General features: G+C 48.6%; 3 protein-coding genes across 3 annotated transcripts; 2 read left to right on the forward strand and 1 right to left on the reverse strand.

The window, feature by feature from the left end:
• The first annotated feature begins 15,050 nt into the window (after positions 1 to 15,050).
• Positions 15,051 to 52,795, forward strand: Apcdd1 (APC down-regulated 1). Its single transcript, XM_076837025.2, has 5 exons — positions 15,051 to 15,151; positions 28,848 to 29,031; positions 36,941 to 37,472; positions 49,946 to 50,267; positions 51,746 to 52,795. Exons 1-5 carry the CDS (start codon positions 15,094 to 15,096, stop codon positions 52,192 to 52,194), a joined length of 1,545 nt encoding a protein of 514 aa, XP_076693140.1. The 5' UTR covers positions 15,051 to 15,093; the 3' UTR covers positions 52,195 to 52,795.
• A 31,803-nt stretch (positions 52,796 to 84,598) lies between these two features.
• On the forward strand, positions 84,599 to 105,864 carry Napg (NSF attachment protein gamma). The gene is made up of 12 exons (XM_076836863.2): positions 84,599 to 84,730; positions 88,027 to 88,094; positions 90,029 to 90,113; positions 90,838 to 90,855; positions 91,619 to 91,649; positions 93,907 to 94,016; positions 94,138 to 94,204; positions 94,463 to 94,533; positions 102,116 to 102,194; positions 103,849 to 103,928; positions 104,472 to 104,601; positions 105,622 to 105,864. The coding sequence occupies exons 1-12, from the start codon at positions 84,675 to 84,677 to the stop codon at positions 105,763 to 105,765; spliced, it is 939 nt and encodes a 312-aa protein (XP_076692978.1). The 5' UTR covers positions 84,599 to 84,674; the 3' UTR covers positions 105,766 to 105,864.
• Positions 105,865 to 132,803: 26,939 nt separating this feature from the next.
• Positions 132,804 to 405,265, reverse strand: Piezo2 (piezo type mechanosensitive ion channel component 2). The gene is made up of 56 exons (XM_077105628.1): positions 405,175 to 405,265; positions 405,041 to 405,136; positions 352,711 to 352,836; positions 307,280 to 307,322; positions 281,160 to 281,322; positions 271,411 to 271,615; positions 269,852 to 270,065; positions 242,823 to 242,985; positions 239,277 to 239,396; positions 235,898 to 235,936; positions 234,865 to 235,003; positions 233,933 to 234,081; positions 231,432 to 231,662; positions 227,016 to 227,139; positions 225,595 to 225,863; positions 224,362 to 224,510; positions 222,749 to 222,922; positions 219,865 to 219,906; positions 213,746 to 213,778; positions 213,217 to 213,434; positions 210,855 to 211,015; positions 207,564 to 207,740; positions 207,157 to 207,282; positions 205,581 to 205,781; positions 204,631 to 204,835; positions 204,443 to 204,544; positions 203,327 to 203,492; positions 198,927 to 199,170; positions 196,011 to 196,107; positions 194,077 to 194,236; positions 190,661 to 190,750; positions 188,908 to 189,029; positions 187,838 to 187,909; positions 183,753 to 183,859; positions 182,378 to 182,476; positions 178,380 to 178,494; positions 173,353 to 173,412; positions 169,425 to 169,591; positions 168,301 to 168,467; positions 163,087 to 163,254; positions 160,346 to 160,774; positions 159,473 to 159,731; positions 157,253 to 157,435; positions 155,610 to 155,859; positions 154,618 to 154,750; positions 153,435 to 153,582; positions 153,132 to 153,346; positions 147,302 to 147,460; positions 146,911 to 147,058; positions 142,029 to 142,217; positions 141,660 to 141,752; positions 139,804 to 139,976; positions 138,270 to 138,398; positions 136,761 to 136,840; positions 133,890 to 134,073; positions 132,804 to 133,242 (listed from the first exon to the last, which is right to left on the reverse strand). The coding sequence occupies exons 1-56, from the start codon at positions 405,263 to 405,265 to the stop codon at positions 132,990 to 132,992; spliced, it is 8,619 nt and encodes a 2,872-aa protein (XP_076961743.1). The 3' UTR covers positions 132,804 to 132,989.
• Positions 405,266 to 576,716: the final 171,451 nt, after the last annotated feature.

A 576,716-nucleotide genomic window follows, 5' to 3' on the forward strand; every position in this document is an offset into this window, starting at 1 on the left:
ATTTAAGGTCAAAATTAAGCCAGTGGCTTTTAATGCAATAACTTGGAAAATACATTTAAAAAATTATCTGAGAGTCATTAATGGCAAAGTTTGTCTTTTTGTTTGGGATTTATTCATCAATCCCATTTGTTGAAGTTGCTTAGCGGTCCCATTTTGCTAAGTAAGCACAAAATAAACTCGAATGCAATTACATAATTAACCACAATATGGTGATTCCAGAAAACAGTCTATATTTATGATGGATCTACGGAGCGTTTTTCACTTATTCATTTATTTACTTATTAGTTTCTAAAACAATGGTGGGTCCATCATTGATGCTCAACAGATTGAAGGGTTCAGTTGCTGTTCAGTGACTGGTGAATTCCTAGAAGATCTTGTATTATGTTGCCTTTTTTGCTCAACTTTGAACCTGAGAGTTGAACAGATCAAATATTTCAGGGTTATCTAGTTTAGCTATTTCACGGAAATATAAAGCAAAAGGAGCATTATTAACATTAGGGTGGTGCTGATGAGAGACCAGTGGAAGCGACAATGTCTCCGTGGATCAAAAAGAAGGCAGTACATGGATCAAAAGCCCAAGTGCATCGGTATCACTGTCTGCATGGAATTCTAAAATTAAAAAATTTTTAAAAATCAATCATAAAAAGCTAAATTAAAATAACTAGATTTCACTGAACATCTATAATATGTAAATCTTTGTTATAAAGTTAATGTGGCATAAGACATTCCCCAAGTTTGTACCACAGGGTGTATAATTTATAAGAACGCTTTTAAAAAGTAAAAAACAAAACAAAACAAAACAAAAAAAACCCTGATATTATTTCATAAACCAATTGTTTAAAATGTGCCATATTAGAGAATGAAGGTACGTCTTTGAAGACCAGCAGATTAAATCACATGGGCCAGAGTTCTTTTTACTACATTCAATTGGTCAGTAATGTCTGTTTAATACTCTTTCATCTATTGCTACCAGCTGTTTCTGACTTCTGCTTATTAAGACTTTGTCCAGGCTGGGTGTGGCCCAGTGGTGGAGTCCTTGTCTAGCATGCACAAGACCTGTAAAAACAGAAAACAAATAAGACATTGCCTAAAAATCTAATTGTCAATATATTTATAAGTGATTCAACATGTAAAATTACACACTATTTCTCAAGTTAATTTTCTTTTTCCTTGAATCGCAAAGTGAGAAAAATCTCAGGAATCCCCTTGGGGTTTTTAATTTAGCCAAATATGGCTCCCCAAGTGCACCACTAACCAAATGGAAAGATCACCTTCCATTTACCTCTCCTGCAGGAAGGGATTCAATTTCTCCAAATTCTACAGAAGTTCTCTTTCTTTCTTTTCTTTTCTTTTCTTTTCTTTTTTTTTTTTTTTTTTTTTCGGTACTGGGGATTGAACCCAGGGGTGCTTAACCACTGAGCCACATCCCCAGCCCTTTTAATTTAGAGACAGGGTCTTGCTCAGTGCTGAGTCTGATCCTCCTGCCTCAGCCGTCTGAGCTTCTAGGACTACAGGTATGCCTGCCGTGATCCACAGAACCCAGCAAATTTTACAAAAGTTCTGGAGCAGAGGTTTCTTAATGTTTTTGTTCACTTAACTATATGGGTTAAGCAAAAACCAAAATGAAGAGCATCACTCTATGCCTCTAATAAAACATACAAAGGCATGATTTTTTAAAAAGTTGTTTTACACTAAATATAATAAGCATTTTTAATGTTATAAAAACCTTTTCTGCTTTATAATTTCCTACACATCTTTCAAAAAGCTTTGCACTTTGTGACAGAGAGATTTAACCATCTGGTTCAGAGTTCAACTTATCTTGAAGAAGGCACCACATGAAATTCCATCAGGAGCTCTATTGGCTGGGCATGATAAATCGAGACTCTTATTTTTAGTCCATCCACCAATTTTATCAAATTTTCCATAGAAATTTGCTTAGATGTTTTTCCATTTTTTCATTTTCATATGTCAATTAGCAGTTTGCACTGTGCTGTTTCTGTGCTAATCAGAAGGTTTCATGCTTTAATGTTTGGATGCTAAATTGAATACTTTAGAAAATCTTTCCCCAGGTATTTTAAGAATAGAGATATAAAGGTTTTCATATTATTTTAGTAACAAAATCACATAATGATTGAAATAATTCCAAATGTCTATTTTCAGTTTTTTTTCCAGAGTAAGAGTTTCTTCATGAGTTTCCTCTCTGCATATTATTTTTCTTTTAAAGTTACCTTTGCATTAGAAGTAATATAATAAAATAACTGCTGTTACTTATTTTTGCAAAACTCCTACCCAAAAGAAAACACTGCTAAGTAACTTTCCACAGACCCCAAATTCTTGTTACAGACAAGACTTCAATTTCTGAAACGTCTCCTTTATCATAAGAACAGTTTTTTATTAAATATATTTTAACTAATACATAAAAACATTAAGATTAGACATATCTATGGAGTATCATATTTTCTAAAATGTATACATTGAATAATGCTCAAATCATGGCAAATGTACCCACCTTCTCAAACATTTATCCTTTCAAACTCCTTTCAAGTCACTCCTCAGGACTGTCTCTGTAGCTGCCCTACTGTGCAGTAGCACCTCAGAGCTCCTTGCTCTCCTTGGATTGGGCTGGACAGGGCAGGCATAGGGAGGAGACTGATGGAATTGTCACGGGGCCCTGGGCCTGTGGCATGGGCAATCCCACAACCAGGTCTAGTTATAATGCACCAATCCAGAAGAGATGACGACTTCTCTCCTAGCTGTGATTTAGTGCTCGCTCACCACCTTCCCTGTCCCGCTCCTGCTCCTGACATGCCTCGCCTCGTGAAGAAGGTTTTATTTGTGTGTGTGTTTGTGTGTTAGGCCACTGCAAAGAACTCTGCCCTGGACAGCATGAGCCCGGTGTGGTCCAGCCCGTCTTCCATAGGTACCCAAGTCCCTGCCTCCGAAGCTGTCAGTTGTGACAGAGCAATGGACCCCGCTGGGCCAGAAGCCCGAAGCTGGGGGGCGGAGGCCTTCCTCAACACCTCCTGACCCACAGGCCAGGGCCCAGGCCACATGGTGCTGGCCTTACCCCCAGCACCCTCTCCAGGGCTCCTCTCCAAGCTCCCAACACCCACAATAGCCCTGGGCCTGTCCATAGCCACAGACTTGCTCTTCCTGGACTCTCTCCCTCAGGCCCCTCTGGGCGCCCACAGGGCCTCCTCCTGCACTTCAGGGAAGATGGGGCAGTTTCAGGTGGACCTAAGGAAACCCAGGGTGTGTGGAGCCGAGCCAGCCAGGCCTCCCGCGTTACAGCCTCTGGATGCACAGCTTGCGGGCCAGCTGACCTGAGGGCTGAGGGGGTCGAGGCAGCCCTGCAGGTCCCCAGGCAGCAGCAGGGAATGCGAAGGGCTTCCCATATGTACCAGCAGGCAGAGTAGAAGGGACCTTTGGCCTGGGTGTCCTATCAGGCGATTGGGAGGACTGGCAGGTGGTGTCTGAGCCCTCTGTCCCAAACTCTCCCTGGCTCAGGTCTTCTCATGACCAAAGAATATCTGGACTCTGCTTTGAGACAGGAACCGAGACTCAGGCCGCCGACCCCCAGAAAGGATTGATCCCCCGGGAGTGCTCAAGTACAGGACAAGGCCATGGGGAAAGGCCCTGGAGGGCCACGGCCACACAGGCCTGGCTATCACCAGGGCCTCTGGGGGAGATGGAAGGGCCCAGACCACCAGAGGCTCCACCGAGTGCCCACTACAGGAGGACTGTGGTGGACACGGCATGCTTTCCTCCTTGCAGTTCCACTAGGTACTGACCCTGAATAGGACACTCATTTTCCAGTCAAGAAACTGGCGTCAGGGACATTGGGGACATGCTGCCACTAATCCTGAAGCTGTACCAGGTCGCTGGCTCTGGTGTCCTCTCTCCACTGCCCAGGGTAGTGTCTGAACTGTCAGTCTAGAAGACCACTGACGATGAGAGCCCAGCACCCGGCTTTGAGGCCGTGAGAAAATGATTCCTACTGGACATGAAACCAGTTAACATAATCCGGGGTATGAGAGAAAATCCCCTGTCTTTTTTATAATCCCAAAGTGTATTTGCAATCTGTCACTGGCTGTAGGAAATCAGCTCCATTATTGTAGATCAAGTACCCCTTGTCAAAGGTTGGGACCAGAAAGACTTTGGATTCTGAATAAAAAATATATATATTTGCACAAATATAATGATATATCTTGGGAATATCTAAAATCAAAACGGACTTATATTGCACATATACCATATATACAGCCTGAAGTTCTTCCCTAAATTTTTAAAATAATTCTGAGCATGAAACAAAGTTTCACAGGGTGGCATCTCCTACTCGTGGTGTCATGCCAGCACTCGGAAAACTTCAGATTTAGAGTTTGGGATTAGGGTTGACAAGCTGTGTGACTTGAGTGCAGGAGCCCAAGGATGTGGGCTGGGCCCTTATGGACATTGTTGTCTTGTTCCAAGCCTGTGAGCCCCACCCCTACGTCCAGGGGCAGAACTCGGCCCCCCACGTGGGGGCTGAAAACCTGCCCTCTGGCAGATAAAGGGTTAGGCTGTGACCTGGATATGTATGACCAGACCACTCACCCAGCTGAGTGTTGGCTGGGTGTGAGGTGACAGATGTGGGGACAGCAGGGCAGCCAGTCCCTGTCTCTGGGCAGCCATTGCAGTGGCTCATCCCAGGGTCTGGGGTCGACGCGTTCACTCAACCCAAGAAGGTCTGGTCCGGGGCCACCTCAGCTGCGCGTTTCCCAAGAGCAGCTCTGCGCTTTGTGTTTAAATGTGTGGGTCTCGGCAGCTTCGCCACCAAGAACCCTCCCAGCCGTGTGGTCCTGGGGGGAGTGCAGGTCAGCGTGGAGGGCTGCGGTCTGCTCTCCGGACTGGCTGCAGCCCAGCGTGGCCAGAGTCCTCAGGAGCCCATCCGGCCGGCTTTGTGGAGGCTGCTCAGCCAATACCAGGCAGCAGTCCTTGGCCAGAGTACCACATGCCACGGCTTCTGTGGCCCTCGTCTGACCTCAAGGACACTCAGGTCTGCAGCACGTTGCCCCCATTTCACCAACGAGTAAACAAGATTTTCAAGCGATTGAGTGATGCAGCGAAGTCACAAGGATCTAGCACGGTTTTGAAACAAGGCCACTTGGTCACCAAAGTCCGTGTGTGCTCTCACCCACTGACACGGGGTCCCACCATCTGTTTCCCAGCACGGGGCCTGGCAGGCAGTTAATACCAGGCTCATCAGCGGCTCATCTCTGCCTCTGACTGCGTCTCCCCGCTGGGTCCAGCGTAGCCCATGTTTAAGTGGGGAACATTTGTCAGCCTAGACCTTCACTCCTTGCTGCCAACAGTACAGGGCTGAGAAACGACTATCAAAATGACAAATGACAGTCAGTCGGATGTAGCTGTGACCGTTAGTATAACTGAAAAAAATTAAAAAAAAATATTTATAAAAGACCTAAAACAGGTGGAGACCCTGGCCTTCTGGAGAGAGCAGCAAAGCCATTCTGCCATGCGGTGGCCTGGGGCACTCTCCTCCCGCAGCCCCTTGCAGCACAGTGCCTAAAGCCAATGCCTCACCACACCTGAAGCAGGCCAGTGGCCATGTCACCCGACCCTCACCACAAAAATGCCCAGAACCTTCCCCAAGCATCTGGCTCACGGCCTCTGTGGTGCCGCCGGTGGGCTTTACCATGTCAGTCTACAGGATCCAACTCCGACATCTGTGTGGGGGCTGGGCCAAGCCATCACGGTGCTGGGACAAAGGAAAACGAGGGCATCAAGGGCCCAGTCCGTGCAGACAGGAGCCCAACAACGGCCGCACGTTCGGCCTTCAGAGCAGATGGCTAGCTTTAGTTTTGCAAAGCCACATTGTCTGATCTAGCGATACCGTCTCCATACATAAAAGGACTTGGCTTGGGACTCTAAGGTTTTAACATTTCGTCTCATATGAATGCTGGTGTTCAAGTGCCCAAGGAGGGTGGTCAAGTGCTGGGGAATCAGCTCCAACCAGCTCTGCTGTGCTGTTCCAGTCTGTTCCGTAGCCACGCAGACTTGATAAACGTACGAAGCAGACATCACACCTGCACAGACAGCCGGACTGTGAGGCAAGCGGCCATTCTGGGGCACTCACCCTCACGAGTGTGAGCTCAGGCTGTGTCAGCCATTCTGCGTAGTTTGTGAGCTGAGTTAGAGGGCACTCCAAACAGTGAGGAGCCAAAGCCAAAGCCAGCCCAGCCCACTTCTGCCTCTACTTGAAATGAGATTAACTTAATCAGTGGAAGATGCCCCATCTTCATATTTCTAGAAGAAATTGTTCTAGTTGGGAAGAGGAAAATAAACAAAGAAGCGTTTTAAAATAAACATGGAGTGGGTAGGACCACAAGAAACCTTTCTTCGCATTTCCTCTCTAGAGTCCCCTCTTTGTTGTCTGTCTTTTTGTTTCTATTTATTTTAACTTCAAAGAGTTGTATCCAAATGGAATACAAAGTAGGGAGAATGGCTGGGAAGCCCGGTAAGAACACAACTCTGCTTTCCTCTGCAGTGGGACCTCTCTGGAGTAGAAGGGACACCCCTCAGGTGTGCATTGGAGTTGTCCCTTTATTTAGATATTATTTAAATAAGCCAGGCACACTCGCTTCCATAAGCAGCTCTAAGTAAGTGTGTTGGTGCTGACATTTATGGGACGACTGCTTATCTTTTTCCTGGTTAATGCTGAGACACTGGTCATCCTCACCCTACCCAGTCCACACCATCTTGCCACATGTGGGAAGTCTGAGCCATCTTGAGATCCATCCAGAGCCCGCAGTGTCCATTGTGACCCCAGGGCCACTTCTTCCAGGGGGGTGATCTTGTGGAACATGCAGGACCTCTAGCGTGTTCCGTGATGGAGCACTGCCAGTTCTTGGATGTATCACTGCCCTTTTATAGAACACCTCAGGGCTGAGGCCACTGGCCGGAGGACTAGGAATCTCAGATCTTCAGCTTGCCACCAGAAATCACCACCAGGGAATGAAAGAGGAGAGATTGCATCATAGGTAGGGAAATATGCAGAATGAAAGAAGGTAGTCCCTGATACCTTCCCCAGCAAGGTCCCACAGAAGACGGAATCACCAGCCCTGGGAGGGTGAGCGGGAGTCCACGGGTGAGAAGCCAACAGCCCTGAAGCCTACCTAAAGACGTATGCTGACTATCCTCAGACCAGCTCCCCGCCTCCTTGCTTTCACATGGGAAAGGGAAGGGTTTTGCAACCTGGTTAAAGGCTCAGATCCCTGAGATACGGGACCCATATTGCACAAGGTGGAAACAGAATAGAACCAGATAACGTTCACAAGTCAGAACAGAACCAAGACAACACCTGGTGCCATTGCCACATTCTCCAGCCCCCGCTAAAACAATAAACAAAAGACCAGAGCTCTAATGTAAAGGAAAGGAAAACCTGGCTTCCCCGAGCTCAGAATACTCCAGCAGAGCCAGGTCTCCACCACTCTCTCCCCACTCGCCGCCCACGGGGCAGGGCTCGGCTCTGAGGTTCGGGCAGCGTCCCCCAGAGCAGATGCCTGGGGTGCAGGCAGTGGGCGCTATGGGATTCCACTGTCCAGCTCACTCCAGCTCATGGCTCCCTCAACTTCAGAGGAAGAACTCAGATACAGGCCAACCTTTCAGGACGTCCAGATTATTTACATTTTAGCATGAATGAGTTTCTGAACTCAAGTCCTGTTTGTTAAAGAAGAAAGGCAAAGACCATGAGAACTCTGGTATCTTTTGAGAGGATCAGGCAAAGAAAGGAAGCATCAGAGAGATGAGTTTTGAGCACGGGAGAGGAACCAACCCAGGTCAGCAAGGCCCCAGAGAGAAGGCAGGGCAGTGTCGCAGAGGCTCTGCCCGGAGCCCTGATGCCCTCTGGGTTTTCCTGGTGAGAGTAATGGTGCGTCTGCATAGACCACTCCTGAAACACGGTGGACACTCAGTGTTTACTGATGACCCGCAGAAGGTTCTCGTTATGTTCTAAGCAATGGTCATGACATGGGGATAGAACCTGGGGAATTAGAAACAGAAAGGAGGACTCGGTCCCGGGCCACCTGCAGGCTGGTTCCTAGTGCCTCACCCATCTTGGGCCCCTCACTGTGTCAGTGCTGGACAAAATCCAAGTCCCTAATCCACCGCCAATGCCAAGGAGTGGCTCTCCTCTCACGGGGACCTTGGGTTGCACACGGGCTCTCCCAGGGTACATGGAAGGGTCTGGAATATTAGTCCCATTCAGACCCCCAGACTGCACTCCCAATCCCAGGCAGGCAACTGTGGAAGTGAAAACACGTTCTCATGTGCACCATTATGACTCTTTCTACTCTATCACCATTATTTAGAAATGTTGTAGCTATAAGTTGACTAGATTCTCCCGGAAAATTTCTAGAAAGCCAACACAGACAGGACGGGGCATGCAATGGACGGGAAATATGGAGAGGATTGCCTCGGACACTGAGGATGCCTCCCCTCAGGATCCTGGCCTTGCAACTTTGATGAGAGCCCTCTGGCCTGGACTTTGGCCTTTGAATGGTTAAAACAATGGAAGTCTGCTTATTATCTCCTCTGGAAGATCTGCTATTGTGTGGTCACCTGGAGAATCAGTCCATGCCAGGAATAGGTCATAGCATTGCCCTTATTCAGACCATATGAAAATCACCATCCAAATACACGTAAGCCTCTGAATTTATTTTGAAATCAATATTTCCTCACGTGTTTGGTATGTTGAAAGTGATATGAAACTCCAGTTGCATGTGGCAAGTCTGTGGTGCCATGCTGCGGAAGCATACAGCGCTCTTAACTGTACATGATGTGAACAGCTTGGAGAGCACTAGCTTGCTCAGATCCACACCAACATGAAGTCAAGACCCAGAAAGTCAAGGTCGTATGCTTTGTCTGACATGGGGAAGCCAGTCCAAAATATTGGGGTGGGGGGAGGAATAAAAGAAAGAAAAGAATAAGGGGTGGGAAATTCCATCAAAATGGAAGAGTCATTGGTGGAGTAGGGGAAGGGGCTAGGGTGGAGGGAGGAGGACGGGACAGGGAAGACAGTGAACTGACCCTGATCCAACTCCTCTGTGCACACATGTGAATGGACCACAGTGAGTCCCAGCATCACGCACGCCCACCAGACACTAATTTTAAAAATTATATAAGCAAATAGCAGAAATATCAGAAATTTCAATAGAGGGAGGGAAACTGGGAAGAAGGTGGGGGAGGGAAATACAAGGGACTGAATTAGAAGAAATTATATTCCATGTTCTATGACTATGTCAAAGTGAGTCCTAATGTTCTACAAAACTAAAAAGAGGGGCTGGGGTTGTGGCTCAGAGGTAGAGTGTATGCCTGGCATGCACGAAGCACTGGGTTTGACTGACCCTCAGAACCACATAAAAATTTAAAAAAAATAAGATATTGTGTCCACCTATAACTAAAAAATAAATATTTAAAAAGAACCAATAAATAAGAAATTAAAAAAACAAACACAAGAGAATACCTTACCTTCATCACCACGGGAGTACAGTGCATCCTCCTCAGGGTAAGCACCTGTTGATAAAATCTAAATAAGGTGAAGGCAACTCATGGATATTAGGTTATGTCATAATTCATACTGAATTGTTTAGTGAACCCATGATAGCCAATAAAATAATCTTCAAAGATGATGAAAATCAAGCAAATAACAAGATCAATATTGAGGGTGACCTTACGATGTCGTATTCAGACGGCGGGTTGTCACTTAGATGGTAAGCTGAAGTGAGAACCTTAGTTCCATGTTGCCCCACCATTCAGTGAGATAAAGGGATGGAGTCAATGTGCATGTCTGACATGTGACCAGTTATAACAGGACTAACCTATCGCTCACTCATCTTACACAGGGCTCCTCAAAACTTTTTCATTATTGCCCCCAAAGAGACTTTTAAAACACTTTTTTTCTCATTATCTTCCTCCAACTAGACTGTAGGTACCTCGGATTCATTTTTCATCAGCACTGTGTTCCTTTGGAGGGCCACAAATCATGGTCACACCTAGGCTTTTTCACACACACCTAGCCATAAAAAAAGTTCCTGCCCCCTGGGGAGCAGCTTCTCCATTGTTGAGGATACATGGTCTGATCTAACTCGTTCTCGTCAGCGAGTTACTTTTTTAGGTGAACTTGTGTAATGCTGAACTGTGCGTGTGCATCTGACTGGGCCCAGCCAGGATGAGCATCCTGCCCAAGGTCACACAGCCAAGTTGTTCCTGCCTAGCACTCTGGCTCCTCAGCAGCCGGGTTGGGCTGACTCTGTGTCAGACACGTTGTTGTTTCTCGTGGTGCTGTGGCTGGGGACGCATCCAGGACCTCACATGTGCTGGGTAAGCACTCCACCGCGGAGCACAACCCAGCCCCAGCCAGGTCTGAGCATCACAGCACCTCAGCTCTCCAACGCCAGAGTTCTGTCTTCCTGCGGGAGCCTGGGCACAGTGGCTTAGAGTGGGGCTGGCTTGGAAAGACTCCTTCCTGATGATCTGATCTTAGAAGCGCCCTTTTGGACGGATTTGAGAAGTTTCTGGGGAGGGGACAGAACCTCCAGCTTCCTTTCTGCCCTCAAAGAGTCACACACTCCAGTTGAACCTTCAAGCCACTAGATAGGGCCACCAGCCTCCCAGAAAGCACCCTGGGAGTCTCAGAGCAAATGCTGGAGCCACATCTCCTCTCCTATGCTGGGTCCTCAGCCTGAGTCTCCTGGTCAGCTTCCCAAGCAGTCATGGCAGAGGTGTCTGATGGCAGCTGTCACCCTCCTGCACACCATCTGTGCCCTGCATGGTCACAGGGTGTGTCTGGTGTTGAGCAGCCTCTCCATCCCCACGGATGGATGGTCAGTGGTGGAGGAAGAACGGCAGGCCCAGGAGCCTCTCTTTGCTGCTTTCCCGCAGGGAGACTGAAGGAAACTGAAGAGGAGCGTGACGTGCGGTGTTTCATTTCTTAGGCCCTGAAGATTGTGCTGTTCAGATGCATCTGTTTAATTTTCGGTATGGAGTCTGTTGCACTTAGTGTATTTAAAAAGTACAACTCTTAGTGTGACCCATTCTAAGGCTTCCACAGAGGGCTGTCCTTATCTCTGCCTCTGAGGAAGATGTGTAGGATTTTAAAAAATGTGTATGTCTTCACTGTGGACCAAAGTCCTGCTGCAGGAAAAGCTGAAGGCCCGTCTGGCTCTGGTATGCGGTGGGGTGGAGCAAGGAGTGGGGCAAAGAGGCAACAGGTCCCACTTCCAGGTGTCCCAGCCTGTGAGGATTTAACCTATGTCACAGGCCGGCACCGACGTCCAGCATGTCCTGAGCACAGTCCTGTGCCTGCTGACATTCCCAGCCTGAGGCCACAGAGCCGCTCTCACAGTTTCATCATGTGCACATTTTGGTATTCACATTTATTACTCTGGCCCTTCTTAAACATACCATTTTCTTCAAGAAAAGAAAAGCCTCGCACCTCTGAAATTCCAAACAATTTGCATGATGTCAACTTTTCCAAATCCTGTGTTAGAAAAGCAAGTGGTGGCACAGGTTTTATGGGCCTTGGTCCCCAAACCTCCCAGGGTAACAATGATAGTGAGCTTGCTACGGTTCCTCTGCTCCATGCTCCCTAAATATTGTGACATCCTGCTGTGAAAATCAAGCCCAACTGATGGATCCAACCATTCCCTGCAAAGCACATCCTAGGACATTTGCTCCTGGTCACAGTTCCTACGGGGAGAAGCGATCAGTTCTGATAGAGAAGAGGTCATGGCTCAGGGGCCAATCAGCAGTGGCCCGAGGAAAAGACCATTAGGTGATCATGATGCTGCTGGAGCAAATCACGGGAGTTCCCTCCTTTACGCTTTTTCTTCTCCACGACACAACCATTGCATACAGTCCTCTGGATATCTCACTTGCTTGGGGATGCTGCCAAAGGGTCCTTCCCAGTGGCCCATCAGGGCTTCTCTCATTATCACCAGGACAGGGCACCCAGGCTCCTGCTCTAGGCTGGTGCCCTCTCCGCTGGTCTGGGGACTTTCTATGCTCGGGGCTCTACATTCTGAGCTGATTTAACAACAGCTTTATCACTTCCCAGCAAGGTCCTCTTCCTGATCCTATGACTCTGAGCATAGATTCACAAATAACCACTCTCAAACAAATCTGTACTATATATATATATATATTTTTAATCTTCTTCTTCAGAAGTGGGTACATTCTAGCAAAAGCAAAAAGTAATACAGTAGCCTGGCACAGAGGTGCAGCCTGGCCCAGTGGTGCAGTCCAGCTCCTAGGAGGCTGAGGCAGAAGGGTCACTTGAGCCCAGGAGTTCAAGGTCAGCATGGGCAACGTAGGTCCCATCTGAAAAGAAAACAAACAGAAGCCACACAGAAGGTGAGCCTATGGGGAAGACCTCCTCAGCAGGCAGCAGTTGTCCACAGGACACCTCTGGACGGGCCATGTGCAGGGTCCAGTATCTAAACCTAAGACATCGGGAGGAGAGAGTTCACCACAAATGGATTCCAAACTGCTGGTCTCATTCCGGCTGTTTATACCACACTGGTGGAACCAGTTGGGAAAATAGAACATTGAAACAACTTGAATATCAAGAAGGGGCCAAATTACAGCTGGCCCTTGGTTTTATTCTTTCTTATTTATATAACAAAATCAAATAACTACTGAAGTGAATATATTAACTACTTGTTCTACTAATGTGCAATGAATGACCTTGACATTTTTCAGTCACTATCAACAAAGCTGCTTATAGGAAAACACCTGCTCCTCATAGCCTCTTCCGTTGTTTGCTTGATCCAAATATTCCCTGGGACTGAAAGGCATTAAGTGAGAGAGAGAACTGCAAAACCTCAACGTGACCGAGGGTCCCAGTGTGTGTTCCTTTTTTGGTACGGGCTGGTGTGTGTTCTTGGTGCCAAGGCCCATGTTTTGCCTAAGCAGGCAATGAGTGCTATATCATTTCCAACTGCCCAACATTTGTGAATAAGTCAAGTTCTTCATTTAAAATGAAAATCTGACCATCTCTTGAGAGACATTCAAATCCTACATATCACTGTGGCCGCCCATGCCAGGCAACCATGATGAGCATACCCTAACACTAACCCTAATCCTAACCAGAAAGAGGGAGCCAGGCAAGATTCACTGGAAACACACCCATGGCTCCAGGGAATCATTCCCAGGGTCTTCTTGAGCCCACACAGAGATGCTGATGTTCATGGTCAGCAAACAGTGGTGACACTGACTCTCAGGACACTCTGTAAGCGAGCAGCCGGTATGTGTGGAATGTGTTATAATTCCCCATGCTAATGATGGAAAGAGGAATGATGGTAATACTTACCATCACACCAAAACACCTGTGACGAGGTGGGGTGGAGGCGCTGGGAAAGTGGAAACTGTCAAGTACATCCTCTTGTATTTTACTATCATAATGAAGTCAAGATCCAACTAGTTTTGAAAGTCTAATGCCTAAGGAGTTGAATTATTTCTTTGTTCAAAGGGGCAGAAAACTCTCTTGAAAAGTCAGGCATTCATGTAACGTGTTTTATTTAGGGAAAACCCTAGCAGGGCTGAGTCAAACAATGCTCTCTACACCCATCTCATGCCTGCTCTTTGTCCCAGGAGAGGAGGTGGACTGACATTAGCTTAGGAGCCCATGAAGCTGGCTGGGAGGAGTGAAGGGCTCCTCTGCAGAGGGATCTCCCAGGTGAAGTAGGGGCTTTGTACCAGCTCTCCAGGGAATTCAGGACTAGGGAGGAAGCTGTTTCTGCCTTGAAGTCTCAAAGGCCAAAGGAAAATCACCCTAAAGGAAAAACACCCCTTCCTCAGACCACAGGACACAAATAAGATCATCCTGTTTGTGGTTATTAGATTTGTGGTGGGGGAGGATCAGGGAAGGAGAATATGGGAGAGTTTCTCTCAGATTTCTCCTGTGTTTCAACAAGTCTTCTGCCTCCTGCGAGTGGGTGGAAAAGATAAAGGGCTCCTGCTGCCTACAACTTGTTCCTCACAGGTCAGGGCCTGCGACAGGGCTTCTATGCTCCCCAGAGTAGCCCAAGTGCTCACTAGCGATGGGGGCTTGCAGTGAAGGCTGTACAGGCTGCAGAGCAGTTCTGCAGATCCCAACTCCTCTCTAATCTCTCCTCTTTCTCTCTGGCACGTGTATGTGCAAGAGCACACTCACGGCCCAATCTTAGCAGGCCCACTTTGCCCAGCTCCCACTGCAAACCTGCAGCCTGGTGGGCCCTAGACAAAAGTATGGAGACGCTTTCCAAGTGTGAATCCATACCCATGCGGTGGGCCCGAGGGTAAAGGGCCTACTTCCCCACTTGCAGAAGGGATGTAGTCCCAAGGCTGTAAGCCCCTCGTGGGAGTGGTAGGGAGGAAGCGCAAATGCAGGGGGCAGCTGGGCAGGAGGGAAAGGACTGGGGCAGGAGGGGAGGTGGAGGGAGAGGGGCAGGTAAAGACGGGGCGGGGGAGGAAGGGGCTAAGGGAGGGAAAGGATGGGGCAGAAGGAGGAAAGGGAGGAGGAGGAAAAGGAGAAGGAAAGCTAGGGGCGCGTTCAGCCAAGAGGTCCCAAGGGGCCCTGGGAGGAGAGGAGGAGGAGGGGAAGAAGTGGGGAGAGAGTGGGAGGAAGAAGGGCAACGGGCGGAGCCGGCCCGGCGGAGGCGTGTCCAGAGCCCGCCCTCGCCCCGCCTCGGCCCCGCCCCCGAGGCCCCGCCCCGGCCCCGCCCCGCCGTAGCCGCCCTGCCGGTGGCGCTGGGGAAATATGAAGAGGCGCGGCGGCGGCGGCCACTGCAGCTCGGGGTGGCGCGCGCGGCGGCCGGGGCGGGACGCGGGGCCGGGCGCGCGGAGGCCGGGGCGGGACGCGGGGAGGCCGCGGCGCGGACGCGGGCCGGGCGCCCACCGGGGCCCGCGGGGCATGGGGCGCCGAGCCCTCGCCTGAGGCCGAGGCCGGCCTGGCCGCCGAGCTAGCCCTGCACGCCCCGCGCCAGCCGACCCCGCGGAGGGGAGCGCAGAGCGCCCGGGCGCGGACGCGCCGCGGACTGAGGCCACGGAGCGCTGGAGATGTCCTGTCCGCGCCGCCTGCTGCTCAGCTACCTGTTCCCGGCCCTCCTGCTGCACGGTGAGTACCGCGGGGAGCCAGCTGCGCCGCGCGGTCTGCACTGCCCCTCGCGGGCCGGGGACAGTCCTGCTCCGCTGCGGCCCCAGGGTCCCTGCCCCGTGCCGGGGCTCCGGAGCTGTGTTGCTGCCGAAGTATTCTTTCTGGAAGGGCGCAAACGTCGCCCACACCAACGTTTTTATCTCCAGAATCTATTGCTTCGCGTCTGAAGGAATACTTTTATCCACTCTGTCGGCTTTTCTGACTGGACTGGAGACTGTCACGAAATCGCAGGCTTCGCGATCCTGTTTCCAAAGTGTCAGCGCACAGGGGCTCTTAGTGCGGTCCAAGCCCTTACTGAAGGGCTGAAAAGAGAAACCATGATCGCTTAAGGGCAGGCACCTCGCGGTGTCCGTGTGCGGTCTGAGGACCTGTGTTTGTGGTCTGCGTGCACTCTGGGCTCTCTCTGGGAAGGTGGGGTGCGGTGGCCTCCGCTGGCCCTTTGGGTGCAGTTCAAGAGCTTCTGGTAGCTAGGATTTAACCTGAAACCAAGTTTACTAAGGTTCCCGGGACCTGATGCCCTGCTTCTCTCACTGGATGTGTTCTGTTTGTGCTTCCCGTGCCACATTTTCTCGGGAGTGTCAGCCTTTGAAAAGAGTTCCAGAAATCGCACTGAGCAATATAACAACAAATGCATTGGTGTGAAGAAGGTAGGTTTTGTGCAGGTCATTGTTGATATTCGTAGTGGCCATTGCAGAACACAGTGTGCCAGAAAGTGTCCTAAGCAACTGTCCCTAACAGCCAGACACCTGACATCTCAAGAGTGACTTCAGGACTGTCCTTACTCTGAACCCACCACAGTCACTCCAGAACTTGCAGCTGCCCCTGGATTCAGCACTGAATGCCTTGGAGTCAGCACTGAAAACTGGGCTGTAGACCCCGGAGGATCAAGGAAGGGGAAGAGAGTTTAACCCACAAGCTGCTGTGTCTTTCTTTCTTTGTAGTCTTGCCACCAGTGGGAGGCTCCTGTAGCTCCCAGGCCCAGCGAACATGTCTGGTTGGGCCAGACCTGCTGATTGCCAAGGTGTGCTCTGAGCCCCAGCCATCCCCACGCTCTCAGAGTCAGGGTGGAAGCTGGCAGTTTAGAGCAGAAGAGAGAAGGTGTAATTACAGGGTTGGGCTCCTAGGCCCATCTGCTTAGAATTACAGAGCAGTTTTAATCTTTGGCTGAAACATGAAACAAATCAGAGCCAATGAGCAGATCAAACAGCAGCTGCCACACACACAAGAAAAAAGAGAGATGAAACAGGCAAAATTGGCCCCTTTGAAAGACTTGTAGTATCTGTGGAGAAGAAGGTCATGCAAATGAAAATTCAATTCAAATAAGAGAAATTACTTAAAAATTTGGCATGTGCAGAATTCTTTGCAGACAAGCACTGCCTTTTGAACTGCAGAAGAGATCTCAGAGGTGCAGCTCAGTTTCCTCTAAAGAGTTCCTCCCTCCTTGGAAAGGTGGGGGTTGTCTATACACTCCTCCCCCCAGGCCAACCTGGGATGCAGTAGCTGGCAGACATCAAGAGCCCGAGCATGTCCATATGTCCTCTGGTCTAGGATAGCTCCAATTCTCTTGACTTTGAGATGTGGTGGTTCCTTGGAGTCTGGGTCAGCCTGCCTTGGTGGTGCTGGGAGGGGTCATAGTGGAGCGGGGCAACTGGAAGACGCGTCTGTGGGGTCTGTGTGTATGCGGAGGGGAAAAATTTAAGATAAAAAAGGAGGTTTGCAAGTTTAATTGGATGATATGGGTTAACCTACCAAAAGCGTCTACAATTTCAAAATAAATTTGCGGTGACAAAATTCTCCAGAAGCTTTTGAAGATCAATGCAAGAAGTAAACAGAGGGGATAGTAGTTCAATTTATAAATCCTCAGAAAGGTTTATCTTAATTGGTTAGGATGATGTCAAGCACCAGGAAGAAAAAAATGGATATAGCCTCCTCCCAATTTTTGCTTGATGGAAGTAGTTTTAACAGAAAAAGGGTATTGATCCACCTGACCCCAGGAATGTTTTCGTGGAGCATGTCCTCCTGCTCAACAGAGGGTTCACAGGCATTTGAGACTTCTGTAGCAGCAAGCTCAATCATTTATGTCAGTAGACATGTGTCTGTGTGAAGGAAGTCCTGAAATCTTCTTAGAGTGACTTAATGACTTTTTCCTGATAAGTAGGCATTAGATTTCTGGAACTATGTGATATCATTTTTTTCTTTATGATAATAACTTTGTAGATGGAAGCAAGTGTTCAATGTTTCTAAATGTACTTGTGACAAACTTTAATACATTTATCTTCACACACACACAAAGAGGGTTGCCCTGACAAGTCAGGTCAATTAGATGGAAAAGCACACAGAGCCAGGTGGGGACACAGGTGATACCGTCCTGTGTGGCATCCAGCCTTTGTTCAGGTTCTTGGCCACATCATTTCAATTCATTGCAAGTCATAAATCACCCCTAAGTTCTGTTGGTGAGTAAATTAATCTCTGGCAGGACTTGAGCCTAGTGTTTATTTTTGTTCTTTTTTAAAACTGTAAATGTCGGGCAAGACCCAGGTTCAAAATGTGTTGGCATCAAAGTACACATGTCACCTTTGCTCTCCTCTTCTTCGGACTCTGAAAACAATTGCATTTCTTAATCCAAATAAAACCTGTTGAGTGTCATGAAAGCATGCAGCTGGGAAATATCCATTATCACTGTTTTCTTTGCTTAGAGGAAAGCTGCGGATGTTCAGATGTCCAGTTCTAAAAGTCAGTCAGCCCCAGAAAAGCAGATTAGCAGGAGGCATCCAGAGTGAGTGAGTAGTGTTTGAACGCCCGGCGAGGCGCCTCCTCTTGGTTTGGGGGGACCTGATGCTGGGCCAGATGGCCTTGCCTGCAGTGTCTGACTTTGAAAGGGGACACTGACCTTTGGGGAGGTGGAGACTTCTTCAGCAATTCCCCTTCACTCGGGCTTATGCTGTCCAGACTTAAAGACAGAGTGGGTGACCATCAGAATGAGAGGAAACCTTTAAATGGCACAAAACAGAAATCTTTGAAACTCCAGTTTATTGAAGATAGTTTTTGAACCAAGAAAACCTTCCCCCACCTTTTGCCCCCTTTTTCATTAAAAGAAAAGGAAATCTCAGAAAGGAACCTGACTCATTTGTGCACAAGGGGCCGAAGACCTTGGGCCCTTGCTGGATATTCTCTTGTTAAAAGAATGGATTTGCTTCAGATGCGGCTCAGGTGGCTGCGGAGCTTACAGTCACCTGCCCTCTTGTCCCCCTCAGAAGAGAGGAGGTCTAGAGAGGTGGGAGCAGTGGCCATAGTTACCTGCTGTTGAGGGGTATCTCATGACAACTTGATGCAGTGGGTCAAAGTGAAGCATAGAGCAGTCTGCTGGCAATGGCCTGGGCGCAGGGTGCCCGGTGCCCGCCTGCGGCTGAGGCCCTTACCAGGGACCCTGGGGAGGCCATGTCACCAGGGCTTCTGTGCATCCCTCCCAGTCAAGACATCTGTGGACTGCTCATTGGGCACTTCGTTCACTTCGAGTAGATCCTTCTGGAAAGGGAGTGAGAGACAGGTTCTAGGTCAAGGGGCACGTGGTGTCCCACCAGCGTCACGAAGGGCGCTTTGATCATTCCTCTGGCCACTCATTCCACACTCACTTGTGAAGACCTGCTAGGTGACATGTGCCAGTGTCACTGCTGCCAGGGTAGAAACGGAGGGGTGTCCCCTCCCCAAGGACTCCTGCACACGCACCCCATATACCACACACACCCCACAAACACATATGCACACCCCATATACCACACACACACACACACACCATATACCACACATACACCACAAACACACACACACACACACCCTACGCCACACACACATACACACATTCTATGCCACATACATATACACCCATACACCATACACACACACCATATACCACACATACACACACACACCCCATACACCACACACCCCCCCATACACCACACACACATACACACATTCTATGCCACATACATATACACCCATACACCACACGCACACACACCATATACCACACATACACCACAAACACACACACACACACCCTATACACCACACACACACACCTTACGCCACACACACATACACACATTCTATGCCACATACATATACACCCATACACCATACACACACACACCATATACCACACATACACACACACACCCCATACACCACACACCCCCCCATACACCACACACACATACACACATTCTATGCCACATACATATACACCCATACACCACACGCACACACACCATATACCACACATACACCACAAACACACACACACACACCCCATACACCAAACACACACACCCATACACCACACACACACCTTATGCCACACACACAAACATTCTATGCCACATACATATACACCCATACACCATACACACACACACACCCATATGCCACACACACAAATACACCCATATATCACACACACACCTACAACACACACACACGCTATAACCACCCACATGCCATATACCACCCACACATATATATACACCACCCACACACACACCCCATACACACACCACAACACACATACATCATACACCACCCACATACACCACACACACATCCCATACACACACGCCATTCATACTCGCACACATACACCACACACACACACACACACACACACACCAAACACACATGCCATACACCACCATACACTACACCACACACACACCCCATACACACACGCCATATACCACTCACACACTATACCATACACACACATACACCACACACACATGCCATACACCATCTACACACTACACCACACACACACCCCATACACATATGCCATACACCACCCACACACTACACCACACACACATATACCACACACACATGCTATATACCATCCACAAACTACACCACACACCCCATACCACCACATACATATATACCATACACCACACACACAATCACACACATGCCATATACCATCCACAAACTACACCACACACCCCATACCACCACATACATATATACCATACACCACACACACAATCACACACATGCCATACACCACCCACACACTACACCACACACACCCCATACACCACCCCCCCACATACACATGCCATACACCACCCACACACTACACCACACACACACCCCATACACCACCACCCCGCACACACTCCCCATACACACACACAGAACTTTGCAGTGTCTGGTTCGACCCCAGTGCTTAGCCCAGGGACCTTGGCATTGAAAACAATGTCACTGGAAAGTAACTCATCCACTAAAGTTAAATGGAGCCAGGCTTTGACTTTATTATTTCTCCTAAAAGGAGACCTTGTTTAGTGTGAAGGTATACAGTTGGTAAAAGCAGTTCTCTTAGCCTCTGTTTATTGCAGGAAAAAAAAATAGAAATGAATATAAGACCTTGGTAAGCACCCACCACACCTGAGTTGCAGCGAAACCAGCGTGTCTGCAGCCCATGTCCACGTGTTCCAGGGAACAGCCCTGGAGCTCGCCCGCCAGGACCCACTTCAAAGCACACCTTCATGAGGAGGGTGCCTGTTAAATGGCCGGCAAGTTCATGGCCACATAACTACCTGCGCTTCATCTCATCAGCTGCCCTCCACACGTTGACCAGTTCTGACTTGAGGTGCGCCTGTCACTGCATGGCCCAGGTTTGCAGGCAGACCAGTGAAGGAAGGAACCTGCAGAGCGAATGGGAAGAGAGCCGTTCAACCTCTGTCCCTGCAGACACCGGGCACCCATCTGTCATCCCAGCCACCTGCCGTCCCAGGCAGGAGGTGGCAGGCTCGAGGCCAGCCTCCACAACGTAGCCAGACCCTGTCTCAAAGTAAAAACTACAACGGGCTGGGGTGTAGCCCAGTGGTAGAACACCCCTGGGGGCCATCCCCAGTGTCCCCCAGCAAACACTTTTACCCCCAGACAGCCATCAGTATTTTGACTAATGTGATCTTTGGTTCTGTTAAGACGGGTTTTTCTAAAGTATTAGAGTACATACAGAGAGCCCATCCTGACCTAGGTCCAGTTCAGCCCATGTGTGCTTAAGAATTCTTACTCCCTCCCAACAAGGTTTACGTTCTGTACATGTGAAGTTTCCCAGTCAGTCCCAATAGCAGGGGAGTGTCGGGGCCACCCGAACAGGAGCTGTGCACCCACCTCTAATCCTGGGTACAGAGGTCCTGGGCTACACTGCACCCGCAACGCAAGTGGACCTCACCTCTGCTCGGAGAGGAAAGGTGCAGCTCTGGGAATGGGCGTCACCGATGGGGTGAGTGACACCCACCTGTTTGTTGTAATCCTACCCTTCTGCCCTTTTTGACTAGAATGTTCCATGGATTAGCTCCCCCCAGGGGAGAATCTGTGGAATTTTCATTTCCTGTCAAGGGTGGTCCTTGCCTAACAGAGACCCCAGCACACAGTAGGCACCTGCAGTGTTGAAAGAAGGCAGGTTGAGCTTCTGAAGGCGGCAGGCACTGTCCCTCCCACCCCCACTTTCTTGGAAGGTCCTGCCTGATCTCCCTGTGCCTGGTCTGCTCTCTGCACCTGGCACCGCGTGGTGACTACAGCAGAACTACCTTCCTCCCCTGAGCACTCTGTGTGTGGGACTCGGTGAATTCAAGGGGCCTAAACTGTTGGTCACTTTTACTTTGGGGCAGTGCTGGGGATTGGACCCAGGGCCTCACTAGGCCTGCGCTCTACTCTGAGCTACACCCAGACCCACGTGGACTTCCACTTAGGCAGGTAGCCCTACGTGGAAGGCCAACCTTCTGCTGCCTTTCATTTAGGAAAATCTGTTTCCTATTTGATGTCCTGGGAATTTTCGTTCTCTGAATAGGAGACAACAAGGTCTTTGTGAGGGTCAACAAGGTCTTTGCGTTGTCCTTGGGGAGTACCATCGTGGAGTGGCACCTTCCGGGGGAGTAAATCCCCAGTGCACACACATGGATAGCCTGCGGAGCTCCTGGATTTCGTGGAATGTTCTGGAAGTGGTCATCTATAAAACTGTGCCCTGGAGCCCAAAGGACTTAATTCATTTCAACAGGTGAAGTTTCCTTCCAGAATCCATTTACTTCTCCCATATCCCCCCGGTCATAATTCCTTCTGGGTCCAGGCCTTGCAGCGACAGAATGGCCCCACTAGGCACAGAGCCTGGGGCTGCCTGAGCACTGGTGTCGTGGACTGTCAGGGTCCCATGTGCCTGGGCGGTAATGGCCTTCGACCACACGAGATGGTGCTGCCTGAAGAGAGCTGTCACATGTCGCTTGAACACGAGTTATTATCCTTGTTATTGCAATTTTTAGTTTATATAGAAAATAGAAAGGCACCTAGCAGTTGGCCCACCCAGGCCACCTTGAAGACTGACCTCTGACCGATGCTTTCTGACTGACAGTTGATCCTTTGAGGTGCTATTTTCCTAAATTCACCCCCAGGAGAATCTGAGTTGATGGGCACACGGTGCTTAGTCTGCTCAAGTGGCCAAGAATATCTAGAATTCTCTGTTAACCAGGAGGTGGATGGTCTTCCTGTGGCCTCCCACACAGGCTTTCCTGTGTTGTGAGTGAGGCTGGGGGGCTCTGTGGCCCAAATAGGGCTGCAGCGTGCTTGTTGTAATGAACTGTCCCACCTCAGTGTCCTCTGGCACTGCAGAAGCAGATCGTCAGAAGAGCCAACGGCAGCTGCATGCGATGTACAGCGGTCCACATTTCAACAACCAGATATGTGATTGACAACAGTACACAAATAATCCAATTAAGGGGAGGGTTTTTAAATTACTTAGGTGATAAGCACATTTACTACTAGGAATGACAGGTGTCCCGGGCAGGAATGGTCATCATTGTCAGCTGCGGTTGTTTTGTTCACCAGGATGATTGATGTGTGCCACTTAAGATTTGTTAACGTAGGAAGCAGAAGGACTTTCAAAAGTCCCTTTTCAAGAGTAGTGCTGAACCTGCCTGCCTGCTCCCTCTCCTCCTCCGGCCCTCCCTCTTCTTTCACCCCTAGTTTGCAGAAAATGGTCAGCGCCTCTTCAAGACCACATAAAAGGTGGAATACCATTTGCTGAAAGTCGTCACATTTCTCATTTACTTGTGCAGAAATGATACCAGACTGAGCTGGTGCAGTAGGTTCCTCGTGGTCTTCCTGCTTCTGATCTGCTTGTCCCTAATCCCTCCAAAAAAAAAAACAAACCAATGTAGTCTTTCCAAAATGTCAGTGGCATTCTCCTCCTGCCCTTACAGTGATGAAAGCTGTGGGGTGCCTCTTCAGCTTCCCGGAGGAGCCTCCCTCCGCACGTACATCCTGCTTGACTATGGCTGCCTGCCCTCTGCCCACGGGCATCTCCGTCCTTGAGCCTGGTTCTCCCCACGGGCACAGCAGCGCCCTCCTGTTTGAGGTGGTGTCCTCTTCCTGGGCAGCCCTTCCTTCATCCGGGCAGAGATGTCCTCCATAACCCGCAGGGAGATGCAGGGCCTGCTTCCTTCACAAGCCCTTCTGGTGCCTAGACCCTCACCCAGGCCAACCTCTGGGCTATAATGTCTGCAGCTGCCTGCCGTGTGGGGAGCAATACCCGACCCATGGGCCTCCTGACTGTGGGAGTGAACGGCTGGGCTTACACCTCCAGGGGATGCGGGAACACAGGCCCCTGGTGGACCAGAAGTCTCAGGTGGTGTCCCTGGAGGGGGCACCAGGGCTGCTCTCAGAGGAAGCCTCAGGTGTCAGGACGCTGCTGTGACGCTTGCTCCTCTGCTCATGCACTCGTCCTGCCCCATGGTCTCCTACACTTCCCGTCTCATGACCTCTCCTCACTAGCCTTCCTGCCTTGTGCTCTCTTCTCGCACACTCTCACTCTGCCTGTCTCCACGTGATCTCCTCTGGCACTCTTTCGCCTAGACACTGTGACGCTGTGACGCAGGATGCAGTGCAGCCTAGGGGCCTCGCCCAGCTGAGCAGAGGCTGTGGCCACCCGCTGTTCCTCCAAAGCTGGGATCAATCAACCTCATTTTGAAAAACAAGTTACCAAGCCTCAGGTGTTTTGGCAGAGCAGTAGAAAACAGACCAGTGTGAACACCAGCCCGTGCTTCTGCCCCACGCTGAATACTGTCCTAGAGCGTGAGCCTGTCACAGCGTCCTTGGTGAGCTGTGACAGCTGTGGGTGTCTCCCTACCTGGCTGCTCACTGAGGCTCCCACTGTACTGACTGCCTCAGGGGCCCCTCAGTCTGGCCCGCTCTCAGTTGCTTGGGTATTGGTTGGCAGAAACCCGAACCAGTTGAACGCTTCTTCCCTGCTTTCCAATGCTGGGCAGATTGGGCTTTGTTTCCTCAACCGCTGGTTGAAAGGAGGCTGCCTTCCCTGTGTGACTCCAGCCTCAGGAACAACCTGTATACATGCTCACTGCCACTCTTCTGCCTCTAGGGTCCCCCTTTTCCTCCCAGGACCCCTCCTTCATCATCTCTACCCTTTTCAACGTCTATGTCAGAGAGACTTTGAGAACCTCAAGGTCCAAGAGCTTGCCTTTATTCCTTTCTGTGCCTCTGGCCCCTGAAATAGACACAGTAAGAGTTGATGGGCATTCGTTCAGCCAGCAGAACAAACAGGCTCCAGGTCTGGCGCTCGGGGTCCCACCCCTTCCACTCCAGGGCCATGGGTGCTTGGTGAACGCACCTGAGAGCTAGCTGCTTGTCTGTCTTCCCAGCTCAGAGTAAGGCTGACCCTGGACAACTTTCACCATTATTTTAACTGTTCTTCTAGTTAGGAGGGACCTTTTGAGGTTGGCCTAAGAGCCTTGTCACTAACATTGATGGAAATGACATCGCTGTGCTCAGGAGAAGCCAGCTCTGGCAAGTGGGTGACACCCCTGCTCATGAGAGACTCGGATACCAACGCCTGGAGGGTTCAGGTGTTGGCGGCTGCTGTGCTGACAGGGGATGGCCGGGGTCAGGACGCCCTTGTTTCCTGCTTCGAGTTCTTTATGGTGGGATTACAGTGGCCAGGAGAGCGGCCCGCCTTTGCCCGTGGGAACTGGACTCAGACACGCCTTTGGGCACTGGCACTTCCTTCCCATGTGCCTTTGGGCTCCATACCTCTAGTCTGATGGCAGATAGGCTGGTTCTGAGAATCAGGAGCACACCACTGAGTCTGCGTGCGTAGTGCCCCCAGTCACCCATGGCTCCTGCTCTCCGCCCCGACCACCAGGCCCGTAGTAGAGCATGGTGCCTGTCAGACGTCAGTGAAGCCACATTCTATCATGGCCAGAGCGGCTGCGAGGCATGTGCACTCCTACAGCTCCTTCAGTGACTTAGAATTGAGGGTGCCCAGGAGAGCCAGACCGTGCTTACACTCCACTGCCCAGACGCCAAGGGCAAGCAGTGGCCATGGAGCTGCGTAAGAAATCCCCATGTCTCCCTGAATAGATCAAAGGAATGTCAGAGCCACCCCCGGCTGCTGCAGTGACTCACTGCTTCCCAGAACCACTGTTAAAGCCTCGTATCATCGTTTAAATGCAATTGTTTTTGTCTCTGGTAACAAAATACTGATGCATCTTAACCATCATTGAAATCACGAGTTCAGTGAAACCCTCCCCGAGGCAGGTCCAATCCCCCCCCCACCAGCGGCCCCTCCACTGCACCCGTCTTGTTATCTCCATGGAAAACACGTGCAGGTGGCGGAGTTTACCACCACGTTTAGATCACAGCCTGGCTGTGGTCACTGATGGCACCTTTACTGAATGCTTGGGTCCTGTTTCAAGTAGACCCTTCTCCGACTCCCAGTGCCTTGTGAGTTTAGCTAAAACCTATCTGAAACTCACAGCGTAATCGATCACACGTGGACCCTCCAACAGCAGGCCGTGTTGCCTTTTGTTCCTTGATTGCTCAACAGCGACATTCAGAAAAGCTTTACTGTCATCAAGAGAATCGCAGCCCCGGGACTCGGGGAGGTCCTCTGAGCAGCGTATCTCCTGCATCAGATTGAAACCAAATAAGAGGACAATGTGGTGTGGACAGATGGGGGTTGAAGACCAGGCAGTGAAGAGCACTCTGTCAGAGGACGCTGCCAATGGTGTCCACGATAGGCGGGCCAGTCGTTCACCAGATTCATCCCTTGCTGACTGCCCCAGTGCCAGAGCTGACCACTGAAGGGCAGCGTCATCAGACCTGGGGGGGCTGATCAACATATGCACATACTTTGTAAACAGCCTGGCTCTCAAAACAGAAGGAGAAAAATGGCTGAGAAAGGCAACCTGTCTCCTCCCATGGCCTGGGGAGGGATGGTGAGGGCTGCGGGGACACACCAGGAGTGCCCCTCCAGTGGGAGGACCCTCCAACATAGTAACGAGGTCGCCAGACAGAGATCTCCCGTTTCTGCAGTTTCCCTCATTCCAGCTCAAGCCAGAGGCAGTGGACTGGGCCAGACAGATCCAGCAGGGAGACTGCATTAACCTAAGCTACTTAAACTAACCCTAACAGCATAAACCTAACCCTAACACCCTAACCCTAAAACAAATACCCTAACCCTAACTGCATAATCCTAATACCCTGATCCTGAAACCCTAACCCTAACACTAACAACCCAACCCTATCCCCCCAACCCTAACCCTAACCCCAACCCTAATACAAATACCCTAACCCTAAAACAAATACCCTAACCATAACCATAACCATAACCCTAACACCCTAACTCTAATCCTGACACCCTAATATTCCTAACACCCTAACCCTAACCATAACCCTAACACCCTAACTCTAATCCTGACTCTAACACCCTAATCCTAACCCTAACCCCCTAACCCTAACCTCAACCCAGTCATCTGTGTCTGGGATCGCTGGTCACAGTTTACCTGGTGGAGATGCCAGGAGGTGCCATGCCTCCTTGCCATGGGCTCAGGTGAGGTGCCAAAGCAGCTGGAATCTTGCTCCTTCCCAAACCAGTACTCACCTGCAGAAAACCCAGGTCACACGTGGGGATGCTGCCGTCTCGCAGCTGGGACTGTCCACCAAACAGTAGCTCCATCTCTGAGTTTTTCGACCACATGATAGCAGATACCTGGATATGACAGAAATCTAGAAATTACAGATATCTGGATGTCACCTGCCTGCAGGCCTGAGTGTGTCCTGGTAGATTCTCTTCATGTGGCCGTAAGTCACTGAACTCTGGGTCTCACTTGTGATTTCAGATGGCCCTCGTGAGCCATGGTCTCCATGAGGTCATTCAGGGGTTGGATGAAATCGAAGGATCGCCTCCTCAGGAGCAGTGATCTGATGGGTCGTTTGACTTTATGGAGATTCTGTTGTATTTTCACACATTTGTCTAACTCGTGTCTCTTTCTGTTGACCTGGTGTCAAATACATGGCAGGCCCTCCCGAAGACCCATCAATTCCTTGGTCCCTTCAGGAGAGAATCTCAAGGGGGACTGGGCTCTCAGCGATGCCCCATTTGTCCTCGTTGCTTTCCTCTGGACATCAGCTGGTGGTGACTTTGCGTGGGTAGATGATGGCCAATCTAAAATACTGTTGTGAAGATAACTTATTCCTAGTCGTGCTTTACTCTCCAGAAACAAAACTGTGATCTTCTCGTAATTATCTTGATTAAAAAGACTGTGTGGACTGTTCAGTTTTTCTGAGACTAGGTTCTTGTGGAGCTCCATCTTGGAGGCTGATAGCCCAGTTAGCACAGTACTGGCTGTCCTCTGGGCCCCGTGGCTGTGTCACAGGGCAGTCGGCATGCTGGCAGGAGCACTGGTGAGAGGCGGAGGTCCCATGGCAAGTCAGGAAGTATGAGAGGCTGGGAAGTGGCCAGGCACGTTCTTTTATGACAGCCCCCTTGCGACCACCATCCAGGGTCCCACTGACTGCACTCATCTCCTGAGGGCAGCACCCGGTGGCCTAAATGCCTGTCCTGGGCCCCGTCTCCTGAAGCTCCCTCTACCTCTCAGCAACACCACACTGGAAGCCAAGCTTTTGACTCGCAAGCCCTTGGGGACACACTGCACTCAGATTCAGAGCAAGGACCTCCACCCAGAGGCGGAGAGAGCTAGAAAATGCCCGTGCTGGTGTGAGCAGATGGGGCCACCAAGGGAAGAGATTCCCTGCTGGAAGCTCCAGAGCTGTTCCCTGGCCCCTGGTCCTTCCATCTCCCAGGCTACGTTTCTACCCAGACTGGTGTCCTAGCTCTCTCCTTCCTCATCCACAGGTGGCCTGGCACGTGTCCACCCTTCCGAGTGACCCCTTTCTCACATCTCCCTTCAACCCTGTCTCCTCCCCTGGTGGCTCTGGGACATGTCCATGGCTGTCCTCCACAGCTGTGGTCACTCCCTTGTCTGCACCACACAGGTGCTCCCACAGGTGCCCGCCTTAGTCACCGCTCATAGATGCACGGATTCGAACTCCTGTTTTGCTGGTACCTAGCCAGGTGACCTCAAGCAAAGCAAGCCCTTGTCCCCATGGACCTCAGTTTTGCCACCTGGGAAGTGGCTCCCAGGGACACTTCCCCTTGGAGAGTGGGTCCTGAGGGAGCCAGCAGAGTGGCACACGACAGAGGAAGCCTGCGGCTGCCACTCTCAGCCACTGCCCGCTGCAGGAGGTTGTCCCACACAGTCTTCAAATGCTCCGGGCCCTTCCCTAACTGCCCACCTTTCTTTCCCAGGGCTGGGAGAGGGTTCTGCCCTCCTTCATCCTGATGGCAGATCCCATCCTCGGTCCTTAGAGAAAAGTGCCTGGAGGGCTTTCAAGGAGTCCCAGTGCCATCACATGCTCAGACACCTCCACAATGGCGCGCGGATCACTGTGCAGATGCCACCGACCATCGAGGGCCACTGGGTCTCCACAGGGTGAGAGCTCAAGGGTTGCCGGGGGGCGGGGGGGCTGGGGAGGGACCAGAAGACCCTCCGTGTGGTTTTTCTGGTTCTTGGACTCTGTATAGCCTACAGTGTTGTGTGAGTCCTAATGAAGAACCAGGTTAGAAATGATGGTTGGTTAAGAAACAGAGCTAAGTGCTGTAGAAATCCTACACTGGAGCAGAGATTATATTGTGCTACTTGAGTGAATAGATCCTTGTTTACTGAACTCCGCGGGACCACTGTACATAAAAAGAATCCATTAGCAAGTGAAATTAAGCGTCTGTGTGTCACCAACCCTGAACATGCCTGGCAAGCTCCTGTGGCCTCTAGGTTCTAGCCATATCCTGGTAACTCAATATGTGGCTTCAGGGCTCCGAGAGCCAGGTGAGAGCTGCCTCGGCTAGCCAGCGCGTGATTCTGAGATTCGTTTCCATGCCGTGAGGCTGAGATTTACCCCAGTTTGAGCTCCAGCTTATCTTCGATTAGAGCTTTTAAAAACAGTCTAGAGGCAGATCTGTGATGTTTTTTTCTGCCCACTAAATTGTCGAGCATTTACTAGACAAACCCTGGGATAGGATCACTTCTTCCCGTGCACTGTTCCTGGGGTCGGATAAGTAGCCTCCAGGTCCCGTGGGGAGGGATCAAGTGCATGTCAGAGAAGAGGGAAAAGAAATGTTATAAGATGATGAAGACTTAGAATTTTTTTTTTCTAAAAATGGGAGTCTCTTAAAGTAAAGGCATTATAAATTATTTGCATAAGATTCTTAATGCAAGATCATAACTTTAAAATGGCCGTTTATTAGGTGCCTACCACGTGCCAAGCACTATGTTATATTTCCTTGTATAAAGCAGTGCACCAAACAGACTTGTTCCCTATCTTCAGGGATTTTACAAACATATGTAAATCTATACGAAGAAGTCCCATGGCCGAGGGGCACGGAGTATGACAGGTGGCAGGAAAACACCAGGGCCCCCCACTTCAGGATCAGGGTGGGGGCCAGAAAGTCCAGCAGAGGTGAGCTGCCTGCAGAGGCTGTGGGAGGGGCTTCAGTCTGGAGGAACTAGCAAAGTCTAGGCTGGAGGCAGAGTGGGCAAGAGGACCCTGCAGCCAGCTGGGTGGAGTGAGCAGGAGAGCACCTGGAGGAGGGTGGAGCCAGCTCCAAAGGTCCCTTGCATAGCAGGTCCCTTTTGGGGCGTTGGTCTGTTTGAGAAGGGGTCTACTCTGTTGCCCAGGCTGACTGCTGCTACTGGGCTCAAGCCATCCCTCTGCCTGGAATGAGAGGAGCTCCCCACGGGCCCCCGTGCAGGCTTCTCACCAGAGAGAACTGGGAAGTTTTCAGCTTCGGCTTTCCTAAAGAGCACTGCAGCTGCTGAGTGGCAACCACACAGGAGCAACAGGGATCGGGGGTGATACTAAAAGACTGTCACTCACTTCTGAGTGGAGAGGGCAGAGGCTCTGGTGAGCAGAGTGACAGGCAGTGAAGAATGGGCAGGCCTGGGATGCAGTGGGCAGGAGGCCCTGGGATGCAGTGGGGAGGAGGGCCTGGGATGCAGTGGGGAGGAGGGCCTGGGATGCAGTTGGCAGGAGGGCCTGGGATGCAGTGGGCAGGAGGGCCTGGGATGCAGTAGGCAGGAGGCCCTGGGATGCAGTGGGGAGGAGGGCCTGGGATGCAGTGAGGAGGAGAGCCTGGGATGCAGTAGGCAGGAGGACGTGGGATGCAGTGGGGAGGAGGGCCTGGGATGCAGTGAGGAGGAGGGCCTGGGATGCAGTGAGGAGGAGAGCCTTGGATGCAGTGGGGAGGAGGGCCTGGGATGCAGTGAGGAGGAGAGCCTGGGATGCAGTGGGGAGGAGGGTCTGGGATGCAGTGGGGAGGAGGGCCTGGGATGCAGTGGGGAGGATGGCCTGGTAGGCAGTGAGGACGAGAGCCTGGGATGCAGTAGGCAGGAGGGCCAGGGATGCAGTGGGGAGGAGGGCCAGGGATGCAGTGAGGAGGAGAGACTGGGATGCAGTGGGGAGGAGATACTGGAATACAGTGAGCAGGAAGGCCTGGGATGCAGTGGGCAGGAGGGCCTGGGATGCAGTGAGGAGGAGGGCCTGGGATGCAGTGGGCAGGAGGCCCTGGGATGCAGTGAGGAGGAGGGCCTGTGATGCATTATCAGGAGGGTCTGGGATGCAGTGTGCAGGAGGCCCTGGGATACAGTAGGGAGGAGGGCCTGCGATGCAGTGAGTAGAGGGTCTGGGATGCAGTAGCGAGGATGGCCTGGGATACAGTGGGCAGCAGGGCCTGGGATACAATAGGGAGGAAGGCCTGTGCTGCAGTGGGGAGGAGGGTCTGGGATGCAGTGGGGAGGAGGGTCTGGGATGCAGTGGGCAGGATGGCCTGGGATGCAGTGGGCAGGATGGCCTGGGATGCAGTGGGCAGGAGGGCCTGGGATGCACTGGGCATGAGGGCCTGGGATACAGTGGGCAGCAGGGCCAGGGATACAGTGGACAGAAGGGCCTGGGATACAGTGGGCTGAAGGGCCTGGGATACAGTAGGGAGGAGGGCCTGGGATGCAGTGGGGAGGAGGGTCTAGGATGCAGTGGGCAGAGGGGCCTGGGATGCACTGGGCAGAAGGGCCTGGGATACAGTGGGCAGAAGGGCCTGGGATACCGTAGGGAGGAGAGCCTGGGATGCAGTGGGGAGGAGGGTCTGGGATACAGTGGGCAGAAGAGCCTGGGGTACAGTGGGCAGGAGGGCCTGGGATGCAGTGGGCAGGAGGGCCTGGGAATCAGTGGGCAGGAGGGCCTTGGATGCAGTGGGCAGAAGGGCCTGGGATACAGTGGGTAGAAGGGCCTGGGATGCAGTGGGCAGAAGGGCCTGGGATGCAGTGGGCAGGAGGGTCTGGGATGCAGTGGGCAGGAGGGCTTGGGATACAGTGGGCAGCAGGGCCTGGGATACAGTAGGGAGGAGGACCTGGGATTCAGTGGGGGAAGAGGGTCTGGGATGCAATAGGGAGGAAGGTCTGGGATGCAGTGGGCAGGAGGCCGTGGGATGCAGTAGGCAGAAGGGCCTGGGATACAGTGGGCAGAAGGGCCTGGGATGCAGTGGGAACAGGGTCTGGGATGCAGTAGCGAGGAGGGTCTGGGATACAGTGGGGAGGAGGGCCTGGGATGCAGTGGCAGGAGGGCCTGGGATGCAGTGAGGAGGAGGGCCTGGGATGCAGTAGGGAGGAGGGCCTAGGATGCAGTAGGGAGGAGGTTCTGTGATGCAGTAGGGAGGAGGGTCTGTGATGTAGTAGGCAGAAGGGCCTGGGATGCTGTAGGAAGGAGGGCCTAGGATGCAGTGGGCAGGAGGGCCTGGGATGCAGTGGAGAGGACGGCCTGGGATACAGTAGGGAGGAGGGCCTGGGATGCAGTGGGGTGGAGGGTCTGGGATGCAGTAGGGAGGAGGATCTGGGATGCAGTGTGGAGGAGGTCCTGGGATACATTAGGAGGAGGGCCTGGTATGCAGTGGGGAGGAGGGTCTGGGATGCAGTAGGTAGGAGGGTCTGGGATGCAGTGGGGAGGAGGGCCTGGGATACAGTAGGGATGACGGCCTCAGATGCTGTGGGCAGGAGGGTCTGGGATGCAGTAGGCAGGAGGGTCTGGGAGGCAGTGGGGAGGAGGGTCTGGGATACAGTGGGCAGGAGGGCCTCGGAGGCAGTGGGGAGGAGGGTCTGGGATACAGTGGGCAGAAGGGCCTGTGATACAGTAGGGAGGAGGGCCTGGGATGAAGTTGGGAGGCGGGTCTGGGATGCAGTGGGCAGGAGGGCCTAGGATGCAGTGTGCAGAAGGGCCTGGGATACAGTAGGAAGGAGTGCCTGGGATGTAGTGAGGAGGCAGGCCTAGGATGCAGTGGGCAGAAGGGCCTGGGATGCAGTGGGCTGGATGGCCTGGGATGCAGTGGGCAGGAGGGCCTAGGATGCAGTGAGCAGAAAGGCCTGGGATGCACTGGGCAGAAGGTCCTGGGATGCAGTGGTCGCAGGAGGGCCTAGGATGCAGTGGGCAGAAGGGCCTGGGATGCAGTAGGCAGAAGGGCCTGGGATGCAGTGGGCCAGAGGGTCTGGGATGCAGTGGGCAGGAGGGCCTAGGATGCAGTGAGGAGGATTGCCTGGGATGCAGTGGGCAGGAGGGCCTGGGATGCAGTTGGCAGAAGGGCCTGGGATGCAGTGTGCAGGAGGTCTGGGATGCAGAGGGCAGGAGGGCCTGGGATGTAGTTAGGAGGAGGGCCTAGGGTGCAGTGGCAGGAGGGCCTGGGATGCAGTGGGGAGGAGGGCCTGTGATACAGTGGGGAGGAGGTACTGGGATGCAGCAGGCAGGAGGGCCTGGGATGCAGTTGGCAGGAGGGCTTTGGATGCAGTGGGCAGGAGGGCCTAGGATGCAGTGGGCAGGAGGGCCTGGGATACAGTGGGCAGGAGGGACTGGGATGCAATGGGCAGGAGGCCCTGTGATGCATTGGGCAGGAAGGCCTAGGATGCAGTGGGCAGGAGGGCCTGGGATGCAGTGGGGAGGAGGGCCTGGGATACAGTGCGCAGAAGGGCCTGGGATGCAGTGGGCAGAAGGGCCTGGGATGCAGTGGGCAGAAGGGCCTGGGATACAGTAGGGGGGAGGGCCTGGGATGCAGTGGGGCGGACGGTCTGGGATGCCGTGGGGAGGAGGGCCTGGGATGCAGTGGGCAGAAGGGCCTGCGAAGCAGTGGGCAGGAGGCCCTGGGATACAGTAGGGAGGAGGATCTGGGATGCAGTTGGGAGGAGGGTCTGGGATACAGTAGGGAGGAGGGCCTGGGATGCAGTGTGCAGAAGGCCCTGGGATGCAGTTAGCAGAAGGGCCTGGGATACAGTAGGGATGAGGGCCTGGGATGCAGTTGCGAGGAGGGTCTGGGTTGCAGTAGGGAGGAGGGTCTGGGATACAGTGGGCAGAAGGGCCTGGGATACAGTGGGCAGGAGGGCTGGGATTCAGTGGACTGAAGGGTCTGGGATGCAGTGGGCAGGAGAGCCTGGGATGCAGTGGGGAGAAGGTTTGGGATGCAGTAGGGAGGAGGGTTTGGGATACAGTTTTCAGGAGGGCCTGGGATACAGTGGGCAGAAGGGCCTGGGATCAGTGGGCAGAAGGGCCTGGGATACAGTGGGGTGTAGGGCCTGGGATGCAGTGGAGAGGAGGGTCTGGGATGCAGTAGGGAGGAGGGTCTGGGATGCAGTGGGCAGGAGAGCCTAGGATGCAGTGGGCAGAAGGGCCTGGGATGCACTGGGCAGGAGGGCCTCGGATGCAGTGGGGAGGAGGGTCTGGGATACAGTGGGCAGAAGGGCCTGGGATACAGTGGGCAGAAGGGCCTGGGATACAGTATGGAGGAGGGCCTGGGATGCAGTGGGGAGGAGGGTCTGGGATGCCGTGGGCAGGAGGGCCTAGGATGCAGTGTGCAGATGGGCCTGGGATACAGTAGGTTGGAGGGCCTGGGATGCAGTGAGGAGGAGGGCCTAGGATGCAGTGGGCAGAAGGGCCTGGGATGCAGTGGGCTGGATATCCTGGGATGCAGTGGGCAGGAGGTCCTAGGATGCAGTGGGCAGAAGGGCCTGGGATGCAGTGGGCAGGAGGTCCTACGATGCAGTGGGCAGAAGGGCCTGGGATGCAGTGGGCAGAAGGGCCTGGGATGCAGTGGGCAGGAGGGCCTAGGATGCAGTGGCCAGAAGGGCCTGGGATGCAGTTGGCAGAAGGGCCTGGGATGCAGTGGGCCGGAGGGTCTTGGATGCAGTGGGCAGGAGGTCCTAGGATGCAGTGAGGAGTATTGCCTGGGATGCAGTGGGCAGGAGGGCCTGGGATTCAGTGGGCAGGAGGGCCTGGGATGCAGTAGGCAGGAGGGCCTGGGATGCAGTGGGCCGGAGGGCCTGGGATGTAGTTAGGAGGAGGGCCTAGGGTGCAGTGGGGAGGAGGTACTGGGAGGCAGTGGGCAGGAGGGCCTGGGATGCAGTAGGCAGGAGGGCCTGGGATGCAATAGGCAGGAGGGCCTGGGATGCAGTAGGCAGGAGGGTCTGGGATGCAGTGGGCAGGAGGGCCTGGGATGCAGTGGGGAGGAGGGTCTGGGATGCAGTGGGGAGGAGGGCCTGAGATGCAGTGGGGAGGAGGGCCTGGGATGCAGTGGGCAGAAAGCAGTGCTGACAAGACTAATCATCAAGAGGCTCTTGGCAGCCTCCGTGACCTGGGTGTTGCTCACTCTCTCCTCTCTCCTTGGAGGAGAGAGCTGGAGTGTCTCCTCACCCCTGTGGCTCCAGTACTGGTGCCTGCAGGACCACTGTGTCTTACATCCATAGGATGTCATTTGACACTAGGTGACAACTTTCTATTGCCACGGGTACCCCGTGATGTAGCTTTCTCTCTCTCAGGTCTCAGCTGAAGAACTAGCATGTTAGCGGTTCTGAGAAGGCCTGAGTGGCTTGATGTAGCTGTGTTGTGTCAGCTCAGCCCAGAGTCTCTGTTCAAGTTGTAGACAGGAGCAGGGACTGAAGGCCAGCTCTGGTGAGCCGAGAATCAGGACCAGAAGCTGGGATCTCACAGAAGCTCATGGACAGGCTCTTTGGCCAGTGATTTAAGGAGTTCCTCCTGTTATTTGGCTTTTCATCACTGTGACAAATGCCTGAGAAGACAGCTCTAAGGAGGAAAAATTTATTTTGGCTCATGGTTTCAGAGTTTCGATCCATAGTCTGCTGGCTCCCTTGCTCTGGGCCTGAGGTAGGCAGAGCAACGTGGCGGAAGGGCATGGCCAAAGGGCACTGCTCTGCTCATGGCAGCTGGGAAGAGAAGACAGAAAGGGCTCAGGGGCAAGAAATCCCCTCCCAGGGCCTACCCAGTATCTACTCCCTTCAAGCAGGCCCCACCTCCTCCTGTTTCCACCACCTCCTGAGAGAATCCACTCAAATTATTAACCCATCCAGTGGATCAACCCACCGCTGGGGTCAGAGCCCTCGTGATGCAATCACCAGAAGCCGCTGTGCACCACTGCATTAGGGCCCAAACAGCTTCAACACACCAGTCTCTGGGGGACGCATTGCATACCCTGGTTCTACACCTCTGCTGCCCTGGTGGCAGCTGGAGCAGTGCAGAGGCCCAGAGCTGAAACCCCAGACACCTTTGCTGTGGTTGCCAATCTGAGTGTCCTGGTCAGGACCCCAGCCTTTATCTAACGCCCCCGCAAAGGGCACTTCCTCCCTGTCAGCCCACACAAGCCAAAGGGACCCTTGTTCCTGGTGCTTATTAGCTTCCCTTCCACTTAGTGGCCTCTTCCCCCCCCAACCCCCCCCCCAGAGGGAAAATCCCTTTTGAATGGGTGGGAGGGAGGTGAATTTGCCTGCAACCAGGGACTAGGTTCCCTTTCAAGACAGTGTACATCTTGCCTCTGCCTGAACTAAACACAGTCCCTTAAATGACATTTCGTGAAGTCACCCACTTTTGATCCAGAGAAGGGAATTCCTTTGCTAGGCCTGCTCCACACTCTTCTTCCTTATCCAGGAGGAAATGTCCCTGTGAATAGGCCCAGAGCCAGGTCTGAGGAGCCTGGGCTCCCCCGGCCTGTTCCCCAGTGAACACAGACTGGTGCAGTGCTCAGAGCAGTCCCTGGAGCCCTGCTTCCTGGATTCATGCAGTAGCTGGCCATGTGTCCTGGCCTGTACCTACATTTGCCCAGCTGTAAAATGGGGTGATAATCATATGTAACCCCTGGCTGGTGTAAGGGTTCAAAGAATTGGACCTGTAGGCCTGCTGTGTAGACAGCGTGTTGTGTATGCTGCTGCTGGCATGCATCTCTCCCCCAGTCTTGGAATCCCCACCTCTCCTCCCTTGTCCCTCCCCCTGCCCTGGGCTTACCACCTCTCCTCTTCTCTCCTCCAGCTGCGAGGTGCGGTCTGGGCCAGAGTTCCTTACGAGGTCCTACAGGTTCTACCACAACAACACCTTTCAGGCCTACCAGTTTTACTATGGCAGCAACCGGTGCACAAATCCCACCTACACCCTCATCATCCGTGGCAAGATCCGCCTGCGCCAGGCCTCTTGGATCATCCGCGGAGGCACGGAGGCCGACTACCAGCTACACAACGTCCAGGTCATCTGCCACACGGAGGCAGTGGCCGAGCAGCTCAGCCAGCTGGTGAACCGCACATGCCCAGGCTTCCTGGCCACCGGGGGCCCCTGGGTGCAGGACGTGGCCTACGACCTGTGGCGGGAGGAGAACGGCTGCGAGTGCACCAGGGCCGTGAACTTCGCCATGCACGAGCTGCAGCTCATCCGCGTGGAGAAGCAGTACCTGCACCAGAACCTGGACCACCTGGTGCAGGAGCTCTTCCTCGGGGACATCCACACAGACGCCACCCAGCGGGTATTCTACCGGCCCTCCAGTTATCAGCCGCCCCTGCAGAATGCCAAGGTAACCCTGCTGGCCGCAGCCCTGCACCTCCTCCTACTAAGCCAAGCAGGTGGCCCTTGGTAAGGGCATGTCACAGGTGCAAAGGGACCCGTGACAGGGAGCGTCCATCTCAGGGGAGGGACAGACCAAGATGGGACTGCAGGAGAAGAGAGGAGGGCTGGGGGGTGGGAGAGGACAGCCAGGCAAGAGACCTGGGGCTGCCACCAGCTGGCTTTCTGTGACCTGGGGCCTAGGTATGCCTGTTTGAAGTGGTTGGCGATGTGGGTGACGGTCCTAGAAATTTTCTGGCACTAATGTCCAATAGCGCTCTTTTGTGACTCCCAGAGCAAAGCACAAAGGAAAGGACATCACAGCCACGCTTGGCACAGAGACCAGATGACAGCTGCCAGTCCAGCTCTGGCGGAGGGGGAGGGGCCACAGGAGGAGACGGTGAAAATGGCATTTTAGGTGTCACAGAGACCTTCCCGTTACTGCTTTGGGTGTGCACAGTGGCCTCGGGGATGGATGCTATTAGGACCCTTCTGGGCACAGCAGGCAGCCGAAGACGGGGGTCAGGTCCCCATGATCTCCCACTTGTGAGTTTCGGCGTCAGGACTTGAGCCTGGACCTCTTTCCTGCAGATGCCCACTTCTTTCTACCTCACCTCGTGAAGTGGGAAGTCACTGTGTAGGAAGGGAGGACCGAGCGGGGAGGGCAGGAAACAAGGATCACCATGGCTCTCTCTCTTCCCAGTGACACCGCAGTAATTCTGGGGGATTCACAGGCTCAGAACGGTGGTCAGCGCTCAGCTGCCCGTGTCCAAGGCCCCAGGAGTGCATGTGCGTGGCAGCGGGAGCAGGTTGAGCAGGTTTGCTGCAGTTCCTGGTGTGTCCCCCAGCCGTCCCCCAGGGCTTTGGTGGAACACTCTAGAGCAGTAGCTGCCATCGCAGGCCAGCTGATGTCTGGGATGGCTTGTTCACCTGTGACAGTCGTCTTCCTTAGAGGTCTCCTGAGCTCATGCTCGGCTGGCCGGGGCATCATGGAGGACCTGCTCTACCACAGGATGCCCGCCCGTGCCCTTTTCTCTTTTAACCTGTTATCGTGAGTTTGTGTAATGAAAGCGACCTTGCTTACGATCATCGCCCCATGGAGGACGACGATCTTCTCAGGGTGTGGCCAGTGTGCAAGTCCCTGCCCTCCCTGGGCTTGCGGTGCACCTGCAGGACGCATGGTGCTACCAGGCTCCTGACACAGTAGCCGGGTTGGCTTGCTCTGACCTGAGGATTCAGGGGCACTGCAGAGGTGCCGTGAGAGGGCCCTTCCTGCCCCGCTCCCTCACGGCAGGTGTGGGAGTTTCCAGGAGTGCTCAGGGAGGTCTCACAGGGAGGAGCCCAGAGCTCTGCCCCTGTGGCCTGCCATCTCCAGCAAGGGCCTGGCGAGGAGGACCAAGGTGGTGCCTGGGCACGGTGGCCCTGGGCCAGGCGTTGCTGGGCCACCTGGAAAACCATGGAGCTCGTGGGCTTCAGGCACATTCTGGGACTTTGCGGTTGATGGTGTGATCTGGAGTCACCCTGGAGCCCCCAGCCACACAGCACCTCTCCTGGCATCTCAGCAAGTAGCTGCAGCAGGGCAAGAGGACTCTCATGCCCTCAGCTGGGCTTCTCTGAGTACAGTGCAGCCACTCTCCGAGAGCCCGGGTGGCAGTAGGGACAGTGTCAGGGATGAAAGTGGCCCCCAGGTCACCCAGGAGTCCCACCTTGGCCAGCAGCACGCCCCTCCCACTGGCTCCCCCAAGCCCTGTTGAAGACCTGCCAATGGGCAGAGCCCTCTTCGCGCCTGCTTCCTCTCCAGCAGAGTCCCTAGAGCAGCCAGACAGCCAGGACTCGGGAGAGGTGAGGCTGGGGCTGAGCCAGAGGCTGACTTACCCCAGGGGAGGCAGGTGGCGCCCCGTGCCTGACCTCAGGTGCTGCTTGCCCCTGCCCAGGTTCAGGTGGCTCTCCTCTCCAGCATGTGCCCCTGTGGGCTCTTTGATCCCTTAGCTCTATGTAGAACTGAAAGTGTGCAGGAGTGACCCACCCACCCCTCCTGCCAAGCTTTGGCCCTCCACTTGCTGGAGGTTCGGGTGACTCCTTAGGGAGGTCCTGCAGGTCAAGTCCACATCCCTGATCCCAGGAGCTCCAGGGGAATCCTCCTGGCCACTCCCCTGGTCCAGCTTGGGAGGACCCTTCTCTGTGGCTAGTGTCCCTCACGAAGGGGAGCTAGTGTGCCACCACGCACTGGAGGGCCTCGGAACTGGCATGGCAGTTGTGATGCTGATCTTTATAGAATCTTTATAAACAAAAATGTCGAGGAGTGTTTTGTTTTGTTTGTGATGCTGGGAAAGCGTCTACCACTGAGCTACGCCCCCCGCCCCCCGCCCTAGAGCTGGTTGTTTTGGGTTTTTAAGCCATCATCTGGATAAATGGGCAAGAAGGTGGACACAATGAGAGCTGTCCCTGCCCCAGTCCTCAGCCTCAGTCGACTGGCACTGGTACTGTCTGACCTCTTACAACCCTGCTTTGTCTTTGCTACAAGATGGTAGGAATATCAGATCCAGTGGGGTTACCCTCTGGGTACTGTCTGGCCTCTGTCCCCCTGTGTCCATCCGTGGCTGGTGCCGGGGTGTGGATGGTGGTTGATAGGGACATCAAAGTGTGTGCCCGGCCCGACAGGAAAGCACTTCCTTCTGTCTTCTCCTTTCCCCTCTGCTGAGGCTGGTGTGGGGACATGTACCTGGATTCTTAAGAAATGGACTTCGAAGCCTCAGGCCGGATTCCCTGACTCCAGAAATATGAAGGGTGGAAAGAACTTGGGGAACTAGATGTTATCTAGGACGTACTAAGTGACCCAGTAGATAAAGAAAGCTGCAGACTAGTCCCGTGGATGCCACTTGATCAGACCAGTGAGAGGAGAGGACAGGAGTCAGGCACAGGAACCGTGACCACCGAGAAGGGGCCAGGAGATGGGGATGGCTGGGCCCGCGTTATTTTCTCACCTTTGCAGTTTGTGCCGTGATCTCCTGTTACCCAAACACCATCACCACACAAAAGTAAAATTACGGAAAACAAAAAGCACAGCTGGAACTCCGAGGAACGCAGAGGTCACGCAAGCGCTGGCGGCCTGGCGGGGAAGAGGGCCTGGGCTTCCAGAGCCAGCCAAGGCCAGGGCCCTGGACTAGCACGGCTGCCCAGCCAGCATGGCCAAGGCTGGCCGGCGTGGCTCTGAGACCTGAAAGGGCCTTTCTTCTCCTGTTGACCCTCGCCGTGTACCTCTTGGCCCGCGGCGTACTGCGGAGTCCTCAGGAAATTCTCAGATCCTTCCCAGGAAAGCCACGAGGAAGAGCAGATGGACCTGGCCGTCGGGGTCTGTTTGAGCGCTGGGCCTGGCGAAAGCCCCGTGGGCACTGCTGCAGCAGGTTGTGGGGTTCTGTGGCGCCTGGCCCAGGATAGGAGGAGCCAGGGAGCGTCTCCAAAGACCCACAGCCTGCCAGGAGGAGCCGGAGCTTCCTCCTTGGAACTCTGTGCCTCCCCTAATGGCTGGTCCACAGAGACCTGGCTGAAAATTAGTTTAAATACTAAATTGAGTTCGAAACCACTAGTCTCAGCCCCTGTGGAAACACCAGGTAAAAATAGAAATGTCCAGCCGGCTTGTTTTTCTAAGCCTGATGCAGTTTCGCTGTGAGACTCTGAGTCTTTTGGCAAATAAATTATGTTTGCAGAGATTCAGGTACAGAGGGCGCTCTCAGGAGGCAACTGGCCACTCTTCATTAAGAAAAACCACGGGGGCCTAAAATAACCCCACGGAAGATGCTGTGCTTGAATGGAGTCAGCGCCCGGCAGCCCCTGCCCCTGCAGAGCCTTCAAGCCCTGCAGTGGACGGGTGGGTGCAGGTCCATTCCTGCAGCGATAGAATCCAACGGTAATTAACAGCAAATGATTGCCAGGACCTGCAGAAACGCCAGAGCCTCAGGATCAGACTTGTAAGCAAATGAAATTGGTCTTTCTCCAAAACCCTGCACTGGCCCAACGACGGGGTTGTAAATCAAGGGGGCTGTCTGAAAACCAGACAGCTTCCCCTATCCGTGTATCTTAAATATTCTCCCCCTGCAGACTTGCAGCCGCGGGGCTGGGCAGTGGGAGGAGAGCACAGGGAGGAGAGCTCTCGGAGGCCGGGCCCCGCCCGAGAAGCAGCAGCACTGTGCTCCCTGAACCGTCCGCCTGGCTGTCCATCAGCGTGGGTTTGCAAGGCCTCTCTCCTGTGGCAGAGCACAGTTGGCCCTGTGGGCATCAGTTCCAGGACACCACCCAGCACACACCAAACCCGTGGGTGCTCAAGTCCCTTAGGTAAAGTGGAGTAGCTTTTGCATGGACCCTACACAGTCCTCCCTGTGCCCTTGATCATCTCCAGATGACAGGTCCTGTGGTGTGACTGCTAGGTAAAAGTCCTTGGTACTGTATGGTTTAGGGAATCATGACAAGAAAAAGGTCTCCATGTTCAGAAGAGGTAGATTTTTGGCAATATTTTGATCCACAGTTGATTGAGTCCTCCGATGTAAAACCCACAGATCCAGAGGGATGATTGTATATGATAAATACCAGTGAACCATGCGACTTCCCGATGTTGGGGACATCAGAGGGACTTTGGCAGGGGCTCTCTTTGGGTATGTGCCTGCTGTGCTCCTGGTGGGGGGTGTCCGTGGGGAAGGGGAGGGTCCAGGGGCTTGTAGAAGCTCCCAGGTGCCTTCTCTTCCTGCCTGTGGGGGAGGAAAGGGGCTTGCCAAGGGGACGGGAGACAGAAGAGGGGCTGGGGGACCCGAAGGCCATGGGGTCGCACCTGAAGTAGCCTTGGGGGCCAGTCCTCCTGCAGGTGAGTCATGGAGGACGCGCTCCTGGAAGCAGTGCTCAGCCAGCAGCCTGCTGTGTGGGAGGAGAGGGCAGCCGGGTCAGCAGCCCTGACCACGGGGTTGCCCGGGGTTGCAGTGCCCGCGGCGGCTGCGGGGGCTCCCAGCTGCGCAGTCATTACAGATACAGATCGTCGTATCCCTTGACTCCTCCCGAGTGTTTGGCAGGCAGACAGGCAGGCAGGGTGGCTCTATGTGAGGAGTTGGACGACCAGGAAAGATTTGTTGTCAGAGACAGTGCCAGGGGTAAACATTTCATCCCTTAAAAGGCAAGAACGTTGAGAGGACAGGGCGAAACCCCAAGCAGCAGGAAATCGGCCGTTTATAAAGCGTGTTAACTCCTGACTCCTCGGGTGTGAGCTGAGCTAGTGGGGACCCAGGGGGAGGAAGGGGCTAAGCCGGGGGTCCTTGGGATTCGCAGCCCCCTTAACTCTTAAAATTAATTGACTTTGATTATTTAAGTGAATTAAAATACCTAAGAGTAGAAGAAAGAATCAAGTGGAAATGAATACAGATTTTCTTGCGTCACCCATCTGAAAGTCAGGCTCCCGGTGACCAGCTTCTTCCTGTCCTTGTCTCCTCGCTGTCGAGTCCCGCGGGTCTGAGCAGCAAGGGGAGGCCAGATGGACTTTTGTGGGATTGTCCACGTTTCCTAAAACAGCAAAGGCCTTGTGAGCTCACTTTCTAGATGGCAAGCTTCTCAGAAGACCCATTTCTAGAAGTATCATGTTGCTCCTGGGGACCCCTGAAGTGTCCCTTCTGAATTCCAGCTTGCAGAGAGTGTTCAGGTGACTTTGATTCCCCGCTGCGTTCAGCAGGCGAATAGATAACACGGTGTCTAAAGTGCTTCTCTGTTGCTGCAACAAAATACCTGAGATGGGTGATTTGTAAGCACAGCGGTTTAGCTAGCTCCTGGTTCTGGAGATCGGGAAGTCCAAAAGCGAGGTGCTGGCACCTGGTGTGGCTCTGTTGCTCAGTCCTAACGTGGCAGGGTCATCGCCCGGCCAAACAGAACACGTGTGCCCGCTGAGGCTCTCTTCATCCTAAGGCCCTGCCCCATGACTCACCTGACCCTACTGACCGCCCAAAGGCCCACCTTGACATAGCATGAACATGAAGTTGGGGTCACGTTTCAAGTGTGTGGACTTTGAGGGGACGCATCCAGACTCGGGCCCAAAGGCGGCAATCTGACTTCACCCTCCTCTCCTCATCCGCCTGGCCCAGGCCCCTTCCTAGATGCCTGTAAGAGGCTGTGGGTTGCTTTGCAGGGTCCCCATGACTCTCTCTGAGTCCCCTAAAGCATAGGCCCGCCTCCTAGGGGGTGACCTACTGCCTGCGTCAGTGCCAGCCCCCTGCAGGAGGTGCCCAGCAGTACCCAGGCTGGAGGGTTGGCAACCACACAGAGTCCCATCTCCCGGCTCTGGAGGCTGATGTCTGAGCAGGGTGGCAGCGTGGCCGGGTGCTGGTGGCTGACATCTGAACAGGGTGGCAGCGTGGCTGGGTGCTGGCGGGCCTCTGCAGGGTGCAGGTGCCTTTTCCAGCCCCTCTTTCTGAAGGCACCAGCTCTACAGGTGTGGCTCCACCTCGTGCCCTAGTCACCTCCCGAGGCGGCCCCATTCCACCTGTCCTCGCTCTGGAGGCCTTTCCTCCTCCTGGGGACCAGGGTTTTAATTTCGAGGGCACTAATGCTTATGGCACGTGGACAGCCAGCCCAGCAGCCTGCACTTAAAGTCACAGTCACAGGGACACGACCCTCTTGGCCCAGCTCTTACCTCCCTCTCCTGAAAGCAGAACCATCCTGATCCCTTCCAGTGCTCGAGGTAGCCCAGGTCCAGGGCTCCTAGATCCCCAGATCTGGAAAGCGCCCTCCATGGGGGTCAGCTCCTATGGGAATGAATGCCGCCCCACAGCTCTCTCTCCACCAGTCAGGCAGGGAGCCCTCCCTGTGTACAGCTCTGTGTGGCCATCGTTCTGCCCACATCCCAGGAGATATGAGAGAGAACTCCAGTACAATGGAGAAGACCCTAGAAGGACACACGCAAAGGGTCATCAACAGCAGAAAGGCCACCCAACATGACAAACTGCAGCTGCAGGCAGAGCCCTAGACACGGGCCCTCAGCCCCTGCAGCTTCTGAGAAACAGGAAGGTGTTTTTGCCCATGGAGCAAAACCCTGGGAGAGGAAGTTCCCATCACCTGTCCCCACTTCCCCTGGAACACAGCTTTTAGTCCAGAGATGCTGCTTCTGGAGACTCAGGTTGTGTCCAGCCTGCTTCTGTGGTCCATCTGCTCACAACAGGATCCTCTGGAGCAGTGCCTCCATTCTGGGGAGAAGACGAAGAGGAGTGGACCCAGGAGCAGAGGTTGTTGATGGAGAAATAGGTGTTGGCAGGAAACCGGAGAGAGCCAGCAGAGTCCCCACTCGTCCTCGCCCTGGAGGCCTTTCCAGGGCTGGAGCCTTGGGAGGGACATCTGTTCTTTCAGGACCCTAGCCTGAGAGGCAACACAGGGCAGGAGGCGGGACTCAGCCAGTCCCAAGACCCAATGGGCATCCCAAGGCTTTTGGCTTATCTGATCCCTTCTTTTCCCTGTGCTTTGTTGCCTTGGCTGGAAGATGTCCCCTGGTCTCTGTGGGAGCCTGGGACTCCAAGACAGCATGCACTGGAGCCCCCTGGATCCAGGGTCCTCACTGCAAAGTACAATCATGTGACCAGGGAGTAGGCAGGGTCAGGCCAGCAGAAGAGGCAGACTCCACCCTGCCTGACAACAGCACTCACCTAGAGGGTGGAAGGTATGGGTTTCGTTTTTAGAATAAGCTTGATTTCTCCTTTTAGAGATTTCTTACATAGGGATCTTTTTCCTTCTCCCTCCCCCCTTCAAATGAAACTCCCCCGCCTTTTCTGCAATGCTGGGCATCAAACCCAGGACCTGAGCATGCTAGGCCAGTGCCCTACCACTGAGCTTCACCCACAGCCCCTGTATCAAAGCTTTTTATAGCAGGCGGAAGAGTAGCAACTAGGAAGCACGTTCTGACCTTCTGCTTTTAACCTTCAAATATTCCAAGTATAGAAACTCTGCCTTTAAATGGCCCTGTCTAGTATCCAGGGGAATGGGATCCTGTAGATGCCAGCTCAGTGAACCTGGGAAAGGACACTTCCCACTGAGAATCGTGTCACAGCATGGATCAAAACCAGAGAGTCATTTCATGAAGCAGATGACATTTCACAGGCAGAGCCGTTCGCTCCACACTCCACAGGCTGTTCTGTTTCCGCCTGCCAATCATGAGAGGCTGCTGTTGAAGGAAGGCACAGTACGAAGACACAGGTGTCCGCCTCACGTCTGCTTCCCGGGGATTGTCCCTGCAGGTCTCTTAATTTTTATTTAAGCCAGCGATCAGCCATACCTGGGCCCTGGCTGACAGCACCCACAAACAGGCCCAGGGACCCCATCGTCTCTGACATCTTTGGCTCCCCATGGTACCCAAAGGGTCATTCAGAAACTAGCTGTCAGCAACCCCTCCCCAAAACCAAGAAGCTTAAAAACAAGCGGTGGACTTGACCTTCTTCAAAGAGGATGTACAAGTGGCCAAGAGGCCCACGAGAAACTGCCCCGCTTCTCGGGGCACCAGGGAAGCAGAATTAGAACCAGCGGGGGGCACAAGTCGCCCCTCAGGGTGGCTCTTAGCAGACAACGAGAGTTTCCTCAAAAACACAGCCCTGTGACCGGAGGCCAAGCTGTGCTGTTTCTGGGGGCAAACGCAAGAAGGTTGAAGGCCAGAAGGCCAGCACTCATACTCAGTGGCCCGGCCTTCTGGCCGCATCTGCAGCCAATGGCTGGAGCTGAGTGGCTGTCAGTCAGCAGATAAAGGGACAACAAGACTTGTCCCCCACTCCCTCCCCTCTCTCCCTCTCCCCACCTCTCCCCCCTCCTTCTCTCTCTCTCCCCTCCCTCCCCTCTCCCCACCTCTCTCCCCTCCTCCTCTCTCTCTTTCCCCTTCCTCTCCTCTCTCTCTCCCTCCCAGCCTTCCTCCCCCTCTCCTCTCCCCCTTTCACTCCCTGTCTCCCTCTCCCCCATCTCCCTCTCTCCCCCTAACCCTCCCTCCCTCTCCCCACCTCTCCCTCTCTCTCCCCTCTCCCCCTCCTCTCTCCCTAACCCTCCCTCTCTCCTCCCTCCCTCTCCCCACCTCTCCCTCTCTCCCCTTCTCTCCCTCTCCCTTTCCCCCCTCTCTTCCCACCTCTCCCTCCCCCTTCTCCCCTTCTCCCTCCCTCTCTCCCTCCCTCACCCCTACTCTATACCTCAGTGGAACATTATTCAGCCTTAAAAAGGAAGGAAATTGTGACACAGGCAATAACCTGGATGAACTTGGGAGATATTGTGCTAATGAAACAAGCCAGTCCCCACCCCAAAAAATCTATGTGTCTGTGTGATCGCATTCATAAGAGATACCCAGAGTAGTCAGATTCAGAGAGATGAGTGGGTAGGGCTGTGGGCCGGGCACAGGCAGTGTTCAGTGGCACAAAGCTTCAGCTGGGGAAGGTGCAGAGCTCTAGAGAGGGAGGTGGCCAGGGCTGCCCATCAGTGTGAGCGCACTCAGTGCCACTGATTAGGCATTTTTTACTACAGTGAAACAAAAGGAGCAAAAGGAATTTAGGGGGACCAGCATGTACCAGCCAGGTCCTAGTCCCTGTGCACTACCCTGAACTCCCAGACCCATGGAAGCCAAGGCTGGCTGCTTTTCTCTGCCACCAACAGAAGCACCATCCATGACCAGCATCCTCTTGAGATGACCTCTGGCCAGCCAGGTTCTCATCTGGAGCTCAGGACCCCTGCCTGTCGCTCTTAAAGCAGAGATCCTCTGAAGCACCAAGTACAGCACTCAGGCGTGGTGCTGTTCTGGACAGCCTGGGTCACAGCCGTGTCCACCACCCCTCTCCTGGACCTTCTCCTGACAAAACCAGAGGCCTTAGCCTCACCCGCAGCATTGCTTGCAGAGCTAAGATCCCTTCTTCCCCGTCCAGGCGGCCTTCTGAGCCTTCCCTCAGTTGACACTGGTATTTGACGGGAAAACCAAATCTTTCCATGGATTGAGACGCTCATCTTCCAGAATGGCCAGAAACGAAGTAGGCACAGTTGATGTTTTAAACTTCGGAATCACAGACGGAAGACCAAGTTGTGGGGAGTGGCTGGGGTGGTCGGGTGATGGACAAAGCCCAGGCAGCCCCTAGGACTGCAGGGACAGAGGCCAGCACGCGTACGTGCTGGCTGTGAGCTCCAGAAGGGGGGCCTGTGGCCCTTGTGGAGGACTTAAACCCAGGGGCCCCACCCTTCTTGCTCCCACTGAATGTGGTTCCTCTTTCCAGAATGGGGCAGCCCACACGGGTGGTACCTGGCCAGGTGCTGGTCCCTGTACACCCTAAATGTCTCTGTGAACAGAACCAGGAGAGGATCCCCCCTGTCCTGTGAGATCTTAGTGAGCTGAGTGCAAGTTCTGGGCTGGGTTTCTCTGGCCAGTGAGGGACTGGGAGCCAGGACAACAGGCAGTTGGTGAGGACTTTGCAGGCCACCGAGATGTCCCAGCCCTGACGGAAGTGCAGGACCCCCGCTGGGCATGACAGGCATTTCGTTAACCTTCCGTTCTGGACTTTAAATGTCAGAATCTGTCTTTGAAGGTGAACATTTCAGAACTTGCAGCCAATAGTGATTGACTAGGGGAATGGCCCAGAATGGGGAGCAGGCTGCTTACCTGGGCTTCACCCCAAGCAGGTGTCCTGTATGAGAACCTTGGCCTGAAAGTCCTTCTTTCTGGCAGTTATGCAAGTGACCACAATGCACGAAGGAGGAGGTTTTAACAAGTGAGAGGCTCTCCCAAGGCCACAGCCATGAAGCCGTGGCTGGCCCCTGGCCTGAACTGCCCTGGTGGGCCATACCTGGGGTCTCCCTGAGTCTCACCGTGGCCTGCTGAGGGCAGCTCCCTGCTGGGCTCAGGCTGTACAGCAGTGTGAGTTCTCCCTTGTGTCCTCAGAACCCTCGAGGAGGCCACGGCAACAAAGCACCCAGGCCCAGGGTCATCATGGGCCACAGCGCATTAGCAAGGAACACTCCCAACCTGCAGCTCGGCTCAGCTGAGGAATGCGGAGTCCCACTCCTGAGCCCAGGGAGCTGCTGGGTGGGAACTTGGAGGGGACAGCTGGGAACCTCTACCCTTGCCCACCCTCTCCAAAACAGCAGCGTCCCCAGTCGTGAGGCGCCTTGCTGACTGGGTCTCTGACTTGGGGAGTCAAATGCTGGGCTCAAGCAGACACCTGCTTGGGCTGGAAGATGGGGCTGGGGAGCCAAGGTGCCCGGGAACGGGAGCGGCCTGGTCCCCTGCCCACGGCAGCCCTGATCAGAGGGCAGCGTGACTCCAGAGGTCGGTGTTCTGTGAGCCCCATGGGCTGGGACTACCCTGTGGGTGCCGCTCCATGTCCAGGGCAAGGCAGGCCCTGGCTCGGAGGTGCCCTGGGACTTGGGCCATACCCGCTCTCCTGATGTCCACACCCTCTTGACAGTTTGAAGGGTGCAGGTTAGTGGGATTCCTTACACCCATGATGTGCAGCCCTGTCCACTCCCAGCCGGGGCTTCCTTCATCTTGCTGACTGGAAACCGCCCAGCAGACCCCACACCCACCCGTCCTCCCCAGGCCTGATGGCCACCATCCACTCTTGCCTCTGAGTTTCACGGCTCCAGGCTCGTCCTTTCCCTTGGCTCATGTCCTCAAGTCCATCCATGTGCTGGAAGGTGTCAGCGATATTCAGTGTGAATAGAGGCCCGATTGGTTTCTGTCCATTTGTGGATGGGGCATTAGTACACACCTTTTGTTCCTGTGAATAATGCTGTGACCGCAGGTATGCCAGTTTGCATCCAGGGTGCCTCGGGCATCCGAGTCCTTGTCCAGGGCCCCTCAGCATCCGAGGCTGCATTCAAGGCCCTGCAGGCATCCGAATCCTCATCCAGGGCCTCTCAGCGACCGATTCTGTGTCCAGGGCTCCTCGGGCGTTTGAGTCTGCATCCTGGGAGCCTCGAGTGTACCAGTCAGCATCCAGGGCCCTTCAGCATCCGAGTCTGCATCCAGGGTCCCTTGGATGTACCAGTCCTGGTCCAGGGTCCCTTAGGTGTACCAGTCAGCGTCCAGGGTGCCTCTCTTGCTTGGTAGCTGTTGGCCAATCTGAGTGGCCGCCTCACTGTTCTGAAGGACTCCGCGCTGTTTCCACCAACAGGACACAAGGGTTCTGGTTGCCACACACCCACCAGCACTTGTGGGTTGTGGGTTTGTGATTGTGGCCATCCTTTGTGGTCTAGAAACCTGCTAGGAGCCTAAAGAGAGCCCCTGTCACAGTTGGGCCATTAGACAGGTCTGCCTGCCGGGTGTTTGCACACACCCTCGTCCAGCACACCTGCACCTCTCCTCGGGCACCGCAGCCTGACTCCTGGTGCCCCTGGGGAGTTTGAGTGATAAGTGATAGGGACCCAGCGTGGGGGCTCAGCAGTCTCTGAGACCCCTTGGTTTCCTGCCCGCAGAACCATGACCACGCCTGCATCGCCTGTCGGATCATCTACCGGTCGGACGAGCACCACCCTCCCATCCTGCCCCCCAAGGCTGAGCTGACCATCGGACTGCACGGGGAGTGGGTGAGCCAGCGCTGCGAGGTGCGCCCCGAGGTCCTCTTCCTCACCCGCCACTTCATCTTCCACGACAACAACCACACCTGGGAGGGACACTACTACCACTACTCGGACCCCGTGTGCAAGCACCCCACCTTCACCATCTACGCCCGGGGCCGCTACAGCCGCGGCGTGCTCTCCTCCAGGGTCCTGGGTGGCACCGAGTTTGTGTTCAAAGGTAGGCGGCTGCCTGTGCTGTCACCAGGCTTCAGTGGGGCCCCTCCTGCTGAGGATGCTGGGGAAATCAGAAGGCCACCTTCAAACACCCTGAGCCCCTCCTGCTCGCAGCAGGCCCGGGTGCTGGGTCTGGTCCTGTGGGCTCCAGGGTGGCAGAGGTGCCACCAGGTTGGCAGTTGTAGGTGTGGCCCAAGAGGCTGTTACTGCCAGTGAGACTCATCTGCGTTTTCTTTTTGCCACCACCTTGTGGCCATCCTGAGCTGTCCCCCTGAGAGCCTTGTGCTTGCTTATATGCTGAGTGGGCAACAAGGAGTGACTGTTAGTGACCCTCGGCTGCTCAAAGTTGTCACCTCCCAGCTAAGGTGGCCCTGCGTGTGAAAGGTCATCCTGGGGAAGGCGGTGGGATCAGCACTGGGGAGTTCAGGCTGGGTACTGTCACCTAACAAGGAGGCCTCAGGACCTCAGTTTGAACCTCTTTGAATATCCAGTGTCAGCTCTGTCGTGCCACCTGGGAGGGCCTCCCTGTGGGTTCTAGAGCTGTTGGCTAACGTGTTCTGCCCACCCGGGCCCTGCTAGAGAGAAAGGTTTGCTCCCCAGCACAGGAGGCAGTGGGCCGGCTGAGAGAAAGCACCTCTCCCCACAGTCCCCTCAACCCCTGTGTCCCCAACAGGAGCTGCTCCCCTGGGGCAGCCGGCAGAGCCTCGCCACTGGCTGGGGTTTCTGTGCCTGCCCTTCCTGCTCACTCACTTTAGATGCCCGACTTAGGGGCCTGCTGTTAGTTCATGAGATGCTGAGGCTAATACAGACATCTGACGCTTTTAGACATGGCCACACTTTTTCATCAAAACAAAATTCCAGCTTTTATTGAATATTCTTGCCTCCCAAACAGACAGCTCAGAAGTCTCCCACATAGGCTGATGCTAAACCCAGAAGCCTGCTCAGCCGCAGACTGGGCTATGCATTTGCGCCTGAGGGTGGTCTGTTTCCTGGCCACCCCTGCGGGGTGCCGTCACCCTTCAGGATCCACGGGGAGTTGGCTCCAGGACCCCCAAGATTCCCAGATCCGAAGTTGCTCAAGCCCCCATGTACAGCTGTGTAGCAGTTGTGTGACCTTCAGTCCCCGCTTCCTTAATAAGGAGCCTCCCTAGGAGGCTGGTCTTGCCTAAGACGGTGTCAGTGCTGGTCCTTTGGGGAATAGGGAAGAGTCTGCTTTCCATCAGACCCGGCTCCCCCACCCCGTCTTGGGACTGGAAGCCTGGGTGGCCTGGGAGGTTGTCTTCCCTGTGACTCCCACTCAGATGACATGGGGACTCTTCCCCCCTGAGAGTGCTTCAGGCCTGCCGGGCCAGCTAGCCGGGGAGGGAGCTGAGGCTTCGTTGGAATGGAGTATCCCCAGCATTTGCTGGGTGAGCACCTACCCCCCGCCGGCCCGCCATGTGTTATCCCTTGGAGTCACAAACTCTCCTCTCTCCTCCACAGTGAATCACATGAAGGTCACCCCCATGGATGCGGCCACAGCCTCACTCCTCAACGTCTTCAACGGGAACGAGTGTGGGGCCGAGGGGTCCTGGCAGGTGGGCATCCAGCAGGACGTGACGCACACCAACGGCTGCGTGGCCCTGGGCATCAAGCTACCTCACACGGAGTACGAGATCTTCAAGATGGAGCAGGATGCCCGGGGGCGCTACCTGCTCTTCAACGGCCAGAGGCCCAGCGACGGGTCCAGTCCTGACAGGCCGGAGAAGAGGGCCACCTCCTACCAGATGCCCCTGGTGCAGTGTGCCTCCTCCTCGCCCCGAGCAGAGGACTCGCCCGAGGACAGTCGCGGTCACCCTTACGGCCGGGCACCAGGAGCTGCAGCCTGGCCACTGCTGCTTGCCACTCTTGCCACCCTTTTGACTCTTCTGCAGTGGAACGTCCTCAGATAGAAGTTTTTAGAAAGTTATATTTTTCTAAGCCAGGATTTCTTATCATTTACAGATTTTCTTTACAAAAAAGGAAAGACATTGATTCTTCTGATGCACTTGAAAGCCTGAGGCTGTCCCCTCTGCCCTCCCTCCCTCCAGCCCTGAGTGGTGACCAGCTGGTTTGAAGTCTCTGCTTTGAACTCCAGCCAGCCAGATCCCGATTGCCCTTGGGGTCTGCAGATGGCCTGGCTTCGGGCTGGCACGTTGGGAGAGCAGCGGGCAGAGAGCGAGGTCCTCTGGCCCTTGCCCTCCTCAGTGTTGTTGTGTTTCTGAGTTGAGCTTAGAAGAAGCAGCTGTCCAGTTCCCACTCCTGCCCTTTACCACGGCTTCCCCCAGCCTCCTTGAGACAGTTTTCCTCTCTGCGTTTCCTGGGCTGGAGAGCTGGTCTGGGACCGCCCTGGAGACCCCGGGTGTTAATGAAGAGGGTGTGGATGTGTACACAGGAGAGCTGCGAGGTTTAGCGAGACGGCTTATACAGCGTTTGTGCAAAAAAGGAGAGTCCACGAGTGTGGGAATGTTGAGTGGGAAAATGTCTGTGATTAAAATTTCAAAGTAATTTAAACCATTTGTACATCAGCATTTTCACTCTGAGAGAGGAGACTTGTCCCATGCTGGTGCCGGTGGCAAGCCGCTTCTTTGTCACCCTCGCCGTGGACGGGGTGGTCAGGATGTGGCAGAAGCAGACCTGTCGCTGGACAGACAGGAGCAGCGGGTGCAGGGTGTGGGTAGCATGTTAATTGCCACACGAGCCACAGAGACAGTACCTATTTGTTGCACAGTTTCCTCCTCGAGGGGGACCCCGGTCCCGTGCCCTCTGCTGGGTAGAGCAGAGGGAGCCCCACTCTGGCATCTCTGCCATCTTTAAAGACAAACCCAGAGAGGCCAAGCTCGGCACTGCAGCGGCTGGCTCTTCAGAGGGTGCAGCAGGAGTTGCCCGTGCCAGGTGCTGGGTGCCCCTGGGTGTGCATCCTCCGATCACTGGCCAGCCAGCATGGCTCGGGTTCCTTCCTACCCTTGGCCTGGGCTCCGTCCTGACTGTGAGTTTCAGGGCCACTTATTCTGAGTCAGCTTCTCTCACAGTCGTCAGGAGAGTGGGTGTTCAAGGCTGCCCAGCCCTTCGAGTTATTGCAAATGGTGCTACCTAGACACCAAGTGCTCTTGCTCTTAGAGACCAGCACGGGAAGGTGTGAGTGATGGGAAGCTCGTGGAACTAGGAGTAGATGCTGAGACCCTGGTCCTGGCTTTGGGAGTCGCCTCATATTTAGAGTGGACTTTGTAAGACGCCACGGTGTCTGGTGTGTTGTGAGGTACAGAGATGGCATACAGCACCAGAGTACTTTATGTTTAGATTATATTTTAGTTCGTGGTGCATACCCAAGGGGATATATCAAAATGAAAATACTAACTTAATGTCTGCCAAGTTTAATAAATAATGAAGCCAAAACTACTCCCCAAAATGCATTTTATCTTTGGACCTTTTTAATTAATACTGATGCTGTCATTCAGGAATAATAAAACTTCACGGGAGACTGTGCACCCAGCACTTACCCAGTGACAGACACGTAGCCACTCAGCCCACCGCCGTCATTACCTTAGCTGTCTGTCCTTAAAAGCCTACCACATACCTACACATCCCCAGGTACATGAGTGTATGAAAGTCCTGGGTGACATGGAGTCCCGGCGGTCACATCACGTGCTGAGTCACATCATGTGCAGTCACATCACGTGCTGAGGCAGTGTAGGTCAGTGGACAAGGACCAACATGACTTACCACAAATGCTGACCCCCAGGCTGACACTGACACCACACCCCCTTGTAAGTTGGGTCTCGCCTGGTTCATGTCACGCCAGCACCCGTGGGTATCTCTCACTCTAAGCTCCTCTGCACACCCCACGGTGAGCTTCCCAGAACTTTGAAGACACGGGTCCTCTAGACGTGGGTCAGCAACACTGCCTGGAAACCAAGACGGGACCTGAGGAAAGGGATGCCGGCTCCTGGAACATTCTATCTACTCCACACTCTCAGGAGCAGGCGAGTCTCTTCTATTCAGTGGCTGGGAGTTCTCTATGAGGTTTGGAGAGAGGATAAGAAAGGGAGGCTCTAGCAGACCTGCTGCACCTGGGTGTCTTGACTCATTGCTGCAGTAGAACACCTGAGTCCAGGTATCTTAAAAAGAAGAGAGGTTTGCTTTGACTCACAGTTCTGGAGACCAGGAAGTCCAAGGTCAAGTGGCTTCTCTGGCAAGGGCCCCTATACATGGTGGAAAGCGGAAGAGCCAGCTGCTGTGTGTGGGAGAGGCAAGACATGAGGTGTAGCTGGCCCTGTGATAGCCACTCCCATGCTGACTAGCCTAGGCCCTCCTCCCAAAAGGACAGCATCAATGCATTCCTGAGGGCTCCCCAGGCCCCTCCCAACCCAGCCGATGAGGACTGGGGTCAGTCAGCTGTTCTTCAGCAACAGTAAAGTTTGGAGGGAGTCAAGACTTCACCCTCTCCACCCTCAGTGACCCTGGGCTCCCAGGACGTGCTCCGAGTCCTGGGACCCAGCACAGGCCCGAGGGTTGCTCTTCTCAGGCCCCCTACACTGGTGTCCCAGAGCAGCCACTCACATCCTGCCCAGCCTCTGTGACCTCATGTGGCCATCGCAGCAGTCCCCTCAGCGCTCTTGTCCTGTGGCCAGGGGGTGACATGGCATCACCCTACACTAAGGACCCCACTAGACCAGGGACAGTCCAGCATGTCCAGGATAGGGCTTCACACCCCTGATGGAGGGACTTGAGAGGAAGACCGCGGTTTCCAGTGAGGAGAAGCCCAGCTGGTAATCAGAGGGCCACACTCTGCTCCACGCCTCTGAAGTACACCCCGAAAACCAGCGGAGCTTTCACACCCTGCAGTGTCTGGTTCTGAGATGGCCACCCAACCCCATAAGAGGCCAGGGGCGTGGCAATGGGGTACAGAACCCCACAGTGCACCTAGTTAGTAAGCAGAACCCCATCCCCAAAGGAACACGCACCAGAGCCTGGGTGGGTGATGAGTAGGGGCGGTGGGGACAGAGGGGGGACAGAGGGAGCCCAGAGGCCTGCCACCCACACAGGTGTTGCTGGCCTCTTGAGACAGCTGAGCTGCCCTGCACCCAAACCTCCTCACACAGAGGCACCTGCGGAAGAGCAAATGAGGGCGTTTGGAGGGTGTTTCCCCTGGTTCCCAGACGGGGGTGCAAGCCTGCTTTTCTTCCGCAAGAGAATCACGTGTGTAACAGAGCGAACTCCTCAAGTCCCTGGGATGACCTGGTGTTCCTGGTTTACAGGGCAGACAGCCACCAAGGCAAACTTGGGCCCCTGTTTGGTCACAGTCCCCTTTATCCTTCCCCTGGTGTCTCAGTCGGCAGATGCAACACTATCTCGATTTAAAAGACAGAAACAGGAAAGTTATGAGGACAGTATGGCCTCTGGCTTCCCCATTGGCTGAGATGTGAACACAGTGACACACTTGTGCCGTCCCACCCTGCCCAGGAGACCTCACTGAGAGCCAGTGGCAGGCCACCCACAGTGTGGCCTACCCTTCACTCAGGGCACGGTTATGTCTAAGGCAGGTGCGGGATGGCCATCGGCAGGGCGGTGGCTCCGCTGAATCCCACCACATCGTGAATAGCCCACTCTGTGGCCGGAGCCCCTGAACACCCCTGTGCCCTGAGACACTGTGTGGGTGTCCCTGAGCAGAGAGCCGCAGGGGCCCCCAGGCCTCCAGGCTGTGCCGACCCCCCAGGAGCTCAGCCTTCATCTCCCTGTGCTGGAGGGCAGTGAGTGCTCTGTCCATTGGTAATGAATAAGGAATTATGTGATCCTTGTTATGTCCCAGTGAGTCACTTCCTCTCAAGTGGCATTAATAGCAGGGGAGTCCCTCGGGGTGGAAAGCATGCTCTCTGAGGATTCTGGGCCTCTGAGCCCAAGTCTTGCTTCTATAGCTCAGACAGATGCCAGGACACCAAGTCTGGACCCTCCAGAGGACCAAGGTGATCACAACCAAGTGTCTCCAAAAACGCCTCCCGTCACACTGTCCTCCTGGTCCTCCTGTCTCCTGAGCACCACGCTCAGGCTCCCCCAGAGGAGCAGGCAGGTCACGCTGGTACCCTGGCATCCACTGGTGGCCACTGAGAAATGAAATAGAGCCGTTTTAAGTCTCAGGCCCAGCATCACAGATATGAAAGAAAACAGTTAAGTACTCCCAGGGGCTTGGTTGACAGCTCCTGAGAAGAGCACTTCTGAGAGTCCCTGAAGGGAGCCTGCTGTCCCCAGGGCTCCTACTGCAGCAGGGAGCTCATGGAGTGGGAAAGGCATTGCTGTGGGTGGGGTAAGGCAGGGTAGGCAAACCGCAGCCAGGTGGCTCCCTCCACGTAAGTCCAGGGAGGAAGGACACTTCAGCCAGCCTCAGAGCTGGCCGGAGCTGGCTGGAAGGGCCCACTGCGAAGAGAGGTCCTGGACCAAAGAGCCTTTGATTAGTGCCTCTTCCTTTCTTTGCCCCAGAATTTGAACCCGGCTTTCTCTGCAACAGCAGGAACAACCGCTTCCTGAAAGCACATCACTTGTGTGACATTGTAAGCCGTTCCTGGTGCAGGTTGCTTCATTAGTCTTCACAGCTGCCTAGTGTGGAGTTTTGAAGTTTTGAATTCCTACTGAAACACCTAGCTACAGTCTGCACCGTGCTTGCCCTGTGGAACCTCTTCATTGCATTTTAAAGGCTTCGTTACTGAGCCCTGCTGACCATGGAGACTCAGGGAAAGGTATAAACTTGGGTCTGGTCCCTGACTGGGGGAGGGAGAAGGGAGGAACTGGCTTTTAACTCTCAGGCTGGGACTCACCAGACCTCGCTCCCTCCATCCAGACTGAGGTAAGCCAAGGGCACCTGCTCTCCTCCAGAAGCCCCCCAGCAAAATGATGGGAGCCCTCTTTGCAACAGTGGACAATTTCAACCCCCAGATTCCCGGGGGGCTTGAGTGACCTCAGTGTCACGGCCTTCCCCAGAATGATCTTTCTCAGCCCCAGGTCTCCCGGGCAGTGAGGGCAGGCACCTTGGGGATGGCGTCCTACACAAAGGCTTCCATTTTAAGAGCCAATGTTTGGAGACCTAAGGTCGAACAGGGGAGCCTTCATGTGGTCAAGGACCCTCCTTAGAAGCGTGTGGCATGGAGGGGTCCTCTACTGGAGAGTGTTGACTGGGCTGTCTACACTCCCAGGCCACCAGTGTCCTTTAGAGGTTTGTCGAGCCACTGCTTATAGCTCAGAGCTTATCGCCCTGTGGGATCAAATCTGGCTTGCCCAGTTCCCCTCCCTCACTCCCTCACCAGGGCTCTCCCGGTGGCTGGATCCCCATTGGATGTTCAGCCATCGCTCCACTGTGAGGTGACCTATGAGCCAGGCCACAGGCTGATCCCGTCAGGCACTCAGGCTTCTCCACAACTTGAGGATGAGGCGCTCAGGGGTGAGGCCAAGCTCTGTTTTGCTCTGTCCTTTGATATCGGCTGTCCCCATAGGTGTGGGGTAACAGCTCATTGTGGCTCTGCCTTCCATCCCCCTGCTGTTAGACACAGAGCCTCTTTGCATTCTTGCTGACCATTCGCACGTCTTCTTGGGAAAACTGTCTATTCAAACACTACCCATTTTGTTAATGGAGTGATTTGCTTTCCTGATTCTGAGTTCCCTATGGATTTTTAATATTAATCTTTTATCAGATACGTGGTTGGTGACCATTTTTCCCCTTAGGTGGGTTTCCTTTTCGCTATAGGAATGAATTTAACTAAGCATGTGAATGACTTATACACTAAAAACTCTGCCCAAGGCAGTCCACAGATCTAATACAATCCATATCAAAGTCCAAATGGAACACTTCACAGAAATAGGAAAAATAAACCTAAATTTAATATTAAATTAAATGAAGGACCCCGAATACGCAAACAATCCCTGCAAAGAAGATCAAGGCTTGTGGCATCGCTCTGCTTGATCTTGAAAAATAATCCAAAGCCCAATGGTCAGAACAAGGTGGTCCTGGTGTCCAGACAGACACAGAGACCCATGGGACAGAGAGTCCAGAAGTAGACCTGGGCCTGAGTGGTGAATCCACCTGCTGCAAGCACCCAGAACCACCCTGGGCAAGGAGAGTCCCATCCACAGACAGCGCTGGGGAAACTGGACATGCACAGGCCACGGGGTAAAGCGAGACCCGCCTCCCACTCCCACCCAAGGGCACGCAGACGGGCCGAGGACTCAAATGTACGACCTGCAGCCAAGATTCACAGGAGCAGCCCGTTTGCTCCCTGACCAGTCAGGAGGATGACGTCATGGATGGGACAGCAGAAGCACAGGTGACAGCCACAGAAGCAGGACAGCAGCAGATTGAGCAGCCGCAGGGCACAGGGCGCAGTCCGGGCGAGCGGGAGACAGCAGAAGGGTTACGTAAGGAAGCCCCTCAAGAGCCACAAACCAAATAACTCTGTTTTACAAAACGGAAGGCTTGGCAGGCGCTCCCCGCGTGACGCCCACCACCTCCGCCTGACAGCTGGCTGTCAGCTTTACCATGGAAACCGCTCAGGACGTCACCGGTGGGATTTGTGACCATTTCAAATGTAGACTTCGTGAAAGATTCCGTCACAGATAAGAAATGGCTCTGATTTCCAAATACGATGCCCCCATGGCCAAGAGAGCAGGTCCCTGGTGGGCCAAGTGTCCGCACAGAACCTAACCTCCTTTGTGAAAGATTCGGCCCTCCAGCCCACGGCCGAATTCAGAGGCCTGCTTGCCGCTCTGCTTCCTTGTGAGCGCGAAACCAAAAGGCAGGAAACACCCAGGGGCACCAATAACACTTCAGAATCTCCTGCCAACTTGAGGCCGGGTGGATGGGACTGCAGAGCCGGTTCCTTAATACTTTGAAAAATTCCATTGAAATGAGAGATAACAAACTTGAAAGGCAAGAACTTTTTGCATCAATAAATAAAACATCAAAGCGATGACTGAGCCTGAGATCCAAAGAAGCCATGTACATTTTTTTCAGCATAATACAGCAGCGACTATGAAGTCCAGGGCACAGCCCTAGCTTAAAAGCACAGCAAGAGTCTGCCTTTCCGGAGCGGCCCTCCTCTGGGACACTGGGACCCCAAGGCACTGCGCTGTGCCCAGTTTCTCACTTGCACTCTGTCTCTGGTTCTTTTTCCAGACCATAGAGAGCTGATAAGTTGGCTTTTCAGCTTCAATGCACTTGAAAAAGGCCAGGATCTTAGAGAAAATGGTAGTGATAAAAGTAATGAGAAACTAAATCAGAAGTCTGGAAGCCCTAGACAATGCGTCAATTTAAGAGCAGAGCATGACGCCTGTCATCAGCTGACCTCCTCGTGGTGTCTGAGAGCCCAGGTGGCACAGACCCTGCCCTGGTGCTGCCTTCTCCTCCTGCTCCTTCCTCGCAGCAGGTTGGGCAGAGTTGCCGTCTCCTCCACCTTGCCCCAGATGCCCCGTCTGGCTGCTCTTGCACCTGGAGAAAGAGCATGAGCTTGGAGCCAGACAGAGCGGTGAGGACTCCTGCCTGCCCACTGCCTGCCTGGCCGCTTTGTGCAAGCCCTCAGCTCAGTGTCTTCGCTCAGAGAATGAGAATCAGAACCAAGGGGGACAGGAGCCTTCCCAATAGGCTGGTTCCACTGGCTCCCTAGATTAATGGGCTCCCCTATTTCCCTGAGGAAATGCACTGGCAAAAGCTCCCAGAAGCTCTGATGAGGGGGTTCCCCTCAATGCAGACACTGGCCCTGCAGTGTTGTGGTACCTGGGAGGGTGTTAGCAAATAGAGACCTGGGTGTTCACACTAACAGAAAACAAGACAAAGAGGAACAGTATATACTCATCAAGCTCCAACTACACAGAAGATGTTACCACCTTTAACACGTGCTCATGGGAAAACAGAGCTTCAAGATGCACAGCAGGGCACAGTGGTGCGGCTTGTAATCCCAGCTGCCTGGAGGTGAGGCAGGAGGATCCCGAGTTCAAAGCCAGCCTCAGCAACTTGGTGAGGCCCTAAGCAGCTCAGTGAGACCCTGTCTCTAAATAAAATACAAAAAAGGCTGGGGATGTGGCTCAGTGGTTGAGTGTCCCTGAGTTCAATCCCCGGTATGAAAAAAAAAAAAAATATATATATATATATATATATATAGCATTATATATAATATATTTTGCATTATATATAATATATTTTGCATTATATATATTTTGCATTATATATAATATATATTGCATTTTATATATATATATATAAATTTGTATTATATATTATATAAATATAATGCAAATTTTGAGAGAACTAAAGCTAAAGGGAGAAACAGGCAGTTCTACAACAGTAAGTGAATATTTCAATACCCCAGCCCTTTTTGTGTTAAGACATTTGTGCTGAGTTGCCCAGGCTGGTCTTGAACATGTGATCCTCCTGCCTCAGCCTACCATGATTACAGATGTGCACCTCACACCTAGCTTGAATGTGTCCTTGAAGGTAGAGAAGTTTCTAACTTGGAGGAAGTTAGATTTTTCTGGTTTTTCTTTGATTGCTGGTAGTTTTGTTAATGTGTATGAAGAACCATTTGCAGACCCAAGCTTATGAAGATTTACTCCATAATCCCGTCTAACATTTTTCTAGGTTTTACTCTTGTGTTTATGTCTTTGATGTATTTTAAGTTGATATTTAATATGGTGTGAGGTTGAAGCCCAACATCCTTCTTTGACACACAGGCAATGATTATCTCAATGCTATTTGTTGAAGACACTGCTCTCTTCCCACTGAATGGTCTTAGCTTGATGGTAACATATGATCTGTTTCTGCAGTCTTAATTATATTCCATGATCTACACAAATATAATCTCACCTGCACCTTTTTCTATGGCGTATCCTTAGTACCACATTGTTGTGATTACTCTAGGCTTCTAGTTAAGTTTTGGAACCGGTAATAGAGTGTTGTCCAACTTTGTCTTCTTACGGTACTATTGTGGCTATCTAGGCTCCCTGCAATTCCATATAAGATCCATGATTGGCTTTTTCATTTCTGCAAAAAGAAAAAAGGGATTTTTGACAGGTAATACATTGAATCTGTAAATTGACTTTTGGATTATTGCCATCTTAACAATATTAAATCTTTTAGTCTGTGAGTACAAGATGCCTTTCTTTTATTTTCACCTTCTTTAATTTCTTTAACAATATGTTACCGCTTTTGTGTACCAGTCTTGCACCTTCTTGATGAAGTTTATTCTAAGGCACTTGGTTCTTTTATAGGCTATTGTAAGTGCCACTGCTTTCTTAATTCCCTTACAGCTTATCCACTGCTGGGCTTGCTGATCTGTATGTCTCCAGTCCTGCGTCTTGCTGGGTTCACATGTTAACTAACAGTTTTTATAGGATTCGTAGTTATCTCCTGTGTTTGAGATCTTGCCACCTGTGAACACACACAGGTTTCATTTCTTCCCGCATAATTTGAATGCCTCATCTTTCTTTTTCTCCATTAATTGCCCTGGACAGAACACCCAGTAAGGTGTCAGACTCCTTGAAATCCAGGAACAAGAAACCTTCATCTAGATGTTAGGTTAGGGAGAAAGCTTGCCGCACTTCGCTTTTGGATGTGAGGTTAGTATGGGGATTTTCAGAATCGCTGTTTATCACTGGAGGAACTCCCTCCATTTCTGGTTTAGTGAGGTTTTTTTATTCTCTAATCAGGAAATGGTATTTGGTTTTGTTCAATCTTTATTAGTTGATCCTTTGGTTGTTTCTTTTCATTGTTGAATGTGGTTACATTGGCCCACCCTTGTAATTCCCACTTGGCGTGGTGTATAATCTCTTTCATATGCTGTAAGATTCAGTCTGCTAGTATTTTTATTCTTGAGGATTTTTGCACCTGTATTTGAAGGAACACCTGGTATGCAGTTTTCTTTTCTTGTAACGTCATTGACTGACTTTGGCGTCAGGGTAGAAGGAGTAAAGAGTTCCCTCCTCTTCTGGGTTTTAAGGGAGGTCTGGTCTGGACTCTCTCTCGGTGTTTGGTAGAGTTCACTGATGCTGTGATTGGGTCCTGGCTGACTCGGCTGGTTTGGGGTTATGACTGGACCTCTTCATTTACTGTTTAATCAGTTGAGATTTTGTTTCTTCTTGAGTCAGTTGTGGTGGGTTTTTTTATTTTTAGGAATGTGTTCATTTTACCTAATCTATCTGTTGGGATAGTAACGTACCATATGTTATCTCCCTGAGGTTTGAACTTTCATTTCTGATATTGGCAACTTGGATCTTCTCTCTGTTGATTTATTTTTGAGCAGCCACCTGTGCTTATGTCACTCTATGTGTCCTTCTGTCCTTTATTTCATCTATCCCTGTACTCATTTCTTGTGTTTCTTTATTTCTGTTTCTTCTGCCAATTTTGGATATAGCTTGCCCTTCATTTTTCAGTTCCTAGATGTGTCTGGTTAGGCTATTGATTTGGGACCATCCTTTTTTATTGTTGTTTTGATATTTTTTTGGTACCAGGGATGAACCCAGGGGTGATCAACCACTGAGCCACATCTTCAGCCCTTTTTAAAATATTTTATTAGAGACAGGGCCTCACTGAGTTGCTTAGGGCATCTCTAAGTTACTGAGACTGGTTTTGACCCAGCAATCCTTCTAGCTCAGCCTCCTGAGCCACTAGGATTACAGGCATGCGCCATGGCACCTGGCCTGTCCTTCTTTTTAAAGGCAGCCATTAGCTATGAATTTCCCTCTGAGCACTGCTTTGGCTACATATCATATGTTTTATTGTTTTCATTTGTCTCAACGGATTTTCCTTTTTCCCTTTGGAATTTCTTCTTTGCTGCACTGATGTTTAAGAGTATGTTGTCTAATTTCCACATATTTGTGAGTTTCCCAGTTTACATTCTGTTATTGATTTCTAGCTTGATTCATTGTCGTCAGAGAAGATACTTTGTGTTGTCTGACTTCAGTCTTTGTTGTGTCCTAACATGTGACAGTCCTACAGACTGTGGCAGTACCCTTGAGAAGAACGTACATCCTGCTGCTCTTGAGGGGTCACCATGGGTGCCTCTTGGGTCCCGCTGGGTTATAGTGCTTCTCAAATTCTCTCCTTACTGAACTTTTGCATGGTTGTTCTGCTGTTACTGAGAGTGGGGCATTGAAATATCCACTTATTGTTGTAGAACTGTCTGTTCCTCCCTTCAATTCTCTCAATATTTATGCAACATTTTGAAGTTCTGATGTTCCATAGGCACGTTTTAAGGACAATAACATCTTCTGTGTGGATTGAGCTTCATCAGTATATAATGCCCCTCTGTCTCCTGATTTTCATTAGTATGAAAACCTAGCTCTCTTTTTGTTAAAAAATCCTTGAAATATCTTTTTCCATCCTTCTTTTTTGAACCTGTTTTTGTCTTTAAAAGCAAGTCTTCTGTAGACAGTAAAATAATTAAGCACATTTCTTCATCCATTATGCCAAACTCTAATTTTTAATTGGAAAGTTTGATTCATTTACATTTAAAGCGATTACCAACAATTAAGGCCTTTCTTCTGATATTTAACATTCATTTCTGATATGTTGTGTTTTTATTCCTCAATTTCTTCATTGCTACATTTTTTTTGTGTTTATAATTTTTTTTCTAGTGTACCTTTTTGTCTATTTTTCAATTGTTTCATTAGTCGTTATCCTGGGGGTCTACAGTGAGCATGTTAGATCTGTTAACAGTTTAGTTTTACTTAATAGCAACACAGCTTCTGAAACTCTGCTTCTATTCTACATTGCTTCCCCTGTATGCTGTCATCAGAAAAATCACATCTTTCACCACTGGGTGTCTATGACAGCTTTATAACGATGTCTTATGTGTTTACATTTTAAATTACACAGGAAGGTGAGACCTCAGGAGTGGAAACAGTGATGCTGGGTGTCCTAGGCCCCCAGACGGTGACCTTTGTGGTGTTCCTCTTTTCCTCCTGTGGCCTCCAGCTGTTGTGGGGTGGGGGTGGGGTCTCTGCTGCAGCTTGAGGGCCGCACTAGCATCTCAAGGGCAGGTGGGTCTCCTGGTGATGGCTCCTCAGCCTGCCTTATTCTTGATTTCTCTTTCATGGGGAAGGATTTTCCTGGTCTATGATTTTTGGTTGGCAGTTCTTCCTTTCAGCTTTTCAGGGTGTCACTCGGCTGCTTCTGTCTTATGGTTTCCATGGAGAAAGCTGCTGACGGCCTCCTGAGGGTCTTCTGCTATGTGCCAGGTCACTGCTCCCTTGCTGTGTGTCACTTGTCTCCTGTGCATCTCTGTGGCTGTCTCTGAGTTTTCTCCTGGAGGACACCACGGTGCCTGCGGACGGTGCAGATCCGCGGTGCTCATCACGTGTGGGAACGAGGGTGGTCTTTGGTGCTCCACCTGCCTGTTCCTTCTCTCACCCTTCAGGGACTCCTGCCATGGCACAGAGGTCTGCTCCGCGTCCCACACGGGTTCCCGTAGGTTGATTTATTTATTCCCTCTTCTTTCTACTTCTCAGATGGGATAATTTTAACTGAAATATCTCCCAGACCACTGATTCTTCTGCCTGTTCAAATCTGCTGTTGAAGTAATCTCATGAATTTTAAATAGTATTTACTGTACTTTCAGCTTCAGAATTTATGTTGGTTTCTTTTGGTCATTTCCTTTCTCTTTAGCTAGTCTGTGCCTCGAGACATCATTCTCCTGGTTTCGTTTAGGTCTTTGTTGTTGTTGTTGTTTGTTTGTTTCAGCTCTTTGAGCATATTTAAGACAGTTGATTCAGGTCTTTGTCTGGTAAGTCCAATGCCTGGACTTCCTTAGGGACAATTCCTTTACTGTACCCCACCCCCAACAGACCTACTTATTTCTTTGCATACCTTATAACTTTTATGCTAAAGGGACATTTTGAATATTATAACTATCCTCGCAGTTGTAAGTTTTTCACCCGATTCCTGAGATCCGAGAAGACGTAAATAAGCAAGTTTTTCTGTCTTCGTCATTGCTTTAATGGAGGGAGGTGGCTGGGGATCCCATGCTGCACTATGTAACCAAGCTTCAGCCTGAACTTGCCTGTAACTGTTTGCCACTCCTGCCTTGCGCTTCCTAGAACGTCCCCCACTGATCCCCAAGAGATCCTGGAAGCCGACTGATCTCCCTGCTGAAAGCCCATGGTCTGGCCACACCTCTAAATCGAATGTTCTTTACATTATTTTCCTGGCCACTGAAGCAGGGTCTACTCTATAATTTTACGAAACCTTGATTGCCTTGAAACGAAATCCGTTCATTCTCCAATCATGTCTTCAGTGGAGAATCTTCTTTTCTTGTAACAAATTACAGGATCTTTACAATATTGTTCATGAACAACACACGAGGAACTGACCCAGATGGCCCAGGAACAGCTGATGGCAAGGGCACGAGGTTCTTTATAGTTAGCAGATCATTCCTGGTGCCTTTGGGTGACCTGTGTCTTCACAACCAGACCCTATGATAAAGTGGGTCCACTCGCGTGCAAGACTGCACTGCCTGCAAAACTCCCTCCACCAAGGAATGAGAACGGTGCCTCAGCTGCTGCCATGGACTCTGCAAGGCCCCAACTTCCTTCTTCATGCTAACAGTCATGCTAAGACGCGGCGTGTACCGGTTGGTCTGGCCTAGAAAGTGTGGCCTAAGTCGTCATTCCAAAGTTCTCCTATCTGTCTGGTACTCGCCAGTTGTTACCGGACTGACCTTACGTAGGTCACTCAGTGAGGCTGCGCCCTTCCGCTGACCCAGAAGCAAATAAGCCATATCAGGACCTCATGTGCACAGGACCTGGCTCTCCGCCCAGCCCTGCTCTCCATCCAGCCCCTCTCCCACCACGGCAGTGCTCCGGGGCCTCCGTAGCTGGCAGAGGATGTCCAGTGTCACTGGAACCCTTCTAGGGACTCTGCAAGCACCTTGCTCCATGTGGGGACACTGCCGTTCTTAAGAGAGTGTCTCATGCTGGGCAGAGTCAGTCTGTTTCCCCATCTCTCATTCTGTCCCAGTGATTCAGGTGCTCCCTTGGCATGGCAAGCTCCTGAAGAACTGCTACTGCTAATGCTGCTCTTTTAGGGGAAAGCTCTCGGCACCTGCCTCGTCCCACCTGGGTGGGGTGAACCGCTCGCTGCTCCGTGCTGGCTCTCTTGGCCAAGCCCCAGCTTGATAAACTGATGCTTCTCTGAAATGCTGAGTAAAATATGCATACATGGACCAGCGAAAACGATCTCAGTGCTAGTCCTTGCCTGCTGGTTAGTGGACTTTCAGTGTCCCCAAGGTTCATGGGGCAAAGCCTTGGTCCCCAGTGTGGAGCTGTGGGGGGGAGGGGGAAGCTTCCATGGTGGGGCCTGCAGGTAGGTGTTCCAGTCATTGGGGCGGGCCCTCCAAGGAGAAGTGGGACCCTGGCCTCCCTCTCTTCTGCTTCCCAGCCACCAGGGGAGCAGGCTGGTTCTCTGGTTCTGCCACACTCTTTTGTCGTGACCTGCTGCCACAGGCCCCAAGCCACAGCTCCAGCTGACAATGAGCCCAAATCCACCTTTTCCCTTTATAAGTGGATAAACTCAGGTATCTGTTGCAGCAATGGAAAGCTGGCTAACCCCTTCCCTTCTCCTGGATCAGTGCTGGGGGAATAAATAAGTGATCCTTTTAAGTCTCAACAATCTCTTTTGGTATTGGAATCCTTAAAGACTGAGAAGCTAAAGTTGTCCCCTGTGTGTTACATAATGTGAAAAGGTAAGGCTTCAACCAACCATCAGTGGAAGAACTTGAGAAGATTCAAAGTTTTTCATAGGGAAATCATTTACATTTGTGTCTATCTGCAAGCTACTCAAAGGCAATGCCCGCTCCACCCCTGTGTGCCTGGCATGGATGGAATGCCTCTCACTGGATCCACAAAACTGCATGAGGTGCCTGTTCAAATACTTCACCTTTAGCAGGTTCAGTGCTTATCAAAGCTCACAGAAGAGACGTAAGGGCCAGGACAGAACCAGCTCAGCCGCAGGGCAAGATGCGGGACAGGTCCAGGGAGTCCCTGGGGCCAGGGCCACCGGGTTTCACTCCTGCCAAGGACGAAAGAGCTCTGGCAGCCAGACATCCATAAAGGGGGACATCACCTGGGCTATGGTGCTTCTACATAGAGGGAGGGGCAGCTGTTAAGATCTAATTTTGCTTATCTTCGTGCTTATTGCACGTGCTTTTGGACGGGTGCTCTCCCTTCCTGGCTTTGATCTTACTGCATTAGTTTGGAGTGTGTGGTTAAATTGCTTGAGTTTTTTAAATTTGCAATCAGTTTTTCTTTATTTACTTATTCATACGACACTTTGTTCCAGAAATGATTCAAGACAGCTGATGGAAACACCTACAGTTCAACAAGACCAAACAGAATATAAAAATAGCTGAGTACATCTGGACGACCAGCATGTGGGGCTCTGAAACTAGGCACAATCTCCATGTGGCCTTGGGAGGCCCAGGAAATGCTGTCAAATATGAAACCCAGCAAAAGGTGAGTCATACTTAATGCTAGGGCTTTCTAGAGGCTAAATGGTAAAATGACTGAAAATTTCATGAGATTTGAACAAATTAATTGCTCAGGAAAAAAGAGCAAATATTCCTGATAGCAGAGAGATTTCTCCTTTGGCGAACTTATTCCTAGAGGGAGAATCCACTTGTCTATCCCCAGGCCTCGTTTCTGGCTGGGAGTACAGAAGACCTTCACCAGCTACCTACTGACCCTGGCAGGTTTCTGTATCTTTGGAAGATGGAGCAGGATACCTGGGTCACATACCGTGGCTCTGCCCCACATTCAGCCCAAGCTCGGTGGCTTGCAGTTAAATGCACAACCCTGGGGAGCATCTGAGATGAGTCTTTGCCCGTCCCAGGATCTCTAGAAGATACGACTCTCTCTGTGACTTGCACATGTGACGCGTGTGGATTTCATGTGGGATGACTGTTCAGTCCAGGGTGCCTCTCAGGGCTTTGGACTTTCATCCTTCAGTTAAACCTAATTAAGAAAACCAACTGAAGCAACTTCCCATAAAAGTGAGATATTATTATGTGCTAATGAAAGGCAGACTGAAACCGGTGAGTCTCCTGGGTTACAGTCATTTACCGGAGGCCTCATGCCCATCAAAGGCTTTTAATTACCCTCTCCAGAATTCACATGATCCCAGGAGACTGTTATTAGGTGTCAGTAAATGCCCCCAGGGTGCCGTCTGCAAGCAGCATGTCCCCCTGAACAGGGTCTGGATGGTCTCTGTTAGGCCTACTCAGGTTTAATGCTCTAAATTGCTGTATTTCTTTATAGCAATGTCAATTATTGTGTAATCTCCACACGAAAGGGAACTCGTTTTTAAAGCGTAGACAAGGATGTTCTCAGCTGGACTTCTAGGGGGAGAGTGGGAGGGGAGCCACAGGCCTTGACCTTGCTGTCCTCTCCCGAGGGGTCTGCTGCAGCGCCTCTGGGGTCTCCCTCCCCCCCGGGGCTAAGTTGCCCTCTTGCAGAGTGGAGAGCCCCCTCTTCCAGGTTCTTCCTGCCTGGCCACTCTGCCCAACCAGGACCGTGGACCAGACAGGAGGGCTTAGGTCAGGAAGACCTCGGCCTGTGGGTGACATTGGAACACTGGGGACAGACCTTCCCCTGTGCTGCCCAGGGTGACAGCTTCCCAGCTGGGACCCCTGTGCCGCACCTCCCTCCTCGGGCCCCCCATGGACTTCTCACTGAGGGACTGTTCCGAGTCCTTCGCCCAGGCCAGTGTCACCTCTGGAATGATCTCCTGCTGTCCCCAAGAGGGGTGTGTGTGTGCCTGGCCTGTTTGTGTCTGTGTGCATGTGAGTGCATGGCCTTGTCTGGGGTCATCTGCAAGAGTGGTCACACCCCACCAAGGCTGGCCCTGGTTCCCTCTGCAAGCATCAACCCAAATACACTCTTTAATCCTTACGAGTCTCCCGTCCTCTGTTCCCTCCTCAAATAAGAATGTCCTCTGTTGTCCTCAGATAATCACAATAGCTACCCAAATACTTTTGAAAATGGATCCCTGGAAAGAATGGACTCCAATGTGAAAGTACCCCTTGCCTAAATCCATCTTTTCTGTTTGTTTCTGTGTTATTAATCTTTAGACGTTGCCACTTTTTCAACATTGGAGATGCCACAGTGACCTTGGCAAAGACGCCCTTGTCCAGCTTGGAAGGCTCTGTGCTGGTTGCTCAGAGACTCACGTCTGCTCCAGGGCAGGTGGCGTCTGAGCCAGGCCCTCTCCAGGGCTCATTATCAACCGAGGTGCCTCTCTCAGACCCTGCCTGGCCCACCTGGCCCCAGGGCTGGGGACCCTGCTCCTGCCCCTCCCTCCCTCCCTCGGGCACCCACACGGGTGAGTCGGCCCCGTGGGCAGCAGCTCTTCATGCTGGTAATTTTAGAAAGTGTTATTCACTGTGCGTCTCTCCTGTTAAAAAGCAGCTCCCTCCAGAGACCCCTGTGGATCCCGCCCCTGGCACATGAAGGCTTTTGGCTAAGAGATCTGGACGAGCAGGTGAACACAGCTGGCCCTCTGTCCCCCCAGCCTGAGAGCCCCGTTTCATCAGGACTGCTGTGGACAGAATCCAGGATTCCAGAATATGACAAAATCTGACCAGTGCACAGAGTGCAGCAGTAAAATCAGCCGAACTTCAGCTTCAGACACCACACTGTGCGTCAGCTCAGAACATTCCGTTTTGTGAAAATGTATAAACTGCTATCCGAATATGAATGTTGGTTTAATTTTTGATCTAAAACTACTATTGTCAGAAGCAAAGTTCTTTGTAAATTCTCCTCTGTGCCAAAAGAAGGAAACAAAATCAATCCAATATTTCCTAAGAATTAGAAAGGGAATCCTTGCCCCCGGAGAGGAGGGAAGTCCACTGGGGGAAATGCCATACGAGGGTCCCAGCAGCACATGTCTTGAGCCAGGAAGCTGTGGGTCCTGGTGCCATGAGCATCAAACAGCAAAGAGACTTGACCAAGCCACAGAAGACAGTTGTCTTAAAAGCCTACAGGGAATATCAGAGACATATTCTCGTCCACCCTGGAAGTCAGATTGGTTGATGCTCTTCTAAATTACAGCTCCAGCTTTGGACTCCAAAGCCAAAATTGTAAAATTGAAGTCACAAGTGCCGCAGCTTGGCACCTGCTCAGGCTGGAGGAGACTGGTATGCCACTCCCACATCCCTCACACAGCACCGGGGCTGCGCGTCTCCAGGATTCATGCTAATCCCCACAGGTGGGGAGTAAGGGTAAGCCATTGTCAAGGCACAGCCTCTTCTAGAACCTTCCTCAAGCACTACGTCCTCATACTGGGCCTACGTGGCCCCGTGACACACCTGGCACCCTCCAGGTGCTGCCTTGCTGTTCTGTCCTGAGAACTAAGCATGGCAGGTGGCAGGAACCCAACCAAGGGCAACAAGACCCTCTAGAGAGGAGGCCCATGGGGAGAAGGGAAGTGAGCTGTGGTCTGCATTCACTGGGTGGGGCTGTGGCTGTGGGAACACTGTGCACTGGTTACCAAAGGAGAAGTTGAGGACCGCGGGGCTGCTGACACGGAGAGACCAGCAGGAAGACAAGAGAACACAGAGGAGCAGAGGGTGCCTGGGAAGCCTGGTTCCTGAGTGGGAGTCTGGGGTGTGTCACCATGGCCCTCTGGGAACCCCCAGGGCCAGGTGTCCTCGGGGACAGAGCCAACAGGAAGCATTGGCACAGTGGTCAGGAGCCTGGACCAGCCCTTCTGGGCACCTGTGAGTCCCAACTGGTGTCTCCCCTCACCCTACATTTTGTTTTTAGCTTTTCCTTTTTTCTTCTTCCTCCAACAGCTCCAGAGGATCAACAGGGAAGGTAGTCGTCCAGTCCTCTGATTCTGGCTGCTGCAGAGAGTCCCAGGTAGGACCCCGTGGCAGACAGAGGTGTACAAGTACTCGGGAGAACCCGCCTGCCCTCCAGGCTGCCCCTGTCTGTGGCCACCACCAGTGCTGTGTCCCCACCCCCAGTCCCTGCACCTCCCTGGCACTGCCCTGAACCATCATCCAGGCCAGGCAGGGCAGCGGGCAGGGGCAGGACCCCAGCCAGGTCTCAGCCCTATGCAACTGGAACGTGGTCTTCCCTCCATGAGGAACTACGAAACCGGAGGGGTATAGCCACACGGGGCCATTTGTGCCTTCAGAAGCTTGTGCCACGGTGGGGACAATGGATGGATAGAGGCTAGGAGGTCAGAATAGGTTAGCCATCGAGCCAGGAGGGACAAGGTGTGGGGGGCAGTGGACCCACACAGGGGAGACGCAGGAGTCAGCACACTCTCTTTCTTGGGATTCTGAGTTCTGCAAGTCCACTACACTGGGGAGACTATTTCCTGAGGTTACCCGTGATTCAAGAAGCCCAAGAGTGTCATCACTAGAAGTGTCCCCGAAATACCTATGCCCAAAAGATAAGGCTACCTGGGGCCGTGGGATGGGGTGTGAGGTTCTGGGGCCATGGGGCTCTGGTGGCCTGGCAAGCCCGCCCTCCCACACAGCCTGGCGTCAAGGGCTGCATCTGAGCTCTCCCAGGTCCCTGAACTTCATGAGCCCCACGTGGCTGCCTGGGGAGGTTTGCAGGGGAGAAAGCCAAGCCCAGCAGGTGCTGCCCTGTCCGCTCTGCCAGGTCCCTGGAGTGCCCAGAGGCACATTGTCCCTGAGAGCACGCGGGTTTAGTGGCCCTGAGGGCAGCGGCCGACTTAGAGGCTCTCCTGCACCTGACTTGCTGGGACTGGGAAGGATTTGTGATTCCGGAGCCCCTGGACGGCCAGAGGGTCAGCTGTGAGGATTTCAATGTCCTCCGTGAGCTTGGGGGCGGTTCTGTGCCCACATTTCTAACAATCTGTCTTGTGGGAAAACAGTAAACACTGCAGTGACAATGACAGCTTCAACTCCGAGCCTCGCCAGTGGCAGCCCGGGGACAGGTGCCTTGGAGGTGTTGTGTGCAAAACTGACACAGACCCTCGGGATGGGCCTTTAGTGTGTGCAGGCAGCAGTGTAGCACAGCAGGCCACACCCAGTGGCTTTGGCAGCTGTTTGTCACCATATCTCATGACAGTGAGGAGGGATTTCAGAGAGCAGGGCCAGAGCCCCACCAGCTTGTCCCGGCCAGGCAGGAGCAGCTGGGTACGAGGCGTCCTTCTCCCCCGCACACCTTCCAGCTCTGGGCTGAGGCTCCCTGCTGCCACCTCATCCTCCGGGTGAGAAGCTGGGTAGGCTCAGGCGTGCGCTCTGTTTCCAGATGGGAAGTAGGAGCGCTGCGTCCTGAAGCTGGGACCCGAGAAGGACACAGCATCACTTCCTCCAGTTTCTATTGGTGAAACAGCCCCAGAGTCCACCCAGGTGCCAAAGGAACAGACGTGGGCCCACCTCCCAGCCGGAGGAGTGTTGGAGGTGGGGCTGTGACTATGATAAAAGACCCACCGACCAACTTACCAGAAGGAAAGGTCCTGCATGAAGACACGAGTGGTGTGAATACGCCTGCTGTACACCAGAGACGTGAAAAATCATGCTCTGTGTGGGTGATGAGAATTGTGACGCATTCTGGGGTCAGACATAACAAATTTTAAAAAATTTCAAAAAAACCCCACCAAAATTCTGCAGAGTACCCACTTCAACTGAAAAAGGAGGAGGAGGAGGAAGAGGAGGAGGAGGAGGAGGAGGAGGAGGAGGAGGAGGAAGAGGAGGAGAGGGTTACTTGTGGTTCACAGTTCCGGAGGTTTCCATAGATGGCCCATTGGCCTGTTTCTTTGGCAAAGCAGCGTATCAAGGTGGGAGCCCATCACTGCATCCTGGCCAGGAAACAAAAGGAGTGGCCGAGGAAGGGGCTGGAGTCCCGCTGACCCTTCAAGGCACACCCCAGTGGCTTCTCTTCCTCCCGGGAGGCCCAGCCTCCACCGCCTCCCAATAGTTCCATGGCTGGGGCCATTCCAAATCCAGACTGTAGCTGCCGCCATGTTTACTCTACCACATTATTACTCTTCCTTCCTGGAGGAAGAAACTGAAGCTCAAAGAACCCAAATAATACGAATATTGCAACCAACACAGCTGAGGTTTGAAAGTATGACTAATCCTAAACCTTTTTTCCCTCCGGGATACAGCCTGGCTACCAGGACGAGGACGTGGCTTGTTAGGGGCACAGTTCTCTCCTGACGGGCCCAGGACAGGGCAAGCAGGGCAGGTCATGTCATTCCCTTCTGTCTGTGACATATATCACTAGCTGAAGAGCCCTGCTCCAATCAACACACAGATGTAGACTCTAATAAAACTTCTCTTTAGTTCAAGACAGAAAAAGGGGAAAATGCAAGTGAATTTAATCATAAATTCAAATGCAAACTCACTACCTGGCTCAGGGTACGTTGACTGCTTTCCCCAGAGGACACAAATATGTTTACAGTATGAAATAAGCTGGGGTCCAATGGGAGACCTTCGTTATTATTAGATTTCCTCTGGAGAAGGATGTATAAATAAATACACAACCTGCTATTTTAGTATTTTGTTTTTCAGGGAAGAGAACCCCTTTGCAAAAACACATTTAAAAGAAAAAACTTCTCCGTTTCAAGCACTTGTTTATTTTCTTATTTGCCAGGCTAAAACTGTCTTCTTTCATCTCTGATTTCGTTATGGGCTGGGAGAAGAGGGTATTTTTTTTTTTTTTCTTATCTTCAGATCTGGAAGTTTTCCTTTCATTTGTGGCAATGTTAAGTGTTCCTGGGCTGCCTTTCCAAATATGCCCTCCTCCGGCCCTAACTGCGGGCCAAGAGCGCCCCCCAGTGGGCCTATTGGGAGGCACAGCCGAGGGAGGTGGCGTGTGGTGAGGGCTGCCCTGGTCATCTGCCCTCAACTGAGGCCCCTTGGTAACTATAGTCACTCAACCCTCTGAACCAGCACACAGCCCCCGGACTCTGGTGCCCTTCTCGGACTCTCCTGAACACAGGTGTCTATTTGCTCAGCTACCCGAGGGTCCTGAAGAAAAGGACCCCGCGGTGACATTTGCAACTCTGGTGTCTGGTGGCTTTGCGCAGACCAAGAGTGCCTGTCCAGCTTCCTCATTAACGTGTGTTAATTCTCATTACGCGTGTGGAGGGAAGTTGCGAGAAATGTGTTCTAGAAGATTTCCTCACAGAATCCACGGGCTGCCTGCTTTGAGGCCAATCTTGACAAAGGAAGTGGCATTGGTTCATGTGCCAAGTGGCCCAGAGCTCCCTCTGTCCCCTGTGGCCTCACTGGTTCTCAGCCATCTCCTGGAATGGTCCAGGGTGCTCTTGGCCTCACCCTCTTCCTTCAGATCTTTGCTGGGTGTGGGCAGGGTGAGGACAGGGTGCATGGTGGCACCCCCCTTCCTGCTCTCCCCTCCTGCCCCTGCACTCTGTACCCCACCCCACCTGTTCCCTGCTCGTGCCCCCACCTCAGGCCTCCATCAGCAGGAGGGAGACTCCCGGGGTGCTGGGATCCGCTGTGTGTTCCTAACTTACCCCAGGGCCTGGAGGGCCCTGCACAGAGAGGCTGCTGTGTCTCGGTGAACAGTGTCAACACAGTCACAGTTCTTTGCTCCTGGCAGCTTCAAAGTGTGTGGTTCTTGAGGAATTTTTAATTTGGAAGATAGATGTTATTTTTAAAATGTCACTAATGAACCTAAGCATGAGTAATAGTTCCTGTTGAGTTAATTTCAACTTTGCATAATTCACATTCGCACAAAAAGGTAACCACATGAATATAATCTTGAAAGAAAAGGGAATGGTTACAATTAAGGCTAAAGTCCTTCTCACAGGCATATCTACGGACCTATTTTCACAAAGAGAACATGTGCCACATAGAACTAGGGCTGCTTTTGGTTTTATTTTTTTAACTTTTTTTTTTTTTTTGGCAGTGGGGATTTAACCCAGGCACTCTCTATCACTAAGCTAAATTCCCAGCCCTTTTTATTTTATTTTGAAAGAGCATCTCCCTAAGTTGCTGATGCTGGCCTCAAACTCAAGCCCAGCCCTGGGGTGCTGTCCTCAGTCTCTGGGCGGCTTTCCTCGGTTACAGCTAATAAGCGCCCAACTGCATCTTCAATCGTCATGTAAATTTCAAACTATTGTGTAGAAATAGCTGATTTTTTTTTCCTTTGGAAGCATTTTGAAAATTTGTAGTTGATCAATACAGCTAAACAGAAATGTTACCTAAGTTGCTGTTAATCTACTGTAAAGAGATTGCTCTTAGTCCATCACAGAGGGCTACATATTGAGTCCTGATTTCTGATTTCAAGTCCTCACCTTCACTGCACTGGCCGAGTGATGTTGGCAAGCTACTTGGCTTCTCTGAGCCTCAATCTCCTCATTTGTGACATGGGATACCGGTGTAGGGCCTTCTGACCATAGAAATGTACAGGGAAGCATTCCCCTGGTGAGCAATCCCCCGCACCCCGTTTCCTACCCTTAGAATGCCCTGCAGTCTCTCTTAGGATCTAGTAACAGAGCTAGCGTACGTGCCATGTCTAGCTGGTATGGCAGTGTCCTGCCCTGAGATGCCTCTGTGCTAGAGCCCCATCCACCTCCACCTTGAAGGCAGGCACATAGGTCCTAGGAATAGAGGAACTTGCTTGCCAGATAACTACAGTGTTTCACCAAGCTCAGGTGCTCCTGGAGCCGCCCGCCTCACAGTGACTTCAGACAGTGGACCTTCTTGAGAGTTGCACAAAGCTCCTGAGTTGCCTATTGTAACTGTGAAATGTAACTGCAGAACAAGCACCCTTACTGATACTCTAAACAATAATGTGGTGTGATACTAATGACCTAATGTGACCTATTGGTATAAATAAACAAACGTGGCCGCTTGGACAAAGGGCCCCTCTGCCACCTTCCCGGCCTCTGCACCTTGTTTCTGTGCCACCCTTTATTTATTATTCTTTACAACTGGTGATGACCAATGTTGGGGCATGAGAAGAGTTCTCTCCCCAAAGGACTCCCAGTCCACAGAGAGTTTGGGACAACAGAATCCACCTTAATAGAGACCCTTCTGGACTTCGACAGGTAACAAGGGAAGGGAGTAGCTTTTTTATGCCTGGAACAGTCTTCGGACGTGTGTCTCTTTCATTGGCTGGTACCGGTCCCTAATCAGTAGGCTATGGGTAATTCTCTATCTCTGTCTGACGCTCAACAACGATGTCATCAGGTCGAGCTTTCTGTCCTACTCAGCAAGGCTGAACTTATTGTAAATAGTGCTGATCTTGCTGCCTTGCTGACAGAGATAAACTCTTATTGTCCTTTTTATCCAGAAAGTGGGATACTAAATTTGAAGACTGGGAGAAAATAGGTGAGACACTACATGAGAAGATACAAACTTCTATTCCTGTGTACAGATGCGATTGGGAAATCCTCTAATTACCAACCTGCCTGCTCTTCTCCTTCTGTCTGGCTATTTGGCCCCTTTAAGTCCCCTGCTGCTCCCCCTGAAGTGGCGGCACAACCCTGGCCACTATACTCTGCCCAGAGCCCTCCATGCATGACTCCTCTAACTCACTGCCACTGCCTCCATGGCCAGCTGTGGAAGCTGCCCCGCCCCCAGCTAGATCCCAGTTAACTGAGTGTAGGGACAAGCTGTGGAGGAGGGGGGAGTCTCATAACTTACCTGTCTGTCCTATTAAGATAAATTCTGCTAACCAACCAAAATATGAACAGTTACCTTTTGCTGTATTGAAAGAGTTACAACCTTTAAATGAAAGGAAGATACAAGGTTTGACTCTACTGTCATTGAAACGAGTTTATCAGTTACTGTAAATAAGCCTAAATTAGCTCTTTGTTTAAATGAGCAGACAATTACAGGGTTATTGGACACAAATACTAATGTCATGGTGATAAATACTTTTATGGTATGGCTTTATGCATGGCCTCAAGAGACCAGCCTGGTCTGGAGCAAAGGAAAGAAAAATAAATAAGGGTCCAAAAGCTCCCTGTGGCTACCATGCTCTGTCCTTTCCAATCCACAAGAAATCATTACTTATACTCAACCATATGTGGAAACTGTTACAAGATTTGCAAGATTTAAAACAAAAAGAGAAAAGAAAAAATAACTCTCCACACACACACAAAAAAATGTAAACTGCAACATCATGCTTCAAGAGCATTATCTTATACAAGAAAAGAAAAATGGTTACAACAGCTTTACTCACCTTTTAATTTCTGCTGGGTCTCTAACTTTCCCAGTCTTATATTTAAAATGTAAATTACAGGACCTCCAAGATTTGCTAGGCTTATGAAAAAACAATTAGGAAAAAAGTGTCTCTTTAAATCCAGACTGCTTGGCTGGCTGCCTTATTTGTGTTCAGCTGGATTTCTTGACCAGATCCTCCCTAATGTTACAGCACAGAAAGAGAAAAGTAGAAACATTCTAAATGTATAGCTTTCTTTTTCGAAATAAGTTTTTTCTTAAAACTTTCACAGGCTTCCAACTGGCTCTTATCTGAGCTAAAAGCACACTCTGACCTGATAAAAAAAAAGTTAGTATATGGCAATGTAAGTTTTTAAATATTCATATAAGTTGATGTATTTTTCTGATCAGTCTGTTTTATCTAACTATAAAGGTTTTTACATACTGTCTTTATCCAAAGGCCAATTTCTCCAGAGTTAACTCTCAAATACATTCAAAAATTTCTTTTAATAAATCCTCAGGAGGATATAAATATGGTTATGTTGGGAATGGGTCTGATAAGTATCAAGGACGAAAATGTCTGCTAACCTGAAACTCTTAATTTCAGTGTCCATGATACCTGTTAGACTTCTATACCCGGCATTTCCAATTGTACAGGCCTGTCTTCTATCTATATATTATGTACTTAATATCAAAATTGACATTTAGACAAATGAGCACTCATAAATAAAAATTTAAATAATTAAATGAATCCAGATAATTTAATTCAAATAAAATAATTAAATATATAGATGTCTTTAAAGTTCTGACTTATGGGTTTTTCTAGGTGACCAAACAATAAAGTCTTAATTTCTAAAAAATATCTAAAATATAATGCTCATTACTTCTAAATTTTTTCAACAAAACAGGGATGATTAATGCTATTAATCATATTTTCCTTATGTTTTTATGTTACAATTAAAATAAGTAAATTAGATTTAACATAAATGGGATTAATCTTCCTAAGTATAGTTTCTTATATACATAAATCAAAAATTACAGCTGATGCCAAACTGAACTCTCATTTTTTCCAGTTGTTTAAGAAACAGGATGCTGCATCCTTTCTTTATTTAACTCCTTCTTTAAAACAGGCTTTAAGGAAAATTAAAAAGAATCATCAATAATAACGGTGGATCAATTTTCAATATCTAATGTGTCATTGTCATTGATAGTTTTTAAAATACCTTATACTTTCACAGTAGTTGCTAATTACAATAAAAAATTATATATGTTGAAATAATTATATTGCCCTCATTTTTCAGGCTATGATATTTTGCATTTTACTGTTATATATGCTCAATTACTCACTGATGATCATATTGAAATTTTATCCTTCACAGGCGTGGACATTCATGTCTTATACCTTACTTTTAAAAAAACTTCATATCTCCAATACTTACAGTTTTCCTCTACTGTCAAGTTGTATTAACAGATATTTTAGCACCAATTGATTTTCACATGCCTCATGATGGACAATTCTCTTTGTTATATTTAACAATTTTAATGGTAGAAATGTTATTTCTACCATTCCTCTTATAGATGGATTAAAGATGTATACAGATAAAAGTAAATAAAGAGAAATAATATCTGTTCTTAATAATGATAGATGGATTGACATTATACCCTACCTCAAGTCTCTCCACAACAAGTTGAGTCAGCTGCCATTGTCCTGGCACTAAGACTGTGATCTACTACTTTAAACATTATTACAGATTCTCAATATATAACTAAACTGTTTCTCCTATTTGCATAGCTGTGTTATTCCCTTGTTTGGATTCCAATTTACTTGAGTTTTTTTAACCCTTCAAACTTTTTTCTGGGTCTATGTGTCCTATCCTCTTTGCTCATATACACAGCCACACCACGATTCCTGAACCTTTGGTGGGTGGTGACACTCATGACGATGGAACTATGAAATCCTTTTGTCCTTTATTTTTCAGATACTGTAAAATCCCATGGACTTTTTCATCAAAATGCTCAATCACTAATAAAAATGTTTCCCAGCTCTTCTCAGCAGGCTCATGCTGCTGTCACCAACTGTTCTCACTGGGACCTCTCCCAGCCCCTATGTGGGAGCTTGTGAATCCAAGAGGCCTACATTCTAATGCACTCTGACAAACGGATGTTACCCACTTCCCTCCTTTTCATCCTCTCTCCTTTCTTCGGGTTTATATTGACACCCATTCTGGGTTTATCTGGGCTGGTGCCCACAGGTAACTGCTTACATTTCTCATTGATTTTACTTTGTTCTGCCACCATGGGCAAGCCTGGCTTAAAAATGGGTAGTGCCCCTACATAGACATCTCGTGCTTTTGCACAATTTTGTAACCAATAAAATATAATTTTAAATCATAAAATCCCTCATAATCCTACCAGATAGGCTTTGGTTAAACAAACACATTGTACTCTTAAAACTTGCCTTTTAAAACAAAACAAAAAAGGGGGATCTAGCCTCTCTCATATCGATAATGCTTTAGATATTGTTTTATTTACAGTTAATGCACTCAACATGCAATACAAAGTTTATACTCACAATTGGTCATCTCCTTTGGATAGACATTTTATTCCCAAACAGCCATTACCAAAATTTATGTAAAATATAGGTTTCCACCAGACCCAGGATGACAGGACCCTATGCCTCTGATCACATGGGGAAAGGACAGACTGCTATGCTCACACCAACAGGTCCAGCTTGAATTCCAGCTTGGTGTGTGAGACCTATCAGTTATGAATGGACATCAGGGACTTCACAACCCTGATCCCCAAGTTTTGTTTGATTGTGGATGAGGAGACTCCCACCAAACAAAAGGGCAATGATCACTCTCCTCAAAACAGAAGATACACTGAAAGAGGATGCTAAGCTACTAGACTTCCGGTGACTTGGGGAGATACAAAATCATTAACAGCATCAGCTCAACAGCCATTGGCTCAAATGAGGTGAAAATGTACTCCGAAAATCTTAGTTACTGCTTTGATTGCTAAACTCACACAAGACTGTAAATGCTTTGGTCTTAACAATAATGTTGTTCTGTTTCGTACGCCAGCTGTGGAAATTCAGTTCAATCAGACTCCTTGACTTCTAAAACCCATTATAATATCTGGGTTCGCTTGGCTGAAATTGTTACGTACCTGCAAAAATGTCTCCTGGTACCCACTGTTGTCTTAGCAGACTGACTGTGTTCTTACTCTCCCCACAGGATTTAATAGAACACCATCCTGCGCAACATATCCATTAAGGTCTATTCCCCTTGATGAAAATTGAGATGATTCAGTGAGCCTTCTCTCTAAGACAAAATTTAACTCTTCGACATTTTCCTTAGTGGGTATCCCTGGACTAGCTGTTGGGACTTACAAAACCACTAATGAAACTGGCCTGTGCTATGGTAAAAATATTAATCATACCTCTATGACAATTAATATGCTTAATGTAGAACAAAAACAACATTGTCAAGCTATTCTTGATGATCGGGCTGCAATTGATTGTTATTATTACATTATAAAGGATGTCAGGAGTTTAATAATATTGCTTCAATTTAAGTGACAATAGTTGTTCTATCTCAAAGGAGTTAGACTACCTTAAAGATATCATTAAAAAGGTCCGGCAAGATGATGGAGGTTTAGACTTATTGGATAGTCTAACTTCTTGGTTACCCAACTTTACATGGGTCAAACAATTATTCATAGGTGCATTTTATTAATATTGAGATTATTATGTTGTGCTTGCTGTTGACAATTTTATCCTATTTTTGTCTCCACTGACATTAAAAAAAATGTTATTCATCTGAGAGGTCTTAAAAAACAAGAAAGGGGAGATGTAGGGATTCTGACCATGGAAATGCACAGGGAAGCATTTCCCTAGTGAGCAAACTCCCGGTGGGTAACAGGCACCCTGTATCCCACCTTTAGAATGCCCTGCAGTCTCTCTTAGGATCTAGTAACAGAGCTAATGTACGTGCCATGTGTAGCTGGTATGGCAGTGTCCTGCCCTGAGATGCCTCTGTGCTAGAGCCTCATCAGCCTCCACCTTGAAGGCAGGCACATAGCTCCTGGGAATAGAGGAACTTGCTTGCCAGATAACCACAAGGTTTCACCAAACCCAGGTGCTCCTCACAGTAACTTCAGACAGTGGACTTTCTTGAGAGCTGCACAAAGTTCCTGAGTTGCCTATTATAACTGTGGAATGTAACTGCAGAACAAGCACCCTCACTGATACTCTAAACAATAATGTGGTGTGGTACTAATGACCTAATGTGACCTGTTGGTATAAATAAACATGGCCACTTGGACAAAGGGCCGCTCTGCCACCTGCTCTGCCACCTTCCCTGCCTCTGCACCTTGTCTCTGTGTTGCCCTTTATTATTATTATTTCTTTACATAAGAAAGCACTAACCAGAGTTTCTGGCTCATGGTGACTGTGACCTGGGGCCTGTGCCCTCAGGTGCCTGGAGCGGGGGGAAGCCCTGAGGTGGGCTCAGGCTGCCCTGGAAGCTATCCTGGGCTCAGGCTAGGCAGGCCCATGCTGTTGTCTGCTGAGGGAAAGGGTGGGCATGTGTGGTGGGCCCAGCTGGTCTTTCTCACACACTCACTCTCTTGCCCTGTTTTTTGAATGCACTTGAAAATAAAAAGAAGTTATCAACAATGTTTCTTGAAAGGTTGGAACGGAAGAGACTGAAGGAAGCATGGAGAATGTCCTCATTGCCTCAAACTGGGGAGGTGGCCTCCAGGAAGTCCCGCCAGGCTTGGGGCCTCTTGCCTCTTCTTCCCTGCTGGACTCTCAGGCCGACATGGCTGGCTCTGCCTGGGTCCACCCTTGCCAGCTGCTGAGAATGAAAGGTGAAGAGGGTGCAGGTCATTCTTCCACGGCTCCCATGGGAGCTGGGAGGGTGCAGAGGCTGGCTGCTGGCAGGCCTGGCCCAAAATGCAGATCCTCTGTGGAAAAGGCCAGACACGGCTTCTCCCACTGCTGGTCTCTGTGCTGACCTGCTCAAGGCCTTGCCCTAGACACCTGCAAAGGAAGCATTTAGGCATGCCTGTGCTAGAGCTGCAGCCAGCCAGGAGACCGGGACCACTGAAACACAAATGAGCTCACTGGAGAAGTTGCCAGGTCCTCCAGGAGCCAGGCAGAGGGTGAAGACCCTCAGGGCAGTGAGTGTCAGCATGTGGGAAGCTGGGTTTGAACACAGACCCCAGGTAGCCAAGAGAAAGAGGCTGCTAGGAAGGTGCTCCAGGACAAAGGGCATGCTTGAGAAATAGCAGGCCAGTGTGGCCAGGGCAGGAGGGGACAGGGCCAAGACAAGGACAGGGTGGGGCCTGTGGGAGGCCTGAGGCAGCTGGGTCTGGAGGCCAGCTTCTGGCTTTTACTCTGAGATGACAACTTGGAACTCACTGGAGCCATAAGTGAGTGATCCGGTGTGTTCGGAAAGGGTCAGCTAGTTGCAAAGTTGGAAGACCTGTGAAGACAGGGGTGACTCAGGTGACAGGGCAGGTGACTCAGCCCCCTGGGGCCTTGGGAAGACAGACTCAGCAGGAGGTGTGTGAAAGGAAGCTGGGGAGGATGGCGTGCTGGCACCCGGCGGCAGGCTTGGACAGGGTGTGTCTGAGGTTTCAAACTTCCATGGATCCAAACTATGGCAGCAACCAGTCAGGTGTAAGGAAGGGTCACCAGGGCTGGGAAACAGACTGTGTAGGCATCACAGGACGTACCTATGTGGGTATCAAAATCACCATTGATGAGAAATGGTGCCAACTGTATTGCTAGCTGTTCATGAGGAGCAGGCCATGCCCTCTCTGTGTTACCCCGTGATGTAGAGAACAGCAATTTTCAGGCTGCGCCTAGACCTTTGTGGCTTTGTTTTGTAAAGCCACAGTTTGCCATAAGCTGCTCCATTTTGAGTTTAAGTGCTGAGGTGGAAGGACTCCACACACTGTCTGAACAAGTAAACAACATCCATATGCCGGGCATAGTCCTAACACAACAACTGATAAATTAATTAATCATGCTAATAAGATGACCACCTGTGAACTTATCAAATCAATCATAAATACAGGGATGCGTGGGCACATCACACTCAAATCAGGAAAACCAGACCCACCAGCTTGTCAAAGACAATGGAACACCAAATGATGCACCCCTTCATCAAGACCCACAAAAGAAGACAGCACACAGTGGCACCCTGACCCTGTCACCCAGTCACTCCTGGTCAAGAGCCTTGCCCAGGAAAATCGCCACAGCAATAAACTTCCACATCTCTCCTGGGGCTTCAGGAGAAGGTGATTTCTCCCGCCCATGATCAACCTAACACCTCCACCAGGCACCGAACCTGCAGGTTTGGACCCTTGCCTAGAGCACATCCTGGGCTTTCTGCGCCCTGAAGTTGTCCATTGGCTGGTTCCTGGTCTTACAGACACCTACATAGCTGCTCTTGGCCTTCTAACCCCACGCAGTTGCGCTAACCCTTTCTTAGCCTTTCTGTAATCTAGTACACGATTGTGTAAAGTGTTGCGTGTTACAAATATTGGAAACTGAGATTGGAGTAAAAGAACCTGATTGGTGGCTTATGACCACCAGGTGACCCATGCCTATTGAGTGAACTGCCACTGGTGAGAGGCGTGGCCGTGAATCTGTTGTTAGGTGACATCTGCATGTGGACAGACACCAATGTGTTTGGTTCTGTTAACGACAAACTTGCTCACGACACTATCATTTCTCCAGACCACTGCAAGTGACCCTGACCCTCTCAATTTGAAACACCTGAGTGAGGGACAGTAGCCAGGGTTACAGCCTGTTCTGCTACTGGCTGACATAGAATTGGCGCTCACGGGCAAACGGGCCACTGAACAAATGCTATCCTAGCTGGGCTACCCACTGCAGTCGTGGGACACCGCAAGGTCTCCAGCTCTGTAGGGGACCCCAGCATTTCCACCGGCACTAGAAGTCAGGCTCCCCGAGGCCCGGAGTGTGTCGGTCGCACCCCGGGTTTTCTGGGGCGTCGAGCAGCACCGACACTCCACAGGAGCTCGCTGAACCCCCGCGAGTGCGCTCAGGCCCGCCCTGTTGCTGTGCGCCTGCGCGCAACGCCCTCCGCGGCGGCGGGTTTGAGCTCCGCGGCCGCCGTAGTGCTGGCTGCGCGCCGTCCCGGCTGCCCTCGCGGCTCCTCTGGTTCCGGAAGCTGCGGCGTCGCTGTGGGCGTCGGGGGATTCGCGCTGTGGAGATGGCGGCTCAGAAGATAAACGAGGGGCTGGAGCACCTGGCCAAGGCGGAGAAGTAGTGAGTGGCCCTCCGTGGGGCCCCGCCGCTCCCGCCCAGGCCGCGGCTAGCGGAGACGCTGCCCGCCAGCGCCGCCCTAGCTCCCGCGGGGCCTCCGCGGGGTGGGAGGACGCGGCCTTCCCGGTCGGGAGGGAGGGTCCGTCCGTCCGTCCCAGTGACAGGGGCCCGTCTGTCCGCCCGGGTGACCGGGGGGGGGGGGGTCCGTCTGTCCGTCCTGGTGACAGAGGCCCGTCTGTCCGCCCGGGTGACAGGAGTTCTTGTGTGTCTGGGTGGCAGGGGTCCCCGTCTGGGTGGGAGGAGGCCTTGTGGGTCCGTCCGGATGGCAGGGAGACCTGTCCGTCTGTCGGGGAGGGAGGGCCATGTCGGTCTGTCCGAGTGGCATTGATCCCTGTCGGTCTGTCTGGGTGGCAGAGAGCTGTCATCGGCATGTGTGTTTCTGGGTGTGCAGTGGCGTCCCTGGTCTGCACCTCCCGCCTCTCCCCAACGATGACAGCAGACAGTGTCCTTGGGAGAACAGCGTCACCCAGCGAGAGCTCTTGCTCTGACAGTCCCTTAGGGTGGGGGCCGGGCTGTGGGTTAACCCTGGGCTGCCCTGGTGAACCCTGTAGTCGCTGGCATGGGCACGCTGCTCAGGGATCCAGAACTGTGTTCCCTGGTCCTTTCCTAAGCTTGTTCTGTCACCTGGTCCTCAATTCTTTTGGCCCCTTATGCTCCCCCTACACTTTGGTTTAGCAACCAGCGATAATGAAGGGTCTGCCTTGTGCATCGTGCTAGGTGCTTCACATACATAATTTCACAGTCTGAGATTTCCACAACTTTCCAGATAGAGATTCTTCTTTTGCAGAACAGGAAACACCTACAGAAAAGCCTCCTAGTGACTTGCCCCAGGGCTGCACAGGTGAAAGAGGCAGAGCCAGTGTTTAAACTGTGGAAAATTCAAGCATTGCTGCAGGGCAGTGTGTGGGGATGGGGAGTCTCTAGGTGCAGAGGTCACAGTAGTATCGCATGGCAGTGGGAACCGACCACAAAGTGTAATGAGAGTGGTGTATGTGGAGAGGATCATGATAAAGCTGTTAGCTGTGCTTGGGGAATAGGGAGAGATTTATTCTGCCTGGGGAAACTCCAGGAGGTTTCATAGAGATGGTTTCTGAGCAAGCCTTGGAAAGTAAGAAAGTCTTTAGAAAGCCCCGTGATAATGATTGTGTGCACAGGATGTACTGTGTTCACCAGCCTGAACACATGTTCAGGAAGCACCATAGGTAGTCTGGTTGCAGTGCCAGGGGATGAAATGGAGCAGAGAGTAGTTGGGGCCAGGCTAAAGAATGACCCTGAGCTTTAGCTTTTCTAGGCATGGAATAACCAGTGGATCTGGTTAGATTAGTATTAGTACCCATTAAAACAGGTTAACTGTCACACTAAATGTTAGGTGCAGAACAGGCTGAATTATGTTATCTGCAGGGCAGGCTGAACAAATGTTAGCTGCAGGATGGCCCACCCACTCAAACCCCCCTCTGTCTGGTCCTTTATCACCTGTTTGCGTCAAAGCTGAACATGCAACCCCCACTCAAGGCTGAACACTCAACCCCCACTTGTGCCAACAAGGTAGCTTGCAGACCCAGAGGCCCCCTTAGATTTGGGCTATAAAAACTCCCTCCTGCTGGGCCCCTCTCTCTCTTGCTCTCTTGCTCTCTTGTTCTCTTGTTCTCTTGTTCTCTTGCTCTGTCTCTCTCTCTCTTGATCTGTCTCCCTTGCACGCATGTTCTCTCTCTCTCTCTCTCTCTCTCTCTCTCTCTTTCTCTCTCTCTTTCTCTCTCTTTCTCTTTCTCTCTTTTCTCCTCTGTTGCACTGCTGCAAAAAGATCTCTTGGTTGCTCCAAGTGTTGTGGTCACTTTCCTTTCACTAAATTAACCATAGGGCTTTCTTTTTTTTCTAATTAGTGGTGCTCAGCGAAATGCAGAGGGTCTTCAGTACTTTGCATGCATAGTACACTAGACATTTGAATGATTGTATCTTGTTTGTGGGGCTTACATTAATACTGAATGTAATGAGTGCTTTGGGGTAGAGATGGAAGGTTGGGATTTTGCTGTATTGCCTATTTCCTCAATTTTGTGAATTAGAGTAGACATACTGCATGCAATTTAAGGATTTTATTTTTCTGAGCAATGAAATTATTTGTAAGCTTGAAAAATTGCTTATAAATTTTAATCTTGTTACAGCATATAGTCAAATAAGTTTTAAGTATGTTAAATAAGTATTTACCAGGTAAATAAATGGCACTTAAAAGTTAGATTCTCTAAGCCTTTGGTGCAGCTGTCACTAAATGAAGGCTGTACTTCTGAGGGGCCTGAGAGTTTCCTTTTGGTTATTTTACTCCCCTGATCATATGAAGCTGGCACTGTTTATGTGTAAGGTTTAGAATTTCAATGAAACTTAGAATTTGAGATGGTGTTCAGCAATCATAAACACCCCAGTGTGACAGCTCTGAGGTAGTTTAAAATTTAAGTCTGAAAATACTTTATGTATGAAATATGATATGTCAAGAGCATTGTAATGTTTTGAGCAACCAATAAAAAAAAAACAAACTATTTTAAAAAGGTAAGATAAGAACTCAAAATTTATTTTCTTTTGATTTGGCCTGTGAAGCCAATTACCAGAATGGAAGGAAACTTCTCTTGGTCATCATGATGTCCTGCTTTTTCTGATTATTCTTCCTCTTTTTTGACAGCTGCTCTTCAGCCTTTTGGCTAACTCCCTGTTGTTTCTCTGAATGGGCAAATACCTTTTTCTGTCTTCCTCTGTGCCCTTGTGTGGCATATGCTTGATTTACGTGTGTTCTATGCTGGCTTCTGAGCTGCTCAGGTGGCTATGCTGCTGGTATACTGCTTCAGGCTCAGTAATTGAGCACCTTGCAGCTTGTTAGACAGAGGATGGCTGCACTCACCCTCAGGGTTTCTGATTCTGTGGATCTGGGATGAAATCAGTAATTTGTGTTCTTAGCCAGTTTTAAGGTTATGCTGATGTTTCTGGACTGGGGACCATGCGTTAAGAAACCCTTCTGTATTTGGGTGTTCTATAGACATTTCAAATACAGGCTCACCATTTCTGCCACAGTGGGAGGTAGAGAGGTGAGGTCCGTTTGTTGTGGTAAGTTTAGATGGAGGTGAGCAAGATGTAGGGTTTGTACCTGATGGCCTCCCTTTATTCTTTTTAGTGGTGCGCAGGGTTGTTGTAAGCAGAGTTCTAACCTACAAATACAGTTGTAAACTTCTGTTTAATGTGTTTTTCTTTCATTCTAGCCTGAAAACTGGTTTTTTAAAATGGAAGCCAGACTATGACAGTGCTGCTTCTGAATATGGAAAAGCAGGTATTGGTGCCTGTCATCCCTTGGCTGCAGTGTCCAGTCACCTTGTTTCAGCATATACTTACTTAGTGCTTCCTATAAGGCTTTAGAAGTTAAAAAAAAAAAAACAAAAACAAAAACAGACCAACTTAACAAGCCATAGTATTTTTTTCTGTTCATGTGTGTTGAGTGCTGAGTTAGGGTCCCAGGCCTGTTCTTCAGGCCTGTTCTTCATGACAGCAGAGGTGGGTAGGGTTGGTGGTACCAGCTGCAGTTTTTTAGCCTTCTTTATATATTCAGCTTCAGTTATTTGTATACAGTATTGTGTCCATAGTTTTGCCATGTTTTGCCATATTCCTCTATTATGCTTCCTATTATTGAATAAAGAATTTTCTTTTCTTTTTTTTTTTTTTGTAACAGCCTCATTGGAAGCGGTCTGCAAATCGAATTTTTCCCTGTTACGTTTTTTTTAATGAGCCTCACTTTGAGATACACTTAATATACTCATGAAGTGTTAAGCTACATACAGACACCAAGATATAAAAAGTCTGAAATATGCAACAGGAATTTGCTAGAAGTTTAGTGATTTTAGTTATGGAATGGTAGGCTGGCTTTCAGCATCTCTGTTATTTTACATATAAATAAAATTTTAAAGTTCCTCAAACACATTTTCATTGCATCTTAGTGATAGCCTGATCACATCTGTGAGCCTGGCAGAGAGACCACCTAGGTCAAGTGCTTGTGGGCAAGCTTTGGTTTATCACCAAAGAAGAGAAATCAGGTACAAGGAAACTAGCAAGAATACCCTAGAGTTTATTTTTTGTGTAAAATAAAAGCCAGCAAATGAGTGTTCAGCACTTTGCTTTATTCAAAGCTCCAGCTTCATATGAAGTTCATGGACACCTAATGCAGGAGGCTTCTGAAATTGAGGCCAGCCTTCTCTTTGAGGGAGTCTAACAGATTTATTTTTTATGCCCCACATACTGCTTTTAGAAATAAATCTCAGTCAGATTTTCATGTTCATGTTATGTATTTTGCATAACCCCTTTAACATGAAGGGGTTATGCAAAATACATTTAATCAGTAAAACTTTTAAAATGGAAAATGAGGGATGGGAGTAGTTTCAGGATCTAGTTTTCAGAATTTTATTAAAAAATTTCAAGAGTATTTTTAAGAAATAACAATAAATAACACTTTTCTTAAATCTGTATGCTTTTACTTTGCGAACAACTCTTGATAAGTTTTTCAACATTTGCTAAGTTGCATTTTAGGAACTCTCCTAATTCTTTTGCACTGATGAGTACACTTTTAAAACAGTTGTCAGCATACTTCAGCTCTTTGATCAGTGAGCTGTCTTTTTGAAAGAGACCGAAACACGTATAAAGGATCTTTTAAAACAAACAAACAAATATATATATATATATATATTACATGTATGTTAATATACATGTATATATTACATTAATTAATAGGTCACATGTAATTATGTATTATACAAACACATATTTAGATATTTATTTAAAAATTGTGCCAAAAGGGAAGGTTTATTATAAAACTAATGTGTTTATTAGTATTCCATTTAGATGACTGATTGAGCTATAATGAAAGAGTGTTTTTCTCATGAAGTCTGAGGCTGAAGTAAGGTGCTGTCCTCATGACTGAAGAACAGGCTGTTGTTACCTGGCACCGCTAGGAGCACTACTGTAGCACTTGATAACACTGTCAGTAGTCAACAAGTTAAAGAAAATGTTTAGAAAATTCTTCTAAAATATTTATAATTAGAAAAGTTGTAAGGAAATTGCTTTACAATAAGGTATTTACATGTTTATGAAACTTCCTAAGTATTTGAAATCAGAATATTTAATGATATCTATAAAATGCAGATTTTAGTAATGATTTGAGTTTTTTTTTTTAAATAATGGAAGTAGAAAGTCTTTTTTTCTCTCTCTCTGTTTCAGCTGTTGCTTTTAAAAATGCCAAACAGTTTGAGCAAGCAAAAGATGCCTGCCTGAGGGAAGCCGTTGCCCATGAAAATAATAGGGCGTATCTTTTTCAGCCTTTAAAAAGGAATTAAACGACTTCAGTGATTTTGACAGAAACTTATTTCCTGTTAAAAAATTGCCTCATGTGAAGTAAAGTACTTTTAAGTTAGGAAATGATGAAAGATTCTGCATTTTTGTTCCTCGAAGGAGCATTGTGGTAACGTTTCATTGTAAGATACACTTTTCAGGGATCTTCATTGGAAACTGGTTTTGCTTGATGGCTTTCCTTGTGACAGGGGAGGGAACTCTGTAGGCATGTGCTGATGAGTGAAGCATCTATTATAAAGAAATAAAGAAATATCATTGAAAATGCGTAAACTCTTTATACAAATATTTTAAATGCAATCTTTGGTCAGCATTTATGGTAAGAGTTGTAAAGTAGTTTAAAACAGTAACTCTTCCTAAGGTATTTTTAAATCTACCAATTAAAACATGTTTGTTTTACTTGCAAATTAGAGTCATAATAATTTTGCATTTTGGTAAAATTCTAGATTAACATATAATAGAAATAGTTTAAAACATATGAGGTGTTCTTTCAGTGTTTTTGTGAATCATGTAATTTTAGGAGACAGCAGCAGTCATTGTCTTGTTTGTTCTTACCTGTTTGTAGGATTTGTCTTTTGGAGCCAACTGGCAGTGATTTGGTTAACTTTTATATAGGAGGTCCTTGAAACTATTGATTGCCTCTTTTTTTCCTTAATTTTGACATTGTTACACCCATTCAGTCTTTTTCATGCTGCCAAGTAAGTAAATTTTCCACATTTTTGTATATTTGCTAATTTTGTTTTAAATGTTGCTATTTATGTAATAGACCAGCAAAGTTTTGCCATGTTATATTGTAAATAGTGAATTATTTTGAATTAATTTAACTAATTTAAATTTTAATAATTAATGCCTTTGCTTCAGTGTTCGACTTGATCTAAAAATGAAGTCACCCCTAATTAAAGGTGTTGAAATGAAATTCAGCATTATATCTTCAAGTTTGTTTTGTTAGCCTATGAAAAAACAAGTGAATTAGGATCCTCCTCCCCTTTCCTGACATGTTATAGTACCAATGGAAGGCATTGGTTATGTGTGTGTATGTGTATATTTATAAACACACACACACACACACACACACACACACACATTCCTGCTTTTGTGGAGAGTATTTAGTGGTTTTTTTTTTTAAACTTAGGTTTAAGTTTGTCTGATTAAGTTTAACATTTAGCCTCTTCAAGCCTTACTTAATTTTGCATCTACAAAATAAAATTTCTGCAACTCAAATGTAAGGCATTATTGCCCCTGAAAATTAAAAAAAAAAAAAAAAAAGAAGAAGAAGAAGAAGAAGAAGAAAATGATGGTGCAGTGTATGTAACTGTAACCCCCACCTCGAGTGATAGGTCATGCCTCCACCAGGGCCAGCTTCCCTGGAGTCACTTCCCCACCAGCTGTACCTCCCTACAGAGCTTTTCCTTGCCCTCCGTACACCAAGGTCTCATCAGAGAAACTGTGTTCTCTTTGCAGAGCTTATGAGCAAGCTGGCATGATGCTGAAGGTCAGTAATGTGTCAAACTGTTGTGTGGGTGAAGTGAATCATTCAGAGGGTGTTAAAGTGGAACTTATGTGGAGGTAGAGAAGGTTTCTTACTGTAAAGCACAGATGCCAAGTTAAGATTTCCTGTCCAGGACAGCACTAACTGGACCCACAGGGCATGCTTGTGTATCATAAGGTAGGCAGTGTGAAATGCAAGGGAATGTGTGTTGGCAGGAGCTGGATGGTCAGGTCCTGAGCTCTGTATTGCTCAGAAAGCAGCAGTGCGGGAAGTCTGCCTACATTGCAGAACTTAAGGACATCTTAATGTAGTAAAAATTTACAAGTATTTGTTTTCTGATTTTTCCTGGGCTATAGAAAGAAGAGATATTTGCTTATTTTATAAATGTCAGTTGGCAACAGAGAGAGCCACAGACTCAGCAGTTGCTGCTTTCACTGATTCTTTTGGGATGAAATATTTTGACTAATGTACATATTTTTGCTGCTTAAAAGCAGGTTAGGAATTAATATCCTGTTGTGGTTGGGCAGGAAGTGTGACTCTCAAGGTATGCCAGGTAGCAAATGAGATGAAATGTTTTTCTTTCCAGTTTTATGTGTTTTCAAATATGGTAGAGTTATTTTGAATTATTTAATGTTCCTAAAACTTTGTTTTAAAAACTTACACTTTAATAAAGCTTTTGTTTTCTCTGATGTTTATAGTGTTAACTTACTGATTTTTTTCAGTGAATGCTTGCTGATTCTAGAACATTAGAAACATTGGAAAGAATAAAGAATGTTAATAAAAACTGTTAACATGTTTAGTTTAAAGTTTTTTATACTCTTTGGCCCAGAAATTTCAGTTCTGTGCATCTATTATAAAGAAATATCAAATATTTAGGCCCAAGCATTTTATTGAAAAAATTGGTAATTATGTAGCTTTTTAATAATAGGAAAGTGTTTAAATTATGCTGCTTCCTCATTATAAATTGTTCTTTGGCCATAGAAATAAAGCTTTTCTTACTAAACATGCAACTAGTTGCTATTTGGTGATGGAAGTCAGGTTATTAGACTTAGCAACTAGAATTTCTCTTACAGCCACAGCAACCAGGGACCTGTTGTGAGCTCCCATTTGTTTCCCTGAGAACGAGGAAGCTCCCAGGTGGCGGTCTGCAATGTGGGTGCACTGTGCCTGCTGTTAGAGTGTCCTGTCCTGGTGCAGCAGTGGTGGAGCACTGTGTTCTCACAGCACATCTGTGCTGAGCTGCCCTCTGTGTCCACGCTGTTGAAGCATTATTTCTGATGTTCAGGTGTCTTTTTAACTCAAGGACTGGAAAGATGCTACTTTGAAGAAAAGGTTAATGGATAGGACAACAGATGAGTGAAGATGCTCTCTGGCAGGGTCTTGTGCTTGAATTAAATGTCTTTGGACATCACTGGGCAGCATTAGGAGGCCTGACGTACAGAGTCCACAGTTGATCCTATGGGCTGTCATATTCACCATGTGTTGCGCACCTTCTCACTTATCCTCCAGCAAGGCTAAGGGAGTGACAGTTTGTGGACAGAGGCCCTCTGGTTCCGTCATTTTGTTATTGTTAGATTTCATATCCTGCAGCTCCATAGTGGGCAGTAAAGTTGCTAAGTCACATGAGCCACTGAAAACTGGCTACTTGTGGTGAATGGACACAGGGGAATAACTGAAATGGATATGGTAGCCTGGGCCTCGGGGCAGGAGGAGGGGGCTTGTTCCTATAACAGGGACAGCTGCTGCCCAGCCCTGGCTTTTTATTGCCATGTGGGACAGCAAACATGCCATTGCCATAGCCTTTAATATTTTTTTAAGGAAGCCATAAAAACAAAATTTTTATGAACATATCTGATTTTAAAATACTTCATGGTTCAAATAAAACACACTTGGAAATGAGCTATCAGTTTGTGATCTTTGGCATAGGGCTTATAGAGTTACTCAGTAAAAGTTTAAAGAATTGTGATGTCTAGAAAAGAATAGAGAGCAAGTTTTTTTGTTTCTACAGTTTGTATAGTTTTTCTGAAAGTCTGTGATGTTTTGATGAACTGAATGTAGAACTTAACTGGTACGTTTTTGGCTTGGTTAACTGAAGCTTCATGGGATATAACCACATAAAGACCCTGCATTTCCAAATGCTTATTGTATGTTTTTGAGTCATTTACTCTCATGAAATAGGGATAAGATAACTGAATTTGATGGTTAACTCTGAGTTCCTTCAGTGGCTGTTTTCTGACTGTGCTGCGTACTTTGCCCACAGGAGATGCAGAAGCTTCCAGAGGCAGTCCATCTGATTGAGAAGGCCAGCATGATGTACCTGGAGAACGGCACGCCAGACACCGCAGCCATGGCCCTGGAGCGAGCTGGCAAGTGAGTGTGCAGAGCTCTCGTGGGAAACACCGCTCAGCAGAGACTCTTCTGTTTTACTAAAGTCCATTGGAAAACAAATTCTATTTTTCTCATATAAGTCAAATTCTCTTGTCTCATTTAGGCTTATAGAAAATGTAGATCCAGAAAAGGCTGTACAGTTATATCAGCAGACAGCTAATGTGTTTGAAGTAAGTTTGACTTTTATTTTTCATTAATTAGAATGTTTAGATTTATAACATAGGAAAACGAAAATGAACTGACTGCCATTTAAAGCTTTTCCAAGCCTACAACCAAACTCTGTTCCCTTTCTCTGTTAGAGAGTAGTGAAGTAGACTACCCACTTTGGTACCCTCAATCCAGTGCTGGTACATTAGGAAATTGTTATTGAGGGGTAAATTTCTACATGAAAAACACCAATCTCCCCGGTCTTTGATATCTATCTTCAGAATGAGGAGCGCCTCCGGCAGGCTGTTGAACTGTTGGGAAAAGCCTCAAGACTGCTAGTACGAGGACGCAGGTACATCTTTGAAAACTATTCCGTGTCTGTTTGTGCTTTGAATCTGCACTTGGGACTGTGCATGATTTAGGGCAAAGACACACCAGACTGCCAAGTAGAAAACCTGACATCTAAGTTATCGTAGGCCCTTTGAATTCAGTCTTAAAAGACCTGTGTTGCTGAAGTGTAATGCCAGGTTTGTCATTCACCGTGCTCTGCATAGCTATGGGGTGGCTCTTGGTCTATTATTTGGTTGTATTTTATGTTTTTCCTCTTGAGAAAAAATATGTATATTCCATAAATGACAAAAGTTGCTTAAATGCTAACCCACAAAAGTAGTTTCTTGATTGTCAGGTTGTGTCATTATTTCCTAAACGTAAGACCTGGGGCACAGACCCCTGGAGATGAACAAGGTGTCGGGACAATTTCCTATCATGTACAAATAATTTCTGTGGAGTTTACATTTTGTTTTGTTTTGTTTTATTTGGATCTCACTGTTTTTTTTTTTGTTGTTGTTTGTTTGTTTTTTGAAATTATAAGAAGATAAAAACACTATCAGGCTGGGGTTGTGGCTCAGTGGTAGAGCACTTGCCTAGCATGGGTGAGGCACTGAGTTCAAGTCTCAGAAGTGCATTTAAACAAATAAATTAATTAAATAAATGTCTGTTGACCATTAAAAAAAAGTTTTTTTAATTAAAAAAAAATAATTATCCAGCAAAGCTAGATATGTTTTGTTTTGTTTTGTTTTTTTAGGAGTAGTAAGAATTACCTGATGGGAAAGTTGAAGTCATCTGTGTTTTATTATAAGTTGTGAATAATTTTTTTAGATATACATGAAAATATATGGCTTTATATGACAGTTCCATGAACTTTTAGTGAAGTTGATCAACTTTTTTGACTAAGAACTTACATAAATGCACAGTATTTCTCTTGCCTCTTTTGTAAGTAGTTATAAGAACACAGAAATGCTATTTTTGTGCCAAGAAATAAATAATCCCTAGTGAAAAATGTGGCTTTTGTAGTTAAATGTGTGAGACGCTCCCAATCCTTTGATAGAATCTGGACACTGTGGCCACAGACTATTTTGAGGTAATTTATTTAATTAATCACATAGACTGTGATAAGCTCATGCTCACAGTTACAGATGACACAGATCCGTGTGGTCTCCCTGGCATTTTCTGTTTGCTTGACATGTTGCCCAGACTTAGCACGGCAGAGCTGTGCTCACTGAGTCTGTGGGCCAGCGGTCTGGATCCCTGTGGGGGTCTGTGCTACGCGTTCCACCAGGCTGGAGGCAGGTGTGGCCTTTACCTCATTTGAGGCTCAGGTCCTTCCATGCTCACTGGTTGTTGGCAGGATTCCTTCCCTTGCATCATGTTCCCTGTTCTCTAGTCACCTGTTGACCAGGGACTACTCTGGACTCGAGTCCACCTTCAGTGCCTTGGTTTGTCCCCCATAGACAGTTTGCATTGTGTAATTTGCTGCTGATCCTTTCTTCAGGCAGGGCCCAGGCCCTCTAGGGCTCACCCAGCAAGCTCAGGCCTGCAGACAGACCACTCGCTCTGTTAGCCAGTCAGTCTCACATAACAGGACTGAGGCCCCCTCATATTCAGAGGCCATGTGCACACTCAAGAGGGATCACTCAGGGAATATGTATGAGGAGCAAGAGTCCTGGGGGCCGTCGTAGCATTCTGACGTTCACCCCCACCCACGCTAACTTATAAACAGGCCTATTTCCAAAAAGTCATCAATTCAAAATGTGTTTCTCTAGCATTGTGTTATAAGGTACTGGTAGCCAGGTCGTAGCTCACAGAAATTTGGGGTGACTCATATCATGTAGAGCAGTAATGCCAGCATCCAAGCCACTATGTGTATATGCAGTTGTGTTTTTTTCAGTGCATTGTGGTTACACAGAATAGTGGGGTTCATCTTGATATATTCATAGATGTATGTAACATAGTTTTCTCCATTTCAGTCTCTCCCCTTCTGCCACATACCCTTCCTCTATTCTGTTGATCTTCCTTCTATTTATTTACTTATTTTTTAATTGATGCTTATAGTTATATATAAAGTTGGAATGCATTGTGGTACATTCATACATGCACGTGATATACTTTGGTCAGTTTCAGTCCCCAGTTTTTCCCCTTTCTGTCCCTTCCTCTTTTCCCCTTACTCCCCTGCTCCTACTCTACTGATTCATTCTGTTTTCATGAGAACCCCTTTTATAAATTCCTATAGTGCAAGAATTAAAACCAAGAATCAATAAATGGGATGGATTCAAACTCAAAAGCTTCTTCTCAGCAAAAGGAACAATCAGTGAGGTGAATAGAGAGTCTACAGAATGGGAGCAAATCTTTACCACAAGCATATCAGACAGAGCACTAATTTCTAGGATATATAAAGTACTCAAAAACCTTAACACACACACATACACAAATGGCCCAATCAATAAATGGGCTAAGGAACTGAACAGACACTTCTCAGAAGCGGATATACAATCAATCAACAAACATATGAAAATTGTTCAACATCTCTAGCAATTAGAGAGATGCAGATTGAAACTTCTCCAAGATTTCATCTCATACCAGTCAGAATGGCAACTATTAAGAAAACAAAAACAATAAGTGTTGGTGAGAATGTCGGGGGAAAGGTACACTCATACACTGCTGGTGGGACTGCAAATTGGTGCAGCCAATATGGAAAGCAGAAGAGAGATTCCTTGGAAAACTGGGAATGGAACTACCATGTGACCCAGCTATCCCACTCCTTGGCTTATACCCAAAGGGCTTAACAACAGCATACTACAGGGACACAGCCACATCAATGTTTATAGAGCACAATTCATAATAACTAAACTGAGGAACCAACCCAGATGCCCTTCAGTAGATGAGTAGATAAAGAAACTTTGGCATATATACACAATTGAATATTACTCAGCATTAAAAGAGAAGAAAATCATGGCATTTGCAGGTAAATGGATGGAGTTGGAGAAGATAATGCTAAGTGAAGTTAGCCAATCCCCAAAAACCAAAGGTCAAATATTTTCTTTGATAATGAGGAGAGGATGCTTACTCATAATAGCAATGGAGAGGGAGCATGGGAGGAATGGAGGAACTTCAGGGCAAAGAGGAGGGAGGGGAAGGAAGGGGGCAGGGGGTAGGAATGACTGTAGAATGAGTTAGCATCATTACCCTAAGTACATGTATGAAGACACGAATGGCGTGAGAATACTTTGTGTACAATCAGTGACTTGAAAAATTGTGCTCTATATGTGTAATGAAATGAATTGCAATCTGCCATTGTGTATAACTAATTAGAATAAATAAATAATTATATATATACATATGTGTATATATGTATAGATTGATAGGTACGTATATATAAACACACACACACACCCCCCCCCCCACACACACATATCTATAAATTCTTTTTTCTCTTCAGCTTCTGCATGTGAGAGAAGACATTTAGCCCTTGACTTTCTGAGTCTGGCTTATTTTACTTGGCATGATGTTCTCCAGTTCTATCCAATCACCAGCAGATGACATAAATTTAATTCTTTATGCCTGAGTAGAACTGCAGAGTTTATATATACCACATTTTCCTTATCCACAGTCTATTGATGGGCACCTGGGCTGGTTCCATAACTGGTTTACTTGACTTGCCAGCTATAAACATTGGTGTGCATGTGTCACTATAGTATGCTGATTTTAGCTCTCTCAGATAAATACCAAGGAGTGGAGTAGTTGATTCATACAGTGGTCTGTTCCTAGTATTTAAATGACTGTCCGTACTGCTTCCCAAAGTGACATACTGGTTTGTAGTCCCATCAACAATCTGTCAGTGTACCTTTTCCTGCCACATCCTCACCAGCAGTATTGTTATTTGTATTCTTGAGGTTGCCATTCTAACTGGAGTAAGATGAAATCTCAGGGTAGGCTTGGTTTGCATCTCTCTGATTGCTAAGGGTGTTAAAACATTTTAAAATATATTTGTTGGCTAATTGCTTTTTCACCTTTTGAGAAATGTTTTCTTTTGGATCTTTTTCCCATTGATTGATTCTTAAGATATTTTGGTGTTTCGTTTTTTAAGTTCTTTATATATTCTGATCTCTAATCTCCTGTGGTAAGAGTAGCTAGCAAAGACTTTCTGCCATTCTGTGGGTCCTCTTTTCACAGCCTTGTTTCCTTTGCTGTGCAGAAGCTTTCTAATTTAATGCTGTCCCACCTAATGGTGTTTGGTTTTATTTCTTGAACTTAAGGAGTCTTATTAAGGAAGTTGGTGCATGTCAACTATAGGATTGTTGCCCCTATAGTTTCTCTGAGCAGTTTCACTGTGTGTGGTGTAATTCCTAGATCTCTGACTCACTTTGGGCTGATTTTTGTGAGGGGTGAGTGACAGGGACTTAGTTTTCTTCTTCTCTGTATGGATAGCCAGCTTTCACAGCACCATTTGTCAGAAAGGCTATTTTTTTCTTCAACATATGTTTCTGACGTGTTTGCAAAGGATCAGATGACTGTGGATCTGTCTGTGTGTCTTCTCTTCCCACTGGTTTTCATATCTGTCTTTATGCTACACTGTGCTGTTCTTGTTACTGTGCTCCATGGTACACTTGGAGACCAGGTGTTACGAATGATTCCTCCAGCCTCACTGGTGTTGCTCAGACTGCTCAGCTGTTCTGGGTCTTTTATTCTTCCAGTTCTGTGAAGAATGTCACTGTTAATATGGTCATTTTGATGATATTGATTTACTGTCAAGCCATAAATAAACATGGTAGGTCTTTTCATCTTCTAAGATCGTCTTTAATTTCTTTCTTCAGCAGTGTTCTGTAATTTTCATTGTATGGATCTTGCACCTCCAGATTTTATTCTAAAGTTGAGTTGTTTTTGTGGGGTGTGTTGTTTGTTTCTGTTTTTTTTTTTTTTTTAGGTTATTGAAGATGGAGGTTTTTGTTTTGTTTTGTTTTTTCTTTATGTCTCTGCAGATTCATCAGTGGAGAACAGGAAAGTTATTGATTTATGTATGTTGATGTTGTATCCTGCTACTTTGCTGAATCTGTTTTAGCTCTGCAAGTCTTCTGGTGGAGTTTTTGGGGTCTCCCAACTATAGAGTCATGTCATCAGCAAATAGACATCGTTTGACTTCTTTTTCCTAAATAGTATCCCTTTAATTTCCTTTTGTTTGATGTTCTGGGTAGAGTTTTGAGATCTATACTGAGTAGAAGTGGTGAGAGTGGACATCTTTGTCCTGATTTTAAAGGAAATGCTTTCAGTTTTTGTCTTTTCAGAATGACACTGGCTTTGGGTTTTTCATGTACAATCTTTGTAACATTGAGGTAAATTCCTTCTGCCCCTAGTTTCTCCAGAGTTTTTAACATGAGTGAATTCTGGATTTTTGTCAGTGGCTCTTTCTGCATCTATTGAGATGGTCACATAATTCTTGTTCTTGGTCCTATTTAAGTGATGAATTACATTTATTGATTTGCGTATGTTGAACCAGCCATGTGTGCATCTCTGGGGTGAAACCCACTTGATCAAGGTGTTTTTTCCTAATTATTTTATTAAGGATTTTTCCATCTCTATTCATCATGGATTTGGGTCTATAGTTTTCTTTCTTGCTGTGTCGTTGTGTGGTTTTGGTATCAGGCTGATGCTGGCTTTATAGAATTGAGTTTAGAAGTGTCTCTTCCTTTTCTAGTTCATGGAATTCTTTGAGGAGGATTCATACTAGTTCTTTGCAGATCTGGTAGATTCTGCTGAGGTTCTGTCTGGCCTCCTGTGCTTTTCTCTGTTGGGAGGCCTTTTATCACTGCTGTCATCTCATTGCTTGGTACTGGTCTGTTTGTGTTTTCTGTATCTTGGTTCGGTTTGGGTAAGGTTATATGGAATTTGTCAGTATCTTCTAGTTTGCCTATTTGGTAAGATATAAATTTTCAAAGTATCTCCTAATGATTTCAGAAATGTCTCTGGTAATCTCCTTTTTTATCTTTAATTTTGTTGATTTGGGTCTTCTCTTTCATTCTTTTAGTTAGTTTGGCTAGTTGTTTATCAGTCTTGTTTCTTTTCTTTTAATATTTATTTTTTAGTTGTAGTTGGACACAATACCTTTATTGTGTCTATTCATTTTTATATGGTGCTGAGGATTGAACCCAGGGCCTCACACATGCTAGGTAAGGGCTCTACCACTGAGCCACAACCCCTACCCAATCTCCCAATCTTGTTTATCTTTTCAAATACTCTTTTTTTATTAATTTTTAAATACTCTTATTTTATTAATTTTAGCTCTGATCTTAATTTTTTCCCATCTTCTACTGATTTTGGAATTAGTTTGTTTTTTAAATACTCTTATTTTATTAATTTTAGCTCTGATCTTAATTTTTTCCCATCTTCTACTGATTTTGGAATTAGTTTGTTCCTGTTCTTCTAGGGCCTTGAGATACAGCATTAGATTGTTTATTTGGGACCTTTCTGTGTTTTTAATGAAGCCACTTTCTATGAGTAACATCTTAATAGTGTCCCAGAGGTTTTGGTGTATTGGATCTTTATTCTTGTTTGATTCTAGGGCTTTTTAAATATTTCTTCAATGATCCATTCATCATTTGAAAGAGTATTGTTTAATCTCCATTTGTTTATGTGATTTCTATAAATTTTCTTACTGTTGATTTCTAATTTCAATCTATTATCTAATAAAATGTATGGAAAATACTGATTTTTTTATTTGCTAAGACTTGTATGCAACTATTTTTTAAAGATGATAAACATGCAGAGAAACAGCACATCGTGCAACTTGTTCCATGTGGCATTACTTTACTCTGGGTCACAGCACCTCTTCTCCCTCTGTGTTCTAACAGTGCAGCTTCTTGTGCTGTTTGGTTACTGGGTTGTGTCAGCTCCCAAGGCCACGTCCCTGGGCCATGTCCAGATTGTTGGTGGGGTTGAGAGAAATAGGAAGACAGCAGGTGGCGCCAGACATGAGTGTGGTGCTAGTCAGAGAGGCCTGAGATTCAGAGTGTGAAGGAACTTCACAGGGAGATGGGCAGCCAGTTGGGGTGTGATGGAGTTAAGGCTGGGGAGTGAGAAAGGGGTGGGAAGATGTTTCAACCAATCCCCTTCCTCTTATCTTTCTACTCTGACCTTGGTGGGATGAAGAAAAGAGAATGTGTGAGGGTAGATAGAAAAGACGAGTGTTGAAAGTGAAAGGTTCAGGGTTTGGCTCACGGGGGCCCCGTGGCGTAGCAGGGAGGCCTGGGAGGGAGGAGGGCGCACCCAGGGAAAGGAGTCAGGTGCAGAAGTAAGGGTTTGTCTCATACCGTTCTCGGAGTAGTTGGTGGGATTTGTCAGACACTGACGATGGTCCCTACCAAACTCGAGCTCTCCATTTGAGCTGACTCAGTTCCTTTGCCTGGGGTGTCAGCTTGATGCCTAAGAGGGGAGAGCAGGCCCTGAGGCCAGGTGAGCAGAGCTGCTGCGAACAGCCTATGGAGCACTTGGTGAAACACCTGTCTTTGTTGTTTCTCTACAGTCTATGACATCAGATACATCTCGGGTGACCTCTGCTACAGATCACTCAACCCTGCCTTGACATTTCTTCGTTTTGTCTTCAGGTTTGATGAGGCGGCACTCTCTATTCAGAAAGAAAAAAATATTTATAAGGAAATTGAGAATTACCCAACTTGTTATAAGGTATTCTTGAAATGGCTTGTTTTTGGCTTTACATTAGTTAATTTTCCATATTGGTCTAAATAAGAATAATCAAGGGTTCTGTGGATATTTGTGTTTCTGTAAAATAATACTTCATGGGCTATTTCTCTGGCATGTCTTGCTGATTACAACTAAAACTGCCAAATAAAATACAGAAAGCCACCACCCATTGACCCTGAAAGTGAAGAAGAGCAGGTGGAGGGAGTAGCAAGCAGTGTAGGGTTTCTGCTGCCTGTTGGAGTATTTCCCTGAGAATCCCCGTCACGCGGCAGGGCTCAGGCTGCAGCAGCAGAAAGCTCAAAGGAAACCCCATTCTTCTGGGCAGAGGAGCTGGGAGAGAAGCCCTGCTGTTTCCCTCTCCCCCCCTTGGCCTGGCTTAGGGTTGAGCTCTAGTTGTAGAGCTAAGCTGGGATGGTTCAGAGGAGCCGAGAGAGCATGGGAAGGGACTCCCTGCACACGCAGCCCCTCTCGTCTCAGCTCTGCCTGTGCGGGCAGATCAGAGCAGTGGTGCCCAGTCTAGAACTGCAGGACAGCTTCAGCACTGTCCAGGTCTCCCCTACCTGTGAAGAGCTCATTTGTGAGACAATCCAGAAGCAGCTGAAGGACAGCAAAGGATCAGAGCTATGACTGGAACTGCTGCCCAAAGCCAGTCCCATTAGTAGTCTGAGCTTGCGATGACTGATTGCCCGCTAAAAACATCCGCACTCCTGAGAAATCCATCAGTTTATGCATTGTGACCTTCTCAAGCACCCAGGGTACAGTCCAGAATTACTCATCATATAAAACCAGGAAAAAGAGCAGCTTCAAGAAAAGAGAACTGCACCAACCCTATCGTGACCCAGCTGGTGGAATTCCCACATATACACTTGGTTACACCTGCTCCACGAAGAAAGGGTGAACATAGTGGGAAGGAATGGAAAAGAGGACCTGTTATTTTTTATAGAAAAAATTTAATATCATAGAAAACTATAGAAATGAAGTAAGTGGGAATTTTAGGACTAAATGAAATACTAGGTGAGCTTAATCTTATAATGGAGATAACAAAAGAAAGACTCATCAGTTTGAAAATAGAACAGTAAAAAAAGTGGAGATGGTGAAGACCTGAAAGCACTCTATGGAGAGCTGTTCCCACTCCTGTCAGCTGCGTCCTGGTCTCACCACTGCTTCTGTTGTTGATTCACGTCATTGTTCCTGTTACTTCAAGTTTCCATTCATATTCTTTTCAGGTATCTTGTTAAGAATTTCAGAGGGTTCTTATAGAGCTATGGGTCCTTCCTCTTCTTTTTGATACCCTTTTTAAGATCATAGAGATATTTGAAAGAAACTCTGTTTCAAGCATGTGCTGATTATGTTCTCAGATTTTATGGTCCCTAGACCTGGGAGCAGGTTGGGAATGGCAGCAGCATCTCAGGCTGGTTTTGGGCCTGCTCAGCACCGTCCCTGGGTGGTTTATGCACACATCAGTGTTGGAGAGTTACTGTTGTAGGGTATCTTTTCTTAGATGTCCTGTAGAAGCTACTGCAAAATTTATACATCCGTATATAAACCAAAACTCTTAAATTCCAGGTGTTTTAAATGCTTCCAGGAAATTAATGAAGTAGGTGTCAATTTGGTCCATGATTTTCTCTCATTTTAGAAAACAATTGCTCAAGTCTTGGTTCACCTGCACAGAAACGACTATGTGGCTGCAGAGAGGTGTGTCAGGGAGAGCTACAGGTAAGGCACAGGCTCACTCCTCTTACCTACAGTGCTGCTATTTCTGTTCCTTAAGCCAGGCTTGCTGCTTGGCCATGAACCGTTTTTTATAAATGGAATAGGAGCACTCAATTTTGGTTTTTAAAGATTTTGGTTTTACAAGGTGTTTTCTTGCCTGTCATCCCCCCGCCCGCCCCCTGTGGGTCTGCATGGAGTGAATGACTTAGCATTTTGTTATATTCAACTTCAAAGAAATAAGGGACCCAACAACCAAAAAAAAAAAAAAAGAAGAAGAAGAAGAAAGGAAAGTGCTCAGATTGTGTGTTGGAAGGTGAGAAGGAGGTTCTTGTGCTGGTATCTGCTCAGTAGTAAGGTCTGGGCTCACTGGTTCCTTGAGCAGGCTGTGCCTGTGCCCTGCAGGGTGTGAGCAGCATACTTGTTCTCACCTAGTGGGCACCAGTAGCCTCGCTCACCCTGGTGACAGTCCCGGTGACTGCAGACTTCGGGCTTGTGCTGGGGCGCAATGCCCCCAGGGAAACTGACATGTGCCCTGTCCTGCTCTAGCATACCTGGCTTCAGTGGCAGCGAGGACTGTGCCGCCCTGGAGCAACTGCTGGAGGGCTACGATCAGCAGGACCAGGACCAGGTATCAGAGGTCTGCAGCTCTCCGCTCTTCAAGTACATGGACAATGACGTGAGTGCCCCAGCCGGCCTGCCCCTGCACTCCTGGGGGCACCTAGGCCAGCCTGCCCCTCTGCTCCCAGGGGGTCCTGGGCCAGCCTGCCCCTCTGCTCCTGGGGGACCCTGGGCCAGCCTGCCCCTCTGCTCTTGGGAGGCAGCGGTCTCCTGCCTCATCGCACTCAGAGGAGCTGGCCCATGCCTTTGCATTTCCCCATAGGTCTGGGGAGTCTGGAGGTCAACTGCCTGGGTTACGGCCGTTTAATACCCATCTAACCATGTTAACCACATGCACACTTTGTAACCCAGCCTCGCTTCTCACCTTGTCCTTCCATCTGCTGTCCTCTGTCGGTTTCCCAATGTAATAAGCTGCTTTTAGGTGCCCTGTCAGAAAAGGCCCATCATGAAATGGCTCTTGCAGCTCATGGGACATCTTTGAGGCCAACTGTGTGAAGTGGGTTGTTAGTGGGCCATCTCTAAGCCTCAGGGATCTCAGCTATCAAACAGCTGTGAAGAATGCTCCAGTCACTATGGGGACAGCCTCACACACAAGCTGTGGCTATCCGTGGCTTGTTCTTGTTTCCCTTCTTCAGTAGGTTTGTGAGTGCCCATTTATTTGATCTGATAACTTTGGAATTCAATCATTTAAAGACCTGTAATTTTTTTTAAAAAATGATACATGTGGAGAAGCCAGTTTTTTCTAGGTAAATTCTTACGTGTGCTTTTATAAATTTATAATATTTAACACAGTTTGTCCCCAGCTCACACTCTGATTTATTCAGGTGAGCTGTACTTCATAGGTACTGGGAGGAGTACCTAACTCTGCATGTCCACATTATCTCAGATTTCCAAGTGTGACAGGGAGCTGATATTTTTGCAGCTGTCACATCTGGATCATGAAACATCTGATGGCAGCATCGTGTGCTTTCTATCTCATGGTGGCCTTGGTGTTCTGGAGGGGAGTTAACTGTTGTTGAGACAGCATGTGTTGGGATTCTGGTTCTCCAGCTCTAAGATCATGCTTTGCCATTAACAGTACGCTAAGCTGGGCCTGAGCTTGGTAGTTCCAGGAGGGGGGATCAAGAAGAAAGCGCCAGCAACTCCACAGGCCAAGCCTGACGGTGTCAGCACGGCAGCTGCCGAGGAGGAGGAGGATGAGTATTCAGGAGGACTCTGCTAGCCCTGTACCTGTGGAAGGAGCAGGGAGGAGGAGGAGGAGGAAGAGGAGGATCCCTGGCACGCATGTTCATGGACCTGGGGCAGGCTTGGGGGCACCTGCACTCCAGTGAAGTCAGGATTTTGAATGCTAACAAAGGTGAAATTTTAGTTACCATTTTCCTGAATCAGCTAATTCCCCTGTGAAGCATTATAAGAGCAAGAATTAGCTGAAACTATACTGTCACACGTTAATACAGTTGATTTCAAAATTTTCAAGCTAAATTCTAAACAAATTACCCTAAACCAAAGGAGAAATAGGCATATTATTCTTTCTTGGGTTCTTATAATTTATTGTTAGAACATTTTCTTTGCATTTTATTTAATATTGCTGCTAAAAGTGATGTTTACTGGTAGAAATGATTATTTTGAAACTTTTTTTGTTTTGTTTTGCAGAAGAGAAAATTTTTCTCCCATGATACTAGATATCTTTAATTGTTAAATCTTTTAAGAGACAAGGTTGATACTGAAATGATTTTGAGGCTCACAATATTATTTTGCCCAGTAAAAGATGCATTTAAGCTTTTAAATGTGATTTTACCAAATTCTAAAGGTAACCTGTTAAAATGATACTGTAAATGTCTCTAGTTCTTTCTGAAGTGTGGGTGTTTCTTCCATCAAAAAAGAAAAAGACAATGCAGTGTGGTTGTCTGTAACCCTACCTGAATCTTGACCAGGAGCAGCCAGTGGAGACCTTTCTGTGCATTAAGACAGAGGCCCTGTTTCCATCAGTCTGCACCCATGGCTGCTTCTCCCTGACGGGATGATCTCTTGCTCATTTAGAGGTGTCACTCGACCAGCTCTTCCTGACGTGGGAAATGCTGTGTACTGCAAAAATGTGACAGAGAGAAGAGTTGTTCCTGAGTGACACGTATTTAAAGCCCAGGGCTGCCGATATTTTCATACTTCATAGTGTTTTACTAAAATATTATTTTTGAAGCATTCCTTTTGCACCCCGGGTGGCTTAGACCCATCTCATAATTTGTTAATTAGAAAGAGGCTAGGAGGAGGAGGAGCAGCAGCAGTAGGGCACACTCCGCAGGCCATGTGTCCGGAGCAGGTTCCTTTCACTCACACCCTGTCCCGGAGGGCACCCCTCGTTTGCTGTAGTGTGCTTGGTGTGGACTTCCGGAAGCACTAAAAGGAGTATCGTAGTGACTGGCCTCAGTTCTGGGGAGAGCTCAGCTGGAAGAGCACCCTTGGGCAGGTGTGCTCGAGTGGGTACAGGTCAATGTACCCTCTGTTTTGTGGGACTGACACAGAACACCCATGAATTTGATGCTCATTTTCATTAAGTATTGAGAGTATGAGCAATCGAAATGAAGTTGTGCTAGGCATTTTTTATTTAAAGAGAAATCAATGTTTCCAAGGTCCCATTATTGCTGTGTGTACTCTAAAGATCCAGTCAGAAACTTCTGGAGTTCTATATTAATGCTCATTTGAGCGAGTTAGCTGTGTTAGATTGGTGGTACTCAAAGATATTTTAGACCGTCTATCTCTAGACCTTATTACTCATTATCTCCTTGCAGGGGGAAATTAATTTGACTTTTCCCTCATACTGAGAGAGAAAGAGGAATGAGTCAGTGGATCCTGTGGCTGCATGCAGCTACGCTTGGACCAGCATGCAGGGCTTGAGACAGAGAGCCCCAGCTGCCCTTAGGAACAGGTGTGCAGGACAGAGAGAGTCTTTGGATGCCAGGGCTGTTCTTCCTGGAATCCAGGGAAGAACATTGGTTCACTTTTTCTTTCCACCTGAATAAAGCCCTTCATCCTGAGGTGGTCACAAGTGGAAATTTTGGTGTTTACAGTAAACATAATTTCCCCGGCTTCAGTGTCCTCGCTCCACCAAATGAGGGTCTGCATGAGATGCTCAGAACCCAGTGTTCAATTTCTGTTAATGCAGCAAGTGAAGTCGGTCTACAGGATATAGTTAATATATTGAATTTATTTATACATATGCAGAGTATGGTATTTGTGAATGGAATCTGTGCTTTATTCCTATTTTTTCCAGCTCTTCGATGAGTAAAATATTAAATGTGTTGTTATAGAAATACAGATTATTGCTTCTATAGGAAGATAATTATGAAAATAAAATCTGAAACTATATGTTTATATGTGATTATTTTTTTTGTCTGATCATTTTCTTTTCTCTGAGGACACATTCTCTTAATTATTTGAAGTCAGCTATGTTTTATAAGAATAATACTTTCTTTATCTTAAATTATAGGTTCTGCTCTTAAAGAGTCAGGCACCTTTTGGAAGTTACTTTAAACTATTTGACTTTTTAAAAATGCCATTCAGTTACTGTGACACTCCTGTGAAATCTGCTACCTGGTGAGTTAGGAGACTAATTAATGCATCTTCCAGAAGATGGTTTTCCATAGGGTTAAATGAGGTAAGACCTTATGATTAGGAGACTGAGGAAGCTGATGGGATGAGATTGTTTTGCAGTCACGTATGACTAGCACCATAGTGATCACCATTAGATTCACTTCAAGTAGTTAAATGTGTTGACACTTACTGTGTACATGGAAGGGAAGTGCATCATGGGAGTGGGTGTCTAGGTGCAGGAGGAGTTGGAGTGAGTCGGTGACCAGACAGTGACTCCTAGACAAGGCAGTTGTGTTTCTCTCGGGACCTTGGAGGAGGTGGAAGATGCCACGCTGGAAGGGACAAAGAAAAGCCACCCCCCGCCCCCCATTGTCTTCATAGGAGTAACAGCCTCTCACTATTTTAATATGGTGGGTCCAACTGAAGTACACGCAGTGCCTTGGGAGAACACAGCACTGAGCAGACATCACTTTTATCAAGGAGCGTGAACCTCCCTTTAGGTGTGTGGTTTTATTGCCAGGTGACCTTCCTGCATAGAATACCTACATGATTTTTAATTAATATTCAGGAATATTAAATCTCCTTACATAACTGTTTCTGTGTGCAGCTGGTGAATTAAATCCCCACAGAGCTTGAGACTTAAACGTTTTAGATCACATTTACAGATTCTATATATTTGATTCCCCTCAACTTTCAAGGAACCTCATTTGGGCACTCATAAAACTTAACACTCAGAATTCTCCTAAGCACATAACTAACAAAGCTAACAAGTCCAAAACTTGGACATAGAGTACTCAAATATTGTGGATTCAAACTCTCAGTCACCATCAGGTAGAATAAAAACAGGTTAGTATGTCAAATTCTGTTAAGTGTTTGAATAAACAGACCAGTTTATCAAAATCCTATGAAGCTCATTGCTAAAACTAAATTATCAATAAAGTTGACCTCCTTTGTTGATACGAAATGCTTATTTCTTTATCTGTTACCAGTAAGCCATTGAATTCAGCCACCTTAGGGGACAGGTTCTCTGTGTTGGGCCCAGAGAGTTGAGGACATGGCCTGGGGCTGAAGGCGTACACTGGTTCTGTCTGGTGCCCACCTGCAGGTGAGTGCTGGCCTTCTTGGTTTGGTGCTGTGCTGTGTCAGGGGGACATGAAACCCCACCAGGAGTGTGGAGTCTAGGCACAGAGCAGTGGACTGTGACCTTCTGAAGATCCCCTCCTGGGGAGGGTCTTCTGTTTGTTGGGTATCCCCTTCCTGCACTTTGTAGTCAGAGTTTGGTGGAAGGAGTCTGCACCTAGAATGAGGTTGAAGTCACCGTCTTTCCCTGCTTGACTGGAAGTGTCCTTGTTGCTCCATTGGTTTTGGCATCTTTTTGTACTTTATGGGTTTTGGGCCAGACTCCGTAGTCTTATTGATACTCATAATTCAGCAGGCATTACGTGGTCCCGACCAACCCGCAGGGCAGACGGGGGTCTGGGTTGCAGGTCCGGGTAAGGTTTGTAAACTTGGCCAACAGCAGGGCTGTGGTAGGCTGCAGTCGTTGCCTTCAGATCTCTGCTTTAAAACCACAGGTCTATGGGGCTGGGGCTGGGGCTGGGGCTGAACGGTAGTGCTCTCGCCTAGTGCGTGCAAGGCCCTGGGTTCAATGCTCAGCACCACATAAAAATGAATAAATAAAACAAAGGTGTTGTGTCCAACTACAGCTAAAAAATAAATATCAAAAAAAAACCCTCAAAAACACAAGTTCATGTTCACTCTTGCTATGTGCCTGTCCCAGGTCAGCTGAGGCTCTGCGTGTGACCTCCACTGCCAGGGCAGGATGGGGGCGGTGTGGATCCCATGGCAGGGACCGGAACCTGAGAGGCCTCACACCAGCAGCTGGCTACATGCTTCACGTACTCACCCGCCTGTCTTATGGGGCCAGACCACCAGTCAGCAGGGACTGCACAGTCCACTGTGTCTGCAAGCACAGAGGTCAAGGGCTGCGGTGGTGAGTGCCCTTCGTCCTCATAGGATTTGCCCCGTTACGTGTATTCGGGGGTTCACGTGTGTGCCACCCTCGGCTGGCCCTCCACTGTCTCTGTCTCCAGGTTGATGAGCAAATCTAGATAGTCATTGTCTGGAGAGTTTCAGTGTTAAGGCCCCTGCAGGGGGGGCTGCCTGCACTGGCCTTGCGTTTTCCCTGGGCCAACCTGGGGTCCAGCTTTCAGCCTGATGCTTGAACAGGAGGTGAGAGGCCAGTTGCTGAGGGCAGGAGATGAGCAGCCAGGTGCTAAGGGCAGGAGGTGGGTCTCCAGGTGCTGAGGGCAGGAGGTGGGTGGCCAGGTGCTGAGAGCAGGAAGTGCTCAGGTGGGGGTGTGGCTTTTGCCCAGGGGGCAGTGTGGCCTGCGTGTACCTGCATGGGCACCAGAGCTTCTGTGAAGAGTAGAAGCAGTGTCCCTGTCATCGTTAGGATTTCTTCCTCCCTCTCCTTTTTAATGTCTCATATTTAAGGCTTTTTCCTGTCATGTCTCAGCGTTGTTCTGGATCCCAGCCCAGGTAGTCAAGGCCCCTGGTCTGGTGTACAAGGGCACGGAGCTTCAGCTGTCTGGGGAGTGGGCGTCCTAAGGGGAGGGTTTCAGTGCAGTGTAGCCGTGCAGGTGGCCCCAGGATTGGGACACCATCTGCCTGTTACTCACTAAAGGAGTTTCCATTGCCTTTGAGGATTCAGACCTGGAGTGAGGTACCTTTTATCGTAAGCATTTGAGAATGCAATTTGTTTTTAGTTGTCACAGTGATTGTTCATACACAGCATGGTGTGACCATCACTCAGACAAACATTGTTCCTGTCTCCACTGGTGGATTTTTGTTTTCTGCTTCTGTTGTAGTTGTAGATGGATAGGAAACCTTTTTTTGTTTATTTTTATGTGGTACTGAGGCTCGAGCCCAGGGCCTCTCACAGTGCGTGCCCCAGCCCAGTGCTCCTCCTGCAGTCTTGCAGCGTTCCATTCGTCCTTGGCCACAGCTACAGCTGCAGTGTTCTGTGGTACATGAGCAGCTATTCCTCTTGCCCGGCTGTGCGCGCATCCTGGTGTGATGTCCCCACCCTCCTCCTATGGTCAGCTTGTCTCACTGCCCTTTAATAATGCACCTGGCCCTGCCATGGAACCCAGAGGAGCAATGCTGCAGAGCTGGGGTCCAGGAGACCACCTGCAGGGACGTCCTGGGCCCCTGGCCTCCTCTGACAGCAGCACGGCCTGAGGGCACTGTGAGCCCTGGTCACAGAGAAGGGAACCTGCGGGAGAGGCAGGAGGCAGTGGGCTCTCCCTGAGTACTACTCAGGGGATGGGGACAGTAGGCTCTGGGGAGGAAGACCATGAATCGCTCCAGTTGGGCCAGCTGTCTTGAGGACTTCCGCATCTCAAACCACAGTGGTTGCCCTTTTACCTCGGCCCTCACTAGGCCTCAGCTGGGTGCCAGGAGCACGCCTGCCTGTCCCAGGCCCACGGGCGACTCGTGCTTCTGAAGGGTCGGAGGCAGAGCCCGCCTGCACTTTGCCCTCTCCTGGGGGGTGAATGGCTGAAGTTTATGTGAGTTCTCTTTCCAGGTTCTGGCCATCGGTCGTGTCATTAAGGCAGGTGTCCTTGCCCAGGTCTAATGACCCACACCGAGTGGCCAGGAGGGACAGGGACCTCTTGCTTGGGTTATACCAAAGGACCAGGCAGAGAGCACATGCAAGCTCCAGAGAGAGCTGCGAGGGATAGAGGTGAGGGACACAGGACATCCAGGGACAGAAGGTCCTGAGCAGGGTGAGGAGTGGGAGGGGCCAGGTCAGGATCGACCCCAGCCCTGTTGCAGGCTCTCCTGGGGCCAGGCAGGCTGGGCCCTTGAGGGGCAATGCGCGGGCAGGGATGGTCTGGTTGGACCTCCTAGTGCCCTCCTGTGTCTGAGGCCTCCCCAGCTCCTGGGCCTGGAGCAGGGCTGAGCCCCCTTCTACCAGAAGGCGTGTAGGAGTGGACAGACCTGTGTCCTTTATCTCTGCCCTCCCTTTCTTTGGCAAAAGGCATTGTTGGAGAACCGGCTTCTCCAGGACTCAAGGGCCAGAACTTTCCCGCCACCAGGTGGCGCCGCAGGGTCAGTACGGAGCCCTTGGTGGTAGTGGCTGCCCCTGAGCAGGTGCTGTGTTGCTTCCCAGGAGAGATTGAGGGCGACGGTTGGAGGGTGGATGTGATTTACATGCCCACTCAGGTGAGCACGTGCAGTATCAGACTCACAGGTGTGCATGTGCACACACCACTGAGGGCAAACACATGGGTATATTTCCTGCTTTTGCTGTCCGATCTCAGGCTCTGCACAGGTCAGTGCTTCTGGAGTCATTCAGCATCCTGGCCCTTGCCCAGGAAATGCCAATAGTGTCCCTCAAGAACTGACGGGCCCAATATGTCCTCAAATATGAAGAGCAGTGGTAGTGTCCCTTACTGGGGACCACAGGTAGATGTGAGCATACCGTGCACCTCTCCCGTTCCCTCTGCCCTATCTTCTAATTGTGGCAGTATCAATGTGGACTGAGATCTGTGCCACCTACAGGACAGCCAGCAGCCACTGAAGTCCACTAAAGTCACATAAAAATAAAACATTCGCTTTATTTGGTCACATTAGTCACATTGCAGTGCTCACTAGCCCCTTATGGCTACTGGCCACCATACTGGCCACAGAGCATTTGGATTGCTACACCAGGCTGTGGTTTGGAAGTTGCCTGAGTGGCCCCGACGGTCATATGTGGAGACCGACCCCTGCTGAGGTTAGGAGGTGGACACTGGGGCCACCCAGGTTCGCAGGTAGCCTTTGGAGGAGGTTGGGGTGAGATCGGGGTTCAGCTGCAGCCCATGAGCCACGGTGGTGTCCTAAGAGGGAGAGACCAGGACGCTCACAGGGTGCCACTCACAGCCTCAGGACTGCGCAAGAAACTGCTGCCCGGGCAGCCCTGCCCTCGTGCCTCCGAGCCACGAACAAGACGACCTTCCTCAGAGCCCCAGCCTCTGTGCGGCGTCACAGAGGTGTGGGACTGACCGTGGGACTGACCGGGACACCCTGCATCCCACCTCATCTCTCCTGACCCCATGGACTGGCTGGCCTCGGCCAGGGCTCCCCCTCATGGTCCCCTGGGGTGCAGGGGGAGGGAGGACAATGTGGCAGTCAAGGACGAGCTTAACTGGGCAAAAGCCCAGAGGCCTCTCCAGAGCTGTAATCCCCATGGGGCCTCCCTGCGTGGCTTGGCCTTCCCACGTCATGTCAGCCGTGTTCAACAGGCACGTCCCCAGAGCTGTCTTTCCAGGGGACCCAGCCGGAGGTTTGAGGCCAGTGTAACCTAAGCTCAGAGGTCCCCAGGCCACTTTCCCTCACTGTGTCCATTGTGAAGTCTGGCCGGAGTGACCGCCGGGGAGAGGGGTGAACTGAGGTCGGCATGCAGAACAGCCAGGTCCTCCCCAATGTCCTCCTGGTCATGGCAGCCACGGGAGGACACTATGGATTCGGTCTTCCAAGATCAGAGGAAGCGTCCTAAGTGTCCCCCACCCCAACACTGAGAGCCTTGTGGGACTAAATAGCCCCCACAAGAAGCCCCAAATGCGCGCGTGGCATACAGCTCTGGGCTTGGTCTCCCTGGTGTCCTTGGAAGGCCGGATGACTTCTTTTTCCTAGCAGACCTGGGGCTGCCCTTGGGGGTCTCCTGAGGCTGGTCAGGGAGGAAGGAGGCTACCTGTTCCTGGGAGGACCTGGCCTGGAGACCAGGGTGGAAAGCCAGCCGCAGGGCGGGAGCACGGCCAGGTTGGGAGGGGCCTTCTGCTGCCTCTGGCTGTCACTCTGGGGTTCTCCTGGACATCCTGGGATGGTGACCAGGATGTCAACTCCCCTGATCATGACTTTCCTTTGGGTAATTTGGAAAATACAGATGCATTATGATCTTCAAGCCTGAGGCTATGTGGCCCCCAGGTGCCGGTCAGCAGGGCGGTGTGGACCATACCAGCACGAGCTAGGTATCTTCGTTTCCTTCTAGAAAGTTCCTCAGGGCAAATCCGAGTTTGGCATCAGAAAAAAGCTGACGGGGCTGCGAGTCACGGGTGCTCAGAGGCCTCGACTCACAGGTACAGAGGCCTGGGAGGGCATAGGTCACCTGCAGAGCTCCTCCCAGGCCGGTGGCCTGGACACCCGCAGGAGTGACCAAGCCTGGTTCTCCCAGCTCCTCCTGGCTCCATCCTCCTCCTGCCTCCACCTTCTGCCTCCCTTGGCCCTCTGCTGCTTCTTACCGTCTTCTTTTTTTTTTTTTTTTTTTGGAAAAAAGAAAGTATATTTAGAATTAGACAGCTGGACTGTTTAGATGATCCCAGTTTTGTTGGCAACGTTCATCGTCTTCTGATCTTTCCTTTCCCTCTTCCTTCAGTCTTCCCTCCATTGTTCCCCTTCATCCCTTTTCTGCCTCCTCTATTTCTCCTCAATGCTTGTCAGATGACACTCTGGTTGGTGGGAAAAAACTACCAAATGAACAAAACAACCAACCGAAGCAAAATTGGTGTTTCTGTACAGCCTCCCACTAACGCTGGTCATCTTTGTGCTTGATCACTGGGGACAGGGGGTCCCCAGGTACTTTGGGATGCAGCTCTGTCTTCTAGAATAAAGACGAGTGGTGACCTTACGCCAGCCTTCTGGGCCAGGCACCCTGTGACGTGAGGAGAGGTCCCTGCATGCCTGACAGCCCTAGCTGGGGGCCAAGGTGGAGAAACGCACAGAGAGCTTCGTCAGGGTTGTCTCCTCTTTCACGCCGTGTCACCACGTTCAGAGTGCCACCAGTCCACAGAGCTACCCTGCTCCTGTCTGGATCTCGACTGTCCCCAAAGGCCCACATTTTACAGGCGTGGTCCTCAGGGTGGTGCCACTAGGAGATGGTGGGCCCTTTACGAGGCAGAGCCTTGCGTCAGGTCTTTGGGGGTGTTGGGGTGTGGCCTTAGGGGACTGGGTGCCGACTTTTCCCTTTCTTTGATTTCCTGGCCATGGTGATGGGACAGGTCTCCTCTGCCACACAGTTCTGCCCTATGTACCCTGCTGCCAGAGACCTGGGGCAACAGCACCAACTAATTGTGGACCAGAGTCTTCTAGTTGGAGGGCAGGAGTGACTTTTGTCCCCATCAGGTGGTCACCTGGGGCATTCGTTACAGTGATGGCAGCTGACTCCATCAGCCTAGAGTTACCTCTGTGACCCCAGGGTCACCACCTCCTCCTTCAGTGACCCCACGGCCCAGGGCTCCCCAACAGCCGAGTGGGCCTGGTGCCTTCCACTCATCCGTCCTCATTCATCCTGGAGATGTTGGGGAACCCCGAAGAACTCGGGAGGCTCAGGTTCCAAGGATATAAGCTGCCTGGTCAGAGAGGCCCCAGGACCCATGCAGCACCGGACTGAGGCAGAGTGGGCGTATTTGGGGTGGTAGAGCAGCAGGCTGGGGTCTCCTGGAGAGGAGACCTGAGCTGCGGGAGCACCGATCTTCCCTGGGGGCCTCCTGTGCAGGTCAGGACCACTGACCACCTCAAACTACGGCACAGTTCTTTGTGCCCCTGCGTCCCAGCAGACTGTGACACTGGGGACAGCACCATCTCACTCGGCTCCCACACTGTGCCTGGCACACAGCAGGCACTCAGTGTGCGCTGGGAAACGGGCGGATGAGGAGTGAGCAGCAGTGGCCACGGCTTTCACCAGGGGCTTCTGTGGGGCAGGTGGACAGCAGGCCCCAGGGCAGTGGCTGAGCCCCTAGGTCATTTCCATCTATGACATTAAGCAGCACGTTCCTGGTCACTGCACCTGCTGCCCTGGGGCAGCTGTGGGCAGGTGGCATTCTGCTGGGAGCATGACAGGGTACTGTATGTAGCACTCCGTCCTATGCAGCACCCCGTCCTACGCAGCACCCCGTCCTGGGCAGCACCCCGTCCATGAGCCTGTGTCAAGGGTCCCACTGGCTTTTCCTTAGGGAAGCAGGGTCTCCTGGAGCCTCAGGGAGCAGAGGTCACCCCGTTAATGGAAGGAGCAGGTCTGGGGCTGGGAGGCTGGGCCTGCCACTGGGGAGCAGTGAGGGGGATGACCTCTGGCTCAGGAGGTTGAGGGGACGTTTCCTGGAGGCGTGCTCCATCCTCCACAGGGCTCAGGCATGGCCTGCCCCCTCCTGTCTGCCTCGGGAGACCCATGTCCTTCCCGCTGTGTCTGTCTGAGACCCCCTTTGCCTGTCACTAGTCACCTGTCCCTAGTGTCCTTGTGTAGGGTACCACGGCGTCTGTCTGCTCTCTGCCTGACAGTCACCTGCCTGGGCTGCCTGAGGCAGTCTTCTTCCCAACTCCATCAGTGATTTGTTATCCACTGAGGAAGTCATCTGAGTTTCCTTCAGGTCCTTCCAGATGCTTCCGACATGGGTGTCACTGCCAGGAGGTCCTTAGTGTCCTTCTTTGCTCACACACTTTCCAGCTCCTGTGTACATGAAGGAATTTGGCTTGTGCCCTGGTGACAGTGAGTATTCTGCTGTGAGTCCTCAGGCTCCAGCCCCTTCCTCACGAGTGTGGGGTGTGGCTGACCCACCCTGACCTCAACCCTGTCTCCAGCACAGCTGTCCTGCCCTCTGGTCAGTCCTCCGTCGTGGACTGGGCTTGGTCTGCCTGTGCCAGTGCCGAGTGGCCGTGCAAAGTCCTCTGCGTGCTGACCCCGTCACTTGCCTTCTCCAGCTATCTTCACAGTGTCCTCCTCCTGACTGGGGACCCTTCTCCAGGCTAGAGGACAGTGGTTTCTGAAGCCCATAGGGTGGAGCTTGCAGGGTGCCTTTCCTTGTCCTGAACTTGCCTGGGTTCGTCCTCTGGCTGGTGCCTCTGGGGCATGTCCCCCTTTCTCTCTCTTCCTTCCCTGGCCCTGTGTTTCCCCCAGTGAGTCACGGTTTCCTGCAGAGGGTGGGAGCTCACTGGCCTCTCCCCAGACAGAGGGCGATTCTAGGAGAACACGAGGCCCTGCCTCTCCTGGCTTCTCTCCTGGTCCTAGGGACAGGGTGAAGTGAAGCCCATGGCCACCATAGAGGCAGAGGTCTGCTCTGTGCTGGGTGTTGGCATAGGATGGTTGCCCAGTGGTTCCCATGTAGTAGAAGGAGAGTCCAGGGGCCATGAGACCACTGCGCCTCCATCCAGGAGCCAGACAGGGTTGTGGGCATCGGGGTCCAGGGAGTGGGGGTGCTGGGAACACCCCGACTAGGGAGGCTGGCCAGCCTCGTGGGAGCCCAACCACCCCGGGCGAGACTGTGGTGGAGCAAGAAGCTGTAGCAGGATGGGCCAGAAAAGGAGACCTTTCGTCCCTGACAGAGTGACCATGTTGTTTTTTCCTTTTGGGATAAGGCTAAAGAAATCGAAATTATGGTTTAGGTTGTAAACAAAGTCTCCAAATGGCTGTGTCAAGTAAAGGAACAAAACCCCTCTCTCCAGTGCGCTGGGCCGAGCTCAAGGGCCACGTTTGCTTCTGGGTTGGTCCCGGGCTGCCCTGGTGAAGGAAGGCTGTCTCAGGAAGCGCGTGATGTGAAAGTGCCTCTGGGTGACATAGCAGGGCATGTGAGAGCACCTCTGGGTGGCACAGCAGGGCATGTGAGAGCACCTCTGGGTGACACAGCAAGGCATGTGAGAGCACCTCTGGGTGACACAGCAGGGCATGTGAGAGCACCTCTGGGTGGCACAGCAGGGCACGTGAGAGCTCCTCTGGGCGGCATAGCTGGGGCTCCTGCAGCAGATCCTGGTAAGAAGAGGCTGTCGGGGACGAGGGTGACGGAGAGCTTGTCCTCCCTGCACCAGGCAAGGGAAGGCCCACGGGCCCCCTGGGCTGAGCCTCTGGGCTCTGCCGCCGATCAGCAGGGACACCGCACCCACCACCAAGGGGAGGTGCCTGTGAGGGTGGTGGTTCCGGGCTCAGCAGGGGAGCAGAGCCAGCCGTGGGCACAGGGAGCTTGGGCAGGAGGGCGGCAGGGCAGCTGTGCCCGGCCGTCAGGCAGCCTCAGCTCCTTTGATGGCTTTCTCAGGGCCGACAGGCCGGGTGGGTTACCTCAGTGTCCACGCTCAGGCAGCTCATTGAGGATCGTGGGCATGCATAGGGAGGACGGCACGGTGATGTCCCAGAGGAGGGTTTGGCTAAGCAGCGGGGGCCTGTGGTCCAGCCGAGTGCAGGCACCCTGAAGACCCTGCAGAAGCAAAGGCCAGCTCCGCACCCAGGGCTCCCCATGCTCCGGCCTCCCCACTGCCCAGCCTCTCCCTGCAGAAGCTGCCGCAGAGGCCAGACCTCGCATTTCCCCTTGAGACTGGGCTTTTGAGTGCTTGAGTTTCCATCTTCAGTTGCAGACTCATGGCGCATGGGAATGGAATCGAGTCTGTTTATGGAGCTGTATCCGGAACCCTATTAGTTCCTCATTAGCTCTGGCAGCTTTCAAGACAGAGGACTTGGAATTTTCCTATGTACAAAATGAGATTCCCAGCAAACGGAGACAGGGCTCACCCTCTGCACGGCTCTGTCCCCTTGCTCCTCAGGGAGGACCCCAGCGTGTGAACAGAAGTGGCCGGCTGAGCTTCCCGCCTGGCGCTGACCCCAGGGGAGGCGGGTCTTCCACTGCCAGATAGGACTGAACGGCAGGGTGTGATCCTCTGGACTTTCCTGAGGTTGGGAAAACCTTTTATTCTTTCTTGCTCACCAGGGGGTTCTTGACCCTGTAGGAAAGCTGGACAGTTTAAAACGTCTCTGCATCTGTTGAAATGACCATAAGACTTGATCACTTATTCCCATAAAACGATAAATCATAAAAATATATTTTCCTTGTTTCAGCATTTTATTGGTGCTTTATTTTTATTTTATGGTTTTCCAGAATGTCACTGAAGACATGTTCCGTGTTTCCACAACAGCCCAGCCAGGGACAAAGGACAGGATTCTTCTTCTTTTTATTTTTTTTGGTACTGAGGATCATTCCCAGGGGTGCTCAACCACTGAGCCACATCGCCAGCCCTTTCTTGTAATTTGTATTTTGAGAGAGGGTCTTGCTAAGCTGTTGAGGCTGGCCTCAAACTTGCAGCCCTCCAGCCTCTGCCTCCGATCTGCTGTGTTTGTAGTCGAGCACTGAGCACCACTGCACCTGGAGTGGGATCAGGTTCTTGTTGGATGACTTTTCCTAACACCCCGGAGATTCCCTCTGGCTTCTCTGAGGCGAGGCCAGCTGTTAACTCTATGGTGTACTGAATCTTCTCTGTACTGAATCCTTTCCCCTCTGGCTCCTTAGGTGATTCTACTTTAAGTTTGGCTTCCAGAAGTTTCCCTATCACATGCCCAGCCAAGTCTTCCTTGGTGGCTGGCCCATTTCAGACCTTCAGCCTCCTGGACCTAGAAGTTAGCATTTTTCATCAGCTCTGGTGATCGCTGAGCCATTCTGTCCTCGGGTGCTGTGTCTTCCCACCCTCCGGGACTTCTGGGACTATGTTGACCGCTGGACTTTGTGCCATAGGCTTCTGGGTGTCTCTGTTTCTCCAACCTTGTTGTCCCCCCTCCCCATTGATAGTTTCTATTTATCTGCCTCCAGTTCACTCATTTAAAATTCTGCCTTTATTTGGTTCTGTTGGCCTACAGTGCTTACAAAAGGAGCCTATTTTGTAAACCCATCGTGTAAGAATGAGCGCCTGCGATTGTGAGTTGATAGGGCGGCCAGCGCCCACCTCCCTCTGACCTCACTCCAGGTCTGAAGCGGATGTCGCACTTCATTCATGGGTGGACTCCACTGGCCTCCTCCCACTGCGGGTTCACCCCGTGTTGTGGGATCTGCGTATCGTCCTTTCTTCCGTGGCGTCTCCCAGCCGGTGTCTTCTGTGTGACAGGACACTGCCGATGTCAGCAGGTACCGCTTCCTGCCCTGCCCAGGTTCTGCTGGTTTTCTGGCAGGTCCTCGAGCGTCCTCCAGGCAGACCTGTTGTGGTGACAGTGCCCACCTTTCACACCAGGCTTCCTTGCCTCTGGCTGCTCTGGCTCACCACCTTCCTTCGTCCTGCAGAGTAGGGGTCCCTGGGGTGTCCAGCTGTGCTATCCAGGACCTGCCCTTGCCCTGGCTGGATTGTCTCCCCAGTTCTGCCAGGTTTGTTAGAGAACCTTTGTCCTCTGAAGGAACTTCCTTTCTGCTCCTGTTTAGAAGACAGCTTTACAAGTAACGAGCTCTGCAAACCGCTCTCTGCTCTTACATGAAGTGGGATGGTCCTGGAGTTCCTGGGGGACACCCTTCTGGTCACAGCACACTGTCCCTTTAAGACAAACAGGCACTCCGTTTGATGTTCTGTTGCAATCTCTCCATTTATTATAAATAAAGTTTCATGATCTTCTTGAGCTGGTTTTGTTCTTTGAAAACAGTTTGGACCATATTAGCCTCTTCGTGTGGATTACAGAGCTGACCTTTGTTTTGTATCAGGAATTGTTTGGTGTAAGCAGATCAGGTCTCAGGGCTTTGGCAGGGCTCAGTGCTAAAGCTTTACGAAACTGATTTATTTTCTGTTTTGGGGGGAGGGGTTTTGATTATCAGATAAATTTGACTATTTAATAAATGGTGTTATGGTTAGATAGGACGTGACTCCCCAAAAGTCATGTCTGAGACCATGCAAGAGTGTTCAGAGCCAAAATGATTGATTATGAGAGAACTCACCTAATCGGTGGATTAATCCACTCACATGGATTGACTGGGTGGTGACTGTAGGCAGGTGGGCTATGGCTGGAGGGGGCGGCAGGGGGGACACCTTTGGGGCTTATATTCTCCCTGGTGAATGGAGCTTTCTCTGCTTCCTGGTTCCACATTGTGAGCTGCTTTCCTCCCCCAACCTTCCCCCATGGTACTCTGCCTCCCCTGGGCCCAGAGCCATGGAGTCCAATGACCATGGACTTCCTCTGAAATCGTCAGCCCAGATCAACTCTGCTTGTCAGGTCATTGGGTCACAGTGATGAAAAGGCTGACTTGAACAAGTGGCCAATGCTCTATTCTGGTTCTACTCTTCAATTTCTTCTTGAGTTGGATAGAATGATTTTGATATTCACACAGACATTTTGGAAACTTTTAAAATTTGGTGTAAGATTACACATGTATTAGACATATACTAATTGACAATATTTCTTTATGATTGCTTTTTATTTATGCTTTTCCTTAAAAAAAAAGTTTTTGAGCAGTTAGAGGAGCTCTGTTTTTTATTTTATTATCTTCAAGAATAACCTTGAACCAGGCACAGTGGCACACACCTGTCATCCCAGTGGCTCAGGAGGCTGTGGCAGGAGGATCACAAGTTCAAAGCCAGTCTTAGAAACTTAGTGAGGCCCTAAGCAACACAGTGAGAACCTGTCTCTTAATAAAGGAATAAAAAAAAAACTTGGCTGGGGATGTGGCTTAGTGGTCATACACACCTGGGCTCAATCCCAGTACCAAAAAGTAAAACATAGAAAAAAAGAATAAACTTGACCTTAGTGTTATCCTTTGGAGGTTTTGCGCTTCGTGTATTTCTCCTTTGGTTATTATTTCTTGCTTTACTGATTCTCTGTTCTACTTCTCTCTCATATGTATTCTGTCTTCAGTTGAGTGCTCATCTTGTCAACCTTCAGCCTGAGGGTGAGGGCATGCACTTAGAGTCACAGCTGTTCTGACCTTCTACAGACGTGGCTACCGGATGGACCTGGTGTTTGCTGCCTCCCAAGGTTGAATGTGGGCAGCTCCCCCATCAGTGTGCTGGTGTTAGGAGGGGGCTGCAGAGGTGAGCAGGCATCAATGAGGTCCTAAGGGCTCTGCCTTCAGCAATGGCGTGGGGTCCTCGAGGGAGCTCAAGGGAGCCTGGGGCCCTCTCATGTGAGGCTGAAGGGGAGGCTGACCTCCCAGCTTGGGCAGAGGGCTCTGTCCAGGAGCTGGCTCTGAAGGTGCCTGAGCTCTGGCTTCCAGTTTCCAGAAGGGTGAAGCCGATTTCTGTTGTTTATAAGGCACCCACTCCAGGGGACTTTATTACAGCTGCTCAAACTGACCAAGACATAGATGAGCAGTTCCATTTTTGATGAGTTTAGAATTTTTGCATGTCACTTTTTTAAACTCATAAATTATTTAGGAATTTATATTTTATTACCATAAGTTAAAAATTATTTTTGGTTAGTCATTTGTAATTTAATTTGATATTGGTTAAAGAACTTGTTAGTCAGGATTGGTTAGAACATGCTTCAATAATAAGCAAGCCCCACATGTCTGCGGCTTAAAACAACATTGGCGTCTTACAGGCTCTCACAGGCTGATGGGGACTGCTAGGGTTGTTGCTTAGAGACCAGGCTGATGGAGCAGTCATCAAACATTGCCAGAGCCAGGTCAGGCAAGGGAGGGAGGGTCCCCTGGAACAGGAAGTGCTGCAGGCCAGAACTAGTTTCTGGAGAACTAACCTAATCTGGCGGATTAATCCACCGATTAATCCACCGATTGTGGGCCAGGTGTCACAGTCTCGAAAGGTGCCCAAGGTGCAGTGGAGTGGAGGTGAGAGGCAGCTTAGGCAAGCTCATAGGATGACATTGGTTCTAGCTGCCTTTCCCCGTGCTGGGGATGGATCAGAGTGTGCATGGGCCAACCCAGCGCTCTACAGCGGGCACCAGAGCGCAGCCATTCCTGGCCAGTTTCTGCAGTCGTCCCTGTCTCTTTGTAGAGTTTATATACTTTCTATCTGCAGGGGGTTGAGATCTATGAATAACCTTCCAGCAACTCTAACTGGACTGCTGGGTCTCTCCTGCTTTCCCTTGATTGGCACTGGCTGTGACCTTCCCTCAGGGCCACGCTCTGCTCCTGTGGCCTTCACCCTGTAGCGGGCATGGAAGCGAGTGCTGGGCTCCAGTTTGTGAGGACACAGGCCTGCTCTCTGTCAGGAGTGGTGCTGCCCTTGATGGGAGGGTGTGCGAGCTCCCACACTGGCTGTCCTTACTCACCAACAGGACCTGACACTGGTGGTTACCCTATGTGACCATCCTGTCCTTTATGTCCCTGGACGACTGCAGTCATGTCCTTCCTATACTCCTGAGTACATGGAGACCCAGGAGGACGAACCACACCTGCCCTTCCCAAGCCCCACCTCCAGACCTGGACTCCCTCCTGACCATGCTGCCTTCAGAAAAATACAGGCCAACCAAACCGCCAGCAAGACACTGTCCCCAGAGCTCTTGGCGGACTTCTGTGGTGCAAATTCTTGTACTGGAAGTTCCCTGTGAAGCTCTCCTTCCCTCAGAGGACAGGCAGCCCCTTCTCTCCTCCACAGAGTGCGTGAGGTCCTACACGTGCTGAGAGACAGCCCCGTGGGCCAAGAAGGAAGCAGCTGCTAGTGCAGCAGAAATGCCTGTTCCCTCCCTGGAGATGACCCCAGGTGGCTCTCTGGAGGTTCTGAGAGTCCCCTTTCTTCCTTGGAGTCCTGTGGCCACATTCCCCCTGGTGCCTCTGCGGAGCCACCTAGCTCCAGTGCTCTCTGCCCTGGGCTCTGGCTGGGGCAGGGATGTAGTTAGGCTCCTGGGCAACTGTTGTCCCCAAGGGCCTCTCTTGAGCTCAGCTGGACCCTACCTGCACACAGGCCCCAGAGGGCTTTCCTCTGTGCCCCTGCCCCCTGCAAACCCCAGGTCCTCTGGATGCAGTAGGGGACAGAACCTGCTTGCTCTGACCTGCTCTGACCTACTCTGACCTGCTCTGACCTGCGAGCCCCCCACCTCTACCCGAGAGATGGGGGGCTGAGGAGCTGCCCCCTGCAGGGCTCACTGCTCCGCAGGAGGCTGGGTGCCTGAGGTAGCAGGACCCACAGTTTAACACTGCTGCTGTGTGTCCCCCACCGCATGGCGAGTGTTGTGGGGAGGCCAGGGCCTCCCTGCACATGTGCTGGCGGCCTCCACAGGGAGGTCAGGCTCCGGGCAGCCCCTGGGCGGGGAGGAGAATGTGCTGGCCGCAGCAGGCCAACCCTGGCCAAGAAATACAGAGGGAGCTGCCCAGGGCTGGCCACAGCTCCAGGTGCCTGTTTTGTGTGCCGCCTTCCTATGTGGAGATGGAACGCACATACTAAATTGCTGTGATCCAGATGGTACCAAATGCCAGGAGATGACTGAACAGCAAAAGAGCCAGTAGACAAAGGCTACTTGTATTTGGTGAGATTTTTATGTGTCCATTTTCCAGTCTTGGAAATATATGCATTAATGATTTGGTTTTATTTGGCTTTGGAAAAAGCCTTCTTGGTCTCTAACTCTTGAGTCTTCTCCAAAAGGCCAGCCAGAACTGCCAGAGGAATAGGCCCCTGCAGAGTGCACAGGGCATGGCTTGGTGGGCTCCAGGGCTGGTCTCCCCACAGCACCTTCTGCCTTCCACCTGCTCCTCCCCTCTTCCCTCCTCCCCTCCCTTCCCCTCTTCCCTCCTTCCCCTCCCCCTCTTCCCTCCTTCCCCTCCTTCCCCTCCCCCTCTTCCCTCCTTCCCCTCCTCCTCTTCCCTACCCGCTCTTTCCTCCTCTCCCACCCCTCTTCCCTCCTCCCTCTCTCCCTCTTCCCTCCTCCTCCCCATCTTCCCCACTCCTCCCTCTCTCCTCTTCTACCCTTCCCCTCTGCCCCCTCCCCTCCTCCTTCCCCCTTCCCTCCTCTTCCTCCTCCCCTCTCCTTCTTCCCCTTCCCTCTTCCCCCTCCCCCTCATCCCCCCTTCTTCCTCTTCCCCTCCCCTCTTCCCACCTCTTCCTCCCTCCCCTCCCCACTTCCCCCTTTCCCTCCTTCCTCTCTACCCCCCTCCCCTCCTCCCTCTCTACCCCTCCCCTCCTCCCCTTTCCCCTCTTCCCCTTTCCCCTCTTTCTTCCTCTTCCTCCCTTTCCTCCTCTTCCTCCCTCCCCTCCCCACTTCCCCCTTTCCCTCCTCCCCCTCCTCTCCCCCTCCCCTTCTCCCCCTCCTCCCCTCCCTCCCCCTCCCCTCCCCTCCCTTCCCCTCCCCCTCTCCTCCCCCTCCAGCTTGGCTCCCCTGCTGTGCCTCCTGCAGTTTTTCTTTACAAGGTCCTGTCTGGTTTAAGGCAGTGGCAGGGGTGGTGTTGCAGGAGGCAAGGGAGACTCAGCACCCTGAGCCTATGCCAGGCATGTGACTGGCTGCCCCTGGGGGTGCGGAGGCTGCACCCTTAGCCTCCTTCAGTATCATTCATTGAGCTGGGCTCTGTCCACAGGGTGCCCTTCCTCCCATGTCAAACATCAATGCCCTTCTCTATAAATTTGACCTCCTTGAGCAGGGGCTGATGCAAAGACAACAGGCAGGTGTCTTCGGTGACTGGAGCTTAGTTACTCAATGCCATCCACATCCTTGCCTAGGAGGAAGGGGCAGGTCCACTTGGCTGGAAGGAGGCCAGGACCAACATTTATTGAGCCTGGCGTCTTAGGTGAGGAGGGAGGGACAGCCCTTGAGCCTTACCTGGGGAGGGAGGGAGAGTCTCTGAGCCTTAGGTGGGGAGGAGGGCCCCATAAGCCTTAGGTGGGGAGGGGCTGCGGCATGTGCCAGCCCCTTTCTCTTTTAACATCCTGTGCATGAGTCATAGTTATTGTTGAATTAAAAAAAAAAAAAAAAAAAACCAAGAAAGGATATGCTTGCTCCCACCACTAGGGGGCGGCCCTGGCATGGACGATCTGGCCTCCAGCGGGGCTCAGGCCTCTGTGGGACCCAGACATAAGGTGCACCAGCGACCCGTCAAGGCTAGGCGAGAATCACCCGCTGGCATCTCTGTTTCATCATCTAGGATAGAATTGGGGGGGAAATTAAAGAAATGCCCAAATGCTGTGAAGCTTCCTGGTGGCTGCATGTGTGAAGTGCTTAACATAATGATTATTATTTACATGTTTTGACAAAAGAAAGATTCGAGTGTGGGTGGAGCTTTCTACCCGCTCTCTGTATTCAGCTGTACACTATCACCCCACCCCAATAAGTGTAGGTGCAGGTTATAATTTCAGGGCCTACGTTGTGTTCAAAAGCTCTCTCAGTGCAGTTTTTCAAGGTTTCTTTCTTTTCTTTTTTTTTTTTTTATACCAGGAATTGATCCCAGGGGTGCTGGACCATGAGCCACATCCCAGAACTTTTTATTGTTTCTTTAGAGACAGGGTCTACTAAGTTGCTTAGGGCCTTGCTAAAGTGCCGAGGCTGGCCTTGAAGGAGCTCAGCCTCCCAGGCTGCTGGGATTGCAGTGTGCGCCCCTGCACCCCGGTATGGCTCCTAAACATGGCAGACAACTCTGAAGCCAGCATGCTCAGGGGTTTGCACTTCATTCTGTTCATCTCCTCTGTAGGGCTTCTCGAGTGGACAGTCTGGACCTAAGAGGGGGCACCGCCCTGACGGCACTGGAGGGGTGCCACGCTGCTTTCCCGAGGGCATGTGGGCATAGGCCACAGGCAGGACCAGAGGGCACCGCTCTCATCTTGGCCACTCCAGAAGTCCCAGGCTGATAGGAACGCGCCATCTCACCAGTGTTTCCATTTGCATTTCCTCTTTACCAGCGTCTTCAATTAAATATTGGCCAAAGATCTCACAAGCACTTCAGTTAATAAACCAGATGCTGTGGTGCGTTTGTAGCCAAGGAAGTGAGGAATCCCCACCCCCCAACCCCCACCCCCGCCGGGCCTTCCAACAACAGCTCGGAGCCCACCCCTCACAGTGTTAGGGAAGGCTTGGGGGCCAGCTGTCAGGAGCCCTGACGCAGCACAGTCCTGGGAGAGCCTGGCCTGTCTGCCACCTCCTCTGGCCTCCCTGGGCCACCCCAGACCTCTGTGTTTCCACGGATTCCCGGACTGCAGACTGGCGTTCTCAAGAGGGACCTAAAGCACATCAGACACCCGTCCAGTCTTGTGGAAACTGAGCACAGAAGGGCTGAGCTTTGGTGGACTTATGCCTCTCTCCGTGACCAAATCTCCATTTCCTCCCATCTGCAGCACCTTCTGAAGGGCGCAAGTGTCCAGCCTGCTGGTCCTAAGTCCCTCTCACAGGTCATCCAGCTGGTCTCTCTCTGGATGACCTGGGCAGGCCATGTTCTGGCCCTGAGTGCCCCATTCCCTGCCCTGGGAGAGGGCCCATCCTTGCCATGATGGCCACGACCCCCTTGGGCTGCCAGAGAGCCCGTGGGGCTGAGCACAGTCCCATTTCCCTCCGTCTGGTTGTTTCTGAAGAGTAGGAAGGGGCAGGACGCCTGGGGCAGCCTTGGCCTGGCCTCACGGGTTGGCTGGTGCTGGAACTTCCAGCTGGTCTCTGATGGAAACGGTCCACAGGCTCCAGGTGGACTGGGGCCATGGTGCCAAGGGACCTGGGGCCTTCATCCATCGTGATGAGGTCTGCAGGTCATGCTGTGGCATAGTGCCAGCCGTCATGGAGGCCAGGAGTGACCGCTCGGGTACCTCCACTTCACTGGGGAACAACGGCTGTTTCGTGTTTCAATTACCACACCCACCGTGACCCTCGAGCTCTCTGACTTGGGAAAAACCCCACAGGAGCCATCTAATTCTTGGAGAGGTCCCAAAGGGCTTTGTCCTTTCACAGGACCAATGCTAGTACCTAACGAGCAGCACGTTGTGGTTGTAGCCTGCAGACTGGACGGAAGCTGCAGGAGCTTTAAGGGTGCGGGGTGTCGGGGGGAGGCCTCGAAATCAAACAGTCCAAGTGGGAGGGTTTGGGGGGCCCAGAAGAGGCAGGTCCAGAGTCCCCGATGGGACCATCCAGGTCCCAGCTCAAGGGGGCCACACAGTCACTGTGTCCTCTCTCTGGAGTGCAGGGCTATAACTCCAATGAGCAGAACTCGTTCATTTTACTTTATAGCTTTTATTTGGAGAAACAGATCACCGTAGAAATCACACATGTATTGTTCAGGTACCTGCATTTCTCAAGGAAATCAGACTCCCAACTTGACCAACTCACTCTGGTTGCAAACCTGAAGTCGACATGCAAATACAAATGTAAAAGGAGGTGTGGTGTACGGGGATAGACAGGGACAAGATGAGCTCTCACAGTGCGTCTTGTTCACACGAGAGCTACCTGTGTGCTAGTCAGATTTCACTGCTGTGACCAAACGCCTGACACAAAGAGGAGGAGGAAAAGGTTGTCTGGCTCACAGTTTCAGAGGTCGTCCATGGTCAGCCACCTCCATTGCTCTGACCTGCGGTGAGTGGAAGGGTGTGGCTGAGGGACACAGTTCCCTCATGGACACAGACAGACAGACACAGACAGACAGACAGTGAGTCTGGGAGGAGACAGTGGCACTAGCATCATGGCAAGGATCAGGGGCACTCAGGGTCAGGGAACGGGCTGCCCACATCACACAAAGAGAGACCAGCTCTGGACAGACAGAGGGACGGGGTGGGGGAGAGGGGAGGAGAGGAGAACCTGGGACAAGATAGAGTCCCCAAAGGCACACACACAGTGAGCTACTTCCTCTAGCCCTGCCCCACCTGCCTGTGGTCTCTACCACCTTCTAGTCCATTCAGATCCAGCAAACGGATTAATCTATCAAGTGAATCATGAGGTCAGAGACCTCATAATTCAATCATTTCTGAAAATCCTGCCTCTGGACACTCTTTCACTGAGGACCAAGCCTCCAACACGTGAGCTCTTGGGGACATCCTAGATCCAGAGCGCAACTTGGGAAAAATCTTCGTCAGAGTTTCAGGTACCCCCTTGTGTGGGCTTGAGGTGGCTGGACTTGGGGATCTGGTTCTGCGGTGTGTGGTCCTGAGGCTGAGCACGGGGCCGTGACTGTTGGCTCTGCTGCATGGGGCATCGTGCCAAACCACCAGTCTCCCTGAAGGGCAGATGGGGAGGAGCGCCTGCCCCTTGGGTTTTCTCTGAGCAGTGACTGAGGACTCCACAGACAGCACCTGCAGGGCCTGTTCCCACGCCAGCTTCCACAGTGGCATCTGTGAGAGTGCAGTAACAGAAGCTGGGACCTAAGGGCCCCCATCACAGGTTTTCCTGACCATTCCACCATAGTCAGGAACAGAGATACCGCCGTTCTAGAAGGTAATGGACCCCTTTACTCCTTACCTTTTGGCTACTCCAGGCTGGTGGCCAGCCATCTCAGTGACCTGGCAAAGTGCCCTCCTGGCATAGTTGAGAGCCAAGTGGCCCAAGCCACAGAGGGACCCTGGGCTTGGCTTCTCCAGTGGGTGGAGCATGTGGTGGGGGGTGGTCCTTCCTTTGGCAGCTGGTGCTCCGCAGCCCTGGTTCTGGCAGTGCAGGTAAGGAGGGCAGGCGGGGGCAGAGGGGCAGCTCTCATCTTGATTGCGTCAGAAATGCCTTTGAAATCCCAAGCCAACTCTGACTGCATGAAAGCATTAGTCTGTGCATGTGAGCTGATTGGTGGATCATCACTCTTGTGAGATTTTAAGTAGGGACAACCAGGCCACCCAGCACAAAAGCCAGATTCTGGGGTGAGGTGTGAAATCCTGAACTTCTGCAGAGGATCCTTCGGTCCCTGAGGTGCGCCTGGGTTGGCACTGCCCACCTGAGGTCCCTCCCTTCACGCATATTCAGAATACACTGAGCCTCTGCAGCCACCAGACTCTCTGACCTCAGAGCCCAGCCACAGTGGGCTGCCTCATCCAGGGTTAAGTCCCCCTGGGCAGGGGATGGCTGGGAGTGAATTGCTGATGTGGGATCTGGATGCCCACAGCATAGCTTGGGACTGCAGAAGGGCCAGCACCACTGCCAGGCTCCTGCCACTGGGCACCGTACAGCTACTACATCTGCCTGTCTCGGTCCTGTGGATGGAGGAGGCAGACCTGATTATAGAATGAAATCATAAAACGTCTCGATGGAGAGCCAAACATGGGAAGGCTAACCTCCCCTCCCAGCAGTGGCCTCTCTTCCGGAGCCTAACTAACCACGGGCCCTATCCATCGGGTTGTAGATCCTTTCTCTAGGAGTCTCTCTCTTGAAATGTGAACACCCTGTGACAGGCTTTGAAGGCAGACAGGGGCCTGTAGAGGGTCCTTTCTTCTTATGCTTTGAAAGTGCCTGGGATCTGTAGGAATGAAGCTCATCACTCAATTGCTAGGCCAATCACCAGCTGTCTAAACTGTAACCTCCTAGGCTCGATGCTTAGAAACACAGCTCTCACGAGGCAAACCTCAGTCATCTTGAGGTCCCACTGCCTGGGGTGAAGGCCACTTCGCCACGAAGCATTGTCTTTGCTCGGCACCTGTGAACTACTTCTCCTAAATTCCCTGTGCCAAGAATTCACACCCACCAGCGTTGTGACGGTTAAGAAACGATGTCAAATTTACTGTAAAAGCCCCATGTGACCTCAGCTTGGGGCCAGGACTTCAGAGCACTAGCTCATCTGGGTCTGCCGGTGTAGATAACCTGTGTCTCTAACCCTCCAGTGGTGCTTGGGCTCTTGCTGAGCACGATTTCCAGAACACGGCCTTCCTCTCTGACCAGGGTGGCTCCTGGGTCCACTGTGGCTCCTCATCCCTGAGCGCACCTTCTGGAACCCAATCTAGGGCGGCAGGTTGCTTTGGTAAGGGGGCCTCTATGTGGCTGAGGCAGGGGCCTTTAATCCTGAGAGTGCTGCTGAAAGCTCGAGAGTCCGGGGCTCGAGGAGGTGAGGGACCCCCATTGGCTGGGCTTCCCAGTCGGGCTCTGGCTGCTGCTCATCTCTGTGGTGCCCGCCCCGGCCAGCCGCCCTGGAGGGAGGGCTGTCTGCTCAGCAAGGCTGCTCTCAACATTTGCCCTCTGGGCAGGGCACAGCTCACCGGCAGAGGGCTTGAGGCCCCACTTCTTCTCCAGCAATGCAAACAGAAAAAGGAAAAGGAAGAGTAAAGCATCGCCCTCTTACGCACCTGGAGGCTCCTTCTTGAACTAGGGAAGTGGTTTCCCCGAGGAATACTTTAATTCAGGCAGCCTTGACCTTTAGTTGTCTTCTCCCGAGAATTTTCCGTGTCCACTGTTTTTTGAATGTGTTACATCTACTTTCCAGAAATTCCTTGTTGACTTTTTTTTCCTTTTGGTAATTTGGGATTTAACTCTGGGGTACTTAATCACTGCACCATGCCCCAGCCCTTTTTATATTTTTCTTAGAGACAGGGTCTCACTAAGTTGCTTAGGGCCTTGCTAAGTTGCTGAGGCTGGCTTTGAACTGGCGATCCTCCTGCCTCAGCCTCCTGAGTTGCATGCGCCACCATACCTGGCCACTTGTTGACTTTCCTAAAAGAAAGAACCCACAAGCAGATACGAGAACCTGATTCCTCCAGTTGTCGGGAAATGAGAATGTAACCGACTTCCACTGAGTGGGATGCATCTACTATCACAATGATCGAAGCCGTGTACCTCCACTGGGAAGAAGCTGCCGGCACTCACAGCATGACAGAGATATGTCAATCCTCCAGAAAATGGTGGGCAGCACATGAAATCTGCTGTTATTTTAAAGCTTCACATCCAATTTCATAGTTTCCTCTGTGCAAATTACTGCTAGCACGTGTTCCTGTTTTATGCACACACAGCACAGGCATGAAAAACCAAACCAAACTTAGGAGAAGCAGTTTCTTATCTCAGTTTTTTTTTTTTTAACTCTTTGTATATTCTATTGAAAATAACCACTATTTCATGCAAAAAAGACAAATAAAAAGTATCTTTAGATGACTTTGCAAGATGTGCTTTATTTTAAGTCAGCCCTGAACCCAAACTACACAGGATCGTGTTTTTTGACATATTCTACCCATTCAATGGTTTTTCTCAGAAACTGTGTTTTAGTGTGGAATGCAGACTACACTCAGTCATAGCTTTTCATGCTACATTGTTACTCTGTGGAGAGGATGTATCACCAAGGATGATAATTTAAGAAAAGGCCATTTTAATTTCCCCAAGCTTAATATACATATTTCTTTCATAATTATGAACTTAAAAAACCCGTCTCAGATGTAAAAATGTGAATTGGAATATGTAAACTCTTTGATATGCCTGAAAAACAGGAAGGAAAAAGTCACATACTGGAAAACGGTTGCTCAAATTACTGAAATGGGAGAAGCGTGCTGGGGGCGGAGGAACCGTGGTGACCTCAGGCTTGGCGGAGTCAGAAGTCAGGGTGCTGCACACCCACTGGGCTGGCCTGCTGTGCGGTGGGGCAGGGACCCTCAGGCTCGTGCATGCCACACTGCAGAGGGCTCTGCTGGACTCGGCAGAGCAGGTGCCCGCAGGTGCCCGTGGTTTGTTTTGCTGCTTTGTTTTCCTGAGACGTCACTGGTGTTCCATGGGAAGATTTCTTTTCAGTCTTCAGTTAGATAAGGCAGTAAGAGTATGGCTAATGGGATCTTTTTGCTTAGAATGGGGCTTACCCTTCCGCGTCCTTGGGGCCCTGGGTTCCCCTCCCTGCCCCCTGGGAATGAGGCTGGGCCTTCTGCCTCCTGTTTCTCCTGCCCAGCTGCAGTGCTGAGGCTTGCCCAGTCCCCTGCAGACGCTGCCCAGCCACATGAGCCCAAGGGGCATGCAGCACCCTGCAATGCAGGTACAGCCTGGGCACAGTACAGGCACTGGCCTTTCTCTGAGGGGAGGGACCTGGGAGATTCTTCACATGGTCCATCAGAACGCAAGACGTTGCTGACCACAGCCAAATCGCAGCCCTGACCTCAGAGAGGGGACTGCAGATGACCTCTTTAGCAGCGCCTCGCTGGCAAGGTGGCCTGGCGGCAGGACGAAGTCAGCCCCTTGGGCCGCCCGTCAGAAGAGAAGCCACTTCCTGGAACGAGAAACACTTAGCTCTTAGGAGAGTATTGTGCTTTTTTAAAAATCCAAAGGTTCACATTACCCGCCGTCTGGGTCCCACGGTCTCAGTTTGTTTTTTCCCTTGTCCACTTGATCATCGTTTCTGGAGAGCGGTACAGGAATATTAATTTGGCATAGAGATCTTCTTCTAGTTCCAGTTCCCCTGTCTCTCGGACTAAAAAAATATCCGTACACAACTTCAGGATTCGATCCACATTCGGAAGCTCTTCAAACATGATGGAGTGGGAGATCCCACTGAAGAACTCCCGGACAAATTTCCCAATCACGAGGACGACTGAGGCATACAGTCCCATGATCCTGAAAAAGAAAAGCAACCCCGTGAGGAGCAGCCACGTCAGCAGGCAGCGGTGGTCAGCAGACACGTGACAAGATGGATCTGGTGGAACATGATAAAGTTGGTAGAAATGCAGTTGAGCTTCATGTACTTTTTTGAAACTAGCTCCTTTCACTTTACCATTTCTTTCTCAGAGATCCTGTTTGTTTAAGGTCCAGGTAGGAAATGATCTCCTGTGTGGCTCATTGGGAAATGGCACACATTTTGCTTTCTTGCAGGGGATGAGCCTTGATATTTAATCATGAGAAAAATAACAAGATGGTTCAAATCTGTTTAAAACTAGGATGTCTTACCAAAAGCTAGAGGCAACCAAAGCAGAAAAGTGGGAACGCTATGCACAAAACTCAAATGCTAAACGGCATCAAAGTGTGCCACAACAAGAAGGTATGGAGAAAGAGTGCCACATGCCATGGCCACGGGAGTCACACCAGGCACGCTGATCTCTGGACCTCAGGTTCCCTACATTTTAAATGAAGGGCCAGCATGTCCATCTTCTAATACAGCAGCCCCGCAGCCGGAGAGTTCTCAGAGGAGAACAGGCGTGGCGCCCTGGACCCCATGGGCTAGGAATTGGGCTCTTATGACGGCTCTTTGGGAAAGGGACCCTTACCCGTAGCCAGCCAGGAAGCCCAGGCTGGGGGGACTGACTTTGTCATTGAAGACCACCAACTCCAGAGCTTGTGACTCCTGATCATAGATTCTATTTCCTGTCAGGTTGAGAACCCACCACTCGCTGTTGGAGTTAGTTGAATTGTCTCTGGACAGAATGATGGTGATGTTCATGAAATTGCTTTCTGGAAGGGAAGGAAAACAAAATAAAGTCAATGTGAGAGTTTTAAGAGTTGATACACCAACAGTTCTCAGATGGCAAAACCGGGGCACTCTGGGCAGCCTGTGGCTCCAGGATGGGGACCTAGGGACACTTGACAATGTGAGCAGAAAGGAGCAGGTTCTCTTTTTCAGCTAGAGAGGCCAGTCATGGCTCTGTGTGTGGCGGCCCAAGCACAGGGAAATGGGGGATCCACTGCCTAAGCAGGGTGCTGACCACCCCAAATGGCTGAGTGGACACTTAGAGGCCTAGATACCGGCTGTGGCTGGAACTGGTGACTCACTCACATCACCAGCATATACTGACTGCCCCAGGAAATTAGGGCTGCAAAACTGCATATAGAATTGTTCTTCATCTTATGGGTAAAGACAATGTGCAGGCACAATTTATGCTCCTGGGGCAACCACCATAGGTCCAGTATTGCCAGGTTTGTCTGCTGGGGAGACTGCTGCTGGTTAGTACAATCCATGGGCACTTCCTCCAGTAGATGACTTTGGGCTGAGTTTTGCTCAGTAAGACCCCACTGGGTGGAGAGAGGTGGGGAGAAAGGATGAATGGCATCAGCTCTGCAGAGTTCTGAAGCCCCTAACACATGGTCAGTGACTGCTTCTGCTGGGCAGAGGGTGGATGCGAAAGAGCAGTAAAAGACAGAGCCGGCAAGGAGCTGGGAGCCACACTGCACAGATCTTCCTAAAAAGATCCCACTGCTGCCCAGCACAATGGCGGCTCCACTGAGGGACAGGGTGGTGAGCTGTGCACTCTGTGAGGGTGGGAACCGCAACTGCATGATTTCACAGAGTTTCTAGATCACAGGAGTCTAGGACACATGTGGCAGGAAATGTTGGCTGGCTGGCTGGGTGGATGGGCGGATAGGTGGGTGGGGAGATGGATGGATGGATAGATGGATGGATGGATGGGTAGATGGACAGGGGGATGGAGGAATGGACAGACAGATGGATGGATGGATGGATGGGTGGATGGATGGATGGGAGGATGGATGGATGGGAGGATGGATGGATGGATGGAAGGATGGATGGATGGATGGAAGGATGGATGGATAGATGGATGGATGAACAGGTGGAGGAAGAATGGACAGATGGATGGATAGATGGGTGGATGGATGGATGGATGGATGGATGAATAGATGGATGGATGGGTAGATGGACAGGTAGATGGAGGAAAGGACAGACAGATGGGTGGATGGATGGATGGTTGGGTGGATGGATGGATGGATGGATGGACAGATGGATGAAGGAAGAAGAGTCAGCAATGGCAGGACACTAGAAGAGCCAATGTCCTTATCAAAGAAGATGGTGAACCACTCAGAACACTCAGGAACAGGGATAATATTGGTTCTGAAGTTCAGAGACAGTTACTGGGGAAACAGGTTCCAGGTCTGGGTCTAGTTCTACCACATGCTGGCTGCATGGCTTCTCTGACCCTCTGTTTCCTCACGTGTAACTGGTGATGACGGTAAACCTACGCTAAGATACCTGTGCTGACATGACTCACTCACAGGCAGAGAAGCCAGCGTTAGGGGGTGGAAAGGTAAATAAGAGGGGGCTCAACCTGCTGAAGGGCAGAAGGGAGGTGGGCAGGGACCTGGGCACAGGAAGGGGCCGACCTGGAAAAATAGAGAGGACACATGTTTCTTGAGCCCAGGGGCCAGGGCGGGGCCAAGAAGGGGCCTTGTGAAATACAAGGCACACCCCAGGACCTGGAGGAAGCTTTGGGCACAAACCTTGGCCTAGATCTGCCCTGGAAGTCAGTGGGGGGTGGGGGGTCTGCTGCACACAGACACGCACCTGGAGGCAGAGTCCAGCTGTTCCCTGGGCCTCGCTGCTGCCTCACCAGGGCCCTCCATGTGGGATTCTAACTGCTCACTCCAGCTTTGCCTTCTGGCTAACTACTAGCAGCATGAGCCTGGCCTCAGCACCCAGCACCCCGCCTGGCGCACAGAAAGTGACACAGTGGTGACAGCAAACGTGTACACTGTCCACCTCCACCCGCTTGATCTGCTATAGGTAATTAAGTCAAGCGAGTCTTCATTATTGAAATGCAGTCAGTCATTCACCATTCAGCACCAGAAGACATCCTGGTTTCTCACTGCAGCGATCATCCAGTGGCCCTACACAACCTGGGCGTGCAACCTGCCACACACCTGGGCCACGTGCATACGGTCAGAAACATGTGTCTGCAGTGACTGATGTGTCATGTGATGCGTGAAGGTCACCTAATGAATGGATGGTTACACTGGAACCCAGGCCCTGGAGCGCTCCTGGTGCTCACTAGCCGTGGGTCAGTGGAGGACTCCTTACTGTCCCTGATGGGAGGGGCTGACCTGCGTAACCATGTCCGAGGGAAGCTTGTAAAAGATCTGGGTGCTTCTGGAAAAGAATGTGCAGATTGGCCAGTAACTCACTAAACATGGATGTAAGCCAAAGAGGATTTGTATCTTCAACAAGGGCAACGAAGGGTGTGGCTTCTAGGTGCACAAATGATTCCCTGGCCAGTCAGAGTGGACAAGGTTCTGTGGTTCTTACCACACAGGGAAGGGCTGCTGGAAAGTAGCTTCATGAAGGCTCAACAGGCAAACTGTTAAAGCTAAATAAGAGTCAAATGCAAAGTTCTGGAGCCACCTCTCATTCTTACCAGACAAAAGCTGCTTTATAGGTTTTGAGTTCGAATCACTGGGTGCTTTCACATAGTATGGGTAGATCCTTTCTATGGTCCTGGGCATCAAGAAAAGGAAAAAAAGGTACAACTGAGTTTTAACTGCTCCACCCACCTGTAATTAATTGGCACATATAATTGATTTTTGCTGTTTTTGACCTTGTGTCGACAAACAACAATGAAGTCTTTATACACTCGTATTATGCATCGGCATCAGGATTTATGGATTTCCATCGTCCCTGGAGCTGAGAGCATCCCCCAGGTCCCCTGGATGCTCCTGGGAACTCAGAGCCCAAGACCCCTGGAGGCTGGAAAGCGGCTGCCGGCACCTTCCCAGGTCTGTGGCTCCATTCTGAAGCCAGGAGCTCTCCTTCCTGCCATCATCTTCCAAAGCTCACCTACAACCTTGACCTGGAGTGCTCCTCTGATTTTGAATTCCAAGAGTGAGGGGCGAGGAGCCGGTGGTGACTAGCCCCCTATGCTGCGCCTGCCTCTCTGGGGCTGTGACCCAGTGCATGCAGAGTCCCAGGTCCCCCGGGAGACGATGGGAGAGGGCCTGGCGACCTCAGGGGTCCTCAGTGCAGTGGCTGAGGAAGGGAGTCTTCGGGGACACTGCCAAGGCCTGCTGCGTTCTGCTGGCCCTTGCGCTCGTGGGCAGACACCTGGGGTAGTTCAGGCTGTAGACCAAGCTCTTCTCTCTGCCCATTCTCTCTCAGCAGGTGCCTGGCTGAAACGGAGTTCTCGCATGGGGGGAGCAGCTTCACTGACACCTGGCCTTCTCCGCCCCACCTCCCACCCCATCCAGGTAGCCAGGTGAGGTCAGTGCTCCCCGGGACCCGGTGAGCAGAGGAGGAGGGACAGAGACGCTCAGCCACTTGGAGGCGGCTCCCTGACGGGGAATCTGGAGACTGTGTGGGCACACAGTGGGCACCCTAGAGCGGGCGGCCACCGAGGCCTGGTCAGCTCAGCGCAGTCCTGGCCCCGCCCCCACGTGGGGCTCCCAAAGGCAGTATCCCTAGAGGTGATGGCAGGACGATGGCAGGACCACGGGCTCATGTCATGTCTGGACAGGTGGACCCCAGAGAGCCTGCTGGAGCTTCCACACCCCCAGATGCCCCAGAACCAGCACAAGGCCCAGTAGCTGAGGGAGAGACCCACCCATGGTGATGCTCGGGCCTGGCAGACAGACACTGAGGCTCTGTGGAAGGCTAGCATGGCAGGGACAGCACTGGCCACGGGCAGACAGTATCCCTGGAGCCTGCTCCACAAGGCCCTCACATGAGTGCTCACGACCCCAGGGCACGTGGAAAGAACCCAGGGCTGGGATTCAGGCCCTTTAAACTGTCAAAATGGGGCCTCCCAAGAGAAACTGCCTGGTACTCCCAGAGCAGAGAGACGCCGTCCCGTGTGTTTGAGCTTGTCGCAGGATGTTCTGTGTGGCCACATGCCCCTGGTAGAGCTCTCCACCCCCAAGGCAGAGACACTTACACTGGGGTTTTTGAGCTCTCTGGGTCGTTGCTAGCGATCATGTTGGCTATATTCTTCCGTGTGCTGTTCTGAAGAGGAAAAGAGAGCTTATCTGTTGCTATTTCTGCTTTTGCCCCCAGACTCATGTTTCTGTGGAAGAAGAAGAAAAAGAAAGCCCAGTGCCCGTGATTATTCAGAAGTCTGGAGGAGAGACCTAAACACACACTTGATTCTCAGGTTTAGGCAGCTCATCAAGCTTTTGCTAGGTCCCCATCTGTCACCCCAACCCCTCTGTCCACCTCACCTCTGTGCAGCTTATAGACAGCCCAGTTCATGAGACCTGGGACAGCCAGAGTCACAGGAAGGAGGCCCAGTCACTGTCTAGAGAGGGACCCTCCTGACACACAGGTCTGAGTCTCAAGAGATGTCCTGTGTGTTAGTTAGATCCGCGTTTTACAAAACTCTTCAGTCAGAAGTTTATTTGTAATTTTTCTTTGGTACAAGGAATTGAACCCAGAAAAACTTAACCACTGAGCCACATCTCTAGCCCTTTTTTTAAATTTAGAGACAGGGCCTCGCTAAGTTGCTAAGGCTGGCTTTGAACTTGTGATCCTCTTGCCTCCCAAGCTGCTGGGAGGGCAGGCATGAGCCACTGTGCCCAGCCAGAAGTTTATTTTTAAATTCTTTTTGTTTTTATTTTTCATAGCTCTTCAAAGACCAGCAATTAAAGTTTTGGTAATTACTACAGAATTGGAGGTGAGAAATTGGGGACACTTTAAAGGAGAAAGTAAGATTAAAGAAGGAGTGCTGTAAATCCTGCACAGCCACCTTCGTAACAGTTGTTTGCTCTTTCCTGCGAAGTCACTTTGGATTCTAGAAGGCCCTCTGCTTTGTCAGCATTGTGGTGTCAGGGACCCAAATAAACCTGTGCCTGGCCTGCATGGGTCTGACTCCAGTCTGCGCTGGACACACCCTGCTCGGCAACCTGTGGCCTGCTCTGGGGTCTCCAAATCTGCATCCCCAAAGCACCGGATGCAGAATCATCATGTAAATCGTGGCTTGTGTGCATGGTGCAAGGGCAGGAGCGGCTGCAGAGGCTGGGGAGGGTGCCCAGCTGGCCGCCCGCATGCTCCATCTTGGAGATAAGACCTGCCAGGGTCTTCCCAGTGCTGGGGGAACAGGGTTGCCCACGCTGCCAGGGGCTGTGGCTTCTCCACTGCTAAGACCAAGGGCGGCTCCGTGGCAGTCTGACAGTTCACTGGGTGCCCTTCGGTGGCAGTGTGACAGTTCACCGGGGCTGCCTCAGCTTGGAGGCCATCACTCTCTTTCTTGCTCCCTCCTCCTGCCTCTGGCTCATAGAACTCACTGACATTCTGTCTTGGCAAACTGATGTCAGGGAGAGAACAAGCAAAACCAAAGGAAAGCACAGACATTCTTGAACGGTCAGTGGCACAGAAGGACACAGAGCCAGGCGCCCATCCACCTCTAGCTCCTCTCCTGCCCAGCCCACCCGAGTCCAGAGAGAAGGGAGGATGCATGGAAACACAGTAACTACCTCTGGATACTCCATGAAAACACAACAGAGAAGCTACTACTGAGATCCTTGAGTTCGCTTATCATTTTCTGCTTACTGGGAGGGCTGATGGTCCACAAAGAATTTGAGTTTCCTTCCAGTTCTGCTACTGTTATGTCTTCTTTTTCATAATTTTCCAGAAATTGCATAGCACCCTGTACACCACAAAGGCACAAGCACAAAGAGGTCACGTGCACCATGCTGTGTGAGAAACCAGTCACTCTTCCTTCTAGCTGGCTGTGAGGAAGGGACCCTGCCTGGGAAGGGGACGTTCACAAAAGCCCAGGCCAAGGAGTCCTGATGCTCTGTGACTGCTGACCTCAGGGGTGGGTGGCTCTCAGGCATGTGGCCCAGGCCCGGGGTGGTGTCCCGACCACAACACAGCTCTGGGATCTTCCCAATTAAACAGTAAATGAAAACCAGATAATTCAGCATTTCTCTCCACTAAGAAAGAAATTCCTCAATGACGGGGAGTGCTCCTCTCATGAGGGACAAGATCTCCCCAGGACATCCTGGCCTTGACCTGAGAGCTGCTTGTTGCTTAAGATCATCTTTTTTGGTACGGGAACTGAACCAGTACCAAAGGCTCGGGTGCTTAACCACTGAGCCACACCCCAGCCCTTTTTTTCCTGTGTTTTATTTAGAGAAAGGATCATGCTGAGTTGCTGAGGCTGGCTTGGAACTTGGGATCCTCCTGCCTCAGCCTCCTGAGCAGTTGGGATCACAGGTGTGTGCCACCACGCCTGGCTCAAGGTCATTTTTGATAGTGTGCTTGGCTGGTGACCATTCTGAACAAGAATAAAGCATCTGTTGGCCTAACCACTTTCTTAATTAAACACACGATCTGTGAAACCAAGCGTGATGATGGGAATCATGTTGTCGGTATTATTAACAGTGAGAAATACAGAGAAAAGAATGACATCAGTCACAGCTCTGTCCCCAGAACGTGGTCATTGTTTTATGTGGTGGGGGATATATTTCTTATCCTTTTTTGGTTTAGAAAGATAAGAGTCTATATCTTGTTTTCATTTATGTTTAAACTTGAGAAGTCATCATGCCTTTTGTAGTCTCTGTGATGATTATTATTTTGTGTTTTTTGTTTGGGGGGGGGTACTGTGGATTTGACCACTGAGCCACCTCCCCAGTCCTATTTTGTATTTTATTTAGAGACAGGGTCTCACTGAGTTGCTTAGCACCCCGCTGTTGCTGAGGCTGGCTTTGAACTTACAATCCTCCTCTGGGATTACAGGGATTATTGTTTTATTACAAAGGAAATTGGCTGAAAAATATTAAGACTACAAAACATATGAATAAAGTAAGAGTGGGAGTCCCCTCTTGCAGCATGGCCACTGGAGTGGACCCAGGTTCACTTAGTACATCTGCCGTTAACTTCCTCCATGAGCCTCTACGTACACAGCTCTCAAATTGCTTCCAGTTTTGACTAACACAGATGATGCATTCCTAAACCAGCACCTATGTAAACTCCTCGTGCTCTGAATTACTTTCTTAGGAGAGATTCCCAGGGTAGACCTACTGGTCAAAAGATCAATATACAACACAATTTAAAATGTCAATTTTTTAAAAAAATGAATCAATATCTGTGGAGCTTGAATTAAAATGTCCTGAATTCAACTTATGTTTATAATCACTCATGTCCAATAGCCTAGACATAACTCCTTGGCTTCTCAAAGTAGCCAGTGGCCAGAAATCAGCTGTTTATGACAGGGAACCCTGGAAAAGCCGTCCTCTCCCCCACTGTGGGCCGTGGCTAGGTGCTCCGTCACAGGGCAGCCCAGGATGAGGGCCTTGGCGGAACCCGCACAGGCGCATTTACTTACGGTGTCCCTAGAGAAAGCTCTCATAAATTTATTAAACTTCGTCTGGTCCATGACCTTCAGCTGGCTCTGTTGGGCACTCATGGTGAAGATGGGCTGGAAAACAAAGACGAGAGCTAGGTCCTGCCTAGCCTCACCTGTGTCCTAGGCACAGACTCAGCCGTGATGGCCCCAGGGACTGGCTGCAGAAAGTGCCTTGCCACCTGATTATTCCCCTGCTCACAACCCCAGCAGAGCTATGCTTTCAGACTGCTGCTCCTTATTTTGTGTATGTCACAGTGCTGGGGACATTTGGACTGACAGAGCATCTCTAGACGTCCCCTCTAGGTCCTCCTGAAAGATTGCTCCAGTGGTGGGTGAGACCCAGGTTACCTGATACCCGCCCAGGGTAATTGTGACCGACACATCCAGGGGCTGGTTGATGACCCCAGCGACAGATTTGATCAGAGACATGAAGAGCAGAGGGAACCACACGATGCAGATGAGCAGGACGATGATCATGCCGCCCATGCCGTACTTGACCACCTTCTTCTTCTTCTGGCCCCGGGGCTGCGGGTATCTCTGCAACACGAGAGTTCAGAGGTTGGGCAGATGGCCTTGACCAGGGTGGGAGCTGGGGACTGTGGAGTCAGCCCTGGCTCTTCTCTGCTTGCTGGGGTGGGAACCTTGCCGAGATCACGGAGCCTTGTTACTCAGGTAGATTGAGCTTCCCATCTTGACCAGCTAATTCTTTTTTTCTCTTTGGATGTTTTTTTATCTATGGCCTGTGTTGCACACAGTGATGGGATTTGACGTTTCATATTGGTTCAGGCACACGCCGTAACAAGATCATTTGGCCGATACGCCTAACTCTTTTGTTGCAAATGTTAAATCAACACGCAGATACAGAGGTAAAAGTAGTGACGGGAAGGAAGCTGCCCTGAGCTCCCTACCTGCTCCCACGGTGGGGCCACTCAGGGCCAACCATGACCCTTCAAAGGCAGCCATATGATGAATCTAGGGACCAGTAGGTCACAAATCCAGTCCCCAGTAGGAGCTCCTAAGAGGTGGGACCTTTGGAGTGACCTGGGCGCTGCCTCCCTGTGTGGACTCACCCACTTGGGAGTGAGTGGCTGTCTTGAGGGTAACTGTCCTAAGAGCCGTTCCGGCTGGGTCTCTGGCGCACTCCCTGACTCTGGTCTCGCGATGCCCTGCCCGTCCTTGGGACTCTGCCTGCAAGAAGGCCATCACCAGACGTAGCCCTAAAACCCTGGACCAGAGTCCTGAGCCCCAACACCTCTTCCCTTTACAACCACCCAGTCTGTGGCACTGTGTTATTAGCCACAGAAAACAGACCAAGACAGGTGACACACGACATGGGGTCACCCCCACCCCTTCACCTGGCCAAGTGACTTACCCTGGGCTCACATTCCCTTGGGAGGAATCCGTCACTTCACAGGTCAAGGGAAGAGGACTCCCTCCCACGGGCGGGGGCACTGCACTCTAGGCTGCAATCTGGAGAGGCTGGGAGCCCGCACAGGGCCCTGCTGCAGTGCCGGGTGCTCAGTGACCCTGGGGAAGCACCTGAGAGCAGGAGGGGCCTGTGCAGGACCACCATTCTGCACACGTGAGGGAGCGTCCTAAAGGATCCTGCGCCAGGGCAGCCGTGGGGGCTCAGAGGGCGGCAGTGGGGGGTGATTCTGTCGACATCAGTTTCCTATTTCTTTCCTATTTCTAACTTACAATTTTGAAAGCAAAGCTAGCATTTAGTATGTGAAAGTTGAAAGTTGGAAACATATTACACATATGTGGACAAGTGTGTGCACATTAACAAGCAGATTTCTCAGGGAGGCAAGTTTGGATAAGCAACCACCTGTCCCAATCCATCGGAGCTCTGTCCTCCTGTCCTGAAGAGTTTTGTGAGTTAAAGGAGATTTTTATTTGCCAGGGACAGTTTAGGTCTCTCCTGCCTGAGTGGGTCCATGTCATCTCTGCTGAAGGCCAGTGTCTCTGAGGCTCATCTCAGGAGTTCCCAGACCCCGCCCTGCTCCTGCCCCTCCACCTGCTGGCCCCTCCTGCTGGTCCTGCATGGCCAGGGCAGAGACCCTCCGATCTGTATTGGGTCCTGTGGCTGCTTTCCACAGGGACGGCCCTCCCTGTCCTGCGTAGCTCAGCTCTTGACTGTGTTTCTGCCTTTCCTGTTTCATTACATTTCTGATTGGCCTCCTGCAGAGTCTTGGGAGGTGCTGGGTGGGACTCAGTATGCAGACTGAGCAGGGCATGGCCGCCTAGCATGTGCTCAGGCCAGCGTTTGGCCTTCAGGAAGCTGCTCTTGCTTCAGGGTGTGCTGTGCTAATCTTATCACAGAGCTCATATAAACTAAAGGGGCAATCAATTCAATGTGGTGAGGACTGGGTGGGCCTTGTGGTCCAGACTGGGGGCCAGTCAGGGAAGACCCCTGAGAAAGAAGGGTCCAATCTGGCACCTGCAGCCTGAGAGCAGGCCAAGGCCTGGGAACCCAGAGAGGAGAGCGCCAACCCCAGGCCCCTGGGCCAGCGGAGGACGGGAGACAAGCCCAGGCAAGAGCAGAAAGAAACAGGCACAGATACTCCCTGGCACCTGCCACCCCAGGCCCCTGCAGGAGCTCACACCTGTGGTGATGCCTTCCCTTCCCCAGGTCCCACCATGACGCCCTGGAGGAGCTCCACCTTGGTCACAGAGTGTCATACACCAGTCTGTGGCCTGGGCTGCATGTGCTGCCTCTGTGGACCGTCAGAGCCTGACTGTGGGGCTGGCCTGGCCTGGCCTCCCCGCATCGCCATGCCCAGCAGAGGTCCAGGAACACAGCATCTAGCTAGCAATTCACTTTTTGGTTGATTACACCAAAAAGAAAAAAAAAAAAAATACATTTCAGTCGTCCTGTGTGCAGGCCCTTGGCCTTGGCTGGTCCTATCAGTTGACCATCCCCTGGACCCTAGGAGGCCTTTGAGCCTGTGTGGCAGCAGGATGCCATGGCAGTGAGGGTGGGGACATCCCAAGCCTGGCCCAGCAGGCTCTGCACCTCCCTCACTGCCCTGGACAGGAGCCAGCGTGAGGGCCATGGGCTCCCCTGGGGTGTAGCCAACCTGGGGCAGTTGTGTTTGAGAAACCCGTACCCGTGCAGGACAGATTCTGTGGTCCTTGTTCCCTGGACAGCACAGCACAGCACAGCTCTGGCGAGCACTGAGGGTGGGCTAGGTGCTGTATGTGACCTGGAGATGACTTGGGCGCACAGGGAGAGGCCTGTAGGCTACATGCAAATCCTGAGCCACTGTAGATGAAGAGCTGGACACACGGAGCTTGGATCCCAGATCCTGGAACCAGTCCCTGCAGACACCACCCGGGGACCTCTGTACCTTCAGAGAGGAAGTCCCTGTGTCGAGAGCCAGACCCTGACTCCAAGCACGTGTGTGAGACCACTATGTGACCTCCAGCCCCCGCTGGGTCACTGGGTGAATGACCCCAGGCAGATGTCCAGTTGAGCCCAGCCAAAACGCTGAGCTGCAGAAGGACAACGGTTGCCGTGTCTGAACCACCAAGAGCTGAGGGAGTTGGTTGGCAGTGAGGACACTGACCCTCCATCTGCGGAATGACCACCCCAGAGCTGAAGTCCTACAGCTCAGACGTGAAATGCCCCCGAGGGGCTTCGACTCCAGCATGGTGCTAAGGGAGGTGTTGAGATGGCTGAGAGACGGGGCTTGTGGGGAGACGCAGGTCCTGGGCTGTGCCTTGAAGGGACCGTGGGGCCCAGGTCTCTTCTCTTTCACTTTCCAGACACCCCTCTGCCACATGCTCCTGCCCTGATAAACTGTGCTGCCAAAGGCCCAAAGCAACCGACAGGGCAGTGGTCATGGACTGACACCTCCCAAACTGTGAGTCGAGACGAACCTTTCCTATGTATAAGGATTCATCTCAGGCACTGGGTGACAGCCATGGAAACCTGACGGATGCACAAAGATCTGGTTTCCTCTCATATTTTCCCATTTGGAACCATGCAATCCTCCTCCTCCCATGTCATGGTTCTAGACCCCAAGTCACCTGGTCTTGACCTTCAACGTCCTTCTGGTATGACTTGGATGTGTTGCGTCCTCACAAAGCCTTGTGGTGAGGCTTGGTCTCCAGCCTAACAGCACTGAGAGGTGGTGGGGAGTTTATGAGGACCTGGGCACACCAGGGGCCTGCCCTCTCCAGGGGTCAATGTTTTTCTTGTGGGAATGGGTTAGTTATTATTAGGGTCCAACCCCTCTTTCCTTTCTTCCACACATGCCTGCCTGCCTTTCTGGTTTTCTGCCACGAGCAGAGCAGTGTGAAGCTCTCACCAAAAGCCAAGCAGACGCCAGCACCCTCCTGTCCTCCAGAACTATGAACCAAAGCCAACCTCTTTCCTTTATAAAATTACCCAGTCTCAGCTGTTGTGTTTCAGCATTAGGAAACAGACCAAGGCATTTTGTCATCTCAATTCTTATGCTCCTTGAAAACAAGAACAAGCTGATATGATTTTAAGCATAGTGCCATCCCCTTCAATTCCTCACCCCTGAAAACCAGGGGCCACACAGCACTGTCAACAGAGCCAAAGTCCCCAGAGCAAGCTGCAGCATGCACTGGAAACCTTTACCTTGGAGGAGACCTTTTCTAAGAGGATATTTTTGAGATCAGACAGACCGACTTTTCCTCCCCTGGCTAACATCAGTGGGTGTTTCCATTGCTATCACGCAAGCACTTCTTTTTCATTTCCTGAACTTTTGAAAAATTCAAAAATAATAGAAATTTTATCTATACTTAAAACTTTAATACTCAACTTAGCAGAATAAGCCAATATTTGCACTTCAAATATTCAACCTTTTCCCTTTGCAGAAAGAAGTTAAATTGTCCTTCCCTCCAAAGAGTGGATGGAAGGTGGACCTGAGCCCCAGCCGTGGGCCCCACCCTTCCCTGCACGTGCTCCCTCTGCTCCAGAGGAGCGTTCAGGAGTGACTGATCCTACAGCCGTCCAGTGCCTCTTCTTTTAAAAACAGACTGCAAAGTCCTGTGGCCATCGAGGACATCTGGGTGCTATCCCTGACAAGTGGCCCACCTGACGGCGGTGGCGGGGAACAGGTGAGCAGGCCCACCTCCCTTGGTTCACCACACCCCCCAGGCCCCAGCTGGTCTTGTAGGCCACCCCTCTGAGGAACGAGGACAGCCAGGCCACCTCTCTGAGGGACGAGGACAGCCATGGTGCCCACATGGGCCTCACCTTCTCCGACTCTCGCCAGCATTTGAGGATGAAGATATGGGCGTAGATGTCCTCCACGCAGATCCAGCTGGACAGGCTCAGTGTGGTGTCTGTCCACACCCAGTCCATCACTGCCCTCAGCTCGGTCAGGAAGGGGACGAGGCGGAACCTGCCAGAAGCTCCTGTTAGAGACCACGCGGGGCCCGCGTCCCCCAGTCCGGGTGCTCATGCAGAGGTTCCTGAGCCTACAACTCTGCTGGGACCCTTGTGAGAGACCCGAGGTGGAATGCAGTCCTCCCTGTGCGGCAGGCCGAGGGCCAGTCGGCACTCCACCCCCACCCCAGCTGGGATGCTCAGGGTCTTTGCACTGCAGCCCTGGCCCCCCAACGACTAGACGACGTGGTGCTCTCACCCCTGGAACAGGAACAGGTTGACGTAGTTGTAGCTCTTGGTGAGGAAGTTCCCCAGCACGCGCGTTGGGTAGCCACAGCGGATCTGGTAGGCGGACAGCCCGAAGTAAACGCACTTCACGAAGTACCACAGCTGGGCCACCAGGTTCTGGCTGAACTTCCTGGAATGTAAACACGGGGAAGGTGAAGGAAGGAAATAATTTTCTGGTACAAAAGACACTTGTTTAGAATGAAAACACAAATCAAAAACCAAGAACCTAGCGGGGCGCCCTACCTCATGCCTATAATTCCAGCCGCTCGGGAGGCTGGGGCAGGAGGATGGCAAGTTCAAAGTCAACCTCAGCAACTAAGGGAGGTCCTAAGCAATGTAGGGAGACACTGTCTCAAAATAAAACATAAAAAGGGCCGGGGATGTGGCTCCGTGGTTAAGTGCCCCTGGGTTCAATCCCTGGTAACAAATAAACAAACAAGGACCTGATTTTCTCTGTCAGTTAAAGGCAGTTTTAAGCAATTCTTCATACACAGCAGAGCACTGCAAAGGCAAAAGGTAGGGTAAGAAAACCTAATAGCTTTAAAAGGTTTCCAGAGAAGGACCCTCCACCCGAATTACTCAGTTGTTTAGGTCACAATTAAACTAAATCACTACCAAGTGAGTCTACTAGGGACATTTCCTTACAATGGGAACCACGCAGCTGGCAGGGGCCAAATTAGAGCTCAGGAAAGGAAAAAAAAATGTATATTTTTAAAGAACTCCAGGTTTTAAGAAGACCTATAATTTGGAAAATGGAAGTGGAACCTCGTTTTTTTTTTATTTTTATTTTTTAACCCTACCTCCCTGACATGGTCATGAATACACGGGCAGGCCACCTGGACCGTGGTTCTGGCTGGGCCGAGATGTGGGCCTGCACCTGAGCTCTGGCCAGCCACATCCACAGGACCTCAGGCTGGGGTCTCAAGGACATCTGGGTGGTGGTTGTCCCTGATGGGCCTTGTGGGCCACTTATAGCCACCAGGACAAGTTGGGGAGAGGCTTTGCTTCCTGTCAAAAGCGGAAGCCAGCTACTGCTCAGCCCTCTTCCTCTCGGGTTTCCCCGCAGAGGGCCGAAGGCGGCCACGTGTCCCAGAACTCCCTGAATCCCCTCCACAGTCCTGACTTCCCGAGACACTGTTAGGGGGTGTGAGGGTGATAAACATGGAACCAGCATCCTCCAAGGCACTGCGTAGACACTCAGGGTGTCTCTTCCCCTCGATGACCTCGGGAGGGGCTTGCAGATGGGACGCATCTGTCCTGACTGCCTCCAGCCGGGCCATCGGGAGCCTAATTCTGAGTTTAATAAACCTCTGTGGGGGCTGGGGATGCAGTTCAGTGGGGGAGCCTGTGCGCAGCATGTGTGAAGTCCTGGGTTCAAGCCCCAGCCTCCCAAACAGTAAGCCAATAGGGAGGATGGTGATGACGAAGGTGATGATAGAAAGGCAAACAGCAAACGCATCTGCACCTGCTGGTGAGGGAGCCCTGGCCAGCTGCTGATTCTCTTTGAGTCTAGTTTCTTCATGTTTAACGAGAAAAATATGCCTGACTTTCCTCTTTGGAAGGAAGGTCGTGGTGAGATTCAAAGGGCTCCCGTCGGGTCCCGTCTTGGTTTCCAGGCACACGCGTGATCCTCCCACGTCACACGCCAAAAGAAACTTAAGAGTGTAAACTCAGACTTCGAAGAGCTTCTTTCTTCTGACAGCTTTGTTAGGATGTAAGTGGCACAGATGGAAGGATGGGGCTCACTATGCATCGACATCTGCACAGTCGCATGAGGCCCCTCGGCAGCCAGCAGAGGGCTTGCGCGGCACCCAGCGCCCCCACCTCTGAAGCCTTCTGGGGCCTTCTGTGTTGCCTTCTTCTCTCCTTTCTTCACCCACACGCAGCCACCCCTGCTCTGCACCCTCTTCCTGCAGGTGGGCTGGAGTTCTCTGAACGTGGGTCCAGGCACACACAGCAATGCCCCTTCTGCCCGGCCTCTTCCCTCAGCAGGATCACTCCGAGATCCCGCCAGGCTGTCAGGCTGTGTCCTCCCACTCTGCACGCCAAGTTGCTTTCCCTCCCACTGCCCCTGGGCCTCTGGCCTCCTCCCTGATGCTGGTGATCTTGGAAGCTGCTGTGGACACTGGCGTGCGAGTCTGTGTGGACCTAGGTCTGCACTCCACATGGGGGACTGCCAGGTCACAGTGTGGGTGGGTAGGGGACCTCAGAGAGCTCCGAGCCATCTGCAGAGTGGCTGGGTACGCCCATCCTCCCCCAGGTATCTGCTCAGTGGCATTTTGGATGTCGAAACCTAATAGTGTCAGAGTGCAAAATGTCCAGAAATGGTATTAGCCACGGGTGGCAGTGAAGACAGAGGCTTGCAGGTCCTGGGACACCCTATGCTAAATATCAGAAACTGAAGACAGATGGGCAGTTCTACCAGGAGTGGCCTCAGGGTGAGGCTCCATGTAGCGTTCCAGCAAGTGGAAGGTGCCTAGGACCCATGGCATAGCGTCTCCTGGGACATGGGACAGCCTCAGATAACAGGCCCTTTCCTCCTCTGCTGCTGCCCTGGACATGACAGCTCCCAAGGAGTGTGAAACTGAATGCGATGTGCTCGGTCGCAGGTCACCCTGGAGATCTGATTCATCCAGTCATCAAGCTGTGGATCGAGCATCTACCATGGAAGAAGTAGGTGTGTCTTTCTTACACTCCCCGATAGAGGGTCAATTGTTTTATCTTTTTTATTAAATTAATTTTTAAAAAAGTTTTGAGATAGTCTCACTTAGTTGTTTAGGCCTCATTAAGTTGCTGAGGATGGCCTTGAACTTGCGATCCTCCTGCCTCAGCCTTTGGAACCACTGGGATTATAGGCGTGTGCCACCACGCCCACGCCCATCAGTTGGTTTATTTTATCTTTTTAAATTTCCCAAGTGTAGTGGACCAAGACTTTCAGAAAATGTAGCAAGCAAAAACTTGAGACAGACATAGAAAATAAAATCTCATTCTTAAATTTGATTCCATAGAGAACAATGTACTCTGTCCAAACTTGGCCTCTGAGTTTCTAACTCTTCCTCTCAATGCCTGAATGTATTTCCTCACATGTCACCGCCTGGCTCTTCCACAGATGGTGGTCACCTACAGACACACCAGAGCCCCTGCAGGACCTTCGCCAGAGGCTGGGAGAGGAGAGATGGAGGGCGATGCTTGGCTACAAGTTGTCGAGATTTACCAGAAGGGACAGATGACAAAGCTCGCAGGTGCAGAGGGAGGTCAGTTCCCAGACCTGAGGCAGGGAGAGGCCCGGAGACACAGTGCTGCTGCTCCATCAGCCACAGGGAGGAGAGGAAGGGCCAGCGGCACAACGCAGGGGCGGGAGGAAGACAGCGCAGGGGCACCCTGCACACAGTTAAGGGGACAGGATTTAGGAGACATGACCAAGAGTGGTTTAACATCTGTCCGACGATGCAGGAGTAACTGTTTTATGGGTCATAACTAAATGAGCACACGGGAGACGTCTACGTCACCCCTGTATTTTGCGGGTATTCAAGCTGTATCTGGTTGGAAAGGGTGGCTTCTCATGCTCTCTTCAAAGCCTGGTGAAACGAGTGGCAGATAAAACCATGGTCCCCAGAGGCCTTTGCATCCTGATGCCTGTGCCTGTGTTATCCTGCCCAGCCAGGAGGACCACGCGGAGGAGACGAAGACACAGTGCTGGAGCAGCCAGGGGGGCAGCCACATTAAGCCGCGTCCCTGGAGGGGAAGTGACAGGGAGGTGGCAGGAGCCAGACTCTGGCCCTGATCTGCTTTGCGGGTTGTGGGATAATTGTACCTTTTCAAGATGCAGAATGCAGAGAGGCAGGGTGGCTCCAAACACTCTGGGAAGGGAGGACAGGACATCCTATGGGGCAGGGGGCTATGGTGGACAATGCACAGCCACGGCCCCAGAGGCTGGGGTGGGGCCTGGGGTCTCCAGGAGCTGAAGGGCACCTGGAGGCACTCCTCCTGTGGGATCTGTAGAGGAGGGAGGCTGAGCGAGCTCCTGGGCCTCTTTCTTCTGCAGAACTAAGAGTTCCTGGAGGCTTGGAAGACCCTGCCTGTGTGTGATGGTTTTAAACACCAGCAGATCGTCACAGCTCATCATTGGCCACCTTGGGTGTTGGATGTGGCTTACTTCTCTGACCTCAGGGTCAGAGGTGACCATGTGTTTGTAGAGAAAATACACTCATTTTAAATCAAGCAGTTGGAGTCACAGCCTTGTCACAACGGTTCTCCTCGCTGCACAAAGTCGACCGCTGGCTTCGATTTGCATCATGCTCATGACCAAGCTGCGTGGCCCCCGCTCCGTGGGGTGCAGTGGAGATGTCAGGGCTACGGGGTGTCTTCTGGGTAATAACGCTCTGTTTATGCAGTTCCACCTGAGGCTCAGGAAGAGCTGTCTTCATTCCTTTTAAAACGCTTGCCCGGCCACCATTCACTGTTACAAAGCAGCAGATCTCTCAGCACTGAACACCACAGGCCAGAGCCTGTGGTCTTCCACCTTGGAGCCAAAGCCCCCCTGCTGGAGCAACGTGGGGACCTCAGCAGCAGCTGCACAGGTTAACTGGAAGCCACAGGGGTGAAGTCATTTCCCTTTGCTTCTATTCCCACTTCCAAAAGCATCATTAGCCAGCCTGGGTGAAAGGCTGAGGACCCTGAGATGCAGTCACAGTGGTACTGTCCCTTGAGGCCTGCTCCACGGTGCCCTGTGGCTGATGCTGCAAGCCTTCTGGGAGAGCATTCCTTGGAGGCTGGCTATGCCCCTGGGTTGGACGTGGCTCCCTGGGCCCCAGGTAGGGGAGCGCCTGCTGGCTTTCATCTGTGAGGCTGGGGTGCTCCTGGGGAAGAGCAGCTTTTACGTGGCGCTCTGTGGGCTGAGCCCTACAGGACCTGGCAGCTGACATTCTGCTCGGAACAGTCTGCGAAGCTCTCCCGGATGGCCCGAGCCCCTCCTTGGCTCATGCATTAAGTGCCACCTTTGTCACAAGTACTGACCCTGGTGGAAGGTGGCAAGGACACCTAGACTGCAGTCTGAGAGCAGGACAGGGTCGAGGCAGAGGGAAGAAGGGCGCAGCAGAACTGAGGTGTGGGGCCCAGCACAGTGGGGTGAAGGCCAGTGTAGGGACGGGCAGTGGTCACCTCAGGCATCTCTGCAGCCCCTTCCCTTTGCACCAGGCTGCTTGGCACCTCCCTCGCCCGACCCCCACCTCATTCTAACCCACAGCAATAGCTGTGCTAGGCGGCAGGGTCTTGGGGCAGTGCCCCTCCCACTTCCCACCCAGTGCCAAGACTCTGCCAGGTGCTTTCCCTGCCTCAGGCTAGTTCACTCTCCACCGTGGGGTGGGCAGGCACCATCGGCCTCCCAGAGGCCAGCGTGCTCTTCAACCAGCTCAACAGCCTCTACTCCTTCCCTCATGCCTCTGATGACCACATCTCCTGCCCTCTGGCCTCCTGAGGGGCGCTCTGAGACCACGCTCCAGTTCCTCTCGGCTTCAGGGTGCACAGCCAGACCAGCACAAGGCCCCCACCTGCCCGATGGCTGAGGCCGACACTTACTCTGAGCACCCTGCTTCTGTGGATGTGGATAAAGTACAGTCAAAATACTGTGGAGCTTTCCATTCCCACTGGGGGCTTGCACCACCATTAGCAGACTCCAAACTGTGACTTTCACACCCCTGGTGCTACCCTGCCCTCCTCTGCCTGCAGCTGGTGGGCCAGCGCATGGGCCGCGGTGACCTTGTCGCAGAGGACGGGCCACACGGCCAGCTTCCGAATCTCACCTCTCGGTCACGACAGGGAGGATGAAGAACATCCAGAAGTGAATTCCAAACACAAGAATGACCTGGAAAACGACCTTGCCCAGCACTGTCTTCCGGAGGTAGAGGGCTCGGTCCACCACCATCGTTCCAAACTGAATGAGGACCATCACCAAAAACGGCCCGGGGACCTGGTCTTCGGAGAGCGAAGAGGTGATGTCCGCAGCAGCCGAGTGTTTCTGGGGAAAGACGAAAGGTGGCATTTCACGGGATGGAAAGCCACAGCTCACAGTTGGTGGCACACAGAATCCTTTGCCCGCAACCTACCCCGAAGGCCCAGAAGCCGAAGACGATGATGATGAAGTCCACGGTGTCGGCCAGGAACATGAGCACGTACACGTCGGTCACTGCGCTGTAGTCCGGGTGGATGAGGTCGTAGAAGAACTGCCGGATGGGCACATAGATCTGCAGCGTCCTGCACAACAGAGACCCCACCCCACTGTTCCAGGAGGCCCGGAAGGGAGAGGGAGCAGAGACCACCATCATCCCGCTCCTCTGCGCTCCCTCTTCTAGCTGGTCCCGCTCTGCTGCCTGGGCTGGTGGCATCCTGCCCACACAGGAGCAGTGAGCTCTCCGCCAGGCGTGGGCAGCTCTTTCTGCATGGCCCACGACCTTCTCCTGTTTGGAGCATGTGAGAGGCATGAAGACCGGGGAAGTGGGGCTGGGTTTGTGGCTGCCCACTGACTTGGACGGGCTGCATGACGCTCTGTAAACTGGTGCAACAGTCAGACCTGGCGCCAGGGTGGGGCTTGCTGCGGGAACACAGGGGGCATGCTGACGGCGGTGCCAGGCCTGCTACCTCTACATGTTAGGAGCCCCTTCAGTGCAGGGCCCTGTGCCTGCCCTGGCTCCCAGGCACTGCCCAGGCCTCTCCACCTGGCTGGTGCCCTCGCTCTGGCTGGTCTCTCGAGTTCTGCCCTGGGTGCACTGTGCCCTGGCTCTGCCTTCAGTGTGAGGTCACATGCAGGTGCGGCTGGTGTCCTGCTCTCGGGGCCTGTGTTCAGCTGGCCTCTTGCTCGCTTCCAGCCATGGCTGCTTGTGGACACCAACCCCTGCACCCACAGTGGGCAGGAGGGACCTATGCAGTCTGGGGGACCAGCTGTTCGACACCGACAGTATTGACCCTGCAGTGTGTCTTTGCAGCCCCTCCAGCCCTAAGATCACATCCCTCTCTGCACGGCTGGGTGGCATGATCGCGGCTGTGAGTGGGCACCACGAGCCCTTGAAGTCACCCACCTATTCTGTCTAGATAGAAAAAGCGTGGGTACCAGTGCACACACGGAAAGGAGCCACCCTCACCGAGAAAAGACTGCTCAAGCACGGCCACAGTCTTCCCGTCCCGTGGGAGAGGTCCCTCCTCAGCTCCTGGGCTTCCTGAGTTGCAGGAAGAGAGCACACAGCTCCTGCCCTCAAGCAGAGCACGTGCACCCCACTGTTTTGGGGTACTTACTTTTTTATGGTGAATGCTTTGGCTTTGACGAGCTGCTCCTGAAGCTTCTCCATGTAAAGTTCCCTTTTGCTTTTTTGCTTAATACTCAAAACGCTGCTGCCCTTTTGGCTGCTGTTCCGGGTGCTGGTGCTGCCTAGAGAGAACAAGGAATGAAAGAACCACCAATGGAGTGTGAAGAACGGGCTTTGTTAACAGGAGTGTCACAGAAGGCCCCGAGCCCATGTGCTGGAGGGGTGGCTCCAGTTGTCCTGAGGAAGGGATGTGCGCAGTTGCCTCATGAACACAACTGGGCAGGTAGGAGCCTGCCCTCTTACCCCTGCTTCCATGCTAAAGAAGATCCATGGGCTTTTATACCTAGTGGTGGCTCTTCCTGGGGTAGCTGTTTAATCTCCGTCCCAGGAGGAAACACATTGGACAAACAGTGGTTATTGTGCCAACTAGAGTCCCAGGTTGTGTTTTTTTCCAGATGGAAACCCTAACTCATACCCTTTTTCAAATCCTAATTTCTCCAAATGTAAAACAAATATGACTCATCTGTCAGGTGGAGCAAGCTCTGCAGATCATCACACCGAGCTGCAGACATGAGCCCTGGGCACAGTGGCCTGGCTCCTCCAGGAGTGTGTTGCTAAAAGTCCCCATTAAGAGAACACAAACACAACTTCACAACAGGCTGTGGTTCCTGGCTCCCTCCTGGCACTCTGGACGTGCTCAGAGGCATTTGTATGTACGAGGCACAAATGATCAAGTGCCTGACCCGTCCTGGGTATCAGGCAGAGTGCTGGCCCCTGGGCACCGCTATCTGAAGTCCTTGATCCTGGGAGGAGTCAGATGCTCTGGGCCATGAGGTCACACAGCTGCGGAGGCGGGGACTTGACCTTGGGCCTGTCTGATTTCAGAGTCCTCTTTTCATATTATGAGGTGTTTGTTGATAACATCTGACAAACCCCCACCTAGACCAGAGGAGGATGGGGGATCCGCCTCGCGACAGATACCTCTTTTGGACCTATCGGAAGAGAAGCTGGACCCTGGGGAGATTTGGGGGCTGCTGCCGCAGCGTTTCCTCCGGATGGTGGTGGGCTGCTCCGGGAAGGTCACGTGCACGGATTCCACCGAGGCAGCCAGGTTGATGGACTTGAGAGAGTCAGAGGAGTCCCTCCTGCCATGGCTGAAGGAGGGCTCGTCATCTGACTCCTCCTGGTCGCCACCGTCCACGATGTCGTCTTCGTCCCACAGGCCATGGCACTGAGGAAGCAGAAAAGTGACGACTGAGGTCTCAGCTGCAGGAGGGACGCTGGCTCCCTGTCCTGCAGCACTGTGCCTCGCGACCAGAAAACCAAGGGAGGGTCCAAGAAAGCTCGCCAGCTGGACCTGCGCGAGTCCTGGGAGAAGGGCAGCTGTGTGTCCACCACAGGTCTGGCTCGGACACTGGGGGGGCGGCAGGGAAGCTTGGCAGGTGAGCAGGACAAAACGGCAGTCACTCGACTTTCCCCATGAGCAAAAGGCTTCCCAGAACCCACCTGTGCTCACAGCAGCATCTGAAGCAACACACACACACACACACACACACACACACACACACACACACCCTGTCACTGTCACCGGCTCAGACCCACCAGCCTGTGTTCACCAAACATCTGCACCTGGAGAAGGACGCCACCCTCTCCCCCACTGCCTGGTGGGAGGAGATGCCTGGCTCCCAGGGATGAGTGAAAGCAAAGCTGCTAAGATTCTGCTCAAACCGCCTGGTTCAGCCAGGGGCTGTGGCGCAGGCCTGTAATTGCAGCAGCTCGGGAGACTGAGGCAGGACGAATACAAGTTCAAAGCCAGCCTCAGCAACTTAGTGTGGCACTAAGCATCTTATTTTCTAATAAAAAATAAAAAGGGCTGGGGACATGGCTCTGTGGTCAAGCACCCCTGGGTGCAGTCCCTGGCCCTGGGGGTGATCAGCAATGGCGACCTCCTGCGCGGCCTGGCTTCTGCTTCCAGGCAGGGACACGGACTGCAGAGCAGGAGCGAGGAGTGCAGCGGGAGCTGGGGAGCCGGGCTGAGCAGGTGCTGCTAGGGCAGGCCCAGCAGGTGTGCACCTGCCTGTGGGGCGTGCCAGGAGCCAGAGCTTCCTCAGCACCTGATCACATGGCCAGTGCTGCTCCCCAGACCTGGGGTCCCTCCTCCCAGGTCAAGTGGCCGCTCACCAGGGGGAACGTTCTATGACAAGAAACCACCCAACAAAAGCAACGCTGCTACAAGGTGGTGGTAGGAGGTGGCCGAGACTGCCCCGGACCAGACCCAGGCCTTCCAACGTCCAGCTGGAACGAGGGGTGACATTTACGGTACGGTACGGGCTTTAAGACACAGCACACTACTCAAGCCAGGCCCACGGCGGGACCAGTCGCGACACGTCCCACCCAGGGTAGGCATGTGGGGAGAACGTCTTCCAGAGTTACTACAAGTTCCCTCACCAACAGGCTTGGGAAGAAATGTCCATGGATGGACACAACTGCAGCTCATTCTTACAGAGGAGCACACACGGGCACATCCTCCATGACTGGGCTCCACTGCCCTGATGCCCAGGTTCCCAGGAACACGGAGGGGCCGCTGTGAGCAGGCTGAGCCCAGCCGAGGACCAGATGCCTACCTTCAAAATGGAGCGATGGAAGAAGAGAGCCAGGAGCTGGATGAGGTCGTACAGAACGTAGCCCTCCTTCTTCTCTACGCCGATGATGTTTGGGGGGTGGTAGGGCTTGTCCTTGTACAACTCCACATTCTTGTTCCAGGGGAAGAAGCCGAACTGGAAGAAGTACTTGACTACGATGGCCACCTGTACAGAGGGAGAGGGCTCAGGATGTTGACCCTTTCAGGGATGGGCACACATGGAGGAAGGGCACCCACATGGTTCCAGTGGCAGGGATCACATGGAATGTGACCAGGTCAGCCTCACAGCCACTGAGGCTCCCCATCCTGGATTCAGCAAGGCCACCTGACGGCCCACACTGCTGCCCAAACCATTCTTCACCTCCTCTGTGTCTGAGGACCTGGCTCTTATGCTGAGTTAGATATTTACAGAATTATTCAGTTATTAGAATCTGGTATTTATAAATGAGTTGAATTGAAACATCTATATCTTCACATGTTATGTATTGCTTTGATTTCTAATCCTTATGACATAGTTTTTTATTAAAACCTATTTAAAAACTTTCTGAGTCTGGCTTATTCTGCAGCTTTGGTGAATGGTTCTCACCCTCCTTGGCATCTCTGTTGGCCATGTGCGTCTGTCTGTCACTGAAAAGCAGGACACAACGATTGCTCTCTGCTTGTCTGTGCCTCCGTTTGCCTACCACTGGTCTCAGTGCTCGACACTGGTTCAGACTGTGGAGTGAACGGGCGTCAGCTTCATTTCCCATTCATGTCACTCCTCAGTGTGACAGAAAACGGACAGTCCCACCTCACAAGTAGCTCCTGGGTTGAGACCGGGGTCTGACAGATGCCCTCAGGGTGGAGCGGTCAGAGGGGATCCCTCCCTGAGAAGCCTGGTGAGTGTTCGAGAATGAAGCAAGGCTTGGTGCCCAGGTCAGTCAAGGTCGCGGGGTGCACCCGTCTCTGCATTCTGAAGGAATTAGGACTTGGGTTATCGATGCTCTAAACTGGACACTTCTGAGATGTCGTTAGGGTTAGATAGGAGGTGTCCCCCGAGAGTTCACGGATGAGACCAGGCAAAGCTGTTAGGAGGTAAAATCATCAGATCACGAGAGCTGTGACCTGCACAGTGGCTTACTCCCCCATAGATTAACTGGGTGGTGACAGCAGGCAGGTGCGGTGTGGCTAGAGGAGGTGGGTCTCTGGGGGTGTGCCTTTGGGGTTCATGTTTTGCATCCCTGGGGAGCAGAGCTCTCTTACTCTTCTCTCCTGTCCTGAGCTTCTCTTCCCACCACACCCTCCTGCATGATGCTCTGTGTCACCTCAGGCCCAGAGCCATGGAGCCGGCCAGCCCAGGACCTGAACCTCTGCAGCTTTGGTGTATGGTTCTCACCCTCCCGGCCAGCCAGGACCTGAACCTTTGAAACCATGAACCCAAAGGTACTTTTCCTCCTCTACATTGTTCTTGCCAGGTATTTTGGTCACAGCAAGGAAAAGCTGACTAAAATAGATGTCTCACTTACTATATGACCTTGTTTTAACTTGATGGCTGAATTACTTGTTAACCTACAAGGTGTCCAAGCTCTGCCCACACTTGAAGAAGCAGTTCCAGGGCTACTGGAAGTGAGAGTCAGGGAGGAAAACCAAACTTCTTCATAAACCCAAGAACACGAGGATGTGGGGCATGAGGCGGTCTGACATCTTCCCTGTGGCCTCTGTATTTACAGAATGGGGCAGGACAGGAATTGGACAACTGAGTGGGCAGATGGCCTCTTGTCCCTCACGCGGAAGGAGAGCATGCTGGCAGCTCACCCCCTTGGCCCTCCGACTGCTGTGTGCTCAGAGGGTTCTGTGGGGTGTGTGGAGATTGACTTTGGGTATGAAAATGGGGGCGGCACATGCTACATCCAGCCAGAGCCACTCTGTCTCTCTGCCCAGCGGTGGTCAGTGTCCCTGGGCACCAGCCGGCAGCAGGCCCTCAGCTTGGTTCTGCTGTGAGAGTGGTTAATGCCACAGGTCTGGAACCAGCTCCAAGAGCCTCCCTGGCTCTCTCCAGTGGGTATGGTGGCCTCACTGCTCAGTCTTGCCCACGCTGTTTCCTCGTCTGCTAAGGGGAGGGACACCAGCACCTTCCTTGTGTGAGGAGTGGAAAGACACGCAGCCCTGCCAGGGCTAGGTAACTGTCAGTGACCATCGTTGTGACCAGTCTGCACTGACCTACCTCGGTGTAGACAATGGCCATCATCCAGAACCGTCGGCTGGGCCTGGGCACCGACAGCATGGCCCAGAGGAAGATCAGAATGGGCAGCAAGAGGGTGATCATGGAGGCAGAGACCATGTGGTTGAGGATGATCACGAAGTAGCACACCATTTCTGAGCGGGCCACCAGAGTGTTGTACATGGCGTAGAAGAGCAGCAGGAACCGGGGCTGGCCCACGTAGAACCTCTCGGACTCTTCCAGCTCATCATCATGGAACATCCTGTTAAAACAAACCCCGTGCTCACATCTGCCTCCAGTTTCTCCAAAACACTTACGTTCATTGAACAGGATCCTTCCTGCAGCGCCCCCTACCCAGCTTCCTGGGGCCTATAGTTTGTTTGGAGAAAACCTAACACAGGTTGAGTATCCTGTATTTAAAAAGCTCAGGATTGGAAATGTTTTGGATTTTGAATTTCTTTTTTTCAGATTTTGGAATATCCACATACAAAATGAGATATTGTAAGGTTGGAACCCAATTCTAAATATGAAATTTACTTCTGTGTCATATAATGTCTTATCCATATAGCCTGCAGGTAATTTTATACAATATTTTCAATAATTTCTGGGCATGAAACAAAGTTTCATGGCATGAAATCAAGCACTTCCCACGTCATGTCAGTGCTCAGAAGTTCTAGATTTCAGAGCATGCTGGATTGGCGAGGGACGCTCAGCCTGCAGTAGGCTTTCCACAGCGGGGAACGTCTCTGGGAGGTGTTTGTGGAGGATGAGGTGCAGGGGTCCTGGCATGTGTACTGGCTCTCGGGGTCTAGGAGAGCTTTCCTCCGCACCCAGCTAAGCAGGTGTGGAGCTGGCCTGGGCCTGGGCTGCCCTTACTTGTTCAGCAGCAGCTCGCTGGCCGTCAGCTCATGGGTCAGGGGCGGCAGGATGCTGGACTCCAGCTTGTCGGTGCGGCTATCATCAGGGCTGACCATCATGTGGTTCTTGCCCCCAGAGTCATCCTGTGAGCCGAAGGACAGGTGCTCGAAGCTCACAGCTTTGCTGTAGGAGGGCGGGGCCTCCACGTCACCCTCATCGGTGGAGAACTGCGGACACTCCTCCTCAGGAGTGAGGCCGGCCTCCTCGGGGCCCAGATCACACTCAGCTTCCTCCTCCTCTTCTTCCTCCTCCTCCTGGGTGTCCCCAAGCTGGAGCTCGAGCTCGGGCACAGGGCCTACCACCTCCTCCTCTGCCTCGGCCTCCACTTCCTCTATGGTTTCCGTGGTCCCCTGGCGCGAGTATAGCATGGTGCACTGCGTGGGCTCACTGTCAGGAGACAGGGGATGGGCGCAGAACCCTGCCTGAGCACCCAGCCCCCTCAGGATCTCTCCACGTGCTCAAGACACCTCAGAACGCCCAAGCAAAAGCATCAAGGCATGTGAGCAGCTCAGACCCCGCCTCCCTGATTCCCCCTGCTCACTTCCCCAGGACCCTGGCTCCTGATACGATGCACAGGGGTCTCATGATGCCAAGGAGGATGTGGGCACACACGTCGTTCAGAAGCAGAAGCACGTCACATGGCCCTCCAGGAGCAAAACCCACCTACGCACAGGTCCTGAAACAGCCTGGAGAATCAGAGGCACAAGCTCTGGTGCATACTTCCAAATCAAGACTGCTCGGCACACCTACCTTCAGCGTCTTTGAAGACGAGCAGAAGAGTGTGTGGGGAGGAGAAACCATGCCGGTTTTGTGGTGTGGGTTTGGACCAAGATGTGTTCTATTCAGTCCTACAAAAGGGACCCACCCAGATCCAAGGAGGATGACTTGATAAATATTGGCTGAACTAAAAAAAAGTCACCCTTTTTTTGGCTTTTCCTCCTCGTTTCCCGCTCCTGTGCCTTTCCCTAATCAGTGCGTAGCTCATTCGACGACACTTCTACCAGCCTGCAGCCCACAGCCCTTTCTCACTGAGCTCCTGTTCTGACGTCCGCCATTTTCTCTTGCCACAGTGCGCTCCCTCCCGGCCGTCTGCTGTGCCCAGGGCGTGCTCCTGCTCTCCCTGCAGCACCCCAGCTTCCTTCTCCTACCACCTCCTCCTCTCCTATCCTTTTCAGAAGCTGCTCTAGTCACAGTGTCAGTCCCTCCTTTTGCTGCCCTGCACTTTCCTCTTAGATCCTTCTCCCCTAACTCCCCGTAGGTGTGTGCAGGGAGGTTAGAAATGGAAGGAGAGCAGCCACACCCACCACGTGAGTGGCACACCTTCCATGACTGCCTTCCCCGACACGGGCAGCTGCCAGAGGGGCCGCACTTGTCTGGATATTTGGAGCCTGGAGGATGTGCTCCTTCCCGCTCTGCAGACACACCCTAACTGCCCACCATGCGAGGGCAGGCTGCTTCCTCCAACGCTGAGGAGCTCAAATGCAAAGACTATCTGTTTAGACGTGTCCATGAGTGACGAATGGTCCTGGCATAGCCCTTCCTGGCATCCTGTGACCCAAGAACCCCAAAGTCTGCTCAGGTGTTCAGTCCCCCAGGGCTCTGGCCTTAAAGGACCGCATCAGGTAGAAGGTTCCTGGACTGTCAGGCCCACCAGGATTTTTACTAAGACTTACCTCAGTTAGATACAGCCTCCTAGGAAGGCCATGACATTGACCCCTCACCCAGGTCTCATTTGCAGTGTGACTGTAAGCCAGTGGAAGCACAGTGGTCTGGGGTCATGTCTGGGCCCGAGGGACTGAGGGCACTCCAGGACTCAAGGGACCGGAAGGCCCGCAGAACTTGCATCTGCAGAGACGTCCCAAGCAGGAAGGCATTGCTGTCAACGCCAGGGCCTGTTCTCTGCTGCATCGTGTCAAGATACAGGGCTGCAGCAAAAGGTGGCGCCTCTCTGATTTGCCCCACAAGCTGCCAGGGTGAAGTTCATTTTGAACTGGGTTATGTTCATCTCAGGATAAACAAACAGTGGCTGATCTCCCTGCCGACCACTTAAGGCATTTCAAAGAAGGAGTTCTGGGTGCATGCAGATAATTTCATTCCTCAATGATTATTGTTTTAAGGGCAGGACTTAGTGATGAAACAAGCCAGGAGTAATTTTTTCCAAATAAAACAAATTATAGTCTACAAAGGTGATATATTTTACAGCATAATCACATTCTTTCCCAAAGCCAATGGTAAGATGTATTCTGACTTTTATGTTAATTATGCAAATAAAACAGATTTATTCTGTATCAACTTAAAATGACCATAGATCCCAGAGTTTTCATATTTTTTCCTGCTGTATGTATTTTTTTTTAATCATGAGAAAAATGTTTTCTTCCTACTCCACGAGGACCGTATATAAAAGCTCTAAATCGAATGTAGGGAATATGATTATGTCTTTGGAAATGGAAAGTGTGAAATGCTTAAAAAATGCAAGATAATGTTGGCAATCAGGAATGTCAAGAAATTCCTAACAGACAAAAACTAGGGAGCAGTGAGCATCATGGAAAGCTGTCCTGGGACCAGGATGCCTCTGAGGGCCGTGGCCATGCTCTGTCAGACATGCAAGTTCTTAAAAGAAAGACGAGGTGCATCCGAGGACTCGGGGCCACGCGTAGGGGAGGTGACAGACCAGGAGGAAGCATGCACGAGGTGAGCACCTGGATGCTAAGCTGCCACTGTCAGCTGACGAGGAGGACATGTCCATGCTGAGCATTTTACGGAGCCTAGGCCGAGCGCGCTCGCTCGTTTTAGGAACAGCATCTGGTCCGTCTAAATCATCAAGGGTGGACTGCCTTGAGAACAGCATGGTGGCTTCAGTGTAGCAGCTAGCAGCGCAAACAGTCACAGAAACACAGAGTTAACACGCCAGTGTGCTCCAGGTCCACCCGGCTCACCGGCCCACGCATGGCCATGCAGTGACCACACGGACACCAGCACCAACCACCCAGGCAGGGAGGACCTGTGCCTGGCAGACATGAAACACAGGAGACCCCAGTTAAAGACACGTTGGTGGTGAGGAAGTCCCAGGGGCACTCTCTGGTGGGACAGGGAAACGGAACAAAGACAAGTCCCAACAGTTCTTTCAAAGAGCATAATTTACATAATGAAAACTTGGCAATGGAGTTGTTCTTAAAATCAAAGAAAATATATTTTATTTGGAATCATTATCCTGAGTTCTTTGAGAGGATTGATTAATCTAATTGCATGAGTAGAAATAACTGCTCATACAATTTGCATAGAAGATTTTAATTTTTTAAAAAAATGCAGTCTCCAAAATGAGAAAGAGAAGCTCAGGAACGACATAACCAACTGAATTTTCCACCCTGTTTTCTGAGTGACATTCAGTTCAGCCAAACTAAACGCCTTGGGTGATGTTGGCTTTATATCCACCTGGACACCAACCAACATCAAAATAAAATCAAATGCTACAAAGAAACCAACAAAGAAGTTCCAGCAATGCCAGGTCCATTTTGTCTGTTAATGATTCGTTTTGCCTAGTTTTTATTCTGGATCATGCCTGGGCCTGGGTGGAGGCCACTGCTACACTCATCCCTGGTGCCCTGGGACAGCACTGGGCAGGGCAAAGCAGGGCCTCCACCTGCAGGCACACAGCAGGCTCCCGGGGGGTTTCAGATGATGCTGCCCCCTGCATACAGGGGGATGCTTGTCAGAGTGTTGCTAACGTGACTTACAGGGATTTAAGGTAATGCTTTACTCTGGGAAGGTGGGCGGTACCCAATCTGACAAGTCAGCTGTTCAGAGTCAGCTTGTGGTTTTACATCTGGATTGGAAGAAAACCATGAGGCTCCAGCCAAGGAAATGTGAACTCCTCAGTGAGGCTTCACGCTGGCCACCTACTGTATGCGCACATTGAAAATAGGACATCAGAGCAGGAGCCTTGGAGGTGGAAGGGCCACACTGACAGGGCGAGGCCAGGGCCTGAGCACCAGTCTCCACAGGAGGACCCCTCCTGGGGAGGTCACTGCCTGCCCAGCAAAGCCTCCTGGGGATCTGGTGTGGAGTGGACCAGTTACTGTTTGCAGGTTTCAAGGCTGCTGAGGTAGAGACTGGGAGTGTGGCTCAGACAGTGCGACAGGGCAAGTCTGCTGATGCCGGAAAATGGCCTTTCCTCTCCTTCCCTTTCTTTAGGCTGAAAATCAAAGTCAAAGTACATTAAAAACTAATGGGGACGGTTGTGGTTTTCTAGCAGATTCTGTATCAATCAACCATTTCAGAACCTGGGAAATATTTTGATACCGTTTGTTAAACAGCAATCAATGGATTTAAATATCTCCTGACTCACTATAACTGATCATCTGTATAGTTTTATATTTGTGATCTTGGGTGTACTTGATTTAATTATAACCAGACTTTCTTTTTCTTATTTTTTTTCCTCCCATGTTTTTTGATTTGTAATATTTAATGACTTAATTGGACATTGCATATTGTTATGCATAGGAATGACATATGATTATTTTATGGAAGATTTATTTTCAGTTTGCTTTCTAGTATTCTTTTTGGTTTCTTTGATTCAGAATTTGGTTGTGAAGCAGTAATTCTCCAGCCAGGCCCATGTATGAGATTCAGGAAGCCTATGAAACCCTTAAATATCTTATGGAAAAAAATCTGTATTTGTGGGAATTCTCCCCTTCTGGAGATCATGTGGCTCACAAAGCCCCAAAAACAGTTCATGCTACTAGTCATGGTAATGCTGTGACGATGGGCACAGAGAGCTACTCCACGCATCTCCCCCTCATGGCTGAATTTAGAGGTGCAGGTGAAGAGTCTCCATCTTAGGGAACAAGGCAAGAGGGGAGGCCAAGGAATAAAAAGGCAGATGAGTACACACTGTAAGTCACACCCAGGGGAAAGCATGTTTTCTTGAAGAAATGATGCAAGGTGTAATACTCAGATCATAGAACTACATGCATACAGTTACCTTCTTCACTAAGTGGGAAGAAGTAATTCCAGGTGGGCAAGAACATGACTTTCAATTAAGTTAATCAGAGCTTTCTGTGACTTTTTTGTTTTGAAATTCCAAAAAAGAAAATAAAGTTCTCATTTTTTCAAATACAGTATCAAACCCAGTCCACATTTCCCATGTGCGGAGGGGCACTGTACGAAGCGGAGGGTGGTGACATTTATAAGTGCTGAGAAATAATGAATGAAAAAATGAATGAATGAAAGTAATATCATTTGGGAAATGCACATCTAGAGAATCTCAGTATTTCTTTCATAATTACCCTATTTGAAATGTCATTGGTCATGAGTAGGTTTTCTAAAATGTGTGGGTTTGGGGACTTGGGGATCCCGGTTCACCTTCTTTGGGTGCCGTCATCAGGAAGGGAGTATGGGCCAGCGGCCAGTTTGCCAGGGACAGGCCTCGCCTCCCCACCCCCCCTGACACCTGCACCTGTGGCCTATTCTTACTACTGTTCCAGAGCTGGGATCAAACCCGGGGCCTCCAGCATGCTTAGCACACACTCTTCCCTGGTGGGGAATCTTCTTGTTCATGGAAGAGCTACCATGAGATGATAAACTGGAACCCATGAGCGCACAGGAAAATGGGGTAAAGACAGGTTTTACATTTTGGCTTAAAATGAATGAAACAGAGAAAAATCCATTTAATGACATCCATCTAAAGACGTAAAGAGACTTCTTGCTATAAGAACAAATTAAGGTTGGCAGCTCCCAAATAGAACAGTTATTTTGGTCTGCAAAAAAATAACAATGAACTACAAAATAATGACTTTGGTCTTAGTAAAGCCCATCCTCCTATGTCTTTTCTAAGACTAAAGCCCCCCTTTAGTCTTAGCTCCAGAAGGCACAGGCCCTTTCCCTCCTCGCCAATGGCAGCGCTGAACAATGTTCTCCCCAGGTGACTCTGGCATTACTAATGGGTCCAGAAACGAGTGGTGAGAAATGTGCATGTGCTCGGGAAGGAAGAGCACCAAGACAGTCTGGATCCTGGGACACATTTCTCTAACTATTTTTTTTCTAGGAATTAAAAAATTCCTAGACAGGATCTCAATTAGGAAGCAGTTTGACCTTGAAACCTTGAGAGGTTTCTGTCCTTAACGTTGCTTCTTCTCACAAGAACACTTAATAGCTGAAATGTCTGTGACTTTGGAACATAGAAAGAATCAAAGATTATTCCCAAATTAAGGAGAAATACAATCTCATTTGTTTATCCCTGGAGGGACTTCAAAAGAATCAGTATCTATTTTGAGAGGACAGGAAGGGATTATATCTATGTAGTTTTTTATCTGTAAAATATTACATTTAAATCAATATATGCATGGATATATAGTTTTAACATTAAAATGAGATCTCAGCATAATACTATTCTACATTTGAGTTTTTAATATAAAATAAAGAGCTTTCCATTCCAATACATATATCTGCATCAATAGATAATTATTGTGTAGCAGACCAGGCTGGTGTAGAGGCTCAAAAACAGTAAATTAGCCAAAGTTCAAAACAGCACATGAAGTTAAAAAAACAAAAACAAAAAAATTTTAACCACCTTTGCCCACTTAGGTGGCAATTTTAATTTCCGGATCCCATTTGAGTTTGGTATTGATCAACCATCTCACTCCCTGCACCTACTTGTCTGGAAACTCAGTCAGTGTTTGTAAAGGACCTGGATTTCCCCTGCCTCAGGCCCCACCGTGGTGCAATGTGGCCAGCCCAGTCCAGAGCTGGATGTTAGAGGCAGAGGGCAGGCTCCCTGCTGCTCCACACCAGCAGAGCAGGAAGCTGTGGCCTTGCCTTAGGCTCGGTTGATCCACTTAGGAGATGACCCTTTCTTTATGGTTGTGTCCCAGAACTGAGCCCAGCCTAGAAGAGGTGCTATGGCATGTGTAAGGAGAATAATTAATCCAAACATGTCCTCAGTGGTTCTGTTCCTGACCTAGGAAATGACCACAAGATGGACTCGCTGGGCTAATGAATCACCTACGTGATGCTGTTTTTCCTCCTAGGACAGAGACTCCTGCTGGGACTCAGGGGCCAGTGTGGCACACTCCTCAGCAGCAACCCAACAACTGGGTGCAGAGTCACCAGGCTCCTAGAGGAGTCACACACTGGCCTGGGATGCAGGGAGAAGCAAGCCGACAGCACAGCACTGCATCTCAGAGCTGGGCTCGGGGCTGAACCACACAGCTTGGATCCTGGGTCTGCTTTATCATTAACTTTCCAGCTACATGGCTGAGTGAGTCTCTCAGCCTGCCCTTAACTGAAACTTGTAAAATAGAGATGACATCAACACACATCTTGCAGGATTTGAAAAGATAACATGAAGCCACCCAGGAGCAGTGTCCAGTGCTGGCCCGTGGCGGACATGCACAGCCACTGTTGGCCCTGGATCACCTGCCAATCCTGCTGTGGAACAATGCAAGCACTCCTAGCACTCAGGGATGGTAGAAGCTACCAGAATCATTTCTGGAATTTTTATTCTAAGCCCTAAAGTAACAATTCTGAAAGGAAATATCCAGGATAGCAAACCCCAGTATAGAAGACACTCTTGAGGAATGGTCATTCGGAGAGGCAGTGCCTGGCATAAACCGTAATTTGGGGATTGGGAAGGACCAATCTTGTTCACCTCAGCCTTGGAAATCTCGATATCCTTCCTATAAAACACACGAGTGTTTCTTATCCTTTGTGATTGATATCTGTTTTTATCTGGTGTGGTCAGGTGAGGACAGTTCTTCTGACATAGCTCTGTGGATGGAGATCACTAGCAGGGGTTGGGATACCATGCAAATTTTTTATTAACTTCCACCTCATTCATTCATTCATTTCTCATATTTGATGACGTCTACCTCATCACATTGGCCAAAAGCGAATGCATTGTTCAGAAAGTGAAATACCTGGAGATACTGTCATGGGAATCTAAGCTATCCATCCTGTGGGCTGTCTGGGCCCCCGGGGCTGCTCCAGGCCGCTCGTCCAGTGTATCCAGTCCCGACTCCCTGGACAGGTTCATGATGTGGTTCTGATAGTACATGTGGATGCTCTCCCTCGTCGGGACATTGCCCTGCAGACAGGGGACAGTTCTTACGGAAGCACCTGCCTCAGTTCTTACGGAAGCACCTGCCCATGAGCCACCCGCCATTTCTCAGCACAGAAGACTCTCAGCACACAGGCCAACCTGGAATATGGACTAACATGATGTAGGCAGGTTGGGACTGATGTCACCTCATGTAGGGTGACTCATGCCACTCAGTAGTACTAGGAATTCTAAACAAGAAATCCCTAAAATATGTACATAGCTTTGCTAAATCTTAGTAATTTCTTCCAGAAATGGACATACCTACATGACTACTGTATATTTTATTTCTCTGCACAATATGATAGTTTTTCTAGAAGAAGTTTTGGATCAAAATTCCCATACTAAAACTATAATTCTACATAGAACACTGCAAAGTCTATAGGCATGTAAACTATGGTAAGGGAAAGATACAGAACAAATAGACTAGCCATTTTTGAAGGTGCATGTGGTGTTTGACTATTTTAATCCTGAGCAGGGAATAGATTTAAATACAGAAAACCAAGAATTTATGTAATGACTGCCTGGAAAGAAAGGATTTTGTCTTATCTTATTTAGAGTTTTAGATACAGATTGAGAATCACTAGTCTGAAATCTGAAATGCTCAAAAATTAGAAGCTCTGAGTGCAGACATGTTGCCACAGGAGGCAAACTCCATACCTGACCTCAGGTGCTCTGCAATTAAAATGTGTGTGCACTCACAAAGATATGGCATGGAATGAGCTTCAGGTGTGTGTGGAATATAAACACCTTTCATGAGTAGACTTGGGTCCCCATGCACAAGGCATGTCATTGTGTATACACCAACGTTCCCAAATCCAGAAAAACTGGGCATCTGAAACACTTCTGGTCCCCAGCACTTAGAATTGGGTGACATAACCTGTGTGTTGAATTTGAAAGCCCTTTCAGTGTGGAAGAAGCAGAGGGATTGTGCCCAGAGGGTACCTTCTTGATCTCCCTGGTCAGCATGCACCTCTCGATCCTCAGGACTGTGGATATGTCAATGTGCTCCCTAGAGATGGAGTTGAGCCAGGTGGTGAAGCTGTCCACCGTTGCCAGGAACAGCACCCAGGTGAACTTCAAGATGTTGAATATCCTCTTGATGATATTATCTGGAGGAAGAAACACAAGATTGCAAGGGAACAGAACACCATGGCTACCGTGCTGTCCTGTGGCACAGTGGGGTTTAACTGGAGCCAGACCTGGTATCTGCCCTGCACCCTGGGAAGCAGTGGGGCCCCTGATTTTCAATGTGACATGGAGGAGGCCCACAGCCAGGAGGCCACGTGGGGCCTTACACACGTAGGGGCCAAAACAAGGCCAAAGGAGGGTGGAATTTGTAATGTTTGATCAAATATCAGTCAAAATGGGTTCAACTACAGTTGTCCCTCAAAAAAAAAGGAGATTGTTCTAGGACCCTGTGGACAACAGATTGTACAGTGTTCAAGTCAAAAGGGTGCAGCGTTTGCAAAGGGCCTGCACACATCCTCCTGTATGCTCTCAGTCTTCTGTAGATGACATGATATCTGATGCAATGCAATTGCCAGGTAAGCAGTTGTCATAGTGGGTTTTTTAGGAAATAAGGACAAGGAAAATGTCTGTACATATTCATTGTGGATGCAGTTGTTTCCTGAATCTTTCTGATCTGAAGTTGTGTGAGAAAAGGAACCCTCATATATGGAGGGCCCACCCTAACAGGTTTACTAAGGTAGAGACTGCATTCAAAGATGACTCTGTCATTGGCACAGGACTGATAGTCTGACCAGCTGACCAGGGCTTTCAAGGGCCTTCTGGTTTTCTCCTGTTCTTCACCATTGACTCTTCTCACTGCACGTGCCTTGCAGTTGGACCACTGCAGAACTGTCACTAGACAGCTCAGTGCACAGAGCGAGTCTGCACCGTCCTTGGGTCTCCATCATGCTCACACTGTGCTGTGCTAACTACGGCTTCTGCAAAGGTGTCACTCATCCCCTGACAGCAGAAGCCCTGAGGTTCCCCATGTCCTTGGGTCTTTGTCCTTGTCCAGGACCTGGGAGCTGGAGAGCTGCAACGTGGGAGATGAGCTGACTCCCCTGAGCTCAGGTCATGGACAGCTGCCCAGATCTACAGAGGGTTAAGCCTGAGCTCCCTGACATCGTGGAAGGCAGAGGAGGTAGCATAGTGGCGACCTCGCCTTTTGGAATATTCATCAGCCTCAGAGAAGAAGGAAATCCTGTCATTGTGACAACATGGGTAAACACTGAGGACATTATGTCAAATAAAATAAGCCAGATGCAGAAAATCATATGCTACAGGACCCACACGTGGAACCCACAGAAGCAGAGGTGGGCAGGTGCGGGGAAGGAGTGTGTGCAGCTGCAGGTGGCAGCAACGTGGAAGGTCACTGGCTCGGAGGGACCAGGGACTGTACAGGCCTGAGGTGCACCACAAGGACCAGCTAAGGGTGCCGTATTGTATTCTGGGAATCTGCTACGCAGCCCACTTGAGGTGCCCTTTCCACACACACAGGATCACCACGGGAGATGTGGCAGGCTGACTTGCTGGAACAGTCACTACCTCACCATGTACATGAAAACTGAATGTCGTGCACCATGAACAAACATTCCAACAAGAGAAGAAAAGTGAGCGTGGCCCACTACCACGTAACCTGCCTGCCCTGCTCACTCAAGTAGACCAGGTCTCCTCAGCCGGTAGCTGCAGGATTGCTGAGCCTGACCCACTGCGGGCAGGCCTGACATCCATGACCCGTTCTTGCTCTCCACTAACCCTCTCTGTTCCGAAGGCCACAATGTGAGTCAGAGTTGGATTTGCAAAGAAAAAGTATGGCCACTTCTGAAGTAGGTGGCCTAGGAGGAAAGCAAAACTTCTCTCAGACAAAGATCTGCTCTTTTCAAAAGGAGAAGCATCACAGGCAGCTTAGCTGTGAACTTTCTGGCCTCTGGACAAAGTCCAGATGGGCCAGCTGGAGACAAAGAAGAGCTCAATAGTTTTATCCGGCAACAGATGGGTTTTGGAGGTGCCGGCTAGACCCCAGGAAGACAGTTGGTGGTCTGGGAAAGAAGTTGGGAGAAAGAACTGGAGAGAAGGCCCTGGACTGCCCATGTCAGCCAGGCCCCAGAGCAACAGCAGGGCGGAATTGTGATGTCTCATGGTCCCTGTGAAGGTGTTTCCTGCCACCTCTGCCTCCCCTGAACCTCTGCAACCATGTCCCACATCACAATCTGACACAGATAGATAATCAGGCCTGCTTGGCTGAGCCAAGATGCACAGGTGGAGAACAGTGGCCACAGAGGCTGAAGGCAGCGACTGCACCCCAGAAGGCATTGCAGCAGAGTGACATCAACCCCTGGGCTGTTCTCTCCACTTCCTGTCCTCCCTGGGACCATCTCCAGCCAGTGTGTCACCCACACCAGTGTGGACAGAGCCTCGGGCTGCTCAGTGTAGACTGCTTCACTCTTCTCCCAACGTGGACCTGAAGTTAGAAGTAAGATGGCGGCACTGCAGAGGTGAACAATGCACGCTGGGACGCCCCGTCACTGATGCGGAGGTAGGGTTTAAATTTTACCTGTATTTAACCACAGAGGTGGTAGGGCAGAGGCATTCAGAGCACAGACTCCGGACCCAGACTCCTTGCTATTGAGCCCTAGCCCTTTGTGGTCGTATAGGCCTGAGAAGTTAGTGCATCTCACTCTACCTCAGTTTCCTTATCTGATAAGTGGCAACTAGAGTTTTTGAGGGGGTTGAACCAGTTGATATGGCTACAGGTCTTGGGAAAGGACCTGGAAAACAAGAGGGGTATCTAATAGGTCAGTTACTATTAGCAAACAAAGCTTTCAGGAAAACAGAATATCCGGTTTCACGGATCCAGTTATCTGGAAAAAGAGGGTGTGGGGGGAGGACCATGAAGGTGCGAGGGTGCCTCCTACAAGTCTCACTTAGTGCCAACTGGAGTCTCAGTTGGAGTCTCAGAGCTGTCAATCACAGGCTGACACCACATGCCCTGTGGGGGAACTGGGAAGCTCAGGAAGGGGCTGTGTACAGACCTGGAGAAGCTGTTGGGGAACTTTTTTGGTTCTCCTGTTTGCTTCTCATCCTTCCTGGAGAAAACATCTCCAAATCACATGCTTGGTGAAACCCAAGCAGTACCTCGACTGGGCCTGAAGTTTGCAGACGAGGATTCTGTCCCCTGGTGCTGTGGCATCTCTAGCAAATGGCTCCATGGGACCTGGTTTCCCCTTTTACAGTAGGGCCACAGGACCCCAGCTTCTAGAGCACTTTCCACTCCCACATCTGCTCACCTGTCGCTTAATTCCTTCCTTCAGTGCTTTTACAAACAATAAAGGACTGAATATTTCAAAATAGCTAAAAGAATTTTGAATGTTCCCAACACAAAGAAATGACAAATGTTTGCAGCGATGGATGTGTTACCACCCAAATTCCATCACTACACATGTTAGACATGTAGCTAGATATCACCCTGCACCCATGAAAATGCACAATTATTATATATCAACTAAAAAGTAAATGTAAAAGATTATGCAAAATAATGAAGATTGATTGCCAGTTCTATTCCTGCCATTATTCTGATGGCTTCCAGGGGACACTGGGATTTGTTCACTAAAACCCTCTCCTGGGCACTTGCACAGAGGACTTTTCAAACAGACACTAGCCCAGCATTCCACCCGGCAGCACAAAAGCCAGGGGTGCTTCTGGAGCCGCTGCAGTGGAGATGAGATAAGAGGGACGCTGGTTATTTAGCCGCGGTCCCGAGACAGAGCTGGTGCATTACTTTTCAGGAGCCTTCCAAATGTGACTCCTGGGCAGCTCTCATTTCCACACTCCCCACGGAGCACGCCTGTCTTTAGCCTGTTACCTGGTCCATCAGACTTCTTTTTGACCGGTTCGTCCTCTCGGTCTTCCCATTCCACCGCACCTGTCGAGGTGTTCCACAAAAATGAGTTAGGTTCCTTCGGTAACGAAATGCCAATGCTACTTTTCTAGATTAACAGGAAGTTTATAATTCAAGATAGGGCACTCTGCCTATTTTAAAAGTTCCTGGGTTACATAAGAATTCAATGTTCAAGTTTTTTTAAAAAAAACATTTTCTTATTGGTGCAGTAGAGTTACGCATGGCAGTGGGTCTTGGTGTGACACGTCCCAACATGAACAACCTGAAGGACCTCACCCAGCCCCTTTCGTTCTCCCTCGCTCCCGGCTGCCCTTCCTCTGCTCTGTTTATGGTCTCCCCTCTATTTTCAGGATTCCTTCCTGCCCCCTTTTCCCTCCTTTCTCTCTGGCTTCCACAGAGAGAAACTGCATAGCTCTTGACTTTCTGAGCTGGTTTATTTCACTCACCCTGATGCTCCAGGGTTCAGATGTTCTTCACTGCAGAGTTAGAATTACATGTACTGGTCAACTCTGGCTGGCTGATATTATTAGATGACAGCTTATGAGTTGTGCCTGGCCTTTGTATCTTTAATAGTTTGAAAGGTCTGCATAGAGTAATATTTTGTGCATGTAACAATTATGTTAAATTCAAATGTTAATGGGACAGAGCTCAGCCCCTTTGTGTACTTCCTACGGCCGCTTTCACTCCACCTGGTAGAGTTGAGCAGCAGCTGAGACCACAGACTACAAAACCTAAAATATGTACTATATGCTCCTTCACAGAAAAGGTTTGCCAACTCCAGATGTACACTATGAAATCTTAATTTTTGATTCTTTGGAATGATGTTAACACATTTTGGTTTGCAGTATCTGAATAAGACACCACAAGGTTTCAGTTTGTTTCTTATCCTATAATTTAAGGTTAAAATTGTCAGATCTAGCAAATAAAAATACAGGACACTCAGTTAACTTGAACGTTTGGCTTTCAGATGAACAAGAAAAGCTTTTAATATAGACATATTTCATAAAAATTTGTGCAAATTATACTTAAGCTAAACATCATTTATTCCTTAATTAGAAAATTCAAATTTAACCAGGTTTCTTGTGCCTTATCTGGAAGCCCTAAGAGAGCAAATTTGAAAAGATGATCTGACTTCAGTTAACCTTTTCAAACTTGCTGTCTGGTCAATCTTATGATCCCACCTCATTTTCTACAGCTGCTTACTTCCTGCTTGGCCAACAAAGCCAACCTGCTCTTTAGTCTTCAGACAGGACCTTGGGCCTTTGGCCAGGGTGTCACTCTGTGCACACTGCATCTCTGACTCGCTGGAGCACAAGCAATCCTGTCTCCTCCTGCTCCCCACTGTTTCGTCTGTGCTTAGGGTTTCAGTGGAGTTTACAGTTCCTGGGCCATCAGGATTCCTTTTCCTGCATGTGTCTTTGGGTTGATTAAGACAGAGGGCGCTAGAGCCCAGGGTCTGAGATGGCCTCTAGACCCACTACTTCCTGAATAGCTGTGTGACCTCAGGCAGGTTACTTCCCTCTCTGGGACCGGCCCTGCCCATGTGCAAGGCAGTCTAACTAAAAGTCCCCTGGGCTGTGGCAAGGAGTCCACAGCCACTGTGAGGAAGCACTGAATAGCACCTGCCCCTCAGGACACACTGTGCTTCCCATGTCCAGAGGGATGTGGAAGAAATGTCACTTTGATCTAGAAAGTGCCCAGTAGATCTTCCTTTGGGGTGTGAGTGTCTTTAAGTCATTGCTGTCTCTGGTTTGCAGGTAAGCAGCACAGTGCCTGCACATGAAATCATCTTTATGACATGCAGTGCTGAGCCAATGGCAAGATGACCAGGGACACATTCTGGGAACTGGCCAAAAAGTGTCGGAAGAACAAGTGCTTGGGAATAACAAGGGTAGTGAGGGCAGTTTGCCTCGTTAAATAGTGAAGCCAACTGCATAGCTGCTAGACTCAGAAGCATGTGGCTCAGTGCTTCAGCAGGAGAGTGCAGCAGAACACGGAGCCCCAGTCACACCCAAGGACAAGCAGAGCTCGGTACCCACCAGAGTGGAACTTAACTCCAATAACGAGAAGAGCCACTTCATAAGTAGAGGCAACATAATTACGCATCCACGTGAGAGCTTAAAAATCATTTCTATTTCCTGGAATAACTAAAAATTTAAGATATGAATAAACTGAGTAGGAAATACAGAAAAATATGTGCTTAATTTTGAGGTGAAGAGTAGGCACATCAATGTCCTTAAAATTACAATGAGAAATTGAGACACATGACATCAAAAGTTAAAACTGTTCAGCTACAGCATACTATCACCAAGTCAGACTGTGAGTAATGAGCAAGAAGAACACGTGTGACACACGAGAGAGGACAGTGTGCCTAGCAGTGACACCAGCTGAGAGGAAGGAGCCAGCCTCCCAGCAGAGCTACGGGGAATAGCACCGTGTTCACAGCTCAGATCACCTAGAAGACAGGAGACAAGAATGCCCAGGCCCGTCAGCCAGGAAATCCACTAAACTCAGATGAAAATGAAAGCCATTTCCATTTCTCAGAAAGATGAAGCTGTGGCAAGAGGAAGCCCTTGCACCAGACTTGTAGGAATCCCGGTGCTGAGCCCTCCTGGAAGATGTCTGTTAACAGTGAAGAGCCACGTCCCTGAGCCTGGTGACCCCGCTTCTGAGAACTGACTCCTATGGTGTGGAAAACGCACATTCTATCTTTTCTAAACATTTAAAGACACTCACATGTGACTATAGGTCAGTTTTTTTGCAAGGACACCTATTACAGCATTGAGCATTATGGCAAAAATCTGGATGCAACCCTACGTCCATTAAGGATGATGCAATTGAATAAATGATGCATATCTGTACTATAGAATCTCTGACAGCCATTAAGAAAAGATGATACAGGTTCATAAATACTTAATTGGAGAAAAGTTCTGGGGATGCTATTAACAACGTACAGGAGAGACTCATGGAGCATCAGCACAGTTTTGAAAAGCCCATAAAGGAGACTTTTGCACATAACAAAGGGGTAGAAGCAAAGTCAGGGGGTGAGGAGTTGCCTCTTCTGTGCTAGGTCCCCAGGGTGGGGCCTGGGCCAATTGTGGCCTGCCTCCCCGCCACTGATTGCTTGGAGTGTGTATTGCTTTTGTCTTTTGAAACTAAGTAAAATAACATTAAAGTTGCCAGGACATATCAGGGGGAAGAAAGGTCAAAAAGTAGAGAGGTTTTGCAACTAAAGTTACATTAGAAAATTATACCCCATTTGATTCAAATGTATGATATGTCAAGATCATTGAATTGTCATGAGCAACTAATAAAAAGAAGCAAATATGCTTTCTTCTTATTCTTGACTACCTTTTTAATTTTACAAGAAATTTGTAGAACATTTTCTTTGTAAATAATCAAAACAAAACACTTAATCTTGACCATACACTGAGTCTCCACTCTCCCAGAAGTGACCACTGCCACTAGGTACTGAGTGTCCTTCCCAATCTCCCTCTTGCTTGCAGACACCAGCACATTACATGCACCCATTAAAATACCAGGGCGTTGTTTCCTTTGTTTCGTGAATGGTTTCATTATGTGCATCTAGTTTTGCAAAGAGTCCTTATTCACTTAATAATATGCTGGGGATTGTTCTCCATGCGGATTCAAAGCCATTTGTGTCATTTTAAAATCACTGAACAGTATGATATCGTCTATTGATAACACAAATTCATTCAATTCTTTTTTTAATTCTTTTTTTAGTTATACATGGACACAGTATCTTTATTGTGTTTATTTATTTTTATGTGGTGCTGAGGATCGAACCCAGGGCCTCACATGTGTGAGGCGAGCGTTCTACCGCTGAGCCACAACCCCAGCCCTCAATGCTTCTTTGTATGAACATTTAGGATGTTTCTAAATTTTTGTTATTAACCCATACGTCGGATGGATATTCTCAGATGTGAATTTGTGCACATGTACAGACATTCCTTCATCTAAGCCGCACACCCACTGGTGCGACTGAGCTGTAGTATAATGTGGACCTTTGAAAATAATAGATTCTGACATGTGGCCCTTCCAGGTGGATGCCACCTCTAGCACCACTCCAGGCTGGTGGGAGTACATCCCTTCCCACCAACCCCAGAGCTGTGACATGTTTTGGCTCTTGCTGATCCAACAGGTAAAAATAATTTAAAAAGCCAGTATGTCAACATATTTAGTTTGTGTTTCTCATATTACTAGTGAGACTTGGGGGGCATTTTTGTTTTCTGGTCTGTGAATTATTTTTCATAGCATTTTGTTTATTGGGTTGAACTTTTCTTTTATGCTTTTTAGGCATTCTTAACACATCCAGAATACTAGTCTTCCATGTGATACGTGTGTGTGTGTGTGTGTGTGTGTGTGTGTGTGTGTGATGAAACTATGATCCTGAGCCTGCAGCTTGCACTTCAACTTGGCTTTGGTGTTTCATGATGCTTTTTCTCCTTAGAAATGTGTTTAGGTCCTATGTCTTGGCATAATGTTGAACTGCACGTTGGCAATAAGTTATCTTTCTCTTTTTCCTTACTATTTTTTCCACAATGTTATTTGTGTATTAGATAATGTTGTCAATTTTTTTTTATTCCTGAGTATTATTTAAATATATACCCCCCACCTTTCTTTTCTGAATCAAATTGTTGAAGGTTCAGTCTTTTTTATTGACTTTTTTCCAAGAGCAGCTTTAACTTAACTCTCAGGCCTCCTCTTTTGTTTCTTTTTTGGTTACTTAGTATCACCTAAAATTAGTTTACTGCCTTCTGTTTTCTTGGGATTGACCTTGCTCTGTCTCCCCTCCCATCTTATGGTATTTATCTTAACCTGTCACTGTACCCAGCGGTGAGTGCTAAGGGACAAATGAGAGCCTCCTGGAGTTCAGGGGTGTCCTCCCTGCCATCTGACCCTGCAGTGCCATCTGCTTCAGGGCCAGGGGCCAGGGCGCTGGCCCCAGCTGCTGCCCCTTCCACACTCACCCTCCCCAGAGCCTTTCCGCCTTCGCTTCTGCTCTTCTCTTGCAGACTTTTTCTTCTCTTTCCGCCTCTGGCGAAGTGCTGTTTTAGGGTCAGTAATCCAGGCTTGATAGACAAACTGAAGGGAGAAAGTTCAATTATTTCCTGGCCTTTTAATAATTGGAAATGGAAAGACCAGGGACCTACATAAAGCTTCCTAACTCAGGGAGATCAGCACTATGTTCTAATAGACCTTCACCTCCTTCTAAGTTGCTTAGGGAACTTGCAATAAGTTGATTAGGGCCTTGATAAATTGCTAAGGCTGGCTTGGAACTTGCAATCCTCTTGCCTCAGCTCCCCAAGGGTCTGGGATGACAGGTGTGTGAGATCTGCATGACCTCATCCCTCAGCAGATGACTTTTTAAAAGTAAGACCACCAGACAACCAGACTCCTCTGCCTATGCTGAGCTGGTGGGTGCTGTTCCCATCATCTTGAGATGTTACAGGAAAGCAGATGTTATGGGCACATATTTCATTTGGTGTCACAGAGAATCATGAGATAGACTTTGGGTATGTACAAACAATCATTTCTCCAAGTCCCAATTGCCACAGCCATTTGTGACCCTAAACTTCTGAGTCTTCACTACACATAGTAGGAGCAACTGGAAGCCTCACTAAGTGATTCTCCCATCACTGGGAAACTTCTGAGTCAAAAACCAGTGTTTCTCTGTGATCTTACATTGGAGAAATGGTCTTGCCCATTCCAGGCTCCCCCTGGGCATGACAGCTCTTTCCAGCAACTTGAGAAAGGGCCTTGCAAATGGATTAGTATTTTTAGAGGAAAATGAATGATAGCAAGGTCAAACAGTTATTTCAGAATAGCATGGAAGAAAACCTGTGGTACTTTGGTTGTCTTTTGTCATTTGCATTCAAGAGCTGAAAAAAGTGGCATTAACAGATTATGACCGATAATCAGGAAAGAGCAGTTTTGAACAGCCTCCCACTAAGTCCCCAGAGTCATGCAGAAGAAATGAAAAGAACAACCTGACACACCAAGTCAGCCGTCTAGAAACCAGGAAGCCAGGCAGGCATGCTCGACATGCAGCACAAACACGGGTCTCAGGGAAGCTGGGTTTTCCATGGTGATGATTAAGTCAAACAGTTTTGTGGGAGCTCTTATAAACCCAGATAGTTTCATTTTATTCTAGATTATTTTCAGGTTTCTGGAGTCTTTGAAAAACACAGCATAAATAAATCACTGGTATTGTGTTGTCAGGAGAAAAGAAAGAGGGACTCAACTTTTCCATATGAGAAGGAAAGGGCCACAGGCTGAGAAAGAACCCTTCCTGTTTTCTCAGAGAGAGAAATCTAAGTTGGGCAATTACCACAGACGCAAAACACGTATCATTTCTGGGTGACAAACCCAGGAGGTAGAAAATATTTCCTATTTTTTTTTTGTCAAAAACATATTTAATAAGATGAGAAGATGAAATGGAATTGAAGGAGGACAAGGTAAAGCGATTTGCAGTCGGATGTTCACGGGGTGTGTTGACTGGGAATTCTGTCAAGGCTGGCTTTCAGGTTTAGTCCCGAAAGAAGCAAACTTGCCTCAGTGCAACACGGGGTGTTTTTAAAAAAATCTGACCTACTAAACATTAAGAAATTTTCAGGTATAAGAGCAACATATAGTGACATTTCCTTTAAAGAAAAAAGTGTTATGACAATACTGTTTTAGATAATGAAAGAATCCCCCAAAGAGAAAATAAATAGGTAACTAGGATTTGTGAGTGTGGCAGGGCCACCAGTTGGAGGAACTCTTTACTCTGTAGAAAAATAAAGAGTTGGGAGGGGAAGGTAGGATGAGGGAGGCCAAGGGCAGCGCTGGGCCTCACCCTGTCCCTGCAGCAGGGGCTCTGGCGGGGCTCCGCTGGGGTCCTGCAGTCATGGAAGACATGCCCTGGGTGAGAAGTCAGATTTTGCTAACCGTGTGTGTGTGTGTGTGTGTGTGTGTGTGTGTGTGTGTGTGTGTGTGTATTTTTTATTTTTTTTGTACTGGGGATTGAGCCCAGGGTCACTCTACCACTGAGCTACACACCTGTATCCCTAGCCCTTTTTTATTTTTTCTTTTGAGAGAAGGTCTTGCTAAGTTGCTGAACTTGCAATCCTCTTGCCTCAGCCTTCTGAGTCGCTGGGACCACAGGCCTGCACCACAGTGCCTGGCCCAGGTAAGTCATCTTAATGTGGATGTTGTGACAGTTCCAGAAAGGTCTTGTCAGTTTGGCCTTGGTCTGACTAGTTCCGACAAATGCTGCTGAGAGAGGAAACATTCCAACCCCTCTGGGTGAAGAGATGGAAGGTTCTTCCTGGACTTCCTGATTGTTACTTTGGGGCTGTAAGTGTCTGTCATCAACTGGGCTGGTCTGTCTGGGACTCAGGCACTAACCACACCAACCATCTGTAGAAAACTCCATGGAAACACGCATAAAAGACCTTCAGGCTCAGTGAAAGGCCACCACTGCTGTACGTCCCTGACATTGGCATAATTTTATCTCATGTGACTTTATCTTAAATTTATCATCTATATTGGGGGTAATGGGATTCTTTCTACTAAACATTTATTATGCAAAAATGTCTGTGTTCTTTAAAACAGGGAGAGCCTGGTTGCAGTGGATTCCCTTCCCCAAGACAGATCACGTCTCATGTCTGTGCTTTAATTCAGGTTTATCCAGCACCTTTTTCATCCTGTCTGTAAGAAGATGATTATTTATTTCTGATACCAGATTGAATTCAGGGGTGCTCTACCACTGAGGCACATCCCTAGCCCTTTTTGTTTTTTCACTTTGATACAGGGCCTCACTAAGTTGCTTAGGGCCTTGGTAAGTTGCTGAGCCTGGCTTAGAACTTGCAATCCTCTTGCCTCAGTCTCCCGAGCCTCTGGGATGACAGGTGTGCATGACCTCACCCCTCAGAAGATGACTTTTTAAAAGTAAGACAGGGGATGTCACACTATAATCTTTCATCTAAGTAAATTTTAAATGTGAATCGTGAGACTCAGGATTGCCCTACCTCGGGGAAGCCCTAGGGAAGCAGAGCAGGGGCTGCTGGTGGCCAACTCCGCCTGCTGCACATGCAGAGTGGGAGGGGCTTGCAGGGCTGGACTCCGCTGCTCAGGGGCAGCTGAGTGAATGGGGGCTTCAGGTCCCACAGGTCCTGTTGAGCCAGGAGTTGCATGTAAGCAAGATCCCAGGTAAAATGCAAGATGCACGGTCATGGTCACTATCCCAACCATGTGCTTCACACCCGAGGGGCATTTAGACCTAAGAGGTTTAGGTCTTGTCCTTGATTGAGTTTGAGAGAAAGAATGTTCTAGAAAATACCTGCATTGTCATTTGCTAGTTGTGGTTTCCAACGGTGCAGGGACTGCAGCACAGGCAGCTGAGTCACTCTGGTGTGTTAGAACTTTAAACAGTGTACCTAAAGCACTGCCACAGATCCCACAAGGGTGAGAAGCTACGGGGTCATGTGGGGCTGAGCAGCTGGGGCAGGTGCACCGAGAGGAGAAACCAGACCACAGACTCCGTCTAAGAAGACCCAGACAAAAAGGAGGCAGAAAAGGCGATGGAGGCGAGTGAGTCTTTTATCAGCTTGTGCAGAATTTTACCAGCTTTCTGAGAAACATCATCACAGGTTTGACTCATTGTAACAGATGCATGCAACCAGATGTGACCCTTATAAAAACCAGATGTGACTTACGCAGAACCATGAGGAGGACAGAACGTACATGTGTCTGCATTTTCCCTTTCTATTTTTCAATAGTCTCTGCTTAAAAATAAGAAATCAAACAACAAGAAATCTGGCTTCTAAACACTCTTTTTGGAAAAGTTGTCCGAGTGTTTTACATCTGTACAATTCCTTCCTTGTACCATCTATAGAATAGAGAGAATGCAGACAAGGGGGTGTGTTTGACTAAAGTTCTACTGAGCAGAGAGTCACACACTACATGTCAGTAAAACATGAAATACCTTTGCAGCTCTGATTAAATACTGAAGAATAGTTTTGGGAAGTTTAATGACAGACTTGGGCAAGGCTAAAATGGCTGACGCAAACTTCCCAATAGCTCTCTACAAAGAAGGACAAAGTAAGAGTCGTTAGTAGGGAAAACAAAACTAGTGGTTAATATACGAAGAACTAGTAGTTAAAATACGAAGGTGAAAAAAAACTGGTAGTTAATATATGAAGGCGAACAAGTTTGTCTCTATCATTAAGATCAACGAGATTACAATGTGCCATCCGTAGGAACTAGAATAAAACGTGCTCTGCTGGTAAGTAAGGAATAAAGAAAACCATCCGTCATTCCACATAATTCATCAGACAAGGTGAAGATGTCCCATGTCCCCTCCTGCGCTGCTTGATGGGTGACAGCTAGAATGCAAGTCATTAGAAGGAAATAAGCAGTCAAGTCGTTAGTACTTGGTGAGCCAGCTGCACACACACACACAAACTCAGTCACCAAAAAGCCCACACAGGGCAACAGAGCCAGAGAGACAGCATCCGACCAGGGTGTCTCCATGAATAACTTAGTTCCACAGTGTCATCGGGAAGACAGGGTGGATTGTGCCTGTCAGCTTGAGGAGGCCTGGCCAGTCAGCTGACAATGACCTCATGGTAGGGCCCTCATGCATGCAGCATGGAGACGGATCTGGGCGCCTTGCACTGTCAGAAACGGGAAATGATGGTGTCATTATGTGGTTCACTGGTACAAGAGACGCACACTGGATTTCATCCTGAGTGGACTGTAGGGACACAGCCTCATCTTTAACAAGACTTGATGACACAATCACCCCTAGCTTTCCGGCTGCTGAGTGCCTGCTGGGAACCAGGGAGTGGGTCTGAACCAGAGATGTGAAGTCGGGACTATGCCAGAGGCTGTGGCTGTCCTTACAGGGCACCCTCCGATCTTGAGCAGTACAGACAAAACAGATCTGAAACCTGAAGCAGCATTTACACGATCCTTTGATTCAAAACAGAGCAAGTACTTTACTTTCATAATCAACTATTTCATACTTTGAAATATAACTCCATTCAAGCAATCCAAAGCAAAGCCAAAGAAATCTTCATCTCTTGCAACAACCACGAAAATAAAGTTCACCCAGTGAAGCTTTATTTTTGTGTAAAGCATGAGGGGATGCATTGACGGAGGGAATGACGGCCTGACAGAACCTGCTCTCCTCGGGCAGCCGCTGTGGCTTTGCCGAGAGGCAGCGTACAGCAGCATGAAGAGGAGTGGCTCAGAGCTCCGGAGGAGCTCAGCAGAAGTTCAGGCCTGCGGTGGAGCCTGTTAATCAGAAAAACTCTCCAAATGGCAGGGGACACGACCCCTCCCAGCCCCAGACTTACCTGGAAAGCCGACTTGCGCGGTGGCCCCTCGTCTTCCTTCTTCAACTCCTCCTCTTCCTCCTCTTCACTATCCGTTTCAAACAAGTAATAATCTCCACTCCTGACCACTAAGCAAAATAAAATAGTCACTTATTTCCTGAAAGAAACACGAGACCGCTGGGGGCTTACTAATAAAATGCCCCTAAAAATATACAGATGGCCCACAGAAGGACCGCAGCAAGAGACGTTGGCAGAGGAGAAACTGAGATGAAGAGAACCAACTTCAGGCTAACGCTACATGATGTTGGCAGGGTGGGGTCCACGGAGCCTGAGGCCTTGTCTACACCACCCAGAGACCCGGCCTCTACAGGGCTGATCGGTGTTTTCTCCCCTCTTGATTGTAAAATTTATACCGTTAACTCAGATCAACTCTGCAGCAACCGATTCTGTTACTGAAATAACTGAGAATACTGTTTTGCATTTCAGCAATATTGGTGGTTCAGACAAGGCCAGAGGGAAGCGGAGGGTCTGGCCCGGTCTGTTCCAGGGAGGCCAGAGGGGACGGCTCAGCACCCAGACCAGTGCAGCCAGCCTTCCGCTTCACTTCACACCGTGCAGACCTGGCTTCTCCACATGGACACACAAGACACAACATACATGACGAGACATTTCAAACAGTTAAACAACACACATGGCCATGGGGGCGAAGGGGGGAGCAACACCAAGAACAGAAGGAAACACGAGGACAATGACAGTAATAGCGGTGACACTGCTTGGGCTGCTTCTAACATAGCCGCTGGACAGACAGGGCCACAACCCAGTCCACTCGGGTCATGCCACCAGCCTCTGGTCCACACGCAGCTCCTGGGACATAATGAGGCTCAGGGGAGTGCTAGGGACCAGGAGGCACAGGCACAGATAGTAACGGAGCGCCTCTGCCTTGTCTTTTACTTTCCCTGCAAAATCACAACACCTGGGTTACGAGTTGGGAGCAGAGAAAATGTCCAGAGATTTTAAGAAATTCAATTCTTCTATCATTTTGATAAGTTTTGAGTTTATCAGAGAAAAGAGACCCAGCATATACATTTCGGATGCTACAAGAACTGTACCATCGTTGCAGGGAAACATATCTGCTGGGGTTTGCAGATGCAGGGTCTCTTTTCTGTAACATCTTGATGTCTGAGTTGACTTTTGGACTTAGGCATTGTAGTAATGGAAAACCTTGGCTTGTTTTCAAATCAGTTGCTTGGATATCACTCAACATGGTCAAAACTCAAGTAATTTTGCCCACGATTTCAGACGAATCTGAAGCCTCCATTCATGAAGACGTAGAATGAACAAATTGGGCCTTATATCCTTGAACAGAAGCACTGATTTGTTGATTTTATTTTGAAGAAAAAAAACCAGGCCCAGAGTACTGGGTCCAGGCCTGAGGGAATAAATGCAATACAACATAAGGTAAGAAAAAGCAAGAACAAACCAAAGTTACAGCATTACGTTGGACAGTGAGGAGGACCGTGAAGAAATGCATCTACAGAAGCCCAGAGTCTCTGGAAAGTCACAGGGACTCTGCATCGCACGGTCATGTGGGAAAACACAGTCTCACAAGAAGGAGCATTTCACCCTCATTACAAGTTCTGAAATCAACAGTGTTCAATCATACCTTCTGCAACTGCCATGCACACTGGTGAGCCCAACGGTTATTATCTCAAGCATTGTATTTTAATTTTATAATTGGAAACTAATTTGTTATGTGAGTGAGTAGAATTAGCACATTAAAGACAAAGAAATGCTTTTGAGGTCTTTTAAAACTATGATTGAATGGAAGTTAGGAAAATAACAAGAGGAGTCTTTCTCCAGTGCTGCCTCCTAGTAATGGAAGGAAAGCTCTCAGGTGGACCAGAGTTCAGGTGCAGATCCATCTGTCCCTGCAAGCACTGTGGGTGTTGATGATATTGCTGAGCTAGTGTGAAACCAGCTTTTTAAATCCTGCCATTTGTGTCATCAGACACTTGACCCTCATGGTGAGGTATTCATCAATGAAGCGGGGCTCCGTATTTACTCAGGCAGTGCTGAGATGGGGTGCACACACAGCACCCACGGGAAGGTATCATTGAACAGCAATAATGCAGCCCATGTGTGCACATGGTATGGACATGGGAGAGGTGGCGCCTTCGACCACACCAAGGTCTGCTGCCAATGTCACACAAACAGCAAGGCCATATTACATGTCACGGATTCACATGCAGCATTCTACTGCACACATTCTTATCCTTGGCATTGCTAAGACAGCTCTCTTGGAAAGCCCAATCACTTGACAAATCAAAAGGCCTTCTAATAAAATTCATCCAGATTTAACAATAAGTTCTGAAACGTATCCAAGACTACAAAATAAACTACCCATGCTCTTCCTTGCATGCCTCTCAGGCTTGGAAAGAAAAATAGATCTCATGGAAAAAATTTAACACCGCTGTCGGAATGTGATTCCAAACCATGAGCGACTCAGGGTCCTGCGTTATTGCACCATCAGGTAGTGTAACCTGGCCCACTTAGTGAACCAGTGTTCAGGAACGTGGCATAATGAGGGTGAAATGGGTCAGAAAAGCCTAACTTCAGTAACCTTCACAGGAAGCTCTTCATATCATTCACAACTGGTAAGATGATCATCAAAGACCACATCCAGTTCCTCTGGAAGGGCGACACTGAGGTGGGAAAAGGAAAGACACCCACAGTGACTGCACAGGAACTGGTCCCAGTGGGGTCTGACATTCACGTGACACGATATGACACGGACAGGTCTCTGCACTGGCAAAGGCCCTCTGAGGACAGAGAGGTCGCACGGTTTACTTGTGACTTGACAGGAGTAGGCAACTGCACACAACATCGCTTAGTCCTCGGCAGGGCTCACATGCCAAAGGACAGCCCACTGAGAGTCACACTGGACTTTTGCTTGAACATTTCTCTTTGGATTTGAGCAGACAATTGAATAAAACTCTTTATAAATCATTTTTTTTTGTCCAAAATGCTAAATTCAATATTGGGGATAAAATTCAATTGCATCCAGAAATACTGAGCCAATTTCAAGAAACTAGTTTTCTGAGTTTTGGAGAATTTCCTCTGGAGTGAGAGAGGCCAACATCAGATCATCATGATGCTAAGCAATAGGTTGGGGAAGGTTCTGGTTTGGTTAGTTTTCTAATGATTCTGAACATGCCCCTCATGGGTCCCACCCTGCTCTGTGAGGCATTTTGGGCTCGGTGATATTCCTTGTCTGACAGTTTTGGAGATGTGTCTCCATAAGCTATAACCAGGGAAGGCATCCCGATTAATTTTCAGAATACTAATCAGTCAATATTCTAACATATCAAAGGAGGGCCAGATGCATGACAATGACATTGGCCAATGGTGACAGTTTCCTTGATAAGCAGAACAAAGACAACCTATAGGCCCCATAGCTGCTTCGTCACTGTCATGGCCAACAGGGAGGTGCAGCATGCTCTGCCTGGCCACCAAGCTCTGATTTTCTGATGTCTGCTGTCAGCTGGTCACTGTGGGTCAGCTGGCTGTCCACTGGGCCACACGTTGGGCATGGGAGACCACAGAGCAGTTTCAGAGCCATTTTGAGATGGGGGAGGAGGCAGAGTGAGAAAGTCCTGCCTCAGCTTCGTGTTTAATGTGTTGCCACAGCCTTACTGCAGAGGAAATCAAAGCTTGGGAGAGGGGAGGGGAGGGCCCTGGCATCCATGCTGAGCACCTTACAAAGAGGGTCCCAGAGCCTTGGGGCCCAAGTCAGGATCCAAGGAGGAGCCTAAACTCACTTTAACCAGGGATTTTAGCCAGAAAGCAAATATTGGCAGAGCTGCAGCCCCAGAACTGGCCTGTTGGCCACCCGCTCAGCTTTCTGCAGAGACGCGGACACTGAGCTGGTTCCAGAGGAGCTCTCGCAGGGCCCCAGGCCCATGGACACGGCAGCTTTCCTGCCTGACCCCCTATGAAGTCACAAGGGCAAACCGTGCAAGGGACACACAGGTCATGGGGAGCCTGAATTCTGGTCAAGGATATAAGGGTGAGACTTGGTGAGACTGAAAGAGGATCGAGAAACCTACTGGAAGCATGATCGACCCAAGGCCGCCACCACTGCTTTTTTTTGCCCTTGGCTTTCTGTTTGTCTGCTTCTCCTAAAATGAAATATGTCCAGATATTAATTCTTAGAAAGTGAGCAAGCACATTTGAAAACCACGCTTTAACAACGCAATGTCAAACCTAGACAGGCTGCCCAAGCCCATCAGAGTCAGGAAAAGGAACCACACTGAACCCGACCAGGAAACGTGCTAACAGGCCCCTCTGCACTGGCTTCTTCTAACCCCGTACTACATTTCCAATCTCCCTAGTAATTGAGTGCCTAGCAAGAAATTTTAAAGGAGAAGGGATTATCTGTCGAAATGCACTGAGTTTTTCATTAAATCAACAGAAAAGAAGCCTCGCTGAACTTTTACAGAAACATCTAGAGGCAAGTAGTTTCTAAAAACAGATAAATTACAATAACCAAAAACTTTTCTTGTGATTAATTTAATGTGATGATCAGAAAATATAAATTTACTGGTGATGAGTAGACACTAGGTACTGGAAAGATTTCTATATGTGTTATTTCTCTATTCCTTTCAAATAGCAAAGCATGCAAGTCCCTCTAAGCAGACCTTTAAAACTTTAACTGGCTACAATAAGTCTGTGATTAGATATAACAAATATATATTTCACACTGTTTTAACTGAAATACATAATAACTGATATTTTAACTAGCAATATTCAGATGCCAAATAAAATCGTAGGCAGGCATGTTTAATACTCATATAAAACTTATAGAAATGAAAGGTAGCATATTTGAACTACCTTTCCTATAGGCACAAATTAAGCAAAATCACATCAATTTCCTTCATGGGCAGATGTCTGTGAGACAGCGTTGGGCTAAGTGTTTATTTGAGACATCTTGTCCAAAAGTGAAGTCATTCATTCATTAAATGAGTGTTTTAGGAAATAAATAAATGTACCCACTCACAAAGGGAGGGTAAGACTTGCTGACGCAGGTAGAGCAAGCAGGAGAGCCAGCGTACAGCCCCACCCTAACCAAGCTACTGCCCAGCACTCAGACGGCAGTGGGAGGACCCCGCAAACGTACTTTCATCGTCCTCTTCCGGGGGGTTCTGGACGTCCTGGCCTTCCCCAGCCTCCTGCGTCAAGCTCAGCATCCTCTCCTTACCCTTTTTGTACTTCTGCTGTCTGGCCTTGATGCGGTCCATCCTAGGAAATAAACCAGTGTTGGCGATGTCAGGGCCACCTTTGCAGGACTGTGGACTCCACTGCCAGGCGTATTTCTAAAATCATGGACGGCATGGCCAATTCACTTTGAAATCCTCAATGGTGAAACAATTGCTTCTCAGATGAAGCATCTCCCAGCTCTCTATATAATCTCCACGCTACTCTGCCCTCCACAGTGGCTCGACTTGAGAACGGGATCAGTGATTGCTGTGCTGGGTTTGGCCTGCAGACCACAGTGTGCACTCACACCTGGTGTCACAGCAGTCTGAACAAAACGCACTCTAAGGTGTAAGTCCTTTATACCCCTAAATTTGGCATTCTTCTTCTTCTTCTGCATTTTTTTTTTTTTTTTGTACCAGGGATTGAACCTAGGGGTGCTTAACCAGTGAGCCACATCCCTGTCCCCACTTTTTATTTTATGGTCTATTTAGAGACAGGGTTTTGCTGAGTTGCTTAGGGCCTTGCTGAGGCTGGCCTTGGATTTGTGATCCTCCTGTCATAGACTCCTAAATCACTGGGATGACAGGTACGCACCACTGCTCATGGCCAACTTTTGCATTCTTACACAGAAAAATTCAGCAGTAATCACAACTCAGGCCTCCTGGGAAATGAGAAGCACATCCTAATGTGGGTCCAAATTGTCATTCCTCTGGATCCGTGTTGGTGGGCCAGAGACAACGCTAACACAGTTGTGACACGGTGCACTGGTATTAGGTGTTTACGTATAACTTACATCTTTGTGAAAATGTCTAGGACATGGACCAATCTAATTAATACCAGGAAGCACTTCTGCTGAGGGCGGAGAAAGCTGGGAAATGAGGTCAGAAGGGAATGAAGCTGCTCCTGAAAACTCGGGGAACTTTCCTGGGGGACTGAGAGAGATCTCCATTTTCTTGGCAAAGTGTCAGCCCTTGGGGACCTCAGGCTCTTGAAAAGTCTACTCGTGCCATCTTTAACTCCACTGCCATCAGCTTTCACACCTTATCCCTAAAGCTATAAGGTCCATTCCCTGCTAAGAATTACGCTCAGAAAATTCTTTTCAATAATTCCCAAATCTCCTGAGAGGAGCCAGTCTATGCTCTGACCCAGCCACAGTGGCACAGTGGGAAAGCTCCGGACTGAACAGGGGCCAGGATGAACTGCACGCCTCAGGCTGCCTGTGCCCAGTGGGGCTCTCAGTCTTTCAGAACCAGAGCTTCTTTCTGGATTACATGATTTCAAGATGCTTCCAGAGCTGACCCCAGGGTTGTCCCCTTGAGCTGAGATGCAATGAGCATTTTCTGTCTCATTCATGAGCTGCTTTAGTCTCTACAAACATCCAGGAAGGTGGGCCTGAGGCTCAGAAACCTGGAGAGCTTCTCCAGGTCCTCCGTGAAGCACCTGAGCTAGGAACTGCTCGTGTCTTTCTCAGGATGGCCCCTGCCTCCATTCTGGAACTCTCTTCTTCAGGTTAGGAGGCGCTCGCGACTGCTCCGACTCAGAGTAAATACACGGGAAGTTGTGAAATGTCACACACACAAACTTTCCAAGGCTCTGAGGCCTCCAAGGGCTGAGAGCTAAATATGGTCCCACAAATCAGAAGAAGGAAGAGAAGGAGAGTGAAAGCATCTTACTGTCTCTTCAGCTGATCCATGGACTTCTTCTCCTCCTCGATTCTTGCCTTAACAGCCTTGACAATTGTGGCCTGGAAAAGTTCGGCTCCCCTAAGGGAAAATCAGAATCACAGAGGCACTTAGTAGCTGGCCTTCCCTTGAGAACCATCGCGGATGGGCAGGAAACGTGGCTTCCCTGTGCTGGTGACACTGAAGCTTCCTGGTAGCAGTGGGAGCCACCAACCCCTCGGGAGCAGCCTCCCAGGGGAGGAAGTGGGCTGCATGCCCTCACAAGGTGCCATACTCCGGTGTTTCCTACTGGGCCTTGGCAGAGTTGGCCACGAGGAAAGGGTTTGCAAAGACGGCTGGGTTTCCACTCAGCCAGCAGGAAAGCCCAGGGGTGCTGGTGGAGCAGAAACCTGAGGCTCAGAAACCTGGAGAGCTCTCCACCACGGGGCCTCCAGCCTCTGGCGGCTCATCCTCTTCCTCCTCTCCTCTGCCCCTCTTCTTCCTCCCTTCTCCAGCCAGCTGAAGTGTCTCTATAAATCTTAGCCTCTCAATATCCTCAACTCTGACTACTGTTACCTGCTTGGGAAACCCAAGTCCAGGGGAGTGTGCTGGGGAGGGGCAGCCCTCAGCCGCTGAACACAGCCCACCGGAGGGCAGACTTCTCTGGGCCCCTGCTCCGGGAAATCCCTCCTCTTCTCTATAGCACTGTTTTTCAGCTCAAGTTCTGAATTCTGCCAAGTGGTCTTCACTGCTGGTGATGACATCGCTTCCTAGGGAGACCATCCTCAGGTGGCATTACGTAGCTCAGCTCCCGGCCACCCTCCCTTTCCCAAGTGCTGCCTTCCTGCCTGTGACCTGCCCACCCTGTGCTCTGGCTCTTCCTGCCTCCGCCTGAGTCCCCCCCCCCCCACACACACACACACTCTGGCCTTCTCCACCACTGCTGGTCACCAGCAGGCTAGTGACATCGAGGCTCGCTAGTCTTGAAAAAAAATGAAAAAGAATCCTAGTCACCCCACGCCTCGCTGTGCACACTCAGGCCGTCCCTCCCCGTGGCTGAACTTCCCTCCAGAGCCTCCTGGGGCTGCCACCTGCACTGTCCCCTCCAGCTCCTGCTCTCTCCAGGTTGCAGCACAGGGTGGGGGCTGTCGTAGCAGACCCTACATGCCACCACCCTGCCGAAGGGCTCTTCTGCTCCCCCAGCTGCCTGCCACCACACTGGCTGTTGGTTCAGTGTCTGTGTCCTTCCCCATCCACACTGAAGCCCGGGTGCTAGAGGCCTGGGTGTTGGGAGTGGGGCCTTTGGGAGGGGACAGGTAGTGATCAGCATGAAAGCCCCGGTGAAGAGGCCCAGGTGGCCTCCTGCTCTTCCTTCTCCCAGGGAGGACACAGTGAGGAGGGGCTGTCCATGCAGAACGGGCCCTCCCTGGCTCCGAATCTGCTGGCACCTCCGTCCTGGACATCCCAGCCTCTGGAACTGTGAGAAACAGGCTCATGTTGTTTGTGAGCCACCTTGGTTTGGAACTTGTGTTACGGTGGCCTGGGCTGCAACAAAGCCAGGCACATGTGGGCAGCGGCTGGGTCACCTGTCTTTGTCCTTTCTAGCCTGTGAGCTCTGTGAGAGTAGGGCCCACCTCCTGTCCTCATAACAGGGCAGGCAGTGAACCAAGGAAGGTGCGTGGGAGTGAATGAACATGCGTGTGTTCTCTGGAAACTGCCTTGGGAGTTCAATGTCCATCAATCAGAGCAGGACTTCCTGTGTGAGCACAAGGTATGCTCTGAACAAAGCCATCACTCCTACTGTACCCAGGGGACATGCTGTCCAAATAATTGTGACAACAATTGGAAAAAGACACTGGCTTTCTATAATGTCTGGGACTTCTAAGGACCATATATTTTGGGGAGGGTGATAAAGAAAAAAAAGTATTTCCTGAAAAATTACCAGCTGCTCTATACAAATAAGGTCACCTCTGACTGAGACACTGTCCTCTGCTACAGAAATTATATCCAGCATATTAGAAAACAATTATGCTGGTCAATTGCAGGACTGGTACTGTTCCCCTAGGTGGTGCGGGACACAGGCTGCCGGGAGAAAGTGCGGCTTTCTACATTTCTTTTCCTACAAGGCAGACAGTCAGGTGGCAAAGGCCAGGGCTGCTGCATGTGTATGGACTTTTGAAACCAATGTTTTATTTCTCCTGGAAGGGAAAGGAAACAAGGCTCCAGGGAAATGGGTGGCACAGACACAGACGCACGAGCTTAAGCCATATGCGAATGGTAAATGAGGGTGGTTTCACATTCCACAGCCTGATGTCTGCTGGATGGTGAGCACCAGGGATCCCGTGGGATCTGGGGAGGGTCAGCACCTGTGAGATGAGCCCAACAGTGTGGGTCACACAGGAGCACTGACCCGCCTGCCAGGATGGCTTGCAGGCCCTTCCTAGTGCTCCGCCCAGTCTGTTTCCTGAGCCTGTAGATCAGGGGCAACACTTGCAAGAAAAGAAATGGTAGCAATGCAAATCCTGCCAGCAGCCCAGAGAAGAAAATCAGTGGGTAGGAAGAGCCCAGAGGGAAGGAGGGGGCCGGAAGGACACCTCAGAGGACTCAGAATAAGCGAGGCTGCTGGGCTACACTGTTCCCTTGTAGTTGTGGAGGGAATCCACACTCTTCTCCACGATGGCTGTTAATTTCCTTCCCGCCAACAGGCCACCAGGTCCCTTCTCACCCACCCTCCCTGGCATTTACGTTTTGAGGAGAGCTATTCTGAGTGGCTGGGGTGACCCACAGTGGGGTTTTGATCGGCATTTCCCTGATGACACTCTTGCTGAGAGGCGCCTCATGTACTCCCTGGCCACTTGTATCTTTCTTTCTTTCTCTGTTTTAAGGTGCTGGGACCACCCCACCCCCACCCAGGGCCCGTGCACACCAGGCACATGCTCACCACTGAGCTGTACTCTCAGCCTCCATTTGCATATTTTCTTTAAAAAAATGTCTATTTTATAAGATTTTGTTGTTGTTGTTAAGCTTTTTGACTTCCTTCTCCACTAACGATCTGCTACATCATAGATGATAGTCATGGTTTTCTCTGTTTTCGAGAGTTTCTTCTTAAAGAAGAGGTAGGGAGGGGAAAGACGGAGGCTCAGAACCAGCACTGGCCCTGCCCCAGGGAGGGTGTGTGGCAGGCTTCAGTCATCCCAGGCCCCTCTGAGCTTCTGCAGGGCCCAAGTCCTGGGAAGTGTCACTCGCATCAGACTCCGTGTTTCTACACCATATGGGTCTTAAAGGCCTGGGCTAGATTTTCCTTGCTTTCCTGGAGAGGATGTCTCAGTTTCTATGGTTTCTCCGAGCAGGCTCAGACAGAAAGCAGGTGGGTGCTACTCAGCACACTTTCTAGGACAGCAGCCACGTGCTTCCGTGGCCGGACCCACCTGGAAGCCAGGATCTGGGAAGCTTTGATGTCGGCCACGACGTGCAGGAAGTAGTAGCTCATGAACACACGTCTCTGCAGCAGAAGGAAGGCAAAGCAGATGCTGTCCCAGATGATCCCGGCCTCCCCGCTGGGCAGTCTGCAGGAGGCATCATCCTCAGCTGTGTGACAAGAGGAAAACCTGCTGGAGCCGACTTCCCTCCCACAGTCACCCTGCGGCCTGCCTGTGTGCAGAGATCACCGAGGCCCAAGAGCAGCATTCCCATGCGCTACTTACAGGGTGACCCATTACAAATGATGTGCACACTTCAAATCTAGCATCAGCGTGAACTTGTTGGGCTATGACACAGGGTCTCTTGACCTTCGGCAGAGAGGCCCCTGTACCTGTCTCTCCTTTAGGAACCCCCATAGAGGGCCATGGAGAGTAATGTGTAGTGACAGAGGAAACTCTCTGTTCAACAAAACACAGCTGTCCTACCACAGGCTCAGTGGGGTGACGCCATGCCAAGGTCTTTAGAGGAGGTGGAGTGAGCAGCACCCTGGATCCTCAGTCGAAGACCATCCTTGTGGTACTCAACTGCAAAGTGCAGCCTGACCCACCAGCCACAGTGCAGAGCCTTGGGTATAAGCAGCCCCCATTCTGGCCCACAGAAGACCCCCATGTTGTCATGGTCTGAGCTTAATCAATATAGATTATAAATTATAGAGTATAGGTTATGGAATATTAATAAGTAGGATAATAGGATTATGTGATAAGTGTTATAGAATAAATAATGTTAAGCTGTTTCTAAGATGTTACAGATTGTTTTTCTATACTTCAGATGCCCACAAATGTGCTGGAACCCAGGATGCTGTCTGTTTTGCTTTGCTGACTGCTTTCTTAGCCCTGGCATCCTGCTTGCTTGCCTGCACCTACGTTTTTAAGGATGTGGTTTTTCCCCTTATAAACCCCATAGATCTTGGACCTGATACTGGTCCTAGCAAAGACAATTCAGGTCCTGTAGGAAGCAGTCCCAGCTAACTAAATAGAAGACCTTCTAATTTGGACAAAATTCAGACTGAGAGTGTTTCCTGAGTGATCAGCCCACAACCATGTGACACAGCCCTGGGCTCTGTTGCAAGGTGTTAAGGTCTGTAAACAAGTCAGATTGGCACCTGTTATTTTGCCAGAGAAATGTTAGAGTCTGTAAACAAGTCTGGATGGTGCCTGGCAAAATGCCAGAGGGAGTGGTTTGTGTAGTAACAAAAGCGAGCCATTAAGTGTGGAGATTCCTTATTGGTTGACTGCTGTATCTATTTTATGCTAATTAGATAAGCTGTGTAAAATGTATAAATATCGCTCAGATCCTACAATAAAGGGCTCCTATTCCTGCTGCATCAGCGTACACAAGTAGTTCGTCGCCCCCCGCTTATTCTGCTGCAGCCAGACTGCGGCAGCAAGGGGCAGGGTGGTGGGGACAGCATGTCCCTTAGTCTCTGTGCAGGTCTAGTTCCAGAAATCCCAGGGCCCTCCCAAAGGTTTGCATTTACAGATCCCTGAACTTCCTGAGGAGAGAAAGTTCTGGAAGTCTCATCACCTTGAGACCCCTGAGTCTAACCAGAGCAACTCCAGTTTGGGGTGGGCCCTGGAGTACTTCCCCATCGTAGGTAGCTCAGAGGAGTCAAGGGAGTCACAACAGCACTGCACCCAGTCTCCAGACCTGCTGGGTGGGCAGTGTCTAGGAAGTGACCCAAGGTGCCTGGAGCGAAGGCACCTCAAGCCATGGCCCGCAGGTCCACAGCGCGCTCCCTTTCCATTGCTTCCACCTGGGGCACCATCGACCTCCACTTTGGACTCTTCTCTTTGTGTGCTTGGGCCCAGTTTCAGAGTCAGAGCAGTCCTGCTCCACATCCCTCCTTTCTGACGTCCACTACACATGCGCCTCTTATACTTACGCATGGTGTAGCCCTTGACGGTGCAGGCCAGGCTGAAGGCCTGGATCAACCAGCAACTCTTCTTAACCAACGTTCCAATGTATCCACAGGCGCCTATCTGAAAAACAGACAGAGGCAGAGTCTGAAACTGCACCCTGAAAACAAGCTGGGGTCTTGTGATCCCAACAGGTGCAAGAACTCACAAGGGCCTGGTGCCAGAGATCAAGATGGCACATGTGGGGCCCAAACTCAGACACCACGCGGCCCTGCACTGGCAGCTCCTGGAGCACTGGAAGTCCCCAGGCAAATCAGACCCACGCACACAGCCAGGGTCTTCGGAGCAGCGCTGCTGCACGTGGAAGCACCTCTTGTCGAGAGGAAACCTGGGCTGTGGTGGGAATAAGCCCCAGATCTGTGAATGGGTGCACTCTGGGCCCCTGTTTTGATTCTGTGTTCCCAGGAGCCATCCCAGACACAGCTGCAGGAACAGGCCATCCGCCCTCACCCATGGGAGCCGCAGCCAAGGACCCTGACAGTGTGGACAGAAATCATCGCAATGACAGAAATGCTCCTTGCTGAACTCGAGCTGACCTCTTCCTTGACACCACCTCCTGGACAGCATAGCCCACAACCGTGCACACAGTGTCACACATGTTAGGTGTCCTAAGTGATCCTGGGAGGACTTAGCTTCAGGAAGACGAGCAGGAGCATGTGGACACACTGCACCATTGTGTAGACGGGACCTGAACAGCTGAGGACTTCCATACCCACTGGTGGCTCTGACCCAATCCCGAGGGGTTCCAAGGAATGAGAGTATGTGATCTGAGACGTTGGGCGGTTCTCTGGGTGAAGAAATCTTTTTGTTGATTGTTGGGACATGGCTGTCTCGTGATAATGGATTTCTTGTTACAGGTGTGCTGTGCTCAATCCTGAGGATGGTGGGGAGGTTCAGCCAACACCCTAGGTGTGGCTGAGCTGTGTGTCCTAGGGATATGGGAGCGGGAGAATACTGGGGTTTCCATGGGATTCTCAGCCCCGAGAACGACTTCTGACCATCTTCCAAACTACGCTGCCCACTCCAGGCAGTGGATGACTTCCCCTTTGTAACTCCACCCCCAATCCGTTGTCTGAGTCTCAGAGGTTGAAACGGCATTGCCTCCACGGAGCCTCCCACCGACTCCCAAGCAAGATATAAGGCTTCCTTTAGTTTTTGCCTTATTTTCCTGCAAGGTTATAACCACATTGTTAACAATTGTATTATTATTATTTGTAGATTTCTTTCCTTCCAGAATGTGAGCTTCTTGAGAGTCAAATAAGAGCATTATTTATGTCCAATTCTTTAAGATACAACATAGTGCTCAGTAAAGAACAGGTCTGCAACACAGGTTTACAGAATGAAGAAGAATGAACGAATGGATGGATAGAGGACAGATGGGTGGACGGAAGGACAGATGCTGTATCCATACATTTTCCAGGCATAGCTATGAGATCACACTCCAGTGGTGGATCCCTCTCCATGGAGTGGCTTTAGGATGGGACGGCCTTGTCTAGTCTGGTCTATGTTCTGCAGTGACTCCCTGCGCTACTCCAAGCATGAGTTCATGCTAGTGGGGAAACGCGTTGACTTAAAGGCACTTTCACCCTCAACTAGAGAATTCATCTTTCAACCAATGGTAGGCAAAATAAATCATTCAAATATTCATTACCCACAGACTAGGCTTTCCCAGCTCTGAAACACAGCAAAACACACATGGAAAAAAAAAAATAATCCAACAGCCTTCACAGATCAGTGCTGTGGTGAACTGAGCCCTAAGCAGCTAGCAGAGAAGAAGGGCGGAGTCCCTCCACCAGTGCCCTTCGCCTGCTCCACCAGGCACAGCCGAGAGGAGCAGGCCCGGCCTGATGTGGAGGCTGGCGGGAGAGGCAGAAACTACTTCAGCCCGTGAAGGTTTGCTGGTTAACTTCCTACAGCACTGAGTAACTTAAATGGCATCCTTGTGGCCTAAAAGATGGATTTCTGGAATCCCTAGCAGGCAGTGTGAGCCATCTGTCACGTTAGGAGAACAGTTAGGCCCAGGACCACAGCTACGTAACAACATCAGAGCGAGCGGGTGCTGTTCCTCGGTCCGCATGGTTTAGCCAAGCCCTAATCGGATGTTGACACTGAGAGGCTGCCGTAGGCTGCACTCTCTCCCGGGTCTCTCCATCTCTGGCATGCAAGGATTTCTTGCATCCTGTCTCCATTTCACCTTATACCCCATGCCACACAGTGTTCTCGAGAACTATGCTAATTTCATTTCACTTTACACCTCTACAGTTCTTTGCGAGTAAGAGAGTTGTATTTTTGTGAATATGATATGACTGAAAAACTTCAACAAACTGGGCATTTTGGTGCACTCCTGTAATCGCAGGGACTCAGGAGGCTGAGGCAGGAGGATTGCAAGTTTGAGGTCAGCCTCTGCAACTTAGTGGGACCCTAACTTAGTGAGAATCTGTCTTAAAAGAAAAGAAGAAGAGAAAGAGCGGGGAATGGAACTCAGTGGTAGAGCAGCCCTGGGTTTAATCCCTAGTACTGCAAACACCAAAACCAATTCACGGCTTCCTGTGGAGCCAGCAAAGTCCCCTTCAGGCACGTACTGTGAGTGATAAGATGGTTCCTCAGAAGGGATGGGACTTAAGTTAATAAAACACATTCTAGAATTTTTCCAGTGAATACAACCCTTTCACCACGTGACCTTGAAACCCTGGAAAAGAGCAAAATGTGTTCTGCTGAATTTGGCAAAGCACAGTCATAATGGTCCTTGGGATCCTGAATTGGCAGCGTCTTGTTTGGGGCTTTTGAGAGCTGTATGAGAGGCTCGGGGCTCCTGATAACCACTGAGTGATGATCCGCTCTCACGTGGAAGCCACATCTGTGCTGTGTTGGGAGGCACTTACCGACAGTATATTCTTCATGGTGATCACAAAAACGTTGTAGGCGATCAGCCAATCCCAGTAGCGCAGGATGCTCTTGATGGGTTTCAGTAGCAAATCGCCCCCGAAGAGCAGGAAGTAGAAACAGGCCACCAGGTAACCCATACAAAATATGCTGATCCTGGTTGTCCCAGTAATGAAGATGATCGTCAGCACGAACCAGAAGAGGTAGCTGAAGATGATGACCTTGGACATGTCCAAGTAGGATCTGGAAAGAACCAAAGGACACGGGGCAACAGGGAGCAGACGGGCACAGAGCGGGGAGCTTCTGTTTGAGAAGGGAAAGAACTCAGCTCCATGGGTTGCCCACGAGAGTCGTTTCAGAACACACCAGCGGCTCTGGCTCCACCTTTCCTTCTCGTGGCCTACGTGGGGGGCACTCTCCTGCAATCAGCCCCCCTGTAAGTGCACCTGCTACCACCATCATTGTGTGGGTCACGTTTCTCACACACATTCTCAGCCTACCACTTGGTGTTCAAAATGCCTCTGTTTTTCCATGGAAGGGATGGATCATGGTATGGCAACAGAAATTGTAATGCAGATACCAAATCAATTCTAAAACTTAGCATTTCTTGCTAGAATATCCTGGCCGGCAAGAAATAAATGAACATTCCTTTTTCTGAGCTAGAAATTAGCAGAAGAAACAAACCCATAAACATACGAAGATTTTACTAGAAATGGAAAGGTCTCCATAGAGACGGGGACTAGTTCTGACAACACAGACACTGCCAGATGGGACCCTGGGCTTTTTAGCACTCTGCCTTTGGATGTCCCGGGCTGAGTCAGGGTTCCTTTTGGGGGGCCTGTTCCTCCACGATGGCCTTCTTGATGGAAGGGGAGACAGGATTCGTGCCTCGGTCTTCTTGTGACAATAGCCGCTGCCAGAGTCATAGCTGACAGGAACACTCCCCGCAGGCTGAGGCCACCCATGATTGTTTGGTCACAACTTTTGGTCTTGGGTGGTTTTGCTTTGGATGCTTCTCTACCCAGATTTGGGGAGAAGCAAAGCAAAACGAGTTCTGGATTAGTTCTTTGATTAACGGGTTGTTATTTTGCAGGGTGTCAATAAACCATCTCTTAATAAAACATGAACTGCACTTGACCTGTCCAGTGTTATTAGGGAAGGAGCATTTTTTTTCAGATGTGTGAACTTTTAGCCTTTATGTTTTGCAGAGTAAAACACTTAAAATGTTTTTGTGAATTTTTTTTTTAATCTAAAATATATTCCACCCTCCTTGACTTTCTAAGCAAAGGAGAGCAGATAACAAGCCAGTGTTTCTCAGTGAGCCAGGACCTCTGGGGTGGAGTCAGTGACACTTGGAGCTCCCAGGCCCTTCTGAAGCCCATATGGGGGACTTCCCTGGACCTGGGATGGGGCACTCTGAGTGCACGTGGGGGCTGTGTGGGGCATTCAGTACTCCTGCTGGCCTGCACAGGTACATCCCTGGCCAGGCGCCTCCCGGTGTCACAGTGCGGAGCTGGTGGAGAAAATGTAGGAAACACCAGCAGATGAGGATCCTCCAGGTCCTAGAGAGAACTGATTTGAGTCCTGGTGACAGGTGGCAGGGTCCAGAGGGTGTTCCCTGTCAGAGCCCAGAGAGAGGAAGTGTGGAGCCACTCAAACCTAAGGGCAGGCTGGAGGAGGACTGCGCCTCTTATATCACCACCTGCTCAAGGCTTCCCACAAGGCTATTGGGCCCCTTACGTCACTACCACGGGACGTCACTGTTCACTTCCCACCATAGGGGTGTGTGCCTGTCACTTTTTGGTATTCCAGATAAACAGATCTAAAAACTTGAAATAATCTAATTTTAAAAATAAGATTCAGCCTTAAAAACCAGTGATGAGTAGAGGCTTCTGCCTGGGTTGGTCTTTAGGCGTGGCTTTGCTGCGCTGAAGTACTTACTCCCTTTGGGCTGGGTGGGAAGGGCGTGTGCTGGGGCCATTTTTCTCTCACATCACAGAGAAGAGGCGAGGCTGGGAACCCTGCCCGAGACCAGTGTTCATACGGCATGCCACTCAGAAAGACCATCTTCAAGCCAATTTGCTTGTGGGTATTTACTCAGTGTGCACTGAGCTTCTGACAGAGCCGGAGCACACTCGGGGCGGGGCTGGACTGATGGGCCAGATCCTTGTGCTCTGGTCCCTGTGCCTCAGCTCTCCCTGGCCATCTTCTCATCTGCAAAAGGGGTAATATCACCTGCACACAGGTGGCCTTTGGGAGGCAATGGCTCCACACACATAAAGCACCTGGAACAGAGCCTGGCTCTTTGAAAGCACAGGATAACTCTTAAAGTGACCTTATCCCTTGTAGTGCCAAAACCATAGGGTGGGATGGGCACAAGAGTGAACAGGTGAGAAGGGGACTCACCCCTCAGAAGGGGGCAGAGTGGGCTCTTGGGGTAACAGCACCAGGTTAGAGGGCGGTCACGCTGTTTAAACAGGACTCTCCTGGCCGTGACGCAGGAGTCCCTCCCTGGTCCCCTCACGGAAGGAGCCAGCTGCCACCCTGTGAGACTCCAAGGCCAGGCAGTTGGTCCACAGCCTCTCACCAGCTGTGCTGGCTCCTGGGTGGCTCCAAGCCCTCAAGGGTGGAAAGAGCTGGGTATGGAGGCTGAGCCGGCGTGCCTCCAAGAAGGGGAGGCCAGGCAGGGCCAAAGGGACCCAGAGAGAAGCAAAGCCAGCAACATAGCCCGGGGACAACCGGCTCTCAAGACCAGGTCCAGGTGTCCCTGATGGGGAAGATGGTGGAGGTCAGCAAAGGTGCCGTGGAGCAAAGGATGGGGACGGGGAGGGAGGAGGGCACAGTGAGGGGGCACTGGATGGAGGACTTTGTGCATTCATGAGTATGTGCAAGTGGGCCCCACCGTCACATGTGACTAAAATGCACTAGTTAAATAAATAAGTCATATCCACCTTACAACAGGCTCTAACGGGAGCCCAGGCCGAGACACAAAGAGGGCGTGAGGAGAGCAGCAGCACAGGTGGCTCTAGACCCTCACTCCTCAGGGCCCAGAACACACAGGAGGTGAGGGAGCCGAGGGACAGGGACGGGGAGGGCGGAGGGTGAGGAGGGATGTGGACAAGGAGGAGGGACGGAGAATGAGCAGACAGAACAGGGAAGAGGAGGAGGGACAGGGATGAGGAAGGGGGAAGATGATGGCAATGAGGAAGGGGAGCGAAGACGAGGAGGAGGGACGAAGGATTCAGGAGGTATGAAAATGGAGAGGAGGGAGGGATATGAGGAGGAGGGACAGGTGAGGATGAGGGATGAGCCACAGGGAGGAGGGAGGGGGGTGGGGAGGGAGGGGGATGAAGGGGGACTGGGGATGGGAGGGGATGGGGGATGAGGGAGGATGGGCAATGAGGGGAGATGGAGGATTAGGAAGGAATGAAGGATGGGGGGATGGGGAGAGGAGATGAGGGGGATGGAGGATGAGGGAAATGGGGGATGAGGGTGGATGGGGAATACGGGGGGATAGAGGATGAGGAGAAGGGATGGGGATGAGGGGACGTGGGGAGGAGACAGGGATGAGAAAGAGATAGGGGATGATGAGGGGGATGGGAGATGAGGAGGGGATGGGGGATGTAGGGGGATGGGGGGCATGGGGGAGAGGGAGGTGATGGGGGATGAGGAGGGGATGGGGGATGAGGAGAGGGATAGGGAATGAGGGGGGATAGGGATGAGAAGGAGGGATGGGGGATGAGGGACATGGGGAAAGAGATGGGGATGAGGAGGGGGATGGGAGATGAGGAGGGGATGGGGGATGTAGGGGGGATGGGGGCATGGGGGAGAGGGAGGTGATGGGGGATGAGGAGGGGATGGGGGATGAGGAGAGGGATAGGGAATGAGGGGGGATAGGGATGAGAAGGAGGGATGGGGGATGAGGGACATGGGAGAAGAGATGGGGATGAGGAGGGGGATGGGAGATGAGGAGGGGATGGGGGATGTAGGGGGATGGGGATGAGGAGGAGGGGTGGGGATGAGGGGGCATGGAGAGAGGGAGGTGATAGGGGATGAGGAGGGGGATGAGGAGGAGGGGTGGGGATGAGGAAGAGGGATGGGATGAGGAGGGGTGGCAGAGGATGCTGGGGAGTTGGGGTGAGGGTCTAGAGGTGGGGAGGTTTTTCTGGAGAGCTGCTACAGGGTATGATTGACATGAGTTGGCTTCATAAGACGAGGAGGAAAGCGGAGGCCACAGAAGGAGGCCAACACTGATGGGAGCCTCAGTGTGGAGGCTCCTACTCATAGCTTTGGAGTCTGTAGTTCAGCAGATCTCCTCCCCAGCCCAGCAGAGGGAGGAAAGGAGAGTGGGCCACGCGAGGTGCCCAGGGCAGAGCTACTGGGTGGCGCACAGCCTCACCTGCAGTGGATGAAGTCTGGCACAGGGTTGTGCTGGCTGAAGGAGGCCGCATCCAGGTTCATGCAGATCTCCACGTTGTCCCCAGCCATGATCCGCACGGCAGCTTTATTCTCATCCTCAAAGATCTGCCGCTGCAGGGAGGCGCACAGGAGCAGCATGAAGTCGTCTGCAGGACAAGGGCGACACTGGCACCTGCTCTCTTCTGGGCTTCCTTGGGCAGCACAGTCACCCCCGAGTGAGCCGGGCCCCAAAGTGCTCAGTAAAAGCCATCCTGGACCCCAAAGCCAGGCCAAGGGCATCTGCAGCATGGGGAGCTGGGTGAGGGCAGGCCCACAGGGCTGCCCGGGCGGTCTGAGTTTCACCTGCACGGTGGGCAGGGAGGGTGCTGGGCTAGGGAGTGTCCTTCCTGGCCTGGGTCTCCGCCCGTGTCCAGGCAGCTGGAGCTGTTGCCCTGCTGACCTCCTCACCTGCTGTGGGTGCAGACATCCTGTTCTATTTGGTCTTGTCCTCTCTCTGCATTTGTAACGCAAGGCCATTCCCAGCCAGGCACCAGAGAGACGGGGAAGGCAGAGAGAGTGTGGGCAGAGGGGATGTGAGCCTGGCAGGCTGCAGCCCTGCTGAGCCCCTCATTTTAAACCTGAGTATATGGGGGCAGCTGCCACTCCGGAGCCACTCCCTGCCATCCTGGGTGGCGTGGCGTCTCTAGCCCTGGGCTCACCAGCCCATGAGATGGCTTGACAAGGTACCCAGTGACCCCAAGTCTGGGAGGTAGGTATCCTCCTCATAGTCACAGCCCTGCTCCATTTGGGTCTGTCTGTGGTGGCAGCTGGGAACCCTTCCCGGCCACAGGCTCCCTCTCTGATCTGTCTTGTGAAAGGCAGGCGTGCAGGTATGTGAGGGTGTCTGGGGGTGAGAGGGCTCGAGTGAACACAGAGCCTCCAATGTTGACTTGTTAATTTTGCAAACGAAACAGAGCAAGGAAGAGCCATTCCTGACTGGTGATAGGGTTATAAGGTCCAGCAGAAGACCAGCTATCCTGGGGCACCCTGCAAGGACTAAGGAGCCAATGTAAACCCAGCTGCTGATGTCTCAGGGCCCTGTGGCATAAGCACTCACAGACGAGAAACACTGGGTTGGGCCGCACGATGAAATCCGGGAAGTACAGCCACTTGATGATGTTGTCGTTGAAGTCGGCACCCTTGAACCTCCATGGGTAATCTGCAGAGAGGGCCACAGGCAGAATCAGTCTCTTGCACTGGTCTGTGGAGTGCCCTTGGGTGAAGCCGCCTGGGGAGTGCCCTCACCTCGGCAGGGGGCAGGCGGGATGCCAATGCAGATGAAGTACTGGAAGGTGATGATGCAGGCCAGGAAGCAGCAGTACTTGGGCCAGACCTCCGCGATGGCCTTTCTTCTGCGTCGGTACAGGACAGCAATGAGCCAGCAGGCGTGAATCATGGCGTAGAAATCCATTCGCTGGCCGATCACGTTCACTGACATTAGGAAACAGGTCTGCGTAAGGGTGACAAGAGGTGAAAACACATGGGGTTTGCAGGGAAGGGGAGCACATCAGGAGCCACACCTGCGCAGCCTGGATGGCCCTGCATGGGTGCCCGCATCTTGCTCTTTTGAAAGCCTTTTAGCCTGAAGGCAGATCCACAGGTTACCTCCAAAGGAGCACCTGACTGAGTCACTGTCATGAGACCCACTTCAAACTGGAGAGGACGCAGGCAGGCAGCAGTAATGACTTCAAGACACAGCACCCCTGCAAATTCATCCTATTAAATAAAGGGCAGGAACTACCAGCACAACTTCAGGTTAAAACAGCTCCCTGGAGCTGCAGGTTATACTCTGAATGCTCGAAAGCAAAGATGGTTGAGAATATTTTACTCTTTATAAGTAACTAATGTGAGGGCTAGACTGTGACTAAAGGGTAGAGCCCTTGCCCAGAACATACAGGTCCTGGGTTCCAACCCTAGCACAAAGCTGGCGGGAGAAGAACTAATAAAACAACGGATGTTCATGCACCCAGATGGTTCTTGAGATCCCAAGAGTCCAAGTGCCTGGCTGCAGAGTAAGGGGCATTGGGCCCCAGACTTGGAAAATGCCACTGCATCAATAGCAGCTGTCTCTGTGGACCCTGAGGAGCCAGTCTGCATGGGCTGGAGTGCAGAATAGCCCAGTGGCCAACTGGCCTGAGGTAGCTATTTATATGTTTGTGTAAAGAGAAGTAAAACACATTGGCAAGAAAACTCACCTCCAGGCCAAACTTGTAGAAGAAGTAGTTTATGAAATATTTGGCACAGTTAATAAGTCCATCATCCAGATGCATTCTTGTGATGTCATGAAAGATAGTTTTGGACACAGGGGCAGTAAGGTTGTTTCGACCCCGATAGTACTCCTGATGGCGGTAAATGGTAACTTCGAAGGCCAGAATGGCCAACATCAGGAGGTTATTCTACGAAGAATAAGCAAGAACATACAGCTGTGTTTGCCAAGGGCTTTATGAGTTTCATCTTGAATCAAGGCTCATTCTGTCGTCTTATTTACTATGGTGTTGTCTCCATTGTGGAAATGGGGCTAATCTCCATAGCAACAGGACTCAGAATCTCTGGACGTGAGGCTGAGGCTGTGCTCCTGGTCCTGAAGAAGCACTCCACACTGGGGTTACCTGGCCCCGGGGGTTGCTGGCAACCAGAGGGGCCAACGGTGCAGACACATCCTGGGAAACACACTGCCCCAGCCACAGGGGACACCTTTACCACCTCCGACATCTGGCCGGAGTGGGCAGTGAGTTGAGAAGCATGCTCACAATGGAGCAGTAGTGTGAAAACAACAGGAGTGGTGAGAAGAGCCCACGTGGGTCCCCACACTGCTCTAACCACCACCCTTTTCAAGTATCGATTTGTCTTATCCCTTTCACAGACACTGGGGGCTGAGACCATTCCCAAAGGTATCTACTGTATTAGGAAAACTTGCAGCTACTCACAGAAGACAGAGGTCTAGGGCCTTTGAGGTCCAGACCTGGAGCAGAAAGGTCTTACTTCTAAGGGCCCTGTCCATGCAGCACAGACAGGACTGCTTACATTATCCACCAAGTAAAATGTGAAGCATGGAAGGTATAATGTTTTCATCTCTTTGCAACTGAAGTTCTTTTTTTGTAAAGGTAATGCTTTATTCCTTCTAAACGTAGTAAATGGTCTTTATTAAAAATTACAGGGAAACACCTGGGGGTGGTGGCACATGCCTATAATCCCAGTGGCTTGGGAGACTGAAGCAGGAGGATCAAAAGTTCAAAGTCAGCCTCAGCAACTGAGTGAGACCCAGTCTCAAAATAAAAAGGTCTAGGGATATGGCACAGAGGTTAAGCACCCTAGGTTCAATTCCTGGTAAATAATAATTATTATAAGGAGAAACATAATTTAGACAGCAAAAGTTTCTTGTAAAATAACATCTCCTTCTCAGAAATTATCACTATTGACAATTTGATATATTTTATCCCATATTTTTCTTTGCACAGTGTTTTAAGACTTGCTTTTTTAAAATTGGACAATGTATTTTGGACATGTTTCAGTTCTGAGAACCCAGTGACCTTGCTCTTGGAAAGTGACAAGGCACTTGGTGCATGTACGCAGCACACTGTATTCAGTCAAGCTCAGACTGCTGGCCAGCTTCTCTTTGGTGCAATAATGATCTGTCACAGGAATTTGTTGCAAGCATGATTCCAAATGCCACATGAGAAGAGGAGGTTATATCTAATGGAATACTAACGGTCTCAAGGGGAAGGATTCCAAACTGTGCTGAGCTCTAAGTAGGAACAAAAGTGCCCTTACCCTCAGGTAGACAAGCAAGGGAGAAGACTTCCTCAGGCCCACCCACTCAGTGGGGTCAATAGGCGCACTGTAGAGGAGGGACTTGTTCAGGTCCTGCAGGGGTATGTTGGTTTGGTTTTCATTGGGCTGAAAAGAATAAAAATGGAGTGAAAAATGGCTCTCCAGATTGGGTGAGTTCAGGTGTCCTCCTTCAGCTTGGACCAAAGGGACAGGGGTGGGATAGGGAAGGAAAGGCCCAGTGTGAGGGGGAGGTCCCCGCTGGAGGGAGGCAGAGGTCCAGCACAGAGGGCAGGACAGACAGGGCCTGGATGGGGTGACTCAAGGCTGGACAGAATGAGCGTGTGGCAGCTGGCCCTCCAACCGCCTTGCTTCCCTGAAGAGCAGTGGGACCCCTCCCCCTGGCTCACCAAGGAGCAGTTAACAGAGAAGCTCTCGGGCTTGATGGTTTGCAGCTGGTACAGCATCTTGCAGACGATGATCACACAGGTCCAGACGGTGCAGATGCTGGAAGCCACACGGCGGAGCTTGGCGTAAGGCAGAGCGAAAGCCCAAGAAATCAAAAACACATAGTTGAACAGAGACACCTGCAGACATGGAATCAGAAATGGAGACAGGAACACACAACATGGCGTGACATCCACAAGCACAATGACCCGACCTCTGACCTGCAAGGGGGGTTGAGGTCTGAGCTCGTGCAAGGCACTGCCTCTGTGCTGGGCACTAGGGGAGTGAGCCCGGGGCCCAAGGACACTGTGTCTTCTGTAGAAGACAGACATGGAACAAGGTGATGCCTGTGTAGGGCAATGATGGCTGAGCTGAAGATGTGAACAGGCTCCTGCCTGAGGTGTCCTGGCTCCAGGGTGGAGATGCGGGAATCGCCGAGCCAGGCTGGGAAGCTGAGGAGGAGTGGAGGAGCATGGTGGGGCAGGTAACCACCGACAACCAGGAGCTCGGAGTCAGCAGTGTGAGATACAGGGAGCGTGGGGAGGATGAGGAGCCACCATGAGCCAAGGGTTGGGGATCCTTTCAGAACTGTGTAATGGCACGTGGCCCATCCTGCAGGAAACAGCCACACCACTCCCTGGAGGGCATCACGCTGGGGAATCTGAAGCTCATCCGGCATCTTATTTAGAGAAATGTAAGTGAGGGATGGAGGGCTCGTGATGGGCATTAGACAAGAGGCCAGAGACCAGCTCTCCTGCTGCTGCAGTCACCCAGGAGGAAAGGGGCCATGGATTCACCATGGGAAATAGAGTTAACTGGGTTTGATGGTTGGTGGCATGGTGGTGGTGGGCTGGGGGGCTTCAGGGAAGGGAGTGTGAAATAAGACTCCTGGGTTCTTCTCGGGAGCCCACATGACGATAGGAAGTGCTAAAAGGGGGTCAGTGTTGGGGAGGACATGAGTTCCACATGAACACGCGGACCTTGGGCGCCAGCGAGTTTTCCTCTCAGAGCATCGTCCCCACTTTTAGCAACTCTCTGGGAACAGAATAGGAGCATCACCATCCTATTCAGCCATGGGCCACACGCATCTATGCTGGATAGCATTCAAATAACGTGCTGGGATGTTTCATGTCATTAGGTGAAAACGGCAGCATGCATACCGCTGGTAAAGCGAACATGCACAGAGTGCTGAGCTCTATGAGCCGGGGAGGGCACTCTACCTAGTCGGCTGACAAAACCATAAAGTGACGCGTGAAGACTACATCACAGTGTTGACGATTCCGCATGTTGTCCCCAGCTATTCTTGTACTTAACTATTTCCACTGTCCAAGGCCAGGGGCCTCTCTCTGCACTCAGAGTAAAAATACTGAACTAGGAAGGGCTGCCTTACAGAATTGATTGAGGATGAAAGAAATTGTCCTGTGGAAGTGCTCTGTAAACCAGGAAGTGGCTCATAACATACTAAATACGACATCTTATCAAAGTATTTTGATTAGCTAACTGACACCCCCGCCCTCCCTTGGTGGTCAGAAAGGCCCCTGTCAATTTGGATGTTAAAAAGCAAATCCTATTAGAGATATCTATTAAAGATAGACACAGGGCCCCCCAGGCACAGGAGAGTGTGGCTCACACAACACTGGGAAATGAAGTCTCTTTGCTATTTCTTTAAATATGCACTGGAGGCATTGAGGATAAAACAGGACAAACGATTTACACAGAACTTTTGATATTCTGGTGCTGGGTAAAGAGAAGGAGGGATCTTAACAAATCCTACCCAGGTTCAAGGTTACACTTCCCATGGAGCTTCCTGCCCTGGAGAAGCACAGGAAGCAGTGGGAAATCCATATGGAGCTGGGGCAGTGCAGCTTGCTGAGGCTGTGCCAGGCTGGCCGGGCGATACAGGAGCACAGGCAGAGGCAGCTAACCCAGGTGGGGAGACGGCCCCGGAGGAGTCGGCCCCCACTGGGAAGCGTAAGCAGGTGTGGGCAGAGGGGTCCCAGGTACAGGGCCCCCCAGGTGCAGGAGAGTGTGGCTGGCACAACCCGGAAGCACCAAGTGGCTCTCTGCCAGGGAAGTGAGACCTGAAGCCTTCCATCAGGTGCCCTGGGGCACCCAGAAGGGCAACGTTGAAGTGGCCCAGGCCCGAGGGCAGGGGACATGACCAGGCGATGGTAAATGATGGGAGTGAGCCAGGCCAAGGTCTGGTACAGAGCACTGCCAGGGTGCTAGTCACACTCTGGGAAGACCATCTGGCTGCAGGATGGGAGGCCCACGGGATGCAGAAAAGGGAGGGGGAAGCAGAAATCGGCTGGAGTCACTGAAGAAGGAATGAGGTGCAGGGTGAGCTCGGTTTCAGGGACATTCATGGAAGGGGCTTCGGGGGCACAAAAAAACGAGCCGCATCCAGCTGCCCTGTGAGCATGAGAGTCTGGAGTCCAGGGAGAGCGCTGAGTTGAGACAGGGATTGGAGGGGCGTGGCCTGCAGCTGGCAGCTGGTCCAGGAGCACACAGGAAGTTCTGGGTCAGATCCCGCAACTCAGATCAAGTCCCACCCTTAGTGACCTGCACATGACCACCAGTGTTGTGGTCATCGGCTTTCCCTGTGGTTTAGCTTTTCAAGGATTATAAGTGGAGGTCCCTGACTTAATTTTTAGAGGACAAATTGAATTCTAACCAACTCAAAAACACTCCAGGGAAATTAGAAGTATGCAAAAAGTATTTGTTGAATAAATGCAAGGAGAGCCAGTTTGTCCACCGTCAATAGGAAATGACTGTCGGTGGAACAGTGACTCTTCTGTATGGACACCAAACGGAGGGCAGGAGAAGCGTGCAGTTGGAAAGTGCAACTCGTCTCCAAAAATTCAACAACCAACAAGGTGCGCTCTATGAAGGATTTTACTTCAGAACCAATAACATGAGCCTAAATGATATCGTTTTCCTCAGAGAGAACTGAGGGAGGCAGAGTCCCACATGTAGAAGAGCAGCCCACTCTCACACTCGGCAACAAAAAAACAGGCGAAAACAAGCAGCCCTGGGACTGTGACCAGTCAACTGGAAACTAAGCCCTGGCCCTTCTCTCTGTGGCTTCCCCCTCCTCAGGGCCACTGAGTGGGGTGTTCTGCATGTCAAAGGCATCCTTTCAGAGCCAGATCCCTAATGTAGTGGACACCAGTTAAAAATATGGTGGACAGCTGGACAAGGAATGTGAGACCCCTGTGACCGTTTGATGTGACGCTCCAGCAACGTTCACTCACCTCTTTCACAGAAACCCAGATGATGTAGGAGGACACGATCTTGATGATGTGCAGCTCCAGGATCCACCAGGTGAACACCTGCAGCTTGTGAAAGTGCTCCAGGGACTTCAAGAAGAGCACCGTGAGGCGGTCGATCACCAGGTGCCACTTGTTCCGCAGGTCTGCAGGACAGAGCAAGGCGGCCTTTGTTATTAACCAAGGGTATCTGTGACCTCCAGGTGAGGACAAGGAGCTGTGAAGTCATCACAGGGGATGAGTTCTAAGAACTGCCAAGGGTGGAGCAGGGGTGGTCCAGGAGCCCCCAGGCATGTTGACCACACAGATGTCCTAACCTAGGATTCTGGGGATGATGCTGCCTTATCCACCTTCTAACTAAGTGGGTGTAGAGAAGAATTTTGACCTTATTTACTCTGTGTGTCTCTCTTGGGTACTGGGGATTGAACCCAGCCTCAACCACAGAGCCACATCCCCAGCCCTTTTTATATTTCCTTTAGACACAGGGTCTCGATTAGTTGCACAGGGCCTCACTAGGTTGCTGAGGCTGTCCTTGAACTCAGGACCCTCCTGCCTTAGCCTCCCGAGTCGCTGAGATTACAAGCATTCACCACCGTGCCTGGCAGCCTTAGTTACTCTTAAGGTTAAGTTGTAAGCTGAGGATTTGAGGTGACCTGAGCTACCTGTAAGTTACAGTTTTGTTTTGTCAAAATGGTGCTTCCATAAGCAACTTATAAATGAGCAGATAAAACCGTCCATTCTCCCTGGAAGAACAGGTCAAAGGTCTGCCCCAGCAGGACCAGCCGCTCCTCACCAGAAGGAACAGCAAACCCAGGATCAGGACCAGCCACTCCACGGTTTGGCGGAAATCCTGTGCTGTGATCAGCCAAATCAGTCATTGCGTTCTTGCCAGCTGTGCACAACCCAGGGGTCCCGCTGCTGTCCAGAGGACTGTACTGAAAGCCACCACAGGACTGTCTTGTATTGTCACATTTATGTCACACATTACATTGTCATGTTTGTACCAAGGCCACTGTCAAAGCAGAGGATGGGCCCTCACCTGACACGGGGAGTTGGGACGGTGTCTGTCCTGGGACAGTTAAGTGAGGTTTCATCCCTGTGGAACATGCTTAATGTACAGGGTAACTCAGATGGTGGTCAGTAGGAAGGTCTGAGTAGTAAGTGGACATGATCTGGAGGAGTGGACAGCATGAGGGCGTGGAGGCACAAAGCAAGTTTGACTTTTGGTGAGATCCATCAGTAAAGCTCAATCCCAGCTTGGAGCTTGGGTCCTCAGGCCTGCTCTGGAGGAGCTGGGATTTCCCTCTGCACTAAGGGTGTGTGTGGCTCAGGACATGGCTCAAGAAAGGACTGAGCCTCTCTGGTCCCCACTGTGGGTCTCCTGTGCTGAGTGGGGAAGGGGACCAGCTTTTGGGGGGCATTTACTTTTGAGAGGGATCTTCTTTCTCATGCTGCTTATTTATTTATGATGGTACCAGGGATTGAGCCCAGGGGTGTTGCACTTCTGGACTACATTCCCAGCTCTTCCTATTTTTTATTTAGAGCTAGTCTTGCCAAGTTGCTGAGGCTGGCCTTGAACTTGCATCCTCCTGCCTCAGTCTCCTGACTTGCTGATATTACAGGTGTGCGCCACAATGCCTGTCCCTTTTTGTAAAGCAGAGTTGACCAGCAAGGACAAAAGCAATATTCTACTGTCCCAGCACAGCATACCACCCTCAAAGCTCGGTGCTCTGGGGTCCCCAGCGCTCTCTGGGCACTGCTGCACAGGCCGAGCTCTCAGCCTTGTATGTTTCTGTGGGAAAACATTTTCTGAGCCCATGGCCATTCGATTCTCACCATCCCCTGTTAAAACAGCGTTTTCAAGTCTAGGACAAAAAGCAGGGAAAGAGGGAGGACTCCAGAGTAATGAAGGTGGCGGACGCACCTCTGGGGGTGGGCTTGTGAGTGGGTGCTTCTCACCTTCTCTGTCCCTCACGTCTTGAGCATGACAGCAGAACTAGAAATACATTCTTAATGGGAATCCTCGGAATGATTTCCCTGGGGGCTTGTCTGCAAAGGCAATGTCCAGGACTCCGGAGGCCCTGGGCAGGGAGCTGTTCTGCCTGAGCCATAGCAGACACACCCCTCCTGCCCTCAACAGAAGCTCCGCTTGTGGCTCAGGCGTCCACAGCTGGCCCTTAGCATTCTTCAATTCAGTGAGATTAAAAAGAAATTACTGGAACAGGATATTACCACTACAGCAACCCCCCAAAATGAAATCTTCAACTTTCAATCTCCAGAGCGGGTCACACTGAGCTGTGGGGTCAGTGCTCGTCCCCTGGTCCGAGCAGCTGCTGGCAGCCGTTACCTGACATTTCTTCCTCCTCCTCCGACTCCTCCTCTTCGTCTTCTCCCTCCTCGGGCTCCTCGCTGCCCTCCCCAAGCTCGCCCTTCTCAGCCTTTCCAGGGCTGCCCTCTGTCTTCTCGTCCCCGGGCTCGGCCAGTTTCTTCCCCTCGGGCCTCTCCAGGCTGGCCGTCAGGTGCATCATGGCGAGGTCTGGGAGGCTTCCCTCGGGGTGGGCCAATCTGTGGGCAGAGAGCAGCTGCGTCAGGAGAGGAAGGCGTGCAGGGCCGGTGTGAGTGAGGGGCAAGTCAAAGAGAGGCCCACGGGAGAGTCGGTGCATGAGCAGAGGCCTGGCAATGTGGTGCCTGCATCTTGCCACTGGTTGGCCTAGGTTAGCCTTTCTTATTCAGTTCTGGTGGTTGGTCAGGAATGAGAGCTATCGACACCTAAACTTGACATTGTTCCCAGAGGAGCAAATGGTCAGAGTTTAGGACGAAGAGGCATGAAATGTGTCGTGGGAGCGAGCATTTCATGGCCTCACAGGGGGACTTACTCATTTTGGTGGATTGGTAATTTTTTCTTGATGCTGCTCAGAGTAATTGAAATAGAAAGGAAAAAAAGGAGATGAGAACAGAGGAGTTATAAGGAAGTCAGAGATCACACGTCATGCCACATTTCACCCGCATTGCATTCCTGAGCGCTGGGCAGCTGCGGCCTGAGGCCAGGTGCATTCAGGCTGCGTGGGCAGCGAGCTCTCGCTAGGGACCTGGGCTTGGCAACTGACCCGAGAGTGGTCAGGTCTGTAAAGGAGGGTCCGTGTAGACCACTAAGGCAGAGTGTACCCTGCTCTCTGAGCAACTCAACCGACCATCTTGCAGGAACCACGTCAGTGACAGGTTAGGTTAGTTTTCTCCACCTCTTACAGGACGTGTGCTCAGTGCACCTTGGCAGGGATGAGCCCACTCCACCAGCGTCTGAAGCCACGTGCTTCAAATGCTTTCAGGAGTTCCGGGGTCTGCATTGCTCAGCCTGAGGGTTGCAGACATAAGCTGTGCATGGGCAGCTGGGCAGGGGGAGGAAGGCAGGGAGCTTCCAGCCACCTGGGCACTGTGGCTGATTCCACAGTGGACACACCTGCCTTGTGTTCTGTGTTCTCGACACGGAGTCTCTCTGTTGCCCAGGATGTCCCTGAACTCCTGGGTTCCAGTGTGCCTCCTGCCTCAGCTTCCTGAGTGGCTGGACTACAGGTCTGTGCCATGGTGCCTGACTTCCTGCTCTTTTTTAAAAAGCATAATGTGTATTCATATTCAAATGGATGCCTTAAAGAGCCCACCCCCTTGTGGACAATACAGTCCATCCTAGGGAAAAGCCTAGTGGAAATCATAATGATCTTCATTTGCAATAATTAATGCATGAATTTCAGCCTGATCATAACACATAACAGACAATTTAAAAAGCTTTACCCACATAATTGTACACTCTGAAAAAAATTATTTAGCCTTTCTGAAATTCAGTAAATTTTCTATAAAAATAAATTGATTCAGATGGCTAAAGTCTTAAGCTGTTTTCAAGCCACAGTTTCATATTTGAAAGCATGCCTGTCATTTTGGGGAGCCACTTGTAACGAGTCGGCATTGTTCTTAGTCTTTCAAGAAAGTCATCACTCAAAAGCATCGCTTTCCCAGTGGGGTCAAGCATATCATGACGATATGCCAGAAGCAAGCCGATCACCTATGCCCAAGGAGCCTGGGGCGGGGCTCCACTCTGGGAGCAGGAACTCTGCCCACATGCCGCTCCCAGATCTTCTTAAGCCACTAACTGACCCCTTCGACTTCTGGAAAGTTCACTACTCTTGGAACTGCAACTCCATTTCTTTGACACCAGTGTAGCACTTGGAACCTCTGGGTGCACACTGCTGCCCCAGCTCGACAGTTCTGTGTTTTGAACGTGCTTGGGTGTGGAAGCAGTGGCCCCAAGGAGAGTGCCCGTGTCCCCATGTACTTGCTTTCTTCTGCATTGGGAAGACACCTCTTACTATAACGAGGAACTTGATGGTGGTTAGAGGGGACGTGTGCCCCGCTGGGTGTATCAGATGCCTGCCACCATTGTAAACTGATGAGCAGATGCCTTTCTAACCCTGGAGTGAGACCCCAGCCATCAGGCCGTCCTACAGCTGCTTCTATGGCTACATAGCCAACATCCTCAATCAACAACGTGCCCAGACCACCACACCACAGGCAGTCAACACTGAGTACGGACGGCTGAGCAACGGAGTCGAGGGAGACACTGGGGTGAGCCTATCGGGAGCAGCCCTTGGAGACACCATCATCTACGAGACCTGCTTCTGGAAACTGGTGGTAGTTTGCATAAGGTCTGGGACTGGACAGAACTGAGGACAGAGGAGACCTGGGGCAACCTGACCTTATGAGGAAACAGGGAGTATGACACCAAGCCCCACTCCCCAGGCAACCTAGCCTCTGGGTTTGCAATGGCTTGCAGAACAGAACAGAGGGGACCCATGTACCAGCTGCCATTTGGAGCCATCTGAGCAATGGCCCGGGCTGCATGGGGCATGGCACACTTGTGGACAGAGGTGGGCATCGGTATGTGTGGATCAAGGTGTTTTTAATGCGCTAGGGAACATGCCATTTAAAAAATAAGCTGCTGCAAATCCTTTCTTTATTCTTTCCTTTTTTCTTTATCTTTATCATAAACATTGTTTGGAGGCAACAGAGAAAGATATTTAAAGCATGAGTTTCAGAATAAGGAAGACATGGGATCAAGCCCCAATCAGATGACTTACGAGTCAGGTGACACTGCAAAACTACTTAGCCTGTCTCTCAAGTCTCAGTCTTCAGGTCCGTAAAGTGGAAATGACTGTGTCTGCTTCACAGAATTTTTGGAAAATTAAAGCAGTTTCCATAAGTGCTGAACACACTGCTTACACATACAGGAAGGATTTTAAAGCAAGGAACCATCTTCTACAGGCAGATTTCATACATTCGGTTTCACAACCATAAGTCTGTCCTGATAAAAAGGCAGAATTCAAAGTGCGCCTAGCCGAGCCTCATCAACCAGGACAGGAAAGATGCACCTGCGAACGGCGGCAGTTCTGTCGTCGGCACGTTCCTTCACAGAACTCGGGTATGCCAAAAAGGCCATTCAGAAGAAAACCAGCTAGGATTTCTCCCTGGGAACCTGTCTCCAAGCACTCCCTGGCCTCGTGCACTCTGCTCTGTGTACAACTTTGCTGTGCGTGCAGCGAGGACTGGGGAGCCGAGGGCTGGGCTGCAGACACCCACCTCAGAGGCTCAGTCAGCTGCAGTTTGCTGGAGCCAAAGGTCATCCTCATCCTTCTGAAAAGACTGGGTGCCACAAATCAGTCGTTTTGTTCCTCTAGCAAATAAAAAAAGAAGATCTCGACTTTTTCAAAAACTATAGTAAAAGGCACACTCTCATGAAGACACAGTCCCTGGAACTTCATGCCACAGAACTTACAACACTTGCGATTTTTTTTACTGATCATCTTGTGCAAATTATTTGATGATCAGATGAAGGATTTTTCCTTTGGGACTCCAAAGGGACACAGTGAAAGCTCATGGGATTTTCAGAAGCTCCCTTCTCTACCTCTTTAAATCAAATGCTTTGTGTTTCTTCCACACAAAGAGTTCATTCTATCTCCTTAGAGTTTTCTTTATTTTTACAGATATTTTGTTTCCTTGCTTTATTATGATTCAGGTTGTGAGCTCTCAATACTTGTGGTTCTCTGTTGTTGTGTCAGGAAAGCCAAGGGACCTGTCAGTCTGTCCATGCATGCGTTCCTGTCCATCCTCAGGGCTTGCTTCCTTATCTGTGCCTACATCATTTCATCCTAAGTGTGTGCTGGGGACTCTCTCCGAGAAGCTAGAGATTCAGTCCTGCACCCTGAGCTCCTCTGCAAAGCAGACTCCTTGTGCTTGGTGCACAGTGGGACTCTTTCAATGCTGGGCAAGACATTTATACCCTGGAGACACGTTCTCTTTGAAACAGAAGAAACAAATTATGTAACACAGAGTGATGAAGACATTTAATTATTGACTTGACTTGGAAACAACTGCATATTAAGCCAGTCTCCACTAAGAAAAATGGAAATTCTCCCATCATAAAATCTCCATATTTAAACTTTCATTCATTTTTTCAATAATTCTACTTTGGAACATGTGAAATGCAAATTGTAATTAGCCACTTCATTAGATGATTAGAGAAAAGGAGATATCTTGTGTTAGGTGCAGGACAGGCTGAATAAGTTGTCTGCAGGGCATGCCAAACAAAGTTAGCTGTAGGATGACCTGGCCACTCAAACCCTCTGTCTGGTTCTTTATCACCCAAATGCCCAAGCCCCAGCTCAAGGCTGAACACTTAACCCCCACTTGTGCCAACAAAGCAGCTTGCAGACCCAGAGACCCCATTAGAATTTGGCTATAAAAACTCCCTCCTGTGGGCCCCTCTCTCTTGCTCTCTCTCTCTCTCTCTCTTGCTCTTGCTCTCTCCCTCTCCATCTCTCCTCTTTTCATTCCTCTTTTTCCTCTCTCTCTCTCTCTTTCTTTCTCTTTCTCTCTCTCTTTCTCCTCTTTTGCACTGCTGCAATAAAGCTCTCTTGGTCGCTCAGAGTGTTGTGGTCACTTTCCTTTCATCTTTCAAATTCATTATGTTTATAATGCCTGTAACATATAAAATAGAATATATTGTTTGGCATAAAGTATTTTCTAGAACTCACAATCACTTTTAGAAGATTGTATTCATATAAAAGCAATTGATTTATGAATTTAATACCACATATCAAACATATATGGTAGTGTTTCCTCCAAAAAAATATCAACTAAGTAAGACTGGATATGATAGTCTCAACCTCTGTAAACATTAGTGCAATGGACCTTAATTCTGTTAAAATATTCTAATTCACACTGTTTACTAAATCAATTGGAATTTTCCTACAATTAAAAAAAAAGCTGCTTTATTAAAATCTCATCACTATGAACTTCTGTTCTCAACACCCTCTTCTATCTCACATCTTGTAAGGTGACCTGTAGATTTTAATCAACCCATGAAGAATTGTAGGTAAACCTCCTCTTTAAAATAATAAGCAAACTTTTCTCTTTGTAAAACAATCTTAAGCATAAAGAAATCACTTTTGAGGGAAAGACAGCTCATTCACGATCCTCTCCTGGGGAGGAGCTGTGGAAGGTGGGCACGCTGGGCACACACCACAGAAGCACCTGGTGCCCAATGGGAACCAGCTTCTCAGATCCTGTTCCTCTGGGGCCTGGCACTACCTGCCTGGGTGGCTCTGAACCTTCATACCTCTGAGGGCCAGAGCAGACACCCTGGCCTTGGGATGCGGACTGCAGGCCGGAGTGACTAGTGTGGTCAAAGCCACACCAGCTGCTGCCCAGGGAGACCTCAGAGCAGTTCCCTGTCTTCCCTCATGCAGCCAACGCCCGTTGCCCAAGGCAAACACTAAGTGCTTTATGAGCACCGGAGAGGCAGGGAGGTGGCCCTTTGTGTGGAAGGGTGGGCTGGGCAAGTTGCTGGAGAGGTCTAACTGGAGCCTGCACCTCCTCCTGCAGTCAGCTAAACCCCGAGGTTGACTCAGAGGCTTCTGGCACCCACCAGCTCCCTTCCCTCCTCGCTCTGCGGGGACTTTCCTTTTACACTGCCTTCTGGACGTGTCACCTCCAATACCTTGTTCTTTGGTTGTCTGCCCAGGAGAAAAGTGAATGGAAAACGAACAAGGATTTGGAGAGCTGTCGTGTGTTAACTGGGCTTATTGTAAAATGCATGTTTCCATCAAGGACATGACTGGTATTATGAGAGGGAACAATTCAAGTCACCTATTAACAATGGCAGAATGTTTGGAGTCAGCCGGACCCACAGGCCTTCCCTGTGCTGGGTGGCACTGTGAGGACGGAGCACTCTTGCTTGTGTGCACTGCCTGCTTTACCTCCCCAGGGAGTGGGGCACCTCAAAGTGGGCTGAGTCCCAGGGCCATCTCTGCACTGCCGCGGGATGTGGACATACTGTGAAATCCTCGTCAAGACTGTCCTGATCTTTTAAAGTAGAGATTTATTTTAAAAATTGATATTTTAAAAATCGTGTGTTGTTCTGAATATTTGCATTTCTTTCAGGAAACATCTAGGGAGCATCAGCTGATGGGTAAGGGCCTAGAGTCCAGGGCACGGGGTATTGTTGCTGAGTGGTCAGGGCGCCGTGCAGGGGAGCTCGTGCCTCTAGCCAGGGAAGTAGGGCAAGCAGGCGGTGGAGGACTGGAGCCAGTCAGGAGAGCAGCAGTGACCTCACAGGAAGGGCATGGGTCTGGCAGCAGGTTTGGCATTGACAGGAGGGTGTGTGGAGGAGCTGTTCTTCAGCTGCGCTCTCGACCGTGTGGCCAGGAGAGAGAAAAACTCAGCCTTGAACGCGGTCTACCAAGAGCCAGGTTGAGACACTGAGTGCCAGCTGAAGACCCTGATGACCCCCACGTGCTGGGAGTCACCCTTGGGGAGGAGCGCCACACGCTGGCGCGAGCGTACCTGGCAACCCCTCCACCACCTGACCACAGCACTTCTCATTTACAAAGCAGTGAAAAGTTCAACACAGCAAGAAGGTCTGAAAGACAGAAAACACAGGAGTACCCACCTATTGATGATGAGATACACGCGCCCATTGACTTTGGCGTGACTGTGGCGAGAGGCAGAAGCACAGGATGCAGAAGGAGAGAGAAAGAGAGAAAGAGAGACATTAGGCAGAGCAGCGTGGGGGCTCTCCTGGCCTCCTGGCCACAGTGCCATCGCCTGCAAGGGTTGGCGTCAGGAAGGACAGTATGAGCAGCAAGAGTGGCAGCAGCACTGCCAGACACACAGGAGTAGTGCTGAGGACACAGTGGCCCTGGCCACCGCACCGCCCGCCTCATACACCCGGGAGGACCATCCCTCAGACTTCTCAAGATGGCTTGTCAAAGGAAAGATGAAAGATTAAAGTTTGCTCCTTTCCCAGAGTTAAAAAAGTCCTACTAGGTAACCACAGTGAACTTATTTTTCTCTAAGATCTTCTAAAATTTAGGTTCAAAAAAGACATTGCTTTGTTTCTATGTGTAAGACAATATTTTCTAACATGAATCATGGATATGTTGCAGTGACACAAGAGTAATGGGTCTCTAAGGAACTTTACTAAACTATTATCAGTTACACATTATGTAATCAGCATATCATTGCTATGCTATAACATCATATTATTGTCAATAGACAAGTGAAAAGACATTCCAGAGGTTCCTCGCTTAGAGTTGATAAAAGTTTCTTCTTGGGTACATCATAAAACCGTTTTCAGAAAGCTAACTTTGTAAAGTCTGTAAGGCTAAAGAAAACAAATTCAGCTTTGTACACACACACACACACACACACACACACACACACATGTGGGGAATGGTTAGTTGGGTTTTGATAGAAACAACACTGTTGTGGTCAATTTCATGACTGCCAGGGGTTGGTTATTCACAACTTGTGGGCCATGTTTTTTTTTGTTGTTGTTGTTGTTTTGTTTTTATAAAGCATCCAGAGAGGTGAGAGTACAGAGCAAGGCTTGAATCCTGACTCTACAAACAATTCTGTTTCTCTACCACTTTAATTTTAATGCAGTCATTGTTCAGGATTTGGGGACAGAAATACTTTAAGGTAAAAATTATTAGTGAGAAAAATACCGCAATATAAAAGAGTTGCTAAAATATTATATATATATAAAATATTCAAAATTAACATTTGGGGGCTTTTCTATTGAACTCTGCATGAAACCCCCAAACATCACCTGGAGTGAGTTCCTTAATTTCCCTAAGGCCCTTTTCCCACAGCCCTGAGAGTGAAATCCCATGAGCTGCAGCCCTCAGGGCTGTGTTTATACACCCTCTTCTCGCTCTCCCAGTTTTCTTGTACAATTCACTGGTGAGGGGACACTCAGGGTGAGGCCAAGCCACGAGGATGGGAAGTAGTGACCTCACGGGGTGATGGTCCTTGAGGTCTGCTGTCCCTCTTGTCCTGTGAGAAGGGCAGGAGCTGGGAGGCTGAGGCCAAGGACACATGGGGCAGTGGCCCCCAAAGCTGCGTAGTGGAGCCCAGTGCACACAGGGACAGGAAGCTCCGTGCAGCACTCAGTTCTCACTTGCGACCTGAATGATCGAGAACACTGAGGAGCCACGTTGTCCTCTGCAAAACCATGCTCCTGAAATCTTGCTGAAAATCTGGAAGAAGGTGGCCCATGTCTCCATGTGACCAGGCAACAGAAGACCAAGGCACGTGGCAATGGTAAGGCAAGAAGAGCCCTGCAGTCTGGGGGGCTTTGATGAGAAGCAAGCGCTCATGGGAGGGCCATGAGGCATTTAGAGGAAAAAAATATCTAAGCATGTGACCAGCAAAGACCGATGATGACATCTCTTCCACAGACATGCAAATCTGCCAAAAGGTTTTCTTAATTATTGGAAGTGACTTTTGAAAACAAATGGCCTTTCAATTAAATAAAGCCAGTACATAGCCGGAGTTGAATATCTAATGCTGGTTTCACCCATAGTTATCACATCCATGTCAAAAAATTGTCCCGCTATAATTTCTCTAATTATTAACAGCTGTTAGTTTTTTACATGAGTATTCTTTCCAAATTTTAAAACTTAGTGTGATTTTTCCTGTGAGCAAGACTACCTATGGGGTCCCCAAATTTCTAATAACATCTTTATTTTTCCTAGTGTCTGATTATCACTAAAGGAAGTAAGTACACAGCACACAGGAATTCTGAGCCCCTGACACTACTCATGAGGTGGGAGATGGTACAGGGCACATTGGCGGGCGAGACCTCTTGGCCTTCCTGGTTGGTAGTGACTGACATGCTGACGGTGGTCTGGAACACCCTCAGAATGAAACTAAGTAAATCTTAGTTCAAACTAAGCAAATTAGGAAAGCAAATCTACTGATCATAAGGATTATATCATATTTTCATCATTTCATTCCAGCTCCTGTTAGAAAGTGTTGGAAGGTTAAAATTTCCTGAGAATAGAATGAAATCCTATTTTATTTGCTACTGATGTGCTCATTTCCCCCCTTGAACTCAAAGAGCTAAAGGGAATTTTCACCTGGGGCTGGTATACTCTCTCTCTTTTTTTTGTACCAGGAATTGAATCCAAGGGCACTTAACCACCAAGCCACATCCTCATCCTGTCTCAGTCTCCTGAACGGCTGTGATAACAGACCTGCGCTCTGTGTACTCCCACTCAAATAGCACCTTTCTCCCTTCGAGCTCAGCAAGTGTTTTCTAGGGAACTGAATCACGGGCCACACTGGAGCCCCTGAGGAAAAACACCATTAGCATCCATCAGGAGGATGCTTGTCATTTTCCTGTGGTGGGATGGTGACTTCCACAGACCTTGGTAAGTGTGCCCCGTCGACCATTGTAAAGCGCTGACCATCACTGGAAGGGACAGCAGCAGCCCAGGTGGGTCCCAGGGCTGCCTAGGGACGAGGGAAGCACCTCTCTGGCGGCTCACCTGTAGACGGTGTTGTCCTCCTTCCTGGGGATGGACTTGAGGTCTGTGAGTTCTAGGAAGCGGTCGTGGAAGTAGTGGAGGTGCAGAATGCACACCAGCAGGAAGGAGGTGGGGATGAAGATGCGCGTGAACAGTTCTGCCACAGTGAACTGCTTCAGGCCCAGATCCTCTAGCCTGGAAGGGACAGAGCAAGAGCAGGAACCCTCTTAGCAGCGAGGACACCGTCTCCTCCTCAGCCATACTAGTCTCTCTCTCTCACCACTGGCCTCACCCCTCTCCCACACAGTCCACCAGTCCGACCCGCCAGCCTTCGCAATGGTCCGCACAACCCGGACGGGGCCATCTTCCTCAGTTCAGTCTCAGTCCCTCTTGAACGGATCCTTTGGTACCTCTGGACACTGAAGTATCTCCAGCACTCAGCTTTGAGTCTCCTCTCTAACTGTACCCTCCCCTGGTGATCTCACCTAGTCCCTGGGTTTGTACACCAGCTGCCCGCCCAGGATCAAGTGTCCACCATGGCACGGCCGTCTCCTGGGCCTCTCCTACCCAAATCTCTACTGCAGCATGCCTGCTCATAGGTATTTCACATTTGAGGTTTTCAAAACTGTTCTTCGTCTCCCTCTTCTTTGTGAAGCCGTTCTCCACCTCCCTGACCCCCATTCCTGGTCTTCCTCAGACCAGTAAGTGGCCTAACGGTGCATGAAATCCATAAGTCGGAAGTCCCTGGTTCTTTCCTTCACATCACAGCCATGGCGTCTGCTTTAGCTTCCTCTGTACTTCCCAAATCCGCCTTTTCTGCCACCTGTCTTTGACACCTTAGATTCCAGGTGGACCATGGTCACTTCTCCCAGGACCATGGCTACTGCCTGTGAACTGTCTTATTTCTATTTGCGTTGCACTTTCTGTCAGTCAAGGATTTTTCAAGACTTAAAAAAAAATTCCAATAAGAGGAAGATAGCAGCCACCTGCCCTGAGCTAGCAAGCACGCCTCCCCTCCCATTCCTCCTGGCTCCTGCAGGGACCCTCCTTCCTCTCCCGGAAGGCCCCAGGCCAGCCCTCTTCCCCCTCAGGGTCTCTGCTGGGAGTGCTCTGCCCCCCCCCCCCCCAGCTCGGCCCTTCTGAGAAGGTGGCTCTGATCACATCAGGGTCAGAGGGACTCAGTGAGGTAGGTGGGGCCTCTCCACTCAGGCTCCTGTCCACTCAGGCTCCCCTCCCTGGGTCTGCTGTCCCCTGCACACACTCATCATTCCCCACCCTTCACCAGTTGGGGATGAGCTCACACCCACTGCAAGGTTTTCATTTGTCCTTCTGCTAGAATAGATGCTGCCCGGGCAAGAGGGCCCTTCTGGCTCCCTGCTGCATCTCCAGCCCAGGGCCCCTGGCAGAGGGGGCCTGGAGGAGCCCTGGCGGACACACCCTGAGCATGCCCGTCTAGCCCCGTGGGGAGCCTTTCCTTTCAGAGCTCCTCCTTGCCACTCAGGACACAGTGGCAGCATCACGTTTGGCCAAAATCTTCCCTAAAGATTTTTTTTTTTTTTTAACAATATGCATTCAAATCACCGCCTTCTCCCTCCCTGTCATTTCCACATCCCATTGTCACCCAGATCACTTACTTTTCTTTTTTCAATCCGGTCATGTTTTGCCACAGGCCTGGGAAGTTTTCAAATTGATATGTGTATATAAAGATAAGCACCAGCATAGTGTAAATAACCACGGACATCCAAAAATATTTTAGAATTTTCCTCCACCATTCATAGTGCACCTGGGAATCAGACATTGAAAAGCAAAGGAGATGAAGAGCAGTTAGAGGAAAACCCACAAAAGTATTGGTTTATTTGGGACAAGTGATCATAGACAAAAAAGGGTCTGAAAATACAGTTCCTTCATTTTTAGTTCTTTCACATTTTGTTTCTTATTTCAGTTGGTGGATCTGGGGGAGAAGCTCCGATCCCTGTTCTACTGGCCCTGCGGCCTTCGGGTAAGTGTCTGGACCCAGCTGGGCTTTGTCTCCTCCTCTGAAGTCTGCATCCTGTGGGGTGGTTATGGAGATGGAGTGGACAAGAGGCCCGTGGTTCCCAACAGCCTGTCTCATGTCTCAGAGGCACCAGGGAACGGCAACTGCTGCTCAGAGGTCTGCTCAGAGCACACATGTCACAGCCCCAGGGAGAAGCCGGCTCTCTCGTCTAAGCTGTGGGTGGTCTTAAAGACATCTGTAGTGTATTGTCAAAGTATTTAAAAGTTCATTAGTTCAGGCGAGACCTTTTTAGCTCCATGTGTGACACATTCTTGATTTTTGTTTGGTTTATTTGCTGTTGGCCTGAAAGAATACTATACCATTACCCCCATTCTCTCATTGGGTTCCCTTCCAACCCCAGTTAAAGCTAGGTTTGTGGAGAGGCAAGCTCATCACAGTGTGATCCTTTATAAATGTTAATGAAACACAGAAGCCTATAAGGGAGTACGCACATGTACACACATGTACACACCCACACATGTGTGGTTTTCTTAAATCAAAGCCTGAGATACAAGCAAACTAGGGAATCCTCTGTTATTTAAAATTGTCTAGACATTGTTCTTAAATTTTTAGATAATCAGGTTTTTTATATCAAGAATTTTTGAAAAACTTATAAACATTTTTCTGACATTTTAAGAATCCAAAATTTTTAAAAAGAAAACCAGTTGACAATTGTGCTTCCCCACTTCAGGAGTCTCGGGATGCAGTGTTTTATTTCAGCCATGACTTGTGTGATCTGTTCGGGGGTTATAGCAAGCAAGAGCTTTACAAGGAGGCTCATCTCTTCCTGGGACGGGTGTGGGAACTGAGGTCAAGCAAGTCGTCCACCCACCTGGTACAAGGCCACACAGAACAGGAACAGCACCATGTAGATGATTTTGTACATGACGATTTTGCCCTCAAAGCTGACGAAGAAGAACATGCCACCACACACGTAGATCCAGTACTTGATGAACATGGCCACCACCAAATTGCCCAGCACCTTCATGATGTCCTGGTCCTCGTCCTCGTCCTCGTCCTCCTGCTCCTCCTCCTGTGCTTCCTCCTCCTCCTCCTTCTCTTTGGGCTCTCCTTCCACCTGTATGTCTTGAAGGTCCTCGTCTGAAAGGCAGAACACGACATCATTATCCTTCGCTGGTTATCTGACCAGCACCTCACTTTGGCCGTGTGACACTCATGGGACATGGGAGCATGCAATTTATGAGTTACTATATGATTTAGACTGTTCTGTTATTTAATCATTTAAATAACTTAAAGTTTAAGAGTTGAAGCCAAATATGATCGATTTAAATTAGATTTACAGAACGATTACAGTTTAAGTCTAAAGCAATTTTATGTATTGGAATTCAGAACACTTCATCTTGCTTCAAAATACTGTAAGATGCAGGATTCATGTCTGGGTTAGCAAGGAAACCTATATTTGAGTAATTTATTCAAACAACACAGTAACTCAGAGTGCAATCAGACCAATGGTTGATCTCAAATGAACCATTTACCAAAATCAACTGGTTGATCATTGTGCTAATCACTCATTCGAACTCATATAGCAAGATTTGAGCCCTGTAGACAGACCTGTTGCTGGAGAACACCTCGGTGGTTAGGGCTAATTATATAAACATGGCGGCTGGCCTGTTTCCTGGTGGTGTCTGGGTTAAGGTGAAGCCCAGCTGCTGTGAATGCTAACAGCCGGGGTTGGTCCAGAGCTCTGGGGGCAAGTCCTTCCCAGCTACCTACACAGCAGGCCCCAAACCACAGGGATGCTAAAAGAAGCGGTCCTCTTCTCCCCACCCCTCACTCCCTCCTTTTCATTTACTTGGAAGTGTATTATTTTCAGAAAAGGAGAAGATCTGAATTTAGACAATGCCAGTCAGTTTCTTGGTTCCATTTTCATTAAAGATGAGTGAGTCCTTGCAGAAACCATGCAATTTCTGGGACCCTTAGTTTCTTCTGTTGGGAATCACTTTGGGGAGATCAAATGAACAGTTTTTAAAAGGCCTCTGTGAACTCTTGTGTGTTCTTTGAAAGTTACACATTATAATATTGTATTTATCGATTCAAGTTCAAGTCTGGCTTCCATTAATCAGGGTTTGTTTTGGTAATGGCTTTATTGAGGTGTAATTCACATACCACCCAATTCAGCCACTTAAAGTGTATCACTCAAGAACTGGGTATAGCTCAGTGTGTAATTTCCGACATATGTGGGGCTCTTTATAACTTTGCTGAGCTCAAGAAGTTGCCGTCACACAAATTTACCTTTCTCTTCATTTTCCTGACTTCCAATTTTGACTTCAGACAGAAGAGCTTCCTTTTCCTGAAGAGCTTTCTGCTCTGTGAGGTGCTGCCTCAACAGGAGCCAAAAGGTGATAGTGAACAGAATCTGGGACCAGAGAAAAAGCACAACAAGAGTTAAGCACAAATCTGCAGCATAAACACACTTCTGCAAATACACCGTTTTCTGCACTGTCCCAGTGGGAGCACGACAAATAACCACCATGGGTGAGATGGTCAAGGTGCCCTTGGGTTTGACAGAGCCGCTGCTGCTCTGCAGTGGGGACTCTCAGGCAGGTGTCCAGGGCCAGCAGAATCTTCAGCACTGTGTGGCCCTGGGAGGAGAAGAGCCAACGAAGGCACGGCCACCTGGCAGGACAGCAGCGCCAGCACCTGGGTCCCTCCCGGGGCTTGTCCTGGAGTGTCTGCCCCGGCTGTAAGGTTGCTGCCAAGTGAGGGGAGGGTCACTTCTCCTGTGACACACCTTTGACCCCCACAGTGATCCTTAAGAATGCTGCAGATGGGAAAAGAAAGTTCACCCCCAAAACACACCCCTCATTACTCCCACTCCCTCTGGTGCTGAAGCAAGAGGGGACCCCTGCGCCCACACTACCTATCAGCATTTTCCTGAGCACTGAGGGAAAAGGTGACCCGTGCCTCACTCTTAGGAAATCTGGAACTTGGTTCTTGGTAGGGTTTGTTTTGGTAATGGCTTTATTGAGATGTAATTCACATACCACACAATTCACCCACTTAAAGTGTATCACTCAAGGTCTGGGTGTGGCTCAGTGTGTAATTCAGTGGGTTTTGGTGCAGTCACAGGTTGTGTGACCACTGTCATATTTGATTTGATTTTTAAAATATATGTATATATATTAAATCAATAATATAATTATTATTATTTTTTGATACTGGGGATCAAACCCAGTGCCTCACTCATGCTACACAAGCACTCACCACTGAGCCATCCCTCCAGCCTGAAAACTGTTTAATCTTCTCAAAAAGAAGCACCCAAAGAGGGACCTCCTCTTCTTCCTGTGACTCTAGTCAACCAGGGATTTCCTTTTTGCTGTATGGATTGGCCCAACCTGGATGTTTTGAGTCAAGGCCTTGTGTAGCCACCTCTCTCAGCAGTGTAGGTGTATCCTGTTGTGGTACGCACGGCCCTGCATTCCTCCTCCTTACTCCACACTGCTCCATGCACAGGTGCACACTCTGCATGCATACGTGCGGGCTGACGGGCACGTGGGCGCTTTGTTTCATAGCTGCGATGGTGAATGCTGCCTGACCACTCAGGCCTGGGTTTCTGTGCGCCTGTGTCTTCCATTCTCCCGGGTGAGGGCCTCTCCCTGGAATTGCTGGTCTCATGGTGATTCTGTGTTTGACTTTTTATGGAACAATGACTGCTAAACGTTTTCCAGGTGCTGTACCAACTTACATTCCCACCAGCAGCACACACGTCCCAACGTCTTCAGTCACACCTGTTGTCTTTTATTATAGCCTTCCTGGTGGCTGGGAGTGATAGCTCTCATCGTAAGCTTTTTTGTTTGTTTTTTACATAAGAAGGCTTTATTTGCAGGGGAACAGGAATTTAACCAAAGGGCCCAGATCTCATGTCATCAGCAGCCTCTTCAGACTCCTCCTCGTCTCTCCTCTCCTCTGCTGCAGCAGGAGCTGCTGAGCCAGGGGCGCACAAACAGCCGCAGCCACAGCCCCTCCACGGGCACACTGGCAGGTTTGCCAGTACCGGGCTAGGACAGTGTTTTGCCATGCAGCTTACTGATGACCTTGCTGAGTAGGCCATCGTCCACCTTGAGGCCCATGCTGTCCAGGATCTTCTGATGTCCTTGGTCCAAGGGGAGGAGGTGCCCCTGAGGGTGGCCAGCAGATAGGAGTGACAAAGTGCATGTCAGTGATGGTGGATTGGCCTCCTGTGTGCAGCCTCGGTGTGGCAGGGAGCCTCATCGTAAGCTTTTAATAAATATTTGCCAAAGAAATTAAAGAATTAAAAAGGCAAATGAACAAGTCACAGCTCTGTGAATATACTAGAACCTACTAAATCGCACACTATTTTTTTTTTTTTGGATGCTGGGGATGGATTTTCACTTAGGGTAACTGCCCATTTCACTCTCCGTGGGGCGTTCACAGGAACAGGCAGCAGGAAGTCCTGCTGCGCATGACCAGGACCCTGGGAAGTCAAGAGCCAGACCACCTGCGATTCTGAAAACCTGGCATGAAAATCCTGGAGGGCGCCAGGTGTTGACTATGGCCATAAACGGGAAAGGAATCTGCTTCTGTCACTTGTGTTCAGAGAGGTCAGCAGCAAGGAGGCCAGGTGGGGCACCTGTGCTGGGGAAAGTGTCTTGAAGGCCAGGCTTTAGAAGTAGGGTCAATGCCATCTGAGGGCCAGGAAGAGACAGGCTCCGGGATGCTGCAGACCATGCCATCTGTCTGGGGACCTGTAGAGCTTCTAGGATGGAGGCCTGATCCTTCCTTTCTCTCCTTACCCACACATTGACTCACCAGCACTCTGTAAAGTATGCTTAGAAAAGTGTTTGGAAGACATCATTATGTTGGAGAATCAATGAGCCTGTGTCATTAATGTCTTTGACCAAAATCTTGCTCCTTTCCCCTTTTTTTAAAACCCCCAGTTGCATTAAAATATAAATACAGATCCTAGCTTCCAGGAATTAGTGTTTTAAAAAAATTATTAACAAATTTAACCACCAAATAACATTTCCCTTCAAAGAATTGTTAATTCTATTTAGCCAGGAGGGAACTCAGCTAGGGAGTTGATGCTGTCTGTTGTCTTTGAGAGTCCGAATCAAGTTGTGATGAATTCACACAGTCAGAAGGATGCGAGTTCAAATTCCTCTATGATCTTGAATTTCTCTTATAGAAGACAACTGGATTACCCGTGGAGTGAGCTGTGCCTGCAGTTGGGAGGAGCCCAGGGAGGAGGTGGAAGGAAAGCCCCCAGGTAAAGGTACTGGTAGAAGGCTCTTCCACAGGACCAGCGGGGACGGAAGTGGAGTGGGATGAGTGAAGGGAACGTCTGGCCCAACACAGGAGACGTTGTCTCGCCTCTCCTGCAGGCTTGCACCTGTTAGGAAATTTTTCTTTTACACAATAGCCTTTTGTCAAAAACTGTTACGGGATCAATCTCTGTCCAGTCCAGTCAGCCCCTGTCTATAGCCAGCTGCCTTGGATAGCTGGTGTCTGGTGACCTTCACATGGTTGCTCCCGCAGAAGGTGAAGTTCATGGGTGGTAACTCAGCCCTCTCCAGAGACATAGATTTTCCTCATCTGGTGGAGAGCACCCTTCAAGGCTCATGAAATGTTCAGACCTGATTGATTTTACTACCTCAAGACACAGTCATCAACCAGAGATGTGTATGGCACCTGAAAGAACAATCAAGACTTGCCATTGGAGAAAAAAATGCCCATTTATTGAGGCAGCTCTGCATATTTATAGAGCCAGAGGTGGTCTGACAGTTGGCATGGGGTGCTTTTGATTGGTGGGTAAGGATCAGGTGAGCCAGCAGGGCTAGTCTGATTGGTGGGTAAGGATCAGGTGAGCCAACAGGGCTAGTCTGATTGGTGGTAAGGATCAGGTGAGCCAGCAGGGCTAGTCTGATTGGTGGGTAAGGATTATGTGAGCCAGCAGGGCTCATCATTGGACGGCAGGATCATGTGAGCCAGCAGGGCTCACCATTGGACAGCTCTTCTTGGGAAATCGGGAAGTTAGTCTTTGCAGCTGGGGCGACTCTCAACAGCACCTACCATTTTGTTAACAAAAAAAAGATTATAAATGGGGTCTCCCAACCTTCTGAAATAAAAACTATTGAGACAGCCAGTGAAAATAAACGAGCCAGGAAGAGATTATGAGTGTCCTGACCACAGGTGAAGGCAAATCAGTAGAGAGAGAGAGAGAGAAAAAAAACAAGTGTCATATTTAATTTTTGCTACTAAGAATGTGTTTTAGGACAGGATTGAAGTAAACACATTGTTAATAATAAATGCTTGTCTAAGATAGCAATGTGCATTTTACAAATTAATAATCTATCCAAGAAAATCCTCTAGCCCCTGGAAATATTTTATATTGTATTTTTCTGTTCATATTGTATGTTCCTATTTTCATATCTAATTGCTATCATATGCTAAAAATAGCTTATACTCTAATTTTTCTGAGTAGAAAGTGCTGCTATTTATAAGCTAACAGCATGGTATACTACATGTTAAATTACAGCAGCCTCTAAGCAATGTAAACTATTTCTCACAGGTTCATGTCTGTTAATTTCTGCAAAGGAGTGAATATCCGGAGCCTAGTGTTATAAGGTTTGCTTCATGTGATGATTGTGATTAGCGCGGTTCTGTTTTCTTGATTTTCCATTCACTTACCTTTGAAGCAAGCTCTCCTGGCTCTTTCTTTTCCAGAAATCCCGGGACCTTTTTGATTTCTGGAAGTTCAAAACTCCAGATGTACTGCAGCACCAACAGCAGGTTCCCATAGACAACCATGAAGGGTGAGCTGATCATGGCGTACTTCCTCCTGTTGCGGATCATCCACAGGGCGCAGGACCAGATGAGCAGCACGAAGGTCAGCCAGCTGTGGTAGGTGATGCTCCAGGCCTGGGGCAGAGGGAGGCACCGTGTGAGCGTAGGAGAGCACATAGTGGACTGAGGGGGAGAGGCTGACCTGGGCTCAGGCGCAGGGCAGAGGCCAGGGAAAGGCACTGTGAGGGCCCTGCCCGCGAACCTCCAAGGCAGAGTCAGAGGCCCTGTGTGGTGCCAGCGTGCTCCCTCTGCCACCAACCTCTTCATTTTCACCCCATTTTGCAGGGTCACAAACAACTGTAATGAGCTATCTAAAATTGTTAGTAAAAATACATGATTAAAATTAAATTAAAATTTATTAAAATTAAGTTAATAACTGACAACTACATTGGTCTGAATTATTTTCCTGAAAATATTCTTACGCAAGAGCATTCACCAAAGATTAGGTGACAGCTGCCGCGTTTGCACTCTATGCACACTGAATGAATTTGTATTCAGTAGTGTGTTTGAAGCCTCACCCGCATACACACTCATACACACACACACACATACACTGTGCCAAGCAGATAGAATGTTGCCATTTTTGTATGATCCAGGAAAATTATCTTTAAGATATTATAATTGCAGATTTTTCTCCCCCACATTGTACTCATTTGAGAGGATGAAGGAAAAACAAGTTAAGAGGTTCATTAAAAGATGTCCTGGCTGGGCAGGTGCACATGCCTGTAATCCCAGTGGCTTGGGAGGCTAAGACAGAAGGATCACAAGTTTGAGGCCAGCCTCAGTAATTTGGTGAGGCTCTAAACAACTTAGTAAGATCCTGTATCAAAATAAGAAATAAAAAGTGCTGTGGATGTGGCTCAGAGGTAAAGAGCCCCTGCATTAAATGAAAGAAAGAAAAGAAAGAAAGAAAGGAAAAAAAGGAAGGAAGGAAGGAAGGAAGGAAGATAGGAAGGAAGGAAGAAAGGAAGGAAGGAAGGAAGGAAGAAAAGAAAATAAAAGAAAGAGTTAGTTCTGGCCTTTTAATACCCAGGCAGTCCACTCTGGGTTTCCGTAGCTAGGAAGAAGAACCCATGTTGTGCTGTTTACCATGCTGGATTCCAGGGCAGTTGGGCCATTCAGCCTCTGCTTTATATTCTTTAGTCAACACGTGACTCATCTCATGGGCTCCTTGGGCCTCTGCCTCCACCTGTGATCTGGAAGTCACAGAAGCCAGGCTCTTTCACCCAGCAACACTGTGGCTGCACTCAGATGGAACATAGCACCAGAGAGGGGCACACCTCGAAGAAAGATCTTGCCGTGTTTACAGCAGGTTTTTTCCCTACTGAGTAATAACATGTGTATTCAAAGCTGCTTTTGTTTTAGCTCTGTTTCTTTGTGGAAAAAAAAAAAAAAAAGACAAACTTACGTAACTCAGAGAAAAAATGATACCTTTTTGAGTTCAGAACTGTAAATTGTATTTATTATAATAACTGATTATTTGATGTTTAATGATCAAGAAATTTGCTGCAGTTTGAGAGGCAGATATACATAAACTGTCAGAAACCAGGCAAAGGCCCACAATTCCACTTCAAGGGTGGAGCTAGGCTGACAATGGTAGCACCTGACTGTCATCCTAGCTACTTGGAAAGCTGAGGCAGGAGGATTGCAAGTTCTGGACCAGCCTGGACAACGTAGCGAGACCCTGTGTCAGTGGCCAGGTGCCCGTGGGTTCAATTCGCCGTGCAGAAGCAGCAGTGAGGGGTGTGTGGGGTGGAGCACTGCGGCTCCTGCCTCCTCTCCCTGCCCAGTGTCCTTACTGGAAGCTGCGGGTTGCCCAGGAGCTCCGCACTGCCTGGCAAAGCTGTGTCTGGGTGTGGTTCCCCAGAGCCATCAGCGTTTTCATTTTCTGTCTCTGCAGGTGGCCATGGGGTCTCCCCACTGACCACAGAATGTGGAAGACTTGCCTCTTAAATAGGAGCATTCAGTTTCTCAGAACTAAATCAGATTTTCCAAGAAAGTTTTGTTTTTAAGAAAGAGAGCAACCAGAAGCCCTTCATCTGCTGTTAGAGAGGTGCTGCTTCTGAAGCTGACAGGCTGGGGACCAGGTGACAGCAACAGGCGTCAAGGACCCTGGCACTGGCGGAGGCTCTCGGGGCCCTGGGGGTGACTGCAGCCCAGATGGAGTGGAGCCTCCCCTCGGCCAAGGAGAGACATGCCTCTAGCTAGAGAGGGTATTAATATTAAGGAGAGGCTGAGAGAGTTGAAGAGGACACAGTTTTGCAGTCTATGGTATAAAAATCCCATGAAAAATGAACGCGGCCGACCACTGTCAACCCGGCTCTGGTGGCGCCACTCACACGCACCATCATGGCGATGAGGGCACAGATGTAGCTCTGCTTCATGATGAACTGGAACACGGAGACCATGGCGTGGACCTTGACACTCCTTTTCTCCTCCTGGCTCCTTTCCTCCTCAAATTCTTCTTTCTCATCCTCTTCTTCCTCTTTCTTCTCTAGATGGACAAACACGTTACGTAACTCTCGATGCCAATGCCCAACATCTGTGTGAGTGTCCCCAGGGGACACTCCTGTGGCACGGCCTTTAGGGTCGTTCCCAACTAACAGAGCCTCTAGAATTCTCACCATTCCATCAGCCCTGCTTGGCCAGGGCCAAGGCACCCAGCACCCAGCACTCGGTGGGAAGACCATCTCCACAAGGTGGGCGAAGACAGCCCCTAACCTGGCCCCGAGCTCCCTGCTCCATGTTCCTGCCCCGCGGATGCCCTCCCCCGCATGTGGTGGGCTTCCAACAACAAGGCCACTCCTGAAGACTCTGGTATAAGGCCGTGGCTTTTGCTTTGGATGCTTTCTTTCTAGATTGCAAGGGTGACAGATCCCACTCTTGTTCTGAGGGAAGCCAGCCCCAGGGGTAAGTGCCCCTCGAGAGCCCTGGATGGCGAGCACCTGAGGTCTCCAGCCAGTAGCTACACAGTGGGGCTTGGACACAGCCCCCCAGGGAGCCTCCAGCAAGATGGCAGCCCCTCACTGCAGCTCAGGAGCAACCCCAGGTGCAGTAACCAGCCCCTCACCCCCGGACCCTGACCCAGACAGGCTGCAACACTAAATGTGCTACTCATGAAGCAAATGTCCTTCCTTTTTGTTTAAGTTAAGTGGGCTGCACATGAATAGGACTTCTGGCAGCAAGAAGAGGAAGCACAGACCCTTGAAAACTCAGGGACCACCTGCACGCCCGGGCACGATCCCGAACAAGACATGCGCCCTGTGTGGCTGGTTACCTGTCGAGTCCGCGGACGGCTCCCACCGGTACTGTGGGGTGGAGTACAGGTCAGTCTTGGCGGGGCCATTCTCTAAGGGCAGGCTGGGGTGGATGGTGTGGTAGTCCACAGGGTTGCCGTTCACCGTCACAAGCAGGCCCTGGGGGGAACATGGGTAAGGACACCTGTGACCACAGGGTGGGCTGCAGTGTGGACCTACTTCCTCCCACCCATCCTCCATGCACAACCCCAGTGACAAGCTGACTGAAAGCCGGCTGCCACGGTCAATGACACGTATTTTAGCAGGAGGAATCAGGTACCACCTCTCCAAACCTGATCTCAGAGTGACCAGGTGGAATGCACACCTGATCTCGTGGCACTCCTGTGAACAGTGCGATGCACGCCTTGTCCTCAGGATGGACTGCAACTGTCCAGGGGGCGTACCTGGTCTGGGCTGACCTCTTCAGGTTCAGCTCTTGCCACTGCCCACCTCCCAGCCACCCCCGGTTGTGTGGTCCTTCATGCCTTCCCTGCCCAGCCCAGAGAGTGGGTCCTACCCACTCTCCACACAGCTCTGCACAGGGCAGCTGCAAAAGTCCTTCTGCGCCCAGGCGAGATGCTCCCTTTTGGGGTCTCTGCCCAACTGCAAGGCTGAAATTCACTAAGTGCCAACACTGGGATTTTCCCCGTCTGTCACTGTGTCATTATAAGTTCTGAGATAAACATATAAATACATGTATGTGTATCTCTGAACATGTAAGTCTTCCTTTTTAAAATTATTTAGTGATTAGTAGAGCTACAGAACAAAATGCTTAAAACACAACCCCACAAGCAAGGCTTTAAAAAAGTCTAAATATATTTTGTATTAATATATTCAATCTCATGAGTCAGTATTTCACAGCAACAAATCAGATATAATTTCTGCAAGAAAAAAAATTAAAAGCATACGGAGGTTTCATGGATCTTTAAAATATACTGAAAGGAGGTCATTTTGTTTGTCACTTTTAAATCACTCACACACACACAAAAAGGGTAATTCTAAAGAGGTACTAACATCAGATGGTTTGTAGTCGTCTTGGGTCATGGATAAAAGCTGCAAAAAGCAAAGCAGGACAGCACGTTAGCAGGTGAGCAGAAGCTGACCGCGTCCACAAGGCCCCACACCCGCTCTCCAGCCCACCAAGTGCTAGGGTGCGTGGAAACTGCCATGTGAGTACAAAGGGCTACTGCCCAAGCTGGACGCTGCTCATTACGACCATGTTGCAGCATCTGAAGTTTGCTTAGGACCCTGACCACAAACAGCCAACTGTGTGAATCATGCATTTTCAAAAATGACCGTTTTCAAGTGTTCTGTTCTAATAGAATACACTGCTTAGGTTAAGCTCTGGAACCCTGTGGGACATCTGTAGAATCCTGAAACTATTTGCTTTCCAAGAAGCACAAGTTTCTTACTATAAAACAGTTAGATGTACACTGAGATTTGAGATTACTTTGGGTTTATAAATTGTCAACAAGGAAATCATCATGACATGACTGATCTTTTAACTGCACTAGTGCTGGGTGACTGGGGCTTCCCCAAACAACAGATAGCACGGCGATGAGGTGGTTAGGTTTTGGGGTCAGGACTCCTCCACAGTCTTGGAAAGCTCGAGGGCAGGGGGAGATTATGTGGCATCTGCCACTGTCTCACACTAGAAATTCAAACTGAGGCATGTAAAAAAATTGTTTATTTATCAATTCAATAAAAATTGAAAAGCCCATTATATTTTAAGAAAATTGCTCAAATAGTTTTTAGAAGCTATTTTTATTTTAGAAGCCCATATACTGAAAAGACTGTCACTGTTCTGTACTTTGACACATCTCTTCCACGTCTGGTTCACAGAGGGCTGCTGTGTTTCTGCACGTGCTTCTGCTTTTGTTCTTGTGTGCTGTGTTGCTTGGGTTAGGATATCAAGGAAAGATGGCCTCACAGAGCAGGGGGGTGGAAGAGCAAGGAGCATTTAATAGTCTCTGCAGATAATGAGGAGGAGTCCTCTCCCGAGCAACACGAGACTCAGCCAGTGGTAGTTTCCTGAGGGTCCTCACAGCACAGTGGAGAGCCCTTCCCTCTGCTGTGAGGGCCCACAGGCACCAGCTGCACCAGAACAGCTTCCTGCCCCTGCCTGGTGCTGCCAGCCACAGGGACCCCAGCTCCACCGAGTACTGACCAGGTGGAGTGACATTGGAAGAGCACATTAAATATTTAAATAACATTGAGATACTGTGTAACATTTCAAAAACACGTGTGTTCAAAAGCCATCTCAAAAAGGACTCTTCCAAAAAAGTCCTTAAATATAGCCTTTTCAAAGTCTCATTGATGGATACAAGTTTTCCAAAATTTGATTTTTTTTTTTTTACTCAAATGTTGAAGTTTTATAATTGGCAACAAACTCTGCCAGTTATTTGCCTTGAAGTGACCTGCTTGCTTCATTAACTTGCAAGTAGTTATCTGCCAAATATCTGGGTCTGACCAAGCAGGTCTGTCCATCATGTCCTGTGGAGCGGGAGGTGTGCTCTGGGGACAGTTGTCACAGTGCATTGGCTGGCCTGCGCTTTCCCTCTGTCACTTATTAGGTGGTTTGTGGCACATCATGCAGATGGCCCATTTTGTCACAGAGAAAGACGTGTTTGCTTCAAGCTTGAAATTGAACAAAATTATCATGGTCCTTCGTTACCGACAAAGGTGCACACCCCAGAAGCACACTGTGAGGCCTTTTCTTGCTGTGTGAGCGTGTGAAGGGTTAATCTCACAAACTAGACACACTCGGCTGCGCTGTTCAGGGTGTCCCTCCTGGGCCACATGCCTTTTCATAACGTCACTGTGCACGGCAGACACCCCCAGCACAATGGTGTGACTTAGCACACAAGGAGCGTTCTGATGGTCTGTGCAGACAGTGAGGAGGACTCCCCTCCAGTGCGACCCCAGACTCAGCCAGTGGTAGTTTCCTGAGGGTCACAGAAAATGTGCAGCTAAAATGTGGTGTGAAAGACGAAATGTGGGAAGGATGCTGGCCCTGCAGGACGGGGTGCTGCCTGGTAGCCACAAGCCGAGGGGCGCCAGGCCCAGGACTCCACGGGCGTCCCCTGGGGGACAAGCCTGCACGCTGAGGCTGTACCAACCGACTTGGTCTTACAAGAGTGCCGGTGCACACTGCGTGAGCGGTGCCAGGCCATGATCCACAGACTTGTCTCAGGGACAGGGTGTGTCGGTCATCACAGTCTCTCGGGGTCACAGTCCTATCTGTGGACCGTCAGTGCCTGGACATGACGACGTGCCGTGTGGCTGGAACTCACGCCTCTGGCTCATCAAGGACACTCAAGCGCATGGTTGGCCTTGGGGCCTGATGGATGGCCGCCGTGTGGGCGGCTCTGTGCAGGCCCTGACTGTGCTCTGGCAGGGCAGTCTCACCCCTGCTCTTGTATCCCCAGGCAAAGCTCCTCACTGTAGCACAGAACAGGCGTTCCATGCCCTTGAGGACTCCTTCCAGGGCTCAGCGTCCCCAGAGGTCCGGTCCTCACTCTGGAAGTGGGGACCGTCCTCTGTGTCTGTCCATTGTTTAGTGGGATGGACAAGATAATCTGGCACAACCAGAGAACAGCATCCCTGAAAACCCCCAGATGTGCTGTGCCTGCCCCACAGTGCGGTCAGTCCTCCTGGCACCTCCTGTCCTCCCGGCCTCTCAGCACAGGACAGGCACGCTGACAGCAGGCCCAGGGTCTTAGGGAAACCCACCTGCCACCAAATACCAGAGCCCCTCCTCTTCTGCCATGCTTGGAAGCAAAATGCTGACTCCATCCAGAATGATAAAGGACCTGTCTCCACAGCACTGCAAACGGGCTTTAGAGCAAGTTGACACAGCACTGACCGAGTTCAAATGGCCAGTCAATGAGCAAAGGCGTCTGAATTACGTATCACATGTAGCCGTCTGTCGCGGGCGTTCTGGGGGCTACCCCTGTGACCCACTTTTCCTTGTCCATACACACAGCTGCCTCAAAGAAGGGAGAGGTGTTCACCACACATGCAGGGAGCTTTGGGGCTTCTCCAGGAGGTTCCTGAGTGACAACTGTGGCCGGCTACTCCGGGGAGTGAAATTATTTGCAATGACGTATTTCAACACTGAAACTTTCATTCTCCAATGCCACAGTGTCCTTCCTTACTTTTTGTTTTCTTTAAATATAGCATTTTAAAATTAAGAGCATTCTTTCTTTGTAGAATTGAAGCAGTCAGAGATGTGACGGGACCCGGGTGTGGAGTGCTGGTCCCTCTCTGAATACAGCTCTGCCTCGAAGTCCTCTGACTCAGGCTGTTTCTAGGAGCAACCTGAGCTGACACCTGCTATGTGAGGTTCTCATTCAGCAACAGAACGCACACAGGAGACAAGTCCCGAGCTCACCTTCCTCTCGTCGGTTGGGTACTGGGCTGCGTACCACAGGCTCCGCTTCCTCTCCGCAGTTTTCTGGTTGGAGCTGCAAACCAGGGATCTGTCCTCCTCCTTGGTCTTCTCATCCTGCACCTGAAACAGTCACAGAGACAGATCTGCCTCTGTTATGGTGTGGATGTGAGGTGTCCCCAAAAGCTCACGTGTGAGACATGCAAGAAGGTTCAGAGGAGAACTGATTGGGGTGCTAGAGCCTTAACCCAATCAGTGAATTAATCCCTTGATAAGGATTAACGGGGTGGTAACTGAAGCAGTGGGGTGTGGCTGAAGGCGGGGAATTGGGGCGTGGCTTTGGGTATATATTTGTGTCTGGCCAGTGGAGTCTCTGCTTTCTGATCATCATGTGAGCTGCTTCCCTCTGCCGCACTCTCCTGCCATGATGTCCTGTTTCACCTTGAGTCCCGAGGAGTGGAGCCTGCTGCCCATGGACCTCTGAAACTGTGAGCCCCCAAATAAATTTTTCCTCCCCTAACATTGTTCTGGTCAAATCTTTTAGTAGCAGCTGCAAAAAAGCTTAGACAGCCTCCAAAGCAGATCTGGGTAGCCTGCTTTGTATCTTTGCCCCACGTGAATATTTTTCAAAGTTAGTGTATACTCTATAGGATTTGATCAACACACTCTTAAAAATCACAAAAATGCTCTCTGGTACTTGACAAGAATGTCAAAGTGAAATGGTCCCTGATTCCCACGACGCCGCACGTCCCATGACATTTCCCGGCGTGAGCACCCCGGCTTCTCAGTGTGGACCTGCATTGCACTAGAGACAGCCGTGCTCCGGGGACCTGTCCCTAAGATGGTGTTGACAAAGGCAGGTCCTGCTGACGCTCACCGGTGGCGTCAATCAGGAGCACACCTAGTGCCACAGGAGCATACCTGTGGCTCTGCCTGATGAGGCGCCCACTGGCCCTGTTAGTGGTGGTGCACAGGACGGAGTCAGTGTGAGCAGACAGTACCCAGTGCTTTGGTATGTTTTCCCAACAAAGGCGACCCCACAGAGGGGACACTAGCACATCACCAACCCTGGAGTGGGGAGTGTGAACATAGCCTTACTGCCCGACATGGGGTTCCAGTGTGCCAGGCAGAGCACCTGAGGGGAGCAGCCACGCTCCCCGGCCTGGAAGGGCTTTGTGCAGGCAGTGCCTGGTTTGGGCGGTTCTACTGCCAGCTCAGGGGCTTCACAAGGGGGCTGACACAGGCACCAGCAGGGACGGGGCTGTACCATGTGTTGTGTGCCTTAGGCTAACAGTGGGTACCCAACCACCACTGGTTTCATTGTGTGGCAGTGTCCAACAGACGGCACGTGATATTCAGCACTACATACAATGGGCTTGTAACAGGTGATTCTGCCCAGCTCCAGGCTAACCTGTGGGTTCTGGCATGTCTAGATTGGCTGGGTCCTGCAGGGTGCTCACAGGTGGCAGGCACCTAACAGCTTCTCTGACTCCATGGCATGTCAGCTTGTGAGGCCTCCTGGGGGCCACCCTGTGGCAAGTGCAGGGGCACCGGACACATGACTCCCAAGGTCCGCTTCTCTCCCACCCCAAACACATCTGACGGGCCTTTATCTAGGCACACACTTCTGGTGGCTGGCATTTTCCACAAGGTGTGCCAGGTCATCTGGAGCTCTGATATCATCAGAGCCTGCCCTTGGACACTGCCCAGTGAGAAAGGCCTTCCCGGCCTCTGCGTGTACTGACCACCTGGAATGTGGATGCTAGCTTAAGCCCTCTACTCCATACCCTCCAGGCACGGAGGCTTGGTCACTGCCATTGCCTGTGCGGCGGGCTTCTCTCCCAGCACTCTCTGCCCCTCGTTCCCAACAGCCCAGAGTAGCAACAGCAGAACAAGAGCAGACCTTCGCCCTGTACTGCGTCCTCCAGAGACTGCAGGACCACAGGGAAAGCTGCAGGCACTGGAGCTCAGAATCACTCCAACACCTTCATTTCTGTAATGTATAAGGAGTTCTCGTTTGGACTCCTTCTGTACGTGTTCTTGGTTCTGGACGTACACATGTACATATCCACATGTGTTTGTGCAGTAAGTGAACACAATATTTTCATGGGTTTTACTGGCACAAATTTTAGAAGAGAACTGGAAAAACTGCAACATGAGTGCCCTACTCCCTCTGACCCTACAAGTGTTTTCTTGCCATGTGACGGTCATCAGTCCCTAAAGGTAGGGTGATCTGTGAGAACCTTGCTGACAGGATGGTCCCTGTGATCCTGCCCCTGCCCATGACTCATCCACAGCCCAGTGCCTGTCCACACATAGGGAAGAGGCACCACACAGGAGGGCAGACAGATCACTGCGTCCACAGACCCGCAGCTCGCCCAGTGCCACTGTCCCTCTCTGATACAGATACCCTTCACTTCTGGACAGCTGTTCACTGGAGGAACACAGGGTCCCTATGAGTGTAGGCCTGGCGCTCGTGGCCCTTGCCTGCTGGGCTCTGGCTCTAGGTGGGATGCAGAGGGAAGTATTTGTTGACTGACAGATGGAATGCATGTGCGGACCTCCCAGTCTGGGTGTGAAGACAGGGACCAGGAAAGCAGAAACCTGCTTGGGCCCCAGGACAGAAGAGATCCAGAAGGCCAGATGGAAGGGGGACCTGGGCTCAGCCAGGTTGGCTCAGCAGTTGTGGCTTGAGCGGCGCCCCTTGCAGGTGGTGAGGAGAAGGCACGACACCCTCACCTCCAGGGCCTGTCTCCTGCAGGAGCCAATAGGCCGCCTCACATGAGCCTCTCACAGCCCTTTAGGGAAAGAGAGGAGGACAGAAACCTTTTATTGCTGAAAAAAAAAGAGAGAAGCCATGCAAGCTGCAGTCCTCCCCTTGAAATCCCACAGGACATAAACTAGTTCTCAATCATGCAGAAAGGTAGGGTCCTGTGCACCTGACTGCAGGGCAGGCATGGGCCCCCCGAGCTAGGCTACCTCCACAGCACCCTCAGAGGACAAGAGCACTGGAGAAGAAGGGAGCCCCAACCACTGTGAGCACGGGGCATGCAGTCTTGAAGACCTCAGCCTGGCTGAGAGCACTGGCTGGGACTGGACTTGCACCATCAGTGTGTGCTCTCAGCCTCATTTTCCTCAGCTGTGAGATGGCACAACACTTACCTTCCAGAGGCAGGTGCTGGGCTCAGCTAGCATTGCCTTATGCTAGAACCTGCTCAGTGACAACGAACATCCCTCCCCAGGTGTAGCAGCACTGTGCTCTCAGCAAAGGAAGCTAGTCTCCACTCTGGTAGTATTCTTGTTTGCTTACCGCTGTTTGCAGAATTGATCACTATAACTAACACACTGGCGCCATGCTGGGATATGTTACTGATCAGTCGGGGATAGCAGGAATGGATATGTTGGGATACAATACTGATCAGTCAGGGACAGCAGGAATGGCCGTGTTGGGATACAGTACTGATCTGTTGGGGATAGCAGGAATGAGCTGTTCAGCCTGCGGGCTCCAGGTCCCTAAGTGGACAAGAGCAGGAAACCTTTGGTCCTTACGAGGGGTTCTTGTAACCAGATGCGGATCAGCGTGGCCAGCGTGTAGTACATCACCAACAGCAGGATGGGGTTGGCGTGGTGGTACCAGGATAGCTCTGGGTTTACTACGATCTTCCAGGTACTGGAACAGTCTGTCTGGATTACTGATTTGATACCAAACAACCTGTTTAAAAACAAAGACAGTCACTTGAAAGCTGCAGAAAACCGTGTGTCCTTGACACAGGTCAACTCCTGCCGGTCTGGGGGCATGACTGCACAGTTGCCCAGTAAGATACAGACGTGTCTGATGGGAGCTCACCGTGAACCTCCTGAAATCCTGCCTGTGTGTGCACAGACTGGACGCCAGCATCAGCCGGATGACCTTCACGTTGGTTCAAAAGTCCGGCTATTACTGACTCTCACACGTCTTTTAGAAATTCACCTTTTAATGGCTGACCAGCCCTATTAAAACTTGGCACTGTTGAAAGGCCAAGTGTGTGGTAAGAGGTTACTAAGTCCGACCACATGAGCAGATGACTTGTTTCTGGCTGGATTCAGCGTTAGCTAGTCAGCTAGTGTTGATGTTATGAAGCAAATATTGAAACTGGATGTGGTCCTACAGTTCAGCAGTGAAAGTCAAATGTTATGTACTAGAATTTCTGTAAGATGTATTTCTGTCCAATTTCATTTATGGGTTATTTGAATTTTTTCAAAGCTTGTAATTAATCATTTGCCTTGAAAGATGACTTTATGTGGCTTATTAAATTTTGAAATAGTTGATTTATTTATTTTTGCAGTACTGGAGATGGAACCCAGGGGGCTCTACCACTGAGCTACACCCTCAGCCCTTTGTATTTTCTATTTAGATAAAGGGTCTCACTAAATTTCCCTGGCTGGCTTTGAGCTTGTTATCTTCCTGCATCAGCCTCCTGAGTTGCTGGGATTACAGGTGTGCACCACCATGCCCAGCTTCAAATGGTTTATTTTTTAATGCTGATTTCTACTATGTAATCATAATGTCTCTGGTTATATAATGATAAAATGTGTAAAATATAATTTCTTTAGAAATTAATTTTGATGTACAGTTTTTCTAAGAGATGTTATTAAAAGCATAAACTTTTACATGATAAATGTGTTACCTCCCTTTCTATTGTTTATATTTGTTCTAATTAAACCTCCTTTAATTTTTACCTTGCATTCTGCGTTCAGTTACAAGACCTTCAAAGACTGCCTTTCACCTTTAAAAGTTCTCAGCACTGTCTGTTCCCTGTCGCAATGTGAGTGCAGCACTGCTTTGTTGGACACACATTTTAAAGCAAGATAAACAAAAATTTAGCTTTCTTCAATTTATCAGAAAAAAATTAATTGCACTAGTACTTGGTTTTATTGTAGGTCTCTTTTCTGACGTCCAGGAAGATTTTATGTAGTTAGCATTTGAAAGAGAGAAATGCACTGAAATATTACCCCAAACTCCACAATAAGTACCTGATAATCAGAAGCAAAATACATGTTGAAAAAGGAAAATTCCTGAGTCCACATAGAAGAGTGGAACGTCCCAAAATATTTTCCAACCCTATATTCATATAAATTTCTGTATAAAGTACTCAGGAAGGAAAGCTCTTACAATTCTTCCTGATGAGCTGGTTACCCCTTTCGAGCTAATTTAAGTGGAAGATTTTAGCTACCAAATGCCCACACCTGGCACATCAACGAGAAATGACCTCATTTAATCTCGGCTTTAAAATACCTGTTTTGCCCCATTAGAAATTTAACAGCAACTTTCCAAAGCCGCGGGTAAATGAATTCATGTGTCACATCAACATCTCACACCTGAGCAATGAGCAATGCTCTTGTAACTTCCTGTTCCTTTCCACACATACCGTGCGGAGTCAGACTCACGTCTGTGCTTCCAGGTATGGATCTCAGCTGCAGCAGGAGCTATGGATGGCGGCTGTTGACTCCTGCAAGGAATCTGTTTCCAAGCAGAGAATGTGAACACTGTAAGGCCTGGGGCTTCTCTTTCCTTCTTAAAAGACACTGGATATTGCAGAAAGGATTCCTATGGCAGATGGGAAGTCTGTACTTGTAAGGTCACATCCTTGCGGCCCTGCAATTCCGGCACTTTCTGCAGTATCTAACTTTGATTAAATTTTCTAAGCCAGGATTGCATCTGGATGCTGACAGTGTAAAGAAAGTGGTTCCCCAGCACCTGTCCTGGGGACAGGCGGGCCCCCACACTGCAAGGATGCGTAGCCAGCTCCTCTGACAGGTGTCAGGAAGTCTCCCCTGTGGGGTTGGGGACAGGCAATGGGAAAAGCAGCCTGAAAGAATATGGATGGGGGGCAGTTGGTCCAAAAAGGTTAGATGAGGAGATGAGAAAGAAATTTGAAAGCCTTGGAGAGATTTTTCAGGTAATGGGGCTGGGCTGGGGAGAGAGTAGGGAACTGAACTTGGTGAGATCAAAGTCTGTGTTACTGTTAAGTGTCACTGAATGTTGTCAGCTCCATTCTATCTGAAAATACTCACATGGCTGCGAGGGTCTTCACAGCATCCTGGGCTAGCATTCAAACTGACTCAACAGAAGCACAGTCAGCCCCTCATATCTCTGCTTTCTGCATCCACGAATTCAACCGAACACACATCAAAAACGTTCGGAAAAATATTTTGTCTGCTTTGCACACATGCTGACGTTTTTACTTGTCATTATTCCCTAAACAATTCAGTGTAGCCATTATCTGCACAGCATTCACTTTGTGTTAGACACTACTAGTAGTCCAGAGATGGCATAGCCATTTAAAATAAGGAACAAGCATCCACGGTTTGGGGTATCCATGGGGGGGGCGGGTCCTGGAACAAACTCCTCATAGAACTAAGGGATGACTTTGTTTTTAGAGTTTGTCCATCATGAAAAGCACTTAAAAACAATGATCTCAAATGTCGATATAAGCGTCTCTTTGCCTGAGAAAAGATGGCAAAGCTAAAGGATAGTGAATTCCCAACAACTGCCTATTTGGAAACATAAAGCTTTTCTGCTCCTCTGGGAGATCTCTTACTTATCTCTCTTCCAAGCCTGGCTGTGTTGACCGTGTTTGTGGGCACGGGTGTTAAGTGACTTGCCTGTTGGTGAAATCTAACAGGATCGAGGATGGAGGGGGTAAGAATTTGGACTTTTTTGAGAAGATGTTATGCTAACTACTGAAGACTCGGCTAACCCTGCTGTTCCCCACAGTGGCTGAAGGCAGTTCCTGGGACACTCATTTCCTGGGGGAGATGGATGGGAGCCGTGGGGCAGGCCCACTTGGGTGGACGGCCTGCTTTTCTCTGCTGTCTCCTGATAGGCTGGGATTCCTTTCCACGGGAGCGGCCGCACTTCTCTTCTCAAAAAGCTCCAAGCCAAGCCCATTCTCCCAGTCTCTGGTTTCTCTCCAGTCCCAGGGTGCCCTTGCCAGAGTTCCCTCATGAGGCCCTGGGTGTGTGTGCTGGCTTCCCGTTCCTAAGCCTCCTCCTCCACGGCCTGGGGAGTCACCCCAAGTCCCAGTGAGTGCTCCCAAGGCCTTCGGCTCTCAGGTCTCATCTTTCCCAGATGCAAATCCGAGCTACACTGGACTATCCAGGTTTACCATCCAATCCTTTTTCATTCTTTAAAGTATATTTTGGGTCATGTATGGTACATGTTTATCTTTGTTCTCTACTGGCTGCAAACAAGAATCTTGAATTCTATTTTCTGAATGAATCAACAAAAAAAATGTATATAGTTAAACATAATACTCTTTCTTCCTTTTTTTTTGTGGGGGTGGGGATGGATCCAGCACTCTCTCGGTGCTGCAGGGCCTTCAAGGAGTCTGCACCCCACAGAGTGCTGGCTTTCCCCTTTCCTCTGCCTCTGAGCACACATGGCGCCTGGCATCCCGTGGTGACTGAACTACGGGACATCTGTGCTACTCACACAGTTGGCAGATTTACAAAGGCTGCACCCGTGCTCAGGTTCATCCCCGGCTCCGTCTGCTGGGCTCTAGAAACACAGGAACCCAGACCTATGCAAGCAACACGTAATACTGAAACGGACACCACATGGTAAAAATAAGTTTAACTGGGGTAAAATGCACGTAAATTAAAAGTGAACACTGTAACCAAGTATACTTTTAAGTATCTGACGTATGTATCTAGATCTCTCTCTTCATATATGTCACATAAATTGTCTAGAGAAAAACAAGTATATATCTAGATCAACCACACAAAAAGTTTCAAGGCATATTTTAAATATTATTTAACGTTTAGAATACTTTTATATTTATAGAAAAGTTGAAAATATAATAATAAAATTCCCTGTGCTCAGTGTCCCCTACTGTTGTCATCTCACTTTAGTATGGCACAGTTGACAGAACAAACACACCAATCATGACACGTCATCTTTAACTACAGTCCATACTTGATTCATATTTCCTTAGTTCTTATTTAATCCCCTTAGTTAATCCCAGAATTCCCTCCAAGGAACTGCACTGTTTAATCACCATGCACAGTGCTTATTTGTTGGCTCATTGACTTTTACCACTACTGATGCCTGGGTATGGACTTTACACCTTGGGCTTTCCTCCTATATTGCTTTATTATTTGGTCGTTCAGACTGTTCCAGCTATGACATTGGGAGCTCTCTCCGTTTGCTACTGTGCTCATGTGAGAAGCCCCATCGTTTTGCTATTTTCTGGCTCTAGGAAATGTTCCAGGCTCATTCTGTAGATTCCCTGACCAAGCCCTAGGGTCGGCCTCATCTCCAATGGGTACCAGTGGAAGATGGTATTTAGAAACCAAGAGCTGGGCTGTCAGGGTGCTCAGTGTTGCTGAGGCCCACTGTTGCTTCTAAGTCTTCTGTTGAATGTGCAAGGCAGTACCTGTGCATATACACATATCTGAACATTTTCTGTGTCTCCTCCTGTAGTTGATGTTAAGAGATCATGGTATCATACTTAGGACTGCAACTCCATCACCATCATGTTGTTCTAGCCTTCCCCCTTTCTTATCTGTAGCCTTCCTCTGAAATAGTGAGGAATCTGCTACCCCATTGGCCACCCACTTAATTATTTGTTCCATTTCACATACATAGATAGTGCTTTTAGAATTGTCACCCTGTACCTCATGGGGAATGATTTTACCAACTAAAGCCCAGAGCTTATATATAGCACTTTTTGTTATTAGTCTTGCAACCACCAGTCATTTCCAAAGCTACCTAAGTGCATGCTTTTCTCCCTACCCACTTCAGTGAGACTGTATCACACACTTGTGGTACAACCAGATTCCTTCATCACAGTCCACATTACATCCTGGAGTCTCAATGTTCTGATTGCTTATTTTAATTTGCAAATAGTAAGGGTTATTCTTTTTGCTATAAAGTTCTATAAGATTGGATTAGTATCACACGTCCACCACTACAAGAACGTACAGAATAATTTCACCTCCCTAAAAAATGTCCTGCACCTTGCATGTTCAACCATCTGCCACCCTCCCCCCAGCTTCCAGCAACCTCTGTTTACCTTCCCTGTAGTCCTGCCTTCTGCAGCATGTCCTACAAATGCAGTCACACAACATGCAGTCTCTCTAGACTGGCTTTTGCATGTAGCTATCTGCATCTAGGGTAAACCTTCCTAACCTCTCTCTGATCTATGCAGATGTACCCATCAGTGTGTAAGCACCAGGAAGAACATCTGAAGGACAGCTGTCATTGGCCTTAGCTATCTCTGTGGACAAGAACTGAATCAAGAATAGAAATAACTTAAAAGAGAAAACTTTCAGTTTTGTTTTCTTTTTTCCCCTCCTAATGACTTAGAATTTTTTTTTTTAATGAGCATGCATTATCCTTGAAATTTTAAGAATTATTTTACAAAATATATCATTTTCTGCCCGCATTGTTTTCCTTCTTTGAATGTGCCCTAGATCTTAATTTCTATAGTAGATACTGTAAAGGTAAAATTTCTAAGCTGATTTTAAGCCGCAGAGCCAGAGTTAAAGTGTAAAAGACCTGACATTGTGAAGTCTCTAACTGCAAGGCTTGGGTTGTAAAGTAAGAGACCATTGATATGTTAAATACCTCGGCTACCCCGAAGCCTTTGATCTCTGTAGCTGTTAGGACAATAGCGGAGCTGCCCCAGTAAACATTCTCACTGACTCCTCTGGTGGTCTGATAACTTGGGACTTTGAGTCGCCTGGCACTAGGCACCAGGGGCCCAGAATCAATCAATTTAAATATCCCCTCCCTTCCCCAAAAAGTGTACTTAAGCTCTGCCTGACCTCTGCTCTGGGCTCTGGGCTGCTCTATCTTCCTGAGTGAGCCTGGAGCCTCAGCATGCTGAATCAATAAAACCCCTTCTGCCAATTGCATGGAGCCGGTCTCTTGTGGTCTCTCCCTCCGACGTTTCGCTGGACCCTTACAATACAAAGATATTTTTTATGAAAAGCTTTCACGTCACATACAGAACAGACCTAGCATTTCTTTTGTCATACATTTGGCCTATGTTTTATTTTGCACTGCTTCTAAATGACCTTGCAAACACCAGACCAGAGAGTGAAGCCAACCTCAGGTGCCAGGTGGATGGAGAACCACCGTGAAGTGCCCAGGGAGAACCCTAGGCTGCAGCACAGTGAGCTACACATGCTGGTTCCTCTCACCAGCAAACCCATGCCCATGTTGTCACCACAGAGGTGACATGCATCCAGAGAAACCCCCGGGGTCTGCACATCTGCAGAACCACCACACTCTTGCTTTTCCTGCACTTACTGTCTAAGGCCCACAGTACCCCATCCCAGGAGCACCCACAGGCCTGTTTTCAGTGTCCACGCGAGCCGCCCCAGGCTGTGTGTTCCGGGAGGCTGCATTAAGGACCCCGAGGCGGGAGTGCACAGCAGCTCCTGTTTGGGGGGCACTAAAGAACCTCATTCGTCTGTCTGGCCTTCAGTGGTCCAGCCCTACCTCCTGCCTTCCTGCTTCCCCCAAGGCAGGCTCTGATTAGTGTCCCCAAGACCTTGCTCAGAGCAACAGCTCCCTGCTCTCCCTCCAGCAGGCCTCACTCCTGCTCCCTGCCACTGCCCTCCATGTCACTTCCCATAGCACATCTTGTCCCCGTGGGTCTCCCCTCTACCTCTGCTCCCCGGGTAGACCCAGAGGAGGGCACGCCCTGGCGCTGTGTGGCGGCTCCGACTGTCATCCCAGCTCCTCCTCCACACGCCTGTCTCCTGCCTGTGGTGCTGATAAAATGCGTCCCCATCTCCCAGGGCTCTTCACTGCTCCCTGAGAAGCACAGGCCTAGAAAAGCTGGTGGTAACCACACTGCTGGCCACAGAGGCAAAAACACCCGCCTCAGCCCCGGGCATCTCTCTTCAGAATTGAGAGGGAGGGAGAGTGCCGGAAGGGAAGGGCCACCAGGTGCAGAAAGTTCCTGGGAGAAGCAAGGCAGGCATTTTATTTATTTTATTGAGGTCACACAAAGTTACTCTCTGAGACCAAGAGGTAGGTGCCATTAATGTGCTGATTTTGGAGATAAGGATATTCATGCCCAGGGAGGTTGAGTAATTTGCCCAGTTCCCAGAGCTCCTAGTCAGAAGGTGAACAGTGTTTAAACAAAGACCAGATCAGCCTGAGGGAGATGGGAGGGGAATCTTTCTTTTTTCCTGAAGGCAAGAACTGAGAAAGTAGATACTACTACTATTCAATGGTTGGAACAAAGCAGGAAGGGATTCCCTGGGGGACAGACTAGGGCTCCCAATGCCAGGGGTGAGTGTGGTGAGGGGCTGGAGGACAGGAGGAGAAGTGGATGCTGCAGACTGAGAATATGAAGAAAGGAGCCATGACGGGTGTTTATCATCAGATGTAAAGCAGATCTTTCTATGGAGACAGAACCTTCTCTGTTCTCTATTTTTCTAGCATTCTTTATACCTCATTTCAATAGAATATGTGCACAATACTATGCTGGCAATGTGCCCAAGAGCACTTGCAGGCTCCCGGTGCAACTCCTTGCCAAGTTCTTACGGGGCCACTGACATTCCCAGCAGTTCTCATTCACATGTGGTGAAAAACCTGCCTCTATCTCAGAGCAAAGCCTGTCCAAGGAAGGGACATGGCCTTTGTCCTTGGAAAAACCCACAGAGCACTCCTAAGCACATTCCCACCCTGCTAAGTTGTTTATCTACAAATAACAGGAGAGATCTGCTGCGCCAGGTGTCCCTGACTCAGTCAGGCTAGGTGGGGATCCATAGCAACCCCCTAGCAGCCACCAATCAGCATGAGACAGGAAATACCTGGGGTGCCAGATGACCCTCCCAGTAGTTTATGGTGGTTGATAACATGTTTGAAAACCATGTAGTTCAGCACATACACCCCTCTTGGCTTAAACCAATCAGTTCAAATGAATCCCCCTCTTGTACTAACCAATCACCCCTACCCAACTTGTTCCTGCCAGTGAATGTGCTAATCATGTTTTAGAGTTGTTATTTGATTTCCCCGCGATGTGTGATGATTTGCTAGGAGATGCTATGATGTATGTGAAGTCCCTGCCCTCTCCAAAGAATGTATAAAACTGCTGCAAACCCTGAGCTGGGGGCCTCTCAGCGTCACCAGTTGCTGTGTGTGTGCGTGGAGGACCGAGCTAGCTCGCAATAAACACCTCTTTGCTGCTTAAATCCATCTTGGGTCTCTGGTGGTCTTTGGGGGTCCTGAATTCGAGCATAACAGTGGGTCCCACGGGCCAAATCCCAGCAAACGCTCCATCACCAAGACCCTGTGCAAACTTTGATATTCAGTTCCTTTGTGGAAAACCTCTGCTTGCTCCGATCGTGTAATGTCAGCTCAGGGGCTGACACCCACAAGTTCTAGAAAGACACGGTCATCTGTGCTCCGAGCTTCTTCCCATGGGGATAGAAGGTATCTCTGATGCCATGGGCAGCTGGGGACGGCTGCCCTGGCTCCTGGAGGTGCTAACAAGATCCCATAGGATGGATCCCACAGGATGGATCCCACAGGATCCCAGCACGTCTCCCAGACGACTTGCTCTCCAGAACCACTTCCGTCCTCTCCAAACTGGAGTCCTGAGAGATGCTAACTCCTCCTCTGTCACTGGGGTTCTAGCACTAAATCTTCACAGACATGGTGGGGAAAGCTACTCCTGAGCTGTCAGCACCCGCCCTAGCCACAGGCTGGCTGGGCTCAAGGCCTTCAGGCCTATTTCAAATCACAAATGTTTCTGAGCTGAGAAGGATCCTGGCCATCACTGCACTCTACTTCTCCACAGCCATCTCCACCTAACCCCTCCCCAAGTCACATACGACCTTAAAGAAATGGGAACTGGAGGCCTGGTCACACGAGAACTGTTGATTGTCAGCCCATTTTAAGTTCCACCTCTTTGTTGCTAATCGCTAGATTAAGGTGATGAGCTACATGATATCACATTAATAAAGTAATATCACCAAACAAGCACAGGACAGCTGTCCAGGAAGCTCTGGGTAATACTACCAACCCCAGTGCTGCTATGCCTATGAAGTACAACATCAATACGGCTTGTGCAGGTCACAGCTTAGCACCGGCAAACAAGAGTGTACAAATGTCCTCCTTAAGACCAAGTGCAACCACCATCTCCGAAGAGTAAACCAAAGAGACCCATAAGATTCAGCACCAGCTGGGGGTAGGGAGGGTGGACAGAGCTGAAGGCTTTCTGTGATTTGCCATAGTGTTGAACTGTTCACCAAGAGAAGCGGAGCTCTTGACCTTGGCAATGTGGGGAAGGGAAGGCTGGCCTCCTGCTGCCCTTTCAGCCAGGCACACTTTCACCGCTCTGCGGCTCTGTTGGTGTGAGCACTGCTACCCACGCACGGCCTGCAGGTTTGTTTCTTATGTCAAACAAAGAAGTGAGTTGTGCAGAGTGACTCAAAGACTCCCCTTGCCTAGAAGGAGGTGACGTGGGAGGCTGTTGTGCACTTGTGGACAGACCCAGAACAACGTGCAGCTGAGGTTTGGGGAGGTGGGACTTCAGCAGCCCTCGATACCCTAAGGGGAGAGTCTCGGATTCAGTGACCCTGGACAGACGTCCCTGCTAGGGGAGGTTATGGTTTGATATTACGCTGCCCCAGAAGCTCCTGTGTTGAAAGCCTCCCCAGCAGAGATGGGCTTGGGAGAGGACTGGACCACCAGGGCTCTGACCTCCTAGTGGACTGACCCACTGATGGATTCGTAGCTTAATGGGCTTTGGGAAGCAGTGGGAACCCCGGGAGGCTGGGCTGATGGAAGGCGTGGGTCACTGGGGGCATGTCATTGAGGGTCTGTTTTGTCCCCAGCCTCCCTCTCTCTCCCTGACTTCCTCCCTGTCGCTCTGTTTCCTGGCTGCTCCTCACCACAAGCCCAGAAACAACGGAGCAAAGCGACCTTGGACTGAAACCTCTGCAACTGTGAGCCAAAACCAGTCTCTCCTCCTTGAAGTTGATTTTGTCGGGTATTTTGTCACAGTGTGGAAAGCTAACAGGGAAAACAGAATTTCCTGAGGATTCTTTTCAAATAGCCTCCCTCATCATGTGGATTCAGTTGTCTTCAGTGGCTGCCGTGTCTTGGAATTACTGGGAGGAGGGGCCGGGGGTAAGAAGCAGGGAGGACTGTCCACTGCCAACACCAGGAGGAGGCCTTTCTCAGGGAGCTTGGGGACCACTGGGGGAGGGGGTCAAAACCCCTTCCAATCCAAAATGCTATAGTACAATCAAAAAGCCTAAAATCTAAGTGCTGGTGGGTGCAACAGAATTAATTTCTGTCTGTGAATGAAATCAAGGGCTCACTGTGGGAAAGGAGGGAGCGGTCAGACCTCCACAGAAGCCAGCTGTGTTTCCAGTGTCCCAGGACAATTCCTCAACGCCCGACAAGCGCTTCTGTGAGAGCAAGACTGACGCTACCCTTAAGGGCTCTTCCCAGCAAGAGAGCTGCTATTTCTCAAGGCACCCACCCTGCGAGCCCAAGACTGCCTTTTCTGTAAGAGCTGGGCTACCTGGGCGCCCAGCGTCCCCTCCCCACCTCTCTGCATTACATCACATGGAAAACACAGCCAAAGTTTAGCTAGTCCTTTTCATTAGTTTCTTACTTAGACCTTAAACACAGTTCCTGCCAGACCCATGGACACTTGACGTGTGAGAAAACAGTAATCTGACAGATTTCACACCACATTGCTTTTTCAGGCTTGGAACACCTTTGCAAAAAGTCCCCTGGGCTCTGCATTATGGCTTTGAAGTTTTGGGGGCACACACATGTCTTAACTATCTGCCAGTTTTCTGTAATTGGGCTTTACGCTGCGTGGCCTGCATGTGCTCTACCACGGAACTGTACCCCAGTGACAGCATAGTACTCAACCCGCGAGATCTACCCCAGCGTACCAGGGCAGTTGTAACAGACTTATAATATTCAAAGACAATTCACCATGTGGACAGAGCAGAAAACAATGGTGTTCTCAATATTCATTTCAAAAGCATGTGACCAAAAAAATCTATAATCTGAGAATTTTTATCAACCTGATAGAGAGTATCTGAAAAACCTACTACAATCTGAGAGGGAGAACAAGACAAGGATCCTCATTTGACCCCCTCAACTCAACATGGAATACGATCCTCCAGCAAGTTTGATAAGACTAGGAAAAGAAATAAAAGGTACCCTGATTGAAAAGGATGAAGGTAAACTGTCTTTATTTGTATGTTATGGGGTCTATGCAGAAAACCTATTGGAATCTAAGGAAAAATCTTATAGAACCAACACAACTGTTTAGCAAGGTGCCAGGATACAAGATAAATGTACAAAATAGTTGTATTTCATGTACTAGCAATAACTTGTCAGAAAATGAGATAAAAATTACCATTCATAACGGCATTAACACTATGAACTACTCAACGAACAACTAAGACAGTAACGTGAAAGGCCTGTGCTCTAAGAATTAAAAACAAAACAAATAAACAAAAACACTGCTGAGAGAAATGTGGGAAAACTTCAAAATTTGGAGAGCTGTACCATGCTCTTGTACCAGAAGACTTCATGCCACCCTAGTATTTCTACAGAATCAATGCAATCCCAATCAAAACCTCAGCAGGCTTTATTATAAACCTGACCAAGTGATCTAAATTGTATATGAAACATAAAAGACTTACAATAGTCTAAATGACTATGAATTTTAGAAAATGACAGATTAAATAAATTTTGACATCAAGATCACGATACAAAATGAACAGTTCCTATTTAAACTCAACCATACATAAATGGGCACCTTATTTATAAGAAAGTATAAAGGCAATAATGGTGATAAAGAAAAAATGACTCCAGAACAACTGGATATCATGGACAAATTCATAAAGAAAGTCCAGAAAAAAAAAAATCCCATACACCTGTAGTCAGTGATTCAGGAGGCTGAGGCAGGAGGATTGCAAATTTGAGGCCAGCCTCAGCAACATAGTGAGACCCTATCTTAAAATAAAAAATAAAAAGGGCTGAGGATATGGCTCAGTGGTGAAGCACCCTTAGGTTCCATCCTTAGTACCAAAAAAAAAAAAAAAAAAAATCCCAAGTAAAATACAAATATCATCCCCCATCAAAACTATAAAATTTCTAGGAAACATTATGGAAAATAATTTGAGATTGGAATTTGACAAAGATTCCTAAACTACTACACCAAAGCATGATTCAGAAAACAAATAAAGTAGACCTCATCAAAACTAAAAACTTTGCTCTAGCGCAGATACAATTAGCAGAATGATATTTCACAGAATAGGGAAATATTGGCACAACTGTATATCCAACAAATGACAGTATCCTGGTTATCTAAGCAACTCTCAAAATAGTACCCAGAAAACAAACAAGAAAAAAGTAGGTAGAATATTTTAACAGACTTCACTTGGAAATAGAAATATACAATCAGCTCATGAAGATTCTCAGCCTCATTAATCATCAGGAAATGCAAATTGAGATCACAGTGAATTGGCAGAACCCTTCCTTATTAGAACACCCAGAATTGAAGGACCAACCAGACCACATGGAAGTGAGAGCAGAAAAGGAAACTCTCCCACTCCAACTTGAGCAATCTCAGTCTTCTCCTGCCACGCCCCCCAAAGCACCTGCTGTGTGATTCTAGAACATTCAAAGGAGTCTGGTTACAGAAAGCAGGTCAGTGGTGGCCCTGGTGTGGATGGGGTGGCAGGAAGGACAGGGGCGTGGTTATGTCGGAGCAGGAGCAAACGTTTGCACAGAATGGTATGTTCATCATGAAAATTGGGGTGATAGCTTCATGGGACTATTTGTGTCAAAACTTATCAAATTGTGCACTTAAATATATGTAGCTGATTGCATATCAGTTAGACCTCATAAAGCTGTTAGGGAAAGCAGGATGCTAATGACTGGGAAGTTTATGAAGACATTTCCCAAAGTCTCAGAACAGAAACCCTCCTTTCTGCAGGGAAAAGGTAGAGCAGGACAGTTCCTGTGTTCAAAGCCCATCCCTCACCCCCGAGCCACCGCGGCTTGGAACTCACATGCAGTGGCAGCAGTTTCTCCCTTGCAACATTCTGAACTTGAGCCATCCACAGAGGGTTGGGCCAAGGGATTCCAGTGTATTTATTCTTACAGCACTTCACAGCGCAGCCAATTGGCTCATCTACAATAGAACTGGAGAACTAATGAGGCGCTGCTGTGATCAATTAAAATCCAGAACACAGACAAGGATCTAAACTCCAACAAGCGGATCACGCACTCCAGTGAAAAGTTGATGGCTAGTAGTCATTTGTCCTAAAAGGCCCTTTCTCCAGTGATCTACGTAGATTTAGTTGTTCATACTCTATTATCTTAACTTGAGGTATAGTCAGTCAATGGTACTACCACAAGAAATTCTATCATTGCTAATCTACTATTCGTGTTTAACGTTGAAAGAACCTCAGTATACCACCCAGACACTGTTTGTGGTACGTCCGTTAACATCTATCATTTGGAGCAAATTTAGAAAAAAATGTACTGTGAACGGTGATGAAACTTTCATCCCCTTCACATTTCGAAAGCTTGTTTTCTTAACAAACATTCACTGAAGCCTGTAGCAAGCTAGACATGGCAACATGCCGAGGAAACACAAAGATAAATTAGACACAGTTCTGGACCTCAAGACACCAGGAGACTCCTCTAGCAGCGGTAGGTGCCAGATGCCCTTCAAAAAGACTAGCTCAGCCCACATGCACTAGGCCTGCCCATAAGCTGCCTCCTGACGCCATTGCTGTAAGGCCCTTTATCCGGGCTCGAATTGCTGACCTCTGCACCTTATGTTGGAAAATGCAAAGGCCCATTCCTTCAAGTCACTTGGAACCAGGTGGGGTGAGGAGGGATTCTGAACATTCTAGAAAGGCAGTGGAAGCAGATTAGCACTGGACACACTATGTCAGGAAAGAAGTTGTGCTCCATGTAGCCAGAAAAGGCACAAGGTGAGGAACAAGACTTGGGTTTAGACCTTGTTTCCATCATTCAGTAAACATGCTGTTTGACCTTCATAAGTTTCAGTTTGCCTTTGAAGAATGGGCTTGAAAAGCACCGGCACCTCCCTCATAGAATTTGGAGAATTTAATAAGAAGTAAAATGTGCCAGAAAAGTGCTTCAGGTAAAGTAACTGACCCAGAAACCGAAGTAACTTATAATTCAAGTAATAAGCATCTAAAATCATATTTCCTAAAACCGAAACGCATGTTTGAATTAGAGTTTAAGTAGAAGATAAGTGATAAGACTATTCTTATATGTTGTAATTCAAGCGCTAATCAAATGCTGAAAATCTAATTAATTATTAGGAAAACTTATTTAATCAGTTTAAAATTTATTTGACAAGCACCTCTTTGCAGTTCTTATTATTTGCAGACACTGTTTTACAAATATTAACCCTTTTATGTTGATAATAAACTTATGGAAAAGATATCTTTACTATCCTTATCCTCATTTATGTGTGTGCATTCAAAATATATACAACTTCAACTCAATTTTGTTTAAGGAATAGGTTTTGCTTCATAGGAGGAATACCAAGGAAAGAAATTAAGTAGTGCTAATCTTTTCCAGAGGCTGGACTAATGTTGTACATCAGTAGTACAATGACAGTATTGAGACTTTTCAGAGAAAAGGAGGTTAGAGTTATTGTGTTGGTTCAGAGTTTATTAAACTATTAGCTGCCACATAAATTGGGAATCAGTCTTCACATCTAAACATTTATTTAATTTAAAAAATCATATTGTATATATTTTACACATGCACAAAAAAGAAAAAAAAATGGTAGAAGAAAAATGGAGCTAATATTTCTTGATGGCTTTCTAACCACCAGGCACTGGTCTGACCCTTGAGCACTGAAGATGCACCTTCCACACACTGTAGCAGGCACAGAGCCCATGTTCAAGACCAGCCTCCAAACTAAGAAACGTTGCCCATGGTCTCAATAATAAGACCAGGCCTCTGAACTGTTAGCTGCAGGGCAGGCTGAATAAATGTTAGAAGCAGGGTGGGCTGGACACTCAACCTCCATCCGTCTGGTGTAATGGAAACTCACATCTGGTCCTTGCCTGGTCTGCCTGAAGGTAGAAGATGACACCCTTAGCAACTACTGTATGATCCAATCACTGTATGCCTACAAGGCAGCTTGCAGACCCAGAGACCCCATTACATTTTGGCTATAAAAACTCTCTCCTGCTGAATATCTCTCTCTCTCTCTCTCTCTCTCTCTCTCTCTCTCTCTCTCTCTCTCTCTTTCTCCCTCTCTTTTTCTCTTCCTTCCCTGGCAATCAGACACTGCCTCAATAAAGATCTCTTGGTTGCTCCAAGTGTTGTGGTCACTTTTCTTTCATGAACCACATACTGAATGTGAACTGAAATCTCTAATTTCTTTAAAATTAAGAGCTACTTATTACTTAATTCTATTTATTTTAAACTCTGGATAATGTCACGTACCAAAGGTCACATAATAACCAGGTCAATCGTTCTGTGAGTTTCTCTCCTTCCACCCAAGGTCTTGCCTCAGCCCAAACTGCTGAATGCATAGTTTAATTTCTTAACATCAACCAATGGGGGACCTTTTTTCCTGTAACACCATCCCTCCCTCAGGGACCTTAAAAGAAGACCTTTTGCTACTTCCTGTTGCCGTTTCCTGAGCCACTTTCCTCCACACAAAGTTCTATGGCACCGAGGGTCCAGAGCCATAAAACCCGTCTAACGTGAACGGAACCTCTGAAACCATGCTGGGAACCTATGGGGACACCACGTGTCCACAGGGTAGAGACCATTGCTGAACTAAACTCAGCCAAAGGACAGCACACCTTGCTCTACACACACATTAATGACACTCAAACATCAACTATATTTTAATACAAAAATCAGAAAAGACAAACCAAAAACTAACAACTAGACTAAGTAGGAATGGCTAGGTGTGAGCCCTCAGGTCCCCCTCATGGACGTCCACTACTACAGCAAAAACAGAAAGAATTAGCACAAGGGCTGGGATACCACACCTGCCAGGGGTCTCAATCTAGATTACTCCAGGACTCATTGGCAAGAGAAGGCTGTGACCCCAAAAGGCCAACACTTAATAGAGGCAGAGAAATTCCTCCCAACTGATGCATCAAACCTAACACAGGGATATAAGAAACTTGAAAAAACAAGGTAACATGACACCTCCTAAAGTTCATAATTGACCAGCAAAGGACACCAAACATACTGAAGCGAATGAAATGCAAATAAAGAATGCAAAAGAATGATTATAAAAGTGATCAATGAATTCCAAGAGAACACAGAAAAACAACTGAATGAATTACGGAAGTCAGTACGTGATATGAATGATAAATTTTAAAAAGAGATAGGGAAAAAAACAGACAGAAATCTTGGAAATGAAAGACACCATAAATCAAATAAAAAGTTCAGTTGAAAGTCTTCTAATAGAGCAGACCAAGAAGAAGACAGAGTCTCAGAGCTGGAAGACACAGTGGCTGGCCTTGAACATCCAAACAGAACTACAGAAAATAAGTAACCATGATCAGAATACACAAGAACCCCGAGGCATTTAGAGACCAAATTTGTTAATCATTGGAATTAAAAAGGGTAAAAGAATGAATAGCCATTTCAGGGAAATAATAAAAGAAAATTTTCCATACCCTGAGAATGAGATGGACATCTAGATTCAAGAGGCATTCAGAACCCTAAATAGACGAGATCATTAAAGAATTCCTCCATGACACATCAAATGCCTGACATACTTAACAATGACAGAATTTTAAAAGCCTCAAGAGAAAAACATCAGGCCACATTTAGAGTCAAGCCAATCAGATTCAGTTCCAATTCCTCAGTACAATCTCTAAAAGCCAGGAGGGGTTATAATAATGTGTTCCAAATCCTGAAAGAAAATAACTGTCAACCAAGAGTGCTATATCCAGCAAAGCTACCTTTCAAAATATACGATGAAATAAAAACCTTCCAAAATACTCAGAAACTGAAAGAGTTCGTGACTACTAAGCCAGCACTACAGAACTTAAAGAAATACACACAAAAGAAATAAAAAATAAACCCCAGAGCTCACAAATGAACAAGTCTAATTTGAAGAGTAGCTCAGCAAATGAGGAACAGAACCAAATTAAACAAGATAAATAAATAAAAATGGCAGGAATTAATAAACATCTTTATAATAACATTGAATGCAAATAGTCTCAGCTCCCCAATTAAAAGACATAAGCTGGCAGAATGAGATTAAAAAACAAGATCTAACTCTATGTTGTTTACAGGAGACTTACCATTTAGGAAAAGATAGCCATAGGCTGAAAGTACAAGAATGAAGATTGACATAGTATGCAAACGGAGGCCCCAAACAAGCAGCGGTAGCTACTCTCATATGTGACAATGCAGATTTCACATCAAAATGAATCAGAAGAGACAAAGAAGGGGAAAAGTGTTGGGGAGTGCTATTGGCCAAATTATACTGTTACATTGTGCACATGTACAAATATATAACAACAAATCCCAGAATTATGGACAAATATAATACACCAATGAAAAATGTGAAAAATAGAAGTTGAGACACACACACACACACACACACACACACACCCCACCACCACCACCACCACATTTTTACTTTCCCTGGCAGGTTGAAGGTTTACTTCAGACCTTGCTGGTGCTGTGGGCTCTAATAAACTTAGTCTAAAAGTCAATCCTACTCTGTGCCTGGCTGGAGTCCCTGTCTCTCTCTCTCTCCCTTTCTGAATACAACAGGGAAAAAGCTATTCTTTAACTTTCTACACAAATAAATAAACTTAAAACCATCACTTTTATGAGGCCAAAGCTAAATATTGGCCAATACAGCAATGTGGGGGCCATGGCTATCTATACCACAGCCTTGTTTAAATCCTAGCTGAACTTGACATTCAGTTATGGTGGACATGGTCCACAGTGTGGCAGTGGGAGTCAGTGGGTGTACACAAATTGACCCTGGTCTTTGTGGACTGCAGTTTTCCATACTTTTTAAACTGTGGACCATCAGCAGTTCAGGAAAAATAGATTTTACATTGTTTTCATTTCAAGGAGCTAAAATACAAGAGTTCTAGGAAATGGAGACAGAAAACAACCGTGAACAGGTAATCCTGGGAGCCCTTTGTGCAGGCAGCTTGCTAAATCCTGAGAGGACCAAGCCCAACAGGCCTTCGCAGCCCTGAGCACCAGGACCTCCTGAAGCAGACTCATGTGAACTATGGACCAGGCAGCAAGTGTGCAGAGGGCAATTTCTACAAGGTAACTCCTGTTCTTCACAGAAGGAGCATGGAAGGTTCCAGAAGGAAGTGCCTGGGCTTGCTTTTGAGGGGAAACTAGAGGCCAGAGAGATGTGTGAGCAGAAGAGGACACTTCCTGTGAAGGAAGGAACAGCTTTATGTGCTCAGGGATCTACAGGTGATGGGTGATAAGGCTACAGTCAACTGTCAGAACTGCAGAATCAAGCTTGGGTGGATAGTAAACATCCCAGCTGAATGCAACAGGAGAAATGATACCTTTTTGTTAGCAACTCACGCTGCGGCTGACAAGCACTCAGCAGCCCATGTTGCTCTGTTCAACACAGCGCGCCCACTCCCGGCCAGGCATGGTTTCTATTCCTAGTTTATAAGTCAGCAAACTGAGGCATGGAGTGTGGTAAATAAGGGTTTGGCAGGTGTGCTCCACCTGGGCAGCAACAGGGCAAGAGGTGAGATTCCCGAGATCCAGAGAATGCGCTCTGGAGCAAAAGATAATCCTTGATAGCAGACCCACAGACGTGAGTGGCGGGAACAGGAGGTTAAAGGAATAACTCTATAAAGTGGGCCCACTGTGCTGGCCCCCACATGCTTTCTTTTCCACGAAGCAATTTACCTACAGCCTATCTGGCTTAAGTGGACAGGCTATGTCTCATTTCTTAGCAAACTACCTGTTACCTGCCAGAGAAATGCAGGCCCAAAATAATGTTGGTAAGAGGAACCCTGAAGGGGAGACTTTGTGACCCCCTTCCACAGACCAGATCTTGGAACTCAGGGAGATAAGGATAATGTCTCCTAACAATAAAATCTGCGAGAATTTAAGGTTGATAATCCAATCAGAACCTGTCAGCATGAGCCAAAGGGACCTAGAATTGGCATGGCAGTGGGCACTTGAAAGTCTATCATTCTGCCATCAGGCAAAGGTCAAGAGGTAGACCTGGGTGGGACTCTCTGGAAACTTCTCTGGGATCTCCAATAAAACCACAGTGGCAGGAGAGGCACACTGTCCCTCTTGTAACTCATTCCTGTTACTCTGAGTGACATGTCTGACTTGATAGCAAGAATCAGGGTTTGAAGGGGCCTTCATGCTGCCTCAATTTCCTGGAAAGTCCCAGCCCTGTAACACTCTCAGCATCCTCTTATGACAGGACTGGAAGTCATTTGACTCCTGATGGCAGTGAGCTCTCTCCTAGCCCTGGACCCTGTAGAATGAGCTACACCGTCTGATCCACCAAGGGCCACTCTAGGTCCCCACTGAGAACAAGAGGTCGTCTCCCTGAGAAGTGAAGGGAGGCCTTTCCACTGAGAGGCCTCAGTAGGTGGAGGCAGGAAGTCTGATTTCCAACACTGAGATCCAGGCTGACCTTCTGGAAGGTGAGGAGGGGAAGACCAGTCCCTCTTCTGGATCAATATCCCCTGCAAAGGACCTCTGTGGTCAGAAGCCCCAGTTTCTTCTGAGCCTAAGGCCGGGTGTCACAGCTGGGTAGGATGCCCCACTGCACTGGGATCTTGGATCCACACCATGGCACGCCTGCCCCCAAGTGATCACAGTCGTGCATATATGTCCAGGGGGACTCAGGGGTCAGGGTACCTGAGTTCTATGTCTGTGTAAATCCATCAAGGTATCTTTCAGCTCCTTTTCCCCGCCTTTCGGGTGAGTGCAGATGAAGTTGGTAGGAGCCTCTAGGCTAGTTAGTCTCTTGTCATTCAGAATCTTTTCAAAATGAAAACAAGAGTTTGCTCACCAACGTGTCACCTACCAACTTTACAAATTAAATCATGTTATACATGAACCACTTCCAGGGCCACCTAGTCACAAAGGGGAAGATGGGTGTTAACTTGGGTTAATTTACATGCTTTAGCATTAAAATGACAGGTTGTACAGCCCCCCTTCCTGCCCCTCCTCCCCTACAGCCCCCAGGCCTCCAGGTGCAATTCTGGCCAAAGAGTATCCAATTTAGTCTTTTTGTGGAGTTTCTGCTTACTAAACCCCAGGCCCCTCAGTGAGACGGGCACTCTGTAACAGTGTCCACATTATGCTTTCAATCAGCCTTGCTACTCTGCCACTGCAAATTATTTTTTAAATGGACCTGCTTCTTTCTCTTCCTCTCTCCGTGTTCCTCCCTAATCTCTCCCCTCCCTAATCTCTGGGGAAACAAGATTACCTTTCTTCCCCCATCCCAGGCAGAGTTATCTGTCCTGGAGCACACGCCCACCATAGGAAAGAAGTAATCCAGACTTTGGAGATGGTACCAGAAGAATCTCAGAAATGACTGTCTCCCACATTAACAAGTGAATTACAGCTCCAACAGAGAACACCAGGAATGGGTAGCCTTTGAGTCACCTCTTTAAAAGCCCCCTGTTCCTGCTGATGGCAGAGTCACAGCCTCTGGGACAGGTGTCCCCTGTGCTTCTCCTTTACTAGCAAAGCAATAGAGCTCTTTTTCCTCTTTCTCAAAACCATGTCCTTGTTATTGGATTGGCATTGTGGACGAGGACCAAACTTTCCCTAACAGCTCCACAGCAATCCTGGGGGGACTGCAGAAGTGCAAACACCAGGTGGCCTGATTGCCTAACCGCTTGCATACTGCCTGGGGCCTGCCAGACCAGCTGGCCGCAGCCCTTCCTTAGGCCTTTGCTCCCTGTATGTGTAATGGACGTTTTATGACTATTATAAAAATAGTATAAATATAATGACCGACATTGCACTTTTCATGTTTGCTTTTTAACTTTCTCCTCATTTGTTATTGAGCAATTAAACTCAAAAGGCAGCCATTCCAGGCTGTGCCATGTGTTTATTATTATTATTATTGTTTTTACATTGTTTTCACATGTCCACATGAGCTTTTCCTTCATTAAACATGATTCACTTTCTAATCATTATGATATATGGAAACGGCATATAAAAAAGGGGTCACAGCACAAATGGGTGGGTGCTCATTTAGCAGAGTGCCGTTTTCATGAGAATGAACAGAGACTGATTCCCATTCCTTTCCCACCTTCCCTTTTTCAGTTTCACAATTTAGGTTTATAAAATAAGGCAGCATGTTCACGCCAAATTAAGTTACAAAAAATTGTGCTGTATATGGAGAATAATGAGCGCAATGCATTCCACTATTGTCATGTATTTTTTTTTTAAAAGTCAGCAAACCAAACAACTGAATTTGAGAAAAAGTTCAGTGCTTGGAAATCTAGAGAAAGTACAGTGGTTGGAAAGAAAGCCAGTTGAGGAGCAGCGGAGAGGACCTAAGTTACTGTCGTCACTGCCTGTCTCAGGGTTCCACAGGGGCAAAATGAAGTGGGATGCAGACACCAGACAACTGGGACCAGGGTCCACACTGGTGACAGGCACAGGATGCCAGGCATCGGTTTTGTCCTCCTGCTGGGCCTACCGCAGACACCTACTTCAGAGCCTGAGCGATCTCAGGAAAAAGCAAGATTGTTCTGAAGCAAGTTCCCCTCAGAGCTATCTTAGGTGTCTGTCTCACAAGGAAACGGAGTCAAAGACCGAATGCCAGACCTGTAACTGACTTTTAATAAAAGTCCCCAGTGTGTAAAGACTTCATGCAGTTTACTGCAGGAGACAGCATTCTTGACCACATGGCCCAGGCCAGTTTCCCACCACTGTCCCTGTCCCCTACCAAGTGCACCAGCTGCACTTTGAATGCAAGGCCCGCGGTAGAGAAGCTGTGCAGTGCTCCTGGACTCACAGGTCTGATCTCCTTACAGGTGCAACAGGGGAGCATCCCCAGGCCCACGGGTGACCGAGGCCTGTGAGCCTCTGCCCGACAGGTGGAATTCTACTTCTGCACTCCTTTCAAAGCGTGAAGTGCTTACTGTCTGCAGAGATTTCTATAAGATACCCGCTCTTTGCATGGTCTGGCTCTGCATGAACTAAGGCGAACTTTGTTCAGCTCGTCCCTTTTCTCAGGGACGCTGCCAGCATAACAGTCTTAACAGGGCTCTCTATTCTATTAAACAGGCTGTTGATAGTGGGTCTCATATTTAGTTACACAGATTCATTTTAAAGCTTTATTTTGCTGGATGAATCTCCAAAGTGTGATCACTAATGTTTTTGTGAGTGTAAGACTACAGCACTTCAGATTCGGGAAGAACAACCATACCTTCAGGCACAGTGTATGAGCCTGTCCGTGGGGATGTTCATAATGTCAAATCACAAGTTCTGACACTTTATTTATTTTTTTTTAATGCAGTCTCACTGTCCTGGGTGCAGCAATGGAAGGCAATCACTAAATCCCCCCTCAAAAACCCAACACCCCATCATTCTTCCAGGTGAACCTGAAGCCCATGTGTGCCCTGCTCATCTTCTCTATGTCCTCTCATGGAAAAAAGTGATGGCGAATGCATCTGGAGGGAAGCAGATAGTCTTCTGGGGGTCACTTGGTGAAAAGACAGGATCACCTACAGAAAATGGGACCCCAGATCTGTGCCAGGCACAGGCGTGGGACTCAATGCGGCATCACATGGTGAGGGCACTGCCCACCCCTGGTGCATTAATGTGCTGTTGGCCCAGGACCGTGGCAAACTCAGGCCCCCGCAGACCCCAGCAAGATACACTCCGCACAGACTCCCTCACAGCCCAGAGAGCACAGCATGGCTCCAGCCTACTTGTCCCAAGGGCTGTTTAGATTTAAAATTCCGTGGGGCTCATCACCACATCATGCACTAGAGCAAAAGTGAATCAAAACTCGGGGCCTGATGAGGGCAAAGCTGCAGGGTCCACGCACTCATGAGGAGCATGTGCTAGAAGGCAGCATCATGGCCAGAAGACACACAGATTCAGGGAGAGGGACAGGCTACATACAGGGCAGCATGCACAGCAGGCCTCCAGGTTTGTTTTAAAAACAAATATATATGCCGAGGAAAGATACTGGAAAAACAGGAACTAAAAAGTCAAGATCATTTCTGGGAGTTAGAATCAATTTTTTTTGAAGTGTTTCCTCTATTCTTTGTTTTTTCAAATAATCATCAACAAACAGTAATGGCAAAACCAAACCAATTCAATGTTTCTAAAAATAAGGCTAGTTCTCACCAGAGTGCCCATCTGAAAACTCTTGAGAAGGTCACAGAACCTTTCTCTGTTCTAAAGGCGGCTGTGTCTAGGAGCTGGGTGTGCATACTGCACCTCTCTGGTTACAAGGCTGTGACCAGTTCCCAGGAAGATGACTTTTATCTATTTGTTTCTCCTAGTCTCCAGCTTGTCTTCTTCCAACTCAGACATGGGGGCTAATGCCATAGTAAGAATCTATTGTTTTAAAGATGCTAATTCCCAAGGTTTAAAAGAATCAAATGCACATCCAGGTCAAAGGGATGATGAGGTATCTAAACCAAGGCAGTTTACATACTGCATCATGTAGCTCAAAGTTTCCATATTCTGGTAAGCAATCTAATTTCTAAGGACTTACTCTAGAGGTGATAGTAATTAATCTCTTAAATTGTTAAAGGGATCATCTAAAAATATATTCAATAAATCATAACCTGGAGTTTGTGACAATTCAAGTGAAAACCAAACGTGGCCAATTATTATACTATAAGAGTTGTTATTATCCACCCACAGCAAGACAATCTGCGGTTCTGGCCCAAGCCTGGCCCCTGCCGGTTTTGGTAAAGGCTATCAAACTAAAAATGGCTAGATAAATGGCTGGAAAAATCTAAAGAAAAGTATCATTTCATGAAATGTGCAAAGAACGTGATATTCAAATTTCAGTATTTATGAGCAAAGTTTAAGTGGAACACGAACCTGATAGTTTGCTAGTTAATTTTTTTTTTTTTTTTTTGGCACTGGGGATTGAACTCTGGGCACTTGACCACTGAGCCACATCCCCAGCCCTATTTTGTATTTTATTTAGAGACAGGGTCTCACTGAGTTGCTTAGTGCCTCACTGAGTTGCTGAGGCTGGCTTTGAACTTGCAATCTGTGTGCCTCAGCCTCCTGAGCTGCTGGATTATAGGTGTGCACCACCAGGTCTGGCTACCTGCTTATTCTTTTATATCTCTTTTCCTTCTCCTCTCCCCTCCCCTCCCCTCCTTCATTTGGTGCTATTCACAGTAGCTAATCAAAACCAAACAAACAAACAATGGAAATGCCTTTGGGATGAAAGAAAACCAGGGCAGGGCCTCCAGCTACTCCCCTGAGAGGTACCAGCCCCACACCTCCAACTGCTCTCTAGGAGGACAAGACCTAGGGAATAGCACTCACTAGACACTCCAGAGGATTCAGACATGGAGTGTCTCCCTCCCTTTCTTTCTTTCTTGGGTTAAAACCACAGACACTCTACCACTGAACTATGTCCCTGACCCTTTTCATTTTTTTATTTTGAGACAAGTCTCATCAGGTTGCTTAGAGCCTTGCTAAGTTGCTGAGGCTGGCCTTGAACTTGTGATCCTCCTGCCACAGTGTCCCGGTAGCTGGGATAGCAGGCATGTGCCGCACACCCATCTCTGTTACATCTTGTCTGGGCTGCTTTCCTACTATGACCACCTCCTGAAAGCCTAAAATACAGACTCACCCTTTCCAGCAGAAGTTTGCCAGACCTACTAGAGCTTTTACAAGGTGGTCGTAGTTCCTGTTCTCAGCCACTAGGTGGAAGAAGAGCTCCTTAACTAGCAGGAAGAATTAAACCCAAACTGGCTGCTTTCCAGAGGATACTAGGCTCCCAGTTAAGTCATCCCCAAAGTCAGCCCTTTCAACAGTGCAGAACTGTTTTTCTATATGTATACAATAAACCATAAACTAAAGAAGCTCAAGGATCCATTGGTCCAGAACTAAATTCTGTACTGAAATCAGACATTTATCCACCTCTGCATGCCTAAAATAAATATCACATAACCTGCCTCATGAAGAGACTCTGTGGCCTGCTCCTATCACCTGGGGGACTGTGACATAATCACTTGTGCGACCTGGATTTAGAGTTAGCTGTGCCTGTGGGCTGGGCACCAACTTTAATTTTAACTGAGTTTAAGTGATTTTAGGATTTGACCGACGCCTGTTAGCAGCGCTGTACAGACACTCTGTGGCCAGATTTCATACAGGCGTCAGTGAAGGCCCACGCATCGCATCTGCACGTTTACCATCACACCAAGGCCACATTAGACGGCAGAGAAGGGCACGGGATGGCGTGGCCTACGCGGTATCACCCCTGCTCCTCGTGTCTCCGAGAAGCACTGAGCTCTGCCCAGAGGTGGGGCAGAGGCAAGCGACCCAGGCAGGCGCCCACACCAGCCCCTCACCAGCACCCTCTGCTGCCACTCCTGTGCCCTTTTTCTATTCTGTAACTTTGGTTTTGGACTTTCCCAAGGCCGAAGAAAAGCTCACACGGACTGACCATGTGGCTCGAGGACTCCGGTCTTCTCCCTCTCTCTCTCACAGGCCTTTGTTCCTTGCTGAAGCATGGAAAGTGGTAAGCATCATGACCCTCCATCCCTAAGTCCCCACCAGCTCCCACAGCAATGGCATGCACTCTGTGTCCATAATACCGTCACTGCCATCGCGCACCTGAAATGTGGGCAGTAACTTCCAGCTGTCCTCTAACACTCACCGGAGGTCCACCCCCAGCCCACGATGCCTTGAGGCTTGATATCCTGGGACCTGAGAGATGAGCATCCCCCCTGTCTGCTGGGGTCTTTACCTCTCCACTGCTCTCCTCCTGCTCTCTCCACACACCTTTCTGTGCTGAGGCTGACTTTTGAAGTCACCAGACCACTCTCCTGTGGCACCTACAGGCTGGGTTCTCTGTTTTTTTTCTGGTGGAGCCACAGGAACTGTTTTCCCTCCTTTGCATGCCTGTGCTGTGGAGTTGGGGCTGTAGGTGCTGGGGACCCTCGTTCTGCACCACCCTGGAGCTGGGAAGGCCCAGACTCTCTTGTCTTTAGTAATGTTGGTCTTTATTAATTGGCAGCCAAAGTGCTGACTGTGTTCATAAACTGTGATTTTTCCTTTGCAATTAGCAAGCAAGCAGCAATGTCACCCTGGGTCATTGTGTGAGCACCTGCCATCCCAGCCACCCCTGCAGGCCACTATGTGACAACCTACCATCCCAGCCGCCCCTGCAGGTCACCATGTGAGTACCTGCCATCCGAGCACAGTATTGTCCATTAAAATTAAAGCTCCTGACTGCTTCCCCACCCCATCAAATCTCTGCTTGACACAGCAGTGGGCCTCATTCAGAAGAACCCTTGGAAATTCACAGAGCCCAACCAGCATCACAGGGTGGACGGGGTGCTCTCTCCCATGGGTTCCCAGCAGTGCCTCTCACCTTGCATAGTAGTCATTGGGTGGAACGGCTTCTTGAAAGAACTGGAACTGATATAAATAAAGTCCAATCAGGTGCCCAGCAGTGAAAATCGCCAGCAGAACACAGAGGCAGCTGAACAGCAATGGGTCGAACGTCCGGCACCAGGACCACCAGGTGCACAGACCCAGAAATACAAAGAAATAGACAGCCGAGGTCAAAGACGGCAGCATCATACCTGGGGAGAGGAAGACCGTCAGGAACAGCAGGGCTAGAGAGCACCGTGGGGCAGCAAATCCCTTCCCCTGCCCTTAGCCAGGGAGCAGTTTTAGAGAGGTTACTCATACTTAATTAACATAACCAGAAATGGTGCTGCATTTACCATGAAGAGATCACCCTGAAGGGCTAGTTTTTAAGAGCAGTGAAAGACCAGAGGATGGAGAAGACCTCCTTGCAGCATTTCAGGCCAGTGAGCATCTCCTTCACACCAACAGAATCAATCTGCATATTTACTTGCCTGCTTCTCTGTTTCCAAATGTTGGGGGCACTCATGTCTGTCCGTCCCAACCTTCCCAACACCATTTTATTTGCTTTACTGTTAAGTTAACTAAGATCTGACCTCTGGTGGCAGCTCACGTCTCACTAAAATTTCGTCTAGCCACCAGGATTTGGAGTTTCTTGTCTCTAAGGGCAGCGTGGAAGACCAGGCAGCTGTGTTCAACACAATTTATTGGGCATTGTGAAAGGAGCGCTAAGATGCTGGGTTTGATTTTTTGAGAAATTCTACCTTCTTTTTCTATCTTTTTTTTTTTTTTCCTACTAAAACTTAAGTACTTCATTTTGGACGTTCCCTCTGGACAGTGTGGGTGCATGCACTGCGGCAAGCTCCCTGTGCTGGTGGCGGTGGGCTGGGAGGAGGGAGAAGATGGAGATAACATCATCATGGAATAAGCCGTCTACGGCCAAAATTGAAAGGAAGTGAGTCTCTTCTGGAAGATTACCATCTAGCTTCCGAAGAAAAATAGTGTATCCTGAGAGTTAAATTAAGATTTCAAATGACTCCGTCCAGAGACATGCTGGGAGGTAGGAGGGTGGCTGCCGGGTCCCCTCAGATGGTAAGGGCAACAGATCACCCTCAGAGCAAGAGGAATGGTGTTATTCTGACCTCCACCCAGAAAATGAGGTCACTCGGTATGGAAAAGGGTATTAACAGGGCTGTCACGGGTGTACTGTTGGGGCCCATCACCAGGTCAGGACCAGAACCACAGAGAACACAACTTTCTCCTGTGCCCCGTCGGCATGCTGGGTTCCCAGGCCTGACAGTTGTTAGTGTCAGCTGCCTCCTCCCGCAACGCACCGCCTCCTCCCGCAACGCACCGCCTCCTCCCGCAACGCACCGCCTCCTCCCGCAACGCACCGCCTCCTCCCGCAACGCACCGCCTCCTCCCGCAACGCACCGCCTCCTCCCGCAACGCACCGCCTCCTCCCGCAACGCACCGCCTCCTCCCGCAACGCACCGCCTCCTCCCGCAACGCACCGCCTCCTCCACAGTGCCCTGGGCGGCGCAGTCAGGACCCACTCACCGGAGGACCCCAGCAGCACGGTGACCACGACCTTGCCGGCGGTGGTTATCATGTTGCCGATGAACTCCTTGAGTCTGGAGGCCACAGAGGCCACCCTGCGGAACATCTTCAGCTTGGCGCTTTCCTCCAGCTCGCCCTCCGCGCCGTCCCCGTCTGCGTCCCCGTCCAACAGGGCATCTTCTGAGTCCGCCTTTTCCCCAGCAGCCTAAAGAAATGACACAGAAGCTGCTGCAGGCCGGCCAGATGCCGCGGGGCTCCTGCTGCAAAGGGCAGTGAGTGAGGTCATTTCCCAAGTCAGCAACACCGCGCGCGTCACCCTGTAGCCCAGGCATGGTGGTGACCCATGCCACTGTGGCCTTTCCTGAGGAGGTGAGCAGAAAGATGGCCAGCAGGACACGGGGGCAGCTGAACAGCAATGACGCTCCATCAGGTCCCCGGACAGGCTCTGCCAATGCTGCTCCCTTGGTGTGCCCTTGGGGTGCTCTAGGGTTGAGCAGACCACCTACCCTTCACCCCAGAGGGTGGCCCCCCAGGGCTCAGGGCGTCCCTTTGCTTTCTGAAGTCCATGCCCGTTCACTATTTCGGGACTCTGGGGCGTGGTCTCGGGCTACTTGGCTAAGTGCACAGTTGCCCCTGTCTTAACATTTTTAGAGGCCAACTCCCGGATCCACCCTGGACAATTGAGCCCCTCAGGAAACACTCCCTCCAGAACACACAGGTGCTTTTTCCACTGGGGATGCAAACCCGGTTTGCTTGTCTTGTTTTAAAAGATAAAATAGGAATTTTTTTTTTCCCTCATCCATACACATAGCCATCACCCTGAGACTAGAGGACTCTGAGATCAGGAGACTGTTTGCATCTGTCTCTAGGTCGACAGACTTCACAGCTTTGGCTGGGCCAGGCGCTCTGAGCTAGTCAGCTCCAGGTCAGCAGTGAAAAGCGGAGCCTGGCCTTTCCAGTCCCAGGGTCATGGTCTCCCGATGATGCTGGTGAGGGTGCCGCCTGTCTGCCTGAGCTCATGGGGTCGGGGAGGTAGGTAGGACTGCTGCCAAGATGAAGGAAGTTGAGGCCTCCAGGACACGGAGACGGAGGCCAGGGAAGAGAGCCAGCCCCTCTCCGCACCCACACGTACACACGCATACGCACACACATGTGCATTCACCCCCCCCCACCATAGGAGGGCTGTGTGGGCCCCTGGAGCCCCTGGGCATAGAGGGCCCTGCTCTGCCATCACAGCGTGAGGCCAGTCCCGGGGCTGTGCAGCCACACCCTCAGCTGAGTGCAGATGGGACATGGGAAACAGTCACGTCTGTGCTGGACGCACGCAGACGCTTCCCTGTCGTCATTCCCTAAACGACGAAGCACAACAGGTCTTCACGTGGCATTTGTATATATTTTTTGAGGCAAAAAGAATGTCTCATGCCTCCAACATTTTTATCCACACAACGCCCGGTGTGTCCGAATCACTCTAGTAAAAGACACAGCAGTGACTGTGTGGCCACGTAATTGATGAGCCATCTAAATATCTCCAGTAAGGAATCAAATAGTGAAGGACTGACGGAAAGGGTGGCTCCCTTAGATCTGAGGTCAGGGAGACTCTCTTAGAGGAGGTGACATGTCATGAGGTCAAGTCCCAGGAAAGGGGACTCTGGGCAGAGGGAAGAGCTGGCCCGAGGCTCTGGGATGTGCTCAGAGGGAAGGCAGGTGTTCTTGCCATGGCCTCTTCTGCACCCTTAAAGGACCACCATCAGGTTTTCAGCCTTCTGATTCTCAGAGGATGAACTTGCCGTCTACTTTACTGAGGGAAGATTACTAAACTGCCTCAAGCCCATCAAAAAGCTTTCCTGAGGCCTGTCTGCAAGCCATGCAGTCTGCCTTCCTCCTGTAGCAATGCAAGCTGCAAGTGCTCCAGCAAACTCGACTGGATCTCATCTGCTCAGGACAGCAGGAAGAGGAATGGCTCAGCCACTCCTCCTGTGTCCCGCATCACAACACACTCCATTTCTCTCTCATGACCCCCATCAACAAACAAACATGCTTCACTATCTAATCTTAGAGGAGACCCAGCCTTTGCCTCCCAAAGGGAATCTCTCCAAAAAGTTTGAGCAGACCCTACTCCAGTTCCCCTGCAATTCTGATGTGCATGCACTTGAGCTGCTGGGGAATAAGCAGAGGGGAGACAGCAGCTGGCAGCCCTGCTGTGGTCAGGGGAGGAGGGAGGGGCGTGTCTGTGGCACAGGTGTTAGAGGTCCAGTCGGCAGGAGTAGCAGTGACTCTGCCGTGGGGGTCAGAGAGACGGGGGGGGCGGGGGGACAAAGGTTGTTCCTGTGCTTGTCTTTATTGGTGGCAGAGGACGGGGAAGCAGGCTGGAGGCTTGGGGGCAAGCCTGGGCTGGGAATCCCACCCCAGATCCCTCCAGGTGCTCTGGTGGCAGAGTCCAGCAGGCAGCCAGAGCAGCAGTTGGCAGTATTTGGGGCAGCAGGAACTGCAGAGGCCTGTTTGGGACTCACTGGAGGGTGAGTGGGTCTTATGTGGGGCTCTGATAGTACCTGAGCTGGGGACAGAGATGGTCACCTCTCTGCTGCTGCCCGCCTGCAGCCCCTCCCTTGGCCTCAGCATCAAGGCAGGGACCCCTGGGGAACAGAACCCAGTGGTTCTCCTTGCTTGCCCACATGCCGTGGCTGGCATCCTTGATTAGCCGCAGGCCCAGCCTCAGGCCCCTTCCTGTCGGCCTACTCCAGCTCCTGGAGGACAGGAAGACCAGGGTCCTCCTCCAGCACAGCCCTGGAGGCCACCCCAGGTCACCCTGGCACAGGCGGGCATCCGTGGCCTACCCTCCTTACTCTCAGTGAGTGGGCACGGAAACCATCCATCCAGGAAGGAGCTCGGCCTGCGCCTTTACACTGCACTGAAGGAGGGGATGGCCGTGAGGCCTGCCTGGGACACAGAAATGCACCGGTGACGACTGTGACAGATGACTTACTATTCAATTATGCAATGGCTGCGGATGTAGATTAAATCAAGCGGCAATGTGCTCCGGCAGCCTTTCCGAGCTTGTACAAACGGCTCCCCTGACCTCTCCAGGCAGGACGGCTGCTGGCTGTCATAAACACACTGCTGCACGTGAGGCCCTGCAGCATTTTACACCAGAACCCCTGGGGCCCTCGGCTGGAAATGCTTTCTGAGCCGGCTAAGCTGAGTGGGCGAGGGAGGTGGGGTGGGCTGCGAACCCACTGGCCTGGCCGGCGGGGCTGGCTCCTGACAGGCAGGCTTGTCCCCTTGGTCATCTGCTGCAGCCTCAGCAGGGCCAGCAGGGCAGGGCTCCCTCTGGATTGTTTACCAACAGGCAGAGTCCAGATTGCACCTGGCCTGGGAGCTGGGTGAGCTGCAGTTGTAAACAGCCCCCCAGCCCCTGGTTCCGGGGTGCCTGGGCGAAGACAAAGTGAGCCCTCCAGGGCACTACAAGCCACAGAAACATCCCAGGGAATCACTGTCCATGTTAAAACCTAATGTGCATTTAAAGACGTTTTAGTCCTTTACCTCCCTCTTTAAAAGATGCTGATTCCCACAGGAAATCCTGACACCGGCAAGGAGGGACCTAGGGAGCTGAGGCCAAGTGAAGTGAACCAGGCCCAGGAAGACAGACCCACAGGGCCTGAACCCGCAAGAGCAGGGCCAAGGCAGAGCTGGGCTGCGGGGTGGGGGTGGGTGGCAAGGGGCCAGGGCCAGGTGCAGGGACGGCTCTGTTGACCTCCTGCAGAGCCTGCTGACCAGGTGAAGAGCAGGTGTACTCCCAGATAGGTGAAAGGGATTTTAAATGCTCACAACACATGGAAATAGCAGGAATTTGAGGAAATTAATGTGCTGAGGACCCTGAGTTGGTCATTCTACGTGTCTACAGGAACCCAAACAGCACAGTGCACCATGAATACGCAACTGGTGTCTGTCCATTAAGATACAGCAAAGAACTGAGGTGATTTGAACGGCAGCAGCCTCAGAATCACTCATGCCCTGAATTCACCCTCAGAATTTCTGATTTAGTAAGTCCAAGGTTGAACCTGGCAGCCTGACCTCCTGGTGGTCCCCAGATGATCCTCAGGGTTTATTCCAATCCAGACTGACTGACACATGGAAGGGTGGGGGACGTGGAGGTGTGGTCCCACAGGCAGCTCTGTCTTCTCTGTGTGGAGCTGATTAGAAGCCCTTGGGCTGGGCTGTGGTGGGTGGGCAGCCTCCTGGGGTGAGAGGTGTCTAGTCCTTGTCTTGGTGCACAGAACATGGTGCCCCACAGAGCTGTAGCCACCATACGTGGAGCCCCTACTTGTGGTAGGCACTGGCGCTGGGGTGTGGCTTCAGCACTGGGTCCCACTGGGGTGGCGCAATGCCAAGGTATTCTGTTGGAGTCACATCTCTGCAGACCTCTTTTATTTTGAAAAATATATTGAGGACATTTCTCTTTGGAACCTTGTTGGGGTCCAGTCAAGCTCAGACCCCAGACCAGAGCTTTTGGGCAATGGAAACTTGTTCCTATTATTTGTGGTGAGAAATCAGTTTTTAAAACACTTTCACAGGAATTTATTGAAGTCACACCCAGGAGTCTAAAGTCAGAGGCAAAGGGAGCGTGTTTCTGCAGTGTCACTAGTTTTTCATGCAGTGTGCCTTGTGACATGTTGACAACTGATCCTACAGAGAGCCCGAGGCAGGGAGCAAACATGCTATGATTCACTGTAAGGAACAGACATTTTCTCCAGAATCCCTTAGAGGTGAGAAGGCAAAGGAGGAAGTGGACTGGTGTGGGGTATCGCGAATGTCACCAAGCCCAATGTGAGGGCTTATTCCCTGCTAGACTGGCTTTGGGAAGATTGTTTTCCAAAATCACGAAAGCAATTTAAAGCACTCCCAGGTCATCTGGGAAAGGGAGTGTGTGGATGTGTGGGTTCCCACCGCCTGGAGAGCAATGGGCTTAACAAGAGGCTGGGGGGCAGGAACCAGGCAGGACAGCACAGGGGACCTGGCAGTGCCAGCACAGATGGCCTCTCCCTGGGCTTGTTCTGGCCCTGTGCTGGAACGTCTAAAAACTCCCCAGTTAGGTGGCCAAGTAAGAAGGCACCTGTCCTTAGGAGTCATCTGAACATCATGTGAGAAGCAAATGAACAGCAAAGGATACCAGCCAAGTGACAGTGACCATTCACATTAAAGGGATTTTGCTTTGAGATTTAAAAAGAAAATCACCCAATAGAAAAGCATAAAACCAAAGCAGCATTCACACATGCACACACATGCACACACATTGCACACATGCACACACGCACATGCATGCACACGTGCACATACATACACACACATTCGCCCACAATGCACACACACAAAAATGCACACAGACATACACATGAACACAATGCACACACGCACACACATGCACACACAATGCACACACAATGCACACACATGCATACACATGCACACAATGCACACGCATGCACACATAATGCATACACATGCACACGTGAATATGAGCACACACATGCACACTCATGGTGTGCTAGCCCTGCGCTACCCTTTCTTTCCTAGGAAACAGCTAAATTTGACTCTTCTAGACGACATGCCTGGTACTTGCTCTAGGAGTGGGGGGCACAAGCCTGGCTGGTGCTCCAAAGCTTCCTGAAAGACACAGGACCCATGAGATTACCTGTGATGGATCAAGATACAAAGAAAACCAACCTCTCTAAGTCTCTGTTATGAAGGTGTCAGAGGGGGCTGGGGATGTGGCTCGGTGGTGGAGTCTTTGCGTGGACCCTCAAGCCCCAGCACCGCAATACAAACAAACAAAAAGTCCCAAGACAACAATGACAAACTGGGGTGAAAAGGTTGGGCAGAGCAGGGATCAGCAGCCTGACTGCCTGCCCCATCCATCCCGCCATTCGGCACCTGCTCCCGAGCCCCGCTCTGCTCCAGGCCCTGTGCTGGGTCCAAGGGAAAGACAAAGAATTCTTCATGGCACATCCATTGATCGGGGATGCCAGTATATTAGCTTTATAAAATGCAAATGTCAGGTCCTGAGCCCACCTGACTGCAGGAATTTTGGATGCCCTGTTCCAATCATTCCTAAAATAGACGGGATTATTAAATGATAAGGAAGAAAAATATTCTTGGTGAGCAAAGCAAAGCAAAAAGAAAAAAGAAAAAACAAACAAAAACTACATAATTCCCCCAAAACAACAACAACAAAACACCAAAACCAAAAACTAACTGCTGTTAGATATTTAGACCATCTGGTGCACAGTAGGACCTCAGGAAAAGGAACGGAGTAAGTTAAAAGTACCCTTATGTAACAAGCACCTCTTCTTCAGGCCCAGTGTGGACAGACTGGCCCCGGGGGTGGTTTGGTGGCTCCACTCTGGCTCCATGGAGACTTCTGGGGTTGGGGACACTCATCCCTGCAGCCGTGCTGCCCGAGGCTTGCCCTCCTGTGCTGCCTTTGGTTTTCTGCATGGACTGCCCTGTGTACCCATTACATGCAGTCAGTGCCCAAAGAGTGCACAGACACTACCAGGCTCGTGGTCCTCAGGATCCCGCCATATTCTGGGATACAACAGAGGTCCAGACAGGCAGAGCCTTGCCCTCCTAGAGCCTGTGGCCACTGGGGGACACCAGAAATGAGTAACAGACAACACGGGCGAGCACTACAGGCTCTGATCATGAACACGCAGGCCCTGCCCAGGAAGCCCACTTTGGAAGGTGGCTGGGGCAGGCCTCATGGGGGAGGAAAGATGGGGAGGAAGGGTCCTGTCTGCATGGTCAGGGAAGGAGAGGGCAGGACATGGCCAGGCCCTGCAAAGCCACGTTGGGATCAGGAGCCTGCGTTTTATTCTGGTTTAGTGGAAATCCAAAGAAATATCTTCTCCATGATTTCATCCTCAACTTTATAGGAACAGCTGCTGTGTGTCGTCTCCACGGATGGGGTGAGAACAGAAGCTGCAGAGGGACCCCCATCTGGAGGGTCTTCTGGGTCCAGTTGAGAGCCGGTGGCTGCTGGCGGCAACTATGGCAGTGGGGGCCCTGGATGCAGACAGCACTTGGAGGTGGAGACAAAGGATTTGCTGATGTGACGGACAAGGGGCCCAGGGAAGCCAGGGTTATATCAGGTGTCTGGCTCTGGTGACTGGGTGGACAGGGCTCATGTTAACCTCGATGGGGTCATTGGTGGGCAGAATGTTAACACCTTAAGAGAGCAAGCAGTCTCATCATCAAATCCACAGAGACCCATGAGTCTTCCTCAGGGATTAGTTGCTACATTAATGGATGCTGCACTTGAGAAGAATTCTCCCTGGCACCAGGAGATGGACTTCGCCATTTCTCCATCGAGATAAATGAAAGAAGCAGCAATGCCAGCAAACACTAGTCTTTTGGTATCCTCGAAACCCAAACATTCTGGAGAGCAAAAGCCAAGATTTATAAGCAGCAGGAAGTACGTTGGGCCCTTCAAAAATAAAATAAATTCAGCTGCGGATTTTGGCTGTGTGACCCTGTTCCTTTCAGACTGAAGCCCAGATTGCCAAAGTAAGAAATCTTTCCTTGTAGACTGAACTTGGAGGCTTCACCCACCACCCTCTTCCTCCTGGGATCCCTGCGGATGGAAGATGCTAAGAGAATGGACCTTAATATGTAAATCAACCAAGAAGGGAAACAACCTGACAATCACGTTTAGCATTTTCAAAGCCTGGAATGAGATACTTAGAGAATTTATATCATTATCTTTAAATAACAGGGTTCATGATGTGTAAGGCTTAGAAACTTATACAAATTTCAGATGGCACAGAGCTCCCACTAGTCTAAACACGAAAAGGAAGTGTCCTGGAGAAAGAAGCATGATTTTAGAACTGGTGCCCGTGATCTCACTTCCCCAGCTGTCAGACCCTGACCATCAGACACAAGCTCTTTTCATGAGAACCTCCGCCGTCTGTTCACGTTTATGTGTCACGAGTGGCGAGAAGGGGTTCTCTGGGAGAGAAACACAAACACACTGTCCAACATAAGTGTCTAGAATTCTGAGAGGACCCTGGCTTTGAAATTGCTCCCCCTCAAGCTGGAGAAGGGTATGGAAGGGAGGAAGAAGCAACTTATGAGCAGGCACCCAGGCATCGCGTGGATTTTATGGTTACTTTGTTCTCACGACTGCTATGTGATGCATCACTACTAATTCCTTGGGGTTTTTGTTTTGTTTTGTTTTTTGGTGCAGGGGATTTATCCCTGGGTCTCATGCATACTAAGCACATGCTCACCTCTGAGCTGCGCCTCTGACCTATTAACTCAGTCTAGTGAAGAGTGTGGACAGTCTTCCCAACCACACAGCTTTCGCTTCCATCTCTGACTTCAAAGTCCACCCAGTTGTCAGTAGTTATCCTCTACCTCCATCCACAAGAAGAGGATAATCGAAAAACAATCACACCTTATAAATAATAATGATGTAAATGTCATGAGCTTACAAAACTTGAGCTAATTAATGGGTTTCCATCCACAACACATGGGACAAATTTTGGTAATGATTATTTTAAGCAGAATCTTTTCAAAACTCTAAATATCATAAAATAAAATTAGGATATGAATTAGAATATGAAAATTTAAGTTCCCTGTCTTAAAACTGTGAGGTGAACAAGAAGAAAAATAATGTTCACAGTTTTATCTGTTTTCAGGGCTATAGCCTCGAATGCAAAACGCTGCTAGCAGCAGCTCGGCTGACGCTGTTTCCTGCACCCTGTACCCTTCTTGCCTTTGAAGGGGGAACCGGACACTCGGTGTGAAGGCACATCTCCACCTGCAGGGCACTGGGGCGACAGCTGCATTCTGGTCAGCCTCCTTTGAGGCACAGAGGTGACCATTCTCAACATTAGTAAGTTCAGCTTTACAAGTTCAACTTAAAACATTTGGTAGTTGTATCTTGGGTCAAATGTCCAAATCAAATATATTTGAGTGACTTTTAAATTCGTAAATCTCATCTTTCTGTTACTAAATGAATGACTTTTGACATTGATGCCACCTGAACCTGCAGAGCCGAGGCAGCCATCAGGCGCGCCTGCTGGAGCAGGTCAGGGGACAGCACGAGAGGCGGCTGACAGACTCCCGCATACCTCCTGGTCCGGGAGCAACCCCTGAGCCCTGGGCACGAGCTGAGCTGGTGACGTACAGTTCACTCTTTATGTCTACCTTATCTGTTTTTCAGTTCTCATGCTTCTCTAAAAGTATCTTTTCCCCCTCCAGAATGTTTTAAAATAACTTGACCAACAGCCGCGTCAACATAACTGTCTTGGAGGGTGAGGTGCCCAGTGGAAGTTTCCCCTCAAGGGGGAGTGAATCTTTTCCTCCAGAAACTACCCGTGTTACTGCTTTTCCAGATACCAAGATCTCCAGACCCAGCGGCTCATATCATGTGGACCCAATGCAGCTTCACGAGGTTACCATCTGCCTTAGCGTCAGATGACAGCTGGGGCTCTCTCAAGCTGGCCTTTCCCATGGAGCTCCTCAGGAAGAGTGAGCACTCACGTCCCCACCTGTCTCCATGTGGCTCAGCTATGGAAGAGAGGTGTGCCCAGCGGGCCACCCAGGTGGCTTTGTGGAGGGACTGTTAGGGCTTGGCCACGTGCGTGCTCTGTCAGTCACTGGGCTCTGCACAGGGAGCTATTACAGTGCCACAACTATCAAGGGGCAAGGCCCTGGGGCCCAGGAGGGAAGGCACACATAGTCAGATTTACCAGTTCTTCATTTTCAAACTCCAGGTTATATTGTGCTGCTTCTTCTGTCACTGGTTTCTGAACGATGTTTCTGCAGACGAGCCAGATAGTCAGGCTGGCGATGAACATCCCGATGTCAGGCACGAACACGCGGATCCCGTTGCCAGCGTCGGCTCCCTTCAAGCTAGGGAGGGAAGAAAGGGAGGAAGTTTAGTCGTTTCCTTATTTGTATGGTTGACCATCTTATAATACGTCCCAGTACTCTCAATGATTTAAGATAAAATATGCTGTTTCTGCCTAGTAGGTATCAGAAGGCTTTTCATTGATCTCAGGGTCTTATACAAATCTAAGGTTCAGGGGGAGTCCAGCATTTTACAGGAGTTTCAAAAATATTATGGAGAACTCTAAGCAGTGATCACTTCTAAAACATGCTAATGAATATATTTTAGTAAATAAACCAGATGTCTGGTTCAAATACAGCTGTCTGCAATCTAGCTAAAGCAGTTAAAAACTGAAGATAAATTGGCAGCTAGAAGGTATTTTATTATAAATGTAGGTGAAAGCTAGACGAGAAAGCAGAGGAAATGTCAAAGCTCTTTTCAGGTCTGGGACCTCTTCATTATTTTGCATACTGGGTTGATCTGTCTCCCATTCAGTTCCACAGAAATTGATCCACCAAGTTTCTTCTCTGATGTTAGGAGGAGAAATGCTGAACCGAGAATCAAAAGACTGGGGTTGTGGCTAGTGGACACTGAGTGTCTGTCTGCCTTCCTTGTGCCGTCCAGCTCATGCCTTTAAGAGAGGTGAATGCCTACGTATGCAAAGCGAATATGGAAAGTCACAGCAAAATATGACACGCATTTCCACCGACACCAAGGCGTTGAGAAGAGCAGTATCATTGACCTTCAGATCACCTTCAGACTTGGCATCTGCTGTTATGAGACCTGGAAACAAATGTGGAGCAGCGGGCTGCACCAGCCAAGAGGCCGAGGAGGGGCCTCCGCTGGACAGGGAGGAAGGCTCCATGGGAAGGAAATCCAGACGCTGCCTGTGACCCAAGGCTGCTGTGATCCTAGGCATGTCCTGGCACAGAGGCCCAACAGGCACCACCTCCACCCAACTGTGCTGGCAGAGCTCCCCGTGCCGTGAGCGTGGGTCACCAGAACTCACAGCCACGGCCCACGACAGGCCAGCCAGCTCCCTGCAGCTGTGCTCCTCCATCACCCACAGGGCTGCCACTGTCCTGAGCGACTGGGCACCCAGCACTGACAGGCCTGCAGGGCTAGCAGCACAGTGCTCACTGCTAAACGTGGAGAGTGGTTGCTGACATTTCCTCTGTTCACCCATGAAATAGGAAATAAATCCTGGCAAGGAAAAGCCAGTGAAGTAGCTAGTGATATGAGGGGAAGTCCCGCAGCCCTGGTCTGCAGAGTGAGCTCACAACAGGGAAGACACAGGCCGAGCTGAGGTCTGTGCCAGTGACGGAGCTTCTGGAGGTGAGAGGAGCGCAACCTCCCAGGGGCTTAAGTCTCTGGAGAAGTGTTTACCACAGGTAAGACTTGTCCAGGGACAGGAAGGAAGAGCCAGGGACATTCATCAGGTTGGGTGTATACATACGCAGTGGGCGGGGCTTGGTCCCAGGACCCATCCTCTGACATCTGGGTCCTTCTCACAATGGCACAGGTTCCCTGTGACCTGTGCGCATCCTCCTGTGTGCCGTATGCTACCTCCAGACTGCTTATGTCACCTGATCCAGTGTCAACGTCACACGCACCCCTGCCGTCCTGTGTTGTCAGGGCATGACACCATGACAACAAGACTTGCACATGCTCAGCACATTCGCAGCTGTTTCCCAGGAGTTTACCATCTGCGAGCGGTGGATCTGCAGATGCAGAACCTAGAAAGCAGCTGACTGTGCATATTCCTATTCACCCTGTGACTGTGCACAGCATCCTTTTATATTGTGTGTGTTGTACACTGTGAGGACCCTCATCGAGAATACTTTTATCATCGTTCACATCTTGGTAAAGAATGTTGATACTTTTTGGAACATGAGCCCTTCCTGTGTACCCAGAGCTTTGCACACACTATTGAATCAGCCACCGCCACACTCAGCTGGGTGGAATTGTCCCCCCTCTGCACCCAAAGCAGCCCGAGCTCTAAGAGTCCCACAGACAGAGGACACAACTGCCCTGCCTGCAGGCTAGTGAGGCCTTCTCCTCTAGGCCCACTGCTCCCCACCTCCAGGCTGCCCACGCGCCTGTGCTCAGAGGGAACAAAGCCAAGTGCACCCTTGTTGTTTTGGAAGGGGTTTCACTGGTGTTTCCCCAGCATTTTTGCATCCTGGGGGGTTGTCACGCATCACTGTGCTCAGGGTCAGAGTCCTCACCCCACAGACTGCTTCCCGTATAATGCAGGACACAACAGTCCAGTCTAACTCAACAAAGGGCTTTCTGGTCTAGCGTCTCTTAGGAATCAATCTCCAGGACAGTCCAACTGGCTGCTTGAATAAAAGAGGGGCTGCACAGTCTCGCAAAGCTCCAGTTCTACAGATGGCTCCAAGCGCTTCATAAATAAACACCATGTATCAGTTTTTTTTTTTTTAATAGCAAATTCCTTTCATTTGAGACAAGAGTAAGAGGATCCAATTCAGAAAGCTTCATCCAAACTGAATTCATAATAATGAAATCTGATGATAGATTTTGTCACAGGAAGAACACAGACGTTCATTGTGCACCTTTAAAGTCGGCCTAAGGTGATCACGCAGAGCAAATGAATTGCAGTCATTAGAATGAGAAGAAAAGGGGGGGGGGGTCAAGGAAAGAGACTAGAGAACACAGGCCAGGCTCTGGCTGACCCTGTGGGGCCGAAGTGAGAGGCCCCTGGTGCTGCTCCCCTGGGTTTTTGGCAATAGACTTTCATACCTTTCATGGAAAACAAGTTGACCAGACTTCGCAAAAGGCACCTGCCAAGCCAAGGTGGGTAGGAGGTTCTGAGAGAAAGGTACCAGGGCTCCAGCTGTGGCCTTGGCAGCTTCCTGCACCACAGCTCAGTTGCAGATGCCTAGCCTGACCTTCCCCGCCTGCCGACTGCATTGAGTTCTGGATTTATAGGCAGTGGCTTTGAATAACTGTCTCTGCTTTGTGCTTCTTGATCCCCAAAGAGACATTTCACAGCACACGAATGTTAAGGAGTAAATGAAGTTAGTTGCAAAAGCAACCATTCCACCTGCTGTGCCAGAGTTCATGGCTGGCTCGGATTCCCATTTGGAATGGAGTCTGTCAGTTGCAGAGGTACGAAACTATGAACTGGGCTTGCTAAGTTCACCAAGCAGGGCGTTGGTAACACTGCCTCGCAGAAGACTCTAATGAAAGTGATGCACACTACACAGGTCATAATCTAAGTGATGTGTCATCCAGAGGCCATCAAAAAAGTTTCCTTCTCTGTTGTTTAGACCATGATTTAATAAAGCACCTTCTTCAGAATGTTAGTCCTCAGAAGTGCTGAGCATTAAAACAAAACCAAAAAATCTTTGGTCAAATAGGTGTTAGAAACTCACATTGCATGCAATCATACTAAAAGGCTTGAGCATCCCTGGGTCTAGCAGTTCAGCTGAATTTATTTACACTTCTATTTCCCAAACTTATTTGACCAAGACGTTCGTGTAAAGGACAGGTCATCTGCTGAATCCACTGGCCTCTCCTTTCTACACCTTCTCCATGCCCTGGTACTGATTTTGTGACCATGACAAAATTCACCAAAGGACAGCCATGATGGCCCTCTTTGCTCTGAACTCCTCTCAGAAATATTCTCTTCTTGCTTATCAAAAACAACGAGACAAAGGCAGCGGCCCAACGCTTCTCTGCCTGGATGAGTTCAATTGTTTGAGGTTCTGCCTGTGAGAATGTGCAGCCCGTGCCTTCCTGAGCCCAGCTTGTCTCACTCAGAGTAGTGTTCTCCAGTTCCGTCCATGGGGTCACACATGTTAGGATTTCCATCTTTTCCAAGACTGAATAGTATTCCATTGTGCCTGGACACACCGTCACCTTCTCTTCCCTCCACTGAGGGACTGGGTTGACTCCCTGTCCTGCTGGGCTGAACAGAGCCACAGGGCGTGGCCTTTTCCTTGCTTACTTTATCCGAGTCTACAGAGGATATTTCACTCATTTCTCCCTCAACTAGCACAATTCCCGTAGATCATTGTTTGAAGTTCCCAAATCTCTTAGGCATAGCAAAGGCATCGACTCCATCATAACCTTCAGGAAAGCGGAGCACATTCTGGAGAGGCTTCCTCCCAAACGAAAGATGGCATCGGCCACACCGCTCCCTGTGACAGCAGGCTCAGGGGAGGTGGGGTCACAAGGACAACACTACCAACAGCCAGACATCTCCCCCTTCCTCCACCCTGGCCATCAACACATACTGGACGGTGCCTCTTGCTTGCATTGAAAAGCTTGAGAAAAATGAACTTAAATTAATTTTGCTGAGAAGAAAATAAGCTCCCCAGTGAGTAGCTGCGGGAGAGGGCTACAAGTACACTCTTCATAAACGCCGAGTCTGCAGACAGCAAGGAGTTTTCTGGGTCACTACTAGAAGGTAACAAAGAAATCAGCATGGACTTTGGACTAGAAGACCCCCGATGGAGCACAAGGCTCACAGGCAGCGCTGTGTCCCTCCAGTGCCACATGCCACATGCACGATTCAGATTCAGACCTTCCTTGCTACTTGGTGAGCCGGTGTTGCCGGCCTTCTCTGCTGGAGGCAACGTTTCCTGGTTGTATTTGCATCTTGTAGAGACAGCATGTCCTATTCCCTGTCAAACCGCCTCCTACCACCCTTCAGGGACAACTGCTGTCTGCTCTAATTACCATGCGAGAGCCGCCCAGTGGTGATCAAGTAAGGCCACCATTATTGACTGTGTTGTGCTGCAAGGGGACACTTCCCCCTTGCCTCCAATTAGTCAATTACTTATCTAATCACAATCAACGTGGACCCCTGATTCCCTGTTTTGTTGGGTTGTGTTTCGAATTAATTGCTGTTTATTCTGATGCTCGAGTTGCCCTCTAGCAATGAGAGCCCCTTGAGGCGACTCCCGTCACCACTGAGCACACCCGACTCCTTCAGCAAATTTTCAGGCCCTTCTCAGATCCCAGTCCTTGTCCTCTCTGGGCCCCGTTTCTCGAAGAATCCCTGCTTTCCCTGAGCTGAGTGAGGTGCTCGGGGCTGGCACTGAGGTCCAGGCACCTGCAGTGGGCACTGCTACCAGGCCACCACTGTCTGCAGGCCTTATCGCTACAGACAAGGGGAGGCACAGATGCAAATGCACATTTACAGCTGTTCCCACGTCTTTCTGTGTCTGTGTGTTTTAAAGACCTCATGTGTTCATCCTGACACTTCAGCTTCAGTTTCATGCCTCCGCCTTTCTCGCCTCTGCCTTCCATGTTTATGAGTCTCTGTTCTAGTCATGAGAACCCTGGCTCCTGTGATCTTTCACATATTTAGTGATATCAGTTATCTGTTCCACCGTCCTTGCCCACCTGCAGGAGCCACGCTCACACCCAGAACCCTTCAGTGATACCTCCCTGCAGCACCACCCCAGCAACCAGCTTCCGTGGGGGCCAGGCACACTGCATGCACATTTGATGGGAAAAGAAGAAAAGAGAAAGTGGAAAGACAGGAGAGAAGGGAAGGGTCTTTATGAATTCCTGCAAGAGGAAGCCTGAGCAGAGAAGATGGGAGAGATGAGAACACATGCAGGGGGCTCAGGGGTGCACAGGAGCTTTTATCCATGATGTACGAGGCTCCCCAAGTCCTATCAGCACTTCCTCACTGCCCAGCTCGGTGACTTGTTTACTGAGTGCAGAAACACTGAGCAGAATGTTCAAAGAGAAGAACAGCAGCAGATTAATCTGCACCATTCAACAGAAGTAGGAGGGTTGTGATGAGATTAGATGGAGACATTTTTGGTTTTGATGCTGAAATTATTTTAAGGCTTTGGACCACAGATTTGATCCTCTAAAGTATAAAATGTGACAATAACATCTTTGCAGATTTGAAGATTTATTTGCACTTTTTTTGGGGGGGGAGATGGCAGTTAAAGATATACAGAATGGTCATCTGTGTTTTAGAGGAAACTTCTAGGCTCTGGGTGGGTGCTGTATGATCCTGGTCCATTCTAGCTCTGAGCTAGAAGTGGGCAGAGTCTCCTGTGAGGGACGTCAGAGCAGTGAGCAGCAGGGCTGTCTCAGGTCTCCGCAGGTCTCGGCACAGCAGGACGCAGGGACGAACAACCCAGAGGTGTGGGCAGGCTCCTTCCGCCTCAGTCCCTCCACTGCATGCCAGCCCTGCCCCGAGACCTGGCCTGGGGTGACGGCTTGCCCACGGCCCCACAGAAGTGGTAGCCATCCCGAGGAAGAGCTTTCCAAGGTCTCTCTCAACTGCTGGGTGGCCAGGGAGTCTCCCTCATCCCCAGAGGCCTTCACTCCCAGCACTGCCCACGGGGGCGCAGCCCACTCCTGGATTACATTCTCAGCCACTCTAATCCCCCTGAGCCACTTGGAGTCGCACGAAGCTCTTCATGTGAGTCTTGAACTGGCTGCAAACACTCGTGAAGGACTGCAGAAGCGGGCAGTGAACTCTCTGCTGAACTACAGCCCACATTGTGGACGTGGCAGATTTATTCCATTTTGGCGGAGGACACAGTGTCCAGGAGGAGGTGGCCTATTGATCCAAAGCATGAGGATTAGGAATCTAACCCACAGCACACGTTTCTGAGACGGAGCAGCTTCAATGTGCCCATGAGGCTCAGTCTACAAATGTCCTGAAACAACAGCATCGTCACCTTTGTGGGGAAGGGTATGTCGCAGGAGGCTTCAACAGAAATAGACTTCATTTGCCTTCTTTCCTACAGCGCCCCCTGCTGGGCATTACCCTCCCAGCTCATGAATTGGTCATGACTGGTTAACTACAAAATAAATTGAGTGTGCCCCAATCAGCATTTCATTTTTTTCTGAAATTTAGTAGAAAAAAAGTGGAAAAAATGTCAGTGTGTGTCAGATGATAAGAGAAATGTTTTTTTTTTTTTTGAGATTTTGTGACTAAGTTTGTTCTGTACTGGATCATGACATAGAAGACATTTCTTAGTGTAGTCACAGTAAAATAAACCATTCTCTAGCAAAACTCTTCTGTCTTAAGCAGGTAGGGCATTTGTGTAAGGCCAAGATGCAGATACTACAAATCCTGTGCCTGACCTCCTGGAGCCAAGTGTACCTACAGGTCTGCACATCCCCCATGTCGGGATGGCACACCCTACAGACCTGATGTAACACCAGGAGGCAGCACCCAGGCAGTGGCCCTATCACACACACCCCTGGATGTTGTACACTGGCCGGCGTGGCCTCCTCCTCCTGCAGGGTGACTCAGGTCAGGTCGGGTTTGCCATGGACAGCAAGGCTAAATGTTGGGTTTTCAGAGCATTTCCATCCGGAGGCAGCAGGAGAGCTCTCAGTGCCTAAACTGAGTCCCTTACGTCAATCAACGGGTGATCAGCTGTAAGGAAAGATCACAAGGCTTCCAGAAATAAAATGTTAATTAAATGAGTGAAAAGAATCACCAAATTTTTAACTGTCTAAAGATGAAAAAGGTTGCACGCATGCCCTGCTGGAGAGATTGCAAGGGACACAGCATCTCTGGGCCTTGTCATGGAACATAACATGGAAAAACTAAAGATGGAACCACCTCGGGACCCCACACCCTCACATGCGGTACACGTCCAAAGGAAGTGGAATCGGATGCCAGGAGGTGTCTGCACCTCACCTTCTTACAGCACCTTCCACAGTGGCCGAGCCAGGACATCAGCCAGCTCTCACCACGGTGGAGGATGAAGGGAACTTCATGGCCACACACCATGGAACTGCATGCCGGCATCAAAAAGAAAGAAATCCTATTATTGGCAGAAGCAGTGTGGGTGAGCCTGAAGGACACTAAGTTAAGTGATATGGACCAGTATAGAAGGACAGATCCTGCATGACCTCAGCCTGTGGACTCCCAATGCCCATCTCCTGGGGATGAACAGGACAGTGGCTACAAGAGCAGGGCTTCTGGTGGCATCAGGGTTCAGGCAGACAGGAACACTCTGCTGCTCTGTTCACAGTACAGTGGCCACAGCTCAGCACTGAGCAGGGTGACCACAGCCACAGAACTCTAGGTTTTCAAAATAGGTAGAGAGAGGGTGTTTTGATACAAAGAAGTAATGAATGTTTGCAGTATGGATCACCTGAGTTGATCACTGCATAACCCAAATAGGAATCAACATATCACAGCTGATTTGTGTAGTTATGTGTCAAAAAGGAAAGGGACTGGGGAGCAGCGCAGGGGTACAGAGCTTGCCTGATACGTGCAAGGCCCTGTGTTCAATCCCCAGCATTACAAAAACTAAAAATGAAAAATAAAATAAAATAAAAGGTGCACTCTATATTAAGCAAATCCAAGAAACAAAAAATATAAAATTGTGAAGCATAAATTATAGTGTAAGGGTTCACACCACAAATCGAGTGGCTGAAAATATCATTAAATGTACTTTCCCATGCAGGTGAAATGTGGTTTGGGTTTAAGGGAGTCCTCAGCAAGCATTTAGAGGAAAGCAAGACTGACTGACTGGCAGATGGGCTGGAAGTGGAACAGCCTGTGAAGAGACCTCAGGAGTGAGAGGGGCAAATGTGTGACCTCCACTCTGAGACCTGTGCGCAAATGTTCACGGCAGCTTCCTTCACAGTCACCCAACAGAGGGCAGCCCCACCATCCACCACTGACCACAGGTGACTGTCAAGGACACAATGTGATACTGCTGCAATCCAAGGGAATTAAGCATGGCCGCATGTGGCTCCGTGGACACCTCTAAATGGTCCTGCTCTGTGAAAGAGACCAGGCACAGAGGGGCACTGAAGCCACAGTTCCATCACGGGCAATCTGAAAACGCCAAAGCCACAGTGGTGGCTGCTAGTGGTGGGGAGGGAGGAGACTTGGGGGTGAAAAACATTCTGTATGTTCTGATTGTGGTGGTGGTCACGTGACCATGTATTTGTCAACTGAACTCCGTGGCCCTTTAGTAGATATAAATTCAACCAGACAGAGAAAGAGAGAGAGAGAGGAGAGGAGAGGAGGAGAGGGGTGTGGGGGAGGAGGGAGAGGAAAAAGAGGAGGAGAGGAAAGAGGAGGGCGGGAGAAGACAGACACTGAGACACGGAGGTGAGGTGGGACGCCTCTGAGCTAAGGCAGCACAAGATGGATAAGATAAAGGCACAGTCAGGCACAGTGCCATCCCACTGGCTTGGGAGGTTGGAGGATTGCAAATGCAAAGCCAGGCTCAAGAACTTAGCAACTTAGCAAGACCCTGTCTCTAGATAAAATATAAAAAGGCTGGGGATGTGGCTCAGTGGTGAAGAACTCCTGGGTTCAATCCCTGGCATCAAAACAAAATTTAAAAATAATAATAAAAAAATAAAGTCACAGGAGCAGCCAGGAGGAAGAGAGAAGCCCCAAATCTGAAATATAAATAGAGAAGCAACAGTAACCCCAACCTAACAAGTGTCGGATACCAAATGGAACATTGTGAACCAGCTGCATCTGCAGCTACATAACTGCTGAAAGTAACGGGACGCGGGGCCCATGGCGGGATGGCTTCACGACCTCTCTGCACCTAGAAATCCTGCCCGTGGGTCCCCTCCCGCCTTTGCTGAGCATTTCAACAGAAGCTGCTTTGCTGGCTGCTTCTCCCCGGGGATTTCCCTACCAGAAAATTTTATGGCAAGGATAAAATTAACAATGCGAGGTCCACAGGAAACTGTTTCTTTTTGCAAATCTTTTTGCTTAAAATTCTGGGAAATTATGTTTTAATAGTTCAAGACCTATTATGAAATCTTTGATTTATGGGATTAGGGCTAGGTCATTGAGAGCCTTTCTCCTAAACAAAGATTTGTTAATTTCATAAGTAAAAAAGTCAAGATTCCCAGCGTGAGTCGAGGCTCCTGTGATCTGTGCCGGCACCTGTGCACAGTGTGGGTTTCCATCCTATTTGCAGGACACAGGTCCTGCCCCAGCCTGGCCAGACGTAGGGATGCTCAGGCTGTCAGCCAGACCCCTCCTGTCCTCACTGCCGTCACTGTCCCTGCAGTGTCCTCCCTTGGCTCATCTAACGCTAGCTCTCTGGGTTCACCGAGATGACCGTAGCTCCTGCAGCCTCCTGCATCAGGTCCCCTGTTCAGTCCAGACCTGGGGCCTCTGGGCGTGGCTCCTGACAGCTCACACACACGTGTGCACATGGACACAGGCGTGTCTGAGAACAGGGGGGCAGTTCAGACAAGACTGTGGTCACGCTTCCTGTCCCTCTTCAAGCCAATCTCAATGCTGGCTTGAGAGCCTTATTTAACAAATACCTCTTAATCGAATTGTATGGGAAATCACCACTTATCACAGCTGATCGACTTGGTGGGGCTGAGTGCCAGCAGTGGCTGTTTCCGCCGCGGTGGTGAATTTCTCATTTTAGCATGCGACCCGACAGGCACTTCCATTCAACATTCTCCAGGTGTCTGCTGAGGGCCAGGCACTATTCTGGCCCCCGGGCCTCTTGATACACAGATGTGTTAAGGTTCTGTGGCTTTGGATCTCATAGTCCCTCCCCTCTTTCCCAAGAAGACAATCTCTAGGAGAAATAAGCTCAGCCACGCTTCTATGAGGCCACTGCTTTTTGAGATACCTCTGTTGGCTATCCATGGTCCTCAGAGAACATGCACCTTCACGACACTTATGTGCCCTGGGCTGCAGGCTCCTCCTGGATTCCTTGGTAGAGAAAGGCAAGGACCATGTGAGGCCGCTCAGCAATCACCCAGAACCAGAGGCCTGCACAGGTGTTAGGGGTGCATCTGCTGGTGGGATGCAGGTGTCGCCACCTCCACGCTGATGTGGGACTGGTCACGAGGGTGCCTACCGCAGAGGAGCAGGGTACGAGCCCGCCTCAGCAGGAATGGGTACCCTTCCCTCTGATCCACAGGTTTATATCTGCCCTTGGCAGCAAATGGAACTGGTTTTGTTGGTAGTGTTATTGTTTTTCTTTCCCTAAAAGTAACACAGGGTACAATGTATGGGTGACTCAGAAAACATTCTAGCATTCCTAAGAGCCACAAATTCCAGCAGGAATGGGTGGGCCAAACAGAGCAGCTTCGATGCTGTCTGCCACTGCATCGAAGTTAACACCCATTTTCTGGAAAGCACTGGTGGCCACCCAACAACCTGGGTCAGAGCCCAAGCATTCGGTTTCAGATTTCCAAGGGTGAGGGTTTCCTATGCCCCCTGGGCTGCGGTCCACATCCATTAGTGTTCTAATGCAAAAACACCAGCAAATGCACTTAAATTGCACCCAGTGCAATATGGGATTCGATTATCTATGTGGATTTCTAAATAAACACATTTAACTGGTTAGAACAGAGTGCAGGGAAGTTTCCAAACCCAAACATTTCTCATGACAACCAAGTGAAAACAATTTCCTCTCTGTTTGGGTAAGCAGGTCAATAGCGGGCCTCAGGAGGAAGCCACTGGAAGCCCAGTCTGAGGCGTCTCAGATTCTGTCCTGTTCATGCTACTTGCTCCTGAATAACAAGTCAGGGGAAAGATTATCTACTGCTGGGGTGGACGCAGTGGTGCAGGGTCGCTGCCCTTGGCAGCGTCTGCTGGCACTGCCTGTCTCCAGCTCCTCCAGCGGGAGCAGGTAGCTGCTGGTTGTTCTGTCATCATCTACTGTGACCAGTAGAGCTGAGGATGTGGTGGGCTGTCCAGAGTCATCTGCTTCTCTGTCATGGCCTGCCACACAACCTCGGCAGGACAAGATGGCTGAACATCTCAGAATAAGGAGACCCACCCAGAATTCACTGAGGCAACAGAATGAAGAAAGGTTGAGCATCTCTAATCTGAAAACCCCAAATCTTAAATGCTCCGAAATCTGAAATCTTTGAGCACCAACAGGCAGATACAAGTAGAAAATTCCACACCGTGAAACTTGGCTCCATGCATAAAATTATTTAAAATGTTGTATAAAATTAGTTTCAGGTTTTGGGTTGACAGAGCATAAATGAATGGTATGTTTAGATTGTGTCCTGGCTCCATGATACTTCATTATGTATGTGCAGATATTCCAAAATTGAACCATTCTGAAAGCTGAAATATGGTCCCAAGATTTTTGGATTATGGATCCTCATCCTGTACTAATCCCCAAATCCTAAAATCCCTGGAGAAAAAAAACCCAAAATGCTGAACAGCACTGTAGATGTGACCGCTGCTATTTTTCTATTAAACTAGTGTCCTTGGATTTTTAGTTTCTCATGCAAGGTGAGCGCTCTACACTGACCTATATTCTTAAGTGCACACAGATGACTTCTGAAATCACCCTCTCAGGCTGCAGGGCAAGTACACTCTGCACCCCAGCCAATTGTAACTCTTTCACATGATCCTTCTGACATGGGAGTGACAGCTCTTTCATGTGATGGGTTAGCTGCTCCTTCCTCTTCCATAGGAGTGATTACTTAGCCTTAATAAAACAATTTGCTACGGAAGATAGTTAGGCTGATCGAAACTCTGAGAATCATTCTTAGTGACACTGTTAAAAACATCATTTTGTTGTCAAATTCTAGCTTATAAACTATGAAATTGGGTGCAATGAATGTTTATTTTCTAGCTTCTCTGCAGAAGACCCTGGGCTCAGAGCAGGGCCTGGATAGAGCACACGGCCCTGTACAGATGCTTATGACAGGTATAAGTTGTACTTAAGAAAAAAAAAATGTATACCGTAAAATACAGCTTTAGTAACAATAATTTACACACAGAAAATCAGGAAAGAAAGGTTCCAGAAAGGCTTCAAGGGTGAGGTGACATGGCAGCATCCACCAGATGGAGAGAGTTTGCGGCAATGAAGTGTGAAACAAAGGCTCAGGGGAAACGGGCTGAAAGGTGGGCGGTGAGTCAGAACCCCCAATATGAGGAAGCTTGACGTGTGCCAAAGGAATAGTGGGGCTCACAGGTGGGGAGGTCCTGGGTGTTATGTTGGAGACCTCTAATTAATTCAGAAGGCAGGGGAAAGTTCGCAACAGACCTGCACCTGACCTCTGAGAGTCCTTGGGGGTCTGCAGGATTAGCAAAGAGGAGGGGCACAGATTTCACAGTGAGAAGGACCTAACTGCCTCTGGCTTCTGCTCAAGAGTCACTGAACTCCATGAATCAACATTCACATTTTACCTGCAGGAATGGCACAGGATCACAATTTCATTACTTCAAATAGTTTGTGTGAATGTTGGAAGGGTGTGTGTGTGTGTGTGTGTGTGTGTGTGTGTGTGTGTGTGTGTAGAGGTAGACCCGGGCAGGGGAGCAACTGTTTCCACTTTGCTCATCCCAGGATCCAATGAAAAACTCAGACAGTGCCTATAAGGTCCCCATAGGAGAAGCTGCCACTTTGTCTGAGCAAAAATGTCTTCGCTCCTAGCTAAGATAGTGTCACTGGCTGAGCTATCGAAAGGGCATTTTATTATATTAATATGACAGACTCAATTTCAGTCTTGTAAGTTGGATGCAGAAGAAATAAGAAATAAGAACACTTTGAGCTTGTGTGCATTAGCCCATTAATGCAATCCTTCCAAACACCCCGGGGCAGAGCCTGGACATCCATGCTCCTCCTCCACCTCACCAGCGTGGGTGTCCTGTCTCCCATTGGTCACCCATACTCAGGCATGTGGTCTTTAATTCATATGTCAGGCAGTCCTTCTGCTCATGTCATGGTGAGTCTAAAGTGCTCATGCGACACCTCTGATCCGTAGGAACAAGGTATCCAGGTGTCCAGCTGAGGTTCAGCTTTGACCTCAAAAAGGCACGGTTCTCTGCACAGCTGATTGATGCTACTTATTAACTTTGAGGCTACTTACATTAGTCATAATGACCCAATGAGATGAGGACACAGACAGCAGATCAGAAGATATCTTCTCCAACCATGTTTTGAAAGAGAAGATTTAGTGAAGGATGACCTACTTTTGTCTAGAAGAAAACCATGCTTTTACCAACTACTTATTAAGTGATGTCACTACTTAAATAAATGAAGGTGAAGCTCATTACTTTCTAGGTCGGAAGCCAAAGTCCTAGGTTAAGTTCTTAATTGTCTACTTCAGTTACACAAATGCACACATTCTATATTAAATCTGTGTGCCTTTATTAATTCTGTGGATTTTGATCTGTATTTCAAGTGTACACATAATATTTTGGCAGAGCAAAGTGAACAGCAAATTCAATCAAATGCATGAGAATATTTAATGAAAGTGATTATATAAAAATATGACATATTATCACATGCATGTAAATTAGTGAGGGGGATCTAGTTGCCTTCTAATTATGTGGAAGCTATGGGCACTTAAGTGCTTGAGCAAGAGAGAGCAAGACCTTGTTCTCTCTTGGTGTGGCCTGGCCATCTCACAACAGGCGGGTGGACAGAGTCTGACAGGATTCTGGTCAAGTTGCAGATGTGTCCTGGTAATCAGGACTTCACTGGACTGAAGAGAAAGCCACTCATCTGGTCTTTGTCACAGCAAATCCTCTCTCAGGGAGCTAAGGTGACTTCTGACCATGGCATCCTAGCAGGACATTTGCATCTCCATTCTGGATGGTGGCCTCCCACCAGGCGAGGCTGAGCATGATTACAGAGGTCACAGTCCCGTGGGGAAGAGAGCTTCTGCTGCTTCCTCCACCTGGGCGTGTTCTTCTGCCTGAAGGCTCTTCATTTCTGCCTAAAATCCTAACTGATGGCTCCTGTCAGCCATTTGCAAGGAATCAGAGTTTCCTCAACCTGCTCTAACACAATATTACACGGATACTTTAACGCTTGCCTCTTTCCTTCTTTCCTTTCCGTACTTGTGATCCACCTGCCTCAACCTCCAGTCTCTGCAACTCCAGGTGTAACCACTGCACTTAGGTTTTTTTTTTTTTTTCTTTTTTTTCCTCCCAGTGCTGAGGATTGATCCCCGGGCTTGGCACATGCCAGGCAAGTGCTCTACCACTGAGCTATGTTCGCAGTCCTTGACTCTTTATTTAATAATGAGTTTTTGAAAATAAGATGAAAGTAAGAGAAAGAGCATGTTTGTTAAAAACAGACAAGCCCCCTTTAAAGTGGAACTGAACTAGTGATTCCCATGGGAACTCAGCAATGTCCAGGGATGCTCGTGGGACAAAGAGTTGGTCCCATCATATGTCAAGGCAGAGGGCCCCTCTCATGGCTTGTTTTATAGGAAGAGAACAGCCACAGAATCACCACAGACTCTCCAGCCAAGGAGTCCTCTCTGAGTCTCCATGCCTGACTTAGCCTTCTAGGGAGCAGATTCTGCACTGTGAGCAGCTGGGAAAAACTGTGACGTGACACCTGTGTGTGTATGTGTGTGTGTGTGTGTGTGTGTGTGTGTGCGCGCGCGCGCAGCACCAGCTCCCCCTCACCCCCCACACATACTCAGCAGGGGACGCTGAGCAAAGACAGTAGAGTTAATTCTGACAACTGATACCCATTCTGACCCAAAGCAAGAAAACAGCCTGGATCATGGGTTCCCAGTTCAAATCTCCTGCCCATCTTTTCTGAGCTTTGTGACCACCGGGCTCAGATGCCCAGTGCACGGCTTCTATGTCCACAAGTGCGATGGTGCTAGCTGGAGGGGTTTAAGGAGGAGAAAGAATACACAATAGAGTCCCAAGTGCTTGGCCACATGTTGTCATCACTACTAATGTTGACAAGCTTAGTGTTAAATGGTGGCAAAACAAATTCATTTGTAACACAATTTCATCTAAGTAAATTCATCAAATACAAAGTCAGATCTGGACTTTGAACAGATACTGATTAAAGCATTCACATTTCAGGTCTCCTGTTTAATTTCTCTGTGCCTCAGTACAGCCACATGCAAAAGAAGGGGAGACCCTCTCAGGGTCTCTGGACTCTCCAGCTGTAGGAAGCTAAGGCCCAGGCTCCAATCAGTGCCCATCTGCTTCCAGAGAATTCAGGGGAGGCAGCATTGGACATTTGGAGACTTTATCACCTGAGCAAGAAGTGCATTGATATCTTCATCTTAAGCACAGCTCTTGAACTGGGACTCATGGACAGTGTTGATTCTGCACCCTGGACCTGCACACAGAGTCCTTGGCCTGTGTGCAGCAGGGCACAGTTCTGGAGGGCGGGTCTGACTCTCTTCATCAGCTTCTCTAGGCACCTGCCATATTGTCTCTCATTACCCCTAGAAGTTAGACACCAAGGGTTTCTAAAAGTTCATAAAAGGTGGTTCAAATAATATAGACACTAATAGTGTTATTTTGTCCCCTCATAGAATAAGTCCATGGCAACATAAAACTGAAATCCAAACTGCTGGGTTTCCTATGAGTTAGGATACTTTAGCACAAACACCTTAGTCCCTGTTCTCCAAAGTACAGAAGCTGAGAGTGCAGGTGGGGTGTCTGGGGAATGCTGCAGAAGTACTGAAGGAGGCACAAGGAAGAGAGGAGAGGCCCCCCTGGAGGGTGTTGCTACAGGTTGTTACCGCAGAGCTCCTGGGAAGTTTTGGCAGAACCCCATGAAATATGCCATGGGTTGTCCAGGGTGTGTCCAAGTCCACCCAATTCTCTGGCTCACTGGGGAGCAAAAGGGCTCTAATCTCAAACCCTCCCAGGCCAACCTGCATGTGGACGGAGCAGGGTTCTGAGAGGCTGGAGAAAACCTTCATGCAGAACGCAGAGGCCTGCAGGCCCTGGAGACACCCTCTCTTTTGCCACGTGAGATCTCCTTCTCATGCTCCTGCCGTGTTGTGACACAGCCAGGGGTCCTCACCAGATGTCTAGATTTCCTAGTCACCAGAGCTGTGAATGTTACCTAGCATTCAGTGTTTTGTTATGACAACAGAAAACAGACTCAGATGCGTGTCTTCAATCTCTCCTGCTGCCACCAAGATTAGAGTGAAACTTGGTGGCATTGCCTTTAAGGGTACTTCTTGGGCAGGCACTTCCCACGCATGCCCTGAAGTGAAGCATCCTCTGACGACTTTCCCTCCCACCCTCCCCAAATGTGAGCGGACTTCACCCTCCTCCGTGTGCTCACACATCACTGACCAGCGCCGCCTCTCTGCCTTCCACTTCTGTCATACATGTATAAAGGGACCTGGCACAACAACACTGTCAAGCCATTAAGTGGCAGCACGTAACTCGCTGTACCGTGTTCTCTGTTGACATACAACTATCTTGGGTAAGACCAAGACCATGGCTGCTCACTACCCTGCACCCAGCAAGTCTCTGGTCCTCTGGCCAACAAATGTTGGTCAAGGTGAAGTGTGACAGGTGAGCAAAGGTGGGGTCCCATCAGCTGGGCTTGTGTTTTGCCTTTGACACTCACTAGCTGCGTGACCTTCAGTACGATGCTTAGCCTCCTGGAGTTCACTCTGCTCATTGGTAACGTGGGAGAGATCTCCGGTGTGGGCTGTGTTACTACCCTCCTGGTCACTCTCCTTTCCTGGGACTATGTTACACCTCCTGGGCTGTTCCTCATGGGCCCCTTTGAGGGGAGCAGCCTTCCACACCCACAGACCCTGGACTGGGCTGTGCAAGCCCTTTGGGAAGCTCACAGCAGGAATGTCACGTGTCACACAGACAAACACTTCAAGTGTCATCGCTTGGCTTGGCCATGGCAGCTCTTCTCAGCCACAACAAAGGCAGGATCCAAAGAAGAGTCCAGCAACCAGGGTCCCAGGATGAAGACGACACTCGAAGAAGGGCCACCACTGATCCACAGCCTCTGTGATATGAGCAGGAAATGAGCCTGCGTCCTGCAAGTCACTGAGAAATGGGTCAGCCCAGCATCACCCAGCAGGACCTGACCAGAACGCTGTGCAGAGTCAGCGAGTCCTGTGGGGAGGCCGCTCAACAGAGAGGTCAGTTCAGGAAGCTGAGCTCCTTTCCCTGTTATGTTCATCCACACCCCCATATCCAGCCCCAGAGTGGGTAGGAGTAGAGGTTTAAACTGTTCCACTAGATGAACAAATCAATATGTTGGACACACATTTAAACATTAAAATATAGAAACATTTTTTCTTCCAGTTGTTTCTTGGTTGTAAACTATGTTGACAAATTTTATGTTATAGCCTTGGAACAGGTTGCTAAACTGTCCAAGCATATTTATTTACCTACTGTCTGAAAGAACCTAGACGCTCATCTTCAGAAGCCACCACGAGACAGGATGGGAACGTAACCGAGAAAGCTGAGTCCTGCCCGGGTGTGGAGCACTGCTGTTCCACACCGCCTCGGTGAGGGCAAGCGCTGGACTCCGACCTCTGCACACTTCTCAGAAAGGCAAGAGGACGCCGTGTCTGTCTTGGTACAAACAGGTGCTCAGAGCATTCACTGGACTCCTCAACTCAGGCCTCAATCCAGAACCTTCAGAAACACGCGGCAGTGGCGCAGGGGGAACAGCTTCACTTTTCTCACAGAGACTGATTGTATTGCGCCCCTCGTTTCTTGGGGTATGCTATCACAGAGAACAGCATGTTGAAAACCCTGGGATTCGCTTTTGTGTTGATTCTCAACATTTTTATATGACATTACCTAAAGAAACAACATCAATCTCTATAACCCAGTTAGTGAGTTAGGAAGCTAGAGAACAAAAATATTAAAATTTGGCCTTAAATTTTCCAAGGAATCTATTCATTCTCTAAAGGGAAAGATAATACTAAAATTTATTGAGAAGGGCAAATTCCATGAGACTGGGGGGGTGGGTGAGCCAACAGAGCACAACACCCTAATATTTACGTGAAATGTCATTTATCAACACCGAGTGCCTCTTATCCACCAGTGGCTGGGCCAGCGCTGGAGGCTGCCAGGCGGCCATACTTGCTCTCCTGCCCCGGTAGATACTGGGATGCGGGGAGGACTGTGAGGTATGTGCTGGCCACAAACGCATCAGTTGCTCGATTCTGAAGGCAGAGGAGATGCCGGGAAGTCAGAAGAGAGAATGCAGGTCTGGTGGCCAGGGGCCTAGAGCAGGTTCTGAGGGGAGCTGGGGTGGGCCCAAAAGACGGAAGGCGCCTGAAGGAATGGAAAAACCAATGAACCAGGCGCAGTCCTCAGCTCTGCTTCCCAATAACAAAGCACGTGAGGCTGTCTTCAGGACGGAGGGAAGGAGGTTTACCCAGCTCATAGTCGTGCAGGTTCAAGGTCAGAGGCCAGGTGGCCCTTTTTGTTTGGCCTCTTTCGAGGGCCTGCCTGTGGGCAGCATCAATCACAGTGGACAGCAATGGTGGGAGCGTGTGCAGAGCTCACATATCAAGAAGGAAGCCAGAGAGAGACAGGGGCCTGGCTCAGGCGTCGGTAATAACTGGACTGTGCAGTGACCTTGACCCTTCTCTTAGGACCTCACAGCCCCACAAAGTTCCACTGTCTCCCAGTGTGGCCACCCTGGGGACCAAGCCTCCTGCACCTGGACCTTCGGGGACCGTTCAGACCACTGCACTGGATAAGGATGGGCATGCCCAGCTGCCTGGCCACACTGCAGCAGTCAGAGCCTCACTCAGCCCTCAGTCCTCATCGTTTGACTGTGCCTGAGCGGATGCGAGGTCGGGGCCTCCCCTCGGTTCACGGATGTGGCTCCTCCCAAGTGCAGCTCTGGATCTGACCCGGTTGTGATAAGGAGAGTAAGTGGCCAACGCTGAGCTCCAGTGTGGACTTGGCAGCCTAAGCGACCTGGAGAGGGTCCCTCCTTGTTGACAGGGGTCAGCAGGAGGCCAGACAGAATGGAGCTGCACCTGCCTTCTGCTCCTCTCAGGAGTGAGCAGCCCCAGCTGCGGCTGCGACCCTTCCCCTCCGCCAGGCTGCTGTGAGCTGCTGGTGAAAAGCACCAGCTCTTTTCTTTCTTGGCTTTGGCAGAAGCCCACTGCTTCCTAAGCTCCTGCCGCTCAGGTGCTGGGCTTCAACATCATGAGCCACTCATCCTCTCCACCACCCCATGATGGCTAGTATGTGGGGCACCTGGCCAGTGGTCAGTTTCATGCTAACAGCCTGAGGACTTCTCAGACCCCAGGAAGAAGTTTCCATACAGTATGTGCAGTGTTGAGCAGAGGTGTGAGGAGGTGATGAGAGGAGGTACAAGCAGGGCTGGTGGCCCAGGAGCAAGCGCTTGCAAAGGTCACCAGACGGTGTCACTCAGAGGGGGTCTCTCCACAGGTGAGACACAGGAGACCCAACAGCACGCTGTGGAAGCCTGGGGTCTCCCGGATAGACGAAGCAAGGCTTCTGAATTATGTCTGCACCGGGAAAAAGTCCTGGAGTCCGTGTGCTTTGTTCAACAGGCTATTTGCAACATGATTCGTGATTTAAAATGTTCTTTGACAGGGCAAAATATTTCATTCCACAATTCAAGTAGATCATCAAATAAAATCACATATAATCAGGTGAATAATGTAATTTGAAGGGCTGTACTGATGACATACATTTATTGAGAATAATTTCTTTGCTTCTTTAGTAAAAACGGGCACGAGATCAGTAAGAGGTTGTTATTTTTGACACAGGCAGAAACAGGATCTCTTACCAACCAGGAACTCTTATTTCTGCTGGCAGGTTATGTGCTTGGGACTAATTACTTGCTGAAATATGCAGCCTTGGAAATAAAAACCCATATTCAGACCTTGCTCAGAGTTTATGGTGGTAGACATTACTATTACTAGCACTTTCTAACATTTCTGCTTTTCGTCCCTCCCTGGGCCCTCAGTGGAGGGGCACCTGTCAACTGTGCATGGCAGTCAAGTGGTACTCCCAGGTAGAGGCATTTACAACCCTGGTGCACCTCGCCAGGCTCCCTTCGCAGGCCCAGGCCAACTCAGAAGCGTCATATTGAAACAAAGGCGACACAGGGACAGAAGCTGACCATGGACCCCATGTGGACATGCTGCTTGGAGTCCTGTGGTCTCTCTTCCTTGTTTGCAGGAGCGAGAAAGAAGCATCTGCTGCATTGAGTCACTGAGAATTGGGGCCATTTTGGTTTCAAAGCCACCTCAGCTGGCAACTCTTTGGTAGGACAGCAGAGGAAAAGTGAATTTACAAAGCCCTGCCCACCGGGCCCACCTCAGCACTGGCCGAGAGGACTATGATCTGGAAATGTGCACCATCCCAAGCTCAGGAAGTCTGCACGGGAAAGGGGGCTTTCTGACAGAGGCCCCGGTATGCCAGGCACTGCGTATGCTTCCACGCCGAAACCAAGCTCTCCTGCCCTGTGGCTGAGGGTGCTGCAGGGCCCGGGTGGGGGACCTGCTGGACAGAACGCAGACCTAGGTCCTGACACTTACTTCCAGGGCACAATGCGCTTCCACAGTGAAGTCCTAATGCAGAGTCCAGGTGCCCCACAGTGGGAGAAGCCACTGTGTGCAGAGTGTAGGTGACCGCAGATGGGGGCGGTGCCACAGGTGGCAGTGGGTTTCCAGAGAGGAAATGGCTGCACACAGCTCCCAGGATGGTCCAGCACCTCCCCTGCAGGGCTATGCAAGAGGTGGGCAGGCGGGTGGCACCCTGTGCTCCACCCAGGATGCCCATGTTCCTGCTCCTGGAGAAGCTCTAGCCAACTCAGTCACGTCTTTCCCTCTCCATTTCCTCACTCAGAAAAGCTATGACAAGCAGGCAGGGGAGAAGACTTCAAAGGACACAGTGAGGAAGGATCAATACTTCTTATGTCTGCTCTGAAGAACCAGGTGCTCTTTAAAGGTAGAATTGGAATGTTCTCTAAGACCAAGACCAGCTGACTCGAGCAGTGAAGAGCAGAGCCCCAGCTAACAGCCCAGCTGGCACACGCTTTGCAGCTGCCAATGGACAAGCCCCCAAAGACCAGTGTCTGCTCTGTATTTTGAGACACTTGATACAAAGCAGAGAACTCTGTCTGCTCTTAAATGACAAAACGCAGGAGGACATAGTATGACCACATTTAACACTCAGGATGACCCTGGCAGAAACCACGGTTCAACAACAGACTCCTGGACTGTGCCCTATAGCAATTTAATTTACGCAGCTATTGGGGAGCATTCACATTTTAGGGAAGCACTCTAAGATGGAGATTGTACTCTCTGGCTTTGTGCAAAAGTAGTCCTAAAATGAGAAGAGTCCGTAACTGGTGACTTGAGGCTGTGTCCCCAGAGCTACAGGAAAAGTAAAACACAAAACCAAAACAAGATCTTAGTTCAAGGACTCTACGTGGTGTGTGTAGAAAGCTTAGCCTTTGTAACCAGGATGTGCACTCAGATCAACAGGAGGGATGTGGCCCATGTAGGAAGCCCTACTTGTTCTTCTGAGTCTTTGTGCCTGTGAGACCACAGTCCATGGTGAGCATCAACAGATGATGGCCAGCACCCAAGCCCTGCGGTTGCCTGTTTGTGTTCATCTAGTTTTCTTGGACTATAGCCACACCTACTCTCCATGGCTGCTTTCTGCACCAACATAATGTTGGTAGGTTGCAAAGACTCAAGTGGCCTGCAGGGTTGGAAAGCCATCCTCTGTTCCCTATGGCAAAACTTTGGCGACTCCTTGCCTGTGGGTTATTGTAAGGATGAAAATGATTCAGCACAGTGCTTGGTGCATGGGAGCTCTTCTAATAAGACTGATATGCTGAGAATCAAATGTGGTTTCAATGGACCGAATCCTGTGGATCCTGAACCATTTTACAAGAAGCTCTTGTTCAAAGTGCTTCATTTAGGAGAAAGCCAAGAGTTTCCACCTGCTCTTGATGGAAAAATGGCCACAGACAAATGCAGCCTGAAAGGGCTCTGGGGCACTACTGGTCATCCATCAGGCTGGCAAAGCCCCTGAGTCCACAGCATGCTCTGCCACTCCTGGACACTGCTGCTGGGAGTCAAAGGCACAGTGGCACAGGCCCGTGATCCCAGCTACTGGGAAGGCTCAGACAGGAGGACCGCAGGTTTGAGGCCAGCCTCAGCAACTTAGCAAGGCCTGTCTCAAAATGTTATATACTTAAATGTAACAAAATCCAAAGGAACTATATCAACTAGATCACTGGTCAAGTACATCAGTGCTGTTTCCTTAGGAGACAGCCCTCGTCAGTGGAATGCTTCAAGCGAGCCATTCCTGGTGCAGGGTCTCACAGTACACAAATCTGCAGTCCATTGACTTATGAGGAGAGGTCACATGAGCTGTTTAAATTTCTTGGGTATAAAACGGGATGTTGCAAAGTCAAATGCTCCCTGAAACAAGAGGGAGAAAGAAATGTGTGAGAAGCCTCATCTATCCTAGAGTCGGGACTGGTGTGAAGAAAGACCTGGGGTCTCCTGGGTCTCTCTGCATCACCTGTACCCACACGGCTTGTGTCCCTGAGACTATTAGCAAAGCGGGTGCTGAATCAGATCCCGGATTTGCAGAGGGTGGCTGGACCACTCTCCAAGCTGCATGCGCTCACAGAGCACGGCCACCTGCAGGCTAGAGAAGGCAGACCATCCGCATACCCTGAGGTGGGACTCACCACTAGTGCAAGTCACAAGGAGGGGACTGCCTGTGACGCACCTTCCTCACACTGGAGCAGCGGGAGGCTGCCCTGCACCTGCTGTGAGCTCCCACTTGTGAAGTCACATCAAAAGCTGATACCATCAGGGAAGGGAGGCCAGAGCCCAGGGGGAGATGGTGCTGATGTTCCCTAACAGACTTTGTGGCATACTATGGCCTGGAGCCATGTCAACGTCACATATTCAAAATAACACTAACCACGAGGAACAGTCTGTCGAAACTAAATGGAATTACATATAAAATTTCAGATACGATCACACAAAGAGAAGAAAACAATTTCAAACTACTGTGGTTTTCTGCCTTCTGATGGCACATTCTGAACAGGACGCCCATCGGGCCAGTGGCCAGCTTTCAAACCTCCTCCAGCCACCTTGGCATTAGTGGGGATGTTAGTATTATTTTGAAAATATATAAAACAAAAACAAGGGAATTTTATGAAGAGTGAAGATTTTTCAGTGGAAAAGAGTGAAAAAGGTAGCTTCAGAGAGGTTGAAAATTCTGCGAGGCCACGTTTGAATTGGGAACACTGTTTGAGCTCAGGATTTAGTCTTCTTAAAAAATATATTTCCTAGCTCCATCTGTCGACAAGGCCCAGAAAGGATGGCACCCAGTCGTGACGACCATCCCTGGTGTCCAGAGAGTGGTTTCAAAATGCCACTCCCCAGCAGGGGTGACTGTGCTCCAGGGGGGACCCCGACTGCAGGTCCACAGCGGAGGGCGGAGGAGACGGGAAGAGCCAGCTGTGCCAGGTCCCGGGGCCTCGAGGACCAGGAGGACCAGAGGATCTGTGCCAAAGAGCAGTAGGTCACGAGTCCCTTCCCAGGCTGCAAGTGGAACCCTCGAAAGTCCCACAACAGAGAGGTTAGAACACCCCCCCCCCCCCCCCCCCGCAAAGGGCAGCACAGAGGTCGAGTCCTGGCACCAAGAGATTCTATAAGACAATGGGCCGGGCTCCTCCAAGCTTATGACTTAAAGAAAAACTAGACAAAGAGATTGGCGGGGGGCAGGGGACCGCTGATCAAATAAGGAGGCTTAAAAGAGGTCATAATGAGGAGGGACGTGTGGCTTCTGGTGGCATGCAGATTCAAACCGAGAAAAAGGACATTTTCAACATGATTGGGAAATGTAATTATCAACTGGGTCTTTTTTGCCTGTTTCCAGTGCTGGGGATGAGCTGGCCTCGGGTCTGCAGGGCAAGCTTCTGCCACTGGGCTGCTTCAGTGCTGGGGCCAGTGCTGTGGCCAGGTCTTAAGGGACTGGGCTTAAGTTGTACTAGAGCTACTGCGGATGACAGTGGGCTAGGGCTCAGGGAGAAAATGCCTGCTGTTCTCACCTACAGAGGAAAGGATGGCGGGAGGTTAGAGGTTTTGTTTAACATATTTCAGCCCAAATCAGAAAATAGAAACAGTGACTTTGGCCGAGCCCCGTCGACGCTAGGTGTGGATATACGACCTCCACTGTCTCTCTCTACTTCTGTGTGTGTTTGAAATTCCTCATCACATGAGGAAGAATCGAGAGAGAGATTTCACACTGGAATGAAGCCGGACCTGTTTTCCCCTCATCAATTTTTTTTTTTTTTTCGGTACCAGAAATTAAACCCAAGGGCATTCAGCCACTGAACCACATCCCCAGCCCTTTCTTATTTTTTGAGACAAGAGACTCACTCAGTTGCCTCAGCCTCCCAGGTGACTGGGATTGCAGGTGTGTGCCACCGCGACCAGCACAACCCCCTGGGATCTGGTCATGCAGAGTCAACCTCTGTTGACACCCTAAACTAGTGACAAGAGCTGGAGGGAGACCAGGTTGTGATGGTGCCGGTGAGAGACGGAGCGTGTAGGGACATGAGTAAATCCTGGAATCAGTTACTCAGGGGCCAAGGACTGCTGTCAGAGGGGACTGACTCTTCTGTTGCCCCTGCAGAGACGACGCAGTTTTTAGCATTTTATTTTGACCACTCTGTGAACTTGAACATGCCCAGAAAAGAACATTTTCAATACAGTGAAAACAACTAGTGTATATATACTTTTAGAGTAAAATAAAATTACAACTACTTTTCTCTCTTTTAATAGCTGCATCTCCATTGAAAGCTCAGTGTAAGACCCTAAATCCCAAAGGGAAGTGCTGCCTGCCACCTTCCACTCGACCCCCAGCAGGGGGTTTGGGACCTGTCCAGGCCCCACCTCCACATCTTTGATGTTATAATGAGTCCATATTCTTTCTTTGGGGGACTCTGGCGTAGGAACACTTGTAGCTGCACAAGGTGTGACTCAGCATTGAACTTGGAGCTGACAGGAACTGTTTTCATAACTGGGAGAAGAGCAAGGCTTGCTTTCAGCCACTCCAGTTAACCTTGATTTCCACTCTGCGTGCTGGGACGGTTTATAGAGCAAAGCTCTGACTGTGCAAAGGCCCTGAGGCTCCCAGAGGCAAGGCGATGTTGTGCCAAACAGTGGCGTCAACACAACTGATTTATATTCAAAAGACCTCTTGGAATAAAACAGGAAAAGACAAGTAGCAGGAGGTGGAGACGTGCTGACCCGGCTTACCTTTCAAAGCCGATCTGCCGAAACGTCTTTTCCCACGTTGAGCCTGCAACAGAGGAAACAAGGTCAGTGTCCTGTTCACTGGCTCTGTCCTGCTGTGGCACGCTCTTGCTGGGCACTTGCTTTGGCATCTACATGGAATAACCTGGTTTCACTCCACAACCCAGCTCTGCAGATGGCCTTAGTATATTTTTGTTTCCCTCAGTTTATTTAGTATTTGATTGACAATATTGTACATATTATAGGCAACAGTGTGATGTATCCCCATATATATATCTATATACATGCATCATGTAAAGATCAAATCAGGATGATTAGCATATTCAATATTTATCACTTTTTTTTTTTTTGCGGTAAGAACTTTCAAAGCCCTCTCTTTGGGTCATTTTTGAAATGTACCGTAAGTGAATGTTAATTAGAATCACCCCACTGTGCAATATGACATCAGAACTTATTTCTTCTATCAAATTCTATGATTCTGTGCTCTTGACAGCTCTCTCCCCATCCCGCCCTCCCCTCCACCCTCCCAGTTGCTTCTTCTTTCAAGAGATCAGGTTTTCTAGGTTTCCACAAATGAAGAAGACACAGAAATGGACAAAGGAGAGAAGATCAAACACAGTCATCCTCCAAACACCCAAGGATGCCCAGCTCAGGTAGGGTGAGCAAGCCTGCACCAAGCACTCCAACCCTCGGCCTGCGATCCGTGGTGCATCTTCCCCTCCAGGTGACACCCTCCAGTCCAACCCACGCGCCACACCTTCCTTTTACCAGTGCTGCAACAGGGGACTGCATTTTCATTCTTTAAAGTTTAAACTGTTTTTAATGGTTAAAAATGTAAAAATGCTATCCCGATCATAGGAGGAGTAAGTAATAAATCCAAATCACAAAAGCAAAGAACACCTGGGTATAAACAATTGCCACAATTTTTCCATTCCTCCATAAGTGATAGGCACATAATAATTTTCCACGTAGTTGATAGACAAAGAAGCACTAATTTTTATCAAAGAACATTTTAATAAAAATGTTTCATGTACACATGTTAAGGGTTTGGGCTAATTCGAGGGCTTTACATTTTCCTGAGGCCTAGCCAGTGGCCAAACTATTTTGATTTCAGCAACTATTATTCTAACAGATGGTTCATGCTACCCTAAATTCATAAGTTGTGCGTTAATTGATAATCAGAGCAAATCATCACTGCCTTTCTGTGGACGATAATTCTGCTAGCAGGAAGTGGAAGATTCTGGCTTGAGTCTTCAGAAGGAGCTAAGAAGTGACCCTGCTTCTTTTCTGAAATCAAAAACACTGGGCAAGTGTTTGGGTGCCTTTCTTAACTCTGCCTCAAGTGCTCCATCTTCTGGTAGCCACGCAGACACCCTCAGACATTACCTGGGCTCCTGGGAAAGCAGGAGCTTATACAGGAGGGGGTGGCCCCAGGCAGCCTGAAGGAGCCCCAGGAGAGATGGAAGCAGTCACAGGGAGCTGGAGTTGTACCCCAGGGTTTGGGTCCCTACGAGTTGGTCACGTTGGAGTGTTTCAAATAACCTTTATAATAAAGGACAAAATTTCACATATGCATTACACACACACCAAATTTAAAGCAGAGTTGGCTTATTTTCTTGGATGATGTCATTCTTTCAGCTGAATTCCAATATGTTTTTCTGAGTAGGAATTAAAGACACAGACTTTGAACTCACCAGCCCAGGAATTTTTTTTGGCCTCTGGCCCAGAGAAGCAGGTCCCCTGTGAACATCTTGTGTCTTGTGAGCTTTATGCTAAGCCATCAAAAGTCCCTATTTCAGGGATTCTTGCTCCTAAAATCCTAGCCATCAAGACAGATAACTTGTCAGGCAAAAGCGACAATGTATTCAAGGCCGCTGGGCTCTCTCTCTGCTCCAAAGTAAGGAGCAGGAGAGGAGAGTCTTCCATCAGGGCAGAACCAGATGTTGACCTCAGGCCAGGCGAAGCCCGGGGAGGCTGTGGGGAGGGATGGGATGAGGGAGGACGTCTAGATGCCACGTCTTTAGACCCTTTAGCTTCTGGAGGGAAACAGGCACCTTTTAAACTGCTCTGTATTTCCATTGCTTTTCTGGATCTTCTCCTCATATTCCCCAATTCCATTTAAATTTGAAGAAAACTCTTTTCTTAGCAGATTCAATTTATTATCAATGTGAAATTCAAAAATAAACGATCCTGCTATACTGTTATATATTTGCTATTTGATGTTTTGAACATGGAGGCTTTGATTAAGAAATAGGCCTTATGTTCCTGTGGGGGAGAAATGGGGATTGTTCAGACAGGAAGGACAAGGTCTTGGTGCAAGGCTTAGCGGCAACATGGTGAAGCTCCTCAGCCATGCCCAGTGTCGACGGGAGAGCGACCCCCGTGGGCACCCGAGCCTCTTGCACAGCGACAGGCTTCTCTCTGTGCACACCTTCCTAGCTTCCTCAGGTGCTGGGGGCATATTAAAACCTGCCTTCAGCCCTTAAACCCACAGTGCCCCAGAGCTGCAGATTTTTATGTCCTTGGTCAGCGCCGGCTCACGATGAAATGAGAGACAGGCAGTAAATGGAACAGACGTATCCAGATCCTTTGGCACCAAGAGTATTTTTGGCAGCTCATTACTGACTTGCTGGGGAATTCTTTAAAGCCATTAACTGTGCTCCACGTGGTAAGGTAATACCACTCTCCTTTGCCAAAGCAGCCCGACTCTCGGAGGAAAAGCGGAGAAAACAAAAGTGGCTGGCAGACTGCCTGGACCGGACACTTGAAGAGAGATTTACCACGCCCCGCACCCGTGCGCGCTTCCTACAGCACCGCTTCCCATGGTCAACTGCCATCTGAACCCTAAATGGAAAACCTCTGGAACAAAGAAAGACTGGTAAGCTTGGGCTGACTCTGATCACAGCATATTGCTACAATTGCTCTATTTCATTATTAATGATTGCTAATTACAGAGCCCGATTGGCAGGTTAGACCCCGCACACACCTGCATGTTGAGGATGGAGGCGCATCCAGGGCTGGGCGACCCCTGGTTTCAGGCAGGCCCCACCGTTGGGAGGAGCCTGCTGTCCCTGCAGAGGGGTCTGCGATGAGGAGGAGGATGCATGGAGGGAGACTCCTGTGTGCTCAGAGAGGCTTCCTCCTCCTGTCCTGGGCCAAGAGCTGGAAACCACGAGCTAGGAGTCTTCACTTCCAAAACCGGCTGTACAAAGCAGGAAGAGGACACTGTGCAGCACCAGTCCCCACCCTCAGAACTGACAGGGGTCCATCTCCAGACCCAGTGCCACTCAGCTGGCCGAGCAGGTTTTAGTGTCTGGTCTCCAACACCATTAACACCCACAACTCTGGCACTGCCACAACTCCACAGGGGCTGACCCGCCAGTGCACGCGGTCTTATCTCCCTGAACGGATCTATCAGCAATTCCCCCCTCTGAGTGTGAACAAAGCTCTGTCGATCTTTTCTCTCTGCTTCTTTCTCTCTATCATCTATCAATCTATCATCTGTCAATATATCTATCATCTTTCACATATGTATCTATTATCTGTCATCTATTATTTACCTGTTTCTCTATCATCTATTAAATATCATCTGTCGTCTTTCATCTATTATCCTTCATCTGTCTACATGTCTATCATCTGTGATCGATGATCTATTATCTACCTACCTACCTATCATCTATCCACTGAAGAAATCAGCCAGCATTGCTAACCCTGGTTCGCAGTCAGGGCTCTGGTGTGAGAATCTCAGAAAGCGCTGATTGTGGACCATGAAGGTCAGCAATGCCTTGAGATCCACATGTTGGACGCTGGTAGTGGTAGCATTCTTGATAACTGGTAGCCATTTTTAACCATTTTTAAAGTCAAGAGAATGGACATTTCCCCCAAAGTAGCATAATGATGAAAACAGGTATGCTTCTTAGTCCCCTACAAACTGCTAACTTCATATATGTTAGCTAATTTAACCTTCCCAAATACTCTGTGGAATCCATACGATCATTCTGCCTCCTTTTCAAGTGAGCAAACGGGGCCGGGAGGTGAGGGATTGCAGGGCCCCTGTCCTGGACCCCCTGCTCACCCCCCTGCCATATGCTGGGAGCTGTCTTCTTCCTCCTGCTTTGTCTGGGGGTGTCCTCTGCAGTTCATGTGTGGGAAATTCAGTCCCCCAATTCACATGCTGATGCCATTTGGAGGGGGCTTTGGGGATAAAGAGGATTGAATGAGGACATCGTGGTGGGCCTCCATGACAGAAGAGAAAGAGACCAAAGCTAGCACACTTGCTCTGTCTCACCACTCTGCTCTGCCTTCAGCCAACGTTCCAGTGCAACAAGAGAGCCCTCACCAGCTGCCAGCACCATGCTCCTGGACATCTGGGCCTCTAGAGCCAAGGGCAAAATGAACCTTTATTCTTTGTAAATTACCCAACCTGTGACATTCCATTATAGCGCAGAAAACAGACTAAGACACCTTCCTTCTTCATTTTCCTATCATTTGTCTTCCACCCCATCTGGTTATAATATGGAATTTAAAAAAAATTATTCCCCAAAGTGTTGTATGTCTGCTTATTAATTTTAGAGGTACGTGAGAGCCATGGTTGATGTTACCTGTCATCAAGCCCCTTTCCACATCAGCTTTCATCTAGCATGTGCAGACTTCAGTCAGCTTTGTTTAACATGCTGTATGCACAGCAGGAGTGCAATCAGCACAAATAAATGTACCCAGATGAAAGGTCATGTGTGCAGTGACACCTTTGCAGAGGGTTGATTATTTTTTATTTCTTTTGATTTTTCTGCAGTGGTGGTTTAAGCCAAAGGGTTCTGCTTGTTACTCAGATGTGAATTCTAGCAAAAGTTTTGTTGCTGGCCTCCTGTGGTTCCCTAGACAAGCTTCCCTTGTGTCTCTCCGCTTCCTGAACATAACATTGAGGAACTTTCAGCAAGTCATTTTCAGTCTGCAGACTTAGTTTTTCATAAGTGTTATCAGTGGAAAAGCAAATTCTCTGTCTTTGTGTTCTGAATTGGCCATGTGCCTCATTCTCCTGTTTCCTCCCTGACTGGGGCATGAGGCACGCTGTCAATCAATGCACTGCTCTGCTTCAACCACAGAAGAGAAGTCATCTGCTTTTTCCTGGAGGAAAAACTTCGTGGTACACTGGGGTCAAGTGAGGCATAGATTTGCATCTAATTGGACAGGTGTGTCTTGGTCACTACAGACACTGGAACTTGGACATGTGCTGCTACTTTTTCAAAACAGCCTGCAGAAGAGGACTAATGAGTCACAAAAGTGGTGGGGCATGCTGGCATATTCCTATAAAAGTGCAAATACTTTCATATGACACAGGGGCTACCTGGCAGCTAAACATGTAGCCTGGCACAGGAATTGGTGACGGAACTCTCAAATATCAGGAAATCACACTGCATGTAAATTCTCTGCCAGAAACTTCATTGACATCATTTTTAATTCTTAAAAAGGAAAGATTTTCATATGCAATGAAAGGAGCCAACATTTTACCAGGCCACGCACATTGAATATAACATAGAATTGTGAGAAAAACAGATCTTTTTGCTCAGTTTACCACTTCACTAGGCAAATGTTCAGATGACCTTGTGTTGAACTTTAGCTCAAATCTACTGAACTCCAGCAATGGCTGTTCTCATGGGTGAGGTGAGTCAAGTCATGCCACTTTCTTAGCCAATGAGCAATCTCAGCATCGTGGGCTAAATGCTGAGGTCTACAAAATTTTCCAAGTCATATTTCCCAGGTGAGATTTTTCATTAATGGATTAAAAGTAAGAGTAGAAGATAGAGATAGGCAAAAATCCTAATGTCTCTTAATTAATAGTTCTCACATCAAACAACAGATTATTTTTAAAAGCATCATTTCCTTCCTTCTTTCCTTCCTCTTTTTCTCCCTCCCTCCCTCCCTTCCTCCCTTTTTTCTTTCCTTTCTGCCAGGGATTGAACCCAGGAGCACTTAACCACTGAGTTGCATTCCCAGATCTTTCTTATTTTTTGAGACATGATCTCATTAAGTTGCTTAGGACCTCTCTAAGTTGCTGAGGCTGGCTTTGAACTTGCAATCCTCCTGCCTCAGGCTCCTGAGCAGCTGGTATTACAGACATGTGCCACCATGCCCGGCTAAAAGCATCATTTTCATTCCCACTATATTCTTACTTTGTAATGTCCTTCTCCTCTGTCTGGTCACTAACATCTACATGAACCCTCTGTAGTGGGGGCATGTGGTCCCAAATCACTACAAAATAGGAAAATAACAGAAATAGTTTTGCAGAGATATCCACATACCAAGCCATTCACCTTTGTATGCACATAAAAACAGGAGTCATGCCGGTTTGAGTCCTGCTTTGATTACTCAATAATATATAAAGTAACTCTTATAAACTGATAGGATGTAGACAGTGACCTTAATGTATCTCCCCACAGTATTTCAAAATTTAACAAAATAAAACTCCTAATTAATAAATAAGACATATTTACAAAAGAATATGATGGACACCTGTGGTGCATATCTTTGAGTGGTCCAATATGGCTTCAGGGTAAGTCAACAGAAGCAGAATTATTGTGTCATCACGTATGGATATATGAAATTTTTATTGATAGTATCAAATTCTATCCCCCAAATTCATTCAATACCTGCACTTGATTGAGTTGAGCTCTGTGAATCCTTTTTTTGCCTTTTACAAACCTTTTACTTTAACTTGTCTTATCATAATTAACCATGGAGCCAGGTCTGGCGGAGGTCTAGCAAGCCTATCACATTTGCCTTGCTCCTACTGCTTGCTAAAATGCTTGATGTATTGGGGTTACTGTCTGCACCAAAGACACTTGTCCTTTGGGCTTACAGTTTCAAGCCCTGATTATTTCATTTTCCTGAAGCGAACTGAAGAATGTCTATGCTAGGAATTAATTCCCATCTCTTAGATTTTCGGTTCGCTGTTGCACCAACAGGTGGGAATGGAGATGTTCTTGGATCCTCATGAGGCCTTGCGTGTCCAATTACTTGAGTCCAGAGGTTCTGAGTGAGGGTCGGCCAGTCAGCCTGACGAGGTCCTCGCTCCTCCCTCTGCCCTGGGTGGAGATTGGGACACTCTAGTCACAAATATGCACCCTTCAGCTCCCCATCTCTGCATGGAGGATGCTGCAGCCCCTTAACATTTTTTCTTTTGAAAAAAACCTTTGATTTATTCTTTGACAAAACTTAAACCTTAATCAATTCCCTCATTACATCATTGATTTTTAAAAATAACCCTTGACTCTTCACTTTCCTGCTTTAAGACTGAATCTGACCGGCAGGTTGTGATGTGTTGGACACCCCCTAAAGTAGCTGCATACACACTGGAGAACCAACGTGGGGACACACGGAGCAAAGCTGGCTCTTAGGCCCTGGGTGGAACTTCCTGGAGCCGCTTGAGCTCACGGGTCCGTGAGAGGCTCACTGTGGTGTTCTGCGCACGCGGCTCCCGGGGCAGCGAGCGGCCCACCAGCCTCCCAGGGGCAGCAGTTGCACTGCATTCTTTGCCCACCGTGACCCCCCGACTCAGAAACACTGGGTCACCCTAAACACGGGGTCACCGGGTGAGCTGTGCCTTGTCCACAGGTGCCTCGCTCTCAGGGGGCCAGAATTCCTAGGGACAGGAATCAGAAAGGCCCCCATAGGGGCCAGGGAAGCAGTCAGGGTGGAGCCCTTGCTCAGCAGGCCTGAGCCTGGCTCCATCCCAGCCCTGCAAACACCTAGATCAGTAAAAGTTCCAGTGGGGTTGTGGGAAAGACAGCTTAAGAGCAGGCTGGGAACTAAGCCGCGTCACAAACGGGGACAGGAAGGCCAGGCTTCTCTTTTAAAAGGCCAGGCCAAGCTGAGATGGGGAGGGACGAGGAGCAGGGGAAGTTGAGAGGGATAGCTGGAAGCATTCAGTGTGGCCCTGGGCTAAGACACGTGGGAGTCCTTGCAGCTACAGGAAAGAGAGCAGCTGAGCAGAGGACGAGGACAGGGCCAGGAGGACACTGCAGGATGCCTCAGTTGCAGAGGGACAGGGCCACTCCAAGCACGAGTGGAGGAGTGGCCCTGGCCAGGCTGGGTACTCTGAGGAGGAGGATCATGGTGGCACTGTGCAGTGCATTTGGGTGGCAGGGGTCGGCAGGGTAGGCCTAGGTTGTTTGTGCAGAATGAGGAGGCACAGGTGCGTGGGGTGGTGTGCTGGCTGACTGCCATGTGGGTGGATGCGATCACACATGCTCCACAGGTGCATCATGCTACTCAGAGAACTTGGACAGGTAGGCATCAAGACCACACAAGACAAGCCATCTGTTCTAGGCAGCACAGAAAATGCTTGAGCATGTGGCCATGTCCATTGTTATCAAGAATACATCTTTATGAGCAAATCTGTAACAATGGGCTGCCCCTGAACTGCTCCAAAACCTGCTTTAAAAAATACTCCTCGGACGTGCACGTGTTTGCCTCGGCCTCCTTCTCCTAATGGGAATGCCTTCTGCATTTCCAGAAACTCTGGGTCTGGTCAGTCCCGAGCCAAAGGCGTAGGAGCTTCCTGGGTTTGGTGAGCATTGCCTTTGTCCAGGGTGTGGCTTTGGCTGGACTCTGGACCTGTGTCCTGCTGCTGCACTGTCTACACTGTGGCTCTGCGGTCGAGTGGGACGTCTGAGGTGCTCACAGAGCTCCCACTTGTCCGTCTCGTGTGGACTTCACGATATGACTTGAGGTAAGGATGTAGCATGTCACAGGCAACTTGCTTCACAAGTGCAAGTCACTAAGGAGTGTGAAACAGTCACCTCGGATGTGCTCTTGGGAATATGGACAGGTCTCATTCTGACAGGTCCTGCACAGCCATGACCATGGCCCAACCTGGAGGAAAGGCCTGGGCCTGGGCGGAGTCTGCTGCAAGGGCCTCAGGAGCTGGCGGTCTCCAGCCACAACATCTCCATGAGTTGGCATCTTATCCACATGCACTTATCTCTGGGTCAATACACTGGCTTTTACCACTCCTCTCATGGGTTCATGATGGCCTAAAACATGAGTGGCTTGCATTGAGATGCTCACCTCCCTCTCCTTCAGGGTGTCACTGTTCTCTCAAAACCACACGTGAAGTCCCAGGAATTCCAGCAGGGCAGACAGCAAGGATTCAGCTTTTGCAGCAAAACAAATTTGGCCTTGAACCTCCATCCTACCACTTGCCATGAGTCCGCTGCCATGGTCAGTCAAGGCAGCTCTGAAGGGGGGTCAAGGTCCTTTTTGCATGACTACAAGGGGAGCAGGTAAGCAGAGCATGTGTGCAAGGCTGGCACGAGGCAGGTGGTGGATGACGGCAGCCACGGCTCCCGGAGGGTCTTGGGTGGTGGGCGAGGGACGATGCCGAGACGTGAGCAGCATGCAGGAGCCTCAGGATGCCCATTGTGCAAACCCAACACAGCACAGCTCCCTCACCATCCCTTGGCCCAACACACCCACACACACATGCACACGCACACACGCTTAGCTGAGAAATACATCTACATGTATAGCAGAGGACTTGGCATAGCTCTGGTCTGACTTTGCCACATCATTATGTTTTGTGGTTCCAGTTGATCCACATCGTATTCCAGATCTTTCCTTTCAGTATGGGTTTGCCAAAAATCTCCTAAAATTTTCTTGGGAAATGCACAGAAAGTCTAGTCAGGTCAAATGCATAAAAATCTTCATTCAGCTGGGCATGAAGGCACACGTCTGTAATCCTAGTGACATGGGATGCTGAGGCACGGGGATCACAAGTTCGAGGCCAGCCTCAGCAGATTAGTGAGACCCTGTCTCAAAATAAAAATAAAAAGGGCTTGGGATGTGGCTCAGGGGTAAGGTACACCTGGGTTCAATCTCCAGTACCATAAATACAAGCAAACAAAAAACAAAACAAATGAAGCTTACTTCGTTGCCTTCATTAACCTTAAGTCCTTCATGAAGGGCTTATGAAAGTATTCTGATGGGTGCTTATGAGGGCATCCTTAAACATACACAGGCAATCATGAGCCAATGAGGGAGGTCCCGGGTTCTGTAGAAGCCAAAGACCTTCCATGCTGGTCTTGAAGCTGTCATCTTCAATGACTGCCCTGGACAGTAGGCCTTAAGGGCAGGCACACGGGGAGGGGAGGGGAGGGCAGGAGGGACTTCCTGGGGCACAGCCCACCTCAGAGCTGCCTGTGTGAAGAATACCAATGCTCTCTGCTGTACTTAAGGCCCCAGGGACACAGAGGAGTGGTGCATTTGTCACCTGGGTCACACATACAGGAGGAAGGCAAGCCACAGATTTCCTGGATGTCTTTCCTCTGTTTCCCCTCTTCTCTCCAGAGACTGGCAGCCATTTTTGCTAGTATGGTATTGTTATTTGTCCTGCCTTCGATCCTCTCAAAAGTTAAGATCTCTCTTTCTTTCCTTCCTTCTTTTTCTTTTCTGTACTTTTTGTTAGCAAAGATTCCTTTGCAAACTAGAGCCACTGACCAAAGTGGGGGGGGGGGGAAGCATCATCCGCAAGGCCTGACTCACACAGAAACTCCAGTGGGGTCAGCCACATGGGGGCTTTTCCAGGTCCATTTGGAGGAGAGGGGGGTCCACAGAGCAGGACACAGTGGGGAGGGCTCCTCGGCTCCCACCGCAGGCCACTGGAGAGGGGCTGGTGCCCCACAGCTCTGTGACAGCCAGGCTTTTGCTTCAGAATTGTGCTTTTTACTGATAAATATTGTGAACATTACATTCACACAGAAGAATGTCTGACTAACCTCTTGGCACATAGCAGGGTCTCTGAGTTTTAAATCTGAACCGGTTGACAAGCAATCAATATGCCTCAAAAATGCAGCACATATCCAACTTTTAGAAAGTCTGTGTCTGTATAGAGTCTTTCAGATCCGAGGCATGAGGCAGGGGAGGCTGTCCTGGACTGAAGGCAGCACTCTGGACTCTGTGCTCTCCAGCAGAGAGCTCACAGCCGGTCCCACCCGGTCTGCCCCTCCGGCCCTCTGGGGCTGGTAACCCAGCAGGCTCTGCGTGCTTTATTTACACTCTGTGTGCTTTAGGAGATAGAAAAACTGGATTTTTAGGGGGATAAATGCTTACGAAAAGGCAGAAGAGCAAAGCCCAAGAACTTTGAGGTGGATTAAAGTATTGCGTCTGGGGAAGACCAAGGGTCCACCCTCACAGGAGCTCCACACACCGGTGCTGCGGCCACAACTGCATTCCAGATGCAACCCGGCACACAAGCAGGAGAGGCGGCTCACACTCAGGCCCTCAGGAAGGAGAGGCAAATCCTCAGGCTCTGGGACTAACACCCTCCCAGGTCTCCTCTTTGGAGAGAGGGAAAGGGCAACCCAGAAAGAAAAGTCAAAGGAAGACTTGTGGATCCGATTCAGGGGTGCAGCACAGTGTGAGAGAGCGTCAGCAGGCCCCAGCCATGTCCGTGTCCACAGCCAGCCAGGCCCTCTGGAAAATGATCCATCGACACACCACGGTTCCTTCCCCAGTGGCCTCTCTGTTCCACCAAGAGCTACTCAGTGCCCTTTTGAAAGAGGGAGCCAGAGTTTCATTTCATTTTTATAATCCTGACTTCTCACAGGCTATAAATAAAATAAATGAAAAAGGTCTGTTGTAAATGAATAAATGTCATAAATACGGGTCTCGGGCCTGAGGGCCCTCGCATCCCAAGTCCACATGGGTCCAGGAGATTCTTCTGGACCCAACATGATAACAGCCAAAGTTCTCTTTGTTTATTAGCAACCTAAGGAGATCGGTGGCCGCCCTCCTTAAAGCACTATCTCTCCCTCGGCTCACTGCCACTGTGTCTCTCCCAGGTGTGACCCTCTGCACATTAACGCCTGGAACTGCCCAGGACACTCTGGGAGGAACTGTGCAGGGGATGCAAGTCTACTCTTGGAGCATCTCAAACCTAAACGTCCCTGTCCTCTGGGTGCAAAAGCCCTTCGCCTTGGTCCCCGTCTGTCTAATGGTTTAATCGAATGCATTAGGGGGAAGAGGAGGAAAGCCTCTTAGTTGGTCCTCATGCTGACTCAGAGAGATTTATGGTCCTTTGCTGAAGCCCTGGCCAGCTGCAGGCTCCCAGCTGCTGTGGAAAAGGTGGCCAGGCCTCAGACTCTGTGCGCTGAGCATGAGCCACAGCTGTGATATAAATCAGTCACAGAGGGGGCGCTTGTTTAGGCAATGACTGGAATATCCCAGCCCACTGCCCTTCTGAAATGGACACAGTGAGAGCAAACTGTGGGTGCTCGCAGACAACACCCGGACGCCGGGGCCTGTGTGCATGGTGAGTGTGGAGTGTTTGTGCAGTATGTGTGTTTGCACGTGTGCTTGCATGTGTGTGGCGTGTGTGTGGCGGGTTAGGCCCAAGGGCCATAGCAAAGAGCCCCTGATCCTGAGCGCCCAGAGGCCTGACTCCCCTCTCCTCACCTGCTCCAGGAGGGTACTCTCCCGCCCCCGGGTCTGATGATCCATCTTCAGCTGTTCCCAGTCACTTATTTCTGTAAGTCTGCTCCTTAATTTCCTTCTTTACTATTTATGTTTCACTTACGAAGTAGTTTACAGGGCTGGGGGTGTGGCTCAGTGCATGGCATTTCCCTAGCGTGTATGAGGCCCCAGCACTGCGAACAAACAAACAAATAAATAAATCGAGGGCGGTCAGCCAGAATTTTTTAAAAATGTAAGGTTTGGGGATGTAGCTCAGAGGTGAAGCATGTGCAAGGCCCTGGGTTCAGCCCACTTTAAAATAAGTACCTTAGTACCAATTAAATAAACAAGTGATAAAATAAGTAGATATTTACCATGTGGCAGGCACTAATCTAAGGCTTTATAAATATTAACATATTTTATTTAATCATCATGTCTGTTCTATAAACATAGTAGGGACCAGTAGTACAGCCATTTTATAGATGTGGGAACTAAGACCACAGAGAGGTTAACTAACTTGATTGGGGCACACAGCATTCCAAGACAGACCATCTGGTTCTAACATCTGCACGCTGACCACACCATGGGACAGTGTTGCTGCCCTTTTCAGGAATGTCAATTTTTGATTCTGAGGGTACCATGGGAGGATTCCTGGTTTTCTTCCTTGGCCCAGGATGCCTGGGGACTTCAGGAAATGTCCCCTCATGCCACACAGGCTTATGAATACAAATGTTTGCTTTCCTGGGGGAAGCCTGATCTGTGTCCCTTGCCATGCATGGGGTGGGGCTTGGGGGGACAGTGTGGTCACGGCTTTCAAATCTCCAAGCTGCTGTCCAGAGGGCACAGTAGCATGGAGGTGACGAGGCAGGTTGGATTCCCTTTAAAGAGCAGTTCCCTGAGGAGCAGGACCCCTGACACACGTTCCGTGACCCAAGAAAGGCCCGGCGCTGCGAACAGGCCGGCGACAGCAGCCTTGGTCCTCTGCTTGGCAGCCCACCGCCTGGGCCGCCCTCCCTGCCTGCGGGGACGTGCGTGGAAGGAAGCCCCAGCCCCCAGAACTCTCATTTGTCCTGTGACTTCTGAGGAAAGATCTGCCAGGGGCTGATAATGGGGAGCAACTGATTTAAAATGGAGTCCTTAAATCGCCCGCCGCACCCCCAGGGAGACACCTGGGAAGGCTGTGGGGAGGGACCCAAATCCCACTTGCTTTCCAGAGCAGAGAAGCAGTGCTCTGTGAGCGACTGTGGGGCCAGCCGGTCTGCTCCCCAGCAGTTTCTAGAGCTCGGGATGCTGCCTCTTAGGGCCTGAGGCCTTCTCCTTGGGGCCTCGCCTCACTTTCTACTGAAACTGTGTTGGCATCAGTTCTGAAACGGCAAGGTCTGGATTCTTTTTTTTTTCCTTCTTCTGTAATGCAAACTTTACAGCTCATAAACCCTCATTGGATTTATAAAGGTGCAGCTTGCTTTGGAATGTCTCCTGGAGTCTGGACTCACCCAGATTGCTTTTTAACACACTCCTCAAAAAATTAAGAAAAGAAAAGAAAAAGGAAGCCTCAGAGAACCAGAGAAGAGGGCTTTCTAATCAGCCAGGCTGCGGCCAGCCTGTGCAACTGAGATGACAATCTTGCTCATCCCTGTCCCTTCATATCTGGTGACCTCTTGGTCAGCTAATTCCCCTGGAAGGTTAAAGGCCTGGAGCAAACTTGTAAAAGCTCTGTCAAGACTCAAAGCCTGGGGCTAGAGTTTTTGAGCTCAAGTGCCAGAAACAGATGTTATCACTGTGGGGCAGGCCATCAAAAAAACTCAGCCCTGTGGAATACATCACTGCTACAGATGAGAAAAAAAAAACAAATAATGGCGGGTGCAGCGGCACATGCCTGTAATCCCAGCCACTCAGGAGGCTGAGACAGGAGGATGGCAAGTTCAAGGCCAGACTGGATAATTTATCAAGGCCATGTCTCAAAATATAATTAACAAGGGCTGGGGGATATGGCTCAGTGCTGCTGGGTTCAATGAAAGGAAGGAAGGAAGGAAGGAGGGAGGGAAGGGGGGGAGGGAGAGGGAATATAAAAATCCCGCAAGCTGTGCTTTTCCAGGTTCCGCTTTGAAGACCAAATTGAGAGGCTGTACACATGAGAGCCAAGGAGCATTCCCACCATGGTGCATCTGGCCTGGCAGGACCCCACGAGGAAAGCAGGGCTCCCTGGTTCCGTGCCGTGGTGTGAGCCGCCATTCAGTTCCCAGCTTCCTCCTTTGATCCTCCCATGCCCCCTCCCTGAAAGCCCTGATGGTCTGGAAAGTTCCTAAACTCATGTAGAATTTTTTTCTTCCCATCTGCTCTGTTTTCTCCATAATGCCAACTCTGGACAGACAACCCAGCTCACTGTCATCGAGAGAAATGAATATTTAGTTTATGAAGAGTAAATTATTTACTAGGAAATCCCATGTGAGGACCAGGAGATGGCTCACACATTAAACACAGCTCCTTAAAATGCCCTCCCGGAGCCAGGAGCCGGTCTGTGCATGAAGGCGAGGTCGCCTCCCGTCTGCTGAGTGCTTCACAGGCCAGTAGTGTTCTTGCTCAGCAAGCTGGGGAGGCCCGAAGGATGGTTTCTGACTGTGAGCCTTGCGTGGAGGCAGCTCTGTGGAGTGGCCTGTGCCAGCAGGGATCTATCTTCACAAGTGCCGAGCCCTCGTGGCTGGTGGTGAGCTTCGCACAGAGAGGACGTGGCCCGAGAAGGTCCCACTGTGGTGAGGGCTTTGCAGGTTACTGGGAGCCCCCGTGTGTTCTTCTCCCTGTGTACAGGGCTCCCTTATCACAATGCTGTCCCTATGCTCCTTGCAACAGGCAAGTTGAAAACAGACCTGCGGTCAAGAGTCACACTGGGTTTCCATAAACTTAGATTTTTTCCTTCATTCCTCTCATTTCTCTAGTGTTCCAACTTCTAAATTCTGAGAACTTCTTTCCAGGTCCTTAATCCTGCAGAGCTACTTGTCGATTCTTCTAAGCACTTTATACACTCTAGATGGCCCCTCATTCCTCCTCTACCCAGACCTCTAGCCAGGTTCTACCCACATTCTCAAAGGCTCTGCCCTGGCTTGCGCTTACCCAGGAAAATGGTAAATGAAGCCACATTAACGTCGTCCTTTAACATCTGCTTTGATCCCGTTGGTGGAGACACAAATTGTGGGTTTTAGGGAGCAGAACAGAGAGGAGGCGAATGGTTTTCAGCAAGCAGCTGTGCAGGTAACAAAGTAATTCATGTCTTGCTTCTAATAACCAAACCATCTGCCATCTCACATGGCATGGAGAGGCTGCATTTAAATGGGCTGCACCAAAATGGGAGCAAAGAATCAATGGAAAAACAGAAGAGGCATTAAGTTTTGGATCAGAAGATGTGTCGTCAAGTCTCAGTTTAGCCCACAGACTGTGAGGTGGCTGTGCCCAGCTTTCTCGTCTGTGTGATGGGCTTGCTGGTCCAGACTGCTTCTGGCGAGTCTCAGCACAAACTGAAAGAGCAGCGAGAAGGGAGATTTGCAAAGAGCTAAGAGCTACAGACATATAACACGAAAAAAGTTAATATATGGGCATCTAACAGGTATTAACAGGAGAAATATCTGACCACAAGCAAACACCTATTTTAAGCACCAACTTCTGCCAAAAACCCAAGGCTAGACAGAGGAAGGATAGACTCGGAAGCCCAGCAGTCTCCTCAAGACGTCTCCCCAGGAAGTCAGCAAAGATTTCATATTTTTAGCTCTTAGTTTTAATTAGCCTTGAACCCTTCTAGAAAAATGCTAAAAATTAACTACTTAGACTTCACCCATCTATCAAGCATATTGTTCCAGTGGTGACAATAAACATGTTGATTCTTCATGATCAGAAAAAAGCATATTCAATGAATTTATGAAGTCACTTATTTTGAACCATGAAGATAATTTTTCAAAAACAAATTTCCCAGACATGAAAGTGATGAGTAGAAGTGGTCAGTCACATTTCAAAGCTGAATTGACATTCTGAGCATGTTCTGGGAGAAGACTCTGCAGACTGGGAGGTGTCCTGGGCCTTCTGTTACAGGTTGCCCCAAGGTCAGATCCTGGGCCACCATCTGGTTCACGGACATGTGTGCATCATGTCAAAGGCTGAGCTGGGCAGGCAGCAAGGACGGCAGAGGAACCCACAACACGTGCTATTAGGGGACGTGTGTGCCACAGATCGACACAGGGGAGCCGAGCAGGGACGTGTGTGCCATGGGGATCCGTACAAGGGAGCCTGCGGGGACGTGTGTGCCACAGGGGTCCATGCAGGGGAGCTGTGAAGTGGGTACTTCAGCAAGGGCGGTGCCAGATGTGTCCTAGCTGTCACCAAGGACAGTCAGCTGCCCCATGGGAAACACAACCCAAGGGGCCGGCCAGCCCTTCCTAGTCTAGAGGCGGCCACGCTTTGGCTTTCTTCATCTGTGACTGACACGGGGTCTGCTGTTTATTAACATCAGTGTGCCCTGTGCACGGGTGACGTTCGGCATGGATCTGCGTGCACGGAAGAGTCTGGCAGGGACAGGTAATGGGAAGCCAGCAAGCTCTTGCCCTGACGGACTGCTCGCTGTCGGCTGGGTAAGCTATTCTGAAATGATGCTGGTCCAGCCCCCAGACCCATAGCACAGGTGCAGACGTGGACACAGACATACCTGATCCTGCCCACAGAGTCCCTGTATGTCCTCTGTGAGCATTTCATGCGGCTGTGCCCCAAGTTCCTTAGTAGACAAGGCCGGGGCCTTTGGGCACGCCACACACAAGAATCACCCACGCTTTGTGCCTGCTGGATACTGCGTGTCTAAGAGAATTCAGACCGACATGTGCTTGTATTGCTGCCCAGGAGAAAGGCTACAGAGAGGACACACAGGGCTTGAGTTCGCCTCTAACTATCCAGGACTGTGGGTATTGGCATCAAATCAGTATTGACATCAGAGTCACCATTTTAGGTCAGGAGACATTTTACCTAGAGGTTCCAAAGTCTGGGTTCTGAGACAAAGCCGCTTAACTTCCCTAAGAACACGAACCTGCTAAACGGTCAGCCCCCACAGCTTAGGCTCCTAAGCAACTTACGAGGCTCCTCCTGCGGGCTATAAAGCTGCCCTGTGAGTGCCACAGGAGCTGCTCTCCTCCGAGGGACAGCCTTGTTGGAATAAAACTGGGACCCTGACCGGCTCCTTCCCGTCCTGCAGATTTCAACTGTGGCGTGGAGATGTGGTTCTGGGGCAGAGTGCTTGCTGAGCCTGCAAGAGACCCTGGATTTGATCCTTAGTGTCACTAAATAAGTAAATAAATAAATACATTTTAACTTGAAGGAATCTCACACAGAAGGAAATGGCAAGCTCCCTCATCCACCTGTACCAAGAAGGGAGAGGAAAACACCTTTCTCAGGAATTTGCATCCATACAAGTTGCCTGAATTCTCAAACCCGACACAGCCTAAAAAGCTTCCAGCTGCGAATCTGTTTTAGGATGGTATGAGGCTGGCAGTGTCCCCAGGTCTCTGATAGAAGCAAAAGCTTCTTGTTCACTCAGAAAAGAACACCCCTGCACACGGAGCCTCAGGGCTCCTTTATGGCAAACATCCCAGGAATAAAAGATGGAGGTGCAAATACGAAACACCCCAAACCCAAAGTGACCCAACCAGAGACCACAAGGCACTCCTCAGAGCTGAGGGACTAGGAGACAGAGGGGACAACAGTCGGCTCAATAAATTTAGATAAACAAAAGCGAAGACTGGAAACGTAAACAGAGAGAAAGAGACTCAAATGACAAACAAAAGTGTTTTTAAAAGAACCAAAGGAAAACATTTTTGAAGGAAATGAAAATATAAACATTTAAAACAAATACTCTGCAGATGCAGCAATCGTCTATTTGGACAGATATAGAAGGGGATTAGGGAGGGAAAGCTCAAAAGAAGTCACCCAAAATACAACAGAAAGGACAGAGTTCCAAATCAGAGGAGTAAAAACAACAACAAAGATACTGTATTCAGAGAGACAGTGTGCAAACATTTTCCCAGATTTGACTAAAAATGTCAATTATTATGTGATAGCCCAATAAATCACAAGGATGAATAAAAAGAAATTTACAGTGAAAGTCAAGAACACTGCAAAGAAAATGAGCCTGGCCTAGTGACCCACACCCGCGATCCCACCCACTTGGGAGGCCGAGACAGGAGGACCTCAAGTTTGAGGTTAGCCTAGGCAATTTAGTAAGAACCTGACTCAAAGTGAAAAATGAAAGGGCTGGGGATGTAGTGCAGTGGTAGAGCGCCCCTGGGTTTCATCCCCAGCACTGCAAAAAATAAATCTTAAAATCAATCTAAGAGAAAAAGGAGATTTCCTGAAAAACAAAACAAAACAATTGAGCCCAAAGACAACATTTTAAAAGCAAGATTAGGTGAATATTGTTTATCTTCAAATCTTTCGGAGATTCCACTTCCAACCAAGATGGCACTTCAGATACCATATTTACCCTCCTGTCTAAGACAACCACAAACAGAAAATACATCAAAGACTAACGTATGGAATGAAGACTTTTCAAAACACTGGATCTCAGGCAACAAAGGACAGTGGTCCCCGAAAGAAAAAAAATGAAGCAAACCCAAGAGCTGCTCCCAGATTCCTGTCAGGAGGGTGCCCAGGTGCAGTGCAGGGAGGGGAGGGGAGAGGGGCAGAGCCTCCCCAAGTACAGGACACGGGGTGCAGAGTCCAGGGAGAGCAAGAGAGCTTGGTGCACAGCGGGGAGCTGGGAGAGAAGAGAGGGGGAGACTTGTTGAAGGCCCCAGCACCGTGCTCTCACCCTCAAGCACAAAGACCATCTGAACCTGAGGAGGAAGCCCTCTGAAGACACTGGAGGGACCAGAAGTGCTGCCTCCCACCAGACACGCTGAGGGTCCTGCCTCGGCTGTGGGAAGACGAACTGCTCTGGTTTTCAGAACCACACCCCAAAGAGGAAGGCTCTTCTTGATGACGTAACTGCTTTCCAGAACAGAGCTCAAGGTTCCATATAGGAATATAAAGAATGCCCAGTGCACAACAAGGTAAAATTCACAAGGTAGGCATCCGAAAACTAAAAATGACAAGATATAATGAATACGCAACAGTGAATTCCACCATTATATACAACTATAGCGCACCAATAAACATGAAAAAAAAATAAAGAAGAAGAGGGAGAAAGACCAGACCAACACTCTCCCCATCTCTTGTCATGTGGCAAGAGGACCATCACCAGATGTGAGCCCTGAACCTCCAGAACCATGGGCTAAAATAAATCTCTTTACCTTCTTAAAAAAAAAAAAATTACCAGATATATAAAGAAGTAGAAAACCACTATCTAAAATGAGTAAAAAACAAACAAACAAAAAAACAAATACAATCATCCCAGAGGTGCCACAGGTGTTCCAATTAGCAAACGACAAATTCCAGAGTCATTATATTTCTTTTTCTTCTTCTTCTTGGGTTTTTTTTTTTTTTTTTTTTGGTATCTGGGAATGAACCCAGGGGCACTGTACCACTGAGCCACATCCCCAGCCCTTTTACATTTTATTTTCAAACAGGATCTTGCTAAGTTGCTTACAGCCTCACTATATTTCTGAGGCTTTGAACTCACGCTCCTCCTGCCTCAGCCTCCTGAGCTGCTGGGATTGCAGGTGTGAGCCACCACACCCAGCTTCATAATTCCATTTCATATGCTTGAAGATATAAAAATACAACTATAATGACTAAGATGAAAAATAAACTGACTTGTTATTAGCAGCAGATCAGAGCTTGCAGAAGAAAAGGCTAGCGTATGTGAGGACATAGCACCAGAGACTAACCAAAGCAAAACAGAGAAAAAAAGTGACCATTAAAAATGCAAGGAGCACCTAGGTGTGAGCAGCCTAAGCTGGCACAGTGGGCATGTAACTGGACCCTGAAATAATGGCCAAGCACATTCTCAATCCCATGAAAGTATAAACACAAGAGAATCTCAAGGAACTCTGGGAAGGAGAAAGTCGATAAAAGTCAGTGGATGGCACACCCTATTTAAATGCTCCAAATCATGAAGAACAGAAATCTTAAAAGCAACTAGATTAAAAATCCATGTTACCTAGAGGGAAGAGGGCAGGAAAGGCCTCAGATGGTCTGAGCGAGATGGTCAGATGACAAAGCAAGAAGACAGTGAAATGCTGTTTTTAAGATACTGGGAGAGAAATAATAAAAACCTGCCCACTTGCAATTCTGCATACTGCAAGAACATCTTCCAGAAATGAAAGGGATACTCCCTGGGGAGGCTAACATCCATCCCCACCTTTCGACAACCAAGCAGGGTGTTCCAGGCTTCCCTTTCTCCCCTCCCTGGTGTTGGCAAGTTGCTGAGTTTCACAGTAAGTGAAGTGGGTTAGTATCCCAGGAGGCAGACCCTGGTCAGTAAAAGGAGAACAGAACAAATCCAACGTTTTGCATAATGGAAAAAAGAGTTTTAGCTAAAAACCCAGGAATTGGGATGAAAATGATCCTTAAAAATACTCATTCCTACAGAAGGTTTGTTATTTCTTGATTAGAACGAGTGCTTGGAGACTTGGTGTGAGTAGTTAGGAGGCAGTTTGGGACAGACAAGAAGTGCTTGTTGGAGTGCTTGGGGGGTACCGTGCACAGACTGAAGGTTCCAAAGAGGGAAAATTTCAAGAAGTAGCTACAAAAGCATGGTTGATTCTTTTGCTAAACCACCACATCATTTCTTAAGAACAATCATCAATCCATAATGTTCTCCTTTGACTAATGTTTATTGAGAATTTATTTACATTATATTTTATAACATGTGCATTACAGAAATACCAAATATGCAAATAAATGATATGCTTCCCTTGGACACATGTGGATGCACGCTGTCCCTTCCTGAGGTACCTGTGAGGGAGTCTTGCTTGCTTATAAAGTCAGCCTTGTGTAAAGAGGGTGCTTCTGTGGAATCATCTACCTGCTCCAGGAGACAGGGGAAGTGTGTCCGTGCCAGTGCACAGCCAGAAGTCCTTAAAAGAAGGTGGGGTGTTAGGACTCGCAGTGTTCCCACAGAGATGCCTCTTTAGGGGTTAGTAGAAATGATTGTTATATTTATTCTGAGATATAATTTCCCAGGAAGTAATTTGTAGAAGTTTGGAATTTTTTAATTGGCATTTGATTGAGAGATAGGAAGCATATTTCTCGTCTCCTGCTGGTTGGCAGCAGATTCAGTCAGCCCTGAGGCAGGATGTGAGTGACATGCATGTCACAGAGGAGTGCCACAGCCCCACAACAAGCCCCGCTGAGCAACCTCCAAGACCCAGAGCAAGTGTACACAGTGGAAGGAAGAGGCAGCGCTAAACTAGTCCGGCTGCTTCTCCTGCTCTTTTCTAGGGACCTTCCCAGATGTGTTCTCTAACCCAGGGGTGACAGAAGAGCTCCGAGAACCCCAGTTCCCACACTCCCGAGTCCAGGAGCAGAGGCGGGGCAGCAGCCAACCATTTTGGCCTCCGTGCAGCAGCCTGGCACCAAGAGCTTTTATTGCATCTGGATTGAAAAATATGATCTCAGGAAAGTGTGGACTGGGCTGCGACACCAGCCACAGCTGGCAGGAGAAGATGCATTCCTGCTGCGCGTCGCGGCCAATGTAAGCAGAGGACCCCGGAGCGAGAGGGGCTGCTTCTTTCAGAGACTCGGGAGGCCTGTCTCCAAGGACAGGACTAGAGGGGACTGGGTCAGCTGACTGCAGGCTCCACAGAGCCTCCAAAATGACTGTCACTGATAAGGACACAGGCAGCAGGGAGGAGGCTTCCTCTGGACCAGAGTGCTCTCCGGCAGCGCCATTGCGAGACAGCCAGGTATTCTCCAGATTCCACAGATGAACCCAATTGAAGTTGCTCAGAGACTCTCACCACGTTGGCCTTACCCCATTTATTTAAACGAGGGTTAATATTGTAAATAAATGAGGAGTTACAGTGTCACCCCAGCCTGGCGCTTAGCAAGATGAAGTCACTTTTTTTTTTTTCTGTTGCCAATTAGTGAGGTTCCTATAGTGAGAGTGGAGGAAGGCCAACGGAGAGTACACCAGTCACCTTGTCACTTAAGGAGAGTCCGCATCTACTGTGTTCTGGCCACCACGCTCAAAGTGGAAAGCTAAGGAGAGACACTTCTCTGAAGCAGTTCACATCTCGGAGGAAGGGACCGCAGAAAGCAGCACACAACTGAAGGGTCATGTGGGACACAGGGAGGGACAGAAGGGAACTCACCCTGACAACAGCTAACTCAGGCCCTCTTTCCCTTTGGGCGGGGGTCCCTAACTGAGTGAATATCACTTACGTCCTGGCTGTCTTTTCTGGTGGGCAGTTAGCCGGATCTTTACGGGCACCTAGATACAACTACATCAGAATCTTGAAGACATCTTTCTGAACCACAGAGACACTGAGGCAATGGCCTAGTGGACATTCCCTAGGGAGGACACGGGGCCTGACGTAGGGGCCACAGTCACTTCCATGTCAGGATTCCAAGCATGAATCCTGGACAGGCATCCCCCAGCCCTTTCTTCCTATCAAATCTGAGCTTCCTCATGTGGATCTTGGATATATTTTTTTTTTCTTTGCGGTGCTGGGCATGGAACCCAGGGCCTCCGACTGGGCAAGTGCTTTACTACCATGCCACATCCTGGTTGGCACATGGCTCTGTACAGCGCTGTGGTATCTCTGCCCAGTGGGTGGGCCACTGTCTCCTTTCCTTCACATGGAATTGGTTAATCAAACTTCCTAATTTTACACCCCAGGCCCTCTGCTAATCTTCCTCTGCAGTCACACACACACACACACACACACACACACCTGCACAGGATGCACACACGAGTTCACACTGCTGTCAGAATGATCTTTCTAAAACATGATTTGCTCCTGTTCCTACCTCTGCTTAAAAGCCTCAGTTGCCACACTCCACCTGCAGGCTAAATCCTAAACTTCTCTAAGTGATACCCAGCACTGCTGGTGTCCTGCTTCCCCCCTCCCCATAGCACCCGACCCTGCTGCAGAGCACGGCAATCATACTTTGGGGACCCGTTCGCTCATTTATCCCACAGCCCCATCTCAGGGCACTGTGGTATCCACTCTCACCTGAGACCAGGACTCCCCAGACAGACCACGGCTCACTCCTCTGATCCTGGAGGCTCACTGCCTCCCTCCCTCCTCCCTCCCTCCCTTCTCCCCCACCCCTCCTTCCTTTCTCCTTTCTTTCCAAGACGTGTACAGTGGCGATCCCATGTTTTGCATTTGTGTTTTCCTAATGATTAATGATGCTACACATCTTTTCATATTGACTGACCATCTGTATATCTTCTTTGGCAAACTATTTAACATTTTTGCCCAATTTTTTAAAAATTGAGACACATCTGTTCTTAGCATTGAATTTTAGGAGCTCTTCATGTATTCTGGACACAATTCCCTTTTCAGACATGTGGCTGGTGAGTATTTTCTTCCCATTTGTGGCCTTTGTATGAACTTGACAGGGCATTTTGAAGAGCAGAAGTTCTTAACTATTTTTTTTTTTTTTTTTTTGGCAGCAGGGACTAAACCCAGGAGTGCTTAAATGCGGAGCCACATTCCCAGCCCCTTTTATAAAAAATGTATTTTGAGACAGGCTTGAGTTGCTTAGGACCTCACTAAGTTGCTAAGGCTATTTTTGAACTTGTGCTCCACCTGCCTCAGCCTCCTGAGCCACTGGAATGACAGGCATGTGCCACCTGCCAGGCCAGAAATTCTTGATTTGATGAAGTCCAATTTGTTGTTTCCTCCTATGAGCATTTGATGTATTTAAGAAACCTTTGCCTTTGCCAAACCCAAGATCATAAGGATTTTATTCTACATTTTTTGTAAGAGTTTTATGGCTTTAACCTTTCTATGTAGGCCCATGGCCCATTTTGAGCTACATTTTGTATATGGTAAGAAGTAGAAATTGAAGTTCTTTTTTAAAAAAATATGGATGCTTAATTGTTCCTGTATCATTTGTTGAAAACTCTTTTCTTTCTCTACAAAATTGCACTTACATCTTGTTGAAGATCCACCGACCCTGTATGCGGGAGTGTTTCTGAGCCCTCTTGCCTTTCACCAGTCCCACTAACTGGAGTCCTGGAGTCCTGTAATGCTCTGGTCACCTCCTATTCACTTGCTCCCCTACACCCTGCGAGGTACTGGACACACTCACGGCACTGGGCAGTCTGATAGGTGGCAGTTCATTACCCGAATACACTCTTGGCTTCCTGGCCCCTCACTCCTCAGCATCTACAGGGAAACCTGCGGTCTGAAGAGCGAGCTTTGTGCCCGAGTGACTGTGCTGCAGATCCACTGCCATGGGGACCGTGGTGGCTGACACAAGCCACAGAAGGGCTCAGGAACAGCCAAGGCTCAGAGGACCCAAAGCAACACTGTATTATTCAGCGAGGTGATACCCAGGTGCTGTCTGTACGAAAAGGAAAGACTTATTTAGCTCACAGTTTTGGGGGATCAAGGTCCAAGACTGGGCAGCCCACTGAGTGGCCCTCTGGTGAGGGCAGAGAATGGAAGAAAGCACATCACAATGGGAACATGCTACAGTGTCCCCAGGAGCAGAGAGAAACGTGATCAGGACCCGGCTTGCTCTTTGGATATCAAGAGCCAGGGCTTGTATGAGAGCCCCTTCATGCCCCTGGTGACGGAAGCACCTCTCACTTGTCCCCACCTGCCAACAGCATGACTCTGGAAACCAGGCTTTTAATCCAATAGACCCTAAGGGCCCCAAACGTGCATGTACCACAGCAGACACCAAAGCATCCATGGGAACAGAGCCCTCAAGTGCAGTGGCCCAGACCTCTGTTTCTCTTGTCTGATCGGCTCTCAATCCGTTTCCCTTTTTCTCTCCTGGAGAGTACAAACTTCATTAGACTGAATATATTTTCTAGGTTCATTAAAATGAAAAGAAAGGAGAGAAGACGGGAAGGGGAGGGAAGAGGAGGTGAGGGAGGGCCAAGGGACGCTGGAGGCTTCCTGACCTGAGAACTCTTGGAGGACACATTCCTCCTTCCATTGTACTTGAGGTGGTATTGGAATATGCAGGTCTAATAGAGCTAAGCTACACCCAGAGCAGTGTAAGGATCAACACCCACGGACCACAGGCAGAGAGAAGGCTCTGTGGGAGGAAGGACGATGGCCCCAGCACGTGGCCCAGCCTTTCTCTGAGCCTTGGTGGAAGTCATTTAGTTTTGCCTGGTGGCTCTTCTCTTGCCAACAATCATGTGGTGTCATGGTCTAGATGTGGGGCGTCCTCCAAAAGCTCCTGTGTGAGACACTGCAAGAAGGTTCACAGGAAAAAACTGACTGGGTGGTGAGAGACCTAACCTAACAGTGCACTAGGCCATCTGGACGGACCAACTGGGTGGCCGCTGTAGGCAGGTGGGGTGCCTGGAGGAGGTGAGTCTCTGGGGGTGTACCTTTGGGGTATGTATTTCATCCCTGGGGAGCAAGAGTTCTCTCTGCTTCCTGGTGGCCATGTCCCCAGCTCCTTTTCTCCACCACACCCTTCCACCATGATGTCCTGCCTCACCTCGAGTCCTGAGGGATGGAGCTGGCCACCTGTGGACTGAGACCTCTGAAACCGTGAGCCCCAAGATAAACCTTTTCTCCTCTAAATTGTTCTTGTTAGGCCTTTTGGGGTCACAGCAGCAAAAAATCTGACTAGAGCACCTGGGGACCTTGAGGTGAGAGAGACGAGAACACACGTCTCCACCAGGTAGTGCTGCATTCCAGTGTTTTCCTTCAGCCTGCTTGACACTGAACTCTCCAACCACCTCCCAGAGGGCATGTGCCCAAAGAGAAGCAGGCTGTGTAAAGAAGACATGGCTGGCCTGAGCATGTCCTTTCTTCCTTGCTGGATTCATTTTTCTTTGTAGTCACTACCACTATGATATTATAAAGTTACTTGTTTATGCTTTTTCAATGCCACAGAATATTAGCTCTTTGAGAGCAAGGATCTGTGTTGCTGTTTTAAAGCTGCCGTTCCCCAGCCTGGGGAATGGTGTGCACCACACGTCAGTGAAGAGCAGGTAACTGTCAAGAGATGACTGGATAGGCCTCCACGGCTGTTTGGCATCTCTAGGAAGGAGCGGCTTCTCTCTGCTTGAATTTGGTTTCCATCATTACATCATGGAATTCACAGATGAGGCTTTGACCGACTTGGCTACCTGAGAATGAGTTTTCTTCTGATGAGTCTTATCGTGATTCAGTTCTATGACTCTCAAACCAGTCCCAACAACCTAACAATAATAATAATGCTCTTAAGTTGCACATTACATAATCAACCCACAAAACCAGTGGCCTTTTGTACGCTAACAACTATCTGTCACAGAAATTAAGAAAAAAAATTGCATTCTAAAATAGCATCAAAAATAAAATAGTTAGGAGTAAATTTAATTGAGTAGGGAAAAGATCTGTACACTGAAAGCTACAAAAAAATTGATGAAATAAAATGAAGAACAATGTATTCCAACAAAAAAAAAATGGGAAGATATACCGTATTCATGGATTCGAAGAATTACTTTTCTTAAAATGTCATATTATCCAAAACAATCTTCAAATTCAGAGAAATTTCTCTCAAAATTCCCCTGCCATTTTCACAAAAAAATGGATAAAGTAATCCTAAATTTCATATGGAGCCACTAAAGATCCCTAAGAACTAAAAATATCTTGAGTTAAAGGAACAATGCTGGAGATATCACACTACTCAATTTCAAAACCACAGGGTATTATAAAGCTCCTGAAACCCACACAGCATGGTACTGCATAAGAGCAGACATCACCACCAAAGGGACAGAGCTGACTCCAGATAAAGATGGAAAGCACACCGTGGGGCAAGGATGACCTCTTCATTAAATGATGCCGAGAAAACTGGAAATCCACATGCAGAAGAATGAAACTGGACCCTTATCTCACCACTTACAAAAATCAACTTACAAGGGCTAAAACACTTGAATGTAAGTACTGAGACTTAAAGCTGCTAGAAGTAAACAGAGGAAGATAAGCTCTGTCCATTGGTCTAGCCAGTGACTTCCTGGATAAGACTCAAGAAGCACGTGCATCCCTAGCAAAAACAGACAACCGGGGATTGCATCAAAGTGAAAGGCTTTCACACAGCAAGGGCGAGCAGCGAGGAAGGGTGGGCACAGATGGGGAGGGAGTGCTCACACATCTGAGAAGGGCTAGTATCCCAAACACATGCGGAGCTCAACTCCACAGCAAGAAGACAAATCGCTGATTTAAAACTGGGCAAAGAAATTAGATATTTCCCAGAAGTGATAGAAGTGGCCAACAGACTTAGAAAAAAATGCTTAACATCTTAAATCATCAGGGAAATGCAAATCAAAACCACAATGAGATGATACTTCACTGACTAAATGGCTATTATCTCAATGATGAGTGAGTCAGTGGTGGAGAGGACAGGGAGAAAAGGGGACCCTGGGACCCGCTGTGCGGGAATGTAAGTTAGTACAACCATTTCGGAAAATAGTACGCAGGATCCCCCCCAAAAACTAAACAACAGAACTTCCACAGGGCTCAACAAGTGCACTGCTGGTGTATGGCCCAAGGAATAAAAAGTGGTACCAATCAACCTCTGCACACCACGTGCGTCTCGGCACTGTTCACAACAGCAAAGGTACGGGAGCAATCCGCTCACCTGCCCATGGACTAGAGCAGGACAGAAGTGTGGTCCGCATTCCGTGGAATACTGCCTGGCCTTAAAGAGGACACTGTGTCACCTGAGACAAACGAGTGGGTCTGTAGGGCACTGTGTAAGTGACATAAGCCAGACACACACAGATACTAGGTGATCCCGTTTTCATGCAGAATTTTAAAAAGTTGATCCCACAGAAACAGGCTGGAGGGGGTGGGCAGGGGCCAGGAGAGAGGAGATTTGATCAAAGGACACAAAGTTTTAGTTGGACCAAAGGAGAAAGTTTCAGAGAGAGGCTTCACTGCAGGGTGACTCCAGGTCATCATAATATATTTAAACTGGCTCAAGGAATAAACTTTTGATGTTCTCACCACAGAAAAATAAGTTAATGAGGCTATGGTTATTGTTAATGATTTTGTTTGATTTTTTTACAATGTAGACAAAGATTATAAATATGTGATATTTTTATTTTCCAATTAAAAATAAATTAATTAATATAGTAACATCCTTTTGCTTCGCCTTAATAGAAATAAAAACCCCTTCTTTTCCCAGAAGGGCTTCGTGTACTTCAGGTAGTCTCTCTTCACATTCTGCCTTTCTTTTGAGGTCACAATGATCTGAAGGGAGACTCTTCAATAATAACTTAATTTTGAGTTACTTATTTAGATTGAGAGAAATGTCACAGGTTCAAATTCATTAACATATCAAAAGATCACACATAGAAGAAAATTCATGACAGATGAAGCTGTCATAGGATGTCATCAGTACATCCAACCAGACATAGAGGGTTAATTCTTCATACTGACCTCAGAGACTCTGCCTCTCCCTTCTCAGCTTCTGGACACCACCTGTGCCACTCACCACCTGCTGGGAAGCACCCAATCAGCTTCCACCCACCCTTCACTTCATGAGTTACTCAGTCGCCCTGAGGAACAGTGAGTCGCCCGAGGCCAAAAGGACAGAAGGTTCTCAGCTACACAGAAATCTCTGATTTATATTCCAGCTCAACTACAGAAAGCATCTACATTTCTTTAGATTAAAATATTAATTTGCTGCACCTTGAATGAAGTCAATTAAATGACAAAATTTTAATTTCATCAAAGTATATTTTATATTAGTAATTTTTTGTTGCACTCTAGATACTTAATAATAAAGAAATAAAGAGAATGCTCTCATGTCAAATACAGTTTCCTAAACAACTCAATATGGCCATATTTCTAGTTTCAGGGAATCAAGCTTATTTTGTATGTTTTTAAGATCCCTAAAATCATAAAACTGAAGTAAATCAAACTTAAAAAAATTTGATGTATATTAATTGTGCATATATATATATATATAATTGTACAGTATAATAATTGTACAGTATAATAATTAGTACATGTATATAATTGTACAGTATAATAATTAGTACATGTATATAATGAGTAATGAGTAAATCCAGCTTTGGATCCCTCTCAGGATACTGGTGACCATAAGGCTTGAGCTTGCTCTGACGGCCAGATGCAGACTTCTGTGTCCTCAATTTCTACAAACTTTTAAAGAAGCATTTATCGTCAGACTCTACACGGAAGGAGCAGTTCTCTAAACGCTGTTGTTTCTGTACTCTGGTCTTCCTTCAAACTCTAAAAGGTATTTAAATATGAAAGGTACCACTTTCAACCCTAAAAAGCATCACTTATAGATGTAGTCCATAGTAACCCTTGAAGTGACATCGAGAATCAATAGAGTAGCAGCCTTTATGCTCCAGTGGTCATGGAGATTTTTTTTCCCCGCTAAATTTACGGTAAGCATCTATTTTTACTTGATTGATCTTTATGAATCAAATGTATGTTTGGGGTTTTCTTTCCTGTCTTGGCTACTCAGAAGAGGAAAAAGTTCCCCAAACCTCACTTAAAATGTATGTCCTAGATTTTTCCAAAAATATTAGAAGCACTGGGTGCAATCCTTGCACCCAGGACTCTCAGTCACCTTGGAAAAGCTATATAATGGCCGTGTCTCCTGGAATAAAGAAGATGGGATCCATCATCTGGAATGTTCCATTTGGTGGAACAGTCCATTATTCTGAGGACACAGAGATGTCAAAGTGAGCCAGCTTATATATAATAAAACCTCAGGAGAGTCCCACGAGAGTGCTGCCCTCAGCTGTCCTCTGCATCAGCACGGGTAAAGGCAATGTGAACTTCTGTGTCTGCACACAGGAAACAGAGTTCAGTGGAGACACCCTGTTCCCTGAGTGACAGAGGCCAGTCTTCTCCCAGCTTAAATGTAAAGTCACTATTGCCAGGGGGCTGTTATGTCTAAGAAGAGAAATATTTAAACACCAGAGAAATGGACACAAGGATTTTCCCTACGGATCCATTAAAGAAAACTTCTCACAACTAAATAAGAGCATGGAAGAATGCTGGCTTTCCCTGGAGGGTGTGTGTAAATTCAGGTGAATGGCTGCATTGTTTAGGCTCTTTATAAAGACTTTACTCACCCGATTATCAAAATGTGCACTTTTTTTGTTGTTTCTTATAAGAATCTAGAACTAAAGACTTACTATTTAGCAAGACAGCAAACTCTTTACATTATAGGATTATCCTAATCCCTCAAATTGCAATGGAATTGCAATTATTTCCAGATGCTCTCTAAACAATGCAAGAAGCTGTCAGCCACAGGCTAAGGTGCTGTGGGTAAGAGGCAGGATCACTGCAGGAGCTGTCTCCCTCTGCCAGCCTGCAGCCCCTCTCTGGAAATCACACCCTTCCAGAGCTTTATACTGACATTGAGAAAGTCCTTCCCCAACTTTCTCAATTTTCCCCCAGCATCCTTTGGACAAATCAGAGCCACTGTATTCAGGAGCTTCACTCTGGCTCTGTCTAGGTTTGGGTCTCAGGTCACTTTTCACCCAGTCTCTGGAGTTATGATAGCTTCTCTGTCAATATTTCCATCACTTATGGTGATTTCGCAGAGCCAGATTTTTTTTTTTTTTTTTTTTTTTTTTTTGCTTTATTTAGCTGTGCTGCGTTTCCCGTTTCTGCTACATTTCCTTTTACCAAGTACACATTTCTCCACAAGCTCTAAGTAGTCACCCTGAGATACCACCTCACCTCAGCGACTTCTTGGATTTGTAACTTCATCCCCATGAGCCATCGGTCATCTAACCTCTTTACGTGGAAGGCCATGGTTGCCAAGCCCTGTGCAGCTGTTGCCTTTAAGAGTCAGGCTGGCAATATAAAGGGTTGCTCCCCCCTGGGGTGCACACTGATAGCTACTGGCTGTAGCAACAATAAAGCTCCATTCAATCAGGAAACACATACACCCTTATCAGTTTACGAACTCCCAAAGGTTAGGATTGGCTGTGTGGCTATAAACCTTCTCAGAAACATTCTTCCAGTTAAGATTGAATACAAGTGTCCTTAGAAAGAATCAGTTTATCATGACATATGAGATAGCACTAAAGAGTAGTATTTATTCTCTGGACTAAAAGCAACATTTGTATATTCTTTCGAGGTCTAATTTTAGGAGCTCACCAATACACATTGAATTTAAAGGCTAGACACTGATCAGGGGCAGAGCATCTGGAAACTGCAGAACACAGCATCCCATATCCATGCACTATGCGGAAAATCATAATTTCTTATTGCCTTTATCTTCTGTTTCTCCCCAACACATTGATTCCCCCTTATTCACAGTCACATTTTCCATCATTTTAGTTATCTACAGTCACCTGCCACCTGAAATATTAAATGGCAGATTCCAGAAATAACCAATTTATAATGTCAAATTATATACTGTTCTGAGTGATGGAATCTCCCACCATCCTAAACTGACCCTCCCAGGATAGGGGTCAACCCTTGTCCTCACAGTATACGCTCCCACCAGTAGTAGCTTAGTAGCTGTCTGAGTCACCAGGGTGACTGTCATGGTATCACAGTGCTTGTGTCCCAAGAACCCTTATTGGACTTAATAATGGGCCCCAAATGCAAGAGTAGTGTTGTTGACAATTTTATTATAGACTACTATTATGCTTGTTATATTTTTATTAGGTTTTCTCTAATCTCCTATTGCATCAACTGTATAAATTAAACTTTATCATGGGTATGTATTATAGGGAGAAAAAGCCTAGAAAACATTGAGTTTAGCACTATCCAAGTTTCTAGGCACCCACGGGAGGTCTCAGAACATATCCCTGCCAATTATGGCAGTTATTGTATGTTTTTATACTCACTTAGGCAGAATAAGTGATAAAAAATATACCCATAAATTGAAGGTAATCCGGGTCTGGAAATACAAGGTGTAACGTTACCTTACCAGACCTATCGGTTTTTGGTTTGTTGTTGAGATGCATGCATAGTTCATGGCTTACTCTGAATCAAGGGTGACTGAGCTCGCCAGCAGGTCCCAATCTGTATGTTCTCATCTGCATCTGGCGGTGCCCCAGTGCCTCTATTTGCTGCTTGAATTTCCAGGCTTATGCAGAATTTTCTCAAAGTAGAATCTCAAGTTTCACAATAAAAAGAAATGTAAGGACGATTGTATAAAGCAAGCAAAGGGGGAGGCAAAGGAGATGTTTTTGAGAGAAAGGCTCTACAAGGAGCCCAGGAAACCAGCACACTGCCAGACCTCAAGAGAAGGCTGCTGTGCGAATGAGCAGAGCTCACATCTACTGGCATCAAAGGAAGAAGGATTTAATCAATGATGGTGGGAAAAACTAATCATAAAAGTTATAAAAACCAGTAAGAAGTAGGGTATGATCTGAATCAACTCTGAAGGTTTGTGATCATGAAGCAACAAAAGAACTACAGATTACAACAGGAATAATGGGGGAGAAACCCTATGTAATGGAAGTAAACAAAAAATAATTCTTAAATCAGCTTCATGAATATACATACAGAGGGTAATATGAGCAATTACATGAGCAAATCTTCCACAAAATAAAGACAAAATAGTAAATGTATGAAAAGTCGTTTGCCTTCGGTAATCATCATTTTTAAAAGCACTGCTGAGCTATTTTAAATCTACTGAATTAGCAAAAGTGCTTTACTCATATTGCTGATGAGGTTTCCATGAATATGGTGCACTTTTATCTCTTCCTTTTGTTGAAGTGAAATTCACATATCACACATGCTATGGCCTGGCTCTGGAATGTTCCCGAATGCTCATGTGCTGAAGGCTTGGTCCCCAGTGCAGCAGTGTTCAGGGCTTTGGGAAAGTGACTGGGTCACGAGGGCTCTGAGCTCATCAGTAGGTTGATCTATCACAGCTGAATGCACTCCTGGGAGGCGGTGGAAACTGTGGGAGGTGGGACCTAGCTGGAGTGGATGGGTCACTGGAGCTGTGTCCTTGGGAATCACCTAACTCTTTCTGTACCTCTGCTTGTGAGCTCTACTGTGTCCTCTCTGCCATTCTGCCTCACCGAAAGACCAAAGCAATGAAGCCATAAGCTGAAATAAATCTTTCCCCCGTTAAGTTGCTTCTCTCAGGCATTTTGTCTCTGTGATGAAAAGCTGACTAACACAGTACAATTATTCACATGAAAGTAACAAGTCAGTGGCTTCTGGGGGGTTCATGATGCTGGGGAACCTAGACCCTCTATCTAGGTCCTCTATCTAGATCCACAACGTTTTCATCATTGTAGAAAAACACCACACACCTGTTAAGTAGTCACCCCCATTCCTCTCACCCCACACCCCTGGCAATAATGATCTGCTTTTCCCCTCTATGGATTGACCCATTCTGGATATTTCGCCTAAACTGAGTCAGCCAATGTGTGGACTTCTGTATCTGTCCTCCTCACTCAGCCTGATGGTTTTCAAGGTCAACCATATTGCTGCGTTTGTCAGTAGTTCATTTCTTCTTATGAATGAATGATATTCTGTGTATGTACATACTAAATTTTGTTTATTCGCTCATCCCACGGTGGATGTTTGGGTTGTTTCTATCTTTGGCTATTTTGTGTAATGCTGCTATAAATGCTTGTGAGCAAGTGTCTGTCTGAACCCGTTTCCCACTCTTTGGGGGAACAGTTGGGAGTGGAGCTGCCAGATCACACGGTGGTTCCCTATTTGATGTGCTGACAGCAGGCTGACAACTTATACTTGTTGCAGAGTGGGTGGCCTAGGTCCTCCACATTGTCACCAACACTTATTGTTTGTTTTTAAATTCAGCCATCCTAGTTGTTTTTAGCCCTTAGGTCCCTGAGGACTAGCATGTGGAGCATTCTTTACATATGTTTAGGCCACCTGTGTTCAGAGCCTATGTTTTCTATATGTGAATCCGAATACTAACTCCTAATATCTACAGCAGTTTCATAGGTAAGTCTGAAGAGTAGCTGAACTGCCTTCTAGGACTCTATGACAACACTCAGCCCACGGATGCATCCATCATGCCCCTGAGAGGTCCTTCCACCATGACCTTGAGATGTCCTCCCACCATGGCCCTGAGATATCCTTCCACCATGACCTTGAGATGTCCTTCTATTGTCTCCCTGAGAGAGAAGGTGTGATCCTTCCATCACACCCCTGAGATGTCCTTTTATTGCGTCTAAGATGTCCTCCCACCATGCCCCTCAAATGTCCTTTCAACATGCCCCTGTGATGTCCTCCCACGATGTCCCTGAGATGTCCTCCTACTGTGGCTCTGAGATGTCCTCCCACCATGGCCCTGAGATGTCCTCCCACTGTGCCCTTGAGATGTCCTCCCACCATGGCCCTGAGATGTCCTCCCACCGTGCCCCTGAGATGTCCTTCCATTGTGCCCAAGATGTCCTCCCACCATGCCCCTGCGAGGCCCTCCCACCGTGCCCCTGAGATGTCCTTCACCAGGCCTTACAGTGGAGGCCTTATGGTGGAGGCATACAGTTACAGTTCCGTTGCCTTCCTCTCGCCCTGATCTTGCGTCCAACCCACACCACACAGACTTGCCTTACTGCTATTATTGTAAATAATTGACACCAGAAATGCTGCATCAGGAAACCGAGGTTAAGCCAATTGTTGTTTAAGCAAACAGAATCAATCCTAAATCATTTTAGATTTCCTGCTCTGGGATCGATTACCTGTGGGCATGGGGGCAGGGGCCGATGAGCATAAGCAGCCCTAATACGACTGTTGCCCACTTGGGCGCTCCTTCCGGTCTCTGATGTTATTCATGAGAGCCCTGCTATAGCTCGCCCACCCCAGGACTCTGTTCTTCTCCTTCCCTCCTTGTTACTTCTAACTCCAGCTTTCTCTTACACTTTCTCTCCTGATCCCCAGACTGTGTAAGGAGAAGCACAGAACCAGCCCCTCTGAGCTCTCCTCCCATCCGCTTGCCCCTGACCCATGCACACAGCTGTGCAGGGCTGCACCGGGCTTCCTGAAAGCTACCACCCAATTTGCTCCTCCTTTTGTGTTTTTAATCAAATAACAACTTAACTCTTCTTCTGCTGCTCAGCCTCTTTACCTACAAGTGGGTAAAATATCAAGGATGTTGCAAGGCTATCATACAGAATTGAGATATTGTAAATAAAATATGCCTGGTACATAACGGGCAATTATACAGTGAAGCTGTTACTCTTACTGATTTAGAACAAAACTTAGAACCAAAAATACTTACCACACCCACACACATGCACACAGAGAGGCACACATGCTTATCGATGCGTATAGACATCCATAAGCACACACATATGCTCATAGGTATACATGCAAACAGACACACACACACTGCAGTACATACCTGCACACACACAAAACTGGCTGTGAGATATGGTGAGGGAAAGCAAAGGAAACAGGTAGCTGGAATGTTGTGCCTGTGCCAGCAGCTCTGGAACTGTTCCCTCCTCAGGGCAGAGGCACAGTGAGTGTGGCTGCGGAGGGAGGCCCCGCACCAGCCAGCACCGTCAGAACCCCGAGTCAGGCTTCTCCCCATCCGAGCAAGACACACAGGATCACAGCAGCTTCATAGGTCAGTCTGAAGAGTAGCTGAACTGGTGCACTGACTGCCTTCTAGGACTCTATGGTAACACTCAGCCCATGGATGCATCCATCATGGAAACAGGCCTGGTGGGTTAGATGAGAAAGATCTGTGTGGATCTACACTGGGATGGTGAGGGCCAGCAAGAAGGGCAGTTCTGGAACAAGGACAGTCAGCTTCCTTCTTAACACACCTGAGAAGAGGCTTGTGTGTGACAACATTGACAGATGGCTGTGCAGAGAAAGGCCAAACCACACCTCAAGGCTATGGAAGCAGCCTCGGGTTCCAGGACCTTAACGCCTTAGGAGCTGGATCTCTGCACACCAGAAATTGTCCAGCTTGTCACTGTCAATTCACTGACTGATGGGCATCAGTCTCCAATTTTCTCAGGATTTATAATGCAGGTCCAGCCAGCTGCAGACCAGATTGTGGACAGGGGCTATGGCTGGACCCCCATGAAGGGAGGAGGTGGGAGTGGGCTCTAGGAGGGCTAGGCACAGGTATTCAGCTCCTCAGCCACACAGTATGGAATGTCCCTGTTGCTCACTCCTAGTGGCAAGATATTCTTAAAGGCAACGTCATAGCAAAGGCTTCCAACCATGAACACTTCAGCTAGAGTGAGTACGTCAGATCAACTACGCTTTCACCCAGCACGACTCCAAAATGTGCATATCCTAATCTTGCTTCTTCCTCTAAACCTAAGTGATCAAAGTGCAACTTCTCCATAACCCTGTGAGGCCACAGACTGGGTTAGAGAGAAGATCGACTCCGGGGTACAGCAGAACTCCGGCTGTGCCACCGCGTGGTCTCCTGACAGCTGCCGCCTGCCTCTGGGACTCGATTTCTCCAGCAGTTGGGTGCCAGTGAAAGTCACTACTCCTTAAGAACTCGCTCAAGCGAGTGTTGGGAAAGGACCCAGGATCATTAGCTCCTTCCCTTTCCAGTGCTCCACCCTCTGCCTCTTCTCCCAAATTCTACAGAAGAGAGAGGGTCAGGAGCAGGGAGCCATGTCTGAATCACACATTGCTCTGGGCTGGAAGGTACCGGATGCATGATGGGTTTTCAGGTGGACGAGAGCATGAGGATAGGGCCATGAGGGACTCAGAAGTCCAGGCACAGAGCAGGCTCACTGGGAGCTCCCGAGGGTGGGAGACCAGAACTTCCTGGAAGGAGGACCTGGGGTCACAGGTCCTGACACCACCTTCCAACTGGGGCCGTGCAGCCCCATTCCGGAGACTCCAACCACGTGGCGCACAGGGTATAACCCACATGTGACAGAATTAGTGAGACAAAATTGTCAGAGACAAAGTTTGGGTACCATGGGAGCTTCCTAATTTTCTGATTCTATTACGGGGCATTATTTGGTTCTATTCCTAGGACCCCATGGACCTGTGGGATCTTGGATGAGGAGTACAGGTTCTCTGGTGATAGCAACAGCAGCCTGTACTTAGTGGGCACCTAGGGACGGTTCCCAGGGACCGGTCAGTCCTCACTCCCCCCTTCATATCAGCCTGAGATGGCAACATTGTCTTCACTTCACAGTGGAAGAAGCACCAGTGGCTAGCCCGGGCACCTAAAATGCTGTTTACTCATGTATAAGGAGCATTTAAAAACCCTCATGGAAACACTTCCCATCATAAATGATACCCGACTTGAAAAATGCAAAGTGAACTTCCCCATGTGAGTGTCACTCCAAGACATCCCCACGCCTTGGACTACGGGTTTCTCATCCCGGGAGGCACTGCCCTCCATGGGCACCCCCCTGCTCTGCCTCTCACCTGTCTGTGCCTGGCTTCTGGCTGTGAAAACTGCTCGCCTTCATTATTCCAAGAACACCAGCTCTACCGAATGTGAGGCGCAAGAGCTCTCCTTCAGCGCCGATTCCAAGCACCGTCTGCAGATCTGCCTTCGACTGGAGTGTCTCCCCTGGGTGGCAGAGCACCAGACAAGAGGGTCCCTGCGGGGGTGGGAGGAGAAGCAGCACTTCCGGCTAATTCCTCTCCTGCATGTGATTGGAAGGTACGTGTGGCCCACCTCCTCCCAGACCACCTCAGTTAACACAAGGTGGCACGGTGCTGTCCCGACCTTGCCCAGGTGGTCAGAGGCAGAACCACAACTCGGTACAGGGTCCATGGTGCCTGAATCAGGAAAAGGTCCGGCAGAGGTTGGGGGGGCAGAGGGTCAGGCCTCTCACAGGCGGCCTCCCTGTGCCTGCTGGGCCTTCCCAGGGACAGCAGGTGACTTCAGGATCACGGCGAGAGCCTCCTGCTCCATGCCGTGCCTCCATCTCATATGGAATTCGTTCTGTGCCCCCCAGGACTATCCCCAATGTGGAAAACTACAACAAGGAATCTCCTTAGGCCACAGAGTTACTTTCTCCAGGATGGATCCAGCAGGTGACACTGCAGATCTCAGGGCCACCTCCGGCTACCACCACCCATGATCTGCAAACCTGGGGTGAAGGTGGCAGCTCCAGTGCCAAGGAGAGATGGCACTGTGCAGCACCATGCAGAGCACAGCAGCTCGCTGCAGCCCCATGGTCGGTGTGAAGGGAGCTGCCAGCATGTCTGTCCCCTGGCTTTGCCGCCACATAAAGATGCGCCACTCATGGCACCTCAGCCTTGGGAGCCTCGAGGTTCTGAGGACAGAAGCACAGCAGTAAGAAGCTCTGTCAAGGTCGATGGCAGGTTCTGTCCAAGGGCTTCTGGGGCAAGTCTCACGTCCTTCTAGAAAAGAAAACGGACCTCCAGGGGCCCTCGTCCCACGGCTGCTCTAGGGGTCTAACCATGAGGGAGACGTCAACCCGACCGAGAGCCCTGCAGCTGAGCAAAGCTGGGGAGGTGCTCAGCCAACAGTGAGGACCAGGGGACACGCGGACCACAGCCCAGAAACCTGACTTGAGTTCTTTAAACTGAACTTAGCCAAAGGCCTTGGAGGAGCACAGAGGGGAATAATCCAAAACACGTTAGGAAGGAGTGACAAGAGGGCAGAGCCAAGGAGCACGCGGTGTGCTCACAGAGGTTTTATTCAGTCACAAAGAAAAATGAAATCATGCCATTGGCAGGAAAATGGCTGGAGCTCGAGACCATCATGTTAAGAGCTAAGCCAGACTCCTAAGGGCCAGGGTCATATGTCGTCCCTCAGATGTGGGAGACACAGAGGAAAAGGGGACAGGAAGGTGGGAGGGGGCGGGGATGTCATGGAATCAAAAGGACATCAGTGGGACAAAGGCACGGACAGGGGTGGGGCAGATACCGGAGAGTGACACTGGCCAAGTTACACTGTCATGTTGTGAGCCTGAGCCAACCGGAAACACCACGTTCCACCATTAGGTGCAACTATGATGCACCAATGACACATGGAAAATGAAAAAAATCAAACGGGGAATCCTGCCAGGTCAGTGCTCAGATGGCGGCTCAGATGCGCTCTGGCTTTTGCTCCCCAGAGCTCTGAGACTGCTTCTCCCCTCCTACAGCCCCATGTCAAGGCCATGCGCACACTGGGCTCTGCATGTATGCACAACAGGATTCCTGGGAGGAGGGACTGCAGATGGCACAGCCCATGGGCACGGCGGGGCCAGCAGCCCAGCTTCTGCAGGAGGAAAATGACTCCCGTCGCCAGGTGGATGAGCCTGGGGGGAGAAGCTGCTGCCCACCCTGAGACGGGTTTATCATGTTAAATGAGGCAGAACAGGGCATCCCCGATAAGGACGAGTAGAGGCATCTGCAGTGAGAAAAAAGGAGGAATTGGAAAAGGAATCCATGATTCTGGGTCTTACAGTTAGTAAATGTCCTATAAATGGCGATTACAAGGAGCTGTTATCATCAGAAGTTTCCCTAAGATAGCTTTGAACCCCAACGTTTCTTTCCATCAATAGCGTTCTTCAGTAAAGCCCAGGCATCCAGACTGACCTGGAAATCTCTCTAACACAGCCACACATCCACCCCAGTCAGACAAACTACTCCTATGTAATCTGTAATGACATAATTGAAACCAGGTTTACATTTATTTAAGTAGCCTCGCTGTGATGGAATGAAAATATTTTAGTTAGTGGCACAACACGTCTGAGCAGAATTTACAGCGGTCTCCCCTGCCCCATGGATTCCTCACTTGCCTATAAGAACTCCATTTTGAAAATGAACGAGAGAGGGAGAGAGAGAGAGAGGGCTGGGGTTGAGTTTCAGTTCTGCACAATGACACCTTTAACAACCTGCCAGCCAGTCAAAACCTAAATAGAGCATCTGAAAAAGTCTTTACTACTGCCAGTTAATACTCAGAGGCTCTGGGGACAGGAACGTCCAGTGACTCAATATTTGTAAATGCTACTGTTGTCCCTCTAACACATGTCAGAGGCTCCTGGGAGAGGCGGGGGCTTTGGCCATGATGAGGGCGAGGGTCTGAGGTTTAAATAGGAAAAGCAGTCGCTAGGAAAACAAAATAAAACATACAAACAAGCACCTGGTGGCCTGGCCCAAGTGCCTACTCTGAGCACCCTGGGTCACCCGACCCACCATGCCTGGATCACACACAACACCAGGAGGACCCACAACACTAGGAGGACCCACAACACCAGGAAGACCCACAACCCCAGGAACACCCACAACACCAGGAGGACCCACAATACCAGGAAGACCCACAACCCCAGGATGATCCACAACCCCAGGAGGACCCATAACACCAGGAACACCCATAACACCAGGAACACCCACAACACCAGGATGACCCACAACCCCAGGAGGACCCATAACACCAGGAACACCCACAACACCAGGATGACCCACAACCCCAGGAGGACCCACAACCCCAGGAAGATCCACAACCCCAGGAGGACCCATAACACCAGGAACACCCACAACACCAGGATGACCCACAACCCCAGGAGGACCCATAACACCAGGAACACCCACAACACCAGGAGGACCCACAACCCCAGGAGGACCCATAACACCAGGATGACCCATAACACCAGGAGGACCCACAACCCCAGGAGGACCCATAACACCAGGATGACCCACAACACCAGGAGGACCCACAACACCAGGAGGACCCACAACCCCAGGAGGACCCATAACACCAGGATGACCCACAACACCAGGAGGACCCACAACCCCAGGAGGACCCATAACACCAGGATGACCCACAACCCCAGGAGGACCCACAACCCCAGGAGGACCCATAACACCAGGATGACCCACAACACCAGGAGGACCCACAACCCCAGGAGGACCCATAACACCAGGATGACCCACAACCCCAGGAGGACCCATAACACCAGGACGACCCACAACCCCAGGAGGACCCACAACCCCAGGAAGATCCACAACCCCAGGAGGACCCATAACACCAGGAACACCCACAACACCAGGAGGACCCACAACCCCAGGAGGACCCATAACACCAGGAACACCCACAACACCAGGAGGACCCACAACCCCAGGAGGACCCATAACACCAGGATGACCCACAACACCAGGAGGACCCACAACCCCAGGAGGACCCATAACACCAGGATGACCCACAACCCCAGGAGGACCCATAACACCAGGACGACCCACAACCCCAGGAGGACCCATAACACCAGGACGACCCACAACCCCAGGAGGACCCACAACCCCAGGAAGATCCACAACTCCAGGAGGACCCACAACTCCAGGAGGACCCACAACCGCAGGAGGACCCACAACACCAGGAAGATCCACACCACCAGGAGGACCCACAATACCAGGAAGACCTACAACACCAGGTGGACCCACAACCCCAGGAAGACACACAACACCAGGAAGACCCACAACACCAGGAGGACCCACAACCCCAGGAGGATCCACAACACCAGGAAGATCCACAACACCAGGAGGACCCACAATACCAGGAAGACCTACAACACCAGGTGGACCCACAACACCAGGAAGACACACAACACCAGGAAGACCACAACACCAGGAGTACCCACAACATCAGGAAGACCCACAACACCAGGAGGACCCACAACACCAGGACCAGGGCAGCTGCGCTCCTCTTCATTTAGATTTGTTCCTTTGTATCTGCAGACACCAGCAAGGCTGAACAGCAACCCCGGGGCATCAGAAGAACAGTGTGTGTGACATCAGTGTGTGTTCACAACCAGGAGGGTCGGACGTCACTGCAGCTGCTGGAGAGACGACGCAGGCAGAGCACCTTAGAGTGAAGTCAGCTGGGTGGAAGGCCGCGGTTTCCACTGCCCGCCTGGCGGTGAGCAGGAGTTGACACAACTTGGTCATTACAAACGCTCCGGGCTGAAAACCCCGTCTGTGTGAATCTTGGCCACCACACGGGCTGGCAAAGCTCTGGAGTTGGTTTGTCCTTCTCTTTTATCCTTTTTCAAGAATGTGTGAATATTAATGCTGCACATGAAACGGAACACACAGCGCACCGCGGCGGGCCAGCGTGAGCACCCACGCTGCTGGTTCAGAGGAACTCGTGATGCCCACGAACTCACCTTCATGGGCTCCGGCGGGAAGCCAAGAACTCAGGCTCCCTTTGAGCTCAGCCTGACCTCGCCTGCCTATTGGTCACTCATCAGAAACACTGGCACTTCGAATGGGAACTGGGGCACTGATGGAAACGGGCTTGAGTGGGAATTTAACTTTGTAGGAACAGAGCTTGCCCTCACAACGCCCATTCCGCTGGCTTTGGTGAGCCAGGAGCGTTTTCACTGGGGACAAGAAGAGAAAGGAAGGGAGGTGACGTTAGGTTGTGACATGTGAGGTACCCTGCAGGAAGAACACTACCGGAGACATGGGCATTATGGCGCACTGAGAAGACAGAGCACTCAGGAAGGGGGTGCAGGGGCACCTGAGGCCCCACGCTCGGCTGGCAGGAGTGCTGGGCATGGGCATGCCAGAGGCCAGCCCTTCCTACCCTGCCCCACCTGAGACTCCGACACCTGAGGTCCCATCTGGGCATCTGTGTGTTCTGATCCTTGCTCAGAGGAGGACAAAACAGAAGAGATGGCTGTATGTCTGCGTGAGCCTGTCTCTACCTTAGGGAAGAGAACACAGAGAGGACTGCTACAAACCAGAGAAGGGGACTTGTTCTAACACTCCATTCTGCAATTTTATTTTGTTCTTTGCAGAATTGTGGTAAACCCTTACTGTAGATAAAAATAAAAATGTCTAGACTCCCTGAGACAGTAGAGATGGTGAGTTATACTTGCTAGGCTGGACAGTGATCCTTCCACCTCACTCAGCAATCTGAACTTATGCAGAAAGGAGAGAGAGAAATCAATCAACTCAGTTTTTAAACTCTTATAAGTTGATAAGCAAAGTATTCTGTTGTAAAATACCTCTGGTGATGAAGAACTCATTATTCCTGAAAACTCTTTTATTTGGATACACTGTGGTTATAAAGTATGCCCTTAGGGTCCCAGAGTGGCTCACTATGAAACATGCCAATGATGTTTGATTACAAAGCACTATAAAATATTGTTGCTAAATTTCTGTGTTAGGAATGAAGCTAGCAAATATAATCAATGCTTTTTATCACTATAACCTAGCTCAAATGCCATGATTTAAACACTCTGTTTTATCAAGACTTCAGTGATAGAATGATGTTTGGCTTTTATCCAACATTAAACCACGTTAACTGCCTCAGTCTGGCTGGGCACAAAATAATCGAGCCGCCACACAGCCTTGTAGGTTCAAAACAGGAACTCCTTGATTCTCCACACTCCCGTGAACACCATGCACACGGCCTTCTTTTTGACTGAAAACTTTTCCACATTTACATTTGTAGGGCTTCTCTCCAGTTTCAGTTCTGCTGTGGTGAGTAAGGTTTGATTTTCGACTGAAAGCTTTGCCACATTCTTTACATTTGTAGGGCTTCTCTCCAGTGTGAGTTCTTTTGTGGCAGTTAACAAGTGAATATTACTCAGTCATGAAAAAGGAAGTGGGTACTGATACATGCTATTTCATGGATGAGCCTTGAAAGTTAGGCTAAGGAAAAGAAGCCAGACACAAAAGGCCACAGATCGTATCCATTTAGATAGAATGTCCAGCACAGGTAATAAAGACAGAGAGGAGATGAGCAGTAGCCTGGGATGGCTGGGAAGGAAATGGAGAGAGACTACTCCTGGATCTGGGTTTTGAGTGTGTGAATACTACATCCGAAACTAGCGCTGTGGGCAGTTGTAGTCTTGAATATACCAAACCCCACTGATTTCTATCTTTAAATGGGTGAATTTTACGGCATGTGAATTACACAGCAATTTTAAGAACAAGGGCCAGACATGCAGTTATAGGACTGTAATAAAAAGTCACTGTGGGTGGCGCTGCCACCCGAGGGACTCTGGACTCAGCACAACAGCCAAAATGCAACCAACTGCAGCTCTGCGGACGCCTAACACCCACGCGGCGAGGGATGAACACCGGTCCTAGTAAAGGGTCCCGGGCTGTGTTTACCTTAATACTCCCTGACCCATGAGAAGTTTTCATCTTTTTATTTTACAGGGAGGGTATGTCGACTTCATCTCAGTTATACTTGTACTTATGAAAGTTCAGGGAATTTCAAAGCCACAAACAGGTCCTTCAAAGAGAAGCTGACAAGGTGAGCTGCTATTACAGTCTTCTTCCAGCTCCCTGGGGCTCCCTGGGGCTCCCTGGGGCTCCTGTGGGCCTAACTGGAAACGCATGACCCTGCTCAGGCACCTGGGAGGCTCCTGTTCCTCTCCAGTGACAGTCACCCGTCCTGTAAGAACCAAAGCCTGGTTTGGGGAAAACACTCTCTGAACAAAGCACAAATACGCTGACTTTTTCAGATCACAAGTTCAAAATGTTATAGGTGTAGAACATCTTACTTCCCTGTGAATGCCACTGAGAACTCCTAACTTGAAAAAGGAACTGTCTTAGTTCCTATTAGACCACATTTTCCCCCCAAAAAAGAAAAGAGACCTTACGTGATGGTTCATAACACGATTGACGTCACCGTCACACGACCTACATACTGTATCCAGCCTCGAGTTCTTGTTTGGTGGTCAGGAGTTGTGCATATCTCTTCCTACTGTAAACTCCAAGAACTCTACGTGAATCTTGATTTTTTAGGTTAAGCTCGATGATGAGGCCTCACACCCCGAGAGGAACCCAGAGACTCATTAATTACGCCTCCTCGCGATCCCACCCTCTACCGCAGGGCTTCTTAGACGTGCTCACGCTATACTGGGCAGCAAAGTGACCAAAGAACACTCAGACTTTCACAATAAAACTACTGTGCAGACGTCCACGTGGACAGTGACGCACAGTGTCACCAAACACCCACACAGCAGAGGGAAGGGGCCCTGGGACACTCACAGTTGTATCCAGGCGTGATGTGGTGCTGGGCTTCCAGGCTGGCCAGGGTGATGTGGAAGATGATGTGCAGCAGCAGGAAGGACAGGCTCAGGAAGCACAGCGACTTCAGCAGCCGCCCCGTGTGTCCTGGGGGTGAAAGCAGAGGCTGTGAGGAACTGAGACCAACACCGCTCTGCCTCTCCAAGGTGTCCAGAGAACGCGTCCCTGTACCACCTGTGGTGGAGGCTGGACCACCAGTCCAGGCGTGCAATGACCCCGACCTTAATTATTAGTCGATAGCCAAAATCCACCCTGCACAACATCACACAGTCAGCCTCACGTGCATTAAAAACTCAATGTAATAGAAAAATGTCTTCTTACGCATTATATGACATGTTATATGGCATATTAAAGTGGAACCGCAAAAGAGTTCTGGCCCAGAAAATTGTACAAAAAAATTGCTGTCAAACTTGAAGGTAATCTGTATTTTATAAAAGTAGTTGTAGAGAATAGAAAAAAGAAAGAAGATAGTCTAAAACATTTTGTAGTTAGGGTAAGTTTAATTTCAATAAAATAAGGCTGGAAGAGAAAACTATGAACCAATTTTACTTGTGAACATAGACCTAAACTATTAAAAAGATTTATTAAGTAACTGAAATAGCACAGTAAAAAAAAGAATACATCATAATCAACTAGACTTTATTGCCTAAAGCCAAGGGTGGTTTGACATTAATGGATCTGTAAGGGGATTCACATAGCAGTGGGATGATGTCAAGACTTTCTCAATGAACACAAAAGAAACACTTCTGAAAATTCAAAATGAATTCATGGTTAAAAAACTAAGAAACCAGGAACAGAAAGAAGCTTTCTTAAAGGACTGAGACCACGGCTAAAGCAAGCATGCTCTTTCGGATCCAAGTTTAGGCGAGGTCTCACTAATGTCAGAGATAAGGACACTCAACAATGCCACCGCCAATTAACATACCGCTGGGTGTTCCAATAATACTATAAAATTAAAACAAAGAATGAAGAATCTTATTAGCCAGAAGTGTTTACAGATAATATGATCAAGTAAAATAATTTTTAGAGGATATCATTAGCGATATAGAGCATTGAACTGAATCCACAGACCAACTACTAGAACAAATGTAAGAATTCAGGAAATGATTGAGATACAAGACCATCTCGCAAAAACCAACGTTCCTCCCCACAGTGCAGTAACCAAATAGAAACTGAGACACAACTTGGATAGCAATCAGAATTCTGCAACGGTTTGGTCAGGTGTCAGGCTGGGCTGCTGCGCACAGTTATCTAATCGAACACTCGTTAGGGGGCTGCTTGGAGTTTTCTGGTGTCACCACAGTCCATGGCCCACTGACTTTAACAAAGGGAGACTGTCCGCCACCTTCCGGGCAGGCCTGGCTCCACTTCTGGAAGGCCAGAAACCAGGTTGGGGAGTTAGGGAAGGCAACTGAGGGCAGGAGAGAAGCTCAGCTCGCCCCCTGGAGATTGGTCTGTCTGGGACCTTCCCTTCCTGACGGCCTGCCCTGTCTGCTGTGGACCTTCTTGGCCAGTTCACAGTCAGTCCTGCAAACCTCGACATAAAAGTCCTCAACCTAAAAACTATGCAAAGAGGTATTCAAGTCACATATGCATATATTTCCTATAAGCAACTCTCTCTCAAACTTGATTAATAAAAATATCTAAAAATACACATAGTTTAAAGACTTTTATGGATAAAATAGGTAAATGAAGAAATATGTTACATTATGAATGAGATGATTTATGGAAAAGATGTCAATTTCCCCCAAGTTTGGTCTACAAATTCAATACAATTTCAAATAGCATGCAATAAGAAACTTCTATGTCTTCGCCAAATACGTTTCAAAATACCTAGAAGGGATGTTCTGAGGATCTCAACAAACATTTAAAAATACATTTAGGAATAAAACTCTACGAGTTGCTATGCTAATTTTGAAATATTAAGAAATAAGGTCAAAAGTGGGCAAAGCTGGTGTGTGCAAACAGACATTAAGGTATGTTATAAACCTATTAAGTTGAAATAAAATAAATGAATAAAACAGAAAAATAGTCAAGTGCAATATCATACATTGCTAAAGTAAAACCCAACTTATTTAAATTAACTTGGTAAATGTCAAAGTTGACCCTACAAATTAAGAGAAAAAGGATAGGAATGACATCAGGGATGTGACAGGGTCAGAGACCCCCAGTTCTCACCTCCCCACAGAAGCACCAATTTTGGCAACCACCATGGATGAGAGTACTTTTGTGGGAGCCCCAGAGACTAGCTGAGTTACACCATCTCAATGGGAGAAGAAGTCCCAGAGTGAGCGTCCTGAAGAAGGCAAACTGAGAGGAGCGGTTTCCTTTATCCATGGACTCTCTCCCCAGAGTGGCACAGCGTGGCGCTGGGGGGCCTGATTGCATTGCAGTTTCTACTCCTGGGCCAAGTGAGAATGACATGAACACCCAATTTCCCAGTCTTGCATATGCTGCCCAGGAGGCCCACTGTCTCATCCCACCCAGAACACGGCAGGGAGAAGCATGGATGGGTTGCCAAGAGACAGTGAAGAGCAGGAAGAAGAGTGCGTGTGCTTCTCAAGAGCATCACAACCCTGGAGCCAGCTGACAGACGCCACCAAGAGAACCATCACTGACCCTTGCAGGATGAGTCACCTGAAGACCTCCACAGCCCACTGATGCAACCACACCTTGGATCCTTCCTCCTGCAGACAGCATCCCACACATCCTTGTGCATGGGCTGCATGAGCTCTTGCAGATAGTATAGAGAGTGCAGCAGCAAACATAGACCCTAGTAACTGGCTGGGCTTTACAGGTTAACAAGAAGGTGCTCGACTTTGAGCACTTTGTTAGGGCCCTACCCTAGAAAAAATAAGTGGTTGTCTCTCAGCACCAAACCTGGCTTTATTGATATGGGAGGCACAGAAACCCAAGAAAAGAAGTAACAAGAGGGGTGCAGCAGGTCTACCCACAGAAAAAAATTGAGAGACCCCTCTACCCTCACAGAATCTCGAATCAGGCTTACTGGTGAAGCGCTTTCTCTTCTGAGATTAGTCAATAAAGACCGGAGAAGGGCAAGTGCCAAAATGGCAACCTAAGGCTGAAAGGAGCACAAAGAATCAAGGAAACATGACACCACCAAAAGAGAAAACTGAAGCCCATCTACGTGAGAAAGCCCATATACAGGCTGAGCCCATATACATGAAAAGCCACAAATCTCCTGGCAAAGATTCAAAATAATCACCTTGCAATTCAGTGAGCTATAAGAAAATATAATCAGCTAGAGGAAATCAGGAAAGCTGTACATGAGACATTCAGTAAAAAGGCAGGACCAGAAAAAAGGAATCGAGCAGAAGAATATAAAGCCTGAAGTGAAAAATTCAATAGAAAGCGTCAACAGTTGACTGGGCTAAACCAGAAGAGTCAGAGAGCTTGCAGATGGATTATTTGATATTATCCAGTAGAGGAAGGAACAAAACTTAAAAACAATGAAAAGGAGGTGAAGATAGGTTGTGGCAGTCATGGGACACCAGCAAGTGACCATTAGGCACATTATAATGTCCAGAAAGGAACAGAATGAGAAAGGGGCAGAAAGTTAACCCAAAGGAACAATGGCGGAAAAGCCACCTCATCTGAAGAGTCAGATAGACATCAGGGCCCAAGAAGCCTAAAGAACTCCAAAGAGTAAGGAGGTCTTCACAGAGATACACTATAATCAAAGTTTCAAAGGCCAAAAACAAAAACAAAAATTTAAATGAGCAAAAGAAAAAAAAAGTCATCACCTACCAGAGCCCCTCCAGATGACTATGAGTGCTTCTCATCAGGCCTGAGAGAGTGGGAGATGTATTCAAAATGCTATGAAAAGACTTTCAGCCCAAGCAGGCCACCCATGGACGCTGTCCTTCAGAAATGACAGGCAGGTGCTGGAGGGGCTCGGCACCACCAGACCAGCCTTATGAGAAATGCTGAAGGGAGGACATGAAATGAAAAGACACCAAAGAGCCACATGAAGGGCTCTGAAGACATGAGGGAAGCTCACTGACTAAGGCAAGAATATGGTCAAAGTCAGAATATTCTAAGGCTGCAATGGTGCCATGTTAATTATGTTGAACTCCAATGTAAAAGCTAAAAGATGAAATCATTAAGAACCATCATCACAATAATTTATTTGTAGATATGAATTTTAAAAATGTGAATTGTGACATCAATAACATTAAATATGAGAGAATCAAAGTGTAGTTTTTACGTGTGACTGAAATAAAGTTGCTATCAAATTATGTAGATTATTATAACTAGAAGCTGTTTCATGTAAGTTTCATGGTACGCATTAAACCCAACCTGTACAAGATGCACAAAAGGTAAAATGAATTAAAGCCCACCACTACAAAAAAAAAAAAATCACATTACAAAGGGAGAGAATAAGAGAGGAAGAAAGAGCAAAGAGGAGAGAGAGAGAGAGAGAGAGAGAGAGAGAGAGAGAGAGAGAGAGAGAGGGACAATCAACAAAATGCCAATTGTTGGTACTGACCTATCAATATTTTATTTAGGATGGTGAAATAAATTTAAAAACAAGATCCAACTATATGTGTACCAAAAAATTCAGCTTTCAGGGCACATACAGGCTGAAAATGAAGGGAGAAAAACATATTTCATGCAAAGGGTTACCAAAGGAGAGCAGGGAGGGCTATTCTCATATCAAAGTAAACTGAGTCAGAAAGCTCTCACAAGAGACAAAGACGGTCATTTGATGAAGCTGAAGCATTCAATTCATAGGAAGGATAGAATAATTTTGCACATACACACACATGACCTCAGAGCACCCAGGTGTGCCTATTAGTGGAGATGGATGGAGAGGTGGATGGCGGTACAATCACAATAGGGTCCTGCACAGTCCAGTTCACAATGGCCACACCTTACAGACAGAAAAGCCAACAGCATGGGTCTGAGCGGCTCAGCGGGCGCTCCACTGACCCCCGAGCACACTTTCTTCCCGGGCACACACAGAACGTTCTCCAGGACAGATGGCCAGCGGGGTCACAAAGTGAGTCTGATCCAATCTCCTCACCCTGAACTCACGTCTTTCTGACCACAGTGGATGGAACTGGAAACCAACAACAGGAAGAAAATGGAACAATCCAAAATAGGGTGAAATTTAGCAGCACATGTGTGAAAATCACGGAATCAGAGAAGAAACCAGAAGAGAAATAAAAATACCTGGAAACTAGTGAAAATTAAAACACCATGAGCACAGTACATCCAGGGATGCTGGATCCAGAGTGTCCCCAAGGTCCCTGTATGGGTGGCATGGCCCAGCCTGGTGGAGCTACTTGGAGGGGGTGGACTCTCGGGAGGAAGGGCCTGGGTGGAGGATGTGGGCCACAGTGGTACATCTTGTCCTTGGCCCTTCCCCCAGACCTCTCTCTCTGCTTCCTGGCTGCCACGAGATGAGCAGAAAGAAACCCTTAACAATAGCACAGCAGACCACAGTCCACAGCACACTGAAGAGGACACCCGCCACGGTCCCATAGTATTTGTTCTTGGTTGCAGGGAGGGCTCAACACACAGAAATCTGTAAATGTAAAATACCCCGTTACCAAAATGAAGGACAAAAAAAATCATATGATCATGTCAATAGATACAGAAAAGTTGTTTGACAAAAATAGACATCATTTTAAGCTTAAAAACTCTCAACAGATGAGGTACAAAAGGAATGTACCCCAATACAATAAAGACCATGTCTTACAAGCCCACAGCGAATATCCTACCCAGTGGCTAAAAGTTGGAAGATTTCCTCTCAGGGCAGGAAGAGGCCAAGAATGGACACTCTTGCCTCTGCTGTTCAAATAGTTCCGAAATCCTGGCAAGAGGGAAAAATAAAAGGCACCCAAATTGGAGAAGTGTTAAATTGTTCCTATTGAAGCTAATTATTTTAATACATAGAAAATCCTAAAGACTCCACCAAAAAAAAAACTGTTAGAATTAATTTAAAAATTCAGCAAAGTTGCAGGATACAAAATCAACATGCAAATATCAGTTGTGTTTCTATAAACTGATAATGAACTATCTGTAAAATAAAAAACCCACGTTTACAATAGCACTTAAAAGAAAGGAATACTCAGGCACAGATTTAACCAAGGAGGTGATAGGTCTGTGCCCTGAAAACTGTAAAACACCAATGAAAGGTGTTAAAAGAGAGGTAAGCAGGTGGGAACACACCCCATGCCTACAGACTAGAAATAATGTTGTTAAAATGTTCATACCACTCAAAATTGCTACGGTCTCAAAACAATCCCCTCTCAAAATACCGATGTGGTTTATTCACAGAAATGGAAAAAAAATCGTTCAAAAATTTGTTTGGAACCACAAAAGATCCTAGATATCTAAGAACTATTGAGCGAGAATCACAAAGTCAAGAAATGTGCATCAATCTTTCAGGTTGCCACCAGATGTGGCAATAAAGACAAATGCTATTCTTTGTGAATCAAGTCCTTTCTGCTCTGGAACCAAAGTGGGAATGAGGGGTGTTGTCTTTAAGACCTCTGTGTGAATGAGCATGAAGAAAAGACAAACACCAATGTCGAATATTTGCATGCTGTTTTAAAATGTTTTGATTATTTGTTTCTTGATTCATTATTCTCTTGATTGCTGCAAATGTTGGACAGTCTGAAGAGTTCCTAAAATTCTGATTCTGTTTTTGCTTGATTTTTAGATTTTCTGAGGGGGTCAGCACTTGGAGGTATGTATATATTAAGCCACTTGCACTTATGTCTATTGTCAATTGCCAAACATTTCTTATTCTCAGCTCCTTTTTCCCTTACCCTGTGTACCTGGGCCTGAGGTGAGGCAGACCACCCTGTGGGAAAGGCATGGCAGAGGCAAGCCACTGCATTCATGGCAGTCATAGGAGGGAGAGAGAGAAAGGGGGCGGGGGGGAGTACACACTGTGTGGGGGTATATATTGTGTGCTATGTATTTTCATTTCTTTTTCTTTTTTTAAAGAGGGAGAGAGAATTTTTAATATTTATTTTTCGGCGGACACAACATCTTTGTATGTGGTGCTGAGGATCGAACCCGGGCCGCACGCATGTCAGGCGAGCACGCTACCGCTTGAGCCACATCCCCAGCCCAATGTATTTTAAGTTCAAAGTACATATACCTGCCTGTGATGAGCCACAGTCTCAGGTGTGTGGTGATGACCCCAATGCTCCTTTATATACCTCTGGGGTGAGGCTCTGGACCCTGAAGAATGTGAAGCTGGAGGCAGGGGGTCCTCTGTATAATTCTTCATGCATGACCCTCAGCTGATATTGAACAGAACCAACAGTGGGGGAAAGACAAAGGCCATGCCATTTGGGGTGCCAGAAAGTGGAGTGTAGCGGAATGAAACCTTTCTCCAAGTCGAAGTCTTTGTTTTCCTAAGGGAATCTCAGGAGAGCCCTGTGCAGGAGCCATTGGGAGCTAATTGCTCCAAAAATACCGCCCCCCCCCCCCAACACACACTCTCCAGGGACTAAGCCTGCTGAGGTGGAGAATGGACTCCCCAGACTAATTATTTCTCTCATTCCTTATTTTGTAGGTCCCTTGGTGCAAAATTTGGTGAACTGGCTTAATAAATAACAAGAAATCTGAGGACTCCTTGTTGGCCTGATTAGAGCGTTCTTGCCAACAGCATTGAGGGTAGCTCACAGAGACCACCTGTTGTCATCTGTGTGGTTTTCTTCAGCATCATGTCCTTTCAGTGGACATTTAGTGGGGTCTCCCTAGTACAAGGCATTGTTTGAGAAGTGTCTCCAGAGGTAAGGCCAGGTGCCATTGTTCTGGAAGTGTTCGGGCTGCTCACTTTAGGAAATGCACAAAGCGGTTATCTGGAACACCCCGGCCTCTGTTGACCGAACTGCGTCGTGTCAGCTGCAGTGGGAGACGTCAGGGGACAGTGGGCAGTGTGCACCATGGGTGTTAGGACAACTGAGGTTCTCGAGATGGACCCTTAACTTCAGAGCTTTTTCAGAAGCGCTCCCCGTTCTGGTTTTGACAGTTCCATCAATATTCTGCATTCTCTCCCTTTCACTCTGTCTAAGCCAACTCCCTACAGCAGCTAAGGCTGAAAATAAATATATGAACCTTCAACCACACTTCTCATATTCCAAATCATCCACAAAAATGAAGAAGGCTTGTTATTCCCAAATGGCTGCTCCCGGAGAGGAGTGAGTTGCTGGGCCATCCTTAGAGGACCGACGTGGAGGCAGCTAGTCTGAGCAGCTGGTGAAATCCCAGCATCAGAGGAGGAGCAGGGCTGGGTCTCGAGTCTGGAAACTTCCCGGCTGTACCTGGTAAGTACCCGCCAGTTCCTCTCTTTTTGTTCCTGTCTGAAGTCTCAGGATTTCCATCCAGAGGGAATGAAGGAGCGCATGGTGGGCTCCAGCTGCCCACTCTCCCCGATGTCACTCTCCACAGTCAGACATGCAGCGAGCCAATGTGGCCACTGCTCAGCTCCTCCCACAGGTAGAGGGCTGGGAATCAACAGGGGACCAGGCAGGAAGTGTCTGTAATGAAACCATGACCCCAGCCAGGGAGTTTCTGCAACAAAGTTTTCTGCAGAGGGTCCCATGCCCCTGCCCTAACCTTGTTTGGCCGTTGTTGAAAAAACATGGAAACCATCAGTTGTTTAGGGTCAGAGTTGCAGAAATCACAACATTGTTTGCTAAAAAACAATAAAATAAAAGCGTTGAGAGGGAGCCTGCTGACCTCGCGGCCCTGTGGCTTGTTCATAGAGTTGGCACGAAGCCCTAACTCAGGGTTCCACATTCACCTGAAAGCGCTTCTCTGGCCTCTGGTGGCCCACACCTCACAGCCTGGAGCCCCAGTGCATTGCTCAGCTGCCTTGGGGGAGCCAGGCCTGCAAGGCCAAGGCAGGGGCACTTGATAGGGGCGTCCCCACGTTTCTCTCCACTTGCCCACCAGTGAGTGAGCTCACAGAGAGCCTAGAGAGCTCTGGCCATGGTGGGGGAGCAGGCGGCCATTGTCTCACTTCCTGAGGGCAGAAGTGGTGGATGGGTCCATCCTGCCAGGACGCTTCACCTCCACCTCCACACTGGATGTCTACACTGGCCTGCTCCCCACCAGCCCGCCCCGGGGACCGTGAGAGAAGTGTGAGGAAAGCCATTTTACTAGGGTGCATGAAAGAGGATTATCCAGGTTGGTCTGTTTCTATAGCTTGGTTTTTTGGTGCTTGGGGAAATTTTAAATGCGCTGGCACAGGGCTCGGCGTGTAGTTGTACCTTAATGTCTTTTTCTTTCCCCATTAACAAAACATTACCACAAAACAGCTGCCTCATGGCATCTAGAATCAAGCACATCTGTACTAGTTGAGTTTGATTTTCGACCTGGCAGCGAGGGCCCGAGTGAGCCCTGTGACTGGCTGTGAAGTGCCCTGTGGGTGCGCCCGTGTACCCTCCTGTGCACAGCCCCATGCGGATGAGTCGGCACCTGTGCCTTTGTTGGGTCGCCATAAACAGGGAACGGCTCTCAGATCTAGTGGGGCCAGGGGAAGGCCTGGTGGGAACTTTCTTGAATTTCGAAAGCACAGCCTCTTTGCGTATTTGTATCTATAAAACTTTGCTTTCAAGCTTCCTTCTTCCACTAGAAAGGGATCAGCAACAGCAGCCTCAGGGTCAAATCTGCCTTTACCCTGGATTGTGTCCTTCCCCACCGTGCTGTGGTGCTGGGATGGAGCGCAGGGTGCTCACAGTTGGCCCACACCCCAGCCCTTCTCATTTTTTGAGACAGGGTCTCCCCACATTGCCCAGGCTGGCCTCCAGCTTGTGATCCTCTCAAACCATCCTTCTAGGTAGCTGGGACTAGACGTGTATGCCACCATGTCTGGCTCCACTGATGCTTTTGTCTGACCTGAGAGCTAATTTAAATGGTTGAAAAATGTCAGGAGAAAAATAGAGTTTCATGGCATAATGAAAACTACCTGAAGGATAGACATAATGTGCCTAAATTTTTTTTTATAGGATCACAGCTGTTAGATTTCTGTCATTACATAATACCTGAGATAATTATAAAATAGAAAAAAATGGTTCATTATGGTTCATGGATCTTTGGGGAACACTATGAACACCATAGCAGCAGTTATGAATGGAGCTGGAAAAGGCAGCTCTGAGTAAAGATGACAGAGACACAAATCCCTGCTTCTGACACATGGAAAAGGTGCAGACACAACACACAGTAAACTATAGCCACCGACGTGAAGGGAGGGTCACGGGGACACTCAGTGAACTACAGCCACCCTGGCGAAGGGAGGATATCAGCAATTGTGGTGTTTACTGTCCCACTGCAGTGGCCGCTTTATCGGGGCCAAAGTAGACATACAGCAGAATGAGTTCACATTCCCCACCTGCTGCAGGTGACTGGCTGCTTCACAGAACCCTGCAGGAGTAGCCATTCCTGCAGATGTGTGGCTAGCAGGAAATATGGACTTCTGGCCCCATAGCAGCTGCTAAGAAACCACAGCCCTTGGCCTATGAATAGAGTCTGCCAGGAGCCACAGGGTACTGCTGAGCCTCCGACTGCATGCTGGAAGCTGTCCCCACCCTTAGGACGTCTATGCACGGTCCAGGGACAACCTATGTCTCTGAGAAGATGATGTGGTGGTTCTGTGGTGCGCTAGGCTGCTACCCACCCCTAACCCCCTCCACAACCACCTCACTACTCCTCAGGTTCTGCAGGTGATTGACTGATAATTGCTCACAACTGTGTTCCTCCCCCTTGATTATCTTTTTGTTAGTTGTAGATGGACACAATATCTTTACTCATTTATTTTTATGGGGTGCTGAGGATCAAACCCAATGCCTCACAAAGTCCAGGGTGCAGTGTGGTACGTTTCAGAGCTCAGCCCACCTGCCTCAGCCTTAGACAACTCCAAAGGGCTGTTTGGATGCCGAGACTCCCTGGACTCAGCTGAGGGTGCACTGTCACCCCACAGCGTCACCGTCAGGGTATCCTTGGCTCCCTCCTCCTTTCGTTTGTCTTCCCCCCCACTTTGGTTCTGTTCAATGTCTTCTGAGGCTCAGGCATGAAGAACTACACAGAGGACTCCCTGCCTCTAGCTTCACCTTCTTCAGCATCCAGAGCTTCTCCCCAGGGCTGTGTCAAGGAGCTCTGGGGCCGTCACCACACACCTGAGACTTGTCAGAGGCAGGTGCGTGTAGTAACTGCTTGGGTGCCTGTGGCTGTCACATCTTCATCAAACTTGTCCACAGGTACACGCTCCATGTCAGGAGATGACAGCTTCATGGTCCCAGGGCTGGGACTCCTTGTGCTCTCCTGCTCTTCCCCCAGGGGAAGATACCATGTTCCTATGACTAACTGCCTCATGACCACTGTGTTTATTCTCGCTAACCCTGGGCTTTCCTTTCGTGCCTGGGAAGCCAGGCCGGGCAGCTGTTAGCTAGCTAGGCCTTCTGTTTGTCATCTGTGCTCAGGAGCAACAGTGGGGTGACTCATCTGCAGCGGGAGTCTGCACTCAAGGCATCGACCATCTAGACTTCTCCCTCCATCAGAGTTTAGGAAATGAGTCGGTTTTTTCTCCATTGCTATAATAATATCTAAGAAACTGGCAAGAAGACAATTCATCCTCTCCTTTCTGATTCTACATGCCTCTGGCCTTGCATCCAGGCTGCTGTGGGAAGGGCAGCCACGTCCACAAATCCCTCCATCCCATCACCTTCAAGTTCATGTCTTCCTTTCTTTTTTCCCTCCTTCTTTCTCTCTTCCTTGTCTGCCTGCCTTCCTTCCTTCCCCCTTCCTTTGCACTTTAACCTTAATGTGTACCCCTTTCAGTCTTATTTATTACTTGACTTTTGAGTTCTTAGAATAAAAATCCTTCTGTAATAATCTAAAAACTAATCTTAAAATATCTTTCTTTTAATTACATTTCCTATGATTTTTCTTTTTTAAATGAGAACCTTTATTCTTTAGAAGATAAATATATCCTAGAAGATTTAATAATTGTCCTTGAAAATGATAATTCCCCAAATTTAGCCAAAACACTCATTTGAGAGGAAAAATCAATACGTCTAACTTCTATAAGGTTATATTTGAGTTACATAAATGCTTTAAAACACTTTTCTGGGGTAAAATATAGGCTAAGTAGAGCAAAACACACAGATGTTCAGTGTGCAATTGCATGAGTGCACCTGGGAAGCCACCCTGAGGACCAAGACATGGAGCACAGACGTGACTTAGAATGTCTACCATGCTGCTTTTTACCAACTCCCAATCCCCTAACAGAGACTTAAGAATTACAATGCACTCTGGAGAGCATCATAGTTAAGCTTCAGAAAGTCTAAGATGAAGAGAAAAACATGTCAAAGGTGCTCAAGAAATGCATCTGAAGTAGAAACAGGGTCAAGAAGCACGACTGACCTCGTCAAGAACTATGAACGCTAGAAGACACTGGAACAGCACGGCAGAGAGCTGACGGCAGGAGCACAAAAGATCCCAACCAAAAACCCTATCCCTTCAAATTATCCTTCAAAGGAGGTAAACAAGCCAACAAAAACTGAATACAATGCGGCCAACAGAGCCACCCTATTGAGGAAGAAGTTCTTCTAAAAGGAAAACCACTCTGTTGGGCAGCTCCAACTACAGGGAGGGATGTGGAGCCCAGAGAGGACACAAGTGGATACGTAAATGAATGCAGAACCCCAGCCCTTCTCAAGTCCCACTGGCTTTCTGCTGCCTGGGGTGGGCATGTTGCTTCCTCACTGACAGGGGCTCTGTGTGTTTGACAAAGAGGAAATGCAGTTAGGCCCAGTGGCACATCCCTGAAGTCCCAGTGACTCTGGAGGCTGAGGCATGAGGTTGGCAAGTTAGAAGCCAGCCTGGGAAATTTAGTCTCAAATATAAAACAAAAAGGGCTGGAGATAGAGCTCCATGGTTAAGCACCCCTGGGCTCAATCCCCAGTTCCCCCCGACACACATCCACTCAGAAGAAACAGGCCATACAGGATGAGACTCTTTGTCTAGATGTGCTCAGGACCAGAAGTGTTTTACATTTCAGAGTTTTCAGATTTGGGTATACTTGCATGAACTTGATAGTTGAGCAAGATTTTCATCTGAAAATCCACCCAAATCCACAACTTTGTGAACATCACATCAGAGTAGGGATGCTGGACCTGTATATGCATACCTTTGGGTATATAAAAACCTGGAGCTCCTTTTACCAAGTTTTCTGACTGATCACTTGGTGGGCAGTAATTCCTTGAATTTGAAAAGTCTCCTTAAAAAGGAAACTGTTTGTTGGCCATGCTGGCAAGATTTTTGCCTTCAGAGCCTGCAATCTGCATTCCAGCAATAGCAGTGACCTTCTGCCACTCACCCAAGGTGCTCTCCTCTGTGCTGAAGAGACCAAACTCACCACAGCCCCAATTTCTGCCCAACCAGGAAAGAGCAAAGCAAACCCCAAACACGTGCCCTTTGCTTGCTTCAACTTAACAGCTATGACTCAGCTGGGGGCAGCCTCACTTCATGGCCATCTGCACATTTCATGGCCCAGTGACACTTTCCCCAGTCCTGATAAGCAAGCCAGGTATGTCATCTTTGGCTATTCACCAGGTCCCACTCTTTGGTGAACTGGCCTCTGCAGCACATTTGGCTTTTGGCCCTTGGTAACAGATGCCTCTGGACCTCTAGCCTTGATCATCTAGATTCTAAATGGCCTGGGATTCCATTCTTGCACATCTCTCAATAACTTCCTCATCCATTGTACCACCTGCTGACTGCATCCTGTATGCCAGAATTACGTTGGGCACTATGGTGACAAAGGTCCCACGGTCCCCACACTGGAGGGGCTCACAGTTCAGCATGAAGGCCAGCTACTTGGTAAGATAGATGCTTTACTGGCTCCATGACAATGTGTATTGTCCTATGGCAATAAGAATGACTAGATATTTTAGAGTCTTTCTGCCATCTGTAATAATCTTCCAACTGATTAATTCAGCAGGGAAATGGGCACATAACCTTTTCATACAATGAGGCTTTGCTCAGTTCTTATATTATTCCTTGCACCATGTTAAAGAATGAATTCTTCTACTTAATCACTAAGGTGGTTTTGTCCAAGTCCTCCAGAGTCTCTGGGACTCACTCTCTCACTACCTATAACTGCACAATGTTTCACAGTAGAAATCATGGTTCTTGACATGGAGCTGTTATTTAACTGGGCAGTGTAACCCAAGGGTTCTTATGAAACAATTTTTGACTGATTTCTGAGGCTATGAAGAGCTCAGGGCATTGGCAACCTTGTTAGTTACAGCTGCTCGTGGTGGTTTTTTAAATGCGAGATGTCCTGACCTCAGCCCCAGAAGCTCTGATTTCATTGCTCTGGGTGGGCTGGGGCACGAGTGTGTTGTACAAGCTCTCTGGGCAGCTACCTGGTGGGCCAGGGCTGAGGACCACTGTGGTGGAGGGGCCCCACACCTGTATAAGAGCAGCAATGCCTTTCCTCTCATCGAAGAGTCAAATAGGTCTTTATTTTACTGTTTAAACAGAATAATAAAATTTATAGGGCATCCTAAAAATAAGTATGTTACAGAATGAATTGTGTGCCCTGAAATGTTCATATACCGAAGTCCTAATGCCCAGGACTTCAGAACAGGACTCCATTTGGAGATTGGGACTTTGAAGAGGTAATTAAACTAACTAGAGGTCCTGTGTGTGTGTGTGTCACTGGAGTCCTTAAAGAAAGAAGCGATTAGAAAGGATCTGACCAGAGGGCAGACCATGTGAAGACCCAAGGAGAAGATGGCCATGTACAAGGCAAGGAGAGGTCCCAGGAGAAACCAGCCTGCAGACACCTGGACCTCAGACACTCAGCCTCCAAAACTGTGAGAACAGAAATACCTATTGTTTAAGCCACCCAGCCCATGGTCTTTAGTGCCAGCACCCAAGCAAATGAACACAGATAAAAACACTGTGTGAAAGGAGTTTGAAGGAACTTCTGAGTTGCAGGCTATTCTTTGTCAACAGACTCCCAATCAAAGGCATGTTCAAAAGTTCTGGATAGCTTCAGTACCTATGGACTGCATGCCTACTGGGTACTGGCACTCTCTGGATCCTATGCCTAGTCCCTGTCCTTGAGTCACACATAAACCAGAGGGCAAGAGGACTGTAGAGCAGAATCACACTATGCTTTGGTTTCCAAAGCTGTAAAGTCAAGCCATTCGAAACACTGCCTGCCTGTTCCACAGGATCCCTACAAGATGACCTCATGCATGCAGAATAGTCTGAGAAGTGCAGGACTCTGACCTATTCTGCCCTTTGAGGTAACTGCCCCGAGGATGGGGCCCACATCTGTTCTGTGTATCTCAGAGAAGCACTTGGCCTTAAGAGGAAACCCAATAAATGTTTGTTAAAAGAATTCTCCTAATGTATTATTACCTTCCCAATGAACCAACAAATGGCTGAAATGTTAGGATCATTTTTTTAATGCACCAAAGTGTATGCTCCTTCAACATCTGTTCACTGCAGATTTACAACATACAAGGCACCCAGCTATGCAGTGTGAGGACACAGATGGGGCAGGGCCCAGGGTTGTCATGCTTGGTCCTTTAGGCATAGCAGTGGTGATTGCAGTGGTGTGAAAGCTGGGGCCTTTCAAGTCACTTTTGTTTCTTTTTGATCTTCCAATTTTCAGGTTAAATCTTTTATTTCTTCCTTCATCTGTTTGACCATGATTTGTTTCCACTGGATCTTTATTTCCCACTTTCCCTAATTTTAAGAAAAGTTTCTAATTTCATTATGTTTCAGAGAAGTCAAATGCAATGAAAATAAGGTTATAAATATCAGTACCAAATCAGTCTGTCCTTGTAACTAAAATCCGCGGCATCAAAGTCTGGCTGCTTTGTCTCACATCAACAGGAAGAACTAACTGCAGGCCAATTCTTTTCCCTTCATAGCATATTTGAACTTAGATGCACCAACATGTTTCCTTTCCATAGCTAATAAAATCCTTGTTACTGCATTTTACTTTCACATTCTCCTACATCATAGGATTCAATTCCTATTTTAAATCAGATACCACACTTTGCAGCAATCACTCAGACATTCATTTCCCAGCACTCAGACACTGCACCTTGATGAGTCTCGCAGTCTGGAGAGGCGGCTCCAAGCTTTAGGGGAACAGTGCAGCAGAATGAGCCTGTAGCTGCCCTGCACTTCTATCTCCCAAGGAAAATTGATATTTTCCACAATCCTTGCTGTATTGGGGTTTTACCAAAAAAAGGAAAACATGATCCATTACCAACGCTCTTTATTGTTCTTCTCTTTGCAAAGAGAAACAATTGAGCTGGCAAGCTGTACCCTGTCCTTGAAGGTAAAATACTCTCAAGGGCACAGGAACCTGTGTGATTGTTCCTGCGGGCTTCCGGAACTTGTTTTCAGCATCCTCTGTGAGCTCCTGAAGAGCTCCTTTATGATATCCGGGCATCGGCCAAAGCGCTGATGCACTATGTCTACCGTGCAGGGTGTCTTCCCCTCAGTGCACACTTTCATGAACTAGAGGAAAGAATTTAAAATAAGAAACAGGAACAGTCTGTGTGTGCCAAGCCCACAGGGCTCCTGCAGCAGTTCTGTCCTCGCTGACCCCTGTCTAATCGCCACAAAGACTGTGAGAAGCCCAGGATGGTTCTCAAGATTCTAACAACTGCTAATTAATAGTGGAATAGAGGGAAAACCTGTGTGGGCAACTTAAGCACAAATATTTGATCTCCCTTGTGACTTAAGTTGATTTTTAACACATTTATTATATAAGAATATGTGAATAAAACCCCTTTAAACCTGAAAAAAGGCAGGCACAAACCCCTGGAATAAATGTGATTTGCATTGGCAATGACTATCAAGGCATGCTTTTAAGACATTAAGCTATTCATTTATTCTAAAATTTTTAGATTAAACCTTTTTCTCTTCATTTGTGTAACTCCCAGAACCTCTGAGAACATTACCTTACATGGAAGGAAGGATGATGAAGACGGGAGAAGGGTCATGGTCTGGATTATGCAGGTGGGCTGCTGAAATCACAGGGTACTTAGGAGAGAAAGAGGGGAGGAGGAGAGAAATGGCATTGAGATGAAGGAGACTATTTGCCACTGGCCTTGAAGGTGGGAGGTGCAGGAGCCCAGCGGTGCAAGAGCCTTCTTAAGCTGCAAATGATGTGCCAGTGGGTTCCACCAGGCTGCAGTGAGGAAGAGCTGGAGTCCCATACCCCAACTGACGGAGCATCATCCTAAGCCACTAACTCTGTGATGGTTTGTTCTAGCAGAATAGGAAATGCACACAATAAGGATTTACCATCTCCGGATCTTGATCTTGATCTTATCATTCTGTGATGTTTAGTCACTAATTCAAGGTCACTGACATATCAGAAAAATATGCATTTTTAAATAATTTGGGAGGTTGTGAGTAGAACAGATCCCCCACCAATCCTTAAGTGGTAACTCCCAGAGGTTAGCAAATGCCATCAGTACTGCCAGTGGGAGGGAAGGACGCACATCCTTACTAGATCTTCTGAGAAGCTGTAGTCCTACAAGGAAGAACCAGAGGCAAACGATATGCGACCTCTGATTTATAAGGAGGCTGACAGTCTACCTGGGGCCTGATGTGGGACCTTATCAGAAGCCAACTGACCCTTCTAAGTGGTGCTATGGGAAACTCAAACTCGAGGCAGGCACGTCAGCGTGAGCTGGGGTAGTGCTGGAGAGAGGCCATTCCAATTCTCAAATGTGTCACTCCTCCTTCAACAGAGATCACTCAAAAGCAAGGTTCCCAGATCCTTCATAGAAACAATACAAGTCAGCTCATGTGACTTGAGGGACACTGCAAGCAGGCTCAAGTCAACAAGAGGAAGGAAAAGATGGAGCTAGGGCTCATTGGGTCACTGAGACCCAATGGATGCAGCCCACTGATGTAGCACTGAGGTTCTGAGCACCTTTGCTTGCCACAGGGGGTCGGGCCGAGGGACGGAGATCAGGGCTCCACTCCAGAGATCACAGGCTGGGTAGGTGTCCGGACTGGCCCTGCCTGTGTCCTCCTCCTCTGAGCATCACCAGACCTTCCCAGTTTCAGGAGAAAGCCAGAGAATATGCTCTAGCAATGAAGGAGGAAATTTAGTACTGATTAGCATAATCACATTAGCATAATTCCCTTTACCCTGTAAAGTAGCATTTCACTAGTTTGGGGAATTAGGAAAATGAAGAATAAAAAATTCTACCTGAAAATCATATAACATGTGAATAACTCCGTTTTGGGAGAAGGGTGGATGAGGCCAAGTCGAAGGAGGGGCTGCCCCATCCTGTTCCTTGGGTGGTTCACGCCAGGGGCGGGGGGTGTGGTGACACAATTCTTATGTCCCTCAGCACAGAATGGGACAGATTCTCATAGCCCTGGTATTTATAGTCAAGTTCTGTTTATTTGTGTAGCATTCTATGGGAGACTCAAATTTCTTGTGGAAAAAACAAAACAAAACGCAGACACACAAAACTTGAAGGCTGACAGCTTCAATCAGAATTGATCCCATGTGTACATGTTTGACTTCAGAATTTAAATGCTGAAAATGGAAACTGTCTAGCTATTTTTGTAATGCGTCTTTGTTTCAATCACAATCTCTGTGGTCAGAAGTCAAGTGTACCTTAGTAAGAAATAGCATGGGGCAATTCTGATGGTAGCTAACCAGATACCTCCATCCCCCAAACCCTGGCCACAATCAAGTTTTTCCAGAAACCCCCACCATATTTATAACATATAAGCTGCTCTTCTTGTCAGAAAGATTTTTACAAAGAATGTCAGCAGGATTTCTGCAAGCTTCCTCTTCTTGTAAAGACTAGGTTTTCATACAAAAGGTGTGACAGAGTCTATCTCAAGCTTGTTGCTATACAAAAGACACTACCCCTGTTTACTTGGTAAACACTTGTAGCCTCTGTCTAGCCTAAGAACATGGGAGGAAGAGTAACTGTTAAGTTCCCACCCACTTGTATGTAACCAACCACCCAAAGAGTACAAATCTAAAGGAATTTCCAGTCTTGGGGTCCAGAGATTTTTAGGCATTAGCCCCTCTAGACTGCCACGGCTTAGATCAACCTGCTTCCTGAAAATTCCTCAGTGTCCAGCCTCATCTGTCCTCTTCACGGGGATAGCTTCCCCTCTCCTATCATCCTCCCAGACATTTTCCTCTTTCCCCATCACTCTTGTGGACCCAGCAACAACTCAACCTTCTTTTTATTAACCTTCGTTCATGCAAATGCCATTAGTAGTGCGAGTGGTGGGCGGATGCGCCCTTACTTGCTTTTCTGGAAGTTGTAATCCCCCACGGAAAGAAACAGAGGCAGAGAGTGGCTCAAGTGGAGAGCCCGAAGGGTGGTGTGCGCAGGCAGCCGCAGGAGACAGGCGGAGGCAAGGGCGAAGCAGCAAAGCCACTGTGAGGATGCAGGAGAGACCCGGTGCCCAGGCCGACTGGAGGGTGAGACGCAGTGCCCAGGCCAAATGGAGAAAATATCAGGTGCCCAGGCCGACTGGAGGGTGAGACCCAGGCAGACTGGAGGGTAACGAGAAGACCAGGGAGCAAACTAGGCCAGACCAGACCATCCGGTCACCCAGAGAAAGGGAAGTGTGGGGAACCCCAGGAAAGTGTGGGGCCAGGAGGGCGTGGGGCCAGCTCTTGACCCACAGGAGCCCATGGAACGAAGGAGCCAATGGGCATGTGCAACTGGCTTCTCACTTGGGCAAGGGGCGAGTCAACCTGAAGGGAAAACGGACACGAGGCTGTGACCGGGAAGCGAGATCAGGGAAAGCAAAGCCAGGGTGTGCAAGAGCAGACACAGGTGCTGGGGAGTCATGCTCAGGGTGAGAGCAGCATCAGAGGACCAGAGGACCAGAGGACGGGCCGCTTCCCTGGAGCACCTCCTGTGGCTCCCGTCCACAGGCAGGAGGGCTGCACGTCCCCGCCCGGCGGTTTCCCGTTGCTGTCAGAGGAAGCAGCTGCCCTTTTCCTTCTGACCCCTTTTCTGTGCTCCCTGCGGCCTCATTGCTGCTTTCTGGTGTGGACGCCTTTTCCTGCTGCTGTTGGAACATGGGGTGGGAGAGACACGTGCTATGTTGGACAAATGTCCCCTACTGGCCCACGCGGAAGGCTTGGTCCCCAGTTTCTGGCTATGAGGAGGGAGTGGAGCCCTATGGGGTGGGGTGCAGTGGGAGCCCTTAGGTCATCAGGGTGTGGCCCCCGGGGGATTGTGGGGTCCCAGCCCCCTCCTCTCTCTTGCCTCCTGGGGGCTGTCAGTGAGCAGTTTCCTCCGCACCTGCTCCCACCATGCTGAGCTGCCTCCCGCAGCCCCAAAGCACAGAGCAGAGGGGCGAGGACTGGCACCCTCAAAGCTGTGAGCCCAGAGAGACCTGTCCTATTCCAGTCGAGTGTCACAGCCTTTTGCCTCAGTGATCAATGCCAGCGTACACCACCGACAAGGTAAAAGGAAGCTCGGGGTAGGCCAGGAGGTGCCTGGGATGGAAGCACCCCGTGCACCAGGAAGGGAGTCCATCCTATGAGGGTGGCCGGGGGCCCTCAGTGATCTGAAAGGCTTTCCAGGCCAGGGAGGGAGACTCAACCTGGAGACTATTTTTAAAGGACATAACTGGACAAGTTACTGAATCACCAAAAGATGTGGTTTTGTCCCCTCGGTCAAAACTTCTAAATGTCAAAATTGAACGGGTTGCAGTGTGTTCTTGGGCTCCTGGAAGTGTTTAAGTGGAATCTGAATGATCTCCTGGTAGAGAAAACTGCAAGAAACTGAAGCTCAGGGAGCTCAAGAGATGACCTCTAACGTCCCCTCCAATTTTCAAAATCTGATATTTTTAACACTCTGGAGAAACGCAAATGATCCTCCCCGTGACATATTTTATTACAAGTAATAAGCACAATCATTACAGAAGGCTGAACGCTTTCCCACGGGCATGTGCGCTATCACTCATAACAGCATCATATGCAGGTGCTGTCCAGCTCTGTCACCCAGGGTGGAGAGCTTGCTACCACACTCCACTCACTGTCCTGTCCAGGTCTGTCCAGTTGTACTGCAGAATGCTGTGGAGCAGAGATGAGAGCACCGGGCTACAGACGGGCACGCTCCTCCTCAGGGCCTGGCCTGGCGGTCTTTCCATCCTCAGGCTGAGGTCCCCTCCTCTGGGCTCAGGGATCGTCACACCTGCTCAGGCACGGCCTGGGCTTCCCCGGCTGGGTCCTAACGGCCTACCAGCTTTGTGTGTCAAGACAACAGGGACTTGTGGCCGCTGCTCCCGAGGCTCTGGGTCAGCACTGCCGGCCTCTGCAGGCCGCTCCCTGAGGGCTTTGCTCTGCTGCCTGCTCTCCTGGCTCGGGGGTGGCTGGGACCCTCAGTGGCCCTCGGCTTACAGAGGGAGGCTCTCTCCTGCTGAATGACTTTACCCTAACCTCATCACATCTGCAAAGAGCCCGTCAAATAAGGACACATTCTAACGTACCGGGATTTAGGACTTCAGTGTATCTTTCTGAGGGACACAGTTCAACCCACAGCAGGGATCCCAAACATAACGTGTCCAACATAAATCTTTCAGTTCAGTGTCTAAACACTAGCTCATGTATTTTCTTCACTTCAATAAATGTCACTGTAGCCCACTTGACAATTTGGAGGGATCCTGCATTTTTCCTGTGTCCTCCATAGCCCACCTCCAATCTATCAGCGAAGTCTGCTGGGTCCGTGTCCTCGGTGCACACTGCATCCCTCCCTCCCCGTCTCCGCTGGGACTTCCTGTGACAACAGTTGCCAGCCTCCAGCATGGCACCGGACCATGGGAGACAGCAGCCCTCACACAGTCTCCACGCCCCAGCTGTCCTTCCTTACCAGGAACTCTGCTTGCCAACGCCAGAGAGGGCTTCTAAAGACATGAATGTCCTCACGTGACCCCCTGTGTAAACCCGTCAGGGCTCCTCCGAGAACCAAAAATGAAATTAAGATTCCCTTCCAAGTTCTCCAAGGCCAGCACTTCCAGCCTGACCTCACGCCTCTCCTCCCTTTCCAACTCGCCTGCCATCTCATCCTGCTCCCCGGTGTCCCTTCAGATGCTTGGGACAGGTGACCCTTTCCCACCCCCTGAGGGCTTCTGTGCTTCCTGTATGGTAGACCTGCTCCCCAGTGCTCAGCATGGCTGACTGTCCTTCCTCTTCTGTGTTTCAGCCTGAAGGACTCCTCCTCAGAGAAGCCTTCTGGGCTCACTCCCCAGGAAGCCTGTTGTGGTTTCTCAGGGCCTGTCAGATCGTCCCACTCTGGACACCCCCTGTTGTGGGTTTTACGTGGATGCCCTGCCGTGACTCCTGCAGGGTTGAGTGCTACTCCACGGTCCTGGACACGTGAGCAGCTGTGAATGCTGATCTCCAAAAGGCTCTGAGCGGCTGGGACTGTTTGTTACGCGGCACAGATGACTCTCACACTGACCTCACTGTGTGTGTTTTCTTCACGGCACTTGCTACGATCTGCAATGGAACTATTTCCTTCCTTGCTGCCTTGTCTACTAGAGCTTCCAGGGAGTAATTCCACGCAGCCAGGAGGCATCCCAGGACCTCCAGGCCTTGACCCTGGGCCTTGCATTTACACAGAGCACTTCTGCTACAAAAGGACAAATCTCTCTGGGGCTGGTTTTATCTCCTTTTCATTTGACCCAGTAAGTATTTCCTTTAAAAAAAAAAAAAAGTGCTTTTTGTGAAACACATTAGAAACATCAATTCCCTAATTTTGAAAGTTTGGGATTTAGAGAGAACGGTTTAAAGAGAACAAAGCAAAACAAAACACAATTGTTTCCTCTGCAGGAAAAGGCGATGAGGCAGGGAACTCTTTTTAAAAAGATGTGGTTGTGGCTTTTAATTACGTTTTATGCAGTCCTGCCTTGTAGCACTTGACCTTGGCCTCCTCTGCCTGATGGGCTCCATTAACATCCCAGAGTCGCTATCGCAGCTCTGAGGCTCCGATGCTTTTGCCGCTCCTCAGTCTTCAGCAGATGTCTTCTGCAGCAACGTTCTGCTTGGCTTAAGGAAAACTGGCACTTGGGGTACAATTACTTCCTATCACTAGTTCAAGTCAAAACGCACATGTGCAGAATGGTCATTTTCCTGTCGGCACCCAGAACTGATAAATTCCTGTATTTTTCTAGAAAAAAACAACAACAACAAAAAAACTCTCGAACTTTTTGGATTGTGGACAAGAACGTGGTGAGGAACTGTTGTCTACACTGCCTGGGATCCGCAGAGCAGAGTTTTGAGAATATTAAAATTGCAAGTCTCCAGCCGCTGGCTGACCACTAAATAGAAGTCAGCCTGAGAGGGAGGCAAAGGGACACCTGGCGTTTCCCAAAGAGAGCTCTTTCCTCCTCAAAGCACTTCTCCAGCCTCATCGTACAACCCTGTCTGGAACGTGGGGCCTGGCAGGCAGCTCTCAGAAAGCTGGAGACTGTCTTCCTGAGGAAGCTGACCCCATGACTCTGTCTCCTGTCTTACACCCCTGTCCCTGCCCCTGGGACTCACCCTCTCACCAGCACAGGGCCACATCCCTCCTCTACAATGTTAGGCACAGGCATAGAGGACAGGGCTAATCCTCCTCGGATGCCAGTCACCTGTCCCCTTGGACATGCCGTCTGACCAGCACAGGGCCACGTCCCTCCTCTACAGTGTCAGGCGCAGGCACAGAGGACAGGGTCAGTCTTCTGGGAAGAGCTCCCAGCTGGCTTCTTGGGGATGCTGTGTGTGACACTCTCTCTTCCTGCTTCCTTCTCCCCTCCACTCTGGAAAAAAACACTTTCTAGCCCTTTGTGGGAAAGTGCGGTGCAGCCTGGTGCCCAGTGACCTGAGTGGCCTCCCCTTCCCATGCTTACAGGCTCCCGTGCATGCTCCTCCTCGTGACATCCCTCGGTGTGTGTTGGCACTGCAGGATGAGCTCCCGGCAGGCCCCGAGGCTCAGCCTGGCGGCTCTCAGGCTCCACCAGAATGGAACCCAATGGGGCTCCGGAAGGCCCCTCCCTGGTCCCCCTCACAGCACACTGCTGTGCATAAATGTGAGCCCTCCCGCTTGCCATCCAGGTCTCCAGGGCACCTTCTGTCCAGTGTGTGCACACGAACCTTAAGACACCAGGGATCATTCTAGACCCTGGGGACCACTGCTGAAAACCAGGGAAACCACCCAGCCCTGGCACACTCCACCCTTCTAACTCTCCACAGGAGGGTCCTGGTACTGGCATTTCTTTTAATTCTTTTAAAAATTGTATGTATTTATGTATTTGGAGAATACCAGCGATTGAACCCAGGGATGCTTAATCACTGAGCTACACTCCGAGTCCCTTATATTTTATTTAGAGACAGGGTCTCAATGAGTTGCTCAGGGCCTCGCTAATTTGCGGAGGCTGGCTTTGTACTAGCGATCCTCCTGCCTCAGCTTCCTGAGCTGCTGGGATTATAGGTATGCACCACCATGCCTGGCTAATTTTTAAAAATTTTTGGTTTTAATTGTACATATTTATGGAGCACAAGGTAATAGTTCCATACTTGTTATACTTTGTGTAATGAAGAAATAAATTTAGCTTCATTTATCATTTCTTTATGATAAGAATATTTACCACAAATAGCTCTCTTTTAACTATTTTGAAATATTCAATAAAACATTGTGAACTATAGTCACACTGCTATACAATAGAACACCAGAACCTTTTTCTGTCTAAATTTGTAGGCATTGACCAATTTCTCCATGTATTTGTCAGCTTTCTGCTATTTAACAAAATGCCTGAGAAAAAATAACTTATAAAAAGAAAAAGGTTTATTTGTGCTCACAGTTTTGTAGATTCCAGTTCAAAACTGGGCAGACCCATCACCTTGGGGCTCTGGGGGAGTGCCAAATGGAGGTCCCACAATCCTCTTAGACGCAGCTCTGTCCAAGAATGTTTTCTAAACCAAAACATGAAATGTTGCCGAGCAGTCAACTGATACCCTGTGGAGAATGAGTATAAGCTCAACTCTGCTTAGACGACGAGAGTGATTTGAGCAAACAAAAGCAGGTGGCAATGGGACGTGAACAGACCTCCAAGTACAGGTAAAACTTGGAGAAGGGAAAGAGAGGAGAGAATGAAGGGACAGAGGAGTCAATGGTGAACCGTAAGCTCTGGGCTCTGAGCTCCAGTCTGGATATGACTGGGCTCTGCCGAATCAATGTGTCCATCAAGAAGTGCATCAATCAGCCCCCAGTGCTGCAGGGACTGCCTGGTCAGAGCCAGCAGTGCACACTGGGAGCTCTGGGAGCAAGGTACAAGAGGTTAAAGGAAAAAAAGAAATCAAATTGACAATGAAACAGGAAATAGAATCATTTAAAATTTAATTTTTGAGATGATTCAGACTTTGCATGAGAGCCATACCTAACAGTCATCTGGAATAATCCTCAACTTCATGTTTTATTTGTAGGATTTTCTTTTCTTTTTTTTTTTTTTTTTAAACTGGAGAAAATTTAATTTAAAAAAAACTGTCCTAGGTAATAGGTTGATGGACAAATGGGAGTGCAGTGGGGTTTCAGTTCCATTCGGGGTCTTCTTTCACAATTATACTGTACAAATAGATGTAAAAATCATTAACGTTAACTGAAAATAGCCATTCTCTGTGACTGCAGGACTCGTAGTGATCTTGATGTATCATTTAGAGCTGCAGTTCAATGCTGGAATTTCAGTTTATGGCTGGCTAAATGGCTTTTACATCTGAGAGTTTGAGTTTTATTATTTAAGAGTAGAGTAGACTTAAATATAATCACTAAATATACTCAAGACAGTTTTTACTAGACATTTTTGAAAAATTCTTGAAAATCTGTATCTGAGAATGATTCTACAGGACAGAAAGAAGTACTGTTTTGGTTGCTCCTGCAGAACAAGCTGCATGTCCCCAGAATCAGATGAGCACAGCTCAGGACACCAGCAATTATGTGTACCCACACAAGCTGAGAGTCCCTTATCCAAAGGGCTTGGACACTTGTGATTTTTGAATATTTGCATATAGGCAATGAGATATCATGGTTACGGACACAAGTCTAATCCCAAATTCATTTATGTTTTATATCTACCTTGCACACAGCATGATGGTGATTTTATACAATTTTAAAAATAATTTTGTGCATGAAACAGCTTCATGGTATGGGATTTCCCATTTGTGGGACTCAGTCAGTGTGCAAAATGTTTCCCATTTGGCCCATCTCAGACTTCAGACTAAATCTAGATGCTTGTGTCCATGTCTGTGGGTGGCAGCGAGACACACTGCAAGTTCTAGAAGTTGTCATTCATACTCTGCTCCAGAAGAAATGATAGTCAGGAATGTAGGCATTCTGTACAGGGCCACATCACCTGGTGGACCCAGGCTTCTAGCACCATGTGCCTTCTGGTGGCTGTCACAGTCCTTGAGCTTTACCTGGAAATCTCAATTACTGCATGGGATTAAGGACTGGATACATCAAAACTCTGCAGTTTTAGGGAGGTACATTTCCCCCACTTGCTCTGATACCCAGAGCTGGCCATGGACCTGAGCCACATCATTTTTGGTCTTCCTTGTGCTTGGGATTCTATCAGAATATCTCCCCCTAGTCAGCAGATATTCATCAAGTGCCCTTGTGCCAAAGAACATGTTTGATGTCGTAGAAACAGACTAGAGGAAGGTTTTAGACGGACGGCACACACGATTTTACCTTGCCTCCAAAGCTTTACAAGTGCAACCTGCACCCAGGTCACTTAAGCGAGAATTGAGAGAATGTAAGTTCGCCGTAAAACTTTAGTTAACTTGTAATAGCATCAAATTACCTGGAAATTGCATTAATTTTTCACAGTCTCAGTTAAAATTTGTTGTAGGCCTTCTTCGTATTCGATTTAAGAGTGTGTCTGGACTTGGCTCACCCGACAGCCCCCTTTGGAGCACTCCCTGCCCACTCACACACAGGAATCCAGCAGGCGCTGGCTTCCCTGCCGTGCACACTGCTCCAGCCCCACCTCACAGTTTGGTCAGTGCACAGCACACCAGGGCAACACCCGAGGCCAGGGCTCAGTCCCTCCCAAGCCCTCCCTGCCACATTCCACATCAGATCCACCCAAAATCTTACTGGATTTTCCTCCAAAATGGATTCTGAAAGTAACGCCCTTTCCTCAGTCCTGGCCCCCACTCTGCTACTCCCAGCCCCTGCCCCACCGCCCCTGCCACTCCGGCCTCCAAGGAATCATTTCAATAAGCAAGTCAGACCCCCATTCTCCTGCGTACAGACCATTGACCATGCCCCATTACACCCGGAGCCAAGGCTGAAATCCACTGAAGAAATGAAATCCTGGAGTGTGTGGCAACATGGTGGCACTGGAGGAAGGACACAGGAGGACAGAGGCAACAGGTTCTCACTCAGACATAGCAGATAGGGGAGTTGACAGCGTGGAAGCACAGCAGTGGTCCCTAGAGGCTGAGGCTGGGCCAGGAGGGGTGAGGGGAAGAGGGAGGTCAGGTGGCCGGAGGCAGCAAGAAGTCCTGGCGTTCCGCAGCCCCTGGGTGGCCCTCTTACAGAAACCTATTATGTCCTTTATACAGAAATGGAAGTGAGGAGGTTAGAGTTTCCCAGCGTGAAGAAATGACCCGTTGAAGGACACCAAATGCTGACAACCCCGACTGGATCATTCCGCAGCGTGTACGTGTGTCAAGTCATCTCAGTGTCCCCCGTACAACGCGCCACACCTACTTGTCAGCTAGGCACTTACAGGTAGTAAAGTCCAAACTAAAAAAAAAGAAAGCGTGAGAGCCACCGTCCTTGCCCCCAGCTAGGGGGGCTGCTGCCCTGGCAGCCCTCAGGTTCCTGTCTGTGGGGGACGCACCTCCCCGCTGCTCCGCGGCCCCTGCACGCCTCGGGGCCTTCCACGCACCTTTCTGTGCCCTGAGGACCCGACCTTGCGCCTCGCGTCTAGGCCCTGGCTGGCATGGTGGGTCTCTCCCTTCTTCAGGAGGCCTCGCCGGCCCCTGGAAGGCAGACCCTCCCTCACGGCATCCTCCTCCATGCCAGCCCAGCCACTCTCCGCGTCACCTGGGTCCCCGCTAGGCCGCCACCTCTGTGGTTCGCTCTGAGCCACGGGACTTCACTTGGAGACTTTCTTATCTACTCTGAAGCCCGTGGCATGTCTCATCCCTTCAGAGGACGTGAGGAGGCCCTTCTCTAGGGTGACGTTCAGTTTTAGTGCTTGTGCTGTGATCTTTCTGCAGAATGTGGAATCGCAGACCACCTCCTGCATTCCAGCCACGGAGCCAACCCCTGCGGCCATCAGGGCCGACACACTGAAGTAAGCTGGGCAGACACTGAGCACTCTGGCCAAGTCCACGGGATCCTGGGAATGGATTTGGCCAGCGTCCACTCCTCAGGAGGAGACCTTCTAATCTCAAAAACGCCACAACAAGGGGAGATCATCCAGGAACGTAAGAGAGCGGCGTTGGCTTGTATCATCAGACTCCACAAGTCTGCGTTAGCTGTGGGCCACACGTCACAGACTGTCTGACGGGTCTGGGGTTCCCGATCCTACCCACTCTGGCTTGCCAGGCTCAGTCCTGGGTCAGTTACTGGGAGGACAGGTGGCGGTCAGCAAGCTCGGCATCCACTTGCCCTGTTTTATTTCTGTCCCGGCATCTAAAGACAAAATACTCAGCTGACCTGTGCTGAGTGAAGCAGAGGAAGCTGGAGTGTCCTTGGGTAGCTGTGGTGAGGACGTGGCTCCCCGGGCACAGGCCCTACCGACCACTTTTGGATTCCTGGCAAGACCCAGTCCAGGCCCTGGCTTGTTCCGATGACTCCCCGAGTGGGAGGGAAAGTGTACCTATAAAAGCTGGCTCTTAGAAAACAAGGATTCACCTAATAATCACTTTTTTATTCACTTGGTTTAGCTCCAGTCTCTCTGCAAAACACGTTTAGACTTCAGCAAGATTCCAGAAGCAATCTCAAGTGCACTTCATGGTGATGAATTCTTGCTCCTGTGACTTTTTTCCATAGGCCCCTCAGGACCTTGTGCAAGTTTGCATTGCCTCCAAGGAAATGAATTCCATACACCATGACTTTAAAACCAGACTCCACTCTTAATTCTGACATTTCACATCACAAAAACACAATTGGTGAGTACTTGATGGAATGTTTTTGTTTTGGTCCAGTAATTTTTTAAAAAATAGCTGAATTTTACAATGCTGGTACATATACCATTGTGATATTTTAATGATCTTTACAGAGGTGATATTTGAATTGTACCATTTTTATGTTTTTCGATTTATCCAGGAGACACAGTCATGATATTAAACCACCAGTCTGACACAGTGACTCAACTCTTCCAGCTGGATCACATGCAGGCCTCGGGAGCTTCCAGAGGAGCCAGGGCAGCCCTTTAGTTACTGCACCTAGGTGGGCTCTAGGTCCTGGAGTGGGGAGAGCTGGACATCTGGTGAGGAGTGTGGGTGCTGCCTTGGGCGATGGCTAGTCGTCAGCCTGAGGACGTCTTTCAGTGTCTGGCAACCCTGCTGCTGCACAGGTGACTGTGGCCCAAGCCCTTCCCCTCACCATCTCACCATCACGTTTCCATGACAGAAGATTCCCTCCTCTTTGTCCCTCTCCCTCTCACTGTCCCCTAACACACACGTGCCTGCCCAGATACCTACAGCTGACTCCAGTGTGATGGTAAAGACAGCAGTAATGTCAGGAGCTGGCATTTCTGCCACATGCCAAAGTGTGTGTGGTGAACTTGACATCAATTATCTTCTTTAATTTGAGCAAGAAACGTAGGAAGTAGACACCTCTGTGGATGGCAGAAAGTTAAGCCCCAGAGGAGCACAGCAGAATGCCTTATGTCCACTGCCAATCCGCAGTTCCCACTGGACAGAGGGTCATGTTTGGAACAAATGAAGCCCACTGATCTCTTAACTGGGCGGCAGAGGATTCCGCAGAGGGCTCAATGACCTCAGCTCAGCCACGGGCCCTCATTTCTGTCCTGCAGACAGAGGTAGTAGCATCTCCCATCTCTCCCACCTCACCTGGGAGTGAAGACATGCGGGATTCCAGCTGTCCTCTCACACTGTGGAGCCGTTCTTGGACTGTCCTTCCTCGGGCATAATATTAGCCACTCTGCTGGCTCCTGGCTGGAGAGTGGGAATGCCAATGACCCTGGTCTTCAGGGCACAGGTGTAAACAGACCCTTCTGGAATGACTTTGAAATATAAAGGATGGATTTGTGTTCATTCAAAAAGGCAGTGTGTTCTAAGTGCTAAGGCAAATGTCTTTCAGTTTTAAAATGTTAGAAGTTACAGAAGCAGACATGTAGCCCTGTACGTGAGTGTGTATGCGTGTGTGAATGTGGACACACAAGCATATTCTTCCAAACTCCTCCTCCTAAATGCTTTGGAAGTTGGAGAGATAAGAGCTCTTTAAGGAACCCACTCTTAGCACAGGGTGGCTGAGAATGGAGATGTGGGTGGTTCACAGGGAGACAGGTCAATGGCTGAGGCCCGACAGCACTGGACCTGGTCCAGGAGAACACGGAGTAGGTGTGGCTGGCTCTGCCTACCATTCTTGGCAATCAAGCACACTTTGAGGGACACTGCACCCCACTATTCCCTTCCAACTGGTTGCAGGTAACGAGTGGAGGGAAAGTCACGGCTAGTACCATGGGACCCTCTCTGAGCCCCACGTTGTGCATCCCTAAATCTCTTTTCCACACAGCGGGAGCACTGCCCTTACCTTCAATAACACACGAGGAAGGCGAGGCTTAGAGGCACAAAGCGACTCCCCAAAAGCCCAGGGCTCCTCGGTGGAGGAGGCAGGATTGAGTCCAAGTTCACTAATTCCCCATTCCAGATGCCAGGCCACCAAGAACTTAGGGCAGGACTCTGGCTAGTGGTGCAGGGCCTCTCCCATGACAGGAAGGCCTCCCAGACCATCCACCCAGAGGACACGGATGGTGCATGACTCCCCTCTGAACTGCATCTGCATGTGCGTGCGATTGCTGTCAAAGTTAGCCTAACGTTGACTTAGTGGAAGAGACACTTGGCCATGGTTACGACAGCATGGCCTCCAAGACGTGCTGAAGGAGTGCTTTCCATCAAACCAGGGCTCCTGGGAACTGTTTCTGATGTCTAATGTCAAATAACTACGTTTCACTGAAAAAACATCCAGTCTCAAGACGAACGTGTGCGGGAGTCAGACACGCAGAGCACATGCTGGGAGCGAGACGCTTTCTGTCCTGTGAACCAGCCAGACCGGGAGCGTAAACACTGATGTGCAGTCGCTCTCCGAGGAAGTCAAAATTTGATTTAAAGTTGGCATGCAACCTAACAGGCTCGGGGTGCTCAGCATAATTAGGTACAGAGTCGCTGGCTGCCCAGAAAGCACACAAGCTGGCCAAGACGCGAGTTTTCCCGACTCTTACCAAAAACCTGATCTGCAGGCTTCACAGGGTGGGTTATAACTCAACACTTGAAAACTTAAACAAGCTGACACTGTGCCCAGTTGAAGCTGACGGGAGAAAAACTACTCATAATTTTATTTGGACATTTAAAAAAAATCTGAAAGCTATTACCAAGGTTGTTTTTTTAGAGACCCATTTTCCCCCAGTGCTGTGTGTGCAAATTCCCCAGGGATCCTGGTACTGGTTTCTGTCTTTATTCACTTTCCAATAAGCTCATATTCCCCTCTTCCTGAAACACCAAAGTCAAAACTTTTACTTTACTCCATTCTGACTGAAAGAGTAGCAACATGATTTTCTCTATTGTAAACCAGGGCAGGTGAGGCGGGATGTGGAGCGCACACCTATAATCCCAGCCACTTGGGAGGCCAAGGCAGGAGGATCGAAAGTTTGAGAGTCAATCCCTGGATTCAATCCTCAGTACAAAGAAACAAAACAAAAATTGGCTGAGGAGGAGTGAAGGCCATTTATTAAATGCACCATTTTTAGGATTATTTCCACTTAGTATTACTTTCACTGCTGGATTATTAGTGGAACTAAAACAAAATTATAGACTTCTTTGTGCTTCAAAAAAAAATTATCCCTTTATTGAGTGTTGAGCACATTTTAAAATTATGCATCCCGTGTTCACCAAACTGCAACTTACCAACTGCTGGCAGATTCCATCACCAACACAAGAAATGAGCTGGGAGGTGACTCAAGGCCTTCTTTGCCCTGTAGAGCATGGCAGAAGCAATTCTAGTCCCAGTGCATGGCACGCCAATTAGAAAACAGTGTATCCCAGAGTGTATGCATGGGGGTGGCTGAGGCTCACGATGACAGGCACTGCTAAGAGTGGGTCCCAGCAGCCTGTTGGAGGGAGCTCAGAGAAGGGGTTTACAGACTCATTATCAGGGAGCAGAAAAGCATATCACAGACCACTAATAGGAACAGGAAATAGTCTGACCCTGCAAAATCTCCAGAGGCTTGGAGGTAAGATTATGATGAAGTCAGAATCCTACAAAACCACTTCTCTGTAGGGGTAAGTGAAGTGGACGCTTTCCTGCTCTTCTTTAAGGACAGCACAAAAGAATTTGGCTTGGAATAATACATTATTTCAGGATCATATCATTCACACAGAAATTACATTATCTAGGGCTGGGGTTGAGGCTCAGGGGTAGAGTGCTTGCCTAGCACGCGTGAAACACTGGGTTTGATCCCCAGCACCACATAAAAAAACAAAAGAAAACAAAAACAAAAATCTAAATAAAAAAAATAAAGGTATTGGGTCCATCTACAACTAAAAATATTTTTAAAAAAGAAAACACATCATCTAGCATCATCCATGCCCCTACACACGAGGGTAACCTCACAATACTCTATATTCTTCCCGTAGTGACTTCCCCTTGTGAAATCTTTCATCCCACCCTCTGATCCTCATCCCCATAATTATCCTCACTAGAGAATAATAAAGAAAAGAGGTGCATTGTGTTTTTGCTATTAAGTCAGTTGTGGCATTAGAACCTACTTTTCTTTTTATAAATTTTACTTTCATTAAGCTGTATTGTACTAGTCTCTTTTCAAACAACAACAACAACAAAAAAAAAAATCTTATTTTTTTTCACTATTCAAATTCCAAGCAGGATCATTTAAGATTATCTTGCAGCTCAAGAGGCTGAGGCAGGAAGATTGGGAGTTCAAAGCCAGCCTCAGCAACTTAGTGAGGCCCTCTGCAAATTAGCGAGACCCTGTCTCTAAATAAAATATAAATAAAGGGCTGGGATGTGGCTCAGTGGTCAAGCACCCCGGGTTCGATACCCAGTACCCCGACCCCAAGAAAAGTGAAAAAAGATGATCTTGTATGTGTGTTTTTTCTCCAAAAACATAAATGAGAAAAAGCACATGGGGCTTAGTCCACGGCTTCCTGAGAGGCCAGAGCTGGGGAGCTGTTAGGGACAGAATGGCTCCCCCTGGTGGAAGCAGAATTATTTCTCTTGGCAAGATTAGGTGGTCCAGACATTAGGATGCCTACTACAAAGGCAGCGTCCAAGGCAGCTGGGAAACTAGGAAGGAGTCTACAGCCAGAATCACAAAGTGTTCTGTCTTCCGATTAAACGACTCTAACCACTGCACAGCACTCCCTGGGGTAGCTTGCCACGGGGACCTGAACAGCGAAGTGCACACAAAACAAGATTAAAAAAATTCAGAGTTCAGAGAAGCTGTCTTCCGCCACGAAGTAAAGTGCAACAAGACTCCCAGGCCCCCACATCTCTTTGCAGGCCCCAAGGAGAAGGACGGTGGAACCGCCAGCACAGGAGCTGGGCGAGTCTGCAGATGGGAGCAGGGACCTGCAGCTCCCGAGTCCATGAATAGACAAAGGCACGATTTCAAAGCAGAACGGCCCTCTAGAATCTGTCCTGTGTTCCAGACAGCCACTGTCATTGTTTTCAAAGGTCAGTGGGTTTTAAACTAAAGAGTTGGAACTGGAGGAAATGGGGATGTTAGTCACTGTTTACTTTACCATATTATCTCCCCACATCTGTGGTCTTTTGGTGTTTAGACTAAATTTCTTCCTTATTTTTCTGCTGTGTCAATTGTTTGGGCCTTTTTAATGTGAGAAAGCGTCACTGTTATTGTTTTAAGATTGCTCTTTAAAAATGCAATTACTATACTAATTTAGAGGGCAGAGTAAAACATTCTGTAAGGAACAAACTCCTTGCTATTTCTTCACCTAATTCTCTACAAGGGCCATCCATAAATGTCAATGTCCACATCTGTGTAAAATCCAGCTCCACCAACAATTTCGCAAGGACCGAGCAGAGAGAGCAATGGTGTCTCTGCACCCAGTACATCCTGTGCCCTGGAGAGCTCCAGAGCCACTTTCTCCGAGCTCCTGGCTGTCCAGCGTCTTCAGCCACTGCTTTCTATTTCGCTCGCTGAAGGCCACCACCTCTCTCCAGGAAAGATGCTGCTCCGTGGAGCAGATTTAGCCATCTCCCCTCGAAGTTATAAATGTGCTTCTATTCAGGCCACCAAGGGAAAGCCCACTCCTGACAGTGGGAGATGCTCAGAAGCCTGCCCTGCGGTGACGTGGTCCCAGAGGATGGACTGGGTCTCAGCCCAGCATCATCCCCCCAGGTTGAGGAGGAGTCTGGATGGCCTCCCGCACACGCACACCTGCTCCCTGGCCAAGTGCACTCGGGACATCCAGTCCCGCTAAGCCTGGTGTGGCCGAGTTTCAACAGCAGTGTGGGAGAGGAAGTTTTGCTGTTTCACAAATTAAAGTGTCCCAAGGGTCACCAGAGGGCAGGTCCACACCAGCACTGGTGCTCAGCGCCTCGCCTGCAGGACAGGGCCACCTGGGAGGAAGCTGCCTGAGGCCCCTCACCCAGGTGGGGCCAAGGGGAAGGCTCAGTCAGAGGCAGGACACTGGACCCAGCAGTCCTTGCCCTTCCATCTGAGTGCCCCGGAGCTGGCTGCTTGACCGAGGGTCCATTCCGATGAGGAAGCAAGGAAAGGGGATACCAGGAATAAAACCCAAAGCACACTGAGGACTCCGAGAAACGTCCATCAGCACCTGCAGCTGAGAGAGTAACGCGGTCCCTCACCAACCTCCTGCGCTGCATGGAATCGATGGTTAAGTGAGACCCAGGAGTGCTTCTTCCACAGGTGACTCACAGCGGTAGTTTTATTTGTACACTGGCTCTGATCCCCAAAACACTTGATAGAAAAAAAAAAGTTTGGGCTTAAAAGTCAGATACTCCAGATACAGGTTTAACCAGCTAAATATACTCCCATGCTCCTCAGACATCCAGGGTCTTGTTGACAATCATGTCTGGTGACACTTGGGACACAGTTGGTGGAACAGACCAGTGATCTGCATCACACTGAAGAGTTCATGAAATCTTATCTTCTGAGGCCCACGGATAAGGATGTGATGGAGAAGGAGGAATCTCTTCCCTCTAAACACACACCACATACGCACACACACACACACACAGAGGAGAGTACACATGTATGATTACTGAGGTTACCAGCTGTAGCAGATAGACCTGGGACATGCAGTTAAATTTAAATTTTAAATAAAAAACGAGTAATTTAATGTTTCAGTATAAACATGTCCCATAGAATGTGGGACATAACTACACTAAGAAATGACTTATTTATTTGATGTTCAAATTTGGCCACACTGTATTTCATTTGGCAATCATAATTATTAGAGGCACATATGTGGAATGCAATACATATGATTTATATGTCATCTCTGGAGATTTTTTTTTTCTCCATGTGTAGGAAAGAAAAAAGTAGAATAAGTGAAAGAGAGAGAGAACAGATTACAGGCTTATCAAGAACTGAGTGTAGGAGGTCATGAAATTCACTGTCATAAAGCACCTCCTTCCTAACCGCATGTGTGCACACGCACATGTGTGTGAACTTCCTGAAATAGGAGACTCACTGATGTTTTGAAAACTACTACTGTAAGTGAAAATGATGGATGTTAGTTCTGACATGCTCCAAGATTCCTGCTAACATTTCTTTCCTGCATCTCCACACTTTAGAATCTAACACAGGGACACAGAAATTTAGGAGAAAAGTGATCTGTGTAAGCTTTCCAACTTGCCAGCTAACTGCACAACAGCGGAGAGATAACCCCAGCCAATGCCCCACTGATAAGGTGGAACATGGTGACACCTATCTCAGGATATTGTCCTGTGTACTAAGAAATAAAGTAAAGCACCTTCTTGAAGTGTGAGAACAAACTTTGTCATTCATAAATTAACAATAATCAAAGCATTGAAAATAAAAGTACACGTGCAAGTTTCCTTCATCTCTCTCTTTCTGCCACACCTGTCAGATAATACACATCCAACAGCATGGTGCCTCTAGACGTAGACCTGGGTCTAAAGTTTTAAGTTCCAGACTTTATAAAAAAAGAACCTCAGAAAAGACCCTGATACTTGCAAATGAAACCAGAGAGCCAGACTCTCAGGCTGCGGAGTCACTCTGATGCCAGTCCCACAGCTTGTGTGGCATGCTCTCTGCAGCATGTTCTGCGACACTGTTCTGAACACCCCCAGTGGCTCCCAGGGGGATGTGGGCTCAGGCGCCTGAGGGCCTCGAGCTACATCCTCCTGGCAATACTTTCAATTGCTTTTTTGCTGTTTTTGCTTAAAGATGCCTAAGTTAATATACACAGAGGGCTCAACAACATTGAACTCGTGGTCAACAGCACTATTATTCAGGCCTGAAAAACTGGGTGCATCTGGTCCTTGGGAAGGATAGACAGCACTTTTAAACTGAAATCACACACACACAGCAGGCAGGCAGATGTGGGAGGCGAGGCACAGGAGAGCCTGTGAAGAGGACACACTTTATGCAGAGCTGGAGCAGGAAGGCAGGGAGTCGTCCCCCTCGCAGTCCACTGGGGACACAGGTATCAGGTGACTCACATTCACCGGTTCTGTTCATGGGCAGATGATCCTGGAAATTCAGCAGGGAGACAAATTCACAATACTGATGGTGAGTGACGACTAACTAGACTTTATAACATATTCTAAGATCCGGCTCCTACTTCAGGGTCACCAAAGAGACCATGAGTTTCTGGATTACAGGGACTATCTCTGAGTTTCTCAGCATTGTGTCACCAGCTCCTGCATAGGTTTTGTGAATACGTAAACGCCTTTTGAGGAACAGGGTTGGAGGAATGAATGGATTAAGCACAATAGACATGTCCCTATCTGCTACAGCTGGTAACACTCACCCTCACCGTCCCTCTATCCCACTGCTTGGTGTGGGTCCATCTTCCCGTAACAGCTTCCTTGTGAGCGCATAGGGAAGTTCTGCCAGGTGTCACACATATAGTCACAAATCGGCAACACTCTACCCACAATATTTTAAAATTTCCCAGGTAATACACTTGTCAACCCCTCCTTCCTTCCAACTCTGTTCCCTTGTGTCCTAACACAAAGCCCAGCCCAGCCCAGCTGTCAGGAGCCAGTCTCCTGCTTCTAGCCCATACGGAGCCTTTGTAAAAGCTCCAGCTGTTGAATATTTGATGCTGGCACAGGGGTGAGCAACAGCAGCCGTTCTGCTAGGAGGAGACTAGTCAGCACCTGCTTACTGCTTGCAACTCACTCTGAAGGGGACAGCATGGTGGGCTGTCTGTCCATCTGCAGGCTGGACAGACAGCACAGCGCTCCTCCTTGGTGGCGCATCTCTAATAAGCTAGCCGTTGAGCAAGCCGGTGATGAATAAATAATCAGCCCTCACCTGTCGCAGGATCACAGAGCCAGGGTGTGCCAGGGCCGTCCCTGTGCCCTTGGCTCTGCTCAGCCTGTGATCTGCTCCTGCCCCCTGTGAGCCGCTTCCTCTGCTGGTCCAGCCTTGAGCTCTGAGCAGCCTGCTCTGCCCTCCTAACTCTCCATGTGTGAGAAAGCAGTGACGGACCACGTCCCCCATGTGGTCACACACATAAAGGTCACTCCAGGGGAGACTCAGAGGGCCAGACCTCCCCACCGACTTCCACACTGCCTTCTGCAGCGGTGACCCCATCACAGCGCTGCTGGAGGGGCTGAGCTGAAGAGAACCGCGCAGGACAGCGGGCAGGGTCACCTGGGGAGACAGGGCCATCCTCAGGAAATCATGCCCTGCTCCAAGCCGCCCGTTAGAAAACTGCAGAAGCAGGGCCACGGCTAGGGCACCACGGGCTCCACGGTGTTCTAGCTCACTCGAGGCTGGACTAGAGAGTTCGTTTTGGTCAGTGAAACAGAGGCCAGAATCCAGCCTTCACTCAGCCACTTGCCAGGGACCTGGTGCAGCATGTGACCTGTCAGCCACTGTCCCCTCCCGGGTGCTCCTCACTCCACACCTCTCTCACCCAGCAGTCCTTGCTCTCTGAGGGTGGATGGCCAGCTCTGGTCATGAAAGCAGGCCTCACGGCGGAGACCTGCGAGAGCATGACTTTTGGTCAGGCCTTCACATGGTGGGACAGGAAGAGGAAGGGCCGCAGGGTTGGACAGAGGCAGAGGTCAGTGCTGCACGGCACAGCAGGGGTGTTGCCAATGGCAAGCCCCGGTGCAGGGACAGTCCTACAGAGTTGTCCCGGAGCCTGGCAATGGGGCAGGTCCTTCACATGTGTGCCGTGACCACTCATGGAAAAGAAAGCCACACCCGCCACAGGTCGAGACAGATCCTTCAGGCTGGGACACACGTAGCTATGAGCCCTCAGCCACCGCAGCTCCAGCTAGAGGAGAGTAGTGCCCTGGCCCTAAGGAAGGGACCTGGGCAGAGCGCCCACTACAGTGAGGGCTAGGCATCCTCACTGTCCGCCAGAAGACGCCTCTGCAGCTGTTGTGGCACCTTAAATGCAGTTTCCATTGTGTAGATGCCATTTGACCTAAGGAACGGCGACACCACGGTGAAAAGGTGCCATTCCATTGCACCGATGACCATTGCACAAGGGTCATCCTGGGAGGCTGACGAGGGCAGCCGGTTGCAGGGGGAGAGGAAGGGCATCTTGAGAAGCCGAAACTCACGGAGGAGGCTGCACACATGCTCACGCACTCCAGCCTTCCCTCTGCACCGTCGGGGCTCTGGAAAGGCCAACCTGACCCCCTCGGTGGCACCCACTGGCGCTGGGGTGGGTAAATGCTGCAGTTTTGATAAATGTCCCTCAAAGGCCCATGAGTTCAAGGCTTCGTTCCCAGCCCATAGACCACTGTGAGGTGGTCAAACCCTTAAGAGGCGGGGCCTGTGGGAGTAGGTTAGATCACTGGGGTGTAACTCGGAGGGGACACTGGGACCCCAGCCCCTTCCTCTCCCTCTTGGACTCCTGGCACCTTGAGGGGAGCAGTCTCCAGGGCCATGCACTCCCTCCATGATGTGCTGCCTCACCTCAGGCCCCAAAGCAGTGCAGCCAGCCAACCGTGGCCTGAAACCTCTGCTACCACATGCTCAAATAATCTCTTCTTCTTTGTAAATTGATTTTCTCAGGCAATTTGTTATGGTCCTGTGGGTTAGAAGTTGCCCAGTGGCTGCAGCCAGGGTGTGCTTAGAGGAAATGACTGCAGTGATGGGGAGCAGTGTCACCAAGGAACGCAGCACAGGCCACTGCGATCACCACTCTCAGGTCACCAAGCACCAGCAAGCTGAAGGGCAGAGAGTGAGCTTAGGCAAAGCTAGTTTAAAAACTAAATGAAGAAAGGGAGGAAGGAGACAGGATGGAAAGGAATAGCTCATGGTGGCTCTACTGCCATAGTGTCTGCCTGCCCACTGGAGACCCTCAGGAGCACATTCGGGGAGCCAAGGAATGGACACGTGGCTCTAACCAGCACCCTGTGTGCAGGTGGCTGTCCTTCCTCCTAATGATGAAGACTTCCTAAGGGCAGGTTAGAGCATGCTGACTGTCCCCCTGTGTTCCAGCGCATGGAGATGACACGCCTAATCTCCTTGTTGTTTCCACTCTGTTTTTCATATTAAGAGAGTAGAACGAGGGACGCACCCTTAGATAACTGAATTATTCACAGCAGAAGCACTCCCTCGGTGCATCGATTTTGAAAGCTTGTGACCTTCAGGAATAAGTCGGCAATCACTGTGTGCATCTCCATTCCTTCTCTGTAAAATAGAACCAATGCTCACACGGAGCTCAAAGGTGCATGTGTGGGTCAGGACTTGCTGTGTGGATGCTTGAGATAGTGGCCTGGCCTCTAGCAAGCTCTGTTTCCTGTTTATTCTTCTTATAATTAACAATCAGCAACGTGGAGTTTAATGTAGGTTTTTGTCTCAAAGGGGTTTTCATATAAATCTGAGCAAATGCAACGGGGTGTGTTTAAGAAAAACAAATGACATAAAACCCAATCTAGCTAATAAATGAACCCATCAGAAGTTAGTCTGGCCCAGCCTCGGAGGCAAGCCAGTTTCAAAACTGAAATAAATTGACTCCAAAAAGTATGTAAGCCAATTAACTGCAGCTGAGCATTTGTAGAGGCAAAATAAAATTTAAAAGTCAGAGAGCTCTAGAGCTCATTCCACGTCTACGGAGCTCAGGTCACAGGCCCCATGAGGTACCTAGGGACGGCCGACTGGTCACTGTTCACCCAGAATGGTGCCAAGCACTCAAGAGACAAGGAAACGAGGGCTGGGAATTTAAGGAACTTGCCAAGACTGGCTGGCAGAGCCAGATCCAGACTGGGAGGACAGAGGCCTGTCCAGTTTACCTCCGTGTGTTCAACTGCCAAAATCCAGGCCTGACAGGGCAGATGCCAGGATGTATTTGTCAAGTGAATAAATAAAAGCAGCATCATTCAAAGAACCAATAACAGACTGATGAACTGCCGCACAAGACAATGTTTAAATAAGAGATGGAGTTTAAAGTAGAGGTGGGGCTTATTATGGCCAAAAATAAAAAATAAAAACTGGGGGGACTTTTGAAATCTTCTTTGTATAATAACGTGGCCTGATGTCCTCTAAAGTCCTTGGCCTGCTAAATTTATGTTGCCTGAAATTCCCTCTGTCTGCCTAAAGTATTCCATATGCCAAATTTAAAACAATATCAGAATATTATATATGTGCCATCCCAAAAAAGAACAGATAAAATAACCCAAAATTCCTATTGAATTGTTAAAAATTCAGGCAGCAAAATTATTTCTGTTGACATTGCTTTTGGTGGTAGCTGATGTTGATAATGAAGCACTTACCTAATAATCTGCTCAATTAAATATTTTCGTGCCTTTTGTTTTATTACAACATAGTAAAACACTGCAATAATATGCCTAATGGTTTAAAGACTGCTTTTAACAGAAACCAGATGCAAGCAGTTTTAAATATCTGCTACTATTTCCTTTCTGACGTCTAAACACGGCTTTACAAATGACAGACCTCTTTGCCTCTTTGAGTAGGCAAATTGAACATCATTTATCTTTCCTAGGGTGCCTTTTGTGACTCTGGTTAAAAGTGTCCAGGGTCAGAAGCTCAGGAAGAGGCCCCTTTGGTGTTTATGTCACATGCACACACAAACACATACACACACATATGCACCAGCATGGCCCTCACACTTGTGGATCCTCTCCGTCCACCTGCAGACTCAGTCTTCATGTGCAGTATGAGATTTTTTGAAATTGTTTTTTATAATAATAGCAGCTCCCTCAAAAATGCGTTGGGAGAATTAAATAGACAACTTACAAGCTTAGTGAAACTTCCCCTTAAGGTAAGACTCTTATTCAGAGCTATGCAGAATAAAATATGCTTTTCTTTTCTCTCGTCTTAGGGTAACTTTGGCAACACTTCACAAACTTTAACTTGGCCTGTAAATATTCCACCTGCTCACAATTGTCACCAAAGTTCAATGATGCCCCTCCTTTCCCATCCCTTCCTGATTCTCTTTAAATGTTGGCAGAGATCCCAACAAACTGCATATATATGTATATAGGTACACACATGAATATAATTTGTAATAAGTTTAGAATGCAAATGCAAAACAAATACATGCAGGGATTTGCTACATTGACCCCAAGAACAAAGCAAACCTTATTGGTGGGGAAAGGTTATTTACCCCTTTCAAAGCAGGAGGTGGAAGAGGCCACCTATTGAACATGTTTGCAGGGAAGGCCTGTGAAGGCTGGCGCTACAGCAGTCCTGTTGCAATTCCCTTGCAATCCCTCTGGCTGCAGCAGAGAGCTGGGCTCAGCACGCGGCTTCACCTATTCCACGGGAGCTGGCCGCCATTGCTGAGCGGGGAAGACAAGAAGGACTCACCGAGGCACGAGTCCGCCCCTGGCATCTACCACTGGGCCTGTGTTCTGGCCCGTTCCAGGGCTGTCTGAGCTCAGAGAACATTCACAACTGAGGCTTTCACAGGGGCTGTGGGTCCTTGGACAGAAAGAAGAAATGACCACACACCTTAGACAGTGGCCGGCACTGTGCCGTACCAAGCAAGTGGACAGAGAGACTTCCAGAGAGTAGGAATGCCACCATGCATACCACACTGGGTGTGCGGCCCCCTCCTGGGACTGCGGTGCTCTACTGACAACACCACAACGATCATTTATGAACCGGGAGCACAGGGGAGGACGGGGAGCCCAGTGGACACCACCCACCGGAAAGGGACTCTGGACTTTGATTTACAGAATCAAAGACTAAGAATTTGTGATCGGGTGCCCCAAAGGAGGAAGAGTCCCCCAGCTCTGCCAGGACGAGGTGACCAAACAGAGCAGGCTCACCATCGTGGTTCCAGGCCTGGCCAGCAGAAGAGCGCGGTGGAGGGAGGCCTCGCAGCAGCGCCAGGGCACAGGGGTCGCTTCTCCCTTAATTTCACCGAGAGGTTTCTCACCCCAGAAGGGGGCTTCTGCGTTGGCAATGGTAGTCCCTTTCTTCTAATGATAGCGTCAGTGTCGGGGGAGTCTTAGAACAGTGCCTGGCACGAAGGCGATGGGCCGAGAAGCTGGCTACTTTCATTTTACCAACTTCCTCAGTGAAAGCCCCTGTCCCGAGAGCCCCCAAGGGCACGGCTCGGCTTTGTGCTTCAGGTTCCGGGGTGACCCCAGCGAAGCCATACTCCCTCAGAACGCTGCCTGCCCACCAGGTGCCTCCTTCAGAACCACATGCAGAATCCCATGCACCCACAGCGGACGTGTGCCGTCGTGGAAAGGGTACCTGCTGTGGTCCTCAGGTACCTGCTGTGCATAGCAGTCAGGCCGCTCCCATCCAAATCCCCGCGAACCTCATTCATGAAGGTCGACATCCAGACACTGTGCTGTAAACTTCTTGTTATTTAGTTTTTTTCCCCGCCCCCAAATTAGCATAACTAATCCAATCACCGGTTTTCCCTCCCCATCGAGCTTGGCTCCCAGTGCTGTACAAATCAGACCCTCCTTACAAGCACACAGCTGCGCCAGGGGCCTGGTCAAGAAAAATCTGAAGACCACTGGGAAGAAAGCTGGAACCAGTTCAGAGAAGTAACAGTGTCACTGGAATAAGAAGGAGACTTCCAGGATCACATACCGTAGAAGCCGCCACTCAACAGGGTGCTCCAGATCAACGTGGGCAAGGGGACAGACTAGCAGAGAGCACGTCCCCGTCACCTCCTCACCCTGCACCACACACGGTGTTTTTGAAGATCAGTCTCAATATTTGTTGAAAGGAACAACCAGTCACACTGTGGAGTGCTTTTCACATAAGACACCCGCACACCATCAGTCTCTTTCAACACAGTAAAACACTCCTCCACTGTGCTTGTGTTCTCTCCGACCCTGTCCCCAGAGCTTGGTAATCTATCAGCCAACAAATATTTACCGAAGTCCCCGGTTTGCTTCCTTGCTTGAAGAACCCCAGCTGAGTAGCTGTGTTCAGGGCACGTGTCAGAATAGCACAGGGCACCAGCATGACCCTCACACTGGTGGATCCTGGGGCTAGACCTAGCTCTCCATCCACCTGCAAACTCAGTATGAGGTTTTTTAAAATTGTTTTTTATAATAATAGCAGCTCCCTCAAAAGTGTATTGTGAAAATTAAATTAATGCATGTAAATAATAATAGATAATAATATACACTTAGCACATTAGTAGCTTAGTTAACCTAAATGTTATTTCAAGAAATTAGAGACATTATTCTCTCTAGAAGCAGCACACTAAAGAACCTTGGAAATAACATAATTATCTGTCAATATTTAGAAATCACCAGTAGAATCCTTCAGTGGAGACTAGCTATGGGGGCTGGGGATGTGGCTCAAGCGGTAACGCTCTCGCCTGGCATGCGCAGGGCACTGGGTTTGATCCTCAGCACCACATAAAAAATAAATAAAATAAAGATGTTGTGTCCACTGAAAACTGAAAAAATAAATATTAAAAAATTCTCTCTCTCTCTCTCTCTGTAAAAAAAAAAAAAAAAAAAAAAAAAAGACGAGCTGTGGTCATGAACAAATGAGAAAGATTTCTAAACTGAGGCTCCCTGTGACATTTAAGATAATGTTATGTTCTAAAACAGTAACAATATTATCAGCCAGTATTTACTGAACACTTACTGTGGCCTTCTTCCAGAGCCACACCTGTTTTAATACTTATGCTCCATCCAAAGAAAATATGAACACTTCTGCTACATTGACCAATTGAAGAAAAATGTTAGGTGTTAGCATAAAGAACTTAATACCTAATTAATCTGCAATACACAGGCCTCCTGAAGCTAACTATATACTAGTCAAATAAATTCAGTGGAGGACAGATTCAACCCTAATGCAGACTTCATTGTTCGTGAACAAGAAAGTGCTCATTTCCTTGGCTACATTATTGCAGGTTCAGATGAAATGCCCCTCACAGCAGTCTTGGTTTCTCCAGCTGCTCCTGATTCTCCAAGCCCAGTTCTGCAGCTGGAGCAGCAGGGCACCTGGCCTGCTCCACCCTCCGCTTCTGTCCACAGAACACTGGGGTCTACAAGGGGACATCTCCTCTGTGAAGACTGAGGGGAGCACAGGTCAAAAGCCATCGCACAGACACCTCTAGAACTTGGCACTCTGGAAATACCTTCATCCTTCCATCCTATAGGTGTTTACAGAGTGGCTCCTCTACCCAGGCGCTGTTCTAGGACCTGGAAATCCCAGAGTAAACAGAGCGGCGATCACTTGCCATCTTGAGCCTCACGGTAGACGGAAGGACACCAGATGAACATATTAAATTGAAGCTCTGGCTCCATTTCAGGCGAGTCCCTAAGAGGCTGAGGGCTTAAGCCTTTATGCCCAGCATCCCCTCCTCCAGTGAACACCAAGGCAAAGGATGTAATTTTCAACCTGTGGCTCCCCATCCAGTGGCTATGAGAGAATCCATGCTGCAGAAGCAAGGAGAACTGGTATGGAGGGAAGAATCCCACCCTCAAGTTGTCAGGGAATGCCCCTGTGGGCATGCCAATAGGTAAATGATGCTGAGAAGCCAAGGTTGAGAAGCAAGGTGGGCTGTGGGGACCTGGCTGCAGAGGGGAGGGCTTGCTGAGAGGAGAACAGGCACTCTGACCATCCAAGACCACTTTTTGTTGCTATAACAAAATACCTGAAACCAGATAATTTACGAAAAAAAATAAAAAAATAAATTAAAAAAATCACAAAAGTTTATTTGCCTCACAGTTCTGAATACTTGGAAGTCCAAGAGCATGCGCCACATCTGCTCAGCATCTGGAAGGGCCTCTAGCAAGAGGACATGGTGGACAGCATCGCATGGCAAGTCAGAGCTAGCGGGCCACTTCAGATCTCTGTCCCTGTCCTCAAGAAGCCACTAGTGGGGCTCCACCTCATGACCTCATCTAGTTCCAATTACCTCCTCCCTGGGCCCCACCTCCAAGTGCCATCAATATATGTATTGGGGGTCATATTTGCAACACGTGAACTTTAAGGGGATATATTTAAAACTGTAGCACTGATGGCAGGTGAAAGGTGCTCACTCCTCATGCTGTGTGTGTGTACGATAGGGAGAGAGAGAGAGAGAGAGAGAGAGAGAGAGAACCCGCCCTACAGAGCTGGCTTCAAATCCCTGTTCCCACAAGGAACCATGGGAGAGGTGTTCAGCTCTGGGCCAAGGAAGGCAAAGAGAGTAAGATCCAACCAGGACTCCCTACTGCCACCTGCCACCTGCCACATCCAGGGAGGCACAGCCCAGTCAGGGCAGGGGCAGGAGCTATGCAGAGAGGATCCCCAGGGGCCCTGTGCCCTTTCCAGATTCCCAGACAAGGGCACACAATGGAGAGAAGCTTCAGTTTTAAAGAAACGTCCTGGTTTCCATCCGTGCACCATCTGATCTGAGGCAGACGGGGCACTGGAGAATCCAAGGACATGTGACCCTCCAAGGGTCAGCGGACAAGCTCTGAGGGCTGCTTAGATTTTCACCCAGGGAAGAGTCAGCCCCTTGGGGAAGGTGGACAGGACTAACCAAGGGGCAAAGGAGGACAGCTGTGTGGCCAGCGCCTTTAGGTCCAGCACCTGTTGTGGACTGGTGGCTCCAATAGTTCCAGGTCTGTCCAGGTTTTGAGGAAAACACGACTGGTTCACAGCAAGAAACGTGGAAGTGGGAGAGGATGGGACAAGTTCAGTTAGAAAGGGAAGGGCAGCCGTCTCTGTGGAGGCGACCCTGGAGAAGAGTCTGAACCATGAGAAGAGGCCCTCCATTCAAATCTGGGGGAGAATATTCCAGGCAGAGGGAGCTGCAAGGCTGCAGTCTGAGTCCATGGGGCTGCTCTCCTGGGATGCCTGCTCACGTTTAAGGAACAGAGCTTTATTTCTTACACTTCTGTAGGCTGAGAGGCCATGGGCTGGGGTCTGGCCAGGGCCTTGGTGCTGTGGGCATCACCACATGGCGGAGGGCACTCAGGAGCCGAGATGAAAACTGGTCCCAGCTCTCCCTTTTTCACAAATGGCCTGAGTCCATTTATGGGGTGGCCCCTCATCTGCCGGTCACCTCTCAATACTTCATGCTGGCAATTAAATTCCAACCTGGCTTTCCAAGAGGGTTCCCAAGAGGCACTGGAACCACAGGAGTCTTAACCTACTCAATGCATTAACCCCCTCATGGGGACTAGCTGGGTGGGAACTGTAGGCAGGAGGGTGTGGCTGGAGGAGGAGGGCCCCTGGAGCGTGGCTTTGGTATATATTTTGTCCTTGGTGAGCAGAGCTCTCTCTCTCTCTCTCTCTCTCTCTCTGGCTTCCTGGTGACACATTCCCAGAATGCTTTCCTCCTCACACTTCCACGGTGATGTTCTGCCTCAGACCCAAGGGATTGTCTATGGACTGAGACCTCTGAAACTGGGAGCTCCCAAATAAACTTGTCATGTTCTAATTGTTCTCGGCAGGTCTTTTGGTCACAGCAGTGTAAACGCTGACTAAAATACTAGAGTTCTCTGCGCACATCTCAGCCCTCCCTAAATAAATTCTATGAGGCTTGTTGAGGCTCCAAACAATTTTTTTTTTTTACCCTAACTTTTTTTTTTCCTGGTGTTAAGGGTCTAATTGGGGCCTCGTGCTGCCAGTCAAGTGCTTTCCAATGAGCTACACCACAGCCCCACCATAATTGTGTAAAACAAAACCTGTAGAGTTTAGCATGACTACCTGCTGTCACCCCCCTCCTTCAGCAGGACAAGGTCTTATTCCAATCAGTTTAGTCACAGGATGGGGAAGCACCATTACTACTCAGATGTTCTCATCCTGCGGATGACACTAACATCATGAATTCAGCAAAGTAGAAGGATATGAAATCAACACCCATAAATCAAAGGCATTTCTGTACATCAGTGACAAATCCTCTGCAAGGGAAACGAGGAAAACTACCCCATTTACAATAGCCTCAAAATAAATAAATAAATAAAATACCTGGGAATCAGCTTAACGAAAGAGGTGAAAAACCACTACAATGAAAACTACAGAACCCTAAAGAAAGAAATCAATGAAGATCTTAGAAGATGGAAAGATCCACCTTGCTCTTGGATAGGTAGAATTAATATTGTCAAAAGCACTATACAGATTTAATGCAATTCCAAACAAAATCCCAATGGCATTCCTTATAGAAATAGAAAAAGCAGTCATGAAATTCATCTGGAAAAACAAGAGACCCAGAATAGCTGAAGCAATCCTTAGCAAGAAGAGTGAAGCAGGTGGCATCACTATACCAAATTTTAAACTATACTACAGAGCAATAGTAACAAAAACAGCATGGTATTGGCACCGAAATAGACTGGTAGACCAATGGTACAGAACAGAGGACACAGAGACTAACCCACAAAATTATAATTATCTTATATTAGACAAAGGCACCAAAAACATACATTGGAGAAAAGATAGCCTCTTCAACAAATGGTGCTGGGAAAACTGGAAATCCATATACAACAAAATGAAATTAAACCCCTATCTCTCACCTTGTACAAAACTCAATCTCAAAGTAGATCAAGGACCTAGGAATTAAACCAGAGACCCTGTGTCTCATAGAAGAAAAAGTAGGCCCAAATCTTCATCATGTCAAATTAGGCCCCAACTTCCTTAATAAGACTCCTATAGCACAAGAATTAAAATCAAGAACCAATAAATTGGTTGTATTCAAACTTAAAAGTTTCTTCTCAGCAAAAGAAACAATTGAGGTGAATAGAGAGCCTACATCTTGGGAGCAAATTTTTACCCCTCACACATTAGATAGAGCATTAATCTCTAGGGTATATAAAGAACTCAAAAAGCTAAACACCAAAAAACCCCAATCAATAAATGGGCCAAGGACATGAACAGACATTTCTCAGAAGATGACATACAATCAATTAACAAATATATGAAATATATATGAAATATATGAAATATATATATATGAAATATATATATATATATATATATGAAATATATATGAAATATATGAAATATATGAAAAAATGTTTCATCATTAGAGAAATGCAAATCAAAACTACTCTAAGATTTCACCTCACTCCAGTCAGAATGGTAGCTATTATGAAGACAAACAACAATAAGTGTTGGCGAGGATGTGGGAGAAAAAGGCACACTCATACATTGCTGGTGGGACTGCAAATTGCTGCAGCCAATATGGAAAGCAGTGTGGAGATTCCTTGGAAAACTGGGAATGGAACCACCATTTGACCCAGCTATCCCTCTCCTCGGTCTATGCCCCAAAGACCTAAAAACAGCATAAAAAGGGACACAGCCACATCAATGTTTATAGCAGCACAATTCACAATAGCTAAACTGTGGAACCAACCTAGAAGCCCTTCAGTAGATGAATGGATAAAGAAACTGTGCTATATATTACACAATGGAATATTACTCAGCAATAAAAGAGAATAAAATCATGGCATTTGCAGGTACATGGATGGAGTTGGAGAAGATAATGCTAAGTGAAGTTAGCCAATCCCAAAAAACCAAATGCCAAATGATATAAGGAGGCTTATTCATAGTGAGGTAGGGAGGGGGAGCATGGGAGGATTAGACGAACTCTAGATAGGGCAAAGGGGTGGGAGGGGAAGGGAGGGGGTATGGGGTTAGAAATAATAGTGAAATGAGATGGACATCATTATACAAAGTACATTTATGAAAACATGAATAGTGTGAATATACTTTGTATACAACCAGAGATATGAAAAATCGTTCTCTATATGCGTAATATTAATTGTAATGCATTTCACTGCAATTTATAACAAATTGGAATAAAAAAAATTTTTGAAAAAAGCCAACTCATTCCTGATGAGGGTTAGGGTGAACTTGAAACATTTTCATTTTGTTTTGGTGGAAAATTTTAAGTCAAAGGTAGATGTATTTTTCAGCTCCCTCCCTCCAAGTGTCATTCACAAGTGTGCTAAATGGCATTAACTTGCACTTGAGTGTTGATACTGTTGTAAACGTGGATTTACTGGTTGGAGATGCCTTATTATAAAATAAACAAATATAGGCAAAAAGAAATACGACTCAAACCACAGTGGTGGGGAGAGTAGAATTTTCCCGTTGGTAGTACCCCGAGGACTGCATCACCCTGTGAGTGATGACAGTAACATTCCCCGCATGCTGGGCACCTCTATGGATATACTTAGGGGGGAAAATAGTCGCACAAGAAAAAAGTGCATTTGACCAAACGGACGGTGAGAGGTGGAGAAGCAGCAGCGCTCCTGCGCACCACACACCTGGCTGCCAGCGCAGAGGGCCTGCCTTAGTGCAGCGCCAGCCAAGGTGATTCTGCTCCTGAGCCAGTTCAAGTTCACCTGCTGATTCCAGCGCAGGCTGTCGGGGAGCAGGGACTCAGGGCTTGTGGACAGCCCTTTCCACCTGCCAACGTACGTGCCCATCGACCTGTGTGAGACGGAGTGAGACGAGGCCGAGGCTGAGGACAGCCGGACCTGGGTCTCCCTGAAAAGCCGCCCGGCTTCCACCAGCTCCTAGTCACTTGCTCAGGTCGACTCCAGGGAGGACCCGCTCTGCCAGCAATGTCTCGCCCGTGCCTCAAAGCACAGAGTGTAGATGGACAGACCGTGAGTCCTGCATGTTGAGAATAACCAGGCGACATCCCTTGCTAGAGTCGGAAGCACATCGGGAGGTCACAGGGAGGCACCGTCCTGCCTCCTGGAGCTGGAGTGGAGGGAGGAGGAAACAAGCCACAGGAGGCTGCTTCCAAGCCCTAACTGGAGAGGCACTGGTGGCTGCCATCTCCAGTGTCCCCTCCCCTGCTGCCACGTGAGCACTGACTCATAGCTGCATGCCTACCTGTGCTTTACCTTGCAACAGACCTTGGCACACTTCATTAAGGCAGGATATTTCCTTACATGGTGTTTTGCTCTTCTTGGGTATGTTGCCCCTACAGCCTTCCTGATAGTCATTAGTGCCCCTGGACTAAAACAGATGGCACTTCTGCCACTGCTGCTCCTTCAGGGCTGTTGCTTTGGGGAAAGGAAGACTCGGGGGCTATCCCCTACATATGGAGGGGAAATCCCAGTTGCCTGAGCTCAGATAGAACAGTAGAAGGATATCTTGATTAAAAAGTGACAGTTTAATTCAACACCTTCAAGTCCTTATTTTCAAAGCTCTGTATCATTTGAGTGTCATGAAATCTTGCTTTGAGAAATGAGCTCTGAGCCATGAAGCAGGAGCTGCTTGTGTGTTCAAACCTTGTCCTTGAGGTTAGAATCCATTCTGTTTGTGTTAGACAATTTAGAAATGAGGCTGTGGTGTGTGGGGTCCCACAGACAGTGTATCTATGGTTTGATAAAGATTTGCAAAAACACGTTTCTCCAGCTTGTCTGAACTTTGCATATTAAGTAGTTAAATAACATGAAAGAGTTATTTTTTAAGTTCCTGGAGATAGGACAATACCATGGTATCTGTAGTTCTAACCACCAGGACGAATGCTTATAATATGCTTCATAAATTTACTGATGAACCAGGAGAATGGGAAGGTATTTGCTGTTTTGGGTGCACCGTGGGCTGCACTCATCTCCTGAGCCCCCATCACTAAGGGGATCGCCCGTGGCTTCTCCATGCCACTCTGTAGGTTGGGCAGAGCCAGCTTTCCTTCCTTTGTGTCCACATGCAGCCATCCTGCTTGCCCATGGAGTTTGGTACGGCCCTTATTTCTTACAACGGTGATGTGTTAAAAAACAACTAATCAGATCAATTAAATGTGATTTCATTTTTATACTTGTGGAAGCCCTTCAATTAAATAAATTATAAACCAGACTGTGTTTACTAATTAGAGACCAGAAAATGCAGTTCCTGTTCTGTGCCTGATTCTTGTGGAGCAATGAGAAGAATGCTAAAGCTTTGCTGGAACGTGCTTAGACATCAGACCCAACTCAGATGGCCCTTGCTGTATGTCGTCAAGACAGATTTAAGAAATCTCAACAGATGCATGATCAAGGTACAAGTGTAACCAGGCTTCTTACTCAGTTCTCCCACAGAATGGCTCAGCAAAGTCAGACATTGCTGTGTCTCTTCCGGTTACTACGTTCTCCCAGCAATATGCAAATACACAAGCCAATGTCGGCCAGCCATCTGCCTTGTTTTATTGACAATACTTTAACTAACCAAAACATTCCAGAAGCACTGCCAAACCTACCAATGAGGACCCAGTAGGGAACTTATCTGTGCAGGTAGCACAAGCACATATCACAGTGTGCACCCAGCGGTGCCCGGTGCAGCCGTCACAAGGCTGAACCCCACTCCCTGGCGGACCACCTTGCTGCACAGGTGGCAGCTTCCCAAGGGAATAAAGACAAACCCAGCAAGCCCAGCAAATGCACTGGGGCCCCATAACTGTGGTCCAGAATAACACAGTGTCTCTTACCTTGCATTGTTGCTTTTGTTGGTTCCGAAAACAGAGGAATGAGCAAGAGGTAGATCAGGTAGACAAACGACAGCCCGTTGTATCGGAATGCACACGCTGCAGTTGGGAAGAGAGAAGAGGGAGAACGTCGTTACCAAGCAGGTCAACAGAAGCCAGTGTGCACGACAGTGTAGTGACGGCATCAGCTGCCACTGGAGGGAACAATACCACTTCCTGTGTGGACATGTTAATCCCATTGCAATAAATGAGTATTTATTCCATGTTCATCACTATGTCAAATGTGATGTAAAACAGAATTAAAATACATGGTCCCAGGTCTTTTAATCTAACCTGAAAGCATAAAAGTTTAAAGAGACACTATTAAAAATAATAATCCTACAATAATTTGTTAAGATGTACATAATATGAAAAGATGTGCATCTGGCATAAAAACAGAACATGTAGACTTTCATATGCAATTGACATTATTATCAGCTTCAGAAAGCCTGTTACAACTGTGTTTTATGTTCACCTAATCATGACCATTAAACAAAAACCCATAGTTGATTCACAAAGAATAGAAATTTACAAAGTAGGGTGGGTAGTAGTGGCGCACGACTGTAATCCCAGAGGCTCATGAGGCAGAGGCAGGAGGATTGGGAGTTCAAAGCCAACCTCAGCAACAGTGAGGCACTAAGCAACTCTGTGAGACCTCATCTCTAAAGAAATTACAAAATAGAGCTGGGGATGTGGCTTAGTGATTAAGTGCCCCTGATTTCAACTCCTGCCCGGCCACCCCCCACCCCCCCCCAAAAAAAAAGAAAAGAAAATTAAAACATGCAACTGGAGAAAAATCATCAAATGAAAATGAAGAGGAAGAAAGGAACCAAAGAAGGACCAAGCAACTGGAGAGAGGCGACAGAACGGCAGCAGGGAGTCCTCAGCTAGGGACAACCACCTCCGATGCAAATGCACTATGTTCTCCACTCCAAAGACGCAGAGAGGACAAGGGGATGGAAAAACAAACCCACTAGGTGTTGCCTACGAAAGATTTTCTCCACATTTAAGAAGACACAGGAAGTGAGAGTGAACGGTAGAAAAAGATATCCCAAGCAATTTGAAATGAAAAGAGAACAGAGTAGCTACACTTAGACCAGACAAAACAGACTTAAAGACAAAAGCTGCACAGGGGACCAAACACAGGACTACACAGTGCCGAAGGGTCGACTCACCAAGGGCATAGAACCGTGGTAAATGCATATACACACTCAACCCCAGAGCACTAAGTGTAGGAAGGAAGAATTACAGACATGAAGGAAAAGATGGACTACAGGGTTGAGTGCAAGTTTGAGGCCAGCCTCGGCAACTTACTGAGACCCTGTCTCAAAAAGTAGAAAGGGCTAGTGATGTGACTCCGGATAGAGGGCCCCTGAGGTTAGTCCCCCTGGAAGAGATGGACTACTGAATAGAAAGGGATTGAGAACCCTACTTTCAGCAATGGACATACCATTCAGACAGAGTCGACGTGAACATCAGACTTCAAATAAATTTTAGACTAAATGAACCCAGGACACACATACAGAACATTCCCTCCAACATTCCCTCAACTGCACGTGAAAGGTTCTTCAGGTCAGAACATAGGTGATGCTGCTAAAGAAGTTTTTAAAAATTGAAGAATGTGGAGATTCACATCAAATATCTTTACTGAGCACACTCCCATGGAAACTAGAAATCAATAATAAGAGCAATTTTTGAAAATTTCACAAATACATGGAAATTTAAAAAAAAAAAACATGCTCCAAATCAACCAATGAGTCAAAAAAAGAGATTCCAAGGGATACTTAAAAGTTATATTGAGACAAATGAAAATGGACAAAAACATACCAAAACTTTGAGACGCAGCAAGAGCAATCCTAGGAGAGAAGTTGATACTGGTAAGTACCTACACAGAAAAATTCTCAAATAATACGATTCTACCCCTCAAGGAACTAAAATGGAAGAACAAATTACATCCAAAGGTAGTAGAAGAAAGGAATTTATTAGGATGACAGCAGAAACACATGAAATAGAAACTAGAAAAACATGAAAAAAAATCAATGAAACTAACGGTTTTTTGAGAAAATAACTAAAATTGAAAAATCTTTGACTAAGAAAACCAGAGAGAAGACTCAAAAGATAAACAGAAATGAAAGAGATGTTATCACCAATACCCCAGAAATACAAGGAACCACAAGGCTACTATAAACAGTTACATGCCAAAAAAAATTGGTCAATCTAGAAGAGATGAAAAATTCCTGGACACATGTAACCTACCAAGATGGAATAATGAAGAAATAAAAACATGAACAGATAAAAAATGAATAAGGAGACTGAATGAGTAGTAAATGTCTCCCATCAAAGAAAATTCCAGGACCTGACGACTTTGCTCTTTGATTCTAATAAAAGCTTTTTTTGAGTGCATTATAATTACACACAACAGGGGCAATCATGGTACCATATTTGTGTGTGCACATAACGCAGTTTGATCAATCCCATTCCCAGTACCTTCCTTCCCTTTCCTTCTCCTCCTCCCTCCCCCAATCCAGTTACTCTACTGATCTCCCTTCTATTATTGTACTTATAATGATTTTAATTAGTACACTATAAATATATGTAAGCAGTATGCATTGCAGTATATTCATACATGCACATAGCATAATTTGTTTACCAAACATTTAAAAAGAACTAATACCAATCCTTTTCAAAAGCTCCTAAAAAACTGAAGATGAAAAAATACTTCAAAACTCATTTTTTTGAGGCTGCCATTACCTTGATAGCAATGTCAGAAAAGGAAACCAAAGGAAAATAATTGTTAAATTACAGGCTAATGTAGCTTATGAACTTAGGTGAGGAAGTGATTGACAGTGCAAGGAAAATGAATTCAACACTACATAAAAAAATAATAATTCACAAAAACAAGTAGGCTTTACCCAAAGGATGCCAGGATGGATTAACACACACAAATTCATAAATGTGATGCACCAGATCAGCAGAATGAAGGACAAAACCATATGATTTTCTCAAAGATGCAGAAAATTATTTGACAAAATGCAACATCCTTTCATGATAAAATTAGGAATAGAAGGATTGAACCTCAAGACAAGAAAGGCTTGACAAACCCACAGCTAACAGCACATTCATCCATGAAAAGTTGGAAGCCTCTTCTCTAAACCAAGGACAAGACAAGTAGGATTGCTTGCCATTTCTATTAAACAGAATATGGAAGTCCTAGTTAGAGCAATTAGAGAGAAGGAGATGAAAGACATGTACGTTGGAAAGGAAGCAGTAAACTGTTTCTGATGCAGATATATGTTCTTATATATACAGAAAACCCAAGATTCCACCAAAACCAAAAAAACCTCTAAAATTAATCTTAACAATTCAGGTTCAGCATATCAATGAACTTACAAAAAAATAGAAATATTTCTATAAAATGATAAACTATTTAAAATGAAATCCATAAAATAATCTTATTCATGATATCTACAAAAATACTTAGTAATAAATTGAATCAAGGGGGTACAAAACATGCATACTGAATACTAAAGAAATATTGGTAAAAGAAGTTGATGAAGTCATGAAAATGGAATGATATACCATGTTCATGGATTTGAAGATTCAATACTGTTAAGTTGTACATACTACTGAAGGTGATCTGCAGATTCAATGCAATCCCTATCAAAATCCCAATGACATTTTTTTAAAGAAATAGAAATAATCCTAATATTTATATGAAACCACGAAAAAGCCCAAATAACCAAAGTGATCTTGACAAAGAATGAAATTGAAGAAATCATATTCTCAGACTTCAAGACATGCCACAAACTACAGCATCAGAGCAGTATGGTACACATTCCCCACCAAAGGGACAGAATAGAGCCCAGAAATAAATTCCACATACTTGATTTCAGATAAAGGTGCCAAGAACACAAACTGGAGAAAAGACCATCTCTTCAGTAAGTTAGGCTGGGAAAACTGGATATCCATACATCAAAGAACAAAACCAAACCCTGTCTCACAGCCCCTCCAGGGGCCCACCTTCTCCTGCAGTTTCACTTACCCATGGTCAAACACAAACTGAAAATATACAACGGGGAATTCCAGAGATGATCCCTAAGTGTTGAGGTGACATCACTCTCCACAGCAGGATAAAGTCTCACGTCACCCAGTACCGCCCACTCGGGACATGAATCCCCTTGTTGCATATGCCACCAGCTCCTTGGCCCAGCAGCCACCTGCTGTCAGACTGATGGCCACACACTGGGTGTCCTGCGACTTCTCCACAGGTACGACACCACCCCTGGGTCCCAACCTCCACTGGGTTCTGGAGACATCTCCTCATAGATAAGGGAGGGCTCTGCACTAAAGCCAGCCTAAGTGGGGAAGCCACCAGAAGATGGCAGGCTCAAGCTCCACAGCATTGGCCTGGGGGAGAATATCATGGAGACGACCCTAAAAGCACAGGCAATCAGGGCAAAAACAAACAAGTGGAATTAGGTCAAGCCAAAACGCTTCTGCACCGAAAGGAAGAAATCAACAGGGTGAAATGACAAGATACAGGAAGGGTGAGTGAGGAGATAGTCTACACAACCTTCGTCTTTGCGAACTGTACATCTGTGAGTGACTACTATCCAAAATGTAAAAGGAACTCGAAACACTCAATAGTTAGAAAAAAAAATTAAAAATTGGTAAAGTACCCGAATAGAAATTTCTCTCAAGAAAATAAATAAATAAATGTCCAACATTCATGAAAAAAATGCCAACTTTGCTAATCATCAGAGACATGCAAACTGAAACCAAAATATCCCTTTATGTGTATTAAATGGCTATTACAAACAAGAAAAAAGACGATAAATGTTGGGGAGTACATAGGAAAAAAAGAAAATCTTTGTACCCTGTTGGTGCAAATGCGAATGAGTATAGCCACTACGGTGCGTGGAGGTTCCACATGAAGCTAAAAAGACATGACTATGGGCTGGGGTTGTGGCTCAGCGGTAAAGCGCTTGCCTAGCACGCGGGAGGCACTGGGTTCGATCCCCAGCACCACATTAAAAATAAATAAACAAAATAAAGGTATAAAAAATATTTTTAAAAAAAGACACGACTATGATTCAGCAATTCCAGTACCAGGCGTACACTGAAATGAAGCAAACCAGTATGTCCAAGAGACACAAGCGCTCTCAAGCTCAACAAGCAGCATCCACTGTGGTCAAGGCAGGGAATCAGCCTAGGTGTCCACCAAGAGAAGAACAGATTCAGCAATGGAGTCTGTGCATACAGTGGCACATGGTTCAGCATTCAAAGTGAGGGGAACTGTGTCATTTGGGACAATGTGGGTGACTTTGGAGAACATCATGTGAAGTGAACTAATCCAGGCACAGAAAGATTAACAGTGCACATTCCCACTTCCCCTTACTTCTATATGCTCAAATTACTGAACTTTTTGAACTTATAGAAGTAAAGGGCAGAACACTGGATCCCAGGGACTAGGGAGGCAGAGGATGAGATGTTGGCCAAAGAATACAAAGCTCAGTCAGGAAGAATGCACCTAAAAGTTCTGCTTTACAACACAGTGACAATATGTACCAACTATGTGTTTTGAAAATTGCTAAGAGAGTAGAATTTGTCCTCACCCCCAAAGAGATCGGGAGATAATGCAAGTATTATTAATTCAACTGAGCAATTCCATAATGTTTACATATTTTGAAACAGCATGTTTGTGTGACAAGCTTATGTAATTGTACTTGTCAATTAAAAATAAAATTAAACTTACTAAAATCCAAACATGAAGGTAAAACTAAAATAAATGAATTGAAGACAGGCCACAATTAAGTTCTGAATTAAACCAGGGAGATTAAAATCCCTACTGAAACGCAGAGGACAATGGGTCGGGGGCGGGTTTGAGACAGTCATCAGCAGCTGCCAGTGGAAAGGGAGAGGCTAGAGAGCTGGAAAGAGAAGGAAGAGACTTCCAAATGCTATTGTTAGGGCCTTGCAAAAACCACTGGGATATACAGGGACAGCGCTCCAGCTCAGGGTCCTCCCAGCCAGGATTTGGTCTGGGGGAGAATATCATGGAGACTTTGAATCAGGTCAGCTCCTGGCCTGTGATCCTGCCACGCATACCCTACCCGACTGGAGGACGGATCTTCAGAGGCATGCCCAGCTGGGCACTTTACACCTCTCCCCATTTCTCATCAGCAGAGTGGACATTACAACTGTCTAACTGGTAGACTTACTGTAAGGAACAAGTGTAAGAAGACACTTGGCTCAGGGTCTTGTATGTAGAAATGCTCAGAAACATGGGGAATATTCCCAGTGGTCCCCACTCAACAGGGCAAAGGAAGCCTCCAGCATTCCTCGTGAGGTGAAGAGCCCACCAAAGCGGCTCGCAAACATAAATGCATTAGATGAACAGAGGAGTGGCAGGGTCTGTGCGGTGGAGACCAGGGAACAGATGGCCCAGGATGGGGAATGCTGGCGTTGGGGAGGCTGTGGAGGGAAGGGGGTGCCATGTGGGTGCGTCCAACTGCAGCACCACTGACCATTTCTCCTCAGGAGGCGACAATAGAAAGGCTAGTCTGGCGATAACTGAGCAGCAGGAGAGCTGGGCAGGAAAGCTCCGGTGTGGCCGTGACGGGTTATGAATGAGGACGCAGTAGGTAGAACAATGGGCTCTCCTGTCACTAACTGTGGGAGGAGACAGGAGCCTCCCACAGAACCACCAAGGCTGCCAGGCCAGGCCAGGCCTTAGTCCACAGGGGACACACGGAGGTGAAGGGGGCGGCAGCTGTCAAAACCATCCTGGAACCCTGTTTGGGAACAGCCAGCAGACAGTGTGCTCAACACTGCTGCTTGTGACCACAGAGGACGAGGACCGAGCCCTGGGCCGCGAGGGTGGTGGAGGTGGAAGGAAGGATGAGCTCCCGGAGATGAGAGCGGCAGACAGCAGCAACTTCGGGTGCCGCTGTGGCCACTGCTGTGGTGCTCACAGGGTGAGGGCGGCCGGAAGACACAGGGATGAAGGAGCAGAGCTGCAGCATGGTCGCAGACAGCTGTGCGGAGACACAGGAAGGCCCAGCCCCCGCAGGAGGAAGGGGTCCATGCATTGGAGAGACCAGCTGGCCAAGGTCGTCAGCACCGCTGTCCTCACAGCAGCCTGTGCAGAAAGGACTCTGCCTGGAGGAAAGAAGAATGCCCAAGTGTGGAGTAGGAACAGCACCACCAGAACCAGGGAGACGGAACCGAGAAGACCCCTGGGGACAGCTCAGCAGAGGGAGCTGGGACAGTGGCCGGGCCTGGGTGCTCTCAGTCACAGAGCTCTGGGGGACCTGGACGTGCCACTGGGAAGCACCTCGGGATGAGGTCAGGAACCCAGATGGAAAGTCCAGGCCAGGAAGCCCCGAGGCTGAGCCAGAATCTGTACAATGCAACACAGTGCAGGAGCCGAGGCGCAACACAGTGCGGGAGCCGAGGCGCAACACAGTGCGGGAGCCGAGGCGCAACACAGTGCGGGAGCCGAGGCGCAACACAGTGCAGGAGCCGAGGCCCGCAGGAGGACAGCGGTCCTGCCTGAGTGGCTTGCTCTGGAAGCTGGCAGCAAAAGCAGCAGATGAGGTGAAATGAGGAAGGGGGCAAGGGGTGGGGGCAGGGCATCCAAAGGAGTTTTCCATCCCAAAGGGTCAAGCACGTGTCGGTAGCTTTCTGTACCATCCCCGAGACCCAGGGATCCTCAGCAGATCCGAGACAGGAAAAGACCTAAGTGAAAAGAGCAAGGCACATGTTTGAATCGTCTTTCTTGTCATTATTTCCCTTTCTGCTGGTTTCTCACCCAGAATGGAAGTTTCTCCTACAACACTCCAAACACACGGGTCATTCCTTCCACCTGTGGACCCTGTGCTGGCTGCTGGGGCCGGGCGTGGGAGTCGTGGGAGAGCAAAATCGAAGTGTGCACAGCCCCACCCCACCTTCCGGACTGACCTCCTGGTGGGGACACAAGGATGAAGGATCAGCTGGTAAGACCCAGACTGTGTTGGAAGGTCAGAGCCAGGGCCCCAAGAAGTGCACCAGGAAAGGGGGCCCGGCTTGGGTGGAGGTGGCGGCAGCCAGGGGAAGGAGGAAAGGTTTGTTTTGGCTTATGGTTTGAGAGTTCTCAGTCCATGGGTGCCTGGCCCTGTTGCTTCTGGCCTTGGTGGCACAGTGTGTCACAGCAGGAGGCGGGGCTGGAGGAGGCCCGTTCCCTTCAGGGCTCTAGGAAACAGAGAGAAGTGGAGGCCAGTATCCCCATGTCCCCTTCAAGGGCCACGCCTCCAGTGACCTAAATTCCTCCCCTGAGGCCCCACCTCCTAAGGGTTCCAGCCCCTCAACAGCAGCACGGACTGGTGACCACACTCTTAACACTTGGCCTTGGACCTGAGCTATTGCAAAACCTTGAAGAAAATGCAGGTTGTCAAGATATGTGGCACAAACCCCCAGAACTTGAGAACTACTTTTCTTTGCTATTGTCCCAGATGTTCATTTAAAACAAACAAACAAACAAACAAAAACGTTACTATGTATCACGCAGTCAAAATACCTAATTCTGGGTAAAGAGAAAAATAAAAGTCACTTGCATGATTCCAAGTGAAGAGTACTCACAGGGCCCTTATCTGTGCCTCCACCTTTGTGATGGCTCATCTGGTGCTCACAAGGCAAGCCTCCATCTGTGCTCTTCTTACTATCAGCTCAAGTTACATACAGTCCCCATTTTACAGAGCCTGCTATTCTCTTTATACCTGTGAAGAGGGACCAAGGAGGCATTCCAGCGAGGCTAGAGCCCAGCAGACCAGTTCTTGAGCTGTCACCAGGCCTATGACCTCTGCTCCCCAGAATATGCTCCTGCCTCTCTCTCTGACTGAACTCAGGCCCATGGCCCCAGGCCCCTTTAGGCCCCCGTGCCTCCATACAGGGCTTTCCCTAACACAAACCAGTCCTGTGAAGCTGTATATCCTTCATGGCTGAACAACAGGTACAGAGAAAATACCCTGTGACTAATTTTACAGGTAGGAGAGGGATGCGTCAGACTCCCACATCACGACCTTCAGTTACCATGATTGACAGCAAAGTCCCAGGAGCTTAAGAAGAGGGTGAGGATGACCCAGCAGGGGGCCTACTCTAAAATGGGCCTTGGCACCCCCTCCTCCTGGTGTTCGGCCCTGTGTGATCCCTCCTCTTGACTGAGGGCTGGACCTAGTGACTCGCTTCTAATGAGCAGAACAAGGTGAGGATATTGGGGTACCATGCTGAGGTGCAGCAGGTTGTGCTACTGTGCTGGGCCCCTTCTCCTTCTTTCCTCCTCTTTCTGAAGGAACCTGCTGTCACGTGGTGGACTGTCCTGTTGGGAGGCACACAACAGGGGGAACGGGTGTTCCAGCCAACAGCCAGCCTCACCAGTCAACAGTCAGCCTCACCAGCCAATAGCCACACATGCCACTTGGAACAGGTCCTCGTGTGGCTGTGCCCTGACGTGTGGCTGTGCCCTGACCTGTGGCCGTGCCTTCCTGGAGTGCAGCCTGGGAGGTGTTGAGCCAGATCCAGCCAGGTTGCGCCTGGTATCCTGATTCCCAGGAATGCCAAGATGCCCTTCACTGTTCTAAGCTGCTACCTGCTCAGCTCATTTGTATGCAGCAACAGATGACTAATAACCAAACTGAAAAAATAAGCCACTTCCCAAATCACTAACTCATTTACTATTTGTCTGAAATAATCCCATTTGACTGATGACAGAAATCAAAATGCTAAACTTTCGGCTTCGCGTGTGCGAAGCTGCTACTCAGAAGTCATCCAAGCTTATGAGGGCATGAAATGACATATCTAAGTGAGCTATCTCCATCTAGGGCAAAATATGTCTTTGAACTTGGCAATACAGCACATCCAAGCTAGAAGAGCCATAGAAGGTAAACCCTCCTCTGTCAAGCGCGGTGCTGCCTGGGTCCAGGACCTGGAGAAAAGGATACTGCACACTCAGTGCTGTTCACGATGAACTGCCACATCCCTGTGCAGAGCAGGCCCGACACCCTCCGCCCCCAGGGGGCCACCAGCCTGGCTCACCTGCCACATCCCTGTGCACAGCAGGCCCGACACCCTCCGCCCCCAAGAGGCCATCAACCAGGTTCACTTCCATAAGCCCCTCAAGAACACTGCTGCTGTGGGAGGAATAAATACACAGATCCAGTTGGTCAAAGAAAGAGATGATTTGCTTTAGCTGAGCAGGTGTTCTGGTTGCCACTCTTCTCAGCTGGTTTTAACCATCCAAAATCACAGGGAAGCTTCTCCAGAAGGAGGACAATAACTGACAGTGAGTTCTCAAAGGCCCTGGCCAGGCCCAGAGAGCTCGCAACTGCAACCTGAGGTCCCATGTGGATGGAGTGCCTTTAACTTCAAACTCCCCTCATTCACGAATTTTGTTTTCTAAGGACAAAACCTGGCACGTGGTTTTGGAAAAGCTCCACAAGTGAGAAAAACAATTGGTCGACTCACCATTTACCCATATAAAAGGGGACAATCTCTTGCAAATATGGAATCCTTAAGAGGGACACGTGACATTTCTAAAAACACCCGTGTTGTGGGACGTGTGTGGCAGCGTTCCTGTGCTGCAGTGGGATCACAGAGACTGCACACCCTCCGGCAGCCTGCGGTGGCAGTTCAGGAGAGCATCTGAGATTGCTATGGAATCCTTCACCTGGTGTCCTTCCTACGCCTGCAGCCCTTCTGCAAGGCCAGGCAACATCTCGCCCTTGGACATTCAGACCTTCCCCTCTCCACTAAGTGCACTCCAAATGCTCTGTTTTGCTCCATGGAGCTTTGTTTATTTCAACAGTTGCCAGAGCAGTGACAGATACACATGACTCAGAAGAAGCAACCTCTGCACCAAGTGACAAAGTAGCTGTCAATTCAGGGGTCCTAGAATTTTTTTTGTTTATATTTTTAAGATGTTTCCTTCTGTGCTCTGAAGCAATCAATTGGTTTTTCAAAGAATGACCTCTTAAAATTCTGGTTATTTTATAAATTTCTAAGAGGGAGAGAGGGAAACAGCTGGAAAGTATTTATAATGGAGCAGGAAATAAATTAAACAATCGTAGATTTTTTCCTAGGGAAGTAAAATATCAAAGAAATGAGAGACAGGAAAAAGGCAGTTACATCACCTGATTCATTGTCTATTTGTGTGGAATTCTTCCTCCCATTATATACTCCTGGGCTTTCTTTCTCGTTAGCTCTGTAAATGTCTCAAAGACTGATGCTTTGACCCAGCGACAGCCAGACCAGAGCACTTTCTTCCTGTCTCTCTCTCTCTCTGGCCTCTCACCCACCGGAGGTCATCCACATGCTTCCTTCAGACCACAGCAACCATTGTTGTCTCCAGAGACAGGACACCAGTCTCTGTACCACGCAGAAGAGCAAGCAACTGCTCACACACCTTTCCCATGGGTCATCCGGTGAACCACACAACTGCACTCTCTCTCCATGCACACCAGAAGAAAACCCAAATACCCGAAACACAGGACTAATAAAAATATTTTTCAAAAAGAAAATATACCCTCACATTAAGAGACAATCCCTGTTTCACCCTACATCTTTATCCTGAGCTGTATGAAAACTGACTTTGTTGCAACAGTGTGTAAACTAACCAGTCGTGCATGTTTTTTACTTCAAGAAAAAGGAACATCATATTGTGCATTAATGTCATTAAAGAACTTGGTTCAAAGAACGTAATTTAGGGTGAAACCTCAAGGAAAATATGATGTTTACAGGGTAATAGATTATAATAACTTAAAGTCAAATTACATTATAAAATCATAACCTCTACTTACTTAGTAAAAACATAAACCAATTTAAAAAGAAAAAAAAAAAGATAAAAACATCTTATGTGCAATGGGGAAAAAGCATTTGGTCTGAATTTTCTGCTTCTTCCAAACAAGTTGAGAGGCCATCTGGTAAAATATGACTTGGAATAGATAGGCACTATCTATTTGATTTTGTTTTTGACTTTGTTGGCCATGAGTTTAAAAATCCATTGCCTTTTTAGTAAGAATTAAAAGGCAGGGTTCTGCTTTCCAGTTTATCATGGATAGACAGATCAAGTGTCAGTACCACTACCTCACGTTTCTAAACTCATCCTGATGGTTGAACAGTTTGCAGAAAGTGTACAGAAAGAATAATGGTGCTCTCTCCTCCTTGAAAAATATCTTTTCATATGTTAAACGCAAATGTACTCATAAAAGTTATTGCATTAAAACTCAAATCCTTATACTCACTCAGCCGTGTTCATGCTACATTATTGATCTAGGAGAAGAGCTCAATGGATCATCTCTCATGACTGCAAATGGGGAAAGAAAGCTTTTATGCTGATATATAATTTCTTAAACTATCTGAAAAATTAATTAGGAATGTGATGGGCTGGGGATGTAGCTCAGTGACAGAGCACATGCTTAGCATGCAGAGGCCCCAGGTTCAATCCCAGTACAAAAGAAAGAAAGAAGAAACCAAGAAAGAGGAAGAGGGAGGGAATGAAGGGAAGGAAGAAGGAAGGAAACCTCATCCCAACATAGAAGCCTGCTTTCTAAGTCTGCAGTTCCTGGGCCTACAAAAACAAAACTTGTTCTCTTCCCACTGCGATGCGTAGGTTTGGTCAGTGAGAGCAACAGCTAAGAAAAGGTCAAACATCAAAACTGTTTACTGACCCATCATCTTCGAGATCTGTCAGGATTTGCAGACAGAGAGACTTGAAAATTAATACCTTGCTGGGTTGACTAGGTCTGCGTTTGTTGACAGGTAAATTACTAGTCAGCCTTTGGGCACACACTCATTCTCATGTGAAGAAGGTAACTGTCAACTAAGTCTTAATTAACTGTTGTAGAATTCAACAATTAAGAAAAGCTGTAGATCACCCTCTCTCTCTAGAGGTCCATAGGAGCAGAATGCAAAAGACCCTATTTTAGTTCAATTATTCATTATTCATTGCAATTAAGCCATAACCTATGAAGAGCTATTGCTCATTAAGAATTTATATACTTGTTGTATACTCCGCCTTCTTTTGAGAAGTGTCTGTTCGGTTCTTCAGACCCTTTTCAACAGGCTTGTGTGCTGACTGGGCTGCGGCTGTCGGAGTTCCTGCACCTTCTGGACGCACTCCCTTCTCAGGTGGAAGTTAGCGGGCGTGTCTTCCCTCTGAAGCTTGTCTGGGGATTCTGCTGAGTGTTTCCTTGGCTGGGGAGATGCTTTTTAGCTTCCTATAACCCCACATATCTATTTCACTGTTATTGCTGGAGTCTTTGGGGTCCTCTAGAAAAGTACCACCTGTGCCAACGTCTTAAAGTGTCCCTAGGCATTTAGGCCTATGCTTCTAGGTGGACATTTGGATCCAGGGTCTACTTTGAGTTGATTCTCACGTGTGGTGAGAGAGAGGATCTAGGGCCATTCTTCTGCACCTGTGTAGACAATTTTGCCAGCATTATTTATGATTAAAGAGAGAAGTGCTTATTCTGCCAATTTGGTTATTACCCCTTGTATGCATATATCAAGTCACCATATCTTATTAGAAAAGATTTTCAAAGGATTTAAAGCCTATTTTCCTCAGTAAAAATATTATTTTTGCAGTAAGCTGGCTACTTATCATGCTTAGTTTTATACCAACTTTTTCATTCCCAGTTTCCCCCATTTTTGATTTTTCATTAATGTGGGCTTTATTAACTGTCTTATTTTAAATTAACCCTACTCTTCTATAACCTTCCCAATACACGTAGCTGCTAGTACCTGACACATTCCCCACAGGTAGATTTGCATGTCAAGAGTTCTTGAGATACCTCGTAGTGCTCAGGACCCTGGGAAGATGACAGCTGTCCCTGTTCGGCCACTGCTTCTGCAGATTTCTGAAGGTCACCTGCTCTCTATGGAATGTGTAACTTTATAGGCTCGGACACTTCAAATTCGCAATGTCACCTCTCCGTTTCTTTTAATATCATTATTGACCTATTAGGTGGAGTAGCTGAACTGCATAATTCCATACATCAAAATCAGCTAAACAGCAGCAAGTTCATATCGTCCAACCTAAAATGAACTGGGATGGTCTAGCTGGACCATGTTAGAAAGTAGAGATTAATGTCATTTTCATTTTCATAAACAAGAGATATCCATGACTCATCAGTCCCCTAGAGTTCAAATGCCTCCACATGCCCATCCCTAAACATGTGGAGAAGGCCGTGGAAAGAGATGGCCAGCAAAGCCCAGAATACACGCCATCACAAGGGGTCCCTAAGCTGCGATGGCTTTTCAGTAGCAGGGTTAACTTACTGCCTGCCACAGTTTCCTTCTTTCAAAAACTTAGTAAAAGTCGATACTCTGTAGGCTTTATAATGTTCCAGATTGTTCTTGGCAGTATTCCATGTGCACATCAACATGAAAAGAAATCAGCTCCACAGCTATGAGGACGTATTTCTTGCATCTCCAGCACATGATATCACCCAACTCTGCATCCCATTTAACAGCTCACAGGACTGAAACGTACTAAAATTGCAGATTTTTGTCTTGGTATATCTGCTGTGACGTCCTGCCTGCTTCCTCCTGAGAGCATCCTCTTCCCTGATATAAGTGGGACAATCGCTATGGCTTTGAACCACTTCTGTTGCTGGTAAGGTGGTCCCACCTTGGACCACACTGAGCAGAAGCAGCCTCTGGCCAGCACAGAACCCTGGCCATCAGAACAGCTTCCAGAACAGCAAGGAGCTGGAGAGGAGACGGTCTCGCTCAAGTCAGCCACCTTCGCCAGATCTCTCTGATTGTGCTCTACCTACCTGGTGCCCATGGATTTAGTCAACACTGCAGTCTGTGTAGCCAGGGGTGGGCAAGGAGAAGTGGACTCCTTCAGTGAACATCGTCTAGAGACACACTGCAGCTTGCCAGCCATGTACCTCCCCTGCCCAGGCTGCCTCTGCCTTCTCCTCTTATTACCTTTCCAATTCACACCATACCCACCCACCCACCCGAGAAACTTAGGGTAGCTGAAGAATTGCTGGTGGGATGCTCTGGGCAGAGGATTTGAGAAGCCGTGCCAGTAAGGTTTCTGGATCACTGCAGGTATGTTCCTCAGCTCATAGGCCTGGACTTTGACTGACTGGATGCTAGATAAAGAAACATTAGGTCTTCTAGATGTCCAAGCCCAGATGGTGTTTTGCTTTCCCTGGCCCACTGTTTAGGCCCTGCATTTGCTAAATGATACACAATGTTCCAGGACTTTCCCTGTGTTCCCCAAAGTGAGCCTGCTCTGATGTCACAGTCCACCCTCCAAAATGCACACACCATCAAGCAACTCAGCTAGATGGTTTCCATGGATACTATGCAGGGGTGGCAGCAACTGTTCCCTCTCATACACAGAAAGACCTCTAAGAATACATCAGCTATCTTTGCTGACTGGACAAATTTTCCCAGGGGAGGGAAGTTGCAGCACTCTGCCACTCTGGGCTTACACTTGAAGAATCAAGCAACAATGCACCCTCTTAAGTGCACCCCCCAATTCAAGCCAAATCCCCAACTAGCTGTACCCAAACGTGTGAACCACCAGGCCCTGGCCACTCTGGAGCAGGGGCTGCTTCCTGTTTATTGCTCTACTCCAGTCCTGACTCCAACTTCTGGACATAGTCAACATGCAGTAAATATTTACTCAAAGAAGAAATAAATAATTCCCTGCCTCTTTCTTTGCCAACCTGCAATGTCCTCTGATCAACAGTGTGTCCAGAAAAAAAAAAAAAAAAAAGCCCACATGCCTGGCAGTAAGGGAACAGTTCTCCAGGGCTGCTGTTCAGCGGGAGTCTGCCAGGCACAGCACAATGCTGCACACGAGGCTGCACACAAGGCAACCCTGGAACATGCGCAATACGGCAGGTGAGATAAACCACAGACTCATACATGCTGTGACAGGTCAAGGAGGCCCACTTAGAGGACCCTGAGGCTCAGGAGGATACACAGGCAGCCTGGTGTCCAGGGGTCACCGCAGTGAAGCCCACTCAGTCTGGCTCCACAATCCCCACTTATTTATTTATTTATTCTAATGAGTTATACATGACAGTAGGATGCATTTTGACACATTGTACACAAATGGAGCACAGCTTCTCCTTCCTCTGGCTGAACATGGTGCAGAGTCACACCGGTAGTGTAATCATGCATGTAATAATAGAATGATAATGTCTCTCATCCCACCGTCCTTCCCATCCCCACAGCCCCTCCCCTCCCCTCCCCTCACTTCCCTCTGCACAATCCAAAGTCCCTTCATTCTTCCCCACCTCCTCCCCATTATGGATTAGCATCCACCTATCAAAGAAAACCAGAATCCCCACTTTGAACCGCTGCACCTCAGTTACACACAGAAAAGCTCTCTAAGAATGCAGCAGACATAACTTTAGTCGCTTCAGGGAAGAGGAAAAACTGAGGATTTTTACTTTAACAAATGGAGTTTTTTTATGATGACTATATGGATGTTGTATTTAAAGATAAAATCAAATCTAAGGGAGAATTCATGTCTCTCACCACTTAACACCATGGTATTGGGCTTTATTGCTGCTGTGAGCTCATCACACACAGCGTGGGGGTGCATCATCAAGAAACATGCCAACTTTAAGCCCTGTAAGAGAGCAGGACTTGGTCACCTTGCGCCTTCAAAGAACCTAGTGCAGCAGCTCGCATATGACCAGCACAGGCGACTGGGTAGAACTTGTGAGGGAACCAAGGTATGAGTTCCTACTGCCTCAGGGGGTCAGCAGAGCCAGGCCGCCATGTCCAGCCAATGGAGCAAATGTCCCTCAGCTTCAACAAATGTATTACCCTGCAACATTAAACTGGCTACCATGGCAACGTGGCTGCTACAACATTAAAAAGGAATGAGATGAAGATGTGAAAAAATAGTATCTGGGTGAGGGTTGGGGGTGAGGCTCAGTGGTAGAGCACGTTGATAGCATGAGAGCCTGATCCCCAGCTCCACAAAAATCATCACATCACCATCATCACCATCACCAGCAGCATCAGTATCATCATCTCTATCACCATCACCATCATTATCAGCATATCATAATCCTCATCATCACCATCACCATCATCATCACCACTATCATCATCATCATCACCATCATCACATCATCACCACCACTGTCACCATGACCATCATCACCACCATCACCATCATCATTCCATCATCATCATCATCATCATCCTCGTTGTTACCATCACCACCACCATCATCATCACCACCACAGTCACCATCACCATTAGTGCCACCATCACCATCACCATCCCATGTCATCATCACCATCATCATCATGTGTACATGATAACTCCCATTTCAGCATGCAGGAAGAGACAAGGAGCAAGAGAGCTGTTGGCATCATGTGTCTCTGTCACAGAGAAGTTAAGCTCTGGAGCTCCCCTGGGAAGAAGAAGGGTGTGAGAAGCTAAAACAGGGAATAACCATATTTTGGCAAATGATTCGATGCAAACCCTGTGTCTCCACCTGAAGCTCTGGGGGCTTTGGTCAGCTCTGAGGGTGCAAGACATTCATCAGCCACATATACCTATGGAAAGTGGGAACGTCCATTCTCAAAGGGCCATCTTCAGCAAACACCCAGCCTCAAGCAGGAGCCCCACTGGCAGCCACAAAGGGATGCATCAAAATTTTATCCCAGTAGGTCTGTGGTGAGCAAGTCCAAGCTCAGGGCTTCATGACTGTTTTCAACCTTGCTGCAGGCTGGTTCGAGCAGAACAGCTTGAAACTAATGCACGGGAAACCTTGATGGCCTCCCTGACCTCCTGAGCCATGCTGGGGCCACTTCTCAGCCAGAGGGGCTGAGCTCCTACTCAGACAGTATTAAGGCCAAGGTGTCTAGGGCCAGGCTCCGGTGCCTACCATGGGGGCAGGAGATAGACTGCTCTGTGGAGAGAGGCCAGAGCACAGCCCTGAGAAGCACAAAGGCTTCTCTGCTGGCCACTGAGAGCAGACACACCCTCCTCCTGGCTCCAGCTCTTTCTGCCTTTTCTCCTCTAGTTAAAAATAGGGCTGGAACTTTTTCAAAAATAAACATTAGTGATTTGGGTAATTTGTATCCAACTGCTTCATCAGTAAGAGTTAATATAGGAAATCTAGTGAGATTTGATATTAACCACTGCATTAGGAGGGCCATGGAGGAAAATACATATCTCACAGATTCTAAGTATCTTCTACAGATTGCAATTCTTCTACTCTTTCTTGGAGAGTTCTTGGTTCACATAGGTGTTTGGATCAGCTCCACTTTTCAGAGAGAACATTTAACTTTTGGCTTTGGAGGATTGACTTACTTCACTTAGCATTATATTCTCCAACTCCCTCCATTTACCTGCAAATGCCATGATTTTATTGTCTTTTAATGCTGAGCAATATTCATTGTGTATATATATTACAGTTTCTTTATCCATTGAGGGGCATCTAGGTTGCTTCCACAGTTTAGCTATTGTGAATTGAACTGCTATAAACATTGATGTGGCTGCATTGCTATAGTAAACTGATTTTAAGTCTTTTGAGTATAGACAGAAGAAGGGGGTAGCTGGGTCAAATGGTGGTTCCATTCCAAATTTTCTAAGGAATCTCCATACTACTTTCCAGAGTGGTTGCACCAATTTGCAGTCCCACCAGCAATGTATGAGTGTGCCTTTCCCCCCACATCCTTGTCAACATTTATTGTTGTCTGTATTCTTAATGATTGCCATTCTGACTAGCATAAGATGAAATCTTAGAGTCGTTTTGATTTGCATTTCTCTAATTATTAGAGATGTTGAATATTTTTTTCATATATTTGTTGACTGAATATATCTTCTTCTGAGAAGTGTCTGTTCAGCTCCTTAGCCCATTTATTGATTGAATTGTTTGGAAATCAACAAAAGGGGTGAAAGACCTCTACAATGAAAACTACAGAACACTAAAGAAATTGAAGAAGACTTTAGAAGATGGAAAGATCTCCCCTCATACTCTTGGACAGACAAAATTAATATTGTCAAAATGGCCATTCTACCCAAAGCATTATACCAATTCAATGCAATTCCAATTAAAATCCCATCATAATTCCTTATAAAAATAGAAAAAGCAATCATGAAATTTATTTGGAAAAACAAGAGACCCAGAATAGCCAAAGCAATCCTTAGTAAGAAGACTGAAGCAGGAGGCATCACAATACCAGATCTTAAACTATACAACAAAGCTATAGTAACAAAATGGCATGTTATTGACACCAAAATAGACATGTAGCCTATTGGTTTGTCTTTAAACTATGAATTGATGATATACTTCTGTCTCAACAGATGACACAGCCCATCTCCTAGCCAGCTTTCTTCCTGAGCACCCTCTTCCTCTTTCTGTTAAGGCTGTAATTTCCTGGACATTACACTATTTGTTGGCACACACAAAAAATGCTACTTTGGGAAGAAAGGAAGAGAAAAAGCAGAGGGAAGGTGTACTTCCCTCAGTGGCAGCCCTAATGGAGCACGCAGGCCTCTGATGCCTGTGGACTGCCAAGGGCAGACTACCAATCATGCCCCTTCTCCCTGCACCAACACAGTGCCTGGGATAGTGAGTTGTCCACAAGTCTATAGTGCACTGAACTGAATCGATATGACCTACAAAAAGCAATATTTATAATGATGTACACAGATTTTCCAAAATTGGTCAATAATGGGAAATATGAAAATTAGTTTCATTAAACAAATTAATGTGAAGTTGACTTTTTAAAAGCACTTTCATATTTATTCTAGTAAATGAAAATTCAGCATGGAAGTCTTAATATGAAGCTAATACAACTAAGTAAGTAGGAAAACACATAAGAGGAAAATTAGGTATTATTATAAAATATCCGCACAATGAAAGCAAGTTTACGCATTTGCCGTTAGGTGTCCTGAAGGAGATGTTATGTAGGAAAAAGCACTGTTATGTGTGATAATGGATTCCTGCTTCCCTAGTCAATCTTTCTCACTATAAAATAAATTGAGGCAAGTAAATACTTTAGCTTCTTTTTTAATGGGAATGAGAGAAAGAGCTGAAAAACGTTATTTTTAAGAGGGACAGGCCTTTAATTTCAAAACTGTCCCTGACTATCCAAGCTTTTCTTAAGGGCTTAGAGTAAGCCTTCTGTTTTAGATGAAAATGCGCACCCAGTGTACTCTGTAGCATGACGGGAAACTGAGCAAATCCTCCTGCGTGGTCCCAAATTCACACGCTGAGCTTTCCTGGTGACAGTCCTGGGTGGAGCCCCTGGGAGGTGAGGAGGTCATGCGTTGGATCCCTCACAAATGGCATTTGTGCCCCCACAGAAGAGGCCCTGAGGCTGCCTCCTTCCACCACCCGAGGACTCAGCGAGAAGCTGCATCTGTGAGCCAGGGAATGAGCCGTTGCTGGACGTGGAAACTTTTGGGCCTGGAAGGTGGACTTCCCAGCCAGAAGTGTGCAAAATAAGCTTCTGCTGTTTGCTCGGTCCATAAAATTTCATCATAGCAGCCTGAACAGGCAGCACCCCACCTGCAGTGTCACATTCAGCCCCGCGTGGTTGGGGTTGGGGCTGTCAACGCAGACCAGTGGAGCTCCGCTGCAGGCAGCATGGCACCCACCCGGGCACCGACCGAGGCCCAGCCTTGTCTCCTTCTCTGCAACCTGAGTATGTTCACCTGACTTCCGATGACAGGAGTGTGTCTCTTCTGCAAATAAACAAGAGTGTGGTGCGACTCCTGGGGAGCTCCCACCTCAGGGAGCACCTCTGGGCCTGGCTCCTCGGTGGACAGGGACCATTCTGTTTCCCACTCTGTCTGCATGCCCGCCTCTGGACACCCAGGGCACACTGTGTTCTGTCCTTTCTTCCTCACTCTTTTCACAGCCTTTCATCAAGGGCACATAAAACTCTCCTCCCAGTTTCCATCTGCATGAAGTTTCCATGCTCCTCCAAGGGAAGCCAATCGGGCATCTGGATCAAAGCCGTGCCCTGGCCCCTGCCCCCTCCCACCAGTCACCATGCACATTCCTGGGCCTGCAGGCACTGCCCTCTGCTCCCATCCCGCTTCCCTAGCTTCGTTCTTGGCCTTCGTATTAAGACGTAGAGCTTCCTGGGTTTCTTCACAGTTCCACTCAGATGGCTCCTTCTGGAAGTCGTCACTTGGACACTGGGTGCTCAGTGAGGCACCTCCACTACAAGCACTCAGCACCTGAGAGACCAGGTCCCACTCTTCCAACAACTGTGAGCCCCCAGAGGCAGGCACCTGTGCTGTCCACTCCTGAGTCCCCAGGGACTTGACCCAGAAGAGACCAGGGAGGAGCGCATGGAGGTAGGCTGCCAGTCCACAGCACAGCAGAGGCCTCCCATTTCCATACTCTTCTAGAAACTTTTATTGAGGAAACACAGATAACGAAGTGCTATAGCACATGTCCTGAGACAGAAAATTCTATGGCTTTCTGCTCACTGGGCTTCCATATGAGTCCATCCTTCCCCTCTGCAGTGAGTGAGGCAGGGCTATTCCTGGGAGAATCCCTTAAGGTCCTGAGTTCTCTGGCAGCATTACACTGGTGCATGTTTTGCTGTGTTCTAATTTAAAATTCTTTTATCCCTGGCACAATTGACGTATCAATTGCTCCCTTTATCAAACGCATCACTTCTTAGCTCCAAGTGAGGAAGACCATTTAGGTCCTGCAGAACATAGATGTGCTCTCAAACTGGTGACTGAAGGTTGCTACTCTTTGGTTTGATCGGGATCAGGAAAAGCCACAAGAACAGTAGTGAGAGACAGGTTCTCAACAGGGGTGCCAATAGGGACCTACCTCCTGCCACAAGCCATTGGCCACACCCATGAGGAGCCTGGGGCACATGAGCACCTCAGTGTGGTCCCTCAGTGTGGCCAGCCTCCTGGTCACACAACTGTGGCAGATGGTCTAGAGAAGCAAATGGGAGCCTTCTAACCCCGTGACTAGACCTGGGTACTGAGAAAAGGAAGCTTAGAGACCTGGACTCTCATGGGAATCAGCCAGGTAACAACACTGATGACACTCAGTCACCACACTGTCCCAGTGCCCTGCTGGTCTGTCAGGTACAACAGCTGTTCATCTGCCCAGTGTCAGTGGCAGATGCATTGGTGCACATCCTCCTCACTGGCCAGAGGTCCTTCCGACTGGCCACGTGTCAGAATCTTCTGGAGGGCATTCCCAGCTACTGAATCCAAATCCCCAGAAGCAGCACTCAAGAACATGTTTTTCCAAAGAATTCCAGGCAATTTAGGTGTGTATAATGATAAATAATACTTCATTCACACTAATTGGCCTTGACAGTAAGGTGCTTAGTAGGACATGCTGAGAATCTACCTCATGAGACTAACAACCTACTGTGCAGTTGAACTAAAACTGGAGGCACAGTGTGTGATCAGACCTTGTCAACAGAAAACACACAAATGAGTTCACTGAGTTCAAGAAATCATCCACTTCACCCAGAGCTGGGGATCAAGTGGTGCTGATGAAACCAGATTTAAAGATAGGTAGTTAGTGTAGTTAGGTAAATAGGGTCTAAAATCCAGTAAAATTGAAAATGAAGGCCTTGTTGAGAATGGAGCCCAGGAAAGCAGAGCAGCACTTGGGAAACTGAAATGTTAGTGTTCCCAAGGCCCAGAAATGTGAATGGAGCAGCTCCCAGCAAACAGGGAGGTGATAATCAGAAGAGTGGGGGGCCTTCCTGCCCAGATTACTCCTCTGGCCCATCTGCCCCTCACCTTTTGGGTCTCCCCACCTATATTCTATCACTGCAAGATAACAGAACAAAAGACTGGAAAGCTGACAGAAATGCGGGAAATCTGAAAGTAGACCTCAGCTATAAAAGAGGGAAGACCTCCCCTTTCCACAGGTTCCACCTCTTGGGTCCCCTTCTTCCTCTGGGGAGAAGTCTTTTCTGCTGTCCTTAATAAAGCTTCTACTTTGCACTCTAAACTTGCCTCAGCGTGCTTCTCTGGTGTTATACTTCAGCATTGGGGAGGCAAGGACTTGTCACCAGTAAGCAGCGGTAATACGGTAAGCAGTGGTAATACTCTGGAGCCTCTGACAGCCTGCCGAGCCTCCCGAGCTGCTTTGCTGCCCCAGCATTCTGGAAGGAGTAGGAAAAGGGTGTGCAGGCAGTCCTCACTCCCAGCTCTTGAAGTGTGTCCCTAAAGACAAGATTCAGCCGCCAGGTCTCAGAGTAAGAGAGTGGAAACCATTGCTCTCCGGAGGAAAAGCCACCAGCCTGCATTTCGGAGCACTCACTGTGTGTTAGGTGTAGGCTAAACCCATAGACTCTGTCCCAGGACTGCCTGGACGAGCTCCTGGTTCCTTGAGCCAAGAGCAGGAGAGGGTGGAGGGAGAAGAGCGCGGATCTTCAGATGTTCCGTCGGACCCAGGTATGCTCCCTCGGAAGCCCTCCAGAGTTGAACAAGGGCTTTCCCTGCTGGGTCTGCAGGGTCTGAGGAGGAGATGGATCTCTTCCAACTCTGTCCAGTGGGCAGCTCCTGTCCCCGCCCTTCACACAGCCTCCACTAGGGCTCTGACACAAATCCAGACGGTTTTGAGTTCTACGAAGAGAACCTATTGGTCTTAGGAGTTATGTTCTCAAAAGGGACAATAAAATCATGGCAAATGATGTCAAAAAATTTCCAGTCCCCCTTCTCACTGTGAGGAAGAAAGTACCCAAGAGTTTAATCAGAAATTCTGGTGTGGGCCTCAAGGTGCTGACCAGCTGGGCCACACCCTGCCGAGGAGAGGGACTTGGTGGGGAAGCAGGAAGCCTGCTGGCCCTCCTGACGCTGAGTCTGTGGGTCAGCCTCTGGTGCTGAGCGTCTCACCAAGGCCCTTCTTCACTATTGATTCTGCACCACAGAGCATCTGTAGCACCGTCCCTTCCTGGAACAGAAGCAGCAGTCCCCTCTGACCTTTGGTGGATTGGCTGCCAAATCCACTGTATCAGATTAAATACCCAGGAAGAAGGGAGGGGTAGGGAGGGAGGAAGGAAGGGAAAAAGGCAAAAAAAACCCAAAAAACAAAAAACACTGAGGAGTTGAGGTGCAGCTCAGCGGTAGAGCATGCATAGGCCCTGGGTTTGATCCACAGCAATAAACAAACAAATAATGGTTAGCTTTAAGCTAGGAGGTAGAAGTGAACGAGAGGCCACTCATTGCAGGACGCACCAAATCTGACACAGCTTAATGGCTGTATAAAATCCACTGGCCAGACTAACTGAAGGATGCAGAGACCTATTTTCGACCTGAAGAGGTGGGGGAGTCAGAGGAGAGGAAGAGGGCAAGGAAGTCAATTACTTCTAGGCAAACTGCCCGGTAAGAGGCAAAAAATAGACGCGAAACCATTTTATCTTCCCAATCAGAGTTTCATAAACACATCCCCCACTTCCTTTAACTGGAGGTGTGGGGCACTTTGCTCTTAAACAACCAAAAAGCTGATCTCTCTCTGTACATTTGCATAGAAAAGACAAACTTGTGAAGTTAAGATTGCCAAGCATGGGGCCTCAGGGCTAGCTCTGCAAGTGTACAGAGAAGCATCCTCTACTGAATCTATAAGGATGCTAGAGGAAAACTACAGTATCAGTGGGTATTGAGCACAGGCATCAATAAGGGATTTTATACGGGAAAGTTATTCCAAGATAAGTTATTAAACGAACAAGTCATTAGGCAACGGCGCGTTTGGCATGAACTGCTCTGGTTCTGATAGCACAGGAAGGCTAACTGGGACACCAAGAAGGGAGCCTGAGCTGGCCCAGGTGACCACTGCAGAAGGCTGCCTTCTTGCTCCTGGCGCCCTTGCTGGTCGCGAAGACCTCCTCTCTGGGATGAAGTCCTTTAGCAGCGGGCTCCTGACTCCACCCGCTGAATTAGGGAATGAGCAAGGGCACCCCAGCTCCAAAGGCAGCAGCCCCAGCTCAAGACCCTAGCGAATCCCACTTCTCAGAGGCATTAGTCAGCCACCAAAGAGGGAGCTGCTCTTTCCTTCTGAGGCCTCCTAAAATAGAAGACCCTGGGGTTCCTGGTGCTAGTCCAGGAAACAGTGGTCCCAGGAAAGGACCCTGGAGGGTCCTTGAAGCAAAGCTGACTTTCATTCCAAGAGGTGGTTGGAAAGGCACCTTTGGAAAGGCACCTTTGAAAAGGCTGCCTGGAAGCCTGACCACAGGAAGAGGTTTGAGGGTGGAGATGAATGGAGTGCATTCTGGTCCCAGATCAAGAGCACATCATCACAAGCACTATTTATAAAAGCAAAACTTGGAAACGACTGTAGGAAGATGGTTAAAGACATTAAGGAAAGTCCACGTTGTGGCCAGTGCACTGGTAATCAGGCTGATGGAGAGTATATACCAAGAGATTGTCTCATACACACATCAAATTATAAAAACCTACAGCATATGACTCGGTTTTGTTAAGATATCTAAATATCCATTTGATAAGAGTTATAATAAGGAGACAAAAAAAAAAAAGCCCAGCAGCAGTAGTCACCTCACTTTAACACAGAAACAACTGATTTGTATTATATATTTATGGATTTGGGTCTGTTTTTATATTCTCTAGAATTGACATCCTTATCTTTGTAACCAAGAAGAGAAATAATTTAAAAATTATGTTTTTTTAATTCTCATGGAAAAAAACCTTAGATACATTAACAATGTATTTACCCCACCAAGAATAAATTGGGCAAGGCAATCTGCACAAAATTTTGACGAAATCTGAACTATCAGCTTCGCAGCACCTGGAGAGTGGTTCATAACGAGGTTTGGGCCTCGCCCATTGGTATACCCGCCTCTTCACTGGGGCTGGAGCTGAGAGCACCATGGCACGGACCTTCTCTGCCCACTTTGACACCCACTGTGTCCATGTCCCCATCCTCTGAGTAAGTAGCAGAGCTCACATCTTCTCCAGTACTTCCTGTCAAATCCTGTTCCCAGAGAACCTGGCTCCACATGTGTCTGTGGACCTCTCTCTCTTCCCCGGAGGCTGAGCAACCCCCAGAGCTTACAGAATGGCAGGCCTGGGAACCAGAGCTGCATGGTTTCCAGAAGAGACTGCAGCAGAGAAGGGTTTTGAAATTTGAATGACAAATGGCCACTCCAGGGCTTTGGGAAGACAAACCACTGTAGGTCTAGCAGCTCTGCCTACCCTGGTGATGCACTGAGGCAGACCCACAGGTAGACTGTCAGGCAGCCTAGCGAACACACTGTCATTTTCTCTGCATTAGAAGTAACCTTCATTTCTGAAAACACTGTCATCCTGAGTAAGGCAGGGCCCCATCTAGAACCCAGTCAACACCCCCCATCACCCTGCTTGTCTCGTGTGAGTTTCCCACATCTAGAATCATTCCACAAGTCAGGTGTGGTGGCACACACCTGCAGGACCCAGCTCCTCCAGAGGCTAAGGCAGGAGGACCACTTGAACCCAGGAGTTTGGAGTGATTACCTCACAAAAGAAAAAAGAGAAAGAGAGAGAGAGAAGAAAAAATAAATTTGTACCAACGTTAACAATTTAATGAGCAAAATGAAATATTTTTAATATCAAATGAAATATTTTCAAATGAAATATTTAGTTTCCATCTTTTTCAGACTCCATATAGATTCAGCAAGAAGAAACAGGCTTGCTCTGAAGATGTGACCAGATGATCCCAGTCAACCGGTTTGAGACTCCATAGAGTCTCTTCTATAAAATTCTTCCTTTACAGATTCTGAATAGATGTCAAAGAGATAGATTTTTCTTTGGCTTCCAATCAATTCACTCAACTCATAAAAGAAACGTAAAAGGCTTCAAATCGTCAGCATCCATGGTCTATGTCGAAGCCTTCACTCCAGACTAAGTACGGTGAAGGTAAGCAGTGTCTCCCGTCCACCCCACACCCTCAGCTGCTGGCACATAGGTGCTCATAAGGAGATATTAAGTGACCGAATATCAAATGTACAGCTGTCTAAGTCTACTAACTTTCATGGCTGAAACAATTCAGACTTTTAATAATTTCATTAACTCCTTTATAGGCCAACTTGCGCAGACCTACAGTGGTTTGTCTTCCCAAAGCCCTGGAGTGGCCATTTGTCATTCAAATTTCACAACTGAAAGCCGAGGCTAAGCGACTTTCACAGTGTCACACAGAAAGAGAGCAGCTTTGGGAAGACTCGAACTCGGGCCTTGCACTGCAAATCAATGAACTTTTCACTCTCTAAAGCTGCCTAAGTGGCAAAGCAACTTTTTTCCCTTAAAGACATAGTGCCAACATCCAGGAATAGGGCCATAGGTGCACGTAACAGCCACTTGCCAGCAGCTCTCCCAAGGCCAAGGATGTCACCTGCAGGGACTCAGGAGCTCTGCCACTCACCTCTGAAGCCAGGCACCAAAGACCTCCACTTGCACCCAACCCTTCCCGCCCAGCTCCAGCCCTCCTCCAGGTTCTTGCAATCAAGTGAACCAATGCCTTGTGAATTTTTCTGTACAGATTCTAGACCGGAAAGAAAACCAGGAGCTGGATGAAGAGCTGATTATTCTTCATAAATTATAAAATATCTCTAAACATTGCTTGGAATCATTTTCCAGCTCTTGTAAAAATGTCTCTTCTTTGTAAACATTAGTCTGCAAATTTAGAAGCACTTAATAAAAGACCCAGGGAAGCGCCACACGGCTGTCCGGACTGGCGGCCATCTAGGGAGCCCTGTCAACTCTTCCTGCAGACCTGAAAGTCACCACTGGAAGGGGCGTTTGTGTCCAGAAGTTGTGGTGTGCTCAAAGGGGACACCTGGTGCCCGCCCTGATCTGACCTAGCCTTCCTTCTAGAAGCAAGGACTTGGACACCTGGCAGGGGGAGGTGACTCACCCCCACCAGTGCTGGACCAGCACCCAGGCTGCATCAGCTCTGCCCTCCAAATCTCATGCTGCCTCACCTTCCCTCTTATTTAATTCAATATGTGGCCAAGGACATTCCTGAGCAGTATGAGAATCATAACAAACTCACAGAAATCCAGTGAAAATTATTTTATTCAGAGTAAGCAAGAATCAGAAGGGAGTGAGAAACACGCCGAGCCTGCTGTGTGGTTTGTAAGGATAACCTCAACACGAACCCCCTGCATAGGACTCCTGGATCCTAAATCGGATCAGCAACCAATTTGGAAGCTTTCGTCAAAATAGCCTTGGAATCGCTGTGGATTAGGGGAGAAACAGCAATGAATTGGTCTCCCCTTCCAAAAATAATACTCAGGCCCAGCTGGTTAGCAAGGCCTTAGTTTATTTGTAGTCAGTTGAAGCAGAAGACTATAAATTAAATTCAGATGCCATGGGGAGGAAAGTCACTCCTTCCCAGGCCAACACTGGAACCCCTGTCTTGTGTGGGTGCTGAGGGACAGGTCACAGGAGCCCTGGGCCTTTACTCAGTGCCCCTCTGTCCAGAAGGAATCGATGAGCAAACTCACCGTCCTGAAACGGCTCACCTCCCTCAGCCAGCCAACTCAGGTCCCTTACTTTCATCCCCAAGGTGGTTGAGCCCTGCCAGGCTCAGGGCCTCCCACGCTGGGGTGCATGGCTGATTGACAGAACCCCGGGTGATGAAGCCATGAGAGGCCCACATTCCCTGGTCAGACCAAGCGGACCACCAAAGGGACCCTACTGTCCACATGCATGAGGACAGTACCAAACATCTCATGGCTGGCATCTGCAATATTCGTTTGGCTCTGAATGGTGAGCCCCATCCAAAGTCAACACGCTTACCAAGCTGAGGGCCAGAACAGGATGCAGGAGCCTGATCCTGGGTTCCACACCTGGTCTGCCATCTGAGAGCTCGTGGAGACAAACGCTCTACTGTTCCTAGGCTTCAGTTTCCCCGCTGATAAAAATAAGAAGCTTTACTAAGCAATCTCTGCAGCATTCCCGGTTCTCTGCAAAGATTTCCAAGAGAAACAGGAAATGATCAATCTTTGAATTCCTGAGATTTATGGTTTATTTCCTGCCTTTTGTCCTCATATTACACACACACACACACACACACACACACACACACACACACACACATCTGTCTCCAGTCCTTCAAATAAGATGTGTCTGAAACTGGGGAAGAGGAAGACTTTTAAGATGAAGAAGGGGCAGTGAGTCACCTACACAGCTCAGGAAGACCAAAATGATCTAAACAGCATCATTCTTCTGCATTTCCTGCTGCCTGCTGATAGCAAAGTTGGAGAAACTTGGGATTCTGATGGTGCTTTTGGAGCCCTGTGGTCTCACCTGCAGAAGAGAGCTGGCAGGGGATTTCACTTGCTTTGTTAAAACAGACTCAAATACCTAAAGCCAATGGAATGGTTTCTGCCAGCTTTAGGACACGCAGATGAAAACAGTCAACCAGCTGAGTGTGTTCCCAGGCCGGGATCTCCATTCTCTGCAAACAAGTTGTCAGAAAATACCCTCCACCAGACCGCACCCCTCCAGCTGAGAATCACTTAAAGGTGCCTGGGGAAAAAAGTCAAGGAAGACCACTTCATGGAACCTGAAAATCATCCGAAAGCCAAGTTTCGGTGTCTGTTCTGAGAGTTGTACTGGGACCTGATCAAGCTCATCCTTTTAAGAATTTTCTGTAGCAAAGCTGAGTGGCTGCGGCAGAGCTAGAGTGGGGTGTAAAGCCAGATGCAACCACTGTGCATCCTCTCACAGAAAAGAAAGGGGGAGCCAGTCCCAGAGAGAGGGAGATCAAGTCCAAAATTGAGAATGGAGCAGGTGGTGAACTGGGAACCTCTGGCCAGAGACGCAGACTCAGCCATAACCAGTCTACAGTGTGGAAAGGGCAGAGGCTGGAGAGGAGTCTGCCCATTTCCACCCGCCAAAGGAGTCCCCATCACCTGGTGGCCCCCTTCTGCATGCATGCTTGATTCTGAGTCCCCCTCAGTCATTTTCCCACAGCTGGACTTTCATCCATGAACACCCTTGCTTACCCACGGACAAGACCACTTGGAAGTTAAGCACATGGACTAACACTCTGTGGTCGATGGACATTCCACAGCAGAAAGAGGCCACAGGGCTCCTTTCTGAAGACTTCCATTGACTTGAGCACTTACGGATAAAGTGGAAAGCGAAGCATCCATGGTGCTGACCCCTTCTCCCGAATGAGTGTACGTTAGGCTGTGAGGGGCTCTGCAGGGAAGATGTGGTCATTTTGACTTGGAAGAGATTTTTCACAATTATTCAAAGAATGAGGTTTTTAATTGAATACATCCATTGCCCTGAATCCACAATCACTTGATTCTTTTGCTAAAATAATTGGTTTCAACAATTTGCTCCATTTGATTTTTTTCCCTTCCATTTGAATGCTTTTTTAAAAAAGAAATGGAATTAATTATCACAAAAGTGCTCATGGAAAAGAGTCAAAAGTCATTGAAACTAAAGCAGTGACTGAGATGGCCAAGCCTCCTGGGCCCCAGCCACCCCATGGTGACACCAGGCCGGCTGTGTTTCCGGAGCCTGCACGCCCTCTCAGAGTGGCGACTGGCGCTGTCAGTGGCGTTGGATTCTCAGGGTCCTGCTTGCCACCTTTGCACTCCCACAATGCTTCCACAGGTGCCTTGGGAGCCACAGGGCCACACAGAGGAGGGCCAAGGAGATCACTAAGTTAACGAGTTCCTTCCTGGATGGCTTTCCCCAGGAGGAGCTGTTCTCAAGGACGTGTAGGGACGTGGTCTCCCAGGGCTCACCTGGAGCCCACAGGGTCACAGCTGGGGTGGGACCCTTCACAGGCCTCCCAGGGCTCCCAGGGCTCAGTGGAGTCACCACCCTGGATCAGGCCACCCCACTCAAGCCACTTTGGGCCCCTCCGGATGAGACAGCCCAAGCACTGACTCTCCCCGCTGATCCCCAGGAACATTCCTGAAGACTTCCAAACCCACTCTAGGATCCAGAGGCCCTGGGAGCAGCCGACACAGGGTCCCACTCTCTGCTCACCGGCCCTGGGATGCACACTTAGCAGCACAGTACCAGAAACAGGGGTCCTGAAGTCATAGCAAATCCCTTCTTTTAGATACTGTTTTATACAAAAGACCATCAAACATAAGACACAACATTAATTTTCAATTCTGTTGTTGAAATTCTTAAATGAAAAAAAAACTGACGTTTCCCAAGAAATTCTACTTCTCATGAGTTAACTTGGCAGAAACAAATATATAAACAAAAATGATGTTCACTGTTTAATCCTCACAGAGAATTTCCTAAATACTTAAGATAAAGTAGCTTGGTCATATTTGACCACTGCTAAGAACATAAATGCTACATTGACACAGCCCTCAGGAAAGCGCCCGTCCACACCACCTGAGAGAAGGCCTCTGGGCTCTGGAGATACCTGAAGGACACCACCTGTCACCCTTGGCATCCTAGGTCTAGGCTGTCACATTTGATACCATACCCTAGCTTGTGATATGAGTGTGTCAACCTTTCTGGATGTTGTTGACCTTTAAACCTCTAATGCTGTACCTGTTGATGAAGCAAGAAATGGGAGCATTGATCATAATCCCAGAAATCCTGGGACCCTTCTTGGAATCTGTAAACTCAAGCATTCAGAAAAAGTCTTGGGCTTAATTCTGTATCTCCCGTTCTCCCACTGCAGTGGTGACTAACATAGAGACTTGACAGAAATCACCTTTCTGAACTAAGCAGAGTGAGGGTTCAGCTGTCATGGCCCAGGGTGGGGCACACACCAAGTCTGGGGTGTAGCCAAAATGTGATCTGAAGCCAGGCAAGACGGCACGTACCGGCCATGGACTGGCCAGTCTTCCCTGCCTGGGATGAAAGCCCAGGCAGGCCCAGTGCCCCTCTGGATTCACAATCAGCTACATAGCGCCAGCTCGGAAACCACAGGAGTGACCTCCTGACAATAACCACAGTGCTGACCTTGAGGAAGGTCACGTCTCACCCTCTCTCCACTGTGGCAGGACAGTGCCAGGGGGCCGTCCTTGACCCGTCTCCTCTTTCCCTCTCCCTCCTGCATGACTAAGAGCTGCAGGCCCTTTGGGGACAGAGGACAGGATGGGAACCACAGAAAGGGAGAACTAGAGGTTCTGGAACCACCAAGCCAACTGGTTTGTCTCTGCCTAGAGAATGTCAGAAATCCACGCTGACCTGGGGTCTTGGGTGTGTCTCACCTCCCACTGGGCCTCCACTGGTCCCACCCCAGGATGAAGCCCTCTCACAGCGGCTCCTCCTGGCTGCCCTCGGCCCTCATAGGGCCCAACCCCACAGCCTCCACATTGGGCTCTCACTGCCCCCACCCGGTCTGTGTGGGCAGGACTTCCACAGGTCAGCCTGTGTCCCGGGAGGTCACCTCTGCCTCACCCTCAGAGACAACTGTCATTACTTCCAGGCGCAGCTCCCCTCTCTTGGCCTCCAGTGCCAGGCAGAACCCCCTGGGGAGAAAACTGCTGGGCACTATGTCTCCTCATCCTAAGGCACCATGGGCTTTATGGGTGGCTTAGAAGGCCCTGCGGGCTCGAGGTAGGTGGCTGGGTCTCAGCACTGCTTCCCCCAGGAGTCCTCCTCACAACCTCCCTCCACACGACCAACTCTCACATTCTCCACGCCCAAGGCCCCGGAGTCACAGAAACCATCTCTGGATCGTGCGTTCAGAGGACTTGCACTTGCTACCTGATGTCTCTCTGCAGCCACCTCGGTCAAAGCTAGGATAATGAGAAACCCATTTCAACCCTGAGATATCCTTCTGTCTCCCCTGTGAGTGAAGACATGAAGCCAGCAGCTACAAGCATGCCTCGAATATTTAAAAAGTGAATAAAAATCACCTAGCCTCTCCTTTTTAAAAATATTTTTCTAGTTGTAGATGGACACAATACCTTTATTTTATTTATTAATTTATGTGGTGCTGAGGATCGAACCCAGCGCCTCGCTCGTGCAAGGCGAGTGCTACCGCTGAGCCACAACCCCAGCCCCCTAGCATCTCTTTCTAAATGAAGGCCACAAGCTTTCGAAATCTGTTGGCACCCTTGTTTGATCTCTGCATTTCTGCTTGGTGTTCTTTCCAGACCAGAGGCACAAAGGGTGAGGAGGGTGGGCCTCCTGCTGCCTGCCCCTGATCCTGGCTGAGGGAGCTGGTGAGGCGGGAGGATGCCAGTTGCTGAGAAAGGGTAACAGGAAAGGATCTCGCCTTCCTTCCACTTGCAATATTGTAAGCTGTACGTTCAGTTACTAAGTACGCAGCTTGTGGAACACACCGCCCTGTGCCCAGCGTCACAGAGTTGAAGGATCATCTCACAACCTCCTGCGGGAAGAGTCTCCTTTCTGCTCATGCTCCTCCCTTCTTCTGGAAGCAACTGCCTTCTACATGGGGGACGCTCCCCTCTTGTCCTCCCCAAAGTTTCTCCCTAGTGACTGTCCCAATCCTGTATGCCCTGCCCCCAGCCAAGGATGCTCCACCCGGGGTGGACGCCTGATCCAGAGAAGGCCCACGAGAATCTTCTGGGGGGTGGGGGCAGCAGCAGTCCTGGAAGAGCCCTGCTCCAGATGGGGTTAGCTGTGCTCTTGCACCTGGGCAGGAAGGGGACTGACCAGGGTCATGGGGAGACCTCCTCCCACAGAAGGCAGCAGGGACAAGGAAAGTCAAAGGACATTTCTGTGGCATTGGAATTCTTGGCTCTAATTTCACTGATGCCAACTGGATGTCTGACTTTCCTGCAGCCACACAAATATTCTAGAACTTCCTTCTCTGTGTCTAGACTAGTCTGTGTTAGAGAGCTGTGACTTGGAGCCAATAGTGCCCTTGTGGACTGGTGTGTGACACAATAAGCCCTATGTGCTTATTCTAAACAGAGTCAGGGGCAGGTTCAGTAATATATGTAATGATGTTACCACTCCATAGACATCTAGAACATTCTCACCGAACTGGAAGTGGAATCAAGATTCATGAAAGAAAGCAGAGAGGAAAAGGTCACTTGATATGGTGACTTATAAACTGGACCTGGAGCTCACATCTCTAAGAGGCCACTTATCAGAGGTGGGGCGGGAAGCCACGTCAAGCCTCACTGGCTGAGGGGCATCTCCACTCCAGAACCACCCAGCTGGGCGGAACCAGGCAGGGCCCTTCACCTCTGCGCCTCATTTATGACAGGGGGGTTTCTGTGGAGACCCACCACCAAGGTAACTGCCAGTTCTTCTTCGTCCCCAAAACATCTGCTGAGGGAATTCTCTTACCTCAAACAGCCATTTTCTGAGAGCAGCAACTGGCAACATTTCTGGTTAATAAAAAAGAAACTCTACACACAAACATGTGACCGAGAGGAAGCCTTGCAGGAGTCATGGGTCCGTCACCCTCAGGGAGGAGACCCCCTGCCTGGGCTCCTCCTGCAGCAGGCAGCCCTGAGCAGGCCTGTCAGGACAGGATCTCCAGGAGCCAGTCCCCGGTGCAGGCGGGGAAGCTCACGTGTGTGGGTCGGGCACCTCACGGGAAGTGGACTTCTCAGCATGTGGCCCCTGCCACAGCCCCTCCTCCAGCCCTCGAAGTGCAGGAGGACCACCGGTGACGCGATGATGAATCCACCTCTGCGACCCTCAATCAAAGCGCCTCACGTGGAAGGGCCTGAAAAGCCTCCAGCTCAACTTCCCACCGTAAGTCCCACCAGACTCCTCCAACACGAGCAACCACAGAGCTCGGGGAGGGTCTTCCAGCAGGGAGCAGTTCACATGGAGACGGCCTCCCTTACTGACCCCCTGTCTAACAGCCACTCCCATCAAGCCCCGTGGGTTCTGGGAGCCCGGACACGTCTGCCACCACCCCAGTCTTCTCCCCGTGCAGGCCATTGTCTTCCCACGGCTGCTCCAGACTGGTGTCCCACTCTCCACGCTCTCATGCCCCCTTTGCCTCTGTTCCCAGAAATGGCTGTGGCGGAAAGTCCCACAGGGCACCTGTCCTCTGGTCTCAGAAACACCCAGGGCGGGGCGGGAGAGCTTCTCTCACACACTGGAGTATTTCACCTGCCACTTTGTTGGTGGCTGTTCTAGAAGGTGGTGTGTCTCCCAACCACAGCTGTGGTCCCCAGGCAGCCCTCACGGTACAGGATAACCGCATGCCCCCAAAACACTGGAGGCAGACACTGGAGGCAGACTTGCCCTTCTCACTTGCTTGGCCAATCACGGGAGCAGCAAAAGCTTAAGAGCACGGCTGTGTGGACGGCCACCTTCTCTTCTCTCTCTGCTGTGAGGCCACTGTGCCCAGTACCAGGCTGCCCCTCAGCCCACCTACAACCAAGAGGGCTGCCGCAGAGAGCAAGCAAGAAGCCAGTCCTGCTGCGCATGGCTGGCTGGGGTGACCTGCTGGGTGCTGAGTCAAATGGCATCTCCTCCCTTTGAGGACCACTGTTCTCCGTCATGGTTCATGTTTCAGACACCACACTCCTAGGTGGGACCTGGGTGTGGCTAATGAGTTCCCTCCCCAGGGAGAGTGATTGGCCCTGGGGTCCCAGAAGAACCAGGAAGAGAACTTTAGGACGCTCAAGAGGAGTGAATAGGAAGGACAGATATTTTTCACAGAATCCCGGATTCATCTGCCTAGAACTGCCACTCACTGTCATCTAGCAAAAAATAAAAAATAAAAAACAGCTTGACAAAGAATGACAAGGACCAGAAATGGAGAAGGTGATGAGATGTGGCCCCTGGGCCTCGCCACAGTGGGGGAAGTGCCAATGCACTGCCTACTGTCTTGAATCAAGACCTGGTTCTGTTTCTGAAACTTGCAACCCAAACCAGTCATGGGTCAAACCACAACAAGCCAGAATCGAGCTGCGTGTGCTGTTTGACAGCCAGCGTCTGGACTGGAAGGGAATGTGACAGTCTCTGTCCTACCCTGCACACACAGCAGCTGAACTGGTCTCAACTGATGACAGCGTATCCGCTGTCACACGTGTCCACAGATGTCTAATCATGACACACGTCCACGTTTGCCCTGCAGCCCAGTTTACCCCGTCTTTCCTGCTCCTGATGACCTCTGAAAGCGTCAGGTGGGAGGTGTTGACAGGATCCCCCTTCATCATGTAACTGCCACCTTCTACACAGTGCTGAGTCCCACCAGGACCACAGAGGTCGGAAGCAGCTAGGGAACAGTGTCCTGGGTCGCCTGAACAGGGGAGCATCCTGCTGGATGCCAGAGCTTCTGGAGGTCTGACCAGAAATCCCCATGACTGACAGAAATGAGGCAGCAATATGTAGGCAGGACCCGCTGCCGACAGCCAGCAGCACCTTGGGATGAAGCCTCCCTCGAGGAAGAGTCAGCTGGAAGAATCCACGGCCCAAGGGACCACACTCACTGCAGAACAACCTAGTGTCTTCTGTGGGGTACCTGACTGATGTAGGTCATCCTAAGGGGTCATTAAAAGCACAAAAACCTTCTATTTACCTGAGATGCTTAAGTTTATTTTTTTGGCACATGGCAAGAAAAGTCATTCCTGAACAAAATTTTAAAATTTCTTTTGGTCATTGTGCTTAACCACATCAGAAAGGCTACCTTTAGCCCAAATCTCATGTGGCAACAGACCTATTTCTGTCAACAGTCCTACTCCTCATGAGCACTTGGGGACTGCCCTCCTGTACTCTGTGTGTTCAGTACAAAGAAGGTGGCACCCAGGGAATGCTTCAGAGAGAAACACTGCTTCCCCGGGAGAGAGCACCTGTTCATCCTCCCTGAAACGTCTTTGGGGAGAAGTGGCCTAGGAGTGGATTTGTTGTGAGCAGCTTTTAAACACTTGCATTAATGCTCTGGGGCTTGCTGTGGCTCCCTAGGGACTGGACAGAGTAAAGGAAACTCAGCCCGGGGCACCCAAAATCTTGAGGATGGGGATCACTGTGCAAAACATCAGTTAACAGAGACATTGGGGAGGACCGCCCGTGTGCTTTTTCTCCCAGCTCAGTACGGTGGCTCTGTGCAACCTGATGGGTGTGGGGGAGGGGGGCATGTGGGGTGAAAAGCCATCTCAACTCTGCCACAGAGAAGACCTTTCCGGGGTGAGAAGAGCTGTGCATCCCCCCGCGCCTGTGGGGCCACAGTGAGAATCTGGGGCTCAGCGGGCGAGCAGCAGTGTGCAGCAGTGTGCACGCCCTGAGGATGGCCCTTCTTGCTGCACCCAAGGGCTTGCCCTGGGCTTCCTGTCTGTGCCAAATACCACCAGAAGGCATCATGGGATCACTGGCCCTGGGAACTCTGGGGGAAGGCAGTGAACTGAGAACAACCTGAGAATGTGTAAGTATTTGAATAAAACAAATATGACAATCTAGCACTCAAGAGAATATGTTCCTGCTTCTCTCCAAGTAAAGTGTGCACCCATTTCACAAACGTCTCTAACATTTTATGTGAAGTGTCCTGTGGGCCAGTTGTTGATTTTGCTCACAGCCACCCTCACGCCAGGGCCCTTCAGAACACTGAGCACCAGGGAGGCACAGGCTCGGGGCTGCAGAGCTCAAGCACTGGCCCTGCCCGAAGGCTCAGCAGCACTTCATTAGGATCCCCGTGGTGTCCCCTCAGGTGCAGATGAATCCTAGGATGAGGTCACAGGAGGATGAGAGCAGCTGGTGCTGTCATTTAGTTGTGAGGACCAACACTGGCACCAAAGCAGAGGGCAGCAGAGGACTTCCTTAGACCTGCTGCGAGAAGTGGGAGCTCAGATGCACACATGTGGCGTGTCAGTGTGCACTGGGCACTTGGACCTCGCCCTACAGGGGTGCGGGTCCGGGAGAAATCAGCCAGTGGGTTGCCCAATGTCAGAATGCACAGGTGTTCTCACTCACTCACACATTAAACGACTACAGGACTGGATACAAGACTCAGGGCCACCTTGTGCCACGTAAATGACCTACAGGAAGTTCTCATGGAATCTCTGTGTCCAGTGAACAGTATCAATGTGCTCTGGATTTTTTCAAGGAAAAATATGAAACAAATAAATGTGCCTCAAGTAAACATCACCATATTTTGATTCTAAAAAATAGTCAGAATCCACCTGCAAAATTTCCAAGGGAGGGGCTGGGGATGTGGCTCAAGCAGTAGCACGCTTGCCTGGCATGGGTGTGGCCTGGGTTCGATCCTCAGCACCACATACAAACAAAGATGTTGTGTCTGCCAAAAACTAAATGTAAATAAAATAGTAAAAAAAAATTCCAAGGGAAAGCCTCACCGTCCATCAGCTGAGCAGAAGAGCAGGTGAGCAAAAAGCACTAGAGTAGAACCCACATTTTGTCTTGAAGTCCACAGCACATTCTCACCAGAAGGTCTCCTCTGTTATCCGCAGTCAGTTGCAGGAACCAGCCTCAACACCAAAATCTCTGATGCTCAAGGAGCATCTGTGAAATGGCATCATATCTGCACATACCCCAGGAACATTTTCCTGTGCACTTTAAATCATCTATAATACCTATCACCTACTGTAAACGCCAAGTATAGTACCTAGTACTATAATGCCTAGTACAATGTAAGTGCCTTGTACTTAATACCTAGTATATCATACCTAGTACTATAGTACCCAGTACAATGTAAATGCCTAATGTGTAACATCTAGTACATTAATACCTAGTATCTAGGAGCTAGTACTATAATACCTAGTCAATGTAAGTGCCTAGTACCTAATAGCTATTACTATAATACCTACTACAATTTAAATGCTTAGTACATAATATCGAATACATAATACCTGGTACCTACCTAATACCTAGTACTACAATACCTAGCATAATGTAACTATCTAGTACTTAATACCAAGTACTATAATACCTAGTACAATGTAATATCTTAATGCCAAGTACAATGTAAATGTCCAGTACATAATACCTAGTATATAATCCATAGTACATAATTCCCAGTAAATAATACCTAGTGCAATGCAAATGCCTAGTGTATAATCCCTAGCACAAAACTCCTAGTTCATACATAATCCATAGTATATAATACCTAGTACTTTAATACCTAGTACATAATACCCTAATACCTAGTATATAAACCTAGTTCTATAATACCCAGTACATAATACTAGTACTATAACGCCTACTACCATATGCCTACTACATGATACCTAAAACATGATGCCTAGCACTATCGTATCTAGCACAATGTAAATGCTATGAGAATAGCGATACTGTGTTGTTTAGGGATAATGATAAGAAAAATGTCTGCACCTATTCAGTACAGACACAATTTTTTCCAGACTTTTGATCTGTGACTGTTTGGCCCCATGGCTGCAGAACCCTCAGGTACAGAGGGCTGGTGATGCGTTACCTGACTTTATTCCCATGCCCACTCTGTAATGCTAAGTGAAGTTAGCCAATCCCAAAAAACCAAATGCCGAATGTTTTCTCTGATACAAGGAGGCTGATTCATAGTGGGGTAGGGAGGAGGAGCATGGGAGGATTAGACAAACTCTAGATAAGGCAGAGGGGTGGGAGGGGAAGGGAGGGGGCATGGGATTAGAAATGATGATGGATGTGATGGTCATCATTATCCAAAGCACATGTATGAAAACACGAATTAGTATGAATATAGTTTGTATTAACCAGAGATGTGAAAATTTGTGCTCTATGTGTGATAAGAATTGTAATACATGCCACTGTCATATATAAAAAAAATTAATGAAATCTGAGATAAACCACTGAAAAAAGAAATCTTTTTATTTAAACAACAAAATAAAGAGCCCTCGTTGCTTTGCTAAGACCCAACCCCCATGACATCCTAGCTCCTGGGGCTTTTATGAGGGTGCTGGGGACTTAAATTTTAGTAGTCCTCTCATTCACCCTGCGTAGTTGTCTGGATCCTTCTTTAAATAAAACAGGGCTCATGGCAACGGTGGGATGAAACTGCTCCACTGTTTGCCAGAGATGCAGGGAGTTGGGGTGGGGTGGAGATAGGCTCAAGTGATCTGTCCCTTGGCCACGTCACACAGCCCAGCAGGTCTGACACAGCACCCTGCTGTCCCTTCTGACCCAGCCTGGCCCTGGATGCCTGCCCTGGACTCCGGCAGTGGCTCCCCTCTAGGTGACCACAGGCAGCTCTGGCCCACTCACACATTTTCTTTGGAGCACTCAGTCTTGGCCAGAACAGGGTTTTAGATTTGAATTAGTTGCCAAGACACAAAAGCCCAGGAGAGGCCGGCTGTCTGTGGTCCTCTGGTGCTGCGGCCCCTGGCTTCCAAGGCCTTCGCTGTGCCCCAGGTCAGGCTTGGGCCCCGGAGTCCTCTCCGTGGGTCTGAGTCAGAGTGACACAGGGGGCCCTGGGCTGACTCAGGAGGGAGGGAGGCCTAGTGGCTGCCAGAGTAGCTGCAAACAACACCTGGCCATACAGGTCACAAGACAAACATGGAGGTCTCAGAGGCCCCGTCCCCTGGGCAGTGCCTGCTTCAGCGATGGCCACTTCAGGCTCATGAGCCTTGGAACTGCAGAGCTGCCCAGAGATGAGCTTCTGAGAGGAACTGTGAGCAGCACCTGCACCAGGCGCCTCCGCCAGGGACCGCTACCATCCAAGAGTCTTCCTGGACTCCGCAGCCCGCTCTTCTGCAGTGGTGCGCATCCACAGACCCTGTGCTAGAACACTCTGTGCTTGGAACCCATAAGGTAGCTTTTATCTCCTGACCAAGCCCTGCACGGTCATGAGAAGATTTCTTATAAAAGTCGTAGATTTCTGTTTCTCTTGAAAAAAAAAAAAAATTCTTTCAAAAAAATTATAACATCTGGTAAAATCAGACTCCCACACCTCATGGCAATAACTGACAGACACAGAAGGAAGCATCCTCCAGGGACCAGTGGCCCCACATGTGTGACACTAAGGCCTCTCTAGATCACAGCCACCTGCGCTGTCTGCAACCCCAGAGGCACCTGAACCTCTGGGTGTAATCTGCTTCTTGTCCTGCCAGCCCCGCTGCCTCCCTCCCGCTCACGGATGACATGGGATCACATGTGCTGGACCCTCAGGAGGCGTCCAGAAGTCCAGCAGTGGATCCCAGGGGACATGCAGTCTACGCCGAGTACCCAAAATCACGTCCCTGAGGCCTTGCCTGTGTTATCACCAGCCCATGAGAAGCAGCTTCAAGTATTATTTTTATAACAAAACAACTAGGAGAGATGATAAAGTAGACGAAAAATGTGTCTCCCAGAAGATTAAATACAAAAACTCATTGAAATCGGTATCTGGGGCGGTCCTCCTCCGTGGTTCTTGGGTAAGGAAAGCTGAGCCTGAGGGTTTGTGTCCTAAGCGGGTTGTGGCAGGGAACTCCATGACCGAGGCAAACAGCGAGTCCCCTTGGGTGAATCTCTGGGACAACGCCCATTTGTGTATATGTTCACACTGAAGTATACAATCAGAATATAATAGTCTAGGTATTTAGCATCTTCAGGATCCGACATCTGGATCTTGGATCAGAAAGGGTCAAGGTTGCTTTTTGAACTCTGAGTAATTGAGGTCGTTTCCGTTCATTTGGGTTTTGGGTATCAGGAAGATGGTCTAAAATCGATTAAAACAGCTGTCAGAAATTACCACCGTGGTGGACTAGAGAGAAGCTGATCTGTCCATCAAGGAAAGGCCCAGGCACGACTTCCTGAGAGCAACCCTCAGAACGCACAGAGGCCGGCCACGCTGAAGTAGGTGTCACCAGCAAGACATGCTCCAGTGACCTCCTTTAGTCACAGGGCACCACTGAGATTCCAATCTCCAAACTTCACAAGGGCCCATGACCCCTGGAGGTCACCAGGGTCATGGTGCTTGACCCTGCTGCAGCTCTCAGAGCCACATGACACAGCATGTTAGTGACAGCCGCACAAGAGAGTCACAAGTCCTGGAATCAGCCTTTGCCAAATTAGGTACAGAAAAGAACCTGAAATAAATTTTGAAAAATGATGCGCAGAGTGTTTTACTTTCTTTTGTGAAAGGCCCCAGGCCCTGGAGTCCAGAGGAGAGGTGGGTGCTGTCTGCCTTCAGCTGACAGCACACAGCCGAAGACAGCGCCCTGCAGAGAAGGAGGGGCTGCACCTCTAGGTGCACACCCTGGAGGCTCGGGCCACCATGTGTGAACTGCTGACACGAACCGGCTGATTCACACAGTGCCAGGAGGGACAATGCTGGTCTTCACCTGAGCCCCGAGCTCTGGAAGTGGCAATGATGGAGACCCTCTCCTTCCCCTCCCTCGTCCCCCAGATGAATCCGTGTCTTCAGGAAACAGGTGATGGCAAAGAATCCCCTCCCCACTTCCCCACGTGGCCCAGGTGGGACTCCAAACACAGCCTGCTTACCTAAGAGGAGGCCAGGTGCAAGCCCTCCATGTTCCCAGCCTTGGTTTCATGAATTTATAGCTGCACGGCTGGACCACGGCTGGGTCACGATACCCACTAATGAAATGGATCAATGGATCTAACCTTCATCAAATAGGTCATCCTCTCAGCACATTCTCCTGAGAAGGGAGGCCCTCCTGGCCACACCCCCAACCTGCTTCCAAGGCAGGATGAGAAGGAAAGCCAGGTGCAGAGGTGCCCACGCCTATGCCCGGATGTTCTCGGTGTGTCCCTGACAACACAACCCTTTCAGACAGCACTATTAGCATTGTCCTTTTCAATATTCATCAGACCATACCCTGACTATGATGAAATATTCATGGGGTTTCAGAAGCTACAGCAAAGCCAAGGCCAGGACACCCTGGGTAATGTACGTGGAGCCTCCAACATTAATGTAATGGATGCACCGGGTGATCAAAGACCTTCCAGATTGATAATCTTCAAAAACTATGTGACCAGCCTAGTTTCATTACATAGCTTAGAATAGAACCTTAAAAATGTTGACGAAGGGAGATGCTATATCAAATAGATGCTCCCTTCAAAGTTTTTAGCCCAGCACACAAGGTCCTCAGGAAACTCCCTCCCAGATGACTGTCAAGCTTCTCTGTTAGGACTCTAGCTATGTTACAATGGGGCTCTTTATATAACCTCAAGAGAGGCTCACACAACTACATGCAGTGATACAGGGCTTTTTCAAACTACCAGAAAAAAAATGAGATCATGTGGGAATCACCTTCTTATCCCCAAACACTGGATGCCAAGCCTAACAGTTCTCATGAGAAATCCAGACAGCCGCCTGGCAGCACTCAAAATGCCCCATTCCTGGGTGAATCCCTCTCTTTGCACACTTCCCATTTGGAAACCCCCAAAGAGAGGACCCCTTCAGGCAGCTTGTCACCACCTGCGTGGATGTCTCCAGGGGCCGGCACTCTGTACCAGGCCACTCGGGGGGCATTGCACATACGGCTGGCCTAGGTACAGCTGTCCTTGGGTCAGGAAGGAACCACCATATGATTGGCCAGATATGGCTGTGGAACTGGTAATACTCGAAAGGAACGGCATGAGCCTCAAATGATCTATGCAGGAAAACATCCTGTGGTTCCTTTCAGGAAGCAATTCATGGGTTCATTTCTAGGATGAAGGGTCTCTCAGTCTTGCCTTCCTTCTCACCCGTTAGTCCCAGGCAGGTAGGAAAGCAAGCACAAGCTGCCCCTCCCAGTGCCTACTTGTCTGGTTCCCCCAAGCCCTGAACCCCACTCGGTACTGCTGACCCCATGTGTTGCCTTCTTAGGATAGAAGTCATCCACATAAAGATTCCTCTGCTCTCACCCACCACCTTGTGTGGTTGGTCTGTTTATGCACCTTGCCTTCTTCCTGAAAGGACTCAGGAAGCCTAGACGTGAGCACGTTTTCAACATCATAAACAAGAATGGCTGGACACCAAACAGAAAACACTGCAGGTGGCCACAAGTTTACTCAGCACAGAGGAACAAAGATCAGAATCATTACCATTCATCAAAAGTTCTTGAGGAAGAGTAAGCAAAGGGAAAAAGAGGTAGAGGAAAAAAAAAAAAACCCAAATACTATGCAAAAGTTTGGCTCACTTACAATAGATGACCCACACATTCAGCAGAAACGTAACTCACACCTTCAGAAGATTTTTAAAAAACAAGAGCACAGTTATTCGTAATACTCAATCAAGAACAAAGTACTGACCAACATCTCACTTCAATAAAAGTGCTAGTGTCACAGTAAAGTCTATCTCATTTTAGATGAAATGATCAGCCACCTAAAGATCAAAGCTATGTCTTTTTTCTTTATGTGAGCCGCAACAGGGCTGAGGACATAGCTCAGTGGGACAGCACTGGCCTAGCATGTGCGAGACCCAGGTTGATTTCCTGTACTGCAAAACAAACACACACCTCTATTAGCCATAACAGCCGTCAGTATGGAGTAATGAGCACCTGGGTCCAGTGGTCACAGCACTGGTGTGTGACTCCACGGGCACCTGCAAACCTTGACATGGCTCCTCGGGGTCACCTCTCCTTCTGTTTGGATGTAATTTGACACATATTTGCAGCATTTCTTATCCTTTTTGTCATTTATCACCACATGGGTAGGCACACTATTTAGATATCATCTAATCCTAATGAGAACCTATGATATGATTATTATTCTTATTTCCATATCAAGAAACTGAAGACAAGGGCTGGGGTTGTAGCTCAGAGGTAGAGCACTCGCCTAGCATGCTAGGGGCACTGGGTTCGATCCTCAGCACCACGTAAAAATAAAACAGAGATATTGTGTCCACCTATAACTAAAAAATAAATATTAAAAATAATGAAGACAGAGAAGAGACTCAGAATGGTGGGAACCCTGCTGTGGATCATGCAAATAGTCAACTAGAGCCTGAGATCTGGACAGACCAAAACAACATTTGGTAAGAAAAAAAAACGCTTAGTAAACTGAAGCCATGTGGAATGCTAGCAAGCTGTGACTGTCTGTGTCGAATTCAATTACAGCAGTTAGTTATTCTTAACAAATTCCCTAAGAAAGGAAATAATTAATGGCATATCAGTATTAAAAGATCCGGGGCTGGGTTTGTGGCTCAGTGGTAGAGCGCTTGCCTAGCACAAGTGAGGCACTGGGCTCCATCTCAGCACCACATACAAAAATAAATAAAGTTATTCAAAAAAATTTTTAAAAAATATTAAAAGAGCCAAAATAAATCAGGAGTAAAATGGATTTATTCTAGAATGCACTATTAAAATTAATTTTTATAAAAGCACAGGAAAAAGAACATATGATTGAAACATTTCAGAAAATTTAATCCTCCTAAATACATGAAACAAAAATAACTGAGAATGCCATTTCAAATTGACTAAGTCAAATTTACTGAGTCCAAACAAGAGCTTAGACGACTCAAAGCGTTTGCTTATAGCATTGGATAAATGAATCCCTGGCTGGGTTCCTGATATCTCTGACTCCTAGACTCCTTCCTCATCAAACTGATATCCACTACATACTTCAGATCTAAAAATTTTCTAACTAATGTAAAGATGCTTTAAATTGAACACTTATAAGGGTGAGGAGTTTATTAAACTTTTCTATGCCTTCATGTGGAGATTTACTTTGTGAGCCATTTTATAAAAACTTTACTAAATATTTTCACTTGGAGAAAACGCAGAGGGTTGAGTAGAAAACTATGTCATACTGTAACAACAGAGGAAGATCCATTCTGATGATTAATATTATACTTAGGATTTTTTAAAATTCGACACAATGTAGACAATGAGCTTTGTGTGATAACGGTGTATCAATGTAGGCTCACTAGTTCTAAACAAATGTAACCTCTGTTCACCTGTGTGCACCTGTGTACACCTGTGTGCACCTTATAGTCCCAGGGGAGCTATGTGTAAGAACAGGGTCACATGAGAGTTCTGTGCCTATGCCTTCGTTTTGCTGTGAATCCTAAAACCGCTTCTAAAAGATGAAGTATATTTAAGGAGAAATAAGTTCCATGTACTGTTATAAAAACCAGATATCTAAACAGACCTCCTTCCATTGCTTTTTTATGCTCAAGGTATTTCAGACCATGACCCCTGATTGAAGACCACACAGGCCAAGGTTGTTTCTCCCACAGTCCTTCTTGATTGGTTGATGAGTTGAGGAGGAGTTTTTGAATACCCCGACCCTCATTTCCTGTCAGTGGGATTGGATTTTTATGTAAGTGGCCACGTCAGTGCAACTCATTTTCCTCCCCCTAAAGTTTCCAGCTGGGCGAGGAAACCTGGCCAGGCCTATATTGAGGTGCTCAAGTCACCTGGAGCCCTGGCAAGGCAGGTGCTGGGCTGGTTCCCACCCTTGAAGCCAGCAGGGCTGGGTGGGCTAGAAGGCACATTCCCAGCCAATGCCAGAGGTGGTGAGACTCCTGGCTCAGAGTGGAGACACACTATCTCCTAGGCCTCCGCTAGCTCTCTGCTTGTAAATGAAGCAACGAAATTCTGTAGATACAATGGATACGGTGGCAATCAAGAGAAAATGGGGTTTGTGTTTGGTTTTTGTTTTTCTTCCCCATGTATCTGAAAAAGACAGCGAGTGTCAGCAACAGGTTTTCACATATCACAAATTATCACCAAGAGTAAAAAAAACAAAAAGCTTGAGGGGCTTCAAAGCCATCAGAGAAGCTCAAAGAAACTCACAGGCTAGTTCTGTCAATTCAAGGACAAAAGTACTGCTCAGGTCACACGCCACCTGGCGCAGTTAGAGTGAGTGAACCAAAGTGTTGGAATCCCCAACAGTGAGGGCACACTCAGAAACCCAGAACCACTAAGACAGGTCCCTCCCCTCCTTTTATTCATCCGCCGCTCTCTAGAGATGATGCTTTACAGGTTAGTCAGCTGTTTCCCCTGCAGTATTTAAGAGCTTTGAAGTTTTGGGACATCTGATTGGACAATGACATTTCAATAAGTATTCATCAAAACATGGAATTCAGAAATAAATGCCTACATTCTAAGTGTGTGAGATAATCAAGTCAATATGCTCATGCGCTATATACTTACGAATTCAGTTTCATAAGTGACTATTAACACTAAAATAGCCCACAAAAAGTTACTTTTAAAATTTTTCAAAAGAACAAAAATCCTTGTTTAGATTTATCTCTGTCCCTTCAAAATCTTTTTGAATTCAAGAAAGTTGAGCTTTAAATTAATTAAATGAAAATACTTGAAATAGCCAATATATCTAAAACAGGGAAATATCAATAAGCATGGGAATGAGCTCATGGTAATGGTACACAGCCATTGAAATTAGAACTCCAAAGCCCACTTAGCAAGATAGAAGTAGTATTATGAGATAATACAGAGAAGCGTACAAATTTTACATAGGTATTGAATTGCATGTTTTGTGCAAAAATTATGAATACAGAGGATATCACATGTAGCCCTAAGTGCTCAAAATACTGCAAGAGTATATAGTATGCTAAAAAGTACATATGTATATGTTGTTTTTCTGAAATTCAAATTTATCTGGGAATCTTTTATTTTTTTTCTGGAAACCATGATATTAGACAAAATTCTTGCACTAAAACATAAGCATTCCAAATACTTCAAGTGCTGTATTTAATTAAATTAAGTTTGTGTTCCAGTAAAGTATATGAATAACCATCACAGCCATTAAAAAGAAGCTGTATGTTTCAGTTTAATAAATACAAACACCTATGTGCATTTTGAGAAGAAACTTCAAGGATCAACAGATATTTCTGTGTTAGTTTAGGATGAAAATCTCAGGTCTAATTTCAGGAGGAAATATCAACAGCTGAAAGGAAAACTATTTCTACAACTTAAAGTTGAATAATAAACACAACAGTAGGCTTGAGAAAGTACTTTATAAAATGAGTCTCCATGTTAACTGCAGTTTTCCAACATTCACCATAAAGATTTTTTAAAATAATTTTAAAAGTGAAAATATGCCCAATGTTGTCAGTGCCTAGCCTGGCAGATCCCACGTGGTATTTGATTTTGGAAGTTTCTTAAGAATAGTGGCCCCCTGAGAGTCTCCTGAGCCTCTGAGACACTAACAGGAGATGTACTTAAGACCCCTGAGTACAAGGCTTGTTTGGCTTGTCCCTTGGGTGCACATAAATAAAATTTGCAAATTCCCTTTGCTACCCAGTGACACTGAGTTGAAAGCCATTTTTGCTGTAGAGCAAAATATGATTCCTGAAGTTAAAGGAACTCTAGTTAAAGGCCAAGGAGATCTTCAAATTGGAAAAACTTCAAAATTCACCCTGGGATAGACACTGACAACCTAAGCTGCAGGAAAGAATGGACATGGCTGAAGTGTCATGAGCCATGATTTCATGGAGCACTTCAGGAAAAAAAAATGACATTGCCACCCAAGGGCACTATAAAAAGTTGTTCCAGGATACAGGCTTCACAATCTGGACCATAAATAATCACCACTAAGGGTTTGTCTGGCTGGCTGATAAAGACTCACTCAATTCTTTGGGAACTCCCAACTTCACAGCCCCAGACCATCAACAGAATAGTCACAGCATTCCTGAAATTAAGATGCAACTAGTGGCATTAACTACAGCTTTCCCTGTGAAGAAGGGGAGATTGACCATGTGCTGACTTATATAAATGCAACAGGCAAGAATGATTTTGTTGAGAACGTTTTCCCCAGCTAGGCATGGTGGCCCACCCCTGTAATCCCAATGACTTGGGAGACTGAGGCAGAAGTGTCCCAAGTTCAAGGCCAGCCTCAGCAACTTAGCAAGTCCCTGTTTCAAAATAGAAAAAAAAAAAATGGGGATATAGCTCGGTGATAAAGCACACTTGGGTACAATTTCTAGTATGCCTCCCCCAAAAAAAAGTTTTCCCTAAATTTTACTTACTACTACATCAGTAAATCTTAAAGTTTCCAAATTGAGATGGACAGAAAATTTGCTTTTGAATGTTTGCATATGGGATAAAAATGTGGTATTGACTTGAAAGATATAAGCAGCATTTTTAAAAGGTTGGGGTTGCCAGGTGTGGTGGTGCACACCTGCAATTCCAGTGACTTAGGAGGATTAGGCATGAGGATCCCAAGTTCAAGGCCAGCCTCAGCAACTTAACCATGCCCTAGCAACTCAGCAAGAACCTGTCTCACAATACAAAATAAAAAGGGCCGGGACCTTGGCTCAGTGGTGCCCCTGGGTTTAATCCCCAGTACCAAGAATAAAAATTTTAAAAATTAAAGGCTGGGTTTGAGGAGCTGTTGAGCAGAGGGGGTTCTGAGGTGTCATCTTTACCAGGAGCATCAAGGGGTCTGACAGGGCTGTGCAGCAGGTGCCTCTGCCTCCCTGGATGGAATTCCTCTAGGATGTTCATGTTCCAGGGCAGCTGCTGCGGAGCCAAAGGACACAGTGGCTGCGTTGAAAGATCAGCATGGTGGCTTTTAACTCTCTGACTGAGAACACTGTGCTTCCTGTTTGTTTGTTAGTTAGATGGCTGAAACTTTATGTGACAATTTTTATATTTCCTTCAGTCCTTGCAAACTTCTTGACACAGTCCACAGCAGGGACATTATTTTTACCTTGGTTAGGTCACTGTCTCTCCTTGTACTTGTGTAAATGACTTCTTGGGGTGCTGTTGTCATGTAAATAGGCATAGCTGAAGCCCAGCTAGAGTGAAGATCCAGCCCAGGGGGTCATCCCTGGGTGCATCTCGCTCTCCAGTGCTTTCCCAGGAGGGCCAGATGCTGTCCCAGGCCCGACCTTCCTGCACACCTGCTTCTTTTCTTATCCCACTGGAGGACTGACTGAGATGCCAGGAGACAGGACTCTGAGATGTGCTAGCACCTTCCCTTCCCGGTAGCCCCGAGGAGAACAGGCTCTTCCAAACGGCATCAGGCCATTAGACAACACAGGAAGGCACAATCGATTGCACCTGACCTGTGGGGCGCATTTAAATGCCACCCAGTGCCAAATGTTTGAGAACAAAATAATGTTAAAAGAAAGTAAAAGGAGGGGGAAGAAACGCAAAGTATGAGAAATTTCGCACAAGCCCTGATTTTATTGTAAAATAATTTCTTAAGGATGAATAACTAAAAAACATACATTGTTTAATTATGAGTTTTGCAATGAATGAGTTGGTCAAATAAAAATCATTGATCCATCAGATCTGGTTAATCATATCAAGAATAGCCAGGAGCCTGTACAAAGAACATACAGTTCAAGTAATATCTTGGATGTGATCACAGGCAGTTAGACTCAAGGCAAGAATTTCCAATTGTCTACCTTGAGAATATATGGAATATTGAAAAGCCACCCTGGAAGACACCTGTGTCCTGCAGTTACATAGTTGCAGTTTGTTGGTAGAATCTCTAAAAGGTGATAAATTGGTTGGCAGGATGAAGTTGGAACAATCTACAATTTCGCTGAATTATAATAATGCTAAAAAGTGGGGAAAGAATAGTTCTTTGTGTGAAGGGAAAAAAGCAACAGAACAATATTTGCATTTGATTAAAAATAAAACCAGGTTTTTGTGATTCCATTTAGAAAGCATCAACTTTTGTCTTTGCCTAATTATTCTTCAAAAGAACCATGACTTATATGACTTGCTCTGCTAACAGCTGCTTTGACCCCTATGCGTTACATTAGCACAGTGAAATGTTACCCAGCAGCCAGCAGGGTTGAGAGCAGAGACAAGCCACAAAACTGGGTTCTTCAGCATAAAGGCAAACTTGACTCACTTGCATGTAGCCAGTGCTCTGTTACAAATACATCTAAATGTTACCTCCTGTCATGGCACAGGGGGTAAAGGATGTGAGAGGCAACTCTTCAAAGCAACTTTCCTCTCTATGGCTTAAATGTACTAGGCTACTGGACTCAGAGTTTCTTACAGCAAATAAACAATTGTGTAAATATGAAAGCAATGAAAAATCAACCGCCACTTAGGATTAGTGATTACTTGATGCTTCATGATCTTGTAGTGAATTTCGTTTCCAAAGACAAGCTTGAGAGGTCAGTTTACCTCTGTATCATCATTTTAACGGTTACCCTCAGGATAATCAAACTGAATCCAATGGCACCAATCAACACTACATAGAGCCCTAAGTGCCCTCAACAATGTGGTTGCCTCGAAGTCCAAGTGCCAATCAGCATTCCAGAACCATCCATGGTTACAATGACGACAGAGATGGCCTACCCAGAGAAGGTCAATAAGCCACTGCCCTCTGTTACACTTCACGTATGTCACAAAGCACCTGCAAGGTCATATCACCACGAGCCATGTGCAAGCTGAAGAGAAGTCTCTTCATTGAAAAATATTTGCCACAAAGTAGGTTCTCCTTGAAAAGATACGTTTTGTTGACTTACATCTTGGCCAAATCATCTGCAGTGCATTCCTCACCTCCCGAAGGAAGCTGGGCATGTCCACATTTCAACAGGATGAGTGCATCCCCCCTTCCTGACCCCAGGTCTCACGGGGCACCTGCTGTGTACACAGCACCTCACCTTGCCAAAGCAATGGGCCAGGGCGTGTCCGAGTCAGCAAAAAAAACAACTGATTCCACCCACCACTGCCTTAAAGATGCTGATCCAAGGACTTAAGGCCTTGAGAATAAAATTTTTAAAAAAGAAAGCACCAAAGTTTCAACAATATATGGAAATTCTAGTTATCTAAATCTATAGACACATTTTCATAATCTTAGAAACAGGATTCTGAGGATGTGAGAGTCAAATGCCTGACTGTGCCTGGCCATGTGGCTGTTCCTATAGAGTTTGTAGCTTTGTAACCTGTGGTCAGAAAGAATATGTGTTTCCTCTTCCTAAATGTACATTTTAAAAAGTTCAAATATATGCCAATTAAATCCCATTCAGTTTGAACAAATCATCTTGTGAGGAAATATAAAATTATATTAAAAATACAAAACTCATATCAACTCTATTTTCCATTAATCAATAAAGTTGATGGAGTGTTTTTTCACTTTCACATATCTGAAGAATTCACTCTGTTCAAAAATTAGCTACTTGCATTCCCCGACATTCCCAATTACCTCTTGGCCAGACTTTCATTGGAATTCCAAAAGGTTTTACAGGTTAGAGTCTTCCTTGATACCACAGGTAGGCCAGCAGTGGACATGATCTCTAGTCCAGCCTCAAATTCAGCAACGAGTGGGCATCTTTGCACCTATTCTCATGACCAAAATACCAGTGACTTCAACCTCCCTTTAATCTGCAGGTAAGTCCTCCTTGTTCTGTTCTCAGGAAGCCGAGCTATGATGTCCACTGAACATATAAGCACCATCACAAGTTCATGCACCAAACCAAAGGTCTTCTTCCCATCTCACTCAGGCATTTGCAAACCCTCAGTAGACAGACATTATTAAGGTCTAACTTCTAACGGTCTCACCATAAACAATTAGCCAAGGAATCTTTCTATAGCCTTCTCCACAGCAGGTGCAAATGATAATGAATGCCATCACTAAGAATTCTATCGACAAATGTTCTCTAAAAAGCAAAAAGTTTCCTCTAAATACAGACTCAAAGACAACTATTCACACCCACAAATGCCATCTCTAGTTTAGACCTGCCATATTATATAGGAAACAAATCAAAGTTCTGAAAAAATTCAAAGTAACTATTTACAATAAGAGGCTTCTAGTAAAAAAAAAAAAAAAAAAAAAAATGAGGTGCAACTTGTTAGTAACAACAGTGAGCAAGGATGTCTCCTAGACCTTGGCCTTGAATACAGGAAGGTTTCTGCATAAGATGCTTGGATGACATTTCCTTCATCTGGAAGCAGCATGAAGGGTCATTTTAACAAGTGATAGTTTAATTTTATGAAATCCTTAGACATTAGACAAAAATGATAAATCTTAGCCATTTAATGCCCTGAGAATTAATCAATATACATATATATAATTTTTCTAAAGTAAGCATCATATTTATCTTTTGGAATAACCATGCCTGAATTTACCATACTATTCTAAGAAAATGTCATTTACCATAACATCTCTAAAGTAACTCACTCCTAAGAAACTCAAAGTAGTGAAAATTAAGTCCAACAAATCACAAAAGTTTATTGTGGGTTAAGATGGCATAATAATTTATTATGTCAGGCCACAGAAACCCAAAAGCATTGTCCAACTGAAAAAAAGAATCCAAAAATGCTGTTGAAAATGCCCGCAGGGAACGCAGAAGAGCACACATCTCCTCTGAAGAAATGTGCAGAACATTCAGCACCTCGACCCCGAAGAGCTGAAACTGATGGTTTCCTAAAAGTGGAGAGTTGTTCAAGAGGAGGCACGTCTAGGACCCTGGTAGGGGCACCCTTGGACCCAAGAGAAGCTGAATTTTGCACAGGATTCAAACTCCTGGGTGAGCCTTGGAGAGAAAAGGACATGATCCTCTCTCCTGGTGGAGTCTGAGAAAACCTAGGAGACCTGGGGCCCTTTGCCTGCCCCTCAGAATAAATGGCACACACCCTGCTCTAAGCATTGTTCTAAGCATGGTCAGATATACACAGTCAGAGTTATCTTCTAAAAGATCACTCTTGCAGAAATGGAGAAAATGGGTGGAAAGATCCAGATTAGGAGCATTTACAAATACCAATACTTGAGAAAAACACTTGTGTTGCTAAAAGTATACTAGATGAAAATTGAGTATCTGATGTCCAGGTTCTAGTCCACCACCTTTCTGATAACTGACCCACCAAATAAATAAATGTCACTTAATTTTTATGAATTTCTGTTGTTTTTGTGAGAAATCTATCTCTTCATTCTACTCTGTGTAAATTCAAGAGTAGTTTCTGTTTTGCAGAGCATTCGCAGCTATTCAATGAGACACCCACCCACCCCATATATACACACACTAATATAGCATGTGCATACCCCACATCTGCCAGGCATCTAAGAGGGGATGCAGTATCCTACAAAATAAGAAAACCGCAATCCTAGTCCTCTTGAGCTTACCATGCAAAAAACACATGAACATGTTATAATCTGCAACATGCCCAACAAATAAAGGGCATCGTCTTTAAGTCCTCCGTGTTGTTACAGAATTCACAAAGCTGAATACAGCCTTTCAGCAACTTTAAAACCCAGCTCTGTCTCAAGATGCTTGAGGGAGGAAATGAGCCACTGCTGTCACAGCACAGTTGGGGGACTCTGTTCAGCTGACAAAACGCCTGTGTAACACTGAAGACGGCGCACTTCATAAAGCTGTTGAATCGTTTCCTCAATCTGTCTGAGGAAATCAAGACGCACTCCATTGTAAATGAAGGACGAACCTTCAGGGAAGAGTGTCCTGGTATTTATAAAGTCCTGCTGTAACCATAATGAACGAGAGAGAGAGAGAGAGAGAGAGAGAGACTTCAAAGTCAGGATTGAGAAGCACTGTGCCAGAAAGAGACTCTGGCCCAAGACAGGACGTTATAGCTCTGGCTGAAGTAATTTCGTACTCTCTCTTTGAACAGTGCCAATTTTTCCCGAGTGTTTAGATGTCGCTGCCAACCTTGGCTTTCATCAACTTGATTGCCTGAAGTGGCTAGGCATGTCCAAGATAAGGCAAGAGAAATACAGGAGAGCCATTCCATCGCCGATTCATGGGCTTCCAGGGCAGTTACAGTGTACACTGTGGAGGAAATACAGCCACGGGAAGACCAACAGTAAGAGGCACATAGCTAGGGTGGCATCCAAGTCTGTCGTGACCGTAGCTATTCCCCAACGACAGTCACCTTCACCCGGTAGGTACTCCTGGGTCTAAATTAGAGTTCTTTTATTGCTTTTTAAAATTTGGTGCTGGGGATAGAGCCCAGGCCCTTGTGCATGCCAAGCAGGTGCTCTACCACTAACACCTGCAGCCCCCGGACTGATCTTAAATCTAGCAGCCAACTGGTTAGGACATCAGGGCTGGCTGGAAACCAGTCCGCTCCTTCATTCTGTGTCCACCAAAGGCCGACAGCACAGAGAACTGGCCCAAACAACTCCATGCCCAGTTTGCTTTAAAGATTGTCCCCTATTTAAATAGATATTACCAGAAGTATCAACATATATTTTTTAAATTTTTGGTCACAGTTTTGTTTGCTGATCATTTCTGAAAGTGGGTGTTGATGGCAAGGGGTGGCCTCTAACTGGTCCAGCAGGACTCCCCTCCATCTTCTCATCCTCAATTCAGGACACACCTCACTGCATTGCTCCAGACTGACTCTCAGCTTACTGTGCCCTGGGCCTGGGAAAGAGCCACTGTTGGCTCACCCGGAGCTCTTCCTCCCTCTGCAAAGACCAGTTTCTCCACCACCTCCGAGGTCATTCAAAGTACTGAAGGACAGAAGGCAGAGACCTGATGGACACCATCTGCAACTTTGCATTCAGACTTCAGTGAGACCCTGGGCTACCTTAGGTCTGAAAGGAATCTCAGAAGCAGAGACCAAGCCTTACACAATTTTTTTGCATTGCCAGAATCTAGCCCTATTGATTGACCAAAATTGATGGATGAAGCAATAAAAGATCACCATCACAATAATTTTTTATATTAAGTGCTTAATAAATGCTACCTAGTGTTTTTTTTTTGTTTTTTTTTTTTTTTTTTTTTTTTTTTTTTTTGCTACCTAGTGTTTAACAATGCGTTAAGGGCATTAATTTTTATTTTTATATTTTTGTGGTGCTGAGAATCAAACCTAGGGCCTCATGCTTTCTACAACTGAGCTACTCCCCTGGCCCCAGATCAATTTTGGTTAGCCTCCCCAGTGATCCTATAAGGTAGGCAATATTATTCCCTCTGTTTTACAGATGAGTAACTGAGCCTTAATCGAATGGAGGAATGAAAGAGCATGGCTGTTGGGTGGTCATTTAAGGCCAGTGCTGAGTGTGCGGCTGCTTCCCGTGGGCCAGGCCCCACCTGAGATACTGAGGGCAGAGCAGGGAGATAGCAGGGAACAGGATCTTCTCTTCGGGGCTCAGATGCTTCAGTCTTAGGAAATCAGAAGGAATGGGAGTCAGAAAATGATAAATAAGCATGCATTGACATGAAAGAAGTGAGACAGAACCAGCATGGGGGAGAAGGACAGAAGCAGTGCCGTGAGTGAGCAGGGTGGTCTGGGTGGTGTGCAAGCACAGCCCTGAGTGGGCCATGTGCAAGCTGAGGTCCAGGGAAAGACTGCTCATCAGATCAAGGAGCGAGTACAAAAGCCTCAACACAAACATAGCTTCATCTGAATAATAGAAATAATGCCAGGGTGGCTAGAGGGCCAGGGAGCCCTGGCTTCAGGGGCCAAGTTAAGGATTTAGTGTTTGTTGTTTACATTCAATGAGAAAGCACTGGACGTTTAAAGCAGAGGAATGACATCTGACTTGAATGTCCCAAAGCCCAAGGTGGCCTGGATGTGGACAGCGGACTATTCTACACAGGGATTTGTCTTTTTAAATGAACTACAGTACATGTAAGTCAGCAAGCAGAGGTTAACAAGGGACGTCCCCTTCTTTCTTCTGGTAGTTTTGACAGTGAACATCAGTCAGCGTTGGCTACGGTTCATTTCTATCCCTCTAAAGAGATCCAGGGTCTTCTGAAAGGCCACCTTATGCCAAAAATTAAAAATAAAAATAAAACCCTCCTCATTTCCATGAGTGTAAGGCTCCAGAAATCCAGAACGGTCCAATGTACGTTCCCAAAACACGAGCGCCATAGGAGGGAGCAGGAGTCCAGCGGTGGGACGGGGAAGCACACCTCAAACTCACTCAGAGAGATTCACAACTGCGCAGACACAAGCCTCTGACCAGCATTGCTGTGCAGAACATCTGATTTATTTAGCTGGCACTTCTCACAAATACCTAATCATGTAAGTTTCTTAATCTCTCGCTGACACAAAATGCTGACTTAAGACATTGAAAGTCTTCGCAAAATAAAAATGTTTCCCAATAGGAATTGCATCATAAATTCAAAGAGCCCGTGAACAATGACTTGGTGGGGAATGGAGAACACAAAATCCTTTAGGGCCTCAGCTCCGAGCTGCAGACTCCAGGGTACCTCCTCAACCACTCTTTAAATCCCTCCCCCTATATTGTTTAATTTTGAAGGAGAAAGAAAGAACAAGGCATGCAAAACAAAAGCTTTTTCTTCTGTTTCGATTAGGAACCAAGATAGGAATAGTGCCAACCACTGACCCAGGAGTTTGAAGATGGGAACTACAGAGACACCTGGAGACCTTCACAATAAGATTTGTAAAAATGGTAAAATTCCATGTACACCTAAAAAATAAATATTAAAAAAAATAAAAAATTTAAAAAAGGTCAAATTCCCCTTGAGCAATAGCCAGAAAAGAAGTCTAGAAAGCATCAATGCCTACAAAGACAGAGAGCAATCAAGAAACAGACATGGGTTTCCACTGGTCTTCGGAGTAAAGAACAGCCTGTTTTAAGATAGCAAAGGCGGGGCACGCGTATTGTCTTAGGTGACTGCATGAATTTTGACAGATTCTGGAAAATGCACATGGATCCCATGAGAAGAGCAGGAAAAACTTGACCAAAACCAGACAGAGGATGATTTTTATAAACAGACCTAAAGAAACAATCAGCAGTGGACTATCCAAGCCACACCTCAAAAGTGTTCTTGTAAAGAGAATACTCTCCTTGCATGTTCAATTCTATGGAACATCACAGTGTGGCTCCTGTTACTCAAGTAGCCCAGACAGGTTGCCTGAGCAGCACACTGCTCTGCCCTGGGAAGATCAGCACTACATTTGAAATTTGCATTCTAGGAAGAGAGTTAACACCTGAGAAGGAACATATTGGAACAAATGACCAATCCATACCATAAGCTAAGATCGTATCTGCAATTTGTTCCCTTCTCAATAATTTGGGGAAGATATGCCTTTATTTTTCTAGAAACAATTGCTAAAAATATTCTTATATACGATTTTAAGACATGCCTTTGAGGACTACCTGGCATCCTTTACAGTAGCCCCAGGTGAGAGACTGGCATAACATGCAGGGGGTTCTAACGTGGAAGAACAGCCCAGAGTTGTCTGAGCTGAATCCAGAGAACGAGCTGGTGGTCCGGCAGTGCCCCTATGGATAGACACTGCAGTGAGCCCTTTGCACAAGCAAAGCCCACAAGGCTTTGAAACTACTGCTGAAGGTGGTTTGTGGCTGTTAATGAAAAATTCTAGGTAGCTGGAGGCTTCTGGAAAACACTGGCTCACAAGACACAAATCCCACTGAATGACTCTCCCTCTTCCCAAAGCCTTATAACCTGACTCTAGTCCTCTCTCCTGGCTGAAGATGGGTGATCAAAGGCCTGGAGCCACAGCAAGCCTGTCTGGCATGCAGGTAGCATGCCTGGCTTTAGCAGCGAACATTCTAGTGCTTACCAGCGAGACTGACCCCAGGACCAACATAAGTCAGCATTAGCCTAGTGCGTGTGAACCAGCTCTGATTTTTAGTCTGAAAGAGGAGGAGGAGGGTGGAGGGCTTTGAATGCAGGAAGCTCACACTCTGTAGCTGGTGCTGAAGGCCCTGCAGCACACCTACGTGGGGCCTCCCCTGGGACTCCTTTCTATGGGCATCTAAGGATTCTGAGCAGCCTCCCCTTTCTTTCATGAATAATGGAATTATCTAGCTAAGTTCACCCAAGGTCTACAATGTCATTGTAATGTCATGCTGATTAAATTCAGAGTATTACTCAAAATTTATTTTCCTGACTCAAATCTTATTTAGATAACTCTATGTTCCTACAAGACCATGAAGCTTCAGCTACCCCACACTGTGGCTTGGTTGTCTTCACAGGCATGACTGAGCACAAGCTGGGCACTCCAAGTCCTTTACCTCTGCAGAGACCAAATGCAATCATGCCTCTTGTTGCTCCTGTTGCTGTCACTGGCGAGGTGAGGTATCTTCCACGTCTGAATGCAGAGCAGGTGAGGGAAGAGCTGCAAAGCCTGGACCAGAATGTCTGTCCCCATGACCAGCTCTGTGTGACATCTGCACTCCCACAGCTAACGGGATGAAAAGCTATTTTACTTAGCAGTCCCTCACCTTCCTTTGAAGCAAGTCTTTAGCCACATAAGTTGGATGGGTATTAGAGACTAGAAAAGTTAGATGTAAAAATGCTGGCTATGAAATGGTGGTTTGTGGTCGTACCTTTCTCACATTAAAAAAAGCGTGTGCAGAAATAACCCTGTTAAACCATGAAAGTATTTCTTAGCTTTGAACATCTCATTCTATAGATGATGTAATTGAAGAATGGAGAGTTACCGTGACTTGGCAGAGTAATGAGTGTATTATAAACAGGATCCAGACTTTCTCACTAGACCTGCAGACCAGGGTCCTTCCCAGATTCTTCACTGCCTGTATTTCTAACAAGGGTCCATGTTCCTGCAGCAATGCCAAGCCCAACACAACTGGCACACAGGTACAGTGGGGGACAGAGAAGGGAAGGGTGTGACAACTCAATGGGCACACTCCATGGTACTCTGGTTCTGAATCGCCATCTTGTTAAGGCTCTGTGTTCTTCCTCCTTTACTGCATCTGTGGCCAAAACTGCTGACCTAGAGGATTTGACCACAAGAGAAAACAGATCGATTCGTGTGGTTCCAGAAGAGCTGAAAACATTTTAAAAAATAATATGCACTTCAAGGATGATGCTCCGGTCAAACTTTACATTGTCAAATGGGTTTTTTCCTTCTCTCCTCATTGCAAAGCAAGTAAAATGCATTAATTGCAATACTGATAAAATGCTCATTTATGAAAGTCAGGGAGAGTGTTACATGCTGTTATGAATTTTATATTCAAAGACTTAGAAACCGACAGCTATAGGGAGGTAGATCTTAACTCTAAGTTCAAATTTCTGAGATATTCAAGAGAAAGAAATTTAGCCAATGAATATTTTAATTAATCAATTGGAAAATATGTGTTCAGTGCTCAGCCCTTATACAGTGATCAGGCACAATAGAAAAACCTACAATTCAAAACTGGCATTTTTTCAAATGGCTGCTATATGTTAGGAAGTCATTTAGTGCTGGGGATAGCAACAAAAAGCCCCTTATACAGAGTTCCTGAACTTGCAGACACCGAGAAGGGAAGAACTAAGCACAGAATTTTGTAAGGAGCGTGAACAAAGCACCCTATTGCTAGGCAAGGGAAAGTAAGATGTCACAGTTGTCACGTTATTTCAGAGATAAAAATGAGCAATGGCACAGAGACCTTCCAATATGTCTGACTGTGGGGAGGGAACAAGACAGGGTCATCCTCAGCCTTCAACCACTTACACTGACTGTGACTTTGAACTCTCTGCGTATGGGAAGGGGCAGCTCTTGACGGACAGGCTCTCAAACTAGCCCATAAATTTGACCCAACTAACATGGTTGCTTAGCATCAGATTGCAAGAATAAAAGCTGCTATTTATTGCATACTAGCACACATTAGCTAGTTAGCACACTCATGCAACTCCCAGGTTGCAGCCTTACATGGTGGAAAGAAGGGTCCTTTTTGCATTTGCTTCCTGCATGCTTCAGCTTGGTATGGACCTAATGACAGGCTGCCTTGGGCATGTTCTGCAAGATGGCAGAGCAAGGACTACATCCCTGGGGTGTCTCCTGGAGCAGGGCAATAGCACCAACTTGACTGCCTACACCTTCACTTCATGTTGGTCTTATCTGCCTCATGCCCTGAGGAACGCATACTGATAAGAGAACTCAGGAACACCAGACCCACCTCTGCTTAGAACCATTTGTCAGTAAAAGGAAAGAGCCCACCTGCTTCCAAGACAGGAATACCAGCTGGTAGGCCAATGGCCTGGTGGTGGGCCTAAGGGGAAAGACAACAGGGGATTGCCTGCCTTGAATGAGGTTCAGGCTGAAAAGCACTCAAGCCCTCAAAGAAGCCCAGGACCCTTTGCTGAAGAAATTTCTGGAGAGCTCAGAGCACAGGAAAGCACCCTGAGCTTCACACGCAGCAAAGGTAGAAAGGAATCAAGAAGGAGCCTAAGACTCTCCCTGCTCTGGGACCCAGAGGGGAAGCCACAGTTCCCTGGTGGGCCAAGAAGAAAGAGCAGAATGAACCTAGAGGTGCAGCTCTGAAGGCGGCTCCTGGTTGGAAAGGGCCTGCCCTTGAGGGCAGGGGCATCGACAGGCTCCTGGCAAACGTGCAGGTGAAGGAGTGGAAAATGGTTTGTCCACTCCACTCAGAAGGCCTGAGCGGGCAGAGGAGGCTGCAGGGGACACGGTGTGCTTTGTGTTGTCCCCATTGAACCTGAAGTAGGCTGTGGAGCTCAGAGTTGGAAAAATATGAGGGGGGCAATCATCTCAGACTGGATCACAAAACCATTAACTTTCTAAGAAATCAGTTAGTCTTTAAAAAATCTTCACCCTCAGGTAACTAGTGGAATGATACCAGAAGGCCCAAATACTGACTGGCAGAAACAACACAGACCAGATCTGCTTCTGCTTTAATAAAATGTTTTTAGTATTTGCAAATTCAAGAGTCTAAACACGTTCATCATAATAATATCCTGGTTTCATGCTGAATAGAGTGCAAAGAATTCAAAAAAGCAGGTCATAATCAGAAAACTTCCACATACTATCCATGTTAAATCCATTCAATTATTTCCATCCTTTCAGTTATTTTTGAGAGTGGGACATAGTATCTACTTCTACAAGGCTGAGAAGGTGTGGCTAAAAGCAAAGTTACTTTAAATGCTTTCCAGGGATCCTTCAGCAGCTGGAACCACTGAGCAAGGTGGCAGCAGCAAGCCAGACTAACACTGATCAAGAAAAATCCATGCAGATAAGATTCAAATTAGCTTCATTTGTGAGTCTTGAACTGTGTTTAAGTGGGACTTCAAAATTACATCTGGAAGCCAGGTGCAGTGGTGCACCTCTGAATTCCCAGAAGCTCTGAAGGCTGAGGCAGAGGATCAGGAATTCAAAGCCAGGCTCAGCAACTAAGCGAGACCCTTGTCTCAAAATAAAAAATAAAAGGTTGGGGATGTGGCTCAGTGGTTTAATGCCCCTGGGTTCCATACCTGGTATAAAAAGAAGAAGAAGAAAAAGAAGAAAAAAGGAGAAGGAGAAGAAGAAGAAGAAGACATCTGCTACATAGAGAAAATAAATATACTATAGAAAGAAATGTGTGTAGAGAGCTAGACGTAGACATATTTCAAAAGTGACCACATATTTTTACTATGATTTTAATGCAGCTATTTCCAAAGGGAATTTTAGAGAATATTCCTGGAATTCCAATATTTTCCAAGTGTAATTTTTCCTGGGAACACTTTAGCCTATGCAGCCCTTTATTTCTCTGCTCTTTCCTAACCTCTCACCCTCCATTTAGGGGGAGCAGGAGCTGGGGTGGGGAGCTACCTAGGTCTCTGTCCTCTGTTCTCCCTTGGTACTATCCAAGTCCAGTGTCCTCCCTTCTCTTCCCTCCCTGAATGTAAGTAAGCTGGCTCTTCTGGACAAGACCGTGGGGAACTCCAGGCAACCCTAGGCAAGATGGAATAAACTGGTTGGAGCCAGTGATCAAAATATCCTTAGTCCCTCTTAACCTTGGAACAAACTCAGTCATGTACTTAAAGATGGGTGGGAAAACGATTGTGTAAAAAGAAAAGATATTTGTGAAGTGCTCAACAAAGACCATTTACTGCTATCATTATGAAAGGCTGCATGATATTACAGAAGGTTTTTGCCATTTTTCATATATCATGCATAAGGAAAACTCTGAGGACCACCAAGAAGTCACAGGTCTTTGGAGATATTCAAATCTGTGGTGGCTATAGATATAGGCACATCTGCCAGCACATGTTCATTTTGGATGATGAACACCACATTCTGTTATGGTTTTGTTTGCTTTTAACACTCAAGAATCAGGTAACACCTGCAGAGAAGAGCCCTGGTATCATTTATCACTTATCACTGCCCTTTCATTTCTTTCACAGGGGAAAAAAAAATAGCAACAGATTAAGCACAAGACAGTTGGTTCTCACCCCCATCACTAGGTGAAGATATGAGGGTGAGGCTTCCACATCAGTGCTACAGAAATGGGGGCTTAAAGGGAAGCCAGGATTCTGCCAGGGCTTGACTTTGAAGGCTGCCTTGCCCAAGGTCAAAATAGATGGGTAAGGTGTGAGATCCATTCTAACGGCAAGTAGATTGCTGCACTCCCTGTCCAGGATGTTAAGAAAGCTGCATGCTTGATTTAGCAGCCCCCTGGGAGTAGATAGATCAGAAAACCCTTCAATAACCTTGAAATCTCCACTTCCTCAAGAAGAGAATCAAGGTGGCAGCCACCACCCTGTTGAAGCTCAGCCACTGGAAGGCACCATTACCCTTCCAGGTGTGGGTTGTCTTCCAGACAGCAGCAAAAGTCCAGCTGAGATTTAGGGCCGCATCCCCAGATGCTCTCCTCCTCCGCCTTCCTGGGGCAGCCAGCCCCTGCTCTCCCTGAACCCACGCCTTGCAGGCTCCTGGGGAAACAACAGGCTCTAGGCTGAGCTGGGGACACTACTAGGCTCCACACCACACACACTCAAAACATCCCCACACCCTCCCACTTGTAACATCTCACACACAAAAAACAACACACCACATATCCATAACATCTCTCACGCACTCATAATACTCCACACAGATGCTCACACACACAGAATCACAAAAACACAAGCTCACTCAAATGCACACACACATACACTCTTACACTCATACATACACATGAACACACACCCTCCCACAGAGAAGTGTGAGCAAGCAGGAAGGAGCAGACCATGTTAAGGCTCCAACATCCCCTGGGCTGACTCCAAGGGGTCCAGGAAACAGAGGGGGCGGGACTACTATCCTGGTGCCTGGGAGCCCTGCTCCTCCCAAGAAAGCCAGGGGCTCAAGGCGGACTCACATTTAAAGCCCACAACCTGCGGGCTCAGGTTGGCAGGAGGTGACTCTTCCATGGTGGGTGGGCGCCATGGAAGAAGCGGGATGAGGCAAGAGGCCAGGAGGAGGATGACCCCAAACTGCGGGCAGCAGCCCCTGTTCTGTCTCCCCTGGGGGCTCTGGAAGCTCTGGGGCCTCCGCCCAGGGCTTTGCACCGCCCACTCTGTGCCAGAGCAACAATCCTGGTAAAGGGCCTCTCGGAGTGGAAAACCCGAGGTTAGTCAGGATAATAGGCTCCAGCCTCCCAGATTGGGGACAAGCAAGATGTCCAATAGGAGCCAATGCTTAGGGAGAGGTCACAGGTCATTCCCTGCTGTCATTTGACAGAATGGACCAAACTGGCTGCAGATGACTTATTCTTCTAACAGTCACAGAACCTAGCAAGTGCCCAGGGAGAGGGAGGAGGGGAACAAGGAGGAGATGGTGGGTCAGAGAGGGGAGGGAGCAGCTTCTGACCCCAGCGCCACTCCTGAGGACCCCTTCTGGTCAGCACTGGCCACCAGTCGGCCCCTCTCTCTAAAAGCCCCTCCTTAACTCAGGCACTCGCTTCCAATCGGCAAATACGAAATGTGCAGGGCACTCTGCCAGGCTCCAGATGCAGAGGTGACTGCCAAACAGAGACACCCACTGTGCTGAAAGCGCCTAGAGAACCTTTCCCAAACCAAGCTCCAAGTCAGTTTTGCTGAAGATGAGCTCCTTCTGTATGTGAGTTTGTTGACAACAAAGATCCCTGGAAAAATGGTCCTGCCTTGAAACTTGAAATGCAGTTTTGAGGATGAGGCCAGCAAACCCCATAGGAGTCCCTCCTGCTGCCCATGCTGGCTTTTCCACGGAGGGTTCTCCTGCTCAAGTCTCCCAGACACTTTGCTATCTAAAGGTGTTAATTAGTACTCCACTACAATATCCTGCCGATGGCTTGCATGGGGTTTCATACAGGAACAAAGAAAACGTTTAACACAGGTGTGATTTCAAGTCATTAACCTCTGGCAAGGTGCACAAAGGTGGCCTTTTGTGCAAAGACCACCCTCTCTTTGTAAACACAATTGCTACTTGGTCAAGTGTTCTATTCTCTAGCTCTGGAGTGGGAAGAGGAAAAGTCAAGCACAGTCCTATGGCCCCATGATCAGTCTTAGGAGTGGGATTCAGCATAACATGCAGGATTTGAGAAGAAATTCAGAAACTCCCTCATTACTAGACGTTGGCTGGTTCTTAGACCAACGCCTACATCCTTTCAACACCCTGCCAGCCTGTAGAATAGTGAGGTACTCCTCTGGGCATCCCTGAGGCTCTCGGTGGCCGGGTCTTCACCTGGCCAGTCCCAAGGAGTTCCAAGCCTGCTTCCAACCCTCTAAGTGCCCGGAGAGGGAGGGCGGGACTAGGTAGGTTCTCAGCCTCAGCATCCAACACTTCCCTTGTAAAAGGGACTTTCCTGGTGCCTAGTCCCTGTTTTTCTTTTTAAAAAACTCCATTGGATCTTTCACTTCTCCCTACAGGGTGGCTGGGATATGGGGTAGGGAAGAGATGGCCCCTGGTGGTCTGGATGGAGCACCGTGTGCTGCCTGTCCCAGGACATCCTGGAAGAGGGGGCCTCAGGTCTAAGCTCAGGTTCCTACCGCGGGGGTCACTGCCGCCTTCCAGGCGACTTGCATCCTCTGTGCACAGGCAGTACTCTGCTTATATATATAAAATCCACGCGTGGCTAAATTCAACACAACCGTCGCCAGCACCTGCAGCAGATCTCTGTCACCGGGACTCTGCAGCTGGACGTTGAAGGGAGACACCGGTCCTTTGCCCCAGAGCGGGAAGTGAGAGAGACTTACTGTGACACCAGGACAGCGCGGCTACCGCTGTTGCCACCTGGACCACGCTTCGGGAATCGAATCCGGGAGCACTAGTGCCCTTTGCTAGGAAGTCCCCGCTAAGAAGCCCTCCTCACAGTCCCCGAGTAACCTTGGGGAGCCCACTAGACTCACCTACTGCCAGGCAGATGGGGAGCAGCAGCCTGAAGACCAGCCCGCACACCACTTCCGAGGCCATCGCGTCGGTTCGGCGACTCCGAGCGCAGGAGAGAGGCTCGAGGGTCCCTAGGGCTGGGACGCCAGGCCCATGCCCGCCTAGGGCCTCCTGCCACCAGGAAGCCGCCCAGGCATCGCCTCTGCGCTGGCCGCCAGGCTTTCCGCCCCGAGGGCGCGCTCAACGCGCTCTCAGCTGCCCCTCGCCCGCAGGGCTCTGGGCAGCCGCTCACCAGGCTCTTGGCAGCCACCTAGCCAGGCGCCCGACCCTCTGCGGCCGGCCCATTAAGTGTAGAACTCAGGTTCCGGTGGCGGCGGCGTCTTCAGGGGCAGCCGGGGCGGGGGCCCTGGAGGAGGACAGTTTGGGAGAGTCCTAGGGGCCTGGAACAGTGCGGAAAGGGGGCGAAGAGGGAGTGCAGTCCTCTGGCCGGGCTCCCGGGGCGTCGCTCAGGGGAGGCCGGGGAGCCTTTTGCGCAGAACCCTTCTGAAGCCAACGAGTCTCTGCTGCCCGGCCCCGGCCCCTCTGCCCACGCAGGCTGCCGCGCGCCGCCCTGCGCCTGGCTCTCGAAGCTGCCCCGCGGACCCCGAGTCTCGTCCTACAGCCCGCGGCCTCAAGCAGCAGGCTGTGGATCCCGAGTGGTGGTGCAGCTCAGCCTCTGCGCCCCCCAGCTTCGGGCCGGAGAGACCGAGGTGGGAGCAGCCAGGCGCACAGGACCATTCCCGACACCGCTGGGCTCCAGTTATCTGTCCGCGGGTGGCGCTGCGAGTCCCTCCCGCACTTGAAGGAATCGTGTGAGCGTGGGCAGGAATCGAGACGAAAGCGCAAAACGGGTAGATCAGATGCCAATTCCCTCCTCCACTGTCTCAATTTTAAAAAGAAAACTCAAACGCCGTCCGGATTCCCAGCGCGCCCCCCGCCCGCCGTGGTGCAGCCTCGCCCTAGCCGCGGCGCAGCCAGGGCTCCCTGGCGGGCGCACACTTCTCCACCTTCAATGAAACTTTGGAAGCCCTCACTCAGGGACGGGCGTGTCCTCCCGCCAATGGGAAGGCGGCTCGGGGCTGGCCCGCCAGGACCGCCCCTGAGCGACTCTTGAAGCAGGCGCAGTACACCCGCGCAAAGGGCGAACTCCATCTGCACCCGGCGCGCAAAGAAAGGCCTGGCCTTGCCAACCAGGTGGGCTTCGCTCGTTGGCTCACCCCTTCTAACGCGCCGCGAGTTGCTACTGGCTCCGCAGACCCCTATCTCTGCGTGCACTGTGTTTCTAGTTGCGAACCGAGGCATACTGTACACACCGAGCGCCTGGAGCTTGCCCAAACCCAGGAATCACTCAACGCCCGAGGAACAATGCACAAGCCCTGCAGGAGAGTAGCCAGGGGCTTGATTAACTCTGTGGGCAGTCAGTGCTGATGAGCGCACAAGTAACTATCCACCTGCTTTGACAAGAAGAATAAGGCTGGACTTCCAGAAGCTTTGTCCGTATCTAACCAAAGAAGTTTCAACTCTGAACGGGGTCTGACCAATCCTAACTAGCCTTTCTCCAGAATGCACAGAAAAACTCAGATGTGCATCCACTTTGTATATCTTGGGGAACTCTTTTTTTCTCTTAGGCTTTGTTTCTTGCTGGTCATAGCTCTAGAGGAGAGTATGTTGGCACTTAGAATATTCCAATAACCTCCCTTTGCTTATTTACGAAACAACATCTAGAGAAATCAGCTGAAGCTGCGAGATTCCAGTTTGTCCCTTCCCTGGTGTTAAGATTATCCAACAGTTAGGGATCTGCTGGGGCCAAGGGGAATCCCAGGACCAGGAGGCAGAGGATCTTAGGATTTGTAGAGAGGACCAAGGAGAACTGGCATTTCCATCCAGGGAGTGGTGGGAGCATTTAACTTCCTTTCAGGACTTGCACCTGGGATTACATTGGTTGGAGAGGAGGGATCCATTGATCTGTGAAAAAAAGCATGCAAACCATGGTTCTGTCCTGACTCCTAACCATAACAACTACCTGTGTGGGTACTGATTTTTTACATAAAGTAAGCATGTGGTTTGAATTCAGATGCCCTCCCAAGTTCTCTGGGAGCTACAGTGCACTTTGTAATGTGATCCATTACCTTTTCTCCTTCCTTCCTTCCTTCCTTCCTTCCTTCCTTCCTTCCTTCCTTCCTCCCTCCCTCCCTCCCTCTCTCTCTCTCTCTCTTTCTTTCTTTCTTTCATAAAGACTCAAGATAGTTTAAATCTTGTGAAGATACCGTGAAACTTAGTCCACCTATGTGTGCTGCCACCTTCAGGAAACTTAAGGCTGTAGCACTGAGTTCGACCCTTAGCATCACATAAAAATAAACAAATAAATAAAGGCATGCTGCCATCTACAAAAAAAAAAAAAAAAAAGCATTTTTTTTTTTTAAAAAAGAAACTTAAATAGCTTCTAAACCCAAACTCATCATAAGTCTAGTAGCAGGATCAGAGAAGAGGACAGAGCTTTAAATTAGCAGATAATTATAGATTGTGAATAAGAAATATTTATTTTACAGAATGCTGACATAAATACATCGCTAATTTTGATGTTCAGAGCTTGTGCTTGCCCCCCTCTTCCCTCTCTCTGATATAATTCATTTTGGGGTCCTAACTAAAAGGTGAAGAAACACTCCTCAGTTTTAAATAATACTGTGTTGCTAATTGAATATTGTTTTCTCTGAATATCTTCCATGTTCTTACCAGCTTAACGACTGCCCAGAGTTTTTCAAAAGTTACCATTCTGGAGGCTTAGTGAGGAGATACAACCGTCCCAGCAAACAGGGCACCTGACCAAGCATCCTCTCTGCTTGCCCTGTTTCATGCCTATCAAGTTAGTCTTTCAGTTCCAGAGATGTCAAGAGCTCCATCCCAGTTTTGAGACTTCCAGTGCCTACTCTCCAAGGAATTTCAGTCGTCTCAACAATATTTAATACAAAGTGTTCAATCCCAGCCACATGTTGCTGTCACCTGGGGAGTGTTTGAAAATCCAAATGCTCCTACTCCACACTCCCAGAAGTCCTGACTTCACTGGTCTGGTCTGGGGTCCCACACCTATATTTTTTAAGACTCTCATGTGATTCTCAGGTATGCAGTCAGAGTAGAGAACCACAGTCCTCTTTCACACATCAGAACTCAGAAAACATTCCCCTGGATTTCAATACCAACATCCACATGGCCGGACCAAATCCAGCCTTCTGGAGCTGGGTTTCCATACCAGATTGACTGGAGCACACCAGTCATTAGCCAGTGGCATTGTTTTTTATTTATCTTTTTATTGGTGCGTTGCAGTGGTGCAAGTGGCGGGCTATGCCATTACATAGTAGTTCATGAACACAATGTAACAACATAATTTGATCGATATCCCTCCCCATTGCTTCCCCCTCCCTCCACCTCTCCCACTCCCTGGTCCCTGTCCTCTATTCTGATCGCCCTTCAGTGGTGTTGTGTTTATGACTGCTATTTTCTCCTCTGTCTCGCCTACCTTGAGGGGCAGGACTGGTGTCTCCACAGGTCCGTCTTGAGGGACCCCACTGGCCCACCAGAGTTCTGATCACAGTGTTTAGGAGCTCTGCTTGCTCTGCAAACTTATCCCCGATCTGAGCATGATGGGAATGAATGCTGAAAGAGTTAGAGAATGCTCTGGTGAGAAGACAAAGTGCCCGCAATGCTCAGCCACAGGAGAACACATTTTGATTGGGTGAATACCTGCTGTTTGGGATAAGTGTCCCCCAAGGCTTATTTGGGGGTACACTTATAGACACTTAAAGATTTGGTTCCCCCATCCCATAGGACTCTAGAAATATTGTGGGAGCTTCAACAGTTGGCCATGGGGAAAATGGCATTGAATTCGCACCAAGCCCTGAGGTAAAGTGCCTTCCTCCGCCATGTTCTGCAGCCATCATACACTTTGCCTCACAGACTCAAAGCAGCAAGACTATTGCTCATGGACTAAACCCTCCAAAACTGTGAGCCAAAATAAACCCTTTTTCTTTTTAAGTTGAGTTCTCTTAATTATTTATTACATTAACAGAGCTGACTTACATAGCCCTTTGAAGTATATGACTACCAGCTTAGCTTAGGGAATGAATTAAATATCAGTTACTCCGTGTCGCTCTGAATCTACACTGTCAAATGATGACTTCTTTGCATCATTACTGACTAGTGCCTCAGTTTTTTCATCTAGAAATGGGAGAAATAATCAAACCTATCTAATATGGAGTGATAACCGATGGAAACCATATATACAGTCCTTAGAGAAATGCCTGGCACATAGCAATTTTTCAGCAAATACTGGCTGCTATTATTACTGTAATAATTACTATGACTACTATCATTGTTATTGGAAAACAAGGTCTGGTTCTACATTTTTGAAACTGATCTGCCGAAGCTTTACCTGCTGTGACACTTCAAGAAGGGTACGCTGGCCCCTCAGGTATGTTCAGAAATTGGTCTAGAGGAGTGGTGGACATTTCCCCAAGTGTTGAAGTCTTTGGCTGCAAGGAATGTGGCGCTTCATGCCTGGTGCAAGTTGCATTGCACCTATGTATCTTTTTTCTTAACTTGCTTTAGTGCTGCACTGATTGACAACATTGTTCAGAAATGCCATCTTTGTCCCATATGCTAATTTTCTCTATCCAGCTCAATAAGGCAATACAGAGCTGATAATCTTTTGCAGTCCCATATCATCTTTAGTCCCATTATCCTCAATTATCCTCTCAGATAGTCTGAGATCTTCTTTTGAGAGATCTCAGGGATGGATATTTCCCAAATGGCAACCTTACAAAGCAGTGTCTCCCACAGGGAACATAAAGCTTGTCAACCTGGCATTTTCTTCCTCCAGTGAGATCTGCCAAGATCCAGGGGCGCCATCCAGCCTGTGGAGACTGTGGGCCTCTTGCCAGCTCAGGGAGGGTGCCATCCAGCCCTGGCAACATGTCTGCCTTAGTATGTGCTAATAGAACATTTTAGATACATTCATTTCCATGTTCCATCTATACTCAGGTTTATTTATGTTATAAGGCATATTTATTTGGAAATCAGTTTTGTTATGGTCCACATGGTTTGGAGATTTTATACATAAGAGAATCTGGAAGCTAAATGGAAGCCTTTCCTTTTGCTGACAAAGTTGGTCTTCCATACCTGTGAGCTCCACACCAATGGATTCAACCAATTCCAGATCAAAAGTACTAAAACAACAAATCTCATCCATGCTAAACATATTCAGACTTCTTTTCTTGTCATTTTCCCTGAACAATACAGTAGAGTAATATACAATGTTTATATTGTATTAGGTATCATAAATAATCTAGAGATGATTTAAAGTGTTCAGGAGGATGTGCATAGGTTAAATGCAAATACTATCCTGTTTTCTATAAGAAACTTGAGCATCCACAAATTTTTGGCATGTATGTAGGGTGGGAGTGGTGGTCCTGGAAACAATCACCCATAGCTACCAAGAGATAACTATATATTCTATGATTGTAATTTTTTAATGTATCAATTTAAGATATACAACAGTAGTATTTACAAGATCCCCAAAATTTAAGGACTTAGACAACTTTTGATAATTTGCAAGATGCCCCTCGTTATACTTCTGCTAAAGTGGTTATTCTTACACAATCTTTGCCAGAGTAATTGACAATGAAAAATCACATCCTGCTGGCTCTACATTAGATTTATACAGTGGTTTTAACTATAACGTATCTGTTACAATATGGATCAGAAATCTGAAGCGGACCACTGATTTCATGTCTGCTGTTTAAGAATTTTGAAAATTCAGCTAATTGATGTGTATGCACTGACATGTATGGTGTATGGGAAGATACTTCCCAACTGGATTGTAGGCTTTGAGGACATGGACAAGATTTCATTTGTAAGGTAGATTACAAAGCAAAATGTTGTTTCCAAATGAATTGCATTATATTTATGTTTCTACCACATACACACAAACACATATACACATCCATAACTTGATAAGAAATGACACCTATGAAAATAAAGGAACATGTAAAATTTTATGTGTTGTTTTAAGGTAAATGTATAGAGGAAGAGACAGTGAATCTGTGGGGAGGGTGCTCTGTTGAAGATGTGACTTGCCTTGGGCACTGCAGGCACCCAGGTGGCAACAGTAAAGTGTGGAAACCACTATTCATTATTTATAACCAACATCACGGCAGATTTTTATCTTGAGGTTTTCTAGCTGCTTTCTGTGTATTTGCTCCTGAAACCTTTGAAGAGGCTGCTGGTTTTAACATGATTTTGTCCAGAAAGGCTATCAAACTCTGGGAAGAGTTTTGCAAAAGGGAACTGGAATTGGGGGAATAATTTTGCAGTGAAATGTAGTAATAATTCAAAGCAAGTTACTAAACAAAAAATATAACAATACTTTTCTTTACCTGTAACCAATGAAATAAGAAAAATAGACTTTTCTATCTTCTTAGATATTTATTTATTAATAAACACATGTTTCAGATTAATTAAAATTCCAGTAAGTCACACCACCAGGATTTCTTCCGTGATCATGGCAATGTTAATGTATTAGTAAGTTTAGGTGTGACTTAGGTGGTCTTCTCAAGGGATTTCAGATGTGTGTAAGCACGTAAGTGTGTACGTGGTGGGGAATTCTCTATTCCTAGCTGTTCACATTAGCCAATAACTAGGTCCAGTGGATCAGAATCCACAGCTGCAGGCAGCTAATCTCTGGCTTGGTTCATTTTCCTGCAGTGCCACCTTTTGGCTAAAAGTGTATTTAAAAACATGCAAGTACTCTCAGCAGGAAGCCTACAATCCAGCACAATCCACAAACATCGGAGGCAGTCAATGACAGGCCAAGAGGCTCAGAAATACAGCAGGGGTGTGGAACAACACAGCGCTGCCCTTGTAAAGTGGCCATTCACCAGGAAAGTCAGACTGTTTGCATCAGTGTAAATAATTAAGTAAATAGGAGGTTGTGCAAAGAACTATAAAGAAGCATTAAATATCACAGAAGAGTGATAAAAGTTAATCTGAGCTCCTCCAGGGAACTAGAGGGAGACAAATCCCTTGGGAAGATGGTGCTTCCAGAGAGGATGTGGATTCCAGGGAATGTCAGCTCCAGGAGGTCCAAGGCTTCTCCGGTGTTATATCCTCAGTAAGACAGGATGGGGGCCTGTAGCAACCATTGTCTAATATTATAGTTGAGTAAGTCAGTCAGTCAGTCTAGGTGGGAAGGAATATCATTCCCAGCAAGAACAGGCAGCATTCTGGAGGCAGCAGAGGACATGGCCTGGTAAAGAATGTCCAGATCCCATCAGCTGTGATCCTGTGCTTCTTAATTTGTTGGATGATACAGTTTCTATGCATTGCCTGTTTTCTTTTCTACCACTTATTAAGTCCAAGAAGAATACTCGACAGAGGCAGGCATATCACAGGAATAAGGACAACTGCCACGGGAGTTTACCTGCCCCTCCCGCCATGGTATTCCATCTTTGCAATGCTGCTGGTCCCTGCAGAGACACGAGAAGCAGAGTCAAGAGACTGGGGTCACTTCAGCTGGAGCAACTTCTTGCTGATGTGCTACTAAATAAGTCCCTTCAGCTCTCTGAGTTTTGTGTTCTTTTACCACTGTAAGGTTATCTGTGTTTAGTTACTTTCTTTTAAGCCTCCTTGAGCAACTCCCATTTGGGCCTAGAGTGTTTTTATGTTGTCCCTTTACTTGTGCAGAAGGAAAGCAGTGTGGTTCTGAGTGAATGCTCTGCCACACTCTCCAAACAGCCGTTGATGAGCCTCTTGACTAAGAAGTCCAACACTTCTTCTCCAAGGCCAGTGTCTGGCTTGCTGGATGATGATATAAACATCATAGGGTATTCCAAGATTCTTTTAGGTCCTTCAAATAAGTGTTTTGCTTGTTTGTATTGGGATGTGTGCAAATGGCCCCTCTTACTAAAATAAACATAAGGCATCAGTCTCCTTTCCCCGAGTCTGCAGAAGGACTTCCCAGGTCAGAATCCCTGAGTTGAAAGGGGTCCCCAAGCCCTTTTTGCCTGTATTACACTGTGGCATGGCCCTAGGGTCATGTCCCCCATTTGTTATCTAGGGAGAATGCCCTTTCTTAAATTCCACTAACACAGTTGAGCAAACTAAGCATTTCAAAAAACAATGTGCCACAAATTTAAAGGTGAATGGACCACCGATGATGTGTCTTTCAAAAGCTAGCTCTCAAAACAGGACAACTTTTTGAGATGCCCCAAGATAGTTGTTCTCCCACCTAGGATGAGTCCAGGGCCAGCTACAGTTCGTGGGTCCCAGTGCAAAAGGAAAACATTGGCTCCTTGATCAAAATGCAGGATCTAAAATGAAGCTATAAGCCACAAAATATAAAACTTTTCCCTTTGTGTCATGGACCGTCTATCTGTCCCTGTCTGTCTCTCTCCTATCAAATTGCCTTACCATTTTTATTTGCCATTTAATGTTGTTCTGGGTAATGAAAAAATAACAATACTTAAATTATTAGCATAAATTTCACCATAAATCTTTATATTCTGCAATTCTAGTTTTAAGTGCAAACACAAGAACTTTTAACTCAGGCAAAATTGTTGAAATACAGTTTCTATTTTGTGGCTTGTACATTCATGTGTGTTATGTTCTCAGCAAAATGGTTGAAACACTGCATGAAACTAACTCAATAGTTTTTATTTTACTTCTTGACTCACTCTTTTCTACTGATATTCTGCCTTTGATTTACTGATGAATGAGAAGCAACTGAAATGGAAAGGGACTGTGGGTGTCCTTTCCCTCTTTCCTTCCACAGTCATTGTTTTCCCCACAAGTGGCTAACACTGGACACAGGTATGCAGGCTATGATAGGGTTCTTCACTCCTTTGTGGTCCTTAGGCACCCACTGCCTTCTTTCTACATTTGAAGAGATTTCTGGTTCAAAGGGATAAGTTTGTGTCCTGAAGCTGGGCTGCCACTGCTCCTCCATCTTACTCAGTCGTTGGTAACCTATTTACCCTCAACTCCCAAGCATCATGGGTCCACTGGAGTTCTGTAAGCATGCACATCTGGAATGCCACATGGTCATGCAGCTACAAGGAGTACCTATTGCAGTATCATCTCTGCTGCTGCACATGCTCCATTGTCCTGTGGACTTATCTTGCAAAACATTAGTTCAAAGATCTTTTTTTGAAACGTTTTTATTGACATACATAAATACAATAGTGTCAATAAAGTGCAGTGACATTTGAATGTATAGCAGTGTCCTTAAAGTGTACATTTAAAAGAGGTTCCTCATCACTTAGTTTTGCTCGTTTTTGAAGTTCATATGAACAATCTGGCATTGCTTTAGGTACTCCACTCTCATAGCATCATGTATGTGAAACTCATCCGTGTTGACGTATGCACCACGGTTTTGCTTTCTTATTGCTTTGTAGTGTAATTCCATTCTGTAAAAACGTAAAAAAAAATTGATTTATTTTCTCCTCCTGATGGCCTTTTAGAGTGTTTCCAGTTTGGGGCTCTAAGGAACACAGTGTGATCTTTAAGGAGAACTGAAGTGTCACAAGTGGCTAGCGGGACTAAAATTCACAACTGGAATCTGATAGCTGGGTCGACCACAAGCTAAACTTTGCCGCCCTCTCCTGGGAAAGTTCCTGTCCCCAGCTGCCAAGATAAAGGCCTGGGAAGATGTCATTTTCCTGTTGAGACGTGACCAATGAGGTACCACCTTCAGGCCTATGTAAATACCTGCCAATCAGGAATGGACGGTGAGGAACGCAGGGGGCAGTGAGGGCAGGGGGCGGGGCTGATGGCAGGGGCGGGGCCAAGGGCAGTGGCCTAGCAGGTGCACAAAGGAGACTGTGGCTGGTGGGAAGCAGGAAAGGTGGATTAGAGAGGAAGGGTGACAGTCACAGAATAGTAAGGGAAGGGAATCAGTGAGGGCAAAGCCAAAAATAACTCCCACAGGAGGGAAGTGGTCTGGGCGTGGGCAGGGCCACTGGCTCCTTGCGAAGCCCCCCTGTGGCAGCCCTGCCCGCACCCTGGGGAAAGTGGAGCTCGCCCTTCTCCGGGGGCACACTGCCCGCTGGCCACCCGTTCAGTGGTTGAGACGAAGGACACGAGCATGGAGGAGGAGGGGGTCTCCATCTCAGTGACACCCGAGTCCTGAACCTCTATAACCCGAGGAAACAGGCAAAGAGATCTCCCCACCAAAGTCACAGCCCTCCACCAAAGGACCTCACAGATACAGAAGTGGATGACATTCCAGAGAAATATTATGAAAATCTGAGTATTAAAATGTTCAATGAACCAAAAGAAGAACCAAGGAGTGAATTACTAGAGCAAATAGAAATATGGGATAGAAACCAATTGGAATTCCTGGAAAGGAAAGACACAATGGATCAAATTAAAACTTCGCTTAAAAGCATCTGCAACTGATTTGACAGCATAGAAGATAAACCTTCAGTATTAGAAGACAGAACCTCAGGCTTTGAAAACAGGAGACATGAATTTGAGTACACAGAATACAATTAAGTGGAAAAATAATAGAACAGATCAGAACATACAGCAACTCTGCCACAACATGAAGAGGCCAAACCTGAGAATCACTGCCCAAGAAAAGAATATGGAGATACAGGCAAAAGGCACAAAGAACATTTTCGGTGAGACAGTTACAGAAAACTTTTCCCATTTCAGAACTGAAATAAACATTTGCATACAGTAGGACTCCCTATTGACTTAACCAGAAAAGTATTCCAAGACATATCATAATCAAAATGTCTAACAGAAATAAGGAAATAATGTTAAAATCTGAAAGAGAGAAATATCAGGTCACATTTAGAAGCAAACCCATAAGGCTCACTTCTGATTTCTCTGCTCAGACCCTAAAATCAAGGAGTGCCTGGAATGAGATATGCCAGCCAAGATTATTATGCCCATCAAAGCTCAGTTTCAAATTCAAGAGGGAAATAAAAACTGTCCATGACAAGAATAGACTGAAAGAGTTCATGACCACCAAGCCTGCAATACAGGGAATACTCCAAGATAAACTGCACACAGAGGAACCCAAACACAAATCCCAAGTCTCCCAAATAGAGCAAGACCAAAAGAAGAGTGGTCCACTAAATGAGTAAGACAGTATTAAATATAGCAAACGATTCAAAATGGCAGGAATGCACAGACACATATCTGTACTAATGCGGAATGTTAATGGACTCAACTCCCCAATCAGAAGACATGGGTTAAAACATGGACCCAAAACAAGATCTGACTATGTGCTGTTTACAAGAGACTCATCTTATAGGCAAAGACACCAACTGGCTAAAGGTAAAAGGATGGGAAAACGTATTCTTCATAAACTGACTCCAAAAACAAGGAGGAGTAACTGTTCTCCTACCTGACAAAGCAGATTTCAAGTAAAAATTAATCAGAAGAGACAAAAAAAAAAGCCATTAATCCCAGTAAAGAAAATGATTCAATAAGAAGATATAATGGTAGTAAATATATATGCCCCAAATGTCAGTGCACAGAATTACATTTAAAAAATACTAGTTGATATTAACTCCCATATAGACCCCAATACAATAATACTGGATAATTTCAGCACACCCCTGTCACCAATAGACAGATCATCAAAGCATAAATCAATGAAGATTAATCCAAGCTAAGTAATACTGTAAGTCAAAGGGACCTAACAGAAATCCACAGAATATTTAACCCAACACAGCTCAATTTACGTTCTCAAGCTCATGGAACTTTTTCCAAAATAGACCACATTCTAGGCCACAATGTAAATCTTAGCAAATACAAGAGATCTGATATAACCCCATCCTATCAGATCATAATGAAATGAAAGGAACTCAACAGCAATAAAAATATAAACACATGAAGATTTAACAATATTCTTTTAAATGAAGAATGGATCAAAGAAGAAATGAAAGAAGAAATCAAGAAATTCTTAGAAACAGATGAAAACAATAATATATCAAAATTTTGGGGACAGTATGAAAAAATACTTAATAAAATCTATTTAAGTGCTTACATCAAGAAAATAGATTCCAAATAAGTTAGGTAATGTTCCACCTCTACACTTTTGGAAAAAAAGAACAAAGTAACCTGAAATTCAGTAGAAGACAGGAAATAAAAACTGATCAGAGCCAAAATTAACAAAATTGATAATAAAAAGCAATACACAGAATCCAAGCAACACAGAGTTGGTTCTTCAAAAAGATAAATAAGGTTGATAAACTGCTTGCCAAACTAACTAAAGAGAGGAGACCCAATCAACAAAATTGGAGATGACAAAGGAGATATCACCACAGACACTCCTGAAATTCAGAGGATAATTGGAAACTTTTGAAAATTTATACTCTGATAAACTGCAAAAACATGGACAAATTTTTACACACATATGACCTGCCCCAAATGATCCAGGAATATACAGGAAACTTAAATAAATCAATATCAAGTAATGAAATTGAAACAGCAATTAAAAGCCTATCAACAACAAAATCCCATGACGAGATGGATTTCTCAACTGAATTCTACCAGATCTTTAAAAGAGAACTATTCCCAGTCCTTCTCAAATTATTCCATGAAATGGAAAGAGAAGGAATACTCCCAAATAAAACTACAGACCAATATCCCTAATGAACATAGATGCAAAAATTCTGAATCAAATATTAGCAAATCACATTAAAAACATTAAGAATATATTACACACCATGACCAAGTGGGCTTGATCCCAGGAATGCAAGGTAGGTTTGACATTCACAATAAATGTAATTCACCACAGAAATAGAACTAAGAATAAGAAATATATGACAATCTCAATAGATAAAGAAAAATACTTTGATAAAATACAGCAATAATTCATGGTAAAAACCTGCAGAAACTAGGGCTAGAAGGAACTTACCTCAACATTATAAAGCCTACTTATGACAAACCCAAAGCCAGTTTCATACTGAGTAGAGGGGAAAAAAAGAAAGCTTATTCTCTGAAATCAAGAACAAGACAAGGATTTCTACTATTACCAATTATATGCATTACAGTTCTTGAAACTCTAACTAGAGCAATCAGGCAATAAAAGAAAATTAAAGTGATACAAATAGGAAAAGAAGTCAAACTGTCAGTGTTTGCTGATGACATTATCCTATATTTAGAAGACCTAAAAAATTCCATGAAGACTTCTAGAGCTAATAAATGAATTTAGTAAAGTAGCAGGATATAAGAATCAACATTCATACATCAATAGCTTTCCTATACTCCAACAGTAATTCAGCTGAAAAAGAAATAAGGAAAACATCCCTTTCACAATGACCTCAAAAAATTTGGGAATTAATCTAACCAAGGAGGTGAAAGATCTCCACAATGAAAACTGTAGAACACTGAAAAAAGAAATTAAAAAGACCTCAGGGGCTGGGGTTATGGCTCAGTGGTAGAGCGCTTGCCTTGCACACTGGGTTTGATCCTCAGCACCACATAAAAATAAATAAATAAAATAAAGGTATTGTGTTCATCTACAACTAAAGAAATATTTTAAAAAAGACCTCAGAAGATGGAAAGACCTCCCATGTTCATGGATAGGCAGAATTAATATTGTTAAAATGGCCATATCATTAAAAGAATAATACAGATTCAACACAATCTCCATCAAAATATCAATGACATTCTTCTCAGAACTAGAAAAAAAAAATGGTCCTTAAATTCACTTGGAAAAATAAGAGACCCAGAATAGCCAGAGCAATTCTGAACAAGAAAAGTGATGCAAAAGGCATCACAATACCAATTATAAATTATGCTACAAATCTGAAGTAGCAAAAACAAGAGGGTATTGGCATCAAAATAGACATGAAGACCAATGGAAGAAAACAGATGTCCCAAAGACAAACCCACATACTTACAGCCATCTGAGAGTTGACAAAAGTGCCCAAAATATATGTTGGAGAAAAGACATCCTTTTTAACAAATGGTGCTGGGAAAATTGGATATCCATATGTAGAAGAATGAAACTTGATCCCTTTTACACTGAAAAGAAGATCAGTAGAATAGAGAGGAGGGAGAACAGCGGGAAGAGAAGGGGCCAAAAGGGAAGGGGAATTGGGATTGAAATAAAATTTCTTGCAAGTTTGATTTTTTTCAAAATGAACCCAAATACTATGTATAATTATAATACTCTAATCAAAATAGGTAAACAAAACACAAAAACATAGTATAACAGATTATAAATGTTGCTATGACGGAAATTTACATTAAATAAAAGATAAAAATTCTTAAAAATGGTCTCTAAACTTGTTTGGATCACATGGATTCAGAAAATATTTTTGTGCATATGCTTCAATGTGAGTAATTATATATTATCAATTTACAAATTATACATAGATAGTATGCCTTTTATCTATATGAGGAAACAGTTAAATGTATATTATGATTTATATGCGTTGGTATGCTTTGGTGTGTGTGTGTGTGTGTGTGTGTGTGTGTAAACTATCATCAACTAATAAATCAAACTCGCTGAAAACTTAGGGCAAGGATCATCATTAATGAGACATATTTTAAATACTTTTTAATAATGTTGAATTTTTGTTGAATTCCTAGGAGAGCTGATAAAATTATAGTGGTTTAATCGAGCAAAAGTGAATGTTTCTCACCTGCCAAGTGTTCAGATGGGCATCCTTGACTTGAGCAGCTGTACCTCCAGCATCTCAAACCACCATGGGTTTGTGTATCTATAACTTTCACATCCACTGATTCAAGCAAACATGAACTGAAACCATTTGGAAAAAAAAAATGTATTCATACTAAACACATACTAACATTTTGTCACTGAATTTTTTGTGGGGTGGGCTACCAGGGATTGTACTTGGGGCACCCGATCACTGACCTACATCCCCAGCCTTATTGTGTATGTTGTTAGAGACAGGATCTCACTGAGTTACTTAGTGCCATGATTTTTGTTGAGGCTGGCTTTGAACTCACGATCCTCCTGCCTCAGCCTCCTAAGCCACTGGGATTACAGGAGTGTGCCACAGCACCAGGCTTTGTCACTGAATTTTAACAAATTTGTAATCACTATTTACATGCCTTTTACATTGATTAGGTGCAGTAAGTAATCTAGAGAGGTTTGACATGTGCAGGTGGATGTGAATAGCTCATGTGCAAATACCAAATCATTTCATACAGGAATTTGAGCATCCAGGGATTTGGTGGGCTGAGGATGTGTGGGCCTTGATGTTGATCCCTGGGGGGAACCGAGGGATGACTGTCCTTTGGTCTTTTCTTCCCGACGGTGTGAGCCACTGACTTTCTTCTTCATCATGACTTCCACGTGCAAGACGGATCTGCCCCTAGCCCCACATCTTTTTTCAGGGCTGGAAGAGGACCAGGGAGTGGTGTATTCATGGAGAACTCAGTGTGCTCCAGGTACATTTCGAGAAGCAGACTTTAGGTTAGAAGGTTGTCTTCTTTCCTCCTTGCCTCCAAACTACTTTTCTTCTCATTCCCAACCAAGGTGACACCTGGAGGTTGACAATTTGGTCCAGGTCTCACAGCCAGTGTGGGACAGAACTAAGCCCAGCAGGCAGGTGGGCAGACCCCTAATGGAGCCCTGTCTACTCACCTGCAGGACAGCAGGCATGCTGTGTTTCCAACAGGAACTGACCACATTCTGTAGGGCTTGGGCCGAGCTCAGCACTCACGTCCTGGCTGAACCTGACCCTTGAGAGCTACATGGCACCTGCCCCCATGTCACGGTTAGAACAGAGTTTCTGCAGCAGTGTTCACAAACACACCTGTGCAGCTGGAATCACTCACAAAGTCACTCAGCCTCGCCGACTTCCTTCCAGGTCCTCCTCACAATGAGACCAGTGACGTCAGTAAGCCGTTCTCCCCCTCCGCCCTGGAGCCCTGAGAACGTGGGCATCTGCAGGTCCACTTTCAGGTCCCAGTTGTTGGTGCGCTCAGAAACTGTGTGACCTGAGTGGCCTACCTACAACCTTGTGTTTCTGTTTCCCTTAAAATAAAGAAGGAGAAGTGTGACCACCGAGAACAGTAAACTCAGTACTGATGAGGAGCAAGGATCTGGCCACTTGTGAAGTAAAGGACTTCAGGAAAGAAAGCCACAGCATCATCTTTTTCCCAGAAGTGTGAAAGTTAAGCAGAATGTAGCTGTGATAAGGACGATACCTTGCATTTATCTGGTTCCTGTCTCTTAAGAGCTCAAAGTGCTTCTCAGACATTATCTCATTAGTTTGCAAATCATTCCTGGGAGTTGTAGGAATGAAGCCAGACAGAAGTTTCTAGCTTACCACTTCACTATGAGCCAAAGGTTGAAACGTCCTCTCCTCGAAAGCCAGCACATCTTGCATGCAAACGTGAACTGTCACTCAAACCCCAGATGCGGAGGATCAAAGTTCAGATTCTAGGTATCTTTAACATAGTCTACCTTTCCGGTGATTATTGTAAGAAAAATCTTCCTCTTTTCCTTCTTAACCAATGAAAGTCTTTATACAGTTTTACTCTCAGAAATGAAATGGGCAACCAATGAAGTTCAAAGCTATTCCTGGATTTTGTGTGCATAAATGTGAGCTCCCCACACCCAGCACTGACATGGGGATGCCTGGGGTGTGCCTGCACATTGAGAGGTAGGTTATAAAATTACCATAAAGCCAACAAAGTCAGAGGTAGGCAACGTCACCTTTAATACATAAAATAAGACACAAGCCAACATGTGCTGACTATCCCAAATGAAGACATCATCAGATCCAAAGGAAGAACATGCCAGTCAAAAAGAAAAACGTGGAAAGAGAGAAGCAATATTTTCCAGAGACGGAACAAACCCTGAGCAGCTGGAAAGGAGGTGAGATGCACGCACTGCCCATATTGGGTCCCATGAGCAAGGCCCCTCCAAGAGAAAAACCTCCCTTGTCCATTGTCCCTACACACAAGGGCAATGTGGTAGACATGCGGGCCCTGGATGTCGAGTCTGGGAAGTGTGAGCATCTGGTGGGGCCAGCCTGCCAGAGGGAAATGCAAGTCAACAACAGTGAGGGCTGGCCGCCTGGGGCTCCCTAGAAGCAGGGTCTGAGTGGGGGTGATTGCACAGTGACTGCTGAGGGAGGCTCCCAGGAGAAGAGGGGTCAGGAAGCAAGTGGACGGGGAAGAAAGCTAAGTGAGGGTGGGGTTGATGGAGAGCAGACTCCCCAGCCACGTGGAGTGCTGGGAAATGCCAACTGCATTGCAGAGACTTCTACCCCACTTTGAGAGTGGGCGGGCTTCTGCGTCTTTCTTAGCCAGTCATTGACATGAGCTGCCCTGAATAAGTGGTGAGCTCCTGACTCCCTGGAGAGGAGGCCCTTCTTCATGCAAGGGCCATACTCTGAGGAGGGCAGGCACCACGGGGTTGCAGTTCTCTGAGCACATCAGGGGTGGAGGTGAGCCAGTGGGAACAGGGACATGCTGGCCTTCTGCTCTGCTCAGTGACCAGGTAGCAGGAAACACCAAGGCCTCTCCCAGGACATGCATTTTGGAAGACTTTCTTTCTTCTCATTAAAACACCTTTCCCCCTCTTCTACTAAACCTTTACACAACCCACCAATAAAATAACTAATAAGCAAAACAAAATAATGAATCAACCATCCAACAAGACGTTTAATAGAATCTACCAGGTTTCCTCTACTCTTAAAGTACAATGGCTGGACAGGTCCTCCTCCTCCTCTCCCCCAGCCCATATCCTACCTTCAACTTACCCACCATTCTTCTGAGCACTCACCACATGTTAGGCACTGTCTCCGGCTCTGGGCACACAGTGATGAATGGCAGAGGCGTGTTCCAATCCCCACAAGTGGTGCAGCGTGGGAATCTCCACTCCCCAGCACAGTATTCCAGGACCCACTGCAGGAAATGCTGGGTCACTAAACTGTTCTCCCCACATGTGCTGAAAGTCCTCTTGGCAGGTCTCCATGCCCATGTTGGATAGGTCTTCCATTGTGTCTACACAGACCCTCTTGAAAGAGTCAGACGCCATGTTGGGCCATTCTGGTTGGAAGTGTTGCAGCTAATCCTGCTAGATGAGGGGGTCCGAATGTGGCTTGGCGTCCCCTTCCAGGGTAGTCACCATCCTGGCCAACAAGAGCAAGTGTTAGTTTCTCATATTTTTTTGGTGTGTGTGTTAAAAAGAACTAGATGTGAACATTGATATTGACTGAATGCCTTGGACATATGGCTATGTCACTAGACAAATGGTCTTGATTTCCCTCCCCCTGAAAACAGAGTTATTTCCTTCCTCTTCCTCTTCTTCCTCCCCTCCTCTTTTTCTCCTCTTCCTGCTTCCCCTACTTCTTTTTCTTTAGACACGTAGTTTCTTTCCCCAGAAAGGGGATGGATTTAGTCTTATAATCCACAAAGAAGAAATAACACTTTTGGACCCCCCCCCCCCAAAAAAAAAACAAAACCATTCCTGCCCAAAAGACATTTCTCATCTGGTAAATCACACTAGACTCAAATTAGGAGGATGTCTGCCAAGGAGAAAGCAGAAAAGAGAGAATTTGCTCACTCTAAAATCGTTAAATCCTGTGCATAAATGGGCTATTCCTGTCTTCACAAAAGACTTCCTCATACTCAAGTATCTCAGAAGGCAGAGTTTAGACTCTTGATTTGAGGGGCAGTATTGTTGGATTTTAAAAACGCAGGTAGAACTGAACAAAGTCCTTGGAGGAGGGCTTATTCCCCCTCACCTGCTCTAGTAAACATGTCTGAGCATAACCTTCTCCCAGCAAACCCACCAGGGCTGGGCTAATGGCCAGCATTGACTACGGAGAAGTTCAAGGCCATGTGAAGAGGGGCCCCCACAGGACTGACCAAGAGGGGAGTGTGCGGCAGAGACGGCCTCTCCAGTTTGTCCTTCCCCTTTGTAAGCCTGTGCCATAATTCTTCTTGGGTCCATACACTGAACCCAGGAAGCTCTAAGAAATTCCAGGCTGGTTAAAACGCCCAGATTGCAGTGGGAGGGAGGAGGCAGGAGGGAGTCAAGAGTCCCCTGCAGAAGCATGGATGTTGTAAGTAGCACTATTTATGCCTTTTTAAACTTATTCCTTGCTCTCTACTAACAACACAGGAACTGAGCCTGGTGGGGTAGAAAAATAAGAAGAGAAGACAAAATATTTGAGCAAAGAAATTCCCAGATATCATGGTCTCCCCTGCACCAGGCTGATGATCACAGATCTTATCTCCATTGAGTGTGGAGAGAGAGAGGAATTCCTGTTGCCAGCCCCAGCCTTGGTTGAGATCAGTGATGTCTCTGCAGCTATCCTCACACCCTAAGTGACAACGAGCGAGTCTCTTCCAACGCTGACCACGGGGTAGTGAGAGCAGTTGCAGAATCTGCTGAGGGCTGTAGTACATTCTAACTCACTCACATCGTAAACCCCACACCACAAACACCACCACCCCACCTTATAGATCACAGGAAAAGCCAGATAAAGGAGGGGAAAATGTCCCAAGTCTCACATGCATCAAGGAGGATCAGTGGCACCTGAACTAAGATCTACGTAATTTAAAAGCCGTGATGTCTTTGCTGTGCAAGCCAGACCCATGAGCCTGAGACGTCCCTGTTGCTCATGAAGCCTGTGACGATCTGCTGTCCTGTACATTTGACTTCTTTGTTTGGGCGTGCAGTAGGACAGTACTTCCTGGCAGCAGAGTGGGGTCATGCAACTTTTTCTGTGTCACTTCCTGAAAGAACTTAAAGAAGATTATCCTGACATGAGATCCAGCCAAAGGCAACCATGAGAAAACAACAGACCCACATTCCTAAAAAAATACAGATGCAAAAGTCCTCATTAAAATTCCATAAAACTGAGTCTATCTAACAGGATACTGAAAGGATTCTACAACATGACCAAGTGGAATTTATCCCATGAACGCAAGGTCAGCTCAGCATACACAAAACAATCCACGCGTGGTACTGAATGAAATAAAGGACAAAAACCACTGGATCATATTAATAGGTGCAAAGAAGCCATTTGACAAAGTCCAGAAGCCTTTCATGACAGAAATACTCAAAAACCAAAAAGAGAAAGGCACTTCTCTGCTTACTAAGCTGCTCTATGAAAATCCTACAAGTGATATTACGCTTTCCTAAGGTCAAGAGAAAAAACACAAGGATTTGGGGGTCTCACCACAAGTGCTGCTTTATATGCTTATTCTGCTCTCCTCTCTGTATTTGATGGCCAATGAGCATCACAGCTGCTTTATATGCAGCATTCACTTGGAGATTACAGCCGAGGTAATGAAGGAAGAAAAAGATATGAAGGATCCCTGGAGACCACAGGAAGAAATAAAACTCTGTATTGAGATGATGTGAGCTTATATGCAGAACATCCAAAGGAGTACACTAAGAAATTATGAGAACTAGTCAGTTAGTACCAGATCTATATGTAAAAATAAAACAACTGTATTTTTAAACACTAGACATGAAGAGAATGCAAATAAATTTAAGAAAACAATGTCATTTATAATAGTATGTCAAAGAACATAGTGCTTAGGAAAAAATTAACAAAAGACATGCTGAATTTATAATCTGAAAACTTACAATGTCTTGGAAAGATTAAAGAAGACCCAAAGTCACCCAGTGTTCAGAGGGTAGATGCCTTAACATTGTTAAATGGCAGTGTTCCCCAAATTGAATTACTGCTTTAGCAAATTGTTATCATTAATCCAGCTGCCCTTGTTGCTGAAATTGACAAAATAATCCCAAAATTCAAATAGAAATGCCAGGGACCTGGAGTAGCCAAACAATCTTGAAAAAGAAGAGCAAAGTTGGAGAGCTCACACTCCCCAGTGTGACTCCCCGGCACTGGCCCTGCAGTAGCTGCCAGAGTGGACTCACTCACTGAACTGTTCTTTATTGGGACAAGGACAGCCCATAGATCAGTGCACTCAATCAGAAAGCCCAGAGATAAACCTTACATTTATAGTCAATAGACAAGGTGTCAATAATAATCAATCAGGAAAAGAATAATTTTTTCAACAAACGATGATAAAACAGCAGTATGTCAACATGTAGAAAATGAAGCAAGACCCTTGCCTCACACCACATACAGAAATTAACTCAGAACAGACCACAGCTGAAACATCAAAGCTCAACTCTTGCAAGAAACATGAATGTGAACATTTGTGATATTAGATGTGGTGACAACTTCCTAGATATGAAACAAAAAACTGAATTTATAAAAAAAGGTACATTAGAGTTTCTTAAAATTAAAAAAAGATTCATTTTTAAAAGATCATATTCAAGAAAATGAAAAGAGTACCCACAGAAATAATTTCAAATCATATATCTGATAAGGTCCTTGTGTACAGAATGTATAAAAATTTCTTACAGTTCAATAATCACAAAAACATATAGCCAAATTGAAAAATGGCAACAGATCTTAATGAACTTTTTTTCCAAAGAAGATATCATCAGTAAGCACATGAGAAAATTATCAACAGGATTTGGCTACATTTAAAAAGAGGAACTGTAATAAACATGGAGATGGTGTGAAGAAATATGAGCTCTTGCTCATCACTGCTGGGAAAGGGATGCAGTAGCTGTTTTGGAAAACTGTCTGGAACTCCCTTACATTAAGCAGAGGGTTACCTAAGACCCAGCAATTTCACTTTGAGGTATATGTCCAAGAGGACAGAAAGCCTACCTCCACACAGAAACTTGTACATGAGTATTCACAGCAGCATTAAATAGTCCATAATATCTGCAGTGTTCTCACCTGGTGGGAAGCAATCCATGTGTCCATCACGTTATGACTAGACAAGCCAAATGACATATATTCATGTAATGAGATGTCACCCAACCATAAAAGAATGAGGTACTGATACATGCTCCATAGTGAATGAACCTGAAAAACACCAGATGGATTGTGCCTAATATGTGCGATTCTGCTTCATGAAATGTCCAGCATGGGCCAATCCACAGAGTCAAAACACAAAACAGTGGTGTCCAACAGCTGGGATAAGGGATAAACCAGAACTGATTCCTAATGTGTGATAGTGTTTCTTCTGGTGAAATGTTCTAGAATTGGATGACAGTGGCCATTGCCCAACCATGTGGATACACTCAAAGCTGTTCAATTACACACTACAAAAGAGGTGAATTTTATGAAATGTAAATTGTATATCAATTTTTAAAAATTTAATTAACTCTTTAAAGCAGACAAACTGCATTCTGGGTTATACCATATATATAAAATTAAATTATGAGAGCAACAATACAAATAAGAGGAAAAATGAAAATGTATGACTGTAAGATTTTCTTGTTGGGTGTTCTCGCCAGCTTTTCATTATTGTGGCCAAAACACCTGTCAAGAACAATTCAGAGGAGGAAGCATTTATTTGGTTCATAACTTCAGAAGTACAGTCCATGCCCAGCCAACTCCATTGCTCTAGGTCCAAGTGGAAGCAGAACATCAAGGCGGAAGGGTATGGTGGGGGGAAGCCATTGGACGCATGGCACCAGGAAGCAGAGTGAGAGGGAGTTCTGCCACCAGGGACAAAATATAAACCCCAAAGATGGCCCCCAGGGATCACTCCTCCAGGCACGCCCTATCTGGCACAGTTACCACCCAGTTAATTCCTACCAGTGGATCGATTGATTAGGTCACAGCTCTCATAATCTAATCATTTCACCTCTGAAATGTCTGATACATGAGGTTTTGGGGGACATCTCCTATATAGACCATAAAATTATACAAGAATAGCATACTAGTATTTAAAGGTGAGCTTTGGTGAGTTAAAAACTCATATTATAACCCTGCATGTTCCAATAGAAAATAAAACATAAACATCTAGCTAATTTGCCAAGATTGGGTAAAAAATTAAATCTTAAAAATGCATTACATTTTTAAAAATACTCAAGAAAAGTAGAAAAGAGAACAGACAGCAAGATGGTAAATTTTAAACTCAGCTATATGGATGATTCAATGAAATGTAAATGGTTTCTGAATTTTCATTATGAAGCAAGTATTGTCAGACTGAACAAAAAATGAGACCCACATACTATTTTATATGTAGTGTATTTTAAATAAGAAGACTCATAGAGGTTAAAAGTAAACGGACATAAAAATAGGTCATAAAAACATCATTTAGAAGAAAGTATCAAGCAGATTAGAAATCAGAATAAGAAATATCACCAAGGATCAGGAGGAACATTTATTTACAATTAAAGAACAGTACAACAAGAAAACTCTGGGCATTGTAGAACAGGGGATTCATTGACAATTATAGAAGGTTCTAAACAACAACTGCAGAATTCACTTTTTTTTTCAAATTCTCATGAAACAACCACTAAGATTATGCTGTGAATCATAAAATAGGACCTGATGGATTCAAATAGATTGAAATTACTTAGAGCATATTTTCTGATCCTAGCCAATTACATTGAGAATCATAAGAGGAAGACATCTGGAAAGATCCCCCAAACAGTTGGAAACAAACACAATCCTAAATGATCCACGAAGCAAAGAAGGACTCCATAAAGAAAAACCTTTAGTCAGTGAGGTAGAAGAATATTTGAAAACATTTACAAAGAGAATAAGGATGATTTCAATTTTCTAGTAAAGGGGTGGTGTTTGTAATTAAAAACCTCCACATGGTTTGCAGGATTATTTCTTAATTGCAGAATGGTTTTGCATTTGAAAACCTATTAGTGTAATTCACCATATTAGAGTAATTGAGAAAAACACGCATAACTATCTTGAGGCATGCAAGAGTAGTGTTTGGGAAAAGTCAGCTTGGCGGAGTCAGGGGGCAGGCTGCTCTGGGGCATGCTCTGTGTGGCAGTCGCCCCCACCCCAGGCAAGCAGGGCTATAGTCACAGAGGTGACGGGGGATTTTATAGAGAAGATGGAAATTTGAGGGACCAATTGGAGGAGGTGGCTCTATCCACAGAGGTCAGGGAAGGCACCACCAGCTCTTCTGTGCTCATTGGAGACGTGAGATGCCTTCATTAGTAGGGCCCACACCCAGGTAGGTCCTCCACGTGCTCAGCCACTGGGCCAAATCCAAGGTAGATCCTCCACATGCTCAGCCACTGGGCCCACACCAAGGTAGGTTTTCTACACGCTCAGCCACTGGGCCAACCCCAAGGTAGATCTGCCACATGCTCAGCTGCTGGGCCCACACTGAGGTAAGTTGATGAACCATTTCCCCCTCCCCATTCCAGGACTCCCATCTTAAGATTGGGAGTCATCTCATCACAAAATCATGAAAAGTTCATTTCTGTTTTGCTGTAAAATGCTAAGATTTCTATTTGGCCTGACCATAATTTGATGTTTTAAAAACTTGCTTGGGATTCCTGCCTGTGCTTTGACCTTACCGGTGCCCGGCTCTCCTTGACCAGATAACCACCCTCCCTGAAATCCCAGCTGCTCCTCATCAACCCTGATGTTGGAGTCTGAGTCGGCTCCCTTCCTTGAGATGCTAAGCCACGCAGATCATTAACCTGCGATCTGCCCTTGTATTTCTCTTGCCTGAACCCTGTCAGCTCTAAGTTCCCAAGACAACCCTCCCCCCCCCTTTTTTTTTTAAAGAGAGAGTGAGAGAGGAGAGAAAGAGAGAATTTTTAATATTTATTTTTTAGTTATCGGCAGATACAACATCTTTGTTTGTATGTGGTGCTGAGGATTGAACCCGGGCCGCACGCATGCCAGGTGAGCACGCTACCACTTGAGCCACATCCCCAGCCCCCCAAGACACCCCCTTTTTGTATCATAAAAACTTCCCTGTAATCAGACTAGCTGCTGCCCTGTTTTTCTGGGTGAGGCAGCCGCTCTCTTCTGCGTACACAATATAAGCTGCTTTAATTTGGTTTAAATTGGAGTCAGTGGTCTTTTTCTTTTTTTAGTTGTAGTTGGACACAATACCTTTATTTTATTTATTTATTTTATGTGGTGCTGAGGATGGAACCCAGGGCCTCGCACGTGCTAGGAGGACACTCTACCGCTGAGCCCTAGCCCCAGCCCCGTCAGTGGTCTTTTCTGTGCGTCGTGGTTCAACAAGGTCCTCCACACGCTCAGCCACTGGGGCACACCCAGGTGGGTTCTCCACATACTCAGCCCCCACTTCTCTGCACAGGTGACTGGGCTCTACTTCCCACAGGGGATCCCAGGGGCAGGAACCTGTGATGCCGGCTGGTCCCCGAGCAGAGAGCCAGGCCCTGCCATTCTGCAGTCCTCTCCTTCACCTTATGTGGGTGCCCATCCTAGAGACCAGTGAGGATGTGACCGTTTTTAACTTCCCATGCCTTTTCTGTCTTTGTGCTTCTTGATTTGGTTTTGGCCACTCGAATGAGGAGAGAATACTGCACAGCTGCGGGGAAATAAATGAATGAGGAAGAACTTTTAAGTACTAATATGAAAAAATCTCACGTTACTAAATGAAACACACCAGCAGCAGAAATGCCACGAAATGGCACTTTCCTCTGTATGGAAGTTGCTCATCACGTCCACTTAGTAACCAAAGTGACTCACAGGGAACAAAGGTGAGGGCCTGTTGGAGCATGCTCTGCCCTACCCCAGGCAAGCAGAGGTGACGGGAGATTTTACAGAGAAGGTGGAAATTTGAGGGACCAATTGGAGGAGGTCAGTGAAGGCACCACCAGCTCTTCTGTCTCATTGGAGATGTGAGATGCCTTCATTAGTAGGCAGAGGAGGGAAGCCAGGTAGGGGCGGAAGAGGATTTGATACAATTTGGGTTTTTAACCCATATAAGGTTATTAGAATAAGTTTCAATAGATAAAGATTATTAACGTTTTCATTTCAGAATGATATTAAGATTATATTCTAATAAACAATGGAAGAGTTCAGCTTAACAATGAAGGAAAGCACAGGACTGTTAATAATCACGTAGAGTAATTAACGTGTGTTTGTACTTGCTTATTTATGTTTAAGAAAATGCAGATGAATAACAGAAAGGCAATGACAACAGGTACTTATGAGTTTTAGAAGGAATGGTTGGAGATCATAGGATGGGTGTGAGAATCCTCTAAGAGGACATTTTATATGATTTTGAAACGTAAATGGAACATGAAAAATGTTTTATTTATTTTAAAAAATGAAGTTACATGAAGAGAAAAAAAATCCTGAAACTGAACATTGATGAACTTAATTCCATATGAAATTGCCATAGACACAGAGGAAATAATTATTATAAAAATCTTTAAACACAATCCCCGTACTGTACCTCCTTTGTGAGAATATAGCTAGTAGGTTATAGTTAGTAGCAATACTGGTATTATAATCTTAAAATTAATGATTATTGTAGGTTTACATAATAAGAAGAAATATGAATGTTTTAGAAAGTTCTAGTGTAAGATAAAAGGGAAATTCAATATAAAATAAAATTATTCAAGACACGTCATAATGCCAGACTTGACTTGGACACATCGATGGTTACCTTGTGATTTTAAAAACCCTCATGTGGGCTCTCCTCTGATAGGGTCCAGCAGCAGCGATGCCTGAAGGGCAGTCAGCATCCCTTCACCCACTGTCTCTCCAAGAACCATGTCCCACTGCAAGGAACCCAGACCAGAGGACTGGGAGCCCCTGGGTTGCAGGTGGGAAGTACTGGGGAGCTTAGATAGCTTATACTAGGGAGGAAGGCTCAGAGGTTTGCAGGGAGGCAGTAATACGGCCCAGGAGACAGTGTGGAGGGACTTGCCCTGGCTGCCTTGGGGATCTGGAACACTAATAAAAATAATAGCAATTATGAATTTTAACACATAAAATTTAACACTTTATTAAATGGACAAGATTCTCATATTCTCAGAGGCCTCACAGAGCTGCGAGACCCGTGCATGCTTCTGTGCCAGCATAACTCATGCACCTGCTGCTTGGCTTTTGTGATTACAGAGTTATGGCATTTAACACCATATTTTTCCAATTTTGTAATTGTATTATACTATTTGGTATCCAGGAGGGAAAGTAGCAGAGTGTTTTCTGTTCCCCCTTTTCCCTAAGAAAAGACAAAACTCCAATAGCAGTGAAAGCACTATTATCATGAACACATTATCATATCACATTATCATGAACATGGAAATCCAGGTGAGCACACAAAGCAGGCTTGCAGGCTTGGAAGTCCCCCTGGGCAGTGGTCACTCATTCTGCATCACTGTGTCCCTCCTCTACTTTCCTCTCTCTTTCTTCCCAATTTGTAGCTCTCAATGCCTACTGGAAGAAAAAGTAGGAAATCTAAAGATCTTGCTCAAAACAAAAAATAAAGGAGGGCTGGAGACGTGGCTCAGTGGGTAAGCACCCCTGGGTTCAATCCCCAGAACCAAAAATTAAAATAAAATAATTTACAAAAGGCTCGTTGAGCTCTCAATGTTCAATTTCAGACTCTCAGCAGAGTTTTTTATTATTACTATTTACAGTTGTTAGTATATATTAATTGTACAACATAATGGATTTGCTGCAAAATTTCATAGGCACACATGATGCGTTTGGATCTCATCGATCCACTGTGAGCACCTTTCAAGATGAAAACAGGGCCGAAAAGAGTGAGGGAAGCCGTCCCAAGAGACAATGGTGAGAGAGAGAAATGTTCGTGGTAGGTCCGTGAGGAGCAAGGCTCAGGTTGTGGGGCCTCTTCCCGTCCCACAGAAGGACACCTAGGTTGGCTCCACAGGTTAGCCATTGTGAATTATGTTGCTATAAACATTGATGTGGCTGTGGCCCTGTAGTTTGCTGTTTTTAAGTCTTTGGGGTATAGACCAAGGAGATGGACACCATTTAATTTCATTTTGTTGTATATAACTTTCCAGATTTCCCAGCACCATTTGTTGAAGAGGCTATCTTTTCTCCAACGTATGTTTTTGTCTCCTTTGTCTAATATAAGATAATTGTAACTTTGTGGGGTAGTCTCTGTGTCCTCTGTTCTGTACCATTGGTCTACCAGTCTGTTTTGGTGCCCATACCATGCTGTTTTGTTACTATTGCTCTGTAGTATAGTTTAAGGTCTGGTATAGTGATGCCACCTGCTTCATTCTTCTTGCTAAGAATTGCTTTAGCTATCCTGGGTCTCTTATTTTTCCAGATAAATTTAGTGAATGCTTTTTATATTTCTTTGAGAAATGATATTGGGATTTTGATTGGAATTGCACTAAATATGTATAGTGCTTTTGGTAGTATGGTAGTTTTGACAATATTAATTCTCCCTATCTAAGAACAAGGGAGATCTTTCCATCATCTAAGGTCTTTTTGAATTTCTTTCTTGTGTTCTGTAGTTTTCATTGTAGAGGTCTTTCACCTCTTTTATTGATTCCCAAGGTTTTTGCTTGTTTGTTTGTTTGTTTTTGAGGCTATTCTAAATGGTGTGGTTTTTCTAGTTTCTCTTTCAGAGGATTTGTCACTGATATACAGAAATGCCTTTGATTTATGTGTATTGATTTTATATCCTGCTATTTTGCTGAATTCATTTATTAGTTCTAGAAGTTTTCTGGTGGACTTTTTTGGGTCTTCTATGTATAGAATCATATTGTTGGCATATAATAGTGCTAATCTGAGTTCTTCTTTTCCTAACCATATCTCTTTAATTTCTTTAGTCTGTCTAATTTCTCTGGCTAGAGTTTCAAGAACTATGTTAAATAGAAGTGTTGTGAAAGAGGGCATCCTTGTCTTGTTCCAATTTTTAGAGGGAATGCCTTCAATTTTTCTCCATTTAGAATGATGTTGGTTTGGGGCTTAGCATAGATAACCTTTATGATGTTAAGATATATTCCTGTTATCCCTAGTTTTTCTAGTGTTTTGAACATAAAGGGGTGTTTATGAACATATTTTGTCAAATGCTTTTTTCTGCATCTATTGAGACGATCATATGATTCTTATCTTTAAGTCTATTGGTGTGATGAATTACATTATTGATTTCTGTGTGTTGAACCAAACTTGCATCTCTGGGATGATCATGGAGCACTATCTTTTTGACATGTTTTTGTATTCAATTTGCCAGAATTTTATGGAGAATTTTTGCATCTATGTCCATTAGAGATATTGGTCTGAAGTTTCTTTCTTTGATGTGTCTTTGTCTGGTTTTGGAATCAGGGTGATACTGGCCTCATAGAATGAGTTTGGAAATGTTCCCTCTTTTTCTATTTCATGAAATAATTCGAGGAGTATTGGTATTAGTTCTTCTTTGAAGGTCCTGTAGAACTCAGCTGTGTATCCATCTGATCCTGGACTTTTCTTGGTTGGTAGGCTGTTGGTGGTGTCTTCTATTTCAGTGCTTGAAATTGATCTGTCTAACTTGTGTGTATCATCCTGATTCAGTTTGGGCAAATCACGTGACTCAAGAAATTTGTGGATACCTTTGATGTTTTCTATTTTATTGGAGTACAAATTTTTAAAATAATTTCTAATTATTTTCTGTATTTATGTAGAGTCTGTTGTGATATTTCCTTTTTCATTTATGGATGTTAGTAATTTGAGTTTTCTTTCTCCTTTTCTTTATTAGCATGACTAAGGGTTTATCAACTTTATTTTTTTAAAGAACCAACTTTTTGTTTTGTCATTTTTTTCAATTGTTTCTTTTGTTTCAATTTCATTGATTTCAGCTCTGATTTTAATTATTTCCTGTCTTCTTCTGCTTTTGGAGTTGATTTGTTCTTTTTCCAGGGCTTTGAGATGTAATGTTAAGTCATTTATTTGTTGACTTTTTCTTTTTTTTAAGGAATGAACTCCATACAATGAACTTTCCTCTTAGTACTGCCTTCATAGTGTCCCAGAGATTTTGATATGCTGTATCAGTGTTCTCATTTACCTCTAAGAATTTTTTAATCTCCTCTTTGATGTTTTTTGCAACCCATTGTTCATTCAATAGCGTATTATTTAGTCTAGTTTGAGTTCTTCTTTTTCCTATTCGTATTCCTTTAATTTCTTTTGGAGTAGCTTTTATTTTTTATATTTTATCATTGATTTCTAATTTCACTCCATTATGATCTAATACAATGCAGGGTAGTATCTTTTTTTTTCGCATTTGCTAAGAATAGCTTTGTGGCATAACACATGGTCTATTTTAGAGAAAGATCTATGTGCTGCTGAGAAAAAAGTGTATTCGTTGATGGATGAAATATTCTATATATGTCAGTTATGTCTAAGTTATTGATTATATTATTGAGTTCTATAGTTTCTTTGGTCAGCTTTTATTTGGAAGATCTATCCCATAGAGAAAGAGATATGTTAAATCACCCAGAATTATTGTATTGTGGTCTATATGACTCTGGAACTTGAGAAGTGTTTGTTTGATCCTCCATTGTTTGGGGTATATATATTTATAATTGCTATGTCTTGTTGGTATATGGTTCCCTTGAGCAGCATGTAGAGTCCTTCTTTTTCCCTTTTATTAACTTTAGCTTGAAGTCTATTTGATATGAGGACAGAAACACTTGCTTGTTTCCACAGTCCATGTGAGTGGTATGATTTTTTCCCAACCCTTCACCTTCAGTCTATAGATGTCTTTTCCTATGAAATGAGTCTCCTGGAGGCAGCATATTGTTTGGTCTTTTTTTAAAAATCCAATCTGCCCCTCTATGTCTTTTGATTGGTGAGTTTAGGCCATTAACATTCAAGGTTATTATTGAGACATGATTTGTATTCCCAGTCATTTTTGTTTAGTTTTTGTATTTAACTTGACTTGGTTTCTCCTTTGATTGGCTTTTCCTTTAGAGTAATCCCTCCCGCTACTGATTTGCATTGCTGTTTTCCATTTCCTCTTCGTAGCATATTTAGCCGAGGATGTTCTGTAGTGCAGGCTTTCTAGCTGTAAATTTGTTTAACTTTTGTTTATCATGGAAGCTTTTTATTTCATCATCAAATCTAAAGCTTAGTTTTGCTGGATATAAAATTCTTGGTTGGCATCCATTTTCTTACAGAGCTTGATATATATTGTTCCAGGATCTTCTAGCTTTCAGGGTTTGGGTTGAAAAATCTGCAGAGATCCAAGTAGGATTCTCTCTTGTGGCTTTTAAAATTCTCTCCTTATTCTGTATGCTAGGCATTTTCCTTATAATGTGGCTTGGTGTGGACCTGTTGTGATTTTGTACATTTGGTGTCCTGTAAGCCTCTTGTATTTGATTTTTCAATTCATTCTTCATGTTTGGGAAAATTTCTGACATTATTTCATTGACTATATTGCTCATTCCTTTGGTTTGGAACTGTATGCCTTCCTCTGTTCCAATAACTTTTAAGTTTGGTCTTTTTATGTTATCCCATATTTCTTGAATGTTCTGCTGATGATTTCTTACCATCTTCACTGTGGGATCTATATTCTTTTAAAGAGTATATATTTTGTCTTCATTGTCTGAGGTCCTTTCTTCCAAGTGGTCTAATCTGTTGGTGATGCTTTCTATTGAGCTTTTAATTTGGTTTATTGTTTCTTTCATTTCAGGATTTCTGTTTGTTTGTTTGTTTTTTAGAACCTCTATCTCCTTATTGAAGTAATCTTTTGCTTTCTGTATTTGCTTATGTAGCTCTTTATCAAAATGATCTTTTGCTGCCTGTATTTGCTCTCTTATATCATCCTTTAATTCACAGAACATTTTAATTATGTACATACTGAACTCCTTCTCTGCCATTTCTTCTGCTGTGATAGCCATGGATTTTAATAATGCAGTATATTGATTTGTTTGGGGCACTGTCTTCCCTTGTTTTTTCATGTTGTTCCTGTGTCTTCCCCTCTAGTACTGTGCATCCAAGGCATTACCACTTTTACCCCAAAGGCTTATAGTGTCCCTGCAGGGTTCCAATACCTCTCCTCTGAGGTGAAGGACAATGTTAACAGATCCCAATACAAACATTATACAGCCTTAAACCAAATAGTTGCTATTAAGACATTTACAGTCTGGTCACAATATACAGAAATGAGGAGTTCAATTATTATCTACAATATAAACACTAGGTTTGCAAAAGGGTCTACAGTTTCTGATGGTGGACAAATAACTGGAGTGAGGTGTAGGATGAGATTTTGAGGGGGTAGGAGGTGAGGATATAGAGTTATTAGATCTTAGGAAGTGTGGAAGAGGAATCTAAAGAAGATGGTTAGTAGCCGGAGCAGAGAGAGGAAGTGATTTTGGGTAGACAAGTGGGAAGACAGTAGAATACATAAAACAAACACATATAAATGTTAAGAAAAATAAAAATGTAACAATAGGAGATAAAGAATATAAACCACAAGTGTAATACACTATTCCGACATCCCAGTCCTCAGTAGCCTAATTCATGCAAAGTACATGGTTTCACAAATGTTGGGGATGTGAGGGTGGGAGACTTGAGAGGGATAAAAAAGAAAAAAAAAATCTCGAAGGTTGAAACAAGGATTGTTTTGGTTGGAGTTCAGTGTCTTTCCTGCTTCCCTTCTCATCCAGTAGGTGGGTTGTCTGTTGTTTGCTGGTGTCTCCACCCTCAGGATGGTGAAGGTTACCGGGGTGGGAGGGTTGATCTTGGGTGCAGGGCACCTGAAAGTGGAGTATGGTACTAGCTGGTCCCCAATGGGAAACTGCACCCCCAGGATCTCCTTTGGGGCTCACTCCTGTGATGTGGGCACCTGGCCTTATCTCCTTATGTCGCCTGTAGACCTCACAGTTCCTGGTCTCTATTTAGTCTCTAAACTATATCTCACTCACCCCCTTCCTTTCTACTTCCTAATTGGGGACTTTATCTCTGTAGGTCTGGTGGGTTGTACTCTGGGGGCTGCACACCTCTTGGAGAACTGTTTTGCATTGGGCAGTCACTGTGCAGAGTTAGCAGCTGCAGAAGAGAGGAGGAAGTTGGGGACTATCTGTACCTGCCCAGCTGGTGTTCCAAGTTGTGAGTTGCCCCAACTAAAGATGGCGTCAAAGGTGACCAAAGATGGAGGTGGCTGCTTTCAGCAATGGAGTGTCAGGTCAGTGGGCAGGGGGCAGTGGTGGTGTTGGGTGACATGTTTAGAGATGCTGTCATTTGTCTCTGGATCCAGTGCGGAGGTATTGGCGGGGCTGTCTGCTGGTTCATTTCCTTCTGATAAGTAACTGTCCTGAAGTCGCTGGGCCAGGGTGTAGTTCCACTGGTTGGGCTTTGAGGCACCTCCACACTGCTCAGTGTGCATGCTGCTGAGCCACAGTGCCATGCATGACACCATAGATACTGCAGTGTGAGGCCAAGCCCTGCTGGCCTTCCTGTCCCCTCAAGGCCCTGGATACACACAGAGGCCCTAGAGAGAACAGCCCTAGGAAGGTGGACATGAAAAAATCTCTGAAACTGAAACGTATCTAAAGTATATCAAGGTTATTTGTATAGTACAGAAAGCCACATTATCACCTTTTCCCCCCTGTTCTTGTCCCTAAAAATCACACAGTATATTAAATGCAAAGCCAAAGTCACACTCTGGTCATGTTGGAACAAAGAAGAGGTGCAGGGCTCTGAAACGCTGTTCCCACCATGCAAGCCTTTGAGACCTTGAGGGGCAGCGAGGGAACACAGGCTCCTTCATAACTTCTTCCACCTGTGAAAGCAGCTTTCATGATTTACAAGCTGGCCCCAGTTAGCAAGCGCCTCCTAATCCAGAATGGTTATTATGAAGTATCTCCTGGTGAGTCTGTATTCCTCAGGCTGTGCCACTTGGTAAATTCCATGATGACCTGGCAAAGCCTCTCTCCTCCCTCCCAGGACTCTCCAGATCACCGTCTGAAGCGATGCCACATGACTCAGACCATCCCTGGTCCCATGGCTCCTGCAAAACACATCAGAAGATGATGCAAAGTCCAGCACAGCTCGAGAGAGCCATGCAGTTACAAGGCTTTTTCCTTGGAACTCGGACCTGAAATAACCTCTTCAGTGTCCGGGTCAGGCAGTTCCCCTGGAGCTCCCAACAGGCAGTACAGCCTGGAAACGGAGAACTGGACAGCCCCTAAGAAGGACTGAAGGGGTGCCAAGTGAGCAAGCCCGCAGAGCCACAGGCAGACCTGCCCCTTCCTCCAGGCCTGCAGCCTCGGTGACACCTACAGAGTCCTTTCCATTGACACCCGCAGCTGGGTGATGAAGGCAGGTGCCTCTCTGTGAGCTTGGCGTGGAGCTCACTAAACCCTCACAGCTGCCTCTTTCTCGCTGTCCCCCTTCTCAGTTCCAGGCTCCTTCAGCAGAGGACAGTGTCCTGTGCCTGCCAGGTACCAGAACATAGTAGGGTGCTCAGCACCTAGTAGGTACTCAAAAGAGTGGTCAAATGAATGGACATGAATGGAGGAGGAGAGAGGGCTTCGAGGCACTCCTGGAGTGTGGACACTGAAAAGCATCCTTTGGGGGCACTTCTTGTGGCCAGAATCACGCTTGTGTTGTTCCATTTACTCATAACGGTACTGCAGGGCAGTGCCCGTTGTCCCAGCGGGCAGAGGAGGCCTTTCCAAGACAGGGGTCAGAGCCATGCCACAGCCACGCACAGGGAGTGGCAGAATCGTGACTCTCTGGAACCCAGACCCCCCTGGCCCGTCCACAGGAAGCACATGAGAGCAAATGTAGAGGGGTAACAAATGCCAGAGCCCTTCCCACTGACTTCTGCGAGGCTGCAGTGGGTCTGATACTCACAAGGAGGGGACCAAGAGGAGGGGAAGTCTACCCAAGAGGCCAAGGACAAGGAGCGGGACACAGAGAAACCTCGCAGTCAGTGGAGACAGACGGGGGCTGCTCGGGTAGCAGGAGCAGATCTGTCACTGGTGGCCAGCTGTGTCCTGCACTGGCCGATTACAGCCAGAGTCAGTTGGGAGAGTCTGATGTCTCTGGCTGACTGGGAGCTGAAAGGCCATCCAGCGAGGGCAGCCGGGCCCCAGCTGTGACTCTGATTCTCTAGCAATAAGGTGTAGTGGGCTTGGTCCTGGAGACAGACGTTAAAATTTTTCAGTTAAAATTGGGAAGAGAAATGAGCGGCTGTAAGGCTCAAGGGGCCGGAGTGAAAGACAGAGCCGCTGGGTGAGGAGGGCTGCAGCTGAGGAGGGCGCAGGAGTCTCGGGTGGAAGTAAGGTGATGGCAGCGAGACCTCGGTGAGGAGGATTAACTCCAGGTCAGATTTTTCCTGCGACTTCTCATGAAGGAGTTTGTGAGGGTCCAGGGGCCTGGGGAGTTGTCCCAGCCCACCTCATTCTTACTGCAGAGAATCCCTGGGGACACGGTGGTCCAGGAGCTGGGGCTTCTTGGTCCTCCACACTTCCCTGGGATTCTGATTAGTCTGCAGAAACCAGGGCAAGTGCAGGGACAATGGAACTGAGCCTGCTGGGAGTGCCACGGGCAGCGGCCCAGGCTGGGCTCTGGGGAGGACGATGAGGGCAGGAACCACTACCACCCTTGTGGCACAGGGGCAAGGGGGCTGGCCGAACCTGTCTCATGACAAGTTTTTAAATTTACAGAGCGTGAGAGAATGTTTGCTTAGGATTTTGGAAAGTGAGAAAGAGACCAGGGTCGGTTGGATGGGCCCTCCCAGAGGTAGGACATCACACACTCCGTTAAATGCGGTCTTTTGTGGGTCTCTGGGGCCTCATCCCCTTGCAGGACCCACTGGCCCCAGCACAGAGGCCTGCTCAGGAGAGGAGGAGAATTTACCAGTGCCCCGTAGCTCCTGGGTACCTGGGACGCGTTTGGTCTCTTCCCAGCACTCCCCTGTGGACAAGCACCCACAGGGAAGCCCAGCTGAAGTCAGAGTCGTGGGGTAGAGTGCAGCCATGTGGCCTGGGGTGGGCACTGCCCAGGGGTGCCAGCCCTGATGGGTACAATCAGAAGAGGCCCTACCTCTCTGCACTGGCTCCCAGAGAGACAATTGTGCAGGGACGTCTGAGGTGCTGCTGAGAGAGAGGTCCTGAGGGCCTCCGGGGACCTTGGGGACGCAGGGCAAGGGTGGCAGTGGAGCCTGGGAGTGGACACAGGGGAGGAGAGAGGCAAACGCATTTCCCTCCGAACTGCCACTGTTTATGTTTTCTCTTGGAGACCTCCCTGCTGTCCCTGTAGGTGACAGTTCTGAAGAGAAGTGCGACTCACCTGCAGGACAAAGTCTGCCTGCCGCTGCACCTGTGTGTTGTTGAAGAACAAGTGGCCACAAAGAGCCCTGGAAAGCCAGGAAGGCATGAGACGGCCGCAGGCTTTGCCGACCAGAAAGTCACTGCTCAACACAGAAGGAATTGCTGGTCAGCCCTGCGAGGCAGGGGGCAGATGTGGGTGCTCGAACCTCCAGCTGGTGACCTGACGGGGTGTGAGAGCCCATGACACCATGATTGATCGTGAACCCACCAGGTTCACAGCTGCTCTGGGTTTGCTGGGAGTGCTGCACCCCTAAGCGCAAAGTCCTGCTGGGAAGGCAGGCGGGGCTGGCGGTCCCAACACCCCCATGGTGGGCTCCCTGGCTCCGGGGCCCACAGACTTTAGCCACAGCTATGTGCTCTTCCTTCCTCTGGAGATCACTTTACATTTCAGAAATAGAAGTGAGTCCAAGGTTCCAAAGATCACCTCTGGTTCATTTTTCATCAAGATTTGCTCAATTTTGGAAAAGCAATTTCATTTTTAAGAAAGTCTTTCTTCATTTCATTCACTAATTCGTATTAAAATACAGGAGCAATTGAATAGGGATGTCACTAAATTTCAAGACATTTATAAATACATGCTTTACTTCAAAGAAAAAATAAGTTGGCAAAGGTCTTCCCTAAGCTTGTACCGAGGTCAGCAGTCCACTGGTGCCACCGTCCTCTGGAGAATCATCTACCTGGAGTCTCTCAGAGAGACCAACCCGCAGAATGATGTGTGTTCCAAAGGTTTAATGATATTTCAGTTATTGTGCTTTAAGTCCAGGATAGGAAGAGATGGGTGTCAGTTATATCAATGTTAGGCCAACTCCTTTATTGTTCTAGAAGCCATTACACATGAAATTATAGCATCTTTGAATCTCACCACAATTTAAAACTGTAAACATCTAGCAAATGGCCCCAGGTTCCAACATTGGATATTAGGGGGGAAATAAACGCCCCCATCTCCTCAGCTCACAGCTGACCTGGGCCTGAGTGACAGATGTTTGAAAGGCTTGTCTCCCCTGACAGGGCCTCCAGCCTGAAGCCCAGCAGTCAGCTGGGGGCTCCTTGGGCTGGGAGCTTCAAGCTGGGCCTGGACTGGGGAGACCAGGGGCTGGGAGTGCTGGAAGCGGAAGCCTCTTGTCCCCACCCCCTCCCCAGCCTGCCCTCCTGGCAGGAGCCTGGTGAGCCTTTTGCTGAAGGACCGGCTCCTAGTTAGAAGTGCATGTGCTTCTCCTCCCTGCACTCAGCAATTAATTTATTATTTGTAATTATCTCTCTGGTGCCTTTTGTTCCCATTAGACTCTCAGCTTGAGGAGGGCCAGGACTCTCCCTGCCTGTTCTCTGCTGGCCTCTGGCACAGATCCTTTTCCATACTGTCCACTTGGTTAATAAAATGTATGAAAAAAAAAAAAAGAATCAATGGGTACAATGGAGTCTTAAGAGGAATTTATCAATTTTATTCTGGCATTGGAAAAATCACTCTCAGGGCCTACTGTCGTTTTAGATTGAAAGAATAACAAGATTTGGAGTGCTTCATACATGCTTCATGCAATTCTCTCTTTCATAGTCATCCCTCTCAGAGACCCCCACATAACACTGGGTGATAGAGGAGGCTGGACATTCAAAGAATGTATTTAAGATCCCAATTATCAGGATGCCTGTCAAACACCCACTCTGAATCAGGCTGCATTGATCTGCAGGGACCCCAGCTCAAGAGGCCTTCCTTCAAAGGACTGGTGAGGAGTGTTGCCAGTTCTCAGTCAGCATGTCACGGGGGACCTTGGGTTTTCTGCTTACCAATCTCAGTCTTGCAGAGCTGTTGCTCATGTCTTGTTGGGAAAGGCTGGGCTTTCATCCAACCTGTTCCACTAACCACCTTCATCTACTCAGACCAGGGTGCTTTGCAAGGACAGTCTGCCTTGGAGACAAAATCAGTGCAAGCAAAGGGAGTCTCCCCAAGGCCTGGCTCATGGAGACTCTGGTCTGCAGGGTCAGGGTCAGGACCACCCTTCATCCCACTCCTGCTGCACGTTCTGCACAAGTGTCTAGTCGAATTCAGTTATATTCTGGCATCAGTTCAGAGCCTGTTAAACACAAGCCCAGGTGGAAGATGTGTGTTTTGAGAACAATCTCCAACCATTTGGAAATGAGAGTTGTGTTGTAGAGTAATCTCCTGCAGATCTTTAAACCACAGCTCCAGGTAAGAAATGCATTTGCCCTTCAGACTACACATATACATATAAAACCAGAACAAAACTGTAGCAACTGATGTGTATCCTTGCTCTGTGGGATGTGGCTACTTGCTAACATTTTCTATTCCATTAGATGGAATTTTTCAGGTGTGAGTCATTAACGGATGGAGCCCTCTAGAGTAGGAGGCAATGGCAGACGGCTCTGTGCTTATTAAGCAGAATTCTCCTCCTCACCCCTCATCACCGCATCATACCTTCACTGCTACTCTCTCCCCGTGCCATTGAACCCACGCACATTATTGGAAATGACTCAGGCAAACATTCTGCTCAGCTGCCATTCAAGCCAATACTGTGGTATGAGACACAGCACACCTAGGTGAGGGTTTAGCTTTCTCTTATCTTCTAATAGAGCCTTACAAACAGGGACTGATTGGTGACTTTCAGTTCCCAGTTCATGTCATGTGTGAATCAATGCATAATACAAAAGAGAATGGGTTAGGTGATTGGGAAGAATATCAGATGTGACATGAAATTCAGTTGTAGTTGTCCCTCAGAACTACAGGGGATTGGTCCCAGGTCCCATTGTGGCTACCACAATCCACAGATGCTCAAGTCTCTTTCATAGAATGACAAAATATTTGCATAGAATATATGTATACACTCCTATAGACTTAAGTTGTCTCTAGCTTACTTGTAATTCCTACTAGAGTGTGTGTAAATAGCAGTTATACTGTATTGTTCAGGGAACAGTGGCAAGAAGAAAAGTCTGTGCGTGTTCATCACAGTTGAGATTTGGGTAAAATATTCTCCATTCATAGTTAGTGTAATCTGTGGATGATGAATCCATGGATGAGGATGGTCGACTGTACTTATATTTCTAAGATCTCCGAATCTTTGTGTACTTAAAAGGACAAGAATTGGGACTAGGAGGGTGATAGGAAAACATGTTAAAATAATGCAATGACTCGTCATTGTGGACCAATTACACCTTGAATGTTAAGCTGAGGGGGCACCTGGCTCCAAGGCAGGACACGTGGACCAAGGACACTTTGAATGCTGAAGCTCAGGGAGCACCTGGCTCATGGACCTTCAGTTCAGGACATGGCAGCAGAGCAGTCCACGATGCTCCATGTGTCTTGATGATACTTTATAAACTAGTAAGTGTCGGACTCCTGAGGAATGACTATGAAACCCTTAAAACTGCAGAAAGGATGTTTAAAATTTCATTAGGTGAAAGATGGTAGAATATTTGAGACTCAGGAAATGTGTGACTTGAAGTCAATCAAACTATGAAACCACTTTGCAGTCGTCTCTGATCCTGCTCTTTGACTCACATGCGTGATTTAGTTTTTGGCCACATTTTAGTCTCTGCCAAATATTCTTGATACCAAATGTTCAGAGACAGATATGCAATACTTAACTGATAGACTATTAGATCCACTTTAGCCTTTTTTAAGGAGAACAATAATGGAATTAATAAATGTTGATACATTACAATTTTTAGGGCTATGCAGCCACACAACCAGCTAAAGAGAGCTTTAATTCTAGGAGGCGAGGAGTCTTGTACACAACCCTGAACAGCATCTGCACAACTGAGAACAAAGTAGGTGTTTAAAAACTAACAGTTAATTGATAACTTTTGAAGGGTTCATTGTGGAGCTTGTGGTCTTAAGAATGATTGAAAGATGAGCTGGGGGCAAAGTTCAGTATACAGCACTTGCCTGGATATAGAGACCCTGGTTTCCATCCCTAGCACAGAAAACAAAACAAAACAAAAGACTAAAAGAAATTCAGATAATAAATGGCAAGAGAGGATGTTAATATGGTTTTCACTAAAAACTAGCAAACGCTAAAACATCTCAGCAATTCAGGTTATTAATCACCACACTGGAACTTTCCAGAAACATTCTAAATGGAAAGTAGGAAGGACATATTTCTACATCAAGTTGCCAAATTAAAAAGACCTTTGATAGTATATCAGCAAAAATCATTATATGACTTTTTATTTGCACTATTTTCATAAAGAAATCCATCTAGAAGTGCTATACAGTCAAAAAAGTTAGTTTAAAACAGAGTATGATGCATTTGATTAATTTTGGACTAAAATGCTGTTGTATAAAAAAGAACTGCTTCCTTAGCTATAAAAATGATAAACTTCAGTAGGAAAGTTCCACAATTTCCACATAAATCTGTGATGGGTCAGAGTGAACTAATGAAATGAAAAGAAAGTAACTGAGCTGAAGCCTACGATCAGGACTCATCATTTCTAACATAATTCATAATTTAGTTCCAAGGAAATGTGGGCCCAGAACACTGGACAATGCTTAATCCTCTGTGATGCTGTGTATAAATTTTTACACGTTGCACAAAGGATCAGCAAAACAAAACAAAACAAAACACCGATCTGCTTTGAATGATTGATGCAGGCTACTTGCTATGGAAATTACCTCTCTAGAACTGACTTAGAACGGCAGATTTAATCAAGGTGATTAGTAAACTCATCATCTCACATACTTTTTATGTATAAAAAAAATCCACATTGTGTTACCAAAATATGTACAATTATGTTTTTCAACTTAAAAACATTTAAAAATAAGTGGGTTTAAAGTTAAATGTTTACTGCCTTCTTATATAAACAATGAAAGTATAATTTATCCCTTACCCAGCTTTCTTTAAACCATAAATTCATAGGGTCTGCCTTCCCAAAAGTCTCCATCCAACTTTTGGATTATGATTCTAAGCATTTGGAAAACCATTCATTTTCATTATTGGCTAAAAGGTTTCAAGAGATCCAATAAGCTGGGTCATCATTTTGGAAGTCATACAGTAAAAGAAAAGTTAACCACAAAATGCAAACTTGCTTTTAAGTTCAGAGGGCAGTTTATAAAGGTTACTCTTCTACTTACTGCAAATTGAATCACACAAAAGTCAATACATAAAAATATATTGCCCTTGTTCGATAAGAATTTCTCAGTCCATGCCAATGTTTTACACAGACCTCTGCAACGTCAGCAAATCCACAGAGTTCAGATCTGTGGAGCCTTCAATTCACTTTTGGTCGTGGGGCAAGGAGAATTATCACAGTGATGTGACAGCCCAAACTCTCAGTCATCTAAGAAATGCTCCGATGACTTGGCAGCAAGCAGAGAGATGGGTGCACTGTGAGGAACACTTCAGGTGGCTAGCTGCTGGTTTGCTCACTTGTTTTCTTCCCTAATGAGAATATCTTACATGTACAATATTGTGGGAAGCAGTATTAAAATATTTATTATTCTTTGTTGTCCAAAAAGTTAATATAATCCCATAATTGGTTAATACTAAGATTTATAGGAAATCCTGAGTTTAATAGCTATTAAGGATAATAATTGGGGATAAAGCTCCAATGAATGGAATTAGACCCCTGATAGAAGAGACCAGATAGACCCTCACCTGATAGAAGAGACCAGAGAGACCCCTCACCTCGTCCTCCATGTGAGATTAAAGCAAAAGCATGACACTTCATGAACCAGAAAACAAACCCTCATCAGACCTGGATCTGCTAATTCCTGGATCCTGGACTTCTCAGCCTCCAGAATCGTGAGAAGTGAATTTCTGTTGTTTATAAGCCACTTGGTTTATGGTATTTTGTTGTAGCAACCCAAACAGACTAAGACTTCCATAACATGGGTCTGGCTTGAGTGCTCACTCCGTGTTGGGTACTGTGTTGTGAACTCCCCACGTATCTTATCAGCTGTCACAAGAGCTTCATGAGGTAGATGTCAACATTATGCCTGTGGTATCTGTATGAGAACCCAGGCTCACTGGGAGCTGAGCTAGGTGACAATGCATCGGGTCGGCATTTCAGATGCTCCAAGACACGGTTTGGCCAGCAGGTCATGCACTCATTCACCAAATATTTCATCAGTCAAAAAATACGTCTTGAGCCCACACTCTGCCAGGCACCATTCCAGGTAAAAATGATGTAGCACTGATCAGAACAAGATGGTGTGCGAGCTCTCAAAGGGAGTATGATGATCAGCAGTGAACGGTACTTCCAACAAGTGACCAGTCCATGGGGGCTGGTCACTTGCCCCTGGAAGCCAGGCGCTAACCGAGCATTGGAGCCTGTGAAATCTGGCATATGTGTTGCAGACCTGTGCCAGGACAGCGTCTCTGGGTCATCCCATCCAGGGCGTCTGATACACAGAGTGAGGCGTCCACTGCTCACATTGTGGAGCCGCTCTGTTTTTATGAAACAAATATAGACAACATGAAAACTGAAATTTTATCAGCCTTAAAACTTCACTTTATTGCTCCTTGGACATGAGAAGAGAAATAGGGTCAGGAAAAAAAAATGAGACTTTATATACAGTTGATAGAATCAAGATAAATTACTATTGTAATGTTCAAAATATAGTAGATCTCTTACTGTTGGACTAGGTTCCAGCTTCTGACCAGAAAGGACACTGCCTAGGGGGAGCAGAGCCACGTAGGTCAGACGGAATGTCAACTGGCAGTTGCTGGTTCTGCTCTTGCGGCTTCAGCCAGGATGACAGAGAATTCTGGCTGGTAGAGTTTCTGCCTGTCATCATAGTTCATATGTGAAAAAAGTTGGGAGCGTAAAAAAATGTCACAGCACTGTCATATTTATTATATCAACTTTTATTCCAAAATAATTTGTGGTTACTAAATGTCATAATTTTAAGGATTTAGTAAGAAAATCCCCTGAACATAATTTTAGTGGATTCTCTGAAAGGGGCTTGAATTCCCTCCCGCAACCCCCCTAAAGCACCACAAATCCTCAGAAGGGTTTATCTTTTAAGAATGCACTTAGAATCCTTTTTCAGTTTGTGCACCATGAATCACCATGGAATGCCACCATGCAACGCTGTTTTCACTGACTTTACTCATTTTAGAGATTCTGTTTTGATGGATTAGCAGGAGGAAGAGCCTCTTTCTAATGAATAAATCACGAACAGTGTGGGCCCACATATCTGAAGGTAGGAAGGGGCACATGGTGGATATCAGTGTCCCCCTCTCTTAACCAAAGTCCAGAGGATAATATAAACAGCATTTTAAATGAGAAAAACGCCTTAGTGACACAGGAGTGGTGTCTGCTCATCAACTTTGGGCTTTCCCCCAATAAGCCACGTGATTCCAGGAATGTGGACCCTCCGCCGCCGCAGCAGGGCCTCATCTGCCACAGGATCCTTCTACCATGGAAAGGAAACCTTTGTCTTGTTGGTAGCTACCTTTCTCCCTTAGAACTCAACCTGCAAGGTCTGACTTGTGCTGTGCCACATGCTCACACACCGTCACACACAAGACCTCACTGTTGCTCTGGATACCCAAAAAAGTCAAGCAAGAGAGTGAAAAAAAAGTGGTGGGATCTATATCTCCCTTTGGGGAAAAATACCGTGAGAGAAACGGAACTAGAGAGGCCCGACTGCCGGCAGAGCCTTGGAGGAGGAGGGCACTGGCTCTGAGTGCCGGCTGAGGTCGTCCCAGCTCCTGCTCGAAGCCCCAGGCTCATCGAGAGTGTGGACTCTGCAGAAAGTCCTGGGTGTGAGGAAAGTGCCACTTCTCCCACTGAAATGTTTGCACTGGGGAGATAATTATAGAAGGAGGAGGTACTGCTTCTCTTGTCTGCTTTGGAAATGAAGGAAATCACCTCATAATGAAGTTATAAAGGTATAAAGAAGGAGGCTTTGAGTGCCGCGACTCTAAAGCTCAACTTCCATGGCCCCAGAAGACCAGAGGGAGTCTGTCAGCCCTCATCCTCTGCCTGGGGCTAAGGCAAGGGCATCATGGTGGTCCGTCCTTGGTTGGTCTCCTGGTATTGGGGATGACCCAGGGCCTCACTGAGCCTCCTGTTATTTAACAAAGACATCAGAGCAACGGTGTAAAGCCCAGCCTTGGCAGAGCCTGGCTTTCCTGCAGTGCCTGTCTGTGAGTTTCTCTGGCCTGCTAATACCCGTGTTGTGGAAAGGGGTGGCCCTTATCTATGAGTGCCATGGAGACAGGCGTCTCCTTCAGGCTTACCCTACGGAATAGGTCCTAGATTATATTTAAATACATTTCTATCATTAGAAATAGATTATATTTAAATACATTTCTATCATTAACATATATGTGCAATGATTTCTGATGGGTAAAATGATATTTGTGTTTTTTAAAACGTCGTTTTGTAAAGTTCATTCTACCTCTAGGTTTAGGGTGGTAACAACCCCTGAACCTGAAGGCGGTCATGGAGATTGTATTGCAGACAGTCCACTCTGACTGGAAATGGAAAATGGCTGGCTGGGAACCCTGTGTGTGGAAGGCTGTCCCCAAGGTAGCCACCCCGTCCCCCTCCGGCCCTCACCGTCAGCACTCAGACACGCTGATAGCCCTCTCCACGAAGGGCCACTGCAAGCTCCGTAGTGTCCTTCACCCCACTTGGACATGGGGGCCAGATGCACTCTGAGGTCCCCAGGCATCTCTGTCCCTAAGGAAACCTGGGAGAAACCAGAAGATGCAATGAGGGCCGCCTCGCCTGTGCCTCCGTCCTGCCTGCTTTTCCAGAGGGCCGCCCTGCCCGCCACCCGCTGCTCATTCCTGCCTTGCTCCCCCTGGAGCTGGAGACCAACTCCCTTAGGATGTTGTCTTCTTCCGAAGATGCCCTTCTAATCCACATTCCTTATCTCCTGCATCTGCAGTACAGGGGTCTAGAGTATCAGCCGCCCGCTGTTTCCCTGCCTGTGCGGAGGCCAGGGCGTTAACCTTGCAGTAGAAGTTAAGGCTTGCTTAAGCTCATGCGGTTTGGTCTGTGCTCCAGGAAGACAGGCTGTCTTGATGGGTATTTCACCAGTGCTTTAATGTGTGTGTCTGCCCTCGGTGGAGCCTTCTTCCACTGGAGCCAACCCAATGCTGTTGGTTTGGGCTGCGATCTAAGGTGAGGCCTGTTAGAGAAAAGTTCTTGTTTTCCTTTGTCTTAGGACGTCTTTATTTCTCTTCATTGATGTATATGTTCATCTGATGTTGCTATAACAAAATACCTGAAACTGGGTGTTTACAAAAACAAGAGGTGTGTATAGCTCACAGTTTGGGAGGCTGAAAGTCCAAGATTGGTGGCCCCTTCTGTTTGGCCTCAGGTGCAGGTCCTCTTGGCTAGGTGACTACATGGTGTGGAAGTGGGAAGGAAAGAGGCCGCACACAGAAGGGGCGTGCGAGGAGTGTGTGAGGTAGACTTGCTCGATGATCCAGTCTTGTGAGAACAAGCTTACCTTCCTAGGCCTGCAGGAATTCCTGCAAGGGAGGCACCCCACAGCCTCACCGCCTTCCAGCAGGCCCCGCCCATTGAGGTCCCAGCCCCACACCATCACCCTGAGACCAAGCCTCCAGCAGGCGGACCTCTGAGGGTTGACTCCTGCACATACTCTCAGCACTGGAAATGCTGCTGGTACCGCTTTCTGGCCTCTGTGGTCTCTGGTGAGCCCCCGTCTCTAGTGGACGTGGTCTCCCCTACAGGTACCATGCCATTCTCTGGCTTCTCTGGAAGTTTTCTGGGTCTTTAATTTTAACTTTGGTGTGGACTTCTCTGTGTCCTGTTGTGGCTGCCCCAGCTTTTTGAACCTGCAGGTCACCTACAGTTTATGCTTTCCCTGGATCTGCAGGTCACCTACAGTTTATGCTTTCCCTGAATCTGCAGGTCACCTAAAGTTTATACTTTCCCTGGATCTGCAGGTCACCTACAGTTTATGCTTTCCCTGAATCCGCAGGTCACCTATAGTTCATCCTTTTGGCTTAATTAGGAAGTTTCCTGCCGTTACTTATTTCGATGTGTTCCCAGCCTTGTATTCTTGGTCTTGCCTTCTGGAATTCAGACTGTATGACTTCTGTTAGACCTTGTGTTACTGCCCACAGATACTTGGAAGCCTCTAATTTTTTTCTGTTTTCTCCCTCTTGTTTGACAGTAAATCACACATTGATCTGTCCTCAAGTTCTGGACTATCTTCTGCCATCTCCAGTGGACTTTAAAACTCATCCGGTAGGCTGCGGCTGTTGTTACCTTTTGGGTATTGTATTTCCCACTTAATTGATTTCCATTGGGTTCTTTCATAGCTTGTATTTCTTTGCTGATATCCTTTATTTTTAATTGCTTATGGAAACATTTTTGTAGCTGCTGTATTAAACTCATTTTCAGGTAATTCTAATATCTGATTGTTACTACTGTGATTTTTTAAAAATTCAGGCTTTTTAAAGAGATGTTGAGATTTTCTTTATTATTTTTTTTTAAACAAATGTTTTTCCATTGTGTGCTGGACTTTCCCCGCTTTTTCCTGGGAGACCTAGATCCTGTTGGATGCTTCCTCTTCTGGCATGCCTTTCCTCTGTCGGGTTGAGCTGGTTGTTTCGAGCCATAACTTGGCTTTCAAGCTGTCCCTCCCTGGTCTCATGAGGCCCCCATTCCATCCCCGCAGGTTCTTCCTGCAGAGAAAGAATGCCCTTCCCTGGCCTGTTCCTCTAGGTGGGTGCAGGATGCCAGTGGAGAGAGCAGCCCTCTAGGCTGCTCAGGGCTGGCAGGACCCAATCCTGCTGCTGCCACCCCAGGGCCAGCTGATCTCTGCAGCTGGAGGAGAAGGACTTCTATCTAGGCCACTTTTTGCTCCTGAGGAAGGAGGAGTGTGCTGGGAAGCCGGGCTTCCTATGTCCTGGCTCACAGATGCTGGGCCTGGCTCCCTGGCTATCCTTCTTCTGCTGGGGAAGGGCCAGGAGAGGGTGTCCAGCAATGCCGCCCTTTCCTGGCCATTTGGCTGGAGAGAGCAGGCTTTTTATTTTTTCCCTCTGCCTATTGGTAACTCTGAGCTGGAGTCCTCTCCAGCACCTAGTCGGGGATATTTGGGGATAAAAGAAAACCCGGGGAACAGACTGCCATGGCTTCCTGCAGTTTTCCACTCAGGACCTGGCAGAGGGGTGACTCCTGACCTGTGTGAGCGTGGGTGCTGCACCGTGTGGACGGCCATTTCCTGGAATCGCACACTTGGATTGTCCTAGTCCACTCTGGGGTTTCCTCCTGTCATTAGTGCCCTCAGCTGGGACTTGAAGGGACCCTCTGGAGACCTGTAGAGCACCAGCGGAGGCTGTGGCCCAACACTCAGAATGACCAGTGCATTCAGCAGCAGAATGGACACCAGCTGTGCCATGAGAGATTCCCGTATTTATACTCGGATCTGGTCGTTGCTTAGAGTCAGCCATTCTGCTCCTGTATACCTACCCGAGAAGGATACTGGCACATGTGCACAAACCTCTGCCCAAGCTAGTGTCACAAGGACCTTGTTCTCTGTCTTTTCTTAAAGGTTTTAGCTTTAGGCTCTATGTTGAGGTCTATCGTTCATTGGAGTTAATATTTGTTTTAAGGTGTGGGTTTTAAATTACACTTTTTTGCATATAGACACTCAATTATTTCACCAATGTTTATGAAATAAAGTTATTCTTTTTCTCTCAAATTGCATTTGTACCTTTGATAAAAAATAAATTGACAGCACATCCATATATATATATATATGAATATATATATGAATATATATATATGAATATATATATGAATATATATATATATATATATGAATATATATATATATATATATATATATATACTTCAAGAAGTAGAGCAGGTATCCCCACCCCAAAGACCCCTGCCATTGTTAAGCTTCTCTTCTTGTTAGAAAGAAGACATTTTACAAAAAATGTCAACAGAATGTCAGTGGGATTTCTGCAGAGAGCACTGTGGTTTGAAGCTTCTTCTTACTCATAGGTGCCAGATTTCCAGACAAAAGATGTGGTAGTCCGTCTCAAAGAGAGCTTGTTGCTATGCAGAAGATACTACCTCTGTTTACTTGGTAAAAACGTGTAAAACCTCTGTCTAGCCTAAGAATATGGGACGGAGAATAACTGTTAAGTTCCCACCCACTGACATGGAACCACCCCACTGAGTATAAAGTCTAAAGAATTTCCAGACTCAGGGTCCAGAGATTTTTAGGCTTAGCCCCTTTGGATCACAGCAGCTAAAATAAACCTGTTCCCTGAAAATTCCTCAGTGTCCAGCCTCATCTGTCCTACATCAATATACTGTGTCACGAATCTATCACATACTGAATTGATTACTGTAGCTTTAAAATGAGATCAAAAGTCAGTAAATAGAAATTTTGAATTCTGTACTTCTTTTACATTTGTTTGTTTATCCTAGGTATTTTTCCTCTTCAAATAAATTTTAAAATTAGGCCTTTAAAAAATATTTTATTTACAGACAGGGTTTTGCTAAGTTGCTTAGGGCTTCAGTTGCCAAGGCTGGCTTTGAACTCTAGATATTCCTTCCTCAACCTCCTGAGCCACTGGGATTACAGGCTTGCACCACAGCTCCCAGAAAGCTCTTTATTTTTTTTTAATTTGTTCTAATTAGTTATATATGATAGTAGAATGCACTTTGACACATACCTAAATGGAGCATAACTTCTCATTCTTCTGGTTGTACATGATGTAGAATCCCACTGGTTGAGTAGTCATATATGTACACAGGGTAATAATGTCCATTCATTCTACTCTCCTTCCTCCCCCCATGCCCCCTCCCCCTCCCCTCTACCTCATCCAAAATAACTATTCTTCCACAGTGCCCCCCACCTGAGTGTGAATTGGCATCTGCATATCAGAGAAAACGTTCGCCTTTGGTTTTCTAGGATCAGCTTATTTCACTTAGCATATTACTATCCAGCTCCAAAATCAGCCTTTTTATTACTACAAATATGAATTTTGTGACTTTGGCAAAAATTACATTGAATTTATGATAAGAAAGTAACTCACATTTTAATCACATTGAATATTGATCATCAAATTTGTAGATCTTCACATATACTATGTCTTTAGTTGTTCCTCAATGTTTTCTGGTGCTTAATGAGTAAGTCTTGGAAATATTTTTCAGGTTAATTTCCACGTATCTCATTCTTTAATATTATGCACTATCATTTTACAAATAGTTGAATTCTATTCACTAAGATCTTGATAGATTTCTGCTTGCATTTTTGTTTAGGAGGGACATTCATCTATAGATTCCTCTGTTTCTATACCTTTGGTTGATGTATGAGTCAAAGTAATGCCAGCCTCGTGGAATGAGCTGGAAAATATCCTCCAAGTTACTCTTTTCTGGAGGAATGTGTCGATCCTTGCTGTTATCTCTCCCTCCAGTGCATGGTAGTTAGTGAGGACAGCTGAGCCGGGGCTTTCTTTTTGACTGCATTATTAAACGAACGACATTCACTCTTCAGTTTCTTCTTGAGCCAGCTGTGGTGGTGTGCCCTTTCAGGGACTGTCCCTCTCCTCCTCGTTGCTGACCTGCTGTCAGGAAGCTGTCTGGAAGTCTCCCTTGTTGTTCTCCCCACCTGCATAATCACGTCAGTTCCTCTCATTCCTGATTCAGCTATGCTTTGGGTGCTCTCCTTTTCCTTCCAGTCTAAATCGATGTCAATTTTCATTCGATTCAAAATACTTTCTATTTTCTTCCCCACCCCCACCCTTCTTTCCATGAGCTATGGAGTTGCTACTTAATTTCCAAATATTGGGGGATTTTCCAGTATTTTTCTGTTGCTGACCTTTAAATTATTTTCACTGTGGACAGAGAACTTATTTTGTATGGCTTGGATCCTTTTAAACTGGGGGGATTTACTTTATGGCTCAGAACCTGGTTAACTCTGGTAAGCATTCTGTGTGGGCTTCTGAGCGCTCCCTGACATCCCAGGAGTTATGACGTGCTCCTCCCTGGGGCACCAGGGACAGAAGATGTTCCACCTGGTGCAGGCTCCAGCTTCCTTTCCTCTGGGGGCTCTTTCCCCAGGCTGAGTCATCTCCTCACTTGCATGCAGTGATCGGCAGTTAGCACACAGGCGGAGCCTTCCATCGCCAGGCAGGCTCTTGTTGTTTCTCAGTCTGGACCTCGTTTCTCTAGATAGTTCCTCTCTGAAGCCTAGCTGTTCCTCTCTCCACAGGACCACCCCTTCCCCAAGTGCACCCTCTCTGCTCAGCTACCAAGCCTAGTAAGCAATGGCTGGGTCCACACTTACATCCACCTTCCACAGCTACAAGTGCCCCTTGGTACCGTGGGGATTGGTTCCAGGCCCCCTGGCCAATGCAAACCCCTGCAGTCGCTGAAGCCCTGGTAGGAACTGGTGAGGCATTTGTGCAGAGCCTCCACACACTCTCCCTTCACCTTACATCATCCTAGATTCTCCACATTACCTAATGCAATGTGAATATTTGTTATACTGCATTGTTCAGGAAATAATGAATAAAGAGGAAATCTGTACATAGGCTGAGGTGGTTTTTATCAAATATTTTCAACCACTGGTTGGTCAAATCTATGGACCTGGAAGCCAAGGATGCAGAGGGTTGGCGGTTGTTCAGGATGAAATAAATGAAGAAAATCCAACTCACAGAGAGAGATGTTATTTAGGAAGATAAGTGATTATTTTAATCAATGATACAGACTATGGTAGGTATTCTTATATGACAGCACACCCAATCTTGACGGTCATTTCACAGAGTTCGGCTACACTGAGGGATCTGCAGCCGTATCGGAAGGACGTTCTTGCTGCGTCAACTTCTCAGCTCTGCTTGCAGATGAGCAGACCCCTCGCCCAGGCCCAGGAGGCTGCGACGTGCTTTCACTGTTGGGAAAACATGGATTCCGAGGTTCCTAGGTCTCGTGAATGTAGATCTGTCTCATTGAACAATATTAAAATTTGCAGTTGCTATTTCACTACAAATCTCACCATAAATTCTTTAAAAATGGGAGGTGGTCAGACTCACATGAGCTCTTAAAAGTTTTCACAAAATCTAACATTCACTTGAAAGTTTTTAATTTTGGCATTGGCAATAAATGCATTCCATTACTTTCTTTAAACGGACAGACTCACTACATATCTCGAGAAAATTTTTGGCTGAAACTCAAATCTGAGACACTGATGTCTGTCAGTAGTAGTTGCCTTGATGTTCACCGCAGCCATCGCACGGGAGCTTCTGCAGATAGTAGAAAAGGACATATGTCAGGGCTAAAATGCAATATGGTCACGTGGGTGAGCAGTTCTGTCCATGATGGACTTAAGTCAAATAGGTGTCTTTTTAGAACTGCCTGTGCCGCGGGAATCCCAGTGACTCGCACAGTTCTGCCATGGCCTTGAGATTGTATTCAGAGCTTAGCACTTTTTATTTCCCTTTAAAAAATGTGAACATGGTGAAAAGTGCATATGGCATTTCATTTTGGGTATGGAAATGGTTTTGACCTCACAAATCCCTTGAAAATGTTGTAGAAACCCTAGGAAAACCAAATGTGATTACACTGTGGCACCTCCCAGGGGCCCCTCTCCTGAGCAGGTGGACCCAGCTCCCCTTCCTGCCCTTCCCAGCACCCCTGGGTCTCCTGTCAGCTCTGGTGGGGCTGCGGGTGGGGGAGCGCCAGCAGCAGCCCTGTCTCTCTGCAGCCCAGTCCCACTCTGTGGCCTTCCCTTTAGCGCCCATGTTGGTCCATGTTCCACTGGGTCCAGCTTCAGAGCTCAAGTCTTATTCTTTTTCAGAGTTCCACACTCTGTTGCCAGAAGCCAGTGAAGCCAGTCCAGGCAGAGTTTTCTCTCTCTTCCTCCTGAGGCAAAAGACACAAAGGAAAGACATCCAGACAAAGGGCTCCATGCTGCTGGAATCCTCAGGCGGGACTTACCCTGGAGCTGGAAGTGTGACCCAGCTGGTGACTACCGCCACATCCCAGCCTCGTGTGCATCATGGTCACTCCTCCGTCTGGCCAGATGGAAAGGTGGGGGGTGATTCTTCCTTGGGAAAATAGAGATGTCCTTCGAAAGTTTAGTGCGGATACAAGTAAGTTCAGCTAAAAAACATTAGCACCCATATCTAATTCAGTTAATTATTTCAAACAAATTTTATTAAAAAATAAATCATCTGCAAGCTAACGTTTTCATTACTAGATTTTGAACCAGTGTTCCCGGTTTTTATTACCAGTTGGAAAATCCTGGCCATTCCACCAGGAACTCACTGTGCTGGCCACTGCTCGGCAGTCCTACCCCCTTCCAAGTGATCTGTATCTGATTGAGGAAAGGAGCCTCGGGCCAAGCAATGGACCTAACACACAGGCATCTTTCTAGTGGAGACATTTTAGAGATCGCAGAATCCTGGAGAGTTTCATTGTGATTGTGATTTTTGGTCAGATACTGATGTTCCAGAAAGCAATCTGGTTCTGTTATTCAGAGTTAGCATGTCACGAGAGTGTTACTCCAAATGTCCCAGATGAGGTCTCCCAGACCTTTAGATAATTACCTAAGGAGATCTTAAATTTGGGGAGACAAGACTAGTAAAAGTGGTCAAACAGGATGGAGCTAACGGTGCTGCTTGGGAAATCTGGGCTCTCCGCAGAAGGTCACTTGGAAAACTTGAAGTGTGTTGTGAACAGCATGCCTAATGTGACAGGATCTTCTATTAACATGCCTTTTGAGCCAATATATAGGCTACTGCGAAATTACGAAAATGCAAAACTTTTATATTATATATGCATATTTTAAAAACCTGTCTGTGCCCATTTAAAAGGGCCGTAAGATATATTTTTAAAATTTCTTAGAGACTTTTGTTTCCCTGAAAAATTGAAAGGAAGATTCAGAGACCCCATAAGCTCTGTCTCCACAGGTGCTTCTAGGCAGCATTTCAGAAGGCAGAGGGCCGCTGCTGGGAGTAGGGAAGGAGGGAGGTTGTGAATCTTGGCTGGCCCTTTACTGGCCGTCCACCATGGGCCTTTAGCAGCTTCTAGAGGCCACCATTCCTTGGCTTGTGGCCCCTTCCGTATTCAGAGCCAAGGACAGCAGACTGTGTTGCTCTCCTGCTTTGGATTTTCCTGATCTCCTCTGCCACATCTGTCTGACAGATGTTCTGTCCTCTGTGCTTTTACACTTTTGCGCCACCATATTCTTCCTTTTCTTCTTCCTTCCCATGTGCATTGGAGATTTGCCCAAAGTCTCCAGCTTCTGATTCTTAGGGATCTTCAGGGAGCTCACACTTGGTGGTACTGGGGTCCAAGAGGTCGCTCCTCAGAGCCCCCTTCCCACCCCCCTGGCAGCAGCACCCTCACCAGCCGCCATCGCATAGAGGGATGAGACACAGGGTCTGTTTTATAGCAGATGTTGAATTAAAACCAAAAGGCCAGGTCATCAAGAGCACACCACAATCCTCAGTGTTTATGTACCTAACATCAGAGCTTCAAAATATAAGAAGCAGTCACTCATATCTGCAAGGAGAAATGGACAGATCCACAATCGTCCGCCCCCTGATGGAATAACTGATGAAACAAACAGGTAGAAATCAGTCTGCATGGAGAAGACTTAGACAACACCATCAATCAGCCTGGCCCAGTTGGCACTGTGGATCCCTCTGACCAAGGAGAGCTGAATGCACATTCTTTTCAAGCACACAAGAACCTCAGGACCTTTACCAAGACAAACGATGGTTTGTGTTGTGAAATAAGACTCAGTGAAACCAGATCAACAGATCCAAGCTGTGCAAAGAATACTCAGGGCCCATAATGGGACTGAGTAAGAAAATCAATGACAGAAAGATCTCTGTAAGACCTCCAAATTGGGGAAATGAAATGATACCCTTATAAATGAGTCATGGGTCAAAGAAGAAACCAAAAGAACAATTTGAAAATATTTTGAACCAAAAGAAGTTGAAAATGCAAGACGCCTTAGCTTGTGGGGAGTGGCAAAGCAACATATGGGCAGATTGTGGTGTCAGGAAGGGTGGAGGTCTCAAATGAGTGACCCCAACTTCCACATTAAGAAAGCAAAAAAAGAAATTCAAATTAGGTCCAAATAGTTAAAAAAAAATGAAGTGATAACGTGGTATGTGGAATATGATGCTCTCTAAAATCCCTGCTGCTTGGTTAAAAACACCCTGTATAAAACTCTCCTCTTGAATGTGGGAAGGATCTCTGAGTATGACAGGATGTCACCTCAAAAATTGTTCTGCTATTTTTATGCAGCAACAGGAGTTTGTCAAGGGTGATTAGGATCTGAGCCAACCATCGGGAAGATAATCAAGAGGAAGAGCACCCTGTGTGGGCCTGGCTTTCTCAGGTGAGCCCCTACAAGATGCTGACATATTGGAAAGCTGCTCCTGTTAGCCTAGAAGAAGAAAGCAAGTGGCCATGAACCACCAGGGAGACAGGTGGAATCTAGGAGCTGAGTGACCTGCCAATAGCCACCAGGAAAACGCGACCACGCCTGCAAGAAACTGAATTCTGTCAACAACCCGAAAGTTTAGATCTGGCCTAAGACGGGCCCCCAACCCAGCGAACACCTGGGTTTCAGCCCAGTGAGACCCTGAGCACAGAGACCCTCAGAAGGTACCTCTGTCATCTTAAACTAGTAACTTTGAGGTAACTTGTTGTGCAGCGATAGAAAATTAATATAGATGAAAAATGAGGAAGAAATAAATAGAAAACAACAAAAATATAAGAAGGCAATAAAATCAGAAGTTAATGTGATAAAAAGGTGAAATAAATCAATAAGCTTTAATTCATTATTCATAAATAAATGGAGGAAATGCAAATCCCCATTATCTGTAGTCAGAGTGATATTATCAGTTCAGATTCTACTATTAGTAAAGAATAAAAGCAGTAGCATTAAGAGAAAGTAAGGAGATATTCTGAACAAATATATGCCAGCACAGTTAAAAAATCATACAAAATGGGCAAATTCCTTGCAGACCCAATCTTTCCAAAGATGGTATTTACTCAACAAGAATACCTATGTCTGTCTATCTATCCATCTATCTACAAAAATTTGAACTGAAAACATTTCACAGTGAAATAAATAGGGACAGATGTATAATCTACCAACCATTTAAAATATTGAAGGTCTAATTTTACAAAAGTATTTCAGAAAATTGAAAAGTAAGGAGTGTTTCCAAGTTATCATATGAAGCCAGCATTCCTATGATATCAAAACAAACAAACACATTTCCCCCAAGGGGAAATACAGACCAGTATCTCCTAGGTACATAGATTAAAAGTTCTAAAAAATATTCCAGAAAAATAAATTTTATCTGTATAAAATGATAATACAGCATAATCAAATGAGATTTATCTCAGGAATGCAAGTTCAGTTTAATATCTGAAAATCAAGCGAAATAATTCTCTGTGTTAACAAACTAAAAAATAAAAGCCACATTATTCATTCAATATATGCAGAAAAAAGCATTTGAAAAATTCTAATATCTATTTCTGATTCACACTTTCAGGAAACTAGAAATCAAAGTGAATTGCCTTAAACTGATCAAAGGAACCTATGAAAAATCCAGAGTGAATGTCATGCATGATGGTAAAAGACCGGATGACTTTCTCCTAGGTTGTCTGTTTACATCACTTTATTCCACATTGCACTAGAGAGTCTAGCCAGTGCAATTGGACAAGAAAAAGAAATAAAAGGCTTTCTGTCCCTCTGTCTATCATAGCCTTGGCATCATCATAAATCTGTCCCTTTCATGGTATAAGGTAGATAGAAAATCGATTCTTCATACTTCCATGTGTATGAACAGCCCCAGGCAGGGGATGGCATGGGACCAGGAGCATATCTTATGTCTAGAAAGACCTTACCAGAAGCCTCTCTCAATCTACCTTCATCATTAATTGTTAATATTGGGTAATAGTCATTGGAAAAGAGAATAAGGCAAGTTTATCTCCTTATCATCAGCCACTTATTCAAGTCACATGACTTTTACTCAATGAGGGAAGGAGTGGGACAAATATCAGACATTAATCACAATGGTCATGTGCACTGGAAGTTGTGGGCTCACCTCTGCCTTTCTGCGTCTCTTCTGAGGAGCTAGACTAGAAATCTAGGGTGGATGACAATAATGAGGTCATGATTTCCAGTGTGGCCATGCAGACAGTGAGGAGCCATAGACTGAGTCAGAGGAGTGAGAAAACTTCTTGCATCACCTGCTGGAAGTCCAGCTGGGCAAGTGGTAAGGAAAACATAAGCTCCTGTTTTGTGGAGCTTCCTGTCTGGTTCGAGGAACGAAGGAAGTGTCCATGTGGGAGGGCATGTGAGGTGGGCCTTTGTGGGTCAGCATTTGTGGGGCCATGGGACTTAGGACCCTTCACGAGTCAAAGACGGCAGGAGTACAGCTGTGGTGACAGTAAGTGTAGACTACGTTTGAGGGCAGCACAAGTCCTACCTGCCAAAGCAAAGGACATTTGTGAAAAGCCGGTGGAAAAGGAGACCCAGAAGGCCACCCGTGAGACGCTGCACTGGGCCTCAGGCATCAGAATCAAGAGCTCACACTTTGTGGTGGAAATGCAGTTCCACGAAACCAGTGAACGATTCAGAGCAGGAGCGTGAAGAGCTGAAAACTGAACCTTTAGGATCTGACCCCGCAGTGAGCATCACGGCCGACAGGTGATCGCGAGGCTGGAGTTGGAGGACGTGATTCATGATAGCGTTGGAAAGAGAGGAACAGATGCAATTGACGTCATTAAAAGTGTCATCATCACGTCGCCACAGGGCTCAACTGTTGGACTTCAGAGGCAGGGAACACAGGTGAGTCAGAGGGACCAGGGTTTCAGGTCTGGATTCCTGGAGGGACACCGGGCTCTTCACGGTGAGTTGGGAGCAGCTGGCCTGGGAAGAACCCCGAGGAGCTTCATCATGTGTGTGCTGATTCCATTCAGCAATGGACTGATGACAGCCAAGGGTCAGAAGCTAGCTGGTCACAGACCTTGACTTCCAGCCAAGGCAGGTGTCAGGGCTCCATCCGGGAGAAGCCCAGCTGCAGCCTTTAGGGACAGGCAGCAGCTTCTCTATTTTAAAAAGCATCTTGGTGACTTTGATGCATAGGATGTTGGCAGCCACAGACCAAGTGCTCATCACCTTTGGCAGGACACTTCTGCAGGGAGCATCTGTGTGGCCAATCACACTCACACGCAGAGCTCAGACTAATTCTTTTCTATTTCATGTCAAAAGTCCATTAGTAGATTCCACTGCAGCCATTTCCTCATCACAGAGAGCACACGAGGGCCGTTTTAAGGCCTATCGTGTTTCTACAGCTTCAACGCTTTTAAAAACCACAGTATCGCAATTTACTTCTGTGCTGCAAACTGTTGTGAACAATTCAAGCTCGTTGTTTTAACTTGTCTAAACAGTGTACATTGACAGTTGTCGTTACCAGATTTTAAAGGATGGACAGAAATCTATCCTCAATGGTCCCAGGGCACCACTAATTTGAGGTGAAGAGGTCTGAACCACCCAGTGCCACTGCCGGGGTTTTCTGCAGCCTGTTCCAGGTGCTGTTTCCCTACACACCCTTCTGTTCAGCCGGGCTGTTGTCTGGATGTGGAGGGAAGGCCTGTGTGTCCAAGGGTTGGACCCAGCCTGGGTTAGGGTTAGGGCTAGGGGGTTAGGGGGGATAGGGGGTAGGTTAGGGTTAGGGTTAGGGAGATGGCGAAACCTTTAAGAGGTGGGACCTTGTGGTAGGAAGTGGGGCCTCTGGGATGTGCCCTGGAAGCAGGTTTTTGACCCTGGTCCCTCCTGTCCCTCTCACTTTCCACCGATCATGAGGTGAGCAGGTTCTCCGGCCATGTTGTACCTCCACCTATCCAGAGCTTTGGGGCAAATGGCGATGGACAGAAACCTCTGAAATCATGTGTCAAAAAAGACTTTCCTCTCATAAGTTGATTTTCTCAGGTATTGTGCCACAGTGATGAGTAGCTAACACAATTAGAAGAGAGATTTTTGCAAAGGAAAATGTGTCCATGTGAATGTTCCTGATCTCACTTTTGCCAACAGTAACTCTGTTTCTAACACGAAGAGTAATTATAACACAAAAGTGGAGTTCTAGTAAGAATCTCCTGGAAGACAGATAAAAGACTATATCAGGGTAGGTCAGGAAAATCAACAATCCAGTCCTTTTTTTTTTTTTTTAAAGAGAGAGTGAGAGAGAGAGAGAATTTTTAATATTTATTTTTTAGTTATTGGCAGACACAACATCTTTGTTGGTATGTGGTGCTGAGGATCGAACCCGGGCCGCACGCATGCCAGGCGAGCGCGCTACCGCTTGAGCCACATCCCCAGCCCAACAATCCAGTCTTAAAGATCAGGAACCTGGTAGGAACAAGGGCTCTGTGCTCCCACAGGAAGACTACTTGGGAAGCGATAAGAACATTCAAGAAGCCAAAGTTATATAATTTGATGCAAGTGAGGGTATGGGAAATCTGTGATTTTGATCTGTGGGTGGCTAGGATGTAACTGGACACAGGACAGGGAGTTTGGTGGTTTCTGTTTATATCAAACTATCCAGACCCCAACCCAGAACTGGCTGTTGGCTTGTGCTCCACTGGTATATATAGATACACAAGGGATCTGGTACAACAGTACTCACCAGAGTGTGGGTTGGACAGTTAAAGTAGCCAAACCTACAGCAAAAAACACTGGGTGGACCTTGACGGGCCTGGCAGGGCTGGCCGTGCTACAGATCACGGTGGGGTGGATGAACAAGGAGTCCCATTGTGGGAATTATGTGGTGGATTTTGTTTGAAAAGAGAAGGAAAGTAGCTGGCTGGGATGTGTCTCAGGGGCAGAGGCCTCGCCTGGCCTCAGCAAGCCCCTGGGTTCAGTCCCCAGCACCACACACGTCCCTAAAGAGGTAAAGAGCAGATTACCAACTGGGACCATGGGTGCACTAAGCGTTGCCCTGTAACTGAGCTACACACAGAGCCCCAGGATATATTTGGTAATTTGACAATAATAAAGTAAAAAACTGTAAGATTATGCAGTCTTTTCTGGAGTGCCCTCTACTTACACAGGGATGGCAGAAGATGGGACTGTGTTCTATGGTGACCGTGGGTCTGTGGGGAGAATTTGAAGTGGTGGTCTGAGGAAACGTGGGCCTGGCGTGCCAGGCTAAAGCCTGATATCAAAGTGGATGCTTTGCTGTTTCTGGGTAAATCGATTATTAATAATTCAAAACAGCATTGATTATGGGCTGTATCTGCTGCATGCACACGTCTGACAGGAGGGTGCTTCTGATGCACCAAGGGCAACCCTGTAGAGCCTGCTCCCCTCTGCCTCGGCATCTCCTTTCCCCTTATAATTTCTACGTATTGCCCTCAGCAGATGATGGGGGAAGAGGGCCCTTGTGGCTCCTAAGTGGCACAAGCTAAATTAGAAGTGAGTTCTGAGGTCAGGTGAACTGCAGCACTGTGGCTTCTTGTGTCCCCTTCAGATGATCCTTCGTTCATTAGTCCTGTGTGGTGACATGCCAAAGGCCAGCTCACCTGGGCCTATGCACCCCACTCACCTCAGCTGCTGGAGGCACACACGTTCCTTAGCAGGAAAGCAGGGACCAACTCCAGCCTCCATTCTCAGGCTCCCCAGGCCAACGCAGCCAGGCCCAAACACATTCCTGAGCTCTGCGCTGGGCAGCTGGACCGAGGGCTGTGACTCCGACATTTGGCAGTCATGTGATAGGCCCTTCGACTAGACTAAGTCACCCTGTGATCCCCAAACTGGATCCCTGGCTCCAAAAGAAAATGCCCATGTTAAGATAGGAATTCAGGAGAACTGTTTTTCTAAATCCACGAAATAGGGAGTCAGGCTTCCACACCTCCCATGGCGTGCACAGGATTATTAAGCAAATGTACGTCAGTGGGGAGACTGCGCCAAGGCACAGTGAAGCCCACCATTTGTATAATAAATATGTGAAATTTTTGTTTAAAAAAAGGCCCCATTCAATTTTATGCAGCTTTATATTGGGGAACGCTGTAAAGCCTACTGACATAATCCCAATGGCAGAAGGTTAAAGATCACAAACCCCTTGATGAGGTCCTGGCTCTGTGAGCCAAGCGTGTCCCTCAGACAGCAATATCTACTGTCCCCACCGGATTCCCTTGGGGACAGGGCACCAGCAGAAATAGCGCCGTTACCATCTCAGAGGTCGTCAGGAGGTGCTGAGGGGCGGTCCTGTCATGGCAGCACAGTGGATGTGGAACTGCAGGGACTGCAGACAGGTTGACCGTTCAGATCCTGGTCCAACAGGAAAGAAGGGCAGGACTTCAGGTGAGTCCCCTCGTCTCCAACACGGAGAGGAAACCGTCACGTCCTCACGGCTGTCATGAGGATTGAGCAGGTTGTGCGTAAAGAATACCCACAACAGTCCTGAGCTCGTCGAAAGTGAGATGTCAGCACTGGCTGCCACCACGTTCCAGGTGGCATGGGACAAGCTCATGGGTACTTGTGGGATCCCGTAAAATCCTGGGACAGTCAGGAAGTCGGCTCCATCTCGCACAGATGAGAAGCTGGATCTCAGAGTATCGCGAAAGCCTTACAGTCATTCGGTGAGTGAGAAAGACTTGCCGGGGTAAACCAAACCCATGGGAACACCCCCTCTCTGCAGAGATTCCACACACCTTCCAGCCAAGAGGCACCCTAGGACCAGGTCCCAATTCTTACGCCAGTGCCCCTTAGGGGACACTTGGCACATTTTGCTATAATTCATGTCAAGGAATTGACTACAAAATCTTGCTACCTCTAATCCCTTTTTGAGTTCATCAATCTAGGAGTACATTTTAGAAGTAGCATTTGTCTGGTCCACCTTCACACACCCTTAGGAAATTTCCAGCCCCATAGAATTCATTTGAGTGTGTCTGGCAGTCCTGAGAGTATATGATGTGACCTCACTCACATGTCTCCTGTCACTTGATGAGTGACCCGTGTCCTGCAGAAGCTGCCACCCGTGGCTTCCACGGCCCTCGTCCCCATTTGCACAACCTCAGCCGAGGCTGGGTGGCCCTGCTGCTCAGGCTGCTGGACTGTCTCCCCACCTGCCCTTTGCCAAGCACAGGGCATGGCCTGAACCTGGCTCAGGCTGGGACCCGCTTCTAATGTAGGAAATCAGGAACGTAATTCCTTCTCAGTCAATGCATCAATTCTTCATTAGCCATAAAATGTTAACGTACAACCTTCAAAAATGGGAAATCCAGGGGTCTCAGGCAAATGCAAAATGAGCATGCATCATCAAAGGTTTTATTTCTCATTAATGAAAGAGGGAGTCAGTGAGATGCCATGAACGATCTGAAAAGCACTTGAAAAGCCACAGTATTTATAAGAGGATAGGGGTCCTTTGTAGACACAAAACTGGTTAATGCCTCGAAGGGCCACCAAGGGACAATTACTCCAATAAAGCACAGAATCTCTCCTGTCAACCAGGACAGAAAGGGTAAAAAAAAAAAAAAAAAAAGAAAAGAAAAAATTTTATCTTACCTCTTAAGAATTCTAAAATAAATTTATCATCTCAGTAGAGAAAAAGCCAAGTTCATGTTTGTAGGGCATGTCACATCGGAGAAATAGAAACCTATGATAGAGAAAAGGGAACCTAACTTGCAGACTGATGCTCACTTCCTGGTCGTGGGCCACACATGGCTAAGATAGCGCCTAGCGATCAGCCAGAAGGTGTTACCGTGGGATGTGACGAAAAATCGGACCACCTCTAGGATAGGCTCAGAACCCTTCCATCCTCATGGACAGCTCATGCCTCCCATTGCGGCCTGTAGAATGGATGTACATGTGAACTCTCCCCATCCTGCCGACCTTTATCCTGATTGGCTCCTGTACATTATATTAGCTGTGTGTACTTCCTCAATACACGAGCTCCTGCCCTGACCGGTCTCCCTGAAGCGTCTGATTGTCCTCCGTCGCGGGTGGTCAGTTGGCCCTCTCCTTTCTTGGCTCGTCCTAGTCGGGGCATGCTCTCCCCATCTGTCCCGCAGGTCAGGAGGGAATGAGGGCTAAAAAGCCCGACACATGTTTTAATGTAAAAATATTTGGCAGTAAGTTTCACAAGATTTTTCCCTTTCCTACAAATAAATGCATCAAAAATGGCACTGTGGCTCAGTGGTAGAGCACCTGCCTGGCGTGTGAAAGGCCCTGGGTTCAATTATCAGCACTGCATATAAATAAATCAAAGGTCTATCAACAAATTAAAAATACATTTAAAAAAAGTCACATCTTTTTTTTTTTAAAAAAGAGCCAACTTTTTATAAAATTGTGATGTGTTCGATTGAATCATTGAGACTTGACTTGAAGCACAAGAAAACTGTCCTTCTGCAAATCATTTACAACTGTCTATATCTACTCAGATCTCGTTCGTCTAAACAAAATTTTATGTTCTGAAAAGCCAAGCAAGGCTAAGCTACTCTGCTTTCTCGATAACCTGAGAAACAAGAGGAGGTTCACATCCTGGTGGAGGCTAAGCTGAGGTTCAGACTACAGATGGAGGCCATGCTGAGGTTCAAGCCACAGACGGAGGCCATGCTGAGGTTCACTTTGGGAACTGAGGCCACACTGAAGCAGCCTCACTTGACTCTGGTTAGCCTGCCTGGGGTCCGGTGAGCCTCTGAGATCTGAAGGGTAGGTTTTCAAAGAGCAGCGTTAGACTTGGGTGCAAAGGTAAGAATGTATGGGCGGGATGTAGCTCAGTTGGTAGAGCACCCACCTCATATGCACAAGGCTCCAGGTTCGATCCCCACCACCACCAATGTATATGTCATAGTGGCACACCAAGATGTGACCTCAGTGAAGAGGGAACCTGTGTGCATGATGAACACTGAAAGAACATGGCTAGAACCCTGCTGTTTATAGAAGGATAAGAACACTTGCTAGGGGCTGGGGATGTGGCTCAAGCAGTAGCGCGCTCGCCTGGCATGCGTGCGGCCCGGGTTCGATCCTCAGCACCACATACAAACAAAGATGTTGTGTCCGCCGATAACTAAAAAAAAATAAATATTAAAATTCTCTCTCTCTCTCCCCCTCTCTCACTCTCTCTTTAAAAAAAAAAAAAAAGAACGCTTGCTAGAAAATAATCATAATTATTAATTGTGAAGCTTTCTGTTCTATTGGCAGAAACTATCTACATAGATCCACAGTTCTACAAGTTCACATGGACTTTGGCGAAGCCCCCAGCATTTAACAGCTGCAGGACTCTGCACTGTGGACATCACGGGAGTTAGCCCTGGGAGACCTCGGGCCAGGATTGAAAGTTCACACACTTGGTTTTTAAAAACATTTTTTTCTAGCTTGGATGAATTTTCTGATTGTGTCAGGGACATGAGAGAACCACAGCTTAGTGAGGATTCATTGAGCTTTATGAAGACAGGAGGACCCGGAGTTTTGTACAGCCCTGTGCAATCATCGAGTAGTCTCAGGTCTTGGGGAACCGAGTGTGAGGCACTGAAGTTCTTGTCCCCCGCACCCGGAAGCCTTTCTTCTCCTGCTATGCCTGGATCCGCGTGTTGGCATGGTCTCCATTCCCATGCCACACATGGCTTCCAGGAACCAGCAGCAATCACACACGCATGCACGCACACACACACACATGCACACACACATGAGCATACAGACACACACGCATACACACATGGCACACATATACACACCCACACATGCACACACCCACCCTATTTCCATCCTATGGATTCTGGAGAACACAGAGGTAGGTATATAATGACACCAAATGCTTAAACACAATTCCAAGAATTTTAAAATCTAAAGATCAGAAAAGTGTCAAGAAAGCAGCTGTAAAAGTGGCTTCACTTAATCCGGGGATGGCACTGCAGGAGCTTGCAGTCCTGGGGTCCACCCGCTGTTGGTGGTTGTCCTGTGTCTGTCTCGGTCCCCTCCCCCTTCCTCTGCAGTTTTCTACAGGGCTGAGAACCTTGGTGCCCAATGCCCCTGACACAACGCTCACCCACAGAAGCCACTGTACTTATAAGTTATATTAACTTATAAGTGATTTTTAAAAATACAAATAAGTAGACAAACAGGCAAATGAATAAACAAACACTTTTTCCAAAGTCAACGCAGTGAAATAAAATATGGTACTAAAAGAAAAACAAAACATTGAATTTCAGGCTCCTAAATGACAGAAAAAGGTTAAAAATGGCAGAAGGCTGCTCTTCAGAACGCCTGTTGGGGTGTCTCATCTAACAACTTGAATTCACGTTCTCATTCTTTTCAACTCATAGTATAATAGGCATATAAACTTACGTCGTCCAATGCCTAGATTTTGAAATCCACTGTAAAAAGCTTCATGAGTCTCAACTTAGAAGGACTTTTTTGTCCTTCTAAGTGTGTGGGGTTCCATGTTGTTTCTAGTTCTAAAAGAAAATTGGCAGCAACTGGCTACATGTAGCTGTCAAAATTAAAAGGATGAGATTCTGATATGAAATGTTTCACGTACTTTATAAGCACAAGGTTTTATTTGTATAATAATAATAAAACAACTCTGTTCTACCCTTTAAATACAGAAGCTGCTCACGTGTTGAGATATATGCTGAAAAAAATCACAGAAAGAAATCAAAAAGTGACGTCTATTTTAAAATAGAAGAATTTAAAGAAAACAGGCTTTCACAGTTTACCCCACCGTCAAGGAGGCAAGACTCATCTTAAATGTTGGGAACATCACACGTCCTTCTTTCAGGAAGGAAAGGGCATCGAGTCTAACTGCTCTACCATAAAACATCAGGCTCCACGTGACCAGGGACCCAGGAGGCTCAGGTCAAGAGCCGGCATCTTGATGCAGATATACCTGAAGCTGACTCGTCTGCAACCTGAGGGTGGCTCAGGAGATTTTCCAGTTGCTCTAATGTTTTCTAAGCAAAACATTAGAGTTTTTAGGTACCCTACCGAGTGAAAACTAACTCTAAAATAATTCCACAGCCTAATCCTGATACAAAGTCATTTTAATACACAATTAGAACAAACAACTCTACCCTAAAAATGTTTTAGTGGGGCTGAATGTGAAGGTGAAGAAGAGCAGAGCCCCTGCGGTCTCTCCTCCCTGGACACGGGCAGGCTCCTCCAGGGCCTGGCTCCCTGTCCACACCCTTTCATCCCATCCCAGCAGTGCCTCAAGGGGCTTGGGGACGGGATGAGCACTAGGTACTGAGACAACTGGAGGGGACCCAAGGCGTGTGTCCTGTGGTCCAGGTAATGGCTTCCATGTCCCTCCCACATCTGTGACCCGTCTAACAGTGAAGGACAAGAAGCAGGACGGTCAGGCATCTGCTTGGAGGTCAGCCTGGTGGGACCTGGCACAGGGACAGCTTGTCTGGAGCGACTCGTGGGCCCCCGGGTCCATCTCCACTAGTGTGGCCAGAGGTGTCCTCTGCACAGCTTTGGGCAGCAGGGCTGGAGGTTCTGAGAGCCCTGATCTGTCTGCCCTGGTCCAGGGCTTCCCACTGGCCTGTTCCTCGGACGCTGTGTGCTCACCCTGCCTGTGGTCAGGGACTTGAGACTCCCTCAGACAGAGTGGAGCTCCTGCCAAGTTCCTGGGAGAGTCCAGGAGGGTCTCCCAGGGCCCAGACACGGCCAGCGTGACTCACAGGGCGCGTCTGCCTCTAGATCCACCCCGGGTTCCCGACACCTCATCCTGCTCTTTCCTCCCGCCCTGCCTCTGGCTCCGCAGGGTGGTCCCAATTCTGCTGGGATGTGCATGTTTTCCTAATGTGGGTTAAGTTCATATTAATTTTTTAAGTCATAAAATAGTAATTTACTGTTTGTGGCTCGAGGCATCAAATAACTTTATTAAAGGAAAAATAATTTTGGACTCTTCTTTATCATCAACTAAGATACTAAGTTGATTTCAGTTCTAGCAAATTCCATACCTTATTATGAAGTGGCACCCCCTTTCTCCACAGAAAAGCCCTCTTCACCATGGCTGATTTGGGGACTGTCAGCAAAAGAGTCCCTGCAAAAGAGTCCAATGTAGATAAACTTCCTATTTTCCTATCACCCTGTTTACTTGGCCACTGGCTGAGAAGATACTAGCACTCCAGGTGCTGGACACCCCCTTACTAGTTTTCACAAACGTATCAAGTACAGCACTTTGAAGAAATGTGCAAACAAGGCCTCTGGCCTTGAGCTGGGCTTCACAGAGATGTCTACATTTTTAAGATAAGTTACAAATGGGCTCCAAGGTAACAGCTGGCAGGGGGAGGAGATAAAGGGGAGAAGAAGCTCTCCCCTTCTCAGGTGTTGTCCTTGAAGAGTTAACTTGCCCAGAACAGTGAAAGCAAAAGCTGCTTTTATGTGAACTTCTGCAGACTGTGAACTTCTGAGCCCCTCCCCTTACATGCTGGGTATAAAACTCTGAAACTCCCTGAACTCAGGGTTCAGAGGATTAATTGATTACAGCAAAGGCTGTACCCTCTGAACCTGGCTGCAGCCAAATAAAACTGTTTCCTGCTATCTTCGGTGCCTTGCCTCATTTGTCCCTACAACAATTATGGAAAAGGCATGATAAAGCAAGATGCTCTTGTGAGTCCCGAAACATACCAATGGCTGTAGACTCCAGTTGTTTGTGTGCTCATTTTTTAACCGATGAACTGTTTCATCTGACACACAGGTACCTAATATCCGTACACTAACTGATATACTATTGGCTACAATTATATTCCACAAGTGAGTTTCCGAAACAAAATTCTCAGCAGAAAGAAGGACGTGTTTCAGTCTGCCGTCGAATGTTGCTGAGAATCTCTCTGAAGTGCCCAGAAACTGTATGGACAAAGGAAACCAGGACTGGCGCCTTAAAGCAGGCCAGGACCAAGGGACCAGGCCAGGACCAAGCGGTCCTAAAAGGGGAGAGATGCGAAGGAGCTGACTTGCAAAGGCAGGAAGGAGCGAGGCAGCGAGAAGGGGCACAGGAAGGAGCCAGCGAAGGATCCGCCCGCCGTGAGAGCCCCATAGGTTGATTCTGTGCCCCGTGGGTCCTTTCCCCCTTGATGTGCACCTGTTCAGCGTGAGGGCAGAATAAAGGTGCCACATGGCTTTATGGGGTCGGTGGGCAACACCTGTGTGTGTTAAGGTCACTCAAACTGACGGCCCCGTGGGGTGGATGAGCTGTTTTCTATGTGACAATGGCCCCAGTTACCCTGAACACTTGCAGAGTCTTGCAATCAGCGTGGTTTTCCTCTGGGTGAGTGAGGAGATCAGTGAGGTCACTGCCAAGCTTCACGCTCACCGACCTCGTTCCTCTAACTGACCCCATAATTTTACTTGCAGGGTTGTACCCAACTGAAATACGTGAAGCTGATCTCAGAAAATTGTCCTTACAGTATTCGTGTCATCCATATCATTTAATAGAGAAGGTACATTTCTGAAGACAGACCTTGAGTCTAAGCATAAATGATAGTGGAACTTTCAAATAAAACAACCAAAGAAGGAGGGTTTACCTGGCTAGGTAGCGGGTGACAGCATTTGGTTATGCCACAAAACTTCCCACGACAACATTGAACTAAACGGGCGTCCCTGCAGCCGTGAGTGACCATCTTAGCCCCACGTTGCGTGTCTGTCTTCTGAGGCAGCATTTTCCACAGCCTCCTTAAACCCTAGTGCACAAACTGTCTGCGAAAGCTGTGCCATTGTCCCCTCCTGGGGGCGCCTCAGGGGCTCGCCAAGTCCTGCAGTGGATGAAGCTGGTCAGCCTCATTTCTCAAACTCAGGGCTGATGGGTCTTTGGGCATGGAAGGGCCCAGAGCCTCGCCCCAGGCCTTATGCAGTCCTCACAGGAGAGCTCCCCTGGCTGTGCTCCCACCCTCCAGGGTCACTGAGCCAGTCACACCCTCCCACAGGACAGGCCCCTCCCTATTGCCACAGCTCTGCTCCGGTGCAGGGGTCCTGAGGTCCTGAGTTGGGTGCAGTGCTCTGCCCAAGCGGTGGGTCCTGTGAGGTGCTGTCTCTCCTGTCCAGCGGCAGGACTGGGTGTGGCCACCCCTGGGCTTCAGGTGGGGAATCTGCCCTCCCCAGGGGTGGGTAGGAGCTGCCAGGGCATGTGGTCTCCCAACCTTCAGAAGACAGGGCCCTTTCTCCCCGTTGGAATTGGACTGTGGTGCGCACACCACACACACAACTGGGAAAGGCTCCTCTCTTACCCAGCAAAGACTCCGGCTAAAGAATCAACTACGTTGGATTCTGGGAAATACTCACTAAATCAAGAGCAGAGAAGAGCCAAAAGGGCAAAAGCTTTCAAGGGGGTTGGGGAGGGAGGGGGGAGCTACATGCAGTGAACTCTCTTACCAGATGGTCTGATGCACAATGTATGACCATCAACTCTCTTACCATAATGAATGGTCTGATGCAGAATGGACGATCGTCAAGCAGCTGACAACATACCATCTGAGTAGACTGGAAATTTTACTTTGGTTTAGCAGCATTAAGTTTTCCACTGGGGAGTGGTCATGAACAGCCAAAAGGAGTTCAGAAGGGAAGAGAAAAAATTAACCACTCACTGAAAAGTGGTAGGTTTCAGGTAAGGGAGGATCCAGGAGAAGGAGCATCAGGCCAGGTGGCACACAGTCCCTGTGTGGTAGCTAACAGGCCAAGGCTCCTGCTTGGAGCGGTCGTGTTTGGGGAACGGAGGAACATCCCACACAGAGCAGAGGCCTTTGTAGGAAGGAATATGAAGTAAATTGGAAGCAGTAGCTATCCAAGAACTTGACACAGCATCAAATAATCACAAAGGTGTTGAATCTTACACAGAAAGCCCTGGAGGGACCAGGGGTGGCTGAGTTCAGAAATGGTGCTCATGAAGACCAGAAATCTCTGATTCTCTGAGACCAGAAAGCTGACATTGAACGGGATGCAGTATGACTACTGGAGTTCGGAGCTCAGACAAACATGGGGTTCCCACAGGGCCTTTCAGAAAGTCAGCAATTATGTTGAAATCGTACAGACTCCAACAGAGCGATCACCGAAAATCTCCACATACTTGGAGGTTAGCAGCAACCTTCCCCCAAATCCATGGTCCAAGAGGAAGTTTCAAGGGGAAGTAGAAAATACTTGAACTGAATAAAATTTCCAAAACTAGTGGGATGTAGGTAAAGCGGTGCCTGGGGAAGATTATGGCACTTGACAGTTTCAGGAGAAAAGAAGAAAGATTTCAAACTCACATCTTAAACTTCTGCATCAAGAAGCCAGAAGAAGAAGAGGGAGAAAACACTCCAAAACTCACAGGGAAAAAAAAGAGAATCATCTCAATGTTATAATAATACAAATAAGATCATGAATGAATTTGAAAACAGAAAAACAGAAAAAAAAATCCTTGATTCTTGAAAGATTAATAAAATTGATAAACTTCTGGTCAGAGTTACAAATAAAGAAAGAAATGGAACAAACGACTACCATCAAGAAGTGAAGAGGGCATATCAGGAGAAACTCACAGACGTAAGAACGGGGGTACTGGCTGGGGTACGGCTCAGTACTGGAGTGCTGGCCTGGGATGTGCGAGGTCCTGGGTTAGATCCCCAGCATTGCCAAAAAAAAAATGTTAACTGATATGGTTTAGATATTGGGTGTCCCCCAAAAGCCCATGTGTGAGACAAAGAAAGAAATTTCAGAGGTGAACTGAGAGCCCCAACCTAATCAATGAGCTAATCCCCTTGAATGGATTAACCTGGTGGTAGCTGTAGGCAGGTAGGGTGTGGCCGAGGAGGTGGGTCCCTGCAGCCGTGGTTTGAGGTGTCTATTTGGTGGCTGCTAAGAGGAGCACTCTCTCTGGTTCTTGTGCCATGTCCTTAGACACTTTCCTCCACCCACACACTTCTGCCATGATGCTGCCTCCCTCGGGCCCAGAAAAATGGAGCTGGCCATCTGCGGAGTCAGGCCTCTGAAACCGAGTCCCTAATAAACTTTTCCTCCTCTAAAATTGTTCTTGACCCCGGGGGAGGGGGGCTGGTAAAACACTGACAGCAACTGTCTACAAGGAACTTCACATTTAGGGGAAAGGAGCCATTTCCGAGAAGGTAGAAAAAGTAAACAGAGAACACAGTAAAGCTCACCCAGGATGAAATAGACAACCTGACTAGTCTTGTACCTGCCAATCAAGTTTGCAGCCAAAACCCTCATGAAAAAGAAAACTCTAGATGGAAATCATTGCAGGAGTACCAAGCATTTAAAGAGATAACACCACCAATTCTGTCGCAATTGCTTTAAAAAGAAAAGAGAAAGGAACATTTTATTCAGTTAAAATGATTTCTGATTTCTCTGGAGACCTCCTCTTTGACACAAGTTTCCTGAAGGAGTGTCCTTTAACTACAAGTATTTGGGGAGTTTCCAGTTATCCTTGTGTTAGAGGTCATACGATTTTAACATAGCTGTTAAATTCTGGAATCGATGCTGTGAGAACACACATTGGTGTTGCAATTGTGTATTTGTGTATTTACAAAATTAGGACTCTTTGTATTTCATAAATTTTATGTGCTCTTGAAGGGCCACCGTGAAGACTTTGAGTTTGCTCTCGGTGACTTGGTAAGCTGAGCGTTTTGATCCCGGAGTGGCACCTATATAAAGATCACTCATTGACCCATAGTTCTGGGGCTGGGAAGTCCAGTATCAAGGGGCCAGAATGTGACAAGGGCCTTCCTGCTCCATCCTAACAGGGTGGAGGAGAGATGGGGAGAGAGGACAAACTCATCCTTCTACAATGCCATCAATGCCACCATAAGGGCAGAGCCCTTGTGGCCTCGTCACCTAGTGGTACTGTAAAAGTTGCAGCTGCATTTTGTCACTGGTCTGGAAGGGGCCGATGTTCAACCCACAGAATAGAAAAGTTTCAGGGAACAGAGTTCATATCAGCACATCATTAGTGCGGCTCCATTGTGTCAGAGGAACGCTGTGGCCGGGCCCCACTCAGGTGACTTCACAGTCGTTCGAGGATTCACAGCCAGCATGGTCTACCAGATGCCAGCGGGGGGCAGGTGTTAGTAGGAATTCATTCCCCACCCCAGAAAGGGATTCCATCTGACGTCAGTCCGTCAGCAACACGTGTGTGGCAGATCAACAGTTTGGGCATGGGATATTTCTAGAAATGGTTGGGTGTGGTGGCATGCGCCTGTAATCCCAGCGACTTGGGAGGCTGGGGCAGAAGGATCGCAAGTTCAAAGCCAGCCTCAGAAAGTTAGTGAGGTCCTGAGCAACTTAGCGAGACCCTGACTCGAAATAAAAAGTAAAAAGAGCTGGGGATGTGGCTCAGAGATTAAGTCCCCTGGGCTCAATCCACAGTACCCCACCCCCCAAAAGGAACCAGGGGCTACCCTGGCTAGAGAGAAGCATCTGTGAAGTTGGCCATTGAACTGGAGGGAAGAAGTTCAAACACTGGGTTGTAGCCTTAATGAAGGAGAGCTCTCTCTCTGAGCAAACTGGAGCCAACGGTGAAGAAGTCAGCCTTCAGAAGCTGATTTAAGGGTTTGATAAGCATCCCAGATCTGCAGGAAGCTGGCAGACACACTCTTAATTAGCCACGTCTCTTCTGCCAAGAAAAGGGTGCCAAGTCAAGCTACCATGTGACCAGTGCCAGCTCTTTACCCAGCTGCTTCCTCTTTACCAAAGCTAAAGAATTGGTGCAAATGATGATTGCAAACTCCTTGGTATCAAAATCATGGGCTTGTCCTTGAGTAAAGAACATTGGAAATCATGTTTTTGCATTTTCAACACAGAACTGCATAACTGAACTAAAAAGTCATTTCTGAAATTAGGATGTACTTCTTTTTGATTTTTAAGGGATGGAATTTATGGACAATAAACTAACAAAAACAAATCTAGATCTTTATTTAGGATACAGAAAGCCACTCGTAATCAAACACAGCTTCTTCCCTTTCCCTCCTCACTTTCCTCAAGAAAAATGCATGCAAACCACCTCCGTCCATCCTGGCTGCCCCAAGGAAACCCCTGGGGCCGGGCAGCGTGTGTAGGGAAGAAGTCATTTAGGGGGGTGTTGGGAGAGGACCCACCCTCGCGGAGGATGTCTTTCTTGGTGTCTGTGCGTGGCAGCGGAGCTGGGAGGGCCACAGGCTCTCTGCAGACTCTGAAGTGCACAGATCCCACTCATTAGGGCCAAGCCCTCATAACTTAATCACCCCAAGTCCCATCTCATGGTCTATTGGAATGGCCATTAAGTGTCAAAATGAATTTTGGAGGGACTCGACCATTCAAAGCCTCGAAGAAGCACGTGCACACACACGTACACATGTCCTCCCTATATTATGTGATACTTTCATCAAAAGTGTGAACTATTTGGTTGAACAGAGCTGTACAGCAAGAAGTTGATGCCTGTGTACTTAAAGGATGCCTCGTATTTTCCCCCTATTTTTACTCGTATAAATACAGTCCCAGAGAAGCTAAGAGGAGACACCCAGGTTAGAGGGTGTTGGGGGGGGAGCTCCCACGGCACCCAGGTTAAAGGGCACTCCCTCCTAGTTGGGGAAACATCCCTGCCCCCTGCCACGGATCTAAGAACAATGACGGCTGGAAAGAATCCAAATCCAAAGGGTACTTCTCTTCTTTCAGGACGGACTGTCCCCTGCTGGGCCCTCAACACGGCTGCTGTCCTTGCCTGCACCTGTTTCATGGCCGTCCCAGGGTGTGGAGCAGAAGGCACCCTCACTGCTGGGAGCTGGGAAGACAGCCGAGACCTGCACGTGTCTGAGTAACACTCACGTAACTGATTGAAATGCATCTGGTGAAATTTCAGATCCAATCCTGAGCATTGAGCTTAGTGAGTGGCTCACACCTTGGCTGACTTTTCCAGGAAACTTGTGCCCGGGGTCCCAGGTCCTTCATGGTAAACACATGCCCCTTCGCCGGGGAGGTCCTGGCCTCTCCGTGTACCGCCTCCAGCCCAGCTTTGGGTGGCCCTGGTGAGTCATCAGCCATTTTCACGGTGGATCAGCCTAGAGGTGCTCATGGAAATGCCGTGGCCAGCATCTCATCCCAAAAGCCGGGCCGCAGACCTTTCTAATATTTGTGATTAATCATCTCCAGCTGCTGGAGCGAGAGCTTCGCAGGAGTACTCCTCACGCCCTGCAGGCGCAGGATTCATTGCTCCTAGGGGCTCCACAGAGTTGAAAGGAAAATCAAGCAGGCGGCAAGCCAACCTCCGCTCACGGGAGAAAAGTGAGGCGCAGAGGCAACGAGTCACATGTTCAAGGCCAAACTTCTGGTTAGTGGTCGATGCAGGGCACACTCTGAGCTGGAGGGTGTGTGTGGTGCTGTTCTCCAAGATTTCTCTACATCTTAAAGGGATCCTGGAGAATCGAACCTGCCCTCGGTGTGCCTTGCAAGGGAATGTGTGGTGTGTGTGTGCCTGGGTGGCGTGGTATATGTGCACCTGCATGCGATGTGTGTGCATGTGTGTTTACATGCACCTGCGTGTGGTGGATGGGCATGTGCATGTGTGTGCATGTGTATGCGTGTGTGTGCTCATGTGTGTATGCGCCTGTATGTGGTAGGCGTGTGTGTGTGTGTGTGTGTGCACATGTGTACATGTGCGTGCATGCAGTGGGTGGGCGTGTGAATGTGTGTTCGTGTGTGTGTGCGTGTGTGTGCTCATGTGTGTATATGTGCGTGCCTGTGTGCTGTGGCTGGGCGTGGGGAAGGCTGGGGTGGAAGAGAGGAAGGGAACATGGAGAAACAAATCAAGGTGACCCTCAAAGGCCGTCTCGGCCAGTGGGCTCGTGTCCTCTCACACCATCCCCAGGAGCTGCTGCAGAAGAGAACAGCACCCTGTGTTCTGGTTCTGTTGCCTGCTGTCCCCACCCACTTGTGGACAGGACACCAGGGGTGGTCATTGGAGGGGAAATAAGGGGCGCGGAAGACTGCAGTGCACAAGGCACAGCCCTCGGTCACTGAGCACGGCAGTGACTGGGCAGTACCACAAGGCCATCACATCCCTAGTTAATATAGTCGGGGATTTAGAATGTGAGCATTGGGCTCCATGTCATAACCCTGTGGCACTAGGTGACAGTTAGCCTTGTCTCAAAACACCCTTGCAGGGGCCCAGGACACACCACTCATTAGAGCCCCGAGTGTTTGGAGACGCCACAACACCTGCAGGTCACGGGCGTTCACTTGCTGCAGGGAGAGCCTGGGGTCTTCCCTTCATAGCACCATCTTTCCTCACAGCGACTGGACGCAGCACAGCCGAGAGACAGAGGTTACGGGAGGGACCATAGACAAGCTTGCGTTCCTCTCCCTGGCACAGAGCCACCGTGAGATGATGGTGACTGTCGACACCTCACCATGCCTCCCCAAGTTCTCATCTGTAGGATGGGAGCAGGAAATGGTGGAATGCAAACCGTGCATTTTCTAACATGTAGTGAAAAGGATTCCTGAGACCATGGCCACCAGAATGCCTCTTTCTGGAACTGCCACGGGGGGCGGGGGGGGAACCCTCAGGAGGCCAACTGAGGCACAGCCTGTGCCTCTGAATCTTCCCACATACCCTGCTGTCTGTCGCTGACAGAGGATGGCACCACCTCCATGAGTCAGGTAAGGACTGAGTTCCCAGGACCACACACACACTGTCACACACCACACAGTGCAACCAGCACTGCACCACGGTCACGCACACACAGGTGGATGTACTGGGCACACTACACGCCTCATGCCACAGACACCACATGCTGTGTCTCACACACACACACACACACACACATTCCATTTCCTGAGAACCCATGTAGTCACCAGCAAGATCTGCCTTTGCACCAGGTGCATGGGACACAAAGAAGGGCTTGGACACCACGGGAGAGGGCCACCATTCTGCTCCTATACCCTGCTGGCCTGCAGGCAGACTGACACCGAGTGGTAGCATCCTGCCTTTCTCACATTGGTGACATGGTCACAACCCCACGTCCCTCACCCCTTCCTTTCTCACATGAGTGACACTGTCTCCAGCCCCACGTTCCTCACCCCTTCCTGTCTCACATGGGTGACACTGTCTCTAGTCCCACATCCCCACCCCCTTCCTTTCTCACAGAGGTGACACTGTCTCCAGCCCCACATCCCTCACCCCTTCCTGTCTCACATGGGTGACACTGTTTGACACACACAGGTGGACGCACGTGGGCACACCTCATGCCAGACACCACACACTGTGTCTGACTCTCTCTCTCTCTCTCTCTCTCTCTCTCTCTCTCTCTCTCTCACACACACACACACACACACACACACACACACACACACACACATTCCATTTCCTGAGAACCCATGTAGTCACCAGCAAGGTCTGCCTTTGCACCAGGTGCATGGGACACAAAGAAGGGCTTGGACAGCACGGGAGAGGGCCACCATTCTGCTCCTGTACCCTGCTGGCCTGCAGGCAGACTGACACTGAGTAGTGGCATCCTGCCTTTCTCACATTGGCATGGTCACAACCCCACGTCCCCACCCCTTCCTGTCTCATAGAGGTGACACTGTCTCCAGCCCCACGTCCCTCACCCTCTTCATTGGAGAGGGTCCTCCTTCCTCTGGGGCTTCTCCTGGAGATCTTCAATAAGGGTCTTTCAAACCTGCTCCTTTGGAAAGTCCACTTGTTTTGCAAAATCCCTGCCTCTCAGGTCCAAGAAGGCCGCAGCCTGGACAGTTTTTCAGTGTCCCCTTAGTGTTCCTGGGCCCAGTCGTTTCCCAGCTCTTGGCTCCCTGTCCCCACCCAGGCAGGACGCTGGTCTCCTGGGCCAGCTCCGCATCTACTTCTGGCCGTTTCCGACCATCAGCGTCCTTGCCCTGGAGATAGTCCAGGGGTCTTCCATGCCTCCTCTCAGGGTGACCATTGGTGAAGACGGCAGGCTGGGCGGATAGAAACAGCCGCAACAGTAGCCATAGGTGGACGTGGGGCTTCCTCCACCTTCCAGGCCAACACCCCACCCACAGTGCCGTGAGCTCCCAGGTTCTGTGAGATCCAGACACCCACGGTCCCACTGGGCAAAGCCTGCGCCTCAGCTGAGCTCGGATGTTCCAACACAGCCGCATGGTGACCAGACCAAGGATGGGCTGCATGCACATGGGTGGTCCCGAAGGATGATGTCACCTAGTGACCGCTGGTCCTCTTAGCATGAGTACACTGTGGCGTCCACACAGGGGGGACCTCCAGATGCCACATCTCTCAGAAGGTGCTCCTCTCGTTAAGCGAGGCAGGACTGGAGTCTGGTTCACCCACGCCCCACAGAGCACAGCACAGGACACGGGTCTGCAACAGGAAGGGCAGGACCGGAGCTGGGCTTCAGGTTCAGCCTGAACAAGATGCAACTGACCCAGGGAGGACGTCACTCCTTGCCCAGCCTCCAGTCCTTCTAGACCCTTCCTCTGTCAGCAGTGGGGCTCTTGCTTCTCCGTGGGCTCCACCACTACCCAGAAGAGACCAGTCCCACTGTTTCCCCTGTAAAACTTCTGAAGGGGAGATCTTTTCTAACCTCCAGCGGGTCTCTCACCCACCCTGGACAGCTGAATAATGGTCAGGAGTTGGGGTTACCTTACTCATATGGTAGCTTCCTCCCATAACAGACATGTGAGCAGAGATTGGAGAGGGCAAGTAAGAAAGGGGAGCTCTGAGTTCCCCTTGACCCGCATTAGAGTCTCCACACGTCATCCCTTCATCTCCACATCTCAGAACCTTCATCTCCACATCTCAGAACCTTCATCTCCACATCTCAGCTCTTCATCTCCACACCTCAGCCCTTCATCTCCACATCTCAGCCCTTCATCTCCACATCTCAGCCCTTCATCTCCACATCTCAACACCTTCATCTCCACATCTCAGCTCTTCATCTCCACACCTCAGCCCTTCATCTCCACATCTCAGCCCTTCATCTCCACATCTCAGCTCTTCATCTCCACATCTCAGCCCTTCATCTCCACATCTCAGCTCTTCATCTCCACACCTCAGCCCTTCATCTCCACATCTCAGCCCTTCATCTCCACATCTCAACACCTTCATCTCCACATCTCAACACCTTCATCTCTACATCTCAGCACTTCATCTCCACACCTCAGCCCTTCATCTCCACACCTCAGCCCTTCATCTCCACATCTCAGCCCTTCATCTCCACATCTCAACACCTTCATCTCCACATCTCAGCTCTTCATCTCCACACCTCAGCACCATTGTCTCCACATCTCAGAACCTTCATCTCCACATCTCAGAACCTTCATCTCCACATCTCAGCTCTTCATCTCCACACCTCAGCCCTTCATCTCCACATCTCAGCCCTTCATCTCCACATCTCAACACCTTCATCTCTACATCTCAGCACTTCATCTCCACACCTCAGCCCTTCATCTCCACACCTCAGCCCTTCATCTCCACATCTCAGCCCTTCATCTCCACATCTCAACACCTTCATCTCCACATCTCAGCTCTTCATCTCCACACCTCAGCACCATTGTCTCCACATCTCAGAACCTTCATCTCCACATCTCAGAACCTTCATCTCCACATCTCAGCTCTTCATCTCCACACCTCAGCCCTTCATCTCCACATCTCAGCCCTTCATCTCCACATCTCAACACCTTCATCTCTACATCTCAGCACTTCATCTCCACACCTCAGCCCTTCATCTCCACACCTCAGCCCTTCATCTCCACATCTCAGCCCTTCATCTCCACATCTCAACACCTTCATCTCCACATCTCAGCTCTTCATCTCCACACCTCAGCACCATTGTCTCCACATCTCAGAACCTTCATCTCCACATCTCAGAACCTTCATCTCCACATCTCAGCTCTTCATCTCCACACCTCAGCCCTTCATCTCCACACCTCAGCCCTTCATCTCCACATCTCAGCACCATCGTCTCCACATCTCAGAACCTTCATCTCCACATCTCAGAACCTTCATCTCCACATCTCAGCTCTTCATCTCCACACCTCAGCCCTTCATCTCCACATCTCAGCCCTTCATCTCCACATCTCAGCCCTTCATCTCCACATCTCAACACCTTCATCTCCACATCTCAGCTCTTCATCTCCACACCTCAGCCCTTCATCTCCACATCTCAGCCCTTCATCTCCACATCTCAGCTCTTCATCTCCACATCTCAGCCCTTCATCTCCACATCTCAGCTCTTCATCTCCACACCTCAGCCCTTCATCTCCACATCTCAGCCCTTCATCTCCACATCTCAACACCTTCATCTCCACATCTCAACACCTTCATCTCTACATCTCAGCACTTCATCTCCACACCTCAGCCCTTCATCTCCACACCTCAGCCCTTCATCTCCACATCTCAGCCCTTCATCTCCACATCTCAACACCTTCATCTCCACATCTCAGCTCTTCATCTCCACATCTCAGCACCATTGTCTCCACATCTCAGCCCTTCATCTCCACACCTCAGCCCTTCATCTCCACATCTCAACACCTTCATCTCCACACCTCAGCACCTTCATCTCCACATCTCAGCCCTTCATCTCCACATCTCAGCCCTTCATCTCCACATCTCAGCTCTTCATCTCCACACCTCAGCACCATTGTCTCCACATCTCAGCCCTTCGTCTCCACATCTCAGCCCTTCATCTCCACATCTCAGCTCTTCATCTCCACACCTCAGCACCATTGTCTCCACATCTCAGCCCTTCATCTCGACATCTCAGCCCTTCATCTCCACATCTCAGCTCTTCATCTCCACACCTCAGCACCATTGTCTCCACATCTCAGCCCTTCGTCTCCACATCTCAGCCCTTCATCTCCACATCTCAGCTCTTCATCTCCACACCTCAGCACCATTGTCTCCACATCTCAGCCCTTCATCTCCACATCTCAGCCCTTCATCTCCACACCTCAGCCCTTCATCTCCACATCTCAACACCTTCATCTCCACATCTCAGCACCTTCATCTCCACATCTCAGCCCTTCATCTCCACATCTCAGCACCTTCATCTCCACATCTCAGCCCTTCATCTCCACATCTCAGCCCTTCATCTCCACATCTCAGCTCTTCATCTCCACACCTCAGCCCTTCATCTCCACACCTCAGCCCTTCATCTCCACATCTCAGCCCTTCATCTCCACATCTCAGCCCTTCATCTCCACATCTCAGCACCTTCATCTCCACATTTCAGCTCTTCATCTCCACATCTCAGCCCTTTGTCTCCACATCTCAACACCTTCATCTCCACATCTCAGCCCTTCATCTCCACATCTCAGCCCTTCATCTCCACATCTCAGCCCTTCATCTCCACATCTCAGCACCTTCATCTCCACATTTCAGCTCTTCATCTCCACATCTCAGCCCTTCATCTCCACATCTCAGCCCTTCATCTCCACACCTCAGCCCTTCATCTCCACACCTCAGCCCTTCATCTCCACATCTCAGCACCTTCATCTCCACATCTCAGCCCTTCATCTCCACATCTCAGCCCTTCATCTCCACACCTCAGCACCTTCATCTCCACATCTCAGCCCTTCATCTCCACATCTCATCCCTTCATCTCCACACCTCAGCCCTTCATCTCCACATCTCAGCACCTTCATCTCCACATCTCAGCACCTTCATCTCCACATCTCAGCTCTTCATCTCCATACCTCAGCCCTTCATCTCCACACCTCAGCCCTTCATCTCCACACCTCAGCCCTTCGTCTCCACATCTCAGCACCTTCGTCTCCACACCTCAGCACCTTCGTCTCCACACCTCAGCACCTTCGTCTCCACACCTCAGCACCTTCGTCTCCACACCTCAGCACCTTCGTCTCCACACCTCAGCACCTTCGTCTCCACATCTCAGTTCTTCATCTCCACACCTCAGCCCTTCATCTCCACACCTCAGCCCTTCATCTCCACACCTCAGCACCTTCGTCTCCACACCTCAGCACCTTCATCTCCACATCTCAGCCCTTCGTCTCCACATCTCAGCCCTTCGTCTCCACATCTCAGCCCTTGTCTCCCCACCTCAGCCCTTCATCTCCACACCTCAGCCCTTCATCTCCACACCTCAGCACCTTCATCTCCACACCTCAGCACCATTGTCTCCACATCTCAGCACCTTCATCTCCACATCTCAGCCCTTCGTCTCCACATCTCAGCACCTTCATCTCCACATCTCAGCCCTTCATCTCCACATCTCAGCCCTTCGTCTCCACATCTCAGCACCTTCATCTCCACATCTCAGCCCTTCGTCTCCACATCTCAGCACCTTCATCTCCACACCTCAGCACCTTCATCTCCACATCTCAGCTCTTTATCTCCACATCTCAGCCCTTCATCTCCACATCTCAGCCCTTCGTCTCCACACCTCAGCACATTCGTCTCCACACCTCAGCACCTTCGTCTCCACATCTCAGCACCTTCGTCTCCACATCTCAGCCCTTCGTCTCCACATCTCAGCACCTTCATCTCCACATCTCAGCCCCCCGTCTCCACATCTCAGCACCTTCATCTCCACATCTCAGCCCTTCATCTCCACATCTCAGCCCTTCGTCTCCACATCTCAGCACCTTCGTCTCCACACCTCAGCACCTTCATCTCCACATCTCAGCTCTTCATCTCCACATCTCAGCCCTTCGTCTCCACATCTCAGCCCTTCGTCTCCACATCTCAGCCCTTCATCTCCACATCTCAGCCCTTCATCTCCACACCTCAGCACCTTTGTCTCCACACCTCAGCCCTTCATCTCCACATCTCAGCCCTTCGTCTCCAATCTCAGCCCTTCATCTCCACATCTCAGCCCTTCGTCTCCACATCTCAGCACCTTCGTCTCCACACCTCAGTTCTTCATCTCCACACCTCAGCCCTTCGTCTCCACATCTCAGCCCTTCGTCTCCACATCTCAGCACCTTCATCTCCACATCTCAGCCCCCCGTCTCCACATCTCAGCACCTTCATCTCCACATCTCAGCCCTTCATCTCCACATCTCAGCCCTTCGTCTCCACATCTCAGCACCTTCGTCTCCACACCTCAGCACCTTCATCTCCACATCTCAGCTCTTCATCTCCACATCTCAGCCCTTCGTCTCCACATCTCAGCCCTTCGTCTCCACATCTCAGCCCTTCATCTCCACATCTCAGCCCTTCATCTCCACACCTCAGCACCTTTGTCTCCACACCTCAGCCCTTCATCTCCACATCTCAGCCCTTCGTCTCCACATCTCAGCCCTTCGTCTCCACATCTCAGCACCTTCGTCTCCACATCTCAGCCCTTCGTCTCCACATCTCAGCACCTTCGTCTCCACATCTCAGCCCTTCGTCTCCACATCTCAGCACCTTCATCTCCACATCTCAGCTCTTCATCTCCATACCTCAGCCCTTCATCTCCACACCTCAGCCCTTCGTCTCCACACCTCAGCACCTTCGTCTCCACACCTCAGCACCTTCGTCTCCACACCTCAGCACCTTCGTCTCCACACCTCAGCACCTTCGTCTCCACACCTCAGCACCTTCGTCTCCACACCTCAGTTCTTCATCTCCACACCTCAGCCCTTCATCTCCACATCTCAGCCCTTCATCTCCACACCTCAGCACCTTCGTCTCCACACCTCAGCACCTTCATCTCCACATCTCAGCCCTTCGTCTCCACATCTCAGCCCTTCGTCTCCACATCTCAGCCCTTCGTCTCCCCACCTCAGCCCTTCATCTCCACACCTCAGCCCTTCATCTCCACACCTCAGCACCTTCATCTCCACACCTCAGCACCATTGTCTCCACATCTCAGCACCTTCATCTCCACATCTCAGCTCTTCATCTCCACATCTCAGCCCTTCATCTCCACATCTCAGCCCTTCGTCTCCACACCTCAGCACCTTCTTCTCCACACCTCAGCACCTTCATCTCCAGACCTCAGCACCTTCGTCTCCACACCTCAGCACCTTCGTCTCCACACCTCAGCACCTTCGTCTCCACACCTCAGCACCTTCGTCTCCACACCTCAGCACCTTCATCTCCACATCTCAGCCCTTCGTCTCCACATCTCAGCCCTTCGTCTCCACACCTCAGCACCTTCGTCTCCACACCTCAGCAGCTTCATCTCCACATCTCAGCCCTTCATCTCCACATCTCAGCCCTTCGTCTCCACATCTCAGCACCTTCGTCTCCACATCTCAGTTGTTCATCTCCACACCTCAGCCCTTCATGTCCACACCTCAGCCCTTCATCTCCACACCTCAGCACCTTCATCTCCACATCTCAGCCCTTCGTCTCCACACCTCAGCCCTTCATCTCCACATCTCAGCCCCCCGTCTCCACATCTCAGCACCTTCATCTCCACATCTCAGCCCTTCATCTCCACATCTCAGCCCTTCGTCTCCACATCTCAGCACCTTCGTCTCCACACCTCAGCACCTTCGTCTCCACACCTCAGCACCTTCGTCTCCACATCTCAGCACCTTCATCTCCACATCTCAGCCCCCCGTCTCCACATCTCAGCACCTTCATCTCCACATCTCAGCCCTTAATCTCCACATCTCAGCCCTTCGTCTCCACATCTCAGCCCTTCGACTCCACATCTCAGCCCTTCATCTCCACATCTCACCCCTTCATCTCCACACCTCAGCACCTTCGTCTCCACACCTCAGCCCTTCATCTCCACATCTCAGCCCTTCGTCTCCACATCTCAGCCCTTCGTCTCCACATCTCAGCCCTTCGTCTCCACATCTCAGCCCTTCGTCTCCACATCTCAGCACCTTCATCTCCACATCTCAGCCCCTCGTATCCACATCTCAGCACCTTCATCTCCACATTTCAGCTCTTCGTCTCCACACCTCAGCACCATTGTCTCCACATCTCAGCACCTTCATCTCCACATCTCAGCACCTTCGTCTCCACATCTCAGCCCTTCGTCTCCACATCTCAGCACCTTCATCTCCACATCTCAGCCCTTCGTCTCCACATCTCAGCACCTTCATCTCCACACCTCAGCACCTTCATCTCCACACCTCAGAACCTTCGTCTCCACACCTCAGCACCTTCGTCTCCACACCTCAGCACCTTCGTCTCCACACCTCAGCACCTTCGTCTCCACACCTCAGCACCTTCGTCTCCACATCTCAGCCCTTCGTCTCCACACCTCATCACCTTCGTCTCCACACCTCAGCACCTTCATCTCCACATCTCAGCCCTTCGTCTCCACACCTCAGCCCTTCGTCTCCACGTCTCAGCCCCCCGTCTCCACATCTCAGCACCTTCATCTCCACATCTCAGCCCTTCATCTCCACATCTCAGCCCTTCGTCTCCACATCTCAGCACCTTCGTCTCCACACCTCAGCACCTTCGTCTCCACACCTCAGCACCTTCGTCTCCACATCTCAGCACCTTCGTCTCCACATCTCAGCCCTTCGTATCCACATCTCAGCACCTTCATCTCCACATCTCAGCCCCCCGTCTCCACATCTCAGCACCTTCATCTCCACATCTCAGCCCTTCATCTCCACATCTCAGCCCTTCGTCTCCACATCTCAGCCCTTCGTCTCCACATCTCAGCCCTTCATCTCCACATCTCAGCCCTTCATCTCCACACCTCAGCACCTTCGTCTCCACACCTCAGCCGTTCATCTCCACATCTCAGCCCTTCATCTCCACATCTCAGCCCTTCATCTCCACATCTCAGCCCTTCGTCTCCACATCTCAGCCCTTCGTCTCCACATCTCAGCACCTTCATCTCCACATCTCAGCCCCTCGTATCCACATCTCAGCACCTTCATCTCCACATTTCAGCTCTTCGTCTCCACACCTCAGCACCATTGTCTCCACATCTCAGCACCTTCATCTCCACATCTCAGCACCTTCGTCTCCACATCTCAGCCCTTCGTCTCCACATCTCAGCACCTTCATCTCCACATCTCAGCCCTTCGTCTCCACATCTCAGCACCTTCGTCTCCACACCTCAGCACCTTCATCTCCACACCTCAGCACCTTCATCTCCACACCTCAGCACCTTCATCTCCACACCTCAGCCCTTCGTCTCCACACCTCAGCACCTTCGTCTCCACACCTCAGCACATTCGTCTCCACACCTCAGCACCTTCGTCTCCACACCTCAGCACCTTCGTCTCCACATCTCAGCCCTTGTCTCCCCACCTCAGCCCTTCATCTCCACACCTCAGCCCTTCATCTCCACACCTCAGCACCTTCATCTCCACACCTCAGCACCATTGTCTCCACATCTCAGCACCTTCATCTCCACATCTCAGCCCTTCGTCTCCACATCTCAGCACCTTCATCTCCACATCTCAGCCCTTCATCTCCACATCTCGGCCCTTCGTCTCCACATCTCAGCACCTTCGTCTCCACACCTCAGCACCTTCATCTCCACATCTCAGCTCTTTATCTCCACATCTCAGCCCTTCATCTCCACATCTCAGCCCTTCGTCTCCACATCTCAGCACATTCGTCTCCACACCTCAGCACCTTCGTCTCCACACCTCAGCACCTTCGTCTCCACATCTCAGCACCTTCGTCTCCACATCTCAGCCCTTCGTCTCCACATCTCAGCACCTTCATCTCCACATCTCAGCCCCCCGTCTCCACATCTCAGCACCTTCATCTCCACATCTCAGCCCTTCATCTCCACATCTCAGCCCTTCGTCTCCACATCTTAGCACCTTCGTCTCCACACCTCAGCACCTTCATCTCCACATCTCAGCTCTTCATCTCCACATCTCAGCCCTTCGTCTCCACATCTCAGCCCTTCGTCTCCACATCTCAGCCCTTCATCTCCACATCTCAGCCCTTCATCTCCACACCTCAGCACCTTTGTCTCCACACCTCAGCCCTTCATCTCCACATCTCAGCCCTTCGTCTCCACATCTCAGCCCTTCATCTCCACATCTCAGCCCTTCGTCTCCACATCTCAGCACCTTCGTCTCCACACCTCAGTTATTCATCTCCACACCTCAGCCCTTCGTCTCCACATCTCAGCCCTTCGTCTCCACATCTCAACACCTTCATCTCCACATCTCAGCCCCCCGTCTCCACATCTCAGCACCTTCATCTCCACATCTCAGCCCTTCATCTCCACATCTCAGCCCTTCGTCTCCACATCTCAGCACCTTCGTCTCCACACCTCAGCACCTTCATCTCCACATCTCAGCTCTTCATCTCCACATCTCAGCCCTTCGTCTCCACATCTCAGCCCTTCGTCTCCACATCTCAGCCCTTCATCTCCACATCTCAGCCCTTCATCTCCACACCTCAGCACCTTTGTCTCCACACCTCAGCCCTTCATCTCCACATCTCAGCCCTTCGTCTCCACATCTCAGCCCTTCGTCTCCACATCTCAGCACCTTCGTCTCCACATCTCAGCCCTTCGTCTCCACATCTCAGCACCTTCATCTCCACATCTCAGCTCTTCATCTCCATACCTCAGCCCTTCATCTCCACACCTCAGCCCTTCATCTCCACACCTCAGCCCTTCGTCTCCACACCTCAGCACCTTCGTCTCCACACCTCAGCACCTTCGTCTCCACACCTCAGCACCTTCGTCTCCACACCTCAGCACCTTCGTCTCCACACCTCAGCTCTTCATCTCCACACCTCAGCCCTTCATCTCCACACCTCAGCCCTTCGTCTCCCCACCTCAGCACCTTCGTCTCCACACCTCAGCACCTTCGTCTCCACACCTCAGCACCTTCGTCTCCACACCTCAGCACCTTCGTCTCCACACCTCAGTTCTTCATCTCCACACCTCAGCCCTTCATCTCCACATCTCAGCCCTTCATCTCCACACCTCAGCACCTTCGTCTCCACACCTCAGCACCTTCATCTCCACACCTCAGCACCTTTGTCTCCACACCTCAGCCCTTCATCTCCACATCTCAGCCCTTCGTCTCCACATCTCAGCCCTTCGTCTCCACATCTCAGCACCTTCGTCTCCACATCTCAGCCCTTCGTCTCCACATCTCAGCACCTTCATCTCCACATCTCAGCTCTTCATCTCCATACCTCAGCCCTTCATCTCCACACCTCAGCCCTTCATCTCCACACCTCAGCCCTTCGTCTCCACACCTCAGCACCTTCGTCTCCACACCTCAGCACCTTCGTCTCCACACCTCAGCACCTTCGTCTCCACACCTCAGCACCTTCGTCTCCACACCTCAGTTCTTCATCTCCACACCTCAGCCCTTCATCTCCACATCTCAGCCCTTCATCTCCACACCTCAGCACCTTCGTCTCCACACCTCAGCACCTTCGTCTCCACATCTCAGTTCTTCATCTCCACACCTCAGCCCTTCATCTCCACACCTCAGCCCTTCATCTCCACACCTCAGCACCTTCGTCTCCACACCTCAGCACCTTCATCTCCACATCTCAGCCCTTCGTCTCCACATCTCAGCCCTTCGTCTCCACATCTCAGCCCTTGTCTCCCCACCTCAGCCCTTCATCTCCACACCTCAGCCCTTCATCTCCACACCTCAGCACCTTCATCTCCACACCTCAGCACCATTGTCTCCACATCTCAGCACCTTCATCTCCACATCTCAGCCCTTCGTCTCCACATCTCAGCACCTTCATCTCCACATCTCAGCCCTTCATCTCCACATCTCAGCCCTTCGTCTCCACATCTCAGCACCTTTGTCTCCACACCTCAGCACCTTCATCTCCACATCTCAGCTCTTTATCTCCACATCTCAGCCCTTCATCTCCACATCTCAGCCCTTCGTCTCCACATCTCAGCACATTCGTCTCCACACCTCAGCACCTTCGTCTCCACACCTCAGCACCTTCGTCTCCACATCTCAGCACCTTCGTCTCCACATCTCAGCCCTTCGTCTCCACATCTCAGCACCTTCATCTCCACATCTCAGCCCCCCGTCTCCACATCTCAGCACCTTCATCTCCACATCTCAGCCCTTCATCTCCACATCTCAGCCCTTCGTCTCCACATCTCAGCACCTTCGTCTCCACACCTCAGCACCTTCAACTCCACATCTCAGCTCTTCATCTCCACATCTCAGCCCTTCGTCTCCACATCTCAGCCCTTCGTCTCCACATCTCAGCCCTTCATCTCCACATCTCAGCCCTTCATCTCCACACCTCAGCACCTTTGTCTCCACACCTCAGCCCTTCATCTCCACATCTCAGCCCTTCGTCTCCACATCTCAGCCCTTCATCTCCACATCTCAGCCCTTCGTCTCCACATCTCAGCACCTTCGTCTCCACACCTCAGTTCTTCATCTCCACACCTCAGCCCTTCGTCTCCACATCTCAGCCCTTCGTCTCCACATCTCAGCACCTTCATCTCCACATCTCAGCCCCCCGTCTCCACATCTCAGCACCTTCATCTCCACATCTCAGCCCTTCATCTCCACATCTCAGCCCTTCGTCTCCACATCTCAGCACCTTCGTCTCCACACCTCAGCACCTTCATCTCCACATCTCAGCTCTTCATCTCCACATCTCAGCCCTTCGTCTCCACATCTCAGCCCTTCGTCTCCACATCTCAGCCCTTCATCTCCACATCTCAGCCCTTCATCTCCACACCTCAGCACCTTTGTCTCCACACCTCAGCCCTTCATCTCCACATCTCAGCCCTTCGTCTCCACATCTCAGCCCTTCGTCTCCACATCTCAGCACCTTCGTCTCCACATCTCAGCCCTTCGTCTCCACATCTCAGCACCTTCATCTCCACATCTCAGCTCTTCATCTCCATACCTCAGCCCTTCATCTCCACACCTCAGCCCTTCGTCTCCACACCTCAGCACCTTCGTCTCCACACCTCAGCACCTTCGTCTCCACACCTCAGCACCTTCGTCTCCACACCTCAGCACCTTCGTCACCACACCTCAGCACCTTCGTCTCCACACCTCAGTTCTTCATCTCCACACCTCAGCCCTTCATCTCCACATCTCAGCCCTTCATCTCCACACCTCAGCACCTTCGTCTCCACACCTCAGCACCTTCATCTCCACATCTCAGCCCTTCGTCTCCACATCTCAGCCCTTCGTCTCCACATCTCAGCCCTTCGTCTCCCCACCTCAGCCCTTCATCTCCACACCTCAGCCCTTCATCTCCACACCTCAGCACCTTCATCTCCACACCTCAGCACCATTGTCTCCACATCTCAGCACCTTCATCTCCACATCTCAGCTCTTCATCTCCACATCTCAGCCCTTCATCTCCACATCTCAGCTCTTCATCTCCACATCTCAGCCCTTCATCTCCACATCTCAGCCATTCGTCTCCACACCTCAGCACCTTCTTCTCCACACCTCAGCACCTTCATCTCCACACCTCAGCACCTTCGTCTCCACACCTCAGCACCTTCGTCTCCACACCTCAGCACCTTCGTCTCCACACCTCAGCACCTTCGTCTCCACACCTCAGCACCTTCGTCTCCACACCTCAGCACCTTCATCTCCACATCTCAGCCCTTCGTCTCCACATCTCAGCCCTTCGTCTCCACACCTCAGCACCTTCGTCTCCACACCTCAGCAGCTTCATCTCCACATCTCAGCCCCCCGTCTCCACATCTCAGCACCTTCATCTCCACATCTCAGCCCTTCATCTCCACATCTCAGCCCTTCGTCTCCACATCTCAGCACCTTCGTCTCCACATCTCAGTTCTTCATCTCCACACCTCAGCCCTTCATGTCCACACCTCAGCCCTTCATCTCCACACCTCAGCACCTTCATCTCCACATCTCAGCCCTTCGTCTCCACACCTCAGCCCTTCATCTCCACATCTCAGCCCCCCGTCTCCACATCTCAGCACCTTCATCTCCACATCTCAGCCCTTCATATCCACATCTCAGCCCTTCGTCTCCACATCTCAGCACCTTCGTCTCCACACCTCAGCACCTTCGTCTCCACACCTCAGCACCTTCGTCTCCACATCTCAGCACCTTCGTCGCCACATCTCAGCCCTTCGTCTCCACATCTCAGCACCTTCATCTCCACATCTCAGCCCCCCGTCTCCACATCTCAGCACCTTCATCTCCACATCTCAGCCCTTAATCTCCACATCTCAGCCCTTCGTCTCCACATCTCAGCCCTTCGACTCCACATCTCAGCCCTTCATCTCCACATCTCACCCCTTCATCTCCACACCTCAGCACCTTCGTCTCCACACCTCAGCCCTTCATCTCCACATCTCAGCCCTTCATCTCCACATCTCAGCCCTTCATCTCCACATCTCAGCCCTTCGTCTCCACATCTCAGCCTTTCGTCTCCACATCTCAGCACCTTCATCTCCACATCTCAGCCCCTCGTATCCACATCTCAGCACCTTCATCTCCACATTTCAGCTCTTCGTCTCCACACCTCAGCACCATTGTCTCCACATCTCAGCACCTTCATCTCCACATCTCAGCACCTTCGTCTCCACATCTCAGCCCTTCGTCTCCACATCTCAGCACCTTCATCTCCACATCTCAGCCCTTCGTCTCCACATCTCAGCACCTTCATCTCCACACCTCAGCACCTTCATCTCCACACCTCAGCACCTTCGTCTCCACACCTCAGCACCTTCGTCTCCACACCTCAGCACCTTCGTCTCCACACCTCAGCACCTTCGTCTCCACATCTCAGCCCTTCGTCTCCACACCTCATCACCTTCGTCTCCACACCTCAGCACCTTCATCTCCACACCTCAGCCCTTCGTCTCCACACCTCAGCCCTTCGTCTCCATGTCTCAGCCCCCCGTCTCCACGTCTCAGCACCTTCATCTCCACATCTCAGCCCTTCATCTCCACATCTCAGCCCTTCGTCTCCACATCTCAGCACCTTCGTCTCCACACCTCAGCACCTTCGTCTCCACACCTCAGCACCTTCGTCTCCACATCTCAGCACCTTCGTCGCCACATCTCAGCCCTTCGTCTCCACATCTCAGCACCTTCATCTCCACATCTCAGCCCCCCGTCTCCACATCTCAGCACCTTCATCTCCACATCTCAGCCCTTCATCTCCACATCTCAGCCCTTCGTCTCCACATCTCAGCCCTTCGTCTCCACATCTCAGCCCTTCATCTCCACATCTCAGCCCTTCATCTCCACACCTCAGCACCTTCGTCTCCACACCTCAGCCCTTCATCTCCACATCTCAGCCCTTCATCTCCACATCTCAGCCCTTCGTCTCCACATCTCAGCCCTTCGTCTCCACATCTCAGCACCTTCATCTCCACATCTCAGCCCCTCGTATCCACATCTCAGCACCTTCATCTCCACATTTCAGCTCTTCGTCTCCACACCTCAGCACCATTGTCTCCACATCTCAGCACCTTCATCTCCACATCTCAGCACCTTCGTCTCCACATCTCAGCCCTTCGTCTCCACATCTCAGCACCTTCATCTCCACATCTCAGCCCTTCGTCTCCACATCTCAGCACCTTCGTCTCCACACCTCAGCACCTTCATCTCCACACCTCAGCACCTTCATCTCCACACCTCAGCACCTTCATCTCCACACCTCAGCCCTTCGTCTCCACACCTCAGCACCTTCGTCTCCACACCTCAGCACCTTCGTCTCCACACCTCAGCACCTTCGTCTCCACACCTCAGCACCTTCGTCTCCACACCTCAGCCCTTCATCTCCACATCTCAGCACCTCCATCTCCACATCTAAGCCCTTCATCTCCACATCTCAGCCCTTCATCTCCACACCTCAGCCCTTCATCTCCACATCTCAACACCTTCATCTCCACACCTCAGCACTTTCATCTCCACATCTCAGCCCTTCATCTCCACATCTCAGCCCTTCATCTCCACATCTCAGCTCTTCATAGCCACACCTCAGCCCTTCATCTCCACATCTCAGCCCTTCATCTCCACATCTCAGCCCTTCATCTCCACATCTCAGCACCTTCATCTCCACATTTCAGCTCTTCATCTCCACATCTCAGCCCTTTGTCTCCACATCTCAACACCTTCATCTCCACATCTCAGCCCTTCATCTCCACATCTCAGCCCTTCATCTCCACATCTCAGCCCTTCATCTCCACATCTCAGCACCTTCATCTCCACATTTCAGCTCTTCATCTCCACATCTCAGCCCTTCATCTCCACATCTCAGCCCTTCATCTCCACACCTCAGCCCTTCATCTCCACACCTCAGCCCTTCATCTCCACATCTCAGCTCCTTCATCTAAACATCTCAGCCCTTCATCTCCACACCTCAGCACCTTCATCTCCACATCTCAGCCCTTCATCTCCACATCTCATCCCTTCATCTCCACACCTCAGCCCTTCATCTCCACATCTCAGCACCTTCGTCTCAACACCTCAGCACCTTCATCTCCACATCTCAGCTCTTCATCTCCATACCACAGCCCTTCATCTCCACACCTCAGCCCTTCATCTCCACAACTCAGCCCTTCGTCTCCATACCTCAGCACCTTCGTCTCCACACCTCAGCACCTTCGTCTCCACACCTCAGCACCTTCGTCTCCACACCTCAGCACCTTCGTCTCCACACCTCAGTTCTTCATCTCCACACCTCAGCCCTTCATCTCCACATCTCAGCCCTTCATCTCCACACCTCAGCACCTTCGTCTCCACACCTCAGCACCTTCATCTCCACATCTCAGCCCTTCGTCTCCACATCTCAGCCCTTCGTCTCCCCACCTCAGCCCTTCATCTCCACACCTCAGCCCTTCATCTCCACACCTCAGCACCTTCATCTCCACACCTCAGCACCTTCATCTCCACATCTCAGCACCTTCATCTCCACATCTCAGCTCTTCATCTCCACATCTCAGCCCTTCATCTCCACATCTCAGCCCTTCATCTCCACACCTCAGCACCTTCTTCTCCACACCTCAGCACCTTCTTCTCCACACCTCAGCACCTTCATCTCCACACCTCAGCACCTTCGTCTCCACACCTCAGCACCTTCGTCTCCACATCTCAGCCCGTCGTCTCCACATCTCAGCACCTTCATCTCCACATCTCAGCCCCCCGTCTCCACATCTCAGCACCTTCATCTACACATCTCAGCCCTTCATCTCCACATCTCAGCCCTTCGTCTCCACATCTCAGCACCTTCATCTCCACATCTCAGCCCTTCATCTCCACATCTCAGCCCTTCGTCTCCACATCTCAGCCCTTCGTCTCCACATCTCAGCGCTTCATCTCCACATCTCAGCCCTTCATCTCCACACCTCAGCACCTTCGTCTCCACACCTCAGCCCTTCATCTCCACATCTCAGCCCTTCATCTCCACATCTCAGCCCTTCATCTCCACATCTCAGCCCTTCGTCTCCACATCTCAGCCCTTCGTCTCCACATCTCAGCACCTTCATCTCCACATCTCAGCCCCTCGTATCCACATCTCAGCACCTTCATCTCCACATCTCAGCCCTTCATCTCCACATCTCAGCCCTTCGTCTCCACATCTCAGCACCTTCATCTCCACATCTCAGCCCTTCATCTCCACATCTCAGCCCTTCGTCTCCACATCTCAGCCCTTCATCTCCACACCTCAGCACCTTCTTCTCCACACCTCAGCACCTTCATCTCCACACCTCAGCACCTTCGTCTCCACACCTCAGCACCTTCGTCTCCACATCTCAGCCCTTCGTCTCCACATCTCAGCACCTTCATCTCCACATCTCAGCCCCCCGTCTCCACATCTCAGCACCTTCATCTCCACATCTCAGCCCTTCATCTCCACATCTCAGCCCTTCGTCTCCACATCTCAGCACCTTCATCTCCACATCTCAGCCCTTCATCTCCACATCTCAGCCCTTCGTCTCCACATCTCAGCCCTTAGTCTCCACATCTCAGCGCTTCATCTCCACATCTCAGCCCTTCATCTCCACACCTCAGCACCTTCGTCTCCACACCTCAGCCCTTCATCTCCACATCTCAGCCCTTCATCTCCACATCTCAGCCCTTCATCTCCACATCTCAGCCCTTCGTCTCCACATCTCAGCCCTTCGTCTCCACATCTCAGCACCTTCATCTCCACATCTCAGCCCCTCGTATCCACATCTCAGCACCTTCATCTCCACATCTCAGCCCTTCATCTCCACATCTCAGCCCTTCGTCTCCACATCTCAGAACCTTCATCTCCACATCTCAGCCCTTCATCTCCACATCTCAGCCATTCGTCTCCACATCTCAGCCCTTCGTCTCCACATCTCAGCCCTTCATCTCCACATCTCAGCCCTTCGTCTCCACATCTCAGCACCTTCGTCTCCACACCTCAGTTCTTCATCTCCACACCTCAGCCCTTCGTCTCCACATCTCAGCCCTTCGTCTCCACATCTCAGCACCTTCATCTCCACATCTCAGCCCCCCGTCTCCACATCTCAGCACCTTCATCTCCACATCTCAGCCCTTCATCTCCACATCTCAGCCCTTCGTCTCCACATCTCAGCACCTTCGTCTCCACACCTCAGCACCTTCATCTCCACATCTCAGCTCTTCATCTCCACATCTCAGCCCTTCGTCTCCACATCTCAGCCCTTCGTCTCCACATCTCAGCCCTTCATCTCCACATCTCAGCCCTTCATCTCCACACCTCAGCACCTTTGTCTCCACACCTCAGCCCTTCATCTCCACATCTCAGCCCTTCGTCTCCACATCTCAGCCCTTCGTCTCCACATCTCAGCACCTTCGTCTCCACATCTCAGCCCTTCGTCTCCACATCTCAGCACCTTCATCTCCACATCTCAGCTCTTCATCTCCATACCTCAGCCCTTCATCTCCACACCTCAGCCCTTCATCTCCACACCTCAGCCCTTCGTCTCCACACCTCAGCACCTTCGTCTCCACACCTCAGCACCTTCGTCTCCACACCTCAGCACCTTCGTCTCCACACCTCAGTTCTTCATCTCCACACCTCAGCCCTTCATCTCCACACCTCAGCCCTTCATCTCCACACCTCAGCACCTTCGTCTCCACACCTCAGCACCTTCATCTCCACATCTCAGCCCTTCGTCTCCACATCTCAGCCCTTCATCTCCACATCTCAGCCCTTCGTCTCCCCACCTCAGCCCTTCATCTCCACACCTCAGCCCTTCATCTCCACACCTCAGCACCTTCATCTCCACACCTCAGCACCATTGTCTCCACATCTCAGCACCTTCATCTCCACATCTCAGCTCTTCATCTCCACATCTCAGCCCTTCATCTCCACATCTCAGCCCTTCGTCTCCACACCTCAGCACCTTCTTCTCCACACCTCAGCACCTTCATCTCCAGACCTCAGCACCTTCGTCTCCACACCTCAGCACCTTCGTCTCCACACCTCAGCACCTTCATCTCCACATCTCAGCCCTTCGTCTCCACATCTCAGCCCTTCGTCTCCACACCTCAGCACCTTCGTCTCCACACCTCAGCACCTTCATCTCCACATCTCAGCCCCCCGTCTCCACATCTCAGCCCTTCGTCTCCACATCTCAGCACCTTCGTCTCCACATCTCAGTTCTTCATCTCCACACCTCAGCCCTTCATGTCCACACCTCAGCCCTTCATCTCCACACCTCAGCACCTTCATCTCCACATCTCAGCCCTTCGTCTCCACACCTCAGCCCTTCATCTCCACATCTCAGCCCCCCGTCTCCACATCTCAGCACCTTCATCTCCACATCTCAGCCCTTCATCTCCACATCTCAGCCCTTCGTCTCCACATCTCAGCACCTTCGTCTCCACACCTCAGCACCTTCGTCTCCACACCTCAGCACCTTCGTCTCCACATCTCACCACCTTCGTCTCCACATCTCAGCCCTTCGTCTCCACATCTCAGCACCTTCATCTCCACATCTCAGCCCCCGTCTCCACATCTCAGCACCTTCATCTCCACATCTCTGCCCTTAATCTCCACATCTCAGCCCTTCGTCTCCACATCTCAGCCCTTCGACTCCACATCTCAGCCCTTCATCTCCACATCTCACCCCTTCATCTCCACACCTCAGCACCTTCGTCTCCACACCTCAGCCCTTCATCTCCACATCTCAGCCCTTCATCTCCACATCTCAGCCCTTCATCTCCACATCTCAGCCCTTCGTCTCCACATCTCAGCCCTTCGTCTCCACATCTCAGCACCTTCATCTCCACATCTCAGCCCCTCGTATCCACATCTCAGCACCTTCATCTCCACATTTCAGCTCTTCGTCTACACACCTCAGCACCATTGTCTCCACATCTCAGCACCTTCATCTCCACATCTCAGCACCTTCGTCTCCACATCTCAGCCCTTCGTCTCCACATCTCAGTACCTTCATCTCCACATCTCAGCCCTTCGTCTCCACATCTCAGCACCTTCGTCTCCACACCTCAGCACCTTCATCTCCACACCTCAGCACCTTCGTCTCCACACCTCAGCACCTTCGTCTCCACACCTCAGCACCTTCGTCTCCACACCTCAGCACCTTCGTCTCCACACCTCAGCACCTTCGTCTCCACATCTCAGCCCTTCGTCTCCACACCTCATCACCTTCGTCTCCACACCTCAGCACCTTCATCTCCACATCTCAGCCCCCCGTCTCCACATCTCAGCACCTTCATCTCCACATCTCAGCCCTTCATCTCCACATCTCAGCCCTTCGTCTCCACATCTCAGCACCTTCGTCTCCACATCTCAGTTCTTCATCTCCACACCTCAGCCCTTCATCTCCACACCTCAGCCCTTCATCTCCACACCTCAGCACCTTCATCTCCACATCTCAGCCCTTCGTCTCCACACCTCAGCCCTTCGTCTCCACGTCTCAGCCCCCCGTCTCCACATCTCAGCACCTTCATCTCCACATCTCAGCCCTTCATCTCCACATCTCAGCCCTTCGTCTCCACATCTCAGCACCTTCGTCTCCACACCTCAGCACCTTCGTCTCCACACCTCAGCACCTTCGTCTCCACATCTCAGCACCTTCGTCTCCACATCTCAGCCCTTCGTCTCCACATCTCAGCACCTTCATCTCCACATCTCAGCCCCCCGTCTCCACATCTCAGCACCTTCATCTCCACATCTCAGCCCTTCATCTCCACATCTCAGCCCTTCGTCTCCACATCTCAGCCCTTCGTCTCCACATCTCAGCCCTTCATCTCCACATCTCAGCCCTTCATCTCCACACCTCAGCACCTTCGTCTCCACACCTCAGCCCTTCATCTCCACATCTCAGCCCTTCATCTCCACATCTCAGCCCTTCATCTCCACATCTCAGCCCTTCGTCTCCACATCTCAGCCCTTCGTCTCCACATCTCAGCACCTTCATCTCCACATCTCAGCCCCTCGTATCCACATCTCAGCACCTTCATCTCCACATTTCAGCTCTTCGTCTCCACACCTCAGCACCATTGTCTCCACATCTCAGCACCTTCATCTCCACATCTCAGCACCTTCGTCTCCACATCTCAGCCCTTCGTCTCCACATCTCAGCACCTTCATCTCCACATCTCAGCCCTTCGTCTCCACATCTCTGCACCTTCGTCTCCACACCTCAGCACCTTCATCTCCACACCTCAGCACCTTCATCTCCACACCTCAGCACCTTCATCTCCACACCTCAGCCCTTCGTCTCCACACCTCAGCACCTTCGTCTCCACACCTCAGCACCTTCGTCTCCACACCTCAGCCCTTCATCTCCACATCTCAGCACCTTCATCTCCACATCTAAGCCCTTCATCTCCACATCTCAGCCCTTCATCTCCACACCTCAGCCCTTCATCTCCACATCTCAACACCTTCATCTCCACACCTCAGCACTTTCATCTCCACATCTCAGCCCTTCATCTCCACATCTCAGCCCTTCATCTCCACATCTCAGCTCTTCATCTCCACACCTCAGCCCTTCATCTCCACATCTCAGCCCTTCATCTCCACATCTCAGCCCTTCATCTCCACATCACAGCACCTTCATCTCCACATTTCAGCTCTTCATCTCCACATCTCAGCCCTTTGTCTCCACATCTCAACACCTTCATCTCCACATCTCAGCCCTTCATCTCCACATCTCAGCCCTTCATCTCCACATCTCAGACCTTCATCTCCACATCTCAGCCCTTCGTCTCCCCACCTCAGCCCTTCATCTCCACACCTCAGCACCTTCATCTCCACATCTCAGCACCTTCATCTCCACATCTCAGCTCTTCATCTCCACACCTCAGCCCTTCATCTCCACATCTCAGCACCTTCATCTCCACATCTAAGCCCTTCATCTCCACATCTCAGCCCTTCATCTCCACACCTCAGCCCTTCATCTCCACATCTCAACACCTTCATCTCCACACCTCAGCACTTTCATCTCCACATCTCAGCCCTTCATCTCCACATCTCAGCCCTTCATCTCCACATCTCAGCTCTTCATCTCCACACCTCAGCCCTTCATCTCCACATCTCAGCCCTTCATCTCCACATCTCAGCCCTTCATCTCCACATCACAGCACCTTCATCTCCACATTTCAGCTCTTCATCTCCACACCTCAGCCCTTCATCTCCACACCTCAGCACCTTCATCTCCACATCTCAGCCCTTCGTCTCCCCATCTCAGCCCTTCGTCTCCCCACCTCAGCCCTTCATCTCCACACCTCAGCCCTTCATCTCCACACCTCAGCACCTTCATCTCCACACCTCAGCACCTTCATCTCCACATCTCAGCACCTTCATCTCCACATCTCAGCTCTTCATCTCCACATCTCAGCCCTTCATCTCCACATCTCAGCCCTTCATCTCCACACCTCAGCACCTTCTTCTCCACACCTCAGCACCTTCTTCTCCACACCTCAGCACCTTCATCTCCACACCTCAGCACCTTCGTCTCCACACCTCAGCACCTTCGTCTCCACATCTCAGCCCTTCGTCTCCACATCTCAGCACCTTCATCTCCACATCTCAGCCCCCCGTCTCCACATCTCAGCACCTTCATCTACACATCTCAGCCCTTCATCTCCACATCTCAGCCCTTCGTCTCCACATCTCAGCACCTTCATCTCCACATCTCAGCCCTTCATCTCCACATCTCAGCCCTTCGTCTCCACATCTCAGCCCTTCGTCTCCACATCTCAGCGCTTCATCTCCACATCTCAGCCCTTCATCTCCACACCTCAGCACCTTCGTCTCCACACCTCAGCCCTTCATCTCCACATCTCAGCCCTTCATCTCCACATCTCAGCCCTTCATCTCCACATCTCAGCCCTTCGTCTCCACATCTCAGCCCTTCGTCTCCACATCTCAGCACCTTCATCTCCACATCTCAGCCCCTCGTATCCACATCTCAGCACCTTCATCTCCACATCTCAGCCCTTCATCTCCACATCTCAGCCCTTCGTCTCCACATCTCAGCACCTTCATCTCCACATCTCAGCCCTTCATCTCCACATCTCAGCCCTTCGTCTCCACATCTCAGCCCTTCATCTCCACACCTCAGCACCTTCTTCTCCACACCTCAGCACCTTCTTCTCCACACCTCAGCACCTTCATCTCCACACCTCAGCACCTTCGTCTCCACACCTCAGCACCTTCGTCTCCACATCTCAGCCCTTCGTCTCCACATCTCAGCACCTTCATCTCCACATCTCAGCCCCCCGTCTCCACATCTCAGCACCTTCATCTCCACATCTCAGCCCTTCATCTCCACATCTCAGCCCTTCGTCTCCACATCTCAGCACCTTCATCTCCACATCTCAGCCCTTCATCTCCACATCTCAGCCCTTCGTCTCCACATCTCAGCCCTTAGTCTCCACATCTCAGCGCTTCATCTCCACATCTCAGCCCTTCATCTCCACACCTCAGCACCTTCGTCTCCACACCTCAGCCCTTCATCTCCACATCTCAGCCCTTCATCTCCACATCTCAGCCCTTCATCTCCACATCTCAGCCCTTCGTCTCCACATCTCAGCCCTTCGTCTCCACATCTCAGCACCTTCATCTCCACATCTCAGCCCCTCGTATCCACATCTCAGCACCTTCATCTCCACATCTCAGCCCTTCATCTCCACATCTCAGCCCTTCGTCTCCACATCTCAGAACCTTCATCTCCACATCTCAGCCCTTCATCTCCACATCTCAGCCATTCGTCTCCACATCTCAGCCCTTCGTCTCCACATCTCAGCCCTTCATCTCCACATCTCAGCCCTTCGTCTCCACATCTCAGCACCTTCGTCTCCACACCTCAGTTCTTCATCTCCACACCTCAGCCCTTCGTCTCCACATCTCAGCCCTTCGTCTCCACATCTCAGCACCTTCATCTCCACATCTCAGCCCCCCGTCTCCACATCTCAGCACCTTCATCTCCACATCTCAGCCCTTCATCTCCACATCTCAGCCCTTCGTCTCCACATCTCAGCACCTTCGTCTCCACACCTCAGCACCTTCATCTCCACATCTCAGCTCTTCATCTCCACATCTCAGCCCTTCGTCTCCACATCTCAGCCCTTCGTCTCCACATCTCAGCCCTTCATCTCCACATCTCAGCCCTTCATCTCCACACCTCAGCACCTTTGTCTCCACACCTCAGCCCTTCATCTCCACATCTCAGCCCTTCGTCTCCACATCTCAGCCCTTCGTCTCCACATCTCAGCACCTTCGTCTCCACATCTCAGCCCTTCGTCTCCACATCTCAGCACCTTCATCTCCACATCTCAGCTCTTCATCTCCATACCTCAGCCCTTCATCTCCACACCTCAGCCCTTCATCTCCACACCTCAGCCCTTCGTCTCCACACCTCAGCACCTTCGTCTCCACACCTCAGCACCTTCGTCTCCACACCTCAGCACCTTCGTCTCCACACCTCAGTTCTTCATCTCCACACCTCAGCCCTTCATCTCCACACCTCAGCCCTTCATCTCCACACCTCAGCACCTTCGTCTCCACACCTCAGCACCTTCATCTCCACATCTCAGCCCTTCGTCTCCACATCTCAGCCCTTCATCTCCACATCTCAGCCCTTCGTCTCCCCACCTCAGCCCTTCATCTCCACACCTCAGCCCTTCATCTCCACACCTCAGCACCTTCATCTCCACACCTCAGCACCATTGTCTCCACATCTCAGCACCTTCATCTCCACATCTCAGCTCTTCATCTCCACATCTCAGCCCTTCATCTCCACATCTCAGCCCTTCGTCTCCACACCTCAGCACCTTCTTCTCCACACCTCAGCACCTTCATCTCCAGACCTCAGCACCTTCGTCTCCACACCTCAGCACCTTCGTCTCCACACCTCAGCACCTTCATCTCCACATCTCAGCCCTTCGTCTCCACATCTCAGCCCTTCGTCTCCACACCTCAGCACCTTCGTCTCCACACCTCAGCACCTTCATCTCCACATCTCAGCCCCCCGTCTCCACATCTCAGCCCTTCGTCTCCACATCTCAGCACCTTCGTCTCCACATCTCAGTTCTTCATCTCCACACCTCAGCCCTTCATGTCCACACCTCAGCCCTTCATCTCCACACCTCAGCACCTTCATCTCCACATCTCAGCCCTTCGTCTCCACACCTCAGCCCTTCATCTCCACATCTCAGCCCCCCGTCTCCACATCTCAGCACCTTCATCTCCACATCTCAGCCCTTCATCTCCACATCTCAGCCCTTCGTCTCCACATCTCAGCACCTTCGTCTCCACACCTCAGCACCTTCGTCTCCACACCTCAGCACCTTCGTCTCCACATCTCACCACCTTCGTCTCCACATCTCAGCCCTTCGTCTCCACATCTCAGCACCTTCATCTCCACATCTCAGCCCCCCGTCTCCACATCTCAGCACCTTCATCTCCACATCTCTGCCCTTAATCTCCACATCTCAGCCCTTCGTCTCCACATCTCAGCCCTTCGACTCCACATCTCAGCCCTTCATCTCCACATCTCACCCCTTCATCTCCACACCTCAGCACCTTCGTCTCCACACCTCAGCCCTTCATCTCCACATCTCAGCCCTTCATCTCCACATCTCAGCCCTTCATCTCCACATCTCAGCCCTTCGTCTCCACATCTCAGCCCTTCGTCTCCACATCTCAGCACCTTCATCTCCACATCTCAGCCCCTCGTATCCACATCTCAGCACCTTCATCTCCACATTTCAGCTCTTCGTCTACACACCTCAGCACCATTGTCTCCACATCTCAGCACCTTCATCTCCACATCTCAGCACCTTCGTCTCCACATCTCAGCCCTTCGTCTCCACATCTCAGCACCTTCATCTCCACATCTCAGCCCTTCGTCTCCACATCTCAGCACCTTCGTCTCCACACCTCAGCACCTTCATCTCCACACCTCAGCACCTTCGTCTCCACACCTCAGCACCTTCGTCTCCACACCTCAGCACCTTCGTCTCCACACCTCAGCACCTTCGTCTCCACACCTCAGCACCTTCGTCTCCACATCTCAGCCCTTCGTCTCCACACCTCATCACCTTCGTCTCCACACCTCAGCACCTTCATCTCCACATCTCAGCCCCCCGTCTCCACATCTCAGCACCTTCATCTCCACATCTCAGCCCTTCATCTCCACATCTCAGCCCTTCGTCTCCACATCTCAGCACCTTCGTCTCCACATCTCAGTTCTTCATCTCCACACCTCAGCCCTTCATCTCCACACCTCAGCCCTTCATCTCCACACCTCAGCACCTTCATCTCCACATCTCAGCCCTTCGTCTCCACACCTCAGCCCTTCGTCTCCACGTCTCAGCCCCCCGTCTCCACATCTCAGCACCTTCATCTCCACATCTCAGCCCTTCATCTCCACATCTCAGCCCTTCGTCTCCACATCTCAGCACCTTCGTCTCCACACCTCAGCACCTTCGTCTCCACACCTCAGCACCTTCGTCTCCACATCTCAGCACCTTCGTCTCCACATCTCAGCCCTTCGTCTCCACATCTCAGCACCTTCGTCTCCACATCTCAGCCCCCCGTCTCCACATCTCAGCACCTTCATCTCCACATCTCAGCCCTTCATCTCCACATCTCAGCCCTTCGTCTCCACATCTCAGCCCTTCGTCTCCACATCTCAGCCCTTCATCTCCACATCTCAGCCCTTCATCTCCACACCTCAGCACCTTCGTCTCCACACCTCAGCCCTTCATCTCCACATCTCAGCCCTTCATCTCCACATCTCAGCCCTTCATCTCCACATCTCAGCCCTTCGTCTCCACATCTCAGCCCTTCGTCTCCACATCTCAGCACCTTCATCTCCACATCTCAGCCCCTCGTATCCACATCTCAGCACCTTCATCTCCACATTTCAGCTCTTCGTCTCCACACCTCAGCACCATTGTCTCCACATCTCAGCACCTTCATCTCCACATCTCAGCACCTTCGTCTCCACATCTCAGCCCTTCGTCTCCACATCTCAGCACCTTCATCTCCACATCTCAGCCCTTCGTCTCCACATCTCTGCACCTTCGTCTCCACACCTCAGCACCTTCATCTCCACTCCTCAGCACCTTCATCTCCACACCTCAGCACCTTCATCTCCACACCTCAGCCCTTCGTCTCCACACCTCAGCACCTTCGTCTCCACACCTCAGCACCTTCGTCTCCACACCTCAGCCCTTCATCTCCACATCTCAGCACCTTCATCTCCACATCTAAGCCCTTCATCTCCACATCTCAGCCCTTCATCTCCACACCTCAGCCCTTCATCTCCACATCTCAACACCTTCATCTCCACACCTCAGCACTTTCATCTCCACATCTCAGCCCTTCATCTCCACATCTCAGCCCTTCATCTCCACATCTCAGCTCTTCATCTCCACACCTCAGCCCTTCATCTCCACATCTCAGCCCTTCATCTCCACATCTCAGCCCTTCATCTCCACATCACAGCACCTTCATCTCCACATTTCAGCTCTTCATCTCCACATCTCAGCCCTTTGTCTCCACATCTCAACACCTTCATCTCCACATCTCAGCCCTTCATCTCCACATCTCAGCCCTTCATCTCCACATCTCAGACCTTCATCTCCACATCTCAGCACCTTCATCTCCACATTTCAGCTCTTCATCTCCACATCTCAGCCCTTCATCTCCACATCTCAGCCCTTCATCTCCACACCTCACCCCTTCATCTCCACACCTCAGCCCTTCATCTCCACATCTCAGCTCCTTCATCTCCACATCTCAGCCCTTCATCTCCACACCTCAGCACCTTCATCTCCACATCTCAGCCCTTCATCTCCACATCTCATCCCTTCATCTCCACACCTCAGCCCTTCATCTCCACATCTCAGCACCTTCGTCTCAACACCTCAGCACCTTCATCTCCACATCTCAGCTCTTCATCTCCATACCTCAGCCCTTCATCTCCACACCTCAGCCCTTCATCTCCACAACTCAGCCCTTCGTCTCCATACCTCAGCACCTTCATCTCCACACCTCAGCACCTTCGTCTCCACACCTCAGCACCTTCGTCTCCACACCTCAGCACCTTCGTCTCCACACCTCAGTTCTTCATCTCCACACCTCAGCCCTTCATCTCCACATCTCAGCCCTTCATCTCCACACCTCAGCACCTTCGTCTCCACACCTCAGCACCTTCATCTCCACATCTCAGCCCTTCGTCTCCACATCTCAGCCCTTCGTCTCCCCACCTCAGCTCTTCATCTCCACACCTCAGCCCTTCATCTCCACACCTCAGCACCTTCATCTCCACACCTCAGCACCTTCATCTCCACATCTCAGCACCTTCATCTCCACATCTCAGCTCTTCATCTCCACATCTCAGCCCTTCATCTCCACATCTCAGCCCTTCATCTCCACACCTCAGCACCTTCTTCTCCACACCTCAGCACCTTCTTCTCCACACCTCAGCACCTTCATCTCCACACCTCAGCACCTTCGTCTCCACACCTCAGCACCTTCGTCTCCACATCTCAGCCCTTCGTCTCCACATCTCAGCACCTTCATCTCCACATCTCAGCCCCCCGTCTCCACATCTCAGCACCTTCATCTCCACATCTCAGCCCTTCATCTCCACATCTCAGCCCTTCGTCTCCACATCTCAGCACCTTCATCTCCACATCTCAGCCCTTCATCTCCACATCTCAGCCCTTCGTCTCCACATCTCAGCCCTTCGTCTCCACATCTCAGCGCTTCATCTCCACATCTCAGCCCTTCATCTCCACACCTCAGCACCTTCGTCTCCACACCTCAGCCCTTCATCTCCACATCTCAGCCCTTCATCTCCACATCTCAGCCCTTCATCTCCACATCTCAGCCCTTCGTCTCCACATCTCAGCCCTTCGTCTCCACATCTCAGCACCTTCATCTCCACATCTCAGCCCCTCGTATCCACATCTCAGCACCTTCATCTCCACATTTCAGCTCTTCGTCTCCACACCTCAGCACCATCGTCTCCACATCTCAGCACCTTCATCTCCACATCTCAGCACCTTCGTCTCCACATCTCAGCCCTTCGTCTCCACACCTCAGCCCTTCATCTCCACACCTCAGCACCTTCATCTCCACATCTCAGCCCTTCGTCTCCCCACCTCAGCCCTTCATCTCCACATCTCAGCCCCCCGTCTCCACATCTCAGCACCTTCATCTCCACATCTCAGCCCTTCATCTCCACATCTCAGCCCTTCGTCTCCACATCTCAGCACCTTCGTCTCCACACCTCAGCACCTTCGTCTCCACACCTCAGCACCTTCGTCTCCACATCTCAGCACCTTCGTCTCCACATCTCAGCCCTTCGTCTCCACATCTCAGCACCTTCATCTCCACATCTCAGCCCCCCGTCTCCACATCTCAGCACCTTCATCTCCACATCTCAGCCCTTCATCTCCACATCTCAGCCCTTCGTCTCCACATCTCAGCCCTTCGTCTCCACATCTCCGCCCTTCATCTCCACATCTCAGCCCTTCATCTCCACACCTCAGCACCTTCGTCTCCACACCTCAGCCCTTCATCTCCACATCTCAGCCCTTCATCTCCACATCTCAGCCCTTCATCTCCACATCTCAGCCCTTCGTCTCCACATCTCAGCCCTTCGTCTCCACATCTCAGCACCTTCATCTCCACATCTCAGCCCCTCGTATCCACATCTTAGCACCTTCATCTCCACATTTCAGCTCTTCGTCTCCACACCTCAGCACCATTGTCTCCACATCTCAGCACCTTCATCTCCACATCTCAGTACCTTCGTCTCCACATCTCAGCCCTTCGTCTCCACATCTCAGCACCTTCATCTCCACATCTCAGCCCTTCGTCTCCACATCTCAGCACCTTCGTCTCCACACCTCAGCACCTTCATCTCCACACCTCAGCACCTTCATCTCCACACCTCAGCACCTTCATCTCCACACCTCAGCCCTTCGTCTCCACACCTCAGCACCTTCGTCTCCACACCTCAGCACCTTCGTCTCTACACCTCAGCACCTTCGTCTCCACACCTCAGCACCTTCGTCTCCACACCTCAGCCCTTCATCTCCACATCTCAGCACCTTCATCTCCACATCTAAGCCCTTCATCTCCACATCTCAGCCCTTCATCTCCACACCTCAGCCCTTCATCTCCACATCTCAACACCTTCATCTCCACACCTCAGCACTTTCATCTCCACATCTCAGCCCTTCATCTCCACATCTCAGCCCTTCATCTCCACATCTCAGCTCTTCATCTCCACACCTCAGCCCTTCATCTCCACACCTCAGCCCTTCATCTCCACATCTCAGCCCTTCATCTCCACATCTCAGCCCTTCATCTCCACATCTCAGCACCTTCATCTCCACATTTCAGCCCTTCATCTCCACATCTCAGCCCTTTGTCTCCACATCTCAACACCTTCATCTCCACATCTCAGCCCTTCATCTCCACATCTCAGCCCTTCATCTCCACATCTCAGCCCTTCATCTCCACATCTCAGCACCTTCATCTCCACATTTCAGCTCTTCATCTCCACATCTCAGCCCTTCATCTCCACATCTCAGCCCTTCATCTCCACACCTCAGCCCTTCATCTCCACACCTCAGCCCTTCATCTCCACACCT

Source organism: Callospermophilus lateralis, chromosome 17 (genome assembly GCF_048772815.1).
Source record: "Callospermophilus lateralis isolate mCalLat2 chromosome 17, mCalLat2.hap1, whole genome shotgun sequence".
Taxonomy (NCBI): Eukaryota; Metazoa; Chordata; class Mammalia; order Rodentia; family Sciuridae; genus Callospermophilus; species Callospermophilus lateralis.

What these genes read in the sequence shown, in the direction of transcription:
- Apcdd1 (XM_076837025.2), top strand. Translation starts at nt 15,094, where the DNA reads ATGTCCTGTCCGCGCCGCCTGCTGCTCAGCTACCTGTTCCCGGCCCTC. An exon ending in CCCGGCCCTCCTGCTGCACG is followed by an intron (nt 15,152 to 28,847) that starts GTGAGTACCGCG and finishes TTTCTTTCCCAG; the next exon opens with GGCTGGGAGAGGGTTCTGCC. An exon ending in GGCCACTGGGTCTCCACAGG is followed by an intron (nt 29,032 to 36,940) that starts GTGAGAGCTCAA and finishes TCTCTCCTCCAG; the next exon opens with CTGCGAGGTGCGGTCTGGGC.
- Napg (XM_076836863.2), top strand. Translation starts at nt 84,675, where the DNA reads ATGGCGGCTCAGAAGATAAACGAGGGGCTGGAGCACCTGGCCAAGGCG. An exon ending in AGACAGCTAATGTGTTTGAA is followed by an intron (nt 94,205 to 94,462) that starts GTAAGTTTGACT and finishes ATCTATCTTCAG; the next exon opens with AATGAGGAGCGCCTCCGGCA. An exon ending in TCAAGTACATGGACAATGAC is followed by an intron (nt 104,602 to 105,621) that starts GTGAGTGCCCCA and finishes TGCCATTAACAG; the next exon opens with TACGCTAAGCTGGGCCTGAG.
- Piezo2 (XM_077105628.1), bottom strand. Translation starts at nt 405,265, where the DNA reads ATGTCCACACAGGAAGTGGTATTGTTCCCTCCAGTGGCAGCTGATGCC. An exon ending in AGTTTGAAAATGAAGAACTG is followed by an intron (nt 271,616 to 281,159) that starts GTAAATCTGACT and finishes TCATTTCTTTAG; the next exon opens with GCTGCTGGGGAAAAGGCGGA. An exon ending in ACGACTACAAACCATCTGAT is followed by an intron (nt 235,004 to 235,897) that starts GTTAGTACCTCT and finishes TGTTCCCCCCAG; the next exon opens with GGCCTGCTTGTGACGGTGAA.